The 487,587-nt window shown below is 40.3% G+C and overlaps 1 protein-coding gene across 4 annotated transcripts; it reads right to left on the bottom strand.

Annotated features, from left to right (window-relative positions):
* Nucleotides 1-6,149: 6,149 nt before the first annotated feature.
* LOC136863886 (uncharacterized) lies at nucleotides 6,150-387,234 on the bottom strand. Of its 4 annotated transcripts, none has more exons than XM_067140277.2 (4): nucleotides 387,133-387,234; nucleotides 128,858-130,311; nucleotides 105,968-106,214; nucleotides 6,150-9,047 (listed from the first exon to the last, which is right to left on the bottom strand). In XM_067140277.2, exons 1-4 carry the CDS (start codon nucleotides 387,155-387,157, stop codon nucleotides 8,887-8,889), a joined length of 1,887 nt encoding a protein of 628 aa, XP_066996378.2. In that variant the 5' UTR covers nucleotides 387,158-387,234; the 3' UTR covers nucleotides 6,150-8,886. The 4 variants fall into 4 exon arrangements, with proteins under 4 accessions (XP_066996378.2, XP_066996380.2, XP_066996382.2 ...); XM_067140279.2 differs by lacking the exon at nucleotides 387,133-387,234 and adding an exon at nucleotides 291,202-291,281; XM_067140281.2 differs by lacking the exon at nucleotides 387,133-387,234 and adding an exon at nucleotides 243,361-243,382.
* Between the last annotated feature and the right edge of the window lie 100,353 nt (nucleotides 387,235-487,587).

Genomic DNA, 487,587 nt, shown 5'->3' with positions numbered 1-487,587 from the left:
TGTGTGGAGGAAAGGGAACCAGGGTAGAGTGTTATCCAGGAATTAGGTTGAGGCAGATGTTGAGGAAAGTAGAAGAGAAGGAAGAGGGAAAGGAGAAGGTGGTAGTGTTTCACGATGGTACTAACAACGTAAGGCAAGCAGGTATAAGTACCAACATAGTTGGGGATGTGTGGGATCTGGTAAATGCAGCACGGGTGAAGTTTAAGGAAGCGGAGATTGTTATCAGTGAAATACTCTGTAGGAGGGATACTGACTGGAAGGTGATTGGGGATTTAAGTGAGACTATGGAGTTGGTATGTGGGAAACTGGGAGTGAGATTTCTAGATCCTAATGGGTGGGTAGGAGACAGGGATCTATGCCCAGATGGCCTTCACTTAAACTGCAGTGGTACATATAAGTTAGGAAACTTGTTTAGAAGGGTTATAGGCAGGTACATTCAGGGAAACGGGGTGGCCTAGGGAGCGATGATAAGGGAAGAGGGAACTGGAAATCAAGTAGGGATGACATAAAAAGGTTAGTGCTCAACTGTAGAAGCATTGTAAACAAAGGAATCGAATTAAGTAATTTAATAGATATATACTTACCAGATATTGTAATAGGAGCTGAATCATGGCTGAGAAATGATATAATGGATGCAGAGATATTCTCACAGAACTGTAGTGTGTATCATAGAGATAAGGTAGGAACGGTAGGAGGGGGAGTATTCATTCTGGGGAAAGAATAATTTGTAAGCTACGAAAAAGTTAAGGATGAAAAACATGAAATTCTGTGTTTAAGGCTCTTCTCTAAAGATAATAGGCAACTTGATGTCTTTGGAGTGTACAGACCGGGAAAGGGTAGCGCTGACGCTGATTCAGAATTATTTGATAAGATAATCAATCAATCTCAGGAAGAACTGTGTTACAATCGATCAATGAATGAATGAATGTATGAATGAATCAATCAATCACTCAATCAATCAATCAATCAATCAACCAACCAATCAATCAATCAATCAATCAATCAATCAATCAATCAATCAATCAATCAATCAATCAATCATAGGAAATTATAAAGTTTATAAAAAATTTTACAGTATAACATTCGGTGGGGAAAGGGTATAGGGTATAGTGCTCGGCGTCAATGTTTTTAACAAAAATTACTGCCAATGGTTGGTAACTATACAGTAAATTTACATTATCCAGTTGTACAGTTGAGTAAAACTATGAGTGCATCAATTATTCTTCAGAGGACCACTGCTGAACTTAATTTTCCCATTGTAATGTGTATTATCTTGTGCATGATAAATACTAATCAGGTACCTGATTTTTGCCTTGAGGAGGTAATTTGACTGATGATGCCCTCAATGAAGGGCGAAACATGTTTCAAGCGGAATTAATAATAAATTCCTAAATGTAAAATTTATGTGTATTGAATAGATGACAAAATAAACCATTTAGCATTATACATACCACTTAGTCGAGCAGCTCGTCTCCTTTCTACCAAGTCTTCCCAGCCCAAACTTTGCAACATTTTAGTAACGCTACTCTTTTGCCGGAAATGGCCCAGAACAAATCGAGCTGCTTTTCTTTGGATTTTTTCCAGTTCCTGAATCAAGTAATCCTGGTAAGGGTCCCATACACTGGAACCATACTCAAGTTGAGGTCTCACCAGAGACAAATATGCTCTCTCCTTTACATCCTTACTACAACCCCTAAATACTCTCATAACCATGTGCAGAGATCTGTACCCTTTATTTACAATCACATTTATGTGATTACCCCAATGAAGATCTTTCCTTATATTTATACCTAGGTATTTACAATGATCCTCAAAGGGAACTTTCACCCCATCAACGCAGTAATTAAAACTGAGGGGACTCTTCCTATTTGTGAAACTCACAACCTGACATTTATCCTTATTTATCATCATACCATTGCTGAGAAATAATATAATGGATGCAGAGATGTTCTCACTATGTTGGAAATGATATGGAAAGGAATGTGATAGTAGCAGGTGATCTCAATTTACCAAATGTCAATTGGGAAGGTAATGCGAATGACAGGAAGCACGACCAACAAATGGCAAATAAGTTAATATGGGAAGGGCACCTGATTCAGAAAGTGATGGAACCAACTAGAGGGAAGAATATTTTGGATGTGGTGCTGATAAAACCAGATGAACTCTTTAGAGAAACCGAAGTAATATATGGTATTAGTGATCACGAAGCTGTTTTTGTCGTAGTTACAAATAAATGTGAAAGAAAGGAAGGTATTAAAATTAGGACTATTAGGCAGTACCATATGGCTGATAAAACAGGCATGAGGCAGTTTTTAAAAAGTAACTATGATCGCTGGAAAATGGTAAATAAAAATGTAAACAGACTCTGAGATGGGTTTAAAGCAGTTGTTGAGGATTGTGAAAATAGGTTTGTACCTTTAAAGGTGGTAGGGAATGGTAAGGATCCACTATATTATAACAGAGAATTAAAGAGATTAAGAAGGAGGTGCAGACTGGAAAGAAATAGAGTTAGAAATGGTTATGGAAGTAAGGAAGAATCGAAGGAACTTACTAGGGTAGCCCCAAATATTCACTCAAATTAAGGATAGCAATGAATGATCGAATTTCATTCTTAGTCATGTTTTGATTTGCCCAGTTTATAAAAAGAGCATAACAGTTTAATTTAATGTTCCTCATCCATGAACATCTCAAACAATTCAACAGCATTGTTACCTTTGAATCTCGAAGAGTTTGGTTCTGGGAAAGTATTGAGTTTTTCAATCAAATCTCCTTTCTGCCATAAAACTTATCACCAGTAAGTTTTGGTTTCTTCGGCCTCTTTAGAGCAGGTCTACTCAAGAGTCGACACCAGGACCATCCTCGTTGTCCAAATCCAATGGGGTCACTGTTGCTACTCCCATCCCTCCTCATTTATTGACATTAGCGGTTCCTCCTCCAGAGGAGTTTGCGCTGGCCTCTTTCTTCTTTTTTATGGGATTCCTGATAATTTGTTTTCAACTAGAATGAAGTGGTAGCTCAGAAGGAATTGCTCTGACATCATTGTCATTATTAGATAGATTTATTGTGCCGGAAATAGTCTGATGATGTCTTCTGAAGCTGTTGTGGTGTAAACTTTGCAGCCAGCTTGCAGTTGGTGCCCTGTGAGGTTACCGGGACTTCACCCACCCAACCCCCCACTATCTTCCCCAAAATCCTCATTCGATTGAATAACCGATTCTGGAGGCTCAATGAAAATACTCCTGGCCTCAGCTGAGTTGTCTTCCTCCAGAATAGCTACTATTTCATGGAGATTTAGGCCATTGTAAGTAACAAAATGTAAAGAAATATTAGGCTACATCTCCTTCTCCATCATGGCCTTGGTTAGGTGGTGTAAATGTAACATTTACAGTAATGTACTTAAAACTGAGTAAAGTATTTATTTGTAAACTATATTAAAAACCCAAGCTCCATAGAATCTCAAAACAGCACACTCCAACCACAGACAAAAGTAGCCATGGTAAATGGCTAGCAATGCTGTATGGCTTGGGACATGTTTATCGTAAGATAAAACCAAACCCCAAACCCCATGGCACTACAGCCCTTGAAGGACCTTGACCTACCAAGCGACCGCTGCTCAGCCCAAAGGACTGCAGATTACAGGATGTCATGTGGTCAGCAAGACAAATCCTCTTTGCCATTATTCTTGGTTTTCTAGACCTTTCCGTAAGATATTCATGGCATAAATTTTAGTTTGAGCTTATCACTATCTATAGTTGAAACATGATTTGTTAGGAAGAGAAGGCACATGTGTCGGACCTTGTAACCTCAAACAACTTAAATAATGCGAGCATCCATAGTGCAGTTTCGTAAGAGTAAGGTTATAGAAGAGAATTCTCCTGCAAGAGCCAGATGTTATCGCTCTTTCAGGTTATTAGTGAGTGAGTCGCTACTCAATGTTGATGCTAAAGCTTTTGATGTAGTACCACATAATATTTTGATCCAAAAACTGGCAGAAATAAAGACTGATAAAAGTGGGGTTCTGTGGGTCCAGGAATATTTGACAGACTACATACAAAGATTAAAAGTGGGAAGTAAATACTCTAATGAAGTTGCCATAATGTCAAAAGTAGTACATGGTAGTGTAATTGGGCCACTTCTGTTTATGATATTTAACAACGATCTGCCAAACTAAAACTGCAGATGATTTGTGGATGATTGTATTGCACATACAATGATCCCAAACAAGGTTATTACAAGCCAATTTAATGAATGGGCACTTGATAACTGAATGAAAATAAATTCACAAAAGTTCAATCTCGTAAGAACAAAAAGAGACAAAGGAAGAGGGCTTTCAATACTGTCTTTGACCGTACACTCTTATGGGGGAGAGACTTGTGCAAATGCACATTAAAAAGGTCTGAAATGGGACACTCATACAGAAAGTACGAGGTTGCTATAATGCAGCAGTTCCCAGGCATTACCTGACGTTAAATTGAGCACCTCCGTTAGCCTGTGTTTACAGCAGATGCAGTGGCTTCTTTTATTTCTACATGTCTTACCTTAAAATAACTGTAAAGCAGTGACTTTGAGATCTTGTTCTGCTTCTCTTACCCTATATCACCAAGTCCATAATTCTCCTAGGTAACATTTACCTAACAGGACCCTACGTATGCACTGATTCATCCATCTTCTTGACTTTAAAGTCTTCAGTGGGAATGCACTCCCGTCATTGTTCCCACTTTTTTGTACTAGCCATCATTACAATTATTTAATGAGGATAATTCCTTGATCTACAATAGCTGCTTGAGAACGTAAGATAAAATAACATGTAGAAGTCATTGAACATCACTTGATCTAATTAAAAATCGTAGTAAACAACACTGATAAAATTTCATTGTCATGTCCATAGGTCCCGAATAAGGTTCGTTACACTTTTGTGTTGAGTTCTATATCTTCTTCATGATTAAACTGCGTACTTTAGTAATGGAACACCTCATATATTGTGTAATGCTTATGCCGGCGAAGTGCAAACTTGTCGAACATGAGGTACGTTACATGTAGTGCTAGCAGGGCTGTCCTGAGGCCGCTTATTATGCAGTTGAACTTGGTGGATCATCCTGTGGAATAATAGTATTTATTTTGAGCTCTTGGGTAGTTATAGAATCTAAATGGAAAAAGTTGCATTTCAGAGAACGTCTGTTGCGTGGGATATGAGATGGTAGGTGAGTGGTGTAAGTTGACTTACTCGGTTGATGAGGCCGGATGCTTGTTGTCTTGCTGGAGACTTGTGCAGTAATGTTGGTCTGAAAACTGAGTGATGTAGGTATTTGTTCGGCTTCATAGTCGTTTCTTTCGTATAAAATTCTGCTGATCACCACTGGGAACTTTCTACATCAGCTTCCCTACACTTTGATCTGATTTCACTCCTATACAACAATCCTAAGAGAAAACTTATCTTGAGTATGATCAATCTGTTCCAGTTTTATTTCCCTCCTGGAGTTAATTTCTTTTTATGTTTCTTCTGAATCAGCATCATTGTAGTGTAATTTTCATATCATACTCGTAGCATTTCCGTGCACGTTGTTAGATATTAGACTGTATGGTTTCAGCACAATCTGCCATTAAGACCAAGTCATCAGCATAAGCCAAATTAAATCCCTCCATGCCATGTTGTACCAATCAGTAAATAATCCAAGTAAACAACAAACAATGAATGTGAAATAGTATGGCCATGTGTAAGACCCTTAACAATTTGGAACAAAAGACATCTACAATCAATTCTTACTGCAGCAACATAAATGTCTTTGACTGCCTGTCATAGATAATAGATAAATAAATAAATAAATAAATAAATAAATAAATAAATAAATAAATAAATAAATAAATAAATAAATAATAAATAAATAAATAAATAATAAAATAAATAAATAAATAAATAAATAAATAAATAAATAAATAAATAAATAAATATTGAACTGTGATGACTGCTCATCAATAATTTCTGCACATATGTTGGTACTGACAATAAAAACAATTATAGCATCTGAATCAGCGAAACAGTAGCCCAACACATTAATTCAAACTTAAGCTTTTCAGCTACATTTCAGAAATGTTAATGGTTATTTGCCTTACCTCTGATGATGAAGGAGGGGGGCAGAAAAAACTGTGTATATCAAGAACGTTTTCTTTATTAAAGATGATGAAACCATTACATAAATAACTATGGTTCCAGGAAGTGAGACTATAGCTGTGATGTTGTACAAGGTGGAAGACTGCAGTGGCTTACTGTTAGAAATATCTTCTTACATATTTCAGATTAATTCCTGGAAAACTTGCATCTTCATAATACCATTCACTGCTATGCTGAATGGTGCATGTGTGATGCATACCTTCCTGTCATTGACCTTCAAATTTGGACTAGGCATTGATAGTGTGCTTTTGGAATGGGATGAAATGTCTTCAACAGTTTGTAAGGGAAAGAAACAGTAGCACTGATGGAAATGCACCAAACATATAGAGATATCAGTGTAGTTGCGTAACCGCTAAGGGAAAGAAGGGTATCGACACTAATTTTGAAACAATGTCCTTCGTCTGTGAGACTCTGACTTTTCTTGGTGCACATGCCACAGAACAATTAGTAAAAAAAAGCTGTGTCATGTCTGCCCTTCTGCAAAAAGAAAATTGATGTCGTCTTAGTATTTGTTTTGTGCATCACCAATCAATCTCGAATGCAGCGAGAAAATCTGTAAATACTGTGTTGCAATGTGAGGAAAGTTACTGTCAGCCTAAGTGATACAGAAGTATTGAAAAATTGGATTACAAAACACTTCTACTAAAGTGTACATATTCAAATATGTCAAGGAGGTTTGACCTCTGTTACTGAATTGTTCAGAATTATAAGAATAAATACTGTATCTGTATGGCTCTGTATAAGTAAACAGTTGCTGTTAATAATTTATGATTACGGAGTGTGTTGGCCATGTGGTTAGGGTCGTGTGGCTGTGACCTTGCATTCGGGAGATCGTGGGTTCAAATCCCACCTTTGGCGGCCCTGAAGATGGTTTTCCGTGTTTTCCCACTTTCCAACCAAGCAAATACTGGGGGTGTACCTTAATTAAGGCCATGGCCGCTACATTCCCAATCCCATTCTTCCATTGCCAAAAACCTTCGTGCAGCGTTAAACCACAGGTAAAAAAATATAAAAACAAATTTATGGCTGATATAATAATTGTTAAAAATATTTTAAGCCAACTATAAGTGAGTTCTACAACATATTTTTCTTCTTAATAAATGTAATTAAGCTATATGACGAAAAAATCAAACTCTGAAAGTGGAGTAGTCTCGGGGAGAAGTGATCAAGTTCATGCAGATGGGGTTGTACTTTTAGTTGGTCAAAGTAACAGGACAGGGAAAGGGAAAAGCAGTTCATGTCTTTGAATAGTGTGCATGGAGGAATGTTCTATAGTGAGGTTGCTAAGAGCAACTGTTCGTAGCTGATGGCAATCATCAAAGGTGAAAAAAGAAAATGACTATTTCTGAAGAGCAGGTTGAGTAAGTTATCCCTTCAAGACAATATACATTCGATAATTTTATTGTTTGAATCTTGTATCTTATGTACTTGGGCTCTCAGTGGACATGTTCTAGTTGTCACAATTCCTCATTTCCTTAATAATAAGGTAGAAAAAATGATGGTAATTTGCCTTCACCCCAGTGGAGTGTGGGTGGACCGATAAGCCAACAGATAAGTTTGTATATTACTAAGAGAATGGTGAAACGAAATAAGTAGGTTTTTAACATCTGACAACTTTCACACAAATTTCTATAGAAGGGTATCATATAATGATATGGAATTTTATATTTATATTTTTGCTGGTTGTTTAACGTCGCGTTATCACACTGAAGGTTTTTGACGACATAAGGGTGCGGAAGGGCTAGGATTTTGAAGGAAGTTGCTGTGTCCTTAAGTAAAATATAACCCCAGTAGTTGCCTGACGTGAAATAAGGGAAACCATGGAAAACCATCTTCAGGGCTGCCAACGATGGAATTCGAACCTACCATTTCCAAAGCTCACAGCCACGCCACCTCGCTCGATAATGTGACATTTTACTTCTGGTATGAGACAAACTTGTTAAAGTTAGCCACTGCAAGATTTCTTCTAGCTTGAAGAATATGTTATCCTCTCTCTATGTATTTGAAGCTAATATGAAATAATACTTCAAATACAACATTGCGGTGCCTATTTAATAAAGAGAGAGGAAACCTTCCAATGCTTTTTCTAATTGTTTTACTTGCCGTTGGCGAAGACTAGTAATACTGATAATACTCATTAACTGTCAATGAGTTTAAAAGTAATTTCCTTACTCTGTTAATATAATAGCAAAATAAACTCAAGGAAGTACGTTTCTTTTTCCTTCTTATCCCTTCTTTGTAACAAAAAGAAAGATTTAATGAGAGACTTTAGAATATTTTGTATCAGAGTCGTCTACAAGAACTTTCTAAATCAGCAATGTGTATCCTCATTTTGTGCGTTGGGTACAGTACTTATGATCATGAGAGAGTTCATGTTTTATATTCGATTTTCTTCCAACTCCTAACGTTGGAGGAATGTCCGATGAGATCCTGTTTTAGATTTCAGGAAAATGTTTTTTAAGAATTTGGTTTGAAAGACACATCATTAGTTCTCCCTGAAGACACACTGCTGGTTTTCTCACTGGACAAAATTTTGAACAATCCATTTAATAAAAAGTTTTGATATCTACCCAAAGAAGAACGCCATATGCAGTTCACACAGATGCATCCTCTTTCTCGTGCAAGCACTAGAGTCTGACCTAATGCTAATGACATAGATTTTAGATTCACTGTTAACTTTTTGGTGGGTGCTGAGATAACACAGTTGTGAGGTTCATTCACACCATTGGCCTAGGAAGAGACTCTCTTCGACGCTTCGGAATTCTTCGGCCGATGTGCAGTAATAGTTGACCTGTTTTAAATTCTTTGAATACATTGATGGCCTCCTGGTGGCTCAGGCCATGAAGAGCTTTCCCATTCACTGCCAAAATTTCATCACCTAAAAAGAAAAGAGATGTCTCTATTAACAAGTTAACAGGTGGCATTTCACATGAGCCAGAGGCTAAAATAAATAAACAATGCAAAAGTAACTTCCTGAAGTTAATAATAAGAACACACAGTGGATGGAATTTCACTTGGTCCATCTTTGTCATGGAAGGAGACAACATCTGAATAAGAAGGAGTGGTGATAGATAAAAGCCAAGTGGCAACGCAGACATCACAGTATATGCGCATAAAGTGACAGTTAAATTGTTAACTTTTGTCCTCACATTCTCTCATCTTCAGAGGCACTGTATTCCTGTGGTGTGGGCCAGATCAGGAATCAACCGTGCACTTTACTTCCTCTCTCCCTTCACAGACGTTGTTTAACTTCAAAGACCACTGCCACTGGCTCTGTTTCCTTGGCAGCAGCAGGAATACAGAGGGCAAAATATATGAAGTTTTAAGCTGATGTTTAAACTGAGCAACTAATCAGTGTCTCCGCTGAAGTAGATCTTATGCTTAGGAGAAAGTAACAGGCATATAGACTGTTAGCAAACTTAGGCAATATTTAAGACATCAGGTATAACAGATGGGAAACTGTTGCATTACTAGAGGAGCCACAGGATAGCTTGTTCTTGATGACTACATTAAATGATGAGAGGAAATCCTGTCTTTGGGAGTTTGTAATGGTTCTTTATTATTAAAACTGGAACTTATGCACCCGCCTACAGGTTATAACTGGAGTCAGAATTGGGATCAACTGTGATGATTGGGACATCACTGCATGTTTTTAATTATTGAACTATGAAATTAATTGATAAGATGTGTATATTTAATCACTGATAGGTCATGTTTAAATTAATATGTATATATATATATATGGTTTTTATCATCCATTTCAATCATCATTTCATTTCTTTGTATCGCGTCTATAACGTATTCTGAACGAACAAATTATTGGGTAAAATATTTCAACATCATGCATATTTATAACTTGCAGTAAATTTTCCAATAGCCGTTGTGAGGTGACCAGAGTCAGCAGGCTAATTTCAGCCCAATTCCAGGAAAAGTACGTCATCTAGGTTACGAGAGACCTTACCCTCTCTACCTCATGAAGAGACAGTTGATACATTATTAATACCCACTTTTCAAACTCCGCTTCGGGACGCTTTATTTCAGCGGGAAAGTTCAGCCTATGTGAATGAATGTAATGAAGCAACGTGATGGATTCACAGCTATACATCGGAGAAGGGATGGGACCTCGAATCTTACTGGACCATGTGATATGGCTTATGGAAGGAGACTTTTGAACCGATATATACCACCGACAAGGGCTGGAGAGGACATTCAGATTCTTATTAGCATTAGCAGTCGTTTTCACATTCATACTAGTATTCTTACTCGTGAGCAGATTTTCACTTGTATTCGGACATTCTGATTCTGATTCTCACGCTTGGAAGATACTCTTACTACGATTCTACGTCTACACATCGGAGAAGATTTTAACTTAGTTCACTTCGCATCTGAGTATATTTTACTCAAAAGTTACTCTCATTGGGACTTGTTATCTCAATGACGAGAGGTAGTCAACGGGAGACCGGCTTTGACTAGTATAGGGCAGGAGAGCTTTTATTATGAATTTAGCTACGCTACTGTTCCGTAATACGGAAGAATACGAATGTATTCTCTCCATGAACATAACCCATGGTGGTTTTGCACTTAAAATTAGGACTCATTACGACTTTATGTAAGGAGTACAGTAGGAAGTGTTAAGGACAGGAAATGTAGAAGTAGAACTGGAATCCAACAACAGAGAAGGCAGCCAGTACGAGATCCACACATCATCAGCTTCAAGACAACAGAGTCTACATATGGTGAGCTTATGGCATAAGTTACTGCAAGTCTTCGCGCATCAGTGCATTTTTAAAATTAATTTCATTCAATTTTTCTTTTGTTTCCGTAAGTTTCAGATTTCGTTAAAACGCCGTTACGTCACGTTTTTCATCTTAATAAATAGCTGTTTTAATTTGTATTTTATGAAATGATTATTAATGATCCTTTCCAAGTTAGTGTACTTAATGATTTGTGTTCCGTTCACCTCACCCCTGGGAGTTTTTTGAGTCTCATTACGTATTATTATTATTATTATTATTATTATTATTATTATTATTATTATTATTATTATTAATTATCTACTTTTGTTTTCAAGCCATAAGCTTGAAGACTGGCGCCCTTGGGATACTGTTTCTGGAGAAACAATGACATATCATTTATTTTAATATTAAAGTGACCCGCCACGTTATAAATTTGTCATACATCTGTGGGCCAAGTGGGCACGTCACACAACTGGTAACGTATTGCACACTATAAAGATCTTTCTAGTGAGTAAATACCAAACAGTTCCAGGTTCTTCCCAACAAGTTCAGTGAACTCAAATCATAATTAAGTGAACTAAAATTAAGTCAGAATGATATCCAGAGTACACTGAAGTCTGAACTACATGAACTTACGGGTGGACAATCTAAATTAGAACAGGAAGTGCACTCTCTCAAAACAATGTTATACAGGACTTCAACAAACTGGTCAAAAAGCAGTTTAATCCAATCAGTGCCAAACCTGTATATATTTGTTTCTGAACACCATGCCTTATCTGCCAAAGACGTGCATATATGTATTTGGACAGTGTCTATTTTGCCAAGCCCATACATGCATGGGATATAGTGTCATGCTTTGAATTTGCGCTGAAACGTTGAAAGAAGTTTTTCTTACTAGTGGCTTTACGTCCCAAGGACACAGATAGGTCTTATGGCAACGATGGGATAGGAAAGGCCTAGGAGTTGGAAGGAAGTGGCCGTGGCCTTATTTAAGGTACAGCCCCAGCATTTGCCTGGTGTGAAAATGGGAAACCACAGAAAACCATCTTTAGGTCTGCCGACAGTGTAATTCGAACCCACTATCTCCTGGATGAAAGCTCGTAGCTGCGCACCCCTAACCGCATGGCCAACTCACCCAGTCAAAGGAGTTTTATATGGCAGATATAGCACTCCATTTTGCATGTTTTGAAAGTGATCTGATGTTATTTTGTCTTCGTTGGAGTGTAATATCTTTTCCTCAATTGTGTAGCCATCATGGCGTCTCGAAGTGACGAAGGTATGGGATGTTCTCTGATAAACAGTGATTCCAAGTAGTGATGAATCAGATGAGGAATTGTCACCACCTCCTCAAACACGTTTTCTCCCAAATGTTCATTCATGCTTTTGGTGATACCATTCCTGGATTTGCCAGTTTTGCATTATATTTCAGTAATAATATCAGAGTGGCTGTGTGTGTTACCTGTGAACTCGTGTTGGCCGTCCTGTGAATTGTTATCTTTCACTTCCAGGCAAATTGCGAGACAGTTCCATTCATAGGCCATTCATTTCATGTTCATTATCTCCTCAACTGCGCTTGGTGTCAGGAAGAGTCTCCCCATTCCCAACATCGTATCGAGAACGGGGCTAAGGGATACAGTAAAGTGCTTCCTGGCCCAGAGGGCTCGTCTGGCCATGGCAATGCCATGAAGTGAGTGCACTAAACCCCTCAGCAGCAATGGTGACCCCGGACCCAGTTCAAGACGTCACCTGTTCATCGGTCTGCAGCCTCCAACCAGATGCCACCCACGAGGAGATTGTGGGAGCACTCGACGGGCGATACGATGACCACCAGCTGGCAACTGCCTACCAAGTCCAGCTAAGGAAGATGACAGCAGAGCGCCAACAAGATGCTACAGAGGTCAAACGGTTAGTTAACAAGGTTCCAGATAAGCTGCCTCACGATCATATCCAGCACAAGATAGACAGACTTCACTATAATACCAATATAGTTGTTCCATTATTGGACATTATACATTTTCCAGCTAACTCATGCCTGGTTGCCTGCGTTTTGCCCCAGTGTGCTAATTTGTGGTCATCAGTTAGTAAATAGCACACCTACCAAGGCACATGGCTAGTGCATACCGTGGAGGCTTTATTTCTTTCTTTTTTCTGTTTTCATTCCCTTCCCTGAAGGTTATGTCTTCACAATGGCCAGGAGTTTTGGCGGGTTGAGGAAGGAGCAATAGCGTTAGGAGGAGTATAAACTGAAGTGAGGAAGAGCGAGGCATGCAGATCATTACTTTGTTTAATATATATCTTATTTCATTTTTTCCTTTTCAACTATTTTATTTTACAAGTGTAGAATCGTAATAGTACGATATGGCAAAATAATAATATGATATACAATAAAGTGATGCTTATACACACAATATTTTTGGATTATATTATATTTAATTTTTCTACAATAATAGTATAATATAGCAAAATAATAGTGAAACAGAATATTAATATATTGGAATAATAGATCATTTAATAAGGATTACATATTTAGATATGATAATTATATGATGTATCCTGCAAAAAATAATAATGGAAAAGGCATAAATATTCAACGTACACATTTGGTGCAGTACTTACTATTAATTATCTGAATGGTTTATGTGCATGAAATGGGAGGTGAATGGCAAGGACGTCATCGTGGACCTCTAGTCTTGAAGAAACATACTGATAGGAACCAGAGTGTAGTGTTGTGTGTAGGTGCGAGCAGGAATCGGTTTTAGGGGTCTCATCACAGTCTCTGTGTAGTCACCACCCGAGGGCGGAGGGAGGGAACGAAATAAGTGATAGGGGTCTAGACGAAGTACAGGGTGGGAGGGGGTTCACTGTGGAGGAGGTGGTTCAAGAAGGGATGATCTCAGGAAAGGGTTCGTTGGATTACTCGTTGGAAATGGCTGTGGACATAGGTATCGAGTTTCAGGAAGGGGAAGATGTCGTAAAGATCAGAAGTGTGGTAGGTGAACGGAAGGTGGAGGGCATGGAGGACAGAATGATGTTCGACTGATAGGAGGGGGGTGGAAGAAGTGGGGTGGGAATGGGCCACGGCTGCCCAGGCGGTGGGGCCGTAGATGACAGGGAGTTGAACAAAGGTCTTGTAGGTGAGGATGAGGATGGAGGAATTCAGACCCTACTGGGTGCGAGCCAAGCGACGCAGCAAGCGAGGATGGGTGGCCATCTTCTTTTTGAGGTGAAGGAAGTGGCAGTGGAAGGTGGGGTATTGGTCGAAATGTATGCCAAGGTTTTTAAGGATGGGTGGGGTTCGGATAGGGGTGTTGCGAATGCAGAGTTGAAGTTGGTTGGGTTCATGGGTACTGCTGGACATGCCACGATGTTGACGGAAGAAAATGGCTTGGGTTTTGGATCCATCAATCACACCAGAATATGCAGGAATTTTGGTAGGGATGGACTTCATGTTTAAGTGACTGAACGGAATAGAGAGGAACAAGGATGGCAGTGTCATCGGCTAATTGGAACAGTTAAAGTGGTTGGACTGTTCGGGAATGTCGGCAACGAACAGTCTGAAGAGGATTGGGAGAGCAGAGAATCTTCGGGAACACCTAGGATGAGGGAAAACGATGAGGAGAGCTGCTGGTTGATGGAGATCTGGGTGGTTCGATTGGAGAGGTAGGATGAAATGAACTGGATATAGGACATTGGAATAGCAAAGAATTGAAGTTTGAACAGGAGTGCAGGGTGCCAGATGAAGTCAAAAGCAAGATGGAAGTCAAAAGTGATGAGGAGTGTAGGATGGGCACAATTGAAATAGTTAGAAGTGGTCTGGATGAGGCGTAAGAGTTGGTCGGTTGTGGATAGTCCAGGATGAAAAATGAACTGTGAGGGGGCGGGCGGGGGAGGAAGCAACTGGTTACTTTGGAGGTGTGAGTGGAGATGACAGACTAGGATTTTGTCTAGGATTTTAGCAAGAACATTTGTGAGGATGGTGGGGGTGATAGGAGTCAAGTGCAGAAAGTGGTTTGCCTGGTTTTGAAAAGAGGAGCATGGTGGTGATTTTCCACGAGGTGGGATAAAATTCGGTTCTGGGGATGAAGGTAATAAGGGTACCCAAGATGGTTAGAAAGGGTAATGGGGTTTGATACATGTGAAGGTAGTGGGTTTTGTCAGCTCCTGGGGTAGTGTTCCGGGATTTAGAGAGGACAGATTGAATTTCGGACAATGTGATGGGCGTGTCTAGGGGGTGATTGGAAATGGTATGGGAAGCAGAGTGACTGGTGGGGAGGATGGTAAGGTAAGGTAGAGTTATGAGCCGTTGTAGTTGAAATGGAAATTAGCATGAGTGTTCAAGAAGTTGTGGAAGTGTTCGGCAAGATCTCCAGGTTTTCTGTGGTGTTGGCTGGAACTGTGCCATGATTGAGAATCGGTTATCGTGGTTTGGACTTTGAGCCTAGGGGACTATTAAGTTTATACAGTATTTACAGGGATGGGTATGAAGGGAACTGAGGGTGGTGCAGGTTTGGGCGGCTAGGTAGCTGCAGATGATTCGGAGAGTTTGGCGGTGAAGGTGTGGGAAATTTGGGTCACGGGAGGATATGCATTCTTGGAGATAGGACTGGGAGAGCCTTCGTTTGGTGGACAAAGCGTGATGGGAGCCTGGGTTATGATGGGAATCTGAGTGTGTTCGGGATACTGGAATCAAAAGCAGAGGAAATAGTGGAAAAGATTAATGTGTTGAGGTGGTCGACAGATTGCTGATCAGAGAGGGGAAGATGAGACAGATATGTATGGTAGGAGGACCAATCTGCTTGGTGGAGCGAAATGGCAGGAATTGTTGGAAGGAATCTAGAGGAGGACAGAAAGATGATCGCTGCCGATGCTGGGTAGGAGTTGGACTTTGTGGAGATGAACGAGGGAGTTGTGGGCTATTATGGCATCCAGTATGGTGTTGGAGGCAGGGCGGGTGTGGCCGGGGATGGGGGTGAGGGAACAGTCTCTATCACTAAGAAGGGCTTTTAGGTCATTCAGTTCACGGCGGGATCGGTAGGTGAGGTTGAGGTGTGCAAGGAGCAGGAAGTAGGGAAAGGTGTCAGAGAGATAGGTGAGGTAGTCTAGAGGTAGGGGAATATGAGATCCATGCTATATGGTAGCAAGGTGAAGGATTTGGGATCAGAAGTAAACAGTTATAGCAATGGATTCAGGGAATGAAAGGGGGTGAGGAAGGGTGTAGTTGCGGATAGGAAGGGATGAGAGGGTGGCGATAGCCAAGCCCCCTTGGCCTACGTCATGGGAGTGGTCAGCACGGTGAAATGTAAAGCCAGGGAAGTGGGCAAACTGATGAGGATGCAGCATGGTTTCGTTGAGGTGGAGGACGTGTGAGGAGTACTGGGTGGTGACAGCTTGGAGATGTAGACGCTTGGAATGAAAGGATTGGATGTTGAGGAAGATGATGGAGATGGGTACCGTGGAAGCCACTGCATATGCTACTTTGAGCCACCGGCAGTGCCAATGCACTGTGAGAGACTTTGTCTCATTTTCAAAAACTCATTCCTGCCCTGCCATCAGATGCCATAGGGAACCTGAAACATTTGTCCCGAATGAGTAAATTCATAATAATACAAATATAGTTGGTCCGCTATAGGATGTCATGTTCAGCCAGATGTCCAGATACTTTTGATCACAATATTCTGTTTTACTATTATTCAGTCATTTTTGATGTCGGCAGCAACTTGCTTTGTTACTGGCTGTGAGTGATGCAATGCAACACTCCATGGTTATTATTTCTAGTTTTGGAGTGTTATTTACTTTTGTATTACTTATTATTGAGTTCCTATTCTCATAAGGCTTACACAAGATATTTCCCATTATTTGTTTATTTATTAGTTCGGAATTTGAAATTAGTCTTCTTGAGTATTATGTTTTTCTGTGTTATTCGCTGCACATCAGACTCAATATATGGACTGCGCCTGAGTTTTTGAGCAGGACAACTTGGGCTGATCGAGCCCTCACCGGAACTCTGCAGTTCGAGCTACTCAACCAACATCAACGCGGCTGACCAAGCCCATGTGAGGACTCTCAACCAAGGACAACCCGGGCTGACTTAGCCCACACTAACACGAGCAGTACCTCGCTGATAAATAGCGATGGCCAGACTTCGCTTGTTGTCTTAACCAGTTTCCCGCAGCTGTGCATGGACCTGTTTGCATAGCTCAGCCACGCGTCATGCAGCCGACTTCTAAGTCAACATGAACCTAGTTGCTAGACAGGCAACTCTTATCCTTTTTTAAATTTAAAGGCTAAAATGATTGTAAGCAGTCTTCCAGATTAAGCTCAAACTTTGGATACGATCAGTATTGTACTGGGAGGTAGGCCTACACCTCATCTCCGCGCATTCAAAAAGAGCGCCTTAACGAACTTTATCTATCCAATAAAACGTGAAACTGTTGCTGCAGGAAGTTGGGACAGTAATCAGAAGATGTCACTAATGAATAATTGAGAAGTTTGTCACTTCTAACTTTCCTAAACTGATTGGATTTATTTTGTTTGTTTTGGTGTACTTCAACAAGTTTAAACTTTCCTCCATAGATGTCATTACAAAAACTCTGGTCATGATCTCTGGTGCAAGGTGGAAGAACTCGTAATTTAAAGTTTTGTGTTTCTAGGTTTCCATAACTGTATCAACGTTCATTTATTTTTGGGTTAGCAACACTTCTTTTTCATTCCGCCAGTTTTGAATCTGGCCAATTAGAAATTTCTGTAATTATTTTTCAGCCTATCACAGGCTTTTTGTCACTTTTTGAATTGACCAATAAAAATGGAGTGGCTGTGTCCGGATTAGTCCAGAATCCTCTCGAACTTTCCCTTCGGGTATATACGCTGCGGCTTTTCTGGCTACCTTGTCATTTCATCGCCGAATTTCTAAGAGTGTGTGTTAAGACAGGAGGCAGGGCGCTTCATTCTTCGCCAGGCAGTTCATCAGCCCAGGTAATGGCCATCAGTTTTAACTCTCTGCCGACTTACACGAGGGGAAGGTTCAAATTTCTAACTATGTAACCACCTTCTTCTAAAATGTAAATTTTCTTCCAGCTAATGTAAAGTTTCATAAAGTCTTAAAACTGTAAATCGGGGATAGAGAGTGTGTTACCCTCTTGAGTTCCCCTTCAACTTGGTTCGAGGTGACTACGATTTTTGTAACTGTCTTTCTTTCTCGTAATGCATTAAATTAACCTTCTGTCGAGTCACTTCAGTAGCTTGGGATTAGCCTCTGTATAATCGGGTCGAGAGCCCAATTAAGATTTTATACTTCATTATCTAGGAGTGCAAGTGTACGCCTCCATTCATTTTGTATTCGGGCCAGTAATCTAACCTGTTCTTTTTCCATGAAGGCCCAGTAGTTTGGGTAACAGATACCCCTGTGTAAAAAGTAATTTCAACTGTAAATTGTGTCTAGAGATGCCGGAGAGGGTAAGATTTTTTATGTAATGTTGCCTTGAGTAGGCTGTAAGAAATTTGTTGATGTTGGAGAGCATGTAAGCTCCTTTCTAAGTTTTCTGTAATAGTGAGGGGTGCCTCTGGAAGGCTAGAGATTGTAACTTTTGGAGCGAAGTGATCTTGAATTGGGGGATTTCTGCCCTTGCCTAAATTTTACCTCATTTATGAAAGTGTAAATTTGCAAACTAGGGGCTTAAAGCCTAAATTTGTTTATGTCCTGAATCTTGGATTTTCCAATTCTTGAAATTGTCATTATACCAGTATCCTCATTATTTCACTGAGTGAAAAATTTGTTAAGTTTGTGATTTAAAGAGAAATATAGCCTTTGTTATGGTTTTAAATTAATTTTTGATATTGTAGTTAGACCCATTCTACCCAGCACCTTCTTTCACCTCTGCGATCCACCAAAACAAGGTAACAAATATAATGGTCACAAGTGGCTCCAACTTGCAGCTTTGCTGCCTTTTTGCTGAGTCTTAATTTGAGGCTGTGCCTCTAATTTGGAGACTTTAGTATTGGTACTTTCTTAGGGCAGTGCCCCATTTCATATTCTTAGTAACTCTTTTAAATATTATTATATTGGGGCGGGTAACTAATGATTTATACTTTAAGCCGCTTAAATGTTGGCGTCATGTAAAATTTACCTGCAGTTTAACTGCTTTTTTCATGTCAATTATTTATGATTATTTTTCAAGACCTTTATAAACTTAATACTGATACTCACTACTTATTTCTTTTTACAACTTTGAAATTCAGTAAAAGTACACTTTTGTAAATCTGTGGTTCCAACCCTCTATTTTCTTATTTCAGTGAACCTTCACTCTTTCCCCAATGGTAGGGATTTGGATCCTTATCCTGAATCATCCCTGTTTTACTATTACTATTATATTATTATTATACTATTATTGTAAAAAAATCATTAGAATAAAAAATATGTGTATAAGCATCATATATCATATTATTATTATTATTATTATTATTATTATACATTATCATACTATTCTGCACTTTTAAAACATAAAAAAGGAAAAAGAAAAAGTTATTTTAAAAAGAATGATCTGCACACCTCCCTCTTCCTCACTCCAATTTGCCCTCCTGCTAAAGCTATCACTCCTTCCCCAGCGCACCAGAGCGAAGCCATGCGACTTGGTACGTGTGCTATTTATCAACTGATGAGCCCAACTTAGCACACTGGGGCAAAACGCTAGCAACCAGGAATGAGTTAGCTGGAAAGTTTATAATATCCAATAACGGACCAACTGTATTTTTAATATAAGTTTACACATTCGGGACAAATATTTCAGGTTTCCTATGGGAATCAGCATCTATATCTAGCTCCGCTATGTCGAGTTCCATCAAAGGCTAATGCTTAGCGCCAAGCCTAACTTCATGGGTGCCCAGGTGATTGTCCTCAAGATGGGAACAGCGGCACCATCCCCGAGGATAACAGCCGTGAATAGCGACGATGCACCGGAGGGTCAGCCAGTAACTGGAGAGCGACACACATCACTGCTGAAATACTGAGGCCCCTATGAGTTCACCTGCTAGAAATGTGGCCAGCGCAGGCAACTGCAAATAAACTGCCATGTGAGGAGCGGCCCCTGATCAGGGAAGCAAGTTAAGGGTCGACAAGGAAAGGGGCTCATCAACACCATCACTAACATCCCCTTACTTCACATTAAACGTGGTGACCGAGCGGAGCGATGACAGCTTGATCGCCGATGGTTGGCTTGGGAACAGGCTGTGCCGGGTCACGATTGACACGGGGGCTGCACTATCACAAGACCCAGTTGGTATTGAAAACGTGGACTTCCCTCAATTTTGAATTATTTTAAGAGACCTGACATAGCTGAGGAACTGCCAGAGAGGGAGCCCAACCACCCCTACGTGCTGCGAACAGCTTCGGAAGACAGCATACCTGACAAGGAGGTCCTATTCGATCTGCCACTGGAATCACAATGCCTTTGAGTCTCAGTCCTCGTCATTGCCATCATGGACAAGGTCATCTTGGGAGTAGATGCACTACGGGCATACGAGGCGACTGTCGTCGTGGGAAGATGCATGCTATGGCTTGGTAGGCAAGAGATAATGCTCCAACCCTGAGATGCAAGATCAATGCTTCCCAGCGAAGAGGTGATACCCGCCAACCGTGGGGTGAAAGTGATGACATGACTGCAGAGACCCACACAAGGAGACATTGCGCTCAAAGAACTGGACCAACGACCAACAAACACGGACTTTACTTGGCCAGGATGCTCATCCTGGCATGAAGCTGAGTGCTGGTATGAATATCGAATTGAATGTCACGGAATTAGAGGATACCCAGCGGAATAGAGCTTGATGCGTGTGAGCAAGTCACGAGCGTCATGCCAGTGGAATATGAGGGCACATTGTTGCGGAAGTAGATGAAGGCTTGGACAAACTCCGGAAGAATATTTTCGATGCTCGGAAACACCAGGAGACAGGGAGGCTCAGGGAACTAATCCACGAGTTCCAGGACATATTCACCGCTACTGGAGGTGGCTGTGAAAGAACGTACGGGGTGTACCATTGCATCAACACCGCCGACGCCACCCTGTAGGGTACCCCTGATGAAGGATGACATGAAGCAGCATCGAATCATCAAGGATTACTTCATGTTAAATTCCATATTGATGTTGAGTATTCACTCAAGAAATGTATTAATACCACCTTTCAATACATATGATACATTGGATCACCAAATTGACAAGACATATTAAAAACTAGCTGATGTACCTGTGGTTCGCTACGGAATACTACATTTTATACATAATTCTAGGTTAGGTAGTGTATACATTGTGAGCAAGATTGTATTATATTGCGTAGCACTTAACGTTACCCTAGAAACGCAACGGGGAAGTCACCAAATGTCTTTTCTCATGTGAAGGCTGGGTTAGGTAATTTTCGTTGTAATCGTAGGCCCGCTTGCCTAATATCAGTCACAATCAGGTTGGGGAGTTTTTATTATAATGGCAGACACTCACTCTCCATCTGCTTTTTACATCCTCCAAAAGACTGTCTTAGTAGTTTTCCCAAGTGAAATGAACATAGGTCATTACAGTAACGTCAGTAGGAATGGCGCGATTAAAAGCAGTATGAAATACTCGATCAAATGAGAAACCATGCAATATCTCACTTTTAATGAACAGTACTACGCTGCTGAACTAACAGTCCAAAGTTCCAGAGCTGGAATGACCAAGTCGCAAAACACTCTTCGTCTTTTTCCGGGGTCGAATAGTGGAGAGTCCTAGGGCAAATCTATGACATTTTACTAATCTGTTTCCGAGGAGTACCCGATGAGTAGGAAAATCTCATTTCACTACACTGGCGGCGGAAAAGTCCATCTGACTTGGAGGCAAATTTTTCCTCCAAGCCAGAGGAGAAAACCCCCTTCGCTGCTAATTTGGAATAACATGAATGTAGAATTTAATAAAAGTGAAGCGGAAGACGCTTTTCTTAAGAAACCGCTCTTTTCAGGGTTGAATTTTGAGTTATTTAGTGAATTGTGGTGCTATAATTTGGAATAGGCCTAAATTGTAATTCTAGACCAGGTCATACTACTATTACTAAGTGAGGCTCTGTCAAATGTGCACACTGCTCATTCAAAACAGCGCATCAGCGTAGGGATCGATCAGCTGGAATACTATGATGAACCAGTGTGTTAGGCCAAATCAAGTACAGTAGAGACAATACTCGACACTTCCGGATTTAGCCTTGTTAAAATGGGAGACAAGTCGCAAGTGGCGCTCCTAGTGCCTTGATCTGAAAATTCGCGCTAAATTCAAATGTTTTTGTTTGAGTCATCTGTTCATAGACTGGTTTGATGCAGCGCTCCATGCCGCCCTATCCTGTGCTAACCTTTTCATTTCTACGTAACTATTGCATCCTACATCTGCTCTAATCTGCTTGTCATATTCATACCTTGTTGTACCCCTACCGTTCTTACCAACTACACTTCCTTCAAAAACCAACTGAACAAGTCCTGGGTGTCTTAAGATGTGTCCTATCATTCTATCTGTTCTTCTCGTCAAATTTACCCAAATCGATCTCCTCTCACCAATTCAATTCAGTATCTCTTCATTTGTGATTCGATCTATCCATCTCACCTTCAGCATTCTTCTGTAACACCACATTTCAAAAGATTCTATTCTCTTTCTTTCTGAGCTAGTTATCGTCCATGTTTCACTTCCATACAATGCCACGCTCCACACGAAAGTCTTCAAAAACATCTTTCTAATTCCGATATCAATGTTTGAAGTGAGCAAATGTCTTTTCTTAAGAAAGCTCTTCCTTGCTTGTGCTAGTCTGCATTTTATGTCCTCCTTACTTCTGCCATCGTCAGTTATTTTACCACCCAAGTAACAATATTCATCTACTGTACTTCCTTTTAAGACTTCATTTCCTAATCTAATATTGCCTACATCACCTGCCTTCGTTCAACTGCACTCCATTAGTTTTGTTTTGGACTTATTTATTTTCATCTTGTACTCCTTATCCAAGACTTCGTCCATACCATTCAGCAACTTCTTGAGATCTTCTGCAGTCTCAGATAAAATATCATCGACAAATCTCAAGGTTTTGATTTCCTCTCCTTGGACTGTGATTCCCTTTTCCAAATTTCTCTTTGATTTCCTTTACTGACTGTTCTATGTAAACATTGAAAAGGAGGCGGGGCAAAATGCAGCCTTGCCTCACTCCTTTCTGGATTGCTGCTTCTTTTTCAAAGCCCCATATTCTTATCACTGCAGACTGATTTTTATATAGATTATAGATAATTCTTCGTTCTAGGTATCTGATCCCTATCATCTTCAGAATCATAAATAGCTTGGTCCAATCAACATTATCGAATGCCTGTTCAAGATCTACGAATCCCATGTACGTGGGCTTGTCCTTCTTGATTCGATCCTCTAAGATCAGACGTAAAGTCAGGATTGCTTCACGTGTTCCTACATTTCTTCTGAACCCAAACTGATCTTCTCCCAACTCAGCTTCAACTTTTTTTCCATTCTTCTCTAAATAATACGTGTTAACATTTTGCAGGCACGAGATCGTACTAAACTAATGGTGCGGTAGTTTTCACACCTGTCAGCACCGGCTTTCTTGGGAATAGGTATAACAATATTCTGCCGAAAATCGGACGGGACTTCTCCTGTCTCATACATCTTACACACTAAATGGAATAACCTTGCCATGCTGGTTTCTCCTAAGGCAGTCAGTAATTCATAAGGAATGTCATCAATTCTAGGTGCCTTGTTCCTATTTAGGTCACTCACAGCTCTGTTAAACTCTGACCTCAAAATTGGGTCTCCCATTTCATCAGCATCAACAGCCTCTTCATGTTCCAGAACCAAATTATCTACATCTTTACCTTGATACAACTGTTGGATATGTTCCTGCCATCTTTCTGCTTTGCCTTCTTTCCCAAAAAGTGGCTTTCCATCTGAGCTCTTAATATTCATAGACCTAGATTTCCTTTCTCCAAAGGTTTCCTTGATTTTCCTGTATGCAGCATCTACCTTTCCCAGGACCGTACAACCTTCGACATCCTTGCACTTGTCCTTCAGCCATTATTCCTTAGCTACCTTGCACTTTCTATCCGCTTGATTCTTTAATCGCCTGTATTCTTTTCTTCCCTCTTCATTTCTAGCAATCTTGTATTTTCGTTGTTCATCAATCAGGTCTAGTATCTCCTGAGTTATCCACTGATTCTTAGTTGATCTTTTCTTCCGTCCTAACATTTCTTCAGTAGCCCTACTGACTTCATTTTTCACGACTACCGGTATACACTCTTCCTCTATAGTGTTTCCTTCAGCCTTTTCATTTAGCCCTTGTGCAACGTGTTCCTTGAAACAATCCCTCACACTCTTTTCTTTCAACTTGTCTAGATCCCATCTTTTTGCATTCTTTCCTTTCTTCAATTTCTTCAACTTCAGATGGCATTTCATGACCAAAAAGTTGTGGTCAGAGTCCACGTCTGCTCTTGGGAAAGTTTTGCAATCCAACACCTGGTTTCTGAATCTCTGCCTAATCATAATGAAGTCTATTTGATACCTTCCAGTGTCTCCAGGTCTCGTCCGCGTATATAGCCGTCGTTTGTGGTGTTTGAACCATGTATTGGCATGGACTAAATTATGATCAGTACAGAATTCAACCAGCCGACTTCGTCTTTCGTTCCTTTGTCCCAATCCAAATTCTCCTACTGTACTACCTTCTCTTCCTTGGCCTACCACTGCATTCCAGTCTCCCATCACAATTAGATTCTCGTCACCTTTTACATATTGTATTAAATCCTCTATCTCCTCATATATTCTTTCGATTTCCTCATCATTCGCTGAACTAGTAGGCATATAGACCTGCACTATTGTGGTGGGCATAGGTTTGGTGTCTATTTTGACGATAATAATTCTTTCACTATGCTGGTCGTAGTAGCTTACCCGCTGGCCTATTTTCTTATTCATTGTTGAACCAACTCCTGCATTTCCCCTGTTTGATTTTGTGTTGATAATTCGGTAGTCACCTGAACAAAAATCCTGTTCTTCCGGCCAACGTTCTTCACTTATACCAACTACATCTAACTTTAGCCTATCCATCTCCTTTTTCAGATTCTCTAACCTACCACAACGATTCAAACTTCTAACATTCCACGCTGTCAATGGAAATGTGTATACGGAAATGGATAAATAATTTACGTCTAGAAATAAAATGTTACTAAGATTTTAACTTCAAAGCAAAGCAAAAGCAATTCTGGATAAATGAATGAAGAATTATTTTACAGGTTATTATTTAAAGACTGAAATTAGACATATAATCAAGATGTGAAAGGGACTGCTGTGAGGGGCTTGATTTTTCATGTATGCAGTACCTTTTCAGATTTAGAATTCCTGCCTGAACATTCACGGATTGATTTTTTTCTTATTTCAAAGCATTGTGTCATCATATTAAAACACTTGTGAACCAAAATATCGGCACATTCGTTACACTCATGATTCAATGAATTTACATTTAAGAGCTGGACAATTTTCCTTTTAACTTGAAGCCTACTAACAGAAAGAAAGCATATAAATTTAGCCTCAAAACATTCAAACTTTCCCTATAAGCAATACTTGCCATAATGCCATTACATTAGGGTAAAGCAAATTTGCATCATCATATTGTTTCAACAAAATATGTACATTTCTTAAATCACCCATATTTTCTTCAGTGCTTGACAACGCATTACGGCATTCCAAATGGGGTAACTTGGAACACACCCAGCCACACTCATATGCTGAATTATATCAAACCCACAGATCATACCTACAACAACACATCGGTACTGGTATTGAAGTTAACTGCTGCAATATACAATAAAACATGCGTATTATATCTTAAGCCAGTTAAAATATGGGTCGAGCAGGTCAGAAGATTATGAAGTACTATAAAAATCTCTTTGTAACTGGAAGAATATATATACAAACACAATATTACCTACATTTTCTTGTCACCAGGGAAACGGAAGAAAGGCCGCGCATTCTTCTCTACTTCATAGGCACTGCAGCCGAACACAGCACATACCTTTCCCCTCATGTTGAGAGGAGATATCAATATTGCAATGGATTTTAAATAACTAGATGCGAGTCATGAAGTATCTTGCAGCTCAGTTTATGCCTTCATGTGTTTTGTGGCCTATTGAGTGGGCTGGACTGTCGTTATATGCATTTCCTTATTCTCTGCTCGCTAATTGTGCGCCTCATAGCGGCGTAGCATTGTACTAGCCATCCCGATCGCCTGTGCGTGCTGCCACCTGGGTACGTCAAGTCGGACTCGCTTTGCGATCGTCACATGTGTAAGCTCTACAATGAGTGAAATGCAGTTGTCTGGATTGTTTTGTTCAAGAAGGAAGCTTGCTGCTTAACGTTCTGGTTGAATTTTAAGTGGAACAACTAGTAATTGAGAGCTGTGAAGATGTTACCCGGATTAGATCCTGGGTAGAATGATCGCCATCCGGGCGATTAGCCCTAAAACGTTGGTTTTTTTAAATTTTGAAGTCTCCGACGCTGTGAGTGTGTTTTGAATCTTCTTGTCTACGGCACTGATCTCATCAATGAATCCTTCTAATGAATGATTTTGAGAAACAAATTGAAACTGTTTTGGCGTAATAACAGTGTGAGAAATTATTGATTCAAGTTTCGTATAATTCAGTATTGGTAAACCATTAGAAAACCAGGTCATAATCATGTCAATGTAATGTTTGGTTTGTAATTGGGGTTTCAGTGAAACTGTAAATATGTATTTCGGTTTGACTTTCATGGTGGGATAATTTAAATGGTTCATAATGTAAGGTTAAATGAATCTATGCTGTAGGAGCTCCTAACAAGAATTGCTTATGAGTATGTTAATGGTATAAATCTCTATTCGATGGTTTAAATTGATATTGTTTAACTTATTGCAATCATGGTTATTATCCTTTAGATTTCGCAACCACCATTTTGGGGATAAAGGCGATAAGGTGAAAACTTCTCTAAGAGAATATTCGGTTTGTTTGGGTAGCCATCTTGTTCTTATGTGGGTGTCACGTGAGCCGTTTCGATGTAACCGAGTGTAAACAGTTTGGGGGCGTGTGCTCTGTTGAGTCTGACATTTGAGTGTCATCTTATTATTATGACATTTGACATTCGCCGATTGAGATGAGAATTTTCCTTGTGTGGTTGGATTTTTCCTCCGCTCTTGTGATAATTAAGTCTGATTTACTGTGGCTCTTGTGGTAGCGATATTTAATTTATCTGACCCTGTATTATTTCTTCGTGGCCGTTAATTGTATTATAATTGATTTTCTTTTCCTGGATAATTTGGAGCTTGCATGCCGTTTGTGTTTCATTACCGATTTCATATCCTAAGTACAAAACAGAGTTAGTTCCGTAGAAATTGTTTTCTGTTTTCACATCCTAATTGAAGACTTCAAAAACTGTAAGTTTCGTATTAATGCATTTTCCCTTTTACTAATTTCTAATTAATTGTTGATATCTCAATTGGTTTAATTTGTAGTTTGTTAAACATGGTTGGTATTTTTAAATCAATTTAATTTAATTAAAGTTTATTTTCTCCATAATATTAGAGATTTTAATTATTTCAGCCAAGGATAAATTAAAATTAAGATTTAATCGTTCTGCTCGCCCTCGTGTGCCCATGCTTCTCACTCTGCGAAGACCTTTTCCTTGGGATCTCTTTGGTAAGTGTGTCTAATTTTTATTTGTTGTTCTACTGCTTGTTTTGATCCCTGATCGTGCGAAGCGCTCTCACTTCGCCTGATTTTTTGTGTCGTGAGAGTGTTTGGTATCAGAGCGTTGTTGCCTTAGCAACTGCGTTCTGTTATTTTCATTATTTGTGTTGGGCGCTATCGGTTTCTGATGTTTCTTGTTTCCCTATAGGCTATTTATGCCAGGTCATAGTTATCACATTGGCTGATATAATAAGAAGGATCTGTACTAGAAATGTAAAGCTGTGAAGAGAAAGGCAGGATTTGTATTGGGTCGTGACTTCTGTGTTTTCTGTTACATATTGATATGGGTGCCCGAGAATGTTGCGGAAGGGAGAGCTGCAGGGATCGAAGTCAACCGGCTCTATGGGTGGCGATCTTGCCTTACTGCTGGCTTCTCTCGATTGTCCGGTTAAACTAGGTGACATGGGTGTCGGATTGGGTGAGTCGGTGCAGTCCGTAAGTCTTTCCGTAAATGAATTGTCATCTCTTATTGAATCAGCTAAAAGAATTACAACCATCTGATTACCGAAAAAAATCGACTAAAATCTAAATCTAATCACATCAACAGAATTCAGGATTTGATATCTCTTGGTCCTAAAGTTGAATTAATGGCTCAGTGTACATCATTGTTGACATCAGTGATTAATATTTCCATTGAACTTGACAATATGATAAGTACGAAGCGGTCAATTGTCATTGAGTGATGAAACTAGTATTAATGAAAGTAATTGTCTAGGTGGAACTAATGACCCGATTACATTTCTAACTGCTTGTAACCCGTCATCTCATTGCTGCGGGCTCAGTCCTGTATTGGAAAGTTTATTAGTTAGGTCATGTTCGACTCTTAATTCGATTAAGGACCTTTTTAAAAATGTAAGAATTTTCTCTGTGGATTCAATTGATGAAACTATTAGGTTCATGCGCTTTCTGGTTGAGTTAACTGAGTCGGCCAGTATATATTCCATGGATGCACTTGGAATTTTTAGAGTGTTATTTCGAAAGTGTGAAGGGGTTCTAAAAAGGGAGATTTCAAAAGCAATTAATAATAATTTGAGTGTAACTGAATTTCATGAAGTGATTCTGGCAAAGTTTATCCCTTTGCTCGCATTGCAGAGTCTAGTGCCTAAACATTGCTTTAGGACTCAGTTCTTGTACGAAAGATTGTTGGCATATGTGTTGGATTTAAAATTTTACTGTGAGATATATAAGATTATGCTTCCTGAAGGAGAAATGGTAGCTCGTATTCTTAAAGGTATTACGCCTGAATATAGATCCTTTTTGTCATTAACTAAGTGTCCAAGTAATTTTGCTGAGCTGGAGGAAGCTTGCACCTTCACCGAGGATGTGAAACACGGCGATGAGTCACGACATGCTAGATATCCTCCTCCCTGTGTTTCCAGTAATCCTACTCATGTTTACACTCATCCTGTCACCCCTTCTCTATGTAAGAAATGCTATGCATGTGGATCTAGGGACCACCTAAGGAATAATTGCCCTTCTGAGAAACGTAGAAGTACATTGAGTCAAGGACAGAATAGTGGGTGCTATGTATGTGGTTCTAAGTTGCATGTGAAAGGACAGTGCCTTAAATTAGGCAATGGTAATTCTCGATGACTAATTGATGTACCCAGTGCAGTTAAAGAAAGCTTGTTTGTTAATGGTAATGTGAATTATAAGGGTTCTTTTCCTCAGATGCTAGGTATTTCTGGAAATATCATTCCGAAGGCTTCGACAATTTGTCTTGAGGTCAACAATGAGCCTGCATTGGGGTTGATCGATTCAGGTAGCTTTGTATCACTTATGAATGCAGATTGGTATTGGAAGATGAAAAGTTGTTGCAAATAACCCGAAATTATGATTTCCTATCTTAATTGTGTGACTGCTAATGGAAGTAAATTAGGAATTCTGGGTTCCCCATCAGTCAATGTCAGAATTGCAGAATTCACTTGGAAAATAGATTGTCTTGTGGCTTCTAATTTGTCATACCAGATGATTTTAGGTGCTGACTTTATGGTCAAGATTGGAATGGTTCTGAATTTGCAAGATAGAGAGTTTAGCTTCAAATTCTGTCCAGGTAGAGATTTTAATTTCAATGATGATGTAATGTTTCAAAAGTATCCCACTTGTGATTTAGATGACGATATTGAGGAGTGCGACAGTGGCAAGTTAGATCTTGATCACCTACCTGAGGACCAAGCTTCTAGAATTCGTGATCGTTGTGCTGTATATCCTGATGTCTTTACTGATAAGCTTGGATAGACTAATGTTCTCAAGTACCACATTGCTATAACAGATAAGATTCCAGTTAGATCCCCTCCTTATAGGTTGGCCCCACCTAAGATGGTCGAATTAGAGATCATTGATAAGATGCTCGAGGATGGTGTCATTAGACCTTCTATCTCCCCATACTCATCCCCGATGTTTTTGGTACCCAAGGCGTCTGGAGGTTACAGGCCAGTGATTTATTACAGGTAATTAAATCGTAAGGTCATCATGCAGTAAGTTCCTTTACTTGATTTGCACATTTGCTTCTCTTGGTTCCATGGTGCCAACTATTTTTTCGACCTTAGATTTGAATCAGGAATACAACCAAGTAGCTCTAGATGAGGAACCCATCCCTCTTACTGCATTTGCCACCGACTGGAACCTATATGAGTACACGAGAATCCCGTTTGTGCTATCGACGGGAGCGGCTGTGCTCACTCGATTGTTGGATTCTGTGTTTGGGGATGTGAAATTTAAATTTGTGATAAATTATCTTGATGACCTCGTCGTTTATTCATCAAATTTTGAAGATCATCTCAAGCATGTCAAGGAAGTGGTGGAAAGACTTAAAACAGGTTTAAACGTGAAGCTTTCCAAAGCCAACTTTGCCAAACCTCAGAGCTCTTTTCTGGGTCACATTGTATCCTCACAGGGTGTTTCCATGGATCATGCCCGTAATCAGGCTATTCATGATTTCAAACCTCCTAAAGATGTAAAAGGAACTGCTAGATTCATTGGCATGACCAATTTTTTCAGAACGTTTGTCCCTAATTATGCAGACATTGCTGCTCCATTGAATTCCCTACGTAGGAAATGTAGTATGTGGTGGGACGGAGAACTGCAATAGTGGAAATATAATTTTAAAATCTGTATTTAAAGTGTCTGAAAGATTTCATTTTTGGTTGGAACTCTGGACTCTACTGGAATTTATTTTATGTAACTGCAAGAAATATTAATTTGGATATGTGTGTAATAATTTGTCTTTTAGGCAATAGGCAAGATATATGGAACTGTAAATGAACATTGCAAGATGCAAGAAGTATTTTGATTCAAAAATTATGTAACTAGTAAAAATGTAATTTAAGAAAACCTCAAGATTGGATTGTTAACATTGCAAGTGTGATTAAGTGATCTGTATATCTTGATGTAATTTGGTAACATTTAATTCGAAACAGCCTGTACCGCACGTGCGGTTATGGGTAGTGAAATAGGTGTCGCAACAGGAAATCTCGAAATTGCTAACTATCTTAATATGACCTTATTTGGTCATGCAATTTCATTCGCTAGAACGAGATTTCCTATAGGCGAAAATATAGGGAATCTTGTGGAAATTGTTTCCCATTGGTCGGTTGTGATCAGGCCATTTCCGGACGTTCTGCCGGCTTCGGAATTTTCATGCATGTGCTCGGCGTCATTTACATCCGACCGCCCTAGCGAGCGCAAGCTCGAGGGTTTCCCTCGGGAACTCCTGCCTTTCCGCGGTGTTATTTCAACGTTAATTTCAATGTTTTCTGGTTTCGTTTAATGTAATTTATTACTTTGGTTTTTCAGTATTTCGTTGCTTAATGTCTTTTTGTTTTAAATTTAACGTGTCCGAATTCGCCCTCGATTCCCGCTGTTTATAATTTCAAGTCTTTCACCTTTTTTAAATTCAACAATCCATTTATTTGTGTTTTTGGATTCATCATTGTATCAGTTTGTCAAAGCGTTAAGTATCAGCTGCTTTGTGATTTAACCTTGTTTTGTAATTTTTCGTTTGTTATTTTTAATATAGTTTAGCTAGAGGGTGTTTCTTGTAAGTCTTTTCTCCCCCATAACGTTATACGTTCCCATAGACCTCATAGGGCCCTTGCACCTTCCACTCTCCTGTCTTAGTTGTCATTTTTAGGCCTGTAAGTGTTCCCTAGTATTTGATGTAAGTTTGCATATCGAAAAATACTCGTCATGTTTCCATGTTCTGATGTGAATACACCGCCACTGCGTTATTTACAACTATTCCTATATTCATATTTTATTATTACCTTATTATTATTTTTATTATCATATGTCTGCTATAATAATAATATTATTATTATTATTATTATTATACCGTGTAAGCGTAATTGTCCCGATTACGGTTACAGGAAGGATGTTAAATTTGTGTGGGAATGTCCTCAACAAAGAGCCTTTGAGGCCTTGAAAAACGCTCCTTGCAATACCAGATTTCAATAAGGAGTTCATCCAAACTGATGCCTCTGGGAAGGCTATTGCGGGAGTCCTATTGCAGGAGTCAGAAATGAGTAGAAGACCTATCGCCTATGCGTCTAGAACTCTTTCTCCTCTGGAAAGGAAGTATTCAAACTACGAACTGGAATTTTTAGCGGTACTATTCTCATTAGAAAAATTTCGCGTTTATGTAGAGCACGTAAACTTCGATTTAGAAACCGACAATGAGGCTTTTTCGTTGGTTCTTAAGAGACCCAAAAGAACTGGAAGATTGACGAGGTGGTCGCTGAGGACTTGTGCTTTCAGTTTTAATGTTCGGCACATTCGTGGAACGAAAAATGTAATCGCTGACGGGCTTAGTCGCATGTTTGATGGAGAGGAGTTTTGTGAAAATTCTGAAGGGAAGTGTATATCCCAAGTTGGTTTGGTACTGGTGAATCCTATTTTGACTAATCTTACCATGTTGTATCAGGATATTGGCCTGTATCAAAAATATGACCCCTAATTGAAGGGAATTTGGGAAAGAATTAATTCTGGTGAAATTATTAAACCCTATTCCTTGGTGAAGGGTGTGCTTTGTTGTCAATCCCGTCATGATAAAAAGATAAAGATTGTGGTACCGAAGATTTTGATTCCTGCCATCTTCCAATATTATCACGATAGTCCTCTAGGCGGACACTTGGGTAATTTCAAAACTAGGTTGAAAATTAGAGTGTTCTTTATTTGGAAAAACATGGATCGGGATATCAAGTCCATGGTTGAATCTTGCAAGACTTGCGCTATTAGTAAACCTAGCCTAAACAACCGTGTGGGGTTATTGTCATCGATTCAAGTTTCCAGGGCTATGGAGGGATTGTTTACAAATCATGTGGGACCCTTCCCACGTTCTGGTCGACGGAATACTCACGCATTGGTATGCATTGATGCATTCACCAGGTTTTGTTAGATCTTCCCAACCAGGTCGACCAATACGCAGTCTACGATCTCCTGTTTAAATTCTATCTTCGCCTCTTTTGGAACGCCTAAGTTTTTGGTCTCAGATAATGCTAATGGGTTTACTAGCCACTTGTTCCGGAAGTATTTGTTTGATTTGTGCATTTCGCATGTGATAACAACTCCCTATTATCTTAATCCGCCATATTCAGAGAGAATGAATAGGAATTTAAAATCTGCACTCATAGCCTACCACCACTCGAATCATTCCAAGTGGGATACATGTCTACATTGGTTATCCTATGCCTTTAATACTGCAACCCATGAGTCCCATGGTATGACCCCCATGGAATTGTTCAGTTTTGTTCCATTTTCTCCTCTATCAAACCTTCTTCGTATTGAGGAACTGTTACCTGAGGTGTCTACTCCTCGTGATGTGTGCAAGGTGTGGGACGAGGCCAAAGCAAAGTTAGCTGTGTCATATGATAAGATACGAAAAAGCTATGACAAGGGCCGAAAACCCACTAAGTTAAGTTTTGGAGATCAGGTCTTCGTAAAATGTTATCCTATCAGTAAGGCTATTAGAAAATTTTCTTCTAAATTAGCTCCCAGATTATAGGGACCTTGTACTATATTACAGGTTTTAAGCCCAGTATCTATGCTCGTAAGTGATCCTATTGCTAAAAGGATACGGAGAGTTCATTTGTCCCAATTGAAAGCGGCTTGATGTGTTGTGTATCATTGTGTTGGGTTGTGATTTGAAATTTTTAACGGGAAGTTTGGTGGTAATTAGCCTGTTAATAAGTTTGATTGAGCTTGGTGATGCAAGTATGGAACTTGTTCCGTAGGTATGAATATAGGAATCTGTGTATTGGAGTAACTATATTTTAAATGGTTCTTATTTTGGGTGACGCCCTTTGAGGTAGCGAAACATAAGGAAATCTGTGTTTGATGATCTCAAGTCAAAATGTTGTGCAGACATATTGTATATATGGTCATACGTTTGTGTATAGCCGTGGAATTAACATTTCAGTAAGTAAATTGTGGTTAAATTTATCTAAGTATTATAATTATTAATTCTCGATTGGTGTGAATTTATCTTGTGTGCTGTTATAGTAATGGATTTAATCTTGAGAACTGATGTAATTCTCGGTTTGGTAATGTGTCTGGAGCATAATGATTCAGCGGTGTGCATGATCGATGCCGCTATGAGAATTTTACGGTGATTAAAATTTTCTCTGTTCTGTTGATATTAACGTGGTAAGTGCCTAGTACTTTTTGATAAAAAACTTTAATGATATAACTCACCTATCTTGTGCCTGTTTGTTGTAGTGTAGTGATGTGGTGGTGGTATATGTATACGATACCTAATTTTCTGGCACTAGCTATGTTCAGAGACGTTCATACTTTTAATTAATGGAGGTATCCTGGAAAATATATGAATTCATCTTCTGGTTTAATGTGGGTTTGTTTATTTAGAGTGATGGTCTTATTGGCTAACTTGCATTATGTACTTGTCTCTAACTGTGCCCTTTGAATGGTAATTATCTGTGGGAGAATCTAGGTTGTAAATCTTGGGGTTTTGGGTATCTTCTGCATTAATCCGAGACTGGTTGATTTTTGTGGAAGACTGTCGGTTGTAACTAGAATAGAGGGCCTGTTTGCTATGTGCATGAACCTTGTGTTCTTACAGTGTCTTGATTTCTGGATTCCTGGGTGTTGGGCTTCTCAATTTAGATGATCTTGATGTCATTCCCTTAGGGGTCATTTTGATCTTGAGTTTTACATTTTATTCTCCTCATGAAACACCTGTGGTTTACCTCATTTCATGTTTGCTATGTTGCTTATATTGTTAGGCTTCCTGTTTAAACTTGGTAAATTATCTCTGTTCGCAATGCAAGTTAAGTCATGGTGTTGGCTTTGTGTCTTGAATGGATTCATAAGTATTCTGCCTTGTGCACCGCTGTTATCCTTATTCGCTGAAGTTTTAGTTCGAAATTAGCACCTATTTACCATTGTATTGTTCCATTTGGAGTTGTAGGTTCATGTAATGTACTAGGAGTTTTGCCTCCTCTGTCTGTTAATGTGTGGTTAAAGTTGAGATGATGAAAGGATTCATGACCTGAGGAGCGTACGTCCTTTTGACCATAATGGTATGGTTTCTGATCCTTGTTTATATGTGTGTTTCGGTATTGTGGGATTGATTTTTGGTATTATTTTGGGGTGGCATTATGGCTTCGTCATGAGGTGACTGGGTTCCTCTGGACCCATAATGGTGGTTATTGTGATGATTATATTGGGGTGGGCACACTGTGATTTGTTGAGATGTCGAGGATTATGTATGTCCTTTACCCTTCGAGGCTGACGCATCTGCACTGGTGGTCATTGGTGTGGTGTTGTATTGTTACTGGTGTAGTTTGGGTTTTGTTAGTGGTGTAATGTGGACACTAAAGGGAGGTTGTACATTGACTTTATATGTTTCCTTGGTGTCGTGGTGGATTTGGCGAATACTCATTTAAATGTGTCTGCAACTCTTTTGGGGGATAATCTGTAGTTTAATGTACTTACTCATTTCGTATGTGGTTTCGGGTCTACTCCTTATGTTCTCTGGCATAACCTGTTCTTTAGATGTCATCTTCGATTTAATTCCTGGTGCTGTGATGTTCATTTCGAATTAACCTACCTGTCTATGGTATTTTACAACGGGAGCTTGGAATTGATTAATATTGTTGTCATAACTTACCGTTCTGTGATGTGGCTGAATAAGTATGGGATTATTATGCTCTCCTCGATCGGTACTGAAGTCACTGATCCTCTGTTTGGTTATGGGGCCTTGTAGTGTTGTCCTACCTTTTTCATTGTGGCTTGGAACATTATCTATCGATCTAGCTCGTTTGCTACCATTTATTGTTTATCTACCCTGTTCTAGGTATTTGGAAGGGTACATGTTTGCTACGAAGCTACAGTGTGGGTCTGCGGACTTCACTTCTTATTGGACCGGGTTTTTGGGGCCGAGATCCTTTGGGATAATCGGTAGTGAGTCGTGCTCCTTATTTTTCCTGTTGGCCATTTAATTGAGGTGCATTTCTTTACCCTTCTTTTAATTGAGTGGTCTCTTATGGTTGAATTGGATGAATGATTCTGTGAATTTGGGGGAACTGTGTGATTTCAGATTTGTTTTGCCTCCTGTGTTTCTTCTTAACATTTTCTGTCCCGGTACTCCTATGGTGTTAGTGAGGGTATTGCTATGAATTGTTATCCTCCTGCCTGATTTTATCCTGGGGCCCATTGCATGCAAAAGTCTCCAACTGTAGCTGCCTATATTGCCTTGCCTTGAATATCGACACCTCTAACTCTAGCATATTGTCTTTTACTAAACCTAATTGAAGACTTCAAAAACTGTGAGATTGGTATTAATGCATTTTCCCTTTTACTAATTTCTAATTAATTGTTGATATCTCAATTGGTTTAATTTGTAGTTTGTTAAACATGGTTTGGTATTTTTAAATCAATTTAATTTAATTAAAGTTTCTTTTCTCCACAAATCTGAGAATTTTATTATTTCAGCCAAGGATAAATTAAAATTAAGTTTTAACCGTTCCACTCGGCCTTGTGTGGCCTTGCTTCTCGCTCCGCGAAGACCGTTTCCTTGGGATCTCTTTGGTAAGTGTGTCTAACTTTTATTTGTTCTACTGCTTGTTTTGATCCCCGGTCATGCAAAACGCTCTCACTTCGTCTGATATTTGTGTTGTGAGAATATGAGTAGAAGGATATGTGCTGTGTTTGGCTCCAATAACTATGAAGTGCAGAAGGATTCGCGTTCTTTCTTCCGTTTCCCTCGTGACAAGAAAATGTAAGTAATATTGTGTTTGCATATATATTCTTCCAGTTACAAAGAGATTTTTATAGTACTTCCTAAACTTCTGACCTGCACGACCCACATTTTAAGCGGCTTAAATATAATGAGCTTATTTTATTGTATCGTGCAACGTAACCTTCAATACCGATGTGTTTTAGGTGTGATCTGTGGGTTGATTTAATTCAGGAAAATACATATGCATATGATTGTGGCTGGTTGTGTTCCAAGTTACACCATTTGGAATTCCGTAATATGTTGTCAAGCACTGAAGAACATATGGGCGATTTAAGAAATGTACATATTTTGTTGAAACAATATGATGGTGCTAATTTCCTTTACCCTAATGTAATGGCATTATGGCAAGTATTGCTTATAGGGAAAGTTTGAATGTTTTTGAGGCTAAATTTGTAGATTTTCTTTCTGTTAGCAGGCTTCAAGTTAAAAGTAAAATTGTCCAGCTCTTAAATGTAAATTCATTGAATCATGTGTGTAAGGAATGTGCCGATATTTTTGTTGACAAGTGTTTTAATGTGATGATGCAATGCTTTTAAATCAGAAAAAGGGACAAATCTAGACTTGAACGTTCAGGCAGGAATGTTAAAAGATCAAGCTCTTTCACAGCAGTCCATTTCACATCCTGATTATATGTCTAATTTCAGTCTTTAAATAATAACCTCTTAAATAATTCTTCATTCATTTATCCAGAATTGCTTTAGCAACTCTGAAGTTAATAACTTAGTAACACTGTCTTTCTAGACGTATTGTAATTTATTTGTCCATTTCCGTACATAAATTTCCACTGTTATTTGAATTTGGCGAGAATTTTGAGGTCACGTCACTAGGAGCGCCACTTGCGATTTGTCTCCCATTTTAGCAAGGCTATATCCGGAAGTGTCGTGTATTGTCTCTACTGTATTTAGTTAGGTCTACGTACTAGCAGTATCAGACAATGTATGAACAAGAGGAATGGCATGCTAAAGAAAAACGTTTTCTAACTACCCAGCTATTTCCCGCCAATATTCAGTCAGGCTGTCATACTCCATACACAACAGTAATCCCATCTATGGGAATTGAGGGTACCATGAGAAGTAAGGAACAACACAACAGACAAAGGTCAATATAATATTATTTTTGAACAATGTTATGCGCATTTGATATTGTAGGCCTTCACATTTAGTTTTCTTCCTACTCTGAAGTACCACTCTTATCATAGTCGGTACGGTAAAACCGAATAAAACGTAAATGATCGGAAATGGTATTCTCTATAACTTTTGTTATATAGTACTTTTCTATAAGACCAATAACATAGATACTTAAAAATGAAATTTCAGGCGCCTATCCCTACACTACCATTTTATCCAGGGTCAGTAAAATTGTTTATAGCTTAGACTATAGTTTCTTCTTCCCTGACTCCATATCCCGATTTTCAATAAATTCTGTTCACCCCTTTTCTCGTGGCTCAGCGTTGATGTGGACTTGGCAAAAAAATCGAAATTCATGAATATCTGTGCTATCATAGCCGTTACGGTAACAATGTATAAGACATAAATGATCGGAAAATTAATTCTATGTAACTTTAGTTATGTAGCATTTACCGATAGGACCTCTAATAATATAAATATCTGAGAATTGATTTTTGGCCTTCCCCAAAACTACCATTTCCCCCAGCGTGAATAAAACTATTTATAGCGTGGATTGTAGTGACTCATCCCCCGACTTTACATACCGATTTTCATGAAATTCTCTTCATCCTCCGTTTTCTCGTGATGCGTGTACAATCAATCAATCAATCAATCAATCAATCAATCAATCAATCAATCAATCAATCAATCAATCAATCAATCAATCAATCAATCAATAAATCAATCAATCAATCAATCAATCAATCAATCAATCAATCAATCAATCAATCAATCAATCAATCAATCAATCAATCAATCAATCAATCAATCAATCAATCAATCAATCAATCAATCAATCAATCAATCAATCAATCAATCAATCAATCAATCAATCAATCAATCAATCAATCAATCAATCACTACTGATCTGCATTTAGGGCAGTTGCCCAGGCGGTAGATTCCCTATCTGTTCTTTTCCTAGCCTTTTCTTAAATGATCACAAAGAAATTGGAAAATGACTGAACATTTTCCCTTGGTAAGTTTTTCCAATCCCTAACTCTCCTTCCTATAAACGAATATTTGCCCCAATTTGTCCTCTTGAATTCCAACTTGATCTTCATATTGTGATCCTTCCTACTTTTAGAGACACTACCCAAACATATTCGTCTACTGATGTCCTCCCACGCCATCTCTCCACTGATAGCTCGGAACATACCACTTAATCGAGCAACTCATCCCCTTTCTCAAAAGTCTTCCCAGCCCAAACTTTGCAACATTTTTGTAACACTACCCTTTTGTCGGATATCACCCAAAACAAATCGAGCTACTTTTCTTTGGATTTTTTCCAGTTCTTGAATCAAGTAATCCTGGTGAGGCTCCCATACAATGGAACTATACTCTAGTTGGGGTCTTACCAGAGATTTATGCCCTCTCCTTTACATCCTTTCTACAACCCCTAGATACCCTCATAAACATGTGCAGAGATCTGTAAACTTTATTAACAATCATATTTATGTGTTTACCCCAATGATGGTCTTTTCTTATATTAACACCTAGGTACTTACAACGATCCCCAAAAGGAACTTTCAACCCATCAACACAGTAATTAAAACTGAGAGGACTTGTCCTATTTGTGAAACTCACAACCTGACCTTTAACCCCGTTTATCATCATACCATTGACAACCGTCCATCTCCCAACACTATCGAGGTCTCCCTGCAGCCGCTCACAACCTTGTAACTTATTTATTACTCTGTACAAACTAACATCACCTGCAAACAGCCTTATCTCTGATTACACTTCGTTACACATATCATTGATATATATAAGAAAACATAAAAGTCCAATAATAATGCTTTGTGGAATTCCCCTCTTAATTATTACAGGGTCAGATATAGCTTCGCCTACTCTAATTCTCTGAATTCTATTTTCTAGAAATATAGCCCACCCCCATTCAGTCACACTTTCTTCTAGCTCAATCGGACGCATTTTTGCCAGTAGTCTTCCACGATCAACCCTATCAAATGCCTTAGATAGGTCAATCGCAATACAGTCCATTTGGCCTCCTGAATCCAGGATATCTTGCTGAAATCCTACACGCTGAGCTTCAATGGAATAACCTTTCCTAAATCCAAACTGCCTTCTGTCAAACCAGGTATTAATTTCGCAAAAATGTCTAATATAATCAGAAAGAATGCTTTCCCAAAGCTTACATGCAATGCATGTCAAACTGATTGGCCTGAAATTTTCAGCTTTATGCAAAAAAAAAGATATACAAACTTTCCTTTATACACAGGGGCTACTAAAGCAACTCTCCATTAATTTTGTATAGCTCCTTCAACCAAACAATAATCACATAAGTATTTCGGATATGGTACAATATCCCAATCCATTGCTTTTAGTATATCACCAGAAATCTTATCAATTCCAGCTGCTTTTCTAGTTTTCAGCTTTTGTATCTTACTGTAAATGCCATTGTTATCATAGGTAAATTTTAGTACTTCTTTAGTTTTACTCACGTCCCCTATCTGGACATTATCCTAGTAACCAACAATCTTTACATTCTGCTCACTGAACATTTTTTTGCTACGGGCTTTACGTCGCACCGACACAGATAGGTCTTATGGCGACGATGGGATAGGAAAGGCCTAGGAGTTGGAAGGAAGCGGCCGTGGCCTTAATTAAGGTACAGCCCCAACATTTGCCTGCTCACTGAACACTTCTGCCATTTGAAGATCCTCGCATACACACTCCCCTTGTTCATTAATGATTCCTGGAATGTCGTTCTTTTAACCTGTTCCTGCCTTAAAGCACCTATACATACGCTTTCATTTTTCACTAAAATTTGTATGACCACCAATTATGCTTGCCATTACGTTATCCTTAGCTGACTTCTTTCCTAGTAAGTTCCTTCTCTCGTTACTTCCATTACCATTTCTAACTCTATTTCGTTCCAACCTGCACCTCCTTCTTAGTCTATTTTAATGTAGTGGATTTTTACCATTCCTTACCACCTTTAAAGGTACAAACCTATTTTCACACTCCTCATCAATTGCTTTAAACCCATCCCAGAGTCCGTTTACATTTTTATTTACCATTTTCCAGCGATCATATTTACTTTTTTTAAACTCCTTCATGCCTGTTTTATCAGCCATATCGTACTGCCTAATAGTCCTACTTTTGAAACCTTCCTTTCATTCACATTTATGTTTAACTATGACAAAAACAGCTTCGTAATCACTAATACCATCTATTACTTCGGTTTCTCTATAGAGCTCATCTGTTTTTATTAGCACCACATCCAAAATATTCTTCCCTTTAGTTGGTTTCATCACTTTCTGAATCAGGTGCCCTTCCCATATTAACTTATTTGCCATTCGTTGTTAATGATTCCTGTCGTTCGCATTACCATCCCAATTTACATTTCGTAAATTGAGATCACCCGCTACAATCACGTTCCTTTCCTTATCGTTTCCCAGATAGCTGATTATCTTATCAGATAATTCTGAATCAGCGTCAGCGCTACCCTTTCCCGGTCTGTACACTCCAAAGACATCAAGTTGCCTATTATCTTTAGAGATGAGCCTTACACCCAGAATTTCATGTTATTCATCCTTAACTTTTTCGTAGCTTTCAAATTCTCTTTTTACATGAATGAATGCTCCCCTTCCAACCATTCCTATCCTATCTCGACGATACACACTCCAGTTCCGAGAGAATATTTCTGCATCCATTGTATCATTTCTCAGCCATGATTCAACTCCTATTACAATATCTGGCAAGTATATATCTATTTAATTACTTAATTCGATTCCTTTGTTTACAATGCTTCTACAATTGAGCACTAACACTTTTATGTCATCCCTACTTGATTTACAGTTCCCTGTTCGCTTAACACCGCTCCCTAAACCACCCGGTTTCCCTGAATGTACCTGCCTATAAGCCTTCTAAACAAGTCTCCTAACTCATATATACCACTGCGGTTTAAGTGAATGCCATCTGAGCGCAGATCCCTATCTCCTACCCACCCATTAGGATCTAGAAATCTCACTCCCAGTTTCCCACATACCCACTCCATAGTCTCATTTAAATCCCCAATCACCTTCCAGTCAGTATCCCTCCTACACAGTATTCCACTGATAACAATATCCGCTTCCTTAAACACTCATCCGGCTGCCTTTACCAGATCCTACAAATCCCAACTATGTTTGTACTTATACCTGCTTGCCCGTTGTTAGTACCAACGTGAAACACTACCACCTTCTCCTTCCCCTCCTCCCTCTCTTTTACTTTCCTCAACATCTGCCTCAACCTAATTCCTGGATAACACTCTGCCAGGTTGCCTTTCCTCCACACACTTTCCCCACGTGTCTAACAATGGAATCCCCCATGACCAGAGCCTCAACCCTACCCACCTCATTTGATCCCCTCCCCTCCTGGTCAGCCCTATGTTTCCTGATAGATGCAGAAGCTACTTCCTCCTCCCTTTTCTCCTTCCCATGACCCTGTTCCACCTGTCTTTTCCTATCCTCTACTCTACATTTTCCTTTCCTATCTTTTCCCTTCCTCCTACTTCCACACATCTCACCAACAGTTCCCTGTCCCTCATCTTCCCTCTGTTGTTCTACCTGGAGTGACTCGTACCGATTTCGCACAGACACCTGTCCTGAATTCTGATCCTGAATAGAGCCCTTAGCCTGCAATCTCCTTCCCCTTAGAACATTAGACCACTTGTCTTCTACAACTCCTCCCTTTCCTTCCCCTCCCTCTTGTACACCTACTGTAACCTGTACATTGTTTGAGGGAGTCCTATCTTCCTTCCTGTCTTCTGTGAAAATCCTAATTATCTCCCTCAAATTTCCAACTCCTCCCTCATACCCCTCAATGCCTCGCCACACCCACAGTAAGTACACTCACGCTCCTTAGCCATTCTTTACGGGGGAAAAGGAAATTAATAATAAAATAACTTATTTGCAAAAAAATAAATGAACGGAGGGATATAGTGTCTGGAATAACACAGAACAATAATGTATTTAATATACGACGACACTACAATACTACTTAGTCGTGCTCTATTTTTTATCCTACAACCCCTGACAGGATAAAAACTGCTGTTAATTACTGAATATTGAAAGTAATAGCCTACACAAGAACTACACAATTCCAAACTGCAATTAAGCCTATCCTAATTACAACAACAGTATTTTAGTACGAGTTTCTACGGATACCTCTACTACACCAGTACTATACAAATATTTTACAATAATAAAATAATCACACTAAATTCTAATAGGATATTACTCGTATACTACTGTACAGTACACTACAGTAATTTTAAACTACTTTCAGACGTATCCTAATTACGATACCGGTACCGTACCGTATGTCACTGAACTAAGCACAACAGAAATGAAATTTGCAAGAACTACTGTACTCAAAGATTACCAACGAAGCTAAATGCTTAGACAAATTATTATTAGTATTACGTTCTAATAGATACACACGAAAAATAACACACGAATATAGCAGGCAAGATACGGCACTATCTAAATGTACTGTATCTACAATGTATCTACACTACACTACACTGCGTTTGGTTAAATGCTTAAGTATCGAAAGGATTGCCGTACACGAAGAAAAACACGAATATAACTGGCAATATATTATATTAATACATAATATATTATAATATATTATACCTTATCTTCACTAAAATTCTACTGAAATGTGGTTATGTGATCATTACAGCTGGTGGATTACTATTATTTTCCCTACTCTACGGGACGGAGAATAAAAGTGTCCTACTGAAAAATACGAGGTTGTCTACAATAATTTCTCAAATATTTCTATCAAAACTACTACTACTACTCCAAGGACTTGAACTGCAATTACTGTGATATATGCACTTTATTATTAGCTAACCGCTCATAAATACTGAAAGATCGAGGGAGCGAAATATAAATTACGGTTACTTTATCTACCTACTCAGAAGTACAAATGAATGGAATACAAGGTCAGCTGATTTTTTTAATATTTACTTGACTACACTACACCCTTTGTTCACGACTGTAGCTAACAATGCAATATTTGAATATGAGGAGCGACAATAATCAATAACAATACAAAGACTGTGAACTATTACCGTGTAATCTCTTTAACTTCCTTTTAAATGGAAGTTTACAGGCGTATCGTGTTTTTAATGTAGGAAATTATTACCTTCGCGATAGTTTGAACGGATATCTGTACGAAATACCGGAGAAGTTGCTGCAGAAGTTACGGTACTATTTCTTATGATAATCTGCCTTTGTAAGTATAACCAACGAACCTACAGATATTTACAAATATTTTAAAAGTTAATAATTACCTAAAATATTTCCTAAACCAAAATTCGAAACAAGGTACACCTAGCTAGCCTACTTAACCTAGAAAACGTAATTTACTGAAGACCAACAGAATTACTTGTTAAAAAATTTAAATAAATATCACTACTCCCAGTTTCTACCAACAAGCACTATACACCACTATATAAACAGCACTAGGCCTAAATGAATCAGATATACACAAAATTTAGCTAGTTCAATAGGTTTTCACTACTTTATCACTACAATAATGCAAGAGCTCTCTCAACAGCCAACCGTTCTCAAGCGCATCACAGCTGTAAAAAGCTCGTCATTCAACGAAAACATCAAAGAAGATGCGATATACATAAAACAATTTAGATTATGAGACTTAAAAGGAAACATTTAAAGATGAATTAAGTATATATTAATCAGTGATGTGATTGATTTTATTTCCTTTGAATTTGATTATTATTTAATTGATGTGAATGAATAACTTAATATTTTCGTATCAAATGAGAATGTGAAACGAGATGTTAGCTCATGTCAGGATTGAAATTCAACTTTACTAAGCCAGCGCTGACTTAAAATGAAACGAATACATAATGTTAATTTATTTTATGATTTATTTGGACAGATGTTGAAAATCTTACTTTCTCTTTTCTTCATAATTCAATTAATTTAATAAACTTCTTTTTATTGATTTTAAATATGTGGGTAATTTATCATGCGATTTATCATGATACTTGCGGTGATAGAATATGCGATAGGATGGAGACGTTCATCCGGAGATTTTCTCTTTGAATTCACGTAAAGCCGAGTTATTTCATGAATATTTACCCTGAGATGTTAACGAGCTACCGGAGTATTTGTTTGTGTGTCGTACCTGGACTCAGGATGGGCGCAGTTTGAATATTCGTGTCTTGCGTATATCTTCATTTTACTCCCGTGTCTGAGTTTTTATTAATAGTTGTGCATCAGTTGGTGCTTGTGATCGTAGGTAATGATGTGGGTCTCTTAAAATGTCCTATTATTTGCTAAAAGCTATCTTCATGTACATATAATAAAACACTTCCGTTGTTAACAAGATCCGGTTATGTGGATTAAAAAATAACTTTTTCCAAATGTTGCCTCATTCAATTATCTGAACTCTGCTGATTAAAATGGTGTATAATTTATTTTAATACGACACATGGGAGCAGTTTAAAGAAATATTTAAAAATCAATGCACAAGTGTCAAATTGGGTAACTTAGACATGTTTATTTTTGAAAATATAAATGTCTGGAACCCTATAATCTAGAAGGCTCTGGTTTTCACTATTCTATTTCTTAATGTTAAGCGCAGTGGTTCCCGACACTATCAAAACAAACATTTCAATAGTTTCGATTAAATAGAGGTGGATTTTGGGCACTGTTGTGGGTAAATTTGTGAGTGAACATTTTTTCACATGTTTGACCCATCTCAGAAACTGTACTGGATAGGCAGTTCATTGTTTGCAGAGAGTCACCTTGTGGCATGATACAGCTACTGAACCAGATAAATGCACTTCGCATATATAGTTTCTGATTTACATACATTCTTAATGACATTTTTGTTAAAAATTTGGAACTTATTAAATTAAACTAATTCATAACTTTACAATCGTTTGCTCCAACCATTCCATCCTGGTTCAGCACTTATAGAAAGCGTGTAAATACATGTAGTAAAACATCAAAGCTCTATACTTAATACTTCCTGAGATAACGGGAAATCTTTTCTGTCAAATTAACATTATGAAGATAGGGCTTTCCGACTCCCCTTAAGTTAAAAGCAGTTGATGTGGTGCTGGTCATTCAAGGTCAAGGTAAATAGTATGTAATCTTTCTTAGGTTTGTCTGTTTTTGTCAATTTGGTCTTGAGTTGAGATTTGATTTTGTGAATAATTTTATTGACCATTTCTTTCTTGTATCTATTGTTTTAGCTATGTTGTGTATTAGTTGTAATTCATTGTTTAAATCTTATTTTGATAACGGTATACTGAAGGCTCTATATATCATGCTGTAATAAGCTGCATTTTTATTAGTTTTGGGATGGATGGAATCTATTTTAATCGTGTTTGAAATGTGTGTGTTTTTATATATTTTGTAGTATAGGTGGTTTTCGTGTCTGGTTATTGTTATGTCTAAATCGTTCAGGGTACAGTTGCTTTCAGTTTATTTAGTGAATTTTATATAGGGGTCTATTGTATTAAGTTTGTCTAGTATGATGTTTTCGTCAGTGGATCTGTTGTCGATGATGACGAAGGTATCATCAACAAATCTGCACCAAAAGAATATGTTATCTATTTTGCTGATTGATGTGTATTCTAAATAGTCTATGTAAATTTTGGCCAGTATACCAGAAGCAGGCGATCCCATTGGTAGGCCCTGTTGTTGGTAGATAATATCATAGAATTTAAAATAGTTTTTTCTGATGGCAAATTCAAGTAATTTCATAAATTCTTCTATTTCTAAACTGCTCAAATTGCTATGGTTCCTTAGATGGGATTCGATCATTTCTATAGTTTTCTTGGTGGGAATGTTGAGATATATGTTTGTTATATCGAATGATGCAAGGATATGTTATTGCTCAATCTTTAGTTATTTGATTTTATTACGAAAATCTATTGAATTCCGTATAGTTTTGTTTGCTCTGTCAATACAGACATGGGAATCATTAATCAGGAAGAGTTAAATGTATTCGTGACTTCCCCAGGCAAAGAAATCTCCATGGAGTCCGTAGATTTCTCGGCATGATTGGATTTTACAGTAGATTCATGCCTAGCTGCTATGAAAATTAAGCCCCTTTAAATTCTCTAAACAGGAAAAATGTTCGATTCTTCTGGAGCGATGCGCAGGAACAAGCCTTTCGCCAACTTAAAGATGCCCTCTATCGAGCCCCCGTATTACACAGTCCCGACTTCAATGGTGAATTTGTCCTTCAGTGCGACGCTACTGACATAGCCGTCTCCGCTGTACTGAATCAAAAGCTTGAGGATGATAGCCTGGCTCCTATTGCCTACTTTAGCAAGAGATTACACGATTCTGAAACTAGGTATTCCACATATGAGAAGGAATGTTTAGCCGTAGTCTTTGGTGTCGAGAAATTCCATTCCTACTTTGAGCACAGGCATTTCTGGGTCCATACTGACAATCAGGCGTTGTCTTGAATGAGTGCAAACGTCAAAAAGTTAGGAAGAACGGCTCACTGGATTCTCAGATTGTCTTCATATAACTTTACTGTTGTACACGTCAGGGGAAGGGACAACATTGTTGCTGAATGGTTGTCGCGCATGTTTGATGGCATTGAAACAGCTGATATCGAGATTGGGTTCAGTCCTGATAATTATCTTACCGAGCTCGATAGCTGCAGTCGCTTAATTGCGGCCAGTATCCAGTATTCGGGAGATCGTGGGTTCGAACCCCACTGTCGGCAGTCCTGAAGATGGTTTTCCGTGGTTTTCCATTTTCACACCAGGCAAATGCTGGGGACATACCTTAATTAATCCACGGCCGCTTCCTTCCCACTCCTAGCCCTTCTCTGTCCCATGAATCTATCTGTGTCGGTGCGACGTAAAGCAAATAACAAAAAAATTATCTTCCTGTCTGTTTACTTCAGAATTACCCTTTTAGTTTCACTGATCTGTCCGAGTTTCAAAAGAAAGACGATGGATGCGTCCGTCTGATTGGCAAACTTTCTAGGAAGGAACCGGGTTGTGAGTCCTTTGAATTGAAACAGGGACTTTTGTAACATTGTAGTCCTCGGAGCCATTTCTGTAAAATTTCGTCCCTCTGAATTTAAGACCCATGATTTTAAATTATTACCACGATTCCTATTTAGTCGCTCATCTTGGCCAACTAAAGGCCTTTTACAAAATTGCCCGTATCTATTGCTGGCCAAACTTGAAATAAGATGTCTTCGAATACGTCAGATCATGTGACAACCGTCAAAAATGCAAACCCGCCCAGAATAGTCAGGTCAGCCTTCACTCTGCTGACGTTGCCAATTCTCCAGAAGAGAAATTATTCGTTGACTTCTTTGGACCCTTAACAAAATCTCGAAATGGCAACATTGGAATTCTGTCTGTTATTGATGGTTTCTCTAAATTCGTCTGGCTTTTCCCCGTTCGCAAGATCAATTCCAGCGTTACTGTAAACTTGCTGTCCAAACATATTTTCGACATCTTTGGGCCTCCTTGGGTACTGGTCTCTGATAACTCCTCTGTTTTCACCAGCGCGAATTTTCACAATCTTTGCTTTTCATGGGGGGTCCGTCGTGCTCGCCTCAGTCCCCATCACCCTCAGCCGAACCTTGTTGAGAGATTCCATCGTAAATTAAAAACATGCTTGTCTGGTTTTCACTATAACACACAATCCCTCTGGGATTGTTACCTTTCATTTTTCAGCCTGAGATTCAACACTGCAATTCACGAATCCAACCGGTTCACTCCTGCCGAACTATTCCCGGGCAGAGTCCTCAACGATCCCCCTCCTTGAGGTAGAATATCGGATATCTTTCAGAGCCCTCCCGTCACCTGCATGTACTCGAAAAGTGGAAGATAGCCTCCGAGCACCTTATCAAAGCCAGAGACAGGGTGACAAAGAGGTACAATAAGGGGAGGATACCTGTACCTTTCCATGTCGGAGACTTGGTGCTAGTAAAATGATTCCCCGTCAGCTCGGACGTGGATCACATTATTGGGAAACTGTGTCAGAAGTGGTCCGAACCCAGGAGGATCATCGAGTTTTTGGGACCTGTCACCGTCAAACTAGGGGATCTCTCCAGTCGTGTGCATTCCAAAGAACACGTCTCCATGCTGAAACGGTTTCACGCCAGGAATTTGTTATCCTTACTAGTTAATTTATTTGACAATTTCATGATACTTTGACATTGATTCGAGTAAAATACCTACCCGGTTTTGAAGGGCATGTACTTAAACTATTTTTTGGTCCAGGGAACAATGATCTGTTGTATGAATGTAAAGAACGACTGCCTTATCCAATTTCTTACGAGTCGGAATGGGAGCAACAGTTTCGTGTTTTACCACATAGCGCTGGAAGAAAATAATCGGAGCAGCAGTTCAAATATTCCATTGTTGGATGCGCTTGTGAACGGTTGGCTGTTGAGTGATCTCTTGCATTATTGTAGTGATAAAGTAGTTAAAACCTATTGAAATAGCTTAATTTTGTGTGTTTGTGATTCAGTTAGTGCTATTTATATAGTGGTATTTAGTGCTTGTTGGTAGAAATTGGTAGTGGTGATATTTATTTAAATTTTATAACAAGTAATTCAGTTGGTCTTCATTTAAATACGTTTCCTAGGTTAAGTAGGATAGCTAGGTGTAGCTTGTTTCGAATTTAGGTTTAGGAAATACGTTAGGTAAAAATATTAACTTTAAAAATATTTGTAAATATCTGTAGGTTCTTTGGTATAATACTTAAAAAGGCAGATTATCATAAGGAATAATACCGTAATTTTCGCCGCAACTTTTCCGGTATTTCGTATAGATATCCGTTCAAACTATCGCGAAGGTAATAATTTACTAAATTAAAAAACACGATACGCCTGTAAACTTCGATTTTAAAAGAAGTTAAAGAGATTACACGGTAATTTCACTGGATAATTACGGTACCTAACAGTTTTCGGATTGTTGGCGATTGTTGATACCGTACATTCCGAGGAGATCAAAGAGTACGGGCTACAGACACATGGTAGTTTTGTAAGCAAATACAAAATCAGTCGATTACTTTATTCCGATAATTTGTAGCCTAAGGTCCCGGCATACTTTGTACTGTACTTTGCACCTTCGTTCATACATCGATTAAAAGTTAATAATTAAATTCCTATAGGGCCTATCATAATAATATTGCAGTTAAAGCCCCCGGCGTAGTTTTGACATAAATTATTGTAGACAACCTCTTATTTTTCGGCATTTAAGGACACTTATATGCTCCGTCCCGCATAATAGGGAAAATAATACTAATCCATCAGCAGTAAAATTCATATAACCACATTTCAGTTAACCCTCTACTGCATATTGTTGCCATTAGGCAACAAATAACTTTTCACCTGTATACATGGATTAATATTATAGACAGGGGTAGTTTTACGGCACACCTTCACCTGTACAATCAATTAAACATATATCCCAGTGATGCCTTTTTTTACATAACATAATAGAAAACAGCCCTACAACCAAAGGTACTCCTTCCACCCCTTCAACATCCACGCGTACCAAGCACCGTTTATTTTACGCGGGCCCTTCCCATCATATTACCACAGGCTTCAGGAGTACCTCTGGCTTAACCTCAAAGACATTACCGACCTACGGTCGTGCAAGTTGTACCGCAGTACGTACCCATGGCCAGTAGGTAGTAATGTTCGGTCATTGAATGTTAAAAGCTTAGCCTAAAATCGTGAAAAATCGTATATATATTCCACTATGGCAATCCATATCACATACGAGTGTTAAGCTATTAGCCCCAGTTAAGAATTGCTGGTACATTTAAAACACTGGACGTATGTTGAACCAAACGAAAATGAAAAATAATTCAAGCAGTAGGAGGTTAAGAATTGTAGTGCAGATACGGTATATTTAGATAGTACGGTATCTTACCTCCTATATTCGTGTATATCTATTAGAGCATAGTACTAACAATAAACTGCCTAAGCATTTCGCTTTGTTGGTAATCTTTGAGTGTAGTAGTTCGTGCAAATTTCAAACTTGCAATTTCAATTTCTGTTTGTGCTTAATAGTGACATACGGTACCGGTATTGTAATTATGATATGTCTGAACGCAGTTTAACATTATTGTAGTGTACTGTACAGTAGTATACGTGTAATACCTTATTTTATTATTGTAAAATATTTGTGTACTATCGGTATAGTAGAGGTATTCCCTCTGAATTACTGACTGCCTTAGGAGAAACCAGCATGGCAAGGTTATTCCATTTAGTGTGTAAGATGTATGAAACAGGAGAAGTCCCATCCTATTTTCGGCAGAATGTTGTAATACTTATTCCCAAGAAAGCCCGTGTGAAAACCATCGCACCATTAGTTTAGTATCTCATGCCTGCAAAATTTTAACACGTATTATTTACAGAAGAATGGAAAAACTAGTTGAAGCTGAGTTGGGAGAAGACAAATTTGGCTTCAGAAGAAATGTAGGAATACGTGAAGCAATCCTGACTTTACGTCTGATCTTAGAGGATCGAGTCAAGAAGGATAAGCCCACGTACATTGCATTTGTAGATCTAGAAAAGGTATTAGATAATGTTGACTGGACCAAGCTATTTAAGATTCTGAAGGTGATTGGGATCCGATACCGAGAACGAAGAATAATCTACAATCTGTATAAAAATTAGTCTGCAGTGATAAGAATCGAGGGCTTTGAAAAAGAAGCAGCAATCCAGAGAGGAGTGAGGCAAGGCTGCAGTTTGCCCTCCTCCTTTTCAATGTTTATATAGAACAGACAGTAAAGGAAATCAAAGAAGAATTTGGAAAGGGAATCACAATCCAAGGAGAGGAAATAAAAACCTTGAGATTTGCCGATGATATTCTCATTTTATCTGCGACTGCAGAACATCTCGAGAAGCTGCTGAATGGTATGGACGAAGTCTTGGGTAAGGAGTACAAGATGAAAATAAATAAGCGCAAAACAAAAGTAATGGAGTGCAGTCGAGCGAAGACAGGTGATGCGGAAATGAAGTCTCAAAGGAAGTAGATGAATATTGTTACTTGGGTAGTAAAATAAGTAACGATGGCAGAAGTAAGGAGGACATAAAATGTAGATTAGCACAAGCAAGGAAGAGCTTTCTTAAGAAAAGAAATTTACTCACTTCAATCATTGATATAGGAATTAGAAAGATATTTTTGAAGACTTTCGTGTGGAGGGTGGCATTGTATGGAAGTGAAACATGGACGATAGCTAGCTCAGAAAGAAAAAGAATAGAAGCTTTTGAAATGTGGTGTTGCAGAATAATGCTGAAGGTGAGATGGATAGATCGAATCACAAATGAAGAGATACTGAATCGAATTGGCGAGAGGAGATCGATTTGGATAAATTTGACGAGAAGAAGAGATAGAATGATAGGCACATTTTAAGAGACCCAGGACTTGTTCAGTTGGTTTTTGAAGGAAGTGTAGGTGGTAAGAACGGTAGGGGTAGACCAAGGTATGAATATGACAAGCAGATTACAGCAGATGTAGGATGCATTAGTTACGTAGAAATGAAAAGGTTAGCACAGGATAGGGTGGCATGGAACCAGTCTCCAACAAGAACAACATCCGTAGAAACTCTCTTACTGAAATTCTGTTGTTGTAATTAAGATAGGCTTAATTGCAGTTTAGAATTGTGTAATTCTTGTGTATTCCTATCGGTATTCAATAATTAACAGCAGTTTTTATCCTGTTAGGGTGTTGTAGGATAAAAGTAGAGTTCGACTAAGTAGTATTGTAGTTTAGTCGTATATTAATTACCATATTGTCGTGTGATCATTGAGTACTATCCCAGACAATATATCCCTCCGTTCATTTTTTTGCATATAAGTCATTTTATTTTCCTTTCTTTTCATTTTTTCCTTAAAGAATGGCAAAGGAGTGCAAGTGTAGGAACTGTGGGTATGGCGAGCCATTGAGGGATATATGGGAGGAGTTGGAGAGTTTGAGGGAGATAATTAGGTTTCTCACATAAGACAGGAAGGAAGATAGGCCTCCCGTCAAACAATGTACAGGTTACAATAGCTGTACAAGAGGGAAAGGTAGGAAAGGGGAGAATTGTAGAAGACAGGTGGTCTAATGTTCTAAGGGGAAGGAGATTGCAGGTTAAGGGCTCTATTCAGGATCAGAATTCAGGAGAGGTACGAATCACTCCAGGTAGAACAACAGAGGGAAGATGAGGAACAGGGAACTGTTGCTGAGATGTGTGGAAGTAGGAGGAAGGGAAAAGGTAGGAAAGTGAAATGTAGAGTAGAGGATAGGAAAAGACAGGTGGAACAGGGTCATGGGAAGGAGAAAAGGGAGGAAGAAGTAGCTTCTGCAGCTATCAGGAAAGGTAGGGCTGACCAGGAGGGGAGGGGGATACCATCGTTAGACATGTGGGGAAAGTGTGTGGAGGAAATGGAACCAGGGTAGAGTGTTTTCCAGGAATTAGGTTGAGGCAGATGTTGAGGAAAGTAGAAGAGAGGGAAGAGGGAAAGGAGAAGGTGGTAGTGTTTTACGTTTGTACCAACAACGTAAGGCAAGCTGATATAAGTACCAACATAGTTGGAGATGTGTGGGATCTGGTAAATGCAGCACGGGTGAAGTTTAAGAAAGCGGAGATTGTTATCAGTGGAATACTGCGTAGGAGGGATAATGTCTGGAGGGTGTTTGGGTATTTAAATGAGACTGTGGAATGGGAATGTGCGAAACTGGGAGTGACATTTCTAGATCCTAATGGGTGGGTAGGAGATAGGGATCTGCGCTCACATGGCCTTCACTTAAACCGCTGTGGTACGTATAAGTTAGGAAATTTGTTTTGAAGTGTAATAGTGAGGTACATTCAAGGAAACGGGGTTGTCTATGGAGCAGTGATAAGGGTACAGAGATCTGGAGGTCAAGTAGGAATGACATAAAAAATTAGTGTTGAACTGTAGAAGTATTGTAAGGAAAGGAATAGAATTAAGTAATTTAATAGATATATATTTACCAGATATTGTAATAGGAGTTGAATCAGAGCTGAGAAATGATATAATGGATGTAGAAATTTTCTCACGGAACTGGAGGGTGTATTGTAGAGATAGGATAGGAATGGTGAGAATGGTGAGAAGGAGAGTATTCATTCTGGTGAACGAAGAATTTTTAAGCTACGAAAGAGTTAAAGATGAGACACATGAAATTCTCGGTGTAAGGCTCATTTCTAAAGATAATGGGCAATTTGATGCCTTTGGAGTGTACAGACCAGGAAAGGGTAGCGCAGACATGGATTCAGAATTATTTGATAAGATAATCAGCTATGTGGGAAATGACATGGAAAGAAATGTGATTGTAGTGGGAGATCTGAATTTACCAAATGTCAGTTGGGAAGGAAACGTGAACGATAGGAAGCATGACCAACAAAGGGCAAATAAGCTAATATGGGAAGGACAGCTGATTCAGAATGTGATGGAACCAACTAGAGAGAAAAATATTCTGGATGTGGTGCTGGTAAAACCAGATGAGCTCTATAGAGAAACCAAAGTAATAGATGACATTAGTGATCATGAAGCTGTTTTTGTGGTAGTTAAAAATAAATGTGATAGAAACGAAGGTCTTAAAATTACTAGTATTATGCAGTACCATATGGCTGATATCAGAAATAAATTGGGGCACAACTCTCAATAATTGATTACAAAGGTTTATTAAAACGTTTTGCCTCAACTCAACTCTACACTCAACAACACACTGCGCAATTATTCGGCACAAAAAACAAAAGAATCATAGTTTCAGTCATAGAGTAAATATAAATTTAGCGTGGTTCTAGTGCGAGAAGCTTAGCAACACAATCTCTGGACAAAACAATTGAATAATCAAAAATACTACCATAGATATGAAAAATATTACAGACACTACGAACTATTTTTCTCATCATGTCAAATTTTTGAAGACACTAAACACAGAAGAAAAATGACTAATTCCAATACATCCCCTTGTCATAAAAATTTGACCACAAACACAAATTAAAAAATAAGCAACATACGTAGATAAACATATGGACGCCAATCGACAAGTCCTAACAAGTTCCTAAATTTAGAAGTTCTCTCCCCTGACAATGCCTTTGTGAAAACGTCTGCCACATTTTCATCTGATATTACATACACAAACTTTACCAATCCCTTAGCCACAATGTCCTTTACGAACAAATAGCGAAAATCCATATGTTTAGTTTTGTCAAACACAACATGAGTCACCTTGATTATAACAAAATATTAGAATTGGCACTTTAACGTAATTACAATAACCAAATTCATTGAAAAATTACGCAACCACAACATTTCCTTTGTGCACACCGCCACTGATACAAACTCAGCCTCCACAGTTGAAGTAGCAACAATCTACTGTTTCTTGCTAGACTATATAACTGGACAACCAACAAATTTGCACACATAGGCCTACTCAGAAATAGATTTCCTGTCTTCAGAGTTAGCACAGTCAGCATCGCAATAAACACTCATTGAATCATTACTACCTTTGTAGCATAACTTCACACCTCTTGTGTTGTTCAGATATCTAAACACCTTCTTTATTCTTTTCCGATCTTTTACGCTAGGGTTTTTAGAATACTGCCTCAGCTTGCAGACCGCAAAGGATATGTCCGGCCTTGTAATGTTGGTTATATAAAGTAGATTGTCTACAGCGTTTTGTTACAAAGTCTTTGTGTACAGTCATAGACATCTTCCATTACTGTAGTGATAAAGTAGTTAAAACCTAGTGATATAGTTTAATTTTTGTATTTGTGATTCATTTAGTGCTATTTATATAGTGGTGTTTAGTGCTTGTTGGTAGAAATTCGGAGTAGTGATATTTATTTAAATTGTATAACAAATAATTCAGTTGGTCTTCAGTAAATTACGTTTTCTAGGTTAAGAAGCTAGCTAGGTGTACCTTGTTTCGAATTTATGTTTAGGAAATACATTAGGTAATAATATTAACTTTAAAACTATTTGTGAATATCTGTAGGTTCGTTGGTATAATACCTACAAAGGCAGATTATCGTAAGGAATAGTACCGTAATTTCCGCCGAAATTTCTCCGGTATTTCGTATAGATATCCGTCCAAACTATCGCGAAGGTAATAATTTACTACATTAAAAAATACGATCGGTCTGTAAACGTTCATTTAAAAAGTAGTTAAAGAGATTACACGGTAATAGTTAACAGTCGTTGTATTGTTATTGACTATTGTCGCTCCTCATATTCAAATATTGCATTGTTGGCTACAGTCGTGAACAAAGGGAGTAGTGTAGTGAAGTAAATATAAATAAAAATCAGCTGAACTTGTATTCCAATCATTTGTACTTCTGAGTAGGTAGCTAAAGCAACCCATTCTCTTTGAGTTAAAGTATCCGTAATTTATATTTCGCTCCCTCGATCGTTCAGTATTTATGAGCGGTTAGCTAATAATAATAAAGTTCATATATCCCAGTAATTGCAGTTCAAGTCCCTGAAGTAGTAGGAGTAGTTTTGATAGAAATATTCGAGAAATTATTGCAGACAACCTAGTATTTTTCAGTAGGCCTAATTAAGGACACTTTTATTCTCCGTCCCGTGGAGTAGGGAAAATAATAGTAATCCACCAGCTGTAATAATCACATAACCACATTTCAGTAGAATTGTGGTCAAGATAAGGTATAATATATTAGATAGTATCTAGCCGGTTATATTCGTGTTTTTCTTCGTGCACGGCAATCCTTTCGCTACTTAAGCATTTAAATAAACTCAGTGTAGTGTACCGGTAGTGTAGATACATTGTAGTATAGATACAGTATATTTAGATAGTGCCGTATCTTGCCTGATATATTCGTGTGTTATCTTTCGTGAGTATTAGACCGTAATACTAATAATAATTTGTCTAAGCATTTAGCGTCGTTGGTAACCTTTTAGTACAGTAGTTATTGCAAATTTCACTTCTGTTTGTGCTTAGTAGTGACATACGGTACCGGTATTGTAATTAGGATACGTCTGAAAGTAGTTTAAAAATTACTGTAGTGTACTGTACAGCAGTATACGAGTAATATCCTATTAGAATTTAGTGTGCTTATTTTATTATTGTAAACTATTTTTGTAGTACTGGTGTAGTAGAGGTATCCGTAGAAACTCGTACTATAATACTGTTGTTGTAATTAGTATAGGCTTAATTGCAGTTTGGAATTGTGTAGTTCTTGTGTATTACTTTCGATATTCAGTAATTAACAGCAGTTTTTATCCTGTTAGGGGTTGTAGGATAAAAAATAGAGCACGACTAAGTAGTATTGTAGTGTAGTCGTATATTAATTACTTTATTGTGCGATCTTTGAGTACTATCCCAGAAAATATATCCCTCCGTTCATTTATTTTTTGCAAATAAGTAATTTTATTTTTAATTTCATTTTTCCGTAAAGAATGGTTAAGGAGCGCGAGTGTACGAACTGTGGGTGTGGCGAGGCATTGAGGGGTATGAGGGAGGAGTTGGAAATTTGAGGGAGATAATTAGGACTTTCACAGAAGACAGGAAGGAAGATAGGACTCCCTCAAACAATGTACTTGTTACAGTAGGTGTACAAGAGGGAGGGGAAGGAAAGGGGGGAGTTGTAGAAGGCAGGTGGCCTAATGTTCTAAGGGGAAGGAGATTGCAGGCTAAGGGCTCTATTCAGGATCAGAATTTAGGACAGGTGTCTGTGAGAAATCGGTACGAGTCACTCAAGTTAGAACAACAGAGGGAAGATGAGGGACAGGGAACTGTTGGTGAGATGTGTGGAAGTAGGAGGAAGTAAAAAGGTAGGAAAGGTAAATGTAGAGTAGAGGATAGGAAAAGACAGGTGGAACAGGGTCATGTGAAGGAGAAAAGGGAGGAAGAAGTAGCTTCTGCAGCTATCAGGAAAGATAGGGCTGACCAGGAGGGGAGGGGATCAAATGAGGTGGGTAGGATTGAGGCTCTGGTCATGGAGGATTCCATCGTTAGACACGTGGGGAAAGTGAGTGGAGGAAAGGCAACCAGGGCAGAATGTTATCCAGGAATTAGGTTGAGACAGATGATGAGGAAAGTAGAAGAGAGGGCGGAGGGGAAGGAGAAGGTGGTAGTGTTTCACGTTGGTACCAACAACGTAAGGCAAGCTGATATAAGTACCAACATAGTTGGAGATGTGTGGGATCTGGTAAATGCAGCACGGGTGAAGTTTAAGAAATCGGAGATTGTTATTAGTGGAATACTGTGTAGGAGGGATACTGACTGGAGGATGATTGGGGATTTAAATGAGACTATGGAGTGGGTATGTGGGAAAGTGGGAGTGAAATTTGTAGATCCTAATGGGTGGTTAGGAGATAGGGATCTGTGCTTACATGGCCTTCACTTAAACCGCAGTGGTACGTCTAAGTTAGGAAATTTGTTTGGAAGGGTACTGGTAATAGGGAGGTACATCCAGGGAAACGGGGTGACCCAGGGAGCGGTGACAAGGGAACAGGGAACTGGAAATCAAGTAGGGATGACATAAACTTGTTAGTGTTGAACAGTAGAAGTATTGTAAAGAAAGGAATAGAATTAAGTAATTTAATAGATATATATATTTACCAGATATTGTAATAGGAGTTGAATCATGGCTGAGAAATGATATAATGGATGCAGAAATTTTCTCACGGCACTGGATTGTGTATCATAGAGATAGAATAGGAATGGTGGGTGGGGGAGTGTTCATTCTGGTGAAAGAAGAATTTGTAAGATACGAAAAAGTTAAAGATGAGACACATGAAATTCTAGGTGTAAGGCTCATTTCTAAAGAATAAGCAACTTGATATATTTGGAGTGTACAGATCGGGAAAGGGTAGCACTGACGCGGATTCGGAATTATTTGATAGGGTAGTCAACTATGTGGGAAACGACATGGAAAGAAATGTGATTGTAGCGGGAGATCTGAATTTGGCAGATGTCAATTGGGAAGGAAATGCGATCGACAGGAAGCATGACCAAGAAATGGCAAATAACTTAATATGGGATAGACAGCTGATTCAGAAAGTGATGGAACCAATCAGAGGGAAAAATATCCTGGATGTCGTGCTGATAAAACCAGATGAGCTCTATAGGGAAACTGAAGTAATAGATGGTGTTAGTGATCATGAAGCTGTTTTTGTGGTAGTTAAAAATAAATGCGGTAGAAAGGAAGGTTTTAAAGTAGGACTATTTGGCAGTACCATATGGCTGATAAAGCAGGCATGAGGCAGTTTCTAAAAAGTAACTATGATCGGTGGAAAACGGTAAATAAAAATGTAAACAGACTCTGGGATGGGTCTAAAGAAATTGTTGAGGAATGCAAAAGCAGGTTCGTACCGTTAAGGGTGGTAAGGAATGGTAAAGACCCACCTTATTATAATAGAGAAATAAAGAGACTAAGAAGGAGGTGCAGACTGGAAAGAAATAGTGTTAGAAATGGCTGTGGAAGTAAGGAGAAATTGAATGATCTTACTAGAAAATTGAATCTAGCAAAGAAGGCAGCCAAGGATAACATGATGACAAGCATAATTGGCAGTCATACAAATTTTAGTGAAAAGTGGAAGGTTATGTATCGGTATTTTAGGCTAGAAACATGTTCCAAGGAGGACATTCCAGGAATAATTAATGAACAAGGGGAGTGTGTATGTGAGGATCTTCAAAAGGCAATAGTATGCAGTCAGCAGTATGTAAAGATTGTTGGTTACAAGGATAATGTCGAGATAGAGGAGGAGACTAAGGCCAAAGAAGTAATAAAATTCACATATGATAACGATGACATTTACAGTAAGATACAAAAGTTGAAACTAGAAAAGCGGCTGTAATTGATCAATGACAGTTACAGTAAGATTCAAAAGTTGAAGACTAGAAAAGCGGCTGGAATTCGTCAGATTTCTGGGGACATACTAAAGACAATGGGTTGGGATATAGTACCATATCTGAAGTACTTATTTGATTATTCTTTGTTCGGAGGAGCTATACCAGATGAATGGAGAGTTGCTATTGTAGCCCCTGTGTATAAAGGAAGGGGTGATAGACATAAAGCCGAAAATTACAGGCCAGTAAGTTTGACATGCATTGTATGTAAGCTTTGGGAAGGCATTCTTTCTGATTATATTAGACATGTTTGTGAAATTAATAACTGGTTCGATAGAAGGCAGTTCGGTTTTAGGAATGGTTATTCCACTGAAGCTCAACTTGTAGGATTCCAGCAAGATATAGCAGATATCTTGGATTCTGGAGGTCAAATGGACTGTATCGCGATTGACCTGTCTAAAGCATTTGATAGGGTGGATCATGGGAGACTACTGGCAAAAATGAGTGCAATTGGACTAGGCAAAAGAGTGACCGAATGGGTTGCTATATTTCTAGAAAATAGGTCTCAGAGAATTAGAGTAGGTGAAGCTGTATCTGACCCTGTAATAATTAAGATTGGAATTCCTCAAGGCAGTATTATCGGATCTTTATGTTTTCTTATATATATAAATTATGTATGTAAAGGAGTGGAATCGGAGGTAAGGATTTTTGCGGATTATGTTATTATCTATAGAGTGATAAATAAGTTACAACATTGTGAGCAACTGCAACGTGACCTCGAAAATGTTGTGAGATGGACAGCAGGCAATGGTATGTTGATAAACGTGGTTAAAAGTCAGGTTGTGAGTTTCACAAATAGGAAAAGTCCTCTCAGTTTTAATTACTGCGTTGATGGGGTGAAAGTTCCTTTTGAGGGTCATTGTAGGTATCTGGGTGTTAATATACGGAAAGATCTTCATTGGGGTAATCACATAAATGGGATTGTAAATAAAGGGTACAGATCTGTGCACATGGTTATGAGGGTGTTTAGGGGTTGTAGTAAGGATGCAAAGGAGAGGGCATGTAAGTCCCTTCTAAGACCCCAACTAGAGTATGGTTCCAGTGTATGGGATCCTCACCTGGATTACCTGATTCAAGAACTGAAAATAAATCCGAAGAGAAGCAGCTCGATTTGTTCGGGGTGATTTCCGACAAAAGAGTAGCGTTACAAAAATGTTGCAATGTTTGGGTTGGGAAGAATTGAGAGAAAGAAGAAAAGCTGCTCTACTAAGTGGTATGTTCCGAGCTGTCAGCGGAGAGATGGCGTGGAATGACATTAGTAGACGTATTAGTTTGAGTGGCGTTGATATAATTAGGAAAGATCACAATATGAAGATAAAGTTGGAATTCAAGAGGACAAACTGGGGCAAATATTCATTTATAGGAAGGGGAGTTAGGGATTGGGATAACTTACCAAGGGAGACGTTCAATAAATTTCCAATTTCTTTGAAGTCATTTAGGAAGAGTCTAGGAAATCAACAGATAGGGAATGTGCCACCTGGGCGACTGCCCTAAATGCAGATCAGTATTCATTCATTCATTCATAAAAAACTCTTAATTTCCCCAACATCCTTGAAATCTAGATAGCGACACAACTTTGACTTAAAACACTCCAAAACCTTAACAATACTGATAGCTATCATATCATGAACATACACTCCAACTAGCATATTTTTACCGATGTACACACATGGCTCACTAACAGATCTTTTAAGACCGATTGATTTCAAGACATCATCAAAACAAATGTTCCAGTCCTTTGAACTTTGGTGTAAACCATACATGCGTTTTGACTTCTAGACACAGTTTTGTTTTCTTTCAAAACCAATTGGTTGCTCCACAAACATTTCCTCCTTAATGTTAATCTTTAGAAATGCTGCATCTACATGATAATGTTGAATATTCCAACCTTTGACAAACGCAAAAGGAATCAAGATTCTGACAGTCTGACGCCTCAAAACAGGGCTATAAATATCATTATAATCAACACCTTCTACCTGCTTATGACCTAAAGCTACAAGTCTAGCCCTCTAAATGTTCTCATTACAATCAAGTCCTTCTTTGATTCTGAACACCCATTTTGTCTCAATAATATTCTTTCTTTTTGGTCTCTCTACCAATTCCCAACACTCATTTTTCTCAAAATTACTTAGCTCCTTCTCCATTGCTGATTTCCATTTTTCACATCCAGGATAAGTCAAAGCTTCCTTGGCACTCTTAGGTAAACTGTCAGTTACAGCAGACACAAAATGCAAATTACATCCAGTGCAATCCACACACTCTCGTCTGTTTCTGATTCTCTGTGACCTACGTAGTTCAGGAAATATGGGTTCTTCCTGCACTTCAGCCAACGGCCGTAGCCGTGTTGAAACACAGGTTCCCGTGAGATCTCCGAAGTTAAGCAACATTGGGCGTGGTCAGGAGTTGGATGGGTTGCCATGCGCTGTTGGTGGGGTAAGGGAATGGAGGAGAGGAAAGGAACTGGCCACCCTACCGCACGTAAACTCCGGCTCAGGAACACCTCTGCGGAGGTTCGGACCTGCCTTCGGGCAGAATAACCCTTACCTTACCTGCACTTCAGCATTGATGTTATCCACACTGATTTCAGGACTTCTCTCTGGTTCATCTATTACTTGCTCGTCAGTTCTGCGCACCAAGTCAGATTCATTATCAGAGTCAAACAAACTTAAATCTACGACCAATGGTTTCTCACAAGACTTCACAGGCAACACAGTAGCAAGTCCTTCCTTAGTTTTCATGGGAAAAACTCTCTCCTCAGATACTACAGTTCTGGACAAAACAACACACTTGTTTTCCAAATCCCACAGCCTATAACCTCTTGTATTATCAGGATAGCCCAAAAAAGGCACACTCCTTTGCTCTAGACTCTAATTTCTCAGCTTTGTTATGTTCCTCATATGCCCAGGCACGACATCCAAATACTCTCATTCTAGAAATTTCCTCATCAGACAATTTTTTGTCAAACCACAACTCATAGGGTACATTGTTTTTGATAGCAGATGCTTTACACCTGTTCTTAATGTAAGGGGCAGTATAGATCGCCTCACCCCAACAATTCAATGGCATACCTGCATTTAATAACATGCACCGAACTAAAGTAAGAAGCTGTTGATTCAGCCTCTCTGCCACTCTCATTTGCTGGTGTTCCCCTGGTAAAGACAGCCTGTGAACAATACCATTGTCAACAAAGAACTGTTTCAAGTCAACATTACAATATTCTCAACCCCCATCCGTTTGAACACTTGTCAGTTTTTATCTTGAATATTCTGAGCCCTTTTCTTGAATGTAATTATTTTTTCACAAGCCTCATTTTTGGATTTAACACACTCACTTCACCGTATCTGGAATACTCATCTGTCAAGGTTAGGAAATATTTCCCCCTCCCAAGGTTTCTGGCTTTACATAACAAACATCAGAGTAAACGAGATCTAAGGGAGCTGGTGATTTCACTAGTCTATCTGGGAAAGGAGCCCTTTGAGCTTTGCCTTTCATGTACAATTCTCACTTCTCACTACCTTTTTGCTTGCCAATCAAATCACTGTCAGGCAAATTTTCAGCATGAACCAAAACGGTCATGCCATATTTCTCTTGTCACCATCTTGCAAGCAACTGCACACACAGATTCCTGTTCACCATCACTATCTTGACAGTCAGATTTCTCTAGTTCATACTAATCACATTTGATGATATACATGTCATCTTCTTCTCTTGCATAGGCACTGAACAATTCTTCATCTCCATTCCCTTTGTCATAAGCAGTCAGCTTTCCATTGTCTATCTCAAAACGCACATTAGTTTTCTCAAGTTGCCTCACTTACAAAATATTATCAGATGCATCTTGAACCCACAGCACTTTGGTTAGTTTCAAAGTCCATCCACCACACTGATCACTTATTTTCAGCACTGTTGACCCACTGCCTTTCACATCACATACGACACTTTTCTTTCCCACCTACACTGAACCTGACACATTGCTTGCAAAGTTGTTCAACAACTCACGGTGAGGTGTAATGTGGTGGTTACAACCATTGTCCACAATCCAAGTATTTGCATCACTTGACTTTTCGTCCTGTTTACATTCTTTGTCCTCAGGTCCTCTCATCAAATGCACAGCATATTTCACTTTCACAGTGCTATTTCGAATCTTCTTTTCTTCCGTCTCCAGTTCTTTCTTTTCTTCATAAGTGGCAACTTTATTCTTGAATTCTCCCTGTGGCTTCTTGTTGTCATGGGCATTCCCGTCTGAGCCCTTATTGTCACTTGTACTAGCCTCAGAGTTTCTACACTTAAATGAAGGATGTCCCTCCTTGCCACAAGTGTAACAAATCACATTTCCTCTTGACTTGGCTTCTCTTGTAAAATGCCGAAGTTGACCACAACAGTGACACGATCTATCAGAAGAGCTGAATTTTTCATCAGAAAAATTGTGTTAGGTCTCAAAACCATGGAATTTTCCTTTGTTCTTCATAACATAGCTTCTCAATTCTTGATTTTCTTCTCATGTTCATCCTTTCTTCTCTCTAGTCTATCTTCTTCAAGCAGCAATTTACTCTTCACATTTTCTGACGATAGTTTTTCTTCATTTAACTCCATCACATGGGCAATGTGTTTGTAATTTTCTTGCTTCAAACCTCTCACCACGTAGCCCCCAGGTCTTGATCATTGATGTTGAATCCTTGATTTAGCATTTTTTCCACTAATTGCTGAACCCAATTCAGATATTCCAAAACAGGTTCATCAAGTTTCTTGATGCAGCTTGCCAATTCGTCCATGGTACTCACAAATTGAAAAGGGGAGATCTTGAAATGGATTGTGTAACAGTCCTCTACCAACTCTGTCAAGTAACTTAGTGCAGTGGCGTTTAGGTCTTCTTTGTCTGTAGTTAAATCTTCATAATCATCGTAACCGGGATCGATGGCCTTCACTCGCTTGCACCACACCACATAGCTTTTCGGCCCAAGTCTCTCAATCTTCGGCATATCCACAACTGCTGCCATTTTTACTCACGACTTATTGGCGCACTGAGTCCATAACCTATAAAAATAAACTGAGGTACAACTCTCAATAATTGATTAGAATAGTTTATTAAAACTTTTTGTCTCAACTCAACTCTACACTCAACAACACACTCCGCGATTACTCACTCGACACAAAAACAAATGAATCATAGCTTCAGTCATAGAGTAAATATAAATTTAACACGGTTCCATTGCAAGAAGGTTGGTAACACGATCTCTGGATAAAACAATTGAATAATCAAAAAACACTACCATAGGTATGAAATTTATTACAGACCAGAGCAATTTACTGTAGTCGGCTATGTTACAGACACTACGAACTATTTTTCTCATCATGTCAAATTTTTAACGACACTAAATACAGAAGAAAAATGATTAATTCCAATAGCTGATAAAGCAGGCATGAGGCAGTTTCCAAAAAGTAACTATGATAGGTGGAAGACGGTAAACAAAAATGTAAACAGACTCTGGGATGGGTTTAAAGCCATGGTTGAGGAATGTGAAAACAGGTTTGTACCTTTAAAGGTGGTAAGGAATGGTAAAGACCCACCTTATTATAATAGAGAAATAAAAATACTAAGAAGGAGGTGCAAATTGGAAAGAATTAGAGTTAAAATGGTTGTGGAAGTAAGGAGCAATTGAAGGAACACAATAGGAAATTGAATCTAGCAAAGACGGCAGCTAAGGATAACTTGATGGCAAGCATAATTAGCAGTCATAAAAAAATTTGTGAAAAATGGAAGGGTATGTATAGGTATTTTAAGGCAGAAACGGGTTCCAAGAAGGGCATTCAAGGAATAATTAAGGAACAAGGGGAGTGTGTATGTGAGGATCTTCAAAAGGCAGAAGTATTCAGTCAGCAGTATGTAAAGATTGTTCGTTTCAAGGATTATGTCCAGATAGAGGAGGATACTAATGCTAAAAAGAAGTATTGAATTCACATATGATAACAATGACATTTACAATAAGATACTAAAGTTGAAAACTCGAAAAGCGACTGGAATTGAGAAGACTTCTGGGGGGGACACTAAAGAAAATGTGTTGGGATATTGTACCATACCTGAAGTACTTATTTGATTATTGTTTGGTTGAAGGAGCTATACCAAATGAATGGAGAGTTGCTATAGTAGCCCCTGTGTATAAAAGAAAGGGTGATAGACATAAAGCCGAAAATTACAGGCCAGTAAGTTTGACATGCGTTGCATGTAAGCTTTGGGAAGGCATTCTTTCTGATGTTATAAGACATGTGTGTGAAATTAACAACTGGTTCGAAAGAAGGCAGTTCGGTTTTAGGAAAGGTATTTCCACTGAAGCTCAGCTTGTAGGATTCCAGCAACGTATAGCAGTTATCTTGGATTCAGGAGGTCAAATGGACTGTATCGCGATTGACCTGTCTAAAGCATTTGATAGGGTGGATCATGGGAGACTAGTGGCAAAAATGAGTGTAGTTGGACTAGACAAAAGAGTGACCGAATAGGTTGCTATATTTCTAGAAAATAGATCTCAGAGAATTAGAGTAGGTGAAGCTTTATCTGACCCTGTAATAATTAAGAGGGGAATTCCTCAAGGCAGTATTATTGGACTTTTATGTTTTCTTATATATATAAATAATATGAGTAAACAAGTGAAATCAGAGGTAAAGCTTTTTGCGGATGATGTTATTCTGCATAGAGCAATAAAATAAGTTACCAGATTATGAACAACTGCAACGTGACCTCGATAATGTTGTGGAATGGACAGCAGGCAATGGTATGTTGATAAATGGGGTTAAAAGTCAGGCTGTGAGTTTCACAAATATGGAAAGTCCTCTCAGATTTAATTACTGCGTTGATGGGGTGAAAGTTTCTTTTGGGGCTCATTGTGAGTATCTAGGTGTTAATATAGGGAAAGATCTTCATTGGGGTAATCACATAAATGGGATTGTAAATAAAGGGTACAGATCTCTGCACATGGTTATGAGTGTGTTCAGGGGTTGTAGTAAGGATGTAAAGGAGAGGGCATATAAGTCTCTTGTAAGACCCCAACTAGAGTATGGTTCCAGTGTATGGGACCGTCATCAGGATTACCTGATTCAAGAACTGGAAAAATCCAAAGAAAATCAGCTCGATTTGTTTAGGGAATTTCCGACAAAAGAGTAGCGTTACAAAGAAAGTTGCAAAGTTTGGACTGGGAAGACTTGGGAGAAAGAAGACGAGCTGTTCGACTAAGTGCTATGTTTCAGCAAAAATAAAGGTGTTTTGTTTTAATCTACCTATTCAATACTTTTATTTTCACTTATAGTGGTTACATAAATAGACTCACAGTTAAATGGGACATGTTTCGCCCTCAATTAAGGGCATCTTCAGCCTAAGAACAATCATCAAGAGTACAACTCATATTAAAAGTGGAAGCTGAAAGTTTAGCCAATTATTAAAATTCGGGACAAAAAATGTGAAAAATGATACAATATATAAAGATGCTAATGGAAACACTGTCAATGATTAAACTATAACCTTTTCGGAGACTAAATCTTCTTCCGTTAAAATTCAAATTAAAACAATTCATTTAAAATGTTAGTGGAAAACCAAAGTGATAATAATATAAAGCCAACAACATGAGGGCGTGAACACAAGCATTAACATGATTGTCATAAATACAATATGTCCAAGGCCGCTGATAAAATTCGTCAGCATGAAGTGAGACAGAAGCATCAGTTGAAAAATTGTAAGTGGCCCTTAGCACCGGTAGGTAATACTATTGGCTGAAACCTTGCCAGGAAATGTCAGTTGATACTGAAATAATGTTTTCTGTAAGAGAAGGAAAAAATGAAATAAGACGTTGAACGTAAGGAGAGAATTCGGATTACATAAAATGAAACAGATGAGGACTTACATGTTAGTGGAAAGTTGTTGTTTGTTATCTACTGTTGTGTTGGTTGCTGCCCTTCTTTTGGCTCTGAATCTGGTGTTGTAACTGTGCTGCAGAGGCGGCAGTGAACTCGGTGGGTAGGGAATAGGGGAGTGTGGAAGGGAGGAGAGATTGGGTGGAGTCAATTGTGACGAGGCTGACAAAGGGGCGGAGTCAACCGTATTGCTGGAAGTAGGCCTAATATCTGTAGGTATGGGAGGAGTATTAGAGTATGAAGAATTAAATATATTAGGTATCCTAATTTTATTCGAACTAACTGACTTTAATAATTTCGGCATTAATTCATGTAACATACTTTTACTGTCCGTGGTTTCATTAAGATTCTGTTGCTTATTGTACGTCTGATCTAAATAGAAATATAAACTTTCTAATTCGTTCAACATTCTCCCTTTTTCTATGTTTCTAATTATCGCTAGGTCTTTCTCTGTGTATTCAAATCTGTGACCAGTCTCCCTCATACGCAAACTCATCGCTGAGTATTTCCTATCTTTTTCCGCATTAACACGTTCCATGTATCTTATCATAAAACTTCTCCCAGTCTGTCCAACATATGAAAAATTACACTGAGTACATTTGAGTCTGTATACTCCTGATCCCAAATAACGATTTTTATCATAATTAACTTTTTTATGATTAAAGAATATGGACTGGTTAGTACTAGTAGTTCTAAAAGCTATATTTAAATTATGTTTCTTGAATACGTTAGTAATCTGGTGCACAGCTGTATTATTAAAAGTAAATGTAGCATACTCAGTTTTTTGTTTTTTTTCTGGTATCAGATTTGTGGATAACTTGTTCTTAATTTTATTGATTAATTTGTTGATCATTTCTATTTTGAAACCATTTTGTTTAGCGAGGTACCTAATATAATTTAATTCTTTCTTCAAATTTTTGGGAGATAGAGGGATTGTAAGTGCTGTATAAATCAAACTGTGAAAAGATGCTTGTTTATGTGAATACGGGTGTAAAGAAAAATTGTTTATAGTTGTAGATGATTGTATCGGTTTTCTAAATACTTGGAAATCAAAAGTGTTAACCTTACGCGTAACTGTTACTTCTAGAAAATTCAATGAATTATCGACTTCGTCCTCTTTCGTGAATTTCAAATTAGGTTCGATTTCATTTAACTTATTTAAGATTTCTTAGTCCTCATGTGTTTCAATTTATGTACCGGTAATCCGAATTCTCTCCTTACGTTCAACGTCCTATTTCATCTTTTCCTTCTCTTACAGTAAACATTATTTCAGTATCTACTGACATTTCCTGGCAAGGTTTCAGCCAATAGTATTACCTACCGGTGCTAAGGGCCACTTACAATTTTTCAACTGATGCTTCTGTCTCACTTCATGCTGACGAATTTCATCAGCGGCCTTGGACATATTGTATTTATGACAATCATGTTTATGCTTGTGTTCATGCTCTCATGTCGTTGGCTTTATATTATTACCACTTTGGTATTCCACTAACATTTTAAAGGAACTGTTTTAATTTGAATTTTAATGGAAGAAGTTTTAGTCTCAGACAAGATTATTGTTTTATCACTGACAGTGTTTCCATTAGCATCTTCATATATTGTATCATTTTTCACATTTTTATGTCCCGAAACCTTTAGCTTCCACCTTTAATATTAGTTGTACTCTTGATGATTGTTCTTAGGCTGAAGATGCCCTTAATTGAGGGCGAAACATGTCCCATTTAACTGTGAGTCTATTTATGTAACCACTATAAGTGAAAATAAAAGCATTGAATAGGTGGATTAAAATAAAACACCTTTATTGTTGTTGAACTTTACATTTTCAATACGGACCAAAAATGAGATTTATAACATGTAATTAGTGGTATGTTACAAGTAACTATTCTCATTTTGGTTCCGTATTGAATTTGATGTACCGTATATCTCAAGTATTATAATAATATTTATAGGTCCACCTGTTCATTACAATACATTTTATAATGATTTCATAAAATATTATACTATAACGTCTAAAATAACGATATTGTACCAAAGTATGTTAAAGAAAACAAAACAGTGAATTAACAGTTTTTGAAGATTAAAACGTGGTTAATCATAAATATTTGAGAGTTTAAAACCAAAAATGGATCCTCTTCTTATATATCATTAAGACTGTGACGGCCTTGAGTGTAAGCACAATCATCAAAGGGGGATGTTTGTTCCATTCCCATAGCATGAGTCCAAGATAGCAAAATCACTGTCAGTTATGTATTGTATTGAACAGGTGGACCTATAAATATTATAATAATATTTGAGATATAAGTGGTATGTTCCGAGCTGTCAGCGGAGAGATGGCGTGAAATGACATTAGTAGACGAATAAATTTGGGTAGCGCCTTTAAAAGTAGGAATGATCACAATATGAAGATAATGTTGGAATTCAAGAGGACAAATTGGGGCAAATATTCATTTATAGGAAGGGGAGTTATGGATTGGAATAACTTACCAAGGGAGATGTTCAATAAATTTCCAATTTCTTTGAAATCTTTTAAGAAAAGGGTAGGAAAACAACAGATAGGGAATCTGCCACCTGGGCGACTGCCCTAAATGCAGATCAGTATTGATTGATTGATTGATTGATTGATTGATTGATTTGACGCTACGGGGTTTAATCCATGTTTGTCCACATTAAGCAGTTTGGATGTCCCGGATAGCGAGTTGACGAAAGTTATGACTGCTACGATTATATTTGGATCAGCCTTGCCTATTTTTGCAGCGGCTCAGCATTGTATCTATGGTGTTCGAACCAAGCTCGTGAGTCCATGATATATGTCGCATGCCTTGACACGCCGACCTACTCTGGGTTGATTTTTGTATTGGGTCTCTGTTCTTATCCATATGAACGTGTGCCTTAGTACTCTCCGTATCTCGTAATTTAAATTTTTCTTTCTTTTGCTGTTCTGTTTTCATTTTGGTTGCTTGGTTTGGGTCTGTGTGATGTGCTATTTTATATTTCATGGCCGTTATCTTCCCTATTGTTGGCGCTTGTGTTTTTTTTTGTAACTGTGGCGACATTTTCTTGGATATTGCTTCTGCTCGTCTGGGAGGCTTTGCTTTTGGCATTGTTGTTGTGACGCGCTTGCATCGATTTGACGTTCGTTTGGAGCACGGGAATACTCACTTTTGATATGTGCGCGGTCGTATTTATACAATTGTATTAACCCGTGGTGGTTACATTTTCTGGTTCCTTTGGTAATGTGTTCCACATCACATTTTCATGCATTTTCGGAGCACAAGTATGTATTCCTATGTGGTCGTACTGAATTGAGTTGGGTGACTGTGTGCACGCTCGACGAGAAATACAAATGTCTACTATGTTATTGAACAGGGTCCTACCCGATATGATTTTGCCTGCAGTTATGCAAGTAACTTTTCAAAGTAGCTTGCCATTTTCTTGTTTTCATTTTATTATTGTATGTTGATAATAAACCCTATTTTTTATCCATTCTTTTATTGATGGGGGTTATGGGTTTGTGCCTTTGTGTCCTTCTCTCCCCTCTTTGTCTACACACTTGTTCAGCTCCAAACTGTTTTAGTTCATTCCAGTCCATCCACGGCAATTTATGAAGAGAAGTAAGTGAGGTAGGTATTAGTGATTATGTAACGGGTGAGGACGTGTGACTAGAGATGAGACTTTTTCAAAATTTCCCACCACTTCAATTTTTAATACAGTGTTATAATTATGTGTAATATGTGTAGCTGAAAGTGTCCTATAGAGGGACAAAACATTTTAATAGAACTTACAATTTTAATATGTCTGTTAATTTGGTGATCCAATGTGTCACAGTTTGTATTGAACAATAGTTTTAATACATATCTTAAAACGTGAAGAGTCATCAAGCAGTCAAACAGCCTGTGCTCATCACCAGTGGGCCTGTTTCTGCATCAGTTACCACAAGCTCAACGACTTCATGAAGAAGAACTGCTTCCCATTATCCCAGATAGACGGCTCCCTGGACACGTTGTCTAGGGCCCAGAGGTTTCCTACCTTCGGCCTCAAGTCTGGGTTCTGGCAAGCAGCACTCCATCTAGAGGACAAGGAAAAGGCGATGTTCTCTACCAGCCAAGGGCTGTACCAATTCACTGTGATGCCTTTCAGACTCTGTAATGCACTAGCAACCATTCAGCGGCTGATGGAGTCTGTACTGAGAGGGCTAACGCATGATGCCTGCATTGTGCATCTGGACATCATCATCATCATAGTGGGGCATACATTCAGGGAACATATCAAAAATCTGCAGAGGGTCTTCCAGAGATTTTGAGGGGCTCATCTGAAGCTGAATCCTGAGAAGTGCCAGCAGTTCCAAAAGGGGATTCTCTACCTGGACCACATCATATCCTTGGAAGAAGTAGCCATGGATCCTGAGAAGTTACAAGCCATCAGGGACTGGCTGGTGTGAAAGGACAAGTGGGAACGCTACAGCGTCCTACTATCACAGCTATGCTGACTTACGTGGCTCACTAAGGAGAGAAGGCCATTCCAGTGGTCATCAGAGGTGTGCAAAAGCCCCAATGAATGTAAATGGATTGTCGAAACTAAGCAGCCCCCACCCGAATTTCATCTTCCGCAGGGTGTATATGTCCCACTAAACAAAGGGCACACTGGGCATGGGAGAAGTGGCTCTGCAATGGATTCTTGGGGCCTGTGACTGTGGGAAGAAAGCCTGACAATGCGACACATCACCTTCAGATGCCCAGATAGAGCCTTCCCCAGAACTATCGACAACCTTCAACAACTAGACATGCTGGTTTAGTTCACAGTTTTCATCAGTTAATTTATGTATATTGCTTCATTTCTGTTTGTTTCTTTGCGTTATTCTTTCCATTTTCTGTTTCCACATATCCATCTCCATTTCAGTATTGTGCTTTATCTTTCATTTTTTATGTTTATTTTGTTTTGTGTTCTCAACATGTTCTATCTTCCTCAATTTGTGCATTGCTTAGCTTGTAAAGGTTTTAAATTACTATGGAATGATTCTTCTTCTTTGAGAAATATAATTTAAAACAGACATAATAAAAACTCTAGTTGTTATCTTAGATGCAGCATATTGATTTCTGTAGGATTCATGTACACTGACTGACAGAGGAAATGCAACACCAAGAAGGAGTGGTCAGAACTTTATGCCAATTGCAGGGTAGACTGAAGTCACTGAGGTATGCTCATGATGTGAAATGCGCCGCTGTGCTGCGCACGTAGCGAACGATAAATGGGACACGGCGTTGGCGAATGGCCCACTTCGTACCGTGATTTCTCAGCCGACAGTCATTGTAGAACGTGTTGTCGTGTGCCACAGGACACGTGTATAGCTAAGAATGCCAGGCCGCCGTGAACGGAGGCATTTCCAGCAGACAGACGACTTTACGAGGGGTATGGTGATCGGGCTGAGGAGGGCAGGTTGGTCGCTTCGTCAAATCGCAGCCGATACCCATAGGGATGTGTCCACGGTGCAGCGCCTGTGGCGAAGATGGTTGGCGCAGGGACATGTGGCACGTGCGAGGGGTCCAGGCGCAGCCCGAGTGACGTCAGCACGCGAGGATCGGCGCATCCGCCGCCAAGCGGTGGCAGCCCCGCACGCCACGTCAACCGCCATTCTTCAGGATGTGCAATATCGACCAGAACAATTTCCCGTCGATTGGTTGAAGGAGGCCTGCAATCCCGGCGTCCTCTCAGAAGACTACCATTGACTCCACAGCATAGACGTGCACGCCTGGCATGGTGCCGGGCTAGAGCGACTTGGATGAGGGAATGGCGGAACGTCGTGTTCTCAGATGAGTCACGCTTCTGTTCAGTCAGTGATAGTCACCGCAGACGAGTGTGGCGTCGGCGTGGAGAAAGGTCAAATCCGGCAGTAACTGTGGAGCGCCCTACCGCTAGACAACGCGGCATCATGGTTTGGGGCGCTATTGCGTATGATTCCACGTCACCTCTAGTGCTTATTCAAGGCACGTTAAATGCCCACCGCTACGTGCAGCATGTGCTGCGGCCGGTGGCACTCCCGTACCTTCAGGGGCTGCCCAATGCTCTGTTTCAGCAGGATAATGCCCGCCCACACACTGCTCGCATCTCCCAACAGGCTCTACGAGGTGTACAGATGCTTCCGTGGCCAGCGTACTCTCCGGATCTCTCACCAATCGAACACGTGTGGGATCTCATTGGACGCCGTTTGCAAACTCTGCCCCAGCCTCGTACGGACGACCAACTGTGGTAAATGGTTGACAGAGAATGGAAAACCATCCTTCAGGACACCATCCGCACTCTTATTGACTCTGTACCTCGACGTGTTTCTGCGTGCATCGCCGCTCGCGGTGGTCCTACATCCTACTGAGTCGATGCCGTGCGCATTGTGTAACCTGCATATCGGTTTGAAATAAACATCAATTATTCGTCCGTGCCGTCTCTGTTTTTTCCCCAACTTTCATCCCTTTCGAACCACTCCTTCTTGGTGTTGCATTTGCTCTGTCGGTCAGTGTATTTTCTTTCTGGAAGCTTAAATAATTTTTTCTTACAGTGGATTAGAGGTAACACTGTTGAAATATCTTGTAGTGTGCATGATGCTGATATGAAGAATTGACAAAGTAACGTTACCATAATTAATATCACCACCTGGTCCCAGTTCTTGATGGATGGGTCAGGCCAGAGCGAAATGTAGTTTACACTGGCTGTCACTGTATGGAAGCTGCCGAGTGTTCCAAAATTGTACTGGCCTGGTGAGGAAAGCAATGGCGAACTACCTCACTCCTCAACTTGTACAGTATGCCTCACATTAGTAAGCATCCAACCAACCTCTGGGCTGATAAACTAATTTCAGTTTCCTTTTCCTAGAACACATTTTAACCATTACAATGAATGTAGATAATCCTTCTTGATGGTAATTGAGCTTGATCGCCTTCGGAATTTCAAATAGCTAAGTTATAAGTATACCATTAAATCGTCAGCTGCAATGTGTATCCGAGTAAACATATTCTTCAGCAGTATTCATTTTCACACTCACGAAGCTTTGTGAATATGTTTCATATGACTTAGTAGCCCAATCTTGGCATGAAACATATGTCCACACAGATCACATGAAATGAATGGGGGATGGCGGGACTGAGCTTGATGGAGCTTCCAGGCTTGCTGTTTTGCTCTTCATGTTGCCATCGTTCATTTTCAAACAATGAAACTGATGTAGAAACAGTGTGGCACCAAACTGTAAGATTCTCAGCAAATGTATACCAAGATTGTGTGTTAATTCCAGCTCTTTTCATAGCATGATTAAGCTAATCCTTGAAACGCCTCAAAGGGGCTCCATGAGGTTTTGTGCAGGAACAGAGTTCTCCATACAGATGTTCACGAGGAAGCCTGATTTCACTCAAGCGACAGATGTGCCCTATCCAACTGAGACCATGGCCAATGATGGTAGCCTCAATGCTTACAGCATGTGCTTTCTCAAGAACTGCAAGGTTGGTGACCCAGTTCAAGATGGATGTAAGGTTTTGCAGATGAAAGTGCTCTAGATTTTTAATATCCTGATGGTAGAAGGTCCACGTTTCACACTCGTAAAGCAGTGTTCATATGACCACAGCATGGTAAACCCTGATTTTGGTATGCATTGTAAGGTCCTTATTCATGAAGACACAACGGGATAAACATCCAAATGCTGCACAGGCAGCACCAATTCTCTTATCAACATCTTGTGAGCAGTTAGTATTTGTTGAGAGGATACTTCGTAGATATAAAAATTGGTCAACGTGCTCCAGTGGAGTATCTGCAATGGAGATATTGAAAGGTGGGATGTTCAATCCAGGTGCAGGAGGCTGTGAGAGCATTTTGGTTTTCTGAACATTAATGGACAGACCAAAACGATCGCAAGCACTCTTGAAACAACTGACTGACTGTTGCAGCTCCTCAGGTGCGAGAGCAGGTGCAGCAGTGTCATCTGTATAGCGCAATTCCATAATGGATGAAATCTTAGTAAGCTTTTGGGAGTGAAGTCTAGCCAGATTGAACAGTCCCCTATCGAAGCAATATTTGACCTTTTAAATAACTTGTTGAAAATTATTGTTTTTCAAACACTTACAAATTAGTCAGGAGATGCAGGAAATTTTAGATTAGCAAATTAAGTTTTAATGGAAGTAGATGAATATTGTTACTTGAGCAGCAGAATAACTAACAATGACAGAATTTTGATGGATATAGAAAGCAGACTGCCTTGAGTCAGAAAGGCCTTTCTAAAGATAAGAAATGTGCTCAAGTAAAATATAAATATGCATATTAAAAAGATTTTTGGGGACTATTGTGTGAAGCATGGCGTTGTATGCAAGTGAAATATCGATAAGAACTAGTGGAGAAGTTTTTGAAATGTGGAGTTACAGAAGAATGCTGAAGGTGAGATGGGTAGATTGGATCATGAATTTAAAAAATATTGAATCAAGTTTGTGTGAGTAGAATAATTTGGCAAAGGTATAGAACGATAGGACACATCTGAATATACCAATTACTTATTCAGGGAAGTGTAGGTGGTAAGAACAGTAGGAGTAGACCAAGACATGCAGATCGGAGTAGATGTAGGATGCAGTAGTCACATAGAAATGGAAAGGTTACCACAGTATAGGGTGGCATGGAAGGTTGAATCAAACTAGTGTATGGACTGATGACCTGGACAACAACATTTATGTATTGTAGCCTATACTCAAATGTAATCATTATAACCTTTTCATGAAACTGAGTAGAAGCCACTACTTAGATAAGCTGACCTATGCCCATTAAAGAAGTTTGTGTACTTATAACAGCAGGAGGAACTTTAGTTGTTTGATGCCCTATCTCTATAATTTCTATTGCCATGTAATGTTATATTCATTGTACCCATTGTGCCAAACTTCAATGCTCAATTTCATGAATGATGGAAGAGACAAAAACAAATGTTTGTGACACTGAAGGATGAGTGCAGGGAAGACAATCACAAATCGGATGGGGCCAGTAATAATTCTGGCGATTGTTGAGGCCTGCGATAAATAAGCTGAAAACTGATTGAGGATGGAATGATCTGGAAATAGGGACAGGCCTTCATAAAGAACACAAGTGGCACACATCAGTCAGTCTGGAGCGAGTGAGGCTTGCTAGCTGGGAGGAGACTTGCGTCAATGCGAGTGTAGTTACAGCAAAACATTAAGGACTCCAATAACCTGCCACAACCATAGGTTGAAAATTGACAATTTGAGATTCTTCTTGATGTAATTTAGAATGAAACAATTACATTTTGATTTAATTATAAATGGATAAAAATGATCATATGGAAATTTATAATGTCAGAGTTCTCCATGGAGTAGACATTGATTCAGATCATTACATATGCAAAATAAAAATCAAGTTGACACCAAAGAGAAAACACAAGCCTGCCCAATCCAATAGGAAGAGAAATTTTGACCCCACTTATTTAATGAATAATGAAGTATGCTTGGAGAGATATAAAATGCAACTGACAGACAAGTGATAACTTAGAGGTGATAGTAAATAAATTGAAATCAGTAGCTGAAGAATTTGCTCCCATTAGAAGTAGGAAGAAACATGTATGATGGAACAAGGAGTGCGATAAGGCAATTCAAACAAGGCACAAAGCATGGTTAATGATCAACAAAGAAAAACTGATGAATCCAGAACAGAACTAATTAATGCTAGAAGACAAGCATCTAAAGAAATTCGAATGAAAAGGAATCATCAGACTGAAATGCTCAGAACAATAGACGAATCATTCAGGCAACTTTAAACAAAGGATTATTGCAAGATGTTTAAACAGTATCTGTCTAAGTATACTCCACCAACACTTATGCTGAGAAATGAAAATGGCACATAACAACCAAGACAATGCAAATATCTTGGCAGTCTACTTCAAAAAATTACTCAACTGCGAAGACCCAAGAGAATATCTGGAGTTTGACCCTAAACCAGAAAATAACACACCACTAGAAAAGGTTATACCACCAACATATGAGGAAGTGCTCAAAGCCAATAACTTGCTCAAGAACTATAAAGCAGCAGGAGAAAATCAATTAGTTGCAGAATTATGGAAGAATGCCCATGATCAAACTCTCCGAAACTTGCATAAACGTATTATTGACATATGGAAATCCGATCTCCAAAAAAATGCCTGAGGAATGGAAATTAGCAATAATCCACCCCCTACACAAGAAAGGTGATAGGTCAGAGATCCCAATAATTATAGAGGGATTTCCCATGTTGATGTCACATATAAGATCTTTTCCAAAATTATTCACTTAAGAATACAGGAACAACTGGACCAAGAACTTGTAGAGTACCAAGGAGGATTTTGGCCAGGCAGAAGTTGTCCATATCAAATCATCAGTATTAAGTGGATTATGAAGCATCAAAGATCTCGAAGTAAGAACCTAGTTGTCACTTTTGTTGACTTCAAAAAAGCTTATGACAGTATTCATCGGGAGTCATTACTGAATACCCTTCAAGAATTTGGTGTTCACAGAAAACTGATCAACCTTATTGGAATCACTCTCAAGAATACTAAAGCAAAAGTTAAATTTAGAGGAGAATTGTCAGAGCAATTTACAATCAAAACTGGTCTTTGGCAGGGGGATGGTCTCTCATCTATTTTGTTTAATTGTGTACTGGAGATGGTCTTGTGAGAATGGAGAAAGAAATGCCAACTGAACATCAAGATTGGTAGAAATATAAAACTAAACTGCTTAGCATTTGCAGACGATCTTGCACTACTGGCAAATAATATGCAAGAGGCTAAAGTGCAAATTGAACAACTAGAAAACATTGCAGCAAAAGTGGGATTACAAATGTCATTTGAAAAGATAGAAGTTATGCCAAACTTTGAGGTTGAAACCCCTGTCAATCAACTAAAAATAACAAACAAATTAAGGTTGTAAAAAAGTTCAAGTATCTTGGGGAAATTATAACTTGGAACCTAAATGGAAGCCTCAATAGAATACAGAACAACAAAACTGAGACAAGCACAACGAGTCACATGGTCAACATATAAGAATAAATCTCTCGATCAATACCAAATTCAAACGTTACGGTTCAGTACTTAAACCTGAAGCAACTTATGCAAGTGAAACTCTTAAGTTGAATACCAAAGCTACAATGGATAAAATCCAAAAAATCGGCAGAAGGATCATCAGGACAATCATCAATAAAGAACATCAAGTAAATGGACAATGGAGACTGCTGCCTATCGGGAAAATGAATCAATTGTGGATACAATGCGAAAAAGGAGAATTGCCTTTCTCAGCCACATAGTAAGACTACCAGAGTCCAGACTACAGAAACAATTATTCAATTTCTTTTGGAAAAGTAAAACCAAGAACAACTGGTTCACTGAGATCCAGAATGATTTAGAAGAGCTGAATGTAACAATGAAACAAATTGCAGAGAGAAAAGAGAAGAGGATTCTGAGAAGTAGAGATACAAGACTAAAATTAAAAACAGTCAAATGAAAAAATCAGAAAAAATAAAGGAGTTCTGGGAAGAGAAGAGGAAGTGGAGAAAACATTACAACTAATATTGTGAAGACTGTTGTGTATATGGATTGATTTAAGTGTTCCAATGTGGGTGTAAACTATGTAAATAAATAAATAATCCTTTAATTAAAACAGTTCAAAAGTGTAGCCTCCTATTGCAAAGACTCCAGACATCTGTCATACACTGGGCTCTCCAGATGCCCTTACAGGAGCAACTCAAGTGGAGGGGGGTCAGGAGAACAAGGTTAGAGGATCAGAGTAAATTTCATTCTTAGTCACAACAAAAAGTACCTCAATTATCAATTTCAGTCATATTATTATTTAATGAAATACATTTATTTTGGTCTCTTTCCTGTGAGTATTGATTTTTGTTACATCCGGTAGGTATATTTGTCAGTCAAGACTACCGATACTCAAGTCAATTGGCCTTTCTCATTTAATCTTGTTGATTGACTGGACTGATAAAATTGGTTTCTAGAAGTTCAATCACCTAACAATTATTAATTTCTTATGAATTAAACTGCCTAAATTTAGTCATGGATGAACAGAAAGTGATTTAGCATGATCTTATTTCCAACTTCACACCGTTCATCAGGATTATACCATGTACAGGATTTTTTACATTGCTCTGACTGTCCGATACACGATTTTCCCACTTGCAGGAGAATGAAAAATGGTTTCAAGCAAAAGTTATTTTCATACAGAGGTACACTAAAAATGTCATTCTTTCTTTTTAAATCTTATATTACTTGTAAGCATATTGTAGTCTGTCTTTTGTAATTGGAGCTAAGGTCTTTAACAGGCAAAACAGACACAAATTAATACTGTAAGTTTATTATGGATTTAGTGCCATTCTCCTTCCATCCTTGCTAATTCCAAACTAACACAGAAGATCAATAAGTGTATTTGATTCCTGTTATCTTTGATATTTTGCCCACATTTACTTTCTTATACCCTTCAGTTCTATTTCTAATCCTGCTCTGAACTTGCCCATTATCACTGTTGATCCTGACAACAGCATCACCCAGTGCATCATACAGCTTGTATTCCTCATTCTCATCTGTTTCCTCACAAGGTAAATACCAGTACATGTTTTTAATCTCACTTCTGGTAGTGTTTTAATGTCGCACTAACAAGAATAGGTTCTCTGGCAATAATGGATAGGAAGGAGCTAGGACCTGGAGGGAAGCAACCATGGCTTTAATTACAGAACAGCCCAAGAATTTGCCTGGTGTGGGAATGGAAAACTGGCATCTTCAAAAACTGAAAAAGAAGTTTGTGGGGTGTAAAATAAATAACACCATAATTAAGATGGAAAAAATCTTCCAGACTGCCAGCTCCCAAATGCAGCCAGATCACATTAACATGTCTAACCAAAATTATTTTGTGTGTTGTGGTTTTCCTAATGAACAGTAATACTTCACTCTACCCTTTCTCATTATCTCCCCTTACCTGAATATCACAAACTTCTAGCATGTCCAACCCCAGCCTGTTCTGCTTCCTTTCTCCCAGGAACCCCTTTAACAGCATTTGATCAAATTCCATTTCATATTCTGAGTTTTCTCCAAAGGAACCCTGGCCTGTCAAATGGAAGCGAGAATCCATTGCGCCAACAAGTCAGAGGCACGCTCAGTCTTACTTCCGTATTAACCAATGATTTAGGGACCAATGGTGAATTGGGTAGTGTAACTGCTTGAGCACAAGAAGAGCCATAATAACTGACATTCCAAATTTCAGGCCCTCATGCTAGGCTACTCGGCCAGTGTCTTTGGTTCATGAACTAGGACTTAATTATAAGAACTTACAGTAGTAGTTAAAATAGTTAAAAATCTGCTTACCAAATAACCTGCAAAAATGAGCAGTGAAGGAAATGAAATAGTGCAAATGAACTTTGCTGCCTGTGACATTGAAAGAACACTTTCTTTGAACTGTTCATATTTTGATGACCTTTCTCATGTACAGCAACATGTTTGATGAGGCAAATAGCTTGTTAGATTTATATATATATGTTTGCTCTTGTATATTACAGCGAAAGAATATTTGCTAGTTGCTATAAATATAAATATTAATCACCTATATTCCTCCAACAACTCAAATACTTTCCATTATTGTTAATCCTAGTGTTAATTATTGTAGGACAATGTACAGCAAAGCCTTCAACACTAGATGTTTAATCTATGCTTCAGTGGTGCATGCAGTATGTCAGAGATTCTGGGAATAGAAATAGGAAACTATCTCACCATGTGTTCAGAGTATGGAAAACCACACCCAGGATGACTGCTGGCTTAATTGCTCTTGTATCAGTTAAATGTCTCCTGAACTTTATCTTCATTTAACTTCGCAGTACGGACTTCTGTCAGCTCCAAGAGTTTGTTCTGCTGCAGAAGGAATACAGGCTCAGTTGCTTGAAATCCTCTGTATTTGTTTGAACTCATCCTCCAATATATTTTCTAAATGAATATATTTTACCTAAATGACCATCTGAATTAAATATGTATTCTTCATCTCGGCTGGGTTATGAAGAGGCACCAATTGTACTGACTTTCAGCTGTACTGCAAAGGCTTACTGTGGTACCATGTGTACAGTAATATATGAGAGTTAAGATGTCTATTAAGAACTACTTTATGAAAGCTAAAAATGTTCTTTGAACAACAGTATGGAAATTAACAAGAGCTCTAAGAGCTATACTCTGATAGCTAAGAAGTATTCTATAAGCTACTGTCTGCAATGTAAGGAGTCTACAAAAACTACTTTATGAGAACTAAGAAGGCTACTAAGAACTACTTTATGAGAGTTAAGGAGTGTTTTTGGAACAACACGGTGGAATTTAAGAAGAGTTATAAGAGCTATACTGTGATAGCTGTGAAGTATTCTATAAACTACTCTGAGAGCTAAGAAGTGTTCTTTGAACAAAACTGTGGAAGTTAGGAGGAGTTCTAAGAGCTATACTCTGATAGATGTGAAGTATTCTATAAGCTACACTGAGGGCTAAGAAGTGTTCTTTGAACAAAACTGTGGAAGTTAGGAAGAATTCTAAGAGCTATATTCTGATAGCTGTGAAGTATTCTATAAGCTACACTCTGGGAGCTAAGAAGTGTTCTTTGAACAAAACTGTGGAAGTTAGCAAGAGTTCTAAGAGCTATACTCTGATAGCTATGAAGTATTCTATAAGCTACTCTGAGAGCTAAGAAGTGTTCTTGGAACATCATGGTGGAAGTTAAGAAGAGATCTAAGAGCTGTACTATGTATGTATAGGTATTTTAAGGCAGAAACGGTTCCAAGAAGGACATTCCAGGAATAATTAATGAACAAAGGGAGTGTGTATGTGAGGATCATAAAAAGGCAGAAGTATTCAGTCAGCAGTATGTAAAGATTGTTGGTTACAAGGAAAAAAATGTCGAGATAGGGGAGGTGAGTAATACTGAAGAAGTATTAAAATTTACATATGATAACAATGACATTTACAATAAGATACACAAGTTGAAAACTAGAAAAGCAGCTGGAATTGATAAGATTTCTGGGGATATACTAAAGACATTGGGTTGGGATATAGCACCATATCTGAAGTACTTATTTGATTATTGTTTGGTTGAAGGAGCTATACCGAATGAATGGCGAGTGGCTATAGTAGCCCCTGTGTATAAAGGTGTAACGGTTCAAATCCCGTTACAAGATGATATCTGTATTTTTATTATTGTATGATTTTATCTGTATTTTATTATTATTATTATTATTATTATTATTATTATTATTATTATTATTATTATTATTATTATTATGTCAGTATTATTATTATGTTATCTGTGATATTGTACTATTATTGTAATTATCCGTTTTATTCAATTTTGCAATTGCCTGTTGCTTGCAAGATTGCACTTAGATGTATACATATATACGTATGTGTAGTATAACACTCAATACCTGTACAGTGAGAATTGTTGTATACATCAGAGATTGGAAGTGACGTTGTTATATTGCGACACCACTGGCGATTCTGCCAAGTCATCGCCGCGCCTTGGCTACGGCATTGTATTTATTTAGATATGAGCGCACGGACTCGTCGCCGCGGGGCTATTTCACCACTGTGTGTAATATCTGTCGCGTAGGTGGGAGTATGTCATTGTTATTTCTGGAGATTACGTAGTTGTGTCAACCAAAGTCTATATAAGGTGGGTGCACATTGTAGCGTCAGTCATTACTTATACGGATGCAGTACAGTGAAGTAGTCTACTAGATCAAGAGGCCTTAGTTGGCCAGTGAACGAGAGATGGTGAAGACTCAGTGAGCCATTATTGGTCATTGAGAGAGTGAGACCAAATGGTTGGTCCGTCACTTAGTGGAAGACGCGGACGCAAGGCTTACCAAGGAGTCAGAGAGGGCAACCCTGGACTTACCAAGAGGTCATACCATATTGACTTACAAAGAAGTCAGATGATATGGAGAAGAAGCAATCTCAAGGATGTATCACCACGTTAGGCGTGACACATCTACAGTAAACACCAGAGCAATGGATTACGTCGTAATTACACTCAAAGTGTTAAAGGTACAGTCAAGTGAATCAGTGAGGGAAATATTTCGTATAAATTGTTAAATGTCCGGTCAAGTAGAATTCAAATTCATGCCTAGTTTCTTTCTGTTGCAATGTCATAATTTCATATTCTCATCTGTTTTATCGCAACAAGACTCACTATTTTTTGATATATTATTTAAAGAATATATATTGTTCTATCAAACGAATTCAGAGTTTCATTTCATTGACAGTAAAATATCTTAACCTCAAAATTAATGGGGAAACCGAACGCCAATCTCCTTTTCCCAGAACTTATATGGTATGTTGTCAAAAGTAAGCTTATTACTCCACACCTTAGAGATGGTCAAGAGTCTCATTCTATTATTGCTGTACTGAGTGACAGCTGGCGCCCATGTGTAAGTAAGCAGGTAACAAGTAAGTGTGAGTGCAGGGTTCGACGAGTGTGTAGTTTATTTAATGAATGTTAATTTTCAGATTTTCCATTATAAATGCAGATATTCAGATTTTTCAAGTTAAATTCAGATTTATATATGTTTGTAAATTGAGTCAGCGACTCAGGAACACGTTCTCATTGTGTCGACGCAACGTGGGACTCGAATAAATTCAGCATTTGTTCTGAATGACAGCATATCATAGGTTCATTTGGGAGGAGTATGCACAATTTAAGCCAACGGAATCATTACCGGTAAATGGTAAGAGTGTAATTTTGTGATATATATTTGTATTTTGGGGATATGTCAAGGGATTTGAAGAGGGAAATTAATTTGAGATCGCGTACTATCACTAGTGAACCAAAGATGGACAAGGAAGACAATAACAAGTCATGTGACGACGAGGTCATTGCTTCTGCGGACATCCAAGGTGAAATTCAGAGTAGGGAGCAGGTGAATATGATGGAAGATTCTGAGATAATTCAGGAAAGTGCAGAAATTGAGAAGCACACTGAAACTCAAAAGGAAGTCCCAGGGGGGATGAACCAAGATCAATTTTCCTTACTGATGGCCACTATAATTAGTAGTAACGAAAATAGTAAGAAAGAGATAAGTAAGAAAATGGAAGAAATGATTGATATTAGTAATGAAAATAATAAGAAACAAATGGAAGAATTAATTGGCAGTAATAAAGAAAATTTTAATGTGACCAATGAGAAAATAGATGCTCTAAGTGAATCACTAAATTATAAAATAGATACTAAGATAGTAGAGGTAACTAATCAAATATCTACGTTAGAAAATAAGTTAAATAAAGAGTGTGTTGACCTTAGAGAAGAAATGGAGTCGAGTCGGAGCGAGCTTCATACTCAAATCGAGCATGTCAAAGGAACATGTACAGAGAATATCTTAGAGTTAAGTAATAAGATTGCGAGTAATCGGGAAGAAATTCATGAGGTAGTCGAGAAAAGATTGGACAAAATTTACAATGCAGTTAGGGAAGATACGAGGGAACAGATGAGTAGAATTGAACAAATTGAAAGCAAACTTGTGGAGGTCACTGAACGAACAGGAAACGTTATCACAGCAGGTAAGAGAAAGAGAGGAAGAATTGAAGGAAGAAATGAGAATCGTGGAAGAGAATGCTGAGAGAGCAGCGGAAGAAGAAGAAGAAGTTGTGAACTGCCAGGGAGGGATACGGCAGAAAGGTAGAGGTAAGTCGGCGGGTGAGGTGATAGTAGTGAGTGGTTTGTTCAGTAGGGATCGTGATTTAACCAAGTTTTCTGGAAGACAGTTCAGTACTATAGAATTTGTAAAAGTAGTTGAGAAAACGTTTGCAAGTAAGTTGAGGAATAATGTTATTGAATGGGAATACGTGCTGAAAATCTTGTCGAATGTTTTTATCGGTGAAAGTAGAATATGGTTTCGAGTATACTGGAATAATATGTCTAATTTGGGAGAATTTAGAGAAAATTTCATTGACTGGCTTTGGAAGGAATGTGTGCAAGGGCGCGCGCGAGAGAGAGAGCGCATGATGTCTGGTAAAAGTTGTATAGTAGAGAGAGGGGAAAAAATGTTAGCCGTGTATCAGAGAAGAGGTAGTGATCATGATCCGCGGAGGATTAATAGTTGTGTTGATGGTGATAGTGGTCGGAAGAGTAATCAGAGAGAATTGGAAGATGGGAGGCGTATGTATTTGAGTTATGAGAGAGAAGGTCAGAAGAGTAATCTGAGAGAATCGGAAGATGGGAGGCGTATGTATTTGAGTTATGAGAGAGAAAGTCAGAAGAGTAATCAGAGAGAATCGGAAGATGGGAGGCGTATGTATTTGAGTTGTGAAAGAGAGGGTCAGAGGAGTAATCAGAGAGAATGGGAAGATGGGAGGCGTACGGTTTTGAGTTATCAGAGAGATTATGATAGTCTTAATATGAATGTTATCCAAGTTTCTTTATGGAGCCAGAGTATTTCAGATTCACAGGGAATCGGGTAAGTTAAGTAGACAGGCTGAAGGTAGTAGATGAACAGGTATGTAGTATAAGTAGTTATGTAGTGAAAGTAGATTTAAGAGTACAGCGTGATTGTGACCTAAGTAATGTTAAGTGAGATATTTAAGTAATGACGTAGTCGTAGATAATGAAGTAATTAATAGTAATAGTAAGGTAGACGTAAGAAGTGTTCTGTTAAGTGATGTAAATACTTGTAATGCCGAGAATGTGATGTAAGTAGTGAGGGAATAACTCCGATGATGGAAATTGTGATATGAAGAAGGTAAGTGAAGGTACTATCAGATCTTATAACAGCCGTTGGGTGAGTCAAAGTGAGTAAATAAAATGACAGCAGTACCGATCATAAGTAAAGATAATTGTAAGTTTCAGACATGCCTTGTTGTACCAGAACTTGTGTATTCAGTTGTTTTAGGAGCTGACTTGGTTGCAAATCATGGAAGTAGAGTAGACTTTGATTTAGGTAGTGTGTGTTTGTTCTATGAGGAAACTAGCAAAGAAGTACGTGTTAATTATGATGGTCTGAGGTAAGTGTGTTGGTGACGTGTGTTCTTTGAAATATATGAGAGGTAAGTGAAGTTGTTCCTAGTGAGAGGAAATGTGTTGTTGGGTGTGTTACGTGTCTATACGACCAGGATCTGAGGGATCGTCGGTATGAGGCAGTGACGTGAGGTAATTTGAGTGAATTACAGGAGGAGTAATTGTGGTCGATGTTAGGTAAGCATCGAGATGTATTTAGTGGTAAGTGAGGAAGAACACGTATATGAACATAAATTTGTAGTACATGACCATTCATCATTTGTGGGAGGTAAGTACCCCATTCAACTTAAAAATGCTAGTGAAGTCTAAGAACAAATAAACATTATGCTGGATTACGGAATAATTGAACCATCTTGTAGCCATAGTATTGATTCTTTAATTATTGTTGACAAGGAGGATGTGATTTATTTATATATGTAAGTCAATGAGGGCAAAATTGATTCAGTTTGAGTGACAGAGTGCTACTCAAGAGTTCCATTTTCATCATCTGCAGAGGCGGGAAATATGTTGAAGTTATATTTTTTTATCAGGGGTATTTCACTATTGTGAGCCGTATCGGGAAGTGTGCATATTCTTTAAAAGATCAGGAAGGGAAGATTGTTGGTACTTACAACATTAAGAGCTTAAAGAAGTATTTCACGTGAGATTTGTTGAAATAAGAGTAAGATGATTAAATTTTGTGAGAAACTGGCAAAATAAAACTAACATCTGCGATTGGCGTGTGAACCAAGTGTCGTATTGGTGCATTGGAAGAATAAGTGCTACATTGTCATGTACTGTGTGACAAATAAATGGAGAACAGGACATTGGACAGTTATCTGCGATAACAATATGCGAGAACAGTTCTCATATAAGTGATATTTCACAAAAAGTTTTGATATGTTAAAAAAAAGAAGAATGTAGTGTAATCATTTAAAATTATTTGTATGTGTTAAATTGAGTGCTGTACTCTTGTGATTTGTATGAGAGAAAAAGAGAATGGGACACTGAACAGTTGTCTACGATGGCAATGTGCGAGAAAAATTCTCATGTGTGATATTTTATAAAATGTATGGATGCTGAAAAAGAAAATTATTGTTGTATACTCATTTAAAGTGTTTATATGTGTCAGTGTTATATATATATATAATTTTGTTCATAAATCAATCGATTCTTTGTTCTTCGATTTATTTATGAGGGAGGCGAATTGTAACGGTTCAAATCCCGTTACAAGATGATATCTGTATTTTTATTATTGTATGATTTTATCTGTATTTTATTATTATTATTATTATTATTATTATTATTATTATTATTATTATTATTATTATTATTATTATTATTATTATGTCAGTATTATTATTATGTTATCTGTGATATTGTACTATTATTGTAATTATCCGTTTTATTCAATTTTGCAATTGCCTGTTGCTTGCAAGATTGCACTTAGATGTATACATATATACGTATGTGTAGTATAACACTCAATACCTGTACAGTGAGAATTGTTGTATACATCAGAGATTGGAAGTGACGTTGTTATATTGCGACACCACTGGCGATTCTGCCAAGTCATCGCCGCGCCTTGGCTACGGCATTGTATTTATTTAGATATGAGCGCACGGACTCGTCGCCGCGGGGCTATTTCACCACTGTGTGTAATATCTGTCGCGTAGGTGGGAGTATGTCATTGTTATTTCTGGAGATTACGTAGTTGTGTCAACCAAAGTCTATATAAGGTGGGTGCACATTGTAGCGTCAGTCATTACTTATACGGATGCAGTACAGTGAAGTAGTCTACTAGATCAAGAGGCCTTAGTTGGCCAGTGAACGAGAGATGGTGAAGACTCAGTGAGCCATTATTGGTCATTGAGAGAGTGAGACCAAATGGTTGGTCCGTCACTTAGTGGAAGACGCGGACGCAAGGCTTACCAAGGAGTCAGAGAGGGCAACCCTGGACCTACCAAGAGGTCATACCATATTGACTTACAAAGAAGTCAGATGATATGGAGAAGAAGCAATCTCAAGGATGTATCACCACGTTAGGCGTGACACACCTACAGTAAACACCAGAGCAATGGATTACGTCGTAATTACACTCAAAGTGTTAAAGGTACAGTCAAGTGAATCAGTGAGGGAAATATTTCGTATAAATTGTTAAATGTCCGGTCAAGTAGAATTCAAATTCATGCCTAGTTTCTTTCTGTTGCAATGTCATAATTTCATATTCTCATCTGTTTTATCGCAACAAGACTCACTATTTTTTGATATATTATTTAAAGAATATATATTGTTCTATCAAACGAATTCAGAGTTTCATTTCATTGACAGTAAAATATCTTAACCTCAAAATTAATGGGTAAACCGAACGCCAATCTCCTTTTCCCAGAACTTATATGGTATGTTGTCAAAAGTAAGCTTATTACCCCACACCTTAGAGATGGTCAAGAGTCTCATTCTATTATTGCTGTACTGAGTGACAGCTGGCGCCCTTCAAATAACGTATGTGTAAGTAAGCAGGTAACAAGTAAGTGTGAGTACAGGGTTCGACGAGTGTGTAGTTTATTTAATGAATGTTAATTTTCAGATTTTCCATTATAAATGCAGATATTCAGATTTTTCAAGTTAAATTCAGATTTATATATGTTTGTAAATTGAGTCAGCGACTCAGGAACACGTTCTCAAAGGAAAGGGTGATAGACATAAAGCTGAAAATTACAGGCCAGTAAGTTTGACATGCATTGTATGTAAGCTTTGGGAAGGCATTCTTTCTGATTATATTAGACATGTTTGTGAAATTAATAACTGGTTCAATAGAAGGCAGTTCGGTTTTAAGTAAGGTTATTCCACTGAAGCTCAACTTGTAGGATTCCAGCAAGATCGATCGACTGACCGACCAATCAATCAATCAATCAATCAATCAATCTTGATCTGCATTTAGGGCAGTCGCCCGGGTGGCAGATTCCCTATCTGTTGTTTTCCTAGCCTTTTCCTAAATGATTTCAAAGAAATTGGAAATCTATTGAACATCTCCCTTGGTAAGTTATTCCAATCCCTAACTCTCCTTCCTATAAATGAATATTTGCCCCAATTTGTCCTCTTGAATTCCAACTTGATCTTCATAAAAGCTTTATAAAAGCCACTCAGACTTATCTGTTTACTAATGTCATTCCACGCCATCTCTCCGCTGACAACACGGAACATACCACTTACAAGTAACTATTCTCATTTTGGTTCCGTATTGAAGTTGATATATACCTCAAATATTATTATAATGTTTATAGATCCACCTGCTCAATACAATACAATATAATCCACTATTTCATGTGGTTAAAATTTATACATAATACATAAAAGTCATAGGTACTGTCCCCTTCAAAAGTGGTAATAATTTATTAAAGGAGAATGATTTATTTCATCAGCGAGTTGTAACATTCTTTAATCGCCAGGAGGGTGATATTTTACACTCCCGTGCTAGTGCGAACCAGCCGCTTGCGAACCGGTTTTCCCGACCTACCAAGAGAACGAGGAAGCAGGGTGAAATTCCTGTTAGATGTCCTTCAACACATGTGTGTGTACCACGTGACCGGGCGAGCAGCGTGATTGCTATCGATCAATAAAATGCAAGGTCGAGTGACGTGAAACTAGAGCAGCCAATAAAAATGACAACCTTCACAGGAATGCAACAGATCCACCAATCGGATATAATTAAGAGGCACACCTACGTCTTAAGACAGTGAATTAATGGTAATTCCAAAGGAAATTTTATAGAGGGTTTTTACTTCTGAACACTTGATTTGAGCGGGACACTCTAAATGCAGCTACGGTCGAAACTAGACGTCGTTTGCTTCACTGGGAGACTTTGCATTAGAGAAGGCACTGAGGACTGAATAAACTGCAATTCAGACATTTGGAAAAATCTCTACGATTTATTTAGGATTGTCATAAGATAAGTGTCCATCTCCGAGTTATTAAACATCGCGTGTGTATCCTGGACTATTGCTAAGACTTTTGTTAGTTTCAGCTTTTCTACGAGAACTCTGAAGAAGGAAGGTCGTTGGTTCGAGCTCGTTTCAAGATGGCTATCCAGTTCCGAGATGAATACTACTGTTTCCTGTGCACCTTCAGCTCCTCCATGAGTCACTAATCATGTAAGGCGTCGGACATGGGCAAGACTTTGTTCGATGGAAGGTGATGTGACCACGTACTAGGTCATCAGCCAGAATCCAGTTAACACCAGCCACATGAGTATTCTTTAAGAAATTATCTTTCTATTTTTCTGTAAAATGGTTTTAAAACGTAGCCTTACCTTATTCATTTATATTTCTATTAGTTTAGCAGTAGTTTGACTTTTCATTCTTCTTTCTTCGGTGGGAGGTAGTTTGTGCTCTGGAATGAATGTGTATTTGGTTCTATTAGTTAGAGATGATAGTGAATGTCATCGAGAGAGACCTCAACTGTCCAAAAAATTTAGAAGGCAGGAGAAATAAAAGTAAATGAACCCCGCGTTAACCTTGAATGATTTTGAAATAATTGGAAAATTAATTGAGACAAATTAGGACAGTGTTCCAGTGTTTTTCTTAGTGTAAAATTTCATTCTACGATTATACGACATGTCTGTGAGCTTTAGTTCGTTTAGAGTCATCTGAATAATTTCGTATGACAGCTTTGCAAGTGAGATTAAGCACGGTCAATAATAATAATAATGAGTAAAAATAATTAAACCTAACTGCGGGCTAAAATTTGAGTAAGGTCATGGGTTTAATGTTGGTTTGTTCTTGGAAAGAATTATCGTGTGCTCACTTTATGTAAAGCAGGCCTGGAACATGGCAACCCTCGGGACGGAGTAATGATGTATTATATGTATATTTTACTACGCTATTAATTGAGTATGACTTGCAGATGGATATTATATTTTGTGTGATAATTTATGCATCCATTAGAGTCATTTTGGAAGGAATGTGTCTCTGGACATGATTTCTTCGAGCTTGAGTGCAGATTAATCAAGAGCCACGACATTATAGGTGAATAAAAATAAATGCCGCAACTCATGTACCGTAAGCGCGTATTCTAATATTTTGACCTGTGCTGTAGGTATTTTACTTGCTTATTTTGGATGATTTCTGTTTAAAATATTCCCTTGAACATCGTTGTATAATTAATTTCTGCATAAAAGTGATAACCTCAACTCTATCACACTCTAAATCGATACCTGGGATATACGTGATATTGTCATCTAGAGAATGATTTCCCTAATTTGGAATAAATCCAAAATTTAATAATAATGGGTTAGTGTTCGTGTAAATAATATTATAATATGGTCGTGTACCTAGGTGTGAATGTGTGTTGTGTGATTTGATTATATTCTGTGTTTGTGAATACTTCTTGAATGATTTTGTGATGATATTCTCCACTGTGTGCGTCAAATTTTGACCGATTTACATTATGTTTGCGTGTCCGTGATTTGAGGAATTATGAATCTTTAGAAGATTTTATTATAATTTAAGGTAGATTAGGGTCTAATTCACTAAATTAAAGTGAATAAGAGAAGGCAACGTCCGTGGATTGATGTCACGAGATTGAATTATTAGTTATTGTACAGTCACTTATTACATAAAAAACGAGTAAAGTTTAGGTTAATATGAGTTCAAATAGAAATTTATTATAAGAAGTTCAGTCACTTAATAATTATAAGAATGAATTAATTGATGAAGGGAAAGTCTAAGGAAGACTTATTAACCACAATTTCTTGAATTAAATAATTTTCAATAATTTTAATAAGGAAGAGAAAATGATCATGAGAAAATGAAAATGAGATCCGGATGGAATATTTTAATTTAAGCAATTTAATTATCATTATAGGAGAGAGTGATACCAGATATTATTTTGATTTTCAATCCATTTTACAGTAAATTAATGATCCCTATATTTATTATTACAGACAAGAACATTCCTTGAGCTTTAATTTGATCAAGATTCCTTATAGACGATAGCACGAGGAGAAGAAATTTCCAAGAATCAATCCCAGATTTTGTAAATTTAATTGTTTTATTGAAAGAGTGTTAGTTTTTAATAAATGTATAAACCTATTTTAGTTTCCTTTCATTTGTTGCTAGTCCTTCATCTATTCCTGCCTTTAAAATTTTCTGCACAGCCGATAGCGAACGGTCCACCTCTAAGACCCTCGCTCTCCGGCGAGCTGAGCCCGGCATGATGGGGGCAGTACATGTTTCACCCTTTCTTTACGGGCATCATCAGCCTAATCAATCTTAAAAACTAATGGACATGGAATCTTATAAACTATAGAGTAAAATGTTAGACAATTATTTCATAAAATATTATACTATAATATCTAAAATAACGATATTGCACAGAAGGTATGTTAAAAATACTGTGAATTAACAGTTTTTGAAGATTAAAACATGGTTAATCATGAATATTTGAATGTTTGAAACCAAAATGGATCCTCTTCTTATACATGATTAAGACTGTAAGTACAAGTGAAAGCTCAGTCAGCCTAGCGTTGCTGGAACAGCCGGACGTACGAGGAAAACACTCGATCATTTCTTCCAACAAATGTTCAACAGGGTTAATAAAACCCACTTGAGCATCTTTTGGATCCAATTGATTACCGCACTAACATAATTACTGACATCAGCAAGCTTTGACACAACATTTTATCATTAGCTACGTCTCCACAAGAAGTCCATTTTCTTTTCTATGACTTTCAGATAAATCAACCGTACATATTTTAACATATTTGATACGTTCACACTTCTGTTTTAAATAACTGACAGTTATTTTACTATCTTGAACTCATGCTATGGGAATGGAACAAACATCCCCTTGGGTGATTGTGCTTACACTCAAGGCCATCACAGTCTTAATGATGTATAAGAAGAGGATCCATTTTGGTTTTAAATGCTCAAATATTCATGATTAACAAAGTTTTAATCTTCAAAAACTGTTAATTCACAGTATTTTTAACATACTTTCTGTGCAATATCGTTATTTTAGATGTTATAATATAACATTTTATGAAATCATGCCCAACATTTTACTCTATAGTTAATAAGATTAGAAAGATTCCATATTCATTAATTTTTAAGATTGATATAGGATGATGATGCCCATAAAAAATGATGAAACATATACCTATGACTTCTATGTATTATGTACAAATTTTAACCACATGAAATAGTGGATTATATTGTATTGTATTGAACAGGTGGATCTACAAATATTATAATGATATTTGAGATATACATACCACTTAGTCGAGCAGCCCTCCTTCATTCTTCCAATTCTTCTCAGCCCAAACTTTGCAACATTTTTGTAATTTTTGTCAAAAATCACACAGAACAAATTGAGCTGCTATTCTTTGGATTTTTTCCAGTTCTTGAATCAGGTAATCCTGGTGAGGGTCACATACACTGGAACCATACTCTAGTTGGGGTCATACCAGAGACTTATATGCCCTCTCTTTTACATCCTTACTACAACCTCTAAACAGCCTCATAACCATGTGCAGAGATCTGTACCCTTTATTTAGAATCCCATTTATGTGATTACCCCAATGAAGATCATTCTTTTTATTAACAACTAGATACTTACAATGATCCCCAAAAGGAACATTCACCCCATCAATGCAGTAATAAAAACTGAGAGGACTTTTCCTATTTGTGAAACTCACAACCTGACTTTTAACCCCGTTTATCAACATACCATTGCCTGCTGTCCATCTCACAACATTATCGAGGTCACGTTGCAATTGCTCACCATCATGTAACTTATTAATTACTCTATAGAGAATAACATCATCCGCAAAAAGCCTTACCTCTGGATCCACTTCTTTACTGATATCATTTTTTTTTTTAATTCGTTAGGGCCATCTATGGACCACGGTGCTTGTGTTTTAGCTGTTTCTTGAAGTCATCGTCGTTGTTTGCCACAATTGGTGTTCTTAGCGGCTGGTTTGGCAGCTGTTTTCTTGTTGGTACCTCGAGCTTTCCTGATGGCCCAGTAGTCCTTCATTTTCCGGCTAAATTCAATCTTACGTTCCTCAGACCATTTCCTGGTCTCGTCTTTTGGTCTGTGGGTAACTTCTGTGAGGGATGTTACAAAGGATTTAGTTTTAAGAGTTGTATGATAGTTACTCCGATCAGCTATGTCGTTTTGATTTATGTGGAGTTCCGAAAGGTCCTTCTCCACTTGCTTCATCCACACGAACCCAGTAGCTTTGCCCTTGTTAGCAGCCTTGAAGATCCTATGAGATAATCTATTTGAGTCCATTCTGGATAGGTGTCCGTAAAAAGCCAGTCGCCTTCTTCTGATGGCATCTATGAGATTTTCTTGGTGTTTATATAGCTCACGATTTGGTTGATACCATCGGCTTCCATCTGGTAAAATTCTTGGTCCCACTATCCGTCTCAGGAACTTTCTTTCTTGTACCTCGAGGGCTCTTAGTGGGGTCTTCTTAGTTAAATATAGACACTCTGCTGCATAGAGGACTGACGGTCTGATTACTGCATTGTAGTGTCTTAGTTTGACATTCATCGACAGATTTTTTGAAGCATACAGCTTTCTACAGGCATGGTAAGCCTTATCTAGTTTGAGTCTCCTGTGTTCAAGAGCCATTGTTTCACTGAGGTCCTCTGAGAACCATTCCCCAAGGTACTTTACACTTTTGACTCTCTTGATGTAGATATTATCACTGACTCTCATCTTTCCAGGGGCATCTTTGATGTTAGTAACAAACTCGGTCTTTCCTATGTTGATCAAAAGACCCGTTTTAGCCGCTATTGAGTGCAGTGTTTGGAGCTGAGTAGTAGCCTCCTGTATGTCATTTGCCAATAAAGTCGGATCGTCTGCAAAGGCTAGGCATGGTATCCTCAGGTTGTCTGCTTTAATCCCCATCCGTAATCCAGTGTTCTCTGGAAGGAATCTCATCCACTCTCTAATTATCTTTTCCAGAACGCAGTTAAATAATATACATGAGATGCCATCTCCTTGTCTCACCCCTGTTTTAATGGCGAAACTCTCCGAGAGTTGTCCTCTAAACTTTACTCTGGCTGTGGTATTGTGCAAGGTTGCTTGCACCAGCCTGTTGATCTTGTCGTTAAGTCCTAGTTCTCTTAATGTATTGTAAAGAGTAATTCTATCTACTGAGTCGTATGCTTTCTGGAAGTCGACAAATATAGCTACCCATTGTCGAGCTCTTGATTTGCTGTATTGAAGGATGGTCTTCAGATTTTGTATCTGCTCGGTACAGGACCTCGATGCTCTGAACCCTGCTTGATATTCTCCTAACTCTTTATCCAACTGTCTTGTGACATGGCGTTCCAGAATCTTGGAAAATATCTTATAGGTAACAGCAAGGAGTGATATTCCTCTGTAGTTACTGGGATCTGTTTTGCTTCCCTTCTTGTGGATTGGATGGATAATGGCTGACGTCCAATCATCTGGGAGCCTCTCACTAGTCCATATGTCCAGAATTACTTTATGTATGCTCCTGAAGGTGTGTTCTCCGGCATGTTTTAGCATTTCTGCTACTATCCCGTCTTCTCCAGAAGCTTTATTGTTCTTGAGTAATTTAATTACATCTCTGACTTCTTCATACGTTGGAGGAGGGATAAACTCAGTATTGGGGTTAGTTGGTTCTGTAACTTGGAGACGTTCAATAGGTTCTTCTGCATTTAAGAGTCCTTTGAAGTAGTTAGCTAGGGTCTTGGTACAATCGCTGTCATTAAGACACAGCGATCCATCTGGTCTCTGGAGATGTAAAGCAGGGGAAACGAATTGGGTTGTTTGTTGCTTGAGGCCCTTGTATAGATCTCTAGAGTTGTTCCTTACAAAATCCTCCTCTGCTTGCTTAATCAGTTCCTGGTTGTGCTTCCTCTTGGCCCCTCTTATGATGCTCGACGTAGTTTTCCTCTGTGCAATGAAGGCTTGTAAATTAGCTTCGTTCTTATGTACATTCCATTTGATCCACGCTAGCCGCCTAGCTTCTATAGCTTTATCACATTCGCTGGACCACCACGGATGCTTGTTCCCTTTAGGTCTATTGGGGATTGTTTCCTGAGCCGCTACTGTTATGGCATCCCTAAGTTGATCCCATTTTGTAGATGTGTTAATCCTGTTGGTATTATGAATCAGCCTCTCTTGGTAACTAGTGCTGTCTTCTTTGAGTTTGGTGATATCAAACCTAGGGATCTTCGTGTTTTTTGCTAACATACCCGTGGTCTTTATTAGTGGTTTCAGGTTCGTTTTAACCAGAGACAGGTAGTGATCAGAGTCAATGTTGGCTCCTCGTATCACTTTGACATTCATAATATCCCTGTGGTGCAGCTTGTCTATTGCTACGTGGTCAATTTGGAATTCACCCATCATGCTATTTGGGCATCGCCATGTCATTGCCTTTCTGGGAAGGTGTTTGAAAGCTGTAGACATCAAAAGTAATCCATACTTGGTGCAGACACTGATTAAGCGTTCCCCATTTTTGTTGGTTCTCTTATGGGCAGGATACCTTCCGACAATCTTCCGGTATTTCTGTTCTCTACCGATCTGGGCATTGAAATCTCCTAACAATATAGTCGTATGATGATTTGGTACTTTATCAAGGGTTTCTTCAAGGGCATCCCAGTACGGTTTGTCATTTCTGGGTTTTTCCTGTTAGAGTCATTTATATATATAAGAAAATATAAAGGTCGGTTAATAATGCCTTGAGGAATTACGTTCTTATTTATTACAGGGTCAGATAAAGCTTCACCTACTCTAATTCTCTGAGACCTATTTTCTAGAAATATAGCAACCTATTCAGTCACTCTTTTGTCTAGTCTAATTGCACTCATTTTATCCAGTAGTCTTCCATGATCCACCCTATTAAATGATTTGGAAAGGTCAATTGTGATACAGCCCATTTGTCCTCCTGAATCCAAGATATCTGCTATATCTTGCTGGAATCCTACAAGTTGGGCTTCAGTGGAATAACCATTCCTAAAACCGAACTGCCTTCTATCGAATCAGTTATTAATTTCACAAACATGTCTAATATAATCAGAAAGAATGCCTTTCCAAAGCTTACATACAATGCATGTCAAACTTACTGGCCTGTAATTTTCAGCTTTATGCCTATCATCCTTTCCTTTATACACAGGAGCTACTATAGCAACTCTCCATTCATCTGGTATAGCTCCTCTGACCAAACAATAATCAAATAAGTATTTCAGATATGGTACTATATCCCATCCCATTGTCTTTAGTATACCCCCAGAAATATTATCAATTCCAGCCACTTGTCTTGTTTTCAACTTTTGTATTTTATTGTAAATGTCATTGTTATCATATGTGAATTTTAATACTTCTTTAGCATTAATCTCCTCCTCTATCTGGACATAATCCTTGTAACGAACAATCTTTACATACTGCTGACTGAATACTTCTGCCTTTTGAAGATCCTCACATACACACTCCCCTTGTTCATTAATTATTCCTGGAATGTCCTTCTTGGAATCTGTTTCTGCCTTTAAACACCTACACATACCCTTCCATTTTTCACTAAAATTTGTATGACTCCCAATTATGCTTGCCATAATGTTATCCTTAGCTGCCCTCTTTGCTCGATTCAATTTCTTTGGAAGTTCGTTCAATTTCTCCTTACTTCCACAGCCATTTCTAACTCTATTTCTTTCCAGTCTGCACCTCCTTCTTAGTCTCTTTATTTCTCTGTTATAATAAGGTGGGTCTTTACCATTCCTTACCACACTTAAAGGTACAAACCTGTTTTCGCATTCTTCAACAATTGCTTTAAACCCATCCCAGAGTCTGTTTACATTTTTATTTACCGTTTTCCACCGATTATAGTTACTTTTTAGAAACTGCCTCATGCCTGCTTTATCAGCCATATGGTACTGCCTAATAGTCCTACTTTTAAGACCTTCCTTTCCATCACATTCTTTTTTAACTATGACAAAAACAGCTTCATGATCACTAATACCATCTATTACTTCAGTCTCTCTATAGAACTCATCTGGTTTTACCAGCACCACATCCAGGATATTTTACCCTCTTGTTGGTTCGATCACTTACTGAATCAGCTATCCTTCCCATATTAACTTATTTGCCATTTGTTGGTCATGCTTCCTGTTGTTCGCATTTCCTTCCCAATTGACATCTGGTAAATTCAGATCTCCTGCTACAATCACATTTCTTTCCATGTCGTTTCCTTCATAGATGATTATCTTACCAAATAATTCTGAATCCGTGTCAGTGGTACCCTTTCCCGGTCTGTACACTCCAAATATATCAAGTTGCCTATTATCTTTAGAAATGAGCCTTAGACCTAGAATTTCATGTGTCTCATCTTTAACTTTTTCGTAGCTTACAAATTCTTTCCCCAGAATGAATCCTCCCCCTCCCACATTCCTCTCCTGTCTCTATGATACACACTTCAGTTCTGTGAGAAAATTTCTGCATCCATTATATCATTTCTCAGCCATGATTCAACTCCTATTACAATATCTGGTAAATATATATCTATTAAATTACTTAATTCTATTCCTTTCTTTACAATACTTCTACTGTTCAACACTAACAAGTTTATGTCATCCCTACTTGATTTCCAGTTCCCTGTTCCCTTGTCACCGCTCCCTGGGTCACCCCGTTTCCCTGAATGTACCTCCCTATTACCAGTACCCTTCCAAACATATTTCCTACTTTGACGTACCACTGCGGTTTTAGTAAAGGCCATGTAAGCACAGATCCCTATCTCCTAACCACCCATTAGGATCTAGAAATTTCACTCCCAGTTTCCCACATACCCACTCCATAGTCTCATTTAAATCCCCAATCACCCTCCAGTCAGTATCCCTCCTACACATTATTCCACAAATAAGAATCTCCGCTTTCTTAAACTTCACCCGTGCTGCATTTACCAGATCCCACACATCTCCAACTATGTTGGTACTTATACCTGCCTGACTTACTTTGTTGGTACCAACATGAAACACTACCACCTTCTCCTACCCCTCCTCCCTCTCTTCTCCTGTCCTCAACATCTGCCTCAACCTAATTCCTGGATAGCACTCTACCCTGGTTCCCTTTCCTCCGCACACTTTCCCCACGTGTCTAACTATGGAATCCCCCATGACCAGACCCCTGCTGCATTTACCAGATCCCACACATCTCCAACTATGTTGGTACTTATACCTGCCTGACTTACTTTGTTGGTACCAACATGAAACACTACCACCTTCTCCTACCCCTCCTCCCTCTCTTCTCCTGTCCTCAACATCTGCCTCAAACTAATTCCTGGATAGCACTCTACCCTGGTTCCCTTTCCTCCGCACACTTTCCCCACATGTCTAACAATGGAATCCCCCATGACCAGAGCCTCAACCCTACCCACCTCATTTGATCCCCTCTCTCCTGGTCAGCCCTATCTTTCCTGATAGCTGCAGAAGCTACTTCCTCCTCCCTTTTCTCCTTCCCATGACCCTGTTCCACCTGTCTTTTCCTATCCTCTACTCTACATTTTCCTTTCCTACCTTTTCCCTTCCTCCTACTTCCACACATCTCAGCAACAGTTCCCTGTCCCTCATCTTCCCTCTGTTGTTCTACCTGGAGTGACTCGTACCGATTTCGCACAGACACCTGATCCTGAATAGAGCCCCTAGCCTGCAATCTCCTTCCCCTTAGAACATTAGACCACCTGTCTTCTACAACCCCCCCCTTTCCTTCCTCTCATTCTTGTTCACCTACTGTAACCTGTACATTGTTTGAGGGAGTCCTATCGTACTTCCTGTCTTCTGTGAGAATCCTAATTATCTCCCTCAAACTCTCCAACTCCTCCCTCATACCCCTCAATGCCTCGCCACACCCACAGTTCATATACTCATGCTCCTTAGCCATTCTTTACGGGAAAAATGAAAGTAAAAATAAAATAACTTATTTGCAAAATGATATAGCAGATATCTTGGATTTAGGATGTCAAATGGACTGTATTATCGATTGACCTGTCTAAATCTTGTGATAGGGTAGATCATGGGAGACTACTAGCAAAAATGAGTGCAATTGGACTAGACAAAAGAGTGATGAGCGTGTTGTTTTAAGGGGCCTAACATTGAAGGTCATCGGGCCTGAGACAAAAGAGTGACTGAATGGGTTGCTATATTTCTAGAAAATAGATCTCAGAGAATTAGAGTAGGTGAAGCTTTATCTGATCCGGTAATAATTAAGAGGGGAATTCTTCATGGCAGTATTATTGGACCTTTATGTTTTATTATATATATAAATGATATGAGTAAAGAAGTGGGATCAGAAGTAGGCTTTTTGCAGAAGATTTTATTCTGTACAGAGTAATAAATAAGTTACAAGATTGTGAGCAAGTGCAACGTGACCTTGAAAATTTTGTGAGATGGACAGCAGGCAATGGTATGTTGATAAACGGGGTTAAAAGTCAGGTTGTGAGTTTCACAAATAGGAAAAGTCCTCTCAGTTTTAATTACTGCGTTGATGGGGTGAAAGTTCCTGTTGGGGATCATTGTAAGTATCTAGGTGTTAATATAAGGAAAGATCTTCATTGGGGTAATCACAGAAATGGGATTGTAAATAAAGGGTACAGATCTCTGCACATGGTTATGAGTGTGTTTAGAGGTTGTAGTAAGGATGTAAAGGAGAGGGCATATAAATCTCTGGTAAGACCCCATCTAGAGTATGGTTCCAGTGTATGGGTACTCACCAGGATTACCTGATTCAAGAACTGGAAAAAAAAAGCCAAAGAATAGCAGCTTGATTTATTCTGGGTGATTTCCGACAAAAGAGTAGCGTTACAAAAAATGTTGCAAATTTTGGGCTGGGAATAACTGGAAGAAAGAAGACGAGCTGTTCAACTAAGTGGTATGTTGCAGGTTATAAATTTCATTTTTTTGTCTGTATTGAAGATATACTTGTGATATGAATTCTTATAGTTTTGTTAAATACTGCCTATTCAATACAATAGAAATGTAATAAAAACTTACGTATTTATTAAGTTGTTGATATGGTACATGTTTTGCTCCATTTTCATGAGTATCATCAGCTAAATATCATTTACTTAAGGTTATATAAGATCATGAATCTATTCTATTGGATTAAATTATTAAATTAATCTATTGGATTAAATTACGTTATGAACAGGAAATTATCAACTATAGAAATTTGTTAATATAGTTAACAGAGTTTCAATGACAATCATACAAGTCAAGCAACATTGAATCAATACAATTAGCAAGATCTCAATGTTTAAAAAAAAAAATTTTAAATGTTGTTCACCATATGAGTTTCATCAATAAAATGTTAGACTTAGATAGATTTTATACAAATATGTTTTAACTTAGACATCATTTTATTGTTAACTTATATGACTTGTAAAATATTATAAGACTTGCCAATCAGGTTTACAAGCATAATTTAATCCAATAGAATAGATTCATGATCTTATATAACCTTAAGTAAATGATATTTAGCTGATGTTGCTCATAAAAAAGGAGCAAAACCTATAAATTTAATCCAATAGAATAGATTCATGATCTTATATAACCTTAAGTAAATGATATTTAGCTGATGTTGCTCACAAAAAAGGAGCAAAACCTATAAATTTAATCCAATAGAATTGATTCATGATCTTATATAACCTTAAGTAAATGATATTTAGCTGATGATGCTCACGAAAAAGGAGCGAAACATGTACCATATCAACAACTTAATAAATATGTAAGTTTTTATTACATTTTTATTGTATTGAATATGTGGTATTTAACAAAATTATAAGAATTTATATCATAAGTGGAATGTTCTGAGCTGTCAGCAGAGAGATGGCATGGAATGTAATTAGTAGACGAATAAGTTTGAGTGGCATCTTTAAAAGTAGGAAGGATCACAATATGAAGATAAAAATTTCAATTCAAGAGGACAAATTGGGGCAAATATTCATTTATAGGTAGGGGAGTTAAGGATTGGAATAACTTACCAAGGGAGATGTTCAATAAATTTCCAATCTCTTTGAACTCATTTAAGAAAAGGGTAGGAAGACAACAGATAGGGAATCTGCCACCTGGGCGACTGCCCTAAATGCAGACCAGTATTGATTGATTGATTGACTGATAGCTATGTAGTATTCAATAAGCTACCCTCTGGGAGCTAAGGAGTGTTCTTTGAACAACACTGTGGAAGTTAAGAAGAGTTCGAAGAGCTATACTCCGATAGCTACCTATGAAGTATTCTATAAGCTACTCTGAGGGCTAAGTAGTGTTCTTTGAACAACAATGCAGAAGCAATAAGTGATATACTGCAATAGATATGAAGTATATAAATTACTCTCTGGGAGCTAGGAAGTCTACTAAGAATTACATTATGAGAGATAAGAAGTGTATAGGTCAAATTCCCTCTAACATTTATTTTCTCTGTTGCTGTTTATATTTTTCTTGAATATTTGTACAGAATTAGGAAAGGGATCAAACACTTCCCCTGGTCAACGGTTCCTCTCCTTCATGCCCTTCCCAATGAATGAAACTTTACCCCAATTGCTTCAGCTAAAATCCCATCTAATTTTATTCACATAGTCAGCCCTGCTGGTGTAATTATTTTCCAACTGGAAGTCTGTCATGGATTTCCTCCTATGCTTCCTCTCCTGTATAGGCTCTAGATAATCCTATAAGGCCTATGTCTTCTGGTATGGGCTAGAATAAAATTGTTACTTTCATTGACCTGTCTCAGTCTTATACTTGGCTTTGACCATGTGGAAGTGGCTGAGGTATGAGTGACGCTAGTAATGCCATTCCTTATGCAGCCAGTCCCTGCTATGAATGGTGTGAAAATGTCACTCATAGGGTCGGTTGGTGCATGCATTTCAGTGGGCTTGGCAGACTGATGTGCAATAGCAACTTCTGGCTCGGTGAGGAAAGCAACGGGAAACTACCTCACTCCTCATTTCCCTAGTACGCCTCTTCAGTGACACCTAGGCCATCTATGACAGCTAATGGTGAACCTGTTGAGGATCCAACCAGCCTTCGGGCTGAATACCCAACATACATACACATAATCCTATAAGTCTAGTTTTCTCCCTTCTCTTACTTAAAGTTTCCCACCCAAGGTTCTCTAACATTTCTGATACACTACTTTTTCTCCTGAAATCCCCTGTTACAGATCTTATTTGAACATGTAGAGATGAACATTTTGATGGCAAGGATGGTAAGAACTTGATGTGATAATTATTACTCACTTAAAAAATAATTAATGTATCACATTTTAAGCTTTTGGTAATGTGTCTGTCATGTGCCTGAGCTGATGGACAAAATGTTGCCCATTGCAGCTGAAAATAAGAAAACTTGGTTGAGAATCTAGTTTCATAATGCTCACGGCAATGCTGTTATTTTGTGAAGTGGTGAGTTATTGTGGCTGGCAGTTCTCACATGTTTTTGCTTGCAGGACATTGAATTTCAGTACATACATAAATTATCATTATAGACTATTATGCCTTCCAGCATTCGGTCTGCAAGCCTCTGTGAATTTACTAAACGTCTTCACAACCCTCTATTTGCAACTAGTGATCTGGCCTCATTTAGTTCTACACCTCTTATCTTTAAATTGTTAGAAACTGAGTCTAACCATAGTCGTCTTGGTCTCCCTCTACTTCTCTTACTCTCCATAACAGGGTCCATTATTCTCCTAGGTAATCTATCCTCCTCCATTCGCCTCGCATGACCCCACCACCGAAGCCGGTTTATGCGTTCAGCTTCATCCACTGAATTCCTTCCTAACTTAGCCTTTATCTCCTCATTCCAAGTACCCTCCTGCCATTGTTGCCACTTGTTTGTACTAGCAATAATTCTTTCTACTTTCATGTCTGTTACATCTAACTTATGAATAAGATATCCTGAGTCCACCCAGCTTTCGCTCCCGTGAAGCAGAGTTGGTATGAAAACAGACCGTTGTAAAGATAGTTCCGTCATGGAGCTGACTTCCTTCTTATGGAATACTGATGATCGCAGCTGCGAGCTCACTGCATTAGCTTTACGACACCTTGATTCAATCTCACTTACTATATTACCATCCTGGGAGAACACACAACCTAAATACTTGAAATTATCGACCGGTTCTAGCTTTGTATCACTGATCTGACATTCAGTTTTGTTGAATTTTCTACCTACTGACATCATTTAGTCTTTGAAAGGCTAATTTTCATACCATACTCATTGCACCTATTTTCAAGTTCCAAGATATTAGACTGCAGGCTTTCAGCACAATCTGCCATTAAGACCAAGTTATCAGAATAGGCCAAACTGCTTACTACATTTCAAACTAACTCAATCCCTCCCCTGCCACTTTATACCTTTCAGCAGATGATCCATGTAAACTACGAACAGCAAAGGTGAAAGATTACAGCCTTGTCTAACTCCTGTAAGTACCCTGAACCAAGAACACATTTTAACATCAATTCTCACTGAAGCCCAACTGACAACATAAATGCCTTTGATTGATTTTAATAATCTACCTTTAATTCCATAGTCCCCCAGTATGGCGAACATCTTTTCCCTTGGTACCCTGTCATATGCTTTCTCTACATCTATGAAACATAAACACAGCTGAATTTCAATAACAAAATAAAATGCAAATTATCAGGCATGCTATTAACAACTTTGTAATATATACCATATATCTGCATGTGATCTAAGAAATTTGAAACTGGTATCTGTGAGCAGACGCTCGTCGCTCACATTCAAAGGAAATTCACCATATTTCAGGAAATGCTTCTGGACTTCCCTGTTTTATTACATTATTCAAGTCTAGAGCAACCTAACATAGTGTATAGTATAATAATTGTTGTATTCCATTAAAAGGTTTTACATTTTGGAATGGCAATTCCTAGCATTTTATAAGCACTGGTTGCATGTGACAAGGAAATGATTTTACAGAATTTGAAATAAATTATTTTCCCACATTTTTTTTTCTAGGAAGTGTCAAAAGTTGGCAGTTTTAATTGAGATAAGTGTAGAACATGAACTTATATTCTTGAAGTAAATAAGTTCTCACCAGCATTTGAGTAAAGGAAAATATGGAGCCACTCACCTTCCTTCAATCGCCCACTCTCTGCAGCCTGCCCATGGGGAAACACTGTTTTTACGTAAATGCCCATGTTCCCCTTGGGAGAATCTCGACCACCTACAATGCTGAAACCCAGTCCTTTGTGTCCAGATCCTTTGATAAATGCAACAGAGAGGATGGTGAAGGCAGCGTTCTTTCCACCGTGTCGTGGCAGCGTGCAGAATTTGCTCTCCTCATCATCATCTTCGTGGCTGTCGTTCTCCTTGGCATGCTGCTAACATCAGTACATCAAGTAAGAAAACAGAGCAAGCCTACAATCTAACATGTGGGTTCAAGGCTACCTTACAGCTGAATTGCATTTAAGACTGGTTAATTGCAAGATCACTTAACTGTGTGATTTTCAGAGATAATGGTAAGAACAAGAATCACTGTCACTACTGAGTGACACACTTCAGACTTGTTTACAAGTGGTCAATTTACCAAACATTCATTTTTTTTAATTTCAAATCTGGTGTTTTAAGTGTCTTCTATTCAGTCATTACATATTTTAATGTGTGTTCTATGTCTTGTGATAATGCATATGGTAAGGGATTTTGTATAAAATTATAAGGCTGAGGTTTTCAGAGATGCTGCGGTGCCAAAATTTAGTCCCATGGGAGTTCTTTTACGTGTCAGTAAATCTACCGACATGAGGCTGACGTATTTGAGCACCTTCAAATACCACCAGACTGAGCCAGGATCGAACCTACCAAGTTCGGGACAGAAGGCCAGCGCCTCAATCGTCTGAGCCACTCAGCCCAGCGAAAATGGGGTAGAAAAGAAGGTTATGAAAGTAGGGGACTATTATGCAATACCGTATTGTTGATAAGTGAGGCAGTGGAAAATGGTAAATGAACATGTGAACAGCCTATGGGATGGGTTAAAAGCAGTTGCTGAGGAGTGTGAAAGCAGATTTGTACATTTAAATGTGGTAAGGGATGGTAAAGACACACTATGTTATAATGAGACTAAGAAGGAGATGCAGGTTAGAGAGAAATAGAGTAAGGTAAACTTGTGAGAGATTGAAGAAACTTACTACGAAACTGAATTTAGCAAGGATGTCAGCTAAGGATAACATGATGACAAACATAATTGGCACCTATATGAGTTTTAGGAATAACTGGAAGTGCTATTTTTTTTGCTAGTTGCCTTACATTGCACTGACACAGAATAGGTCTTATGACGACGATGGGACAGGAAAGGCCTAGGAATGGGAAGGAAGTGGCCATTGCCTTAATTAATGGTGTGAAAATGGGAAACCACAGAAAACCATCTTCAGGGCTGCTGACAGTGGGGTTTGAACCCACTATAGTAGTATAATTGGACAGTTCTGCGGCACCTCCGCCGCCGCCCGCCTCCGCCCGCCTCCTCCTCCGCCGCCGCCTCCGCCGCCGCCTCCGCCGCCGCCTCCGCCGCCGCCGCCGCCGCCCGCGGGAAATTTGAATTTTGGCGGGAAATTTGAATTTTGGCGCGAGATTTGAATTTGTAAACAAAGCCACGTGCTTTTTGACAGCTGTCATCGACAACAACGCAACGCTAACCTCACTGCTGCCATCTTGACGGGCCTAAACCTCACTAGTGCCAACTTAACCTAACTAGCATGAGGTAAACAAAGCCACGTGTTTTTTGACAGCCACGTGCTTTTTGACAGACAATAACGCATCGCTAACCTCAGTACTGCCATCTTGACGGGCCTAAACCTCAGTAGTGCCAACTTAACCTCACTAGCGCGAGGTAAACAAAGCCACGTGCTTTTTGACAGCCACGTGCTTTTTGACAGATTTGTAAACAAAGCCACGTGCTTTTTGACAGCTGTCATCGACAACAACGCATCGCAAACCTCAGTACTACCATCTTGACAGGCCTAAACCTCAGTAGTGCCAACTTAACCTAACTAGCATGAGGTAAACAAAGCCACGTGTTTTTTGACAGCCACGTGCTTTTTGACAGATTTGTAAACAAAGCCACGTGCTTTTTGACAGACAACAACGCATCGCTAACCTCAGTACTGCCATCTTGACGGGCCTAAACCTCAGTAGTACCAACTTAACCTAACTAGCGCGAGATAAACAAAGCCACGTGCTTTTTGACAGCTACGTGCTTTTTTGACAGCTGTCATCCGCCATCTTTGAGCACCGTGCTGCCCTCTTTCGTCACCTGTCATCGGCAGTGCTGCCATCTTGACGGGCCTAAACCTTAGTGCTACCAACTTAACCTCACTAGCTCGAGATAAACAAATCCACGTGCTTTTTGACAGCCACGTGCTTTTTTGATAGCTGTCACCCGCCATCTTTGAGCACAGTGCTGCCCTCTTTAGCTACTTACCTTTGAAATGTGGTGGCGGATAATTTGAAAAATGCTTTTCGACAAGCAGCCATCTTCAATCCAGAGAGAACAGTGCTGCCCTCTATGTGGTGGCGGCAAATTGAAAAATTCCACGTGCTCTTGTTTGAAAACAAACTCACGTGCTTTTTTGACAGCTGTCATCTGCCATCTTTGAGCACAGTGCTGCCCTCTTTAGTTTGAAATGTGGTAGCGGTAAATTCCACGTGCTCTTGTTTGGAAACAAAGCCATGTGCTTTTTTGACAGCTGTCATCCGCCATCTTTAATCAACAGAGCACCGTGCTGCTATCATGCGGGCAATTTCATCACCTATCACCCGTCATCTTTAATCTACAGAACACCGTGCTGCCCTCTTTATGGCTACTACCTTAAGCATGTAGTAGCGGGCAATTTGAAAAGTTCTGTTAGCTATCATCCACCATCTTTAATCAAGAGAGCACCGTGCTGCCATCTTTAGTTGAAATGTGGTGGCGGCAAATTCCACGTGCTCTTGTTTGGAAACAAAGCCATGTGCTTTTTTGACAGCTGTCATCCGCCATCTTTAATCAACAGAGCACCGTGCTGCTATCATGCGGGCAATTTCATCACCTATCACCCGCCATCTTTAATCTACAGAACACCGTGCTGTCCTCTTTATGGCTACTACCTTAAGCATGTAGTAGCGGGCAATTTGAAAAGTTCTGTTAGCTATCATCCACCATCTTTAATCAAGAGAGAACCGTGCTGCCATCTTTAGCTAGATACCTTTGAAATGTGGAGGCGGCAAATTGAAAAATTCCACGTGCTCTAGTTTGGAAACAAACTCACGTGCTTTTTTGACAGCTACCATCCGCCATCTTTAATCAACAGAGCATAGTGCTGCCCTCTTTAGTTTGAAATGTGGTGGCGGCAAATTCCACATGCTCTTGTTTGGTAAACATAGCCACGTGCTTTTTTGACAGTTATCATCCGCCATCTTTAATCCAGAGAGCACCGTGCTGCCCTCTTTATCGCAGTAGATGTAAATTCGTCACCTGTCATACGCAGTGCTGCTATCTTTAGCTAGATACCTTTGAAATGTGGTGGTGGATAATTTAAAAAGAAAAATTCTACAGCAGTCCTCTCTCGACGCTAATTGCATAAGATGGCGGCTATACATGACTCCTTAAGGGTGCTTACGCAAGATGGCTGCTATACACAGGTTCTTATGAGACGCCCTTGGGATGCTTGCGCAAGATGGTGGTTATACAAGGCTCCTTATGAGACGCCCTAGTGATGCTTGCGCAAGATGGCGGTTGCTCTTATGAGACGGCTTAAGGGCCCTTGCACAAGATGACTAGAGACGCCCTAAGGATGCTTGCGCAAAATGGCGGACGCAAGATGGCGGCTATACACGACTCCTTATGAGACGCCTTAAGGGTGCTTGCGCAAGATGGCTGCGGCTCTTAGCTTAGAGGCTAACGTGTCATGCTAGTTCGATTCATTAAATTTGGGGCTTAAATGCAAAATGTTAAATATCTCGAAAACGGTGCATCGTAGAGCAAAACGGACAAAATTTTTCCGCCCAATACCTCGGTTCGCAGTACGAGGAACATGATAGCATAAGTCTAATGATGAGATCGACGGTTCGGTTCCTACTTAGGCCCTATGGCATTCACTCTGTTTTAGCTTGTATTGAAGCAAGTCTTCGTAACATGATCAGGTCTAGCTATGGTAGAGAGTATAACGTGCCGTGCAGGTTCGATTCATTAAATTTAGGGCTTAAATGCAAAATGTTAAATATCTCGAAAACGGATAAAATTTTTCTACCTGATACTTAGGTTTGCAGTATCAGGAGCATAAGAAAAACATAGTCTAATGATGAGATCGACGGTTCGATCCCTACTTAGGCCCTTTGGCATTGGCAGCTATCTAATTCTACAAGATGGCGGCTATACATAGCTTCTTATGAGACAGCTTAAGAGCGCTTGCACAAGATGGCTGCTGCTCTTATGAGACGCCCTAGGGGTGCTTGCGCAAGGTAGCAGTGACAAGACGGTGACTATACACAGCTGCTTATGATACGGCCTACAGGTGCTCACACAAGATGGTGGCTGCTCTGATGAAGAAAGTTAGCTTTGCATCGTGCAGGTATCTTTACAGAGCACTAAACCTCATACCTTTGAAATGTGGTAGCAGGTAATTTGAAAAATTCGACGTGCTTTTTCATAAGCTATTAAGGCCTCCTCTTATGTCAAGGCATAGCTCTATCGAACGAGTTTAAACCTGCATCGGGATAGCTAGAGTAAGCGCGTGCTGCAGTGATGACGTCATTATGCATGTTTAGACTTGCAAATCACAGAAGAAACGTAACAAGGCTGGAATCGAAAACTGCACTCTATGCTGTTAACTTTATCATGTGATCGAAACATTGATTGAAGTATTTAGAACACGCAATAAGTAGAACCAAACACTGTACTCGATACAACATGTGTTTAGAAAATGTCAGGGGATATCTTTGTTCTAAGAAGATTAGTTTCCGCACATTCCTTGGCTAAAGGGCTAATGGGCTAAAGGGCTAATGGGCTAAAGGGCTAATGGGCTAAAGGGCTAAAGGGCTAATGGGCTAAAGGGCTAAAGGGCTAAAGGTGCAACAACCTCATCGATCGCTATCAGCAAGAATGCTTGTACATTGTTAAGTGTAGAAAATTAATCTTTATTGGTAAATGGTTTTATGTTCTGAACAAGGAATGGAACCTAGGGGTTACGTCTTACCTAATAAAATCCCCGAGGTGCGATGAGTTACGTTTTTCGAACTAGTGTTTGGAACACTGAACTTTTCAAGATGGCAAGAGTGAGGTTAGCAATGTTCTGTTGTTGGATTTTAAATTCCGCGCTACAACATGCATAAGGTGGTAGCCCTTGAGGTTTACCGCCGTAAAGATGGCAAGAGTGAGGTTAGCAATGTTCCGTTGTTGGATTTTAAATTCCGTGCTATAACATGCATAAGGTGGCAGCCTTAAGGTTTACCGCCGTCAAGATGGCAGCAGTGAGGTTAGCGACGCTCTATTGTCCTTCAAAGTGAGGTTAGGGTTCGTCAAGAAGACAGCTGTCAAAACAGCACGTGGCTATGTTTACCAAACAAGAGCACGTGGCTGTGACGTCACGGTCACGTAATCAATCCTTAGCTCGACGTCGTTAAGAGCAGTATTAGGATTAGCTATTCTTAAAAGTCTTGGGAACAGAGCAGCAGTATGAATTGCCATGTTTCAAAGCGTGTACACATCACCTATCGATTTTACATGCATCGACCATCGTACTAAACTTCATCCGCTAGATCGTGCTGCTATCTTATTATAACCTATACCCATAAAATTAAAGTACAATGAATAGCCATGTTTCAAAGCGTGTACACATCACCTATCGAATTTGCATGCATCGACTCTCGTACTAAACTTCTTCCGCTAGATTGTGCTGCTATCTTAGCATAACCTATACGCGTGACCTTAAGGTACAAAGAATAGCCATGTTTCAAAGCGTGTACACATTACCTATCGACTTTGCATGCAACAAATATCGTACTAAACTTCTTCCACTAGGTTGTACTGCTATCTTAGCATAACTTATACACATGAACTTAAAGTACAAAGAATAGCCATGTTTCAAAGCGGGTACACATTACTTATTGATTTTGCATGCGTCAAATATCGTACTAAATTTCTTCCGCTAGATTGTGCTGCTATCTTAGCATAACCTATACCCATGAACTTAAAGTACAATGAATAGTCATGTTTCAAAGCGTGTACACATCAACTATCGAATTTGCATGTATCGACTCTCGTACTAAACTTCTGCAGGTAGATTGTGCTGCTATCTCAGCATAACTAAGACGCATGAACTTAAAGAACAAAGAATAGCTATGTCTCAAAACGTGCACACATTACCTATCGATTTTGCAAGCATCGACTCTCGTACTAAACTTCTTCCGCTAGATTGTGCTGCTATCTTAGCGTAACCTATACGCATGACCTTAAGGTACAAAGAATAGCCATGTTTCAAAGCGTGTACACATTACCTATCGACTTTGCATGCAACAAATATTGTACTGAACTTCTTCCGCTAGATTGTGCTGGTATCTTAGCATAACTTATGCACATGAACTTAAAGTACAAAGAATAGCCATGTTTCAAAGCGTGTACACATTACTTATTGATTTTACATTCATCGAATCTCATACTGAACTTCTTCCGCTAGATTGTGCTGGTATCTTAGCATAACCTATACGCATGACCTTAAGGTACAAAGAATAGCCATGTTTCAAAGCGTGTACACATTACCTATCGATTTTGCATGCATTGACTCTCGTACTAAACTCCTTCCGCTAGATCGTGCTGCTATCTTAGCATAACCAATACGCATGACCTTAAAGTACAAAGAATAGCCATTTTTCAAAGTGTGTACACATCACCTATCGATTTTGCATGCAACAAATATTGTACTAAACTTCTTCCGCTAGGTCGTGCTGCTATCTTAGCATAACTTATACACATGAACTTAAAGTACAAAGAATAGCCATGTTTCAAAGCGTGTACACATTACTTATTGATTTTGCATGCATCAAATCTCGTACTAAATTTATTCCGCTAGATTGTGCTGCTATCTTAGCATAACCTATACCAATGAACTTAAAGTACAATGATTAGTCATGTTTCAAAGCGTGTACACATCAACTATCGAATTTGCATGTATCGACTCTCGTACTAAACTTCTGCAGGTCGATTGTGCTGCTATCATAGCATAACTAAGACGCATGAACTTAAAGGACAAAGAATAGCTATGTCTCAAAGCATGTACACATCACCTATCGATTTTGCATGCAACAAATATTGTACTAAACTTCTTCCGCTAGGTCGTGCTGCTATCTTAGCATAACTTATACACATGAACTTAAAGTACAAAGAATAGCCATTTTTCAAAGCGTGTACACATTACTTATTGATTTTGCATGCATCAAATCTCGTACTAAATTTATTCCGCTAGATTGTGCTGCTATCTTAGCATAACCTATACCAATGAACTTAAAGTACAATGATTAGTCATGTTTCAAAGCGTGTACACATCAACTATCGAATTTGCATGTATCGACTCTCGTACTAAACTTCTGCAGGTAGATTGTGCTGCTATCTTAGCATAACTAAGACGCATGAACTTAAAGTACAAAGAATAGCTATGTCTCAAAGCATGTACACATTACCTATCGATTTTGCATGCAACAAATATTGTACTAAACTTCTTCCGCTAGATTGTGCTGGTATCTTAGCATAACCTATACGCATGGCCTTAAGGTACAAAGAATAGCCATGTTTCAAAGCGTGTACACATTACCTATCGATTTTGCATGCATTGACTCTCGTACTAAACTTCTTCCGCTAGATTGTGCAGGCATCTTAGCACAACTTATATACATGAACTTAAAAGTACAAAGAATAGCCATGTTTCAAAGCATGTACACATTACCTATGGATTTTGCATGCATTGACTCTCGTACTAATCTCCTCCCGCTAGATTGTGCTGCTATCCTAGCATAACCTATACGCATGACCTTAAAGTAAAAAGAATAGGCATGTTTCAAAGTGTGTACACATCACCTATCGATTTGCATGCAAGAAATATCGTACTAAACTTCTTCCGCTAGATTGTGCTGCTATCTTAGCATAACTAAGATGCATGAACTGAAAGTACAAAGAATAGCCATGTTTCAAAGTGTGTACACATCACCTATGGATTTTGCATGCATCGACTCTCGTACTAAACTTCTTACGCTAGACTGTGCTGCTATCTTAGCCTAACCTATACGCATGAACTTAAAGTACGAAGAATAACCATGTTTTAAAGCGTGTACACATCAACTATCGATTTTGCATGTCTCGTACTAAACTTCTTGCGCTAGATTGTGCTGCTATCTTAGCATAACCTGTACGCATGAACTTAAAGTACAAAGAATAGCCTTGTTTCAAAGCGTTTTCACATTACCTAATGATTTTGCACGAAACGACTATCATACTAAACTTTTCCTACTAGATTGTGCTAAAATCGTGTAAGTGCGCTGCTATCTTAGCATAAGCTATCGATTTTACATGCATCGACTATCGTACTAGACTTCTTCCGCTAGAGCATGTAGCAATCGCTTTTGTGTATCCCTAACCCATGTGCATGAACTTAAAGCATAAAGATGAGCTATGTTCTAAAGCGTGTACACATCACCTATCGATAATGTATGTATCGAATATCGTACTAAACTTCTCCTGCTAGAATGTACGAGTATCGCTTGTGCGTGCACGAACTTAAAGCATAAAGAATAGCAATGTAAAAAAATCTTGTAAACAAAGTAGCAGCATTACGTATAGTCAAGATTAAATGCGTGCACGCATCATGTATCCATGACGCACACAGTACTAAACTTATTCCATTAGAATGTACAAAGTTCGCATGTGTTTGTGCTGCTATCTTAGCATAGCCTATGTGAATGAACTTAAAGCATAAAGAATAGTGATGTATAAAAATCTTGTGAACATAGCAGAGTGTTAACTACGTAGGTGTAGACATTGAACTTTGCATGCTGAGGCAGCATACTACGTGACCGTGACGTCACAGCCACGTGCTCTTGTTTGGTAAACATAGCCACGTGCTTTTTTGACAGCTGTCTTCTTGACGAACCCTAACCTCACTTTGAAGGACAATAGAGCGTCGCTAACCTCACTGCTGCCATCTTGACGGCGGTAAACCTTAAGGCTGCCACCTTATGCATGTTATAGCATGGAATTTAAAATCCAACAACGGAACATTGCTAACCTCACTCTTGCCATCTTTACGGCGGTAAACCTCAAGGGCTACCACCTTATGCATGTTGTAGCGCGGAATTTAAAATCCAACAACAGAACATTGCTAACCTCACTCTTGCCATCTTGAAAAGTTCAGTGTTCCAAACACTAGTTCGAAAAACGTAACTCATCGCACCTCGGGGATTTTATTAGGTAAGACGTAACCCCTAGGTTCCATTCCTTGTTCAGAACATAAAACCATTTACCAATAAAGATTAATTTTCTACACTTAACAAAGTACAAGCGTTCTTGCTGATAGCGATCGATGAGGTTGTTGCACCTTTAGCCCTTTAGCCCTTTAGCCCATTAGCCCTTTAGCCCATTAGCCCTTTAGCCAAGGAATGTGCGGAAACTAATCTTCTTAGAACAAAGATATCCCCTGACATTTTCTAAACACATGTTGTATCGAGTACAGTGTTTGGTTCTACTTATTGCGTGTTCTAAATACTTCAATCAATGTTTCGATCACATGATAAAGTTAACAGCATAGAGTGCAGTTTTCGATTCCAGCCTTGTTACGTTTCTTCTGTGATTTGCAAGTCTAAACATGCATAATGACGTCATCACTGCAGCACGCGCTTACTCTAGCTATCCCGATGCAGGTTTAAACTCGTTCGATAGAGCTATGCCTTGACATAAGAGGAGGCCTTAATAGCTTATGAAAAAGCACGTCGAATTTTTCAAATTACCTGCCACCACATTTCAAAGGTATGAGGTTTAGTGCTCTGTAAAGATACCTGCACGATGCAAAGCTAACTTTCTTCATCAGAGCAGCCACCATCTTGTGTGAGCACCTGTAGGCCGTATCATAAGCAGCTGTGTATAGTCACCGTCTTGTCACTGCTACCTTGCGCAAGCACCCCTAGGGCGTCTCATAAGAGCAGCAGCCATCTTGTGCAAGCGCTCTTAAGCTGTCTCATAAGAAGCTATGTATAGCCGCCATCTTGTAGAATTAGATAGCTGCCAATGCCAAAGGGCCTAAGTAGGGATCGAACCGTCGATCTCATCATTAGACTATGTTTTTCTTATGCTCCTGATACTGCAAACCTAAGTATCAGGTAGAAAAATTTTATCCGTTTTCGAGATATTTAACATTTTGCATTTAAGCCCTAAATTTAATGAATCGAACCTGCACGGCACGTTATACTCTCTACCATAGCTAGACCTGATCATGTTACGAAGACTTGCTTCAATACAAGCTAAAACAGAGTGAATGCCATAGGGCCTAAGTAGGAACCGAACCGTCGATCTCATCATTAGACTTATGCTATCATGTTCCTCGTACTGCGAACCGAGGTATTGGGCGGAAAAATTTTGTCCGTTTTGCTCTACGATGCACCGTTTTCGAGATATTTAACATTTTGCATTTAAGCCCCAAATTTAATGAATCGAACTAGCATGACACGTTAGCCTCTAAGCTAAGAGCCGCAGCCATCTTGCGCAAGCACCCTTAAGGCGTCTCATAAGGAGTCGTGTATAGCCGCCATCTTGCGTCCGCCATTTTGCGCAAGCATCCTTAGGGCGTCTCTAGTCATCTTGTGCAAGGGCCCTTAAGCCGCCTCATAAGAGCAACCGCCATCTTGCGCAAGCATCACTAGGGCGTCTCATAAGGAGCCTTGTATAACCACCATCTTGCGCAAGCATCCCAAGGGCGTCTCATAAGAACCTGTGTATAGCAGCCATCTTGCGTAAGCACCCTTAAGGAGTCATGTATAGCCGCCATCTTATGCAATTAGCGTCGAGAGAGGACTGCTGTAGAATTTTTCTTTTTAAATTATCCACCACCACATTTCAAAGGTATCTAGCTAAAGATAGCAGCACTGCGTATGACAGGTGACGAATTTACATCTACTGCGATAAAGAGGGCAGCACGGTGCTCTCTGGATTAAAGATGGCGGATGATAACTGTCAAAAAAGCACGTGGCTATGTTTACCAAACAAGAGCATGTGGAATTTGCCGCCACCACATTTCAAACTAAAGAGGGCAGCACTATGCTCTGTTGATTAAAGATGGCGGATGGTAGCTGTCAAAAAAGCACGTGAGTTTGTTTCCAAACAAGAGCACGTGGAATTTTTCAATTTGCCGCCTCCACATTTCAAAGGTATCTAGCTAAAGATGGCAGCACGGTTCTCTCTTGATTAAAGATGGTGGATGATAGCTAACAGAACTTTTCAAATTGCCCGCTACTACATGCTTAAGGTAGTAGCCGTAAAGAGGACAGCACGGTGTTCTGTAGATTAAAGATGGCGGGTGATAGGTGATGAAATTGCCCGCATGATAGCAGCACGGTGCTCTGTTGATTAAAGATGGCGGATGACAGCTGTCAAAAAAGCACATGGCTTTGTTTCCAAACAAGAGCACGTGGAATTTGCCGCCACCATATTTCAACTAAAGATGGCAGCACGGTGCTCTCTTGATTAAAGATGGTGGATGATAGCTAACAGAACTTTTCAAATTGCCCGCTACTACATGCTTAAGGTAGTAGCCATAAAGAGGGCAGCACGGTGTTCTGTAGATTAAAGATGGCGGGTGATAGGTGATGAAATTGCCCGCATGATAGCAGCACGGTGCTCTGTTGATTAAAGATGGCGGATGACAGCTGTCAAAAAAGCACATGGCTTTGTTTCCAAACAAGAGCACGTGGAATTTACCGCTACCACATTTCAAACTAAAGAGGGCAGCACTGTGCTCAAAGATGGCAGATGACAGCTGTCAAAAAAGCACGTGAGTTTGTTTTCAAACAAGAGCACGTGGAATTTTTCAATTTGCCGCCACCACATAGAGGGTAGCACTGTTCTCTCTGGATTAAAGATGGCTGCTTGTCGAAAAGCATTTTTCAAATTATCCGCCACCACATTTCAAAGGTAAGTAGCTAAAGAGGGCAGCACTGTGCTCAATGATGGCGGATGACAGCTATCAAAAAAGCACGTGGCTGTAAAAAAGCACGTGGATTTGTTTATCTCGAGCTAGTGAGGTTAAGTTGGTAGCACTAAGGTTTAGGCCCGTCAAGATGGCAGCACTGCCGATGACAGGTGACGAAAGAGGGCAGCACGGTGCTCAAAGATGGCGGATGACAGCTGTCAAAAAAGCACGTAGCTGTCAAAAAGCACGTGGCTTTGTTTATCTCGCGCTAGTTAGGTTAAGTTGGTACTACTGAGGTTTAGGCCCGTCAAGATGGCAGTACTGAGGTTAGCGATGCGTTGTTGTCTGTCAAAAAGCACGTGGCTTTGTTTACAAACCTGTCAAAAAGCACGTGGCTGTCAAAAAACACGTGGCTCTGTTTACCTCATGCTAGTTAGGTTAAGTTGGCACTACTGAGGTTTAGGCCTGTCAAGATGGTAGTACTGAGGTTTGCGATGCGTTGTTGTCGATGACAGCTGTCAAAAAGCACGTGGCTTTGTTTACAAATCTGTCAAAAAGCACGTGGCTGTCAAAAAGCACGTGGCTTTGTTTACCTCGCGCTAGTGAGGTTAAGTTGGCACTACTGAGGTTTAGGCCCGTCAAGATGGCAGTACTGAGGTTAGCGATGCGTTATTGTCTGTCAAAAAGCACGTGGCTGTCAAAAAACACGTGGCTTTGTTTACCTCATGCTAGTTAGGTTAAGTTGGCACTAGTGAGGTTTAGGCCCGTCAAGATGGCAGCAGTGAGGTTAGCGTTGCGTTGTTGTCGATGACAGCTGTCAATTTGTTTACAAATTCAAATCTCGCGCCAAAATTCAAATTTCCCGCCAAAATTCAAATTTCCCGCGGGCGGCGGCGGCGGAGGCGGCGGCGGAGGAGGAGGCGGGCGGGGGCGTGCGGCGGCGGAGGTGCCGCAGAACTGTCCAATTATACTACTCACTATCTCCCGGATGTGAGCTCACAGCTGCGTGCTCCTAACCACACGGAAAACTCGCCCGGTGAATGGAAGTGTATGTATTGGTACTTTAAGGCAGAAACAGGTTACAGGAAGGATATTCCAGGAATCATTAATGAATAAGGAGAGCGTGTATGTGAGCCAGCAGTATATTAAGATTGTTTGCTACAGCTATAATGTCCAGGTAGAGGAGGTTACTAATACTAATGAAGTATTGAAATTACCTATAAAAACAATTAACAATAATATACAAAAGTTGGAAACTAGAAAAGCAACTGAAATTTATGGGGATATGCCCTACCACACACTAATTTGAATACACCTAATAATTTACATTAAATTCTCTCTAGATATGGTATAATACCATGCTTATGCCTGATTAAGCAAAGGAATAGTACAACATTTGTACGAAGGACATAATATTTTGTTTTATTCTTTATTTTTTCTACACAAATGAAGTACATTACAATTCAGTTGTTACGTCCACCTTGTCAACATAATCTCCTTGTAACTGTATGTACTTTTGCCATCGATGTGTCAGTCTCTCTTGCCCTTCCTGTAATTTTTTCGGAGTGCTGCTTACCCATGCCTTGACAGCTGTGTCCATTTCTGCAAAATCCATAAAACGGTGATCACGCAGAGATTTCTTCATATTCACGAACAGGTGATAATCATTTGGTGCCAAGTCAGGAGAGTATGGTGGGTGTGGCAGCACCATAAATCCCATTTGATCAATGGCAGTGGTGGTCTCTCAGCTAGTGTTGGGGCCAGGTATGGCCATGTTGCAGAAGCACACATTTAGCCCATTTTCCTGGCCGCTAAATTTGAATGGCATGACGTAAGCGCTTAAGGGTTGCGACATGTGCTGTACTGTTAATCGTGGCCCCAAATTCCAGCCAGTCAATGAGGATGATGCCCTTTGTGTCCCAGAACACTGTTGCCATTCGCTTATCAACTGATGGCACTGTTCAACATTTCTTCAGCGGTGGACTGCCCCTATGCTTCCATTGCATCGATTGTTGTTTTGCTTGTGACTCATGGTAATGGAGCATGTCTCATCACCAGTCACAAGCCTAGCCATAAAGTCGGCTGGATATTGGTCATACATACATACATACATACATACAATATCATTATTAAAGACTGTTATGACTTTCATCATTCAGTATGAAAACCACTGTGAATTTACTAAATGTCGCCACAATCCTCTATTTGCAACTAGTGCTGTGGCCTCATTTAGTTCTATACCTCTTGTCTTTAAACCATTAGAAACTGAGTCTAACCATCGTCGTCTTGGTCTCCCTCTACTTCTCTTACCCTCCATAACAGAGTCCATTATTCTCTAAGGTAACCTATCCCCTCCATTTGCCTCACATGACCCCACCACCGAAGCCGGTTTATGCGTACAGGTTCATCCATTGAATTCATTCCTAACTTAGCCTTTATCTCCTCATTCCGAGTATCCTCCTGCCATTGTTCCCACTTGTTTGTACCAGCAATAATTCTTGCTAATTTCATGTCTGTTACATCTAACTTATGAATAAGATATCCTGAGTCCACCCAACTTTCGCTCCCGTGAAGCAGAATTGGTATGAAAACAGACCGATGTAAAGATAGTTCCGTCATGGAGCTGACTTCCTTCTTTTGGAATACTGATGATCGCAACTGCGAGCTCACTGCATTAGCTTTACTACACCTTGATTCAATCTCACTTACTATATTACCATCCTGGGAGAACACACAACCTAAATACTTGAAATTATCGACCGGTTCTAGCTTTGTATCACCGATCTGACATTCAATTTTGTTGAATTTCTTTCCTACTGACGTCAATTAATCTTCGAGAGGCTAATTTTCATGCCATACTCATTGCACCTATTTTGATGTTCCACGATATTAGACTGCAGGCTTTCGGTACAATCTGCCACTAAGACCAAGTCGTCAGCATAGGCCAGACTGCTTACTACATTTTCACCTAACTGAATTCCTCCCTGCCATGATATACCTTTCAGCAGATGATCTATGTAAACTACGAACAGCAAAGGTGAAAGTACCATGAACCAAGAACTCCATTTTAACATCAACTCTCACTGAAGCCCAATTGTCAACATAAATGCCTTTGATTGATTTTAATAATCTACATTTAATTCCATAGTCCCCCAGTATGACGAACATCTTTTCCCTCGGTACCCTAGCATATGCTTTCTCTAGATCTACAAAACATAAACACAGCTGCCTATCAATCAATCACTACTGATCTGCATTTAGGGCAGTCGCCCAGGTGACAGATAACCCAATCTGTTGTTTTCCTAGCCTTCTCTTAACTGATTGCAAAGAAATTGGAAAATTACTGAACATTTTCCTTGGTAAGTTATTCTAGTCCCCAACTCCCCTTTCTATAAACGAATATTTGCCCCAATTTGTCTTCTTGAATTCCAACTTCATCTTCATATTGTGATCTTTCCTACTTTTAAAGACACCACTCAAACTTATTCGCCTCTCACACCATCTCTTCACTGACAGCTCGGAAGATACCACTTATTACATGTTATAAATGTCATTTTTGGTCCGTATTGAAAAGTTACAGTTCAACAACAATAAAGGTGTTTTAATTTAATCCACCTATTCAATAATTTTATTTCCACTTATAGTGGTTACATAAATAGACTCACAGTTAAATGGGACATATTTCGCCCTCAATTAAGGGCATCTTCAGCCTAAAAGCAATCATCATGAGTACAAGTAATATTAAAAGTGGAAGCTAAAAGTTTAGCCAGTTATTGAAAATCGGGACATAAAAATGGGAAAAATTATACAATATATAAAGATGCTAATGGAAACACTGTCAATGATAAAACTATAATCTTGTCGGAGATTAAAAGTTCTTCCGTTAAAATTCCAATTAAAACAGTTCATTTAAAATGTTAGTGGAAAACCAAAGTGGTAATAATACGAAGTACGTCCAGAAAGTAAGTTCCGTTTGGTAATAAAACTAAGTTGTGTACAGATACAGAGAAATTATTTATTGCATAAAATTCTACAACTCTTAAACTACTTTTCCACGTAACTGCCGAAATTTTGCATGCATTTGTCATAGCGGGGCACAAGTTTGCCGCCTGTGTCTTCAAGCAGTTGGGAACATTTTCTTTCAGCTCTTCGTCACTGTTGAAGTGTTGACCGCCAAGGAAAGACTTGAGATGTAAGAACAGATGAAAGTCGCTAGGAGCGAGGTCAGGGCTGTACGGAGGATGGTTTCTCGTCACATTTGCAGTGTGTGGTCGTGCGTTTACGTGAAGGCAAACAACACCTTTTGACAGCAATCCTCGGCGCTTATTCTGTATTGCGCGGCGCAATTTCCTAAGTGTCTCGCAATAAACATCTGCTTTCATTGTTTGACCACGCGGTAAGAAATCAATGAGTAAGATGCCTTTGCAGTCCCAGAACACTGCGCACATCATTTTTCGAGGTGTCAAGATTTGTTTCGGCTTAACCGTTGCTGGGGATGAAGTGTGCCTCCATTCCATTGATTGCCGCTTACTTTCAGGGGTGTCGTTGCAACATAAATAATAACCAACAAAATGGAATGGAATAAAATAAAGTATAATAAGAATTACCTGTTGTTGAATTCTTCATTCAGGGCCGACATACCCTCCTTTGTCTTTTAGTGGCATAATGCTGTATTCTGTATGTTGTATAAAAATAATTCACTTGGAATCTCTTCTCCTTCAATAGAAATCATCATGCAATGATCCAGTGAACTACTGTATCTTGAAGTCAGTTTCTTACTAGAGATGTCATTCTGTTCTTAGAACTAAAGGGCCTATCAATAGTGGCTGTTGGTATTGGTACAGTCAATATTTTTACACACGTATTTTTCAATTCCTCTTAACCAATAGAAGATTGAAGAACATATTTTAAAGGCGATACATTGTCATTCAGTTTTGAAGCCAAAAATGTAAACAGTTTTTTGATCTGCTTGCAAATGATCTCTATCTACACCATGTAAATACTAGGAGGGTGTGTTAACATCTGACACTGTTATGAGCTGAATTTGAGGAAATGATAAAAAAATCATCATGCTGAAATTTAATATACAGCTTGCCTACTAAACATTTTGTCCATTTTGGATATTACAGTATCCAACCAATGAAGCTAAATCTGCCCATCTTTATGCCAATGTTCACAATACATCATGAATGACCAATAACACTTCTTTATTTCATGAATTATGTTAAAATGACTGAGCCAGAGCACATCTGTTTCTACTGGAATTATTAATATCAGATCTTGTAACATTCTCGGCATGTCATGGAACGTTGTTTTTTGTTTTGGAGACTGGTGGAAGAGCTTATAAACAAAATTCACATGGGGAAACTGATTCCTTGTACTTGTCACTGCAAGTGACAATATATGAGCTCTATGATGTACGAGGGGATGTCTTATGAGACTGATGTGGTGATAGGAGTGGAATCATGGTTGAGAGAAGGGGTTGGTAATAGAGAAGTATTTCCAGAACGGTATACAGTCTATCGTAGAGACCGAGGAGATTAAATGGAGGGGGTTGTTTATTCTGGTGAATGAAACTTATTGTTCACATGAATGGTTTACCGATGAAAGGGATGAAATATTAGGGATAAAATTAGTTTGTGATAATATGAAGGAGGTAGGAATTATAGGAATATATAGGCCTGGAAGAGGGGGAAGAGACATGGAAATATTTGAGAAAATAATGGAATATAATCATAAAAACAATATTAATGATATGGTAATAATTGGGGGAGATCTAAACTTGCCTGAAGTTGAATGGAATGGAGCTGCAATTGAAGCCCATGAACAGAAACTGGCAAATAAGTTAATTCTGGAGGGAGGATTTACACAAGTAGTACAAGAACCAACTCGTCTCAATAACTTGCTAGATGTATTCTTGGTTAAACCATGGGAAATTGTTGATGAAACTGAGGTAATTGAAGGAATAGGTGACCATAAGGCTGTAATAATGGATGTAGGACTTGTACCAAAAATGCTTAATAAGAGGGTCACACAAGACAAGAAATTATACAGAAAAACTAAAGTTGATGAATTTGGGACTTACCCTAAATTACAATTCAGTTGTTGGATAAGTGAAAGGAGTAATGTGGATACACATTGGGCTAAATTTAAAGGAATCATTTGGGAAGGAGAGAAGAGATTTGTACCTGTAAAATGACCTTAGACCTTGTTTCTTATACAAGGGAAATAAGAAAATTAAAACGAAAATGTAGAATAGTAAACATGAAAATCACAGAGGGTAGGGAGAATAAAGAAATTAGACAACAGCTAATGAGAGAACTGAATAGACTGAAAAAGGAAGCAAAAGCGAATTATATGAATGGCATACTTCAAGAGGGTAATGACCACAAAGGGAAATGGAAAAAGCTGTATTCATATATCAGGACTCAAAAAGGAAAAGGAATCCAAATTCCTACAATGGTGGGAGAAGGGGGTGAACACTATTTAACAGATACTGGGAAAGCAAATCTATTTAGTAGGGAATTCAGAGATTCAGTAGAAGATTGTCAGGAGTTGGAAATCGTAACAGAAGATAGAGAGGGAGGGACACATAGGGAAACAAGAAGCTTCTCATTCACAAATGAAGATATTTTCAGAGAAATCCAACTGCTTCAGCAAGGAAAAGCAGGAGGAAGTGATCAAATGACTGGGGAGATATTAAAGACAATGGGGTGGTACATAGTGCCTTATTTAAAATTTCTCTTTGACTATGTCATAAATAATAGTGTAATACCAAAAAATGGAAGGAATCTATAATAATACCAATTTATAAAGGAAAGGGTGATAAAAGGAAACCAGAGAACTACAGACCAATCAGCCTGATCAGTATAGTTTTTAAAATACTGGAGAGTTTAATAGCAAAGTACATCAGAGGGATATGCAATGATAAAAATTGGTTCATGAGGAGCCAGTATGGATTTAGAAAGAAATTTTCTTGTGAGGCACAACTGGTGGGATTTCAGCAGGACATATCAGATCAGTTGGATTCAGGAGGCCAGTTAGATTGCATAGCCATAGATCTTTCCAAAGCCTTGGACAGAGTGGAAAATGGAATATTATTAAAGTAATTGGAGGGAATAGGATTGGACGTACGGGTTATACGTTGGATAAGAACATTTTAAATTCAAGGGTTCAGAAAGTCAAAGTAGGAAATAATATTTCACAGGAAGAGAAAGTTTGGAAGGGAATTGCACAGGGTAGTATAATCGGTCTGTTACTTTTCTTAATATACACAAATGATTTATGGAACAATATAACATCAAAAATAAGATTGTATGCAGAACATAATTGTTTATAGGGAAATAAATAACATTGAGGATTGTTCAGAATTACAAAGGGACCGTGAGAGTATCCAACAATGGGTTGAAGAAAATAATATGAAGGTTAATGGAGGCAAATCAACTGTTACAACATTTACAAACAGGAGCTTTAAAACTGAATTTGAATATCCTTTGGATGAGCTAGTTACCTCGAAAGATGACAAGTGCAAATACTTAGGTGTGAGATTTGAAAGTAATTTGCACTGGAAGGGTCAAGTTGATGACATTGTTGGGAAAGCATACAGATCGTTACATGTCATAATGAGGCTACTCAACCCGCGGGTGGTCGCTAGCCGAAATGTAACGTGAGTGGTCGCGCGTGAGACTTTCTCTCACATTCAAATAAATATGACATTTTTCACAGTTCTGTGGGGCCGTAAGGCTGAAATTTACTACTGAAATGAAACGCAAGTTCTACCTTATAAATCTTAGATAAAAATGAAATAAAAATGAAATGGCGTATGGATTTTAGTGCCGGGAGTGTCCGAGGACAAGTTCGGCTCGCCAGGTGCAGGTCTTTTGATTTAACTCCCGTAGGCGACCTGCGCATCGTGATGAGGATGAAATGATGATGAACACGACTATACACCCAGCTGCCGTGCCAGTGAAATTAACCAATTATTGTTAAAATTCCCGACTCTGCCAGGAATCGAACCCGGGAACCCTGTGACCAAAGGCCTGCATGCTGACCATTTAGCGATGGAGCCGGACATAAAATGAAATGATTAGCTGTTTGTTAAAGACACAAATTACTAGTTAAAATAACATATGCAATGCACATAAAAATAACTTCCGTCCTGAAATTGTAAAAAGTAAAATCTCACACATGCATTGTATCTAGTAATATTTAGGTAAAAAGCAAGTTTTCTGAACACAATAACATTTTCAAAAACAAGAAGTGCTCATAATACAAATACTAACGCGAACAACAGGAGTAAGTTTCCCGCTCCACTTCAACATAACCCCTACGCCACTGGTCGCGCGATGAGAGAAACTCTCACGCAGCGCGCACGGGCACATAGGAAGGGGAGGGGGTGCTTACCCTTCAAATGAGAATCACTCTACTCACGACAGTTATAAACTCAGCTAGAAGAGGGAACAGTCACTTCCCTTTCATCACTGTGAAGTAATATGCCAATAAAAAATAATGTGAGAGAAAATCTCATATAGCGACCACTCGCTGGTTAAAGGATGTAACAAAGAATTAAGAGAGAAACGTTACTTAAGTATGGTTCGTTCATTATTGGAATATGCAAACAGTGTTTGGGATCCTCACCAAGAATACCTAATAAAAGAAATAGATAGTGTGCAGAGGAAAGCAGCAAGATTTGTAACAGGGGATTTCAGGAGAAGGAGTAGTGCATCAGAAATGTTAAAGAACTTGGGTGGGAAACTTTAAATAAGAGAAGGGAGAAAACTAGACTTGTAGGATTATATAGGGCCTATACAGTAGAAGAAGCATGGGGAGATATCCGTGAGAGACTTCAGTTGGAAAATAATTATATCGGCAGGACTGACCACAATTATAAAATTACAAGGAATTTTAGCAGAAGCGATTGGGGCAAATTTTTATTCATTTCGAAGGGTGTGAAGGAGTGGAACCGTTTACCAGGGATACTGTTTGATCCTTTTCCAAAATCTGTACAGATATTCAAGAAGAGAATAAACAGCAACAGAGAAAATAAATTAAATGTTAGAGGGCATTCGAGCAGTGCAGGTTAATGTAAATAAAATATATATGTGAATAAATGAATTCCATCTCCTGGTCTAAGGAGTTGGACAGCCAAAGTAGGGGACTGCCTGTAGGGGTGAAGTACAGTGGGGACTTCGAGGGCCCTGGGACCGCTACGGTAGCTGTGAAGGCCCTTCAGGAACTCTGAAAAGTGGTGGCAAAAGGGGCTCTGGTTAAGACGCAGCAGGTCGTTATGCTACTTAGATTCCAGAATGCGTAAAAAAAAAAAAAAAAAAAAAAACCAAAAAAGTAAATTAATGCAATGTAAATTTTAATATTATACCAGTTGTATAGTATCATTTGAAGTAATTCCACATACTGTATATGAGTTGACTATGTTTGTAAGTATGGAAGATATTATAAGTAGAATTTTATAAACAATATAAATTTATTATGCCTTTGCTGGCGGGACCTAGTGTTTACAGTGCACTATGACTTCTGGTATGGGCTAGAGCAATCTTGTTACTTTCATTGATATGTCTCAGCTTTATCCTTGGCTTTGACAAAATGAAAGTGACTGAGGTATGAGTGATGCTAGTAATGCCATTCCTTCTGCAGCCAGTCCCTGCTATGAATGGTGTGAAAATATTGCTCATAGGGTTGGTTGTTGCATGCATTTCAGTGGGCTTGGCAGACTGATATGTAATAGCAACTTTTGGCTCGGTGAGGAAAGCAACGGGAAACTACCTCACTCCTCATTTCCCTAGTACGCCTCTTCAGTAATGCCTAGGCCATCTATGACAGCTGATGGCGGAGCTGTTGAGGATCAAACCAGCCTTCGGGCTGAGGACTAAACATACATACATAAATTTATTAAGGATGAGCTGAGAAAAAATTGTTAGCGTAAATTGTATATTATTGTATTCTAGAAAAATGTTCTTCTCTTGTTAATTTAAAATTTAGTGCTTGACAATAACGCATTTTAGCGTACCATTTGCCACCGAGGTAGACACCTCATTTGCAAATAAAGAGATTTTGATTTGATTTGATTTGATTTGAAAATGAAACTTTAACAACACTTTGATTATTATTATTATTATTATTATTATTATTATTATTATTATTATTATTATTTTTATGTGAACAAATACCCTTTACCGAGGTCGATAGCTACAGTCGCTTAAGTGCGGCCAGTATCCAGTATTCGGGAGATAGTAGGTTCGAACCCCACTGTCGGCAACCCTGAAAATAGTTTTCCGTGGTTTCCCATTTTCACACCAGGCAAATGCTGGGGCTGTACCTTAATTAAGGCCATGGCCACTTCCTTCCCTTTCCTAGCCCTTTCCCGTCCCATCGTCGCTATAAGACCTATCTCTGTCGGTGCGACGTAAAGCAACTAGCAAAGAAAAAGAAAATAAAGAAATACTCTTTACGATGTGTTTCGATTCAGGACAAGGTAGACAGACATCTAAAAACAAGACATTATGCGGGAAATTCACCATTCACTTTTAATTCCGTACCGGTAACTATTCCGTTTCATACGTCTCAAGAATTACGAAGTATTCATGACGTACTTTAAAGTTTAGCCTTGGAGGTCATGCAATGGAAAGAACTTTCTGATCACAAGAAGAGTCTGATATTTTCATCTTTATTCTTCTAGTGAATAATAATATATTCGAATTGCCAGGCTCTAACAGGCTGTCTCCTAGTGAGTCAAGACTCGTAATAGTCACTGTATTCGTAAGTAGCAAGATAAAAACACTGCGTGCTAAGACAAATGATGTCATCAAACATACCTTGTCGGTGTCCGTCTGCCGCGTCACTACTTCCTGCCTTTGTGTCAGGTTGTTGCTACTCCGGTGGGTGTTAGGAAGGTCTGCTCTATTGAGCACATTGGGCCTGCCACTACGCAAACTTTGCTGGAGCTGTTCAATCAGCTGACGCTTCTTCTCCTGGAAATCTTCGTCTAGCTGGTCTTTCACGAGGCTTCCGGAAGACTTTTGGAACCGAGACTTATCACTATTCAAATTTACCTTTCGAGGAGTTTCTTCTGCCACCTCTAACTGTTCTGACACTCCGGAATAGGGTAAAGATTTCGGTCCTGAATCAGAATGTTCGCAAATATGACCATTGATTCTTCCCCCTGGTCCGGAAACACTACCACCGATCATGAAAAAGTTTCGTAATTTGTTTGACGGCTGGTGAGAATTTGTCTCGTCCTGCCCATAAGTATCAGCAATTGACCATCGCCTACTCGAACGACTTACACACTGGGTCTTCCCGGAAGTATTTTTGGCGTACACACCTCCTGTGCTGCTTTTAGTGGTTGGGGCACTGTCATCACGACAATCTGAGCGAAGATCTTGGCGTTTTTTGAGATGACTGCTATTTAAAGAGTCTTTGCGTGATACTCTTCCACATGTCCTTCCACTTTCGGATTCAGCAAACTCATGGCTTTGCTCAATACTGTGGTAACCATGATCCCATTGGCTGCCAGAGATCAACCGAACATCAGTCGAACCACTTCTTGAAGGAGAACAGTTATCCCTGTGATAGATATGATGCGTGGATGATGACGATGAAGTTGACCTATTACTATCTGTACTTCGTCTATCCATGTCCTCTGTTGGTGTCGATGTACCGCGACCGGATGAACACGTACTGGAGAGTTTCCTATGTCGAATATCCGAAGGAAAAATTGGTGGCCTCCTTCCCTCAATAACATCCCTAAAGGCAAAAGGTGGTAACGACACAGGTCCACTACTGATTGTATCATCTTCGTAGTCTTCCTCCTCGACATCTTGATCTTCATCCTGGGAGTATTGACTGGTAGACTTAGAAAGAGGGGAAGGAACGTAGAAGGTTGGCTGGTGCCTTCCAGAGGAGGACACTTCGTGAACAGACAATGCTCTCCTCTTACGGAGACCAGCATGGATACGATTCAACTTGCTACGTAGAATCTGCTGCATTTCAGGGAAGATTTGGGAACTATTTGATCGGAGAGGAGTCTGCTGCACCTCATCGGTCAAGTCTGAGGTCTTTGGACGCTCGAGACGTTCAGCTGAGTGCGGCGCAGGAGACATATCCTTGTGTGAAGAAGATGCCACGACCTGAGCACTCTCACCGTTGTCGTTAATCAGCAAGTGCTCGCACTGTTGAGATGAGTTGCTGGACGGAGTGGTGAACGATGAACAACGGCGCCGCAAACGGCGCCAGCGTTGAGTTATGCTCTTGTTCCAAACAGCAAGATCTGCACAGAAAAAAATACAGTTCATTAGAAAAGTGTCAGGTACCAGTAATATAATTCATAACGAATTTCAAATCGAAGAAATAAGTTCTCAGAATATAATTTCCTAAACGGTAATGGAATCGGTTTCAATGTTAGTGTAATAAACATGAAACCAATGTCCGGAGTAGATACGGTGCTTCAGCCGTAAAGAGATGATGAGTCTGAAACAGAGTTATTTTTGATAGCTTCCCAAGAATTGGAATTAACGTGCTATGTTCAATTCTGAAAGGTAAGTTGAAAAATAATGTTTTAGTTCTCAATCTTTGACCTCTCATCAGTTCCGAGAGTGAGGAATGGTAATTCCGTACGTAGCTTGTGTCATTGTTCCTGTATAGATTAGTCTGATCAAGCAATTTGACAATGCTTTCTGACTTATCAGTCTCCCCGTTTATCCTGTGTGTCTGATACGTTTCATAATCCTGAAACTGATTAGACTTAACTGGCATTCACATTTTCAAGAACGTCGATTTAAATCGTCCAACTACTCTATATCTTAAGGACTTACGTTGACACTTTTGAGGTGGTGTACCAGGCATATTTCAAAAGTGTATTCTCGCTATTTCTTGGGGAGTAGGGATAATAAGACAGAGCTGGCGCAGGGGCTAATGCACAAGATGGCGGCTATACATGGGCTCTTATGGGACTAACTCCCGGGAGCTCGCGCAGCGGCTAATGCGCAAATGGCCGCCACGCGCAACCCACTTCTAGCCACGCGCTACGACCTCTGACGCCTTCAGATAATAGGATGGAATACTGTCGAAAGAGGCTACTAAAAGGGGCGCCTGACTTGAGAGAGCATGGGTTAGCAAACTACGGGTCTTTAGCTGAGTCTAAGCATGATGTATTCTAAGCTGTGGTCTATTTAACCTGCTTGGCTAACTCTTGTAGGACACTTCATTCTGATGCGGTGGGGTTATAGCAGAGTAAAGCTTCTCCAGGGGGGCACCCTTGCCTTACGTACGAACCGAGCAACCTGTGCTGTTGTTGTGTCTGCATTGGCGAACTCAGACATGTTGTGCGCTAAGCTGTCGTCTATCTAACCCCCTCGACCAACTCTTGTAGGACACTTTATTCCGAGGTGTGGTTGACCAGAGTAAATGCCACTTCCAAGGATTCGAACGTGGGGTTGACATAAACTCAAAGCTGAAGAGCTTATGTGCAATTCAAATATCCTCACCCTGGTTGAAATATGTGTACGATGAAGGTGTACTGGCTACAGAAAATGTGGAGACATGCTCATCTCAGCAGAAAGAAAATATGACTGGGAGCTAAGCTGTGATTTCCGATCTGGTGTTGTAAAGGAATACGACAGTGTGTTATGACGCAAGACACCTGACTTGAGAGAACACAGTTCAAAGCTTGTTTCTACAACTCTTGCTACTATGATGACGTCACTCCGCTCAGATCCTCGTTTTATGAGGTGGGGTGGACGGGTAGAATTGCATCAATGGTATATTGCGTAAGGGTGACTAAAAAGGGAGGGCTAACTCAGAGGAGAGCTGTGCTAGGACACAGGGGTAAATAGATATACACAGACACTTATAGAGGCATTCCCTAATTTCTTCTTCTTCTTTATCTCTTTACCCTCCAGGGTCGGTTTTTCCCATCGGACTCAGCGAGGGATCCCACCTCTACCGCCGTAAGGGCAGTGTCCTTAGAGCTACAGACTCTGGGTCGGGGGATACAACTGAGAGGATGACCAGTACCTCGCCCCCGCCTGGCCCACGCGTTAACCTCTTAAGACCTAACTGCCGACGTGATTAAGTGTGCTAGGTTACCCATGCATATGACGCTAGGCTTAACTTTACAAGGGTGTTACAGTCTCAAGTTTGAGATTCGATCCTACGCTCAACCAAAACTAGACAAGATGAGACATGATCCAGGGACTTTGATGCTGAGATAGGTGGAAGCTTACGGCTACACATAGGACTAGGGATATTGTGTAAGGTGTAATACAAAAGGGGGCGTAATATTGGGAAGCATCTTTGAAGTTCTAAAAACGGAGAGCCTAGAAAGCACATATCACGTGCAAGCTGACAAAGTTCATTTTTCTACAAGTTCGCAACTTAGGTATAATTACGCAGGAAGACCCAACCTCTCTTCATACTTAATACTAATATAATACGTAAAAAATAATTTGGTGCCGGAATTTAGCTCTGCAGGATTTCGGGTATTATCAGAATTCCTGAATACAGAATAAAATCCATACGTACACTTCATGTTCGATGCCCCTGCAGGCCTAACGTTGAGCTGACCACTCGTTAACCTCCCAGGACTTGACATGGTTCTAGGGAGATGGTGTAAGACTTGATGTATATGCTTTATTCATTGAGGCGTAAAGCTGAAAAGCAACCATAGGTCTCGGGGAGTTGAGCGACCGCGCAAGGTATCAGCCAAAGAAAGACAAGGGCTACGAAAGGTGTGAAAAATAAAGACTCCTTAGCCCTCGCAAACCTACTAGTGTTGGGTCGGAAAAGAACAAGTGTTAACCGACGAAGGTCGGATGGGATAGATAAAAGTGAGTGGCCTAACACAAGTAAGTAGAAGCATGCGTATACATGGGCCCTTATGGCACTAAACCGGCGGAGGCTGTGGTAGGAATTTTTTACGTATTACCCTAATTCGAGGTTCTATCCTCCTAACCGGATGCCCTTCCTAACTTGTGACTCTCGGTAGAGTGATGTAACATAGGTAGGAGGGTGATGGAATACTGCTGTCAGAAACGACTAAAAAGGGGTGCTAGGGGCTCTTAACTTTCGAGCGTGGTATTGGCGGCTAGAGGACCTCAAGCTGAGTCTGGCATTAATTATAGTTTTTAACTTTCTTTAATTAGGGATTCGAGTGTTTAACTGGGTTTTTACTCTTCTGACTTCTGACTTGAGAACAATCTTCTACTCATAGCCACGAGGTTTTAGGAATCTGCTGACGGTGTATCTAGTTACGCTATGTAAGCAACACAGCTGCTATAGAGATGCATGCCGTTACAATTGACGTGAATGAAATATCTGGCCCGATCAGACTTCGACTTTGAATACACCTTCGCATCTGTTGGCACAAAGGGTCTATAGCTGAGTCTGGCATAAGCCTAACTCTGCAGAGCTACTACAGGGGTTTACAACTTGTAACTTATATCCTATTAGTTTTATCAGCATAACATTCGAAACAAGGGTTAATATGCAAGAAAGCTGTTACACTTTATTCGTTTTAACTTAACTAGAAGGCTGCCTCAGGGGCTCACAACTTGTAATTTATGACCTAAGATATTGCAAAAACCGAGCTCGATAGCTGCAGTCGCTTAATTGCGGCCAATATCCAGTATTCGGGAGATCGTGGGTTCGAACCCCACTGTCGGCAGCCCTGAAGATGGTTTTCCGTAGTTTCCCATTTTCACACCAGGCAAATGCTGGGGCTGTATCTTAATTAAGGCCACGGCCGCTTCCTTCCAACTCCTAGCCCTTCCCTGTCCCATCGTCGCCATAAGACCTATCTGTGTCGGTGCGACGTAAAGCAACTAACAAAAAAAAAAAAGTTATTACAATGGTTTCAAGCACGAAATGTAGAATACAGGAAATGTTATTTCTTTTTCTCCTTCTCCTTCTTCTCCTCCTCCTTCTTGACCTTTATATTTGGATCAACACGAAGAAAACACTTAGCCTCCAAGCCAAAACGTAATCATGCGCAGTTAAATTCATGACGTAGACAAAAATTGAACCCAAGCCCTTGTTTATGTAGATGGAGAGAAGTTTATTACGACGAAAACACTTAGTTCTCAAGCCAGAAAACTTAATCATTCGCAGTTAAAATCACGATCCGCTGGGGATAGAACCTAAGACTTTGTAAACCTAAGGTCAGTATGCTAATCATGCAGCCAAGGAGCCTTGTATCTAATAAAATCCATGACCCAGCCCGGAATTACATCAGCCCGACAATTCAACTATTAAGTGTACTTCCGAGGGGGGTTATCAACAGCCTGTCTGTTATTAATCTCAGGAAATTTCTACTTAATCTCCACCGATAAAATGTTAGTCTCTTCTATCTTTAAAGTCGCGACGATGTGTAACCTCTATCGGTTAACACTTGGCTTCTTCCGAGCTTTGCAACTATATGTAACCCTTTACTCTTTCGTCTAATCTCTATTGATTAATTGTCGTTCTCTTCTAACTTCTAACTGGTTACCTATCTAACCTTTATTAATCGAATTTTCCTTTCTTCTAGGTTTTAACCTTGCGACTCGACAGGATATTTAACTGAAGAGTGTGAATTAACGTGTTAGCTGAAGTTGTTACATTTTTGACAGCGGCAACACCCTCATTGATAGATAGATAGATAGATAGATAGATAGATAGATAGATAGATAGATAGATATTTATTGAACATAACAGGCGAATTTGCCCCAATACATGTTCACATGGACAACTCACATAATAATAATAATAATAATAATAATAATAATAATAATAATAATAATAATAATACAAATTATTATAATTATATTATATATTATAATAAATTATTATAATAAATTATTATGATTATTATTATGATTATTATTATTATTTATTCTTCTTCTTCTTCTTCTTCTTATTATTATTATTATTATTATTATAAACAAAAATCTAATGAACATGATCATAATGTTACTATATTAATAATAATAATAATGATAATGATCATAATAATAATAATCTTCAACAAGTATATAAAGTACTAATCTATCCCCGTCTGACCTTGTACACAACAGATTATACTGCAAGAACCGCTGACTGCACTTTACAACAGTTTCGGCACACGCCCTTGTAATCACTACTACTTACTTCGCATTCTTTATTCCGTGACCTAATTCCTTTGGATTCAAGTAAACCAAATGACAACAATTGCATACAATCCTCAATATCGCAGTCGGTAAGGCATCTACCTTTCCAAGTTACCATAACATTTACTCAATCAACTACCTCGCCACCCCAACGGCCTTTGTTATCACTTGGTCTTACTTAGCCTCCAGGCACGAATTCAAACTACTTCACTATATCCATATCACCCACACTTCACTAGCTTCTAAATTTTCCAACAAACTCCATCGACTAAATATCCTGATACCCTTAACCACCTCTCCCGTACATCCTGACTTATCGTCCTATGGCCCTTCCTCCTCCATTTTTCTCACACAAGAATTTTTTACCGCACATAAATACCTATTCAGTTCTCCTCCGTTTTCCCATTCCTTAACAATCCACCTTATGATACCCCGCTCATCCCCTTTACCTAAAATTTTCCGATGTTTGGCACTCAGTAAACTGTTTCTAATCTTACTTGTTTCTTCACACTTACCTAATAAGTGAAAATCATCGTTCTCCGCCCCACAAAGTATACACACTGCCTTATCTCTGTCTTTCAGCCACCCCCTATTTTTATGTATCCCCAACAACCACCATACCAACCCTCTCCTTCTCAACCTATAAACATATCTAATATTTATCCCCGTTACTTCCTCAACTTTATTAAAAACACTAAGGGAACTTCTTAATCTACTTTCGGCCAACAATTTCTGCCTACCCAAATCTCTAATCCTCCTTACCAGTACCTTCATCCCTCTAGCTTCTGTCTTCGTCCACACCTCTTCCCACATGTACCCCAGGCCTTTCATCTCCAAGTATCCCTTAATTTTATATAGCCAGCATCCCTTATACATACTCTTCCGTAGTTGTTCGTACGCGGCCTGTAATACCATCCCTTCTTCCTGTCTTTTCAAATTCATCCAATATCTAACTATTCTTTTCACACACTCAGATTCCAAATCCTCCCCACACATTAATTCCACCCCTGCATTGGCTGTGCACATCGGGAGCCCATCACCATCTTACCGAAATTACTAGTAATTAGTCTTAATTCAACTTTTTTGCCATCCAACCCCCATATTTCCGCGCCATACAATACCGTACCGAAAATCACCGATCTTAGAACTAACCTCAGGGTTTTATAATTGATACCCGGATATTTCGCTAGTAAGTTTTTGACTGAGGCTAGGGCGGCCCACCCTCTGCTCCTCGCCATCCTAATATGATAATTTCAGGTGCCTTTACTATTAATAATGACTCCTAGATATTCTAACTTGCTTACCAGTTCCAACCTTTCTCCCTGCACAACCCATTTCCCTTCATCCCTTCTTCCTTTGTGTGCCTGGGCTACTAGCATTTTAGATTTATTCCATTAATTTTAAGGTCCATTTCTTCGCAAAGTCCGACACTGCATTTAAAGCATTCTGCATCCCTCCTGGGGTTAAAGTAATTAAAATCACATCATCAGCAAAAATCAATCCTGGGACCTCCACCCCATTAATTACCGGCACTGCCCAATTGCTTGCCCCATGTCCCTCCAAAATATCGTTATGTACCCGATGCATTTACTGGACGTATTCAAAATGGCGCCTACGGAAGGTAGAGGCCAGCCAAGGCAAAGAAATGTATAACAAGATATCGATATTGATGTATGCTAGGAGGCCTTGACTAACTTAAACCTACCACTATGAAGGCGGTGTACAATGGTGCAGAATCGATAGAATTGTTTTTTAAAAAAATAAGAAGGATAAAACAGATTATTACAAAAAACTGACTTGAAAAATTGACGCGGTGAGAACAAGACGTATCGAACTTCGCACTCTAAAATAAGCAATATTGGCAACATTTAGCGAGAAGTATTACGCTGAGAACAAGGAAGTATTGAGCGAATTGAATAAATAAGCGTTAAAATACTGGAAGGAGCAAGTAAAATCCTGAAGCTTAGAATAATACGTCCAGATACTCAGACGCAAAGCCGTTTGAAAATAGGAACTTGATTGAGACGAGAGAGCTCGAGATTAAGCCACGCTGAGTGAAAATAATCACTAGGAAAACCAAATAAGGAAGCAATCACCATAAAATATATATTCTACGCAGAACTATGATGAGCTTATATTTTTCAGAATCATCGCATTTTGTCTACTGTCTTGCTGAGCAGATGATGGCTTGCTAAATCGGCATAGACCAACCTGGAGGGAGATGTCGTCCTGGCCGTTAAAACCACCCGACCCGTGCGGAGGAGATCATTCTACCTGACATCCCACTGGTGGAATTTCTACCTAGTTCCTGAACCAAGGACTACGACCGCACCGAGAAGCAACTAAGGCCCGAGATATTGAATGGCGAGCTAAGTAATAGTATTAAGTAATATAATTTCTTATGTGGAGTATTACCAGTATATACAGTAGATCTGAATAGCCTAAGCATGAGATAATTAAGTGTGTTTATGAATATAAGAAAGTGCAATGTGAAATATTTAAGTTGACATCTCGTTATGAGGTGATAGCGTGTTACTACATTACTTTATCCAAGGATGAAGGAATACCATTTAAAAATACGACATAGTGCAATAGCTATTTTCAAGGAATCCCGGTTAGTTAGGAAGGTTCATGCGTGATGTAGTAATAGTCAAACCCGGTTACGTCACAGAGGGACGCACGTTGAATTGGTTAAGACTAGTTACCATACTCTTTGCTGTATGATTTTATTGAAAGGAAAGATACTGAATTTGGGGTTATATACGGAATTGCAAGATTAAAAATGCGTTCTGAGGAACGAATTCTGCGCTATTGATGGGATACATATCGTTGTATAATTAAGTATTGGAGGTTAAACGCGCTAGTTGTGAATGCTAGATGAGTTAAATATGAATTGAATTGGAGGTTAATGGTGAGATTTTGGAAGTGTGTATAATATTTGAAATGAAATATTGCGCAGAGTAATAGGAAGTAAAGCGTATTAGATAAGTTTAATATGTGATATTGGAGCACATGCAGTGCCATTACAGAATATAAGTATGACCCAGCGAGGAACTACAGCAAGGTACGAACAATAATATTTCGTATATTTTAATGATGTGTGAAAGTGGTTTGACAGGAATAACAACCGGTGATGAATAAATGAATACATGATTATGTCATATACTGAATGAATGGATATTGCATGGAAGAATAAGCGTGTATGCAAGTAGTAACGTAATGTAGTATTGAAATATCTTTGTGTTGGCATTAGCACACATATATATGATAAATGCTTACTGGCTGTATGTATATCGAGCTGGTATACGATACATAAGAAATTATTTAGCTAGAATAGGGAATTTATTTGACATTTACGTAGGATATCATCGATGTTTTGTTTATATGGAATATTATTAGAGTGAATACTTAGTTAGGAGCCATAATTTATGTGGCAATAGGACCGAGGAACTTAGTGCGTCATTCAGTATTTCATTTTCTTCACGCTAACCAGCACCAACGAACTCAGATACTTCTCAACATAACATAGGTCACTGATATTTGTATTCAGGACATATTATTCAAATTCAATTCATTTTCGTAGAGACTTGAACAACGTGATGGTTGTATTTCAATGAGGTATATAATTATACCGTGACTGATGGAATAATTTATTGAAATAACGAATTTCGACCGTGGCCAAAAGACTGTGAAGTAATATATTCTTGTGACCAAATGTATTTTTTTAAATGGAAGATAATTCATTTCAGGAATACGTTACTCAATGTATTAAGATGAAAGCTTAGTTTAGGAAATAGGCAGCGCTGACCTAAGATATTTGACTCATTGATTAAAATATTTATTTATTAAGTTGATAATCGAAGCTAATGAGACATACCTGATATTAACCATTTCTTTTGCGAAACTTGACAATATAATAAATGTGTTTCTTGATTAGTTTCTTATATAATGAAGTGAGTTTTCATTTATATTGGTAGTTAATAGTTTTATTTAGTATGTAAGGTTCTCGTTGTGCGAATATATATATATATATATATATATATATATATATATATATTTTATTTATTTCTAAAAGGATGACTGAAGTTTGCGTTCTCGAAACAATTACTGAGCGTATGGTATCGTTACTGTCTCTGCACCGCGCATGGCATCGTTACTTTCTTTGAACTGCCTATGGTACCGGTATTTCTCCTCGGACACACGTAAAACCAAACATAGAAAAATCAACCATTTTTCTGGAGGCAAGGATACCCTGAGATGTGTTTAACTGACTAGTTGGGAATTACTGTAGTTACCCTGACCCGTAGGGTGCAGTTAATAAATAAAATAAACAAAATTGGCGATAATTTGCACCCGTGATTTAAACCCACCTTGCATTCTAATGGTCTGCTCAACCTATCGTCTCCCAATTTTACACAACCTCTACTGCCCTCATCATCTTTCCCGTAACCCCAACCTTCCCAGTTTCTCTAATAGAGCTTTTCTATCCACCTTATCGAACGCCTTTTCAAAATCGATTTCCGCCACATACAGCTTCCTTCTTGACAGGCTCCTATACTTTCCAGAACTGTCATCATTATTATTATATTATCCACTGCTCTTTTCTTTCTTCTAAATCCTCCTTGGAAATCTGAGGTGGGTAGGGTTGAGGCTCTGGTCATGGGGGATTCCATCGTTAGACACGTGGGGAAACTGTGTGGAGGAAAGGGAACCAGGGTAGAATGTTATCCAGGAATTAGGTTGAGGCAGATGTTGAGGAAAGTAGAAGAGAGGGAGGAGGGGAAGGAGAAGGTGGTAGTGTTTCACGTTGGTACCAACAACGTAAGGCAAGCTGATATAAGTACCAACATAGTTGGAGATGTGTGGGATCTGGTAAATGCAGCACGGGTGAAGTTTAAGAAAGCGGAGATTGTTATTAGTGGAATACTGTGTAGGAGGGATACTGACTGGAGGGTGATTGGGGATTTAAATGAGACTATGGAGTGGGTATGTGGGAAACTGGGAGTGAAATTTCTAGATCCTAATGGGTGGGTAGGAGATAGGGATATGCGCTCGGATGGCCTTCATTTAAACCGCAGTGGTACGTATAAGTTAGGAAATTTGTTTGGAAGGGTAATAGGGAGGTACATTCAGGGAAACGGGATGGCCTAGGGAGCGGTGATAAGGGAACAGGGAACTGGAAATCAAGTAGGGATGACATAAAATTGTTAGTGTTGAACTGTAGAAGTATTGTAAAGAAAGGAATAGAATTAAGTAATTTAATAGATATATATTTACCAGATATTGTAATAGGAGTTGAATCATGGCTGAGAAATGATATAATGGATGCAGAAATTTTCTCACGGCACTGGAGTGTGTATCGTAGAGATAGGATAGGAAAGGTGGGAGGGGGAGTTTTCATTCTTGTGAAAGAAGAATTTGTAAGCTACGAAAAAGTTAAAGATGAGACACATGAAATTCTAGGTGTAAGGTTCATTTCTAAAGATAATAGGCAACTTGATATATTTGGAGTGTACAGATCGGGAAAGGGTAGCACTGATGCGGATTCGGAATTATTTGATAGGATAGTCAGCTATGTGGGAAACGACATGGAAAGAAATGTGATTGTAGCAGGAGATCTGAATTTGCCAGATGTCAATTGGGAAGGAAATGCGAACGACAGGAAGCATGACCAACAAATGGCAAATAAGTTAATATGGGTAGGACAGCTGATTCAGAAAGTGATGGAACCAACCAGAGGGAAAAATATTTTGGATGTGGTGCTGATAAAACCAGATGAGCTCTATAGGGAAACTGAAGTAATAGATGGTATTAGTGATCATGAAGCTGTTTTTGTGGTAGTTAAAAATAAATGTGATAGAAAGGAAGGTCTTAAAAGTAGGACTGTTAGGCAGTACCATATGGCTGATAAAGCAGGTATGAGGCAGTTTCTAAAAAGTAACTATGATCGGTGGAAAACGGTAAATAAAAATGTAAACAGACTCTGGGATGGGTTTAAAGAAATTGCTGAGGAATGCGAAAACAGGTTTGTACCTTTAAGGGTGGTAAGGAATGGTAAAGACCCACCTTATTATAATAGAGAAATAAAGAGACTAAGAAGGAGGTGCAGACTGGAAAGAAATAGAGTTAGAAATGGCTGTGGAAGTAAGGAGAAATTGAAGGAACTTACTAGAAAATTGAATCTAGCAAAGAAGGCAGCTAAGGGTAACATGATGGCAAGCATAATTGGCAGTCATACAAATTTTAGTGAAAAATGGAAGGGTATGTATAGGTATTTTAAGGCAGAAACAGGTTCCAAGAAGGACATTCCAGGAATAATTAATGAACAAGGGGAGTGTGTATGTCAGGATCTTCAAAAGGCAGAAGTATTCAGTCAGCAGTATGTAAAGATTGTTGGTTACAAGGATAATGTTGAGATAGAGGAAGAGACTAAGGCCAAAGAAGTAATAAAATTTACATATGATAACAATGACATTTACAATAAGATACAAAAGTTGAAAACTACAAAAGCGGCTGGAATTGATCAGATTTCTGGGGATATACTAAAGACAATGGGTTGGGATATAGTACCATATCTGAAGTACTTATTTGATTATTGTTTGGCCGAAGGAACTCTACCAGATGAATGGAGAGTTGCTATAGTAGCCCCTGTGTATAAAGGAAAGGGTGATAGACATAAAGCTGAAAATTACAGGCCAGTAAGTTTGACATGCATTGTATGTAAGCTTTGGGAAGGCATTCTTTCTGATTATATTAGACATGTTTGTGAAATTAATAACTGGTTCGATAGAAGGCAATTCGGTTTTAGGAAAGGTTATTCCACTGAAGCTCAACTTGTAGGATTCCAGCAAGATATAGCAGATATCTTGGATTCTGGAGGTCAAATGGACTGTATCGCGATTGACATGTCTAAAGCATTTGATAGGGTGGATCATGGGAGACTACAGGCAAAAATGAGTGCAATTGGACTATACAAAAGAGTGACTGAATGGGTTGCTATATTTCTAGAAAATAGATCTCAGAGAGTTAGAGTAGGTGAAGCTTTGTCTGACCCTGTAATAGTTGAGAGGGGAGTTCCTCAGGGCAGTGTTATCGGACCTTTATGTTTTCTTATATATATAAATGATATAAGTAAAGGAGTGGAATCGGATGTAAGGCATTTTGCGGATGATGTTATTCTCTATAGAGTGATAAATAAGTTACAAGATTGTGAGCAACTGCAACGTGACCTCGAAAATATTGTGAGATGGACAGCAGACAATGGTATGTTGATAAACGGGGCTAAAAGTCAGGTTGTGAGTTTCACAAATAGGAAAAGTCCTCTCAGTTTTAATTACTGCGTTGATGGGGTGAAAGTTCCTTTCGGGGATCATTGTAAGTATCTAGGTGTTAATATAAGGAAAGATCTTCACTGGGGTAATCACATAAATGGGATTGTAAATAAAGGGTACCGATCTCTGCACATGGTTATGAGGGTGTTTAGGGGTTGTAGTAAGGATGTAAAGGAGAATGCATATAAGTCTCTGGTAAGACCCCAACTAGAGTATGGTTCCAGTGTATGGGACCCTCACCAGGATTACCTGATTCAAGAACTGGAAAAAATCCAAAGAAAAGCAGCTCGATTTGTTCTGGGTGATTTCCGACAAAAGAGTAGCGTTACAAAAATGTTGCAATGTTTGGGTTGGGAAGAATTGAGAGAAAGAAGACGAGCTGCTCGACTAAGTGGTATGTTCCGAGCTGTCAGCGGAGAGATGGCGTGGAATGACATTAGTAGACGAATAGGTTTGAATGGCGTCTATAAAAGTAGGAAAGATCACAATATGAAGATAAAGTTGGAATTCAAGAGGACAAACTGGGGCAAATATTCATTTATAGGAAGGGGAGTTAGGGATTGGAATAACTTACCAAGGGAGATGTTCAATAAATTTCCAATTTCTTTGAATTTATTTCGGAAAAGGCTAGGAAAGCAACAGATAGGGAATCTGCCACCTGGGCGACTGCCCTAAATGCAGATCAGTATTGATTGTATTGATTGTATTTGTATTGAATACTTCATTTTCTCTGCCCATTCACTCAACATGTTCGCCAACACCCCTGTGTGAATTTTACTTAAGGAATCTAACAGAGATATTCCTCTATAATTATTCAAACTGTTTTTACCACCCTTTCCCTTGTATATTGGACATACAATTCCTGTTTCCCATTCCTTCGTGTACTTCCCCTGATCAAAGATCTTATTAAATAGTTTCACTATGCCCTCATTGTCTCATTTTTGCTAATTTCCTTCCAAAACTTATTATTGATCCCATTACAACCCCCCCCCCCCCGCCGACCTGCCCCTGATTCTTCTTATCATTTTCAAGGTTTCCTCCCTCGTAATTTCCTTGTCCAGTTCGTAATTTGCCACTCTTCTATTCCTCCAAATTACTTCTTCCCCCGTCTTCTTCCAGCATTCTTCCTCCTTACCCCCGAGTAATTCACCAAAGTAGCTCACCCACTGTACATCTTCAATGCTCTTTACCTCTAGACTCCTTCCAAACTTTATTATTCTGTTAATCCTTTCCCACACTTTTTCAATGTTTTTAGTCTTACATTCTTTATTTATGGCTTCAGTTTGTTCCTCTAACCACTTCTTCTTTACCTCACAAATTTTCTTTTTATACTCTTTCCTCAACTTGCAGAAGACCTCCCTTTCTACACTCCCTCCTATTTTTCTATACTCTCCTAACGCCCCCAGCACCCTCTTCCGCATACCTTCACACTCCCAATTCAACCATTCTTCACCCTCTTTCTTTTTCCTTCTTCTACCTTTTACCTTCTGTGCTATCATCTTTATTGGATGTCGCAGTAATTCCAAGGCTTTATCAATATTATTCTCTTCTAACGCTCCTTCCCATCCATATTTCAGAATTTGTAATTCCTCTTTTGCTACCCTATCCCAGTCCCTTTCCACTTTCTCCGACCATTTGTACCTCTTATATCCACTCCCTAGTTCATCCTTCATCTTAATATCCTTCCTTATATGCTTCTCCTCCCCTCTTTTTAACATAACCCATACTGGAAAATGGTGAGATTCAATCCACTCTCCTATTTCCATCCTTGCAATATCCTCCAACACTCCCTCCGAGCCCAAAACCATATCTATCACACTACCTCCCTTATCTGTAACAGAGGTCAATTTCCCCGTACTCTCACCTTCTTTCCATCCATTCAGAATATACAAATTTCCCGCCGCGTACATCTCTAGGAGCTTCTCTCCATAGTTGTTTACAATTGTATCCTCACTTCTTCTACTTTTCAACAAATACTTCCCTTCTTCCCTACTATATACTGGGCTCTGTTCCCCTATTCTCGCGTTCCAATCTCCTAATAGCAACATATCCTCTTCCTCTGCAAACCTCTCTCTTATCATACTAATATCCATCAATAGCTCTTCAAAAAGATGCTTATTAGCATATGCTGAACTACTAGGGTGACAACAGATGAACGCTATATTTATTTTCTTCATCCTTCCCTCTACCCATCCCACATTAAATCTCACCCATATGGCGTCTTCCATATCTGTCATGATGTCCTCCACTAGTTCACTAATTTCTTCCCTAATTAATACTGCGATCCCTCCTGGGGCTCGTCCCTTAGTCCTCTCCTTCCTTCTATATTTATATTTAATCACAAACCCCTTCCATCTAATCCCTTTCCCTGTGTCCGGCCACGTCTCCAAGAGTGCCACAACGTCAAAACTTTCTCCTCTCCTCCCTCCGCTACACTCCTCATTGTTCCTTCTTCCTTCCTTTTATCTTGTACTGCCATCTCCCCCCCCTCGGCACTCACGCTTTCGTCCATCTCTTTCAGCTTCGCCACTGAGTACTCTCTTGCCCATCTTCCATTCGTCTCAACTAGCCTCTGACCTCTTATTCTGGCCTTATGACCCTGTTTCCTCGCTCTCCTAAGGCGTCTGTTCAATATCTTCATAATTTCACTGACTTCTCTTCTCAAGTCTCTTTTCATCCCTACTTTCTGGGCTTGAAAATTGTTCCCGTTTCTTATCACAATTTCTGCCATATAGGGTAGAGAAACTTTTTACCCTAATAGGCCTCCGTCCTTTAGTTTTTCCCACTCTCTCTACATCGTCTATGTCCACTTCACTGAAGTTTATCTTCATCCTATCTCGTATGACCTCTACCACCTTGTGAATTAGTTCAATCTTGCCTTCCCTCTCGCCTTCTTCCACACCATATATAAATATGGCTTTCTTTAATCTCTCCTGCCTATACCCCTCTGCTTCTCTCTTCAGCATCATCACCTCCACTTCTAGATGTATCACTTTCCCTCTTAATAACTCTATTTCCTTCTCATTGTCGTCCACTCTCCTGTTCGATTCTTAAGTCTTCGTTTCTAACCATTTCTTCATGTTCCCTATCTCCTTTCTCTGCTCTTCCATCATGTCCTTTATTTATTGTACTTTATCCCATTGACAATTTTCTGGTAATTTAGTTTTTCCCACTCTCTCTACATCGTCTATGTCCACTTCACTGAAGTTTATCTTCATCCTATCTCGTATGACCTCTACCACCTTGTGAATTAGTTCAATCTTGCCTTCCCTCTCGCCTTCTTCCACACTACCACCTTAAGTGCTGCCAAGTCATCCATGCTGAATTTTCCGCTGGCATTTGGGCCTGGGTATAATTCCACCCCCCCCCCCAATCACCAGCAACACAGCTATCACTGCCGCTACCAGCAACGCTTCACCCATTTTAACTTCTTCTTTTCTTCTCACCAGCCCATTCTTGGCCTCTTTCCTCTGCTTCACCTGCCATTTCCCAATCGCGGCCCGGTACTCCTCAATACCGACCATGCTGACGGCACGCACTGCACCACTCGACCCTTCACTCCTCGGTTGCTCAAGGCAGACTCAACACCCTCATTGATTATCAGCAAGAACGCTTGTACTTTGTTAGCTATCTAGTTTTACACGTCCTGATAGCTAATACAGAGACTGTTAAAATAAATACAACAGTTCTATGCGATGTTAGATGTATCTACGTTAGATTCAATTCTCGAACAAAGTTCGCGAATTGCAGTATGTCTCCATCCGACGTACCGTTGTACTTCCCCTTAATCACTACCACTGTGCAGATAAAATGATTTTATACTACTTAGCAGGGGATACCATGAAAAATCATTTTCCCAAGGAGATGGATTTTGTGGGATTCGAACACATGCAGCAGAGAAAAAATCTGTATAGATTTCGATCACTGTTTTAGTTACGGTACCGTAAAGAATGAAAAATAATAATACCATTCTGCAGATAAAATTATTTTACTACTTAGCAGGGGGATACGTTAAAAATCTTTGTCCTAAGGAGATGGATTTTGCTGGAGGATTCGAAACACATGCAACAGAGAAAAAAAATCTGTGCAGATTTTGATCTCTGATTTAGTTGCCGTAACAGAATAAAAAATCATACCACTGTGCAGAAAAAATGATTTTACTACTTAGCATGGGATACCACGAAAAATATTTGCCCTTTGTGTTACGGAGATGGATTTTTGTGGGATTCGAACACATGCAACGGAAAAGAACTGTATAGATTTCGAACTCTGATTTAGTTACCGTCATCATAGGTTATAAATTTCTGGTTCTGATCCGTACTGAATTGTAAGTACAATATAATTATTTAATTAATGTAGTAATGGTCCACATTTCAATACTATAATATGTAATGTTCTAAATTACAGTAATTAATTAGGGACTAGTTTCGGCCGGGGCTGGCCATCTTCAGCCTTAATGTAAAACATCTAATAACTAAACAAATGTACGTGCAAACAATTGACATAAAACAAATGAAAGAGATATATACAAATTGACATTAAAAATTGGGATGAAATTATAATTAAATTTGAAAATAAACTAGGTTCTAACTTCTTGAGTATGCTCATCGTTGAGAATATTTCAATATTAATTTATATACACAGAACATTTAATCATTAATAATTCAAAAGTAAATGGGAACTGGTAAAAGTTGATCACCAAATCTATTTGAGTGGTGTTAGTCATATGCAAGCCACTGGAGACCGCTGTAAATAACCATTAGCTGACGGAGAACTGTTAGATGTTGTTTCATCATCAATTAAGATAATAAAATGTGATGCTCTCGTGGTGCTTGTTAAATCATGCTGAAATATTGTTGGACATTGTCAGGACCGCACATGAAAATGCGGTTAACACAGATACATTGTATCTGGTATAAAATTTGCAATTCATTGCGGTGCCCATGAAGTTAACATGAATAAATTAGATAAAATTAAATTAATGAATTGAATGAGAGAATGTGTTAGTTAGATGGCATAGGTTATATGAGACTTACCTCTCAATACAGCATGAGGTGTGTGGCCTATTTTTGTGTGTGCTTCAGACTAACTGTTGTGAGATTCAAATGAGAAGGAAGGAGAGGGGAGGGGGAAGGTCTTGAAGGAGAGGGGGAGGAGAAGGGTGGGGTGGGGGAAAGGGGAATTAAGGCGGGGCTGAAAGATGTGGGGAAAAAGGATGGCTGTTGAGGAAAGGGGCTGTGAATATTATGAAAAACTGAATTATGACTTGTTGGTTTGACGTTACTGAAAATGGGAATTAGAAGGTCAAAAAAGATATTTGACTTTTCTGAAATTTCAATGAGATTATGATTTGGGTTGAAATATTGATCTAAATGTATGAAGCAGCTTTCGGTAATGATGACTTTGAGAATTTCCATATCTTGTTTTATGTCTATGAATTTGTGATTATAGTCATGCATATGCTGTCCTACAGCTGAAAATGTATTGTATTTTATGGCATTGACGTGTTCCGAGTACCTTATATTAATTACACAAAATACACAAAACCGGCTTCCCCATTCGCCCGAACATTAACTAGAGACAGAGTCCCTTATACAAAGCATCGCAATTCATTCAAAGATTTTTAAGAAGAAACTATCATTTCTTGTCGAACAAATCCGTCAAAAACACTAAAGAACTGATCGATAAATTTAAAAAATTAGCATTCAATCCAATCATTCTCTCCACTCGTTCGATATTGTAATACCCCATCATTCAAAACAATTTAAGCAAATACAGTGGCTTAAGTGTACTAGAAATACAGGATTTCATGTCTATACTTAAGTTAGTTAAAAGCAACAACTATTTAACTTTCGATAATGAGGGACTGGCTATGGGATCACCGGCCTCGGGTATCTTAGCTGAGATTAACTTGGATGTTTTGGAACACACCAAAATTGATAATAATAATAACTTTAACAACATCCTTTTCTGGGCAAGATTTGTAGATAACACCATAGTAATCACGGATGAGATCATTACAAATGCAGCTACCACTCTCATTAATGTAAATAACATTGACCCACATATAAAATTCACACTTGAACCCGAAACTGAACAGAAAATAAATTTTTTAGACCTAACTATTGTCAGACACCCAAGCTACTTAAGATATAAGATTTTCAGAAAACCCACCCAAACAGTCACCATAATCCGTCAAGATTTTTCACACCACCAAATTCACAAACGAGCAGCATACAACAGCAAGGTATACTGATCCTTCAGTGTTACAATGTCTAAAAGAGACCTGAAAAATGAGTTGAACACTATTCGTAATATAGCTAAATCCAATGAATACAACATTTTCTTTATAGAAAAAAATAATCAATAAATATAAATACCGCCCTTCTACCACCTTGAAAAAAGATAAGGAAAACAACTCCTCTCTTTCTATCTTTACCTTCAACGAACAAATCTACCAAGTCACCTAAATTTTTAAAATGCTCGAAGTAAAACTAGCTCTCAAAACAAAAAATAGAAACGCACAAGTCTTACATAATGCCACATACATAAACAAGTTCAATACTTATTCAAAATCCGGAGTATACGGGACCATTTGCAACAGTTGTAATTCTTCTTACGTCGGACAGACCGGGAGAACTTTTAATACAAGGTGCTCGGAATACGTCAATGCCGTAAAATACAATAAATTTTCAGCTGTAGGACAGCATATGCATGACTATAATCACAAATTCACAGGCATAAAACAAGATATGGAAAATTTCAAAATTATCAACAAAGAACCCCTCCACAACATTACCGAAAGCTGCTTCGTACATTTAGATCAATATTTCAACCCAAATCATAATTTTAATGACATTTCAGAAAAGTCAAATATCCTTTTTGACCTTCTAATTCCCATTTTCAGTAACGTCAAACCAACAAGTCATAATTCAGTTTTTCATAATATTCACAGCCCCTTTCTTCAACAGCCATCCTTTTTCCCCACATCTTTCAGCCCCGCCTGAATTCCCCCTTCCCCACCCTTCTCTTCCCCCCTCTCCTTCAAGACCTTCCCCCGCCCCTCTCCTTCCTTCTCATTTGAATCTCACAACAGTTAGTCTGAAGCACACACAACAATAGGCCACACACCTCATGCTGTATTGAGAGGTAAGTCTCATATAACCTATGCCATCTAACTAACACATTCTCTCATTCAATTCATTAATTTAATTTTATCTAATTTATTCATGTTAACTTCATGGGCACCGCAATGAATTGCAAATTTTATACCAGACACAATGTATCTGTGTTAACCACATCTTAATGTGCCATCCTGACAATGTCCAACAACATTTCAGCGTTTTATTCATTTTATTATCTTGATTGATGATGAAACAACATCTAACAGTTCTCCGTCAGCTAATGGTTATTTACAGCGGTGTCCAATGGCTTGCATATGACTAACACCACTCAAATAGATTTGGTGATCAACTTTTACCAGTTCCCATTTACTTTTGAATTATTAATGATTAGATGTTCTGTGTATATAAATTAATACTTGAAATATTCTCAATGATGAGCATACCCAAGAAGTTAGAACCTAGTTTGTTTTCAGATTTAATTATAATTTCATCCCAATTTTTAATGTCAATTTGTATATATTTGTTAAATTTGTTTTATGTCAATTGCGTGCATGTACATTTGTTTAGTTATTAGATGTTTTACATTAAGGCTGAAGATGGCCAGCACCGGCCGAAACTAGTCCCTAATTAATTACTGTAATTTAGAATATTACATATTATAGTATTGAAATGTGGACCATTACTACATTAATTTAATAATTATATTGTTAGTTACCGTCAGTTCAAAAGACCTGCACCCGGCAAGTCGAAATTCTCCTCGGACACTCCCGACACTAAAAGCCTTACCCAATTTCATCCTGTCACAATGTTAAGCACAGCAAAGTGTGACAATAGAAGTAATATTATTGTATATGTTTACTGTTGAAGCTGAGTTGGGAGAAGATCAATGTGGCTTCAGAAGAAATGTAGGAACACGTGAAGCAATCCTGACTTTATGTCTGATCTTAGAGGATCGAATCAAGAAGGACAAGCCCACATACATGGCATTCGTAGATCTAGAAAAGGCATTCGATAATGTTGATTGGACCAAGCTATTTATGATTCTGAAGATGATAGGGATCAGATACCGAGAACGAAGAATTATCTACAATCTGTATAAAAATCAGTCTCCAGTGATAAGAATCGAGGGCTTTGAAAAAGAAGCAGCAATCCAGAAAGGAGTGAGGCAAGGCTGCAGTTTGTCCCCTCTCCTTTTCAATGTTTACATAGAACAGGCAGTAAAGGAAATCAAAGAGAAATTTGGAAAGGGAATCACAGTCCAAGGAGAGGAAATCAAAACCTTGAGATTTGCCGATGATATTGTTATTTTATCTGAGACTGCAGAAAATCTCGAGAAGTTGCTAAATGGTATGGATGAAGTCTTGGGTAAGGAGTATAAGATGAAAATAAATAAGTCCAAAACAAAAGTAATGGAGTGCAGTCGAACGAAGGCAGGTGATGCAGGAAATATTAAATTAGGAAATGAAGTCTTAAAGGAGGTAGATGAATATTGTTACTTGGGTAGTAAAATAACTAACGATGGCAGAAGTAAGGAGGACATAAAATGCAGACTAGCACAAGCAAGGAAGAGTTTTCTTAAGAAAGGAAATTTGCTCACTTCAAACATTGATATAGGAATTAGAAAGATGTTTTTGAAGATTTTCGTGTGGAGCGTGCCATTGTATGGAAGTGAAACATGGACGATAACTAGCTCAGAAAGAAAGAGAATAGAAGCTTTTGAAATGTGGTGTTACAGAAGAATGCTGAAGGTGAGATGGATAGATCGAATCACGAATGAAGAGATACTGAATCGAATTGGTGAGAGGATATCGATTTGGCTAAATTTGACGAGAAGAAGAGATAGAATGATAGGACACATCTTAAGACACCCAGGACTTGTTCAGTTGGTTTTTGAAGGAAGTGTAGGTGGTAAGAACGGTAGGGATAGACCAAGGTATGAATATGACAAGCAGATTAGAGCAGATGTAGGATGCAATAGTTACATAGAAATGAAAAGGTTAGCACAGGATAGGGTGGCATGGAGAGCTGCATCAAGCTAGTCTATGGACTGATGACTCAAACAACAACATGCTTACTGTAGGGATGCGGTAAAACTGTTGTAGATTCTTCAGTCCATTTATTTTGCAAAACAGTTATTTTTTTATCGTTTTTGTGACTTAGGTTCCATATTTATTCTCTTCGAAACACTGCATGAATAATTTCCTCTTCCATAGCTTCAGAAACAGCTAATTACGCTAAGCAATTAACCTCTTCATGCACGAATTATTTTAAAGTATCATAAACAATATTTTTCAGTTTTTTGGTTACGTTTGGCCTTTTGGAACACAAAAATATTAATTTTGAATTTTCCAATGCCTAACTTCTGTAAATACAGATGTGGCGTCATATGACACCTCCATGCAGTAAGGGGTTATGTATAAAAGAAGACTCTTACGTAGGAAACATGTATTTTATTCCAAATAAAACAGTTAAACAATCATGATAATATTTACCTATAGTAAGTAATAAAGACAAATTAAATTGTTTTAATTTCATTTCATTTCATTTCAATTCTTCCTCTTCTTCTTCTACATCTGCTGCTGAGAATCCTTCTTTTCGTTTTCCAAAATATTGTTCTTCAGATGCTCCTAATTTCAATAATACCAGGCGAATTGGCCATTCGGTTAGGGACGCACAGCTGTGAGTTTGCATCCGGGAGATAGTAGGTTCGAACCCCACTGTCGGCTGTCCTCAAGACGGTTTTCTGTGGTTTCCCATTTTCACACCACTTCGCGCAATATGTGATTCATTCATGCGACATCACATGTCCATCATCCGTTTTATTTGTGTCTATGCTGGTAGCTTCAAACCTTTCACTATTGTTACACTGTAATGAGGTCCAACTCATCAATAGAAATAAGTTCATCACATTCATCAGCTTCATATTCTAAGGGGATGTCATCTTCGCTCCTCAATTGACGTAAATATGTCTCAATTTCCTCCGGAGACGACATTTTAAAGTTAAAGCCACCTAAAATAAACAAGTAAAATGTGTTTAGTCATACAAACTTATAATTAGGTAGGAACTTCTGTTTACCATAATTGCATGAAGGTGTCAAATGCCACTACGTACATTTATAGACATACCCTTCTTTTAGTATGACATAAATCACTATTATTATATCGGTTGTCTTTAATACTCTGTATAGATGAGCAAAATCTTTTTTTTTTTTTAATACAAAAATACGAATTGTTTGTGTTGCGAAGCAGCTGCAAAATACCTTGACAACAGTTACCATCAAGGAACATATCTCAGTTGGTAAAAATGGAGGGAATCCATGACTGATTCAAGTTATCGTCGTTAAACTACAAAATAATGCGCTATAAACTTCAAGTAACGGAACTCGAATGTTGAGACAATGACTTGCTTAACTGAACTGATCTAAGAGCTTACAAAACAAGGTGGTGTCATTTGACACTACCACGCAGGAAGAGGTTAACCAACACTGGTCGTTATCTAGCGCTTCGCTTAGATTTAAGGTAGGGGTAGTGCGAAGCAGAGTGCGGATGGTGTGGACACCTGGCTTCGGAACAAAGCACAAGTTATGCTTAGCGTTGAGCAACACGCGACACGCTATGCGAAGCGCGCTTGGTGTGCACGCAGCCTAAGAGTGTGATGGCGTAGCGCCCATAGTTAATTAAGCGAGCATCGCAATTAGTTTCTATTACGAGTGCGCCGTGGGGTAGGAGTGCAGCCCACTCAATGCTCACAGCAGTGCGGGCAGACTTGTTGCCACGACAACGCGCCGGACTGCCTTCGGTACGTATGCGGCGGTATTTTGCTTGACGCAGCCTGACACGAGCCCCTACAGCATTACTGCCCATCTCCCGCTAAAACACAATAAAGAAGGCAAATTTACTACTTGTGGCTACTGTTCCAACAAGAAGCTCGTTATAAATTTGAACGTGTGGTGTACGGAATATTCTTTTATACCGAAAATATATGTCCGTTGTTACAATGTAAATCGTGACTGTGTGGCGGACTAATTGTGAGTGAACCGTAAATAAAATTAGCGCTTTTGAGGAGCATACAGTAGCACAGCTAAAGCAATGAACTCTTGGCGTTTTTATAGTTACTGTTATTGGCGTATGTTTGGAAAGGAAGTGCGTTTGAAATTCATTAGGGTTGTCAATGTGTACAGTAGAGTGCGAGGTCGTACTTATATATATTATTTAAATATTTTCTTATGGTGTGGAAGAACAGTGTTCCTTCCAAGGCGTGTTTTAACATGGAATCCTCCGTGCACTTAGTTTGTATTTTAAGAGGAACTTCGTTTTCCAAATAGAAGGAGAAGGATGAAAAAGTAATTTTAGCCTATCAAGCGATCATCCCCAACAAATTTTGACTTATCAGAATGATGCCCAACGGAATGATGTACACGCGAAATTTCCAGATATCTTAGTACACAAGGTAGTTAGAGTAAGAGGTAGGGGTCACGCGCAGGTCTCCCCACCACGCCTGTCCGTGGGTAACGTCATCGAGAACCCACATCGCCTTGTTTTCTGGATGAGGTAATACACAGCTGTGAGCTATTCTATTTTAGCCACACGTTAGAGATAAGAGAACTTCACTGATAATTTAACATCACCTCAGAAAAGGCATTCCACTTCACTATTACATTAGAGCAGTAATAGGAGATAAAATACAGCGTGAATCAACCAGCGTTTCTGAAGTATTTCGATCAGTTTTTGTGGTTGTAAAAATAAATGTGAAAGAAAGGAAGATATTAAAATTAGGACTATTAGGCAGTACCATATGGCTGATAAAACAGGCATGAGGGAGTTTTTAATAACTACGATCGGAGGAAAAAATGTAAAAAGACTCTGGGATGAGTTTAAAGCCATTCTTGAGGAATGTGATAGTAGGTTTGTACCTTTATAGGTGGTAAGGAATGGTAAAGATCCACTATATTACAACAGAGAAGTAAAGAGACAAAGAAGACGGTGCAGGTTGGAAAAATATAGATTTAGAAATGGCAGTGGAAGGAAGGAGAAATTGAAAGAACTTACTAGGAAATTGAATCTAGCAAAGAAGTCAGCTAAGGATAACATGAGGGCAAGCATAATTGGTGGCCATACGCATTTTAGTGGAGAATGGAGGGTATGTATAGGTACTTTAAGGCAGAAACAAGTTCCAAGAAGGACATTCCAGGAATCATTAATGAACAAAGGTAGTGTGTATGCGAGGATTTTCGAAAGACAGAAGTGTTCAGTCAGCAGTAGGTAAAGATTGTTGGTTACAAGGATAATGTCCAGATAGAGGAGCTGACTAATACTAAAGAAGTATTAAAATTTACCTCTGTCAACAATGACATTTACAGTAAGATACAAAAGTTGAAAACTAGAAAAGCAGCTGGAATTGATAAGGTTTCGGGGGATATACTAAAGACAATGGGTTGGGATATATTATCATATCTGAAGTACTTGTTTGATTATTGTTTGCATAAAGTAACTATACCAAATGAATGGAGAGTTGCTATAGTAGCCCCTGTATATAAAGGAAAGGGTGATAGACATAAAGCTGAAAATTACAGGCCAGTCAGCTTGGCATGCATGCAAGCTTTGGAAAAACATTCTTTCTGATTATTTAAGACATGTTTGCGAAATTAATAACTGGTTTGATAGAAGGCAGTTGGGTTTAGGAAATGTTATTCCACTGAAGCCCAACTTGTAGGATTCCAGCAAGATATAGCAGATATCCTTGATTCAGGAGGTCAATTGGACTGTATCGTGATTGACCTGTCTAAGGCATTTGATAGGGTAGATCATGGGAGACTACTAGCAAAAATGAGTGCGACTGGACTTGACAAAAGAGTGACTGAATGGGTGGCTCTGTTTGTAGAAAATAGAACTCAGAGAATTAGAGTAATAATAATAAATAGAGTAATAATAATTAAGAGGGGAATTCCTCAAGGCAGTATTATTGGACCTTTATGTTTTCACATATATATCAATGATATGTGTAAAGAAGTGGAATCAGAGATAAGGCTTTTTGCAGATGATGTTATTCTGTATAGAGTAAAAAATAAGTTACAAGATAGTGAGCAACTGCAAAATGACCTCGATAATGTGAGATGGACAGTAGGCAATGGTATGATGATAAACGGGGTTAAAAGTCAGGTTGTGAGTTCCACAAATAGGAAAAGTCCTCTCAGTTTTAATTACGGCGTTGATGGGGTGAAAGTTCCCTTTGGGGATCATTGTAAATACCTATGTATTAATATAATGAAAGATCTTCATTATCGTTATCACATAAATATGATTGTAAATAAAGGGTACACATCTCTGCCCATGGTTATGAGTGTGTTTAGGGGTTGTAGTAAGGATTTAAAGGAGAGAGCATATAAGTCTCTGGTAAGACCCCAACTAGATTATGGCTCCAGTGTATGGACCCTCACCAAGATTACTTGGTTCAGGAACTGGGAAAAATCCAAAGAAGAGCAGCTCGATTTGTTCTGGGTGATTTCCGACAAAAGAGTAGCGTTAAAAATGTTGCAAAGTTTGGACTGGGAAGACTTTGGAGAAAGGAGACGAGCTGCTCGACTAAGTGTGTGTTCCGAGCTGTCAGTGGAGAGATGTCGTGGGAGAACATCAGTAGACAAATAAGTTTGAGTGGTGTCTTTAAATGAAGATAAAATTGGAGTTCAAGAGGACAAATTGGGGCAAATATTCGTTTATAGGAAGGGGAGTTAGTGGTTGGAATAACTTACCAAGGGAGATGTTCAATAAATTTCCAATTTCTTTGCAATCATTTAAGAAAAGCTAGGAAAACAACAGATAGGGAATTTGCCACCTGGGGACTGCCTAAATGCAGATCAGTAGTGATTGATTGATCTCTATAAAAAGTTGTAACAATGCTAGGACTGTGCTCGCAGTGGAATGGGCATTGTATATGTTCAAATTCTCAACACCAATGATAACAAAGTGCTCTAATTGTTACAGATTCGAACATTAAAGCTTGATGACTGCAAGAAGTATGTCCGTTGTACAAACAATATTAGGAAACTACATAGGCCTACACTGTCAACAAGAAAAACAACAAATATTAGGAAACTGGAACTGTCCACAACACAAACAGTAAATGTTTTCGTCCAAGTGCCTCGAACTGACAAATTCCACGTTAACATTAGATAGGCAATATACTCGAGCTGTTCAGATGGAAAAGGTGGTGTTGGATTTATACTGACAAAGCAGTTAGGACAGCGAGTGTCAGGTATTTGGGCATATAATGAAAGAATACTGCTCATAAAATTAAAGACAGAAGCTAGAGATACAGCTCTAATCCAGGTGTACATGCTCACCTCTACTTATACAGATGACGAAGTGGAGGAAGTGTTACTAAAGGTCCAGGATGAAGACAATCTTATCATCATTGGAGATATGAACGCAGTTGTTGGAGAGGGCAGAGAAGATAATACGGTGGGAGATTATGGTCTTGGTTCCAGAAACAAAAGGAGAGAAAAGCTCATAGAATTTTGTCGAAGTCACTCCCTTGTAATTAAAAGTACTCTCTTCGAACAGCCAAAGAGGAGAAGATATACATGGACAAAGCCTGGAAATGGTAGTAGATGACAGGCCAACTGAAACTTAAGAAAAGAAGAATAGAAAGACGCCCCCCAAAATGGAATTTGAGTAAGTTAAAGAAAGACAGCGAGGCTATCAAAATGTTTAAAGAAGAAACTAATAACAAAATGAATACTGAAGTACTGGCTGGAAGTACTGCTCAAGAAAAATGGGAAGAAATCAAGAAACAAATAATTGATGCAGCACAAGATAGTTTTGGAAAAGAAGAGAGGAAAATCTATAAGCCATGGGTTACACCCTACATTTTGGAACTAATGAACACGCGCCAGATGGCCAAAAGGAAAGGAAATCATGAAGAATACAAAAAAATAAGAAATAAAATCCATAGGGAAACTAAAAAAGCAAAGGAAGAATGGATCGAAGCACAATGTGAACAGATAGATGAAAATATAACCAAAGGTAACACCGAAAAAGCTTTTACAGAAGTCCGGAGACAGTTCCAAAGAAATATAAAGCCCTTGAGTACTATAAAAGGAAGCAATGGAGATGTGATAATAGAACAGGATAAGGTAGCTATAATTTGGAAAGGATATGTAGAAGGCCTGTATGAAGGACAAATAGATGACGATGTAATAGAAAATGAAAGTGTGATAGAACAAGATGATTTGGGACCATGTACAGTATACTTAGAGAGGAATTTGATAAAGCTCTGAATGAGCTAAAACAAAGGAAAGCTCCTGGAGTAGACTCTATTCCAGGTGAAATACTACAAACTCTAGGGCATAAGGCAAAATATTCCTTATATCAACTAGTAAATGATATTTATACTAGCGGAGAAATACCGGAAGATTTTGAGAAAACTATATTGACACCTATCCCAAAAAGTAATCATGCAAAGCGATGTCAAGATTATAGATCGTTAAACCTGGTAACACATGCCTCCAAAATTATTACAAGAATTGTCTACCATCGCATGGAGAAAATAATACAAGAAAATCTCTCAGAAGATCAGTTCGGGTTTAAAAGAAACAGAGCAACAAGAGAAGCAATCTGAGCCTTAGAACAATTATTGAACAAACCCTAAGAATCAATAAGAACATCCTAATTGCTTTCATTGATATAGAGAAAGCGTTTGATAATGTTAGCTGGAATATTATGTTTAAAGCCGTTAGAAGTCTGAAAGTGGACTACAGAGATAGGAAAATCATCTATGAGCTGTACAAGAACCAGATAGAGCTTATAGGAAAGGAGCCAATCAACGCGAAAGTAAGAAAAGGAGTAAGGCAAGGGTGTGGTCTGTCGCCTCTATTTTTCAATGCGTATTTAGAAGAAGCATTGAAAGAGTTTTCAGCCACCTTCACCCAAGGAATAAAAATAAATGGTCAACTATACCAAACAATACGTTTCGCGGATGATATTGCCCTCATAGCTGAAACTGAGAAAGGGATAGAGACCTCACTAAAGAAACTGAATGATCTACTAAAACTAAAATGTAATATGAAGGTTAACAAAACAAAAACCAAGATAATGAAATGTACTCCGGATGGTAAACAGGTTGTTAATGTTTGGTTGGAAGGAGAAAAATTGACTCAAGTAAATCAATTCAGTTATTTGGGAAGCATCATTACATCTGATGGGAGGTGTGAAAAGGACGTCCGTTCTCGAATAGCCCAGGCTAGAGAAGCTTTCAATAAAAAAAGAAGCCTGTTTACCTCCAAGGCAATATCACTACCAGAAAGAAAGCATTTCATTAAGAGCTTCATTTGGAGTTTTGCGACCTATGGCTCTGAAACCTGGACTCTATTAAAAGCTGATAAGAAAAGAATAAATGCATTTGAAATGTGGTGCTGGCGTCGAATGTTACGAATTCTCTGGTCTCACAGGCTAACAAATGAAGAAGTTCTCAAGAGAGTTCTCAGTCTAGAGAAAATGATCGCGAAAGAAGATGTAGTTGCATCGGTCATTTACTCCGGCATTCATCATGGTGCACCACACTGCTTGAAGGAAAACTGGAAGAGGACCAACAAGAGCAGGGTTCCTCGATGGCATTAAAGGGCGGCGTCCATATCAACTAATCAAGCAGCTGGCTCGGGATAGAAGGTCGTTGGACGAGGACAGTCATGCTATCCACCAACCAACAGGTTGAGGAGAATGACAGAGAGAGAGGCTATATAAAGTAATGAGCCTGTATATTAACATTCTTAGCACTGGTTTCATATACAACATAATAAACTGCCTTTCATAAAAACATTAACAGGTGTGTTATTCACTAAGAATAATGCTGATAAGTATTATCAAACACACTTTTCTATAACATCAGTGGAATTTCTTTGCTTTTCTTCTTTCTTTATCGGCACTGTATTAACTAAAACCCGGTCTCCTGAATGTCTTTCTTTCGTTTAAAGCGTTCATTCGAATAAAAGAACGGCTTCTCACGAAGCAACTTGCTAACTCATAAATTTCGGGGAATTTCTCCTTCAGGATATCCGTAAGGTTTGTGATGATGTTAGAACCCTCTTTCAGTTCTTTCCCGTGGTAAAATTTGAACTCTTTTTCCATCTGCACTACCGTGGTGTACCGTCTCTCCGTAGGCTGCATCGAACTGTCCCTAGACGTCTTTGAAATCTAATTTCCACCCCTTGTAGGCTGACCTGTTTTCTCTCCATAATCGCTTTCTATTTCGAGGTTTTCTTTCTTTACCCTAAAAGGTATATAGACAGTGAAGTCTTCAAGCAGCTCATCACGATCCCTGATTACTTCTTACTGCCATAATTTATTTAGGTCAGTGGCTTTAGGGAATACATGAAAGTGTGTTTCGTTCTTTCGCGTGCCTGGTATGATTTGTGCAGTCTACAATGACACAACAAATCATACTAAAACCTGCATGCTATTACTGCTTTTTTACGTTTTACCACATAAAATAAACACACACGGTTACTATCGTGCACTATTGGCACCTAGCTTCTGCGTGCACAGCGATTCTTATTCAAACTACCTGTAGCTCGTTCAGGGCAGCTGCGTGAAGTCACAGATCTGCTTTGCTACTGCGCATCTCTCTCGTGATCCCTACCTTGATGGTACAGTAGTTATCCGTGGCTATGTGGTAGTCACTATTTGCAGAAACTGTTTTGTTGGCCTTGTCTTATTGTTGGAGTGAAACACGGAGTCTGGAATCACACAGAATTTCCAAATATGTCCTGTGCTAGTAGGTCTTTCCAAAAGCAGGAAGGTACCTCGGAGAATATAAAAATGCTGTGGGATTTAAGAACTTCAAAAGAATCAGAACCAAAATCCTGATTCTTTAAGAAAAAAGTGCTTTTCTTTAAATCACAAAATTCAATGAGAATGTGAGGCTTACAGACTTTTCATGCGATTAACAATCGATGCAGTTTTATTTCTTTCTAAACAGGAAGTGATATTTAGACGTCATGATGAGAGCGACTCCTTCTTAAGCAATGGAATTTCAAAGAACTGTTGAAACTTATACTTTCCAGCTCCTCATTAGAAATGCAACAGCATTGTGCTTCGACGAAGAAAGTTTTTAGCGTAGAATCGAAAACTATACAACATATACTGCATCTATATCTTCATTAGGGAGGCTGTGAAAGGAGAAATTTTAGAAACCTCTTTCTTTTCAGGTTACATCGACGATACAACTGATATCACAAAGAAATCGCAGTGTTCGGTGATACTTCGGGATATTAACGACAAAGGCGCGCTAGTTGGGACCACACGGCGATTACTGCTGCCGACTGGTTTGAGTGAATTTCTTACAAAACTAAATTGATTGCCCAGTGTCACGGCAGGTCTTCAAACTAAGGTAAACGAAAATGCCCTTGTTTGGCACACTGATTAAATCTAGGGGTAAAGCAAAGTATCAGAGTGCCGTATTCTTTTGCGAGTCCTTCATTTTTTTCACTCATCAGCAAAAATAACTTTCGTCGTTGATTCCGTAATTGCGAAGCGAATACCATCTGGTGTGGATAAACGTTGGCGTCTCATGGGACACTTTTGAACGTGGTTGTCGAGGAGTGGGAGGAAGACTTATGTACGATCTTCAGTCACTCGAAAAAATCGTCAGTGAGAGGAGTTGTTTAATAACTTCCAATGCACATGTTTATATATTTTTGAGCTTGCTAATATATTATTTTACGTGCTCTAAAAGAAGTCTCTGGACGTTTACTTCTGCCTCTCAAAAATAAGCACCACGCGACAATTGATAGTAGGTAAAAGGAATGAAGAAACATTTGAAACCTATGTTCATACAGCTGAGAAGAAAACCAAAATTCAACCAAAAAGAAATTCTGGTTTAAAAACAGAAAATGAAATTTTTCTTAAGTAACGAGTGCTTTATTTTCAGATATTGAATTTGTCCGTAGAAAGTGATACACGATTTCAAGATATACACCAGCTCCAATTTTAACTCTAAGTTCGAAGAATTTTTTATTATCCTCCTTCTTGGTGGTCTAGAGAACTTAAAAATCCAATCCCACAATATTTGACAAACACAGGTTAAGAAAGGAACTTCTGCGTATCTATTCTGATTCTAGCAAAACACATCAGTTTGGCTACATCCCCAATTGGATTAGATAGAGCTGTTAATAAACCCGCATTATAATATTTAACATTCTGATAATAAATAACTAAACAGTAAGAAACAAGACCTAACCCATGTAATCGAACTGTGTTCTTTCCTATAAATATGGTAAGTTCATTAGAATGATATTAATCCTATCCTCCTGCTGAACATTCATATTCTGAGAAAATAATTCTGTCGCTCAAAAATAATGAACTGAAGGACGTGTTCAAAGAAGCGTATACATTATTTTATTTAATACCATCTACCAGATAGCCAGTAGAAAGAAGTTTTTCATGCCTTAAGCTGATAAAACATACTGTAAAGTTTTGGCTGGGTAAATAAATAAATTAATGAGTACAGAACCTGGTAGCGTCCTATTTCTATGATTTATTAACTAAGCATTACAATTACAGATTTACACACACATAAGATAGCCGAGCTTACAACTTACACAAGTACACGGTTACACACTTGCACGTTTCGCGCTCTCTCTTTCTCTTAGTTTCTCATGTTCTCACGCTACACGTTCTCTCCTTCGCCGTCAGTCCGCAGTATCAGTATCCGCTGCACTCAGTCCGTCCAACTCCGTTCGCAATCTCCACACGTCGTCACCCAGCGCTCCCTTCGCGCTGCTCCAGAACACCCAAGGTTCTTCTGCAGCAGCTGGCCCCAAGGGACTCACACACACGCCGTCTGGGAAACAGGAACGAGTCCTCGGCTCGAACAGGCAGATACTTCATCAGGCTGACATCCCCAGCCCAGGCTACCAGCGAACTCAATCTGGCTCTCACTCACTAACTCACTAACCCAGTCTAACTCTCACTGGCTGCAGGCAGGTCGTTCCTCTCTTATATACCTGCGCTGACCCTTCTAGAATGAATCCAGGAACCTCGCGAAATGGAAGGCTGCAGATTAATTTCCATACTCCTCTGCTACGGGACCGCGGGCGGAAGCGAGTGGGGCTGGCCTAGCACTTAAGTGCTGCTCGTGATTGGCGCGGTTGAAGTAACGGGGTGGGCCGAATACGGTGACGAGCCGGCCCCATAGCAAGTTGGCATGGCGGACGCTATAACCATTACAATACTTAAGGAGTTCAACATCCCAGGAGAAGTCACTGCTCAACTTGATGGATACAATGCTCTTTAACAAGTTCGCTGCTTCAAAGGACCGAAGAATGGATTAACATACAAAGAATAGACGTTACCGAATGTGAGTAAAATTTGCTTTTTAGTTAATTTTATAGTAGTGCATGAAAATAATACAGCGGGTGATTTGTAGGCCATTATCTTCTCAAAGCATCACCCCTAAACCAGATTTCCTCCTAGCTAGATTACCAAACTCACCCCACAAGCCACCACTGTGCTTCCAGTTTAACGAACAAGAACCTGAAGAAAATTTGCATACACTTGCTGGAATTTTGATCTGGATGTACAAATTGTGCTGTTCGAAAAACTCAGGTGTTCCAGGTGAACTGAAATCAATATATTTACCAGCTACTCTTATAAGGCAGACCCTCCGATGAGGGTGGGCGGTTTTTTGTGGAGTATGCTGTACGATTTCCAGGGCCCAGTCCCGAGAAAGGCGAATCAAGATCCCTCGACCTGGCCGGGAATCGAACTTGACAATAATAATAAAAATGGAAATAAGAAGAATTTGTTGTGTCTTCAGTTGGTACAGATGTTATCGGAAGACGGTGTAACGGTTCAAATCCCGTTACAAGATTATATCTGTATTATTATTATTATTATTATTATTATTATTATTATTATTATTACTGCATCTGTATTGTTCTTCTTCTTATTGTAACTACTATTATTGTTTAATTCAATTCTGTAATCTGATTTCGCTATGTAGTACTTGTTTATCGCTTGCTTGATTATAGTTAATTTGTTATGTATATATATGGGTATGTGTGTGTGTGTAGATTAGCATTAAAACACGTAAAGTAAGAGTTGCTGCATAATATCAGATATGGATCTATTGTGTGAAATAATTTTTGACATTGCAACACATGTTGCAATACTGCTAGCGTAACTGTCGAGTCATCGCTCTGTCATTGTATACATTTAGGTATGATATCATTTTTAGAAAACACCTAGTGTGCCCCAGGCAATTTCACCATAGCATGTACCATTTGTAGCCGGGTGGGAGTGACATCATTGTTATTTCTGGAGATTACGTAGGTGTGACAGCTATTGGCTATATAAGCTGTTCGTATCTTATAGAGTCAGTCATTTGGAGAGTGAGGCCACAGATGATCAGTGAAGTCTATGGATAGTCGTATGGAGAGTAACGCCTCAGTAGGTCAGTCAGTCATTTGGAGAGTGAGGCCACAGATGATCAGTGAAGTAAGATGGATGGAGCCTTGGTCTATGGATAGTCTATGGAGAGTAAGGCCTCAGTAGGTCAGTCAGTTGGAGAGTTCAGTTAGTTGGAAGCAGTTGAGTGGAAGGAGATGAAGTCAGTTGGATACCGAACCTTGCCACGCGGCGTACTACTGAGATGGTAATAGTCAATCCGTAAGATGGAGAAGCAGCATTCGTCAGTCACCATAGGGATTAAATGTTCGGAGTGTGTTTCGTATATCTGTTCGGTCGAGTTTTTGTGTCAGTGCGGTGACAGCCGAATATTGAATCGTCGTAATGCAGACTAACCGTTATCAGTGAATTACTTGTAAATATAATTTCAAGCCACGATATATCTCGTCTGTAAAAACTGAAAGGATACATCACCAAATTAGGCTTGATATACCTATAGCTGACACCAACTCAAAGGAATACGTCGTAATAACACTCAAAGTGTTCGGGGTATTGTAAAGTGAACCAGTGAGGGATAAATTTCTTGTACAACTTTTAAATGTCCGGTCAAGAGGAATTCAAATTTAATGGCTAGTTTCTTCCAGTTGTAATGTCATAATTTTGTATTCTCATCTGTTTTATCGCAGCATTTTTAGACAGAATTTAAAGAATATATTTTGTACAATATCAAATTCATTTGTTTTTATTTCAATGATAGAATTAGATAACCTCAAATTTAATGGGGAAACAAAAAGACGATCTCCTTTTCCTGGATAGAGATATTCAAGACTCTCATTCTATTATTGCTGCATTGAGCTGTAGCTGGCGCCCATCAAATACTGTATGTGTAAGTAATCGGGTAAGAACTAAGTGTGAGTACATAATCCGACGAATGAGTATTTCATTAATATTTCAATGTTGTTTCATTTTAATTCAATTTTCATATTTTAAATCAGTGAGTGACAGTCGCAACGGGGTGTCATCATTTTATCGCACAGGATCTGATAACTCGCCGAAAGTCAACGACACAATCAATCAATCAATCAATCAATCAATCAATCAATCAATCAATCAATCAATCAATCAATCAATCAATCAATCAATCAATCAATCAATCAATCAATCAATCAATCAATCAATCAATCAATCAATCAATCAATCAATCACCACTGATCAGCATTTAATGCAGTCGCCCAGGTGGCAGATTCCTATCTGTTATTACCTAATCTTTTCTTAAATAGGTATTTGCAAAGAATTTGCAAATTTGTTGAACATTCCAATCCCTTACTCCTTGTCGTATAAACGAATATTTGCCACAATTTTTCCTCTTGATTTCCAACTTTATCTTCAAATTATGATGTTTCCTACTTGTAAGAACATCACTCAAACTTACTCATCCACTAAAGTCATTGCATGCCATCTCTCCACTTACAGCACGGAACATACCACTTAGTCGAGCAGCTCGTCTCCATTCTCCCAAGTCATCCAAGCCCAAACTTTGAAACATTTTTCTAACGCTACTCTTTTGTCGTAAATCTCCCAGAACAAATCGAGCTGCTTTCCTTTGGATTTTTCCAGTTCTTGAATCAAGTAATCCTGGTGAGGGTCCCATACACTGGAACCATACTCTAGTTGGGGTTTTACCAGAGACTTATATGCCCTCTCCTTTACATCCTTACTACAACCGCTAAACACCCTCATAACCATGTGCAGAGATCTGTATCCTTTACTTACTGTCCCAATTATGGTGATACCCCAATGAGGATCTTTCCTTATATTAACACTTAGACAGGCTACCTACGGTGATCCCCATAAGAAATTTTCACCCATCAACGCAGTAATTCAAACTGAGACAACTTTTCCTATTAGTGAATCTCATAAGCTGACTTTGAACCCAACTCTATACTGTATAACATCATCTGCAAATAGCCTTGTCTTTGATTCCGGTTCTTCATTCATTTCATTTGTATAGGCCTATATAAGAAAACATAAAGGTACAATAATGCTGCCTTGAGGAATTCCCCTCTTAATGATTCACATTCTCTAATTTTCTTAGTTCTATTTTCTAGACGTATAGCCACACATTCAATCTAGTCCAATTGCACTCATTTTTGCCAGTAGTCTTTCATGATCCACCCTATCAAATTAGGCAGGTCAATCGCGATCAGTCCATTTGACCCCCCCGAATCCAACACATCTGCTATATCTTGCAGGAATCTTACAAGTTGAGCTTCGGTGGAATAACCTTTCCTAAACCCGAACTGCCTTCTATCGAAACAGTTATTAATTTCGTAAACATGTCTAATATAATCAGAAAAAATGCTTTCCCAAAGCTTACATGCAACACATGTCAAACTGACTGGCCTGTATATTTCAACTGTATGTCTATCACCGTTTCCTTTATACACAGGGGCTAGTACATCAACTCTCCATTCATTTGGTATAGTTCCTTCATGCAAACAATAATCAAACAAGTACTTCAGATATGATACTATATCCCAACCCATTGTCTTTAGTATATCCCCCGAAACCTTATCAATTCCAGCTGCTTTTCTAGCTTTCAACGTTTGAATCTTATTGTAAATGTCATTGTTGTCATGGGTAAATTTTAATACTTCTTTAGTATTAGTCACCTCCTATGTCTGGACATTATACTTGTAACCAACAATCTTTACATACAGCTGACTGATTACTTCTGCCTTCTGTTGATCCTCACATACACACTCCCCTTGTTCATTAATCATTCCCTGAATCTCCTTCTAGGAACGTATTTCTGTCTTAAAGTACCTAAAAATACCCTTCCATTTTTTCATCAAAATATGTATGACTGCAAATTATGCTTGCCATCATGTTATCCTTAGCTGCCTTCTTCTTCGTCGATTTTCTAGTTAGTTTTTTTTCAATTTCTCCTTACTGCACAACCATTTCCAACTCTATTTCTTTCCAACCTGCACCTCCTTCTTAGTCACTTTACTTTTGTGTTATAATATAGCCGGTATTTACCATTGCTTACCACCCTTAATGGAACATACCTGTTTTCGCATTCCTCAACTATTGCTTTAAACCCATTCAACAGTTTGTTTACTTTTTTATTTACTGCTTTCTGCAGATCACAATTACTTTTTTAAACTCCCTCATGCCTGTTTTATGAGCCGTATGGTACTGCGTAATAGTTCCCTTCTATCACAAGTTCGTGATCACTAATACAACGCCTGGAAGGGATATCTGATGAGGCGCTCCGGTAAATCCTGAGTAACATATACTGTATCTCCAGGTCCAGACGAACACATTTCCATTGATGTTAGCTGCCATGTCATTGCTCATTACATTTAGACGATGTTGCTATTATCAAACATCTACACAAGTTCAATAATGCTGTCTCTTTCTATTAAAATTAAATACATTTAAAAGACGATAAAGCAAAGTGATCTCAGTAGAGTGTGGGCCAAGTGTTCAAGAGTATTATTAACTGGACTAGGCATTGTTTAAAATGTGATAGTAGTTGTCTGTAGCTCTGAGTATTGTTGTTCGCAACGATGAGAAACAACTGTAACAAATTAACTCACGTTTAAACGAGGTCAGTAGATATTTCTACCTCTTCTAATCTTTTTGATCAAGAATACATAAATCTTATAACCCGCAGATGATAGTAACAATGTTAAAGTAACTTTGTTCTATATCCACTTCCATTTACATATTTACATCAAGGAACAAGAGAAGCAATTCTGAGACTTAGAACAATTATTGAACAAACCCTAAGAATCAATAAGAACATCCTAATTGCTTTCATTGATATAGAGAAAGCGTTTGATAATGTTAACTGGAATATTATGTTTAAAGCCCTTAGAAGTCTGAAAGTGGACTACAGAGATCGGAAAATCATATATCAGCTGTACAAGAACCAGATAGAGCTTATAGGAAAGGTGCAAACCAACGCGAAAATAAGAAAAGGAGTAAGGCAAGGGTGTGGTCTGTCGCCTCTATTATTCAATGCGTATTTAGAAGAAGCATTGAAAGAGTTTTCAGCCACCTTCACCCAAGGAATAAAAATAAATGGTCAACTATACCAAACAATACGTTTCGCGGATGATATTGCCCTCATAGCTGAAACTGAGAAAGGGATAGAGACCTCACTAAAGAAACTGAATGATCTACTAAAACTAAAATGTAATATGAAGGTTAACAAAACAAAAACCAAGATAATGAAATGTACTCCGGATGGTAAACAGGTTGTTAATGTTTGGTTGGAAGGAGAAAAATTGACTCAAGTAAATCAATTCAGTTATTTGGGAAGCATCATTACATCTGATGGGAGGTGTGAAAAGGACGTCCGTTCTCGAATAGCCCAGGCTAGAGAAGCTTTCAATAAAAAAAGAAGCCTGTTTACCTCCAAGGCAATATCACTACCAGAAAGAAAGCATTTCATTAAGAGCTTCATTTGGAGTTTTGCGACCTATGGCTCTGAAACCTGGACTCTATTAAAAGCTGATAAGAAAAGAATAAATGCATTTGAAATGTGGTGCTGGCGTCGAATGTTACGAATTCTCTGGTCTCACAGGCTAACAAATGAAGAAGTTCTCAAGAGAGTTCTCAGTCTAGAGAAAATGATCGCGAAAGAAGATGTAGTTGGATCGGTCATTTACTCCGGCATTCATCATTGTGCACCACACTGCTTGAAGGAAAACTGGAAGAGGACCAACAAGAGCAGGGTTCCTCGATGGCATTAAAGGGCGGCGTCCATATCAACTAATCAAGCAGCTGGCTCGGGATAGAAGGTCGTTGGACGAGGACAGTCATGCTATCCACGAGAATGACAGAGATATCGTCAGCAAGTTGCCCCTGCGGTTAGGGCCGCGCAGCTATGGGGGTGTGGGTTCGAACCCCATTGTTGGCAGCCCTGAAGACGGTTTTCCGTGGTTTCCCATATTCACACCCGGCAAATGTTGGGGCTGTACCTTCATCAAAGCCACGACCCCTTTCTTTCCACTCCTAGCCTTTTCCAATCCCATCGTCGCCATAAGACTTGTCCGTCCGACGTAAAGCAACAAGCAATTCGTAAACATATATGTATCTTCACTTAGGAAACTGCCTATCTCGGGAAGTTTCCTCGCGCGCACTATGTACAGACAAGAGTATACTGTACTTTTAATAGCATTTTCAATTATTTCACTAATATCTGGATTTATTTCAGGTAAAGTTATTTCCGGCTGCGCCAACTGCTATTCGTCAGTTAAACGGGACCTGCATTTTGACTAGGCATAGTTCTTTGTGCAAAAAAGTGAACGGCAGATAGCCAAATGAAATGAAATGAAATGGCGTATGGCTTTTAGTGCCGGGAGTGTCCGAGGACAAGTTCGGCTCGCCAAATTGCATGTCTTTCGATTTGACTCCCGTAGGTGACCTGCGCGTCGTGATGAGCACCCGTGCCAGCGAAATTAACCAATGATGGTAATATAATAATTTCGTGTGGCTATTTCTAGCGGAGTGCAGCCCTTGTAAGACAGACCCTCCGATGAGGGTGGGCGGCATCTGCCATGTGTAGGTAACTGCGTGTTATTGTGGTGGAGGATAGTGTTATGTGTGGTGTGTGAGTTGCAGGGATGTTGGGGACAGCACAAACACCCAGCGCCCGGGCCACTGGAATTAACCAATGATGGTTAAAGCTCCCGACCCTGCCGGTAATCGAACCCGGAACCCCTGTGACCAAAGGCCAGCACGTTAACCATTTAGCCGTGGAGCCGGACAGATAGCCAAATTTTTAGCTGCAAATGATCTTAATTTCATGATCGGTGTTGTATTGTGGTGTAGGCCTACTGTACGAGCGTCGAACGGCTTTCTAGAGGGAGGTTTGTTGGTTCACCCATCGCTACTGTGTGACCTTGGTTTCCTGCTAATAATAACAGCTTCATCGTAAATTAACTTACTGAAGTATTAGAACAAATGTTGATCAGGAGTATCGTGCTAGTCATTGACTCACATATCTCTCCAAGCATGGGAAACGATTACAATGTTAATGAAACATGAAAAGTCACTCATGTATTTCAGGAAAGATGACAGCCACGGGACATGCAGTCTTACGCGAAGTCCGAACCATGACCACCTTGCACTCTCGGCCTTACCGTTGCTTTTTCGAATCTTTAGAAGCTCCTGACGTTGTTCGAGATGTTCTTAAATTTTCAGTCTCAGTATGTTAAAAAATATTGAAATAATTTTGTCGTAAGTTGTATGTTTTGTACAGTATTGTCTGTTGCTGCCAACAGTTCTTACCACAAATATAATTTTCAGCAATTCTGAAGATGAAAAATTAATTTCAAACAAATAATTATTACGTTTCCCGGAAGTTACATCAGGTTTTACTTCTTTAAACGTGCAAATGCCTTCATCGCAAATAATATTTCATACGGCAATAATAACAGGTGGTAAAAGGAATGCGACAGGTTTCGGCAGCCGGCACAATTCCTATCCTCGCCGCTAGATGGTGGCTTCATTCATTCCATTCCTGACCCTTTTGAATGACTGGAAACAGGCTGTAGATTTTCATTTTTCATTTTTCATTTCAACAGGTGGTAACTAAAACGTGACAATTGTGTCCTTCAGTTTCCTGAAGAGACTATTGTTATCTAGAGCCGCAGGAGTTCTTTAACGTGTCAGGCTGACGAATCTGCCAACACTCAGCCCGACATACAAATACGGTGGTAAAGGACCCGAAAAATGCCGTCCACGGTCTACAGCGAACATGCTATTAAAAAATTTAAAATATAAAATGAACGTGTGGCAGGCGTACCCTCGGGAAAGTACTGACATGACCGGCCTCATTAGCTCCTCGGCCATCTAATTCACCACCCCGCATCAGGGGCGGATTGGGTTTCCTCACACCCAGCTCTTGTGTGTAAATACCCAGTCCCCGAGCCATAGCAGTGAGGCCACGACCAACCTCCTTCAGGTATCTAGGCAGACATTCTCAACAAACGGGAGGGAAAATAAAGTCCTCTCAGGAATACCATACGATATATACAAGATTAAAGTACAGCCCAAGCATTTGCCTGGTGTGAAAATGAGAAACCACGGAAAACCATCTTCACGGCTGCCGACAGTTCGAACCCACTATACTATCTCCCGAATGCAAGCTGCGCGGCCGCTCGCTCGGGAAGAACATTACGCCAATACCCCGCAGTCTGCACTTTGTACAGGGATGGCATTGGGTCCATTGGGGGATAATTCCCAGATCAGAAGGCACAACAATCAAACGAGGTCACAGTTATCCTTGATTTTAGTGAGGAGAGAAATCAGGAATCATGAAAAAAAAAAAGACAAAAAAAGAAGAATTCTCCTGCCACTGCTAGATCTAACCAAAATCACATTCGTTCACTGAAATTCTTAATTGGAATGTCGCGGCAGTCATTAAAAACATATCTCCAATTAGGAGACTCCCACTTACCTCAGTTATGCTGCAGTCACAAACCGTCACCACAAGCGATGGTGAAAACAATCACTAAAAAGTTGACGAATGATTAGCGATGGTACAAACCGTTACCGCACTTTGACGAACGTCATCACGTTCGCTGCTGTCACACGAATTTACGCGTACACGATCCCTGCTGTGTCACTCACTGAGGCCTCACGGCCTTCACTTCACCTTACACAATAGCCCCTCCGCCTTCCCACTCCCCTCTTGATGATTCCAACAGGTAATAGCGTACTGAACCGTTTCCGTCAGCTGGTGTTGCTGATAATGGTGTAGCGGAAGTACACTTCGTCCAAAAAGTACAGTACCTCGATGTTATTTGTACGGAACATCAAGTGCCAGGAAGGGGCCCCGATTTTAATTCTTGTGCGTGCATTTTTTTAAACTACCGGTAGATTTTGAGCACAATTCCGTGATTCAAATTTATTTTTCCGTTCTTTAGATATGTTCTCGATTGAGGCTATATTAAAAGTAGAGTAGCACTCACCAGCATTATTATTATTATTATTATTATTATTATTATTATTATTATTATTATTATTATTATTACGCTTGTCCCGCGGTCTACGGGTAGCGTATCTATCTCTTACCCAAACGCTCCGGGTTCGATTTCCAGCCAGTTCAGGGATTTTACCTGGTCCTGAGGGTTGGATCGAGGTCCTTTCAGCTATCTGACGGTGAGATAGCGACCCCGGTGTAGAAAACCAAGAATAACGGCCGAGAGGATTCGTCGTTCGTGTTGGGCAGCGGTCACTTCGTAGGCCAAGACTCCTCGGGGCTGTACCGCCATGGGGGTTTATTATTATACGGCTCCTTTGCTTAATGATGAGCGTCGCACCTTTGGTTCAGAAGCCCCGGGGATCAATTCCTGTCTGGGTTTGCGAGTTTAGCCTCTAGTTCTGGCCCGGGACTGTGTGCTTGTGTTTCCCTCCAACACGTGTGTGACGAAACATCATCATCATCATCATCATCATCATCATCATCATCATCATCATCATTACTGTATTCTCTCTCTCTCTCTCTCTCTCTCTCTCTCTCTCTCTCTCTCTACCGTTTTTCCCACACATGTGGGTCGCGGTTGCGAACTGTGTCGCTCATATGGATTCGGCCCTGTTTTACGGCTAGATGCCCTTCCTGACACCAAGCCTATATGGAGGGATGTTTCTGTGGTGGTTGGTAGTGTAGTGTGTTGTCTGAATATGGAAAGGAAAGTGTTGGGACAAACACAAACACCCAGTCCCCGGGCCAAAAGAATCAATCAGAGGCGATTAAAATCCCCGACCCGGCCGGGAATGGAACTCGGGACCCTCTGAATCGAAGGCCTCAACGCTGACCATTCAGCCAACGAGTCGGATTCTTCTTCTTCTTATTCTTCTTAATATTATTAGTTCATTTGTAGCTTGGAATAATCTTGGCGATCTATTTTTAATTTCAAGGCTGATGTCTGAGGACGATACAAGAGTTATAAGTATCATAAAAGGGGTGTTAAATGTAGCTTCCCGCTAGGTTGACCCAGGTCCGAACACCAGACAAGCAGGGAACAATATCTCTGAAAGTCTACTCTCGGCCCTCCTTAAAATTGCTTTTCGTGGTTTCTTCCCACTTCCACTTTCTTCCTGTTCATTACAGCCACAGATCACTACATTCATTAAGAACCACCAGCACCAAGGGAAACATACAGCCTCCTGCAAGTACAATGATTACACAAGAGAAGATTGAGGCACATCTTGGCTGGAGAACCTGAGACTACACGGCCCCACAAGAAGAATCACTACAGGCCATACGACCTCAAGTATCGATCACTGCTTTACGCGACTGTCGATATCGTCATCATAGTCACTCGACCTCCAGTATTACGTGACTGTTGTTATCGTGACCATATCCACACGACCTCCAGTATTACGTGACTGTTGATATCGTCACCATAGTCACACGACCTCCAGTATTATGTGACTGTTGTTTACGTGACCATAGTCACACGACCTCCAGTATTACGTGACTGTTGTTATCGTGATCATAGTCACTCGACCTCCAGTATTACGTGATTGTCGATATCGTGATCATAGTCACACGGCCCCCAGTATTACGTGACTGTTGTTTACATGACCATAGTCACACGACCTCCAGTATTACGTGACTGTTGATATCGTGACCATAGTCACACGACCTCCAGTATTACGTGACTGTTGATTTCGTGACCATAGTCACACGACCTCCAGTATTACGTGACTATTGATATCGTGACCATAGTCACACGACCTCCAGTATTACGTGGCTGTTGATTTCGTGACCATAGTCACACGACCTCCAGTATTACGTCACCGTTGATATCGTGACCATAGTCACACGACCTCCAGTATTACGTGACTGTTGTTTACGTGACCATAGTCACACGACCTCCAGTATTACGTGACTATTGATATCGTGATCATAGTCACACGGCCCCCAGTATTACGTGGCTGTTGATTTCGTGACCATAGTCACACGACCTCCAGTATTACGTGACTATTGATATCGTGACCATAGTCACACGACCTCCAGTATTACGTCACCGTTGATATCGTGACCATAGTCACACGACCTCCAGTATTACGCGACTGTTGATATCGTGACCATAGTCACACGGCCCCCAGTATTACGTGGCTGTTGATTTCGTGACCATAGTCACACGGCCCCCAGTATTACGTGGCTGTTGATTTCGTGACCATAGTCACACGACCTCCAGTATTACGCGACTGTTGATATCGTGACCATAGTCACACGACCTCCAGTATTACGTGACTATTGATATCGTGATCATAGTCACACGACCTCCAGTATTACGTCACCGTTGATATCGTGACCATAGTCACACGACCTCCAGTATTACGTGACTGTTGATATCGTGACCATAGTCACTCGACCTCCAGTATTACGTGACTGTTAATATCGTGATCATAGTCACACGGCCCCCAGTATTACGTGACTGTTAATATCGTGACCATAGTCACACGACCTCCAGTATTACGTGACTATTGATATCGTGATCATAGTCACACGACCTCCAGTATTACGTCACCGTTGATATCGTGACCATAGTCACACGACCTCCAGTATTACGTGACTGTTGATATCGTGACCATAGTCACTCGACCTCCAGTATTACGTGACTGTTAATATCGTGATCATAGTCACACGACCTCCAGTATTACGTGACTGTTGATATCGTGACCATAGTCACACGACCTCCAGTATTACGTGACTGTTGATATCGTGACCATAGTCACACGACCTCCAGTATTACGTGCGGTTGATATCGTGACCATAGTCACACGACCTCCAGTATTACGTGACTGTTGATACCGTGATCCTTATCGGATTACAAGAGTACTCTATCACACCGAGTTATGTGTCAGCCCTGTGGTAGCCCCCTTCTAAACTTTCTGGAAGACGACCGGGGATTTCTGGCCGGCCTGGAGAGCGCAGCAGGCCTTTCCGTGTATTGTTCTCGTCCGCTGCCTTTCCTGTGAGTTTCTGGGAGATGCGACAAGAATATTCTGTCTCTGGCCACATCCCGAATATTCTGGTTCACATCACCCGAGCTATAAAATGGAGGCTAGCAGCGGACAGTCTGTCAGTTTAGGACTTGGGGTCATTTGTAGAATCCGTGGTGGGGTCAGTGTTGGAGTTAGTGAGACACTCAGCCTGTTGGGTTCTGTGGCTGGGCTGAAGGTCGGGGGAGCGCACTCAGCCGTGCGCTGAAGGTGTTGCATTTTCCTCGCTTAGCGCATGACGTCACGGTGGAACAGCTAGCTACGCGGGACTAGGGTAGATCGCGGCAGATCCTTCAGTTATCACATGCATCGGATGTATTTGTTTACGGTTGCTCTGCGTAAGTGTTTAAAAGTGTCAGAGGACCTGGTTTCGTTTTCCGTTTGTGCTGTTTGACTGTGACTTACTCGGTACAAGGTATGAAATAACTGTGAAATGAAGCCGTAAAGCTTATTCACAGAGACATCGCTTAACAGACGACGGTTCTATTCTTCACAGCGCTCCAGAATTATGACAAACATGCCGGGCTGCGGCACAACCGAAACACGCTTTTCCGCGTGATATTAAACTACAAAAGGTTTGGGTATCGAAGTGCTGCAGAAAATACTCAGTAAATATTAAAAATGCTCGAATATGCTTTCTTCGTTTTCAGCAGTCAGACTACACAGGAGATTTGAGGTCTGAATTGTTGATTTTACCTCAGAAGTAAGTGCTGTTCCCTCACTTATGTTGCCTTGCACTAGCACGAATGATCCTTTAGTGAATAGGAATGATAACATGCCTGTAGTTAGTGCACGCCTACTACAGAAGAAAAGAGGGAGCGGTACGAAAAAAGACTAGTGCAGAAACGAGCTCTTGAGACGTTAAGAGAACAGCTGACACACAAGATAATCCTACTGCCACTTCAGAAAAGGAAATCTTATTAAAAACTATTGCAGCTCTTGAAGCAAGAAACGCTCGGTTGTCTGATGTGAATATGAAATCGAAATTACGAAACGAAGGACTTGCGAATACGCTGTCACTTTCACAAAGAAATTCATAAACTAATGAAGAACATGAGTGTTTTAGTGTCTTACGAAGTCAAACGAATAATGAGGAAAATGTTTTCACCCAGCGAAATAAGGAGTACATTTGTAAAGCGATTACTCTACGTGCTGTTTCGCAGAAATGCTACATTTACTTGGGATACCCACTGCTTGCAGTTTCAACGCTAAGAGCATGGATAAACCGCTCCTTTCGCTGTCGGCCAGGCGTATTGCAGGACGTTCTACTTCTGATGAAAATGCAAGCTGATAGACTGAGTGACAAAGAACGAATCTGCGTTGTATCATTCGACGAAATGAACATCGATAGCATAATTTGTTGTGACCAAGAAGAAGGCAGAATAGTAAGCCCAAATAGCAATGTTCTTGTTGTTAGGGTACGAGGGTTGTTTGCATCTTAGAAACAACCTGTCTACTTTGATTTTGACGTACAAATGACAGCTCCACTTCTGAAAGGAATAATATTGTCCTTGGAGTGCGTCTCGTACAAAGTTGTAGCTACTGGTGGCAGACATGGGAGCCAAGCATGCATCTGTGTGGAAAGAAGTTGAGGTAACATACGTAAACACTCATTTTCCTATTCCTCACAACGCGAACAGAAATGTGTGGGTGTTTGCCTATGTTCCTCTCAAATCACTTCTTGGACAAAGGTATTGTACTACCTTGCAAAAATCCAGCAACGAAGAATGTGATTGAAAAATTATTGGTTCTGGATAGTGGTGAATTTAAAATGTGTCCTAAGCTTTCTCATCAACATATTAATGTGATAGGCAGAGAGCGACAACATGTACGATTAGCAGCTGAGTTGTTTTCTAACACAAAAGCACAGGCTATCCGGTACTTGATGCCAGATCAAGAACATGTTTGTGCATTCATAAGCTTTCCGATGAGACACTAGACATGTTTAATTCTAGAATACCTGAGAGTGACAAGCCACTTGCATATGGATTTGGCATTCATCGCGATAAACAGGAGAAATGCCTCACAGAATTTTATGAGTGTTGTGAGACCATGCGTGATGACTCTGCGAAAATATGCTTCCCTTTCAGAAAGGATTTTTGAAAATATCCGTTCCGTGCTTGGCCTTTTCAAAGACATGGGATCTTTCAGTGTTAAATGCATTCTCACAGCACATTTGAATCAAGATTGCCTGGAAAATTTATTTTTGCGCCCAAGGGGTCTTGGACATTTTTACGATCATCCTTATCTACCTGATGTCAAAAATAGGATCAGATTGTTGTCATTAGGAGCCAATTCCTGCGATATTCCTCTCTCCAATGTGTCACCTGTAGCTCCTGCCGAAGGGGGAGAATTTCGTCGGCTATGTTTGGCAGCATCCTCCCGGACGTGACTGAAGCACTGGCAATGACCGCCAGCTGTTGATAGTGATGATATACCGACTGTAGTGTGGAGGGATTCAAATACGTTGCGGGGTTCATAGCATATCGCTGCCGAAAATTTGACAAATCCATGGACTCTCCCACAGGAGAGTTGTCGATACCACCTGATGACCCAAGTCTGGGATGGGTACACATGCTGTCTCGTGATGGTTTGCTCGTCCCTTCCGATGATTTCATGGAATTGATCACTAAATTTGAACTGATATTTGCTGAAATTCACGGACAAACAGATTTGAACAGGGAATCAGAAGTTGTGGACAATATGTTTGTGAAGCTGAAAATCCGTTTTCCTGATGTTCATCCCGAAGTCTTGAAAACATATGCTAAGATCCGAACCATACTCCGTTTGCGTTGGTTGCCTAAAAAAAATTGAGGCTACCCATTAGCGAAAAGCGAAAGTATGGCATTTATCAACAAAGTAAGTGTTTTCAAGATCAAGAAATGTTCGTGACCGTTGTATTTGTTGTTTCAAACTTCGTGTGCAAAGCCACGGGACCTTTGCTTTTTACGCAGAACTCGGAAAAGAACTTATTTCATACCCTGTCTCGCTTTCATCGACTACGATTCGACGGCAAGCATAATTGGCAGTCATACAAATTTTAGTGAAAAATGGAAGGATATGTATAGGTATTTTAAGGCAGAAACAGGTTCCAAGAAGGACATTCCAGGAATAATTAATGAACAAGGGGAGTGTGTATGTGAGGATCTTCAAAAGGCAGAAGTATTTAGTCAGCAGTATGTAAAGATTGTTGGTTACAAGGATAATGTCGAGATAGATGAGGAGACTAAGGCCAAAGAAGTAATAAAATTTACATATGATAACAATGGCATTTACTCACTTTCGAGGAAGCAGGACAGTTTATTGATGGTCGTGACTCACTTTAGAGGAAGCAGGACAGTTTATTGATGGTCGTGACTCACTTTAGAGGAAGCGGGACAGTTTATTGATGGTCGTGACTCACTTTAGAGGAAGGGGGAGAGTTTATTGATGGTCGTGACTCACTTTAGAGGAAGCGGGACAGTTTATTGATGGTCGTGACTCACTTTAGAGGAAGCGGGACAGTTTATTGATGGTCTTGACTCATTCTAGAGGAAGCGGGACAGTTTATTGATGGTCGTGACTCAATTTAGAGGAAGCAGGACAGTTTATTGATGGTCGTGACTCATTCTAGAGGAAGCGGGACAGTTTATTGATGGTCGTGACTCACTTTAGAGGAAGCCGGACAGTTTATTGATGGGCGTGACTCAATTTAGAGGAAGCAGGACAGTTTATTGATGGTCGTGACACACATTATAGGAAGGGGGACAATTTATTGATAGTCGTGACACACTTTAGAGGAAGCCGGACAGTTTATTGATGGTCTTGACTCATTCTAGAGGAAGCGGGACAGTTTATTGATGGTCGTGACTCACTTTAGAGGAAGCAGGACAGTTTATTGATGGTCGTGACACACTTTAGAGGAAGCAGGACAGTTTATTGATGGTCGTGACTCAATTTAGAGGAAGCAGGACAGTTTATTGATGGTCGTGACACACATTATAGGAAGGGGGACAATTTATTGATAGTCGTGACACACTTTAGAGGAAGCCGGACAGTTTATTGATGATCGTGACTCAATTTAGAGGAAGCCGGACAATTTATTGATGGTCGTGACTCACTTTAGAGGAAGCAGGACAGTTTATTGATGGTCGTGACACACTTTAGAGGAAGCAGGACAGTTTATTGATGGTCGTGACTCATTTTAGAGGAAGGGGGACAGTTTATTGACGGTCGTGACTCACTTTAGAGGAAGCAGGACAGTTTATTGATGGTCGTGACTCAATTTAGAGGAAGCAGGACAGTTTATTGATGGTCGTGACTCACTTTAGAGGAAGCAGGACAGTTTATTGATGGTCGTGACTCTCTTTAGAGGAGGGGGACAGTTTATTGATGGTCGTGACTCACTTTAGAGGAAGCCGGACAGTTTATTGATGGTCGTGACTCAATTTAGAGGAAGCCGGACAGTTTATTGATGATTGTTGGGAATGCACTTCGAATGCCAACCAAAACAATTTCTCCCAGTTTGAGATCATGTGGCTTATCCTTGCTGGCGAATAACTTCAACTGACCTAAATACTCAGTACGAAATCTTTCTCTAAGATTCTTTTTCAACTGAAGGTGATACTGCAGTCTTTTCCGAAGATCAGTTGCTTCGAACAGGTCATACTCAGGTACTCCTACTTCTTCTATGTCGTGTAGAAACATGTTTGGAGTTAGAGCAGCCAGATCTGATAGGTTGTCAGACAAATAGGTTAATGGCCGAGAATTTATGACGGTTTCGCAGTCACAGAGGATTGTCTGCATCTCTTCATAGTTGACAGATGATCGACCAAGCACTCGACGGAGAAGAGTTTTGAGCATTCCTACTAGTCGTTCCCACCAACCTCCCCACCATGGCGAAGCTGGAGGATTAAAACGCCAATCTATCTTCCGCGCTGAACTGTATTGTGAGATTGCATTCCAGTCTAGTTTGTGACAGGAGTTCTTAAACCCAACAAAATTTGTTCCCTGGTCACTGTAGACAATGACAGGTCTTCCTTGTTTGTTGCAGAAACGTCTGAAAGCTTGTAGAAAGCTATCTGTTTCCTTGTTTGTTGCAGAAACGTCTGAAAGCTTGTAGAAAGCTATCTGTTGATAACGAAGATACCAGTTCCAATCGAACTGCACGGTAAACTCCACAAGTGAATAAGCAAACCCATGCCTTCTTCGAGGTTCCATCATCGGCTTTGATGTAGAGAGGACCAGCAAAATCAACTCCATTAACTTCAAAAATTCTTGCGTCACGCACTCTACTCTCAGGTAAAGGTGAAGGATGAGCTGCCAACTTCTTTGAACTATGACGTTTACAAATCATGCAGGAGTTAATAACAGCTCTAATTGTTTGTCTACCTCCTAGAATCCAATACTGTTGCCTCAGAATTGACAAAAGCATCTGCGTACCAGCATGACAGTTGCTAAGATGGGCGTCCATAATCAGTCGCTGAACGACTGGGTGATCAGCCTTTGGGAGCACAATGGGATGACAAAAGTCCCTGACATCATCCCGGTTTGATATCTTGGTCATCAAACGAATCAATCCCTGTTCGTCAACAAACGGAAGTAAGCTCTTTAGTTTGGAATTGAAAACATCTATGAACACTTCCTCCTGCACCCACCGTAAAATCTTCCTTTCTGCCGTGACAAATTCCTCACTTGTCAGGTCACAATATATGCATTGAGCTTTGCTGATGCGACAGTTGGTCAGAAAGCGGAACATCCAGCCTACCATCCTTACAATTTTCTTGTACTGAGAAAAGTGTTGGTAATACCAATCTTTACCGATGTCTTCTGAATTACTTGATATCAATGAAACGACATTCTTCCTTCTCTCCGAATTTATCTCTTCCTCATTATAAGAAAAGTCAGTTTGTGGCCAGCAGTCTGGATTTTCTCTCAACCAACCACGGCCTTCCCACCAACGGCATTGTATCAACTTCTTCACAGAACATCCGCGTGATGGAAGATCTGATGGGTTTTCTTTTCCAGGAACATGTCGCCATTCGCAACCAACTGACAGTTCTCGTATCTCTTTAATCCGGTTCATGACAAAAGCATCCCATGCTTCACTTCGCTGAATCCAAGCGAGAACAGTTGAAACATCTGTCCAAAAAATTGCCTTAATATCGGGAATACAATAATCCTTTACAATCGATGCATATAATCTCGTTGCTATTGAAGCTGCTAAAAGTTCTAACCTGGGAATGGTCAATCCCTTGCCTGATTTTCCAGTTGGTGCAACTCTTGACTTGGCACCCACCAAGTGAACACTCACTTCACCCCTTGCTCAACACGCAGGAATACAGCTGCTGCATATGATGTCTGACAGGCATCTGAAAAAATGAGAAATGTCCAGGAGTCGTCTGGGCTGTTGCAGTTAGACAACCAACGAGGAATCTTGACTTGAGCTAAAAGAGGAACTTCTTCAAGCCAACTCAAGAATTTCATTTTGATCTCTTCATTGACTTCTTCATCCCATGTCAAACCTTCTCTCCAAGTCTGTTGAAGCAACAATTTTGGTATTAATGCTACACTACATGTGACACCCACCGGATCAAAAATTCTATGGGCAGCACTCAAAATAACTTTCTTTGTTATTTTCTCGAAGCTAATCGAAAGAAGGTTATCTATGTTGATTGCTAGGGAATCGTCGGACTTGTTCCATAGGAGTCCTAACACATTGGTAGGTCCGGAAACATCATTACTTCCGGTCAACTCCCACCCTCGAAGACAAAATTGCCGTTCCCTCATGACACCTGAAGCTACATCAATAAACTGTTTAGCTTGTTCTTCATCGTCCAAACTGGCAAGGCAATTATCAACATAGAAGCTATGGGTAAGAAGTTCCACAAATGACTTGGGCCATGGTGACTTCCCTTCCTCACACAGTACTAATGTATTTTCAAGGTGAAGTTTGATGCATGATTCTAATAGAAAAGGACTTGGAGAGACTCCAAATACAACACGACAATGTCTGTATGTCTTGAGACTTCCATTTCTGTCTAACCACAAGAATCTCTAAAATTTCTGTCTCTCTCACGAATGCTGATCTGGAGAAAAGCTCTTCTTATGTCTCCAACAACTCCCACCTTCTTCAGTCGGAAACGAGCCAACACGGAAGGTACTTTCTCAATTAAATTAGGGCCTTTCTCAAGACATTGATTGAGGCTGGGCTGTTTATCTTCTTTAGACGAGGCATCGAACACGGGGCGCACTGGTGTTGTTGATCCAGGTTTCACAACGTGACGATGAGGCAAATAGTGGCAATGAACATCCATTTCCTGAGGAGGCACTTCTTCTATCACCCCTTCCCTCAGCCAATCATCTAGTACTTCCTGATAAGCATCATAGTAACCTTCAGTCTTCAATCTCTTAACAGTAGACATCAGTCTCTTCAGTGATAATTGGTAATTATCAGGCAGTGGAGGATGGTTCTCAACCCATGGGAGGTGAACTTCAAACCGCTCTTCTTCATTGACTGATACTGTATCAAGGAAATGTTGCTGTGTAGTAGACTCAATCTCAGATCTGCTGCGTTTCTCAGATGGATCGCTAATCCCTAAAGTATCTAGAGTCCACAAATCTGTGATGGTGGCTTCTCCTGTTAGCATAGCAGTCACCACCATAGCCATACTTTCCTCATTCCTATGTTCTGAAGGTACTTTGCCCATTAAAATCCATCCCAAACGAGTTTCCATGGCCACTAGTCCAGTACTTAGTATCTTGTGGCCTCCTGTAAACAATTTGCCTGCAACATCAGCTCCAATTAATATTTCTATTGGTCCATAAGATTCGATGTCACTCAAAACAATGTTCTGACTACTTAGTTCTTCAATCCAAGGACCTTGCTGTACTGAAGGTATGGCACCACAAATACTTGTTTGGTCTAATGCTTCAAAGTGAGAGTTGTAGCTACCATCCAGACTAGAGAGATAAATAGTGTACACACAATGATGGTATACTCCAGTGGTTGTACCTCCAAATAGCGAGTGTTGGATATTTTCCTGTCTGCCAGTTTGATATCCTATTTCCGTGGCTGTACTCTTCAAAATGTAGGAACGTTGTGATGCTGAATCAATTAATGCTCTTACAGTCCGCTCAACTCCTTGGCCCCGAACCTTGACAACTAGTGTTTGCATCAGCACCTCACAATGGTTCGACAAACTAGCTAAAGCTTCATCTTTCTGGACTTGCGCACTAGAAGCCATCTTGTCTCCTGTTGAGTTCAGTCTCTCTACGGCTGAGTCTACCTGGGTTTGTGGCAACTTATCACACATAAGCACAAAGTGTCCTCGACTACAAATGATGCACCTAGGCCTATTTCTACATTTCTTCGCTGGATGTCCGACCTTGAGACAAGAAAAACAGCATCTTTTAGTCTCAAGTGCAAGACGACGTTCTTGCAAAGTCATCTTCTGGGCCTTAATACAGTCTTGAGACTTGTGATTAGACGAACAAAAGACACACCCTGCTGTTTCTCTACCAGATGCAGTAAGGAGACCTGCTGCTGTGGGAATGTTCTCATTCGGATTAGTGGTGTAATTCAAGCTCTTTTCCTTCTTCTTTGGACCTCCCTTGACAGCTACCGAAGACAAAACACCAAACCCTGACATAGCCAAAGTAATCTTCTGTTCCTGTTCTACTTCACATCTAAGAAATTGCATCAAACTGTCTAAACGATTCTTGGAATTCACACTCTGGTCACCGACACTAGCGCCCCCTGGTTCAACAGCTGAATTTGAAGAAGACTGGCCAATGAGCGCGATTGAAGAAGTTCTCTCCCAAGTTCTTAGAATGTCCTCAGGCAAACATGACTCTACTAGTGGTAAAAGCATGGAATTACACTTGTCTGTTGTGACACCTAAGGTTCCTAGGGCTCCTATATGGCTCTGAAGCTTATCATAGAGGGATGATAAACACACCTTATTAGGAATCACAGCATTCTGTAAGATTAAACTTAACAACTCCCTAATGTACACTTCTACCAGCAAATCATCCTTTCCATAGCGTGCTTTGAGACTTGATATTGCTTTACAGTAATTTTCTCCGGTAGCAGGAAAGCTCTCAACTAAATCTCTTGCTCTGGATCCACAAGTGGTGGCCTGTATGAGGTATTGGAATTAATCACTAGGGTCTAAAAGAGGGTCCTCATCAATTTTCTTAAATTGTGACCAGAAAGGAAGCCAGTCTTTTAGTTCACCTCCGAACTTTTTCAATTCCAACAAAGGCAGTTTGTATGAACGCTTAACTTGGAGTGACGAGTTAGAATTAACTGATACTGCAGTAGCTTCTGAGTTCCGGTCTTCATTTAATAATTTCGTAACAGCAGTCTTAACCTTATAAAATCTGAACTTATACTCGTCAGCCATACTGATTTCTTTGTCTAACTCGTCATCCCTAACCTCCACGTTCTCAATCATATTAGTGAAGATAAGAGTATCCATACCTGTTAATTCATGAAATTTTGTTTCTAATAGATCCATATGTGCACTAATACTTTCCGTATCTTTCTCCGGCATCTGTAGTAACGCGTCGAGCTCATTGTAGATCTTGGTTATTGATCGCCGTAATACCGCTCCTGATTTCTTTGTCACAGCTATATTCACTTCCATGCTTGAAATACTACGTATGAAACTGTTTATATGATTATATAACTGTCTAATATCCTGTCACGGTCGCCAAATGTTGGGAATGCACTTCGAAAACCATAAAACACGGGTACAATTCCACAATAATCGAACACATTTATTTTAATACACATATATACATGGAAGCCATCTTGCGAACTACAAAAATGATACCAAACTAAAACTTGAAGTGTGTTTCTTTGCTTATTTCAAAGCTCTCGTAAACAAATCTCAGGAGTAACAAGAATCAAAGAGGTCACACTAACTGATCTCACACAACAATGATCGTGACTCAATTTAGAGGAAGCAGGACAGTTTATTGATGGTCGTGACACACATTAGAGGAAGGGGGACAATTTATTGATAGTCGTGACACACTTTAGAGGAAGCCGGACAGTTTATTGATGATCGTGACTCAATTTAGAGGAAGCCCGACAATTTATTGATGGTCGTGACTCACTTTAGAGGAAGCAGGACAGTTTATTGATGGTCGTGACACACTTTAGAGGAAGGGGGACAATTTATTGATGGTCGTGACACACTTTAGAGGAAGCAGGACAGTTTATTGATGGTCGTGACACACTTTAGAGGAAGCAGGACAGTTTATTGATGGTCGTGACTCACTTTAGAGGAAGGGGGACAGTTTATTGATGGTCGTGACTCACTTTAGAGGAAGCAGGACAGTTTATTGATGGTCGTGACTCACTTTAGAGGAAGCAGGACAGTTTATTGATGGTCGTGACTCACTTTAGAGGAAGCAGGACAGTTTATTGATGGTCGTGACACACTTTAGAGGAAGGGGGCAGTTTATTGATGGTCGTGACTCAATTTAGATGAAGCAGGACAGTTCATTGATGGTCGTGACACACATTAGAGGAAGGGGGACAATTAATTGATAGTCGTGACACACTTTAGAGGAAGCCGGACAGTTTATTGATGATCGTGACTCAATTTAGAGGAAGGTGGACAATTTATTGATGGTCGTGACTCACTTTAGAGGAAGCAGGACAGTTTATTGATGGTCGTGACACACTTTAGAGGAAGCAGGACAGTTTATTGATGGTCGTGACTCACTTTAGAGGAAGCAGGACAGTTTATTGATGGTCGTGACTCACTTTAGAGGAAGCAGGACAGTTTATTGATGGTCGTGACTCACTTTAGAGGAAGCAGGACAGTTTATTGATGGTCGTGACACACTTTAGAGGAAGCGGGACAGTTTATTGATGGTCGTGACTCACTTTAGAGGAAGGGGACAGTTTATTGATAGTCGGGACACACTTTAGAGGAAGCCGGACAGTTTATTGATGGTCGTGACTCATTTTAGAGGAAGCGGGACAGTTTACTGATGGTCGTGACTCAATTTAGCGGAAGCCGGACAGTTTATTGATGGTTGTGTGTCAATTAAGATCAAGCGGGACAGTATATTGATGGTCTTGACTCATTCTAGAGGAAGGGGGCAGTTTATTGATGGTCGTGACTCACTTTAGAGGAAGCAGGACAGTTTATTGATGGTCGTGACTCACTTTAGAGGAAGCAGGACAGTTTATTGATGGTCGTGACTCACTTTAGAGGAAGGGGGACAGTTTATTGATGGTCGTGACTCACTTTAGAGGAAGCAGGACTGTCCCCCTTTCTCTAAAGTGAGTCACGACCATCAATAAACTGCCCCCTTCCTCTAGAATGAGTCAAGACCATCAATAAACTGTCCCGCTTGATCTTAATTGACACACAACCATCAATAAACTGTCCGGCTTCCTCTAAATTGAGTCACGACCATCAGTAAACTGTCCCGCTTCCTCTAAAATGAGTCACGACCATCAATAAACTGTCCGGCTGTAGAAGTATTGTAAAGAAAGGAATAGAATTAAGTAATTTAATAGATATATATTTACCAGATATTGTAATAGGAGTTGAATCATGGCTGAGAAATGATATAATGGATGCAGAAATTTTCTCACGGCACTGGAGTGGGTATCGTAGAGATAGGATGGGAAAGGTGGGAGGGGGAGTTTTCATTCTGGTGAAAGAAGAATTTGTAAGCTACGAAAAAGTTAAAGATGAGACACATGAAATTCTAGGTCTAAGGCTCATTTCTAAAGATAATAGGCAACTTGATATATTTGGAGTGTACAGATCGGGAAAGGGTAGCACTGATGCGGATTCGGAATTATTTGATAGGATAGTCAGCTATGTGGGAAACGACATGGAAAGAAATCTGATTGTAGCGGGAGATCTGAATTTACCAGATGTCAATTGGGAAGGAAATGCGAACGACAGGAAACATGACCAACAAATGGCAAATAAGTTAATATGGGAAGGACAGCTGATTCAGAAAGTGATGGAACCAACCAGAGGGAAAAATATCCTGGATGTGGTGCTGATAAAACCAGATGAGCTCTATAGGGAAACTGAAGTAATAGATGGTATTAGTGATCATGAAGCTGTTTTTGTGGTAGTTAAAAATAAATGCGATAGAAAGGAAGGTCTTAAAAGTAGGACTGTTTGGCAGTACCATATGGCTGATAAAGCAGGTATGAGGCAGTTTCTAAAAAGTAACTATGATCTGTGGAAAACGGTAAATAAAAATGTAAACAGACTCTGGGATGGGTTTAAAGAAATTGTTGAGGAATGCAAAAACAGGTTTGTACCTTTAAGGGTGGTAAGGAATGGTAAAGACCCACCTTATTATAATAGAGAAATAAAGAGACTAAGAAGGAGGTGCAGACTGGAAAGAAATAGAGTTAGAAATGGCTGTGGAAGTAAGGAGAAATTGAAGGAACTTACTAGAAAATTGAATCTAGCAAAGAAGGCAGCTAAGGATAACATGATGGCAAGCATAATTGGCAGTCATACAAATTTTAGTGAAAAATGGAAGGGTATGTATAGGTATTTTAAGGCAGAAACAGGTTCCAAGAAGGACATTCCAGGAATAATTAATGAACAAGGGGAGTGTAAATGTCAGGATCTTCAAAAGGCAGAAGTATTCAGTCAGCAGTATGTAAAGATTGTTGGTTACAAGGATAATGTCGAGATAGAGGAAGAGACTAAGGCCAAAGAAGTAATAAAATTTACATATGATAACAATGACATTTACAATAAGATATAAAAGTTGAAAACTAGAAAAGCGGCTGGAATTGATCAGATTTCTGGGGATATACTAAAGACAATGGGTTGGAATGTAGTACCATATCTGAAGTACTTATTTGATTATTGTTTGGTCAAAGGAGCTATACGAGATGAATGGAGAGTTGCTATAGTAGCCCCTGTGTATAAAGGAAAGGGTGATAGACATAAAGCTGAAAATTACAGGCCAGTAAGTTTGACATGCATTGTATGTAAGCTTTGGGAAGGCATTCATTCTGATTATATTAGACATGTTTGTGAAATTAATAACTGGTTCGATAGGAGGCAATTCGGTTTTAGGAAAGGTTATTCCACTGAAGCTCAACTTGTAGGATTCCAGCAAGGTATAGCAGATATCTTGGATTCTGGAGGTCAAATGGACTGTATCGCGATTGACATGTCTAAAGCATTTGATAGGGTGGATCATGGGAGACTACTGGCAAAAATGAGTGTAATTGGACTAGACAAAAGAGTGACTGAATGGGTTGCTATATTTCTAGAAAATAGATCTCAGAGAGTTAGAGTAGGTGAAGCTTTGTCTGACCCTGTAATAGTTGAGAGGGGAGTTCCTCAGGGCAGTGTTATCGGACCTTTATGTTTTCTTATATATATAAATGATATGAGTAAAGGAGTGGAATCGGAGGTAAGGCTTTTTGCGGATGATGTTATTCTCTATAGAGTGATAAATAAGTTACAAGATTGTGAGCAACTGCAACGTGACCTCGAAAATGTTGTGAGATGGACAGCAGGCAATGGTATGTTGATAAACGGGGTTAAAAGTCAGGTTGTGAGTTTCACAAATAGGAAAAGTCCTCTCAGTTTTAATTACTGCGTTGATGGGGTGAAAGTTCCTTTTGGGGATCATTGTAAGTATCTAGGTGTTAATATAAGGAAAGATCTTCACTGGGGTAATCACATAAATGGGATTGTAAATAAAGGGTACCGATCTCTACACATGGTTATGAGGGTGTTTAGGGGTTGTAGTAAGGATGTAAAGGAGAGTGCATATAAGTCTCTGGTAAGACCCCAACTAGAGTATGGTTCCAGTGTATGGGACCCTCACCAGGATTACCTGATTCAAGAACTGGAAAAAATCCAAAGAAAAGCAGCTCGATTTGTTCTGGGTGATTTCCGACAAAAGTGTAGTGTTACAAAAATGTTGCAATGTTTGGGTTGGGAAGAATTGAGAGAAAGAAGAAGAGCTGCTCGACTAAGTGGTATGTTCCGAGCTGTCAGCGGAGAGATGGCGTGGAATGACATTAGTAGACGAATAGGTTTGAAAGGCGTTTATAAAAGTAGGAAAGATCACGATATGAAGATAAAGTTGGAATTCAAGAGGACAAACTGGGGCAAATATTCATTTATAGGAAGGGGAGTTAGGGATTGGAATAACTTACCAAGGGAGATGTTCAATAAATTTCCAATTTCTTTGAAATCATTTCGGAAAAGGGTAGGAAAGCGACATATAGGGAATCTGCCACCTGGGCGACTGCCCTAAATGCAGATCAGTATTGATTGATTCAGTCGGGACACACTTTAGAGGAAGCCGGACAGTTTATTGATGGTCGTGACTCACTTTAGAGGAAGCCAGACAGTTTATTGATGGTCGTGTCTCAATTTAGAGGAAGCCAGACAGTTTATTGATGGTCGTGACTCATTTTAGAGGAAGCCAGACAGTTTATTGGTGGTCGTGTCTCAATTTAGAGGAAGGGGGAAAGTTTATTGATGGTCGTGACTCACTTTAGAGGAAGCCGGACAGTTTATTGATGGTTGTGTGTCAATTAAGATCAAGCGGGACAGTTTATTGATGGTCGTGACACACTTTAGAGGAAGGGGGCAGTTTATTGATGGTCGTGACTCACTTTAGAGGAAGGGGGCAGTTTATTGATGGTCGTGACTCATTTTAGAGGAAGCCGAACAGTTTATTGATGGTCGTGACTCATTTTAGAGGAAGCCAGACAGTTTATTGGTGGTCGTGTCTCAATTTAGAGGTAGGGGGAAAGTTTATTGATGGTCGTGACTCACTTTAGAGGAAGCCGGACAGTTTATTGATGGTTGTGTGTCAATTAAGATCAAGCGGGACAGTTTATTGATGGTCGTGACACACTTTAGAGGAAGGGGGCAGTTTATTGATGGTCGTGACTCACTTTAGAGGAAGGGGGCAGTTTATTGATGGTCGTGACTCATTTTAGAGGAAGCCGAACAGTTTATTGATGGTCGTGACTCATTTTAGAGGAAGCCAGACAGTTTATTGGTGGTCCTGTCTCAATTTAGAGGAAGGGGGAAAGTTTATTGATGGTCGTGACTCACTTTAGAGGAAGCCGGACAGTTTATTGATGGTTGTGTGTCAATTAAGATCAAGCGGGACAGTTTATTGATGGTCATGTCACACTTTAGAGGAAGCCGGACAGTTTATTGATGGTTGTGTGTCAATTAAGATCAAGCGGGACAGTTTATTGATGGTCATGTCACACTTTAGAGGAAGCCGGACAGTTTATTGATGGTTGTGTGTCAATTAAGATCAAGCGGGACAGTTTATTGATGGTCATGTCACACTTTAGAGGAAGCCAGACAGTTTATTGGTGGTCGTGTCTCAATTTAGAGGAAGGGGGAAAGTTTATTGATGGACGTGACACACTTTAGAGGAAGGGGGACTGTTTATTGATGGTCTAGTGTCAATTTAGACGAAGGGGACAGTTTATTGATGGTCGTGACTCCCTTTAGAGGAAGGTGGACAGTTTATTGATGGTCGAGACTCACTTTAGAGGAAGGTGGACAGTTTATTGATGGTCGTGACACACTTTAGAGGAAGGTGGACTGTTTATTGATAGTCGTGACACACTTTAGAGGAAGGTGGACAGTTTATTGATGGTAGTGTCTCACTTTAGAGGAAGGGGACAGTGTATTGAGGGTTGTGTCACAATTTAGAGGAAGCCGGACAGTTTCCCTCTTTGACGTGACAAGAAATACCAGGTCCAAATAATGTGTATTCGTAAGAAAAAAACATTAAAACGAAAATGTGAGCGTCACCAGTTTGTAACAGTTCATGTGATGAGCGCGATTTTTGGCGATTATTTGGAACAATTCTTCCGTGTGTAAAAATCAGAAAGAGCTTGACTGTAGTTGAAGTTGGGTGTTGGTTTGGAGCTACTTTTACAGGACTCCGGTATCTGTTTCCTACTTGAAGATACGTATGTCACGAGGTAGGATTAGAGCCATTCTTCCTTCGAACTGACTGGTTCAACAAATGGTGCGTGTCAACCGTTTTGTCACAGGTTAGTAAAATAATCTGTTTTAGAAAATGTTACTTTCACATTTGATTGTACGTCCGACTCGTTGACTGAATGGTCAGCGTACTGGCCTTCTGTTCAGAGGGTTCAGGGTTCGATTCCCGGCCGTGTCGGGGAATTTAATCTTCATTGGTTAATTCCAACGGCCCGGGGCTGGATGTTTGTGCTTTCCCAAACATCCCTGCAACTCACACACCACACATAACACTACCCTCCACCACAACAACACGCAGTTACCTACACATGGCAGATGCCGCCCACCCCCATCGGAGGGTCTGCATTACAAGGGCTGCACTCGGCTAGAAATAGCCACACGAAATTTAAAAAGATAGATTGTACGGCCGTATTCTGACCAACATAGGGAAAATTTCTGCTTCTTGGCGTCTCTAAAGTCGTGGAACGTTGATCATTAATAGTTAACAATTCTCTAATAATAATAATAATAATAATAATAATAATAATAATAATAATAATAATAATAATAATAAGAAGAAGAAGAAGAAGAAGAAGAAGAATTCGCGACCTGTCCTAACTTTTCTCAGCGCGGCGTGTGGTGACTACCGTCACCTTTCTGCATGCAAGAAACAAAAATGTCTGCGCGAGGGACTGTGGAGAACATTCACACTCTCCCGATTGTAACTCCTAAGAAATTCATATGAAAGTCCCGAGGTGCCACAATAGCTGATGGTGAACAGTTCTGTTTCTGTGTTCGGTGCGGTGAGTTACATACGAGTGTAACACTATGATGAAATAACAGTAACTGCTATTTGCTTTTCAAGCCTCCATAACTGGTTCAGTTCAAGTAAAGATCTTTACAGTAAGTACCTTTAAAAGAGGGTTCATCTTGCTTTCTCTTCAAATACATAGCAGCAGTGAAACGTGTGGATAAGCCAACCATTATCACTGTCAGCATCCTCAAACTGTACTAAGAATTCCTTCAGTAGTGAATACAGGCTACAAGGCTATATCTTTATTGTATAGAAACGGGCGCCGACACTTGACAAAATGTAGCAACACAGTCGTATCCTCTGTCCCGCTCCATGGCGTGCTGGCCTGGAGTTCGATTCTCGGCCGGATTGGTTAATTGCGATGGCGTCTTCACTGATGCGCAGGTCGCACCTAGCATCTATGTGGAAACATGCAGGATGGTGTAATGTGGGCCCACTGACTGGCTCATCATTCTTAACACACCAAAGACTCACGCTCGCTACAGCTATATTAGACTGAAGAATTGCTCTCCCAAGTAGACACGCTACTCGCTGTCCCTGCATGCCTCTCCCACTCCAACTGAAAGGTTATTTATAAGATGGAACTTATCTACAACACAACCTCCACTCGAGTCTGCCAAGGTGTGAGGTCAAGACACTAGATACACGAGTGGCCTGTGACAGAACGTTTTAGCTGCTCTTAGGAACTTGAAATTTGACATTTACTTTCCATTGTTACTCGTGACAAATGAAGTCCATAGGTTTACTCACAAGTTACACTTCTGTTTCTGTCGAACACTTAACATTACCTCAAGGTGAACATACATCTGCTATTTTCATGGGAGAACGGGCACTGAATCAGCCACCAGGACAGTGTACTGTACATTCTCTTCTCGTAGCCTGGCTTATCGTCCTTAAGCTACAATTAAGTGGTAATTTCAGATCTGAAAGACGTGTGACAGCACCTCCTCCTGGCACGGTCTAATTGCCAGCCTCTTCGGTCAGCACTTGTAAAATTCTAACTTCCCGTGAAAGTATATTAGTTTTGATTAAGTGGCTGAGGATGGCAGTAATGACATGAACTACCAGTCTTACTCACTGGCTGAGGATGGCAGTAATGACATGAACTACCAGTCTTACTCACTGGCTGAGGATGGCAGTAATGCCATGAACTACCAGTCTTACTCACTGGCTGAGGATGGCAGTAATGACATGAACTACCAGTCTTACTCACTGGCTGAGGATGGCAGTAATGACATGAACTACCAGTCTTACTCACTGAGGATGGCAGTAATGACATGAACTACCAGTCTTACTCACTGGCTGAGGATGGCAGTAATGACATGAACTACCAGTCTTACTCACTGGCTGAGGATGGCAGTAATGACATGAACTACCAGTCTTACTGGCTGAGGATGGCAGTAATGACATGAACTACCAGTCTTACTCACTGGCTGAGGATGGCAGTAATGACATGAACTACCAGTCTTACTCACTGGCTGAGGATGGCAGTAATGACATGAACTACCAGTCTTACTCACTGGCTGAGGATGGCAGTAATGACATGAACTACCAGTCTTACTCACTGGCTGAGGATGGCAGTAATGACATGAACTACCAGTCTTACTCACTGGCTGAGGATGGCAGTAATGACATGAACTACCAGTCTTACTCACTGGCTGAGGATGGCAGTAATGACATGAACTACCAGTCTTACTCACTGGCTGAGGATGGCAGTAATGACATGAACTACCAGTCTTACTCACTGGCTGAGGATGGCAGTAATGACATGAACTACCAGTCTTACTCACTGGCTGAGGATGGCAGTAATGACATGAACTACCAGTCTTACTGGCTGAGGATGGCAGTAATGACATGAACTACCAGTCTTACTCACTGGCTGAGGATGGCAGTAATGACATGAACTACCAGTCTTACTCACTGGCTGAGGATGGCAGTAATGACATGAACTACCAGTCTTACTCACTGGCTGAGGATGGCAGTAATGACATGAACTACCAGTCTTACTGGCTGAGGATGGCAGTAATGACATGAACTACCAGTCTTACTGGCTGAGGATGGCAGTAATGACATGAACTACCAGTCTTACTCACTGGCTGAGGATGGCAGTAATGACATGAACTACCAGTCTTACTCACTGGCTGAGGATGGCAGTAATGACATGAACTACCAGTCTTACTCACTGGCTGAGGATGGCAGTAATGACATGAACTACCAGTCTTACTCACTGGCTGAGGATGGCAGTAATGACATGAACTACCATCTTACTCACTGGCTGAGGATGGCAGCAATGACATGAACTACCAGTCTTACTCACTGGCTGAGGATGGCAGTAATGACATGAACTACCAGTCTTACTCACTGGCTGAGGATGGCAGTAATGACATGAACTACCAGTCTTACTCACTGGCTGAGGATGGCAGTAATGACATGAACTACCAGTCTTACTCACTGGCTGAGGATGGCAGTAATGACATGAACTACCAGTCTTACTCACTGGCTGAGGATGGCAGTAATGACATGAACTACCAGTCTTACTCACTGGCTGAGGATGGCAGTAATGACATGAACTACCAGTCTTACTGGCTGAGGATGGCAGTAATGACATGAACTACCAGTCTTACTGGCTGAGGATGGCAGTAATGACATGAACTACCAGTCTTACTGGCTGAGGATGGCAGTAATGACATGAACTACCAGTCTTACTGGCTGAGGATGGCAGTAATGACATGAACTACCAGTCTTACTGGCTGAGGATGGCAGTAATGACATGAACTACCAGTCTTACTTACTGGCTGAGGATGGCAGCAATGACATGAACTACCAGTCTTACTGGCTGAGGATGGCAGTAATGACATGAACTACCAGTCTTACTGGCTGAGGATGGCAGTAATGACATGAACTACCAGTCTTACTCACTGGCTGAGGATGGCAGTAATGACATGAACTACCAGTCTTACTCACTGGCTGAGGATGGCAGTAATGACATGAACTACCAGTCTTACTCACTGGCTGAGGATGGCAGTAATGACATGAACTACCACTCACTGGCTGAGGATGGCAGTAATGACATGAACTACCAGTCTTACTCACTGTGCGGTCCACTGGCTCCTTCACATAAAGCGACAAGGCCTTCGAAACCTTGACAGTCCTTTTGGAAGTTCAGACCATCTTCTGAACAAATGAAAATCCACAGCCTGTTTCCAGTCATTCAATCGGGTCAGGGATGGAATGAATGAAGTCCCATCTAGCAGCGAGGAGAGGGATCGTGCCGGCTGCCGAAGCCTGGCGCACTCCTCTGGGGCAATGATTAATGACTGACAGATGAAATGAAATGATATTGGAGAGTGTCGCTGGAATGAAAGATGACAGGGAAAACCGGAGTACCCGGAGAAAAACCTGTCTCACCTCCGCTTTGTCCAGCACTAATCTCACATGGAGTGACCGGGATTTGAACTACGGAACCCAGCGATGAGAGGCCGGCGCGCTGCCGCCTGCGCCACGGAGGCTCCCCATTTTCTGAACAAACAATGCAGATTTGGTACTCATGACGACGAAGTTGAATAATAATAATAATAATAATAATAATAATAATAATAATAATAATAATAATAATAATAATAATAATAATAATAATAATAATAATAATAATAATAAAGAGGAATCGCATGCCACTAAAACCCTTATTGGTCTTGGCCTACCTAGAGACCGCTGCTCAGCCCAAAGGCCTGATATTACTGGATGACGCTGAGTGGATCTCGAACCAGTTTTCAGATGCAAGTAACTTGACCGGGAATCGAACACTACCTCTAGACTTCTGGGCCAGGAATAATAATAATAATAATAATAATAATAATAATAATAATAATAATAATAATAATAATAATAATAATAATAATAATAATAATAATAATAATATTCTCATTTAAAGGTAATAACTAGTTACTCTGAAAGACAAGAAGGGCGAGCAAGCTGCATGTTTGCCTACCCGCAGTGGGTAACACTTAAAGTGCGGGAATAGTTGGTGACCAAATATTCCCATGGGAACAACCCCGTCAAACAAAATAATGCAGTAAGGGGGGGGGGGGAGGGGTGAAATTACCGAAAGAGTCCTTTACATGGTCGTAAAGCGTTCAGTATCTACCTGGGTAATGGAGGGTTCCAAAAAGTGAAAAAACAATTCCCAACGTGTAGAAGCAGGCAGCGCGTAGCCTAGTAATCCGAAATCCAAAAAAGCAAACCAAACCCCATGGCACTACAGCTCTTGAAGGGCCTTGGCCTTCCAAGCGACCGCTGCTCAGCTCGAAGGCCTGCAAATTGCGAGGGGCGTGTGGTCAGCACGACGAATCCTCTCGGCCGTTATTCTTGGCTTTCTAGACCGTCAGATAGCTCCTCAATTCTAATTACGTAGGCTGAGTGGACCTCGAACCAGCCTCAGGTCCAGGTAAAAATCCCTGACCTGGCCGGCAATCGAACCCGTGGCCTCCGGGTAAGAGGCAGGCACACTACCCCTACACCACGGGAATCCTAAATCCACAAGGGGATAAAAAAAGTTTTCCAAAAATATCTGAAAACACGGTTGCTTAGCATTGAGATCTCGTTTTGTGTTATCACACACGGATCAGTGGCGTATTCCCTATCAGTTGTTTACCTAGCCCACGGGGTTGAAGCTATTTTCTAACGAAACCTCGAAAGTTTGTGAAGATAACATACATCGTTCTTGTTCTGTATTTTAATGTGATATTTTGTAGTGGATCTCAACATAATTCACTTGCATCAGTGTCCTTGCATGCACAAGCACCTTCATCAACAATCCCCGACAATTCCCTTAATAAATTATTCCAATCCCTAACTCCTCATCCTGTAAATGAATATTTACCCAATTTGTCCTCTTGATTTCCAACTTTTTCTTCACATTGAAAGCTCCGCTCTAGCTTATTCGTCTGCTAATGTCATTCCACACAGTCTCTCCACTGACATCTCGGAACATACCGTTTGGTCTAGCATCTCGTCTCCTTATTCCCAAGTCTTCTCATCAACAAGTTTCCAACATTTTCCTTTGTCGGAAATTACCCGAAACAAATCGTGCTGCTTTCCTTTGAATCTCTTCCAATTCTCGTATCAGGTAGTCCACAATGGAGCCATACTCTAACTGTGGTATTACCAGAGACTTAAACGCCCTCTCTTTTACATGCTTACTACAACCCCTAAATGTTCGCATACACATGTAAAGAGGTCTGTAACCTTTCTTTACAACTTGGTTAATGTGATTAACCCATCAACGCAGTAATTAAAACTGAGAAGACTCTTCCTCTTTGTGAAACTCATAACCTGAATTTTCACCCCGCGGGTTGCCGCCGCTGTAACTGTCAGCCGAGGATTACTGACTAGACGTTTAGAGCATAAATACGGATTACTGTATTAGTAGACAGTCAATAAATCTTAATCAGCCGCGTATTTATTTATCTACTACCCCGCAATCACGTTACCGTATCTCGGAAATGTTCGGTTTTCCGACGTACGTTTATTTGGAGTTTCTACCTCTTTTCAGCGCCCCAACCAAGCTCTGAAGTTTGTACGTACAGTTTTCGAACAAGTATACAAAAAGTATAAAGGTCCAATAATAATTGCCTTGAAGATTTCCCCTCTTAATGATTGCAAGATCAAATTTTTCCTCTATTCATTTTTTTTTTTGCTATTTGCTTTACGTCGCGCCGACACAGGTATATCTTATGGCGACGATTTCGCCTACTCTAATTTTCTGAGTTCTATATCCTAGAAATTTACCCAGCCATTCTCTAGTTCAACTGCAGACATTTTCTAGAAACTTAGCCACCCATTCAGTCACTCTTTTGTCTAGTCCAATTGCACTCATTTTTGCCAGTAGTCTCCCATGATCCACCCTATCAAATGTTTTAGACAGGTCAATCGCGATAAAGTCCATTTGACCTCCTGAATCCAATGTATCTGCTATATCTTGCTGGAATCCTACAAGTTGAGCTTCAGTGGAATAACCTTTCCTAAACGCGAACTGCCTTCTATCAAACCAGTTATTAATATCGCAAAGACGTCTAATATAATCAGAAAGAATGCTTTCCCAAAGTTTACATGCAATGCATGTCATATTTACTGGCCAGTAATTTTCAGCTTTATGTCTGTCACCCTTACCTTTATACACAGGAGCTACTATAGCAACTCTCCATTCATTTGGTATAGCTCCTTGATGCAAACAATAATCAAATAAGTATTCCAGATATGGTACTATATCCCAACCCACTGTCTTTAGTATATCCCCAGAAATCTTATCAATTCCAGCCGCTTTTGTAGTTTTCAGATTTTCCTAGAATCTACGTGTTCCTTCCGGGCCTCTCTTATTCCCTTGATTGATTGGCGCATGAGCATTAACAATTGTGTAAACTTTGTTTGCGCTCCGGAAGGAGAGTGTTGAAATTCCGCTAATTGGTGAAGTTAGTGATTGAATCCAGAATCTTCCTACCGACTATGAAACTGTGCCAAGGTAAGGAACCGTTTTTAGAACACGTTTACCAGCTTTTTCTTTAAAGATTCTGTAACCCTCTCCCTCAAAGACATATTCATAAGTGAATCTTGTTGCTTGAATCGCTGCAATCAATATTTGATGATGGTATAAAGTATCAGTTTGTTGTTTTAATTTGCCATTCCTTGGAAGGGAATTCGTGTTAACTCGTCAAACCCCAAACACAGTGCAGGAAATAAATCTATGTATTTCATTTCAGATTATGTTAGCTACACTACAAATAAAAAACAAAAAAACAAAAAAAAACACACAATACTAAAAATCTACACGAAACATGGTCCACAAAGAAAATATAGGGGTGTCACCTGTAGGTGACATTGGGCTTTGACGGGTTTACGGTAGCAAAGAAATCCCGGCGTTTGTGTTGGATTGTTCCTGGAGTCTCCGATACGTCCAGCATGTCGGTGCATGCTCCCCAGAGTCCGAAGGATTGCATGCTTTGCTCAAGGTGAAGGTGGATTGGTTACCAGCTGTGGTAGTAGCTTTTGGTGAACTTCCCTCCATGCCATGGACAGTTGAAAAACTGTAGACTACCGGGAGAGTTGTCCGTGTGATTTGGGGATCCGGGAGATAATGGGTTCGAATCCCACTGTCGGCAGCCCTGAAGATGGTTATCCGTGCTTTCCCATTTTCACACCAGGCAAAATCTGGGGTTGTACCTTAATTAAGGCCACAGCCGCTTCCTACCCACTCCTAGGCCTTTCCTATCACATCGTCGCCAAAAGACGTATCTGTGTCGGTGAGACGTAAAGCGAGTACTAAGGAGAAGAAAACTGTAGACTGGGGTCAGTGATATTTCGCACTGACCAAAATAGTACGAAGGTTGTGAGCCTTGGAGGGCCCCACTGGGTGACGGGGTCGCCCTTTGCTGGGAGCCACAGCAACCCAACTCCTCGAGGTAGAATACGTATCACAGCTATTGAGCTCATACGCACGGAACGAACACCGTTATTGGCCAGCCGATCCACGAAGACGAACGCAGTGATTGGACAAATAAAACTACAGTAACGAGACCATCAAAGGCGCGCTCGACGATGAACCAACACTAAGCCACATCTTACGACCTCTCAATGACCTGTTTGAATCACCGGAAAAATTAACTTGGGCCACTGAATCTCAAATGTGGAATTACTTAACGTCTACTTCTGAATTAGGAAGTATTTGCAATTCGAGGAGTGAACCGGAAGCTGGAACAAATGCATATATGTTCTCTAACAGGATAAAGTATTGCGTGCTGGGCAGTAGCACTCCCTGGTCTGGCGAAGAAAGCTTCGGCAGGACCATTGGTTTTCGCGGTATTCGGTAATGTCACCTGATGATCCAACCTACCTCCATATTGATAAATCATGGATAGTTTTAAGGATGTCTCCGGTCGAAACGAGAACAGCGTGGCAAATTAATGACACACACTATTTCAAAATTCATCTTCTCAATTCGCGATAATTCGGACAATTTTGATCTCGCAGTAAAACACTGCATTACTGTACCGGGCTTCGTGTTCCCACTAAGGCGGAAGGAGAAAGGTCAGTAAACGTAATGGAATGAAGTTTGTCAATTTGGACACTCATTCCTTTGACCAAAGTTGCAGCAAGAAGTGGTAAAACAACTCACAGCGCCATTCAGTGATGATACCTAGCTGCACATGGCGGGGGAACGATGGGAAGGTAGCGGCCGTGGCCAGTCTCAACATTTGCCTGATATAAAATGGGAAACCACGGAAAACCACTTTCAGAGCTACCGACGGTGGGATTCGAACCCACTATCTCCCGAATGCTGGGCGGCCAACTCGCTCGGTGTGATACATCAGACAACGTTCCTCTAATTCTGTGACCAACAAAACAACCAATTCACAGTTGGCTTATAAATATCGGAACACAGCATGTTTCCAGTCATTCGACCGGGTCAGGAATGAAATGAAAGAAGACCCCATCCAGCGGTGAGGATAGGAATTGTGCCGGCTGCCGAAGCCTGATGCACTCCTCTGGGGCAATGATTTAACGACTGACAGATGAAAGGAAATGATTTTGGAACGTGTTACTGGAATGAAAGATGACAATGAAAACCGGAGAAAAACCTGTCCCGCCTCCACTTTGTCCAGCAAAAGTCTCACATTATTATTATTATTATTATTATTATTATTATTATTATTATTATTATTATTATTATTATTATTTACCGAAAGAAATTCATGATGTGCAAGTTCGAAGAGATGCTAATATTAATTCTGACCAGTTTTTAGTGCGTATCGAAGTGAAATTTACCCCGAAAAGAATCCACAACAATAAATCTCATCTTCAGAAGTTCGACACGAAAAAGGTAAAGGAAACTAACATAAAAGAAGAATGGGAAAAGGAAAAGCCGGACACCTGGCAACAGTTTCTTGACAAGATCACTACAAGTGCTAAAGAGACATTCCATTGAAGAAGAATACGAAACACCCTTGGTGGGACTCTGCATGTGAAGAAGCAATGGAAAAGCGGAAGAGAGCCTTTCAGAAATATAACTGTAAGAAGTCACTCGAAGCTCAACAACACTATCTTCAGACAAGGAAGGAAGCGTCAAAAGTAATCAGGCAAACGAAGAGGAGTAATATGAAGGAGCAATTGGAATCTATTGAAAAGCAATTTGAGATCACACTATGAAGGACTTCTATAGGACTTTCCTAGGAAGAATCCGAGGATACACCCCACAGAAGGTATGCTTCCGGAAACAAGACGGAAATCTCGGGCTGTCTAACCAGGATAACTGTAAGGAGTTGGCTCGATATTTCTCTGAATTACTCAATTAATAGGAGCCAACATTACAATGGTCCAAAGAAACTCTTGTACACGTAAACCCTGAATCTCCACCACCTACCAAAGCAGAAATCCAGAGACACATCTTCAGACTCAGAAATAACAGGGCATCTGGAGAAGATAGCATAGTTGCAGAACTCTTAAATAACACAGGCACAAACAGTTGAGGACCTCACATTAATAATCATGGACATCTGGAAAAATTAAAAGTTACCTGAAGAATGGAAATGTGCACTTATCCATCCGTTACACAGGAAAGGTGACAGAACGAATGTAAGTAACTACAGAGGGATTTCTCTCGTTCAAGTCACCTAAAAGATTCTCTCCGCGTGTCTTCTTCAAAGAGTACAAGAACAGCTTGAACACAAAATGGAATAATATCAAGCCGGTTCCCAACCTGGGCGTTCCTGTGTTGAACAAACTCTTAATATGAAGACGATATTGAAATACAGAGACACCCGAAGCTCTCCGATTATTTGTAGTTTCGTCGACTTCAAGGAAGCGTACGATTCGGTCCATCGACAGTCTCTCTTTAACACCTTAGAAGAAACAGGTCGGCGTCTTACCAGAGACTTACATACCCTCTCGTTTACATCTTTACTACAACCCCTAAACACCAACATAACGATGTGCAGAGAAATGTACCCTTTATTTACCATCCCATTTATGTGATTACCCCAATGAAGACCTTTCCTTATATTAACGCCTAGGTACTTACAGTGATCCCCACAAGGAACCTTAACCCCATCAACGCAGTAATTAAAACTGAGAGGACTTTTACTATTTGCGATATTCACAACCTTACTTTTAACCCCGTTTATCATAACATTGTCTGCTGTCCATCTCACAAAATTATCGAGGTCATTTTGCAGTTGCTCACAATCTTGTTCCTTCTTTATTACTCTATACAGAATAACATCATCCGCAAAAAGTCTTATCTCTGATTCCACTTCTTTACTCATATCATCTATATATATAAGAGAACATAAAGGTCCAATAATACTGCCTTGAGGAATTCCCCTCTTAATTATTACAGGGTCAGATAAAGCCTCGTCTACTCTAATTCTCTGAGAATTATTTTCTAGAAATATATCAACCTAATCAGTCACTCTTTTGTCTAGTCCAATTGCAATCATTTTGCCAGTAGTATCCCACGATCCAGCCTATCAAATGCTTTAGACAGGCCAATCGCGATACAGTCCATTTGACCTCCAGAATCCAAGATATCTGCTGTACCTTGCTGAAATCCTACAAGTTGAGCTTCAGTGGAATATCCTTTCCTAAACACGAACTGCCTTCTGTCGAACCAGTTATTAATTTCGCAAACACGTCTAATATAATCAGAAAGAATGTCTTCCCAAACCTTACATGTAACGCATGTCAAAATTTACTGGCTTGTAATTTTCAGCTTTATGTCTATCACCCTTTCCTTTGTACACAGGGGCTACTATAGCAATTCTCCATTCATTTGGTATAGCTCCTTCAACCAAACAATAATCAAATAAGTACTCAGATATGGTACTATATCCCAACCCATTGTTTTTTGGTATATCCCCAGAAATCTTATCAATTCCAGCCGCTTTTCTAGTTGTCAAATTTTGTATCTTATTGTAAATGTCGTTGTTATCATAAGTAAATTTTAATATTTCTATACCATTAGTCACATCCTCTATCTCGACATTATCCTTGTAACCAACAATCTTTACATACTGCTGACTGAATACTTCTGCATTTTTAAGATCTTCACATACACACTCCCCTTGTTCATTAATTATTCCTGGAATGCCCTTCTTGGAACCTGCTTCTGCCTTGAAGTACTTATACATACCCTCTTTTTTCACTAAAATTTGTATGACTGCCAATTATACTTGCCAAAATGTTATCCTTAGCTGACTTCTTTGTTAGATTCAGTTTTCTAGTACTTTCCTTCAATTTCTCTTTACTTCCACAGCCATTTCTAACTCTATTTCTTTCCAACCTGCACCTCCTACTTAGTCTCTTTAATTCTCTATTATAATAAGGTGGGCCTTTACCATTCCCTACCTCCCTTAAAGGTACAAACCTGTTTTCGCATTCCTCAACAATTCCTTTAAACCCATCCCAGAGTCTGTTTACATTTTTATTTACCCTTTTCCATCTCGGTGAGATCCTAGAACCAAGAGGGTTGGAAAAGGAAGCACAGAAAGTCCGATTACAAAATCTCAAGAGCATACTGGAGGATCCGTAACATCTACAACGAGAAATGTCCATCCATCCATCCATCCATCCATCGCGCAGATCCTCCGGAAAGAAAACCTATTCTATGTTCAAAATTTCCGTCCAGTTCTATTTCTGGAGAAGAAAGTTTGAAGCAAGGTACATTTTACTGTCTTCATTTTACAAGCTTTTCCTATTCTTCAATTGTTTGAAATTGTAAATGTATCTGTAATAGGAAATTGATCATTTCATGAGACGACAGTATACGTTTTTCGATATAGTGTGCAATTATTCATATAAATGTCAAATCCCGGATCCTCACCAGCGGTAAGAGGAACAGACCGGTTTTTACTTGCTTAACAAGTCAACAGTTTTCTGAAAATGTTGTTCGAAACTGCAGGAATCTATCAAGAGCAAAGGAATTTTATTGCTGAACGAAGAATGTTAGTCCTTTCTTGCCGTAATAAGATCGTGAGAGATGCCAGTTACGTGCGTGTGACAATCATCTGCTGTATCTGTCGGGAGCTCGTTGCGACAACCAGGTATATCTTAAGACGAAACCATTTTCTTATTCCACTAATGTCTAGTGGTGCTCAGATGTTATCTGACCCCTTCACTTCGGGAGAGAATTGGGCATTCTCTAGGAAGCTTAAGGATATTGCGCTTTGTAATCGAAGATGAAATATATCAGACTGTGGATTTCATGTTTAACTTTGGCTCCCAATGAGAAGTGTAAGTGCGATATTCTGTACGTTTTTCTACGTTTAGGATAGTTTCTCCGAGATTGTCGTGAAAAGTTCGATAGAAGCTGTATAGCATGGTTCCTCTGCAGTTATATAACAAGGAATGTGTAGTAAACAGTTCCTGTACAGGCTTATACCAAGGAATGGGTACGAGGCGATTCGAGTTGTTCACTACTACACAGAGTAGCACGACATTACAATCAAGACTGACACAGAAGTGTGGTTGACTTCTCATGCATGTCGAGCTGTTCGGTATCCTCGGTTGGTTTTGATGGCTTGAGTCATCAACTGCATTGTGTTGTGACTTTCCAGGCACTGCCGAGTATTGTTCACCTGTGGGACGCCAGAGCGAGTCTAGAAGGACATTAGGTTGAAATTTCACATCATTGAGTGTCTGTAGTAACCGACGCTACAATGAGAGCAACAAAAAAAAGTTAATATCTTTCCAAAGAGGGTGGGATATCTTCGTTCGTACATCCATCATTCATCCACAACACTCCTGTCAGAATGTCTTGGCGTAGGTGATGATAATAATAATAATAATAATAATAATAATAATAATAATAATAATAATGATGATAATTGTACCAGGGGTACATCTTCACCGACTATTTAAACTGCGCGCGTACTATTGAAATTGAGTAATTTTGTGTGAATTGTGATTCATATATTGATGTTTAGTGCTTGTTGGTAGAAATTGGGGGTAATGATATTTATTTGAATTCTTCAGTAGATTACGTTTTCTAGGTTAAGTAGGAGAGCTAGGTATTCCTTGTTTCCAATTTAGGTTTAGGAAATACTTTAGGTAATAATATTAACTTCTAAAACAATATTTTTAAACATCTGTATGTTCCTACTTACAATGGCAGATTATCATAAGGAGTTGTAACTCATCGTAATTTCCGCCGCTACTTTTCCAATATTTCGTACAGATATCCGTTCAAACTATCACGAAGGTAATAATTTACTACATTAAATAACACGATAAGCCTGTAAACACCGATATAAAGATAAGTTAAAGAGAATTCACGGTAATTTCACTGGATAATTACGGTACTTAACCGTTTTTTGGTTTGTTGACGATTGTTGCTACATGCACATGATAGTTGTGTAAACAAGTACAAAATCAGCTGATTACTTTATTCCGATAATTTGTAGTCAAGTTCCCTGCATACTTTGTACTTTACACCTTCGTTTATGCATCGAGTAAAATTAATAATCAAATAATTAAATTACTATATCCCAATAATATTGCAGTTCAAGCCCCCGGCGTAGTTTTGACAGAAATTACTGTAGACAACCTCTTATTTTTCAGCATTTAAGGACACCTTTATTCTCCGTCCCGCATAGTAGGGAAAATAATACTAATCCACCAGCGGTATAAATTCATATAACCACATTTCAGCTGAGAATTGTAGTGTAGATACGGTATATTTTGATAGTACCATCTTGCCTGCTATATTCGTGTGTATCTCTCGTGCGTATCTATTAGAGGTGGGCCTCTCAGGGTGCATGCGCCGTGCAGTGCACGGGCGGATGGTGGAGGAGACAACTTCACTAGGTTGACCAGAGTGTAAACCCCCACTCCACTTCCCCTACACCTCTCTCACCCGTTCGCCTATTCCACCTTCCCCGCTGATCCTCCCCTCACTGCGAAATGTATATGTACGGTGAGCGGTGACACTGTTGTATGGGGCACACTTCTTTCAATTTGGTTTGAGCAGACAATTTATCTTCTCTAGCTCTTCTTTTCCTTTATCTTTGCAATGATACCAGTTATGCCTGCAACAAGGGACCGGATGACAGCAATTTGAGAGCCTCCTTTGAATTACAATCAGAAATAGGCCTGCTCGCACGCAATTTCGTTTTCGTACAAGTCAAAGCAGGAAGAAATACCTTTCACATGTGCATGTGGAACCAAATATAGAAATAATCTCTGCTGCTTCTCGATGCAGCTTAGGAAAATCTTCCTTCGAAACATTCTCGTAGAATTTGAGCAAAGCCTTTGTATTGGAAAATAGACCTCTTTGATTAACTTATCGCATCATTATTGGCTTCATCGTTACTACTGACGAAGAAATACGAAAGTTCCCAGTTCGATTGAAATGGACTTTCGGAAGTCTTTACTTTCTTTGAAACAGGTTGCTCCATTATTATGTTGTTGTCTTGCGCTTATCTATTTCACTGATAAACAATCCGTCTACCACCGAACGCTTCGTCGCTCTCGGCGCACTACACCATCCGAATCAAGCCGAGTTGAGTCGAGTCGGAACGATGCACAGTGCGCGGAGTCTCTGCGCCTCGATATGCACGCGTGAGATTTTGAGCGTTTGAGAGGCCCTGTATTAGAGGTACTAATTATAATCTGTCTAAGCATTTAGCTTTTTTGGTAATCGTTGAGTACAGTAGTTCTTGCAAATTTCAAACTTGCAATTTTCATTTCTGTCCGTGCAAAGTTAGTGACATACGGTACCGGTATTGTAATTAGGATACGTCTGAACGTAGTTTAAAATTATTGTAGTGTACTGCACATTAGTATACAAGTAATATCTTATTAGAATTTAGCGTGCTTATTTTATTATTGTAAAATATTTGTGTACTACCGGTATAGTGGAGGTATCCGTAGAAACTCTCTTACTACAATTCTATTGTTGTAATTAGGGTAGGCTTAATTGGCATTTAGAATGGTGTAATTCTTGTGTATTCCTTTCGGTATTCAGTAATTCAGTATAAACAGCAGTTTTTATCCTGATAGGGTGTTGTGGGATAAAAATACAGTACGACTAAGTAGTATTGTAGTATAGTCGTATGTTAGTTACCTTATTGTCGTGTGATCCTTGAGTACTATCCCAGACAATATATCCCTCCCTTCATTTTTTTGCACACAACTTATTTTATTTTTCCTTTTTTCAGTTTTCCGTACAGAAGGTCTAAGGGGTGCAAGTGTAGGAACTGTGGGAGTGGCCAGGTATTGAGGGGTATGAGGGAGGAGTTGGAAAGTTTGAGGGAGATAATTAGAATTCTCACAGAAGACAGGAAGGAAGATAGGCCTCCATCAGACAATGTACAGGTTACAGTAGGTGTAAAAGAGGGAGGAGAATGAAAGGGGGAATTGTAGAAGACAGGTGGTCTAATGCTCTAAGGGGAAGGAGACTGCAGGCTAAGGTCTCTATTCAGGATCAAAATTCAGGACAGGTGTCTGTGAGAAATCGGTACGAGTCACTACAGGTAGAACAACAGAGGGAAGATGAGGTACAGGGAACTGTTGATGAGAAGTGTGGAAGTAGGAGGAAGCGAAAAGTTAGGCAAGGAAAATGTAGAGTAGAGGATAGGAAAAGACAGGTGGAACAGGGTCGTGGGAGGGAGAAAAGGGAGGAGGAAGCAGCTTCTGCAGCTATCAGGAAAGATAGGGCCGACCAGGAGGGGAGGAGATCAAATGCGTTGGGTTGGGTTGAGGCTCTGGTCATGGGGGATTACATCGTGAGACATGTGGGGAAAGTGTGTGGAGGAAAGGGAACCAGGGTAGAGTGTTATCCAGGGATTAGGTTGAGGCAGATATTGAGGAAAGTAGAAGAGAAGGAGGAATGGAAGGAGAAAGTGGTAGTGTTTCACGCTGGTAGCAACAACGTAAGGCAAGCTGGCATAAGTACCAACATAGTTGGGGATGTGTGGGATATGGTAAATGCAGCACGGGAGAAGGTTAAGGAAGCGCAGATTGTTATCAGTGGAATACTGTATAGGAGGGATGCTGACTGGAGGGTGACTGGGGATTTAAATGAGACTATGGAGTGGGTATGTGCGAAACTGGGAATGAAATTTCTAGATCCTAATCGGTGGGTAGGAGATAGGGATCTGCGCTCAGATAGCCTTCACTTAAACCGCAGTGGTACGTATAAGTTAGGAAATTTGTTTGGAAGCGTAATGGGGAGGTACATTCAGGGAAACGGGGTGGCCTAGGGAGCGGTGATAAGGGAAGAGGGAACTGGAAATCAAGTAGGGATGACACAAAAATATTAGTGCCCAAATGTAGAAGTATTGTAAAGAAAGGAATAGAATTAAGTAATTTAATAGATATATATTTACCAGATATTGTAATATGAGTTGAATCATGACTGAGAAATGATATATTGGATGCAGAAATTTTCTCACGGAACTGAAGTGTATCGTAGAGACGGGATACGAATGGTAGGAGGGGGAGTATTAATTCTGGTGAAAGAAGGCTTTGTAAGCTACGAAAAAGTTAAAGATTAGAAACATGAAATTTTAGGTATAAGGCTCATTTCTAAAGATAATAGGCAACTTGATGTCTTTAGAGTGTACAGACCTGGAAAGGGTAGCGCTGACACGGATTCAGAATTATTTAATAAGATAATCAGCTATGTGGGAAACGACATGAAAGGAATGTGATTGTAAGGAAGATCTGAATTTACCAGACGTCAATTGAGAAGAAAATACGAACGAGCAGGAAGCATGACCAACAAATGGCAAATAAATTCTGAATGTAGTGCTGGTAAAACCAGATGAGCTCTATAGAGAAACCGATGTAATAGATGGTATTAGTGATCATGAAGCTGTTTTGTCGTAGTTAAAAATAAATGTGGTATAAAGAAAAGTCTTAAAAGTAGAACTATTAGGCAGCGCGATATGGCTGATAAATCAGGTATGAGTCAGTTTAAAAAATTTAACTATGATAGGTGGAAAACGGTAAATAAAAATGTAAATAGACTCTGCGATGTGTTTAAAGCAATTGTAGAGGAAAGTGAAAATAGGTGGTAAGGGTGGTAAGGAATGGTAAAGACCCACTTGATTATAATAGAGAAATAAAGAGACTAAGAAGGTAGTGCAGATTGGAAAGAAATAGAGTTAGAAATGGCTGTGGAAGTAAGGAGAAATTGAAGGAACTTTCTAGGAAACTGAATCTAGAAAAGAAGTCAGCTAAGGATAACTTTATGGCAAGCATAATTGGCAGTCATACCAATTTTTAGTGAAAAATGGAAGGGCATGTATAGGTATTTTAAGGCAGAAACAGGTTCCAAGGACAACATTCCAGGAATAATCAATGAGCATGGGGAATGTGTATGTGAGGATCTTCAAAAGGCAGAAGTATTCAGTCAGCAGTATGTAAAGATTGTTGGTTACAAGGATAATGTCTAGATAGAAGAGGAGACTAATGCTAAAGAAGTATTAGAATTTACATATAACAATGACATTTACAATAAAATACAAAGGTTGAAAATTAGAAACGCGGCTGGAATTGATAAGATTTCTGGGGATATACTAAAGACAATGGGTTGGGATATAGTACCATATCTCAAGTACTGTTTTGATTATTGTTTGCGTGAAGGAACTATACCAAATGAATGGGGAGTTGCTATAGTAATGAAATGGCGTATGGCTTTTACTGCCGGGAGTGTCCGAGGACAATTTCGGCTCGCCAGATGCAGGTCTTTCGATATGACGCCCGGAGGAAACCTGCGCGTCGTTATGAGGATGAAATGATGATGAAGACGACATATACACCCAGCCCCATTGACAGCAAAATTAACCAATTAGGGTTAAAATTCCCGACCCTGCCGGGAATCGAACCCGGGATCCCAGTGACCAAAGGCAAGCACGGGTCCATTTAGCCATGGACCCGGACGTTGCTATAGTAGCCCCTGGTTATAAAGGAAAGCGTTATAGACATAAAACTGAAAATTGCAGGCCAGTAAGTTTGGGAATGCATTCTTTCTGATTATATTAGACATGTTTGTGAAATTAATAACTGGTTCGATAGAAGGCAGTTCGGTTTTAGGAAAGGTTATTCCTCTGAAGCTCAACGTGTAGGATTCCAGCACGATGTAGCAGATATCTTGGATTCAGGAGGTCAAATGGTCTGTGTGGCGATTGACCTATCTAAAGCGTTTGATAAGGTGGATCATGCGAGATTACTAGCAAAAATGCGTGCAACTGGACTAGACAAAAGAGTGACTGAATGGGTTGCTTTATTTCTAGAAAATAGATCTTAGAGAATTGGAGTAGGCGAAGCGATATCTGACCATGTAATCAATCAATCAATCAATCAATCAATAAATAAATCAATCAATCAATCAATCAATCAATCAATCAATCAATCAATCAATCAATCAATCAATCAATCAATCAATCAATCAATCAATCAATCAATCAATCAATCAATCAATCAATCAATCAATCAATCAATCAATCAATCAATCAATCAATCAATCAATCAATCAATCAATCAATCAATCAATCAATTAATCAATCAATCAATCAATCAATCAATCAATCAATCAATCAATCAATCAATCAATCAATCAATAAATCAATCAATCAATCAATCAATCAATCAATACTGATCTGCATTTAGGGCAGTCGCCCAGGTGGCAGATTCCCTATCTGTTTTTTTCCTAGCCTTTTCTTAAATGATCGCAAAAAAATTGGAAAATTATTGAAAATCTCCCTTGGTAAGTAATTCCAATCCCTAACTCCCCTTCCTATAAACGAATATTTGACCCAATTTGTCCTCTTGAATTCCAACTTTATCTTAATTAATTAATTAATTAATAATGAAGAGGGGAATTCCTCAAGGCAATACTTTTGGAACTTTATGTTTTCTTACATATATAAATGATATGAGTAAAGGAGTGGAATCGGAGGTAAGGCTTTTTTTCGGACGATGTCATTCTCTATAGCGTGATAAATAAGTTACAAAATTATGAGCAACTGCAACGTGACCTCGAAAATGTGAGATGGACAGCAGGCAATGGTATGTTGATAAACGGGGTTAAAAGTCAGGTTGTGAGTTTCACAAATAGGAAAAGTCCTCTCAGTATTAATTACTGCGTTGATGGGGTAAAAGTTCCTTTTGGGGATCATTGCAAGTATCTAGATATTAGTATAAGGAAAGATCTTCATTAAAGTAATCACATAATAAATGGGATTGTAAATAAAGGGTACAGATCTCTCCACATGGTTATGAGGGTGTTCAGGGTTTGTAGTAATGATGTAAAGGAGAGGACACATAAGTCTCTGGTAAGACCCCATTTAGAGTATGGTTCCATTGTATGGGACCCTCACCAGGATTAGCTGATTCAAGAACTGGAAAAAACCCAATGAAATGTAACTCGATTTTACCTACAAAAGAGTAGCTTTACAAAAATGTTGCAAGATTTTGCTGGAAAGAAATGGGAAAAAGAAGACGAGCATCTCAACTAAGTGGTATGTTCCGAGCTGTCAGCGGAGATATGGCGTGGAATGACATTAGTAGACGAATAAATTGAGTGGCGTCTTTAAAGGTACGAAAGATCATAATATGAAGATAAACTTGGAATTCAAGAGGAAAAATTAGGGCAAATATTCATTTATAGGAAGGGGAGTTAGGGATTGGTATAACTTACCAGGGGAGGTGTTCAATAAATTTCCAATCTCATTCAAATCATATGAGAAAAGGCTAGGAAAGCAACAGATAGGGAATCTGCCACGTTGGTGACTGCCCTAAATTATTGACTGATTGATTTGATTGATCAGTGATCAGAACGGGCTCAGGAGGCCTGTCCGTGCTGACGTTAGATTTGAATAGTGTTCTAGGGTACAGCTATGCCCCAGCGACGAGTACGTGGTCGCATTGTGGGCGTGAGGGAAAATGGATGGACGTATCGATGGATTGCTGTACATGTTGGACACAATGTATTGGTGGTGTGTCAGTACTTTCAGCAGTGGTCTGTGGCACATTCCCACACCCGTAAACCGGGCTCCGAACGTCCGTGTAGTATAGACGCACATCAGGATCTATGTATTGTGCGAGCAGCGGTGGCCGACCGAACAATCCGGTGACATGTTGCACCTGCTCTCACCAAAGTCCATTAGGAGCCGCCTGCTTGCAGCAAGATTACGAACACGTGTGCCTCTGGCCAGGCTACCACAGACACCACGACACCCACACGTGTACGGCGTAGACCTGGTGAGCAGCATATTCCAGAGTGCATTCGCCCATCCCAGTCTTCATGGTGTAGGGGGGCCAACTCGCGGTCACAGTTGGTGTAACCAGTGCCCGCTACATTGCACAATTTGTTGTCCCCGTGCAACTGCCATTTCTACACCAGGAAGGTGATCTGCTTTTTCAGCAGGACATACAGCTTTTGCAATACAATGTGCCTTAGCCAACAAGAACAGTTGATCTCTCGTCAATTGAACACCTACCGGTCTGGGACGCGTTCTCCATAGCTTGCATCAAAAGGTGCACGATGCCTGGGACAATCTAACGCAGGATGCCATTTTGCACCTTTGCGATCATTTGCATGCGCGAATACACGCGTGTATTGCCACCAGGGGGGGGGGGGGGAGTTACTCTGTATTGATGCGAATCTTCGGGCACCCTTTACTGCGACATATATGTTTCATTTGTTCTCAATTTGTTATCATATATTCCTGCAAAGATGGAATACCTATCACATCGCTTGTGAATAAAATGAGCTTGTCCTTGAGGATCTTGCGTGTATTTTCCCGACAGCGTACATACATACATATTCTTTATACACTGATATAAATTATCCCTTTCAGAGTTCAGTCTGCAAGCCTCTGTGAGTTTACTAATCTCTATTTGTAACTAGCTCTGTGGTCTCATATAATTCCATTCCTCTTATCTTCAAACCATTAGAAACTGAGTCTAACCACTATCGTCTTGGTTTACCTGTACTTCTCTTACCCTCAATGAACGAGTCGATTATTTTCCTAGGAAAGTCGCCTCCCATGACCCCACCACCAAAGCCGATTTAGGAGTACCACTTAATCTATGCAGTTCATTTCTAACTTAGACATTATCTCCTCATTCTGATTATCTTCCCGCCATTGTTCTCACCTGTTTGTACCAGCGATCGTTCTCGCTATATTCATCTGTTACTTCGAGCTAACGAATAAGATATCCTGAATCCAACCATCTTTCACTCCCCTACACAATAGTTCGTCACTAGAGATGCTGTGTGCGTCCGACTCCAGGAAATGAGACAGCACTTTTCTGCTGCGTCAGCACCCGAAGTCACTGACCCCGGCCAAGGGCATTGACCCCGTGACGTCATGACCACGTGACCGTGGCGTCATCACCACGTGCACTTGTTTGTAAACAACGCCACGTAGTCTTGTATGTAAACAAAGCCACGTACTATTTTGACAGCCACGTGCTTTTGACAGCTGTCATCCCCCATCTTGCATCGCTAACCTCAGTGCTGCCCTCTTAACGGCACTAAACCTCATGGATATGTGGTAGCGGGCATTTGAAAAATTCCACGTGTTCTTTTTTGTAAACAATGCCGCGTGTTTTTGACAGCTGTCAGCAGCCATCTTTAAACAACAGAGCACCGTGCTCCCATCTTTACGGTACTAAACCTCATCCTTAGGCATTTAGATAGCTGTCATCTGCCATCTTTAATCAACAGAACATCATGCTGCCATCTTTACGGCACTAAACCTTACGGTTACTACCTTAGGCACGTGGTGGCGGGCAATGTGAAATTCCACGTGCTTTTGTTCGTAAACAAAGCCACATGCTTTTTGACAGCTGACAAGCTGCCATTTTTAATCAGCAGAGCACCGTGCTGCTATCTTTAAGGCACTAAACCCTCATTCTTAGGCATGTGGTGGCGGGCAATTTGAAATTCCACGTGCTTATTTGACAAATGTCATCCGCCATCTTTAAACCAAGGCACGTACTCTTGTTTGTAAACAAAGCCACGTGTTTTTTTTGACGGCTGTCAAGCAGCCATCTTACATCGCTAAGTTCAGTGCTGCCAACTTGACGGCACTAAACCTCCTAGTTGCCACCATAGGCATGTAGTAGGGGGGAATTTGAAATTCCATGTGCTTTTTTGACAGCTGTCAAGCTGCCATTTTGCATCGCTATGTTCAGTGCTAACATCTTTACGGCACTAAACTTCATAGGTACCACCATAGGCATGTAGTAGCGGGCAATCTGAAATTCCACGTGCTTTTTGACAGCTGTCGTCGCAATTTTGCATCGCTAACTTCAGTGCTGCCATCTTAATGGTACTAAACCTCACTGTTCCTAGCTAATGAAAAAATCAGAATCCATGGAAACGCATTGTGCACATACCACGTAGCTAACTCGCTCGGTAAACGATAATATGAATATAGCAAACATACATCTTCAATGATTTGGCTAATGAAAAATCGGAATCTACGGAATTTGTCTTGTGTGAAGATCAAAAAAGTACAGCAAAATCATACTGCGTAGCCAACTCGCTCGGTAAACGATAAAATGAATACAACAAAAGTACAACTTCAATGATTTGCCTAGTGCAATTTCTTCTAGCATTTGTCTTGTGCGAAAATCAAAAAGTACAGAAAAACCATACTGCGTAGCCAACACGCTCGGTAAATGATAAACATATAGTGCACAGCTAACACGATCAGTAAGTGAAAATACATCACAACACGGGTTATCGAACAGAACACTGATATACGCATACACATCACTCCTTTTTTCGAAACACAAACACGCACAAGAACGTAGTGAGATAGCACTTACACACATGCATATATATATGAATTACGTATAATACTTACATGTAGAAAAAGGGGGTAGAGGAATATGAAATCATAATTTTTTAAATGTAGTCTGCTCGAAGTTATAAAGGCAAATAGTACAGTACTGCTACTGCTTGTGCGGAAGTGACATGTAATTTCAGCAAAAATGCACAGTAAGCGGAAGTGACTCAGCAAAAATATACATTACCTTCGTCGCCTACACACGATGGATACTGCAATTCTAAATCCCGGTAACTTATCGTCCTGTTCCTTGTTAGACCTTTGACTTCAGGACGGGCATCCGGCCGTAAAACAGATTCTTGCGTTGTCGTCAACAAAGCTATCTTTGATTCTTGCTAAAAGCTCAACCACACATAATGGATACTGCGATTCAAAATCGCGGCGACTTAACGTCCTGTTACTTGTCAGACCTTAGGCGTCAGGAAGGGCATCCGGCCATAAAACAGATTCTTGCGTTATCGTTTAACAAAGCTATCTTTGATTCTTGCTAAAAGCTCAACACGACATGCACATGGCCTACTGCTATCTTGGTACGGAATTTAACGGGACAAGCAAGTCCGCCTCTGTAGTTAGTGTAATTAGCAGCTACCCGGAGGCGCGGGATTGATTCCCGGCTCTGCTACGTAATTCAAAAAGTAGTACGAGGACTGGAACGGGGTCCACTCAGCCTCGGGAGGTCAAATGAGAAGAGGTGGGTTCGATCAGCTATCCTGGAAGTGGTTTTCCGTAGTTTCACTGGCAAATGCCGGGATGGTACCTAACTTAAGGCAACGGCCGCTTCCTTCCCATCCTCCTAGAAGGCCCCTGTTCAGCATAGCAGGTGAGGTCACATGGGCGATGTACTGGTCATTCTCCCCAGTTGTATCCCTCGACCCAATGTCTTACGCTCTAGGACACTGCCTTTGAGGCGGTAGAGGTGGGAACCCTCGCTAAGTCCAAGGGAAGAGCTAACCCTAGAGGGTAAGCAGATTAAGAAAGAAAGAAATAGTAGGAGGCTATACTAAGCGAATTGGCTACGCAGCGTAGCTGTAGTGTAATTCTAATCGCTAATGATTCTGGCTTAGGAATATCGAGAGTAAATATTATCACGGGTTCTGCGGCCTCCGACTACGCAGGCTCCCAGGGGCCCGCTCCTCCGCCGCCACCAGAGGGGCCTTCCCAGGGGCTCGCTCCTCCTCCCGCGGGAAATTTGAATTTGTAAACAAAGCCACGTGCTTTTTGACAGTTGTCATCGACAACAACGCATCGCTAACCTCACTGCTGCCATCTTGACGGTCCTAAACCTCAGTGCTGCCAACTAAACCTTACTAGCGCGAGATTTGAATGGGTAAACAAAGCCACGTGCTTTTTTGACAGCCATGTGCTTTTTGACAGCTGTCATCGATAACAACGCATCGCTAAACTCAGTGCCACCATCTTGACGGGCCTAAACATTAGTGGTGCCAACTTAACCTCACTAGCGCGAGATTTGAATCAGTAAACAAAGCCACGTGCTTTTTTGACAGCTGTCATCCGCCATGTTTAATCAAGAGAGCACCGTGCTGCACTCTTTACGGCAATGCTGGTATTCTGAAAAAAATCAACAGCGGTCATCTACCATCTTGCATCGCAAACCTCAGTGCTGCACTTTTTAGCTACTTACCTTTGAAGTGTGGTGGAGGGCAATTTGAAAAAAAATCTATTTAACAGCAGCTATCTTTAATCAACAGAGCACCGTGCTGCCCTCTTTAGCTACATACCTTTGAAATGTGGTGGTGGGTAAATTAAATTCCATATGCTTTTTTGACAGATGCCATCCGCCATCTAGCATTGCAAACCTTAGTGCTGCACTATTTACGACACTGCTGGTAATTTCAGCCGTCATCCACCATCTTGTATCGCAAAACTCAGTGCTGCACTCTTTAGCTACTTACCTTTGAAAAGTGGTGGCGATAATATCAACGTGCTTTTTTTGACAGCAGCCATCTTTAATCAAGAGAGCATTGTGATGCCCTCTTTACCTGCTTACCGTTGAGGCGGCAATTTAAAAAAATATATATTTGACAAGCTGCCATCTTTAATCAACAGAGCACCGTGCTGCTATCTTTATCGTAGTAGTGGGCAGTTTCTACGTAACAGCTGTCATCCGCCATCTTGCATCGCTAACCTTAGTGCTGCCCTCTTTAGCTACTTACCTTTGAGGCGGACAATTTGAAACATTCTATTTGACAGCAGCCATCTTTAATCAAGAGAGCATCGTGCTGCCCTCTTTAGCTACATACCTTCGAAATGTGGTGGCGGACAATTTGAAAAATTCTATTTGACAAGCTGCCATCTTTAATCAACAAAGCATCGTGCTGCACTCTTTAGGTACATACATTTAACAAGTGGTGGCGGACAATTTGAAAATTTCCGTCAGCTGTTATTCGCCATCTTGCATCGCTTACCTCAGTGCTGCTATCTTTACGGTACTAAACCTTATCGTTGTGGTGGTAGAAAATTTAACATCCACATGCTTTTTTGTCAGCTGTCATCCACCATATTTAATCATGAGAGCACCGCGCTGCAATCTTGTGGGTAAATCCGTCCGCCGTCATCCGCCATCTTTAATCAACAAAGCACCGTGCTGCTATCTTTAGCTACATTGTGGTGGCAGCAATTTGAAATTCTATCCAGATGCCATCTTTAATCTACTGAGCACCGTGCTGCTATCTTTAGCTACATACATTTAACATGTGGTGGCGGATAATTTGAAAAAAAATCCGTTAGCTATCATCATTAAACATTAGTGCATTCGTGAACCTAACCTCTGATCTACTATCTTGAAGGAGACTATACGACACCTCCTCTACCTCCTCCTCTTCCTCATCCTCCCCCTACCTCCACCGCCTCCTCCTCCTCTGTCAAGGCATAGCTTTAACGAACACGTATCGCGTTGGCAAGAGTGTGCAGCGATAACATTATTGTGCATGTTTAGACTTGCGGATTACAAAAGAAACATAACAAGACTAAAATCGATGTTGTTATTTTCAACATGTGATTAGAACATTGATTGATGTGTTCAGATCACTAAACAAGTGATCAAGACTAGAACCGAACACTGTACAGCATGTGTTTAGAACATGCCAGGCGATATCTTTTTCTAAGAAGATCAGATTGAAACAAAACAAGACTAGAATCGATGCTGTTAAATTTAATATGTGATCAGAACATTGATTGATGTGTTCAGATCACTAAATAAGTGATCAAGACTAGATTCGAACACTGTATGACATGTGTTTAGAACTTGTTATGGGAAATCTTTGTTCTAAGAAAATCAGATTAAAACATAAGAAGACTAGAATCGATGTCGTTAACTTCAACATGTGATTAGAACATTGATTGATGTATGAAGAATAGAATCGATGTTGTTAACTTCATCATGTGATTAGAACATTAAATCAGATTGAAACATAACAAGACTAGAATCGAACACTGCACTCGATGTTGATAACCTCAACATGTGATCAGAACATTAATTGATGTGTTCAAAACACTAAATAAGTGATCAAGACTAGAATCGAACACTGTACTCGATACAACATGTGTTTAGAACATGTCAGGGGTATACCTTTGTTCTAAGAGAAAAAATAATAAGACAGGTGTTTTGAACAGCTTGCGTAAGATAGCGATTGTTATAACCTCCTTTTCCTCTTCCTGCTCTGTCATGGCATAGCTTTATCGAAAATACAACGCGATCTTATGCATATCGCGTAGCTAACTCGCTCAGTAAACGATATAGCAATACTTCAAAATGATTTGCCTAGTGCGAAAATAAAGAAAAACGTACTGTGTAGCTAACTCGCTCAGTAAACGATATAGCAACACTTCAAATGATTTGCCTAGTGCGAAAATCAAAAACACACTATGCACATACTATGTAGCTAACTCGCTCAGTAAACGATATACCAACACTTCAATGATTTGCCTAGTACGAGAATATAAAAACCATAGTGTGTGGCTAACTCCTCAGTAAACGATATAGCAACACTTCAAAATGATTTACCTAGTGCGAAAATCAAAAACCATACTGTGTAGCTAACTCGCTCAGTAAACAATATAGCAACACTTCAATGATTTACCTAGTACGAAAATCAAAAACTATACTGCGTAGCTAACTCGCTCACCATACTGCTAAAACGCTCAGTAATTGCAAATACACTGATATATGTCATGCGAAAATGAAGAAAGCACACTGCGTAGTACGAAAATAAAAAATACTGTACACATACTGCGTAGCTACCTCGTTCAGTAAACGATATAGCAACACTTCAATAATTTGCCTAGTACGAAAATAAAAAACCATACTGCGTAGCTAACTCGCTCAGTAAACGATATAACTTCAATGATTTGCCTAGTGCGAAAATCAAAAAACTATACTGCGTAGCCAACTCGCTCACCTTACTGCTAAGACGCTCAGTAATTGCAAATACACTGATATATGTCATGCGAAAATCAAGAAAGCACACTGCGTAGCCAACTCGCTCGGTCACACTGCAAATACATCACAGCACGACTAGAACGCTGATATACGTTTCTCTTTTTTCGAAACACACACACACTGATAAGAATGTTGCGAGATACTACATACATACATGTATAAAAAAATAGGGGGGTGAAAAATCATAAATTATTCGTACGCATGTTATCTCCTCCAAGTTGTAAGACGAAATGGACGCAGTACCGTGAGTTTCCGCTATGGCTGGCGAACGGAAGTAGGATGTTATATCAGCAAAAAATACGCATGACATACACGCAAGTCAGACACAATGATGGATACTGCGATTCGAATCCTAGCAACTTATGCCGTCAGGAAGGGCGTCCGGCCAGATCCTAACGCACGTTGTCAGGAAGACTGACGATCGCACAGGAAAGGGCTAGCTACCCCAGCCTAGCATTTGCTACCTTCAGAGGTACCGACAGTAGGGGTTCGAACCCGCTATCTCCCGAAGTAGCGAGAATGATTGCGGGTACAAGATGTTGATGGTGATTCATCTGTCGGATGGAGGCGATAAGCCTTGTGCAGGCTCTTTCGACAGGAGTAGTCTATGTGCCAGCACCGGGTTTTACCCTCTCCCTACTGTCATATATTACATCTTCGGGTAGATGGTAATATATAATTTCGAATAACAAGAGAGTGTGCAAAAAGCCAGCATTAAATTCTATAAGAGTAAGGGCATATAACGCTGTTGATGGTGATTCAGCTGTCGTATAGGGGCGTTAAACCTTGTGCAGACTCCTTCGACAGTGTATTCATCATGTGAGGATGCAGATGAGGATGAAGTTGACAAGTTTTATGAAGCATTGAGTGACATCGTGGTCAGGGTCAATAGCAAGGATAGAATAGTTCTAATGGGCGATTTCAATGCGAAAGTTGGAAATAGAACTGAAGGATACGAAAGGGTGATTTGTAAATATGGGGAAGACATGGAAGCTTATAGGAATGGGAAGCATTTGCTGGGTTTCTGTGCTAGTATGGGTTTAGTAGTTACGAATACATTCTTCAAGCATAAGGCTAATCACCGCTACACAAGGGAGGCTAGGGTTACCAGATCCATAATAGACTATATCTTAACAGACTTTGAATTCAGGAAATCTGTTAGCAATGTACGAGTTTTTCGCGGAGTTTTCGATGATACAGACCACTATCTGATCTGTAGTGAACTAAATATCTCTAGGCCTGGGGTACAGAAAGTGAAATCTGTCTACAAACGAATAAGGGTAGAAAATCTCCAGGACGGGGAATTTAGACGGAACTACATGGATATGATTAGTGAGAAGTTTTGAACAGTCGATTATAAGCAAGTTTAGTATATAGGAAGAGAATGGGTGGCATACAGGGATGCTGTAGTAGAAACAGCAAGGGAATGCCTAGGAAGAACTGTGTGTAAAGATGGGAAAGGACGAACATCTTGGTGGAATGATGAAGTGAGAGCAGCTTGTATACGTAAAAAGAAGGCTTATCAGAAATTTCTCCAAACAAGGGCCAAGGCAGACAGGGATTTGTACGTAGGTGAAAGAAACAGAACGAAACACATAGTTGTTGAATCCAAAAAGAAGTCGTGGGAGGATTTTGGTAATGACCTGGAAAGGCTAGGTCAAGCAGCAGGGAAAACTTTCTGGACAGTAATAAAGAATCTTAGGAAGGGAGGAAAGAAGGAAATGAACAGTGTTTTGGGTAATTCAAGTGAACTCATAATAGATCCCAGGGAATCACTGGACAGGTGGAGGGAATATTTTGAACATCCTCTCAACGTAAAACGAAAACTTCCTGGCGGTGTTGCGAACAGTCAAGCTCATGGGGAAGGAAAATGACGTTGGTGAAATTACACTTGAGGAAGTGGAAAGGATGGTAAATAAACTCCATTGTCATAAAGCAGCAGGAATAGATGAAATTAGAAATGGTGAAGTAGAGTGGAAACGCAAGGATGAAATGGCTTCATAGAGTAGTAAGATTAGCATGGAGTGTTGGTAAGGTACCTTCGGATTGGACAACACAGTAATTGCACCTATCTATAAGCAAGGGAATAGGAAGGATTGCAACAACTATCGAGGTATCTCACTGGTTAGTATACCAGGCAATGTATTCACTGGTAACATGGAAGGGAGGGTGCGGTCAATCCTTGAGAGGAAGTTGGATGAAAACCAGCGTGGTTTCAGACTACAGAGAGGCTGTTAGGATCAGATTTTCAGTATGCGCCAGGTAATTGAAAAATTCTGCGGGAGAATAGACAGTTGTGTTTATGTTTCGTAGATCTAGAGAAAGCATATGACAGAGTACCAAGGTAAAAGTTGTTCACTATACTGGGGGACTATGGAATTAATGGTAGATTATTAAAATCAATCAAAGGAATTTATGTTGACAGTTGGGCTTCAGTGAGAAATGACGGTAGAATGAGTTTTTGGTTCAGAGAACTTACAGGGGTTAGACAAGGTTGTAATCTTTCACCTTTGCTGTTTGTAGTTTACATGGATCATCTGCTGAAAGGTATACAATGGCAGGGAGGGATTCAGTTAGGTGGAAATGTAGTAAGCAGTCTGGCCAATGCTGACGACTTGGTCTTAATGGCAGATTGTGCCGAAAGCCTGCAGTCTAATATCGTGGAACATCAAAATAGGTGCAATGAGTATGGTATGAAAATTAGCCTCTCGAAGACTAATTGATGTCAGTAGGAAAGAAATTCAATAGAACTGAATGTATGATTGGTGATGCAAATCTAGAACGGGTTGATAATTTCAAGTATTTAGGTTGTGTGTTCTCCCAGGATGGTAATATAAGTAAGTGAGATTGAATCAATGTATAGTAAAGCTAATGCAGTCAGCTCGCAGTAACGATCAACAGTATTCTGTAAGAAGGAAATCAGTCAATCAATCAATCAATCAATCAATCAATCAATCAATCAATCAATCAATGCTGATCTGCATTTAGGGCAGTCGCCCAGGTGGCAGATTCCCTATCTGCTGTTTTCCTAGAATTTTCTTAAATGATTGCAAAGTAATTGGAAATTTATTGAACATCTCCCTTGGTAAGTTATTCCAATCCCTAACTCCCCTTCCTATAAACGAATATTTACCCCAATTTTTCCTCTTGAATTCCAACTTTATTTCATACTGTGATCTTTCCTACTTTTAAAGACACCATCCAAACTTATTCGTCTAATGATGTCCTCCCACGCCATCTATCCACTGACAGCTCGGAACATACCACTTAGTCGAGCGGCTCGTCTCCTTTCTCCCAAGTCTTCCCAGCATAAACTTTGCAACATTTTTGTAACGCTACTCTTTTGTCGGATATCTCCCAGAAAAAATCGAGCTGCTTTTCTGTGGATTTTTTCCAGTTCCTGAAGCAAGTAATCCTGGTAAGGGTCCCACACACTGGAACCATACTCTAGTCGGGGTCTTACCAGAGACAAATATGCCCTCTCCTTTACATCCTTACTACAACCTGTAAATACTCTCATAACCATGTGCAGAGATCTGTACCCTTTATTTACAATCATATTTATGTGATTACCCCAATGAAGATCTTTCCTTATATTAATACCTAGGTATTTACAATGATCCCTAATGGGAAGTTTCACCTCATCAACAAGGTAATTAAAACTGAGAGGACTTTTCCTATTTGTGAAACTCACAACCTGACTTTTATCCCAGTTTATCATCATACCATTGCTTACCGTCCATCTCACAACATTATCGAGGACATTTTGCCGTTGCTCACAATCTTGCAACTGATTTATTACTCTGACAGAATAACATCATCCGTGAAAAGCCTTACCTCTGATTCCACTTCTTTACACATATCATATATATATATATATAAGAAAACACAAACGTCCAATAATACTGCCTTGAGGAATTCCCCTTTTAATTTTTACAGCGACAGTTAAAGCTTCACGTACTCTAATAATCTGAGTTCTATTTTCTAGAAACAGAGCCACCCATTCTGACACTCTTATGTCAAGTCCAATTGCACTCATTTTTGCCAGTAGTCTCCCATGATCCACCCTATCAAATGCCTTAGAGAGGTCAATCGCGATACAGTCCAATTGACCTCCTGAATCCAGGATATCTGCTATAGCTTGCTGGAACCCTACAAGTTGGGCTTCAGTGGAATAACCTTTCCTAAACCCAAACAGCCTTCTATCAAACCAGTTATTAATTATGCAAACATGTCTTATATAATCAGCAAGAATGCTTTCCCAAAGCTTTCATACAATGCATGCCAAACTGTTGGCCTGTAATTTTTAGCTTTATGTCTATCACCCTTTCCTTTATATACAGGGGCTACTTTAGCAACTCTCCATTCATTTGGTAAAAATCCTTCATGCAAACAATAATCAAAAATGTACTTCGGATATGGTACTATAACCCAACCCATTGTCTTTAGTATATCCGCAGAAATCTTATCAATTCCAGCTGCTTTTCTAGTTTTCAACTTTTGTATCTTACTGTAAATGTCATTGCTGTTCTATGTAAATTTTAATACTTCTTTAGTATTAGTCACTTCCTCTATCTGGACATTATCCTTGTAACCAACAATCTTCACATACTGCTGACTGAATACTTCTGCCTTTTGAAGATCTTTCGCATACACATTTCCCTTATTCATTAATGATTCCTGGAATGTCCTTCTTGGAACCTGTTTCTGCCTTAAAGTACCTATACTTACTCTTCCATTTTTCACTAAAATGAGTGTGGCCGTCAATTATGCTTGCCATCATGTTATCCTTGGCTGACTTATTTGCTAGATTCAATTTCCTCGTAAGTTCCTTCAACTTCTCCTTACTTCCACAGCCATTTCTAAATCTATTTCTTTCCTACCTGCACCTCCTTCTTAGGCTCTTTACTTCTCTGTTATAATATAGTGGATTTTTAGCATTCCTTACCACCTTTAAAGGGATAAACCTATTTTCACATTCCTCAACAATTGCTTTAAACCCATCCCAGAGTCTGCTTACATTTTTATTTACCGTTTTTCCACCGATCATATTTACTTATTAAAAACTCCTTCATGCTTGTTTTATCGGCCATATGGTACTGCCTAACAGTCCTAATTTTAATCTCTTCCTTTCTTTCACATTTATTTTTAATTACCGCAAAAACAGCTTCGTGATCACTAATACCATCTAATACTTCGGTTTCTCTATAGAGCTCATCTGGTTTTACCAGCACCGCATCCAGAATATTCTTCCCTCTAGTTGGTTCCATCACTTTCTGAATCAGGTGCCCTTCCCATATTAACTTATTTGCTATTTGTTGGTCATGCTTCCTGTCATTTTCATTACCTTCCAATTGACATTTGGTAAATTGGTAAATTGAGATCACCCGCTACGATCACGTTCCTTTCCTTATCGTTTCCCACATAGCTGATTATCTTATCAAATAATTCTGAATCAGCAACTGCGCTACCCTTTCCTGGACTGTACACTCCAAAGACATCAAGGTGCCTATTATCTTTAGAAATGAGACTTACCCCTAGAATTTCGTGCTTGTCATCTTTAACTTTTTCGTAGCTTACAAATTCTTCTTTCACGAGAATGAATACCCCCTCCTACCATTCCATTCCTATCCCTACGATACACCCTCCAGTTCCGTGAGAAAATTTCTGCATCCATTATATCATTTCTCAGCCATGATTCAACTCCTATTACAATATCTGGTAATTATATATCTATTAAATTACTTAATTTTATTCCTTTCTTTACAATACTTCTACGGTTGAGCACTAACAGTTTTATGTCATCCCTACTTGATTTCCAGTTCCCTGTTCACTTAACACCGCTTCCTAGGCCACCCTGTTTCCCTGAATGTACCACCCTATAACCCTTCTAAACAAATTTCCTATCTTATTTGTACCACTGCTTTTTAAGTGAAGGCCATCTGAGCGCAGATCCCTATCTCCTACCCACCCATTAGGATCTAGAAATTTCACTTCCAGTTTCCCACATACCCACTCTAAAGTCTCATTTAAATCCCCAATCACCTTCCAGTCATTATCCCTCCCACACAGTATTCCACTGATAACAATCTCCGCTTCCTTAAACTTCACCCGTGTTTCATTTACCAGGTCCCACACATCCCCAACTATAGTGGTACTTATACCTGCTTGTCTTACGTTGTTAGTACCAACGTGAAACACTACCACCTTCTCCTTACCCTCCTCCTTCTCTTCTACTTTCCTCAACATCTGCCTTAACCTAATTCCTGGTTAACACTCTACTCTGGTACCCTTTCCTCCACACACATTCCCGACTTGTCTAACGATAGAATCCCCCATGACCAGAGCCTCAACCCTAACCACCTCATTTGATCCCCTCCCCTCCTGGTCAGTCCTATCTTTCCTGACAGCTGCAGAAGCTACTTCCTCCTCCTTTTTCTCCATCCGAGGACCCTGTTCCACCTGTCTTTTCCTATCCACTACTCCATATTTCCCTTTCCTACCTCTTCCCTTTCTCCTCCTTCCAATCTTCTCGGCAACAATTCCCAGTTCTTCATCTTCCCTCGGTTGTTCTACCTGCAGTGACTCGTTCCGATTTCTCGCCGACACCTGTCCTGAATTTTGATCTTGAATGGAGCCCTTAGCCTGCAATCTCTTTCGCCTTAAAACATTAGACCACCTGTCTTCCACAATTCTCTCCTTTACTTCCAGTCCCTCTATTACACCTACTGTATCCTGTACATTGTTTGGAGGCCTACTTTCCTTTCTGTCCTCTGAGAGAATCCTAATTTTCTCCAACTCCTCCCTCCTACTCCTTAATGCCTGGCCACACCCACAGTTCGTACACTCGCACTCCTTAGCCATTTTTTACTAAATAATGAAAAGGAAAGGAAAAATAAGGTAACTTATTCTGTGCAAAATAAAAAATGAAATGGAAGAAATATTGTCTAGGTTAGTTCACAGAGATCACACGACAGTAAGTTATTTCATGTAGGCTACTACTGCACTACAATACTACTTAATTGTACTATTTTTTCCTACAACACGCTAACAGGATGAAAATTGCTGTTAATTACTGGAAACAGAGAATAATACACAAGAAGTACACAATTATTAACTGCAGTTAAGTCTACCCTAAATACACAAGAGAATTTTTAGTAAGAGAGTTGCTACAGATAGCACAGAAACGGTACCATACTATTCAAATATTTCACAGTAATAGAATAAACACACTACTTTCTAATATACTACAATACACTACAATAATTTTAAACTACGTTCAGACGTATTCTAATTACAACAGGTTATTACCAAACAAAAACAGAAAAGAAAATTATCATTTAAGTTCGAAATTCGCACAACTACTCAAAACTACTCTAATTTCTAATAAGTTACTATACTACAATAAGGTTAAAACTACGTTCAGATGTATCCTAGCTTCTTACTAAGCCCAAATAGAAATGAAAATTCCAATTAGGCCTAAATTTAGATATTCGCAAGAACTACCGGTAGGCACTCAAAAATTACCAACAAAGTTAAACACGTATACAGATTAATATTAGTACTACTTCGTCCTACTGTGCTGTAATAGAAATGAAACCTGCCATTTGCACAAAAATACACACGAATATAACAGGCAAGATACTATCTAATATACTGTATCTACACTACAATTCTCAACTGAAATGCGGTTATGTGATCTTTACAGATGGTGGATTACTATTATTTTCCCTACTCCGCGGGACGGAGAATAAAAGTGTCCTTAAATGCTGAATAATATGAGATTGTTTACAATAATTTCTCAAGAGTATGTCTGTCTAAACTACGCCAGGGACTTGAATTGCAATTATTGGAATGTAGGAACTTGATTATTAGCTAACCGCTCATAAATACTGAAATGTCGAGGGTGTGAAATATAAATTACGGATACTTTAACTGCCTACTCAGAACTACAAATGATCAGAATACAAGAATCAGCTGATTTTTATTTATATTGTCTTGATACAATACACGCTTTGTTCACAAATGTAGCCAACAATGCCAATATTTGAATAAGAAGAGCGAGAATAATCAATAACAATTACGACTGTTAACTATTTCGCCAGTGAAATACTGTCTATTCTGTTGAAATCCTTTCTTTAAACAAAGTTTACAACAGCATCGCGTTATTAAAAGAAGTCATAACCTTCGTGATAGGTGGGACCGTTGAACTGCTATTTGAAATACCCTGTCAAATGCCTGCACTAATAGATATAACCACTGCCGAAGTTACGACTCTTTTTAATATTCCGTCTTTGTAAGTATTTTATGAACAAACCTATTGATATTTTAATAATACTATTAAAAAGAAAGATATGTTTCTTCTTTCACGCAGACCTAAATTACCGGTTGTCATCTAGCGAACGCCTACGGAACTACTCAGTGTGAAAACTGTAAATAAATGTCACTAATCGCAGATTACTACAAACAAAGACTAAACACAAACACATAAGATTTGGTAAATTTCCCCAATTATTAACTCCCATAGCTCCCATACTAAACTATCTTTATATCGGTCTGTTTTCAGACCAACATTGCTTTACGGGAGGGAAAGCTGAGTGGACTCAGGATATCTTATTCATATGTTAGAAGTAACAGACATGAATGTAGCGAGAATTATTGCTGATACAAACAGGTGCGAACAACGGCAGGAAGGTACTCGGAATGAGGAGATAAAGGCTCATTTACGAATGAACTCGATGGATGAAGGTGTACGCATAAACTGGCTTCGGTGGTGGGGTCATGTGAGGCGAATGGTGGAGGATAGGTTACCTAGGAGAATAATGGGCTGTTATGGAGGTTAAGAGAAGTAGAGGTAGAACAAGACGACGATGGTTAGACTTAGTTTCTAATAATTTAATGATAAGAGGTATAGAACTCAATGAGGCCACAGCACTAGTTGCAAATAGAGGATTGTGGCGACGTTTAGTAAATTCACAGAGGCTTGCAGAGTGAACCTTGAAAGGCATAAAAGTGGTGCAAGAAATCCGTGGTTACCCATTTTCAAACTGTCGTGTTGAGCAATGTAGATCGGTGAATATCTGTCACGAAGGGACTGCTATTTCAATGTCCGTTTAAATTGTGTCTGACTGACAATAAAGAATAGTACAGTTTTCAGTCATTTTAGTTAAGTCCAGTACAGAAATACGAGGTCACGTCATGCAAACTTGTTTCATTATTAGAGTATTGTGTGTGGTTATGCGTTGTGGATTCTAAGGATTATTATTCCATTCTTTTTGTCATTGAGATCTGTCGTGTTTGAGGCAAGAGGTTTAAGTCTTGTTAAGATGTGAGTTGAGGTAGGAGTTTTGTGAATCAGGTGACTCGAAGCCTGTAAATATGCCGGGAGATTCTGCGTGAACCCGAGGAAGTTATTTGTGACGTGTATAATTTTGAATGACATCTGTTTGGGCCAGGAATGTTTTATTCGAAATTTTATCAGCGAGATCGGATATTTCATTCTTTTGAGACCAGTTAAACGGGGCTTACAACAGGTGTTTTCAGTCAAAGCTATGACAGCGGAGGGGAGAATTCCGCCAGACAGCCGTTGGGGAGAGATAACGGTAATTTTTGTGGTCTGTCAACATATTAGGAAATCAGACCGTGTTCTTTAGAGTGGAGTTCGTAATTTTGCAAGAACTAATTGAAATTTTCTTCCATGTGTAACGTGTATGTTATTAGGTAGCATTCTATAATATCAACTTATTTAACTGACATCTGAACGTATATTGAAACCACGGAAGTTAGACTATAATGAGCGAAGTTTACAATTTTCAGGGTGTCCAAATTAGAGTGTTGGTGGTAGTTATTGATTTATTTTTGAGGGGTGCACAATACCTTACAAATGTCAGGATGGGATGTGATATAGTATTTGGCTTACATTTTACGTCGAGTTACTTATGCAGATATTGAGTATTAAATAATTAGGGTTATCCAAGTGTTAATAATTGCTAGTGTTAGATTAAACTTATGGTGTGATGTCATGAAATAAGATATAATACTGGAAATAAATGATATATTATTTTTTCAGCTGCACGATATCAAGCGACGATAAATATTATAAAATAAAACGTAAATAAATTTGAGTGTGCACTTGTTAAAGAAACCATTCGCCCGCGGATGTAGAATTTGTTGTTAATTAGGATTTGTAAATCATTTCAATTTATTAAATTATTAAACTCAGTGGAAACCGTATTTGTGAAATAACGTGAGCCAAGTGAATAACTTGAAGATGTATTCTAGAAAACTTTGTTTATTTTGCTGGTAAAGTTCAATTATTAACGTAACGCTTAAGGGGACCTGCCCGAATGTAATGGATTTTACTGCCGCAAAGTATTGTGAGCATTGTTGTTGTTGTATTATTTGACTTTGATTGATTGAACATTAAATGTGCTGGGATTAGTAAAGTGGAAAACATGGTCATCAACCGATGTATCTTAATTATGCTTAGCCTTCAGCGTAGAAAATTGGATGGCCATGGAGTCATCAACCTCAGTGACTTAGATTACGGCCATATGCCATTAGAGCACCATTTTCCTTGCGGCCATCATCCACAATGACTTTAAAGTAAATTAGAAGGTTAGATGTCGGTCCATGACATAGTCGCAATTAAGTGTCCATGCCGCACAACCTCTGTGTGGCACACACCGATCGGACTGCCTTAATTATACGAGGGATGGACCATCAGGAATCATTTTGATGGTACATGTAGTCTCACATGGGAGCCGAATTTAAGGAGTTCCGGACTTTATTTTCTTCACTCTTAATTCGTGACAATGGTATCTAGTAATGATGCCCATCAGGCAGTTACGTCAAACCTTCTCAAACCAGTATACCTCTCCTCTGCTTTGTAAATAGTTTTGCGTTGACTGTACAAGATTAGTTCTAATTTCAATGCTGATTTCTGAATTTTTCTCATTAAAATATTTTTAAATAAACCACAAAATTTTCTAGGTCGATCTTTCATTTAAGTAGATAGATTAAAACACTGAAACCCACCTTTTACCTCAGCAAGTGACGAAGAACGACCCAAGAGACAGATCTCAAGCTAATTGATCATAGGTAAGGAAGGTAGGTACCCTTCATGGACCTCCCAAGGGTTCAATACAAATTTTAGTGAATGATGGAATGGTATATATAGGTATATTAAGGCAGGAACAGGTTCCAAGAAGGACATTCCAGAAATAATTAATGAACGAGGGGAGTGTGTATGTGACGATCTTCACAAGGCAGAAGTATTTAGTCGGCAGTACATAAAGTTTGTTGGTTACAAGGATAATGTCCAGATAGAGGAGGAGACTAAGGCCAAGGAAGTATTAAAATTGACATATAATAACAATGACATTTACAATAAGATACAAAATTTGAAAACTAGAAAAGCGGCTGGCATTGATAAGATTCAGGGGATATACTAAAAACATTGGGTTGTGATATAGTACCACATCTGAAGTACTTATTTGATTATTGTTTGGTTGAAGGAGCTATTCAAAATGAATGGAGAGTTGCTATAGTAGCCCCTGTGTATAAAGGAAAGGGGATAGACATTAAGCTGAAAATTCCGGCCAGGAAGATTGGCATGCGTTGCATGTAAGCTTTGGGAAGGCATTCTTTCTGATTATATCAGACATGTTTGCGAAATTAATAACTGGTTCGATAGCAGGCAGTTCGGTTTTAGGAAACGTTATTCCACTGAAGCCCAACTTGTAGGATTCCAGCAAGACATAGCAGATATCTTGGATTCAGGAGGTCAAAAATACTGTGTGGCGATTGACCTGTCTAAAGCATTTGATAGGGTGGATCATGGGAGACTACTTGCAAAATTGAGTGTAATTGGACTAGACAAAAGAGTGATTGAATGAGGTGCTATATTAAAATAGATCCCAGAGAATTCGAGTAGGCGAAGCTTTATCTGACTCTGTAATAATTAAGAGGGGAATTCCTCAAGGCAGTATTATTGGACCTTTATGTTTTCTTATATATATAAATGATATGAGTAAAGGAGTAGATTCAGAGGTAAGGCTTTTTGCGGATGATGTTATTCTCTATAGGGTAATAAATAACTTGCAAGATTGTGAGCAACTGTAAAATGACCTCGATAATATTGTGAGATGGACAGCAGGCAATGGTATGTTGATAAACGGGGTTAAAAGTCAGGTTGTGAGTTTCACAAATAGCAAAAGTCCTCTCAGTTTTAATTACTGCGTTGATGGGGTGAAAGTTCCTCTTGGGGATCATTGAGTATTTCGGTGTTAATATAAGGACAGAACATCATTGGAGTAATCAAATTAAAGGGATTGTAAATAAAGGGTACCGATCTCTGCACATGGTTATGAGGGTGTTTAGGGGTTGTAGTAAGGATGTAAAGGAGAGGGCATATAAGTCTCTGGTAAGACCCCAACTAGAGTATGGTTCCAGTGTATGGGACCCTCACCAGGATTACCTGATTCAAGAACTGGAAAAAATGCAAAGAAAAGCAGCTCGATTTGTTCTGGGTGATTGCTGACTTCCCCGAAACACGACGTTATTCAGAATAATTGTTGTTCTAACTACGTTAGAAAGATTATGGCAATGTTCGAAGCAAGATCGGTAGACGATGAAATGCAAGAATACGCGAAGCAATATTGTACTGATCATACAGGATCGCGCCAAGCCCACGTATGTGGTATTCGATGATGATGATTGAGCCAAGCTCTTTTAAATCCTGAAGGTCATCGAGCATGAATACCGAGAAAGAATGATTATTTTCAATCCATACAAAAATCAGTCTTCAGTGATAACAGTTAAGGACAATGAAAAAATGAGCCAGGCAGGGCTGCAGTATGACGTCTCTTTTCAAGTTTATGTAGATTAGACAGTACAGGTTTTACGGCCCACCAACTACTTTTTTGACGGTTTTAGGAGACGACGAGTTGCCGGAATTTCGACGCGCAGAAGTTCTTTTACGTGCTACTAAGACTACCGACACGAGCCTGATGTATTTGAGCACCATCAAATATCACCGAACTGAGCCAGGATCGAATCTGCCGGGTTGAGGTCAGTAACTCAGCGCCTCATCCCGGCAGGCAGTAATGGAAATCAAAACGGAATTTGCAAAACTAATCACAATTGAAGGAGGGGAACACAAAGCTGAGAAGATGAGGAGGAATTTTTGAAAGGCAAGGGTACTACAGTATGAACCTAATCAGTGTTAACCTCAGCCTATAGTATTGTAAGCCGTAGTGTTAAGCACTGGAAATACTTAAGTTGTGCGTGATGATGCTGGATATTAGTAGTGTTTCTTGTAATATTTTGTTTCTTCTTGTTGTTGGGTAATTATGTTTAAACTTTACTTTAAGTAACCATTGCCACCGGGATATTTCCCACGTGAGAGGTATTTGTTAATAATAATAATAATAATAATAATAATAATAATAATAATAAATCTAAAATAAAGTAATGCAATAGGGTCAGGTGAAGCAGGAAATATTACATTAGGAAATTAACTGTTAAAGGAACAGGTGAATCTGTTTGAGTAGCGTCGCTGATCTTGCATTCCGCATGTAGTGGGTTTGAACCCTCCTGTCGGCAGCCGCGAAGATGTTTTGCCGTGTTTTCCCATTTTCACACCAGGCAAAGTTGTTCTTAATTAAGTTCAGTTTCAATTTCTTTCCACTCTTATTCCTGTCGTATTCCACCGTCACCATAAGACCTCTCTGTGACGATGTGACGGAAACAAATAGATAATTCCTAACAAATACAGAAAAAGAGTGTACAGGCCTATTGTTACTTGGGTATTAGAGCACTTATTAAGTTGCTCACATGAAACATAGATGTCCATGTTAGATATTTTCAATTTTCTGTACGTCGCACCGACAGAGGTAGGTCTTGTGGCGACGGTGGGATAGGGAGGGCTATGGGCGGGAAGGAAGTGACCGTGTTCTTAATTAAGGCACAGCCCCAGCATTTGATTGGTGTGCACAAAATATTAAGGTTTCGAGGGGACTGGAGTGCACCCTGCCTAATTTAGATAAGGACCTTTCAGTTGATGAAGTAAAATAATTATTAGAGAAAGGGTCGAAGGGGTAATCAGGAGCAATTTTGGAGGGAAGTAGGCAAGAATAACTTTATCCTAGCAAGGATAGTCAAAATATTTAACAAGATGTTTGATGGGCTGAGATTCCCAAAGTCATACGGAGCGTGATGAAGTGAGTACAGTAGAGGGATGGGGTGCTCGATCCTATCGAGACTCCAATCGGGGCTCTGAAAGGGAATAAGGATAGGTGATAATATAATGGTACTAAAAACGATAATGGATAAATACATCAAGAACAAAAGAGACAAGATATTTATTGCAGCAGTCTATTTGGAGAAAGCTTTTGATTCGATGAGTAGACGGGCTGTCGTCTACAAGTTGGGGCAATGATAAGAGCAACTGGTGTAGAAGTGAGGGAGATTTCTTAAACGGGGGTGTAAACTGTCATCTATATTACTTTTATATCTTCGAATCGAATGGCTTTGAGAAAGGAACTTCTCATTATCTCGAGAATCAATACATCCTTCTACTCACATGAACACCTGTCGAGATGCAAAATAGTATTAATGACTGTAAAGGGTGGAATCTAAAGGCTTCTCCACATGTTTTTTAAATGCGGTGACAAGCTTTCAAGGATGGGTGAAATAAAGCTAGAAGTTGTTAAAACTGAATTCTTAGGGATGAATATAAGCACGAGTGGTAGATGGTCAGAACAGATAAAAAGAACAAAAATGGACAGAGTCGTGCCTTAGATAGTATAAATATACTGGATAAAATATCCCTAGCATCGAGTATAAAGTGCAGAGAAACGTATTCAATTCAGTAGTTAAAGCAAAGGTATTGCATGGAGTTGAAATTTGTGGAGTAGATCGTGGAATTGTAACTTTAGATATAGTCGTTAGCAAATTTTCCAAGATAATTATGGGATTGCCATGCTGTATTGCAAATAGTGGAGTAATAATGAAGTGCGAAGGGATGAATATACGAGCAGATATTCTAAAACGAATAGTCAAGTATTGGTTGAAATTTAAAACGTGGGTAAGGGGTGAAATTCTAGACTTAGCATGTCAGCACCAAATTGGGGCTACTGGGTGGATGGGGTCAAGAAGGAATGGGGTGCTAATGGGAAGGAATTTTATCGAAGTATTACAGGAGACTGTGCAAGAAGGTTGTCCAAAGCGTGAAAGTCATAGAAAGACAGAATGTAACAGCAAGAGAACACTAATAAAAGTTTGCAAAATAAATGAAAATATGGCATAAGGACGCAGTCCGAATTCTTAGCTGAATGGTCAGCGTTGAGGCCTTCGGTTCAGAGGGTCCCGGGTTCGTTTCGCGGCTCCATCGGGGCTTTAATCGAGTGTGATTTATTTCTCTGGCTAGGGGATTGGGTGTGGGCGTTTGTTCCAACACTCTCCTCTTCATATTCAGACAGTAATATAAGTGGGGCTTCGGCCGCCTCCACCTCCACCGGCCCTCCGCAGAGGCCTCCTCCACCTCCACCTCCACCTCCACATGCCCCTCCGCAGAGGCCTCCTCCACCTCCACCTCCACATGCCCCTCCGCAGAGGCCTCCTCCACCTCCACCTCCACCTCCACATGCCCCTCCGCAGAGGCCTCCTCCGCCTCCACCTCCACAGGACCCTCCGCAGAGGCCTCCGCCGCAAACCACGTGCTCTTGTTTGTAAACAAAGCCACGTGCTTTTTGACAGCTGTCATACACCATCTTGCCTCGCTAACCTCAGTGCCGCTATCCTGACGGGGCTAAAGCTCATAGTTGCCAACTTAGCCACGTGGTAGAGGGCAATTTGAAACATTCTACATGCACTTGTTTGTAAACAAAGCCACGTGCTTTATGACAGCTGTCATCCGCCATCTTGCATCGCTAAACACAATGCTGCCCACTTTATGGTACTAAACTTTATCGTGGTGGTGGATAATTTAAAATCCACGTGCTTTTTGACAGCTGTCATCCGCCATCTTGCATCGCTTACCTCAGTGCTGCCCCCTTTACGGCACTAACTTTGAAGTGTGGTGGCGGCAATTCCCACGTGCTTTTTTGACAAGCTGCCATCTTTAATCAACAGAGTATCGTGCTGCCATCTCTACGGCACTAAACTTTATCCTTATGCATGCGGTGGAGGGAAATTCGAAATTCCACGTGCTTTTTAAATCCACGTGCTTTTTGACAGCTGTCATCTTTAAACAACAAAGCATCGTGCTGCCATCTTTAGCTACTACGTTTGAAATGTGGTGCCGGTAATTTATACGTGCTTTTTTGGACAGCTGCTATCTTTATTCAACAAAGCATCGTGCTGCCATCTTTTGCTACTACCTTTGAAATGTGGCGGCGGCAATTTGAAATTCTATGTACTTTTTTAACAGTTGCCATCTTTAATTAACAGAGCACCGTGCTGCTATCTTTGCGGCTACTACCGTAAGTACGTAGTAGCGGGCAATTAGAAAAATTCCGCGTGCCTTTTTGACGGCTGTCATCCGTCATCTTTAATTAACAGAGCAAACAAAGCTGATCACAAATCTGAAGCGATAAGTACATTTCCAAATTTTTAAGCCTGAAAGTTGTAACACCCCTTAACTGTAAATAGAAAATTTTATGCATGTAAATAAATTGTAGTATAGGTAACTGTCTCAAGCTGTTTCAAAGGGATTGGAGTTGTCTTAGTTTTATTATGATTTTAAGCGAATTTTTCTTCTATGGTTGGGTAACCATTGACTTTATTTTGAGCCGGGAATGTTAATGCATGACGTAGTTATAAGATCCTAGAATTGATTAAGTGTGAAGTATCGTAATGAAAAGGGGTTAGTGTTCATTAGATTGTTTCCAGCTATCATCAATTTACATATTGTTATGAGTCGTCAGAAGGTTCTTTAGTTATTTCTTTTATACTTCACGGTAATGTAGGAGATTCCTCCAATCAGTAGTTTTAAGACTGCTGATCAAGATGATGGAGACACGACAGCGGGGTGCGAACCATGAGTGATTTAGAAAGGGAAAGTAACAGTTAATTTAAATTCCCGAAGAATAGAATCTTCTATATAAATACGCAGGTGCTTGAGATATCGGGATGAGAGCGGGAACCTATCTTGCAGGTCAATGTCTGGTAGGCTGAATCGTAGATATAAATGTGAGTCTCCCAAATGATTATATGTTAAGTACGAAGGGATAATGGCAATGAGGCTGAATGAATGCCAGATTATGATATTGAGGCTGATAGAATCCGGATGATTAAAGAAGAGAGATATTCTTCTGCGTGAATAATGATAATAATACTAATACTAATACTAATACTAATACTAATAATAATAATAATAATAATAATAATAATAATAATAATAATAATAATAATAATAATAATAATAATAATAAAATAATAGAATGGAAACTGCCACGTAGTGTCCGGGATATAAGTGAAAGTGGCTCCTTGTCTGAAAGAAGGGATCACTGGGGGAAGTCTTGCCTTGCTGTTGCTTGGGACAATGCGAGCTGTTCATTCTGCCTTGCCACGATGTTACATTCACATGTAAAATCATAGATTACCACCGTCATTGTAGAATCAATATTTCACGAGATGAATGAATTCTTCCGAAGCTCTTTCTTTCTTTCTTTACGTAAATCGATATAGGGAATTTCAGGAAATGCACTCCGGATGTCTGAGGAGCGTGGGTTCAGTCCCATGCGGCAGTGAGGACCATACCTTCCATACGCCTTCATATGTATAAAATGTGGTATACCTATGTGTTTCTTTTTCAGATAACTGTTACTGTTCATGTTGTATATTGTGTTCTGGTATTGCTTGTAGAATTTATTGTCCTACAGGGAACAACGTTGTTTGGAATCTGTCTTGTCACATAGTGTTTATTAATATCCCGGTGAAACAAGCGTTGGGCGACAATTTAATAATTCATAAATATAATCAGATAGGATTTAATAGGCTAATGTTGTGATACGACATTCACGTGTATCGGAAGTGTGCTTGTTATAGCTCTATTAAACGCCTCAATCACAATGATATCATGACATCATGAACTATAAACCTGTAAAATTTGACACCATGATACAGGAATAATGAATAGTTGCGAGATGTGCCTTTATTATATGTATCTGTTTAATTAATCAGTGTGTAATTGTATAATGAGTGTTAACCAGTGTTAATTAATTAGAAGAGGGATGCCTCTTCGATATCGTAAGGTAATGAAGTTCAAAGATGCAAATCAGATAGAGACTGAAAGACATTTAAGTCACCAATCATAAATCAAATATATATATCCTGTATATAAATTTGGTGGCATACCTTCTCATATAGAATTTAATATGTGTTTTTCTCAGTACATTAAAGTTTGTGTTTTAAAGTATGGAAAACCATTTATCTCATTTAGTAGGGAAGTCGTATTCCTCTCAAATTTAGATTTCCCTACTTTATAGACATTTAATTTAACGCCCATTTTATGCGAACAGACCATCGACCCGTTTGCTCTCGAGCTTAGTCGTGTATACTACGAAGTAGGGGTCATGGGATTTCGATTCTGGGTTATTTTTCGAAGGCCTCATATAAGATAGTCCATTCAGCCATCGTATTTGTGACCTAAAGTAATTAATTATGTACTGGAACCCTGGACAGGTGCAATACCTTTCAGCAGATGATCCACGTAAACTACGTACATCAAAGTTGAAAGATTACAGCCTTGTGTAACCCCTGTAGTACCCTGACCCAGGAACTCATTCTACCATCAAATCTCACTGAAGCCCAATTGTCAACATAAATGCCTCTGAATGATTTTAATAATCTACCTTTAATTCCATAGTCCACAGAATGGCGAACATCTTTTAGCTCTCTACCCTGTCAATGCTTTTTCTAGGTCTACGAAGCATAAGCACAGCTGTCTATTCATCTCGTAGCATTTTTCAGTTACCTGGCTCATACTGTAAATCTGATCCTGACAGCCCCTCTGTGGTCTGAAACCACACTGATTTTCATCCAACTTCCTCTCAACCACTGATCGTACCCACCCTTCCAAGATGCCAGTGAATACTTTGCCCGGTATACTAATCAATGGGATACCTCGACAGTTGTTGTAATCCTTCCTGTTCCCTTGCTTATAGATAGGTGCAATTACTGCTTTTGTCCAGTCTGAAGGTACCTTACCAACACTCCATGCTGATCTTACTACTCTATGAAGCCATTTCATCCCTACGTTCCCAATATACTTCACCATTTCAGGTCTAATTTCACCTATGCCTGTTCATTTGTTAAGAATGAAGCCGTGTTTTCCAGTGTTGACTTAGTTAAATGTAACAAAGGCTTTTCAGTCTGTCAAACACACAGCAAATACAATGTAAATTATAACACTATAAACATTCCTGTAAAATACACACTAACATACAAGGAATGACATATTTCGTTCTAAAAGAACATCCTAAGATTCTATCAATTACGTTTTATGGAAAACGTAATATCCATACAAGATACAAAGAACACAAAAACACGATCAGATATAATCGGCATTCAGTCTTCGGGGAGCACATATACGACTGTTCACACCATTTCACAGACATCAACATTGATCTAAAAATTTTACACTTCGAAAATAAAAGTAAATCTTTGAATATAAAAAAAGCGATAGAAATTTACGTCGCAAGAAATGCCAATGCAAATAACCTGAATGAGCATACACATTTAAATAATTCCCCCCTATTCGCTCTATTCACATTATATCTGACAACACCTACTCATTAAATTGCTTTTATAATAATAATAATAATAATAATAATAATAATAATAATAATAATAATAATAATAATAATAATAATAATAATAATACCGTTCCTTACTTTATTCACCTAAATTATTAATTTGCATTCATCCATATTACATAAAAGTACATTTAACATGAAGTAGGTCAATAACCTCTCTCCCCTCTCCAATGTTGATGGAAGGTTCCACAGCGCTCCAGCCGCTTCGCCCTACTTCTCCCTCCCCTCTCCACTGTACAGTATACTCGATTTAATCATCCAATAGGAGAGATCCACATCGCTCTACAAGGTCCCTCCCTCTCTTGCTCTCCACGCGCAGCGTGCCCCACCAAAAACTTTCCACGATCACAGTCCTGAGATAGTATTTGGTGACTGGACGTAGTGCGCTGCGCAGAGTCCAAGAACAAACAAAGAAGAAGAAGAAGTATTTGGTGACAACGGACTTAACATCGGCAGTCTAGATAAGTACGTAAGTTTTCATTATATTAATACTTGTATATATTTTTATTTTGCCTTTACTGTTTCATGTTATCACTAAACTCTCTATCATTGACAAGTTTACGCTACGCAAACAATACTGTACATACATAAGCTTGTTTTTAAGTGATTTGATAGAATCTGAGGATGTTCTTGTAGAACGAAACATGTCATTCTTTGTATGTTAGTGTGTATTTTACAGGTATGTTTATAGTGTTATAATTTACATTGTATTTGCTGTGTGTTTGACTGACTGAAAAGCCTTTGTTACATGTTCCTTTATGACAATGGAGGTTATTTACCATCCTTTCCACTTCCTCAAGCGTAAATTCACCAACATCATTTTCCTCCTCCCCATGAGTTTGGTTGTTCGCAACACAACCAGAAAGATTTCCTTTTACGTTGAGAAGATGTTCAAGGAATTCCCTCCACCTCCGCAGTGATTTCCTGGGATCTATTATCAGTTCACCTAAATTACCCAGAACACTGTTCATTTCCTTTTTCCCTCCCTTCCTAAGATTCCTTATTACTGTCCAGAAGGTTTTCCCTGCTGCTTGTCTTAGCCTTTCCAGGTTATTACCAAAATCTTCCCACGACTTCTTTTTGGATTCAACAACTATTTGTTTCGCTCTGTTTCTTTCATCTACGTACAATTCCCTGTCTGCATCGGCCCTTGTTTGGAGCAATTTCTGAGAAGCCTTCTTTTTACGTTTACAATCTGCTCTCACTTCATCATTCCACCAAGATGTTCGCTTTTTCCCATCTTTACAGACAGTTCTTCCTAGGCATTCCCTTGCTGTTCCTACTACGGCATCCCTGTATGCCACCCATTCCCCTTTTTTTTTTTCCTGAACCTGCTTATAGTCTACTGTTCGGAACTTCTCGCTAATCATATCCATGTACTTCTGTCTAATTTCCTCGCCCTGGAGATTTTCTAACTTTATTCGTTTGCAGACATATTTCACTTTCTCTACCCTAGGCTTAGAGATACTTAGTTCACTGCAGAACAGATGATGGCTTGTATTATCAAAAAATCCCCGAAAAACTGGTACATTCCTAACAGATTTCCTGAATTCAAAGTCTGTTAAGATATAGTCTATTATGGATCTGGTACCCCTAGCCTCCCATGTGTAGCGGTGAATAGCCTTATGCTTGAAGAATGTATTCGTAACTGTTAAACCCATACTAGCACAGAAGTCCAGCAAACGCTTCCCTTTCCAAATTGCTTACATACCTTCCCCACATTTATCAATCAACCTTTCGTATCCTTCAGTTCTACTTCCAACTCTCGCATTGAAATCGCCCATTAGAACTATTCTATCCTTGCTGTTGACCCTGACCACGATGTCACTCAATGCTTCATAAAACTTGTCAACTTCATCCTCATCTGCACCCTCACATGGTGAATACACGGACACAATTCTTGTCCTAATTCCTCCAACTGTCAAATCTACCCACATCATTCGCTCATTTACGTGCCTAACAGAAACTAAGTTGCGTGCAATGGTATTCCTGATAAACAGCCCTACCCCAGACTCTGCCCTTCCCTTTCTAACACCCGTCAAGTACACTTTATAGTCTCCTATCGCTTCCTCGTTATCTCCCATACACTGGAACAATAATCTAACTGGGGTCTTTTTTGCTATTTGTTTTACGTCGCAACGATACAGCTAGGTTTTATGGCGACGATGGGATAGGAAAGGCCTAGGAATAGGAATGAATTGGCCGTGGCCTTATTTAATGTACAACCTCAGCATTTGCCTGGTGTGTAAATGGGAAACCACGGAAAATCGTCTTCAGGGCTGCCGGCAGTGGGGTTCGAACCCACTATCTCCCGAATGCAAACTCATAGCTGCGCGTTCCTAACCGCACGGCCAACTTGCCTGATAACTGGGGTCTTAACAGAGGCTTAAGCGCCCTCTCCTTTAAACGGGCAGGATTTCTCTTCTTGGTGAAACATACGACCTGCTGTCCATCTCACAACATTGTAGCGCTCACAATCCTGTTAGTCTAGAAGTACATCATCATCTGTGATTACTTTTCTTTACTCATATCATTGATATAGTATATAATAAGAAAACATAACGGTCCAATAACCCCCCCCCCCACCTCTTAAAATGTCTCACCTACTCCAATTCTCTGAGTTCTATTTTCTAGACATTTATCCACCAACTGAAACACTCTTTTCTATAGTCTCATTTCCGTCAGTAATCTTCCATGATCTACCCTATCAGAAGCCCATCTGACCTCCTGAATCTAAAATACCTGCTATATCTTGTCGGAATCCTACACCCGAACTGCCTTCTGTCAAATAGTAGAAATTTCTTGTTTATTTAATTGTCCCAGTCACGTTTGCATGCTGAGCTTGTAGATCAACATTATTAGATATCGATGTTTAGTTTGAACATGTTAACTTTCTTTCTTATCTTCTAGAACTGGAGCGTGAAAAGTTTGTTTGTAATGTAAACTAAGAGTGACAGATACAGCACACTGCAGCCCAGGATCAGTAGGATCTTGACCGGGTTCACTAGCTATCATATCACACAACTCCTCATTTCAACTGACGGCAGAGTGAGCCCCATTCCCGGCCTCAGTCTACAATTCAAATTGAACTGGTCGGGAATCGAGCAGATGGCCTGGACTCTGATCATTCGGCCGAGGAAGACGAGCGAGCTGGCTGGGCGTTCGAACTCCACGGTCGGCAGTCATGACGTGTTTTACACCCGTCTGTGTCAAACAAGCTTTATTTTACATCAGACCGGCCGCCACTTATAGCAGAGCCATGATCCCTGGCCTTTTCAGAGCGAGATGGCCGCGTAGCTGGAATGTGGTGAGGTCTAACCCCACTATCTGCAGTGCTTTCCGTAGTTTCACGTTTTCACACAAGGAAACTGTCATGGCCACTTCCTTCTTTTTTCTGTCCCATCCCTGCCGAAAATCTGTCTGAAGACGATTAAGTGCTCTTTCCTCGGAGGCAGGAGCTTCAGAAGAAGTAAAACACAAAGAGAAAGCATGAAATAACTTCAGAGATGCTGGGCCCGAAAGACTTCACACTGTTGCGTTTTACAACCGGCTGCCATAGAATTATAGTCCTTAGGGCCGATTTCTAACCGTCCGCGCAACTTTAGAAAACAGAAGGTGGAAGATTTCTTGTGCTGTTTACTTAGAATAATCCACAGTGACACCTGTGTGCGGTATGACGAAAAGCGCTCACTCATATCAGTTCTCATGAAGCAATTTAATTGTGCCCTTTGTTCTTTTCTTGTTTCTCTCACTAAGTAATACCTATAGAGGGAAGATTGATGAGGAAAGGAAGTCGTTTTCAACAACCACTTGGCATACATAAACAAGCCGAGATGTCGTTTGCTATGCAGACCATGAAGTCAGCAGTCACTTTTAGAGAGAAACTCTATTCTCATCGCAGTCGCGGGTGGTTCCGTTTCGAACAATGGGGTTTTGGAAACGAAAAGAAGACTCCCTGTGGTTCACATTCCACGTCAAACTGGAGATCTCTTGGCTCTGAAAGTAAGACCGAATGCCCTATCTCGCCAATGTTCATTTTGTATACTTCATGTTCTTTATTTTCAGAAACTGCTAAAGATAAATGCATGGAATTTTTGCGGTATATTCCTCAACTCTTACTGTGCTGGGATCTACAATTGGAACTGTGGTTCAATAAATGTGGGAGTAATGATGAACATGAACAATGAAACATAACTCACAAGGTATTAGTCGCAATGACCTGATGGTAGATCCCCAGCTGTATTGTATATCTACATATTATGTACCTGTCAAAATTTCATGGTTATACATTGTATAGTTTTGAAGAAAAAGGAACATTTATTGAGATTTTTAAGTTTCAAGGAAATCAACTCCAAAATTGAAGAGTGAAAAAAGTATCTGAAACTTACCCTATACGTTTTCCTAGACCAATTAGAAGCATCCAGCACCATAATATGACTCCTTACTGGCTAATCTGCTCGTTTCTTCTTCTTTCTTGCTTCTTCTGTTGCCAAATTTGCCGCAAATTCTGCTTTTTGCACCCTTAACCTGTCAAGCTCTTTCAATCCAGATGCCGTATGCTTTACTATTTCTACTCCCAGTTCTTCAAGAACCTTAAGTCTGCCTGAATTCCCATGATTGAAGGTTAATACAGCATCTGAGACCCCTAACTTTAATGTATTATATCCCACAAACACATTTTGAAAGAAATGTGAAACCACAACAAGGATTCAATATGCATATACCTTTATCGCCAATTATTTGGTTGTAAACAGCAATAGGCAGACATCTTAGAGCGCAACAGTATAGCCAACTTCCGGAACTTTAAAATGAGCCAAACCTCAGCCTTCTACGTCAAGAAATTCCTGATATATCAATGACTATACCAATCGGTGCAACATGAAACGAAAATCCATGCAGTGTAGATGTAAATTTAAAAAATAATTGAAAATACTTCTAGGACGAATTTCTATATAAATGATACACCAAAATGTTCGCTAAAGTTCAAGTCGTAACATAAGTCAATAAACGAAAAACGTCATATTTTTAGATTTTGGCGTTCAGTCTTACCAGAACACAACACCGTCACTTAGAACGTGAGATATCGTGGCTCTGAACACAACACAGTCACTTAGAACGTGAGATATTGTGGCTCTGAACACAACACAGTCACTTAGTACTGGAGATCTCGTGGCTCTGAACACATCACAGTCACTTAGAACGTGAGATATCGTGGCTCTGCACACAACACAGTCACTTAGAACGTGAGATCTTGTGGCTCTGAACACAACACAGTCACTTAGAACTGGATATCTCATGGCTCTGAACACAACACAGTCACTTAGAACGTGAGATCTCGTGGCTCTGAACACAACACAGTCACTTAGAACGTGAGATCTTGTGGCTCTGAACACAACACAGTCACTTAGAACTGGATATCTCATGGCTCTGAACACAACACAGTCACTTAGAACGTGAGATCTCGTGGCTCTAAACACATCACAGTCACTTAGTACTGGAGATCTCGTGGCTCTGAACACCACAAAGTCACTTAGTACTGGAGATCTCGTGGCTCTGAACTCAACAAAATCACTTAGTACTGGAGATCTCGTGGCTCTGAACACAACACAGTCACTTAGAACGTGAGATCTCGTGGCTCTGAACACAAGACAGTCACTTAGAACTGGATATCTCATGGCTCTGAACACAACACAGTCACTTAGAACGTGAGATCTCGTGGCTCTAAACACATCACAGTCACTTAGTACTGGAGATCTCGTGGCTCTGAACACCACAAAGTCACTTAGTACTGGAGATCTCGTGGCTCTGAACTCAACAAAATCACCTAGTACTGGAGATCTCCTGGCTCTGAACTCAACAGTCACTTAGTACTGGAGATCTCGTGGCTCTGAACTCAACAAAATCACTTAGTACTGGAGATCTCGTGGCTCTGAACTCAACAAAGTCACTTAGTACTGGAGATCTCGTGACTCTGAACACAACACAGTCACTTAGTACTGGAGATCTCGTGGCTCTGAACACAACACAGTCACTTAGTACTGGAGATCTCGTGGCTCTGAACACATCACAGTCACTTAGTACGTGAGATCTTGTGGCTGTGAACACATTACAGTCACTTAGTACTGGAGATCTCGTGGCTCTGAACACAACACAGTCACTTAGAACTGGAGATCTCGTGGCTCTGAACACCACAAAGTCACTTAGTACTGGAGATCTCGTGGCTCTGAACACAACAGTCACTTAGAACTGGAGATCTTGTGGCTGTGAACACAACACAGTCACTTAGAACTGGAGATCTCGTGGCTCTGAACACAACAGTCACTTAGAACTGGAGATCTTGTGGCTGTGAATACAACACAGTCACTTAGAACTGGAGATCTCGTGACTCTGAACACAACACAGTCACTTAGTACTAGAGATCTTGTGGCTGTGAACACAACACAGTCACTTAGAACTGGATATCTCATGGCTCTGAACTCAACAGTCACTTAGTACTGGAGATCTCGTGGCTCTGAACTCAACAAAATCACTTAGTACTGGAGATCTCGTGGCTCTGAACACAACACAGTCACTTAGTACTGGAGATCTCGTGGCTCTGAACACAACACAGTCACTTAGTACTGGAGATCTCGTGGCTCTGAACACATCACAGTCACTTAGTATTGGAGATCTTGTGGCTGCGAACACATTACAGTCACTTAGTACTGGAGATCTGGTGGCTCTGAACACAACACAGTCACTTAGTACTGGAGATCTTGTGGCTCTGAACACCACAAAGTCACTTAGTACTGGAGATCTCGTGGCTCTGAACACAACACAGTCACTTAGAACTGGAGATCTCGTGGCTCTGAACACCACAAAGTCACTTAGTACTGGAGATCTCGTGGCTCTGAACACAACAAAATCACTTAGTACTGGAGATCTCGTGGCTCTGAACTCAACAAAGTCACTTAGTACTGGAGATCTCGTGACTCTGAACACAACACAGTCACTTAGTACTGGAGATCTCGTGGCTCTGAACACAACACAGTCACTTAGTACTGGAGATCTCGTGGCTCTGAACACATCACAGTCACTTAGTACTGGAGATCTTGTGGCTCTGAACACAACACAGTCACTTAGTACTGGAGATCTCGTGGCTCAGAACACAACACAGTCACTTAGTACTGGAGATCTCGTGGCTCTGAACACATCACAGTCACTTAGTACTGGAGATCTTGTGGCTGTGAACACAACACAGTCACTTAGTACTGGAGATCTCGTGGCTCTGAACACATCACAGTCACTTAGTACTGGAGATCTTGTGGCTGTGAACACAACAGTCACTTAGTACTGGAGATCTCGTGGCTCTGAACACATCACAGTCACTTAGTACTGGAGATCTCGTGGCTCTGAACACAACAGTCACTTAGAACGTGAGATCTCGTGACTCTGAACACAACAGTCACTTAGAACTGGAGATCTCGTGGCTCTGAACACAACAGTCACTTAGAACTGGAGATCTTGTGGCTGTGAACACAACACAGTCACTTAGAACTGGAGGTCTCGTGACTCTGAACACAACACAGTCACTTAGAACCGGAGATCTCGTGGCTCTAAACACAACAAAGTCACTTAGAACTGGAGATCTCGTGACTCTAAACACAACAAAGTCACTTAGAACTGGAGATCTCGTGACTCTAAACACAACAAAGTCACTTAGAACTGGAGATCTCGTGGCTCTAAACACAACAAAGTCACTTAGAACGTGAGATCTCGTGACTCTGAACACATCACAGTCACTTAGTACTGGAGATCTTGTGGCTGTGAACACAACGCAGTCACTTAGAACTGGAGATCTCGTGGCTCTAAACACATCGCAGTCACGGAAAATAGCAAATTCGTTCACTTATTCTTGGTATTGAGCTTCTTTAATACTGCAGAGCATTTCAAATTAGTAAAAATTAAATGCAAAGTGGTGATAAATAAGGTTATTGGTTTTTCATCCCACTAACTACTTTTATGGTTTTCGTAAACGCCGAGATGCCTGATTTTTGTCCCGCAGGAGTTATTTTAAGTGGCGGTAAATCTAGGTAACCCTTTGCTAGCCCCACAGTGCCTGTTACATGCAGGACCTGGCTTGGATTCACAGTCGCTGCAATGGAGTTCATTCTATCTCATAATAATAATAATAATAATAATATAATAATAATAATAATAATAATAATAATAATAATAATAATAATAATAATAATAATAATAATAATAATAATAATAATAATAATAATTTTGTGTGGGTGTTTCTAGCCGGGTGCAGCCCTTGTAAGGCAGGCCCTCCGATGAGGGTGGGCGGCATCTGCCATGTGTAGGCAACTGCCTGTTATTGTGGTGGAGGATAGTGTTACGTGTGGTGTGTGAGTTGCAGGGATATTGGAGATAGCACAAACACCCAGCCACCGAACCATTCGAATTAACCAATGAAGGTTAAAATCCCCGACCCGGCCGGGAATCGAACCCGGGACCCTCTGAACCGAAGGCCAGGACGCTGACCACTGAGCCAACGAGTCGGATTCTGTCTCATGAGAGCGACTAAGTGACTGCCTGATATGTGAGGTAGTGGATCGGGTCACGCCATGTGGATCATCAGCCATGGCGCTGGACACGAGGTTCATAACTCCGTCAGTTCACCAAGAGCTACAAATTACATTAAAATATTCTAATTTCTGACACAATTTTGATTACAATGTTCACTTTGTGAGTGAAATGGACTCTCAAACATGTCGAAGTTGTGACTTTTTTTATTACAGGAACAGTTGTTAACTCTCATCAAGGAACTGAGAAAGTAAGAGATGAAATCATTGTGGCATTTTACGTCGAGTCCTCGAGCCAGAAAATTTAACAAGTCCCGGATCTAGCCGGGAATCGAACCCGGAGCCTCTTTCCCTCCGAACCAAAGGTCACTACGCCAAGGAAATTCTCCTTTTCCCATTTCCCCGATTATGCAAGATTGTGGCAATAATATTATCAGCTTTATACATACTAATTTCCAAAGCTTCCTGCAGAATCATGCAATACAATAAATAATGTTTGCAGCAGATAACCGTGCATGCTGGTCCGTGTTGTACGGGACCGTGAAGCAAACAGTCTTCATAACCAACATTTTTGTTTTATTTTCTAGCTTCTTGAAACTGAGAATAAAGCTTTCGATACATTGTTTCCTTCCAGTTCGAACGTCTGTCAATGACAGCTTTTTCGTGCAGGACTTGCTGATAGTGAGCCCTTTATGTTTAGGAATGCAGCTGGAACTCGACGGCTTGTTCTCTCATTCGATTCGGGAAATTCTTGTTCGAGTCTCGAACTCCGTTCTTCATCATCGAGTGTGAACGGGGAACGAGTTTCGTGATCAAAATCTCTGCACCTGTCAGCATATTCCTATAGATTTCTCCATATAACGATGAACGTCTGTTTGATTAAAGTCAATTAAATCATTTACAAACTGGCCCATTTCTTCTTTCGCACTTATTTCACACGTAGAAGAAAACCCTTTCCGCGGAAATAACTCGGTGCGACTGTTCTCAGTACAAAGACCTCTCACATTTCGAACATCACTTCCGGCCTAAAATCGCTTGCTTCTTTGCTCGTTTTCTTTTTTATTCAAATCCTAGCCAAATCTCTCTGTAATGTGTTCCTTGGTTCAATACCCTCAAGCGTTTTTTATTTTTGTCCACACCGAATGTAGTTATAAGGGCTGAAGTGAAACTCTACATTGACTCACATTAGCGCTCGTAGTGGAGCTTAAGTGAAACTCTACATTGACTCACATTAGCGCTCGTAGTGCAGCTTAAGTGAAACTCTACATTGACTCACATTAGCGCTCGTAGTGCAGCTTAAGTGAAACTCTACATTGACTCACATTAGCGCTCGTAGTGGTGCTTAAGTGAAACTCTACATTGACTCACATTAGCGCTCGTAGTGCAGCTTAAGTGAAACTCTACATTGACTCACATTAGCGCTCGTAGTGGTGCTTAAGTGAAACTCTACATTGACTCACATCAGCGCTCGTAGTGGTGCTTAAGTGAAACTCTGCATTGACTCACATTAGCGCTCGTAGTGCAGCTTAAGTGAAACTCTACATTGACTCACATTAGCGCTCGTAGTGCAGCTTAAGTGAAACTCTACATTGACTCACATTAGCGCTCGTAGTGCAGCTTAAGTGAAACTCTACATTGACTCACATTAGCGCTCGTAGTGGTGCTTAAGTGAAACTCTGCATTGACTCACATTAGCGCTCGTAGTGGAGCTTAAGTGAAACTCTACATTGACTCACATTAGCGCTCGTAGTGCAGCTTAAGTGAAACTCTGCATTGACTCACATTAGCGCTCGTAGTGGTGCTTAAGTGAAACTCTGCATTGACTCACATTAGCGCTCGTAGTGGTGCTTAAGTGAAACTCTGCATTGACTCACGTTAGCGCTGGTAGTGGTACTTAAGTGAAACTCTGCATTGACTCACGTTAGCGCTGGTAGTGGTGCTTAAGTGAAACGCTGCATTGTCTCACGTTAGCGCTGGTAGTGGTACTTAAGTGAAACTCTGCATTGACTCACATTAGCGCTGGTAGTGGTGCTTAAGTGAAACTCTGCATTGACTCACATTAGCGCTGGTAGTGATAGAAAATGCGAACCGCTAATCTAATCGACCGGATGACGATGGTTAAGAAAAGGATTGTAATTTTTACGAATAAATAAATTAATTATTCTCATATTTTATTATATTTTATTTACCTAAAATTCGTAGCTCACATCCCTGGGATGTTTTCATCATTGAAGGGCTAGAACTATGGATTACAGAATATTATTTAACAAAAAATATTTTTAAAATGTGTATTGTTATAAAACAACAAAACTTTAAACACTTCGTGGTGAAATCTTTCATGATATGTACAGTGCTCAGTTCAGACGTAAACTGCCGATGCATTAGGAGTATTCGGGAGTGGGAACTGTCCGGGTATAAACCCTAATATCGTGCTGGCTGTTTTCAAAAATGTATCTTCGATTTGTTGACGAAGAATTGCAGTGTGTTAACAGTTAGGTTCCACCGAAATCTTTTACAAACGGAGAGTTCTCAGAAGATGAGCTACTAACATACAAATTGCAATGCCGGACCAGATGTCTATTGTAATGTACGTCATACAGTACTTTCTCTGTAGAGTCTTTAACATCAAGTTTTTATTTCTTATAGTTGACTCTATCTTTTGGAATCAATTTAAGAAAGCTTCATAGTTATTTTCAGTTAAGACTATATAAAATTCTATTTTCTTCCACTCTCGCGGGGACACTTAAAATCGTCCGGCCCATACGCCGATACCTACTCTGCGTATTTGACGATACATAAGTAGATAATGCCTACATTCCTAATTGGTAATCCAGTACGGAGTATTCGTGGATAGTGGCTGTGTGAGGATTATTATTACTTATCTCTTCACCCAACGAAAAAAAAACTAATTCCCTAAAGAAGCGACATACTGAGCACCACGCAAACTGATGTGCTGGAACGACTAATTCAGAGTTAGGATACAATAGTACGTACATCAGGACTATGATCCCTCAAGACAGAAGATTATCATGTTTATAGATCAAGAAAAAACGCTCCGTTAATTAGATATGCTGGAGACTGCCCTCATGTGCTGAGGTATGAAAATAATTACTCGTTCAGTTAAGTCCCCAAGCTTACTGCTAAGAATAAAACAGTCAATTTTACTGATGATTTTAAATTCAGGATGACGCAATTAGTACACACACAATTTTGTCCGGACTGCACTAATGGCCGTTAAGTTACGAGCTCTGTCCTCTTTACAGCAGGTAGTCCGGCTAGTTGGTGTTACCTGATTGATAGCTCACTCAGCAGCTGCATGCAGACAGAGTCGAACGCATGACTCTTCCTTGGCTAAGCAGCACAACTACTCACACCAGCTGCCCACTGACACAGTCCAGCTCCAACTACTCACTGACTGTTCGTGGCTAGCCTCCTTTAACATGGCGATGGAGTAATGGGATCTTCGGGGCTCGGTCGGAATGGGAACATCCTCGTTTCGTGTTCCGGAAGGTGCCCGGGGAAGCCAAACGAAGAGAACAATAGAGAGGAAAGGTTATCTAGGAAATGCGGAAGGGGCGTACGACAGGGCTGGCATGCAACATTATATTAGTCTTATCGGCAGTAAAATGGTCTCTAACGAACAGCAAGTAAAATGGCTCGTTTGAACTCAAAAGAAGTAAAGATGTTCTCGAGCCTCCCAGGCAGTTGCTTAGGAAGGGAGAGATCCTGGCTCTAAATACCGATTTGCGAGATAAACACTTCCCGCGACGCGAGGGAGGGCTTCAGCCGCGAAATATGCCACGCGGAAAGTCATCCTCAGGGTTGCCGACGGAAGATTTCCGGCCCACCATCTCTGAAATGCGTACTGCATAGCCTATTGACCCGCTATGAATTGTTTCCGACCAATGGGATCTTTTCACATTGCCACTCTTAGCTCTAAGATAGTAAACTGTGAGGCTTCATAGACCGAGCTTGATAGCGCACTGTCGACGGCCCTCAACATGATTTTCTGTACCTTAATTAAAGCCACGGCCGATTCCTTCCCACTCTTAACCCTTTCTGCCTCATCGTCACCATAAGACCTATCTGTATCGGTATGACGAAAGGCCTATGGCTGTTCTGCCTCGTACGTAACGCCATCTCCTGGATACCGCGGCTGTAAAATACCGCCCATTCAGTGTAATGAAGGCAACTGAGGAGTTCTTGGATTGAAACAGCCGTCAGTTTGCAACACGAACACGTTATTTAAGATGTCGGCGACCCACGTTCACAGTGATAGACGTCCTAGACCAAGTGAGTACTGATGAGTATCTCAGTCAGGAGGAAGCATTTGGAAGAGACGTCCTTTTAGAGAAACTGGAGCGAAGTCAAATAGGAAGATGTGAGAAGTTCTGTTGTGCGCTAGGCCTACTTGATCTGGGAAGTCTCGCTGTGTTTGCTCATGAAAATGAGGACAATGAGGCCTTCAAACTTAATCAGACATAATAATAATAATATATCCACGTCAAATTTTAAGATGTATACAATTCACATATTCTATTATTATTTGCCGCTCCATAGTAAATAGTTAAAGAAAAATATAAAACTAGTGATATTTTAATTTAGTAGTGACCTAATTAATGCATCACTGCACGTTGCGGTCTGGTTCACCTGTACTACAGCCACCACCACCATTTTGTTTACCACCCCAGGGAAGTGGTAGTGGCTGCAAATTGTTTATTGTACCAGGAATGCCTAAGAGATTATTTCTTTTTGCTGGAATATAGTTCAATATGTCGCCAAGTATTTGCAACAGAACGGTATGGAACTGCTGATTACAGCGTGTGAGCTAACGAGACGGCGTGGAAGCTCAGAGCGAGTGAGAGGTACATCATCGGCTGCGACGGAATCGCGGCGTGTAGCTGACTCGCAATCGCATGGCACATTCCGTTGAGATATAAAAAATGAAGCATATCACCGCAAAGCCCAATACATGGATGTCACCGTGTTAAAAGTTTAAGCTAATAGACCCACAGGTTACGCAGATATTCCAGTGGAAAGAAAACACATTTTTCTGTGAGCGAACAGCAGTGACTTCGACTGCGCTATAAAAGAGAGCGTTCAGGGAGGTAGAATCAGTTATGCATCATAACTCAACCGCGACGGTGTGTCGTGCTGACACTGTGCGGGGCGCGAACCTGGAACTTTGTCGTTCGTAATGTTGTACTATTCGCCGGACTTATAGAAATATTCAACAGTGCGTCGATACTTTCAAAATATCCAGCGTGTGTCGAGATTAACGTATCTCCGAGATTAACTTGGAACTTACAAAATTTTCAGCCTGCATTAATGTGAACTTTAACATTCAAGAGTGATAATTTGGGACTTATAAAATTTACTGCATGTGGTAATGTGACTTTAACATTCGGCCAGTGCTATTCGAGACTTATAAAATTCGTATCAATGATACTCAGGACTTAGAACAATTCTTGAAATTAACATTTTCAGTGATGAAATTTATCGGATGGTGTCTTATTTGTGAATAGTAATACAAAACGATACACTTATCTATGTAATAATGGGTTATTTTACCATAAATTAAGGAAATATCAACTCAGTTGAAGGAAATTAACAGATATTATTTGCTTAATATTGGTGTAGTGAACAACTAGGAACATTCAAACATATGTTCGTGTGTGGTTACAGAACGGAACTTTCACTTCAATCTTTAAAATCATGTTCAGTCCAATACCGTGAACCCAGAGAGACTGTGGCATTGTTTTTCGTGTAAATAGAATGAGTTGTACTGTGAACTGTGTAAATAGAGTCAACTATGCTTTGAATGTGTTATAAAGACAGAATTTCGAATCGTGGACTGTACTTCGAAACTTCGAACTGTGCTTTCATTTCAAAGTGAATTCTTTGCTAGTCAAGTATCTTTACTTAGAACTATACTTCTAATTTCAACTTAAAATGATAGACTGTGACTTGAACTGTAATACTTAGTGCTGTTTTACTGACTTCCAAATAAGTAGCATCGTGTTAATTCAACACTCATATAAGTTAATGTGTCAATTAAACTTTCTAGTGTCAATACAATTTAACACATGACACAGAAATCTTGACCGAGTGTTGTCTTTATCATATCAACCTGAACGAGATACGACGTGGTACGACGTGGGAGATGGTGCAGGGTACGACGTGGGAGATCGTACGTGGTACAACGAGGGACTGAATGTGGTACTTCGTGGGAGAAGGTACATCATGACATCAACGGAGCTCATCAATGCTGTTTGCTGTACTACATTTCACCAGTTCCTGCTTAAATAATAATTCAGGTGATATGAGTGCCTTTAATTTCAAAACTTCTTAAACTGCAGAGACAGTGATAAAATTTTGAAATCATTTCAAAGTGATAAATAATACAGTTCAGTCACTAATTCTTAATAGACTTCATGAACTAATAACTTTACTTTTATTCAAGTGTTAATTCAAAGAACTCAGAAAAATCAAAGTATTCTAGAAATTATCAGTGATATTTAATTCAAGAGATAATAATCTTAGAAAGACTGTAGGCATTTTCTTAGAAAGACTGTAGCCATTTTTCTTAAAAAGACTTTAGGTCTTTTTCTTAAAAAGGCTCTAGGTTTCAAGTGTTGTAACACTTCCTTCAACAGCTCCTCGTTGAGTGACATTTATGTGACTGTGCATATAGCATATAATAAAGAAAATAAATAAGAAGCATCGTGTTAATTCAACACTCATATAAGTTAATGTGTCAATTAAACTTTCTAGTGTCAATACAATTTAACACATGACACAGAAATGGCCCGCGAATTGCCACAATATAGAAATCTTAATTACCACTCTATTTTGGTTTCTCACTTCTCTATGTACTAATTGGGCGCCATCTTTACAGTTTAAAAGGAACTGTAATGCAACATTTATTTTTAATAACATAGACACTCAGATTGAAAATCACAGGGGTGGGATATGAAATATTAACCATATCGCTACAAGAAAGGAAATTAATTAAATCTCAACTTTAACTGAATTTTTTAAAACAAAAGAAATGATATTAATTGGAAAAGTTCCTTTTCAGCATGAAAAAAATTAATTTGAAGTTAATGGAATTTATCGTCGCCTGCATTATCTAACGTCGGCTCACCAATTTGCTTCAGATGATGTCCTCTAGTTTCTATGGTTACTCGTTCCCATTTTCGCCAAGGTAGTTCTGCTCCATGGACATCCTTTCTTCCTTCAGGTAATCCATTTAGGTCTATTTGGTCCAACACTCCCTATTTACCTTGTCTTTAACCTAGACATCGGCCCTACTTCTATGAAATACGATCACAAATGATCTCGGTTGGAGAAAATGCAACATCATGAATAATTTCCTTCTTAATTTGAATATCCACACCAACTAAACTTTTTCGCTGTAAGAATACAAAGTCGATACTGCGTATAGTAGACTCGAGCTAAACAAAGTTCTATGTCCACACAGTCGTAGAATATATCACGAATCGTGAATAATGTAGTATGACCGTGTTTCGGCAGTATCACAGTATCGCTGTACTGTGTACCGCTATAAACATTGAAGTTCCGAGAAATACTGCCGATACATACTGAAATACATAAATCAGTTCCACAATGATAATAAGTTCCGTTTCGACAACATAATAACTCCGTTTTTGTTTTACATTTGTTCTGGTTTTTGTTCCTCGATGATAGCTGCATCCGATATTTTATAGGCTCATTCCCCTTCCTCCGGGTCTCTGCTTCCTATCCAATCTCCTTTCTTCGCTGCTTCCGAGCCAATCTCTTTTTTCCATCCTTTCTATTCATCAGTGCGGTAGGCGTGTCCACAAGGTGTACATCTCCACGTCACTAGCTCGCGGTAAACTCACTGACTTATACCAATATCTCAGGCTTCCAAGAATAACACTTCCTTATACAAAGTATGGGGTGAAAGGACACAATTATAGGTTTCTAGTATAGACCAAAATACAGAACATATAGAAAACTTCTTCAACAATATATATAATAAAATATGATGCAATAATATAAATAATAAGTGATTTGAATATTATATAGATTTACAATCGCTTGTAACAAAATTCACAGATGTCAATTAAAAATTCCCGATGACAGATCTTTTGATATCGTATGATATCAGGTAATTTGGGCTATATAAATTATTTATATATGGGTGAACAAAACCTGGAAGGTTACAGTGTTAACTTCTTGAAGAAAAACTTTAATTTTTATATGATATTGAATTTTTCAAAGACTCTCTTGAAGCAACATTCATCTCATGCCGAGTGATTCTTTTTGACTTTCGTTTGCTACGAACATTTATTGAGAATTTTCTACAGTGCAATAATAATTATTACAGAAAGGGAAGAACAATTAATTTGGTTTAAACATGCGAAATAATAAGGTTTTCTACGCATCATATCACGTGAATAAAGCTAGCCTTAAAACAGTACATATATTATTTCGCACTGCGAGTACCTTTGTCTGTACCGGCACTTAAGAACCGAACACCACCTAGGACCTATCTTATGCTCCTTTTCAAGCAACCTTTTCTGGTACAGTATGGAATAGGTCATAGAGGAATTTAAATAGGAAACTATTCAGAGAATTATCATGCGTATTTAGAAACTCCAAATGGACGATTCACAGACATTTTAAAGCCTAACATTTTTTGATAAACGAGTCTGAGCTCAGACATACAATACATTTGGGAGGTTACGATGCGGCTAGGAATGGCAGGGAAGTGGCCATTGCTATATTTGAGGTACGTCCCCAGGATTTGCTTAGTGTGAAAGTGTGAAACCACAGAAAACAAATTCCAACTACCATGTCCCGAATATAAGCTCACAAGTACGCGAGTGGGGTCGCGTAGCAAACTCGCTCCTCTTGTGAGGGAAACACATTTTATTTCCTGGATATCAATGTAATATGGATATTAAAACTTTTTTCGATGTGTTGTCTTTCTGATCTCACAGACCATCAAGTTATGTGAGCTCTTGGGCGTACTCTGACTGGACTGGTGCATATCTTGAGCATGAAGAACGGAGCTACTTGCAGGGCCTAGCACGTTAACGAACTGACAGTTATCTTCAACAGCTAATTTATGCAGATCACACCGGAATTAAATTGTATTTTCGTATGCGTTTTGAAATAATTATGTTACTCATTTATCCTCATATCAATCACTACTGATCTGCATTTAGGGCAATCGCCCAGGTGGCAGATTCCCTATCTGTTGTTTTCCTAGCCTTTTCCTAAATGATTGCAAAGAAATTGGAAATTTATTGAACATCTCCCTTGGTAAGTTATTCCAATCCATAACTCTCCTTCCTATAAACGAATATTTGCCCCAATTCGTCCACTTGAATTCCAACTTGATCTTCATATTGTGATCCTTCCTACTTTTAAAGACACCACTTAAACTTATTCGTCTACGGACGCCCTCCCACGCCATATCTCCACTAACAGCTAGGAACATACCACTTAGTCGAGCAGCTCGTCTCCTTTCTCCCAAGTCTTCCCTGCACAAACTTCTTAACATTTTTGTAACGCTACTCTTTTTCGGAAATCACCCACAACAAATCAAGCTGTTTTCTTTGGATTTTTTCCGTTCCTCAATCAAGTAATCCTGGTGAGGGTCCCATACACTGGAACCATCCTCTAGTTTGGGTCTCACCAGAGACAAATGTGCTCTCTCCTTTACATCCTTACTACAATCCTTAAATACCCTCATAACAATGTGCAGAGATCTGTACCCTTTATTTACAATCATATTTATATGATTACCACAATGAAGATCTTTACTTATATTAACACATAGGTATTTACAATAATCCCAAAAGGAACATTCACCCTATCAACGCAGTAATTAAAACTGAGAGGACTTTTCCTATTTGTGAAACTCACAACCTGACTTTTATCCCCGTTTATCATCACACCAGTGCCTACTGTCCATCTCACAACATTATCGAGGTCATATTGCAGTTGCTCACAATCTTGTAACTTATTCATTACTCTGTACAGAATAACATAATCTGCAAAAAGCCTTATCTCTTATTCCACTTCTTTACACATATCACTGATATATATAAGAAAACATAAAGGTCCAATAATACTGCCTTGAGGAATTCCCTTTGTAATTTTTACAGATAAAGTTCACCTACTCTAATTCTCTGAGTTCTATTTTCTAGAAATAGAGCCACAAAGTTCAGTCACTCTTTTGTCAAGTCCAATGCACTCATTTTTGCCAGTAGTCTCCCTTGATCTACCCTATCAAATGCCTTAGACAGGTCAATCGCGATACAGTCTAATTGACCTCCTGAATCCAGGACATCTGCTATACCTTGCTGGAATCCTACAAGTTCGGCTTCAGTGGAATAACCGTTCCTAAAACCGAACTGCCTTCTATCAAACCAGTTATTAATTATGCAAACATGTCTTATATATACGTCATCAGAAAGAATGCTTTCCCAAAGCTTACATGCAATGCATGTCAAACTGACTGGCCTGTAATTTCAGCTTTATGTCTATCACCCTTTCCTTTATATACAGGGGCTTCTATAGCAACTCTCCATTCATTTGGTAAAGTTCGTTCATGCAAACAATAATCAAACAAGTACAGTACTTCAGATATGGTACTATATCCCAACCCACTGTCTTTAGTATATCCCCCGAAAACTTATCAATTCCAGCTGCTTTTCTAGTTTTCAAATTTGGCATCTTACTATAAATGTCATTGCTGTCATAGGTAAATTTTAATACTTCTTTAGTATTAGTCACCTAATCTATCTGGATATTATCCTTATAACCAAAAATCTTTAACTACTGCTGACTGAATACTTCTACCTTTTGAAGATCCTCGCATACACACTCCCCTTGTTCATTAATGATTCCTGGAATGTCCTTCTTGGAACCTGTTTATGCCTTAAAGTACCTATAAATACTCTTCCATTTTCACTAAAATTTGTATAGCCACCAATTATGCTTGCCATCCTGTTATCCTTAGTTGACTTCTTTTCTAGATTCAATTTTCTAGTAAGTTCCTTCAATTTCTCCTTACTTCCACAGCCATTTCTAACTCTATTTCTTTCCAACCTGCACCTCCTTCTTAGTCTCTTTACTTCTCTGTTATAATATAGTGTATCTTTACCATTCCTTACCACCTTTAAAGGTACAAACCTATTTTCACATTCCTCAACAATTGCTTTATACCCATCCCAGAGTCTGTTTACATTTTTATTTACCGTTTTCCACCGATCATAGTTACGTCTTAAAAACTCCCTCATGCCTGTTTTATTAGCCATTTGGTACTGCCTAATAGTCCTAATTTTAATATCTTTCTTTCTTTCAAATTTATTTTTAATTACCACAAAGACAGCTTCGTGATCACTAATACCATCTAATACTTCGGTTTCTCTATAGAGCTTATCTGGTTTTACCAGCACCACATCCAGAGTATTCTTCCCTCTAGTTGGTTCCATCGCTTTCTGAATCAGGTGCCCTTCCCATATTAACTTATTTGCCATTTGTTGTTCATGTTTACTGTCATTCGCATTACCTTCCCAATTGACATTTGGTAAATTGAGATCAATCGCTACAATCACGTTCCTTTCCGTATCGTTTCCCACATAGCTCATTATCTTATCAAATAATTCTGAATCAGCATCTGCGCTACCCTTCCCTGGTCTGTACATTCCAAAGATATCAAGTTGCCTATTATCTTTAGAGATGAACCTTACCAATAGAATTTTGTATTTGTCATCTTTAACTTTTTTGTAGCTTAAAAATTCTTCTTTCACCAGAATGAATACTCCCCCTCCTACAATTCCCATCCTATCTCTCCGATACACCCTCCAGTTCCGTGAGAAAATTTCTGCATCCATTATATCATTTCTCAGCCATGATCCAACTCCTATTACAATATCTGGTAATTATATATATATATATATATATATATATAATTAATTCGATTCCTTTCTTTACAATACTTCTATAGTTGAGCACTAAAATTTTTGTCATCCCTACTTGATTTCCAGTTCCCTGTTCCCTTAACACCGCTTCCTAGGCCACCCTGTTTCCCTGAATGTCCCCCCCTATAACCCTTCTAAACAAATTTCCTAACTTATATGTAGCACTGCGGTTTAAGTGAAGCCCATCTGAGCGCAGATCCCTATCTCCTACTCACCCATTAGGATCTAGAAATCTCACTCCCAGTTTTCCACATACCCACTCCATTGTCTCATTTTAATCCTCAATCACTTTCCAGTCAGCATCCCTCCTGCTTCCTTAAAATTCACCCCTGCTGCATTAACCAGGTCCCACACATCCCCAACTATATTGATACTTATACCTGCTTGTCTTACGTTGTTAGTACCAACGTGAAACACTACCACCTTCTCCTTTCCCTCCTCCTTCTCTTGTACTTTCCTCAACATCTGCCTTAACCTAATTCCTGGATAACTCTCTACCCTGGTACCCTTTACTCCACACACTTTTCCGACATGTCTAACGATGGAATCCCCCATAACCAGAACCTCAAACCTACCCACCTCATTTGATCCTCTCCCCTCCTGGTCAGTCCTATCTATCCTGACAGCTGCAGAAGCTACTTCCTCCTCCTTTTTTTCTCCATCCCATGACCCTGTTTTACCTGTCGTTTCCTATCCACTACTCCACATTCCCCTTTCCCTCCTCTTCCCTATCTCCTACTTCCACACTTCTCGGCAACAGTTCCCTGTTCTTCATCTTCCCTCGGTTGTTCTACCTGCAGTGGCTCGTACCGATATCTGGATTTCTCACCGACACCTGTCCTGAATTCTGATATAAATGAATCCCTTAGCCTGCAATCTCCTTCCCCTTAAAACATTAGGCCACCTGTCTTCTACAATTCACCCCTTTCCTTCCCGTTCCTCTATTACACCTACTGTATCCTGTATATTGTTTGGAGGCCTACTTTCCTTCCTGTCCTCTGAGAGATTCCTAATTATGTCCCTCAAGCTCTCCAACCCCTCCCGAATAGTCCTTAATGCCTGGCCACACCCACAGTTCCTACACTCTCACTCCTTAGCCATTCTTTACTTAATAATGAAAAGAAAAGGAAAATAAGATAACTTTTTCTGTGCAAAATAAAAATTAAAGGAAAGAAATATTGTCTAGGTTAGTTCACAAAGATCACACGACAAAAAGTTAATTAATATAGGCTGCTACTACTACAACACTACAATACTACTTGATTGTACGATTTTTCATTCCTACAACACGCTAACAGGATGAAAATTGCTGTTAATTACTGGAAACAGAGATTAATGCACAAGAATTACACAATTTTTAACTGCAGTTAAGTCTCCCCTAATTACAACAACAGAGTTCTAGTAAGGGAGTTACTACAGATACCGCAGAATAGGTACTATACTACACACATATTTGACAATAATAAAAAAACACACTATTTTTGATAAGATACTGTAATAAACTACAATAATGTTAAACTACGTTCAGACATATTATAATTACAACTGGTTATTACCAAGCACAAACAGAAAGGAAAATTCCAATTAGGCCTAAATTAGATATTCGCAAGAACTACCGGTAGGTACTCAAAGACTACCAACTATGCACGTAGACAGATTAATATTAGTACTACTTTATACCGCTATCCTGAAATAGAAATGAAACCTGCTGTTTGCACAAAAATACACACGAATATAACAGGCAAGATACTATCTTATATACCGTATCTACACTACAATTCTTAACTGAAATGTGGTTATGTGATTATTACAGATGGTGGATTACTATTATTTTCCCTATTTTCCCTACGTAGAATGAAAGTGTCCTTAAATGCTGAATAATATGAGATTGTTTACAATAATTTCTCAAGAGTATGTCTGTCTAAACTACGCCAGGGACTTGAATTGCAATTATTGGAATGTAGGAACTTGATTATTAGCTAACCGCTCATAAATGCTGAAATGTCGAGGGTGTGAAATATAAATTACGGATACTTTAACTGCCTACTCAGAACTACAAATGATCAGAATACAAGAATCAGCTGATTTTTATTTATATTGTCTTGATACAATACACGCTTTGTTCACAACTGTAGCCAACAATGCCAATATTTGAATAAGAAGAGCGACAATAATCAATAACAATTACGACTGTTAACTATTTCGCCAGTGAAATACTGTCTATTCTGTTGAAATCCTTTCTTTAAACAAAGTTTACAACAGCATCGCGTTATTAAAAGAAGTCATAACCTTCGTGATAGGTGGGACCGTTGAACTGCTATTTGAAATACCCTGTCAAATGCCTGCACTAATAGATATAACCACTGCCGAAGTTACGACTCTTTTTAATATTCCGTCTTTGTAAGTATTTTATGAACAAACCTATTGATATTTTAATAATACTATTAAAAAGAAAGATATATTTCTTCTTTCACGCAGACCTAAATTACCAGTTGTCATCTAGCGAACGCCTACGGAACTACTCAGTGTGAAATCTGCAAATAAATAGGACTAATCGCAGATTACTACAAACAAACACTAAACACAATTATTTGTGGGGCTAAATGTATCACGCACACACAAAATTTGGTAAATTTCTACAATTATTAACTACTTTATCACTGAGATATCACAAAGTCTTGGAACAGCCAACCATTCGCTAGCGCATCCAACAACGGACGTCGGCATTTGGTCCGAAAATTGTAGGCACTCAGCTAATGAACAATTTGTAATTACGACTTTTGCTTGTAGGGATGGTCCTAATAGAAGACAGTGATTCCATTTCATTTGTAAATAAGAGTGGGTCCTTGATCAGAAGAAGAAATACGTGGTTATTTCCTAAAACCATATTTATTTATTTATTTATTTATATTTATTTATATTTATTTATTTATTTATTTATTTATTTATTTATTTATTTATTTATTTATTTATTTATTTATTTATTTATTTATTTATTTATTTATTTATTTAGTCACTTATTTGGGAAACTAAAACAAGGAGATGCAGTAGCAGAATGTAAACGTGAGAGAGCAACGAAGAATGATCATCTATAGACAAAAGTAGCGGAAGAAGACAACGTTAGGTAAACAAGAATTAACAATAAAACATTAAGGAAAACGAAAACAACGAAGAAAATTAAACATTGAAAGTAAAACGAAGAGAAGCTAGCTTGTTGCTTTACCGACACAGGTAGGTCTTATGGCGACGATGGGATAGGAGAGGGCTAGGAGTGGGAAGGAAGCGGCCGTGGCCTTAATTAAGGTACAGACCCAGCATTTGCCTGGTGTGAAAATGGGAAACCACGGAAAACCATCTTCAAGGCTACCGACATTGGAGTTCGAACCCACTATGTCCCGAATACTGGATACTGGCCGCACTTAAGCGACTGCAGCTATCGAGCTCCGTAAAACGAAGAGAACGTATAGCTAGGCACAGATGTGACACATAAGTAGCGGTATAGTACAGTAAAAATAAATATTACATTATGTACATTAGAAGGGACAAAAATGAGAACAGAAGAAAAAGGAATATGAAGGAAATGAGCTAGGAAGGAGGCGTACGAAGAAAAACGTCCAAGTTAAGGAGGGTTGGAAGGCGGATAAGTGAACTTCCTTGAACAAGAGAGAGGCGGGAATATGAAGGGGTGGAATAATCCTGGTTTTGCGAGTTAGAACATGTAGGGCAAGGAAGGATGCATGTTCACGAGAACGAAATAATCCGTTAACAGCGTTATATAGGAATCTAAGGTCGGCTACTTTCCTGCGACTAGATAACGGGCGAAGGTTTAACTTATCCAGGATCTGATTGCAGCTCAAGTTTCGACAATCAGATACTCTGGCTCTAACAATGGCACAGAAGAATGACTGCACGGTAGGATGCAAGACCATTCAGGCTCTGAGGGCGTGGATATCGGCGATGTCAGAAAATCTATGCAACAAACCCAGAAGTGACATTGTATATAGGGGACTGTCAAAAGACACTCCTAATTAGTTTTCTGTTAGAGTTAGGAACGGGTTGACGACGAGGGAGTATTTTTACTAGCAATATGGAATTTATGAAGCGTGATCGAGATAGAGGAATACTTGGCGGGATTAGGCTTAAGACACGATTCAGAAAAACGTTCTCAGAGTTTATAGGAAAGAAGTGCGTGGTCTACGGTATCAAAAGCCTTTGCAATATCAATGTAGCACACGTCGAGCTGAGAACCGGCGTTAAGAGCAGAGGTTGCACGATGGAGGTCAGCCAGGAGCTACCAGGAAGAAAACCATGTTGCTGGCATGATATAGAGAAGACGCTGGTGGATAATCTCTTCACACATGAGTGACAGGGTGGCGATGGTTTCTAACACCAGAGCTCTATTACTAATGGCATTACGTCGCACCGACACAGATAGGTCTTATGGCGACGATGGGATAGGAAAGGCCTAGGAGTTGGAGGGAAGTGGCCGTGGCCTTAATTAAGGTATAGCCCCAGCATTTTCCCGGTGTGAAAATGGGAAACCACGGAAAACCATCTTCAGGGCTGCCGACACTGAATGGAACCCACTATCTCCCGGATGCAAGCTCACAGAAGCGCGCTCCTAACCATACGGCCAACTCTCCCGGTCTTTCCACCTTTAAAAACCGGAGTGATGTTAGCGATTTTCCTGAATCAATACTCGGAAAGTCTGGAAACTGAACAGGTGAAACAAAACTCGACGGAAAGTAATCGTTGAATATTACCGATCTGTTACTAGCACTGGCTAAATTATCACCCCAAGTCACTGTGTCTGGCACACGCTTTCTATTGTTCCTGTTTGTCAGAAACCAGAATCTCTTCTAGGCAGGCAGAGTTTATGTAGTCCTGGTAATGCCGTTTTAGAAGCTTTTTATGGGGTTTCGCCCAGGCTGAATCGATAGCATTAGTGCATATCAAGAGTCTGGTTAATACCAATAGTAGTTGTTAAATGCAGATTATTATTATTATTATTATTATTCTTTCTTCGTTATGCCGTTGGAACTTGTTTTCCTTTCTTCTTCTCCTCCCCAAATCTCTTCATGAACTCGCTATGCTGTTTCTTGCGTTCTTCCGTCCATTGTTTCCCTGTGATTCTTTTAGCCTTTTCCGTGAACGTGTGCTTTGCAACCAGATTCCCAAAAGCCTTGCGATCCCTGATGACATCTTCTGTGATGTTCATTTCTTTTAAGTCCTGCTTTATTTCCTCAAACCAGCTTATTTTGACCTTCTTTGAATTATTATTATTATTATTATTAGGCAAAACCAATACATGAGGCATATAGGCCAGATGCACGGGTGTCACGTGATCGTCACTTGGTTTCAGTAACGGGGTCCACTGCCTCTCGTATCAATAGCTTCTCAGTAATTCTCACGAGGCTGAGTTGATCCCATTCACACAATTATAATCCTTGGATTGGCCGGCGACTGAACTGTGTAAGAGGAGGGCTCACAATCCCTACACTGGCTATTAGTACTTTATTGGTCGGAAATTAGAAACTCTACGAAGTTAGAACAATCAATCAATCAATCAATCTGCATTTAGGGCTGTCTTCTCCCAGATGGCGGAGTCCCTAGCCTTTTTTTGGAAATGTTTTTAAAGATGTCAACACATTTAAAAGATCTCTTCGTTGCAAAACTCCTGCACTTTGGCGTCTGTAAATATCTATTGAAATCAAGGGACTTGAGCATTGTTATCAGTTTCTCCGTGATACGAGAGATAATTCTGTTTACATAAATTTGTGTACGTAAAGCGTGTGCTCCATGCAAGAAGAGTTAAACTCATTCTCTAATTAGCACGTGTCAATTAGGAGTTGGAGCATCAACTAGGTGTGCAGTCGGAGCTGGAACAAGGACTTGAGATCCTGAGACAGTACCAGCTGCCCGCATGATGTGCACACAACATTTCCAAGGCTAATTCCAGATGCGGGAATAAAGAACAGAGTTGTAAGTGGGTTCCACATACGCTTGTGTTATATACCGATAACATTCTAATCTTACTGAACATAAAAATGACTAAAAGAGACTTAAAGACCTAAACATTTCTAAAACGGTCCGTACAGTAACCGTTAAGTAAATCTCTTTTTATTCCCTAATCCATATGGAGCTACCAGATATTTCAATGTACATGTTACATGAAAACTGTAGAAACGTCGAGAACCTTCCTGGAGTCTGCTGAGAGAATACAAGGAAATAGAATGCCAGGCCTCTACCAACAAGAAATTGAAAAGTGAATTTCATTCTCACCGCCGTTCTATCACTACTGAGAGTACACTCAAATTAATTCAGTTCAATTTTTTCAGACAATTCGTTTGGAGTTCTTAGCAACACATTCGACATGTCTTCAAAACCGAGTCTCTTGTGGCAGTCGACTGGGGAAGACGCTAATTTCACTACTCATGGTAAGCCTGTCAAAATGAAGTACGGAAATCTTAATAACTACGTTGAAGTTCTGCCCTGGCAGCGAACGTCAGCAGCGTGATGTACCTATACATAATGTCGAGATTCTCTTGTCTCAGATGGAAATTTGTCAACATTTCTTGATCAGACTAAAAGCATATCTGAAAAGATAAAAATCTCGGCGCTATTTTAAGTATCAAAACAATAATACGTCCGCAATCACTAGTTAAATAAATAAATAAATAAATAAATAAATAAATAAATAAATAAATAAATAAATAAATAAATAAATAAATAAATAAATAAATAAATAAATAAGGGTAACAATGATAATAACAATGAGTGCTCCTACAACTACAAATAAAGGCGCAAAAGGGAACAAATACCTCCACTGAGAGTTGCATCGGGAAGGGCATCCGGCCGTAAAAATAGACCAAATCCACATAAGAAGCTGACCTCAGGAAAATAATGCTATGTGTTCGGTGCCGAACGAGTTGCCCCACCTAATGCAGTAGAGACCTCTGCCTTCCTTCTTCTTAGAGGTATGATTCTGGCAACTGAGACCTGTCAAAGCTAAATGCGACGAGCTACAGCAAACTGTTTAAAATGCATACTGTCTATACCTCCATAATGCTGTACACAAAATAAGGAGGAATTTGCAACAACCTGCCTTTTCTTGTTGAATTTACAGCAGTAGTTCGTACAGATAGGATATTACTCATTATTACAGAAACCAAACCAAACCCTGACGGTTGTTGATCTACAAGCTATAGCCCGAGATAACTAAATGCGTTACTGTGTGAGGAAGACTGTGGCACCACAACCCTGATAGTTCTTGATCTACAAGCTATAGCCCGAGATAACTAAATGCGTTACTGTGTGAGGAAGACTGTGGCACCACAACCCTGATGGTTCTTGATCTACAAGCTATAGCCCGAGATAACTAAATGCGTTACTGTGTGAGGAAGACTGTGGCACCACAACCCTGATAGTTCTTGATCTACAAACTATAGCCCGAGATAACTAAATGTGTTGCTGGGCGAGGAAGACTGCGGCACCACAACCCTGATAGTTCTTGATCTACAAGCTATAGCCCGAGATAACTAAATGTGTTGCTGGGAAGACTGTGGCACCACAACCCTGATAGTTCTTGATCTACAAGCTATAGCCCGAGATAACTAAATGCGTTACTGTGTGAGGAAGACTGTGGCACCACAACCCTGATAGTTCTTGATCTACAAACTATAGCCCGAGATAACTAAATGCGTTACTGTGTGAGGAAGACTGTGGCTCCACAACCCTGATAGTTCTTGATCTACAAGCTATAGCCCGAGGTAACTAAATGCGTTACTGTGTGAGGAAGACTGTGGCACCACAACCCTGATAGTTCTTGATCTACAAACTATAGCCCGAGATAACTAAATGCGTTACTGTGTGAGGAAGACTGTGGCACCACAACCCTGATGGTTCTTGATCTACAAGCTATAGCCCGAGATAACTAAATGCGTTACTGTGTGAGGAAGACTGTGGCACCACAACCCTGATAGTTCTTGATCTACAAGCTATAGCCCGAGATACCTAAATGTGTTGCTGGGCGAGGAAGACTGCGGCACCACAACCCTGATAGTTCTTGATCTACAAGCTATAGCCCGAGATAACTAAATGTGTTGCTGGGAAGACTGTGGCACCACAACCCTGATAGTTCTTGATCTACAAGCTATAGCCCGAGATAACTAAATGCGTTACTGTGTGAGGAAGACTGTGGCACCACAACCCTGATAGTTCTTGATCTACAAACTATAGCCCGAGCTAACTAAATGCGTTACTGTGTGAGGAAGACTGTGGCTCCACAACCCTGATAGTTCTTAATCTACAAGCTATAGCCCGAGATAACTAAATGCGTTACTGTGTGAGGAAGACTGTGGCACCACAACCCTGATAGTTCTTGATCTACAAGCTATAGCCCGAGATAACTAAATGCGTTACTGTGTGAGGAAGACTGTGGCACCACAACCCTGATGGTTCTTGATCTACAAGCTATAGCCCGAGATAACTAAATGCGTTACTTTGTGAGGAAGACTGTGGCACCACAACCCTGATAGTTCTTGATCTACAAGCTATAGCCCGAGATAACTAAATGTGTTGCTGGGAAGACTGTGGCACCACAACCCTGATAGTTCTTGATCTACAAGCTAGAGCCCGAGATAACTAAATGTGTTGCTGGGAATACTGTGGCACCACAACCCTGATAGTTCTTGATCTACAAGCTATAGCCCGAGATAACTAAATGCGTTACTGTGTGAGTAAGACTGTGGCACCACAACCCTGATAGTTCTTGATCTACAAGCTATAGCCCGAGATAACTAAATGCGTTACTGTGTGACGAAGACTGTGGCACCACAACCCTGATAGTTCTTGATCTACAAGCTATAGCCCGAGATAACTAAATGCGTTACTGTGTGAGGAAAACTGTGGCACCACAACCCTGATAGTTCTTGATCTACAAACTATAGCCCGAGATAAATAAATGCGTTACTGTGTGAGGAGACTGTGGCACCACAACCCTGATGGTTCTTGATCTACAAGCTATAGCCCGAGATAACTAAATGCGTTACTGTGTGAGGAAGACTGTGGCACCACAACCCTGATAGTTCTTGATCTACAAGCTATAGCCCGAGATAACTAAATGCGTTACTGTGTGAGGAAGATTGTGGCACCACAACCCTGATGGTTCTTGATCTACAAGCTATAGCCCGAGATAACTAAATGCGTTACTGTGTGAGGAAGACTGTGGCACCACAACCCTGATAGTTCTTGATCTACAAGCTATAGCCCGAGATAACTAAATGCGTTACTGTGTGAGGAAGACTGTGGCACCACAACCCTGATAGTTCTTGATCTACAAGCTATAGCCCGAGATAACTAAATGCGTTACTGTGTGAGGAAGACTGTGGCACCACAACCCTGATGGTTCTTGATCTACAAGCTATAGCCCGAGATAACTAAATGCGTTACTGTGTGAGGAAGACTGCGGCACCACAACCCTGATAGTTCTTGATCTACAAGCTATAGCCCGAGATAACTAAATGTGTTACTGTGTGAGGAAGACAGTGGCACCATAACCCTGATAGTTCTTGATCTACAAACTATAGCCCGAGATAACTAAATGCGTTACTGTGTGAGGAAGACTGTGGCACCACAACCCTGATAGTTCTTGATCTACAAACTATAGCCCGAGATAACTAAATGCGTTACTGTGTGAGGAAGACTGTGGCACCACAACCCTGATGGTTCTTGATCTACAAGCTATAGCCCGAGATAACTAAATGCGTTACTGTGTGAGGAAGACTGTGGCACCACAACCCTGATGGTTCTTGATCTACAAGCTATAGCCCGAGATAACTAAATGCGTTACTGTGTGAGGAAGACTGTGTCACCACAACCCTGATAGTTCTTGATCTACAAGCTATAGCCCGAGATAACTAAATGCGTTACTGTGTGAGGAAGATTGTGGCACCGCAACAATGATGGTTCTTGATCTACAAGCTATAGCCCGAGATAACTAAATGCGTTACTGTGTGAGGAAGACTGTAGCACCACAACCCTGATAGTTCTTGATCTACAAGCTATAGCCCGAGATAACTAAATGCGTTACTGTGTGAGGAAGACTGTGGCACCACAACCCTGATGGTTCTTGATCTACAAGCTATAGCCCGAGATAACTAAATGCGTTACTGTGTGAGGAAGACTGTGGCACCACAACCCTGATAGTTCTTGATCTACAAGCTATAGCCCGAGATAACTAAATGTGTTGCTGGGCGAGGAAGACTGCGGCACCATAACCCTGATAGTTCTTCATCTACAAGCTATAGCCCGAGATAACTAAATGTGTTGCTGGGAAGACTGTGGCACCACAACCCTGATAGTTCTTGATCTACAAGCTATAGCCCGAGATAACTAAATGCGTTACTGTGTGAGGAAGACTGTGGCACCACAACCCTGATAGTTCTTGATCTACAAACTATAGCCCGAGATAACTAAATGCGTTACTGTGTGAGGAAGACTGTGGCTCCACAACCCTGATAGTTCTTGATCTGCAAGCTATAGCCCGAGTTAACTAAATGCGTTACTGTGTGAGGAAGACTGTGGCACCACAACCCTGATAGTTCTTGATCTACAAACTATAGCCCGAGATAACTAAATGCGTTACTGTGTGAGGAAGACTGTGGCACCACAACCCTGATGGTTCTTGATCTACAAGCTATAGCCCGAGATAACTAAATGCGTTACTGTGTGACGAAGACTGTGGCACCACAACCCTGATAGTTCTTGATCTACAAGCTATAGCCCGAGATAACTAAATGTGTTGCTGGGAAGACTGTGGCTCCACAACCCTGATAGTTCTCGATCTACAAGCTAGAGCCCGAGATAACTAAATGCGTTACTGTGTGAGGAAGACTGTGGCACCACAACCCTGATAGTTCTTGATCTACAAGCTATAGCCCGAGATAACTAAATGCGTTACTGTGTGAGGAAGACTGTGGCACCACAACCCTGATAGTTCTTGATCTACAAGCTATAGCCCGAGATAACTAAATGCGTTACTGTGTGAGGAAGACTGTGGCACCACAACCCTGATAGTTCTTGATCTACAAACTATAGCCCGAGATAACCCAATATGTTACTGTGTGAGGAAGACTGTGGCACCACAACCCTGATAGTTCTTGCTCTACAAGCTATAGCCCGAGATAACCCAATATGTTACTGTGTGAGGAAGACAGTGGCACCACAACCCTGATAGTTCTTGATCTACAAACTATAGCCCGAGATAACTAAATGCGTTACTGTGTGAGGAAGACTGTGGCACCACAACCCTGATAGTTCTTGATCTACAAGCTATAGCCCGAGATAACTAAATGCGTTACTGTGTGAGGAAGATTGTGGCACCACAACCCTGATGGTTCTTGATCTACAAGCTATAGCCCGAGATAACTAAATGCGTTACTGTGTGAGGAAGAATGTGGCACCACAACCCTGATAGTTCTTGATCTACAAGCTATAGCCCGAGATAACTAAATGCGTTACTGTGTGAGGAAGACTGTGGCACCACAACCCTGATGGTTCTTGATCTACAAGCTATAGCCCGAGATAACTAAATGCGTTACTGTGTGAGGAAGACTGTGGCACCACAACCCTGATAGTTCTTGATCTACAAGCTATAGCCCGAGATAACTAAATGCGTTACTGTGTGAGGAAGACTGTGGCACCACAACCCTGATAATTCTTGATCTACAAGCTATAGAACGAGATAACTAAATGCGTTACTGTGTGAGGAAGACTGTGGCACCACAACCCTGATAGTTCTTGATCTACAAACTATAGCCCGAGATAAATAAATGCGTTACTGTGTGAGGAAGACTGTGGCACCACAACCCTGATAGTTCTTGATCTACAAACTATAGCCCGAGATAACTAAATGCGTTACTGTGTGAGGAAGACTGTGGCACCACAACCCTGATAGTTCTTGATCTACAAACTATAGCCCGAGATAACCCAATATGTTACTGTGTGAGGAAGACTGTGGCACCACAACCCTGATAGTTCTTGATCTACAAGCTATAGCCCGATATAACCCAATATGTTACTGTGTGAGGAAGACTGTGGCACCACAACCCTGATGGTTCATGATCTACAACCTACTGTATAGCTCCAGATAACTAAATGTGTTGCAGGGTGAGGAAGACTGTGGCACCAAAACCCTGAAGGTTCTTGATCTACAAGCTGGAGCCCGAGATAACTAAATGTGTTTGCAGGGCGAGGAAGACTGTGGCTCCACAACCCTGATGGTTCTTGAACTACAAGCTATAGCTCGAGATACATAAGTGTGTTACTATTTGAGGGAGACTGTGGCACCACAACCCTGATGATTCTTGATCTACAAGCTATGGTTCATGATCTACAACTATAGCCCGATATAACTAAATGTGGTGCTGGGTGAGGAAGACTGTGGCACCACAATGCTGGTGGTTTTTTAGCTACAAGCTATAGCCCGAGATAACTAAATGTGCCACTGTGTGAGGAAGACTGTGTCACCACAACCCTTATAGTTCTTGATCTACAAGCTACAGCCCGAAATAAGTAATTGTGTTGCTGGCACCTCAACCCTGATGGTTCATGATGTACAGGCGATAGCCCGAGATAACTAAATGTGTTGCTGGCACCACAACTTTGATGCTTCTTGATCTACAAGCGATAGCCCGAGAAAACTAAATGCGTTGATGGCACCACAATCCTGATGGTTCTTCATCTACAAGCGACAGCCCGAGATGACTAAATGTGTTGCTGGGAAGACTGTGGCTCCACAACGCTGATGGTTCTTGAACTACATGCTATGGCCCGAGATAACTAAATGTGTTGCTGGGAAGACTGTGGCACCACAACCCTGATGGTTCTTGAACTACAAGGTATAGCCCGAGATAACTAAATGTGTTTGCAGGGTGAGGAAGACTGTGGCACCACAACCCTGATGGATCTTGATCTATAAGCTATAGCCCGAGAAAACTAAATGTATTTGCAGGGTGAGGAGGACTGTGGCACCACAACCCTGGTGGTCCTTGATCTACAAGCGATAGCCCGAGATAACTAAATGTGTTGCTGGGAAGACTGTGGCACCACAACCCTTATAGTTCTTGATCTACAAGTGATAGCCCGAGATAACGAAATGTGTTGCTGGGCGAGGAAGACAGTGGCAACTCAATCCTGATGATTCTTGACCTACATGCTATAGCCCGAGAAAACTAAATGTGTTAGCAGTTTGAGGAAGATTGTGGCACCACAACGCTGATGGTTCTTGACCTACAAGCGATAGCCCGAGAAAACTAAATGCGTTGCTGGCACCACAATCCTGATGGTTCTTCATCTACAAGCGATAGCCCGAGATAACTAAATGTGTTGCTGGGAAGACTGCGGCTCCACAATCCTGATGGTTCTTCATCTACAAGCGATAGCCCGAGATAACTAAATGTGTTGCTGGGAAGACTGTGGCACCACAACCCTTATAGTTCTTGATCTACAAGTGATAGCCCGAGATAACTAAATGTGTTGCTGGGTGAGGAGGACAGTGGCACCACAATCCTGGTGGTTCTTCTACTACAAGCTATAGCCCGAGATAAGTAAATGTGTTGCTGGATGAGGAAGACTGTGGCACCACAACCCTGGTGGTCATTGATCTACAAGCGATAGCCCGAGATAACTAAATGTGTTGCTGGGAAGACTGTGGCTCCAAAATCCTGATGGTTCTTCATCTACAAGCGATAGCCCGAGGTGACTAAATGTGTTGCTGGTTGAGGAAGACAGTGGCACCAAAAACCTGATGGTTCTTCATCTACAAGTGATAGCCCGAGATAGCTAAACGTGTTGCTGGGAAGACTGTGGCACCACAACCCTTATAGTTCTTGATCTACAAGTGATAGCCCGAGATAACTAAATGTGTTGCTGGGCGAGGAAAACAGTGGCAACTCAATCCTGATGATTCTTGACCTACATGCTATAGCCCGAGGAAACTAAATGTGTTAGCAGTTTGAGGAAGATTGTGGCACCACAACGCTGATGGTTCTTGGCCTACAAGCGATAGCCCGAGAAAACTAAATGCGTTGCTGGCACCACAATCCTGATGGTTCTTCATCTACAAGCGATAGCCCGAGATGACTAAATGTGTTGCTGGGAAGACTGTGGCTCCACAACGCTGATGGTTCTTGAACTACATGCTATAGCCCGAGATAACTAAATGTGTTGCTGGGAAGACTGTGGCTCCACAACCCTGATTGTTCTTGAACTAGAAGCTATAGCCCGAGATAACTAAATGTGTTGCTGGGTGAGGAGGACTGTGGCACCACAACCCTGGTGGTTCTTGATCTACAAGTGATAGCCCGAGATAAGTAAATGTGTTGCTGGGTGAGGAAGACAGTGGCACCACAATCCTGGTGGTTCTTGGACTACAAGCTATAGCCCGAGATAAGTAACTGTGTTGCTGGATGAGGAAGACTGTGGCACCACAACCCTGGTGGTCCTTGATCTACAAGCGATAGCCCGAGATAACTAAATGTGTTGCTGGGAAGACTGTGGCTCCAAAATCCTGATGGTTCTTCATCTACAAACGATAGCCCGAGATAACTAAATGTGTTGCTGGGAAGACTGTGGCACCACAACCCTTATAGTTCTTGATCTACAAGTGATAGCCCGAGATAACTAAATGTGTTGCTGGGCGAGGAAGACAGTGGCACCTCAATCCTGGTAATTCTTGACCTACAAGCTATAGCCCGAGATAACTATATGTTTAGCTGGGCGAGGAAGACTGTGGCACCACAACCCTGATGGTTCTTGATCCACAAGCTATAGCCCGAGATAACTAAATGTGTTGCTGGGAAGACTGTGGCACCACAACCCTGATGGTTCTTGATCTACAAGCTATAGCCCGAGATAACTAAATGTGTTGCTGGGAAGACTGTGGGACCACAACCCTTATAGTTCTTGATCTACAAGTGATAACCCGAGATAACTAAATGTGTTGCTGGTCGAGGAAGACAGTGGCACCACAAACCTGATGGTTCTTCATCTACAAGCGATAGCCCGAGATAACTAAATGTGTTGCTGGGAAGACTGTGGCACCACAACCCTTATAGTTCTTGATCTACAAGTGATAGCCCGAGATAACTAAATGTGTTGCTGTGCGAGGAAGACAGTGGCACCTCAATCCTGGTGATTCTTGACCTACAAGCTATAGCCCGAGATAACTAAATGTGTTGCTGGGCGCGGAAGACAGTGGCACCACAATCCTGGTGGGTCTTGGACTACAAGCTATAGCCCGAGATAACTAAATGTGTTGCTGGGCGAGGAAGACAGAGTCACCACAATCCTGGTGGTTCTTGATCTGCAAGCTATAGCCCGAGATAACTAAATGTGTTGCTGGGTGAGGAAGACTGTTCACCACAACTCTGATGGTTCTTGATCTACAAGCTATAGCCCGAGATAACTAAATGTGTTGTTGGGTGAGGAAGACTGCGGCACCACAACCCTGATGGTTCTTGATCTACAAGCTATAGCCCGAGATTACTAAATGTGTTGCTGGGCGAGGAAGACTGCGGCACCACAATCCTGGTTGTTCTTGATCTACAAGCTAGAGCCCGAGATAACTAAATGTGTTGCTGGGCGAAGAAGACTGTGGCACAACAACCCTAATAGTTCTTGATCTACAAGCTATAGCCCGAGATAACTAAATGTGTTGCTGGGTGAGGAAGACTGCGCCACCACAATCCTGGTTGTTCTTGATCTACAAGCTAGAGCCCGAGATAACTAATTGTGTTGTAGGCACCTCAATCCTGATGGTTCTTGATCTACAAGCGATAGCCCGACAAAACTAAATTTGTTGCTGGCACCACAACATTGATGGTTCTTCATCTACAAGCGATAGCCCGAGAAAACTAAATGTGTTGCTGGGTGAGGAAGAGTGTGGAACCGCAACGCTGATGGTTCCTGATATACGTGCGTTAGCCCGAGATAACTAAATGTGTTGCTGCCATCTCATTTCAAATGGTTCTTGATCTACCAATTCCCAAGTGACTACTCCGATTGATTTGAGAGGAGAGATCACATGATTGTTGCTTGCTTACACAGTTCATCCCTGATAATGAGAAATTGTGCACCTGCTCTCTCAAAACAATGTGAGTGGAATCATATTAATAAAAACGATATTGATCAGCCAGGTTGTCTGTTGATATTGTCACCGTATCTGCCCTCCCAGGAGCAAGTAGGTGCTGGAATACCGCCTCAGTGCTAGCTGAGTACGGCATATATCCAGATCATGGATTGGACATGCAAATATCAGTTACATTTCTGTGCATTTGTCTGTTGCTAATGATCTAAAAACGGCGAACATACTCTTATGAAACTCAATTGGAGGAAGGCGGGCTCGTAGATTAGGTTCTAAACAATCCCTCTGTCGGCAGGCCTAAAGGTCGTTATCCGTGGTTTCCCCTTTCCGCACCAGGTAAATTTTGGGTCTGAGCATTAAATAAGGTCTTCCCCTTCCCCGCGTCGCCGGAAACCTTCGATGTGTTAACGCGAAGTTGTAAATTATTTGCTAAGTGCACATGCGTGGCAAATCCACATTAATATCAGTACCCAATAAAAGTACTAGAAAGTGTCATTTAAAATCTTGTACTATTGTTCATACGTGGGTATATTCACGATATTAGATCTGTATGACCGGGCGAATTGGCCGTGCGGTTAGGTGCGAGCGGCTGTGAGCTTGCATCCGGGAGATGTTGGGTTCGAATCCCACTGTCGGCAGCCCTGAAGATGGTTTTCCGTGGTTTCCCATTTCTACACCAGGCAAATGCTGTGGCTGTACCTTAATTAAGGCTACGGCCTCTTCCTTCCAAATCCTAGGCCTTTCCTCTCCCATCGTCACCATAAGACTTGTGTGTTTCGGTGCGACGTAAATTCAATGGTAGATTTGTATGTGCATTTTTCCATGAGGAATTCTTATATGATATCTGGAATAAATGTATTTCAATATGTTATAAGCATTTATCAAAATAATATGAAGACCAGACTGACGGAGAGAACCCCCTGCAATCGATTCAGTATTTTATAGTTCTATGGCTGATCGGACTACATTCAGCTTTAAATGAAAGAAGAATTATTTAACAGGTTATTATTTAAAGACTGAAATTAGACATGTAATCAAGATGTGAAATCCACTGCTGAGTAGCGCTGACCATCTTACTAAGGAACTGTTTTTTCTGCCAGTCTTCCACTTTTCACTCACCAGCACCACGTTCTTTTTGCTGGAATATAATAATAATAATAATAATAATAATAATAATAATAATAATAATAATAATAATAATAATAATAATAATAATAATAGTAATAATAATAATAATAATAATGAGAAGAAGAAGAATAATGAGAAGAAGAAGAATCCGATGACATTGATTGAAAAGAAATCTGTGTTCGAGACAGAATGATCACTCAGAAAAAATCAAATAATATCGCGAATATCTCAGATGTATCTCCCTGATGGTGGCCTTGATTATAGTTCAAACTGTCCACAGAACTTAACAACGGAGCTCAGCTTACTTCGAAAGTTGTTCGTTTGGCTGGTTAGTTCTATTCTGTGTGCACTGTCTAATTGGGATCTACCAAGCATAGCAAATTTACTACCGGTGTTTATGTGTTTGTTGCACATTTCATGCGTTCACCTTTTCAACAATGTGCTCTATGTCCACGTCAAACAAGAGTAACAAAAGAACGTCTGCGTGCTTATAACGTGACGGATTGAATTTCCTAGTTTATGCATTTTCGCTCTTACACAGCTATTTAAATCAGAATGGTACCGTGATTGTTGAATACTTGCACTACAATGGCTACTACCGCACTGATCTCTCGTCTTGCTCTTATCTCAAAGCATGAAGACGTATTTCACAATTTGTGGTGCCGTCACCTGATGTTTATTTTAGCTTCTTCCTAAAACTGAATTCTTTCAGTAGTCAGTATGATGGGATTGTTTTGTAAAATGTTTTGGAATTAATGTCTGAGAACAGTTAATGGCGGCCGGTCAATACGTGGTACCGGGCTTGGAATTATCCTGGTGCCTTTTCTTTGTTTTGAGTACGAATTTGTGTTTTGTGAAAATCAGGACGAGTTCTGTCGAACACCTAGCTCTGTTCTCACGGGGAACTTAGCTCGTGCTCGTCTCTCTGATTAGTGTTACATAGAGGATGGTTGCCCAGATGTACTTAATCTTAAAACAATAATCACCACCACTCTGGCCTGTAGCCTGAATGAAGCAATACGCAGGCGCAGCCATGCTTGCAATACACCCCATAGACCATCAGCCGGGATCAACTTTCACTGATCCCGCAAGGGTGTAGAACTGCTACCCTGAAGGTAAGCGATTCTGCCACTAGAGAGTAGCACCGTCTGGGCTCGAAAGCAAGGTCAGTATAGGAAGGTCTGGTCACGCTACCACAATCCTTTGCAGCGACGGCCATATTGGGTCTTAAGCATCGTTATGATGCGGGCGGGCCCGATGTGATAATATGAAATATATATGCATTTTTAAAGGACATGGGATACTGCGCTACACCAAATTGTCAGAATTAATGAACTGGCGGGATTATAGTGTTTCGCTTTCCAGTGATAAGCAGTGGTGAACTCAGTGGATACGGTAAACAGTTACAGGCGTGATAAATGGCAACCAGTTATAATTCCGTCTTGTTCGAGGTTAGTAAGTTATTACAATGGAATTATTCCTGAAGAATAACATGTTTATATGAACAATTTTTGTATTTGTAGGTTCCGTTATGTATTTTCCTCTGATATCATTTTGATGAATCGCAATTTGAACAGAAGAGTGTAGATGGACGGTTACACTCAAATGGAATTCGATCCTAAAAATGTTTCTAACCCACCCAAGTCTTTAAAATGTTATAGGAAAGTTTCCAAACACATATGTTTCTTTAAAAGAACGAGCAAATGTAATAGGAACTGTATAATAATATTATTCGTATTTTCCTTTTTTTCGAATTAACTACACAAGGGAGGTAGTTTAGGAAAAATGAAGTATGGAGCCTGGCACAACTAAGTTAGATGTCAGAAAAGAAGCCAGGACTCAGTTACGGGCCCCATAGTCGCCAATCCGGGCTTCCAAGTTAAGAGACCCTGGGGCCTCTTTTAGTCACCTCTTACGACAGGCAAGGAGATAGCGTGGGTGTTATTGTACCACCCCCACCCACGGGTGGCGGGTAGAGATTATGAAAGCCTATAGAAACAGGTTCGCAGTGATACAAGTGTAGCCCAATATTCACACAATGCCTACGTATTCTTCTTATTCTTTTTATTACAATATGGTTGACGTCGCACCGACACAGACTGGTCTTATGGTGACGATGGGATAGGAGAGGGTTAGGACTGGGAAGGAAGCGACCGTGGCCTCGTAATTAAGGAACAGCCCCAGCATTTGCCTGGTGTGAACAATGAGGAAACTACGGAAAACCATCTTTAGGGTTGCTACTCAAGGCGCATTCAGACTTTGTCAACATGCTGAAATAACCTTTTAGAAACGCAGTACCCGTTACTACTTTCTTAATAAAGGAAATGATCAAGGACATTTACTACAACTGTCTTTAAATACTTTGAATTTCAATAGTTCAAGTATTCATGATATAATAGAGGTACTGTACAGATTTCTGTGTTTCTGTCAGAGATTACGTATTTCTTTTGCTAGTGGCTTTACGTCGCACCGACACAGATTGGTCTTATGGCGACGATGGGATAGGAAAGGGCTACGAGTGAGAAGGAAGCGACCATGGCCTTAATTAAGGTACAGCCCCAGCATTTGCCTGGTGTGAAAATGGGAAACGACGGAAAACCATCTTAAGAGCTGCCGACAGCGGGGTTCGAACCCACTATCTGCAAGCTCAGAGCTGTGCGACCTTATCCGCACGGCCAGCTCGCCCGGTATTTCGTATTTTGACAGACGATGTTGATTAGAAACACGGTAAGATCAAGTAATATAGAAGTGAAAGAGTAGGCCTATACATGCGCACTACTCCTGATTCTTGTTTCTAAAAAAAAAAAAAAAAATTAGGTTCTATTAATTATCTTCCTATTCAAATAGCTGTGAATGCATTCATGTCATTTAATATTTGTACAGTTATATATACATGAACAATAGATGCCCAGTTAAATTGTGCATGAAAAACAGTTGTTTGTTTTTTGTTCACTATTTGGTGCCTAAATCCTCTAAATTCGAATACACTTTCCTTTGGTTACGTTCACTTACCATGACCCAATATGGCGGCTTCATAAGTAGCATTCGTGGCTTGCCCTCCCTAGACAGAACTTGCTCGAAAGTAAAGCGGAAGTGGAGACAGGCTATCGCAAACATAATGTTGTTACTAAGGTAACCAAACAATGCTTATTAAAATATCCATCTTCCTTTTGTGTCAAAAATAAACAATTCGTAGGTGAGTCAAAGAATCTTTGACTGGCCCTAGATGTTATCCCGCATTACAATGTAATAAGGGAGGTCTCAATGATTCAGTCGGCAGCGCTTTCAGTTGCTTTGTGCGGTTTATGATCTCACGGTTATATTGCTGGTGCGTGTTTTGTGTTAGTGCTTAAGCTCATACGGAGAATTATCAAAGTATTTATCCACTGCAGTGCATATAAAGTGAAATTTAATTAGTGTTCTTAGTGAGGATATATATTGTCCGACTCGTTGGCTAAATGGTCAGCCTACTGGCCTTCGGTTCAGAGGGTCCCGGGTTCGATTCCCGGCCAGGTCGTGGATTTTAATCGCTTCTGATTAATTCTTCTGGCTCGGGGACTGGATGTTTGTTCACAAAACACACCACACTACCAACCACCACAGAAACACGCAATAGTGATCACATCCCTCCATATAGGGAGGAAGGGCATCCGGCCGTAAAACAGGGCCAAATCCACATGTGCGCAGAAGTTCGCACCCGCGACCCCACATGTGTGGGAAAAGCGGTGGGAAAAGAAGAAGAGTGAGGATCTATATTTCCACCATTCTATTTGCACTGATGTAAGTTGGGAAGTGAGTATACAGCATGAATTGATGAAAGAATCATTTTCTAGGATAGCATTAGAAGAAAATGTTAACATAAAAATTATGTATCGTCCCATTCCAGTCTGAAATTTAACTCAGAAGGCTTCGGGAGGGAAAAATTCCAGTTATGTCAGGCATTTCAATTGTAAAGTTACGACGATAACCGTTGGATATGTGGTTGTGATGGAATAAATTCTTTGTTTTGTTTTCTTTGCGTCTTATTTGTACAATAATGATGGAGTACGAAAGGCGTGAAGGATCTGAAAATCCAGGAGTGTTCTTGGGATTAGTTGATTTCATGAGCAGTTTATACAGTGCCATTAAGGAACACATGGAATCCAATAAGGTATTTAAGGGCACATCAAAAACCATCCAGAATGAATTGCTAGATTCTATGCTCGAAGTCTGCGTGAAAAGGTACTGGAGGTAGTACATAACACTAAATACACTGACTGCTATCATGTCGGATGAGCTACAGTTGGCAATTGCGTTCAGATACGTATTAAATGGCCAACTACTTGAATGATTTTGGGAATTTTTAAATCCAGACGGACAAACCGCAGATGTAATATCTGAGTGCATACTGCAGTAGGTCAATCATATTTTTCGGGTTAATCCAGAGAAAATTATCGCCCAAACTTACGATGGAGCTCCCCTGTGGGCGGGGGCGGTAGAATAACACCCACGGTATCCCCTGCCTGTGGTAAGAGGCGACTTAAAGGGGCCTCAGGGGCTCTGAACTTTGGAACTGGGTTGGCGACCGGGGGGCCCTCAGCTGAGTCCTGGCATTGCTTCCACTTACTTGTGCCAGGCTCCTCACTTTCATCGATCCTATCCGACCTGCCTTGGTCAACTCTTGTTCTTTTCCGACCCAGACGGTATTACATATGGAGGCCTAGGGAGTCTTCCTTTGGCCGATACCTTCATTTTTCGAAGTGTCGGACCCCTTCCATTTGTTCTCTCTGATTAGTGTTATATAGAGAATGGTTGCCTAGTTGTACTTCCTCTTAAAACAATAATCACCCCCACAATCACCACCATTACGAGGGAGCATCTGTGATGAGTGGTGAAAAAGGTGGAGTTCAAAGGAAAAATCAAAGCTAGCCAGTTACATTCACTGCTACGCCCACCAGCTCAACCTCTTACTTGAAGACGCGGCCTCTCAAAATCAAGCTGCGCGCGTATTTTTCTGCAGCCTATCTGCATTCTTTTCCAGATCTCCTCAACGTCTGGCAGCTTCGGAAAAAGTGGTAGTACAACGAATTTCAGGATGTTCATCAACAACATGGAACTTGAAGTCTAGGTCGTGTATGAAAACAATGATGCTTTGTTGCAACCTGGAAAAGTCGAAATCTGTAAGGACAGTTCAAGAAGCACGTGGACTCAGACTCAATTTGGAAGATGAAGAGTTTTTATTTTGCCTGTCCTTCTTTCACAGACTAATGCCTCATGTGGATATTTTGTACTCCCAGCTACAAGCAAACTCGACAGATGCAAGTAAAATAGGAAATGCTGTTGGCATTTTTACGAAGGCTGTTGCTTCAGTCAGGGATTCTGTCGATAAAATAGCAAATTAAGTTTCTTCAGAAATGCCACAAAGCAAAAGACGCATTACGGCTGATGTTTGTTTTCGAATTGAGCCTGTTTCTTATTTAGAGGTTGCAAATGTATTCGATTCGATTAATTTTAGCCAATATTCAAAACAGTTCCCTGTAAAAGAAGTTAACGCCGTGTGACAGACTCCCAGACAAGAATGAGCTTAGCGTTCTGTATGAAAGAACTGATTTCAGAGAAAATGACGGTGCACTTCCCTTGCTTCAACTGATCCTGCAAGATACCTTCGCCCAAATAACAGAATTTATCAGTATTTTGATTACTATTCCAATGGTTGCTTCAGAACCGGAAAGATGCTTTTCGAGTCTTAAGAGGATTAAAACGTTCCTTCGCCAGTAATGTGTGTCAGCTTATCTCGGAAATAATGAACTTCAACCAAAAGGAGATCGACTAGTTTCGCAGAAAGAAAAAAAAAAGATCGCCGTATGGACTTCGTATTGCGCCATTAGGTGAGTAAAAATATTTCTCGAATGAACAAAATATCTCGTAGATAATTGTCGAAGTCTTCATCTGCTTCCAAATTAATGTTGTTTGTTCTGAGTTAAAAATTGTGAGAAAAGCTTGATTATTATTATTATTATTATTATTATTAACAAGTTCGAAGTATGAGTTGTTCATCATGGCAATATGCAGATTTAAAACAGCGTATTTAGCGTTTTTTTTGTAGCACGTAGGACGATTTTTTCACGATCCGCCACTGGGCTGTAGTAGGTACGACTCCACCGCATAGCCTACTCCCTGCCGCACCCCGCACTGAGGATCATGCTTGTTGCCATATCTTTGAAAATACAGAAGCGAAATGTTTACAGCGAAAAAAAAAAAAAAAAAAAAAACAGTAACATTGTATACCCGAATAGCACACCAATATAAGTCCGACTTCGCTACATTTCTCCATCTCTTTATGTAATCAGTTACAGACTGAAATTATGCTGAGTGATGCGACGGCGCTCAGAAGCCCTTCGTTCATTATTATTATTATTATTATTATTATTATTATTATTATTATTATTATTCAAGAAAGTCCTGTTTTACCTAAAGGTATGTTAGGACTATACTTTATAAGAATACAATATTAAATGTTATTAATGCATTACCTGCTAGAACGAAATACTGAGTTAAGAAACAGAAAAAAGCTGAAGTACTGTATATGAGAAACTGGCGGGGTGATGTAACACCTGATAGCATTTGTTTTTTGCTACCGGTATTTGCTTTACGTCGCACCGACACAGACACGTCTTTCGGTGACGATGGGATAGGAAAGGCCTAGGAATGGGACGGAAGCGGCCGTGGCCTTAATTAAGGTACAGCCCCAGCATTTGCATGTTGTGAAAATGGGAAACCACGGAAAACCATGTTGAGGACTGTTCGAACCCCGCACTCGGCGTGATCGTATTTTAAACCGATGAAAATAGCATCTAAATGTCCAGTAATAAAGTGTGTATGTATGAAAGTGAAGTTAAACGTTGATGTGGTATTTGTCCATACAGAGTTTCACGGGGAAAGCTGACATGTACGCGTCTCCTATGACGATGATGGAAGATTGAGAATCATTTTACTGCCTCTTCTATAGCAAAGAGTTAGGCTTCAATGATGGTGGTAGAAGCGCTAAACTGTATCCCTTGTTCAAAAATTCTGAATGATTACTATACACAACCAATAAGCATTCTACATACAGTAGACCGTTTTGAGTTCTGAGGAAGTTATCCGAGACCCGTCAGTGTTTATGAAGCAGTGATGTATAGTGTTGTTTTGGATTACCTTCAAGACAGGATGGACTCACCAAAAAGTGTGACTTCCTTTCATCATGATAGTGAGGCGTTTGAAGAGAACCGTTGTAACCTCTCTTTAAATTAATTACTTTTGCCTTAAACATAGTTGTTGAGATACTGTGCTTCAATTCCAGCGATTATCAGCACTGGAGACAACGACGAATATGATACTGAATCTGGCATAGTTTTACTTGGGCGCACTGTTTGTGAAGCATATCTTGAAAAACTGTCGCGCAGTATGTTCAACAGCACCCTGATATCTTGTTTTCAATACAGAAGTACAGTATTTTGATATAGTCATATACTGTAAGGCTTTCGGAGTGTGAAGTTGTTCTTGTGCTGTCATTTTCAGCCCGAAGTGTGTTCTGCCAGTACGTGACATCCGCTCATTTTACTGCCACATCGTCGCACCCACACAGACAAAGAAGTGGTGTGGCCCCAGCATTTGCATAGTGTGAAAACGGTAAACCACGTTCAAGGCTGCCGACAGTGGGATTCGAACCTATCTCACAGCTGCGCGCCCCTAACCTCGCCCGGTGTGATAATAGGCACGAGGTCTCTGAACAACAGAAACACAAGTTTTCATTTTCATGAAATGGTCGGAATTCGAACCGCGGCCAATACTGCTTTCATTAGTGGTAGATCATGGGTTCGTCATGTCTGTGTTCAAAACTCAGTATTCTGGTCAGATACAAAAACAAGAAAGTGAGGCTGAAGAGCAGGCTGCCAAATTAGATAACAAATGAATTAAACAAGCAGCTCAGCTATTTGAATAACTTTCGAGGAAATTATAACGGACGTGATAAGCGAAGTGAACGGGTCATAGGCACCGTTCGTATGACGTCATTGAATAGCAGGACAGCGATAAGGCTCAGACTGGTACCTCTGCTTCCTGTGGCGCGGCACTTGGTGTCTCCCAATCCCGAGAAAGTGGTAGTTTCCGCGCTCTTAGGGTCGTGCACCTGTCAGCTTGAATTCGGGAGATGGTGGGTTCAAATCCCAGGGTGGTTTCTCATTTCCACATCTGTTTCTTAATAAAGCCCATGGTCGCTACCTTCCCCTTTCCTATCATCCCGTAGCCGCTGGGTTAGTGTCAGGTCACGTTACCATGGAACATTCTACTGTGGAGTGGGAGCGGGCGTTGGATTCCTAGACGTTCGTAGGTTTGCAGCAAAGATCCGGGCCGAGGTTGTTATTATTATTATTATTATTATTATTATTATTATTATTATTATTATTATTATTATAAAAGGAAATCATCCTGATAGTGTTGCGAACAGCCAAGCTCATGGGGAGGAGGAAAATGATGTTGGTAAAATTAAGCTTGAGGAAGTGGAAAGGGTGGTAAATAAACTCAATTGTCATAAGGCAGCAGGAATAGATGAAATTAGACCTGAAATGGTGAAGTATAGTGGGAAGGCAGGGAAGAAATGGCTTCATAGAGTAAAATTAGCATGGAGTGTTGGTAAGGTACCTTCAGATTGGACAAAAGCAATAACTGCACCTATCTATAAGCAAGGGAACAGGAAGGATTACAACAACTATCGAGGTATCTCATTGATTAGTATACCAGGCAAAGTATTCACTGGCATCTTGGAAGGGAGGGTGCGATCAGTCGTTGAGAGGAAGTTGGATGAAACCCAGTGTTGTTTCAGACCACAGAGAGGCTGTTAGGATCAGATTTTCAGTATGCGCCAGGTAATTGAAAAATGCTACGAGAGGAATAGGCAGTTGTGTTTATGTTTCGTAGATCTAGAGAAAGCATATGACAGGGTACCGAGAGAAAAGATGTTCGCCATACTGGGGGACTATGGAATTAAACGTAGATTATTAAAATCAATCAAAGGAATTTATGTTGACAATAGGGCTTCAGTGAGAATTGGTGGTAGAATGAGTTCTTGGTTCAGGGTACTTACAGGGGTTAGACAAGGCTGTAATCTTTCACCTTTGCTGTTCGTTGTTTACATGGATCATCTGCTGAAAGGTATAAAATGGCAGGGAGGGATTCACTTAGGTGGAAATGTAGTAAGCAGTCTGGCCAATGCTGACGACTTGGTCTTAATGGCAGATTGTGCCGAAAGCCTGCAGTCTAATGTCTTGGAACTAAAAAAATAGGTGCATTGAGTATGGTATAAAAATTAGCCTCTCGAAGACTAAATTGATGTCAGTAGGTAAGAAATTCAAAAGAATTGAATGTCAGATTGGTGATACAAAGTTAGAACAGGTCGATAATTTCAAGTATTTACGTTGTGTGTTGTCCCAGGATAGTAATATAGTAAGTGAGATTGAATCAAGGTGTCGTAAAGCTAATGCAGTGAGCTCGCAGTTGCGATCAACAGTATTCTGTAAGAAGGAAGTCAGCTTTCAGACGAAACTATCTTTACATCGGTCTGTTTTCAGACCAACTTTACTTTACGGGAGCGAAAGCTGGGTGGACTCAGGATATCTTATTCATAAGTTAGAAGTAACAGACATGAAAGTAGCAAGAATGATTGCTGGTACAAACAGTTGGGAACAATGGCAGGAGGGTACTCGGAATGAGGATATAAAGGCTAATTTAGGAATGAACTCGATGGATGAAGCTGTACGCATAAACCGGCTTCGGTGGTGGGGTCACGTGAGGCGAATGGAGGAGGATAGGTTACCTAGGAGAATAATGGACTCTGCTATGGAGGGTAAGAGAAGTAAAGGTAGACCAAGACGACGATGGTTAGACTCGGTTTCTAACGATTTAAAGGTAAGAGGTATAGAACTAAATGAGGCCACAACACTAGTTGCAAATCGAGGATTGTGGCGACGTTTACTAAATTCACAGAGGCTTGCAGAGTATTATTAATACAAAAGTCCAACATCTCAAGGCTGTCATGTACAGTAAATTCTATTAATTTATGAATTTAATTTATCTGTTTACGTGGCCAACACCAACACAAATCACGATGACGCTGCTGGATAGGACTGAGATCAAATCTAATCGCTATGCGGGATTTGCTTCATTGCTTGACCCTAAACTTATTTCATGAAACTGCTAAAATAGTATTTAATTCCAAACCGATCGGGCGAGTGAGCCGTGCGGTTAGGGGCGCGCAGCTCTGAGCTTACATCCGGCAGATAGTGGGTTCGAATCCCACTGTCGGCAGCCGTGAAGATGGTTTTCCGTGGTATGCCATTCTCACACCAGGTAAATGCTGGGGCTGTACCTTAAGGCCACGGCCGCCTCCTTCCAACTCCTAGCCATTTCCTATCCCATCGCCGCCATAAGACCTATCTGCGTCAGTGCGACGTAAAGCTACTAGCAAAAAATTCCAAACCGAGTGACAGTTCCGCCAATCCAAGGGTCAAATTACATAAAAGCAGTTCGACTCATGGTATCAGACAGCTCCTAAACGGTGGTTGATTTCCGCAGACTACGACAAGCACAACTACGCTTTTACATTGTGGAAAACTCTGGTACTCTCTTTCGTTTCGCGCGTAAAAATCTAAGAAAAACGACACGGTCGGTCTTGTACCTTAATGACATAATGCTGACGTGTTTCGATCAACTCGTACCCTTTACACCTTGTATTATGATCATCCTTCATCGCTGCTCTGTGTGTCCGCACAACCTTCCTTCGTCACTTCATACTGGCTCCTGCATTGGATTAGTGTGTGGTGTTACAGCAAGTAAGAAGGTGTCCACTACATTCTGACTGACATTTTAATAGTGAGTTGCTACTGGCAGTAAGAAGGTGTCCACTACGTCCTGACTGACATATTAATAGTGAGTTGCTACTGGCAGTAAGAAGGTGTCCACTACGTCCTGACTGACATATTAATAGTGAGTTGCTACTGGCAGTAAGAAGGTGTCCACTACGTCCTGACTGACATATTAATAGTGAGTTGCTGCTGGCAGTAAGAAGGTGATTACTACGTCCTGACTGACATATTAATAGTGAGTTGCTACTGGCAGTAAGAAGGTGTCCACTACGTCCTGACTGACATATTAATAGTGAGTTGCTACTGGCAGTAAGAAGGTGTCCACTACGTCCTGACTGACATATTAATAGTGAGTTGCTACTGGCAGTAAGAAGGTGATTACTACATTCTGACTGACATATTAATAGTGAGTTGCTACTGGCAGTAAGAAGGTGTCCACTACGTCCTGACTGATATATTAATAGTGAGTTGCTACTGGCAGTAAGACGGTGATTACTACATTCTGACTGACATATTAACAGTGCGTTGCTATTTGCGGTAAGAATGTGATCACTAAGTCCTGTTATAACTAAGCAAATAGCTGCGCGGTTTGGGTCATATAGGTATCAGCTTACATTCTGCAGATGGTGGGTTCGAACCACACTTTCGGCAGGTCTGAAGATGGTTTTCCATGGTTTCCCATTTTCACACTAGGCAAATGCTGGGACGGCACTTTATAAGACCACGGTGGCTTCCTTTCCACTCGCAGTCCTTTCCTATTTGCCTCTCCATAAAGGGAAATATCCTCTCTAAATTGTTCGACTTCCTGACAGGGAATCAACCCACGCCCTTCCAGATGAACCGATCACGCGTTTACCTATTTTGCTAGGCGGCCCATGTAGCATAAGTTGATGATAATCTATAGACCTTACTCTACTTAGTTTTGTACGTATGTATTGTTACGTGCCAACCCTGTTGTAAACTCTAGGTATTTTCTGGAAGGAATGAGTGAGTCGGTGAGGCCAGAGACATATGGCGGTCTTCTCTTGTATTGAGTCTCCCTGGATTTTCTGGAAGGCGAAACTAGAACTTTCCTATTCCGGACGCTCCCCAAAGGGACCAGAACTTCATCACCAGTGATATAAAAGCACACTGTGCGTTCGTGTGGTAGTGTCGTTGTTAGAGGGTGATACTGAATTGTGCTGTGTTGAGAAGTTCACTGTGTGGAGCAGTCACGTAAGTAATCGGTCTTGTCTGGAGTCGAGCCAAGTCATAGTCAAAAGACTTGTGTTCCAACCTTGAGTGAGTGTACCTGCTATGTAAAGTGTCGGTGCTGCGTACTAAGTGAAAGGTAGGAGTTGTCAATCAAGATTACGAAATGGTCGCCCGTTCCAGTTGGAGACCTGCTGTGAGGACTACGCGCTTTTTAAATAGCCACTAACGAGTGTGTGTGTGTGTGCACTGATTGGGTCACCCTAAATTAAATTAGTCCAATAAAAGATACAGTGTTTTTGAGCCTTCAGCCCGAAGGCTGGCTTGATCATCTACTGGGTATCACTGAAGGGGTATACTAGTGAGACGAGGAGTGAGGCAGTTTCCCACCTATATGTCTATCAAGCTGATCGTACAAGCCAGGGACTGGCTGTTCCTAGCACAACTCATACCTCTTCAGACTAATGGTCGTGCAGCTGTGAGTTGCATCCGTACATCCGTGGTTTCCCATTTTCACACCAGGCAAATGCTGGGGCTGCACCTTAATCAAGACCACGGCCTCTTCCCTCCCACTCCTAGGCCTTTCCTATCACATCGTCGCCGAAAGACCTATTTGTGTCGGTGCGACGTAAAGCAAATTGGAAACAAATCAGACTGAGGCAGGTCATAAGGCATCTGATTCGAAAATATCCTTCACTACTACTGCTTATCTAACCTCGGGAATATTATTTGTTTAAAATTCTCCCATTATAACTTAGTTACGAGAGACGATAATGACAAACAAGGCTACTGTATTTCGAAGGTAAAATAGAATGCATGTACTAACCTGCGAGTGGCAGGTAGAAAACATTCTGCCATTCTTTCGTTAATTAGCTTCGTTCAGTTCATTGTGACAGATGAGCAGCTGTTGATGACAAGCGGACAATATATATTTTTTGCTAGTTGCTTTACGTCGCACCGACACAGATACATCTTACGGCGACGATGAGACAGGAAAGAGCTAGGGGTGGGAAGGAAACGGCCGTGGCCCTAATGAAGGTACAGAACCAGAATTTGCCTGGTGTAAAAATGGGAAAAAACGGAAAACCATCTTCAGGGCTGCGGACAGTGGAGTTCGAACCCACTGTCTCCCGAGTGCAAGCTCATAGCTGCACGACCCAAACCATACGGCCAACTCACTCGGCATGTGGTGAAAAACTCACCAAGGAATTGCAATGACAGCTGGCAACAACTTGATCGGGAAGTTGAGGGTTCGAATAGCATTTTACACTACCTTGTGCATCAATCCGCAACTAGCTACAAACGTGAGACCAATGTCGGTCAGATCTCTGTAACCCGGCAGAGGGATATTAAATACATATAATAATAATAATAATAATAATAATAATAATAATAATAATAATAATAATAATAATAATATAAATGCTAAGTGTAGCCCGCTATGTATTTCTTCAAGGAGCCAGACATTATTGAAAAAAAGTAAACCTACAACCTGTTTTCCAGTCATTGAGCGGGTCAAGGATGTGATGAATGAAGCATATATAGGCTGTTAGTACGATGGGGTAGCCAATCGCGAAGTGATTTATTAATGGCTGAGTGATGCTATGAAATGAGAATGGAGAGTGTTGCTGGAATGAAGATGACAGGGAAAACACGGAGTACCCGGAGAAAAACCTGTCTCGCCTACGCTTTGTCCAGCACAAATCTCACATGGAGTGACCGGGATTTGAACCACGATATCCAGCGGTGAGAGGCCGACGCGTTGCCGCCAGACATTATTTTTAAAGTAATTTAAGAACTTCAATGATGTTTTTAACATTTGCAATAGATGAAATTAAATTGTGGCTTCCTACTTGAAACTTAATTTTTGATAGTGTTATTATTATTATTATTATTATTATTATTATTATTATTATTATTATGATTATTATTATTATTATTATTTATAGCGTGCCATAAACAATTCATGTAACATATTGCTGTGAATTGGGAAAGCTGAGAGTGTGAAATTTCAGCCAATGAACACAAATAGGCCTATCAGAAAAATAGGAGCTGAGATGAAAACGTTAATGACACACAGAGTTACACTTGCCGACACAAAAAGCACGACGGGAAGCAAGGAGCATTTTATCACCGAAATTGTTTTCACGTTCCACTAACTACTTTTACATTTTTCACTGATGCCGAGGTGCCGGAATTTCATCCCGTATAATGTCAACAAACTCGTACTAATAATAATGTCCCAATAGCTATTTATTCGGTTTTCGGAGACGCCGAGGTGCCGGAATTTAGTCCCGCTGGAGTGGAGCTGTAATAATAAGTTAACACTTACAGTTGAGTAGTGTCATGATGTCCAACTCGTCACACACATCCTTCCCAGCGGCGCGCCACGAGACGACTGGGCGACACGCGCTCTCAAGTAAACAAAGCGAGGTCTCAACGCTGACTGAGAAATGCGCGGACACTGCGGAGACCAAGGGACATGAAGTAGTTTTAAAAATACGTGGCACGTACAGCCCTTTAAAAGGCACTTGAACGAGAAGAGTTATCTTCACCTCTTCACTTCTTTGAAAGGAACATGGTATGACCGGGCTAGTCAGCCATACGGTTAGGGGCGCGCAGCTATATGCTTGCATCCGGGAGATAGAGGGTTCGAACCCCACTGTTGGCAGCCGTGAAGATGAACTTTCGTGGTTTCCCATTTTCACAACAGGCAATTTTTTGCTATTTGCTTTACGTCGCATCGACACAGACAGGTCTTATGGCGACAATGGGACAGAAAAGGCCTAAGGAATGGGAAGGAAGCGGCCGTTGACTTAATCTAGCCACAGCCCCAGAATTTACCTGGTGTGAAAATGGGAAACCACGGAAAACCATCTTCAGGGCTTCCGACAGTGGGAATCGAACCCACTATCTCCCGGATACGAGCTCACAGCTGCGCGCCCCTAACCGCACGGCCAACTCGCCCGGTATACCACCAGGCAAATTCTGAGGTTGTACCTTAGTAAAGGCCACGGCTGCTTCCTTCCCACTCCTAGCCCTTTCCTATCCCATGATCGCCATAAGACCTACCTCTGTCAGTGAGACTTAAAGCAAATTCAAATAAAGCCTCCGTGGCTCAGGTGGTAGCGCGCCGGCCTCTCACTGCTGGGTTCCATGGTTGAAATCCCGGTCACTCCATGTGAGATTTGTGCTGGACAAAGCGGAGGCGGGACATAGTTTTCTCCGTGTACTCCGGTTTTCCCTGTCATATTTCATTCCAACAACACTCTCCAATGCCATTTCATTTCACCTTTCATTCATTAATCATTGCCCCACAGGAGCCGGCACGATTCCTATCCTCGCCACTAGACGGGGGCTTCATTCATTCCATCCCTGACCCGGTCGATTGACTGCAAACAGACTGTGGATTTTCATTTTTCATATACATATATATGTATAATATGTGTGTTTTCCATAAGTCTGGCCCTTCGGTTGAGAGTGTCCCCCATTCAATTACCGGCTGGGCTGGGGATTTTAAACTACGCCTGGTAACTTCCTCCAGCACGGGGAACTGGGGATATACGTTTGTCTACGTTTCCACTATCAGCCCCCAAATAAATACCGTACTACCTTTCAGAGAGGAAGGGCATCCAGCCGTAAAAGTATGCTTAATCCTAATTTTGACCCCTAGATAGTGGGGAAAAACTCATAATGGAATATTGTAAGTAATATTTTGTAAATCATGAGTGTAGTTTTGAGTTTCTACGTAGTAATTGTATCGCTCTACACGTAAGGAAGTACGTTGAGTGTATTTCTGAGTCTCCGCGTAGTAACTGTACCACTCTACATATAAGGAAGTATTTTTAGTGTAATTCTGAGTCTTTTCGTAGTAATTGTATCACAGTACATGCACTGAAGTATGTTGAGTGCATTTCTGAGTCTCTGCGTGGTAACTGTACCACCCTACAGTAAAGGAGGTATTCTGAGTATATTTCTGAGTCTCTGCGTAGTAACTGTACTACCCTAAATACAAGGAAGTATTATTAGTGTATTTCTGAGTCTCTTCGTAGTAATTGTATCACTCTACATTTACGGAATTATGTTGAATGTATTCTGAGTCTCTGCGTAGTAACTGTACCACCCTGCATATAAGGACATATTTTTGAGTGTATTTCTGAGTCTCTTCGTAGTAATTGTATCGCACTACACGTACGGAAGTATTTTGAGTGTATTTTTGAGTCTCTGCGTAGTAACTGTACCACCCTATATATAAGGAAGTATTTTGAGTGTATTTCTGAGTCTCTTCGTAGTAACTGTTCGTTCGTTCGTTATCTGTTTACCCTCCAGGGTCGGTTTTCCCTCGGACTCGGCAAGGGGAGGAGCAGACTGGAAAGAACCAGAGTTAGAAATGGCAGTGGAAGTAAGGAGAAATTGAAGGAACTTACTAGAAAATTGAATCTAGCAAAGAAGGCAGCTAAGGATAACATGATGGCAAGCATAATTGGCAGTCATACAAATTTTAGTGAAAAATGGAAGGGTATGTATAGGTATTTTAAGGCAGAAACAGGTTCCAAGAAGGACATTCCAGGAATAATTAATGAACAAGGGGAGTGTGTATGTGAGGATCTTCAAAAGGCAGAAGTATTCAGTCACAGTATGTAAGGATTGTTGGTTACAAGGATAATATCGAGATAGAGGAGGAGACTAAGGCCAAAGAAGTAATAAAATTTACATATGATAACAATGACATTTACAATAAGATACATAAATTGAAAACTAGAAAAGCGGCTGGAATTGATCAGATTTCTGGTGATATACTAAAGACAATGGGTTGGGATATAGTACCATATCTGAAGTACTTATTTGATTATTGTTTGGTCGGAGGAGCTATACCAGGTGAATGGAGAGTTGCTATACTAGCCCCTGTGTACTAGGGATGAGCGCGACTGAAGCCTGGAATCGAGAGCGTCGACTCCATCGACTCCGAACACCGGTCTCGGTTCGCATGAAGCCTCTCGACTCCAAGTTACCCTGATGCGCATTGCGGGGCCGCGCGGTCGCTTCGCATGAAGCCTCACGACTCCAAGCGAACTTGACTCTCACTCCGGGGCCGCTTGCGTGTCGAGGCGCGGAAAATAACGTGAAAAATCATAGATGTTGCTGCTCATTTGGCCATTAGGTTTTTTGAAGAGTACTGTAGAGTGAAGTACGATATTGTTAACGAAGACGACGAGCATAATGGTGTAGTTGACACGTGTCAAGTCAGAAAGTATCGGCATAGCAGACCACGGACATTTAATTTCACGTCTTCATTTGTCGTGATCAGGAAATTGATAAATAGATATCGATGGTAAATCATTATGAATTGCACATAAACGATGAAAACAAATCTAATATGGTTAAATTTGAACATAGATTAAGCCATTAACAGGCTTTGTGGCTCAGGCGGCAGCGCGTTAGCATCGCACCGCTGGATTCCGTGGTTCAAATCCCGGTCACTCCGCGTGAGACTTTTTTTTCTCCAGGTACTCCGGTTTTCCCTGTTATCTTTGATTCTAGCAACACTCTCCAACATCATTTAATTTCATCTGTCAGTCATTCATCAATTCCCCAGAGGAGTGCGACAGGCCTCGGCAGCCGGTACAATTCCTATCCTCGCCGCAGGATGGGGACGTCATTCACTGACTGGAAAACAGGTTGTCGGTTTTCATTATAATTCAAGGACCACGTTAGGTCTTGGTGCATTATTATTATTATTATTATTATTATTATAAGCATTAACTGATAAGAAATTGTTACGTTCGCCGGTGTTTTGTTATTATGTAATTGAATTTCATATTGGGGATTACTTAAGATTCTATCATAATACATTATTAACATTATAAAAAAAATTGTTGAAACATGTGTTGTAATGTTCCATTAGTACATGAAATTTGTTTGTATTATGTATAAGTTCACGTTGGCGATTATTGAAGATTATTCTGTCAGAATATATTATTATTAGTAGTAGTAGTATACACAAAAGGCCCTTTTCGCGACAGCCCTGGCAGGCCTTGGCCTACCAAGTGACCTCTGCCCAGCTCAAAGGCCAGTAGATTACGAGGTGACGTGTGTTCAGCACGACGAATCCTCTCGACCGTTATTCTTGGCTTTCTAGACCCGGTCCCTATCTCACCCTTATCACGAAACCTGAGATAGAGGTAAAAATCCCTGACCTGGCCGGAATCGATCACGGGGCCTCCCTAGACTGCGGAGGCGGCTATCATGACGCACAATGAATGGTAAAATATTTGTTGTAAAATCATACTGTAAGTACTCGCTTCTTTTTTTCTGTTTTATGCCCTAGGCCAGGGGTATTAATAATTTACAATTAAAAATTTAACCCGGCCGAGAATCGAACCCGGGACTGCTGCGTGACAGGCGGACGCGTTGACCCCTACACCGTGGAGCTGAACTCATTTAACCCATATATGCCCACCGCCCCATTTTTGGGGCAGCTGGAATTTTATTTTTATATTCAAGGAATTTCTTCCTGAGGTAAGTTTGATGTTATATTTCAAGAGGGTTGCCATTGGTAGATAAGACCTGGGTCCCTGCCAACACACAGCTGCTTCAACAGAACAGTTATTCGTTGTTGACTACAGCTCATTGTAAACATGCAACATGACCTCTCAGAACAACTAAGTATTTTAATAATTTTTGATAATTATTAATATGTTTGTGTGATTCCTTATGGTATATAACTTGCATAATGTTGCTGTAATATAATATAGCTGGTTATTTGTAATTTGAGTACTGTTTCCAGGCATTTCTTTCAATGCCCCAAAAATGGGGCAATGGGCATGGGCGGGTACACCATATTTTATGATACAGTCTTTACGGCAGCATATGTTCTACTGACTAAAATACTTTGTGGTATGATATGTAGATATATATGAGTTACAGATATCCTATCCTACGCCGTCATTGGTTAGAATCCAGCAAGAATGTTGTAAAAATAATGGAACGTATGAGTGTAGGCTAACATCTGCATTATATCAGTATTGTTACCTACTGTAGATATATCGTTAAAATATTTTCACGTGTTTCTTATAATATTCTAGGTCGACCATCGATGAAATCTTGGCGATTCTTGAGAGCGACGACCAACAATTTGCAAGTGCTACAATATACACTTGTCCCCCGCAAAATCATCTTCATAGTGATGAAGAAAGTAGTGACGAAGATGGAAACATCAATCATCTATCTGGGAACCAACTTCGGGCTGAGGGAGAGCTGCGGGCTACTGTCGTTATTGAAAATCGATTTGAAGAAGTGGTATGGGGAGTACCTGATGTTCGGGATGATACAACTAGCCGTGCTGACCAAATAGCATCATCAATGAACAGACTGCATCTTGAGCTATTTCTAGCGATAACTACATGTTATCACCTCCCCGAAAAAAGAAAACATTGCCACCAACACGTAAGTGGGAACATGTTGATATACCCACTAAACCTGAACGTGAATGGACAAGACCAGAACTTTTAAACACAAACAAATCCACTGTAGAACTTTTCGAATTATTTTGGGATGACCAAATGATAAATGCCATTGTTAATTAGTGAAAACGATATGCCATGTTCAAAGGTAACCATAAATTTGATTTTGAAGTTAATGACATCAGGTTACTTATTGCCATATTACTTTTGAGTGGATATTGTACTGTTGCTAGGCATCGTCTCTACTGGGATTCAGGTGCTAATAATTACCATCCCGGATTCGCAGGTGCTATTTCAAGGAATAGATTTGAAGAATTACTTCGCTACATACACATTGTTGATAATAACACTCTAAATCCCAATGATAAATTCGCAAAAGTACATCCACTTTGGAATCATGTAAATGAAAAATGGTTAAAATTCTTTCCTAAAGATGCGCACTTGAGCATTGATGAATCCATGGTCCCATACTTTGGAAGACATGGAACCAAACAGCACACCCAAAACTGGATTCAAAGTGTGGTCTATGTGTTCGCGATTAGGGTATCCTGTTCAAGCTGAGCCTTATCAAGGTGCCTCTATAGGTAACACAAACCCTAACCTGGGTGTAGGAGGATCAGTAGTTGTAGACATGGTGAATAAACTGACTCAAGGTGCGGCATATAGTATATTTACTGATAACTACTTTACATCCCTGCCTCTCTTATCAAAACTAGGAAGAAATTGTCATGACTGCACTGCCACGATTCGTAACAATCGTATAGAAAAGGCCCCTCTCCAGGAGCCTGCTGTAATGAAAAAGCTTCCAAGAGGTAGTTATGACCAAGTCACAGATGTAAACTCAGGAATAACTCTCGTAAGGTTCAACGACAATAATATTGTAACGCTGGCATTTAACATAACAGGTGTTTTGCCGATGGGTATGTGGAGTTGTTGGAGTTCCAAGGAAAGAAAGAGGATATCCCTACGACAGGTAGCGCTTGCTGCTCAGTATAATCTATCTATATATGGGAGGAGTGGACCAGCTGGACCAAAATGTGTCAGCTTATCGGCCTGGCATAAGGATGAAAAATACTGTTCCCATTGAGCTGCAGTATCAATAATAAATATTACCTGTATAGGATGACTCCTGCAGGAATGAATAAATGCGCTTGTGATTTTTGGGCTTCATACGTTATATTGTCCAATGTTACCTAGGAAAATACACCAATCATCGTCCTGCAATTGGTAGACCTCTGAAACCTTCGAAACGGCGCGTGCAGGATGAAGTGCGGTTGGATGGTGTTGGGCATATAATAATATCAAACCCAACCCATATTCGATGTGCAGAATGCCATAAGAACACTACCAAGAAATGTAGAAAATGTGATGTGGGCTGCCATGCTAATTGCTTTGATAAGTTCCATTGTTAAGTGACATAAAGCAAGTGATATCTAACAAGCGTTCTTATGTGTTTACGTGTATAATGGTGACGAATGGAAATAACTTAACAATCTCTCTAACTTGGAACACTATTCTTTGTTTATTTGAAGAGTTTTATATTTTGTATTTTTATTTCTTGTGATATAATTGAATGTGTGAACGTAGTAAACTTCTAGTCGAAAGGGAAAGTAATTTGCTTTACATGTACCCTCCCATGCCCACCGCCCCATTTATGGGGCGGCACTTTTCTCACGACTGGAATAGGAAACAATTTATTTTTCATTTTCTACAACATCAGCGCATCCATTTGACCATTTTATGTGAAGATGGAAGATATTTGAAACGAAAAAAAAAGTTGGGCATATATGGGTTAAGGCAACATTGGCGATTATGTAAAAGTATACTGTCAGATTATAATTACCACTACTAGTATCGTCATCATTATCATCGTCGCCAAAATAGACCTACAACATTAACACTAACAATGATAAAATCCCGAAACAATATTTCACGTTTGCTGGCTAATAATCATCTTGTATTCATCGTATCACAAGTTACCAAGGGAGGAACACGGAACTATAATTCCAAGCAGTTCCGACAATAGTTGTTAGATGGCGTTAGTGCATTAGTGGAGTCGACACTGGAGTCGAGAGTGTCGGTTCCAGTGGTAGCAGTCTCGACTCTTCGCGACTCCGTTCGCAACCCATCCCTACTGTGTACAAAGGAAAGGGTGATAGACATAAAGCTGAAAATTACAGGCCAGTAAGTTTGACATGCATTGTATGTAAGCTTTGGGAAGGCATTCTTTCTTATATTAGACATGTTTGTGAAATTAATAACTGGTTCGATAGAAGGCAATTCGGTTTTAGGAAAGGTTATTCCACTGAAGCTCAACTTGTAGGATTCCAGCAAGATATAGCAGATATCTTGGATTCAGGAGGTCAAATGGACTGTATCGCGATTGACCTGTCTAAAGCATTTGATAGGGTGGATCATGGGAGACTACTGGCAAAAATGAGTGCAGTTGGACTAGACAAAAGAGTGACTGAATGGGTTGCTATATTTCTAGAAAATAGATCTCAGAGAATTAGAGTAGGCGAAGCTTTATCTGACCCTGTAATAATTAAGAGGGGAATTCCTCAAGGCACTATTATCGGACCTTTATGTTTTCTTATATATATAAATGATATGAGTAAAGGAGTGGAATCGGAGGTAAGGCTTTTCGCGGATGATGTTATTCTCTATAGAGTGATAAATAAGTTACAAGATTGTGAGCAACTGCAACGTGACCTCGAAAATGTTGTGAGATGGACAGCAGGCAATGGTATGTTGATAAACGGGGTTAAAAGTCAGGTTGTGAGTTTCACAAATAGGAAAAGTCCTCTCAGTTTTAATTACTGCGTTGATGGGGTGAAAGTTCCTTTTGGGGATCATTGTAAGTATCTAGGTGTGAATATAAGGAAAGATCTCCATTGGGGTAATCACATAAATATGATTGTAAATAAAGGGTACAGATCTGTGCACATGGTTATGAGGGTGTTTAGGGGTTGTAGTAAGGATGTAAAGGAGAGGGCATATAAGTCTCTGGTAAGACCCCAACTAGAGTATGGTTCCTGTGTATGGGACCCTCATCAGGATTACCTGATTCAAGAACTGGAAAAAATCCAAAGGAGAGCAGCTCGATTTTTTTCCGGGTGATTTCCGAAAGAGAGTAGCGTTACAAAAATGTTGCAAAATTTGGGCAGGGAAGACTTGGGAGAAAGGAGACGAGCTGCTCGACTAAGTGGTATGTTCCGAGCTGTTAGTGGAGAGATGGCGTGGGAGGGCGTCCGTAGACGAATATGTTTGAGTGGTGTCTTTAAAAGTAGGAAAGATCACAATATGAAGATAAATTTGGAATTCAAGAGGACGAATTGGGGCAAATATTCGTTTATAGGAAGGGGAATTAGGGATTGGAATAACTTACCAAGGGAGTCGTTCAATAAATTTCCAATTTCTTTGAAATCATTTAGGAAAAGGCTAGGAAAGCAACAGATAGGGAATCTGCCACCTGGGCGACTGCCCTAAATGCAGATCAGTATTGATTGATTGATTGATTGATTGATTGATTGATTGAAGGGATCCCACCTCTACCGCCTCAAGGGCAGTGTCCTGGAGATTCAGACTTTGGGTCAGGGATACATCTGGGGAGAATGACCAGTACCTCGCCCATGGCGGCCTCGCCTGCTATGCAGAACAGAGGTTTTGTGGAGGGATGGGGAGGATGAATGGGACAGGCAAGGAAGAGGGAAGGAAGCGGCCGTGGCCTTAAGTTACTCGGGAAACCACGGAATACCACTTCCAGGATGGCTGAGGTGGGAATCGAACCTCTACTCAGTTGACCTCCCGAGGCTGAGTGGACCCCGTTCCAGCCCTCGTACCACTTTTCAAATTTCGTGGCAGAGCCGGGAATCGAACCCGGACCTCTTGGGGTGGCAGCTAATCACGCTAACCACTACACTACAGAGGCGGACATGTAGTAACTGTACCATCCTAAATATAAGGAAGTATTTTGAGTGTATTTCTGAGTCTCTGCGTAGTAACTGTACCACCCTACATATAAGGAAGTATTTTCATCGAATTTCTGAGTCTCTTCATTGTAATTGTACCACACTACATGTACGGAAGTATGTTGAATGTATTTCTGAGTCTCTGCGTAGTAACTGTACCACCCTGCATATAAGGAAATATTTTTGAGTGCATTTCTGAGTCTCTTCGTAGTAATTGTAACACTATACTCGTAAGGAAGTATTTTGAATGTATTTCTGAGTCTCTGCTTAGCAGTTGTATCACTCTACACGTAAGGCAGTATTCTGAGTGTATTTCTGAGTCTCCGCGTAGTAATTGTACCACCCTACATATAAGGAAGTATTTTCGTTGAATTTCTGAGTCTCTTCATTGTAATTGTACCAAACTACATGTACGGAAGTATTTTGAGTGTATTTCTTGGGTCTCTTCGTAGTAATTGCACCACACTACAAGTACGGAAGTATGTTGTGTGTGTTTCTGAGTCTCCGCGTAGTAATTGTACCACCCTACATATAAGGAAGTATTTTGTGTGTATTTCTGAGTCTCTGCGTAGTAATTGTACCACCCTACATATAATGAAGTACTCTGAGTGTATTTTTGTCCATGTTTTTCATAGCGTAAAGGGAGATAAGTTCGTGACAAGTCTTTGAATAAGTATTATGTATCCGCTAGAGCACGATGAAGACCAAGGGAAGTAGCTGGAGACATCCGTTGTTGTTGTTGTTGCAATTTGCTTTACGTCGCACCGATACGGATAGGTCTTATGACGACGATGAGACAGGAAAGAGCTAGGAGTGGGAAGGAAATGGCCGTGGCCTTAATTAAGGTACAGCCCCAGAATTTGCCTGGTGTGAAAATGGGAAACAACGGACCATCTTCAAGGCTGCCGACAGTGGGGTTGGAATCCCCTATCTCCCGGATGCAAGCTCACAGCTGCGCACCCCTAACCGCACGGCCAACTCGCCCGGTCAGGGAACTAGTAGTAACGTTGAAAATGCTTAGTCTACAATAGAGAAGTTCATGGTACTTATTTAAAAACATATCACGAACTTACATGTATCACGAATATGTCTCCCTTTAAATGATTACGTTACACTACAGGTACTAGTACCACGTATCCGAGAACGCTACCGTTGACTCAACTAGGCTGAATGAACGCCAAGGAGTCATTCACTTTGTCAGAACCAACCTCAACAGCAAACTCCCAGATTACATCCTCGATCGAACATTCAGATACGGTTAAACTGCCGCATCATACCCGACCGTACGCATGCCCAACGTTCAAAATGCATTCATTGTTTATCAATCAAGTGCAGCGGAACCATCCGTAAACTTATATTACACGTCATTGCAATTCTTTACCGTACAATTATTCGATGACGGACACACACATACACAACACAACATTGTACAGTGGCGGATCATGTCTGAGAAGTTAGGTGAAGAGTTAGTACACACGCTTATTTTAATAATTGAACGTTGCTTATATTGCTAAAAAGCATGGCCATAAAAACAATTCAAAACTTAAATCAATCAATCAATCAATCAATCAATCAATCAATCAATCAATCAATCAATCAATCAATCAATCAATCAATCAATCAATCAATCAATCAATCAATCAATCAATCAATCAATCAATCAATCAATCAATCAATCAATCAATCAATCAATCAATCAGATTGTACAGAATTAAAGTAGGGAGAGGAGTAAACTCAGTGAAATATGGTGCTCATGGTGAAATGAAATAATGGTTGGAGGAAATTTCGAGAAATTTGTCTGCTTTCGGACATTTCCACTTCAAGTATTTTTGTGAGGTAATCTTCGCTTCATGGCATACGAACCATACCCAAGGTGTCTGCAAGATTTATTGTGGGAGGCCCAAAATTGAGAAAGTTATCTTTCAAGAGTGCCCACAGTTACATTAAAATTGCACACTACTCAAGCAACAGGGCATTCATAGTATTGTACTATAAGAAAAATCGTTCCTGCTAACCATTCCTTAACACTGCCTTCAGTTAGTCAGTGTACAAAAGCTGCAGCTTCCCTTTTCGTGGGCTGAACTCAAGGATCACCACATTGTCCAGAAATTCTTCCCCACCCTTCACTACGGTTTTTGTGAATACTTAACAGAGAAAATCTATTAAAACGATTTTCAGAAATGATGTCACGGTCTCTGCACCTGTTGTAGTGCTACTGGACAGGAAATTAGAGCTCAGAAGATGTCACGGTCTGCGCACCTGTTGTAGTGCTACTGGACAGGAAATTAGAGCTGAGAAGATGTCACGGTCTGTGCATCTGTTGTAGTGCTACTGGACAGGAAATTAGAGCTGAGAAGATGTCACGGTCTGTGCATCTGTTGTAGTGCTACTGGACAGGAAATTAGAGCTCAGAAGATGTCAAGGTCTGCGCACCTGTTGTAGTGCTACTGGACAGGAAATTAGAGCTCAGAAGATGTCAAGGTCTGCGCACCTGTTGTAGTGCTACTGGACAGGAAATTAGAGCTCAGAAGATGTCAAGGTCTGGTGATGTCTGTAGTGTTAATTGACAGGTAATTAGATCTCAGAAAATGTGAAGTTTGAGTGATGTTTGTAGTACTGGAATGAAAGTGTCAGCAGAAACTGGAGATTAAGCAGAAAATGTAAGGTCTTCGCATTATCCATAAATTTAAGTGGAAGTTGGTAGGTTTTGAGCCCATGATATAGGGTGAAGCCTTGCGCGTCGCCGTCTGAGTCAAAGAAATACAACAGTGCCATTCGTAAAGTCAGCGGCCGGCTGTGGGAACTGCTAGAGGAAAACAGAATTTGGAAGTAGACTGTGTTCTTTAGTTGCATGTGAATAGTGCGAGAACAGAGGGGTCTTTCTCCCAGCGAGATGCGACAAGCTGATGACGGAGCATAAGCGTTTCCTGTTGAAATTCTTCGACAAGACCCCTCTAGTTCCAAGAGGTTGTACATCTATCCTTCAGTACTGGGTCTAGACCACAAATAAAGGCAGTGCATTTTCAGTCGCATTATTGATAACAGATCATCGCAAACTGATGATGTTGATACTCTCATACTGTGTACTTGCAGTTGCATTCCTACTGATTACTTAATCTCCCTTCCTCCCAAGTAATGTGTGACCTTTAGACTCTGCAGCTCACTTTGGGAAGAATTCCGTTCCTTTAAGGAGCACGCCTCCTATACTTTAAGAGTGTGGGTTTGAATACCGGCGCAGTCGTTTGCTATTTAAGTATACTTACATATAAGAATGAGTATGGCATGAAAATTAGCCCCTGGAAGACTAAATTGATGTCAGTAGGTAAGAAATTCAACAGAATTGAATGTCTGGTGATACAAAGCTGGAACAGGTCGATAATTTCAAGTATAAGGTTGTGTGTTCTCCCAGGATGGTAATATTGTAACTGAGATTGAATGAAGGTGTAGTAAAGCTAATGTACTGTAGTGAGCTCGCAGTTGCGATCAACAGTATTCTGTAGGAAGGAAGTCAGCTCCCAGACGAAACTATCTTTACATCGGTCTGTTTTCAGACTAATTTTGCTTTACGGGAGCGAAAGCTGGGTTGACTCAGTATATATTCTTCATAAGTTATAAGTAACAGACATGAAAGTGGCGAGAATGATTTCTGGTACAAACAGGTGGGAATAATGACAGGAGGGTACTCGGAATGAGGAGGTAAAGGCTAAGTTAGGAATGAACTCGATGGATGAAGCTGAACGCATAAACCGGCTTCAGTGGTGGGGTCATGTGTGACGAATGGAGGAGGATAGGTTACCTAGGAGAATAATGGACTCTGCTATGGAGGGTGAGAGGAGTAGAGAGACCAAGACGACGGTGGTTAGACTCAGTTTCTAACGATTCAAAGATAAGAGGTATAGAATTAATGAGGCCACAGCACTAGTTGCAAATAGAGGCTTGTGGCGACGTTTATAAAATACACAGAGGCTTGCAGACCGAGCGCTGAAAGGCATAACGCTCTACAACGATAATATATTGCACCTGTCCAGGGCTCCAGTGCATAATGAATTATACTAGTTCACGAATGCGATGGCTGAACGGACTATCTTAGATGAGATCTGCAGAAAACAACCCGGCATCGAAGCCCCATCAGCCCTACTTCGCAGTTTCCACGACTAAGCTCGAGAGCAAACGGGTCGACGGTCTGTTCGCACAAAAATGGGCACTAAATTAAATGCCTCTAAAGTAGGGGAATCTAAATATAAGAGGAATAAGACTTCACTACTAAATGAGAAGAATGGTGTTCCATACTTTTAAACACAATGGCTAATGAAATGAGGAAAACACATAATAAATTCTGTACGAGAAGATATGCCTTAAAAATTGATATAGAGGAAAATATATATTAGATTTACCCTATGCTTGGTGACTTATATCTCTTTCACATTCTGTCTGAGTAGCACTTTGCACTTCATAACCTTACGATATCGAAGAGGCGTTCCTCTTCTGATTAATTAACACTCGCTAACAGTCGTTATGTAATTACACACTGATTAATGAACAAGTACACGTAGTAAAAAGGCACATCTCGCAACTATTGATTATTCCTGAATCATGGTTTCGTATTTCACAAATTTATAGTTTATGATGTCATGATATCATTGTGATTGAGGCGTTAAATAAAGCTACAGTTAGCACACTTCCGAGACACGTGAAAGTCATATCACAACATTAGTCTAACAAATCCTATCTGATTATATTTATGAATTATTAAACTGTCGCATAACGTTGTTTCAGCAGGATATTAATAAACACTATTTGATAAGACAAATTTCAAACAACGTTGTTCCCTGTGGGACAACACATTCGACAAACAATGCCAAAAATCAATATACAACATGAACAATAACAATTGTCTGGAAAAAAGACACAAGAAATACTACATTTTATATATTTGAAGGCGAATGGAAGGAATGATCCGTCCATGTTCACTGACAGTGACCATAGTCATCACTGCTACATGGGAACGAACTCAATCTCCTCAGACTTCCGGGGTACATTTCCTGAAATTCCCTATATCGATTTAATTAAATAAAGAAAACGTTGGGAGGAATTCTTTCAACTCCTGAAATATTGATTCTCTACGACGGTGGCAATCTATGATTTTGCATGTGAATGTTACATCGTGGCGAGGCAAGAAAGAACAGCTCGCCTAATGTCCCAAGCAGTGGAAAGGCCAGACATCCACAGTCGTCCCTTCGTTCAGACAAGGGGCCATAAATCTCTCTTAGCGCTCTCGGCTGGTGGCCACTTTCATTATCATTCCCCGAACACAACGCGTCGGTCTCCATTATTATTATTCTCACAGAAGAATATCTATCTTCTTTAATCATCCAGCTTCTGTCGGCTTCAATATCACAATCTGGCTTTTATTCAGCCTCAGTAACATTATCCCCGGTGAGGTATAATTCTTCGCACTTAACACATAATCATTTGGGAGACTCAAATTTCTATTCACAATTTAGCCTTCCGGACAATGACCTGCGAGTTGGCTTCCGCTCTCATCCCGATATCTCAAACACATGCATATTTATACAGATGACTCTATTCTTCGGGAATTGAAATTAACTCTGGCACTCTCGTTCTAGATCATTCATGGTTCGCACACGCTATCAGGTCTCCACCACCTTGTTCAGCAGTCTTAAAACTATAGATTGAAGGGATTTCCTACATTACGTGTGAAGTATAAAAGGAATAATTTAAGAACCTTCTGACGACTCATATTCATTCATAAATTGATGGTAGCTGGAAACAATCTAATGAACACTAACCCATTTTCATTACGATACTTAACACATATCAGTTCTGGGATCTTATAACTACATCATGCATTAATTATCCCCGGGTCAAAATAAAATGACTGGTTACCCAACCACAGAAGAAAAATTCCCTATAAAATAATAAGCTAAGAAACTACATTCCGTTTGAAACAGCTTGAGACAGTTAGCTATACTATCATTTATTTACATGCATAAAATTACTTATTTACAGTTAAAGAGTGATATAACTTTCAGGCCAATAATTGGAAATGTACTTATCGCTTCAGCATTGTGATCAGTTGTCTTCAGGCATGTGCAACCATAGTAACTTTAGCTGCCATCACGATGCCTTTAGTAAAGTGGAATCCTGGGTTCGTCTGCTCCTGGGTCACATTCATGCTGTCTGGGTCTTCACCTGGCGCCGGATGGCCTAGAAGTTCTCTGATGCGCTGGGATGGGAAGCAGGCGAACAGCTTGTAGATTCCTCCTGGATCTGACGATCTCGCGCGTTCATATATGCAAATGGGGAAATTATTCTGTTACAGCTATGTTAACTTTATGCCACACACTATAACTCGTTGTGACTCGTATCACTCATGGACTCGAGTGTACTAGCCCAGTAACGACATTGTCCTGTAGCTCGTTACCTACTTCCTCTCATTTGCATATCACAATATTATTACAGTCAGCTAGGTACTGAAACACCACATGTTCACCTGGACACTGTCTCTGGATACACAAAGTTTCTACTTAATTTAACACTGTGCGTGTTAATGAAATTATATTCGCCTAATTCACGGCACTTACTACACGTAGGACATGTTACTCACTGTGTTCTTATGGTGCTCAGCAGACGCTGCCCGTTCTATAATATCTCACATAAGCCGCTATTCCTTCTCACCAAGTTTACTTGCCAAATCGGCTATCGTGAGGTTACAAGTATTTCTATGTCTAACCCAAACATCGGCGACTGCCACCACGGTTCAACGTAGGTGAATAGCACTCATTTCACTGGGTCTATATGGTTTCACACATGACATTTAAATCTCACAATGAGTGAATAATTCATAGCTCCGTAAACACTCGAATAATTAACTTACACAGGGCGATAATTAACACCGTGCCTATATATCACTGGCTACAAAGTATCTGCACACCGCACAATATGATGAATACACTGAATAAAGGCTGCACTGAGAATAAGGCTGAATAAAAACTGCGTATCCGACTGAGTAAAGACCGAATAAAGACTAAATAAATTACTCCAAAACCTCCTTTCTTTTACACAGGGACTAGCTTGGCGCTTGTAGAAGGGGCAAAACACGCTTACTTCCCAAAAATCGGTCCGCTAATGCTTGCCTTTCAACGTCGGTTGAGGTATCAAGTGAAAGCTCAAATATTCTTCTTTCCACTGATCAAATTTCATTCTGATCGCATCGTAGGTTTAATCACATCTCTAAAACATCATCAGAAAAATTTCTGTTAGGGACGCCATGCCATGGGGAATCCTGGATTTCTGTCTCACGGTCAGACCCCAGGCATCTGTTTGCAATTTGCTGCACCCTTATATCACGCGTAATTAGTGATCTATTAATTATGTAAGACACATCTTGATATCATAAATCGGTATAAATTTCCCTAATTCACATGAGTCCTTATCCATAAATATCCGTCACGTATTTCAGAATTTCTATGATTATTATTAATAACAAATGAAGGCTGTAGGTTGGTATCAGTGGATTTGCAGGGATAATCATAGAGGGTTACTGTTTCATGTGTTGACAGGATGTGATATGCACCTCCCATTGACGTGCAGCGTGCGTTCTGTCTTCTCTCTCCGTCAGAAAGAGAGCGTTTTTCAAGTACTTGCTGGCTGAAGTTCTCTTTTCTCTATGTGTGCCCTAGTCCTGCCAGCCAGCAGAGAGCCACTGGTGCCCTGTACTAGGCAAGAAATGCTGGTTGTGACACTATTTATCATAGAATGGTGCAGAAAACGGCATGTTATATTCACATGATATTAAGACATGCTCCTGACGATGTCGTGAACGGTTTCAGTATGTATGTTACGTATGCGAGACCAGTTAAACGTAACGTTAGACTATCTCCTTTTTTGAGCATAATTCTGGCCCGCAGGCATCTCTTTTAACTCTCATTATTTTATCATCACTATTTTGCTCTCATTCAACGCCGTAGGAACACGGGCAGGTTAGGAGAAGGCTACGATTGGGGAAGACGGGAGGTGTGGACTTAATTACGGTGCAATTCGGGGTTCGCCCGGTGTGAAAATGGGAAACACACCATCCTCGAAAAGATAGTTGCAATGTAGGCCTAGCCTGTCGGTAATGTTATTAGTTGTACGTGTACCAACTACCGTAGAGTACAGACACCGTAAGACTTCTTTCACGTGCCGATCTCATTCTTATTAAATAACGCACATAACGCTAAGAGCATTAATGGCGTATGGCTAGTGCGTGACTGTGAAGATGGGGCTCTTCCTATGACGATTTCTAATTATGAATACGGCACAAACACACCCGGCCCCGAGTTATCGGAATTATCCAATGAGGGTTAAAATCCACGAACCGGTCGGGAATCGAACCCGGGAAATTCTGGACCAATGGCCAGCATGCTAATTGTTTAGCCATGGAGCCGGACATAGATTAGAGTAATAAGATTGGTATGGAAAGTTGGTAAGGTACCTTGTGATTAAATGAAAGCTGTAATTACACCTGTCTGTAAGCAAGGGAACAGGAGCATTGCAGCAACTATCGAGGTAAGGTACCTTCTGATTAAATGAAAGCTGTAATTACACCTGTCTGTAAGCAAGGGAACAGGAGCATTGCAGCAACTATCGAGGTATCTCACTCATCAGTATACCACACAAGGTATTCACTGGGATTTTGGAAGGGAGGGTACGGTTAGTTGTCGAGAGGAAGTTACTGTAGATGAATCAATGTTCTTAACAGCAGCTTCGTAAGTATGTCAACAAAGTCTTAGAGTGTTGAAAACAGCATCTTGGTTTTTTAAAAACCAAGTTCTCTGTGATAATAGTATGTTGAAAAGGACAGCTTGGTAAGTATGTTGAGAAGGCCATCTTGCTATAAGATAGTCATAAGTAACAGCTTGCTTGCTTGTCCGTTAAATTCCGCGCTATAAGATTTACTTCCGTTAAGATAGCAGTAGGCCATGTACACGTGGTTAAAGATAGCGGCTGACAGATGTCAAACAAGAACATGTATGCGCATAAGGTAGCAACAGTCAGGTTTAGTGTCGTAAAGATAGCAACACGATGCTGTCTTGTTTAAAGATGGCCGCTGTCAGCTGTCAAAAAGCACGTGGCTTTGAAGAGCACGTAGGCATGATATGCCGTTTCATTGATAGGAGCTATGTCTAAATATGTATTAATTAGTCAGATGTGGAGTAGCCAAGAATGCAACAGCTGAGCGAGTAATGTGTACGGATATTTGTTTACATCTGGGGGGAGGTGAATTGCAGACGCGCCCTGCCTTATTGTGAGAAGCTCCGTAATGAATGTGCCCGACTTACAGCCGACAGCTGGATTCCCCTCTTGTGGTGAAGAAAGTGAAAGGATGATCCCGTTATGTTTCCCAGACTAAGATCTCTCTTGCCTGCCGAAATATTTGTTTGCTTCTATTACAGCTGATCGACTGAAGACACGGAAATGTGTGAGACCATTTGTGTCTCCTTGCAGACGCATACCAATGTAGCCTGCCGACATCGGATTCGATCCCCGATATCTCTGTTATATTTGTGTGTAGTGTATACGTATGTTTATCCCACAGGTAATCTTGTTGTGATTGTTTCCTTGTGATGTTATGTCCTGTATTGTTTAACTTGGTTTTATCAGCTCGTTACCTGAATTTTATTGATAACCAGTTCTGCCTCGTATATGTTTTTATGAGCACGGGCTCATAGTACATTCAGTGTTAGTGTTAAGATGTATTAGGGAACCTCCTTGTGCCAAAGTGTATTAATTTATTTGTATCAGCATTAGCTGGAAAGTAATTATAGTGTCATAGTTATTGTACCAATGTATTCGTACTCCCGGTTCATAATACAAACTATTCTCACGTCGATGCTCACGGGGATAAATAGATTATAGTACTTATCTGGCGCAATAAATAGTAATACTTAACGAATCAACGTTTCCCATGTAAATAGACGATGTCATTTGAATTGATTTGCCGGGTCGTTGCCCGCATTTGTTTAGTTTGTTATTATTCAGTGTCTAGTATTCAGTTAAGCTTATATCGCAATTTTACGACTATTTGAAGTCGATTATTTTAATTTTATTCACGATATCTCAATTTAGCATGGACCAATTTTTATGTTTTTGGATAAATAAATCCATTCTACCCCCTTAATTTATGCTCTCATTTCAAGATATATCTCCATTTATCCTGTCAATATACTCTTTTGTAGAAGTTTAGCTACAATTTTTTATCACCCATTTTTCGAACATTTACTGCGCACTTTACCTCCCTGAGTTAGTCGGAGCGAAAGACAGGAAATGGTGCAATATAATGAACCGCCGCAGTATATGTCCATATTTAATAATACCAGTGTACAGTGATATAATGCGTAGTGTGACAAGTGTTTATTTAATAAATAAAAAATCAGAGAGGATACGCCTTCTCGAGATTTAAAGGGTTATCGAGTGTAAATGCGATTGAAGAATAGACTCATATACATTTAAGCACTCGAGATGAATTTGGATATATTCTTTGTGTTGTGATTTATAGTGAATGGGATATCCGTGCATATATATGTGTGTTTCCTTAGTTTTTTAAACTTGTGTTCACAAAATAGAATCATTCTTCTCATTTATTAGAGTAGACGTATTCTTCTCACAATTAAGGTTCCCCTACTATGTAGATAATTAATATTTGCCCAGCGAATGCACCATTGACCCGAAATGCTTACCGACTCAGCTAGGATACTACTCAAGTAGGGGAGATGGAACTTCGACACCGAGCTGAGTTCAAAGCTCTCATCAGAGGTGCTCCATTCTGGTATCATATTCATGTGCCACGACAATTTACTTATGTACTGAAGCCTTGGACGGGTACAATATATATGTACATACATTAATCATGCGAAAAATAAATAAATAAATCTTATCCAACGATTCTGAATCAGCGACAGAGCTACACCCTCTACACTGTATACACTGGTCTGTAAACTCCAAAGATATCAGGTTGCCTATTATCTTTAGAGGTGAGCCTTACACTTAGAATTTCATGTTTGTCATCTTTAACTTTATCGTAGCTTACAAATTCTTCTTTCCCCCGAATGAATACTCCCCTCCTACCATTACTATCCTCTCTCTACTATATACATTCCACTTTCGTGAGAACATTTCTCCGCCGAACTGTAGGGAGTAAAAGAGTATGCCACAGCACGTTAGAAACTTTATCAGCCCTCCGAAGTTTCAAGCTTGCAATCCAATATCATCAAGCTGGTAGATAGATGTAATGAGTATGATATGATAATTAGCATCTCCAGACTAAAATGCTGTTAGCAGGGAAATATTGTAATGATTCAGAGGGGTGTCCCACAAGGCATTTCTGCGAGCATTCCTTGGAGCACAAAAGCGTCTTCTCTTTCCTCTCCAGCCGCTGTCCTACATTTGCTCACTGATCCTCATTTCCGGTTAAATATGTCCTCCTGATTTAGTCCCACGTTCTTTAGGTCCCAACTTCAAAAATGTGTACGATACGTTAGGTCTGTTGCCCAATACATTAAAAATCTGATTCATTAGTCAGGTTGCATCCACCTGGAACTTCGGTTGCCATTTCCTTACTGAGTCCATTAGCCGTTCATTATCCCTCTATAGATCTTCCCTACGCCAGAGTCCATACTGCCCATTATTATTAGTTTATTTATTTGTACTTCCTACAAGATAGGCTGCCTAAATATGGAAAAGTATATAATAACACTTAAATATTGAATGCATTTTTAACCATGACAAGTTTTCTAGGGTTACTCATCCTTGTACGCAGTACAATAAAGGTGATTTTTAACAAACTGGGCGGAACAACAGGCTTGTACATAGCCACATGTTGTGTGCTCAACAGACACGTACATAGCCACATGTTGTGTGCTCAACAGGTACGTACATAGCCACATGTTGTGTGCTCAACAGACACGTACATAGCCAATGTTGTGTGCTCAACAGGTACGTACATAACCACATGTTGTGTGCTCAACAGGTACGTACATAGCCACATGTTGTGTGCTCAACAGACATGTACATAGCCACATGTTGTGTGCTCAACAGACACGTACATAGCCACATGTTGTGTGCTCAACAGACACGTACATAGCCACATGTTGTGTGCTAAACAGGTAAGTACATAGCCACATGTTGTGTGCTCAACAGACACGTACATAGCCAGATGTTGTGTGCTCAGCAGACATGTACATAGCCACATGTTGTGTGCTCAACAGACACGTACATAGCCACATGTTGTGTGCTCAACAGACACGTACATTGCCACATGTTGCGTGCTCAACAGGTACGTACATAGCCACATGTTGTGTGCTCACAGACACGTACATAGCCACATGTTGTGTGATCAACAGACACGTACATAGCCACATGTTGTGTGCTCAACAGAAACGTACATAGCCACATGTTGTGTGCTCAACAGACATGTACATAGCCACATGTTGTGTGCTCAACACACACGTACATAGCCACATGTTGTGTGCTCAACAGACACGTACATAGCCACATGTTGTGTGCTCAACAGACATGTACATAGCCACATGTTGTGTGCTCAACAGACATGTACATAGCCACATGTTGTGTGCTCAACAGACACGTACATAGCCACATGTTGTGTGCTCAACAGACATGTACATAGCCACATGTTGTGTGCTCAACAGACACGTACATAGCCACATGTTATGTGCTCAACAGGTACGTACATAGCCACATGTTGTGTGCTCAATAGACACGTACATAGCCACATGTTGTGTGATCAACAGACATGTACATAGCCACATGTTGTGCGCTCAACAGACATGTACATAGCCACATGTTGTGCGCTCAACAGACACGTACTTAGCCACATGTTGTGCGCTCAACAGACACGTACTTAGCCACATGTTGTGCGCTCAACAGGCATGTACATAGCCACATGTTGTGTGCTCAACAGACACGTACATAGCAACATGTTGTGTGCTCAACAGACACGTACATAGCCACATGTTGTGTGATCAACAGACACGTACATAGCCACATGTTGTGTGCTCAACAGGTACGTACATAGCCACATGTTGTGTGCTCAACAGACACGTACTTAGCCACATGTTGTGTGCTCAATAGACACGTACATAGCCACATGTTGTATGCTCAACAGACATGTACATAGCCACATGTTGTGCGCTCAACAGACACGTACTTAGCCACATGTTGTGCGCTCAACAGACACGTACATAGCCACATGTTGTGTGCTCAATAGACACGTACATAGCCACATGTTGTGTGCTCAACGGACACGTACATAGCCACATGTTGTGTGCTCAACAGACACGTACTTAGCCACATGTTGTGTGCTCAATAGACACGTACATAGCCACATGTTGTATGCTCAACAGACATGTACATAGCCACATGTTGTGCGCTCAACAGACACGTACTTAGCCACATGTTGTGCGCTCAACAGACACGTACATAGCCACATGTTGTGTGCTCAATAGACACGTACATAGCCACATGTTGTGTGCTCAACAGACACGTACATAGCCACATGTTGTGTGCTCAATAGACACGTACATAGCCACATGTTGTGTGCTCAACGGACACGTACATAGCCACATGTTGTGTGCTCAATAGACACGTACATAGCCACATGTTGTGTGCTCAATAGACACGTACATAGCCACATGTTGTGTGCTCAATAGACACGTACATAGCCACATGTTGTGTGCTCAACAGACATGTACATAGCCACATGTTGTGTGCTCAACAGACACGTACATAGCCACATGTTGTGTGCTCAACAGGCATGTACATAGCCACATGTTGTGTGCTCAACAGACACGTACATAGCAACATGTTGTGTGCTCAACAGACACGTACATAGCCACATGTTGTGTGCTCAACAGACACGCACATAGCCACATGTTATGTGCTCAACAGGTACGTACATAGCCACATGTTGTGTGCTCAACAGGTACGTACATAGCCACATGTTGTGCGCTCAACAGACACGTACATAGCCACATGTTGTGTGCTCAACAGGTACGTACATAGCCACATGTTGTGCGCTCAACAGACACGTACATAGCCACATGTTGTGTGCTCAACAGGTACGTACATAGCCACATGTTGTGTGCTCAACAGACATGTACATAGCCACATGTCGTGTGCTCAACAGACACGTACATAGCCACATGTTGTGTGCTCAACAGGTACGTACATAGCCACATGTTGTGTGCTCAACAGACACGTACATAGCCACATGTTGTGTGCTCAACATACACGTACATAGCCACATGTTGTGTGCTCAACAGACACGTACATAGCCACATGTTGTGTGCTCAACAGACACGTACATAGCCACATGTTGTGTGCTAAACAGACACGTACATAGCCACATGTTGTGTGCTCAACAGGTACGTACATAGCCACATGTTGTGTGCTCAACAGACACGTACATAGCCACATGTTGTGTGCTCAACAGACACGTACATAGCCACATGTTGTGTGCTCAACAGACACGTACATAGCCACATGTTGTGTGCTCAACAGACACGTACATAGCCACATGTTGTGTGCTCAACAGACACGTACATAGCCACATGTTGTGTGCTCAACAGACACGTACATAGCCACATGTTGTGTGCTCAACAGGTACGTACATAGCCACATGTTGTGTGCTCAACATACACGTACATAGCCACATGTTGTGTGCTCAACAGACACGTACATAGCCACATGTTGTGTGCTCAACAGACACGTACATAGCCACATGTTGTGTGCTCAACAGACACGTACATAGCCACATGTTGTGTGCTCAACAGACATGTACATAGCCACATGTTGTGTGTTCAACAGACACGTACATAGCCACATGTTGTGTGATCAACAGACACGTACATAGCCACATGTTGTGTGCTCAACAGACACGTACATAGCCACATGTTGTGTGATCAACAGACACGTACATAGCCACATGTTGTGTGCTCAACAGACATGTACATAGCCACATGTTGGGTGCTCAACAGACACGTACATAGCCACATGTTGTGTGCTCAACAGACACGTACATAGCCACATGTTGTGTGCTCAACAGACACGTACATAGCAACATGTTGTGTGCTCAACGGACACGTACATAGCCACATGTTGTGTGCTCAACAGACACGTACATAGCAACATGTTGTGTGCTCAACAGGTACGTACATAGCCACATGTTGTGTGCTCAACAGACACGTACATAGCCACATGTTGTGTGCTCAACAGACACGTACATAGCCACATGTGGGCTCAACAGTTACGTACATAGCCACATGTTGTGTGCTCAACAGGTACGTACATAGCCACATGTTGTGTGCTCAACTGACACGTACATAGCCACATGTTGTGTGCTCAACAGACACGTACATAGCCACATGTCGTGTGCTCAACCGACACGTACATAGCCACATGTTGTGTGCTCAACTGACACGTACATAGCCACATGTCGTGTGCTCAACAGACACGTACATAGCCACATGTCGTGTGCTCAACCGACACGTACATAGCCACATGTTGTGTGCTCAACAGACACGTACATAGCAACATGTTGTGTGCTCAACAGGTACGTACATAGCCACATGTTGTGTTTCTCAACAGACACGTACATAGCCACATGTTGTGTGCCCAACAGACACGTACATAGCCTCATGTTGTGTTTCTCAACAGACACGTACATAGCCACATGTTGTGTGCTCAACAGACACGTACATAGCCACATGTTGTGTGCTCAACAGACACGTACATAGCCACATGTTGTGTGCTCAACGGACACGTACATAGCCACATGTTGTGTGCTCAACAGGCACGTACATAGCCACATGTTGTGTGCTCAACTGACACGTACATAGCCACATGTTGTGTGCTCAACAGACACGTACATAGCCACATGTTGTGTGCTCAACAGACACGTACATAGCCACATGTTGTGTGATCAACAGACATGTACATAGGCACATGTTGTGTGCTCAACAGACACGTACATAGCCACATGTTGTGTGCTCAACAGACATGTACATAGCCACATGTTGTGTGCTCAACAAGTAAGTACATAGCCACATGTTGTGTGCTCAACAGACACGTACATAGCCACATGTTGTGTGCTCAACAGACACGTACATAGCCACATGTTGTGTGCTCAACAGACACGTACATAGCCACATGTTGTGTGCTCAACGGACACGTACATAGCCACATGTTGTGTGCTCAACAGACACGTACATAGCCACATGTTGTGTGCTCAACAGACACGTACATAGCCACATGTTGTGTGCTCTACAGGTACGTACATAGCCACATGTTGTGTGCTCAACAGACATGTACATAGCCACATGTTGTGTGCTCAACAGACACGTACATAGCCACATGTTGTGTGCTCAACAGACACGTACATAGCCACATGTTGTGTGCTCTACAGGTACGTACATAGCCACATGTTGTGTGCTCAACAGACATGTACATAGCCACATGTTGTGTGCTCAACAGACATGTACATAGCCACATGTTGTGTGCTCAACAGACATGTACATAGCCACATGTGGGCTCAACAGGTACGTACATAGCCACATGTTGTGTGCTCAACAGGTACGTACATAGCCACATGTTGTGTGCTCTACAGGTACGTACATAGCCACATGTTGTGTGCTCAACAGACATGTACATAGCCACATGTTGTGTGCTCAACAGACACGTACATAGCCACATGTTGTGTGCTCTACAGGTACGTACATAGCCACATGTTGTGTGCTCAACAGACATGTACATAGCCACATGTTGTGTGCTCAACAGACATGTACATAGCCACATGTTGTGTGCTCAACAGACACGTACATAGCCACATGTTGTGTGCTCAACAGACACGTACATAGCCACATGTTGTGTGCTCAACAGACACGTACATAGCCACATGTTGTGTGCTCAACAGACATGTGCATAGCCACATGTTGTGTGATCAACAGACACGTACATAGCCACATGTTGTGTGCTCTACAGGTACGTACATAGCCACATGTTGTGTGCTCAACAGACACGTACATAGCCACATGTTGTGTGCTCAACAGGTACGTTCATAGCCACATGTTGTGTGCTCAACAGACACGTACATAGCCACATGTTGTGTCCTCAACAGACACGTACATAGCCACATGTTGTGTGCTCAACAGACATGTACATAGCCACATGTTGTGTGCTCAACAGACACGTACATAGCCACATGTTGTGTGCTCTACAGGTACGTACATAGCCACATGTTGTGTGCTCAACAGACACGTACATAGCCACATGTTGTGTGCTCAACAGGTATGTACATAGCCACATGTTGTGTGCTCAACAGACACGTACATAGCCACATGTTGTGTCCTCAACAGACACGTACATAGCCACATGTTGTGTGCTCAACAGACATGTACATAGCCACATGTTGTGTGCTCAACAGACACGTACATAGCCACATGTTGTGTGATCAACAGACATGTACATAGCCACATGTTGTGTGCTCAACAGACACGTACATAGCCACATGTTGTGTGCTCAACAGACATGTACATAGCCACATGTTGTGTGCTCAACAAGTAAGTACATAGCCACATGTTGTGTGCTCAACAGACACGTACATAGCCACATGTTGTGTGCTCAACAGACACGTACATAGCCACATGTTGTGTGCTCAACAGACACGTACATAGCCACATGTTGTGTGCTCAACGGACACGTACATAGCCACATGTTGTGTGCTCAACAGGCACGTACATAGCCACATGTTGTGTGCTCAACTGACACGTACATAGCCACATGTTGTGTGCTCAACGGACACGTACATAGCCACATGTTGTGTGCTCAACAGGCACGTACATAGCCACATGTTGTGTGCTCAACAGACACGTACATAGCCACATGTTGTGTGCTCAACGGACACGTACATAGCCACATGTTGTGTGCTCAACAGACACGTACATAGCCACATGTTGTGTGCTCAACAGACACGTACATAGCCACATGTTGTGTGCTCAACAGACACGTACATAGCCACATGTTGTGTGCTCAACAGACATGTACATAGCCACATGTTGTGTGCTCAACAGACACGTACATAGCCACATGTTGTGTGCTCAACAGACACGTACATAGCCAAATGTTGTGTGCTCAACAGACACGTACATAGCCACATGTTGTGTGCTCTACAGGTACGTACATAGCCACATGTTGTGTGCTCAACAGACATGTACATAGCCACATGTTGTGTGCTCATCAGACACGTACATAGCCACATGTTGTGTGCTCTACAGGTACGTACATAGCCACATGTTGTGTGCTCAACAGACATGTACATAGCCACATGTTGTGTGCTCAACAGACATGTACATAGCCACATGTTGTGTGCTCAACAGACACGTACATAGCCACATGTTGTGTGCTCAACAGACACGTACATAGCCACATGTTGTGTGCTCAACAGGTACGTACATAGCCACATGTTGTGTGCTCAACAGACACGTACATAGCCACATGTTGTGTGCTCAACAGGTACGTACATAGCCACATGTTGTGTGCTCAACAGACATGTACATAGCCACATGTTGTGTGCTCAACAGACACGTACATAGCCACATGTTGTGTGCTCAACAGACACGTACATAGCCACATGTTGTGTGCTCAACAGACATGTACATAGCCACATGTTGGGTGCTCAACCGGGACGTACCTAGCCACATGTTGTGTGTTCAGCATTTACGTACTGTACCCGGATGAGAGGGGCCCTAGTTTTCATGATTTGATTTTTATAAGTTAAATGCAGATATATGGCAATATTAAATTATGTACTGTGTCAGTTTGGTGTGGAAAGAAGAATTTCGACATAGCCAGACGTGGTCACGACAATCCGTCGCCACAGTTAAGCCTGTCATTATGGGGAGAATATTTCTTGGTCAGAAAAGTAAGAGGATAAAATCTAGAGCTCACAACAACAGAAGTAATGACTATAAGGAAGTGAAAGAGCATTTATTTCTGAACAACGGCGAGGCCAGGTGAATCACCGATAAGGAGAAAATGACTAACTATATATCTGTTAAATTACTTAATTTTATTCCGTTCTTTACAATACTTCTACAGTTGAGCACTAACAGTTTTATGTCATCCATACCCTGTACCCTTTTCACCCCTCCCATTTCCCTGAATGTAACTCCTTATAACCTTTCTAAATAAGTTTCCTCGCCATGTGTGTCGCCGCGGCACAACGTACTGAGCGTAAAGCTATACAGACTTAGGTTATTGCCACAATCACCCACATCAAAACTAACCACTACACCACAGTGGCGGGTAGTCTTCTTCTTCTTCTTATTCTTCTTCGTCTTCTTATGTATTGTTTTTGTAAATAGGCCTGCATTTTGCACCCATATCCCGAATTAATGTATAAATACAAAATCATTTTTTCCAGCATTTGGTAGATAAGACAGCTAGTACCGCAGAGGTTTCAATCAGGCGGCATGTGAGGTCCAATATAATTTTAGGGACCGAAAATTGAGCTCCAACATGAGTCTTAACGCACGTTCTGGGACACAGCAAAGTAATTGAACTTGCTAACAGCCCTCTAATAAACTGAGGACACCGACGACTGCATACTTCTGTTGTCACTTTCTCACGGGAACCAGAAAGTCCGTGGTCATAAAACCGCACCCTCGAACTGACAAAGGAGTCGGGGATGGAGACAGACAAAGCAGAGTGAGGAACAAGGATATAACGTTACCAAACACCCCTTGACAACTGGTGGTTGAGTCCATCCAGAAGTACGTCACATACCCTCAGGAAATATTCGGCCAATGGGAACGCTTAAAAATACACATTTTGAACCAACACCTCAAATAATTTAGTCAATCTTGGATATCCGGAAAATGTAAAAGCAGAAGCAGGGTGATCCCGACAGCAGGAGGAAATAGCGGATTTTACATGATATTTTTGTAATTAATTAGTTGTATAATATGTTTAATTGAGAAAGTGCGTTGGTGAAAATCAGATCCCGCTCCCTGAATCACGTGTTGTCAGTTTACGCTCAACTACAGTGCATCGTCAAGAGAAAATAGTGCCACGGACGCTTACAAGTCAATTAAAAACTCTACGATCGTTGGTTAATGTAATGTCCGTCAGAGTGTTTTCAGTAATATTGTGTCTTCAGAAATACTTGTAAAAATAGGTGTACGACATGTATGAGAAATATTATTCCTGCTGATGAAAGCCACGCGAAAATGCGGACGGATACAAGTACGTATAACACCTGAGGGCAGGAAGCGGAGCCCCGTGGTGGCCCAGAACAAATAAAATAGACCCGCCTACCACATTCTCTCTCAGAACCTCAGTATCCTTCAAGACTCTCAGTGGTACTTCTCTGCGCAGAGTGTGTTGTATCAATGTATTGTAATTCGCCAACTCAAAATCTTTTCAACTGTTGAGTAAATTACTTATAAACATTAAATATGGCTGTGCTATAACATAAACTGTGATGGGAGCATTAATTTCTAATTTGCTGTGATAACACCTAGACAATGATGGAAGCATTAACTTTATTCACAAATGCGACAGCACTTCATGTAGCCAGTACTCCTGTAGAAATAGAAACATATCCAATACTAGGACGGTGGACGAGCAACAAAATACGGAAGGAGAGACTTGCTAACTATTATTGTCTCTTCAAGTCAGGTAGCTGCCAGGAAAGGAATGTGTAATTTTCAGACAGTTCGTTCAGGCTAGCAGAATTCCGGGAATTGTAAGGTGGTCGACCTCAAGATATAAACAAACAAGCAGGAACCCCGTGAAGGGTTAGGTAAGCCGAGATACCGTTACTTCAGGGGATAGCTCTTGCCCAGTTGTGCAGAACGGCGACGGAATATTTTTGTACTGTCTTCATGGTCAGTGTGTTAGGGAAATTGTATGCGAAGCCCAATAATGCCAATTATAGTGTTAATCAAAAATTTGTAATTACTGTATAAGCACAAGATCCAGTGCCGTGTGTGTGAAAAATAAGTGTGTATTTCAATTAAGTCTGGATACAGCAAGATTATAAGGGCATCCTACTTCTCTTCAGCCATAGCTTAAGCTGGAATAGCCACTGGGACGATGGGAGAAACGACCGGCATATCTACACTCAGTAAGTGAAAATACCAATCTAAGATGTTGTTTATTTTAATCATGTAAGTACAATTAGTTTAGGACGCGAGTTGTCTAAAGATTTTAGATCTGTAATTTAATGGTCACTTAAGGTTAGTCATGTAGCAGTCGTCACCTTGTAGATAGCTTTGTTTACCGTTCACGCACAAGTGTAATCATGGTTATATTTTACTGGATATATATTTCTACATCAGCATTTAAGTCTGATTTTGTACTATGAGTAACGTATATTTCATTATGGTGATCTTTTCATTGGATGGCACATTCAAATATGGTAAGTTCTAGCAATTTTTATTATCGTGGTGTAATAAGATTTTCATTCCGTGGTGTAATGTGGTAATTGATGGTGATGATACAAATTAATTTTCGCGCAGGGAGATGTTCTTTTTTGGTTGTTGTGATTTTGAATTTTTTTTGTGGTAGGCAATCCCGCTACTTGCGATTCTGATAGTCATGCTAGCAATATTTACGCGATTTCCAATGATCAGGGTAGGCGTGGAAACCAATTGAGATTGTTTGTTGTCCTTTTAATAAGAATTAAGGTAAAGAAGCTATTGCTCCTACATCAAAGTTGATGAATTGGTTGTGGAATGTTGAACGTTAATTTTGCCCGTTATGAGGAAGAGTTATGAGCATTCGTCGCGACTTTATTATCCTGAGAGAAATAAAAGATGTTTCTAGGTCAGCGGTGTAGCTGAGAAATACGTGATATAAAATGAGAGTAAAGAAGGAAACTATGTGTACACCAGCGGTCAACCTGTGAGATACGCGATAATACGAATGAAGGTATAAGAAATGCGCGGAACTCTGAATATGTTGAAGTAGCGCTGTTGTCTATGTTCTCGAGGTAATGAGTGTAATTTGATGTCTTTGACGATATGATTGAGGATAAATAAGAATGAGCGGAGAATTAGGAAGTTAAGAGAATGCTCAATACTATGATGCAAGGCCAGCACAACTAATTGTCGAACACAAACACGTGCAGCGTAGATAATATGATGTTTTATAATATCAAATGGTTTCCAATTTTTTTTTAATTTTTGAAATTTTAGGTAGATTTGGGTGTGCCCGAGATCCACTATAATTGAGGCTGTGTTAACGTCATTCGAGTGATTTCTATTGCGCCATGTTTGATTTTGCATATTACCCTTCATTTTGCCATGAGATGATATTTGAGTTTCATAGAGCAGCCGACAGCCATGAATAACATAAATCTGGGTCATGGTCGCCGCAGATTTCAATGAAAGTATCATTGGACGTTGAAAACAACACGCGGTGTAGAATTATGTAAATTACTGTCTACTTAAATCTTGTCTTGGTTTCGACTATGTGCGTGAATGGGTGTGTATACAAATCAGTGTAGAATATTTGCATGTTCTTGTCCTTTACATCAGATGTATTTTTATTTAGCATAGGTGGTGACTGACTGTGATTTGAGTTGTAGATAGCATTTCTGTGATTAAGACGGAATAATTGTCTCAGTGTTTAATTTAAGGTTAGGATAATGAGTGCTCGCGTCCACATAACTAAACAACATCTCATAATTACTTTTTGATTAGATACATGTAATGGCACACATAATAAGTGTGACATCACTGAACAGGGCACCGTATGGTAATTCTTTTTTTAAATTATGTGTTGAGTAAATAGAGTTTATCCAGAAATAGTGAATATGTGAAGGATATTTTATAATATCTAGATACGCTAAATTTTGATCCATGCTCGGCACTTGTCAGGTAGAAATGTTTTAAATGCAATAGCTGTTCAATTGATTAGATACTTAAATTTAACTTGAGGTAATTGACCTCCCATCTCGTGATTTTACACAGTGATGTCAACATTAAATTTGTAAACTTAACATAGCCATTTATTGACCATTTTGTTCTGATTAATTTGAAATGTCAGATGGAGACATTCAGCCATCAGAGATCGGTAAATAAATGTAAAGATTAATCTAATTTTCTTTTAGATGAGGTGGGTAAAGCGGATTATTTAATCCCAGGAATTATTGAATGTTCTGAACTATAGAATATGTGTAACCCTATCAGTACTTAGTAAAATGGTAAAGAATAATGTTGTTTTTAAGCGTACAATCTCATTAGGAGTTCAGGCAAGATTCAAATGAACGAGTACCCATTGAGTTAAAGTTACCGTACAAGGACAACTGGTGCGCGTCATTCATTTGTAAATGACGTGATTACATTGAGAATATTTCTATTTGACTAATTACTTTTGAGTGTATTAAACTAATGAGACAAGTCATTTTAGCTATCGTTATCCCACTTTGAATTCATCTGGTATGGAATCACTCGTCTTTGTTTATGTTTGTGGTTGGTTTCTCTGTCACTTACACGGGTCACATCACACACACTTGCCTTAATTAATACTTTTTGTATTTATGTCATTAAAATGTCAATCATTTTTCTCTTTTATATTAAATTACAGTATGTATATATAGCCTCAGTCAGTTTAGTTATTTCAGTAATATAGTTTAGCCTAGTAACCTTATATCCCTATCGTGAGAGCACCCCGACAGTCTAGTGAACGTCACCACCCCTGAGGAAGACGATCATCAACGGAGAGTATTTTTATTTCAGTGCAGCCGAGGCAGAACCCAGGATGAAGAAATCATCGACCAGGTCATCATGAAAAGGGTGCAATATGAAAAGTGCCAAGAATAATTTCAGTTTGTAAACCTACCTTTGTAATCCTATCATTGTTCTATGTAACAAGATTATAAATGCAGTTGTAGGGGGTTAGCTGTCCGTAAGAATGAACAGGAAATGTTTATCAAACTGAGCACTTCTAGTTTCTGCACGTCAGGCTCGACATATAACGCATGCACGTCTTGAATGAGCAGCTCACCTATCATTAATGAGGAGTTGAAATATAGGAGCACAAGGACTGAGCCACAGCAAAGAATGTGTTGTTGAGAGCTACTCTTCGTATGCCACTGGCCTCCTCATCTCAATCCTGGCTCAGTCCTGTGCTCGTGTCGGTATATTTACTAGAAGGTAAAGGAACTCCTGCGGGACAGCGTTCTGGCACCTCGGCGTCTCCGAAAACTATCAAAATTAGTTAGTGGGACGTAAAGACAATAACACTATTATTATTACTTCACGAAACGTATCAAAGCTGAATACTTATTTATTATTATTATTATTATTATTATTATTATTATTATTATTATTATTATTATTATTGTACTAAACACCTGGTTTTCTGCAAACCACAATTAATTTTATATAATGTACTGCATATACTTCTAAACACTTTATTGTTTTTTAACTTACCGTTGACGCAGGTTCTTGTCATGGATTAAGTATCTCAGCCCGTCTGTAAGAGAGAATATGACGGGAAAAGTGCTCAAGAGAACTCAGTGTCCCTGTTGTAAGTACAATTTACGATCCCCCACGTTTCATCATTTTATTGTGCGAGCAATAATAGCGGAGATTTCGCATTTTTCACAAACTTTCAAATATCTCAATAATATCCACGTAACATGACATGATGCCGAGCAGTGCTACATCGTATATGTCAGGTTATGGATAAAGAAAAGCAGAATTTTGACACACGATAAAGATATTACTGTTCTATCCCGTCCCCGTTTGAAATAAAACTAAAGTCAGCCAAATCGTGAGCTTTCCCATTGTCGACTGGCAACGAGTAGTTCACGTCCAGTGTCGTATCATTTGATATACGTTGTGGCCATAAATGTGATTGCGTACCTTTGTGATATCCGGACGAGGCACCATTTAAGTAACAGTGCTGACAAATTCATTGCTGAACGTAGAGCGGCATTTCCGTTCATTGTATGTGTGTGAGTCTTCGGCGCGTGCAAGTAAAACAATAACAGGACTTTTGACGAGACATCAAGTGGTCGCTGTACATTACTTTGGCTTGGAACACAATGAACATTTCCTAAATTTAATGGCACTAATAATTTTCCCCTACAATTAACGCTACTGTTTTAATTAATACAGGCCTCCCGAAATATCTGCATCGTTTATAAAATGTTTAAATTAATATTATTGGTTTTACGTCCCACTGACTACTTTGTACGGTTTCCGGAGACACCGAGGTGCCGGAATTTTGTCTCGCACGAGTTATTTTACGTGCCAGTAAATCTACAGATACGATACTTATTTGAAGACTTTCAAATACCACTGGACTGAGTTAGGATCGAACCTGCCAAGCTGCGGTAAAATGTTCTCTAGTGTGAAATCTTCGCCATCGAAATACAAACGAATTGGCAGAAATCTGAGCACTACAGTAAACATGATTAGGTTTTTTGCCATTATCACGGAAATGGATATTTATTACATGATACTCCTCTTCGGTGATGCCTAGGCCATGTATGACAGCTGATGGCAGAGCTGTTGAGGATCCCACCAGCCTTAGCGCTGAAGACTAAACAACACATATGTCACAAAGTTCTATAAGACATCTGAAAATCGAGATTTTTCATTCAGTACACACGCAACCTGGAGTAAGAGCAACAAAATATCCCTTCGACATTATGTTTATTTGTCCATTATCACATTCGGTTGATGGTTGGATTGGGAATCAAAATCAAATTGAATAATTTCAGTTCTATTTACAAATGTAATGCTAAGGGTATTGCAGAGTATGTGATCGTGCCGAGCCGAGCTTGGGGACAGGTCTTAAAGGTTATCCAGTATCTGTTACTCGGTCACGCAAGCCAAGTGCGCCACCATGTTCCGAATGCACAACCACTCACATTCGTAACCAGTTGAGAGTTTCTCCAGTTCAAGTCGCTACTGCGTGTAGGAAGAACGTTTCGCTCAGCGTGCACTCGTATAGCGGACGATGTACTGTAAACTCAAGTAGTATCAACTCGTACCTGATTGAAAGTTGACAGTACACAAGTACGTCACTTCCGTGAAGCCCAGGAGTTTTCTAACGTGACTCGATTCTGCGAGTCTTCTGTCTGTGGAAAGCCTCTATCGTACTGAGTGGCAGGATAAAACTATTTACAAGTTGCTTTATGTCGCACCGACACAAACAGTACCCTAAGTAAGGTACAGCCCCAATATTTGCCTGATGTGAAAATGGGAAACCACGGAAAAACCATCTTCAGGGCTGTCGGCAGTGGAGTAGATAAAAGTTTCTCCTTGTTTATACTTATTTTTTTCTCTGTAATTTTGGTCTGCAAATAAATATACTTTATAATTTGACTGAGAATAGGCTGTAATTGGTCTTACATTAATTACTTAAGTGATATTCCAAGATATGACTTCCTACTGTCACCACATGACGAGTACTTATTGCATTGAGTGGAATTACGTCCAGACAACGGTAACTGTGTAACGTTTGTACTTTTCCGCTTCATAGTTTTGCAGTCTGGCTTCAAGGACTGGAGAGATGAACCATTTATTTCCCACAGCTAGCGACCCTTTAACCGCGTAAGGTGCTACGAATGTTAGACTGCCAGAATTTTGCCCTGAAATTGCCCGTTATATGTTTCTGTCGTATTTGAATTCTCTTAAATGCCGAGCGATTGCCGGTTGTCTCATGGCTAAATCAACAAACTGGAGAGATATGAAAGCCAAGTGCCGCAGCTAGGAACACCTTTCATGCAGCAGCGATAGGATAGGGCAGGTACAGTCCCAGCATTTGCCTTGTATGAAAATGGGGAAAATACAGGGCTGCCGACAGTGGAACTCAAACCCACTATCAACCGAATGCAAGCTCTTAAAGCTATTCAGAAGAATGTGCTGGAAAGTTTACCTACATTGAGATTAATTACTCTAAGAAGCGCCCTCAAATGTTAGATTATTAAGTTAAATAAATAAAATGTAAATATAAGATTAGTAACATTATAGATAAAATTTTTCGAGATTTATTTTAATAATAGTAAATACTGTACATTCATTTCATTATTTCAAAAATATTTTATGATACTTTAAACTTCAGTTAAATTGGAATTTTATGTTTACGTTAAATTATATTAAATTTACTTTTAATTTTAAGTAGTTATAATGTTCGCTATATTATGTTTATTATATGGTTTGGCATAACAGCAGGCCCCGCTTTGTACAGAAAGTCATTAATAAATAAAATAAACGCGACCTAAACCACGTACGTTCGGAAAGCCATTCTGAAGGATTTTGTTGGAGGCTTATTAACGTTGAACGGTTTGGTAACTATGGACCCCACTTCATCTCAGACTTCTTGGCGTGTGAAGAATCGATGCTCGAAGAGAATGAATCCGATAAGAGTAAAATTAGTCTACTGTTAGGATACGGATAAAAGTATCAGATAAGGGCTGTCGCTAAGTTGGTTATTATTGCGTGAAAGTGGCTGAACAAGTTTAAATAAGGATGGGAAGAACAAAGCAAAATTTAATAATAATCTGAAAAATGCAATGAAAAAGCTACAACATTAACAATAATCGACTGAAAATAGGGAATTAAATTATTTAAGTTATGGCATGAGAAAATATTAACTCGAATTAAATTAACAGAAAAAGGGCCTTTCAAAAAGGCAAAAGGTTATATAAGGATCAGAGATGTGTTCTAAAATGACAATGTTCGTCTGTAAAATAACATAAGGTTCAGTCCAACGTTGATTGTAGGATTCCATGAAAGTAAAAATTTATTCCAGCTGCTGAAAATACGAGGGCTGATCAACAAAGATTGAGATTGATTTTTCACATGTTTATTAATCCATTTCAATGTGTACATGGTCTTTTCCAAAGTAGTCCCCTCCTACTTCAATGAACTTTTTATAGCGTCGCTGCCAGTCCTTGAACACATGCTGCATACCATAGTTTGTCAGGTCCTTGAGAATCGCCTCACTTTCATTGAGCACTGCTTCAGAGTTCTCAAATCGAATGCCCCTAAGCTTTGCCTTTAGTGCTGGAAACAACAAGAATCACAGGGTGCAAGATCAGGGCTATAAGATGGATGCGGTACACAGGTAATGTTGAATCGAGCCCGTGCATTGTCATTATGAAGTCGCCACAGAGTCCGAGAAAGCTCCGGTCCTTTCTTTGAAATGTGCTTCCTCAGTGTAGCCAATATTGATGTGTAGTACAGTTTAATAGCGCTGTACCGCTTCTCCATTGTCTGGCATTACTACCATTACTTTGCCACAATAAAGTCACTTTACTAATAATAATAATACCAATCTACCGATACGAGAGTGCTGCCGCCTACGGACAATATACATAAAACCCGCTCTTTTCAAATATTTGTGTTATAGAAAGGAAACAATCACAGAAGCTACAGTCTCAGTCTTCGTTGATCAGCCCTCGTATAACGCTAAATTTGCATTTAACGCTGTCTTCTTGCAATGTCTCCCCCCATAGAGTGCCGTGGGCTGAGTTTGGTGAGCCTGTCCAGCCAGCGCGTTTGAGGTCTTCCTCGAGGCCGGCGACCTTCCACGTTCAGATGCAGGGCAGTCTTTGCATGCCCATACCATCGCAGACGTGTTTCACGCACTTTCTCTGCGACTGGGGCGACCTTGAATTTCTTACGCACAGCATCGTTGCTCCACAACACCATCTTCTTTTTGTAACGGTTCAAATCTCGTTACAAGGTGATACCTGTATTATTATTATTATTATTATTATTATTATTATTATTATTATTATTATTATTATTATTATGTCAGTATTATTATTATTATTTTATCTGTGAGATTACTATTATTGTATTATTGTTATTATTGTTCAATTCAATTCTGCAATGCTTGTCGCTTGCGTGATTGTAGTCAAATTGTTACGTATATATATGTGTGTGTAGATTAACACTAAAAAACATGTACAGTAAGAGTTGCTGTATATCAGATGTGGATGTAGTGTGTGCAATAACTTCTGACACTGTAATATTGCGAAATACTGCTGGAGTATCTGCCGAGTCATTGCTACGTCATCGTGAGCAATTAGCGGTGAGCTCACTTTCTTGAAGATACCCAGGATGCCGCCGGCGGTTTCACCATAGGGTGTAACATTTGTAGCGAGGTGCGAGTAGATCATAGTTATTCCTGGAGATTGCGTAGGTGTGTCAACCAATGTCTATATAAGGTGGCAGTATATTGTAGCGTTAGTCATTAGTTAAACGGAAGGTGAACAGTGAAGAAGTCAAATGGATAAGTGAACAGTCATTAAGTGAATGAGATGGAAAGGCCTCAGTCAGTCATTGAGCCAACAGGAAGGAGAGGCCTCAGTCGGTCATTGGTTATTAGTCAAGTGGATGGTGAACAGTGATGGAGTCAATTGGAAGGTGAGGCCACATGTGGTCAGTCAGTGCAGTTGGAAGGATAAACTGGCTATGAAGTCGTATAGGACAGACTTACCAAGAAGTCATCTGGAAGGAAAAGAAGTAGTCACATGGATACTTAGTCGTCAGTGAAACAAAAAGGATACATCACCAAATTAGGCTTGAAACACCCACAGCATAACACCAACTCAAAGGAATACGTCGTAATTACACTCAAGGTGTTGAAGGTACAGTCTAGTGAACCAGTGAGGGATGAATTTCATGTATAATTGTTAAATGTCGGGTCCAGAAGAATTAAAATTCATGCCTAGTTTCTTTCAGTTGCAATGTCATAATTTCATATTCTCATCTGTTTTATTGCAACAGTTCTTACTATTTTTGTTTCAAGAATATATTTTGTTCTATCGTTTCATTTCTAGAGTTGCATTACTTAACCTCAAATTTAATGGGGAAACCGAACGCCAGAACTTATATGGTATGTTGTCAAAAGTAAGCTTATTACCCCACACAATTTTTGTATTAAATATTCTCAATTGTGCCTGTTCATGCTTCTATGTTGTAGGTCAGCATTCATCTCCACAAAGGGACACCGGTCTGATCACTGTGCGGTAGACTTTAGGTTTTAGATGACCGGGCGAGTTGGCCGTGCGGTTAAGGGCGCGCAGCTGTGAGCTCACATCCGGGAGATAGTGGGTTCGAACCCCACTGTCGGCAACCCAGAATATGGTTTTCCGTGGTTTCCAATTTGCACACCAGGCAAATGCAGGTGCTGTACTTTAATTAACGCCACGGCCGCTTCCTTCCCATTCCTACGCCTTTCCTGTCCTCTCGTCGCCATAAGACCTATCTGTGTCGGTGCGACGTAAACAACTTGAAAAAACAAAAAAATTAGATGCGATGGAATTTTCTTATCCCATAAGACTGCAGTAACTTGGCTCTGACTCTTGTCTCGTACTGCAGCCCGAGGTGATGCATGGCACTAGGTATATGAATTGAGTACCTTCATATAAGTTGAACCCCACACTTCCCCTCTTGTACTTGCTGTTCGAGGCCCTCACTTGTCATTTGTGATGGCGTTTATGCAGCGTATGAAGGGCAATGGAAGGTACCGGGCATAGGCTTGAGATCTTTGCCAGCCGAATGTGTCGAACGCGATTTGTCCTACTTCAAATGTTTGTCTCATACTTTTTTTATCTCGAAAATAGGAAAAAAGTCAAATAATGGGTTCAGTTCGATTTTTGTCAATCTGTCTGGATGTTTGTTTAAATATCATGGGAAAACAGCTTTCCAGAATTGTTTAAAACTCTGCATTTACACTCAGCGATATCCGGAGTGTGCTGTAGGATTTGATTATTACACAGTGGTTCACGTTCACAGCTCGATTTGTTCTTGGTGATTTCCGACAAAAGAGTAGCGTTACTTGCAAAGCTTGGGCTGGGAAGACTTGCTTTTCTTTGGATTTTTTCCTGTGAACGTGTCTAACACAGGGTCGATGACTTAGATGTTAGGGTCCTTTAAACAACAAGCAAGCTTCGCTCCGGCTACTTCAGCACTTACGAACTCTCTGATGGACTTCATCAAACAGAGGTCACTACCAGTGGTTCACTAGCGAAGCCTAGTGTTCATGAACTTTAATAACATGAAGAAATTGGGTGCATTAATATCTGGTGTGTATTTTCCACCCCTACTATTAAAGTGTCATCTAATCACGTTGCCTCCCTCTTGGAATGTTCTCCGCGATTGCTATTTAACGGGAAAAGTTGCTACGGACAGGATAGGATTTTAGAATACGAATTTCTGTTTTCGTTCAACTTTAACTTCTATGTAAGCTCCCATTCTCTCCCTTTGGACTTCGAATGGATCTTTGTGAAATATAACCAAGCAATCCTCATTAAACTTAAAATTTGGTGACTGTGATTCTTCTTCTAACCGTTAAATATTCTATTTCTTCTTTTCGGCGTTAACTTTTCCATAATTTAGTCACCTGGTATTGTGGAGTAGACCGGCCGAGTTGGCCGTGTGGTTAGGAGCGCGCGGCTGTGCGCTTACATCCGGGAGATAGTGTGTTCGAATCCCAATGTCGGCAGCCCTGAAGAAGGTTTTCCGTGGTTTCCCATTTTTACACCAGGCAAAGGCTGGGGCTGCACCTCAATTAAGGCCACGGCCGCTTCCTCCCAACTCCTAGGCCTTTCGTATTCCATCGTCGCCATAAGACCTATCTGTGTCGGTGCGACGTAAAGCCACTACCAAAAATAGGTATGCAGTAGCCACCGCTAACGCCCAGTTAGGTATTGCTTAACGTTTAGCTCCATTTAATTAGTTATCTTAATCTGTCAGTGTACTCCAACTGATTGTTGCTTTCTAATTTCTGGCCCATTTGTGGGTATGTTTTAGGAGGTTTCTTGTTCTGAGTTTCTCCTGTCTGAACTATTGCCTAATTCATTAGGTAGAAATGATTCTGTAGATGAGGCGTGAGCTCTAATGGTAGAGCGCTGACGAGCTCTCTTTTGGATTTACGAATTCAATCTTTTAAATATTTGTGAACCTAGAGCACGTTTTGTTGTCCTTCCTATTAGTTACATTACAGAGAAAATTAAAATATTCCCAAATTTGATACTTTGCCTTTATCCTTATATTTTGGTTTGTCCACCATCGCGCTTCTTCACGCAAAGCGCGTAAAACAAACATTCAAATGCAAATCCTTGCACCATTGCGAATCTAATCTCAGGTAATCTGGGTCCATATGAAACATAAACAACGTGTACTGAATATGTACATGAGCAAATTAATCGTATATACACTGACTTAGCAAATGTCATGGGATAGTCACCTAATAGCGTGTGGGGCCTCTGGCCCTGCGAACTGCAGTGAGTCGACAAGTCCCTGGTAGTCCTCTGGACGGAGCTGACACCAAATCGTTTGCAGATCGGCCGACAATGCTGCTCTGTTCGTGGGTGCAGAATCCATAGCACGGAGCCTGGGTTCCAGGACATCCCAGATGTGCCCGATAGGGTTCATATCGGGGCTCATGGGTTGCCATGGCAGTCGTTGGAACCATTCTCGGGCGACGCGGGAGCGATGAGGCTGCGCATTATCACCTTGAAACACCGCAGAGAACCGTCTGGGCGCTGGAAGGCCAAAAATGGGTGGAGATGGTCTCCGAGCAGCTCAACATACCTTGTACCATTCAAAGTCTCTTCCAGAACAACTAGGGGCCCATTCCATTTCAGGAAAATGCACGCCAGACCACAACAGAGACACCAGCGCCCTGGACCACACCTTCGAGGCAGGCGGGATCCATCGCTTCATGTGGTCTGCGCATAACACGGTGCCTCCCATCGGCATGGTGCAGTTGAAATCGTGATTCGTCAGACCATATCACGTTACGCCATTGTTCCAGTGTCCATCCCTAGCGACTGGCGACAAATGCGCATCGTTGTGCCCGATGACGTTGGGTTAACACAGGCACCCGTGTGCGGCGCTGGCTCCCATACCCCATAGAACCCACGTTCCTACGGATTGTCCAATGGGAGACGTGTCTAGCACGGCCTGTGTTGAATTGAGCCGTGATTCGTTCCACGGTTGCCCTTCTGTCACTATTAACCATCCGTCTCAGATTTCGCCAGTCACGGTCATCGAAGGTGGCTGGACGGCCGGTCGTTCATCTGTTGTGGACGGTGACACCTGAATTCAGCCATTCATGATACACCCTGGACACAGTTGATCGTGTGAAGCCGAATTCCCGCACCACTTCCGAAATCGCACTTCCCATGCGTCGGGCACCGACCACCATACCCCGTTCGAACGGTGTCAGTTCACGACGACGTTCCATGTTACACCTGTCATATGAACAGCCACTGCTCACAAGGTCTCCTATACAACTGCCGCTGCACAGGTGGCGTGTGGTACGCAGACAACACACCTGCGCATCAGTGCTCCGCTATCCCGTGACATTTGCTCAGTCAGTGTAGTTATGAATGAAGCACTTGAAAAAGTATAACAAGTGGAAGAACATATATAAAAATCAAAAAGGAGAGAGCAAGTATTACATGAAAATATCTACACTATATATAGGCCTACATTATGTGCACAAGTTGTGCCCTCCATTTGGCTACATTGATGGCATTGTTTCCAGGCAGTGCCAATACCAACCCTGAACATGAATCTGGGCATAGACGACAGTGCAAGAGGTTTGTAGAAGTCTGCTCCTCTCCACATCCGCACAATGAGTCCCCACCATGCACGATGCCCCATTACATAAAATTGTCCTTAGATCTTGCAACGCCGGTCCGCAGTCTGTTTAACGATTTCCAAATACACCATCTCTCTTCGTGACCAGGTGGCAACTTTTCTTCAATTTCAACACGTTCCGGATTATCTGGGTACCTTTGTTTCCATAGCTTAACCCTGGCCTTTTTTGGTTCAGAATCAAGTGGAGCAGAAGACTGTAGAAAACTTTTCCTGGACATCAGTCGAGCTGGTGGTGGCTGATGTTCATGAAGGGGATGGGCTGCGATGCTGCAAACCTTTTGTCTTTCGATATTATCGACCACCTCACATCTAATACCAGGCGGGGCTATACCTGCAAGTGAATACAACTTCTGTGCGGGTGTTGGTTTTAAACAGCCTATGATTAGCCTGCAGGTTTCATTCAAGGCAATGTCGACTTTCTTGGCGTGAGCCGATTTGTACCACACGTAACTAGCATATTCAGCAACACAGTAGCAGATTGCTTGGGTAGTTGTCCTTACTGTCTGGGGATGGGCAGCCCATCCAGAACCAATTCCCTTACGCAATAGGCAGTTTCATGATGAGACTTTTGCCTTGAGTTTGATGCAGTGTGTGGTGAAGGTCAGCGAACGATCCATCCCTAACCACGTGGGCGCGAATTTTAAACAGCAGAACATCGCAAACTTCTTTGCTGGCATCTTAACGGGCTAATCCTCACTGTTGCTACCTTAGGCTCGTCCACGTAATAGTGTTCCTCTGTGAGCCACGGCACACTGCTGTGTCGCGAGTCAGCCAGCTCGCCGCATGCAAATATTTACTTTGAATGTTCTGTGTGTGCGTGAAATGCAGATCTGTTCTTTTCCGTTTTCAGGTAAGTGTTTGCGCTTCTACTGTGCAGTGCTAATAATTTACACGCCAACGCCTTCGAAAACTGGATGCATCTTGTTTAGTTTTACGATGCAGAGGAATAGTAAGCAGTGATTAATGTGTTACCGTTTATTCACATGCTACTGCATGTAGCTATCGTCTTGGAGCGGGCAGATTCGAACCGCACCAGGCAAATAATAGAAGATGTATCTTAGCTGTAATCAACTTTAAACTGTAGGGTTGGCGGCGTGATAGCCTCCGGATCGTAAGATAGTCGGTTCAAACTGTAATGTTAATCGTGGTAGTAGTGATTATAGTTTTACGAGAAAGGTGACCTTTAATTCTATATTTCGTAGATCGATTTTAAACGTAGTGTGTTCTAAACATCTGATGTAAGTGTCGATACCGTCCTACTATATAGCTGTGGGTTCGATTCGTAGTATCATATAGCTGGTGCACGCTAATTACATCAATAGTAGTGATTGTTGTTTTGTAAGGAAGTGAATCTATCCTCTATATCTATCGTTCCGCTGACATGGAGTTGCCCTTATGTCAATGATTACAGCGATACTGTTACACAATTAAGTAATCACGTGTTCGACTCCCGGAATTAAAAGGAGATAGGCTGTTGTGATAATTTTAAATTCAAATATAAATAATGATACAAGATCTAGTTGCAGAAAATCGTACTGTCTTGTGTTATTTTACCTGTATAGTAGTGATTATTGATTTAAAAGGAAGTACATCAATTTGTCTCCCGCTAGGATCTAAGTTCAATCCTATAAAAACATTTCTTTCTCTATGGTGTTTGCGATAAGAGAACAGGTATTGAATCTGTTATAACTAAACCAGAGTTCAAAATCTATACAGATTTTTTCTGTTGCATGAGTTCGAATCCCGCAAAATCCATCTCCTTACGACAAAAGTATCCTCTGCTATGTAGTAATCATTTTATCTGCAGTGATTAAGAAGTATGTCGGATGGAGATATACAAAACTTGGAATTCTATGTGTGCGCGCTGATTGCACAGAAGTGCGTTTGTATCAACCGAGAGATTAATATCATAATGTTTTAACACTAATTGTTAACATGTTTCGTCTTTCTCTACAATCAATTTTAGTGTGTTCTAATTGTAAGTTGTCTTGACGAACATATAAAGTTTTCTGTTTAATAGTCAACATTTTTTGTCATACATACAGCATGTCATTTCTATATTTTTACAATTGCATTCTGTAAGTAGACCGAACGAACAAAGATATCCCCTGCCAACCAATTAACATGTTCTCAACACATGTTGTAGTTAACGACATCGAGTACAGTGTTCGATGCTAGTCTAGTTTTGTTTCAATCAATTATTTAGTGATCTGAACACTCAATACATATAAGGAGGAGCCCTTTTTAGGAAGAGGAGCCTTTTTGCTAGGAAGAGGTGTCTTTTGACAGGAGGAGGAGGAGAAAGAGGAGGCTATAACAGCCTATGTATAGCCAAGAGGAGGAGCCCTTCTGCCCTTTTGCTATGCGAATGAGGAGGAGAAAGGCAGCAGTGCCCCATGCGATTTTGCTATACGGATGAGCAGGACGGGGAAGACGAGGAGGCCCTAACAGCCTATGTATATAAAACTAGGTGTTCCGGGGCTATGAACACGATACCAACAGTCACATAAAACTCAAGGTACTGTGACTATGTTCACGACACCAAAAGTCACATAACACTCAGGGTACAGTGACGAAGTTCACGAGAGCAACAGTCACATAACACTCAGGGTACTGTGACGACGTTCACGAGAGCAACAGTCACATAAATCTGGAGGTACTGTGAGTATGGTCAAAATACCAACAGTCACATAAAACTGGAGGTACTACGGCTATGTTCACGATATCAACAGTCGCATAAAACTGGAGGTACTGTGGCTATGCTCACGATATCAACATTCACATACAACTGGATCAACTGTGACTATGTTCACGATACCAACAGTCACATTAAAGGAGGTGTTCCGGGGCTATGACCACGACACCAACAGTCACATTCAACTGGAGATACTGTGACTATGTTCACGATACCAATAATCACATAAAACTGGAGGTACTGTGACTATGTTCACGATACTAACAGTCACATGAAACTATAGATACTGAGACTATGATCACGATACCAACAGTCACATAAAATTAGGTGTTCCGGGCAATGATCGCGATACCAACAGTCACATAAAACTCATGGTACTATGACTATGTTCACGATACCAACAGTCACATTAATCTGTAGATACCGTGACTATGATCACGATACCAACAGTCACGTAAGATTAGGTGTTCCTGGCAAGGATCGCGCTACCAACAGTCACATAAAGCTCATGGTACTGTGACTATGTTCACGATACCAACAGTCACAAGACACTCGGTTTACTGTGACTATGTTTACGATACCAACAGTCACATCGCTCTCAAGGTACTGTGACTATCTTCACGAAACCAACAGTCTCATCAAACTGGTGTAACTGTGACAATGATCACGATACAATAGTCGCATAAAACTGGAGGTGTTGTAACTATGATCACGATAACAACAGTCACATAAAAGTGTACCTACGGTGACTATGATCACGATACCAACAGTCACAAAAAACTCTAGATACTGTGACTATGATCGCGATCCCAACAGTCATATAAAACTCTAGATACTGTGACTATGATCGCGAACCCAACAGTCATATAAAACTCTAGATACTGTGACTATGATCGCGATCCCAACAGTCATATAAAACTCTAGATACTGTGACTATGATCGCGATACCAACAGTCACAAGACACTCGGTTTACTGTGACTATGTTTACGATACCAACAGTCACATCGCTCTCAAGGTACTGTGACTATCTTCACGAAACCAACAGTCTCATCAAACTGGTGTAACTGTGACAATGATCACGATACAATAGTCGCATAAAACTGGAGGTGTTGTAACTATGATCACGATAACAACAGTCACATAAAAGTGTACCTACGGTGACTATGATCACGATACCAACAGTCACAAAAAACTCTAGATACTGTGACTATGATCGCGATCCCAACAGTCATATAAAACTCTAGATACTGTGACTATGATCGCGAACCCAACAGTCATATAAAACTCTAGATACTGTGACTATGATCGCGATCCCAACAGTCATATAAAACTCTAGATACTGTGACTATGATCGCGATCCCAACAGTCATATAAAACTGCAGGTAGTGTGGCTATGATCACTATAGCAACAGTCACATAAAACTGTAGATACTGTGACTATGATCAAGATACCAACAGTCACATAAAACTGTAGATACTGTGACTATGATCACGATACCAACAGTCACATAAAAAGGAGGTACTGTGGCTATGTTCACGATACCAACAGTCACATAAAACTGTAGATACTGTGACTATGATTACGATACCAACAGTCACATAAAAAGGAGGTACTGTGGCTATGTTCACGATACCAACAGTCACATAAAACTGGAGGTCCTGTGACTATGATCACGATACCAACAGTCACAGGAAACTGGAGGTACTGTGACTATGATCACGATACCAACAGTCACATGAAACTGGAGCTACTGTGACTATGTTCACGATACCAACAGTCAAATAAAGCTTGAGTTACTGTGACTACGTTCACGATAGAACCGGTCACATAAATCTGGAGTTACTGTGAGTATGATCACGACAGAGCCGGTCACATAAAACTGTAGGTACTGTGACTATGTTCACGATAGCAACAATCACTTAAAACAGAAGGAACTGTGGCTGTGTTCACGATACCAACAGTCACATAAAAAGGAGGTACTGTGACTATGTTCACGATAGAACCGGTCACTTAAAACTGGAATTACTGTGAATATGTTCACGACACCAACAGTCCATAAAAAGGAGGTACTGTGGCTATGGTCACGATACCAGTAGTTATATAAAACTAGGTTTCCGGGGCTATGCTCACGATACCAATAGTTACATAAAACTGCAGGTACTGTGGCTATGTTCACGATACAATAGTTACATGAAACTAGGTGTTCCAGGACTATGTTCACGATACCAATAGTTACATGAAACTAGGAGTTCCGGGGCTATGCTCACGATACCAATAGTTACATTAAACTGCAGGTACTGTGGCTATGTTCACGATACCAATAGTTACATGAAACTGCAGGTACTGTGGCTATGTTCACGATACCAATAGTTACATGAAACTGCAGGTACTGTGGCTATGTTCACGATACCAATAGTTATATGAAACTGCAGGTACTGTGGCTATGTTCACGATACCAATAGTTATATGAAACTGCAGGTACTGTGGCTATGTTCACGATACCAATAGTTACATGAAACTAGGAGTTCCGGGGCTATGTTCACGATACCAATAGTTACATGAAACTGCAGGTACTGTGGCTATGTTCACGATACCAATAGTTACATGAAACTGCAGGTACTGTGGCTATGTTCACGATACCAATAGTTACATGAAACTGCAGGTACTGTGGCTATGTTCACGATACAATAGTTACATGAAACTAGGAGTTCCGGGGCTATGTTCACGATACCAATAGTTACATGAAACTGCAGGTACTGTGGCTATGTTCACGATACCAATAGTTACATGAAACTAGGAGTTCCGGGGCTATGTTCACGATACCAGTAGTTACATGAAACTGCAGGTACTGTGGCTATGTTCACGATACAATAGTTACATGAAACTAGGAGTTCCGGGGCTATGTTCACGATACCAATAGTTACATGAAACTGCAGGTACTGTGGCTATGTTCACGATACCAATAGTTACATGAAACTGCAGGTACTGTGGCTATGTTCACGATACAATAGTTACATGAAACTAGGAGTTCCGGGGCTATGTTCACGATACCAGTAGTTACATGAAACTAGGTGTTCCGGGGCTATGTTCACGATACCAATAATTACGTGAAACTAGAAGTTCCGGGGCTATGTTCACGATACCAATAGTTACATGAAACTGCAGGTACTGTGGCTATGTTCACGATACAATAGTTACATGAAACTAGGAGTTCCGGGACTATGTTCACGATACCAATAGTTACATGAAACTGCAGGTACTGTGGCTATGTTCACGATACCAATAGTTACATGAAACTAGGAGTTCCGGGGCTATGTTCACGATACCAAGAGTTACATCAAACTAGGTGTTCCGGGGCTATGTTCGCGATACTAATAGTTTCATGAAACTAGGAGTTCCGGGGCTATGTTCACGATACCAATAGTTACATGAAACTGCAGGTACTGTGGCTATGTTCACGATACCAATAATTACATGAAACTGCAGGTACTGTGGCTATGTTCACGATACCAATAGTTACATGAAACTGCAGGTACTGTGGCTATGTTCACGATACCAATAATTACATGAAACTGCAGGTACTGTGGCTATGTTCACGATACCAATAGTTACATGAAACTGCAGGTACTGTGGCTATGTTCACGATACCAATAGTTACATGAAACTGCAGGTACTGTGGCTATGTTCACGATACCAATAGTTACATGAAACTGCAGGTACTGTGGCTATGTTCACGATACAATAGTTACATGAAACTAGGAGTTCCGGGGCTATGTTCACGATACCAATAGTTACATGAAACTGCAGGTACTGTGGCTATGTTCACGATACCAATAGTTACATGAAACTAGGAGTTCCGGGGCTATGTTCACGATACCAGTAGTTACATGAAACTGCAGGTACTGTGGCTATGTTCACGATACAATAGTTACATGAAACTAGGAGTTCCGGGGCTATGTTCACGATACCAATAGTTACATGAAACTGCAGGTACTGTGGCTATGTTCACGATACCAATAGTTACATGAAACTGCAGGTACTGTGGCTATGTTCACGATACAATAGTTACATGAAACTAGGAGTTCCGGGGCTATGTTCACGATACCAGTAGTTACATGAAACTAGGTGTTCCGGGGCTATGTTCACGATACCAATAATTACGTGAAACTAGAAGTTCCGGGGCTATGTTCACGATACCAATAGTTACATGAAACTGCAGGTACTGTGGCTATGTTCACGATACAATAGTTACATGAAACTAGGAGTTCCGGGACTATGTTCACGATACCAATAGTTACATGAAACTGCAGGTACTGTGGCTATGTTCACGATACCAATAGTTACATGAAACTAGGAGTTCCGGGGCTATGTTCACGATACCAAGAGTTACATCAAACTAGGTGTTCCGGGGCTATGTTCGCGATACTAATAGTTTCATGAAACTAGGAGTTCCGGGGCTATGTTCACGATACCAATAGTTACATGAAACTGCAGGTACTGTGGCTATGTTCACGATACCAATAATTACATGAAACTGCAGGTACTGTGGCTATGTTCACGATACCAATAGTTACATTAAACTGCAGGTACTGTGGCTATGTTCACGATACCAATAATTACATGAAACTGCAGGTACTGTGGCTATGTTCACGATACCAATAGTTACATGAAACTGCAGGTACTGTGGCTATGTTCACGATACCAATAGTTACATGAAACTAGGAGTTCCGGGGCTATGTTCACGATACCAAGAGTTACATCAAACTAGGTGTTCCGGGGCTATGTTCGCGATACTAATAGTTTCATGAAACTAGGAGTTCCGGGGCTATGTTCACGATACCAATAGTTACATGAAACTGCAGGTACTGTGGCTATGTTCGCGATACTAATAGTTTCATGAAACTAGGAGTTCCGGGGCTATGTTCACGATACCAATAGTTACATGAAACTGCAGGTACTGTGGCTATGTTCACGATACCAATAATTACGTGAAACTGCAGGTACTGTGGCTATGTTCACGATACCAATAGTTACATGAAACTAGGAGTTCCGGGGCTATGTTCACGAAACCAATAGTTACAATAAACTAGGTGTTCCGGGGCTATGTTCACGATACCAATAGTTACAATAAACTAGGTGTTCCGGGGCTATGTTCACGATACCAACAGTCAAGTGAAACTAGAGCTCGTGTGGCTATGACCTCGATAACAGCAGTTCAGTCGGGTTGATTCGTGAAGCACGGGCGTAGGGTGACAACATTACAAGAAGCACTCGATAGTAAATTTATTCACCCGACCTAAGGCTGGCATCTGAAGGCACATTTGTGTGAGAAGACCAAGAACCGCAATGAAACAGAAGAACTGTTAAATTCTGAGCTAGGTCGAGTTTTATCGCCAGGCTGCAGTTCCTGGTGAGGGATGGCAGGTGACAACAACAGGAAACACGACCAAGTTGCATGTCTTGTCCATTACGAGCGGACGCGGATGGGAAGAGCTCAGAGTAACCAACTCATTGACCTGCATTAGGGTGGTAGTCTTATCTAAAATGATTTCAACAGCGGTGTGCGGTGAACTCATTCCTTACCCCAGCAGCAAAAATAAAAATAAAATGAAACCTCACTCGATAGCTAAGGGGAAATATAACAAACAAGCAGATCAGAAAATGAATACGACAATTTATCCATTGAAGAACTTATGATACTTATAATTCACGTCAATACTCGCACATATTCATGGCAGTGAAGACAGCATCATAACTTAAGCCACAGTTGCTTACATTTTCACTGGCTGTCGCTTCGTAGTAGTACAGTTATGGTTTTCACATAAATACTGTATATTGGGACTAACTTTCCCCAACTTAAACTGAATGAGCAAAACTTAGCAGATATTTTATCGTCGCCGGAGTTTTACAGTGAGTGTAGGTACAGCAGCGACGAACGACGTATACCAGAGAACTCGCCAAAACTTATCTTACAGTCCATTTTTTTTGCTAGGGGTTTACGTCGCACCGACACAGATAGGTCTTATGGCGACGATGGGATAGGAAAGGCCTAGGAGTTGGAAGGAAGCGGCCGTGGCCTTAATTAAGGTACAGCCCCAGCATTTGCCTGGTGTGAAAATGGGAAACCACGGAAAACCATCTTCAGGGCTGCCGATAGTGCGATTCGAACCTACTATCTCCCGGATGGAAGCTCACAGCCGCGCGCCTCTACGCGCACGGCCAACTCGCCCGGTATCTTACAGTCCAAGAGGAACGCTAAAATTATTCACAATATACGAGGACAAATCCTTGCGTCCGGCTCTGCATTCATGCTTGGCCATCAATAAATCGCTCACAGAAACTTCATACATGCTGAAATCCAAAAATAAAATAAATACTTTTATTAGAATTGATTTCATAATATAGTTATTTTTATTAGCAAGACTATGTGTAAGCGGCTATACTATTTTTTCTTGTAGCCTCTAGTGTGTGGCGCTGAACACTTTACGTGCGAGAAAATCCCTGTTGTGAGAAGATTTGAGGAGTTCTTTGCAGTTTATGACAGGCAAGAATATGATGCGATCAGTTGATGAAAATAGGTATGTTTCACACTACGAGGATAACAGTGACGTGTTCTGGGAAGGAAATGATTTGTTTTCAGGAGGGTGTTATGGAGTGGGAATACTTGTTAAATCCATAAGAAATTTCGTATTTAGTATTGCTTTCCCCACAGACCAGAAACTTGGTTGAATGATCAATTAAAATATTCTAAACTTAATCGTGATGAACGTCTTCCAGTACAATCAAAGGTAGTTTAATAAATAGTCGCTGAATAATATCTGGGCCTCTCGGAACAGTTAACTACTAATTGCGTATGCAATGTAGAAATATACCCATCGTTCTATTTCGAAGTTATATAAAATAATTCATACCGAAAAGGAGATTTTAACAACAGGAGCAGAATTTTACGCTCTTTAACTCTAATTTATTACCACATATCAACGTTTATCGTCAATAGGTCCCCATTTGTTACTCTCACTTGTCTCTTAAACCACAATCTCTTGTTGAACCCTTTCTAAATATTGAGTGCTCAAAAAGCAGTTTTGCGTATTACGATTTGTGACGGTACCTCAAATATGTTCACAGTATACACTAAGGCAATGTCTGAGGCATTATCGTGACGGCCACTTGCAAGGTCTGAGGCAAACATGGCCGGAGTACCCATTTACGCTGCTGAATTGTGAGTGCCGCAACTCGTGTTGGAGAGAGTCGATTAATCCTCGCAGAGTTTGAAAAACGTTCTGGGAGACACAAACGTATGCTGATCGATAGCGGCTGGGAAGTCCACGCAAAAACATCGGAAGGAGGACCGGTATTTCTTACCGTCAGCACATCGTAGGCCCACTGCTACTGCCGGGATCTGCTGCAGTTCGTGTGAGGTGGGCTACATCTCACAGACCATGGTTCTGTAATCCCTGCTTTACAGAGACAGCATGTAGTTACAGCAGGGCAGATCTTCACAGAGTGGTCAGTCAGTTTCTTAAGTCGCATTGCATACAACGTGACTTGAACAGAGCAATTATCCTCCTCCTGACATTCAGCAACAATCAGCCTCAAAACAAGTTGAATTCGTTGGTGCTGAGTATGCCTTGTCGAGTTCAAGGAAGCTTCAGAGCACGAGGTTGCTATACACGATACTGATATGCCTCACAGTGCAAGATATTTTGTGTTCAAAATCCCCCATTTTGTTGACTAGTTTACTTTTCAAATACCCTTCGTAATATACTGTATAATGTACGTACCTAAAAGTGGAGGTGGTTAAGTGTTGTTGGAGTGCTGTTTGCTTCGAGAGGTATAATCAGACTGTTTGTGAATGTGATTTGAGACTGGAAAGACTTTCTACATTTCTTGTAGCTCAAAATCATTAATACTTCAGTAATTTGCATGGGTACAAATGCCCGCATTCTTGGGACAATTTTTCTATACCTATTTTCATTTAAAATGAGAGATCGGTTGTCAACTAATGCAAATGGTTCCATCAGAATTTCAGCAGATGGCAGGCGTAGTTCGGGCCAATGTGAAAGGTGTCTTTTGTAGGTTCGAGTTAGACCTCGGGCTTGAATTTAATTATTATAAGTGAGTGTTATGATATATCCTTTAATTAGTATTTCTAATCACGTTACATAATTAAAATTAAGTTGCAACATGATTCACAGTATAGCCTACATGCACACCGAAGCTGATTGTGGAGCCAACTGACCGCAATTTCGTGTAAACTACAACAGAGCAGAGGTGGACAGCGGCGGGTCTTCACGGAACTCAAGCGCCTAAATAGTAAGAACAGATTTAGTTCGATTTAATATCATTGCACAGATGTACTTAAACATTTTTCAGTCGCTAAGCAGATGAAATTAACATTATCTGCAGCTGAGAGTTTGGCAATGTTTGCTCCTACTTATTTGTGTGAGCAACTGTTTTTACAAATGAAGTATGTCAAGCCTGTTTGACTGACCGTCACCTGAAAATAGCTTTAACTGAAATAAAGCAAACTTTAGTGAACTAATGATTAATGTAAAGAGTAAAATCTTTTCATTTATTGTTTACTGTATGTAGTAGGAGATTGTATGTTCTAAAACAATGGGTGCTGCGTCAGCATTTTCCCACGAGGTCATTGACCTCCAGTATAGAAATAGGGCGATGCCGATTCGCGGATTTTACATAAGAGAGCAAGCCTAACCTCATAGACGCCATCTTGGAGTGGCCTAACATCACTTTTACAGCTAGATGCCCTTCCCGACGCCATCTTGAGTAGTAGGGCAATGGGGATTCACGCAACGCCATCTTAAGTAGTTGGTCAATGTTGATTCGTGTAGGAGAGCAAGCCTAACCTGACGGAGGGACCTAACCTCACTTTTACGGCCAGACGCCCTTGCCGACGCTATCATGAGTAGTAGGGCAATAGAGATTTTCGCGACGCCATCTTAAGTAGTTGGGCAATGTAGATTCGCGTAAGAGAGTAAGCCTAACCTCATAGACGCCCTCTTGGAGGGGCCTAACCACACTTTTAAGGCTAGATGCCCTTTCCGACGCCATCTTGAGTAGTAAGGCAATGGGGATTCACGTAGCAGAGCAAGCCTAACCTGACGGAGGGGCCTAACCTCACTTTCACGGTCAGATGCCCGTATCGACGCCATCTTCAGTAGTAGGGAAATGGGGATTCTAGGAACTTGCTGACGCCATCTTGAGTAGTAGGGCAATGGGGGATTCGCATAAGAGAGCTTGCCTAACCACATGGATGGGGCCTAACTACACAGGGCCTCGTTTTACGGTCAGATCCCCTTCCCGACGTTATTTTGGAGGGGCCTAACTACACATGGCTCAGTTTTACGGTCAGATGACCTTCCCGTCACCATTTTGATTCTCCCACCAGAGAGGGCACATACGGCCTAACCTAGATTCCCGGCCAGATGCCCTTCCCGACGTCACCTTGGAGGGCCTAACTACACAGTCGCTATCTAGGGCCCAGTTTATGGACAGATGCCCCTCCCGTCGCCATCTTGGAGGGGCCTAACAACACAGGGCTTAGAGGCCCAGTTTTACGGTCAGATGTCCTTCCCGCCCCCATTTCGGAGGGGCCTAACTACAGAGTCGCAATCAAGGGCCCGGTCTTACGATCAGATGCGCCTCCCGTTGCCATTTGTCTACATCCGACGGACAAATAACGTGACGTTTCAGCGTGAGTGATTTTAAAAGGGGTCAGCTCATGGCTTTACATCTCCATTCGACAGTAACGAACAAGTCTTAAACATGCATAACCATGGCGACGTGATCTTATGGTCAAGGCTTTACATCCCCATCCGACAGACTGTCTCCGACGGGACTGAGCACGTGCCATACTAAGATCATTTTGTTTCAACCTGCAGCGATGACGTTGACATGGTTATGCATGTTTAGACTTTTTCGTTATCAAGGTCACTCTCTAGTAAACTCAAGGCTTTAGAATTTAACTTTTGAGTCAAAAGGCTTAAATGAATATGAAAGACGAGAAGACCCTATAGATCTTTATATGGAATTGTACATATTTTGTTTAGTGGTATTATTAATATGTATTTTACCGTGTGAATACATTCGATAGGTGTTAAGAGGCAAAGAGAATGTAATATGTATAACCTCTTTAATTTAATGAAATATTTATTGTGTAATTATTTACAAAATTAAACAGACCACTACTGGTTATACAACAGTCTTGGTTATGCTGCGACAAGGCTTCTGTACGCCTTAACAGCTTACTGCAAAGAGGTAGCATGCTTCCAAAATTGTTATGCCCCCTGTAACATTTAAATTAAACGAACACATTTATTGTTATTTAATTATTTTTTAAATATATTATACTATGTATGTTATGCTTTACGAAAGAAGTTAATGCAGTTCTTACCTTGTTGTTTTTCATGTGTTTTGTACCTTTCTGAATTATTATCAGGTACTGTAATGAAGGGAAAACGTTCATCCATATACTGCGTACAGTTTACAATCTTCGGATTAGGTCCATCCCAATCATCCGTAATATTTTTTCCTCGATGCTTGCAATGACGTCGACAGGGTCTGCATAAAGCTGCATCGATTGACATCTTACTGTGGGGAGAAAGGATGTCCCAAAATGCATCTACGATAGGAGCAGCGTACATGGATAAAAATCCTGGTGGTAAACAGTGAATGAGTTGTTTAGGCATCTGATATAAGGTTCTATGTTTATAATAACCCCACTTACTTGTGTGAGATAAATAAGATGTTGCGTATTAGTTACACCAGTAGGCGAACGGCATGCACATTCACAGTTTTGTTTGTTATTAAGACGATTGTCTTTTACCGTGTAGACTTTATCTTCTTCTGTTCCATAGTGTACGATGTAGAAGTAGACACTAATGTTCATGATATTTGGCTATTCCCATTTATAGCCTTGTAACAATATTCGTTAGCGGATGGTAAGTAACATCAGTCATATGAATAATAAGACAAAAGGCTGTTGTGTTAGCAAGAATATTTTCAGATCTTTCAAATTCTAAACGAATGTCGACAGGAGATTATTTTATAGATTCTTCATGACAAGAGCAGTCTATATATAATCGGTGCTTTACTTTAAATTCTTCAGGCGAAAATAGCGGACGATCTTCTTTCTGACAACACGATGATTGGAATTTACAAAGCATGTCATAGAGCAACCCAAATTAATTTTTTTCAAAATGAATGTCCATGTTTTCATATGGATACGTAATTCCATTGAGATGTAGTCTAATATTTTTAAATTTACAGTGATCAAACCTTGAGCTATCTTTTTCATGGTTGAATTTACGATGAGTTTAAAATCCAAAAATAATATACAAAGGCTTTTCAGTAAAACGTGACGTTTTAACAGCCCAGGCATGCTTGCTTTTAGGTGGTAACACAGGATATTCATGGAGCTCCCAACTTCGAAAACGAATACATAATGGTGTATAATTTTCTACTATCTTGAGCAATCGAAGTTTTTCTCGAGCAGATAATGTTACATGTGGAATCCTCCACTGTATACGATGAAGTGTAATTTTAGAGACTACTGGTGCTTCTGCTGCTTTAAGAGAATTGTAATCACTTCGATCATCGATAAGAATTAGCTCTTGTTTTGCGTTGGTTATAATACGTGTAAAGTCTTCTGCGAAGCCAAGAATATGTTTCAAAGATAACATACCTGTGAAAGTTCCGTCCTCAATAATCATCCTACCGAGCTCGATAGCTGCAGCCGCTTAAGTGCGGCCAGTATCCAGTATTCGGGAGATAGTGGGTTCGAACCCCACTGTCGGCAGCTCTGAAGATGGTTTTTCGTGGTTTCCCATTTTCACACCAGGAGCTGTACCTTAATTAAGGCCACGGACGCTTCCTTTCCGCTCCTAGCCCTTTCCTGTCCATCGTCGCCGTAAGACCTATCTATGTCGGTGCGACGTAAAACAACTTGTAAAAAAATAATCATTCAGTTGTTAGTAGCTTTTGGACACCATCCTGCCATCCGTAGAAGATTACTTTCTTCATCACAAAAAGAAGGGTAAAGTTTCATTGCACTTGTAATTCCATCATTCTTCGATCTATCTATTTCGACATTATTTACTTCATATCGCGCTTCAGAAAAGAAAAAAGCTACACCATGGTTGTTTAGTTGTGATGTGCGTGGTCCACTTCCATCTGACTTATTTAGTCGTCCTTCAATATAGAGGTAGCATTCGTGTGGTACGGGGTATACATCTTGCTGATTAATGATAAAGCTCATTTCATCATTGTTATTTAATCCAAACGTAAACGGTTGATGAGAATGAAGCTCGCTTCGTACTACACCTTCACGAGTTTATACTGTGTTCATAATGTCTAGCATTTCTTCCATTTTGTTGTAGTAGCGGATAACCTATATCTTGGAGTATCGTCGAGTCTTCGCAAACATGTAGTATGTCTTCGGAATGTACACCGTGTTTTATAGATTTTGTTTCATATTGGTTTATGATGAAGTTTGTAAGCAACGTACGTGTGCCGAACTAAATTAATAAGCTAATTATATTTATTCACAAGTCTAAGAGTGGTGTTACTAATGTGTTTTACATACACGGGATGAGAAAGAACTACCGACGGTTTCTCACGTATAGTATAACCACTTTCCTCTGTAATAATAAAGTCGTGCAGGACATGTGAAAGTTGTTGATTACTGTATAAGTCTGTAATAATATTACAGGTAATGTTTACATGATGATCACCGAAGAGAGTTATAGGTTGATCAGACTCGTTATGTACGTTCGGTATGAGCTCTCTTGGTGGAAATCCAAGCAATGGTCCAATCGAATCGGGTTGTGATTTGAAGTCAATCTTAAATAATAACTCAATAGCACATGTATGTGTCATGTTGCTTACAGTAATTGAGAACTTGTAATTATGATTACTAACCTCTATTCTCTAAACTGTTAAATTAACGTACATTCAATGTAGTCATGAATATCGTGTACTGAATAACTGTCTGATGGTACCGTTAGCACATACTCATCGTAATAGAACTAGTTTACGCCATCACGCACATTATAGATTTTATTGCAGCTTTCAAACGACACAAGTCAAAGACTATGCGGCTGATAACCGAGTTCGATCGGTGGATTAAAGTAGACAGTAGTTTTAGGTCCTTCTCCACGTACAGCAAACGTTATTTCACCATTAGTCATCACGTGCACACTGTTGATCTTTGTCTACTATCTGGGTTTGATATGAGAACATAAGACATAATTGCCCGCATGTGCGTGTATTGAATTTTTGCACACGGTTTTTATTGTAATCAATGTCTGAACTGCCTCCGAAATAACGTATGAGCTCGAATAGAGGAGGTAAGTCTCCATAGCTATCGAAATATCATACTATATATTTACGTTTTACGTAGGCAACGTAATGAGTTCCAGGTCCGCGACTGTTGTTTATAGCACTCTCACGTTCACGTGGGCATGCTGGTAGTTGATTGCGCGTATACACACCTCGAAAATATTGAATTCCTGGTTGTTTAGCAAACGCAAATCTTCTTCGTGGGTTAGAGCTCGATATGGCAGTGCTTTCAGTAGACCTTTTTTGGAGATATGTAGCTCCCGAGCCCTTGTTTCGTATGGCACTAACTTCATGTGTACGCCTTTGCCTCGTAATGCAGTTGCCTCCATTGTCTTGTTATGACGTTCACTCTCTTTCAACTATTGCTTCGCTTCTTCTACAGCCTTAACAGTTCCTGCTACAGCACTAAGACCACCCAGCAAAAACCCTAAAGCTGCTAATCCAGCAAGCAGCGCAGGAAGAAATCCTCCTCGTCTTGGTACAGGAATAATTCGTGCACGTTTACCAAACATTGCTCTGCACTTTGGAGAAATTCTCGTTCCTGCTGCGCGTAGTGCCTTAGTAATAGCTACACGCGGATTGTATTCCCCTCGAATAGCTTTTGGTGCAGATTTTACATTACCTTTCCATCCTGCAGTTTTAGGTTTCTTCTTCATTTCGTTTGGATATCGTTGTTTCACCATTCTGTACACGACTTTACTCGTGAAGAGCGAATTATGAACTGACAGTTACCTGTTGTTTCATTTGATATATATATTACTATTGGTTACTTTAATATTCAGTTACCATGAAGAATATAAAGCAGCAAAGCACACTACGTGTTAGTGACATTGTGCCACATTTCTTACCTAGTTCTAGTACAACTACAAAAGGACGTCATGGAACGTTGTTTCCTTTCACTATTCGATGTATTGTATCTGGCCCATCGGTATGTGGAAAGACACATCTTTTACTTACATTCATTACCTCTTTAAATGGCATACGCTCCGAGAATATTTATGTTTTCGCCAAGTCACTCTATCAAACGCTATATACTATTCTACAAATTGTAATGTACGATCTGGTTAAAGTTGGATTTAAATATTTTCAATTTAATTCACATGAGCAAATACCATCAAAGTGTGATGTGCTTCCCAATTCTCTTGTGATCTTTGACGATGTCGCAACAGAATAGCAAAACGTTATTCGTGAAAACTTTAGTATGTGGCGACATAAATATGTAGATTGCATCTATTTATATCAAACCTATTATCGTGCGTCTAAGCAGTTGATACGCTACAACGCAAATATTATATTATTGTTCTTTTCCTGCCAGATGAGCGCAACATGCGGCATGTGTATGACGATCATGTTAACACTGATATGACATTCAATGACTTTAAACGTATTGTACCAGGAAAGCCTAGGTCCTGGTCCATAGTTATCAAAAGAAATGTTGTTCCAGCACATAAGATCCGTCCGACGTATGAACATCTAAGTAAAAGAATGTTCCAGTATGTACCAGACTCCACGAGTGCGCTAGGCGGAGTCAAGTGACGTCACCTATCGTTCAAAGCTCACCTCCCCTAGAGATATTTCTCGAAAATATCTTTCTTTTCGCAAATTTTCAACGCCTGTACCAATTTTAATGGAACAAACGCTAAATTGTAGCGGACGTCATAAAAATTAATCCCTGTGAATTTCAAATTAATCCATCCCATGGTTGATGAGTTATAATGATTTAAAATCTAACAGAAATTACGCACTCACGGTCACATGGCCGAGAGAAACTACCCCTCCCAGCGCCAGCTATATATGCCACTGGGTCAAGGTTAACAGGTGGTGGTGTTGAGTTAAGTTCAGTTCATTGCAAGCAGTCCAGTCTAGCAGTGTAGTATGTGTATGAGTAAGGGAGAGGGGAGACTGGCCCTCGCATAGTATGTTCATGCAGTCTCGAAGACAGTACTTTCCGTCGTGTTTCACGGAGACGAAATTACGAGATAGTAAATCGTCATCGTATTTGAAAAAGGACGTCGCACCGTAAGTAGTCTATTGTGCCGCGACTACGATATAATTTACAGACATTTCGAAGTATAACACGTACGAAATCAGTGAAGTTCGAAGTTATATATTGGACATTCACAAACTAGAACATGACGTGTGGACTTAATTAATTTCACACAATATTAAATTACCAACAGAAACTGTCGTGTACAGTAACTCTAACTACTCTAGAACTTATTTTCTAACATAGCACATCCTTGGACTGTGTCTCTTTATTTACGTGCCATATTAGGACATGGCGTGTTACAGTGATAAACTTAGTGAAAGTTAAGAACCTTTTCTAAAATAATATAGTTCTATCAACATTAGAGAATCAGTGTTATCTGTCAGGATAACGATTCAAAGACTGTGGTCAGAGACGGTAATGAGAAATATTACGTATTTGCACTGTGTTGGACGTTCTCAGTGACGATTTAAAATAGTGTTTTTTTGCAACAAGGACTGTGATCATTCAATTGACGTCCTGGAATTAACATACAAATTGGACTGTGTTTAACAGTGAACGATAGCATCTGTCAATACTACTTGCATGTTCCGTGTGTTAAAATCATGTCCACGAGCAGCAGAAATCTTGAGAAAATTCTACAAGATCCAGCTACCTTCAACATCATTTCATCTATGACGTCAACGTGGTTTCTTCGTAAAACTTCAAGTTCGAGTCATCATCCGCACCCGCGGAATGTTCCAGATTCTCATCAGTATTTGTAAGCCAAATTTTCTTTAAAAAGTGAGTAGTCACAAACTGACTGACCTTTTTTTTTTCCTTTACCAATCTTTAACAGTGGTTTACCCAGTGCTGCGTGTGACGATACTTTGTAGTTCTCCATCATAACTCAAAAATCATCTTTTAATGATAAATCTATTTTCAAAATCTATTTCACAGAAGAAAGACTTTAGGAGTTTCAAGTGTTCTAAGTTTCAAGGCTAACAAACTGAGAAACTCTCAACAGAAGTTCAAATTCTTATTTTCAATTATAAATGTGTTCATGTCATGTCATAATATTTAGAAAGACTTTAGGTGAAAAACTGACACTTTGTGTTTTCGCAAAAGACTATAGGATCTGTGAGATTTATTTATTTACACAAATTGCGCTCAAGAAGATTTACATTAACCCTTTTGATTTCGACATATTATTTGAATCCTATATCAACATTGCAGGGTGGTGAATTAATTAACATTATTAATAAATTGTTTGAAAAAGGAATAACCATCTATTATTCGCCCTGCGAGTCTATCCTGCTCTGTACCGGCTCCAAACCATCTTCCACTACCTGAGATCCTTCTCATGCCTTACGCCCCAAACTTTTCCTGGTACAGTATGTGCACTACATGTTGGTCATCACATAGTTACGGCTTTTCAGTCATCATTTTATATGCATTAACACAGAGTTACAGTCACCACTTGATCAAAAACCACCATCAAATGATATGAGTAAAGGAGTGGAATCGGAGGTAAGGCTTTTTGCGGATGATGTTATTCTCTGTAGAGTGATAAATAAGTTACAAGATTGTGAGCAACTGCAACGTGACCTCGAAAATGTTGTGAGATGGACAGCAGGCAATGGTATGTTGATAAACGGGGTTAAAAGTCAGGTTGTGAGTTTTACAAGTAGGAAAAGTCCTCTCAGTTTTAATTACTGCGTTGATGGGGTGAAAGTTCCTTTTGGGGATCATTGTAAGTATCTAGGTGTTAACATAAGGAAAGATCTTCATTGAGGTAATCACATAAATGGGATTGTAAATAAAGGGTACAGATCTCTGCACATGGTTATGAGGGTGTTTAGGGGTTGTAGTAAGGATGTAAAGGAGAGGGCATATAAGTCTCTGGTAAGACCCCAACTAGAGTATGGTTCCAGTGTATGGGACCCTCACCAGAATTACCTGATTCAAGAACTGGAAAAAATCCAAAGAAAAGCAGCTCGATTTGTTCTGGGCGATTTCCGACAAAAGAGTAGCGTTACAAAAATGTTGCAGTGTTTGGGTTGGGAAGAATTGAGAGAAAGAAGAAGAGCTGCTCGACTAAGTGGTATGTTCCGGGCTGTCAGCGGAGAGATGGCGTGGAATGACATTAGTAGACGAATAAGTTTGATTGGCGTTTATAAAAGTAGGAAAGATCACAATATGAAGATAAAGTTGGAATTCAAGAGGACAAACTGGGGCAAATATTCATTTATAGGAAGGGGAGTTAGGGATTGGAATAACTTACCAAGAGAGATGTTCAATAAATTTCCAATTTCTTTGAAATCATTTAGGAAAAGGCTAGGAAAACAACAAATAGGGAATCTGCCACCTGGGCGACTGCCCTAAATGCAGATCAGTATTGATTGATGATTGATTGATTGATTGATTGATTGATTGATTGATTGATTGATTGATTGATTGATTGATTGATTGATTGATTGATTGATTGATTGATTGATTGATTGATTGAACATACAGCAAAGAGGTTACGAAACATGTAATCCGTCCTCGAAACTGTATTCGACGGAAATTTAAAGAACTTAAACGTATTCATGCAGACACGGATTTATTTTTTGAAAACGCAACTATGTACACTACTAGTTTTGTTTCTATGCAAACGGCCTATGATGAAGAGAAGCATGAACAAGGAAAGAATAAAGAAGTAGAGAAGCATAAATAAGAAAAGCATGAAGAAGAGAAGCAGGATGAGGAAGGGGAGGAACAGAATAGGGATGAAGAAAAGAATGAAGAAGAAGAGAATGAGAAGAAAATCTTAACGATACTTCACCATCTAAGCGTGTTAAGTTTTTAACTACAAATGTTATTGCTGAAAAACCTACCACATCAACACAAGATCTATCTCCTTTGTCTGAGGTTATGATCACGCTAGAGTGTGGTAAACCGTTTAAGACTTTTATTCGAAATATCTATGGATCTCTCTTTGCTCCTTATATAGAAAAACTTTTTGCAGGACAAACTCACACAACCTACGGTATTTGCTATGAAGACGACTGTTTCTGGATAGGTAATACAAATGTTATGAATAATAGCAACAGGCTCATCGTAAAAGGTGGTACCTGTAAACCTGCTGAAAGTCTCTTAAAAATTTCTTTTCTCACGAATACCTGACAAGAACATAATTTTACAAGATGATCTTAAAAAATATAAAGCAGTAATTTTTGTTACTGACGCAACACGACGTAGTTACAGGAGGACAGAAGCTGTAAATGCAAATAAGGGTCACAAGTGTCGAGAGTTTATTTCTGAGCGGTTTCCGTCACATCAACAAACTGCACGTGGTCGTAATGTTATCTACAAGCCTTTGTTTCCGTATGTAGACGTAAGATATTGGAATGACCCTAACTTACTCGTTGAACGATTACAGCTTCTAAGAGCATCGCAGGATGATGGTCACACAGGTCACTAATTAGAAATTCTAGAAATAGAGAGAGAATTACGACATGCGGGTATTATTCATTAATGGCTCGTCAAGATAAGTCCTCGCCTGTAAAGATAAGCATCGCACACGAGTTACATAAACCAGCACGTCGTACCTACTGTCGCAGACGCGTTATTACACGCAGAAAAGATGATCTCTGGCAAGCAGACTTAGTAGAAATGATTCCATATGCCTCTAGAAATAAGGGTATAAGTATCTACTTACTGTCATCGATGTGTACTCTAAGTTTGCTTTTGCACAATCTGTGCGTGGGTCTGGCCCAGTTTTACTATACTTAAGGCTTTATGTCTCCATCCGACGGACAAATAATAATAATAATAATAATAATAATAATAATAATAGTAATAATAATAATAATAATAATAACCGTTTATGAACCGCTCACGTAGAAGTGTTGCAACTTCTGACAGCCAATAAAGTGACTGGTACTTAAAAGCTCCTGCCCCTGGCATCAATCCCGCACTAAAGATGAACTGTCAAGGTTCAAATCCCGTTACAAACATTCATCTGTATTATTATTTTATTTACATTACTATTATCGTTATATTTATTATTATTATTATTATTAATAATATTATTATAACTATTATTATTGTTTGATTCAATTCTATAGTCTGATTTCGCTATGTATTAATTAATTATCGCTTGCTTCATTGTAGTTGTGTGTGTGCGTGTATATTAGCATCAAACATATGTAGAGTGAGAGTTGCTGCCTAATATCAGCTATGGATATATTATTTGTGATACTACCTTTTAAAACATTGCAACACATGGTGCAATACGGTTACAGTAACTGTCAAGTCATCGCTCGGCCATTGTATGCTTTTAGCGATGAGCTCATATTTAGGGGACTCCTAGTTTGCCTGAGGCTATTTCATCACAGTCTGTAACATTTATAGCTGGATTACGTAGTGTGACAACTTGAGTCTATATAAAGGGCTGTATCCTACAGCGGTAGTTCAGTTGGAGGAGTCAGTGGGATAGTTCACTTGGTTGAAAGCTGTTGGTAGGAAGGAGTTGAAGGGGGAGACTTGCTATGAAGTCAACTGGAGTCAATTGGAAGGAGACGGTTGGCGAACAGAGATACGGATACGTAATCGTCAGTGACCAAATGGATTATTATATGTTCGGAGTGTGTTTCGTGTACCTGTTCGGTCGAGTTCTTGTGTCAGTTCGGTGACAGCCGAATATTGGGCGGTCGTAATGCAGACTACCAGTTATCAGTGAATTACTTGTAAAGTTGATTGTGAAGTGTAAATATAATTTCAAGCCATGCTATATCTCGTTTGTGAAACTGAAAGGATACATCACCGAATTAGGTTTGAGATACCTAAAGCTGATACCAACTGAAAGGAATACGTCGTATTAACACTCAAAGTGTTGAAGGTACCGTTACGTGAACCAGTGAGGGAAAAATTTCTTTGTACAACTCTTATATATCCGGTCAAGAGGATTTCAAATGTAATGCCTAGAGTTTCTTTCTGTTGTTAGTTCAGAGTTTTATACTATCATTGATAATATTGCAGCAGGTCTCACTCGTTAAAGTCATTTTTTAAGGAATATATTTTGTTGATTACCAAATATGATTGATTGTTTCATTTCTATAGTAGATCAGATAACCTCACATTTAAATGGGGAAACAGAACGCCAATCTTTTTTCTTGCTATTTGTTTTACGTCGCACCGACACAGATAGGTTGTAAAGGTTCAAATCGCGTTACAAGATGATATCTGTATTATTATTATTATTATTATAATTTTATTATTATTATTATGTCCGTACTATTATTATTTTATTTGTGAGATTACTATTATTGTATTATAATTATTATTCAATTCTGCTATGCTTGTCGCTTGCGTGATTGTAGTTAAATGTATGCATATATATGTGTGTAGATTAAGACTAAAAACATGTACAGTAGGAGTTGCTATATATCAGATGTGGATATGACATTGTTACATTGTGCAATACTGCTGGCGTTACTGCCAAGTCATTGCTACGTCATCGCTACGTCATCGTGCTTGTTTAGCGATGAGTTCACGGTCTGGGAGTTACCTACTGGGTGCCGCGGGGGATTTCGCCATAGGTTGTAATACTTATAGCGAGGTGGGAGTAGATCATAGTTATTTCTGGAGATTACGTAGGTGTGTCAACTAATGTCTATAAAAGGTGGCTGTAAATTGTAGCGTCGGTCATTATTCAATTGGAAGCTGAGACGACAGTTGGTCAGAGTGTGAACGAGATGGAGAGGCCTCAGTCAGTCATTAGTTAAACGGAAGCTGAAGAGTGAAGAAGTTAGGAATGCAGAGGCCTCAGTCGGTCAGTCAACGAGAGTCAACGAGGGTAAACGAGATATAGAAGACTCAGTGAGCCATTAGTCATTGGTCATTGAGAGAGTGAGGCCACGGTTGGTCAGTCACTTAGTTGAAGATACGGACGGTAAGGCTTACTATGGAGTCATAGAAGGATACACTTGCAATGAAGTCCTACAATACAGACTTACCAAGAAGTCATATGATACGGAGGAGAAGCAGTCACATGGATACATCACCAACTTAGGCGTGACACATCTACAGTAAACACCAAATAAAAGGAATACGTCGTAATTACACTCAAAGTGTTGAAGGTACAGTCAAGTGAACAAGTGAGGGATATATTTCGTGTATAATTGTTAAATGTCCGGTCAAGAAGAATTCAAATTCATGCCCAGTTTCTTTCAACTGCAATGTCATAATTTCATATTCTCATCTACCTTATCGCAGCAAGACTTACTATTTTTCCTGTACTATTTAAAGAATACATTCTGTTCTATCAAATTAATTTAGCGTTTCATTTCCAGTGTAGAATAACATGACCTCAAATTTAATGGGGAACTCGAACGCCAACCTCCTTTTCCCAGAACTTATATGGTATGTTGTCAAAAGTAAGCTTATTACCCCACACCCTAGAGATAGTCAAGATTCTCATTCTATTATTGCTGCACTGAGTGGTAGCTGGCGCCCTTCAAATAACGTATGTGTAAGTAAGCAGGTAAGAACCAAGTGTGAGTACGAGGTCCAACGATTGTGTATTTTATTTAATGAATATTAATTTTTATAGTTTTCAATTTAAATTCAGATTAGTATGTTTTCAAGTAAGTAAACGAGTTAGGAACCTCTCAAGGTCTTATGGCGGCGATGGGATAGGAAAGGCTTAGGAGTTGGATGGAAGCGGCCGTTGCCTTAATTAAGGTACAGCCCCAGCATTTGCCTGGTGTGAAAATGGGAAACCACGGAAAACCATCTTCAGGGCTGCCGACAGTGGGGTTCGAACCCTCTATCTCCCGGATGCAAGCTCACGGCTGAGCGCCCCTAAACGCACGGCTAACTCGCCCGGTGAACGCCAATCTCCTTTTCCAAGAACCTATATGTTATGCTGTCAAAGTAAGCTTTTTACCTCACACCATAGAGATATTCAAGACTCTCATTCTATTATGGTTACATTGATTTGTAGCTGGCGCCCATCAACAATTGTATGTGTAAGTGTAAGTGTAAGTGTGAGTACATAGTACATAGTACATAGTACGATTGAGTATTTTATTTCATGAATATGTTAATATTGTAAAATTTAGTTTAATTTTGTAAACATATGTAAGTAATTACTGAACGCAGGACATCGCTCTGTGTGCTGGACCATTGGACAAGCCTATGTTAGATAACAAGAAGGTGCAGTATCAGCGCTCAGTTCACTTACCAGTCCTTTATCTGCAGAAACTCAGTCGGGTTGTGTTCCGTTCCTCCACGGGCTGTCCGCTACCTCACCCCCACGGTTTGCTTTTACATTACGTCACATGACGGCGCAGGGGTAGGGAGTGGGAAGGAAGTGGCCGTGGCCTAAATTAAGGTTCAGCCCCAGCATTAGCCTGGTGTGAAAATGGGAAAACCACGGCGGCCGATAGTGGGGTTGGAACTCACTACCGCCGAATGCAAGCTCACAGATGCACGGTCTACTAATATTTTATTTCTTACAGTTATGTTACGCTTCGTGTTTCCACACATTGGAACAACTTCATATAGTATTATTCTTTTTCTTTGTTTCTTCTTTCTTAATATGTTTACCCTCCAGAGTTGGCTTTTCCCTCAGGCTTGTGAGGGATTCTACCTCCACCGCCTCAAGGGCAGTGTCCTGGAGCGTGAGACATTCGGTCAGGGGATACAATTTGAAGGATGACAAGTACCTCGCCCAGGTGGCCTCAGCTGCTATGCTGAACGGAGACCTTGTGGGGGGTTGAGAAGGTTGGAAAGATAGAAAAGGAGGAGGGAAGGAAGCTTTCGCGGCCTTAAGTTAGGTACCATCCCGGCATTTGCCTGGAGCAGAATTGGGAAACCACGGAAAACCACTTCGAGGATGGCTGAGGAGGGAATGGAACTCTCCTCTACTCCCGAGGCGTTCCAGTCCTCGTGCCACTTTTCAAATTTCTTGGGGGGTGGGGGGTTGCAGCTAACAACACTAACTACGGCGGACGTTACTACCAGCAGTAGCTCGTTTCCTTTCGCAGTAATCAAAGAATTATGAGCTAGCTGGTACACTGCATTGTTGCTTTACATCGAAAAGTGCGAAGTTTTACCCTAGAAGAGGAGGGGAAGCCAGAAAACATGAGTTCAAGTAATGTAGATGATGTGCAGGACCAATGAGTGAAGGCGGTCGAGTGGTTAGCTGGGTTTAAACCCCACTAGAATTGTTTGCCTCATCATGCACACATTATGAAACGGTGAGCATCTATTGCAACGAGTGATACGCACTGTTGTGGATGAACGGTTATTTCTACATGAGATAGTTGAGAATAGTAAAATCCATCCAGTTTAATGTTATTGTTTTTTACGACCCTCTTCGGTTTTGGGAGACGCCGAGGTGCCGGAATGTTGTCCCGCAGGAGTCCTTTACGAGCCAGTAAATCTACCGACACTGGGCTGACACCACCGGACTGAGCCAGTATCGAGCTCGCTCCAAGACTGTCGCCCAGGTGTCACATCATCCAGAAGTTGTAGCCGAGATCAGTGATCGTAATAGAAACAATTACACATTAAGTGCTTTTGTTGGTGTTGGGAGGTTACTTTGTTTCGGTTTCGTATTTCGGAATAAAGGTAATAATATTCTTTCTGTGTTGTTTAACAACTTGTTGTTAGGTAAGTACAGTAAAATACTTACATGGACAGTTTGATTACAGAGTTGTACATTACGCATTCTTTACATCCTTTCAGGCCTAGGACAAGAGAGAGAGAGATAAAGGGAAGGAATATTGTTTGCTAAAACTCTGAAAACTACTTACAAAGGTTCAGACATGTTTTCTGCTATTAATGACTTTTTAATTGAAAGTGATTGGTCTTGGGCAAAGTTGTGCTAACGTGTGCGTTCCCGGTCTGAATCTCAAGGCACTGCATTATCTACAGACAAGCCCTAATCGTGTATTGAGTGTGGCTCTCAACGCCTGTGTGCGCAACACCAAGTTCCATCGTGTATTGAGTGTGGCTCTCAACACCTGTGTGCGCAACACCAAGTTCGATCGTGTATTGAGTGTGGCTCTCAACACCTGTGTGCGCAACACCAAGTTCCATCGTGTATTGAGTGTGGCTCTCAACACCTGTGTGCGCAACACCAAGTTCCATCGTGTATTGAGTGTGGCTCTCAACACCTGTGTGCGCAACATGAAGTTCGATCGTGTATTGAGTGTGGCTCTCAACACCTGTGTGCGCAACACCAAGTTCCATCGTGTATTGAGTGTGGCTCTCAACACCTGTGTGCGCAACACCAAGTTCCATCGTGTATTGAGTGTGGCTCTCAACAAATGTGTGCGCAACACCAAGTTCCATCGTGTATTGAGTGTGGCTCTCAACACCTGTGTGCGCAACACCAAGTTCCATCGTGTATTGAGTGTGGCTCTCAACACCTGTGTGCGCAACACCAAGTTCCATCGTGTATTGAGTGTGGCTCTCAACACCTGTGTGCGCAACACCAAGTTCCATCGTGTATTGAGTGTGGCTCTCAACAAATGTGTGCGCAACACCAAGTTCCATCGTGTATTGAGTGTGGCTCTCAACACCTGTGTGCGGAACACCAAGTTCGATCGCCACAGTTGGCCGCTGTTAGCGGTGAGGGAAGGTTGTCTGCTCTGCATTCTCCTGCTAGGGAGGAGGGAGGAGTTGGAAAGTTTGAGGGAGATAATTAGGATTCTCACAGAAGACAGGAAGGAAGATAGGACTCCCTCAAACAATGTACAGGTTACAGTTGGTGTACAAGAGGGAGGGGAAGGAAAGGATGGAGTTGTAGAAGACAGGTGGTCTAATGTTCTAAGGGGAAGGAGATTGCAGGCCAAGGGCTCTATTCAGGATCAGAATTCAGGACAGGTGTCTGTGCGAAATCGGTACGAGTCACTCCAGGTAGAACAACAGAGGGAAGATGAGGGACAGGGAACTGTTGCTGAGATGCATGGAAGTAGGAGGAAGGGAAAAGGTAGGAAAGGGAAATGTAGAGTAGAGGATAGGAAAAGACAGGTGGAACAGGATCATGGGAAGGAGAAAAGGGAGGAGGAAGTAGCTTCTGCAGCTATCAGGAAAGATAGGGCTGACCAGGAGGGGAGGGGATCAAATGAGGTGGGTAGGGTTGAGGCTCTGGTCATGGGGGATTCCATCGTTAGACACGTGGGGAAAGTGTGTGGAGGAAAGGGAACCAGGGTAGAATGTTATCCAGGAATTAGGTTGAGGCAGATGTTGAGGAAAGTAGAAGAGAGGGAGGAGGGGAAGGAGAAGGTGGTAGTGTTTCACGTTGGTACCAACAACGTAAGGCAAACTGATATCAGTACCAACATAGTTGGAGATGTGTGGGATCTGGTAAATGCAGCACGGGTGAAGTTTAAGAAAGCGGACATTGTTATTAGTGGAATACTGTGTAGGAGGGATACTGACTGGAGGGTGATTGGGGATTTAAATGAGACTATGGAGTGGGTATGTGGGAAACTGGGAGTGAAATTTCTAGATCCTAATGGGTGGGTAGGAGATAGGGATCTGCGCTCGGATGGCGTTCATTTAAACCGCAGTGGTACGTATAAGTTAGGAAATTTGTTTGGAAGGGTAATAGGGAGGTACATTCAGGGAAACGGGATGGCCTAGGGAGCGGTGATAAGGGAACAGGGAACTGGAAATCGAGTAGGGATGACATAAAATTGTTAGTGCTGAACTGTAGAAGTATTGTAAAGAAAGGAATAGAATTAAGTAATTTAATACATATATATTTACCAGATATTGTAATAGGAGTTGAATCATGGCTGAGAAATGATATGATGGACGCAGAAATTTTCTCACGACACTGGAGTGTGTATCGTAGAGATAGGATAGGAAAGGTGGGAGGGGGAGTTTTCATTCTGGTGAAAGAAGAATTTGTAAGCTACGAAAAAGTTAAAGATGAGACACATGAAATTCTAGGTGTAAGGCTCATTTCTAAAAATAATAGGCAACTTGATATATTTGGAGTGTACAGATCGGGAAAAGGTAGCACTGATGCGGATTCGGAATTATTTGATAGGATAGTCAGCTATGTGGGAAACGACATGGAAAGAAATGTGATTGTAGCGGGAGATCTGAATTTGCCAGATGTCAATTGGGAAGGAAATGCGAACGACAGGAAGCATGACCAACAAATGGCAAATAAGTTAATATGGGAAGGACAGCTGATTCAGAAAGTGATGGAACCAACCAGAGGGAAAAATATCCTGGATGTGGTGCTGATAAAACCAGATGAGCTCTATAGGGAAACTGAAGTAATAGATGGTATTAGTGATCATGAAGCTGTTTTTGTGGTAGTTAAAAATAAATGCGATAGAAAGGAAGGTCTTAAAAGTAGGACTGTTAGGCAGTACCATATGGCTGATAAAGCAGGTATGAGGCAGTTTCTAAAAAGTAACTATGATCGGTGGAAAACGGTAAATAAAAATGTAAACAGACTCTGGGATGGGTTTAAAGAAATTGTTGAGGAATGCGAAAACAGGTTTGTACCTTTAAGGGTGGTAAGGAATGGTAAAGACCCACCTTATTATAATAGAGAAATAAAGAGACTAAGAAGGAGGTGCAGACTGGAAAGAAATAGAGTTAGAAATGGCTGTGGAAGTAAGGAGAAATTGAAGGAACTTACTAGAAAATTGAATCTAGCAAAGAAGGCAGCTAAGGATAAGATGATGGCAAGCATAATTGGCAGTCATACAAATGTTAGTGAAAAATTGAGGGGTATGTATAGGTATTTTAAGGCAGAAACAGGTTCCGAGAAGGACATTCCAGGAATAATTAATGAACAAGGGGAGTGTGTATGCGAGGATCTTCAAAAGGCAGAAGTGTTCAGTCAGCAGTATGTTAAGATTGTTGGTTACAAGGATAATGTCGAGATAGAGAAAGAGACTAAGGCCAAAGAAGTAATAAAATTTACATATGATAGCAATGACATTTACAAAAAGATACAAAAGTTGAAAACTAGAAAAGCGGCTGGAGTTGATCAGATTTCTGGTGATATACTAAAGACAATGGGTTGGAATGTAGTACCATATCTGAAGTACTTATTTGATTATTGTTTGGTCGAAGGAGCTATACCAGATGAATGGAGAGTTGCTATAGTAGCCCCTGTGTATAAAGGAAAGGGTGATAGACATAAAGCTGAAAATTACAGGCCAGTAAGTTTGACATGCATTGTATGTAAGCTTTGGGAAGGCATTCTTTCTGATTATATTAGACATGTTTGTGAAATGAATAACTGGTTCGATAGAAGGCAATTCGGTTTTAGGAAAGGTTATTCCACTGAAGCTCAACTTGTAGGATTCCAGCAAGATATAGCAGATATCTTGGATTCTGGAGGTCAAATGGACTGTATCGCGATTGACATGTCTAAAGCATTTGATAGGGTGGATCATGGGAGACTACTGGCAAAAATGAGTGCAATTGGACTAGACAAAAGAGTGACTGAATGGGTTGCTATATTTCTAGAAAATAGATCTCAGAGAGTTAGAGTAGGTGAAGCTTTGTCTGACCCTGTAATAGTTAAGAGGGGAGTTCCTCAGGGCAGTGTTATCGGACCTTTATGTTTTCTTATATATATAAATGATATGAGTAAAGGAGTGGAATCGGAGGTAAGGCTTTTTGCGGATGATGTTATTCTCTATAGAGTGATAAATAAGTTACAAGATTGTGAGCAACTGCAACGTGACCTCGAAAATGTTGTGAGATGGACAGCAGGCAATGGTATGTTGATAAACGGGGTTAAAAGTCAGGTTGTGAGTTACACAAATAGGAAAAGTCCTCTCAGTTTTAATTACTGCGTTGATGGGGTGAAAGTTCCTTTTGGGGATCATTGTAAGTATCTAGGTGTTAATATAAGGAAAGATCTTCACTGGGGTAATCACATAAATGGGATTGTAAATAAAGGGTACCGATCTCTACACATGGTTATGAGGGTGTTTAGGGGTTGTAGTAAGGATGTAAAGGAGAGTGCATATAAGTCTCTGGTAAGACCCCAACTAGAGTATGGTTCCAGTGTATGGGACCCTCACCAGGATTACCTGATTCAAGAACTGGAAAAAATCCAAAGAAAAGCAGCTCGATTTGTTCTGGGTGATTTCCGACAAAAGTGTAGCGTTACAAAATTGTTGCAATGTTTGGGTAGGGAAGAATTGAGAGGAGGAAGAAGAGCTGCTCGACTAAGTGGTATGTTCCGAGCTGTCAGCGGAGAGATGGCGTGGAATGACATTAGTAGACGAATAGGTTTGAATGGCGTTTATAAAAGTAGGAAAGATCACGATATGAAGATAAAGTTGGAATTCAAGAGGACAAACTGGGGCAAATATTCATTTATAGGAAGGGGAGTTAGGGATTGGAATAACTTACCAAGGGAGATGTTCAATAAATTTCCAATTTCTTTGAAATCATTTCGGAAAAGGCTAGGAAAGCAACAGATAGGGAATCTGCCACCTGGGCGACTGCCCTAAATGCAGATCAGTATTGATTGATTGATTTTGATTAGTCGCTCGTGTCACAACAGTGTACTTGTTAAGAAAACTACGAGTTTGTTTCGAGTTCTACTTGTGTGAATTCGTTTTGTGTTTTCAGTGAAACAGTGAAAAGATAAGTAATATCATGGCAACACAATTTGTAAGGAGGAATACTCTGAAATGCATATTTGAACGTGAGAATAAGCCTTCGGCGTGGGACGTACATAATTGAATCCAGTCACTGCTGAAACTCTCATCAGATCAAATCGACATGATCCAGCTGGACAATCTGGAAACCGCAGCATATATTAAGGTAATTTCAACAGTGATTTACGAACGTTTGATATGTCACTATTCAAGGATTCAGAAAATAATGTTAAGTGATGGTCGAATAGGAAAAGTTACTGTGATGCCAGCTGACAGGGTACAAAAGAATGTTCGAATACTTAATGTTCCTCCGGAAGTGCCTATAGAGTCCATTTCATTAGCGTTAAGTAAATACGGGGAAGTGGTAGAACACAGGGAAGAGGAGTGGTCACAGCAATACCCCTTCCTAGTACGCAACGGTATACGTGCTATTAGAATGGAGTTAATGACCCAATACCTTCCTTCTTATATATTGAATGCTTTCATGCACAGGTTATTTATGACGGCCAAACTAGAACATGCCTTGCTTGTAATTCTTCCAGTCACTTGAAACCAGACAGTCCGCTTCACCAGAATCGCTTGGCAGAGAGAAGAAATGTAAACAATGCCACACTCACACCTGTTAACTCCTCCGTCAGTGAACTAGACCCCACTATACCAGTTTCACCCTCGCTAAGCGAGCCACATAACAACGCCTGTAAACAAGCCCCGTGGGCAGATATACACAGTGAGGAAAACACAGCACACAACCCGGCTATTGATAGGAATGAATTTCCTTCGGGCACGGAGTCAGAATAAACGTATGAAGACTGAGCTGGAACATAGCATTTCCAAATTCCTAACTCCTGAAATCCATGAACAAATTAATGCAACTAAAGACGTGCCTTCCATATCCTTGGCCACAGGTAACTCCACGCCTGCCCAGGAGTCCGTGATTACCTGATAGTTACTCCAAGCACCCCTTTAATCCTGGATCTTAGCCAGACCCCGACAACGCATCTCTCCCCTCTGGGATGGAAACCGAAATTATGGGCAGTGCAGATACGCCCGATCGGGACTTAATAGATACAGAAATGGCAGAGGAAGGTGTGGAAACTGAAGAGTGTATTGGCGAAGAGAAACAAAGTAAGATGTCTTCACCTCGAATGAGAAACATAAATAAAACACACAGTACGTCATCCACGGCGGACAAAAGCTTTAAGGACAGTCAACCATCACATACTTTCTTAAGCTATAGGGAACCACGTCTACATACAAGAAAGAAGAGTGCCGAGCGGAAAGGGTCTACTTCTAAATCGTCCGTACCTAACTGACTCTGCACCAAATACTACCTGTCGTATCTATAAATAACCGTCTACGCCAACATGAATACAGCTTCTTGGCATTTTGCTTTCCCTCTCTTACTTGTTATGGTGAATCTTCTTACAACTTACGCCACCCTTAATATTAATGGAGCAAGGAGTGTTACAACTCAAGCGCTGCTTAGTCGATTCGTGAAGGAATATGATATTGATATCTTATTCCTCCAGGAAGTTAACGAGACAAACTTCCATTTCTTATATAACTATGACTATATAACGAACGTAGGTGATAACTTCCGAGGAACTGCAATAGTATACAAGAAAGGAATTCAGCTCACTGATGTCATCATGGACTCTACGGGAAGGTTTCTCTCTACCACCTATAATAACACAAGATTGATAAACGTATATAGCCCATCAGGGTCACAGTACAAACAGGACCGTAACCTATTATTTACCAATAATAGTTGGAATTCAAGAGGACAAATTGGAGCAAATATTCGTTTATAGGAAGGGGAGTTAGGGATTGGAATAACTAACGAAGGGAGATGTTCAATAAATTTCCAATTTCTTTGCAATCATTTAAGAAAAGGCTAGGAAAACAACAGTAGGGAATCTGCCACCTGGGCGACTGCCCTAAATGCAGATCAGTAGTGATTGAAATTGAAATGAAATAGTACCCCATATAGTGACACCTGGTCCAATAATTCTAGTAGGTGATTTCCACTGCGCTCTTCACCCACGAGACCAAACAGGTCCTTTTAACTTTTGTCAAGGCCTTCAGACACTATTACAGTCTATGCAGCTCAAGGATGTGTGGCAGCAGCTACACGGCTCACATGTCGAATTTACATTTTGCCGTGGGGAATCGAAATCCAGGATAGATAGGATGTACGTATCTACGGCGCAAGTACAGCTCCTCGATGGCTGTAAGGTGATTCCCGTCGCCTTTAGCGATCACCATAGCGTTCTAGTTATGATGAAGACAACAAGGAGTGACAGATGCATCGTGGGGAAAGGAATATGGAAGATGAATTGGTCTGTTTTCAATAATATTGAGGATGTCCAACGTTTCACGGAGTGTTATCACCAATGCAAATTAGCGCAAAATCGCTATAGTAGCGTGATGGACTGGTGGACATATAAACTTAAACCTGCATTAGAGCTCTCTGACGGACAATAGCGTATGAGCACAACCAGGATACAAGTAGGAAAATTGAATTCTATGACAGAGTTATGTTTGATCTGCATCACAAGGAACAGCAAGGCCAAAATGTCTCTTCTGCATTAAATTCTATTAAGAGAATCATTTTAGGTATTGAGGAAAGCAGCCTAGAACAACTGCATCAGCTTGTAAAAGGCACTTCCCTCACCGAAAGGGAGAAAATCTCTCTCTACCACATTGCCAATAAGCAATTTATTAATCGATGGGATAATGGTAAAGGGACAATGTTCACTACAAAAGGAACAGCTCCTTGTAGAAAGTGAGAGATATTTCCGTGAAATGTTTGCAGAAGACAGCATCTCAGAGTTTGATATTGACAGATATCTGCATCATCTCCAGAGTCATCTAGAAGGAGATGATATCACACATCTTACTAATAATATTTCCGAAGAAGAAGTGAAGCGCGCGTTAGACCATACTGCATCAAATAAGACGCCCGGTTATGATGGGATCCCGTATGAATGGTATAAGAAATTTTAGAACATTATCGGTAAAGTCCTGACACAAGTTATTAATTATGCCTTCAGTCACAACATAAGTGATACATTTGCAGAGGGAATTGCCATCCTAATTCCCAAACTCTCCAGTTGCACGTACATCAGTGACTATAGACCTATTACAATATTAAACACCGACTATAAACTACTGGCCAAGATTTTAGCGAACAGAATCAGAACTATCCTCACTTCACTAATAGGGAACATGCATGACCCGGGGTTTTAATTAAAAATATGCTAATCTGATTCAAAATTGCATGCAGAATTCAAAAATGTCATCAGAATGTACAAATAATAACTCCAAACATGATAAAAATCTACGAAAATGTCACGTCACGCAAGTACGCGATCTCATTGGCCTGACGTCATCGTACAGGTTAACTGAATTAGCAGACGAAATAACACGTAGTGTGCTGTGAGAAGCAGGATACACTTCGCGTATTTCTACTTTACGTTAGTGTCTAGTATGGTTAAATTCGAGGTCTATACATTGGATAATAATCAGAGTGGTATATTTTAGACTTAAAATGAATCCTGCGCAGACAGTGAGGCAGAAAACTTATAAATGGTGTAGAGTTCCGATGTGCAATAGCACATCGCATACCATCCCAAACAAATTGTTTATAAACGTTCCAAAGACGCTAAAACTAGGGAGAAATGGATTTTGGCGAGCTGGAGAAATGCTGGTGATATATCGGAAGAGTCTACAGTTTATTTTTTCGAAGATTTTAACGTAAGATGAATTTGTTTGAATTTTCAAATCACTTTTCCATGTCAGCTGTTCTAGTGGTAAAACTTTAAATTTTAATGTATGATGCTTTATTTAAATGCTTCAATTACATCTTGGAATATGAAAGTAATAAACAGTGCATTAAATAATGCTGATTATTAAAGTATTCTCCAAACCTAACTTATGTTTTGGGTGATCCATGTCAAGATAATAAATCAAAGGGGTTATGAACCATTTTGACAGCTCTAATTCTACCAATATATCTTGGCATGGGACAGGTATGTATGTCTTTATTGAAGAGCTTAATTGGTAAAGAAATTTAGGCTATATCTAAATACCCTATAATGTAACAAAGAATAGGCGTGTACATCATGAAAGGAAACGACGTGAATTTAACAAATGTATAACTCTACACAAAACCAATGCTTGTCTGTTGGAGTCTTATAAGTTAAGAATGCTCAATTATAATAATTATCATAATATTAATGAAATAAATAACATAACTGCACACAGGTGAAAATAGTGATGTAGGTGTTTAAAATATAATCCAACTTAGCCTAAGTTTTAGGTTATACAAGCCAAGTCAATGAACCTAAGGGTAAAAATACCGCGCGAGTTGGCCGTGCGGTTAGGAGCGCGCAGCTGTGAGCTCGCATCCGGGAGATAGTGGGTTTTGAACCCCACTGCCGGCAGCCCTGAAGATGGTTTTCCGTGGTTTCCCATTTTCACACCAGGCAAATGCTGAGGCTGTACCTAAGGCCACGGCCGCTTTGTTCCCATTCCTAGGCCTTTCCTGTCCCATCGTCGCCATAAGACCTATATGTGACGGTGTGACGTAAAGCAAACAGCAAAAAAAAAAAAAATATTAAAGTCACAGCACCCAAAGACATTCCTGTATTGAGCGACTAAAATGTCACCAGGACACTTTTCTTTCCTGATATGCTCAGCTTGTTAAAAAATAAATGTAATTAATGTTACTGGCTTCACGCCCCGCTAACTACTTCTACGATTTTCGGAGACGCCGATGTGCAGGAATTTAGTCCTGCAGGAGTTATTTTACGTGCCAGTAAATCTACCGACACGAGGCTGACGTATTTGAGCACCTTCAACTACCACCGGACTGAACCAGGATCGAACCTGACAAGTTGGGGTCAGAAGGCCAGCACCTCAACAGTCTGAACCACTCAGCCCGACTTGTGAAAACTAGATGAAGTCATATTTACCTTTATCATGTTTAACTTTTTCCCTCCACAAAGATATTTAATTCTCTTTCATGGGCCCCGGAAGTGGGTAGGCCAGTTGTCCCAACCATAAATATATATTTTTTTGGGAATGATAGATTATAGCCCTATAGTACTATGATCTTTCTTTCTTTCCTTCTTTCTTTCTTTCTTAATCAGTTTATCCTTCAGGGTTGGTTTTCTCTCGGACTCAGCGAGGGATTTCACCTCTACCACTTCAAGGGCAGTGTTCTGGAACGTGAGACTTTGAGTATGGTGATGAAACTGGTGAGGAGGGCCATTACCTCGCCCAGGCGGCCTCACCTGTTATGCTCAACAGGGGCCTTGTTGGAGGATGGGAGGATCGGAAGGGATAGACAAGGAAGAGGGAAGGAAACGGCCGTGGCCTTAGGTGCCTGGAGGAGAAGTAGGAAAATACGAAAGACCACTTCGAGGATGGCTGAGGTGGGATTTGAAACCCTTCTACTCAGTTGACCTCCCGAGGCTGAGTAGACCCCGTTCCAGCCCTCGTACTATTTGTTTTCAACTTTCATGGCAGAGCCGGGAATCGAAACCGGGCCTCCGGGAGTGGCACACATTAACCACTACACCACAGAAGCGGACTAGTACTATAATGCTACCTATATGTTTATGTTAGTGCTGAAATCCGATTTCTTAGATTTACTAATGCTGAAAGCCCGAAAATGTAATGTTATTCTTTAACAGGGGAATCAGTCTAGAAGGAAATGTTGAAAGTGATGTGATATCTATCCAGGTTCGTTGTTATCCTAATACTATGGGTTACAGTACATTGCACGTATATAAAAGACGCCACTTACAAACTTGCTTGTTATCCGCGAATTTCTGCGGCCACAAAAGTCACTATTTTTCAAGAATGATAACATTTACAAATGATAGATTGTCTGATTGTGCTGTTTTGAACCTTTCTTCTGTCATTCTGAAGTTATTCGCGATCATGAATAATAAACAATCGGCTTTTAGCAACGGCTGATGCACAACGGCTGGTAGAGCTCGATGCGGTAGTGGATCGTGACGTCACAGCGCGCCGCTTACGTCAGAGGCCGTTTCACTCGCCTTGCGGAAAGGCACTATTAAATATTTTTTAATGGTAGAAAACAAGGCAACATACCACAATGTAATACGTTTACGTACTATTTCATTGGTGTACTTTTCAAAAAAAATATTTTTGAAAATGATGCACGTTCCCAATTACTAATGGACAGGTTTGCCCTATACCTGAAAAAAAAAAAAAATCTTCCAAAATCTACTGGCAATACGTGATGTCATCATTTATCATTCAGTGTGTGACAATGCTTCAGGAGCTCTGGCTAGCATTGACCTCAGCTAAGCCTTCGATAGGATAGCACATTCTTATCTTTGGAAAATTTTACAAAAGTTTCGATTTCCAAACAGTATCATAGAAACAATACAGCGCATATACCACAAGGCTTCCTCACGAGTTATGATAAATGGATTTCTCTCAGCAAAATTTTCGATAAACAAATCAATTAGACAAGGATGCCCATTATCAATGGCACTTTTTTGTTTTAGCAATAGAACCCCTGATTCAAAGTTTGAAAAATCCTTTAACCGGACTAACTATTAACAACGAATGCTTCACAGTACGCGCATACGCACTCTAAATGTATTCCACTAGTACAACAGAAATACCCACATCGTGACTGGAAGCAGATCTGGAAAAATATTTGGAACAAATGGATCCCGATTGAATGGAGGGTATGGCTCTATATATATACACAAATGAAATCATCCCGACGGGTGAGAAATTGAAACGGCATGGACAAGTATCTGATGACAAATGCCTGGTATGTCATCAAACGGACAGTCTCGTGCATCGAGTTACCACATGCGGCGATGCGGCACTAGTTTGGAGATGGACACTAAACGCTATTTACAGGATATCAGGGACAACAACAACCAGTGACAGAGTGAGAGAGATGCTGAATCTGGAACTAAATCACGCACAGGGCGAGAGTAGAAACGCTTGCATATGGATAACAGCCGGAGCCTTTCACTACAATATCAAGGCGTACGCTCAGCATACATGAGTGACCTTACCTGGATTTCTGGATCATCTCAGGAAAGAACGATGGAAGATGAGCAGACAGGAGTTTCTTCAAGAAGCTTTCGGAACACATCTTTTTAAATTCTGAGTGCCTTCCTCTTATGTCCCTTGTGTAATATCTGCCAATTTTATGTTAACTGCATATTGTTTCGTGGTGGTATAACTGTGTACTGTTCAAGGATTTGGATAATGAATGGCAGGAATAATTAAGTTTGCTCCTAGTGTGCAAAAGGGAAAAAGTTGCGTTTTTTTCAATTTTTCTGCTGTGAACGACTTGATGTTCCCCTGTCTTAAATGTTAATTTGTTTAGATGCAACTTATCAACGTTCTGTTTGCGGAATTATCCTAAATTTGTTCTAATATTTTTGTTAAAAAAAATAAGAAGTTTGTGTATCTCGTTTAGTATGTAAGTAGAGTTTGACATTGTCAATAAAAAAAACTGTGAAAAAATCGTGTATTGAGTGTGGCTCTCAACACCGTGTGCGATCGCTCTCCTAGTGACTCAGTCAAAGGCGGGGATACTTGTACGACTGAAGAGAAAGATCAGTGTTGCAATTTGTTTATTGAAGATATTTTTGTATTGCGCCTAGAATACCCTTGAATAACCTCAGTTTCAAACTTCAACGTAAAAATTCTAACATAATGCAAAATACACAAAAGGAGATTGTCCGTACTCATCTGGAGTTCAAGCGCTTTCCTGACTTGGCTGCAAATTAGCAAGATGGTCCTTCACCACTGATGTCGAAGTACTTCCAGATGAGGTGCAAGGGGATGCCATTGAATTAAAGTGTGACTCAAGTGCCAAATAATGTTTAGTAATTTTTGTTTCTGTATACCCAAGAGCAGCCAAGAAATCCTGAACATTTCTTGTTATCCATTTACCCGGTGAAACAAGGTTTTCAACTCTTCAGTCGTTTGGACGTGAGAAGTGACCTAAGCTGTCCCTTAACGAACTTAATGTCCAACATAAGGAGCTGCTTAAAGATAAGCAATATCACTCATCTCATTGATGTCCCTTGTTCTTGTGAGATTCACCATATTATTACAAACAAAACGAATAGCTTAACATTTTCAGGTGAAATGCACATTAATGCGAGTGATTCTCTTCATTTCACTTTACATTCTTGCTTATAGTTACGTATTAACTGGTCAGATCGGTACCTTCATCATAATTCTCAACTGTTTTCTCTCAGTTTCTTTTCGTGAAAATTGCTAATGCAGTGTTTATACTTTTGAAACTCTCTACAAATATAAGTGTTTACAAGTGTGATGGGAGTAGTTAGTGTTCAACCGTAAGGAAAGGAGGAGAATTAAGCCATATTTACCAGGTATTGTAGTGGGTGTTGAATCATACTGAGAAGCGATATTATCGACGCGGAAATGTATTAGCGGAACGGAATTGTTTATCGATAGGGTGGGGAGTAATCATAGTGGTGAAAGAATAATGTAAGCTATGAAACTTTGTGGGTGAAAACGTGAAATTTTAATTTTAAGGCTCATCTCTAAAGATAATAGTTTAGTTACCTTGATGTTTTTCGGGTTTTACAGACCTGTAAGGGATAGCGGAAAACGACGCAGAAAGGAATGTGATTGTAGCGGGTAAACTGTATATGCCAAATTTTAAGTGGGATGGGGATGAAAATAACAGAAGCCTTGACCAACAAATACATAAGGTAATGTGGGAGGAACAGCTTAATCAGAAAGTGATAGAACGAACTAGGGGAAACATTCTAGGCGTGGTGCTGATAAAACCAGAGACACTGAAGTGATTGGTTATCTCCAGGCTGTTTTTGTTGTAGTTAAAACTGAATGCGGTAGAAAGGAAGGTATGAGCGAGGTTACAAATAGTAATTATGGTTGTTGGAAAAAGGTAAATAAAAATGTAAACAGCCAATGGGATGGGGTTACAGGAATTGTTGAGAAGTGTGAAAACAGGTATGTACTTTTGAAGATAATGAGGGGTTACGTATAGTAGTACTGCATAAAGAATATCGTATAAGGCAAAATGTAGTCGGTTATATTATCACATAGCATACACAGTCTGAGAAGAAGGTGCAGTTTGGAAAGAAACAGAATTAGTAACAGTTGTGGGAGTAAGGAGAAGGCACTTAGTAGGAAGATGAGTTTAGTGAAGAAGTCAGGTAAGGAAGGATAACACGATGGAGAGCAAAATTAGCAGTAAAACGGATTTTAGCGGAAAATGGAAAGGTATATGCAAGAAATGTAAGGTAGGAACAGATTCCAGGAAGGACACTGAGAGAATGGTAAGTAGACATGGGGGTGTATATGAGGGGATTTACAAATGGCGGAAGTAGTTAGTCAGCAGTATTTAAGAATTCTTGGTTACAGGAATGATATCAATCAATCAATCAATCAATCAATCAATCAATCAATCAATCAATCAATCAATCAATCAATCAATCAATCAATCAATCAATCAATCAATCAATCAATCAATCAATCAATCAATCAATCAATCAATCAATCAATCAATCAATCAATCAATCAATCAATCAATCAATCAATCAATCAATCAATCAATCAATCAATCAATCAATCAATCACTACTGATCTGAATTTAGGACAGTCGCCCAGGTGGTAGGTTCCCTATCTATTGTTTTCCTAGCCTTTTCTTAAACGAATGCAAAGAAATTGGAAATTTATTGAACATCTCCCTTGTCCAGACCGAAACAAGCCAAGTGTTGATAACAAAGATACAAAACTTTACGGCCAGAAATGCAGTTTGGGAAAGCTGTAGCAAATAAATGGAGAGGTTGCAAATAAAGCATTATGAGGGTGTTTAGGGGTTGTAGTAATGATGTAAAGGAGAGGGCGTATAAGTCTCTGGTAAGACGCCAAGTAGAGTATGGTTCCAGTGTATGGACCCTCACCAGGATTATTTGATACGAGAAATGGGAAGCAGCACAATTTGTTCTGGGTGATTTCCGAAGACTGGCGAGTAATGAGACGAGCTGTTCGACTAAGTGGTAGGTTGCAAAATGACATGGAATAAAATTAGTGCTCGAATAAGTTTGAATAGAGCTTTTAAAACTAGGAAATATTATAATAAGAAGATAAAACCGGAATTCAACAGGACAAAGTGGGACAAATATTCATACATATGACGAGGGGTTAGAGTATGGAATTATTTACTAAGGAAGATTTTTGATAAATTTTCAACGTCTTTGAAATATTTGAGAAGATGGGCAACAATTTGCAGGTCGGTGTGACAAGAAGACGAGAAGAGCGAACATGTTTTCTCAAAGGAAATTACACCTTTTATGCAACATCCGCTCGTTGGTAACTGTGAGTCGGCCTTGCACGCACTTGGGCCTTTGTCCCTTGCACGGATCTTGTTACACCCCTTGCTCTGTAGCGTGTCGCAAGGGACATTTTAAGCTTGTCCACGAGACCTTCCTCAAGACATCGTCACTTACACTTCACGAGAATGCGGCATTTTATTATGACAGTTGTCCATTTACGTAAAGTACAGTGCTTTGATAATAAAGTGTTAACATGATACGCCATGAGCTCAGTTGAACACTTCATCACAAGTAAATTCTCTGAGAAATATGTAATGAGGCAATAATTGCGACCTGACGGTACAGTTGACGTAAATTATTACACTTATTGATTAACATATTTTCACAGTCTTTCCTCCATAACTCACTCAAAATACAAGACAGAGCATTTATGTAGAACTGAAACTTGTGATAGTATCATCTTACCTATACTACACTTTACATAAATGAACAAAGGCAGTGTATAACTTATGTTAGGACAGAAGTATTTAGTGAGCGGTAGAGGAGGTGACTAATACTCGACATATTCCTATGATACATCAGCAATGAGATGAAAACTTTGAAAGCTAGACAAACAACTGAGATTATGTTGAGAGTTGCTCTAGCACCTCAGGGTTATGCGGACGGTCAACATAACAAGCTGTGGGAAAGCCGTTTCTTTTGATTGTATTTCGAAAAATCAGTAATTGGCTTCATAGAAGAGAGTTCGGGTTTCGGAATGGTTATTGGCTCAGCTTGATACAACAGGAGATCAAATGGACTGCATCACGATGGACGTATCAAAGGGTAGATCTTGCTCACAAAAATGAGAGCTATTGGGCTAGACAAAAGAGTGGTTGAATGGGTGGCTACATTTCTAGAAAATAGAACGGCCGTAGCCGTGTTGAAACACCGGATCCCGTGAGATTTCCGAAGTTAAGCAACATTGGGCGTGATCAAGATTTAGATAGGTTGCCACGCGCTGTTGGTGGGTGGGTAAGGGAATGGAGGAGCGGAAAGGAACTGGCTACCCTACCGTACGTAAACTCCGGCTCAGGCACACCTCTGAGGAGGTTCGGACCTGCCTTCGGGCAGAATACACCCCTTAGAACTCTGAGGATTGGAGTAGGTAAAGCAACAGGGGGTGGAGTGGGGGAGGACGTAAGGCAGTATTACTGGAATTTCACGTTCTCTCATTGATATATAAAAAGAGCTTTAATCACACGGAAGGCTTTACAGTGTATAGTAAGAGCAGGGAGGCCACCAAGAGGAACAGTCCTCTTAGGTTCAATTACTGTGTTGTACATCAAGAGGATCAGTGGAAATACAATCCTCATTGATGTAATCAATTAACGAGGTTGTAAAGAAATGTTTTACCGGGCGAGTTGGCCGTGCGGTTAGGGGCGCTTGCATCCGGAAGATAGTGGGCTCGAATTACACTGTCAGCAACCCTGAAGATGGTTTTCCGTGGTTTCCCATTTTCGCACCAGGCAAATCCTGGGGCTGTACCTTAATTAAGGCTACAGCCGCTTCCTTTCCACTCCTAGGCTTTTCCTATCCTATCCTTGCCATAGGACCTATCTGTGTCGGTGCGACGTGGAGCAAATAATAATAAAAAGAAAGGTTATAGATCTCTTCACATGAGGGTATTCAGGGGTTATAATGATAATGTTAACGAGAGGGCATATAAGTCCGCGAGGCGCTACCCGGGGCCCATTCAGCCAAGCAGCCAGACGACATCTGAGTGATGATAACCTATTGTTTTGAGCTCCTTTGGTCGCCAACTAAAGAGTCCACCAACTCCCGAATGTAGTCTGACAGGTACGTGACCCGTACCGCGCAGCTACCTTTCGGCTCAGTTGTTTACCCGGTCGTGGAGTCTGATGATATCTTTCCCATGAATTGAACATTTTTTCTCAAGACCTTGTTTCTGAATGGCCTTTGTCCTTCAAGTGTTATGCCTGCGATTGTGAAAGATTCCCGTTGGGTCGCATGCCAATAATTACTTGGTTATAACTGTAAGTGAAACATCCGTGAGGGCTATGGCACTATGAACTTGGAACTCAACCCTGTTGTTAATAAAGTGTTTCTCATCTTTATCTTTGATTAATAACTTGGACTTACATGTAGCTTAACATAAATACAACGCAGTCACTCAAAACTTACAAAATGTGAAATATTTCCTTGTGAAATGTGTAGCATAATAATTACAAGGCAATTTCGCAGATAAGTTTAATATTTCCATGAAGCAGAAGAAATGAATGCCAAAAAGAGTTAGGGCAAAGAAGGCTCAACGGACCTCGAACCAGCCGTCAGATGTACAGTGCTGCCAATAGAAGCAAATGGACGTCGGGAGAGGTCAACACACTACCAGTATTCGGGCTCATACAGTTGGTAAAGCCAAGAGCAAGAAGAAGAATCATCAAATCTGGCTACGTGAGGGGATTAGGAGCATCCTAGAGGGGTCATGGGTTCAGTGTCAGAATCATGCAAAGGTTTGAAAAGTGCATGCAGCAGCAGTTCGCCCAAAAGACTAGCTGTGGTGTGTAATAAAGAAGAGTGTTTCGGATAAGGGCCTAAGAAAATGCTGTATCATATATAAAAATTCAGTTCGATTTCATAAGTGAGTGTGGAGAGTCGAATTGTTAATGAAGTTGAAGCAAATCGCAGAATGTGAGAGAACAATTCGTTCTGATTACACAGAAATGCGTAACGATAGCGTAAAAGGTAATAATAATAATAATAATAATAATAATAATAATAATAATAATAATAATAATAATAATAATAATAATAATAATAATAATAAATGGCGTATGGCCTCCGGAAAGGCCTGGTGCAGGTCTTTTTTATAGTAGACGGCCTATAAGGCTACCTTCATGTCTGTGAAGATGAGGGCCATACCTAGGATGATTTCTAATGCTGAATACGCCACACACACCCAGTCCCCGAGCCATTGGAATGAACCAATTAAGGTTAAAATCCCCGTCCCGGCCGGGAATCGAATCCGGGGACCTCAGAACCGAAGGCCAGTACAATGACTGTTCAGCCAACGAGTCGGACAATAATAATAATAATAATAATAATAATAATAATAATAATAATAATAATAGTAATAATAATAATAATAATAACCACGAACATCAAACCCCGTTGAACAATGTTTCTAGGTACTTTATAGTGTTGTATGTGTTGTACTTGTTAGCTAATAAGTTATATTAACTTAATCAGAATGACAAATGTTCAAGTCCTTGACGCCTAAATTTTTATTCTTTCCATCTAGAGTACCTCAGGCAGTCAGTTATTGCTATGATGAGATAATGTGCTATACGCCACCACATTTAGGCAGGGCGATATTCGAGGCCTAGTACACTGTAGCCCATGACATTTAGAATAGGCAACACTCGAGGCCAAGTACACTGTAGTCCATCACATGCAGAATAGGCGATATTCGAGACCTACGAGACTGTAGCCCATCACATTTACAGTAGGCGATATTCGAGGCCTACGAGACTGTAGCCCATCACATTTAGAGTAGGCGATATTCGAGACCTACGAGACTGTAGCCCATCACATTTACAGTAGGCGATATTCGAGGCCTACGAGACTGTAGCCCATCACATTTAGAGTAGGCGATATTCGAGACCTACGAGACTGTAGCCCATCACATTTAGAGTAGGCGATATTCGAGACCTACGAGACTGTAGCCCATCACATTTAGAGTAGGCGATATTCGAGACCTACGAGACTGTAGCCCATCACATTTAGAATAGGCGATATTCGAGGCCTACGAGACTGTAGCCCATCACATTTAGAGTAGGCGATATTCGAGGCCTACGAGACTGTAGCCCATCACATTTACAGTAGGCGATATTCGAGACCTACGAGACTGTAGCCCATCACATTTACAGTAGGCGATATTCGAGACCTACGAGACTGTAGCCCATCACATTTAGAGTAGGCGATATTCGAGACCTACGAGACTGTAGCCCATCACATTTAGAGTAGGCGATATTCGAGACCTACGAGACTGTAGCCCATCACATTTAGAATAGGCGATATTCGAGACCTACGAGACTGTAGCCCATCACATTTAGAGTAGGCGATATTCGAGACCAACGAGACTGTAGCCCATCACATTTAGAGTAGGCGATATTCGAGACCTACGAGACTGTAGCCCATCACATTTAGAGGAGGCGATATTCGAGACCTACGAGACTGTAGCCCATCACATTTAGAGTAGGCGATATTCGAGACCTACGAGACTGTAGCTTATCACATTTACAATAGGCGATATTTCAGGCCTAGTATACTGTAGTCCATCACATGTAGAATAGGCGACGTTCGAGGCCTAGTATACTGTAGTCCATCACATTTAGAATAGGCGATATTCCAGGCCTAGTACACTGTAGCCCATCACATTTAGAATAGGCGATATTCCAGGCCTAGTATACTGTAGTCCATCACATTTAGAATAGGCGATATTCCAGGCCTAGTACACTGCAGCCCACCACATTTAGAACAGGCGATATTCCAGGCCTAGTATACTGTAGTCCATCACATGTAGAATAGACGACATTCGAGGCCTAGTATACTGTAGTCCATCACATTTAGAATAGGCGATATTCCAGGCCTAGTACACTGTAGCCCATCACATTTAGAATAGGCGATATTCCAGGCCTAGTACACTGTAGTCCATCACATGTAGAATAGGCGATATTCGAGGCCTAGTATACTGTAGTCTATGACATTTAGGATATGCGATATTCGGGGCCTAGGCCTTCAGCCCCGTCCCCTTTTATGACTTTCGATACCACGTAGTATTTCAGCTTTTAGAAACAATGAGAACGACCACCATGCAGAGATGCTCATCGTTCATGAACTTATCAATCAAAATATGAATTCTCGAATATCTCCGTCATTATAGCTCATATGGTAAAAAGTATCACACAGTAACTTAACAAGGTTCGACATAATGTTCCATTCTTATTGTTGTGCACAATTTTAAATAGAACTCATATATCCGGAGTATTATTTTGGATTTTTTTTTGAAAATGTAATTCATGAATAGGCTATATCTGCTATCCTTGCTCGAACGGTAAATATCCATCAAGCATAGGACATTTTCTAAACTTGCGTTTATCGAAATAGGCCCGATGACCTAGGTGTCCGGCCCCGTTAAATAGCAATCATCGTCATCATCATCACTTTTTGAAACAGCTAAACTTAAATGAGAAATTTGACATTTCCCGTCTTAGTCCACGTAATTCTGTTACGCCGCATCTATACAGAGTTTCGAGATATTTTACTCAGCCATTTTCCCGTGATGTCGTAACAAAAACACGCAGACTATGGGAGAGGACTGGGAAGGGTACACATTTTGAAGTGCAGCCGGAGCAGATTCTCTGCACAATGTCGTATCTGCTTGACTAGTGTTTTCGTGTCAGGTATCTGGGGTTCGAGGCTCTTTAGTGTTAACTTTCACTCCTTCTTTTTTCCCCTTTTTCCTTCTTACTTATCTCATGTCTGTTTTCTTCTCTTTGATCATGCGGACGTATTGTTTGGAAAAACGCAAATTGAATATTAACAGTATCATAATGTACACGTCTACTGGTCAGGTTTTGTAGTAAAACCTTTCACTTTTAGCATAACTGCAGTAGTCGTTATGAAATTAACAGGAAAAGCTAAGATTTGTGAAGCTGTCAGTGACAAACACAGCTTGCACAATTCCTTAACCGCATGAACAGAGAGAAAACAGGAGAAATGTGAAAGGAAAAAGAAAAAGTGGCCATAAAACCAGTACCCAAATGGGTAAGTTTAAAGAACAATTTTCTCGTTGAATAAGGGCTTCTATGATGACGACCAACCTGCCAAAGTTTGAACGAAGTCCATGATCCTGGGCATCGTAATCCTTTTTGAGAGCGTCGTCGCGGTTTCTGTTAAAACCACACCGATGATCCTTGATGTACCAAGCAGCGCTGACCGTCAGATATCTCGTCAATTGCTCCTACATACGAAAAGCGGACCTCGAACCCGCCCTCAGATCCAGGTAAACATTCCTGACCTAGTAGGTTCAAACCCAGGGCCTGCTCCCTGGGACCAGCACAAGCAAATTTTATTATTATAATCCATAACATACTCTTCTGCAGAATTAGATCTCTCGGATTTAAGCACACACGAATCAACTGCGGTGGAATTGATACTTGCAACCTTTTCCATTGGAGGCGAGAGCCTGAGCAAAGGCACGACTAGATGGGGAGACTACTTAGCTCGTTCTCAGAAGACGCCAATGTATCTCGTTCAAAAACAGTTTCCTTCTATCTCCTTGACATACGCTGGTCTCACGAGCCAGTCTCTTATTGGTCTGAGTTTAATGACCGCACGCAAAAATTAGCCTATGAACAAAGGAGAGAAATGAAGTGGGAGGAATAAAGAAACATTAACTTGATTGGTTGAAACACACAGTGTTTCTACACCAGCAGTGATCTGAAGGCAGTGGAGGGATGTAATCACTACTGCGTGTAGATGAACTATACGGGGAATTAAACCCTCTAAACTGTAACAGCCCTCAAACTAGACAATATAACTACAGTTATTCATTAGTTACTCCGTTTCTCCCCCAGACTCAGCGATGGATCCCACGTCTACCACCTCAAGGGCAGTGTCCTGAAGCGTGAGATATTTGGTCGGGATACAGCTGGAGAGAATGATCAGTACCTCGCCCAGGCGGGTTCACCTGCTATACTGAAGAGAGGCCTTGTATGGAAGAGGAAGATCGGAAGGGATAGGCAAAGAAAAGGGAAGGAAGCTTTTTTTTTTGCTAGTTGCTTTACTTCGCACCAACACAGTTAGGTTTTATGGCAACGATGGTACAGGAAAGTGCTAGGAGTTGGAAGGAAGCGGCCGTGGCCTTAATTAAGGTACAGCCCCAGCATTTGCCTGGTGTGAAAATTGGGAACCACGGAAAATCATTTTCACGGCTGCCGACAGTGGGATTCGAAACCACTTTCTCCCGAATACTGGATACTGGCCGCACTTAAGCGACTGCAGCTATCGAGCTCTTCGGTATTGGGGGGGGGGGGTGGCAAGCAAGGGGTCGTGGCCTTAAGTTAGGTACCGCCCCAGCATTTGCCTGGAGAAGAAGTGGGAAACCACGGAAAACCACTCCCAAGATGGCTGAGGTAGGAATTGAAACCCCTCTACTCAGTTGACCTCCCGGAGGTGAGTGTACCCCGTTAAAGTCCTCGTAGCTCCTTTCAAATTTCGTGGCAGAGCCGGTAACCTAATCCGGGCCTCCGGAGGTTGGAGCTTAACACACAAACCACTACACCACAGACGCTGACATAACTACATTTAAATAAAATATATTCTCTTGTTTTTGCAGGTATTTAAGGGAATAAAACTGTTCCGAGTAATAACGTTTGATTATAGTCTAATATTTAAGCGTTTTCACCGCAAAAATAAGCACTTTGTACTTCGTGGAAGTATTGCAGTATTTATTTCCTGTTCATTTGCTAGCCATATACTGGGCAAAATCGTCGCCATGACACCCATCTGTGTCGGTGCGACTCAAATGACATAGGCCTATTGTTGTGTGACAACACACACGAGTTGTTAGGAGATATCTGAGACAAGACGTGGAGAGCTCAGACACCGAGGTCCATAATGTCATGTGACAACACACACGAGTTGTTAGGAGATATCTGAGACAAAACGTGGCGAGCTCAGACACCGAGGTCCATAATGTCATGTGACAACACACAGGAGTTGTTAGGAGATATCTGAGACAAGACGTGGAGAGCTCAGACACCGAGGTCCATAATGTCATGTGACAACACACACGAGTTGTTAGGAGATATCTGAGACAAGACGTGGAGAGCTCAGACACCGAGGTCCATAATGTCATGTGACAACACACACGAGTTGTTAGGAGATATCTGAGACAAGACGTGGAGAGCTCAGACACCGAGGTCCATAATGTCATGTGACAACACACACGAGTTGTTAGGAGATATCTGAGACAAGACGTGGAGAGCTCAGACACCGAGGTCCATAATGTCATGTGACAACACACACGAGTTGTTAGGAGATATCTGAGACAAAACGTGGCGAGCTCAGACACCGAGGTCCATAATGTCATGTGACAACACACATGTGTACTTGTCAATCAATCAATCAATCAATCAATCAATCAATCAATCAATCAATCAATCAATCAATCAATCAATCAATCAATCAATCAATCAATCAATCAATCAATCAATCAATCAATCAATACTGACCTGCATTTAGGGCAGTCGCCCAGATGACAGATTGCCTATCAGTTGTTTTCCTAGTCTTTTCTTAAATGATGGCAAAAAAATTTGAAAATTATTGAACATTTCCGTTGGTAAGTTATTCCAATCCCTAACTCCCCTTCCCATAAAAAAAAAATTGCCCCAATTTGTCCTCTTGAATTCCAACTTTATCTTCATATTGTGATCTTTCCTACTTTTGAAGACACCACTCAAAATTATTCGTCTACTGATATCCTCCCACGCCATCTCTCCACTGACAACTCGGAATATACCACTTAGTCGAGCAGCTCGTCTCCTTTGTCTCGTGTCTTTTGTCGGAAATCACCCAGAACAAATCGAGCTGCTCTTCTTTGCATTTTTTCCACTTCTTGAATCAAGTAATCCTGGTGAGGGTCTCATACACTGGAACCATACTCTAGTTGAAGTCTTTCCAGAGACTTATAAACCCTTTCCTTTACATCCTTACTACAACCCCTAAATACCCTCAAAACCATGTGCAGAGATCTGTGCCCTTTATTAACAATCATATTTATGTGATTACCCCAATGAAGGTATTTCCTTATATTAACACCTAGATACTTACAATGATCCCCAAAAGGAACTTTCACCCCATCAACGAAGTAATTAAAACTGAGAGGACTTTTCCTATTTGTGAAACTCACAAGCTGACTTTTAACCCCGTTTATCATCATACCATTCCCCACCGACCATCTCACAACATTATCGAGGTCACCCTGCAGCCGCTCGCAATCTTGTAACTCATTTATTACTCTGTACAGAATAACATCATCTGTGAAAAGCCTTATCTCTGATTTCACTTCTTTACACATATCATTGATATATATAAGAAAGCATAAAGGTCCCATAATACTGCCTTGAGGAACGCCCCTTTTAATTATTGCAGGGTCAGATAAAGCTTCGCCTACTCTAATTCTCTGCGTTCTATTTTCTAGAAATATAGCTACCCATTCAGTCACTATTCTTTCTAGCCCAATAGCACTCATTTTTGCCAGTAGTCTTCCATGATATACCCTATCAAATGACTTAGATAAGTCAATCGCGATACAGTCCATTTTACCTCCTGAATCCAAGATATCTGCAATAGACCCTATCTTGCTGAAATTCTACAAGTTGAGCTCCTGTGGAATAATCTTTCCTAAACCCGAACTGCCTTCTATCGAACCAGTTATTAATTTCACAAACATGCTTTCCCAAAGCTTACATGCAATGCATGTCAAACTTACTGTCCTGTAATTTTCAGCTTCATGTCTATCACCGTTTCCTTTATACCCAGGGGTAACGTAGCAACTCTGCATTCATTTGGTATAGCTCCTTCAACCAAACAATAATCAAATAAGTACTTCAGATATAGTACTATATCCCATCCCATTGTCTTTAGTATATCACCCGAAACCTTATCATTTCCAGCTGCTTTTCTAGTTTTCAACTTTTTTTAAAGCTTATTGTAAATGTCATTGCAATCATACGAAAATTTTAATACTTCATTAGCATTAGGCACCACCTATATCTGGACATTAATCTTGTAACCAACATACTGCTGATTGAATTCCTCGACATAAGTTTGGCGTGAAGAAGTACATCCGGCCGTAAAACAGGGTGAAATTCAGATTGCTACACATTTCGCACCAACAAACCCACAGGTATGCGCGAATTTCACTGGCTTAGTTATTTGACCCTCATTTTGTGTATGTCGTGATACATGTGTTGTACAAGTATGTGTCAGAGGTTCTATTTTACTTACTGAAGCGCCCTCGTATTTTATTGCAGTGAATCTTGTAATAAAACTATTTCAACTTGAAAGTATTACGGAAGAGGGAATCACTCCTTTCGTGTATTCCGTGTTCATTTGTTCTCCGTAAGAAATACAATGAACAATATTTTAACAATACAGTTGGTCCGTTGAAAATCAAAACCTACGACCTGTTTTTCAGTCATTGACCGGGTCAGGGATGTAATGAATGAAGCAGATATAGGCTGTTAGTACGATGGGGTCGCCAGTCCCAAAGTGATTTATTAATGAATGACTGATGCTATGAAATGAGAATGGAGAGTGTTGCTGGAATGAAAGATGACAGGGAAAACCGGAGTACCCGGAGAAAAACCTGTCCCGCCTCCGCTATGTCCAGCACAAACCTCACATAGAGTGACCGGGATTTGAACCACGGTATCCTGCGGTGAGAGCCACGGAGGCTCAGTTGGTCCGTTATTGAACATTATTTTAAGGGGAAATGCTCATCATATCTAATAACCAATAAATATAAATATGCCTATTAATGCTGGAAGTGCTCGTTTAATTTTTCTGCAAGCGGCATATTTTTGAGCGTAGATTAATGTTAATCTTGAAAAATGTGCGCGTCTTTGTGTCCCTATTATTGAGATCATACGTGAGACATTTCCAGAACGATAAAATTTTGAATTATTACAAGAAGGAGGCGTGCGAGTTTGTATGGGCGTGACAGCTGGTAGCTTCTGACGAATTTTGAATCATCGTCAAGAGAGGCGAAATTTGGGAGAAAAGTCACGAGATATGTTTCGGATTGCACGTAAATCTGTTGGTCGAATGGTTTAAACGATGGAATGAAACTCTCAGCTTGTGTTGTTTGCTGTCACGTGCGAGTAAAGGTAGTAGGTTCGAGCCCGGTGGCTTTCTCCTGGTTTGGCGTACCGCTATATGGTTTGTAGCTGTACGCCGCGAACTTGGCAGGCAAAGGCTGATGATCACAACAACAATTATCTGAGGGCAAAGCTTTTCGCACTCACCAATTTCACAGAACTCGCAAAACATGATGTCTTCTGCACTTGAAATATACCATCACTTTCTTGTCCAGACCTCTCGCAGACTGAGGAACACATGGCATAGCCTCCCCCCACTCGAGAGCATCAGCGCATGACGGAGGACTGGAGAGGGGGCCACACAGGGGGATGTGCTCGCTCACTGCACACACTGTCATTCCCGTACGGAACGTGGAGAATGGCGTGTCGATATAATAATAATAATAATAATAATAATAATAATAATAATAATAATAATAATAATAATACCTGGGCTAGCATCACCTCAAAAACAGGAAATATAGAACTTGGTTATAAACGATACCTGACGAACGGTGCAGTTATGTACGAGATTTATGCTCACAGTCAAGTGAGGTTGAAAGTGATACAGAAGAAAACTTAATTTACTTTTATGTCGGACATTAAAGTGCAAACTTGAAGCTCGTGCCCGTGTGCACAACTCAAAGGCACTCTCAGTATACCAGGCCATCGTGTGCATTTCATAGTCACGTCAACGTGGACGGTATCTTCAGCTTCAGAATGTTCTGTACGAGGAGCAAAGACTGCAGCGCTGGAAACTTCTATTCTACGGGAGGTAAATCTAAATACAAGTTAATGCTAATGGTGTACCTAGGCCGATTCCAACTCCGCGGTCACTGATCCCTAGTATACTAGTAAAGCAAAACGATTTGCATAAGAGAGGTACCCTAACCCCACAGTCGTCATCTTGAGGGGCGTACCCTCACTTTAACGGCTAGTTGCACTTCCTGACGCATAAGAGAGCGAGCCTAACCCCACAGTCGTCATCTCGAGGGGCGTACCCTCACTTTAACGGCTAGTTGCACTTCCCGACGCATAAGAGAGCTAGCCTAACCCCACAGTCGTCATCTTGAGGGGCGTACCCTCACTTTAACGGCTAGTTGCACTTCCTGACGCATAAGAGAGCTAGCCTAACCCCACAGTCGTCATCTTGAGGGGCGTACCCTCACTTTAACGGCTAGTTGCACTTCCCGACGCATAAGAGAGCTAGCCTAACCCCACAGTCGTCATCTTGAGGGGCGTACCCTCACTTTAACGGCTAGTTGCACTTCCTGACGCATAAGAGAGCTAGCCTAACCCCACAGTCGTCATCTTGAGGGGCGTACCCTCACTTTAACGGCTAGTTGCACTTCCTGACGCATAAGAGAGCGAGCCTAACCCCACAGTCGTCATCTCGAGGGGCGTACCCTCACTTTAACGGCTAGTTGCACTTCCCGACGCATAAGAGAGCTAGCCTAACCCCACAGTCGTCATCTTGAGGGGCGTACCCTCACTTTAACGGCTAGTTGCACTTCCTGACGCATAAGAGAGCTAGCCTAACCCCACAGTCGTCATCTTGAGGGGCGTACCCTCACTTTAACGGCTAGTTGCACTTCCCGACGCATAAGAGAGCTAGCCTAACCCCACAGTCGTCATCTTGAGGGGCGTACCCTCACTTTAACGGCTAGTTGCACTTCCTGACGCATAAGAGAGCTAGCCTAACCCCACAGTCGTCATCTTGAGGGGCGTACCCTCACTTTAACGGCTAGTTGCACTTCCCGACGCATAAGAGAGCTAGCCTAACCCCACAGTCGTCATCTTGAGGGGCGTACCCTCACTTTAACGGCTAGTTGCACTTCCTGACGCATAAGAGAGCTAGCCTAACCCCACAGTCGTCATCTTGAGGGGCGTACCCTCACTTTAACGGCTAGTTGCACTTCCTGACGCATAAGAGAGCGAGCCTAACCCCACAGTCGTCATCTTGAGGGGCGTACCCTCACTTTAACGGCTAGTTGCACTTCCCGACGCATAAGAGAGTGAGCCTAACCTCTCATCCGCCATCCTGAAGGGATTATCCTTAGTTTTACGGCAAGATGCCCTTCCCGACGCCAATTGCACAATATGGCGGCTATACACAGCTGTTTAAGAGAAGGCTTAGGGGCGCTTGCGCAATATGGTGGCTATACATAGGCTCTTATGGGATGGCCTAGGGGCGCTTTGGCAAGATAGCGGCTATACATGGGCTCTTATGGAGAAAGATAGCTTAGAGGCTACGGCGCAAGATGGGGCTATACGTAGGCTTTTATGAGACGGCCTAAGGGCGCTTGCGCAAGATGGCGGCTATATAAAGGCTCTTAGGAGACGGGCTAGATGCGCTTGAACAAGATATCGGCTATACATAGCCTCTTATGAAACGGCCTAGAGGCACTTCCGCAATATGGTGGGTGCTCTTATGAGACGGCTTCAGGACCACTTGCGCAGGATGGCGGCCTCTAGAAGTCGAACAACTTATCGGATAAACGTGTAACATGAAATTTCGGTTCGGAAATATGCTATTTGAATCGGTTGGCATGGGTTATAAGCATGCAGCTCATGCGGAATGTGAAATTCAACAGAACGCCCAGTGCTATAAGATATGCATTGCTTACATTTAAGCCCCTAGCAGTAGAACAAATTATCGGATAAACATGTAACATGAAATATTGGTTAGGGAACATATTATTTCAATCGGCTGGTATAGGTTACAAGCTTGTAGCTTATGCAGGAGAGAAATTTTAAACAGAACGACTAGTGCCATAAAAATACTTTGGCTACATTTAAGCCCCTAGCAGTAGAACAAATTATCGGATAAACATGTAACATGAAATATCGGTTAGGGAACATATTATTTCAATCTGCTGGTATAGGTTACAAGCTTGTAGCTTATGCAGGAGCGAAATTAACAGAACGCCTAGTGCCATAAAATACATTGGTTACATTTAAGCCCCTAGCAGTTGAACAAATTATCGGATAAACATATGCAATAAGTACAACATTTTGAATTCAAATTTTATGATTTACAAAATTAAAACAATCTACTACAACAGTCTTGGTTTTGCTGCCGACAAGGTTGCTGTGCCCCTTAACAGCTTTCTGCGAAGAGGAAGCATGCTTCTGAAATCGTAATGCCTCCTGCAACATTCAAATTAAACAAAATATTTCGTGTTTATGAAATATATTATACTACGTATGTTATGCTTTACAAAGAAGATAATGCAGATCTTATCTTGTTGTTATTCATGTGGTTTTTCCCTTTTCTGAATTATCTTGATCATGTACTGAAATGAATGGGAAAAGGTCATCCATACACTGTGTACAGTGTTCAGTCCTCGGATTTAGTCCATCCCAATCATCATCACCATTCTTTCCTCGATGCTTGTAATGACGTTGATTAGTTTTGCATAAAGCTACATCGATCGACATCTTACTGTGGGGAGGACGGATGTTCCGAAACGTATTTACGAAAGGAGCAGCGTACGTAGATAAAATCTTCGTGGTAAATATTGAATCAGATGTTTCGACATCTGAGATAAGGTTCCATGTTTATAAAATATCTTAGGATCTTTGCTTACTTGTATGATATAAATAAAATGTTGCGTATTAGCCTGCGAACAGCATGAACATAGACAGTTTTGTTTGTTATTACGACGAGTGTCTGTAACCTTGTAGACCTTTTCTTATTTCAGTTCCATAGCGTACGATGTCGAAGCACACACTAATGTTGATGGTAAAGGACTATTCCGTAGGAGGAGGGATTGAGCTAACCTCAGCAAGTGTGAGGAGGAGGAGGAGAGGGAGGAGGAGGAGTAGGAGGAGTAGGAGGAAGAACGTAGCTGACCTGTGACTCGGAGGAGAAGGAACACAGGAGAAGGAAGTTGATATGTTAACAGCTGTTAATAGTGTTGTTAAGGGAACATGTCTAGAAGTGCCGCTGGCTTAATCCTCTCTCCAAAATGATGTCGGGAAAGAACTGTGACGATGACATTTCTGTATCTAACAGCGTGACGATACGGAGGACAGCACAATCCCTTCTCCTCTTCTTCCTTGTCTTTTTAACACGTGTATAGGTGAGCTTAATCCCCTCCTCCTCCTCCTCCTCCTACAGTTCTGTATACGACGGAGTAACATGATAGAGAACAGCACAATTCCTTCTCCGCAGCGATGACATCAACATAGTTATGCTTGTTTAGTAATGTTCGTTAAAAAGGTTACTCTCTAGTAATCTTAAGCCTTTACGATAGGTGTAAAGACAATGCAATAAGTAGAACATCTATTTGCTCACCGGGCGAGTTGGCCGTGCGCGTAGAGGCGCGCGGCTGAGAGCTTGCATCCGGGAGATAGTAGGTTCGAATCCCACTATCGGCAGCCCTGAAGATGGTTTTCCGTGGTTTCCCATTTTCACGCCAGGCAAATGCTGGGGCTGTACCTTAATTAAGGCCACGGCCGCTTCCTTCCAACTCCTAGGCCTTTCCTATCCCATCGTCGCCATAAGACCTATCTGTGTCGGTGCGACGTAAAGCCCCTGGCAAAAAAATAATCTATTTGCTCGTTTTCATCCTATTTCTACATGTGATGTCAAAATAATATTGTTGTTGTAACTTATGTGCGTCTTCACACAATAATACGCCTACGACGTAATTCGTCTTCTATTTCTTGAATCTCTCGTACATACACTCTGTATCCAGCATCTTGATAAGCTCTTAGGAGTTGTAATCGTTCAACGAGTAAGTTAACGTCCTTACAGTATCTTACATCTGTATAGGGTAAGAGAGTTTTGCTAATACGTGTAGGTAGTTGATGTGTAGAAAACGGAAGAACTTGTTATGATGCGGTATGTGCTTCTGAAATGTTATCAGCAGATAAAAACCTAACACGGTTTGATTGAAAAGCAGCGGTTAAATCTTCTCATTTTCTTCTACTGCTGCATCTTGCTTCTTTTGTTGAGATGTTTGCACAGCTACAGAAAATGTTGTTGGCTTAGAAAATTAAGTGGAATGAAAAAGCTCTGATGGAAAAGAAACGTTGTGTTCTTCTTCCTTATTCATCTCCTCTTTATCTGGTGGTGTGAGGTTAGTAACAGAACTTGTAGCAAGCAGAGACGAGGTCATATCGTTTCGATCACGCTTCTTTATATCGCGCTTTCCACAGTTAGTCAATGATTCTATGCGTTCTACTGGTATATTACTTAAACAAATGTGTTTAGAATTTACTTGTCGTGTGAGATTATCACGTCTGTTGAATATAGCAGTACATTGTTTGCGTGCATATATTTCGAAGTTACGGTTTACAGCTTTATGTCGTTGAAGATTGTCAAGTCTTGAGAAACTCACACTACTAAGATCAAACAAAAACATTAATAGATGTTTTACAGGTAGATATGATGTGTAGTTTTAAACTGCAACTGGAAAATAAAACACCGGCAAATAACAACTGCCTGTCTATGTGTAAACCTGCATCTAATATGGAGGAGGATTAGGAGGAGGAGGAATTATGCCCTGTAGGGGGAGGAGATGAAGCTGCTAGCTTTACAGCTGTTTAAAGTACACCCTCCTACACTCGGTTTTCCAAGGAAACGCTGGGATGTACCTTAACTATTGCTACGACCCTACTACCTTCATACTAGCGGAATTTTGTTAAAAGCACGTGGATTTTAAATTTCCCGCCACCACATGCATAAGGTGGCAAGAGTGAGGTTTAGCCATGTCAAGATGGTAGCAGTGAGGTAAGCGATGTTCTGTTCTTTAAAATTTCGCGCATACGTGGTTTGAGATAGCAGCTCTTATCTATACTGCTGTCAAAAAGCACCTGGATTTTAAATTAAGAGCCACTACGTGCATAAGGTGGCAGCAATGAGGCTTAGCGCCATTGAGATGGCAACTGTGAGGTTAGCGATGCTCTTTTGTCCTTAAAATTGAGGTTAGTTACCGTCAAGATGACAGCTGTCACTTTGACAGGTGTCAAAAGGCACATGGCCATGCACGTGGCTTTGTTTAAAAGCAAGAGCACGAGGTCATGGCGTCACGGTCACGTAGTCATAACGTTATAGGTTTATATCACCTAGGATGAGGTTAAAAGTTCTGCCGCTAACACAGAATACTACGTGACAATGCAGTGACGTCACGACCACGTGCTTTTGTTTGTAAACAAAGCCACGTGCTTGGCCACGTGCTATTTCCACCTGTCAACGTGACAGCTGTCATCTTAACGGTGACTAACCTCACTTTTAAGGAGAGAGGAACATCGCTAACATCATTGCTTCCACTTTATGCACGTAGTGGAGCGGAATTAAAATTCTATGTGCTTTTTAAACACCTGTCAAGATAACAGCTGCTATCAGTAGTAGGGCTAGGTGCGTCCCACACCAGAAAATGATGTCATCAAGGTCATCCAAGTTCATTGATCCCAAGGTCATTGAGCCCGGTCACGTGACTGTGATGTCATCTGCTGACGTCAACAAGGTCATTGACCCGTACACGTCATCACCTCGTGCTCTTGTTTGTAAACAAAGCAACGTGCTCTTGTTTGTAAACAATGCCACGTCCATTTTGAAAGCTGTCATCCGCCATCCTTAAACAACAACGCATCGCGAACCTCAGTGCTGCCATCTTGACGGGGCTAACCCTCACTGTTGCTACCTTATGCACGTGGTGGCGGGCAATTTCTTAAATTCCACGTGCTTTTTGACAGAGGCCATCTTGCATCGCTAATTTCCGTGCTGTCATCTTAAAAACACTAAACTTTACTGTTGACACCTCAGGCATGTGGTGGGGGTCAACTTAAAAAATTCCACGTGCTCTTGTCAGCTGTTAACGGCCAACTTTAAACAAGCCACGTGCTTTTTTAACAGTGGACATCTTGCATCGCTAACATCAGTGCTCCCATCTTTACGGCACTAATCCTCATCCTTGTGCATGTGGTTGCAGGGAATTTGAAGAATTCCACTGCTCTTGTTTGTAAACAAGTCCACGTGCTTTTGACAGCTGTCATTCGCCATCTTACATCGCTAACCTAAATGCTGCCATCTTGACGGCACTAAACCTTATATTTGCCACCTTAGGCACGTGGTGGCGGGCAATTTAAAAAATTCCATGTGATCTTATCTTAGGCTAACCTAAGTAAATGGTTATGCTTTATTGACTTCCTGGGAGTACTGTCTCCCTAGAGGTCTACCGCTGTAGCGATGTCTCCTCTACAAAAAGATTGCCCTGGGGGCCCAGAGCACGGCTGCCTCTTACGAGACAACAAGGATGCATTGTCTTAACTCGTATTTATACCTAGAGAATGCTTAGATCATCATGTGCGTGCGCACCTTCTGCTATCTACTGAGTCGAGCAGTGGAGTTTTCCAGTCCTGGAAATAAGTGAACACTTTTTCTGCAGAGTCAGCACCCGAGGTCTAGTAGTGTAGCAATGCAGGTTCCAATGCAAGATAACTGAACCATAGTATAGGAGGTGAGCAATGTTGATTTGTGGATTTTGAATAAGAGTGCGAGCCTAACCTTACAGTCACCATCTTGAGGGACGTAACTACACTTTAACGGCTAGTTACACTTCCTGACGCCTAAGAGAGCTATTCATACGCACATCCGCTATATTGAAGGGAAATATCCTTAGCTTAACGGCAAGATGACCTTACCGACGCCAATTGTAACAGACGGTGGCTATACACAGCTTCTTATGAGACGGCCTAGGGGGCGCTTGCGCAAGATGGCTGCTGCTCTTATGAGACTCCCTAGGGTCGCTTGCGTAAGATGGCGGCTATCTACAGTTCCGTATGTGACGGCCTAGGCGCCCTTGCGCAAAGTGGCCGCCAGCCGAAGTCATTGACTACGTAACGTCATCACCACGTGCTCATCTTTGTAAACATTGCCACGTGCTTTTTGACAGCCACGTGCTTCCAGCTAAGGTCATTGACCCCGTAACGTAACTTCCACGTGCACTTGTTTATAAACAAAACCACGTGCTCTTGTTTGAAAACAAAGCCATGGGATTTTTGACAGCTGTCAGCGGCCATCTTTAATCAACAGAGCATCATGCTGCCATCTTTAGCTACTACCTTAAGTACGTGGTGGCGGGCAATTTGAAAAATTCCATGTGCTTTGTTTGTCCGGGGCCATCTTTAATCGACAGAGGATTGTGCTGCCATGTTTAGCTACTATCTTTCAAATTTGGTGGCGGGTAATTTGATTCTACGTGCTTTCGTCAACTGCCAACTTTATTCATCAGAGCACCGTGCTGACATCTTTATGGCACTAAACCTTATATCTACTTAGTAGCGGGCAATTTGGAATTTCACATGCTCTTGTTTGTAAACAAAGCCGCATGCTTTTTGTCATCTGAGAGCAGCCATCTTTTATCAACAGAGCACCGTACTGCCATCTTTAGCTACAACCTTTGAAATGTGGTGGCGGCAATTTGAAAAATTCCACCAGCTTTTTGAGACTTGCCAGCGACCATCCTTAAACAACAAATCTTCAGTGTTGGCAGGGGCTAAATACACATGCCTGCAACCTTATGCTATGTAGTCGTGGGCAATTTGAAAAATGTCCACCTTTTTGACAGCTGTCAGCCTCAATTTTTAACTCCATGCACATGGCTTACGGCTATCTTGACGCTATAAAGTTTACTTCCGTCAAGTTAGCAGTAAGCTATGCGCGTGTAGTTAAAGATAGCGGCTGACAGTTGTCAAAAAGCACGTGGAATTTTTCAAATTGCCCGCTACCACACTTCAAAGGTAGTAGCTAAAGATGGCAGCACGGTTCTCTGTTGATTAAAGATGGCTGCTGTCAGATGACAAAAAGCACGTGGCATTGATTACAAACAACAGCACGTGGAATTTCAAATTGCCCGCTGCTAAGTAGATATAAGGTTTAGTGCAACAAAGGTGGCAGAACGGAGCTCTGTTGATTAAAGAAGGCAGCTGTCAACAGCGTGTAGAATTTTTCAAATTGCCCGGTACCACATTTCAAAGGTAGTAGCTAAAGAAGGCAACACAATGCTCTGTTGATTTAAGACGGCCGCTGTCAAAAAGGCACGTGGAATTTTTCAAATTGCCCGCCACCATGTACCTAAGGTAGTAGCTAAAGATGGCAGCATGATGCTCTCTTGATTAAAGATGGCCACTGACAGCTGTCAAAAAGCCCATGGCTTTGTTTTCAAACAAGAGCTCGTAGCTTTGTATATAAACAAGAGCACGTGGTGATGACGTTACGTAGTCAATGACGTTGGCTGACAGACACTTTGCGCAAGCGCGTCTAGACCGTCGCAAGAAACTGTAGATAGCCGCCATCTTGCGCAAGCGACCCTAGGGAGTCTCATAAGAACAGCAGCCATCTTGCGTAAGCGCTCCCTAGGCCGTCTCATAAAGAGCTGTGTATAGCCGCCATCTAGTACAATTGGCGTCGGTAAGGTCATCTTGCCGTTAAGCTAAGGATATTTCCCTTCAAGATGGCTGATGTGAGGTTAGGCTTGCTCTCTTAGGCGTCGGGAAGGGCAACTAGCCGTTAAAGTGAGGTTATGCCCCTCAAGATGGTGGCTGTAAGGTTAGGCTCGCACTCTTACGCTAAATCCACAAATCGACATTGCTCACCTCCTATACTATGGTTCAGTGATCTTGCATTGGAACCTGCATTGCTACACTAGACCTCGGGTGCTGACTCTGCAGAAAAAGTGTTCACTTATTTCCAGGACTGGAAAACTCCACTGCTCGCCTCAGTACATAGCAGAAGGTTCGCACGCACATGATCTAAGCATTCTCTAGGTATGAATACGAGTCTAAGACAATACATCCTTGCCTGTCTCGTAAGAGGCAGCCGTGTTCTGGCCCCCCAGGGCAATCTTTTTGTAGAGGAGACATCACTACGGCAGCAGACCTCTAGGGAGACAGTAAGCCCCGAAGTAAATAAAGCATAACCATTTACTTAGGTTAGCCTAAGATAAGAGCACGTTGAAGTTTTAGAATGGTCCGAAACCACGTGCCTAAAGTGGCAACTATGAGGTTTAGTGTCGTCAAGATGGCAGCACTGAGGTTAGCGATGTAAGATGGCGGATGACAGATGTCAAAGTCATGTGGACATTTTTAAAACAAGAGCACGTGGAATTTTTCAAATTGGCCGCCACCACATGCACAAGGATGACGTTTAGTGCCTTAAAGATTGCAGCCCTGATGTTAGCGATGCAAGATCGCCGCTGTCAAAAAAGCACGTGGCTTTCAAGAGCTCGTGGCTTGGTTTAAAAATGGCCGTTAGCAGATGAGAAGAGCACGTGGAATTTTTCAAATTGACCCCCACCACGTGCCTAAGGTAGCTATAGTAAGGTTTAGTGTTGTTAAGACGACAGCACTGAGGTTAGCGATGCAAGATCGCCGCTGTCAAAAAGCACGTGGAATTTTTGAAATTGCCTGCCACCATGTGCATGAGGTAGCAACAGTGAGGTTTAGCCCCTTCAGGATGGCAGCACTGAGGTTCGCGATGCGTTGTTGTTTAAGGATGGCGGATGACAGCTGTCAAAGTACACGAGGCATTTTTTTACGAACAAGGGCACGTCGCTTTGTTTACAAACAAGAGCACGTCGAGATGACTTCAAAGGGTCCATGACCTTGCTGACGTCAACAAAATACGACGCGGTCACGTTACCGAGCTCAATGAGCTTGGATGATTATGACGACGTCATTTCTTGGTGCTACCTTTAACCACGTGGGCGCGGAATTTTAAACAACAGAACATCGCTATCCTGACTGCTGCCATCTTGACGGGGCTAAACCTCACTGTTGCCACATTATGCATGTGATGGCGGGAAATTTAAAATCCACGTGATTTTTAACAAAATTCCGTTACTATCCGTTTCTATGAAGGTAGTAGGGTCGTAGCATTAGTTAAGGTACATCCCAGCGTTTGCTTGGAAAATCGAGTGTAGTAGGGTGTACCTTAAACAACTGTAAAGATAGCAGCTTCCTCCTCCTCCTCGTCCTCCACCTCCTCCTCCGCCATATTAGACGCAATTTTACACAGAGATAGGCTGTTGTTATTTTCCGATTGCAGTGAGTAGAGTAGCATTGGGTCTCCCACAGCCCGGCAATCAGAGGTTGCTGAGCGGGTCACGTGACTGGTAACGTCAGCAGCGCGGGAAATTTGAATTCGGCGCGCGAAATTTGAATTGCACGTGCTTTTGTTTGTAATCAAAGCCACGTGTTCTTATATGTAAACAAAGCCACGTGCTTTTTGACAACTGTCAAGCTGACAGCTGCCATCTTTATTCAACAGACGATCGCTAACTTCAGTGCTGCCATTTTACGGCACTAAACCTCATAGATTAGCCACGTGCTCTTGTTTGTAAACAAAGGCAGTTGTTTTTATTAACAACTGCCAATCTGACAGCTGCTATCATTAAACAACACACGATCGCAAACCTCAGTGCTGCTATCTCTACGGCACTAAACCTCATAGCTACCAACTTAGGCATGTAGTGGCGGTCAATTTGAAATTACACGTGCTTTTTGGACAGGTGTCAGCGGCCATCTTTAAACAAGAGAGCATGTTGACGTGGCTACCTTAGGCACGTGGGTGCGCGAAATTTGAAGAGTTCCACGTGCTCTTGTTTGTAAACAAAGCAACGTGCTTTTTGACAGCTGTCAGCGGCTATCTTTAAACAACATACTATCGCAAACTACAGTGGTGGCATCTTGACGGGGCTAAGAGAATCAAGCGTGCAACCTTAGGTACGTAGTAGTGGGCAATTTAAAAAATTCCACATGCTTTTTTGACATCTGACATCGGATATCATTAAACAAGAGAGCATCTTGACGTGGCTACCTTAGGCATGTGCTGACGGGCTAAAAAATTATGCCTGCAACCGTTAGCGGGCAATTTGAAATTCTGCTCTTAGGTTGAGGAGAAAAAGTCACTGACCTGCCCAGGAATCGAACTCGGAGTCTCCGGGCGAAAAGCACGCACGCTACACGACGGGGGAGGCAAGCAGAAATAGTAAAGCTTTAGAGCCTTGGTCTGCGAAGCGGCTGCTTCTCAGTACGACTGTTATTCTAGGCTAGGTCTATCCTCAACCTAACCAGGAATCGAACTCGTGGTGTCTGGGCAAGAAGCAAACAACAAGTAGACATGCTTCAACTTGAAATATTCCTTGCTTCTTTAGCGGCTAAAACATTCGCAGTTACATTTGAGCCCACTACACTCATCAACTCAGGAAGACGTTGTTTTTAAGGTTGAGGCTTCGATTTATCTCCAAGATGAAATTACTACAGCATATTCTGGTAGTATTGACCCTGTTGGGAATTGAACCCGGGGACTTCTAGCAGACACGCTGGGGCTAGCAGAAGGATCTCTAACTTCGCTGGGAAATTGAACTTGGAGTAAGAAACACAGTATCTGTTACTAAGTAAGTCGCGAATAGTAGCTGTTGCTTGGATTCGATTTCTAAGTCGATATCGAACTAGCCTTACCCCCTATGATGTAATGCTAAGAATCAAACCCGCGACCTCCGGCTGAAGGTCAGATAAGTTAGATGGAAGTAAGGAGCAACGCCAGGATCCAGCTCAGGGCCGTAGGGTCGCCTCTTAGAAGTTACGAGCCCCTAGGGGCTACCCTCTTACAGCAGGCAGGGGATACTGTGGGTGTTATTCTACCGCCCTTGCCTACAGGGAATGTGTTAGTGATCTCTTACCTAGTTCAAGTACAAATACAAAAAATAACGTCACAGAATGTTGTTTTATTTTACTGTTTGATGTCTTATATCAGGCCTATTCGCTAGGAGACGTACTTAAAGTAAGAAGCTACTATAAAACAGAATATTTTTTTTAGAGTGAGCCTCCAAGACAGGCTGCTCGACTTGTGAGCCCTGGCGAGAGCACATCCGCTTATCTCCGGTATGTGACACTCAGCACCTTTCGTCCGGTAGTGAACAAACTGTACCATAATACATGTTGTATTCTGACAGTAGCTCAATCAGTTGTGACAAGGTCAGTCTAGTCGAACACAAACATCGTTGCCAACTCACGCTTTCGAGTTCAGAGCCCGCAGGGCTGCCGACAGTGGGGCTCGAACCCACTATCTCCCGATTACTGGATACTGGCCGCACTTAAGCGACTGAAGCTATCGAGCTCGGTAGGTGTTATTCTATCGACAACACGTTTGTTTCCACACATTTTTAAAGTGAGGACACCTGCTATTGATTATTGCTTTATCTGTAGTCGCTAAGTCACACTCTCGAGTTCAGAGCCCTAGAGAATCCTACTAAACGCCTAGCTCAGGGCCCGAGGGTCGCTAATTCACGCTCCCAAATTAACAGGCAGGGGAAACCGTAGGTGTTGTTAAGAGCCCCAGGATCCTCTCATAGACGCCTCTTATAGCAATCAGGGGATATCGTAGGTGTTATTCTACCGACAAAACGTTTATCTCGACACATTTTAATATAAGGAAACCTGCTATTGATTATTGTTTTAACCGCAGTCACCAACTCACACTCTCAAGTTCAGAAGTGCCTTAGGGGACGGGTCCTAGGGGAAGGACCTTGGCTTACTAAGTAACTACTCCCCAGTTCAGAAGAGCCCTGGAGCCTCCTCTTACGTTAGGCAGGGCACACTGTCAGCCGCCTCTAAGAGCTCCGTGGTTGCTAACTCACACTCCCCAGTTCAGAAGAGCCCTGGAGCCTCCTCTTACGTTAGGCAGCGGACACTGTCAGCCGCGTCTAAGAGCCCCGTGGTCGCTAACTCACACTCTCTAGTTCAACAGCTACCCTAGGCATCACTAAAGAGGCGTAGTAGCCTTCTTCACCGAGCTAAAATGCTTGCAACCCTACAAGCATTAGTTTAGCTGGAAGGTTAGTCGGGTCCTCAACAGCTAGCCTCGACATCACTAAAGGAGCGTACAGAGCTAAAAGTTAGCATTACACTCAGCTCGAAAGTTAGTCAGATCCTCAACAGCTAGCGAAGGCATTACTGAAGTAACGTTGCTTTCCTAACCGAGCGTATAAGCAACAGTTTTACATTAAACACTAGCTCGAAGGCAAGTTAAATCCTAGGCATCACTAACGAGGCGTATTAAATTTACTTTCTTCTTTAGCAGATCTCATTGGAGTAATGTAGACAGCAGACGATGTTTTTCTAAAAAAAACAAAGAAAAAGAAATCGTAAATATACAACAAATTGAAAATAATAATAATAATAATAATAATAATAATAATAATAATAATACTCGAAGAATTAAACTTACTTTTTTAGCGGATAGTACTAGACTGCAGATATCGTTCACGATGGTGAGCTTCGATCAAAGTGAGAGAATTCAGTAAATTGGTTATTAGTCACTTCTTTGCTGTCTATGCATACGGCGCTTAGCCTTGTTTGTTCCTTCATTTTTTCAAAGATAATCAGGAAATTCATGAAACATTTTACATTTCTTCTAAAATGACGAACTCTTATGTTCAGACGAAATTTCGGTATGGTTTCGCAAACACACTGTCGACACATTGCTGGCTAAATTTCAAAAGTTTGAAGAAGGAGCAAGTTATAAGGCACTTGAAAATATTTTACATCTTCAAATTAATGTAAGCAAATTCGACCCCTTCAGTTCAGGTAGGCGATACATTCAACTTCCTCCAGCGATTGTAAGTAAGAGATCAGTAATCAATATTAAGAATAACGATGACTATTGCTTTCTATGGTCCATCGCGATGGCGTTGAAACCAGCAACATGTTATCATTCAAAAACTTTTCAGTATAAGGATATGTTTATTCAGTTGCAACAGTCATTAAATTTTGAAGGTGTTTCTTTTCCTATGGATTTAACAAACATTTCTACGTTTGGAACAAACTCTAATTTTTCCTTTTCTGTATACGGTGCCGACGGAGACAGTACTAAAGGACAACTTTACACCGCTTCTTCTCCGAAACAACATCATCTGCATCTTTTATATGTTTACAATGAAAACACAAGCCACTACTGCCTTATAACTAGCCTTTTACGTGTGTTAAACTCCCAAGTTTCATTACACAAACAAAATAAGTTTTTATGTAACCGACATTTGCAGTATTTGTTTACAGAAAGCTTGTTAGCTACACGCTTAGTTGATTGTGCAACACATCCTGCCGTAAAACTTGTTCTGCCAACAACGGAAAATGCAGAAATGAAGTTTGAGAATTATTATCGACAGGAACCTGTTCCCTTCACAGTTTATGCAGATTTTGAATGTTTCACTGTAACTTTTGATCGTTGCCAACCCGACTTGATCGAACCCTAAGCACATTCCGTTTGCAGTAGCTTACAAAGCTGTTTGTTCCTACGATGCATCTCTATTCTTTTAGGATGTATCGCGGAGAAAACTGTACAGTATGGGTGTTAAAAGAATTACAAGAGTTAGCACAACGCGTTCATACCCCTATTTCGTAACCAGTGCCTATTCAGATGACACTGGATGAGATGAAACATACATCTGTAAACAGCCGATTATTTTCCCCCAGATTAAGGTTAGAGATCAGTGTCACTTTACTGGGAAATATCGCGGACCTGCACATGATTCGTGCAACCCTTTATGTCGTGTACCAAAATTTATTCCATGCTTTTTCAATAACTTCTCAGGCTACGACAGCCACTTCATCTTTAATGAATTTGCACAATTAAACTGTACAAAGTTCACTGTGATTGCGCAATATCACGAACGCTTTATTTCATTGTTATCATGTATGCGATATTAGCATTCGCTTTCTGGATTCGTATCAATTTATGAACTTCTCACTCGATTCACTTGTAAATGGGCTTTCCAGCGACGACTTGAAATACATTCGAGAGTATTTTTCAGATCCTGAACGATTTAAACTTCGTACAAGGAAAGATGTTCTGCCCTATGACTATATTCAGAACTTTCAAACATTAGGAGAAACAAAATTACCTCCTCAGTCTGCATTTACAAGAGTGTTAAGTGAATGTAGCACGCCATCACTCAGCTCATCGTCATACGATAAGCATACGGTGTTCATTTCTGATGAAGACTATTTACATGGCTGCCAGGTGTGGTCAACGTTTCATCTACAGACCTTAGGTGAATACGCAGACTTGTATTTGAAGGTAGATAGACTTTTACTCTGTGATGTGTTTGAAAAGTCTTAGAGTGTTGAAAACAGAAGCTTAGTTTTAATAATACGTTCTCTCAGATAATAGAATATTGTTAAGGGCAGTTCAGTAAGTATGCTGAGAAGGGCACCATGCTATATGATGGTGGTATGTCGACAAGTAGCAGCATGCTTGCTTCCTTGTGCCGTTAAATTCCGCGCTATAAAGTTTACTTCTATCAAGATAGCAGCACTCAAGTGAGCTATGTTCATGTAGTTAAAGAGAGCAACTGTTACCTTGAATGATGACAGCTCTTACCTTTCACATCAAAGAAAAGTACAATAAGTTCCACCTTTTCAATACATTATATTATGTGACAGTTTTACGTTACAGTTAAACCTTCACATTTTTATACACTCGGGACCGGTTTCGACAGTGTACCTGTCATCATCAGCCAAGAACAATTAATCGAGGACAATAAACCTTATAATACTTCAGGTATGATATAACAGTGAATATAAAATTATACATTATCTATCTACAAAAAGGTGTGAACATGTCCAGGTAAAAAATCACGATTTAAGAAAAATCATAGTCCTGTAGGGTGTACACTTATAAAATTTCTAATTAAAATAACGTGTTAAAAACCTGCTGTTATATTATAGCTATAGCAGAGATGTTTATAGGTGTAAATCTATGGAGTTTTGGCACTCAAGACATATAGCTATGTTTGACAAGTTAAAGTGTTCAAACATTTAGTTAAATGGTGTTCCACTTAGAATATGTGATACAGTTCAGCTGAGGTTATAGTAATATGTTTGTAGGCGTAGTTTTGGTATTTTTAACACTCGGGACATATAGCCATGTGTGACAAGTTAAAAGTTGATAAAACATTTAGTTAATGGTGTTCCACTTAAAATATATGGTAAAGTTCAGCTGAAGTTACAACTTGGACTTGAGGAGCAGATAATTATGTAAAATATCAATATAAGTAGAAATGAACAATTTGAATGGGTCACTGCTTGTTGATATAGATGATCAGCGAGTCCTATTAAACAATTATACATGTCGACCTGTGGTTGTATATCATCTTGCTGAGAAGTAACAAAGGTCCTGGCTAAAATGGTGCTTGTAGATCTTATGTTGTAGGTTGTGATTACATAAATTGACTAGAAGGGATCCTGATCCAAGTCGGAACCTATAAAAACTTGGATCAGGATCCCTTCTAGTCAATTTATGTAATCACAACCTACAACATAAGATCTACAAGCACCATTTTAGCCAGGACCTTTGTTACTTCTCAGCAAGATGATATACAACCACAGGTCGACATGTATAATTGTTTAATAGGACTCGCTGATCATCTATATCAACAAGCAGTGACCCATTCAAATTGTTCATTTCTACTTATATTGATATTTTACATAATTATCTGCTCCTCAAGTCCAAGTTGTAACTTCAGCTGAACTTTACCATATATTTTAAGTGGAACACCATTAACTAAATGTTTTATCAACTTTTAACTTGTCACACATGGCTATATGTCCCGAGTGTTAAAAATACCAAAACTACGCCTACAAACATATTACTATAACCTCAGCTGAACTGTATCACATATTCTAAGTGGAACACCATTTAACTAAATGTTTGAACACTTTAACTTGTCAAACATAGCTATATGTCTTGAGTGCCAAAACTCCATAGATTTACACCTATAAACATCTCTGCTATAGCTATAATATAACAGCAGGTTTTTAACACGTTATTTTAATTAGAAATTTTATAAGTGTACACCCTACAGGACTATGATTTTTCTTAAATCGTGATTTTTTACCTGGACATGTTCACACCTTTTTGTAGATAGATAATGTATAATTTTATATTCACTGTTATATCATACCTGAAGTATTATAAGGTTTATTGTCCTCGATTAATTGTTCTTGGCTGATGATGACAGGTACACTGTCGAAACCGGTCCCGAGTGTATAAAAATGTGAAGGTTTAACTGTAACGTAAAACTGTCACATAATATAATGTATTGAAAAGGTGGAACTTATTGTACTTTTCTTTGATGTGAATTCTGCTTCAATACGGAACCTAAATATGAAGTTTTTAACTTTAAATAGCTCTTACCTTGACAGATGTAAAAAAAAAAGGACGTGGAATTTTTCAAATTGCCCGCTACGACGTGCCTAAGGTTGCAGGCATGAAGTTTTAGCCCTGTCAAGATGCCAGCACTGTAGTTTGCGATCGTCTCTTGTTTAAAGATGGCCGCTGACAGCTGTCAGAAAAGCACGTAGTTTAGTTTGCAAACAAGAGCACGTGGAATTTTTCAACTTTCGCGCACCCACGTGAATAACGTAGCACCCATGAGGATTTATCCCCGTCAAGATGCTCTCTAGTTTGGCCGCTGACAGCTGTCAAAAAGCACGTCGAATTTCAAATTGCCCGCCACTACATGCCTAAGGTGGTAACTATGAGCTTTAGTGCCGCAAAGATAGCAGGACTGACGTTAGCGTTAGCCTGTTGTTTAAAGATGGCAGCTGTCAGCTTGACAGCTGTCAAAAAGCACGTGGCCTTGTTCACAAACATGAGCTCGTGGCTTTGTTTACAAGCAAAAGCACCTGGAATTCGCGCACTGATTTCAAATTTATCCCGCTGCTGACGTCAACAGTCACGTGACCCGCTCTGCGGGCTCTGATTGGCAGACTGAGGGAGCCCCACTGCTCCTCTACTGCAGTGTAAAACTATACATCATATCTACCAGTAAAACATCTATTATAGTTACGTGTGATCTTTGTAGTGTGAGTTTTTCAAGACTTGACATTCTTCAATGACATAAAGCTGTAAACCGTAACTTCGAAATATATGCACGCAAACAATGTACTGCTATATTCAACAGACGTGATAATCTCACACGACAAGTAAATTCTAAAGACATTTGTTTAAGTAATATACCAGTAGAACGCATAGAATCATTGACTAACTGTGGAAAGCGCGATATAAAGAAGCGTGATCGAAACGATATGACCTCGTCTCTGCTTGCTACAAGTTCTGTTACTAACCTCACACCACCAAATAAAGAGGAGATGAATAAGGAAGAAGAACACAACGTTTCTTTTCCCTCAGAGCTTTTTCATTCCACTTAATTTTCTAAGCCAACAACATTTTCTGTAGCTGTGCAAACATCTCAACAAAAGAAGCAAGATGCAGCAGTAGAAGAAAATTAGAAGATTTAACCGCTGCTTTTCAATCAAACCGTGTTAGGTTTTTATCTGCTGATAACATTTCAGAAGCACATACCGCATCATAACAAGTTCTTCCGTTTTCTACACATCAACTACCTACACGTATTAGCAAAACTCTCTTACCCTATACAGATGTAAGATACTGTAAGGACGTTAACTTACTCGTTGAACGATTACAACTCCTAAGAGCTTATCAAGATGCTGGATACAGAGTGTATGTACGAGAGATTCAAGAAATAGAAGACGAATTACGTCGTAGGCTTATTATTGTGTAAAGACGCACATAAGTTACAACAACAATATTATTTTGACATCACATGTAGAAATAGGATGAAAACGAGTAAATAGAGGTTCTACTTATTGCATTGTCTTTACACCTATCGTAAAGGCTTAAGATTACTAGAGAGTAACCTTGATAACGAACATAACTAAACAAGCATAACTATGTTGACGTCATCGCTGCGGAGAAGGAATTGTGCTGTTCTCTATCATGTTACGCCGTCCGATACAGAACTGTAGGAGGAGGAGGGGATTAAGCTCACCTCTATACGTGTTAAAAAGACAAGGAAGAAGAGGAGAAGGGATTGTGCTGCCCTCCGTATCGTCATGCTGTTAGATACAGAAATGTCATCGTCATAGTTCTTTCCCGACATAATTTTGGAGAGAGGATTAAGCAAGCGGCATTTCTCGACATGATACCTTCCCGACACTATTTTTTAAAAATGTAACAGCTGTTAACATAACAACTTCCTCCTCCTCCTCCTCCTCCTCCTCCTCCTCCTCCGAACAGACATAGCCGTGTTCCTTCTCCTCCGCCTCACAGGTCAGATACGTTCCTCCCCCTCCTCCTCCTCCTCACTGTTACTGAGATTATCTCAATACTTCCTTCTACGGAATAGTCCTTCATCATCAACAATAGTGTGTGCTTCGACATCGTACGCTATGGAACTGAAATAAGAAAAAGTCTACAAGGTTACAGACAATCGTCGTAATAACAAACAAAACTGTCTATGTTCATGCTGTTCGCAGGCTAATACGCAACATTTTATTTATATCATACAAGTAAGCAAAGATCCTAAGATATTTTATAAACATGGAACCTTATCTCAGATGTCGAAACATCTGATTCAATATTTACCACGAAGATTTTATCTACGTACGCTGCTCCTTTCGTAAATAGTTTTCGGAACATCCGTCCTCTCCACAGTAAGATGTCAATCGATGTATCTTTATGCAAAACCTGTCAACATCATTACAAGCATCGAGGTAAGAATGGTGATGATGATTGGGATGGACTAAATCCGAGGACTGAACACTGTACACAGTGTATGGATGAACTTTTTCCATTCATTTCAGTTCATGATCAAGACAATTCAGGAAAGGAACAAACCACATGAATAACAATAAGGTAAGATCTGCATTATCTTCTTTGTAAAGCATAACATACATAGTATAATATATTTCATAAACACTAAGTATTTTGTTTAATTTGAATGTTGCAGTAGGCATTACACTTTCAGAGGCATGCTACCTCTTCGCACAGAGCTGCTAAAGAGCATAGCAACCTTGTCGGCAGCAAAACCAAGACTGTTGTAGTAGATTGTTTTAATTTTGTAAATCATAATTCAATACATATTTCATTGAATTGAAAATATTGTACTTATTGCTTATGTTTATCCGATAATTTTTTCGACTGCAAGTGGCTTAAATGTAACCAATGTATTTCTTATAGCACTAGGCATTGTGTTTAATTTCACTTTCCGCATGAGCTACATGCTTATAATCCATGCCAACGGATTCAAATAGTATATTTCCGAACCGAAGTTTTATGTTACATGTTTATCCGATAATTTGTTCGACTTCTAATGGCCGCCATCTTGCGCATGCGGCCCTTACGCCGTTTCATAACAGCACCCTCCATCTTGCGCAAGCGCCCTTAGACCGTCTCATAAAAGCCTGTGTACAGCCGCCATCTTACGCAGTAGCCTCTAAGTTAGCTTTCTCCCTACAAGCCTGTGTAAGGCCGGCATCATGCGCAAGCCCGCCCCCCCTAGGCTATCTCATAAGTGCCTATGTATAGCCGTCATCTTGCGCAAGCGTCGTTAGGCCGTCTTTGTATAGCCACCGTTGTGCGCAAGTGGCTCTTAAGCCGTCTCATAAGAGCCTGTGTATAGCCGCCATCTTGCGCAAGCGCCCCTAAGCCGTCTCATAAACAGCTGCGTACAGCCGCCATATTGTGCAATTGCGTCGGGAAGTGCATCTTGCCGTAAAGCTCAGGATAATCCCTGCAACACCGGGTGAGTTGGCCGTGCGGTTAGAGGGGCGTGGCTGTAAGCTCGCATCCGGGAGATAGTGGGTTCGAATCCCACTGTCGGCAGTCCTGAAGATGGTTTTCCGTGGTATCCCATTTTCACACCAGGCAAATGCTGAGGCTGTACCTTAATTAAGGCCACAGTCGCTTTCTTCCACTTCCTAGGCCTTTCCTGTCCCGTCGTCGCCATAAGACCTATTTGTGTCGGTGTGACATTGAGCCACTAGCGAAGAAAGTCCCTCCAAAATGGCGGATGTGAGGTTAGGCTCTATCTCTTAGGCGTAGGGAAGGGCAACTAGCCGTTAAAGTGAGGTTACGCCCCTCAAGATGGCAACTGTGAGGTTAGGCTCGCTGTCTTATGCAAAATCTGCAAATCGTCATTGCTCTACTGCTATACGAGGGATCAATGACCTCGGGTTAATGACCGCTTAATTGGAATCCTCCTAGCTACACTATTAGCTTTATTTTTATTGAGATTAACCTCCTTTAGAATTCAAATTTTCCGCTTCTGATTGGCTCGGGGTTTGAACTCTCTTTGCTCCTCTACTTGGACGTATTGAGCAAGGCAAAATAGCAAAGTTCTAATGCTGTTGCACAAGCAAGACGCGAGCGAGTTATTATAACGCAGAAACTGATTTATGGAGCTAAATACAAAATTACGGGCAGTGGTTCTCGAGAAAAGTATGTCTCCATATCGAACAGGCACTGTTACTCCTCGTTTGTTTGTAAATAAGGGTGGACCATAAATATAACCCCACTCCATACTACTCGTCGTGTATCGCTACCTTCGATGAGTAGTATTTGTACGTTAATTCCAATCCTTGAACAGGAAGGAGACAGTAGCCCCCAATTCGTTAGGGCCAAGCGTTCTTAGACTGGAATTGTAACACTGGTCCTCAGCTACCCGCTCATTGCGCGAATGAAGCCTTGTTCTCCAGGGAGGGGGAAATATAATTCCACCCCTCCACACACGAAGCCCGCATCACATCGCATCGCCGTGGTTCACTGAACCAAACGTTGGAGAGTCATTCGGACACGAAGCACGCTCCCTCCACTTCCTATATCGTAGTTCATTACAATACAGAACACACACCTGGCATGGCAAGGCGATGAGTCAGTTCTTAACTCTCTGATTTCAAACTTTCACACTGATATCAGATTGTCTTTCAGTGCAGTTGCGAGAAACTCATTCAGATATAAACAAATAAATACCTACATTTTAATTTTCGACTATGCCTTTCGGCGTTCAGTCTGCAATCTTCAGTGAATTTACTAATCACCGCCACAATCCTATATTGGTAACGTCGTACTGTAGTACCGTGACCTCATTTAGTTCTGTGCTTGTTATCTTCAAATCATCAGAAACTGAGTCTAAGCATCGTCATTTTAGACTCTGAACTTCTCTTACCCACCATAATGCAGGCCATTATTCTCCTCCAGTCCGCTCACATGACCCCACCACCGAGGGTGCGTTATGCATACAACTTCATCCATAGATTTCTTGCCTATTTATATCAATTTAATCTTAGAAAGGCTAATTTTCATACCATACTCATAGCACCCAGTTTCTGGTTGCAAGATATTAGACTGCAGGCATTCGGCGTTCAGCAAAATCTGCCATTAAGACCAAGTCGTCAGCATAGGCCAGACTGCTTACTACATTTTCCTCCCTGCCACTTAATACTTTTCAGCAGATGATCCATGTAAACTACGAACAACAAGGGTGAAAGATTTCAGCCTGTAGGTACATTGCACCCAGAAACAAGAACTCATTCCATCATGAATTCTCACCGATTCTCACTGCAGCCCAATTGTCAAAATGTATATATGTCATGGCTTGTAATAATCTACCCTTAATCCCACAGTCCCCCAGTACGGCGAACATATTTTCCCTCGGCACTCTAGATCTACGAAACATAGCATTTTCAATTACCTGGCGCATACTAAAAATTCTGATCCTGACAGGCCCTGTGTTGTCTGAAACCACACTGGTTTTCATCCAACTTCCTCTCAACCACTGATCGCACCCGCCCTTCCAAAATACTCTCCCGGTACTCTAAAACAAGAAACAAAACTTAACAACAAAGACAATAATGCGAACTTTGCGGAAATTGATTTAAAATACTCATAATTACTACTCAGTCACTCTGAATTCCATGAAGCACAATAATTACAATCCTAGATCAAAATTAGGTGAAATACTTCAAACATTTTATTGCAATAGCTTCCTTTATTAACAGGCTGCCTGATCTCAGACTTTAACTAAACGATATCCAAAAATAGAACATCCATAAAAAGTAATGTCTTATAATTGCTACATACTAGTAAAAATATTTCAGTTAATAATAATAATAATAATAATAATAATAATAATAATAATAATAATAATAATAATAATAGTAATACTAATAGTAATAGTAATAGTAATAGTAATAGTAATAGTAATAATAATAGTAATAGTATTAATAATAATAATAACAATAATAATGATTGTTACGGGGGTACCCGTGGAACAGCAGAGGTGAAAGAAGGTGCGGACTTGAATGGGTCTAACTACAAAGCTGAGATATTGATTAAAATTGAATTAAAGTTTATATTTTCAAAATTAGAAAAACTTAATTTTTTATAGAATTAGAACATTCAACAAATAACAAGTTAACAAATCAGGTACAAGACCAGGAAAGCCAAGATATAGAGATACTTTAACGATCTGGGCTTCAAGCCCCACTTTTTACAAGTCCTGAGCTCTCAGCTCACAACCACATATTACCAAAGGGCAGAAATTCCCTTATTGCAGGAGCACTTGCTCCCACCTGGCAATATCAAGCCTCCTAGAGGCACATATCCAAATACAAGAAAGAGCTGACCCGCTCTCAATCTTTCAATCCTATCAAAGGCCACAACGGACTTTACTATTAACTGCCCTTAAGGCGCTCTTACAATGAAACAGGGGTATCTTGTACCCAACCTAATGGGCCTTAGTAGAATAGTAGAAAAAAATAATAGGTTAAGTTAATGGCCCGCAAAACCAAGTAGAATGGAGGCGTGAACTTGCATGAAATCTTTTAAAACCTAAGAGGCACTAGGCCGATGAAGCAGGGGCTATTCCCAAACTATGGAGGTGACTAGTATACAGTATAAATTTAACACATTAAGGGAGATTAGAAGAACGGTTACGAAAACGTAGTCACCTCAAGTTCAAAATGTAGTGGAGCTCGAGAGGGTAAAGCACTCTCTATCCCCGATTTACAGTTAAACTTATGTGAACTTTTACACAATTTTACATGTTTAAGAGATAGGTTACATAATAAAGGTTTCGGACCCCTCCCCGTGGGTTAAACTGTTAAACTGCTGAGCTAGCAAGAAATAAAGATGGTTAAGTGGCCATTACCTTGTTGAAGAGCTACTGCCGGATGAAAGAGGCGCTAAACGCCCATACACTAGGCTAGATGTTGTTCGAGAGGCCGAGTGTCAAGAAAATCAGCAGTTTTTATACTCTCGGGGAAGATTTGAGACCTGTCATGAATAAAACAGCCACACCCACAGGCTTTTATTGGCTATCTAAAAGTTGCACATCAAAATTGAAGAAGAAAGGCACGATTTAAAAAAAAAAAATTACAGAAAAATTTGATTGGCTAACTTCAAAACCAGCGGAAAGAAAATCTTAATATTGCCAACCCACAAATGAAAGAACGATATTTAGTTATAGGAAAACTTGTGAGTACAAAATATCTTCAAGAAAAGTTCCTTCACTTCGCACCAGGGTGCATGATCATTGTTTTTAGTAGAGACATCTATAAGAGAATGTCCACACTTCTTGATGAATGGGAAACAAAACAAGTAGAAATCCACACAGTATTGACAACTTCGTAATAACGAAATTTATGGTAGTGACATATTCTGAGAAAACTTATAAGTTGATACAGTTGTTAAAGTTCAGAGTTTCTCCTGTAGAGGAGTACCTAAAGGCGGAAGATTTAAATGTGCGGTGTAGAGGTGTACCAGGCGGTACAGACCTCCCCCCCCCCCAAATGCCCTTCCCTGGGGTGACACAGAAGAAGATTTTTAACAAATGTTATTTTCAAAAAAAAAAGTTCCATGTTTTGCGGTTGGTAATTTGAAATTAGTTGAATTCCAGCTTCCTTGCAAATAGAATTTTGGAAGAATATGGATGAAACATTAATAATTCCAAAGTTTTTAGACGAATTTTGAAAAACATTAAAGCATCAAAAAAATTTAAGTCTCCTTTGTTTTGAAGTAGATAGTTAGGAGTTAGTTGAACTCTGGCTTGAGAGTGTCTTTGTTGCCGCAGAAAGCCAACCACACGATGAAAATTTGGACGGCAAGACCAGCCGCCGCTGCCGATGTCCAGTCGAGGTCCTCCGGCCCCCTCAAGTACCCTGAGATACCTCTCTCCGCACTATGAGAGGGGTAGTCGTGGTGAAGGACGCCGCAGATGCGAAGTTTGTTTACAGTCCCCAGATAAGCTTGCGGTAGGTGCGCCGCACTTCAGCCTGTGCCGGGAGATCATCACTAGAGTGGAGTGGGCCCTTACCCCACCACGGTGGCGGTAAGGCGACGAACGGCTGAGGGGTACTGGAACAGTAAGATCTTGGCAGCAGAATTGTTGTTGACATCTGATTTAAGGGTACGATCTTTGCTGGAGAGGCAGAGGGGCCAGCGTCGAGGAAAATTTTTATTTTTGCCACTGATATGGTTTTAGCAGGAGACGGGAGCTTGGTAATGGCCGCGAGGAATGGGCAGCAGAATAACTAGAGGGGAAGAATAAATTTGTTGCCATTTCCCTTTGATTGGGGGAAGGGTCCTACGTAGTCGATATAGAGGCGTTCCATGGGGCGCGACGCTTGATGAGTAGACAATAGACCTAGCTTAGTGGACAGGGTAGGTTTACTAAGCAAACAAGATTTACAAGCCTTTACCAATTCACGAATTTCCGTGTCCATACCTTTCCAAATAAACATTTCTCGGATATTTTTCGAGTTTTGAAGATGAATAAATATCCCCCTAACGGGGTCTCATGGTAGTACTTGAAGATCATGGGTACAAGAACAGCTGGGACCACCACTTTCATTTTCTGATCATGCCTCGACGGGCAACATAAAAACACCATTCCTCAGCACATAAGGGACGATATGTTCAGCCAGAAGAAAGGGTTTCCATTATCGGGGCCAGCGTCGGATCTTCACGTTGATATTTATCGATATCCCTAAACAACATAGGAGCATCCGTTAGAATGGCATTTAAGCCAGGAGGTATGGACTCGGGAAGTGAAGAACTATCTTCCTGTTCGGAGGTCTCTACATCATTAGAAAACATACGGCTTAGTCCGTCCACCACAACATTTTCAGACCCTCTTATCAGCCTAACATCAAACTGGAAGGCAGAAATCCTGATGGCCCAGCGGGCTATACGACCAGTACGACGCGGCTTAGCTAAGACCCAACTTAAGGCTTGGTTATCTGTCTCCAAGTCGAACTTGACATGTTCCATATAGAGGCGGAACTTTTCTAGCGCAAATAAGACTGCCAAACCTTCAAGTTCATAAATGGAATACTTGGCTTCTTGAGCCGATAGTGTCCTAGGTGCATAGGCGATGGGTCGCCTTCCGAGTTCAGTCTCCTGAAGAAGGACTGCAGCCACCGCCGACGACGACGCGTCAGTTTGGATGATGAATTTCTTCGAGAAATCAGGCATAGCAAGGACAGTGGCGTTACAAAGCGCTAATTTGAGGTCTTCGAAAGAGGCTTGTTGAGAAGGTCCCCACTCAAATTTGACGCCTTTCCTACGGAGTAAGTTCAAGGGCACCGCTCTATTAGCAAAGTTAGGAATAAATTTCCTGAAGAAATTCACCATGCCAATGAATCTGGCAATTCCTTTGATGTCCTTGGGAGGTTTGAAATCACGGATGGCCTGTGTTCTAGAATGATCTACTGCGACACCATCGGGCGACACAATATGCCCTGGAAATGACATGGAAGGCTTAGCGAAAGCAACCTTGTACAACTTCACAGTTAACCCTGCCTTACGAAGGCGATTAAGGACCTCTTTTAGATGATCAAGATGTTCTTCAAAGGTCTCAGAAAATACGACGACATCATCAAAATGGTAGAAGTACTCGAATTTAATGTCAGAGAAGACCCTGTCTAGCAGTCTCGTAAGCACAGCTGCTCCCGTGGGGAGCACCAAAGGCACGCGGTTGTACTCATACAAGTTCCAATCCGTGACAAAAGCTGTCAGATGTTTAGATTCTTCAGCTAAAGGGATCTGATTATACGCCTGATTGAGGTCTAAGATGGTGATGAACTTAGCTTTTCGAAACCATGAAAAACAAGAGTGAAGGTCGGGAAGGGGCACAGATTGTAACACCACCTTCCGATTTAAAGTCCTACAGTCAATCACAGGCCTGAAGCCACCCTGGGGTTTCGGGACTAAGAAAATAGGCGATGAGTATGCTGATTTAGAGGACCGAATTATACCGTCCTTCAGTATTTGATCTATGATCTCCTTCAGAGCCTTCATTTTAGGTGGAGATAACCTATAAGGTGGAAATCGGACTGGAATCGAATCCGTAACCTCGATCTTGTATTCGATAAGGTCAGTAACACCAAGAGTTTCAGAGAAAACATCTGGAAACGACTGACACAGCTTACGAATGCTCTCAGCCTGCTCCTCAGGTAGATGTCTAAGCTCTAACAACATCTCATCCTGGGTAGGCGAAATAGATGAACATGACACAGAATTACATTTTAACAAAGGAATTTTACAATTACCAGCAAATTTGAAAGTGCACGACTTGCTCAGAATGTCGAGCACAAGGCCGGTGTGAGACATGAAATCAGCTCCCAATATAATAGGGCAAGACAAATGCTTAGCCACAAACAGTTTCACTTTCCAAGTGAACTTCGAAATGCGAATTTTGGCATGTAGGAACCTAAAATTTCGAATGGAGAGGAGTTTGCCGAAACGCATTGAACCGAAGACGAACAATAATCAGGAAATTTACAGGCAGACTTTAATTTAGAGTACCATTCAGCCGAAATAATAGAACGAACACTGCCTGAGTCTAATAGAGCGGTGACGGGTTCATTATTTAATTCAATTTTGAGAAATGGTACAAGTGAGGGGGAATCCGCCGCAATCCTAAGACATTTTTTTGGGCATTCACATGTGGGGTTGGAAGACTTCCTACCATGTTACGAGCCTGAGATTTCGGCTGGTTTACTTGGGGCTGAGCCTTGGAAGGATTAGTTAGCCGACTCAGCCGAAGCCACTAGTCACTTTTGATTATTGGTGGAAGTTGCACCAGAAGTTGAGCAGTAGGGGGTGCTATTCGTATTAGGGGAATTCTTGCCAATATGGGAAAAAGCACCGCATTTAAAACAGCCTCGAGATGACCCTGCTCCATTCTTTGCCCCGTTGGATTTGATCAAAGGGCACTTGTTCCGGAGATGATCTGCAGACCCACAAGCATAACATTTGCGGGTTGCGATGGTTCGGCGAGGTGGATTGCGAAGATTACTTGAAGGAGGAGGGGGCTCCCTCGCGACTCGTCGTGTGTCCGCATACCTAACTCCCTCGGCTGAGACAGCCATAGCCTCTAACTCAGCAAAATTTTGCGGACGCGCCGCGAAACACAAGTATGACCTGTAGGATGGTGAAATTCCTTCCACAATGGCCTGTACAATTTGATCTTCAGGGAAATGTAGAGCAAATACCCTGGTATAGAACTTAATGTCTTGGATGAAGTCGGCAAGATTTTCATCCAGACGCTGTACTCGATAATAGTACTTCTGTATTAGAGAGGACCTTGCCCTACCCGGAATGAAGTTTGCCAGAAAGTGTGCATGAAAATCTTCAATAGTTGATTGTTCAGCAATTGCTCTTACTATTTTGTCTGAGATGACGCCAATGGCATAAGGGTAAATAATCTGAAGGATTTGACACGGGGAAAGCGAAAACACAAGAGCGTGATCCTGAAACTCGACCAAAAATCTTAGAAATGATATTACATCACTAGCAGAATTAACTGAAAACTTAGAAATTCCTCTAAGCAACATAGCCAAAGGGTGAGGTAAGCTACTGAAAACCCGGTGACATCGTCGGTAAAGGCCTACGGACGGAGAAGCTGTTTCAGAGAGTGCATTATTCAACACAAATGGAGGAATGGATGTACGACGACTGGACTCAGTTTCTAATGGGGCAGATGTTTGTTGGACTCCTACGGATTTTCCACTTTCTTCCCCCTTGGAAGAATCCTCCTCATTAGCAATGTTTGCAACCGTGGCTTGATCGGTCTTGGGAGGAACTGTCCTAGTTAACAACTGACTAACTTTATTGGACATTTTAGAAAGGTGTTCTACAAGATTACTAGCCTACCTACCCTGAATTTCATTTAACTTTAGAGACAATAGATCGCTCACCCTATTATAAAAATGGTACAGTCTAGCCTGTACTCTCTTAAGTTGATTTGGGGATGGATCCCCTACTTCAAAAAAACTAACTACGGATGCTAGCTCAGTAGTATTGTCAGTGATCGTGGAGAGAGCGTCGTCAATATCTTTCTCTCCCAAGGTTGGAATACTAATCGGCAAATCAAGGGAATCTTTAAGCTTGTTGGTGTCTAGCGCAAACGTGCCTCCAGATGGAACATTTTTAATTGTTAATTCGTACACCAATTCCTCCTTGCGCAAATAGCCGGGATGGAGGACTTCGCGAGGGCCAGACATGATGACAAAATCTTGACAAATTTAGACAAGATAGAAAGGAAAATTCCAGCAACTGAGAAAATTGTTCGAGTTCATATCAAAGACAGTGTTTAGCCGACAAAAGGCGCTTAATTCAGACCCATTCAACCACGCTCTGCTACCACTTGTTACGGGTGTACCCCTGGAACAGCAGAGGTGAAAGAAGGTGCGGACTGGAATGGGTCTAACTACAAAGCTGAGATATTGATTAAAATTGAATTAAAGGTTATATTTTCAAAATTAGCAAAACTTAATTTTTTATAGAATTAGAACATTCAACAAATAACAAGTTAACAAATCAGGTACAAGACCAGGAAAGCCAAGATATAGAGATACTTTAACGATCTGGGCTTCAAGCCCCACTTTTTACAAGTCCTGAGCTCTCAGCTCACAACCACATATTACCGAAGGGCAGAAATTCCCTTATTGCAGGAGCACTTGCTCCCACCTGGCAATATCAAGCCTCCTAGAGGCACATATCCAAATACAAGAAAGAGCTGACCCGCTCTCAATCTTTCAATCCTATCAAAGGCCACAACGGACTTTAGTATTAACTGCCCTTAAAGCGCTCTTACAATGAATCAGGGGTATCTTGTACCCAACCTAATGGGCCTTAGTAGAAAAAAATAATAGGTTAAGTTAATGGCCCTCAAAACCAAGTAGAATGGAGGCGTGAACTTGCATGAAATCTTTTAAAACCTAAGAGGCACTAGGCCGATGAAGCAGGGGCTATTCCCAAACTATGGAGGTGACTAGTATACAGTATAAATTTAACACATTAAGGGAGATTAGAAGAACGGTTACGAAAACGTAGTCACCTCAAGTTCAAAATGTAGTGGAGCTCGAGAGGGTAAAGCACTCTCTATCCCCGATTTACAGTTAAACTTATGTGAACTTTTACACAATTTTACATGTTTAAGAGATAGGTTACATAATAAAGGTTTCGGACCTTCCCCGTGGGTTAAACTGCTGAGCTAGCAAAAAATAAAGATGGTTAAGTGGCCATTACCTTGTTGAAGAGCTACTGCCGGATGAAAGAGGCGCTACACGCCCATACACTAGGCTAGATGTTGTTCGAGAGGCCGAGAGACAAGAAAATCAGCAGTTTTTATACTCTCGGGGAAGATTCGAGACCTTTCATGAATAAAACAGCCACACCCACAGGCTTTTATTGGCTATCTAAAAGTTACACATAAAAATTGAAGAAGAAAGACACGATTGGTCAAAAATTAATTACAGAAAAATTTGATTGGCTAACTTCAAAACTGGCGGAAAGAAAATCTTAATATTGCCAACCCACAAATGAAAGAACGATATTTAGTTATAGGAAAACTTATGAGTACAACATATCGTCAAGAAAAGTTCCTTCACTTCGCACCAGGGTGCATGATCATAGTTTTTTAGTAGAGAAATCTATAAGATAATATCCACACTTCTTGATCAATGGAAAACAAAACAAGTAGAAATCCACAAGTATTGACAACTTCGTAATCACAAAATTTATGGTAGTGACATCTTCTGAGAAAACTTATAAGTTGATACAGTTATTCAAGTTCAGAGTTTCTCCTGTAGAGGAGTATTTAAAGGCGGAAGATTTAAATGTGCGGCGTAGAGGTGTACCAGCCGGTACAATAATAATAATAATAATAATAATAATAATAATAATAATAATAATAATAATAATAATAATAATAATAATAATAATAATAATAATAATAATAATAATAATAATAATAATAATAATTTTAGACGACCGGGCGGGTTGACCGTGCGCGTAGAGGCGCGCGGCTGTGTGCTTTGCATCTGGGAGATAGTAGGTTCGAATCCCACTGTCGGCAGCCCTGAAGATGGTTTTCCGTGGTTTCCCATTTTCACACCAGGCAAATGCTGAGGCTGTACCTTAATTAAGGCCACGGCCGATTCCTTCCAACTCCTAGGCCATTCCTATCCCATCGTCGCCATAAGACCTATCTGTGTCGGTGCGACGTAAAACCCCTAGAAAAAAAATAATTTGCAGACGATTTTGCCTTACTTTCACAAATCCTGAAAATCGCAACAATACAAGTCAGTCGGTTGGAAGAAATAACGAGCAGAACGGGTTTAAGCATTTCTGTAAAAATACGCAAATTTATGACAAATACAACACTAGAACAGAGTAGTCAAACAGGAGTGAATGTCTAGTTCTGAATACATGAGAAGCACTGGAATGAAAAATTATACGGAAAATACTCGCTCCTCTAAGAACTGGAAATCAAGAAGTAATGATGAAATATACCGGAACATAACAGATACAATGCGGAAGAGGCGATTGATATATTTTGGACATTTACACAGAATGGCTGACAACAGGTTAACCAAACAGATCTTCAAATATCTGTGGAACAAGAAGTCAACAACAACCTGGATTCATGAAGTCAAGAAAGCTTTCGACAGAAACTACATGAGAGAAGAAGCAGCAACAGAGAGAGAGATAGAGAGGGGAAATAAAGTGTTAAAAATAGAATGTCGGGAGGGAAAGAAAACAGGCATAAAGTAGTCCGAGGAGAGGAAAACGAGAGATGAAGGATGAAGCATTGAAGTTTCTTGGAAACACATTAAAAACTATGCAAATTGCTATAATCAGCATTTATTTATTTAAATATTTATATATTTATTTATTTATTTATGTGTGTGAAGCGTTTTAGTTTATTGGAGTGTGAAAATGAACTGATGTAAACTGATTTTATGCAGCAACATGTAAGTAGACGTAAACTTAATGAATACGTAAATTCGCTGCCTAATAATTGTGTACACCATTGGTTAAATATTTTTACCAGCACAACGTCCAGAATAGTTGGTTGCTTCCATCACTTTCTGAAGGGAATCTCATTCAGAAAGTGATGGAATTAACTAGAGTGAAGAATACTCTTGATGTGGTGCTGGTAAAACAAGATGAGCTCTATAGATAAACCGAAGTACAATATGGTGTTAGAGATCACGAAGCTGTTTTTGTGGTAGTTAAAAATAAATGTGAAAGAAAGGAAGAGATTAAAATTAGGACTATTAGGCAGTACCATATGGCTGATAAAACAGGCATGAGGGAGTTTTCAAAAAGTAACTATGATCGCTGGAAAATGGTAAATAAAAATGTAAACTGACTCTGGGATGGGTTTAAAGCAATTGTTGAGGAATGTGAAAATAGGTTTGTTCCTACAAAGGTAGTAAGGAAATGTGAATATCCACTATACTACAAGGGGGAAGTAAAGAGACTAAGAAAGAGGTGCAGGCTGGAAATAAATAGAGTTAGAAATGGCTGTCTAAGTAAGGAGAAATTGAAGGAACTTACTAGAAAATTGAATCTAGCAAACAAGTCAGCTAAGGATAACATGATGGCAAGCACAATTGGTGGCTATACAAATTTTAGTGAAAAATGGAAGAGTATGTGTAGGTACTTTAAGGCAGAAACAGGTTCCAAGAAGGACATTCCAGGAATAATTAATGAACAAGGGGAGTGTGTATGCGAGGATCTTTAAAAGGCAGAAATATTCAGTCAGCAGTATGTAAAGACTGTTGTTTACAAGGATAATGTCCAGATAGAGGACGTGACTAATACTAAAGAAGTATTCAAATTCACCTATGACAACAATGACATTACAGTGAGAAACAAAAGATGAAAACTAGAAAAGCGGCTGGAATTGATAAGATTTCTGGGGATATACTAAAGACAATGGGTTGGGATATAATACCATATCTGAAGTACTCGTTTGATTATTGTTTGCATGAAGGAACTATACCAAATGAATGGAGAGTTGCTATAGTAGCCCCTGTGTATAAAGGGAAGGGTGATAGATATAAAGCTGAAAATTGCAGGCCAGTCAGTTTGACATGCATTGCATGTAAGCTTTGGGAGAGCATTCTTTTTGATTGTATAAGATATGTTTGCAAAATTAATAACTGGTTTGACAGAAGGCAGTTTGGGTTTTAGGAAAGGTTATTCCACTGAAGCTCAACTTGTAGGATTCCAGCAAATTATAGCAGATATCCTGACTCAGGAGGTCAATTGGACTGTATCGTGACTGACCTGAGGCATTCTATAGGGTAGATTAGGGCTTCTCAAACGTCCAAAATCTCACGCGTACAAACTGGGGCGCAGAGTTCCTGTGCACAGTGAATCGGTCCCACTCGGCTCGGTTTAGACCAACGCTTCGTCTCTGGGCTACTCGGCTAAGCTCGGCTCATCTCGGCTAGGATGTGGAGCGCTACGGAGCAAGTGAGGAAGAGGGATACAGGCGGAGCGAGCGAGACAGGCGTGGGGAAAGAGAGAGACAGCGCTATTTTTCCAAATCGAGGAGTGGGGGTCTGCTCTCTGGTCAACCAAGCGAAGACGCCTTTTGCACCGTGCACATTGCATGCACCTGGTGCATGCATTTTGAGAGGCCCTGGGGTAGTTCATGGGAGACTACTGGCAAAAATGAGTGCAATTGGACTAGACAATAGAGTGACTGAATGGGTTACTGCATTTCTAGTATGTAGATCTCAGAGAATTACAGTAGGCGTAGCCTTGTCTGTCCCTGTAATAATTAAGTGGGGAATTCCTCACGGCATTATTGGACCATCATGTTTTCTTATATGTATAAACTAGCAATTACCCGCGGCTTAGCTCGCATGGATTTCGTAATTTGATCAAAGTAATCGTTCCTTGGCATTGTATTGAGACATTATCTGAAAATTCCTAAAGTATAAAAACTCACCTAAAAGTTGAGCTTCATTTACCCCTGGAATTCTTTGTAAACCATGTTTGTGGTATTATCTTTTGGGGCTAAGACGACCATGCGACGTAGAACTGTACATGTGGGAAACAGTCTTCTCTCATGTCGAAAAATAAATACATGTTTCTTTATTTTTAAAGGAAATTCCAAATACATATTCCTACATCTGTAACATCTTCAGTTTTTGAGATATACATATCCCCACAAAAATAATTCAACCCCTCGATCAGTCCTTCCCGTACCCTCACCCGATCTAAGTGCATTTTCCGAAAACAAAAATACATGTCTTTTATTTTTAAAGGAGATCCCAAATACCAATTTCAAAGTCTTCAACATCTTCAGTCTAAGATATAAGTATCCTCATACAAACAATTCAACTAGTTTTCACTTCTATTCACCCCTGTTAAGTGCCTCCTCCGAAAACAAAGAGGTACAGGTTCCTGTAATTTTAAAGGACTTTCCTAAAGTCAAGTTTCTTTTCTCTAACCTGTTAAGTTTTTGGCATATAATGTAGATGTACCAGTACTCATTTTAAAAATTCACCCGCTTTTCCAATTCGTTTCAGCCCCTTAACTGGATTTTATGAAAACAAAAAATACGTGTTTCATTATTTTTAAAGGAGATTCCAAATACAAGTTTTAATGCCTGTACGTCTGTAACAACTTCTCTTTTTGAGATAAATATACTCATAAGAATAATTCAAATTCTTATTCTTATTCTTCACTTCATGCCACCCTTCTCCCGCCTTAAGTGGACTGGGAGTGAAATTTCTAGATCCTAATGGGTGGGTAGGGGATGGGGATCTGCGCTCGGATGGCCTTCATTTAAACCGCAGTGGTACGTATAAGTTAGGAAATTTGTTTGGAAGGGTAATAGGGAGGTACATTCAGGGAAACGCCATGGCCTAGGGAGCGGTGATAAGGGAACAGGGAACTGGAAATCAAGTAGGGATGACATAAAATTGTTAGTGTTGAACTGTAGAAGTATTGTAAAGAAAGGAATAGAATTAGGTAATTTAATAGATATATATTTACCAGATATTGTAATTGGAGTTGAATCATGGCTGAGAAATGATATAATGGATGCAGAAATTTTCTCACGGCACTGGAGTGTGTATCGTAGAGATAGGATAGGAATGGTGGGAGGCGGAGTGTTCATTCTGGTGAAAGAAGAATTTGTAAGCTACGAAAAAGTTAAATATGAGACACATGAAATTCTAGGTGTAAGGCTCATTTCTAAAGATAACAGACAACTTGATATATTTGGAGTGTTCAGATCGAGAAAGGGTAGCACTGACGCGGATTCGGAATTATTTGACAGGGTAGTCGCCTATGTGGGAAACGACGTGGAAAGAAATGTGATTGTAGCGGGAGATCTGAATTTGCCAGATGTCAACTGGGAAGGAAATGCGAACGACATGAAACATAACCAACAAATGGCCAATAAGTTAATATGGGAAGGACAGCTGATTCAGAAAGTGATGGAACCAAACAGAGGGAAAAATATCCTGGATGTGGTGCTGATAAAACCAGATGAGCTCTATAGGGAAACTGAAGTAATACATGGTATTATTGATCATGAAGCTATTTTTGTGGTAGTTAAAAATAAATGTGATAGAAAGGAAGGTCTTTAAAGTAGGACTGTTAGGCAGTACCATATGGCTGATAAAGCAGGCATGAGGCAGTTTCTAAAAAGTAACTATGATCGGTGGAAAACGGTAAATAAAAATGTAAACAGACTCTGGGTTGGGTTTAAAGAAATTGTTGAGAAATGCGAAAACAGGTTTATACCTTTAAGTGTGGTAAGGAATGGTAAAGACCCACCTTATTATAATAGAGAAATAAAGAGACTAAGAAGGAGGTGCAGACTGGAAAGAAATAGAGTTAGAAATGTCTGTGGAAGTAAGGAGAAATTGAAGGAACTTACTAGAAAATTGAATCTAGCAAAGAAGGCAGCTAAGGATAACATGATAGCAAGCATAATTGGCAGTCATACAAATTTTAGTGAAAAATGGAAGGGTATGTATAGGTATTTTAAGACAGGAACAGGTTCCAAGAAGGACATTCCAGGAAAAATTAATGAACAAAGGGAGTGTGTATGTGAGGATCTTCAAAAGGCAGTCAGCAGTATATAAAGATTGTTGGTTATAAGGAAAATGTCGAGATAGAGGAGGAGACTAAGGCCAAAGAAGTAATAAAATGTACATATGATAACAATGACATTTACAATAAGTTACAAAGGTTGAAAACTAGAAAAGCGGCTGGAATTGATAAGATTTCTGGGGATATAATAAAGACAATGGGTTGGGATATAATACCATTTCTGAAGTACTTATTTGATTATTGTTTGGTCGGAGGGGCTATACCAGATGAATGGAGAGTTGCTATAGTAGCCCATGTGTATCAAGGAAAGGGTGATAGACATAAAGCTGAAAATTACAGGCCAGTAAGTTTGACATGCATTGTATGTAAGCTTTGGGGAGGCATTCTTTCTGATTATATTAAACATGTTTTTGAAATTAATAACTGGTTCGGTAGAAGGCAATTCGGTTTTAGGAAGGGTTATTCCACTGAAGCTCAACTTGTAGGATTCCAGCAAGATATAGCAGATATCTTGGATTCTTGAGGCCAAGTGGACTGTATCGCGATTGACCTGTCTAAAGCATTTGATAGGGTGGATCATGGGAGACTACTGGCAAAAATGAGTGCAATTGGACTAGACAAAAGAGTGACTGAATGGGTTATTATAGTTCTAGAAATCGATCTCAGAGAATTAGAGTAGGTGAAGCTTTATCTGGCCCTGTAATAATTAAGAGGGGAATTCCTCAAGGCAGTATTATCGGACCTTTATGTTTTCTTATATATATAAATGATATGAGTAAAGGAGTGGAATCGGAGGTAAGGCTTTTTGCGGATGATGTTATTCTCTATAGAGTGATAAATAAGTTACAAGATTGTGAGCAACTGCAACGTGACCTCGAAAATGTTGTGAGATGGACAGTAGGCAATGGTATGTTGATAAACGGGGTTAAAAGTCAGGTTGTGAGTTTCACAAATAGGAAAAGTCCTCTCAGTTTTAATTACTGCGTTGATGGGGGTGAAAGTTCCTTTTGGGGATCATTGTAAGCATCTAGGTGTTAATATAAGGAAAGATCTTCATTGGGGTAATCACATAATTATGATTGTAAATAAAGGGTACATATCTGTGCACATGGTTATGAGGGTGTTTAGGGGTTGTAGTAAGGATGTAAAGGAGAGGGCATATAATTCTCTGGTAAGAATCCAACTAGATTATGGTTCCAGTGTATGGGACCCTCACCAGGATTACCTGATTCAAGAACTGGAAAAAATCCAAAGAAAAGCAGCTCGATTTGTTCTGGGTGATTTCCGACAAAAGAGTAGCGTTACAAAAATGTTGCAATGTTTGGGTTGGGAAGAATAGAGAGAAAGAAGAAGAGCTGCTCGACTAAGTGGTATGTTCGGAGCTGTCAGCGGAGAGATGGCATGGAACGACATTAGTAGACGAATAAGTTTGATTGGCGTTTATAAAAGTAGGAAATATTACAATATGAAGGTAAAGTTGGAATACAAGGGGACAAACTGGTGCAAATATTCATTTATGGGAAGGGGAGTTAGGGATTGGAATAACTTACCAAGGGAGACGTTCAATAAATTTCCAATTTCTTTGAAATCATTTAGGAAAAGGCTAGGAAAGCAACTGATAGGGAATCTGCTACCTGGGCGGCTGCCCTAAATGCAGATCAGTATTGATTGATTGATTGAACCCTGTCGATCAGTGATTTACACAAATACTTAAAGCGTACAGCCGATTTTTCTGGACAATTCTTCTTTGTAGGTTTTTACATTTGCTGAGAAAGCTCTCAGACTCTGAGAAATACAGTTCTTTTTCAGTCCCCCTATTCTCAAACTAATATTTTTAATACTTTTCGTGCTGTCTATGTTTTTCTGTACGCGAATGATCGGTCCTACTTTAGTTACTGTTCTACTCTCTCCTTTCCTTCTAGCCTCAGGCCAATCAATCAATCAATCAATCAATCAATCAATCAATCAATCAATCAATCAATCAATCAATCAATCAATCAATCAATCAATCAATCAATGTGCACTTAGGACAGTCGCCCAGGTGATAGATTCCCTATCTGTGTGCAGGTCTTGTCCAGATCCTATCCTAACGTCCTCTTGTGCTTTTATTGTGCTGGGGTTGGTAACGTGTTATGATGAACATTATGGACGGGAACGAGGTCACGTGCCAATTTTCATTGGCCAATAGGAATGCAAGTAGCTACTTCAGAAATGAAAATGGCGTGTAATATTCTTCATTAGGCTATAAAAGTAAATGTACTACTTGGGACAAGAAGGTGAGTTCCTGGACATCGCAATGAACACTCCAAGTAAGATTTCATTAATTTCCACGTACTTATAACATTAGAAATACGTTGTCGACCGGGCTGGACTTATACCAAACACATAACAAGACCCATAAATATAAAACATCGTTCATATAACCATATTATTCTTAAGGAATAATACGAATGTATAACTTCATTAACCTGGCACAAGACGGAATTATCTGTAGGTTGCCATTTGTCACGCCTACCCCTTGTTATCTGTCGAAACACTCTCATTCCGTCAGTCGGGCACTTCCACATAACAACGATATTATTATTATTATTATTATTATTATTATTATTATTATTATTATTATTATTATTATTATTATTATTATTATTATTATTATTATTATTATTATTATTATTATATGCCTTACTGGCGGGACCTAGTGTTTACAGTGCACTAAGTCTTCTGGTATGGGCTAGAGCAATTTTGTTGCTTTCATTGATCTGTCTCTGTCTTATCCTTGCCTTTGACAAAATGAGAGTGACTGAGGTACGAGCGATGCTAGTTATGCCATTCCTTACGCAGCCAGTCACTGCTATGAATGGTGTGAAATTATTGATCATAGGGTCGGTTGGTGCATGCATTTCAGTGGGCTTGGCAGACTGATATGTAATAGCAAGTTCTGGCTCGGTGAGGAAAGCAACGGGAAACTACCTCACTCCTCATTTCCCTAGTACGCCTCTTCAGTGATGCCCAGGCCATCTATGACTGCTCATGGCGGAACTGTTGAGGATCCAACCAGCCTTCTGGCTGATGACTAAACATATATTATTATTATTATTAGTAGTAGTAGTAGTAGTAGTAGTAGTCACGGTCAGTCTAGGAAGGTCTGGTCACGCTACCACGATCCTTTGCGATGGCGGCCGTAAGTATCGTTATTATTATTATTATTATTATTATTATTATTATTATTATTATTATTATTATTATTATTATTATTATTATTATTATTATTATTATTATTATTATTATTATTATTATTATTTTAAAAGATAGTGGACTCGAACCCCACTGTCGGCAGCTCTGAAGGTGGTTTTCCGTGGTTTCCAATGTTCACATCAGGGCTGTACCTTAATTAAGGCCACAGACGCTTCCTTACCACTCTAACCAACTGTCGCTTAAGACCTGTCTGTGTCGGTGCGACGTAAAGTGGATTGTAAACAAATAATAACAATAAAAAAATTAATGATGGTGCAAATTACACTGATTCGAGGAGACCGGCCTCTTAACAATGCACACCTCGTCATCATTGTTACATATGTTTCAGGACGTCATTCAATGGATTTCTCAAAGGAATCACGTTATAACTAGAGACAATACAAGATGAACCCCGGACACCAGGGTGGCTAGTTGCTCGCAGTTGTGATGCCAGAGAACGAACTGGAGCCACGCCAACGAACCGATAATATTTTTTGGTAAAAAGAGCACGTTTGGATGAGGTATCGTGGGAGAGCGATCAGCAGGTTGGACACGCGCGCGAGCACATTGGCAAAGACCGTACTGCCAGACTCAAGATCAGACCGGCCCCGGTTGTCTTGTAGTGTTGTGGAGGATTAACGATGCCTTTATTTTCTCTCTGTATGAATTCTTTTGTATCTTCTTTGACCTCATTATGTTTTCTCCTTGTACGAGAGAAGTGTAATAAAGAAAACTTTTCTTTACATATACGACATAAATTGGTGCCGAAACCCGGGAAGTTTAGGGAAATACGGAAAGAAATACGAAGATACACCAACACGAGACGACAAGTTTGAAAACTTCCACTAGCTGACTTAAGAATTGGTGAAGAAATTGAACGAAACTGTGAGCATTTGTTTTAAACGAGCTTCACATCACGATCACACGAGACATCAAGAACGCTGATTACTTTGAGATATTCATTAAGGGTTGGTTTGAGGTTGTATAGCTAAATGCTAGATTCCTTTATTTGCGAGAGAGTGGCCTGTAATATTAAATTAAGGCCAAAGAAGTAATAAAATTTACATATGATAACAATGACATTTACAATAAGATACAAAAGTTGAAAACTAGAAAAGCGGCTGGAATTGATCAGATTTCTGGGGATGTACTAAAGACAATGGGTTGGGATATAGTACCATATCTGAAGTACTTATTTGATTATTGTTTGGTCGGAGGAGCTATACCAGATAAATGGAGAGTTGCTATAGTAGCCCCTGTGTATAAAGGAAAGGGTGATAGACATAAAGCTGAAAATTACAGGCCAGCAAGTTTGACATGGATTGTACGTAAGCTTTGGGAAGGCATTCTTTCTGATTATATTAGACATGTTTGTGAAATTAATAACTGGTTCGATAGAAGGCAATTCGGTTTTAGGAAAGGTTATTCCACTGAAGCTCAACTTGTAGGATTCCAGCAAGATATAGCAGATATCTTGGATTCAGGAGGTCAAATGGACTGTATCGCGATTGACCTGTCTAAAGCATTTGATAGGGTGGATCATGGGAGACTACTGGCAAAATGAGTGCAATTGGACTAGACAAAAGAGTGACTGAATGGGTTGCTATATTTCTAGAAAATAGATCTCAGAGAGTTAGAGTAAGTGAAGCTTTGTCTAACCCTGTAATAATTAAGAGGGGAATTCCTCAAGGCAGTATTATCGGACCTTTATGTTTTCTTATATATATAAATGATATGAGTAAAGGAGTGGAATCGGAGGTAAGGCATTTTGCGGATGATGTTATTCTCTATAGAGTGATAAATAAGTTACAAGATTGTGAGCAACTGCAACGTGACCTCGAAAATGTTGTGAGATGGACAGCAGGCAATGGTATGTTGATAAACGGGGTTAAAAGTCAGATTGTGGGTTTTATAAGTAGGAAAAGTCCTCTCAGTTTTAATTACTGCGTTGATGGGGCGAAAGTTCCTTTTGGGGATCATTGTAAGTATCTAGGTGTTAATATAAGGAAAGATCTTCATTGGGGTAATCACATAAAAGGGATTGTAAATAAAGGGTACAGATCTCTGCACATGGTTATTACGGTGTTTAGGGGTTGTAGTAAGGATGTAAAGGAGAGGGCATATAAGTCTCTGGTAAGACCCCAACTAGAGTATGGATCCAGTGTATGGGACCCTCACCAGGATTACCTGATTCAAGAACTGGAAAAAATCCAAAGAAAAGCAGCTCGATTTGTTCTGGGCGATTTCCGACAAAAGAGTAGCGTTACAAAAATATTGCAATGTTTGGGTTGGGAAGAATTGAGAGAAAGAATTAGAGCTGCTCGACTAAGTGGTATGTTCCGGGCTGTCAGCGGAGAGATGGCGTGGAATGACATTAGTAGACGAATAAGTTTGAATGGCGTTTATAAAAGTAGGAAAGATCACAATATGAAGATAAATTTGGAATTCAAGAGGACAAACTGGTGCAAATATTCATTTATGGGAAGGGGAGTTAGGGATTGGAATAACTTACCAAGAGAGATGTTCAATAAATTTCCAATTTCTTTGAAATCATTTAGGAAAAGGCTAGGAAAACAACAAATAGGGAATCTGCCACCTGGGCGACTGCCCTAAATGCAGATCAGTATTGATTGATTGATTGATTGATTGGAAGGAGTGCTGCTATCTATCGCATAATCATAGCAACATAACCGACAAGAACTCCCTTGCAGTCTGTTTAAAGTAATATTTCACGAGTATGGCAGACGAGAACGGAGACAAGGCGTTAATGCTGATGAAGAGGAAACGAAAGATAGTGCGAGCAAACATACCCAAATTCAGTAATGACATTACAAAGGCAGCGTCAGATGCAGAAATAAATCACGAATGCAACCGGACGAGTTTGCAAGAGACCTTAGATCAACTCATTTCCCTCGATAATGGCTCGAACTTCTATCGGACGCCGAGTATGACGCAGACGTCATGGAGTGTGAGAAATATATCGAGGTCGCGAAGCGCGCGATATTTAATTCCACTCGCGTCATTCGTGGCAAATTATCTGAATCGTTCGGAAACATGAATCTTGACCCTTCCAGACCTTCATCCGCAGTACTACAGCCATCACACTTATCCATCACGCAATCCGTACAATTACCCACTATCAAACTAGAAACCATTCGCAGGAGATATAGTAAATTGATCTCGGTTTCGGGAGGAATTCCAGTTAGCGTTAGACAACAACCCTACCATCAACACTATCGAAAACTCGTCTTCCTTCGTGGATACGTGGAGGGAGAACCTAAGGAGCTAATCGATGGCATAGCTGTGACTGCAGACGCATACGAGGAAATCAAGAGGATTCTTATTTTACAGTATGGCGATAGGAACCGCATCATCCAGGCGCATCTGCATTACCTGGAGACGATGAGACCAGTTCGCAATGCTATTCCCGGCGCCCTCAATTGTACATATATAGAATGTAATACACGTATTCAGGCTTTAAGGGCATTAGGGGAAACGTCGACCACTACGGGAGAATGCTAGCCCCCAAACTGTTACGTCCATTTCCGGATGATATCTGTAGAAGGTAGATCATCTACGCGAAGAGAGAGAAGATTTCCGAATCACACATAACAAGGCTTATGGTATTACTCAATGAAGAAGTGGAAGGCGCAGAAAATCAAAGGAGACAACGAAATCTCAAACAAATATTACCCAACTGCTGCTCCCTTGCAAGTCACTACTAGGACGGCCAAGAAGACGAAAACGTCACCTTTTTGCGTTTTTTGCAAAGGGAACCACCATTGGGCTCAAAATTGCACCAAGATGACAGATGTCACACAACGCATAGACAAGCTGAAGTCTACTCAACGATGATTTTTGTGCCTAAACAGAAGTCACCTTGATAAATTGCAGCAAGAAGAGCAAATTATCCTGCACTAAAAGTAATGGACCACATCACATCTCCATCCGTGAAGGAGAAGTGGGAGTAACTGAAGGGAAAATCGATGTTAGCATGCCGAACTTGACATACCTCCAAACAGCTCGAATTTGGGTCATCGGACCAACTGGTTTTTGAAAAATAACACCTTGAATTATGGACGCCGGAAGTCAGTCAAGCTTCATCAGCTCGGAACTGGTAGATGAACTGAAGCTGAAAGTCATTGTCCGGAGAGATCTGTCAGTCACAGCATATGAAGCACCATTAAGTACATCAATGACTCGCAGATTGGCCAACTTCAGCATAATTAGAATGTGGACTAACGATTCCGTGCGATTCTGAGCATTCGAGAGCAGGAATACGTACTCACCACACCCAACCGTCCCACGTGACATCCAGAGTCTATCACGCCTTCATAAATTGCAACTAGCAGATCCTCAAGATGATACAGACTATCTGATAATTGAGGTCCTGATAGGAAGAGACCAGTACTGGCAGGTGATGAAGGATGAACAGCCAGTACGCATCTCGAGTTCCATGGTACTTCTTCCCTCTAGGCTTGGTTTGATTCTTAGTGGGAACAAGTCTGGTACTACCGTGAATCACGTGTCTGTAATCCACGTCAGTATCAATGCAGAATTACTATATTCCGAGGACAATCTACGCAAGTTTCGGGATCTAGGGACACCAGGGATAAAGGAAGATCAGCAAAGAGCACTCACTGCGAGAGAATCTGCAATCTTGGAAGGCTTTCATGAGTCATTGAAAATGGAAGATGGAAGGAGGGTTGTCTCCCTACCAAGGAAGCAAGGAAGGATGGAGTAATACTGCACTCGAATCGTAAGAACAACGCTGAGAGACGTTTCGACTCCCTGAGTAACACACAGTTCCGAGAGGTATACCACATTCTAATGACTGATTACTTTGCGAAGGGATATGTAGAGATGGCCCCCGAGGCTGAATCGGTTACCGACATTTTCTATTTGCCTCACCATGCTATAAAGAAGCAAAGAGACGGCACGAAGAAGTGGAGAATAGTTTTTAGTGCTTCATCTCATGAAAGGGGTTCCCTATCACTCAAGGATGCTTTGGATGCAGGGCCTAATCTCCTACCAGAAATTCTGGCAACACTATTCCGCTTCCGACTCTACCGACTAGCTTTAATTGGGGACGGAACCCAAGCTTTCTGCAGTTGTGTCTGGATGAAAATGACAGAGATTTAACAAGATTTCTATGGTTTGGAATGGAGAGAGGGGAAAACGGAGATTGGAAGACAACTGACAACACTGCAGTGTACAGATAATATATCGCTTGCCGTTTGGACTTACATGAAGCCCATTCCTTTTATCAGCTGCATTACGTAAATTGGCTTCCAGATTTTGTGACAAGTATCCCTCGGCTACAAAACTGCTACATCAAGGGACCTCAATGGATGATTTCACAGCCAGTATAGAAGACGATAATGAAATAATTGCTGTGTACTATGAGATAACAGGGTTTCTCCGAAAGATACAAATGCCAATATCAAACTGGGAGACCATTTCAGCAGTGTTAAAGGATATATGGAGAGCCGAAGGGCGCAAGAAGAAGACAGAGACACGAGCTTTGTGCGTTAACCGGAACACGCACACGGACTGTCTTCTTTTCGACCCTAAAGAGATCATCGGAACGCTACCAGAAGAGCCGACAACGAAGTGACAGGTACTACAAGCTACAGCAAGATTTTACGATCCGCTTGGTTTCCTGTCACCAATATCGATTACAGGAAAAATTCTGTTCCAGGATCCTTGGTGTAGAGGGATAGCATGGGACGATCTCCTACCCATAGACCCAGCGAGAAGGTGGCAAATCTGGACTTCCAGCCTCATTCACTTGTCGGCCATTCTAATGCCTCGATGGATAGGATCTTCTTCTACGACGCCAGAGAACTATCAAGTCCATGTATTCTGTGACGCTTTGGAGAGGGCTTCTGGTGCCGTACTTTATCTCAGAGTGGTGGAAAGCAATACAGTCTCGCTACACTTGTTTGGCAGCAAGAACAGACAGTCACCTATCAAGCTAGTGATACTCCCAAGACTTGAACTCGTTTCAGCTCTAGTTGGTATAAGATTTCTAAAGTTTTTCCGTCAGTCTACAGGATATGATGTCACGAGGGCAACAGTATGGTGTGATTCTACGCTGACACTAGGCTGGATTCAAAACAATCCAAATAGATGGAAACTTTCGTCTCCAATCGTGCCACGGAAATCCAGCAGAGCTCCAATCCTGCATAATGGCGACATTGTCCAGGTGAAGGCAATCCAGCAGATATACTATCACGGGGGATGTTAGCGAAAAAGTTGCAGAGCTCACGATGGTGGCACGCATCACGATGGCTTGCCAACGCTCCCAACTCCTGGCCTCAAAACTCGGTGTCTAACACAATCCCACTCCCAGAGGCACGAAATAATGGCCAAGTATTAACAGTTAGCACATGGGAAAGTCCCATAGACGCCAGTCGATTCAGCTCGTATTGGAAGATGATTCGTTTCATGGGTTGGATTCTACGGTTCCTGAAGAATGTTCGAAGCACGGGGAAACACGACGGTGAATTAACTGCCACGGAGCTGGAGACTGCGACACTGCGTTGGATCTATATTGTACAACTGGGAAGCTTTACTGCAGAACACGCATGTCTACGATAGAAAAAGAGTCTCCCATCTAAGTCCAAAATTGCACGCTACCATCCCTTCCTGGAGGGAGATCTCATCAGACTGGAGTACACCTGGATCATGCAGACCTGACATTTCAATGGAAGCATCCACTCCTCGATGGATCCCATAAATTTACAAAACTGTCAATCAAGCAGACGCACGTCCGTCTACAGCATCTGGGAGTAAGAAGTGTGCAGTGCGAACTACGCTCGCAGTACTGGATCTTAAAGGCACGCCAGTCCATTAAGAAAGTTATTCACCCTTGCCTCCCTTGCAAAATCGCTAAGAACCACCGAGGAGACGAAATAGAAGCGCCCCTACCTGTGGTTCGCATATAATCCACTAAACCATTCACGGTCACGGGAGTGGACTTGAGTACTGTACCAGTAACTCTGGTCCGAGCTAAAGTCCTCGCAATTCTAACTTGAATTCCGCGCTGCGCGCCGGCTCAACAGCGACGTGGAGCGAGTGACGTCAGCTACCCTTCCTTGTGGCTGAGAAGTTGCATCAGCCAGAAAACATTCAAAATGTTCTACGCCTAATAACTTTTTTCGGAAGAATAATTTGATTATGGGAATAATATCATCGTGTTGTCCGATTTTTTAATCTCCAATACTACTAAGTTCGATGTGAATCGATCGTAAAGCAAGGGAGATATTCAATGTAATGCAATTGATATTCTCTTCAAGATTTGAGTATAAAAGGAGGACCATTTCTCAAGGCAGAACACAGCGTCTTCTGTACCACGGTCGAACCCCGTCGGTCGGCTCGTGGAGATCGCGATGTTACGCTAAGTGATAGTTTTATTTCGTCGAGTTCCGGACTTTAACTCCGTAGTGTCGAGTGCGGACTTATAATATTTCCTTCAAATTATGAATGATAGAAATCTGCTCCAACTAAGAGGGATATAAACTGTGCTTCGTCAGACTCTAATATTTTCAAGTAATTGTTTATTCTGCATGAATGTCCAAGACTTGAGATTATTTTTCCAAGTGTTCATAATTCATAGTTAACGTTGTGAATAGCGATAGGATTTTGAACAGTGTTTGCTCCTTACCGAGTGATCGAAATATTTCGAGAATTCTCATTCACGTAACTGTGCTTTAACATAGAATTTCTCGAGTGGCAAACATGAACTAGTGGTTGAGTACAGAATTAAACTAAACTTAGTGACAACGTCACCTGACTTACAATTTCCATGTGTAGATGATTCTCGAAAATTGTGTAAATATTCTTGTAGATGATAGATTGTAGACTGTGTATTAGAAATCTGCATTTTCAATTCTGAGAACTAAGGACTGTTGATAAATTGTCAATTTCATTTTATTTTTCATTAACATGCGTGAACAAGATTGATTTTACGAGTGAAAGATTCTTATTTCATTTTAATCCAAGTGATTACATTTAAACTGTGTTAAGACTTCAAAAGATGTAGTGTGGAATAACTTTAGATTATGCCAAGTGTCACAAACTTTAAGTGGCTGTTTATTAGGTCGACTTTATTGACATTCGACGACACAAGTCTCAAGTGGCTATTCATTAACATTCAACTCAGCTTGTTTAATTTCCAAGTGTTAAAACTTATGTGCGTGTTCGATTTTATTGACATTCGCCCGTATATAATTCATTTCAAGTGAATAATTATAAAACACGGGATAGATTTCTGTGACATTCGACCGTGTGATAATTCTTCAATTTTATTATAGAGTTATTATGTGTTATAAACCTTGTTAAAACCATCACTATATCTTTTTCTCGTCTGTGCAGAAGCCGCTTTCCGCATTAACACGTTAAAGGCTTAACTGTGTGCTTTCATGTTTATCATTTACGTGACCTGTTTCGACACCCTTACTTCTACACCGCATAGATCTTCCAGACATCGTATGGATCTTCTAGAAATTCTAGGTCTTCAAGAACTTCCATCGAGGGAGGAATCGTGGTTCCATGGTGCAGAGCGGAGGTGAGTGCCGGAGTTCAAGGACATCACTAACCCTAGGACTTCTCGGCATTTCTTCTGTAGAGAGGTGACATGAAATTTGAACATTTGTTAATAAATCCAGTCTTTTCGAATCGAACCTTATTTCGGAAAAAACCTCTCCCTCTGGAAGCACTCCAGTTCAGTACCGTACACGCCCTGCATTGAACCTTATGCTCTGCTAACCCAAGTACGGGATTTACTGTTACAGTACTGAAAAATTCATCATGTCGTTCAGATGCTTCTCCAGCAGACAAGGATTACCTCACACCATCTGCTCGGACAATGCGAAGACATTTCAAGCTTCGAGCAGAGAACTGGTGGAACTTCCTCGGATCTTCACGGATCCACGTAAGTACCAGCATTTCGCCCACAAAGGTGGATCCTGGAAGTTTATTGTTCCACGGGCGGCTTGGTGGGGAGACTGGTGGGGACGAATTGTGGGCACAACAAAGCAATGATTGAGAAAAGTGTTGGACACGTCTCAAGTGGACGAGGAAACTCTGAGGACAATACTGGCAGAAATAGAAGCCGCCATTAACAGCAGACCAATTACACAAGGTGGTCTCAACGTAGTGACACCAAACCATTTCATAATCGGGGTACTATTAACAATATTACCTAACGGTCCAGACCCTATCTTCTGTAGAAATCTGAGAAAAGAAGCAAGACTAAGGGCAAACATGCAAAACGACTTCTAGAAGAGGTGGAAGAAGGAATACCTTCTTGTCCTAAGAAGTTTTCACGAGGTGCGGCAACCAGACGGAAGATCGACGAAGTGCCGGAAGGGGGATGTCGTCCTGCTTCAAGACGATCTGCGTCCACGTCACATATGGCAACGAGCTCGCATCACTGGAGTGAGACCTCGCCGTGACGGGAAGGCGAGGTCTCTCGTCCTCCGACTCAGCGATGGAACGGTGATGACCCGACCGGTACAGCTGGTGGGGAGGATGTGGAGGATTAACGATGCTTTTATTTTCTCTCTGTAAAAATTCTTTTGTGTCTTCTTTGATTTCTTTGTACGAGGGAAGTGTAATAAAGACAACTTGTGTTTACATAAAATATACGATAAGTGTTCAGTGAACGGCTGTATAATCCCCTACTGGTTAGTTCAAGGGCACTTGTCATGAATTCTCTATGCTTGAGATTCACAACTGTTCTGAGACTACCAAAATACATCAACCCTCTGTCATCCTTAGCTGATCAATAGGCATGCAAGGAGCAAAATTTTAAAATACAATATTTTGCCACAAATTTTGGAAACATTTTCATGGAAGTCAATGCTTCATGAGTCGTTGTTCTTATTGTCCAAATTAGAAACACTGGTACCTAGAACTTATTTCACTTACGAGTGTATCCTAGAAGTATTTCGTCTTTTTAATTGGGTTCTCAAAAAGAGAACATTCTCCCATCAAATCTTTCGAGGTGGGCAGTGCCACATTGCTTATATTTTAGGAAAAAATGTGCTCGTTGCAAGTTTCCCTTAGTTTTCAGCCAATCAGATGAGTGTTTACGGAGCTTTTATGACTCCGGAGCTAATAGCGCCTAAAGATTTAGAAAAGTCACTTTCAGTACGCAATGTTAGCAAACAGCCGCCACCTTTCGTTAACAATTCGAAACACTCTTATGTTACAGAAACATGCATATACCGCTTTCAGGAACTACTGAAAATAGTGCAAAACTGAAATGTGAACATATTGTATGACTTTTCACGTCAGCCTGCCCACAGACCACTTCGTAGCTTCACGGCTATCGCCTCCCAAGTCCATTTCGTAGATTCATGGCTACCGCCTCTCAAGAACATATTGTGCCGTATGTTTTAGGCAATTCCCCCCCGCCCCGCCTCCTTTGGGTTTTGTTGGCTGCCCGATTGCACCGTTAAGCTTGACCTTTGTTTTTTCAATTTACTATTATTCTTTCTATGTTCGGCCTTTTATGGCTTATTATTTATGTGTCTCTAATGAGAACCTTCTTTGGACATATTTCTAAAGGTTGATATTCTCCCATCCTCTTTCCGCCGCGCTATTGCAACGTGCCCTCCCCGCCTTTCCAGGTAATTGGGCTGGCCTTTCTCCCCTCCCTCTCGCCTGTCGAGGACTGGACTGCGCTTGTTGCCAGTGGCCAGAGATATCTCGGTGCCTTGAGTGACAGCGCCTTCCTTGTCCACGGTGTGGAGGTAAGCTCTAACTAACTGCGCGGGGTAGAACGAAGGGAATCGTATACCTGCAGGCACTTTGGAAGTTAGCTGCCACCTCCATCGTCATTGGTTTAGGATGATGAATTGAAGCTAGTTTTTCTCTGGTATTATATGCACTGGGTGCTTTTATATGGAGGGCAGCTTTGGAATGTCCTGGTTGAGGTGTTATATTAAACCTTTGGGACTCAATGTCCAGTATTTATATACTTCCTTCACAGCCTGAGGCTGTCTTGAGATTTAAGCTATGTTGTTCTATATTAATTGTGCCTGTTAACAAACTAAGGGAAAACCCACTAAGGGGATTTGCCTTTATAATAAATAGGGCTCGGATGTTTAGGAAAAGTCATATTTTTTCCTTTGCCTCTATTTTCTTGTCTGATTGCATTTCGGTGCAAATCTGGTGATTATCGTCACAATTAAGTGATTTTCATTTGTCATATACATGCATATTTTGGCTATTTTTTGCCATAAGGTCATATTTTGAGCTATTTTAGTAGAAACGTCATATTTCGGTCATATTTCGGTGGTTTGGCGACAGCTGTAGGTGTGCGAAATCATCTTCAACTTACCGAATGCAAACTAGTGTTTACAAAACTGCTTCTCGGTATCACGCTGTTGATACAAGTCGAATAGTCGAATAACCAACCCGCTGTACTCGGCCAAATACAGTAGAGATAATACGCGACACTGAGAGAGATATCGAGGGACAGCTATTGGAGCTCACTCTAGCGGATAGACCTTAACAGTACTGATTCTCTCATAAGAGCACGTGCATTTTTGTGTAAAGTTTTTGGTGTTATTTATGCGTTTTCAGTGAGTTGACATAAATAAATAGTAGTGTGTGTCATTCCTTGATATCTCTTCTCAACATGAGGGGAAAGGTATGTGCTGTGTTTGGCTGCACTAATTACGAAGTAGAGAGAAATGCGCGGTCGTTCTTCTGGTTCCCTCGTGACAAGAACATGTAAGTAATATTGTGTTTGCATCTATATTTTTCCAGTGACAGAGATTTTTATAGTACTTCATAATCTTCTAACCTGCTCGACCCATATTTTAACTGGCTTAAGATATAATACGCATATTTTATTGTACAGTGCAGCAGTTAACCTTCAATACCGATGTGTTGTTGCAGGTGTGATCTGTGGGTTTTGAAATGTCACGGAAGTGATTTGGATAAGGTGTACAAGAAAGAAGGGGCGTTACGCTTATATAAGAATTATAAGATTTGTTCAGATCATTTCCAGGCCAGCGACTTTAAAAATCCTCGACTATACAGCCAAGGGTATGTTACATTTTTACTCTAATTGTACGTACAAATATTCGTCAAAGCATCACTATCGACAACATTTTCATACTTCTCTTCCTTTATCCCTCTTCTCAGATTAAAGCTGGGATTTTATAGATTATCTTTCTGTTAGTAGGCTTCATGTTAAGAGGAAAATTGTCCAGCTATTAAATGTTAATTCGCCGGGCTGAGTGGCTCAGACGGTTAAGGCGCCGACCTTCTGACCCCAACTTGGCAGGTTCGATCGTGGCTGTCCGGTGGTATTTGAAGGTGCTCAAATACGTCAGCCTCGTGTCGGTAGATTTATTGGCACGTAAAAGAATTCCTGCGGAACTCAATTCCGGCACCTCGGCGTCTCCGAAAACCGTAAAAGAGTAGTTAGTGGGACGTAAAACTAATAACATTATCATTATTAAATGTTAATTCATTGCATCATATGTGGAAGGAATATTTTTCTGTTAGTAGGCTTCATGTTAAGAGGAAAATTGTCCAGCTATTAAATGTTAATTCATTGCATCATATGTGTAAGGAATGTGCCGATATTTATATTGACAAGTGTCTTAATGTGATGATACAACGTTTTTAAATGAGAAAAGAGACAAATCCAACCGTAAGAGTTCAGGCGGGAATGCTAAAGCTAAAAAAGTAATGCATAAATGGTAGATAAAGCCATTTCACAGCAGTCCATTTCACTTCTTGTTTATATGTCTAATTTCAGTCTTTGAATAATAACCTTTTAAATAATTATTCATTCATTTATCCAGAATTGCTTTAGCAACTTCGAAGTTAATATCTCAATAACACTTTCTTTCTAGGCGTAATTTATTTATCAATTTCCGTATATACATTTCCATTGATATTTGAATTTTGCGCGATTTGTTCAGGCCAAGTCACTAGGAGCGCCACCGTCGAATTGTCTCCCATTTTAGCAAGGCGAAATCCGTAAGTGGCGTGTATTATCTCTACTGTATTTGACTCGGCAACCCGGTCTCCCAGGTGGAGACAGAAACAATCCATCCCAGCAGTGAGCTGAGTACTTCTGGTGATCGCTCACCTCCTTTCACTTACACAAGCGTTAAGGCCTTGGCACACAGAATGCGGGCTGCGACCACGTTCTGCGAAGTCTGGACGCCAAACAGAGTTTCGTAATATTGTATCATCTCTGTCACACACACTCCGGTCTGCGACAACGATCTCATCCAGGACGTAACGGGCTGCGATCAGTTGTGTTTCGAGTCTGTTGCCCGCATAGTGTATTGCGTTCTTTCTTGAAATGGACACTGAAGGACTTATCGAAGAGGTGAAAAAATACCCATTTTTATATGAGCGAGGACATGTTGAGTGCAAAAACGCCGACAAGAAGACAGAAAAGTGGAGGGAGATGGGACGTGCATTGAACTCGGACGGTAAGTGCAATGAAAAATGTATTATATTTTCAACTTTAAATTTTCACAACAACTTGTTTAATTATAATTGTATGTAAATTGTTCTACCAAATAATTACTAATAATGTAATTTTAACTATAAGTACATCTTAATTTAGACTGAATAGATGTGCAATGTTTTCTCAGGTTATCTAAAAGCGAACCCTTGGGTAAAATCATTAAAAAAATATTGTTCCTTTCATTATTGCTTAGAATAGTTCAAGTGTCTTTCAATTATTGATGAAATAGTTCACAAAGTGTTGGCGAACTTCCAGGGCAGCGTTGTTTGCTATACGGTTACTTGGTGTTAGAGGAAGTAAATCATGTGGTTGTCCGTTTTCCTCTTGATTTTCAACTTCAGCGGTTACGCCCCAAGTCTTATTTATAATAATGTAATTATGTAGACAACAACAGGCTTGGACAATGAGCACCGCTGTGTCGAGGTCTGTGAAAGATACGCCATTTTTGAACTAATATACCAAAACCGTTTTCCACAACTCGTCGAGCCCTAGAGAGTCGACGGTTGAATTGTATTTTATGTGGGTCGTTGTGAGCAGCAGTCTTGGGAAAGGGGTGCATTAAGAATGTGTGTAATGCAAACCATTCATCTCCAACTAACACATGAGGGACTGGTAAGTTCATCCCTGGTAGAGGCTTTGCATGCCGAATTGTTTTTCCAACAAGAAAATCACGGTAAAAGGACGAGTTTCAAAAATACCATGGTCACTCAGCCTCCCGTAGCTGCCAATATCCACTACTAGGAATTTGTATAAGGGGTCAACTACAGCCAGAAGAACTACGGAAAAATATTATTTATCGCAGAAGTAATTTGAACCGCTGTTGGGTGCACATTTTATTTTTACATGCTTCCCGTCGATGCTCCCTACACAATTGGGGACGTTCCACATTTCTCCAAATCCGGAGCTCGTTTCCACGTTTCGGCGGTTTGCGTAGGTAGGTACAAGGGCTGCAGTACATTCCAAATTTCTTTGCAGACTTCCTTTATAATTGTTGAGACAATTGAACGCCCAACTCGAAAGGAAAACGCAACAGTTTGGTAGGAATCGCCGGTTGCCAAACACCTGAAACAAAAAAGTCTGTATCACGAGTGGAAAAATATTCGTTTATTTGACATTATATAAAATTATATTATATAAAATTATAAAATTATATAAAATAAAAGATGAATCGTCAGGAAACGACGGAAGTCAATCAATGGCTAAATAGTAAATATTTTAAGTAGGGTCTAGTCTGCTCTCCACCAAATTAAATGAAAACATAACATGCAATAAATTTATAAAACAAAAACCCAAGAACTTCAATGCGGGTTTGAGCGTCCCCAAACTTGCGACTGAGGTAATTTTTTTATTTTGGAAATACAACTTTACAAATGTGAAAAAATGATTTAGCCTATTGCAATTTTATCCACTTTTCCATTGTTTCAGGAGATTCCGTGAAAAACAAGTGGAGAAATCTGAGAGACTGCTACATCAAATATAAAAGGCTGGATAAAGGAAGTACGGCTTCTGTTGCATATACTAAATATAAGAAATGGCCATGGAGCAGCCACCTGCAGTTCCTGGATGATTCATTAGTAAGGCCTTTAATAACATCAAATGTTCCATCCCAAAACCCAACATCAGAAATCGAGGCTATGGAAGTTTCCCAAACGAATATTGCAGCCCCTTCTGGGAGTAATATTACTGTGACTGAAGAACATCAATCGCACTCCATACAAACGCCGCAACCCCCAAACAGGAAGAAAAATTCTAAAGAGCAGAGTGAAGACGTCAAACAACTAATAAATTATTTTGATACGAAAAACGCCTCAAAACGTCAACCTGACAAAATAGATAACCTTTTCATGAGCTACGTTGCAACATTTAAACGTTTTTGGCCTAGGAGACAGGTCAAACTGAAAATACAGTTAGCTGAGCTATTTGGTAAGACTGAACTGGAAGAAATCGACGAACATTATTCATATCCTTCAAGTACTTCCTGTTGGAGTTCACTGGACTCAGATGAAAGATTCTATCGTGATTACAGCAGCAGCAGAGATACCAGTTCAACGATTGGTAGGTTCTCCAATGGTCAGAGCACTTCTGAGGCTACAGAACAACCTGTTTTTACGGAACAATTTCAAGCGCAGGAAGCTGATCCTCTACATCAGTAATGATCGGAAATCTAAACACAAGAGACATATACGAAGGTGGAGCTAAATTTTTTTGCTCAGCAATAAAGTGCAAACCCTCTTATTTCACGTCAGCTTTGTTAGTTTGTCAATCTAAACATTCCATTTTGTGACATGAGACAAGATATTTGTACTTTTTATCATTAACAATTCATAATAAATTTTGTTCATAAGGTATATTCTAATTATTTTAAATAACTTACCTTAAACAAATTGCCAGCCTTTCTCTTGCAGGAATAGGCCTCCTTCAGTTTGTCGCGAATTTCTTTATAGTCTGTTCCAGTAGATTATATAACATTTCAAAACACTCACGAGACATTCGAAAATAAGTAAAAAAAATCTATCTTCAAAACTCTCTAATTTTCGACATAATCTGTGATATTCGCCTCATTGTTCTCGTTGCAAATTTATTTCGTGAATCCATTTCCGCTTCTTATTCTTTCTCATAAGGACAAATAATGCTAATATTTCCTCTTCATCAGAAGTACACCACATATTTGAATATGTTTCTCTTCTGCTGACAAAACATAAGTGTCCGCACGCTCTAGCATGCCGCAATGTGCGGATCGCAGCCCGCATTCTGTGTGCCAAAGCCTTTAGTTTACTGTAAATCGTATCCCAGCACATATTCCAGTATGCCTAAGGAAAAGTCTTCTACCAGTGTTAAGTTACGAATCTTTGTTAAGTAATTTGGAGAAGAATATTTCTGTAGAGACGGTTTAGTTCTATTTTTCAAGTTGTGTGAAGTGAAATTCGTGGCTGAAAAACGTTTTAATGTGCAACAACATTGTAACAAGGCGAAACACAGCAACAACATGTCGATAAGAAGAGGCAGCAATTGATATTTGATAAGGCTGTTACACCTTCAGCAATGGACAGATGTTCGGCTTTTTCAAAAGAACTTTGTGAGATGATGGTGTCTGCAAACATTCCTCTAAACAAGGTGAACAATACCCATTTCAAGAATGTCTGGAGAAACACACTAAAAAAACTGTTCCTACAGAATCAACACTGCGAATTTTTTTTATCGCGTTGCTATGAAGATACTCTAAATCGAACACGACACAGTGCAGCAGGCAATAAGATTTGGAAATCTACTGATGAGACGAAGGACGCTGCAGGCAGATGTATAGGGAATGTAATTGTTGGAACACTCCGTGCTGATCGCCCTGGGGATATTTTTCTACTAACCTCAGAAGTTTTAGAGAGAGCAAATCATTCAACGATTGCAATACTTTTTGATAATGCACTAAAAATTTTGTGGAAGGATGAAATTAACGTTCTTCTCTTTGTTACCGATGCTACTCCGTACATGGTGAAAGCTGCTGAAGGCCTCAAGTTATTTTATCCAAGAATTATTCACGTTACTTGCCTTGCGCATGCTCTGCATAGGGTGGCAGGAAGAAATTCGTGGACATTTTCCTGAAGTCGATAAATTAGTATCTGACGTCAAATTTTTTTGAAAGTCTCACTGCGGGTTGCGACTTTTAAGGAGGAGTTAGCTTCTTCGACACCACTCCCTCCACAGCCAGTTCTTACTAGCTGGGGGGGGCGTGGCTCGATGCTGCCGCGTGTTATTGCGTAATCTACTCCACTATAAAAACATTGTTAACGACTTCAACAAAGATGATGCCTCTTCTATCAAGATTGCCCAGGAATTGTTTTCCAACAGTTTGACAGATAGTCTGGCATATATTAAGTCGAACTTTGGAATTATATCGAGTGCAATTACTCGCTTAGAATCTGGTGGCTTAGAAATTCATGCAAGTATTGACATTGTGAGAAGTGTTGAACTTTCAGTACAACAATCACATGGAATAGTTGGTGACAGTGTAAAACGGAAACTTCAAAATGTGCTTAATCGAAATGATGGTTTTCACTGTTTGTGCAAGATAAATGATGTTCTTAGAGGAGAAGGTACCAGTACACTTCAAGATGAGTGCATACTCGACAGCAGTGATTTAACATTATTTAAATACGCACCAATAACGTCTTGTGATGTAGAAAGGAGCTTCTCGTCTTACAATAATGTGTTAAGTGATAATCGGAGGACTTTCGCGCCTGATGCTTTGAAGATGAATCTTGTCATACACTTCAATTCCACCCGCGGATAAGAATGAAAAATGTATGTGATTTGCACTATAGGCTCTGACGCCCTACCATAATGTACTGAAAGACATCTATTTAATTCGTTTCTTGGTGCTCAGCTTAAACTTTAACGCATTTGAATAATATTAATGAAATCTGGGCTTAAACGTTCCAAAATATATTTTTAAATAGATTGATTTCTAGTTTTCTCCTATTTCAAACCACCAATGCAGGGTGCAAACATGGACTTTTCCAATGTTGTGTGATCTGATAATCTTAGCGAACTTGGTTCACAAAAGTTTGATAAGTGAATCAAGGGTAATAGACTGTGAATAATTGCTGCACATGTATAATCAGAAAACTAACATTAAAGTGAGAATAAAGTAGTTAACAAATATGTATCAGAGGAATTACCTTTCCGATTTAAAATTTATTTTAAAATGCCCATATTTTGATTATCATTTTCGGGTCATATTTTGTCACTTTTACGTCATATTTCGTCACTTATGAGGTCATATTTCCCCATTTTTGAGGTCATATTTGCTTGCTTATTTGGGCTATGTTTAGGTCTTAAACATCCGAGCCCTAATTTAATAAATGTGGTTATTCTCTGGAAGCAATGTTATCTTGAAACAGGCCCGGGGTCGTACGCTTTTCCTTCTTTCCTTATTCTGTGGAAATGTTTGTAAACCTACGCAGGGTAACACATATCAGTCCACTTCGTAGTATCATGGCTATCGCCTCTCAAGTCCATATCAGTCCACTTCGTAGTATCATGGCTATCGCCTCTCAAGTCCACTTCGTAGTATCATGGCTATCGCCTCTCAAGTCCACTTCGTAGTATCATGGCTATCGCCTCTCAAGTCCATATCAGTCCACTTCGTAGTATCATGGCTATCGCCTCTCAAGTCCATATCAGTGCAACTCGTAGCTTCATTTCTATCAACTCACAAGTCCACTACGTAGCTTCATGGCTATGGAAATGGAATCTGACAGCAAAATACCATTTTTGGATGTTCTCGTCACCAAGAAAGAGGATGGATCTTTAGGACACAGCGTGTATCGTAAGTCTACACACACCCATAGATATCTCCACGCAGATTCTCACCATCACCCTGCCCAGAAACATGGTATACTTACAACTCTGACTACCAGGGCGTGGAGGATTTGTGAAGTGTCAGTTTTACAAGAGGAAATTAACACCTTGAGAACCACCTTTGAGAGCAACGGTTACAGCAGAGCTTTGATCTCAAGGGGTCTGAAATTGACACATAATAGGACGTCTATTAAGGAAAAAGATGTAGAAGGAACTGTTTACCTACCTTACATACATAACACGAAAGATCGCATTGCTAAAATCTTACGTAGGCACCATGTACGAACTGTTTTTGGAACATCAATTAAGATTAGGCAACTGCTGCGACCAACTAAGGATAGTTTGCCTAAATTACAACAACCTGGTATCTACAGAGTTCCCTGTACTTGTGGCAAGGTTTATATCAGACAGACTTAGAGAACGATGTGTACTCGCATCAAAGAACATACCAGATATATCAGACTCAACCAACCTGATAAATCAGCTGTTGCTGATCATGCCTTAACACTTGGTCATGATGTCCTGTTCCAAGAACTGGATGTTCTTGCCCATATAAAGCAATATCGCCCAAGAATGATCACGGAGGCGATTGAAATACGTAAACACCCAGATAATTTCAACGCGATACAGGTTACAACCTCAGAGAATCATGGCTACCTATTATCAGAACCATTGGAGAGTAATGCTTTGCTGTTCAATTCTTTGTCTCTAGCATGGGGCTAAAATGGCGTCCCCTTTACACCTTAGGGCACCATTTCAAGTTCCTTGTTACTTTCTTATAGCAACCTTTAATACGTCGTTTCCTTTCTCTGTTGTCTCCTGATGAAGGTTCCTTTCGAAACTCGTAGAGTATGTTTACAATTTATTATTTATTTAGCGTATGGCTTATACACACATAATCAGTAATATATATAGACATATTTACAGCTGAGAAACAAAGTAATTTGTGCTTCACTATTGAATATCAATTTTGTCAATCCAACGTACATCATCTGGAGATACCAGCAGGAAGTCATCTTCATCACCGTGATAGGCAAGAATCTTACATTCCCTAACGATATGATGAATAGTCTGGTGTGAAGCTCCGCAGTCACAGTCTGGATTGGATAGCTTTTTCCACTTATGGAGAGCGGCTCTGCACCGGCCATGTCCTGTTCTGATTATATTCAGGGCAGTCCAGGTCTTGCGTGGTAGGTGGGATGCACTTGGAAGTCTGGAACCTGAGAAGAAGGTATGAAAGTAGTATAAGTGGAGAGTTCGGCCGCCACCTTCGCTTCTGGCCCTCCGCAGAGGCCTCCTACACCACCTCCTCCACACGCTCTCGGGAGAGGCCTCCTCCTCACGCAGGCTAAGAGTGCGACCCCAAACTCACATCCGCCATCTTGGAGGGGCTTAACCTAAATTTTTATACGTAAGAGAGCTAGCCTAACCTCATGGAAGGGCCTAACCTCAGTTTTACAGCCGGATGCCCTTCCTGACGCCTAAGAGAGTGAGCTTAACCTTACATCTGCTATCTTGGAGGGGCTTAACCTAACTTTTGACGCACAAGACAGCAAGCCTATCCTCATGGAAGGGCCTAACCTCAGTTTTACGGCTGGATGCCCTTCCCGATGCCAATTTCACAAGATGGTGGCTACACATGGCTCCTTATGAGACACCGCCTAACCGCACATCCGCTATCTTAGAGGGGCTTAACCAAACTTTTATCGCACAAGACAGCAAGCCTAACCTTGTAGAAGGGCCTAACCTCACTTTTACGGCCAGATGCCCTTCCCGACGTCAATTGCACAAGATGGCGGCTACACATGACTCCTTATAGGACGCCTTAAGGGTGCTTGTGCAAGAAATTTTGACACGCAAGACAGGAAGCCTAACCTTATAGAAGGACCTAACCTCAGTTTTACGACCGGATGCCCTTCTCGACGCCAATTGCACAAGATGGCGGCGATACATGACTCCTTATGAGACGCCTTAAGGGTGGTTACGCAAGATGGTGGCTGCAATATGGCTCCTGCTCTTATGAGACGCCCTTGTGATGTTTGCGCAAGATGGCGGCTATACATGGCTCCTTATGAGACGCCTTAAGGGTGTTTGCGCAAGATGGAGGCTGCTCTTATGAGACGACTTAAGGGTGCTTGCACAAGATGGCTTGAGACGCCCTAAGAATGCTTGCGCAAGATAGCTGACACAAGATGGCGGCTATACGGCTCCTTATGAGGCACATTAAGGTTGCTTGCGCAAGATGGCTGCTGCTCTTATCAAGAAAGCTAGCTTAGAGGCAAACGTGCCGTGCTGGTTCGATTCATTAAATTTCGGGCTTAAATGAAAAATGTTAAATATCTCGAAAACGGTGAGTCGTAGAGCAAAACGGACAAAATTTTTCTGCCAAATACCTAGGTTCGCAGTATCAGGAACATGATAGCATAAGAAAAAGTAGTCTAATGATGAGATCAACGGTTCGGTTCCTACTTAGGCCTTTGGCATTGACAGCTATCTAATTCTACAGGATAGCGGCTGCTCCTATGAGACTGCTTAAGGGTGCTTGCACAAGATGACTGCTATACATAGGCTCTTATGAGACACCCTAGGGATGCTTGCGCAAGATGGCAGCGACAAGATGGTGGCTATACACAGCTCCTTATGAGACGGCCTAGGGGTACTCGAACAAGATGGCGGTTATACACATGCTCTTATGAAGAAAGCTAGCTTACAGGCTACTGCGCAAAATGGTGGCTGCTCTTATGCATGCGGTAGAGGGCAATTTGAAATTCCACGTGCTCTTCAAAGCTACGTTCTTTTTGACAGCGGCCATCTTTAATCAACAGAGCACCGTGCTGACATCTTTAGCTACTACCTTTGAAATGTGGTGGTGCAATGTCCACGTGACAGCTGTCATCCGCCATCTTTAATCAACAGAGCACCGTGCTGCCATCTTTAGCTACTACCTTTGAAATGTGGTAGCGGCAATTTGAAAACATTCTACGTGGTTTTGACAGCTGTCTACCACCATCTTTAAACAACAACGCATCGTGCTGCTATATTTACGACACTAAACCTCATCCTTATACATGTGGTGGTGGGTAATTAAAATTCAACGAGCTTTTTTGACAGCTCCCATCTTTAATCAACAGAGCATAGTGCTGCTATCTTTACAGCACTAAACCTCATACCTATGAAATATGGTGGCGGGTAATTTAAAAAATTCTACGTGCTTTTTTGACAGCTGTCAACTTTAAACAATAGCGGCTATGCATCGGCTGTTAAGGCCTCATCCTTCTCCTCCTCCTCCTCCACCTCCTCCTCCTCCTCCGTCTCCTATGTCAAGGCATAGCTTTATATCTCTATCGAACAAGTTTAAATCTGCATCGCGAAGGCAAGAGTGTGCAGCGATATCATTGTGCACACTCATTGTCAGATCACAAAAGAAACATAACAAGACTAGAATTAAACAGTGTACTCGATGTCGTTAACTTCAACATGCGATCAGAACATGGTTTGATGTGTTCAGATTGTAACGGATCAAACACCCAATATAGATAATTAACAACAATTGCACGCTGGACGCCAGGCTTCGAAATTAAATCTAATTTGAAACCGAATTTAGATCTAAAAAGTACTAAACTTAATTTAATGAGACTATCCCAGTCGTGAGGTAGAAGGATACTGACCATTAAATACCATGTGGAAAACATAGGGAACCTACTAAAAAGTCAATTATTTAACGATGTAAAAAGAAAAAGTTTTATTCCAAAAAAGATGAAATTACGTAAAAACGAGTTTTTACCAAAATTACAATTTACTGACTGAGATTACAATTCAATACTACACGCGCGGACTTATACCTACGTTAACAGGGCTAACTCATGCTCACCGGAGGTTGATCTTTTCGTCGTCTGCTTCCGTAGTTGATCGTTGTCGTCCCTCTTCCAACAGCATCATCCTTGGCATCTGCTTCATCGAATGGATTCCACCCTGAATCTATCACTCCCTATTGTGCTAAGTACCAAAAACATAGTACCAGCTTTACAATGTGAAATTCCACATCGGAATTAATTGAATAGAGAGAACGGAAACATCCAGTCCTTCTATATTATATGAACTTGTCTTTCTAAATAATCTGATTAAGTCTCACAGAGCCGATAAGAAATGTTGAGTATAAACACATCGTAAGCGATGCACTCAGATAGCAGAGTGACTCTCTAAAAGCCCGTGGACTACCTGAGAATGGAGACTCAAGAAAGCTGGATGCAGAATGCAGAAGCAGAATCGGAATCAGAATCTGAATGTAGAATGATCTTCACCACGCCGTGTAGATCTATATAAATCCTCTTCATGTTCCCACTTTCTCCCTTGATGTCACATGACATCTCGTTCCAATGAGAGCCGATATACGTCACCCCCTGTCGATATATAGATGAAGTGTCTGTCCTTGACAGAAAAAGCCCTCCTGATAGGAGCACGTGATATGGTTTAATTTAGCGTCCCAACAACGAAATTATGTATTTTCCTCTTGCTGTTGCGTACGTTTCCAAGAACCATCCAAAATTAACCTTTATGGACTATTGCGAGACACCAAGTAGCCTGTTAGCGCAAGACCTGTCTTGACATTGCCACGGAATAGTCTAATATATTAAATTAAAAATTATATCTCGTTCATACTTACAATTACATAAATTATGATGATGGACGGTAATAATGGATAAAATTACATATGATATATGGTACATATATATAATTAATTCGGGTGGGCAATCAAATTATGTAAATGTCGTGGCGACCATGATTATTACAAGATCACTGCATAAGTGAACAAGACTAGAATCGAACACTGTACTCGATACATTATGTGTTCAGAACATGTCAGGGGATACCTTTGTTTTAAGAAGATCAGATCACAAAAGAAGTGATTAAGACTAGAATCGAACATTGTACTCGATGCCGTTTACTTCAACATGTGATTAGAACATTCATTGATGTGTTCAGAACACTAAATTTCGAACTTCACATGCTGACGCAGCATACCACGTGACCGTAACGTCACGACCACGTGCACTTGTTGGTAAACAAAGCCACGTGCTTTTTTGACAGCTGTCATCTTGACGAACCCTAACCTCACTTTTAAGGACAATAGAGCATCGCTAACCTCACTGCTGCCATCTTTACGGTGCTAAACCTTAAGGTTGCCACCTTATGCATGTTGTTGCGCGGAATTTAAAATCCAACAACAGAACATCGCTAACCTCACTGCTGCCATCTTCAAAAGTTCAGTGTTCCAAACACTTAAAACAATCAAGCAGATACTGATTTCTGTTAGGAAAATTCAACTCATCGCACCACTTATAGGTCGGCGATTTTATTCTTTGTTAGATAATTCTGATAAGACATGACCCTTATGTTCCATTCCCTGTTATGTGTGGTATGAATGTCTTCGGTTCTGAACACAAAACCATTTACCAACAGAGATTAATTTGCTACACTTAACAAAATAGAAGCGTTCTTGCTGATAACAATCGATGAAGATGTTGCTGCTGTTAAAAATGTACCAACTTCAGCTAACTCCTTCCGAGAGGAGGAGGGCGTTGTGAGGTGGTGGAGGAGCCCTTTAGACCTTTAGCCCTTAAGCCCATTAGCCCATTATACCATTAGCCTTTAGTCCATTAGCCCTACGAGGAGGAGGACGCAGTCAGGAGGAGGAGGTGGAGGAAGAGTCATTTTATCCTTTTGCCCTTATGATAAGACGTAACCCCTCGGTTCAGCATTTTGCAATCATCTTGCATAGTAGTCCTCTCCTGCACGAACTACATGCTTGTAACCCATGCCAACAGATTGAAACAATAAGCTTCCGAACCGATATTTCATGTTACATGTTTATGTGATAACTTGTTCAACAGCTAGGGACTTAAATGTAAGCAGATTATTTCTTATAGCACTAGCGTTCTGTTTAATTTTAATTTCCGCATGAGCTACATGCTTGTAACCCATGCCAACAGATTGACTGATATTTCATGTTACATGTTTATGCGATAACTTATTCGACTGCTAGGGGCTTAAGTGTAACCAATGTATATCTTATAGCACCAATCGTTCTGTTTAATTTCACTTTCCGTGTTTGCGATAATAGAACAGGGTTTGAATCTATGTTTCCTCTATTGTAACTAAGTCAGATTATCGTTTACCCAGCGAGTTGGCTACGCAGTATAGTTTTTTCTGTAGTTTTTGATTTTCGCACAAGACAAATGATAGAAGTAAATCATTTGAAGTTGTACTTTTGTTGTATTCATATTATCGCAGTATGTGCACTGCCTTATGCATAAGATCGCGTTGTATGTTCGATAAAGCTATGCCTTAACCGAGCGGGAAGAGGAGGAGGAAGTTATAACAGCCGCTATCCTGCATAAGCTGTATAGAATCCTTATTATTTTTTTCTCTGTTCGAATGCATCTTCTTAGAACAAAGGTATTCCCTGACATGTTATGAACACATGTTGTATCGAGTACAGTGCTCAGTTCTAGTCTTGATCACTTATTTAGTGTTCTGAACTCATGAATCAATGTTCTGATCACATGTTGAAGTTAACGACATCGAGTACAGTATTCGATTCTAGTCTTAATCACTTATTTTGTGATTTGATCTTCTTAGAACAAAGGTGTCCCCTGACATGTTATGAACACATATTGTACCTAGTACAGTGTTCGATTCTAGTCTTGATCTCTTATGTAGTGATCTGAACACATCTTGTGCAATTGGCGTTGAGAATGGCATCCGGTCGTAAAACTGAGGTCCTTCCTTCTATAAGGCTTGCTGTCTTGTGCGTCAAAGGTTAGGTTAAGCCCCTCTAAGATAGCAGATGTAAGGTTAAGCACACTCTCTTAGGCGTCAGGAAGGGCATCCGACTGTAAAACTGAGGTTAGGCCTTCCATGAGGTTAGGCTAGTTCTCTTACGCATAGAAAGTAAGGTTAAGCCCTCCAAGATGGCGGACGTGAGGTTAGGGTCGCTCTCTTAGCCAGCGTGAGGAGGAGGCCTCTCCCGATAGCATGTGGAGGAGGTGGTGGAGGAGGGCTCTCCCGATGGCATGTTGAGGAGGTGGTGGAGGAGGGCTCTCCCGAGAGCGTGTGGAGGAGGTGGTGGAGGAGGCCGCTGTGGAGGACCGGAGGCGGAGGTGGCGGCCGAACTCTCCACGTATACTACTTATGAAGGCGCACATCCGTTGCTGCTTCCCATCTACTTTTCCCCTCATCAAGAGATTTAAAATCCTTAGCATCCATATTAGCAGCATCGCCCAGAGTTGGATGGCGTGATTTTAGTCTATTAAGATTCAGAAGTGGCAGGTCACTATTCACGGGTAGACTAGGATTTCTTGAGATCTTGTGGAATTCCTTAATAAGGGCATTAGATCGGCGTAGATCAGATGGCATTATTCCAGTTAGCAGTGGATGGCAATGAACTGGAGTAGATGTGATTAATACAGATATGATGCGCATTGTGGTATTAAGCTGGGTGTCAACAAGCCTTGTATGATGACTGTTCATCCAAACAGGTGCACAATACTCAGCACTTGAATACACCAAACCCAGGGATGAAGATCGCAAAGTGGTTGCTGAAGATGCCCAGGTAGTTCCACACAGTTTATGAAGGATGTTATTTCGAGACTTCAACTTTTGTGCTAAGTTCAGGATGTGTTGTTTGAAGGATAGTGTACGGTCCAAGATGACACCAAGGAATTTTGGGTTCCAGTTATGACGAAGAATTCTCCCTCTGAAACTAACATTCAGTTTCACGTTCGCCAAACGATTATTTAAATGAAAGCAAGACACTTCTGTTTTACTCGCACTGGGTTGAAGTCTCCAGATTTTGAAGTAATTTTCCAGTAAAGACAGGTCTTTGGTCAGAATCTCTTCAGTCGTCTCTGTTACCTGATCTTGTACAGCTAGAGCCCAAAATATACCTCATGAATAGTTACACGGGCCGTGAATGTCTAAATGATAATCATTTAATTATTGTTGCCAAGAAGGATGGATTTATTGAGATATGTAAGTTGATAAGGGCAAAATTCGATTCAGTTTGGGTGACGGAGTACTACTCAGAGTTCCATTCCCATCATCTGCAGAGGCGGAAAATATGTCTAAATTATTTCTTTTGCATCAGGGGTATTTCTCAATTGTGAGCCGTATCGGGGAGTGTGCAAATTCTCTAAAAGATAAGGAAGAGAAAATTGTCGATACTTACAACATTAAAAATTTAAAGAAGTACTTCACGTGAGATTTGTTGTGATAATAGTAAGATGATTGTTTTTGTAACAAACTGGCAAAATAAATCTAACATCTGTGAATTTGCGTGTGAACCAAGTTTCATATTGGTGCATTGAACTTCAGTACATGGAAAAATATGTGCTATATTATCATGTATTGTATCACAAGGAGAGAACGGGACATTGAACAGTTATCTATGATGACAATGTGCAAGAATAGTTCTCATATCTGTGATATTTTATGAAATGTATTGATATGTAATAAATATTATTGTTGTATGATAATTTAAAGTGTTTATATGTGTCAAGGGTCAAAGTATTATATATATTATGTTGTTCATAAATCAATCGATTATTAGTTCTTCGATTTATTTATGAAGAAGGCGAATTGTAACTCTTCAAATCACGTTAAAAGATGATATCTGTATTTTTATTATTATTATTATTATTGTTATTATTATTAATAATATTTTATCTGTGTTATTATTATTATTGTCTGTATTATTATTATTATTATTATTACTATTATTGTAACTATTATTGTTGTTCAATTCAATTCTGTAATGATTATCGCTTGTTTGATTGTAGTTAAATCGTTACGTATGTATGTGTGTGTAGATTAACACTCAAGATGTGTACAGTGAGAGTGGCTATACGATATCAGATGTGGATGTATTATGTGCAATAACTTGTGACATTACAACATTGTGCAATACTGCTAGCGTAACTTCCGAGTCATCGCTCTGTCATTGAGTGCATTTAGCTATGAGCTGATTTTTTGGAGATACCTAGAGTCGCCCCAGGCAATTTCACCATTGTGTGTAACATTTGTCGCCAGGTGGGAGTAATATTATAGTTATTTCTGAAGATTGCGTAGGTGTGTCAGCTAAGGCTATAAATACTAAGACCAGCGTCTTATAGAGTGAGTCAAATGGATGGTGAACAGTGAGAAGTCAATTGGAAGGTGAGACCTCAGTCGGTCAGTTCAGTTGGAGGGAGAGGCTTACCATGAAGTCATATAGAACGAGAGACTTGCCAAGGAGTGTTGTACTGAGATGATGGTCGTCAGTCATCAGGATGGAGAAGCAGCAGTCACATGGATAGTCGCCAGTCACCATATGGATTAAATGTTCGGAGTGTGAATCTAATTTCAAGCCATGCTATATCTCGTCAGTGAAACAGAAAGGATACATCACCAAATTAGGCTTGAGACTCGTACAGCAGACACCAACTAATAGGAATACGTCGTAATTACACTCAAACAGTTGAAGGTACAGTCAAGTGAGCCAGTGAGGGATAAATATCTTGTATACTTTTTAAAGGTCCAGTCAAGAAAAATTCAAATTAATGCCTAGTTTCTTTCAGTTGTTGTGTCGTACTTTTATATTTTCATCTGTTTTATCGCAGCCAGTCTTACTATTTTATTTAAGTAATTTAAAGAATATGTTGTTGTTTGAGTCATCAGTCCATAGACTGGTTTGATGCAGATCTCCATGCCACTCTATCCTGTGCTAACCTTTTCATTTCCACGTAACTATTGCATCCTACATCTGCTCTAATCTGCTTGTCATATTCATATCTTGGTCTACCCCTACCGTTCTTACCCCCTACACTTCCTTCAAAAACCAACTGAACAAGTCCTGGGTGTCTTAAGATGTGTCCTATCATTCTATCTCTTCTTCTCGTCAAATTTAACCAAATCGATCTCCTCTCACCAATTCGATTCAGTATCTCTTCATTCGTGATTCGATCTATCCATCTCACCTTCAGCATTCTTCTGTAACACCACATTTCAAAAGCTTCTATTCTCTTTCTTTCTGAGCCAGTTATCGTCCATGTTTCACTTCCATACAATGCCACGCTCCACACGAAAGTCTTCAAAAACATCTTTCTAATTCCGATATCAATGTTTGAAGTGAGCAAATTTCTTTTCTTAAGAAAGCTCTTCCTTGCTTGTGCTAGTCTGCATTTTATGTCCTCCTTACTTCTGCCATCGTTAGTTATTTTACTACCCAAGTAACAATATTCATCTACTTCCTTTAAGACTTCATTTCCTAATTTAATATTTCCTGCATCACCTGCCTTCGTTCGACTGCACTCCATTACTTTTGTTTTGGACTTATTTATTTTCATCTTGTACTCCTTACCCAAGACTTCATCCATACAATTCAGCAACTTCTCGAGATCTTCTGCAGTCTCAGATAAAATAACAATATCATCGGCAAATCTCAAGGTTTTGATTTCCTCTCCTTGGACTGTGATTCCCTTTCCAAAATTCTCTTTGATTTCCTTTACTGCCTGTTCTATGTAAACATTGGAAAGGAGAGGGGACAAACTGCAGCCTTGCCTCACTCCTTTCTGGATTGCTGCTTCTTTTTCAAAGCCCTCGATTCATATCACTGCAGACTGATTTTTATACAGATTGTAGATAATTCTTCCTTCTCGGTATCTGATCCCTATCATCTTCAGAATCATAAATAGCTTGGTCCAATCAACATTATCGAATGCCTTTTCTAGATCTACGAATGCCATGTACGTGGGCTTGTCCTTCTTGATTTGATCCTCTAAGATCAGACGTAAAGTCAGGATAGCTTCACGTGTTCCTACATGTCTTCTGAAGCCAAATTGATCTTCTCCCAACTCAGCTTCAACTTGTTTTTCCATTCCTCTGTAAATAATACGTGTTGTTCTATCAAATTAATTTATCGTTTTATTTCAATGGTAGAATTAGATAACCAGAAATTTAATGGTGAAACAAAATGACAATCTCCTTTTCCTAGAACCAATATAGTATGTTGTCAAAAGTAAGCTTATTACCCTACACCCTAGAGATATTCAAGACTCTCATTCTATTATTGCTGCACTGAGTTGTAGCTGGCGCCCATTAAATATTGTATGTGTAAGTAATCAGGTAAGAACTAAGTGTGAGTACAAGGTCCAAAGATTATGTATTTTATTTAATGAATAATATTTTCATATTTTCCATATTAATTCAGATTTGGTATTATATTAAGTTAGTGAGAATAGTCAAAATGCCTCAAAGTGTCGCCACAACGTGAGACTCGAATAATTCAGAACTTGTTTAGAATGACAGCATATCATAGGTTCGTTTTGGGAAGACTGTGCACATATAAGACAACGAAATTCTAACTGGTAAATGCCAGGAGTGTAATTTTGTGATATATATTTGTATTTTGGTGGCATGTCAAGGGATTTTAAGAGGGAAATTAATTTGAGATCACGGTCCGACGATTGATTATTTATTTAATGAACATTAATTTTTATATTTTTCATTTTAATTCAATTTCATATTTTCAAGGTAAGTGAGTGTAGTCGAAATATTACACTTCAAATCATGAAGAATCGCTTGAATTTAGATTCAGTGATTGGGTGCACTTTGTAACTGGTGGTAAGGCAATATTTGAATAAAAGAACCTCAAAACAATCGTAGCATTTTATTTGAACAGACCACATAGATCTACTGCGATACAGCCTGAAGAGTCATTCGAACGTGTATATTTCCAGCTTCCCAGATCTTATGGAAACAAATACTCATATTTTCAATTCCCACGTTTAAAAGAGATTTATTTTGACACTTACAGGGCGATAATGGTGCGTGGAGGGACTCTCTTCTTCGTGTTTCTTGATATAAACGCTTCACCATATTTTGTTTTGTTTAGTGTACAAGAACATGCACGCAATCTGAATGATAGAGGTCCACACTGAACACGGGCCAACTAGTGCATAAACTGGAAGCCTGATGGCACAAGGGAGGGAGGTGGAAGAGTGGGAGTCCTCAGAATATTCTTGTTTTTTCATACATGGCGCATGTGGCCACCACGAACAAAGGAGGAAGGACGAACCAGAAGTAGAACGGAGCGAATTTGAGGTACACAAACTTCTCCTGAAGGTGAATGCCTTACAGCTCTTGAATATCCACGGTTTGTTTTCCGCGTTCTCGTCGCTCCCCTCTGTTCTAATGGAAATGATGGATAAGAGAAATGCGTAACAGGACAAATAAGGTTCCTACGTGCTTTCTACACCTGCCTAGTCAACATTAATGTAATTTAAAAATCCATTTTCTAGGTTTTTGCTTCCTCCTCCAAGCTCCTGAAGTGTAAATCAAGTGATCAAAGGAAGGAACTAGAGGCACTTAATATAGAGCCAGTGTGATGATCCCACACCACTTCATGATCATCAACCTTCCAGTTCCGTCCCGACACAGTGTTATTCACTCGCACGTCAAGAAACGCCTGGGGAGCAAAATTCTGGTACCTTGGCATCTCCGAAAGCCATAAAGTAGGCCTATTTAATGGGTAGAAAACTAATGGCAGTCTTGCACTATATAAATATAATTATATCTGTGCACTTTTGATTGCTGGACGTTTCGTTTTTAATTTTGGGGATAAAAGTCGAGAATAGGTACAATTAAGTTATCGCCTGTTTGTTTGTTTGTTTGTTTGTTTGTTTGTTTGTTTGTTTGTTTGTTTGTTTGTTTGTTTGTTTGTTTGTTTGTTTGCACTACGCTTACAATGGTGTATCTATAATACGAGCCAGTCCAGTGGTCTCCCTAATCCATGCAAGCCTGGACTAAGTCATGGACTTTTACCTCCATCTGAGGGACATATAAGTCTCTGGTAAGACCCCAACTAGAGTGTGGTTCCAGTGTATGGGACCCTCACCAGAACTGGAAACAATCCAAAGGAAAGCAACTCGATTTGTTTTGGGTGATTTCCGACAAAGGAGCAGCGTTACGAAAATTTTGCAAAATTTGGGCTGGGAAGACTTGGGAGAAAAGAGACGAGCTGCTCGACTTAGCGGTATGTTCCGCACCGTCAGTGGACAGAGCGTGTGGAATGACATTAGTTAACGAATAAGTTTGAATAGTAGGGAAGATCACAATATGAAGATAAAGTTGGAATTCAAGAGGACAAATTGGGGCAAATATTCGTTTATAGGAAGGGAAGTTAGGGATTGGAATAACTTTCCAAAGGAGATGTTCAATAAATTTCCAATTTCTTTGAAATCGTTTAAGAAAAGGCCAGGGAAACAAGAGATAGGGAATCTGCCACCTGGGCGACTGCCCTAAATGCAGATCAGTAGTGATTGATTGATTGATTGATTGATTTATTGATTGATTGATTGATTGATTGATTGATCGATTGAAAGTGCAGCCATATTGTCTTAAAGTCGCACTATCACTGCCAGATCGTTTGGTGACGATGGGGATGTAGTACAGCTCGGTGTGAATGGGATACTTACCGTCTCCCAAATGCGACTTCACATCTACATGATACGAACCGCGTAGCCAACTCACTCGTTGATCAGGAAGGTGACCATCGAAACGAGAAGGGACAACAACTCGATGATGATGATGATGATAATCCACGAACCTACTACGCTGTCATGGAGGGGGGAACGGTGATAATCGCACGTGGCGGATAGGGTGTCCTGACCGGCTTGCCGGAGGACTTGAGCTCTTGCGGACCAAACACATATTAGAGGCGGCTGACAAGCAGAAGCCATAGAACAGACAGAACCCATCTTGAGACAACCTCTAAGGATCATTACCTTAGTTGTAACATCGAGATCGACAATTGGCCGTCTCCTCATTACCTTCAACCTTTTAGCGTGATGGAAATGTCAGATGACATAGAAACTACCGCAGGCTCCAGTGAGTGAACTAGGTTTTCTCGGTCATCGGATTCTGGGGGACCGAGAACATCATGCCGGAATGTATCGGAGCTTCCAAAATCTCTTCGTCCCGAACGCAAGCATTTTCTTACAACCTTCAACGTCAATACAATTCCTAAAACTGGCAAAATTAAGCAATTCACGGACATGTTGGACAGGCTCTTCATGAAACCAGATATGCGGATGAAAATCACTTCGAGTCAGGCAACTACAGAATATACAAAGGTAAACCAGCAATTGCAGTCCTTTACACACCACTGCAATTTGCACCGGGTTTGCAGTAACAAAGAATATCCTAAATTCAGTTATGAATTTCATATCTCCCTCTGAAAAAAATTCAGTGCTGGCAATCAAATCACGAAGCAAAGACTATTCACTAATGAATGTTCATGCATCAACAAATAATTACAATCAAAAAGACCCACAAAAGGTGGAAGTATTCTGGGAACTTCTAGAAGAAATAGTAGCCCAAATTCCTAAACATGTTGTGAAATTTTGATGGGAGATTTCAATACACAAATAGACTAAGAAAAGAAATACAAGGCCACCGTAGGACTCTACCCTGCCCATGAAAGGATCAATAAAAACGGAGAAAGATTAATCAACTTCCGTGAGACCTTTGATCTGAAACTAATGTCAACTCATTTTTAAGCACGCCAGTAGAAGAAAACAACCTGGAGGTCTCCGAACATTCATGTTGGAGAATTTCAGATGGACAATGTGGCTATTACAAAGAGAAACCAAAATGAGATCTTAAATGTATAAGTCAAGAAGGGTATCACCGACTCTGATCACCACCTATCTCTAATCAAAGTGGAGTTTCAACCTAACAGATCCAAATGTAGATCACGACGAAACCCACGAATCGACCCAGAGATTCTGAAGCAAAACTCAGGTTTTTTTCCTGGCCATTCTGAGCAAAATGCTACTAATTGGTCAGAACTTAAAGACGAACTAGTAAAAGCAGTTAATTGTACTAACATGCCACCGAGGAAACGTAAACATGAGTGGTGGAACGATACTTGTTATAAGGCGTTATAACTCCGCATGAAAGCATGGCAAGACTGGAATTCGCAGATAACCACAGAGAAGTGGCATGCCTTTATTAAAATCCAGAAGGAGACTTCAAAGATTTTCAGATTCCAAAAACATCACCATGGTCAGATCAGACTGGTAGAAATCGAGCAAGAGTTCATGAAAAACAATACGAGGAACTTTTACAGAACCTTTAAAGTAGAAGGGCAGCCACTCTCTGTTTTAAACAACCGCATGGGACTTTAGAAACAAATAATGAAGAAATCTGTAAACTTTTGGCAGATCATTTCAAAGACCTTCTAAATTGCGAACCTCCTAGTGACCAACTCACTTTTGAAACATCAGAACTAAATCCAGATTCAGAGCGTCCAACAAAAAAAAGTTGTACAGATAATGCTCGAGTTAAAAAACAACAAAGCTCCAGGGGAAGGTGGTATAATTGCCGAAATGTTGAAACTGAGTGGCAGAAAATCAATAAAATTCTTACAGATATCTGGACTGGAGTGTGCAATAATTCACCCATTACATAAGAACGGGGATAATTTCTCTACTAGCAGTCACCTACAAAATTCTTTCAATTCTCCTTCTCAAGAGACTCGAAATGCAAACAGATCATTTGATTGGGGAATATCAGGCAGGGTTCAGGAAAGGCAGGTCGTGCGCAGAACAGATTCTTAACCCCAGTACCATCGTACAAATTCGTAAAAGCAGGCAGACGATGATTACTTTTGTGGACTTCAAAAAGGCATATGACTCTATAGACAAACTGACACTTTTCCGTGTACTGGATGAATTCAAAGTGGATAGGCGAACAAGAGAATTAATCATGCAAACCCTGTCCGACTCGTTGGCTGAATGGTCAGGGTACTGGCCTTCGGTTCAGAGGGTCCCGGGTTCGATTCCCGCCCAGGTCGGTGATTTTAACCTTAATTGGTTAATTCCAATGGCCCGGGGGCTGGGCTGTCCCCAACATCCCTGCAACTCACACATCACACATAACACTATCCCCACCACAATTACACGCAGTTACCTACATATGGCAGATGCCGCCCAACCTCGTCGGAGGGTCTGCCTTACAAGGGCTGCACTCGGCTAGAAATAGCCACACGAAATTATTATGCAAACTCTAACAGGCACCACTTCTTAGGGGACTGTCTGAACCATTTGATGTTAAAACAGGAGTCCGACAATGAGATGAGATGTTCCATTTATTGTTTAATCTTGTTTTGGAAAAAGTGATTAGGACTTGGGAAAAACAAGTTAAAAAATAACCCTTGGCAGAATATATGAAAACAAAATTAATTTACAATGTTTGGCTTTCGCTGATGACTTAGCGGTGTTGTCCAATAACAGACAGGAAGCGATTGCATCCAATGAAAAAGTCCAAGAATTTGCATCCAGAACAGGACTCCAGATCTCATACCAGAAAACTCACTACAAGCAAATATATCTTCGGTACCTAGATGGACAATCAATGATAACCCAATATGGCAAAATATCCCAAATGTCTGGGAAAATGCATCCAACTTCGGAACTGAATCGTGAAGCAAACGAAGAAAAGGTCTCCAAACTACAAAAAACATACAGACTCATTTGGAGCAGATATAATCAAAATATTCATCCAGAAATGCAAAATTAAGCCATTATAACACTGTAATCAAGCCTGAAGCCTGGATGAAAAGGAAATCTCATGAACTGTGCCAACACTCAGAGAAAATCTCAGACACATTTCGGAACGACGTTTGAATTGTATGGACATATTCTCAGAATGAGAAATACGAGATTGACCAAAAGAATTCTGAACCTAGCCCTATCGATGAAAGTAAAAAACAACTGGTTGCTCGAAGCTGGAAAAGAACTTCAGGAAATAGGCATCACAGAAAAAATTGTGTTAGGCAGATCAAAGTTCAGAAAATTAGTCAACAATCATCGCTTTAAACATCATCAAAACTTGGACAGAAGATCGCAAATAAGTTCAATCGTGCTCCATAGTTGGGCATAACGAATAATAATAATAATAATAATAATAATAATAATAATAATAATAATAATAATAATAATAATTCTATGGGCATTTAGAAAGAATGGATGAGAAACAGCTAACTAAGAAAATATTCAAGTACATCACTGGACTAAAAGTTTTGACGAAGTGGGTGGAAGAGGTAAAAAGAGATGCAATAGAAAGTGAACTTACAGTGGATATGGTTCACAACAGAAAAGAATTTAGCAGTGGACAGCATCAAAACATTCCAGGAGAAACCACCAAAATGTAGACCCAAACTGCCATATCTGAGAAAGAAAGGAAGATCAGAAGTGAAAGAATGAAGAGGTTCTGGGAGGAGAAGAAGAAGAAGAAGAAGAAGAAGAAGATAGAGACTTAAGTTCAATGCGGTCCATAGGCGGCCAAATTCGGAAACAATAATAATAATAATAATAATAATAATAATAATAATAATAATAATAATAATAATAATTAACTGCGGCCAATATCCAGTATTCGGGAGATAGTAGGTTCGAACCCCACTGTCAGCAGCCCTGAAGATGGTTTTCCGTGGTTTTCCATTTTCACACCAGGCAAATGCTGGGGCTGTACCTTAATTAAGGCCACGGCCGCTTCCCTCCCACTCCTAGCCTTCCCTGTCCCATCGTCGCGATAAGTCCTATCTGTGTCGGTGCGACGTAAAGTATCTAGCGTAATAATAATAATAATAATAATAATAATAATAATAATAATAATAATAATAATAATAATAATAATAATAATAATAATAATAATTGTTACGGGGATACCCGTGGAGCAGAAAGAGGTTAAAGAAGATGCTGGGGTGAATGAGTCTATCTACAATATCAAAATTAATTTAAAACTGGAGCTGAAGGTTACATTTTTACAGAAAACAGTTACTTAACAATTTTCACTTGGTGAACATAAAAAACATATCAGGCACAAGAGCAATCTTGAGACAAGACTAGGAAAATTCAAGATTAGTGAACTTTACAAATTATGGGCTTCAAGCCCGTAGTTTTACAATTCCAGAGATACCGGATCCAGTTTATACTATTTAAAATTAGGAACCATTAAGTCAGGGGCAGAAATCAAGAGCACTTGCTCCCTAAATACAATATCTGGCCTTCCAGAGGCACTCTTTGCAATAATCAAAACTTGCAAAAAGAGCTAACAGGCTCTCCAACATTCATCCAATTTTAACCGCCCGCTTAAGACAACATTACACACAATTCTAACACATTCTGACCTTCCATGGTACAACTTACAAACTGAAACAGGGGTATCTCGTACCCATCCTAAGGGACCTTTGCGAAAAAGAACAGGTTAAGTAAACGGCCCGAAACACGAACTGCCGACTGCACTCCCAGATAATGAAAATTAAAACCTACAGGGCTCTCGGCCGATGAAACAGGGGCTAATTCCAAGCTCCTTGAGGTGGCGCGCATGGAAATCACTTTAACACATTACAGGAAGAAAACCGTTACAAAACGAAGTCACCTCAAACCAAGATGAAGGGGAGTTCGAGAGGGTACTTCACTCTCTATCTCCGGTTTACAGTTAAAGATTTTATGAACTTTTTAATTAGCCGGAAGAAAGTTACATTTTAGAAAAGTAGGTTACATAACTAAAGATTCGGACCATTCCCCTCGGGCTAAGCTGCGGAGGACGCTACGAAAAGTAAGAAGTAATTTATGTGGTCATTACCTTATAGATGTTCTGCTGCCGACGAAAGAGGCTGCCCGCCTCCTGCTTAAGCACACGCACTCAGATAGACGACGATCAATTGGCCAAGAAACGTGTAAAGCCGCAGTTTATAAACACGCAGGGAAGGTTCGAGATTATTCAAGACTAACTCAGCCACACCCTCTCAATTTAATTGGTTAATCTCAAAGTTATACCCAGAATCGAACCAGAAGCCTGTGATTGCTTGAAAATTAATTACAGAGATTAGTGATTGGCTAGATTCAAAACTGGCGTAAATAAAAAGGAGATATTGCCAACCCAAAAATACATGAACATTATTCAGTTACAAAACCCTAGAAATACAAAACTTCTTTAAATTATAAGTTCTTTCACTTTGCACCAGAGGGCATGATCATACATTTTTAGTGGTGTCATCTGTAGAAAAATGTCCAAACTTCTTGATGAATGGCAAACAAAAAGAAAAAAAAGGAGAAAATTCACTCAGGTTAGTAAACTGAACAATAACAAAATTACATCAAGGTCTGTCTAGGTAGGTCAAGTCACGAATGCTTCTTACGGAGCCGCCATATTGGGTCTTTACGCGAGCGTAACCAAAGGCAAGTGTATTCGAATTTAGAGGCTTTCGGTACCGTACATCAAAATACCAACTATTTTTCATAAAGAATTTAATTGGGCATCTACTGGTCATGTATACATAACTGTGTAACACTTAAATGGTATGAATACATTCACAGCTATTTCAATACGAAGATTATTAACAGAGCCTGATATATTTTTCTTTTTGAGAAACAAAAACCAACCGAAAAGCTCGTGTTCTTCTCTTATTGACAGAAACATAGAAATCTCTACAGTACCTGTGTCATATTATGATTACCAGTACATGATATACTGAACTTGAAGTACTGTATTTAAAGTACTAAAAGACAGTTTAATAAATTACCTTCAGCGTCTTCTTTGTTAAGAAAGTAATTACCGATACTGCGTTTCTAAAAGTTTACCCCAGTTTGTTGACAAACGCTGTTTACCTCTTGAGTTGAGTGCATTAAATTATGTACTGTAACTGTTGTTATCCATTCATGTGGTGTTTCTTTGGGTTCTAAAGCAAAAATATTCTGCAGATATGCAACAAGAGTGATGTTCTTAGCTACTCTGAACTAGTTTATTGATAACCCATGCAGCTATATAGTACAAAGTGGTGGTGGCGATTATTGTTTTAAGAGGAAGTACAACTGGACAACCATCCTCTATAAACACTAATCAGAAGGAAACAAATGGAAGGGGGCCAACACTTCGAAAAAGGAAGGTATGGGCAAAAGAAAGATGAAGGCCACAAAGTGCGTGGAAATGAAAAACTTCCTAGACCTCGAATGCGCTAATGCCGTCGCTGTCGGAAAAGAACAAGTCGCATGGGCTAGAATAGTGAAAGTGATGTCAGGACTCAGCTAAGGACATCGTAGTCACAACCCAAAATAGATTTCCCCCTGTGGGTGGGGACAATAGAACAACACCCACGGTATCCCCTGCCTGTCATAAGAGGCGACTGAAAGGGGCGCCAGGAGCTCCTAAGTAGGGAGCGTTCGTTGGCGACCACGGGGCTCGTAACTGAGTCCTAATATTCATGCGTATAATAATAATAATAATAATAATAATAATAATAATAATAATAATAATAATAATGGTTAAGAAAATTAAAGCCATTGGTAGACACGATTCCATAAGAAATAGAAATTCAGTCACTATTAAGTTGAGTTAACCTAGGTTAGGCTATTTCAGGGATTACATTAATGGTAGGCTACGGTACGTTAAATTACAGTAGTTGGTTAGTGCGAGTGTTGTGATCTTTAAGTATTAGTCCAGCCATATAATCTACGCTATAGAGCATTTAAGGTGAATGAAATTTAGCAGTAAATAATACCTCCACTACAGTATAAGACTGGTATTATCAATCAAATTGTTGTAATGAAGTCAAGCTGGACATAAATTGTTGGTTTGAAGTGATAGGCCTATTGTTTGTTCTGATTGTAATTGGTAAGAAAATTAAAGGCATTGGTAGACACGCTTCCATAAGAAATAGAAATTCAGTCACTATTAAGTTGAGTTAATCTAGGTTAACTCTTGAACTGTTCCAGCTTTAGGAGTTAAAGTTGACGCCACTCCAGGTCGATTAAATCAAACAACCATTTCAGATATCTGTGAAACATTTCTACGTTGCATGTAGGGTTGGAAAAATACTGTCTGTAGTTAGCATGAAGAGGAATGGAATGAAATGGCGTATGCCTTTTAGTGCCGGTAGCGTCTGAGGACAAGTTCGGCTCGCCAGGAGCAGGTCTTTTGATTTGACACCCGTAGGCGACCTGCGCATCGTGATGAGGATGAAATGATGATGAAGACGACACATACACCCAGCCCCCGTGCCAGCGAAATTGACCAATTATGGTTAAAATTCCTTAACCTGCCGGGAATCGAACCCGGGACCCCTGTGACCAAAGGCCAGCACGCTAACCATTAGCCATGGAGTCGGACACATTAACAGAAAATTTTCAAAAACATCAGTACTACTATTACACACTTCCTGTTACTTGTCTTGCTTGTTTTGAAAGACAATTCTCTTTCTTTGGGAGGTTTCCTATTATATGTCAAAGACTTGGGTGGATTAGGGACGTTGAAAATTGTTGGGATGGAATTCCACTTGAGTAGTTTCCGTCCATCTGCCCTTAACATCGTTCATATAAACATCCTATTATTTAGGAATGCCGGCCCCGTGGAGTAGGGGTAGCGTGCCTGCCTCTTACCCGGAGGCCCCGGGTTCGATTCGCGGCCAGGTCAGGGATTTTTACCTGGACCTGAGGGCTGGTTTGAGGTTCACTCAGCCTACGTGATTAGAATTGAGGAGCTATCTGACGGTGAGATAGCGGCCCCGGTCTAGAAAGCCAAGAATAACGGCCGAGAGGATTCGTCGTGCCGACCACACGACACCTCGTAATCTACAGGTCTTCGGGCTGAGCAGCGATAGGCCAAGGCCCTTCAAGGGCTGTAGTGCCATAGGGTTTGGTTTGGTTTGATTATTCAGGAATAATACGAATGTACAACTTCACTAACCTCGCACAAGACGGAATTATCTTTAGGTTGCCATTTGTCACGCCTACAGTTTTGTACCCACTGAGCTCTCCTTTGCTTATCTCTCGGGAAGCAAAACACTCTAATTCCGTCAGCTGTGTTATTTTGGCAATTTGGTGCGGCGCAGTATCCCATTTTCCTTTAAAATACAAGTAATAACTTATATCATTACATCGGGCAAGCCCATATAACAACGATATTTGAGACCCAATATGGCCGCCACCGCAAAGGATTGTGGTAGCGTGACCAGACCTCCCTAGACAGACCTTGAATTACATAATATTTCGGTGGTGACATCTTCTGATTAAAGATCTAAGTTCCTGTTTTAGTTGTTACCACTTTTGTTCGATAGAGGAGTTCATTAAGGCGCTTATTTTGAATGCGCGGCGTTGAGGTGTACCTTCCGGTACACAATAATAATAATAATAATAATAATAATAATAATAATAATAATAATAATAATAATAATAATAATAATAATAATAATAATAATAATAATAATAATTATTATTATTATTATTATTATTATTATTATTATATGGCCTCAGCTATTTGAATGCGACGGCATTTTGGCTGCCTGCGATCCGTTTTGCTCCAACAGATGACAGAGTAAATCAGACGATCTATGACTGAGTTATCAAGTAAACACGAAATGTGTCAGCGGAGACATCGTGTAGCTACCAGTGCCCAACATGACCAATAAGAGAAAAGGGAGTAGATAAAATCAATCAATCAATCAATCAATCAATCAATCAATCAATCAATCAATCAATCAATCAATCAATCAATCAATCAATCAATCAATCAATCAATCAATCAATCAATCAATCAGACTGCAGATGGCAGATTTATCAATTCTTTACCTAGCACTTTTTCCAAACTGTTTTACGTCGCTTAAGTGCGGCCAGTATCCAGTATTCGGGAGATAGTAGGTTCGAACCCCACTGTCGGCAGTCCTGAAAATGGTTTTCCGTGGTTTCCCATTTTCACACCAGGCAAATGCTGGGGCTGTACCTTAATAAAGACCACGGACACTTCCTTTCCACTCCTAGCCCTTCCCTGTCCCATCGTCGCCATAAGACCTATCTGTGTCGGTGCGACGTAAAGCAAAAAAAAAAAATTACGTCGCACAGGCACAGATTGGTCCTTTGGCGACGATGGGATAGGAAAGGGCTCGGAGTAGGAAGGAAGCGGCCGTGGCTTTAATTAAGGAACAGCCTGGTGTGAAAATGAGAAACCACGGAAAACCATCTTCAGTGCTGCCGAGAGAGGGGTTCGAACCCACTATCTCCCGAATGGAAGCTCACAGGTGCTATTTTCTTAAATAATTACGAAGAACTTCGAAATTGATCGAACGTCCCCCTGGGTACGTTATACCAATCCGTTACTCCTTGTTCCTTAAAGGAATATTTGCCCAAATTTGTCCAACTTTATCTTCATAGACGTGGGTGCGATTCCCCGTCAGGAAGTCGTAAAATGTATGAAACGAGATTTCCACTTCCGGAGGTGCACATGGCCCTGAGGTTCACTCAGCCTACAACAAACATGAGTACAATGTTAATTCCTGAGGGCAAAGGCGGCCGGGCATAGTGGAAGTCCTCCTCATGGCCTGTACGGCCTACTCCTATCACCCAGAACAGTGGGGTCGCACGAGCACAATTGACTGTCAGTTATCTTCACTAGATGGCATTACTGCATCTCTACTGCTGTCGTAGTTACGGCATTACACCGCCAGGAGCGCTCGTATCGAAGTCTACAGCACTGGACACTAGCAGTAGTTACTACATTATACCGACAGGAGAGCTAGTTGTAACCTACAGTACAGTGCATTAGCGTCCGCATCGTCACAGATCCATACTTTAATCACCCAGTCGTTTCCATGGTAATCTGAATACGATCTAAATCGAACTGTAAGCGGTAAATGCGGGGGAAGCGCTCGAGGTGATTAACGACTTCCAGCTCATTTGCAAAGGACCTCTTTTGTAATAGAAGGTTATTTAGCCGATGGGGCAATGAGAAATACGGCTACACATTTCTAAACAAGCAGGAAGTTACAAGTGAAACACACCAAGCAGAGTGGCTATGGCTCACCAACTTTGCATTCGGAAGGTGGTGGGTTGAAGGCCCTGCCGTCGGCTGTCCTGAGAGTGGTTTTCTGTGGTTTCCGCAGTTTCACTTCCAGGCAAATTCCGAGGTACTTTCCGATCCCTTCTCCTTCGCCCTTCAAGGCCCCTCAAATCACCACACATCTCCTGGCATTGCCCTCAAATAGGTCGACCCTCTCTGGACATCATTTGTGTATTCCCGTTTACTGTCAGTATGACTGTCCTCCGTAATTATACACAACATTCCAGTGATGTGGTGTCACCAATAGGGGTTACTTAACTGCGAGTTATCACTTTTCATTTACAAAAATAAATTTAAGGAACTATTGTAACTTATGTAGCAGCCTCCGTGGCTCAGACCGCAGCGAGCCGGCCCTTCACCGCTGGGTTCCATGGTTCAAATCCCAGTCACGCCATGTGAGATTTGTGCTGGATAAACGGAGGCGGGACAGGTTTTCCCTGTCGCAACACTCTCCAATATAATTTCATTTAATCTGTCATTCATAATCAATGCCTCAGGCAGCAGCGTACCAAAGGTGGGGGGGGGGGGCGCCAAATACAAAATCGGAAAACATATTTTGTTAGTTTAAGAAAAAATACCTTTTTCAGGAAAAATACACTGTTTTATTGGTCAAATCTTTTTATTAGTTTGTTAAATACTGCAGTAGGTAATATTATTTTAAAATGAAGTAAACGTTTGGTGGGCGCCGAGCGAACAACACACTTGAAGTGTATTCCTTAATTTACTTTATTCATTTGAGTTGCGTTCATTTCGCAGCCGTTTACTTGAAGATTACGAGTAATTCCTGTTCATGCACAGGTACGTACAATTCTCTAAAACAACGTAAAACTGAAAAAAATTACAGTGTTTCCTTTGTATTTCGTTTGCTATTGGCTGAAGCAATTTTAACCTAGAATTATTATTGATAATAGTAAAAATAACTTGTTTCATTGTATTTCAGTTTCTATTATGAAGGCAAGTGAAGACAAGTGAAACGGCACTTGAGAGTTCGAAATCCTTTATGACACGATCACTGAACTCTGAAAACAATGAAACTCAGAAATAATGCGAATTTGACAGTATCAACACCAACTTAAGCCTTGCGATTAATGAATCAAATTCTACAGTAGTTAATAAATTGCCTAAACACGATGATCATGATGGTAACTGTCTTAAAGCAGACAATTCAAATCTCTCAGTCCAACTCTTGGAATCAAGTGCAATTGGCGGAGGACCTTCATCGAATTCAAATAAGGAAAATGAGCCAAAGGGAACTCTGATTGAACATGACAATGTGACACTGGCTCTTATCAGGTACAAAATAAACATTCTACTTTTCCTGCGTTCTCTGCATAAAAACTTTAAAGATCGGTGGAAACGTTAACAGATCATGGATGTGTTTTTCTCCGTCCAAAAATGCTGTGTTCTGTTTATGTCGTGTGTTATTTCCTCAAAGAAACATAAAATCTAGCTTTAACAATGAGTCAGGGATATGCAGTGTGGAGAAAATTAAATCCGCGCATTCAAGATCATGAAAACAGCTCTGCCCACAGGATTGCCTTTATGGAGTGGAAAAGCTTAGAACGACGGTTAGAACGAAGGTTAAAACAAGGCTCAGCAACAAATATTAGAACAAAGCAGAATTTGGAGAGAAGTCCTGGAACGCATAATTGCTACCGTACAGACGTTAGGTCAACAGAGGCCACAGGGAATCAGTTTTAGAAGAAACTACATGCAGTTCAGGGAATTTTCTTGCTCAGTTGCAATATTTGGCTAAACTGGATCCTGTTATAAGGGCCCATTTTCAATCAGTGACCAATAACCCTCACCTAGAATAGAGAATGAAATTATAAACCATTTAGAGGACCACGTTCTGATAGCATTCCTGAGACGTCACATGACGAACAATAAGATTTGTGGAAGTAAAGCAAAGTTCAATGTTTTATAGATTTTATTTCAGTCAAAGACAAAACTGCCAATGGAATTGCTGAGGTAATAAAAAAGAAACTGGAGGAAGATGGCTTGAACTTTGCAGACTGTAGAGGTCAGTCCTACAACAACGTTTGAAGGAAGTGAACCATCAAGCCGTGACAAACCACTCACTCAGTTTCTTTGGCGTTCAACGTTTGTGCAATGATGATTTTTGGAACAGTTCAACAACTTTTCTCTAGTTCGACTCACTGGTGGAGCTTATTGTTCAAGGGCCACTCAGATACAAGATGGAGGTGTATAGCCTTATCATCCCAGTTAGATGCAGTGCTTCATGCTATAGAAAAATTGAGAGACACTGCAATTGAAACTGTCGATACCAGACAGAGTGCAGCGCTGTTAATTAATGCAATAGAAAGACTTGACTTTGTAACTCTGCTATTTTTCTGGGCTGAGGTACTTCCAGAAATTGACCGAATGCAGGAAACTTATCAAATCAAAGGCATTTCGTTCACTTATGCAATGACTTGTCTACACGCTCTTCAAGATCAGCTTAATGTGTGGAGAGAAACCCTTCCAGTTGATGTTATATCAAAAGCTACTAAGAAAAGTGAGGAATGGGGAGAACCCACGGAACGAAGACAAAGAGTGAAGCGGAAAATGATGTTGGACATTCCTGGAAAGATGAAGTAAAGCGGAGCACAATAGAGAAACTTATTCGTGAGTTAAGTGAACGGTTCGCCAATATCAAGGCTTCCTCTGTAATTTTGATGAATACATTCATAACGAAACCGCAAACGAAAACGTTTTGAACACTTCAAAGGAAAAATGTTTCGAATTTGCAGAGAAGGACCCTGAAGATTTGAACTCTTTGGAGATATTAAGGTTTATTAAGTTTTAGTACGAAGATCAAAGAAAAATAATGAAAAAATCGACCTGAAGAGGCATACAGTAACTTGATCATCGCTTTCAGTGTCTGTGGCATCTTGTGAACGATCTTTTAGTAAAATGAAGCTTATTAGAATTGTTTAAGATCCACAATGACGCAAGGAATTCTAAGTAATTTAGCAATTTTATAAACTGAACGTGATGTGGCTGCTTCAACTCTATTATACATCCATCAAGGTTACAAAGGCACATTTTTAAATTTTTGTTATGACTCTGAAACTTCTTTTCTCCTTATTTTTTTAAAATTATTTTTCAAACAAACCAACCTCTTAATACTTACAGTTTTATTTTATTCATTTTTATCCTTATAATATGTTAAAGCGGCATACTACTTAATAAAAATAAATATTTATGAACATTAAACTGTGTTTAAATTTACAGTAACTCATGGATCCTTGAACCTTTTAGTGTTAGGGGGTGACTACCATCTAGTTAGCCCCGGGCGCCAAGTAGCCTTACAGTGCGACAGGCCCAATTCCTATCCTCGCCGCTAGATGGGGCTTCATTCATTCCATTCCTGACCCTGGAAACAGGCTGTGGATTTTCATTTTCATTGTAACTCATGTACTGGATAAAGCTCTTACGATATCTCGACGATAAACATACATGTGCGTTTACGTCAACAGAATAGTAAGTAGAATAGTAAGTAGTAGTGACTCACCAGCGGGCAGTGATCTAAGTATCCAACACAAGCGCCAACTTCATCATCATCATCATCATCATCATCATCATCATCATCATCATCATCATCATCATCATTGTTAAATATAAAGTTGTGACTTTCACAAATACGGAAAGTCCTCTCTGTTTTAATTACTGCGTTGACCGGGTGAAAGTTCCTTTTGGGGATCATTGTAAGTATCTGGGTGTTAGTATAAGGAAAGACCTTCATTAGGGTAATCACATGTATATGATTGTAAATAAAGGGTACAGATCTCTGCGCATGGTTATGCGGGTATTTAGGGGTTGTATCAAGGATGTAGAGGAGAGGTCATGTAAGTCTCTGGTAAGACCCCAACTAGAGTATGGTTCCAGTGTATGGGACCCTCCCAGGATTACTTGATTCAAGAAATGGAAAAAAATCCAAAGAAAAGCAGCTCGATTTGTTCTGGGTGATTTCCGACAAAAGAGTAGCGTTACAAAAATGTTGCAAAGTTTGGTCTGGGAAGACTTGGGAGAAAGGAGACGAGCTGCTCGACTGAGCAGTATGTGGAGAGGTGGCGTGGAACGACATTAGTAGACGAATAAGTTTGAGTGGCGTCTTTGAAAGTAGGAAAGATCACAAGATGAAGATAAATTTGGAATTCAAGAAGCAAATTGAGGCAAATATTCATTTATAGAAAGGGGAGTTAGGGATTGGAATAACTTACCAAGGGAGACGTTCAATAAATTTCCAGTGTCATTGAAATGATTTAAGAAAAGGCTAGGAAAACAACAGATAGGGAATCAGCCACCTGGGCGACTGCTCAAAATGCAGATCAGTGGTGATTGATCATTATTCAAATTCCGCAATGTATTGTACGGGCGGCTGAGGGCCGTGTTCAACATCCCTCAGTGAGGTCTGTAAATGAAAAGTTTGGACACGTTCTCCTTGATGTGAGCACAATTACCGAGTGGTTAGGTTCGCGTACCTGTGAGCTGGCATTCTGGACATTCAATAAAGGACGGTACATCCTTCCTGTTAGTGCGTGAACTGGCAGGCACAGAAATGGAGCGAGGGAGTACTACTACTAAAGTGTTTTTATTCCTCCCCTGAAGGAGGAGGCGGGCCTCTCTCAGGGCGGGTGAAGGAGATTGGCGGCCGTGACCCATACTAGGAACTGTCACCTGCCGTTCTTGATTTACGAATGATATTTAAAAGCACAGCACCGAGGAGAATGTAAGTGTGCTTTCCAGTCAGTGAGTTTATATTCTCGTCGCCATAAGACCTATCTGTGTCGGTCCGACATAAAGCCACTCTTTCGTCCGGTAAGTCATAGGGACTACCTACATTCTTCTCACTTCCGGACCTCACATGGAAATGAACCAAGTAATAGGGGAAATTATCACGAGTCCTTCGTCATTTTATAGGTGACTACATAGGGAAACCCAGAGTGTGTCGTCCTCACTCACTCCTCAATCATCGTGGTGTCATTCGAATCATGAGTATATAGCACATTCATTCATGAGCAGTGAAGTTCTCGTGTCCGAATGCTAAATATTCGCACTTGTGAAATTGTATGCCTAATGAGGACAAGATAATGAAAGATTTTTAGTTTCAGGTCTACTGGAGAGATCGCAGAAGAGGAATAACAACATCGTTCCGGACTCAATGAGTGGTTCACAATGTTGAGTTAAATGGGACCATTGCTTCGATCTCAAGATGTCACCGATCAACAAATACAGACGTGTTAGTGATGTGGTCTAGTTTTTATCTAAATAAACAAACTTCAACACAAATACTGGACTAAATGTGAGTATTACGACTCAGTGTAAACTTCGAGGACTGGATTCGACATAATTTTATTTACTTAGAGTGAATTTTATTATTTTCTGTTCTACGTGTAGAAAACCGTTAGGACATTAATAACCACCAGTTGATCATCGTAATTCAGGGAGGCATCAAAGAAATAGCTTCTTACCAAGGAAATCAGTCCGTACATAACCTTACCGACAGTTCTACCGATAATGTACCTAAACAGCCTCAGGTAAGTTATTGATGCTCACGACGGAATCCCAATAAGAGACTACGTCCTTGCTGTATGAAAAATAAGAGATCCAGAAAACATACGTTATATACATCTCTTATTTCAAACTCAAGAACACGCATATTCTTATCGAACAGAAAAATTGTTCAGGAACTGTCACCCAATCACCCTGTAATCTCACTCTCAGACCGCTAATTGTCGCAAACAAGTGAGTGATATTATCCAATGTATGTCCTATTTTACCCAACACAGTCACTGAAGAACACTTACAATATCCCGGGATTCACACACATTCTTAGCTTTCGCCGACAATAAACTACCAAATGCACTGCAAATATGTTTTGAAGGAACCAATTATTGGATCTACACTTCCTCAGACGTTCCCACCTGTTTTATTGGCAAAGAAGAAGGCCACCTGGCCCGAGTATGTCCCTTACTACCTGAGACACCTCATTTGCAAATAAATAGATTTTGTTTTGATTTGATTTGATTTGACTCTAGAAGAAAAGAACCAGCCACCTGATCAACATTCAATTTCCTCCAAGGACGACACCTCCAACACAGCAAACGCAACTATGAATCCTCAGCCAACTACTGACGCTCAGCAAATTATTGAACATTCTAATGACACAACGTCTTTCTCTAGGAACCCTCCTCAATAGGACGTCTCCTTGAACTTGAACACTTCAGTCCCTATATATGATGCAAATAAAGAATCACTCATAACTAAATCTCAAGGAATAAAACGACCTTCAAGGGACTCTTCAAATAACACTTCCAACGCTGATAATAATTCCTTCTTAGAAAATTCCGCTATCAATCAATCAATCAATCAATCAATCAATCAATCAATCAATCAATCAATCAATCAATCAATCAATCAATCAATCAATCAATCAATCAATCAATCAATCAATCAATCAATCAATCAATCAATCAATCAATCAATCAATCAATCAATCAATCAATCAATCAATCAATCAATCCTGATCTGCATTTAGGGCATGTGGCATATTCCCTATCTTTTGTTTTCCCAGGATTTTCCTAAATGATTTCAAAGGAATTGGACATTTATTGAACATCTCCCTTGGTAAGTTATTCCATTCCCTAACTCCCCTTCCTATAAATGAAAACTTGCCCCAGTTTGTCCTCTTGAATTCCAACTTTATCTTCATATTGTGATCTTTCCTACTTTTATAAACGCAACTCAAACTTATTCGTCTACTAATGTCATTCCACGCCATCTCTCCGCTGACAGCTCGGAACATACCACTTAGTCGAGCAGCACGCCTCCTTTCTCTCAATTCTTCCCAGCCCAAACTTTGCAACATTTTTGTAACGCTACTCTTTTGTCGGAAATCACCCAGAACAAATAGAGCTGCTCTTCTTTGGATTTTTTCCAGTTCTTGGATCAGGTAATCCTGGTGAGGGTCCCACACACTGGAACCATACTCTAGTTGAGGTCTTACCAGAGACTTATAAGCCCTCTCCTTTACATTCTTACTACAACCCCTAAACACCCTCATAACTATGTAAATAAAGGGTACAGATCTCTGCACATGGTTGAGGGTGTTTATTGGTTGTAGTAAGGATGTAAAGGAGAGGGCATATAAGTCTCAGGTTACACCCCAACTAGAGTATGGTTCCAGTGTATGGGACCCTCACCAGGATTACCTGATACAAGAATTGAAAGTAATACAAAGTAAAGCAGCTCGATTTGTTCTGGGTGATTTCTGACAAAAGAGTAGCGTTACAAAAATGTTGCAAAGTTTGGGCTGGGAAGAACTGAGAGAAAGAAGAAGAGCTGCTCGACTAAGTGGTATGTTCCGAACTGTCAGCGGAGAGATGGCGTGGAATGACATAGTAGACGAATAATTTTGAGTGGCATTATAAATGTAGGAAAGATCACAATATGAAGGTAAAGTTGGAAATCAAGACGACACGCTGGGCCAAATATTCATTTATAAGAAGGGGAGTTAGGGACTGGAATAACTTTCTAAGGGAGATGTTAATAAATTTCCAATTTCTTTGAAATCATTTAGGAAAAGGCTAGGAAAACAACAGATAGGGAATCTGCCACCTGGGTGACTGCCCTAAATGCAGATCATTATTGATTGATTGATTGATTGATTGATTGATTGATTGATTGATTGATTGATTGATTGATTGATTGATTGATTGATTGATTGATTGATTGATTGATATGACTTCACAGGTTTACAATGAATGTCTAATGAGTTAACAGTCTGCAGTCAATGTATACTGTATAATGATCCCAGGCCTATTACAAGTAAAGGGAATCCTACACGTGCATACAGCCCACGGATAAGTGAAGAGATTATTGCGGAATTTGACATTTGAAATATTCAATATCCAAGATATGCGCGCGAGGTGTGGATACGGATATACTTCTGTGCTAGAATCCAGGGTCCAGCTCTCACATCCATATGGGGAATATGTAGCAGCTGATCAGCGGATTCGTAACTGCAGAATAAGTTCTGACCTTACAATGAATTGTTTCCTGGCCTGCTCAATTATAGATTTTACTTCTGGTCTGGAATCACAACGGTCGTTCAGCATGGTGGACACTTGCTCTACTACATAAAACACCATAATTTTTTATCAAAAATAAGGTTCCTAGAAGGAAACCATAATTTGATTTCATCGATTGTAAATGTTAGAAAGATTTGAGATCCTCAGGCTTTTTTAATCGTGAAATTACCAGCGGTTCACGCCAGTAGCATGCTGTCCATCTCACAACATTACGGAGGTCACGTTGCAGTTGCTCACAATCTTGTAACTTATTTATTACTCTATACAGAATAACATCATCTGCAAAAAGCCTTACCTCTGATTCCACTCCTTTACTCATATCATTTATATATATATATAAGAAAACAGAAAGGTCCAATAATACTGCCTTGAGGAATTCCCCTCTTAATTATTACAGGATCAGATAAAGCTTCGCCTACTCTAATTCTCTGAGATCTATTTTCTAGAAATATAGCAACCCATTCAGACACTCTTTTGTCTAGTCCAATTGCACTCATTTTTGCTAGTAGTCTCCCATGATCCGCCCTATCAAATGCTTTAGACAGGCCACTTGACCTCCTGAATCCAAGATATCTGCCATACCTTGCTGAAATCTTACAAGTTGAGCTTCAGTGGAATAACCTTTCCTAAAACCGAACTGCCTTGTATTGAAGCAGTTATTAATTTCACAAACATGTCTATTGTGTTGTACTTTTCTCAACATCTGCCTCAACCTAATTCCTGGATAACACACTACCTGGTTCCCTTTCCTCCACACACTTTCACCACAGGTCTAACGATGGAATCCCCCATGACCAGAGCCTCAACACTACCCACCTCATTTGAACCCCTCCCCTCCAGGTCAGCTTCAGAAGATACTTCATCTCCCCTCTTCTCCCTACCATGACCCTGTTCCACCTGTCTTTTCCTATCCTCTATCTCGGAAAATGATCAAATGGATGATAAATTTCCTGTTCTAGCATCACATAAAACCCAAGACATTAAACAGCCTCAGTCTCGAGGAACAACTTCTTCCTGTTAAGGAAGTAATAGAAGCTAATCCCTCAAATTTTATTCTTAATTTCATACAACTCGAAAGTTTATTTGAAAATACTAAAGGGACATCAGCAACAAATATCTTACCTATTGCATCATCTTATACTTCCCATGTTGAAGATCTCATTAAGACCCTGCATAAACGATACCCTTACTATCAAGAAAACACAATTAAAAACCAGAGTACCAGACTTGTAAAGAAACTACTCACTGCCATAAAAGGAGAAAGCAATAGATCTGCCCCAGGTTAGACAATACCAATAACTGATAAAGATCAAATCTAGTAAATACATCTCTTAAAAGCCATCATGAATTAGTGGATATTGCAGTGGAATATTAACGGATATTACACTCAGTACGAATATCTACAACAACTAATGAATGAACACCAATCGAGTTAACTACGTAGCTAATATGATACATTTCATAGCATATCACAAAACCGCAACAATCCCATTCATGCAAGTGGAGGGGTTGCTACTTACATACGTGACAATGTTCCTCAAATAGAAATACCACTGAAAACCAATTTGGAAGCAGTAGCAGTTACAGTTTTCCTAACATTTTCCCCCTGTGCGTGTAATGTTTATTTGCCCAGCAGCCAGAACATGGATTTAAATGAATCAGTAGATCTGATAAATCAACTTCCTGAACCATTCCTCCTCTTAGGAGATTTTAACTTCCAAAACAAAATTTGAAACTGTCTTAATGTTAAAACACAACAGGAAGAATAATTGAATCGTTGCTAGATTCTGAAAACTTGATCCAAATAGACTCGAATGGTCCTACTCACTACGATAGCCAGCATGGAAGTTTTAATACTATGGATCTGTGTCTGAGCACTCCAGATGCAACAACGATATATACATCACCAGCTAGCAAAACCTTTTCCGAAGTGATCATTTTCCTATTATAATAAATGGAAACAACAAGCCCAACCCAAATGTTCGCCCAAATAAATTGAATTCTAAACATGCCAATTGGCAAGAAGACAAAGAAGATATTAAGGCAGAGTTATACAGGTTACCACCACCTACCCATTTCATAAATTACAACACTGACTTTCACGATTGACCTATCTAAGGCATTTGATAGGGTGGATCATGGGAGACTACTGGCAAAATTGAGTGCAATTGGACTAGACAAAAGAGTGACTGAATGGGTGGCTATATTTCTAGAAAATAGAACTCAGAGAATTATATTAGGCGAAGCTTTATCTGACCCTGCAATAAATAAGAGGGGAATTCCTCAAGGCAGTATGTTTGGACCTTTATGTTTTCTTATATATATCAATGATATGTGTAAAGAAGTGGAATCAGAGATAAGGCTTTTTGCAGATGATGTTATTCTGTACAGAGTAATAAATAAGTTACAAGATTGTGAGCAACTGCAACGTGACCTTGATAATGTTGTGAGATGGACAGCAGGCAACGGTATGATGATAAACGGGGTTAAAAGTCAGGTTGTGAGTTTCACAAATAGGAAAAAGTCCCCTCAGTTTTAATTACTGCGTTGATGGGGTGAAAGTTGCCTTTGGGGATCATTGTAAGTACCTAGGTCTTAATATAAGGAAAGAACTTCATTGGAGTAATCACAAAAATATGATTGTAAATAAAGGGGACAGATCTCTGCACATGGTTATGAGGGTATTTAGGGGTTGTAGTAAGGATGCAAAGGAGAGGGCACACAAGTCTGTGGTAAGAACCCAACTAGAGTATGGTTCCAGTGTATGGGACCCTCACCACGATTACTTGATTCAAGAACTGGAAAAAAATCCAAAGAAAAGCAGCTCGATTTGTTCTGGGTGATTTCCGACAAAAGAGGAGGGTTACAAAAATGTTGTAAAGTTTGGGCTGGGAAGACTTGGGATAAAGGAGACGAGCTGCTCGACTAAGTGGTATGTTCCGAGCTGTCATTGGAGAGATGGCGTGGAATGACATCAGTAGACGAATAAGTTTGATTGGTGTCTTTAAAAGTACGAAAACCGGGCGAGTTTGCCGTGCGGTTAGGAGCACGCAGCTGTGAGCTCGCATCCGTGAGATAGTGGGTTCGAACCCCACTGTCAGCAGCCCTGAAGATGGTTTTCCGTGGTTTCCCCATTTTCACCCCAGGCAAATGCTGGGACAGTACCTTAATTAAGGCCACGGCCGCTTCCTTCCCATTCCTAGACCTCCCCTCTCCTATCGTCGCCATAAGACATATCTGTGTCGGTGAGACGTAAAGCAACTAGGAAAAAAGTAGGAAAGATCACAATGTGAAGATAAGGTTGGAATTCAAGGGGACAAATTGGGGAAAATAATCTTTTATAGGAAGTGGAGTTAGGGATTGGAATAACTTACCGAGGGAGATGTTCAATAACTTTCCAATTTCTTTGCAATCATTTAAGGAAAGGCAAGGAAAACAACAGATAGGGAATCCGCCACCTGGGAGACTGCCCTAAGTGCAGATCAGTAGTGATTGATTTTGATTGATTGTGTAGTGATTGATTGACTATATCGTAAGAGAATTCACCAGTATCATGCTTATAGCCGCAGAAAAATCTGTTCCAAGGACCAACAATACACCTTATATAAAAACAGTCCCTTGGTGGAATGATGTCTGTAAAGATGCAATTAAAGAGTAAAACCAAGCATTCTACAAGTATAAACGCTATCCCACCCTACAAAATAAATTACTGCTCCAACAAACTCTAGCTACAGCCCGAAAAGCCATAAAGGAGAGTAAACGAGCATCTTGGCTGACGTACGTGTCATCTCTTTCTCATCAGACCCCAAAAAACGCAATTTGGGAACACCTACGAAAAATAAGAGGGCTTAAAAACCCTCACGTATCATAGCCCTCAATAAAATGGCTGTATCAGTTACAACACATCAAGATATAGCAAATACATTAGCAGAAATCTTTGCAAACATTTCAAGTGATTCCAACTATGAACAAGAATTTTTATCCTCTCGTGAAGATTGTTCTGATTTACAGTCACACATACATCTGAGTGCTGACCAATGCTACAACGATAATATCAGTATTACTGAAGTACTACTTGAACCCAGTAGCTGTCGAAGTACAAGCCCAGGTCCTGCTGATATTATATATAGCTTCTTGAAAGAACTTCCTCGAGAAGGCCTAGCATTCCTCACTGAAATATTTAATTTCATTTGGTCACAGAAAGTCTTTCCAGTCGCTTGGAGAAAAGCTATAGTAATTCCAATACCTAAGCCTGGCTGCGACCACATGTTACCAATAGCTCTAACCGGCACTATGTGCAAACTAATGGAAAAACTAATAAATAAAAGACTAAAATGGATTCTAGAACAACACTGCAGAATAGTGTGGCTTCCGCCAGTTTCACTCAACAGCTGACAACTTTGTAGTATTAGAGTCAGAAATCCTCGATGCCTTTCATTGCGGACATCTCCTTGCAGTCTGCCTAGATATTCATAAAGCGAATGATATGGAGTGGAAAACTCACGTTATTAAAATTTCACTGCAACATAATATTAAGGGAAATATCAGTTTTACCTATAACTTCCTTCAAGACCGACGTATTCAAGTTCGAGCTAATGGTGTCCTATCCCAAGAAGTCAGTTTAGAAAATTGTGTCCCACAAGGCTCAGTTCTGAGTGTAACACTATTCATAGTAGCTATAAATGGCATCATGCCATGCATTAACCCTCCAGGAATGACCTGCATCTTTGACTATTTTTTGCAGAGGTCGCAAACTGTCCATCACCCAAAAATTATACAAAATACTCTTGATGATATTGCCAAAATAATGGGGAAAACACACAGGTTTTACCTTTTCTTCAACCAAAACAGAAAAAAGTGATAGTAACTGCCCAGAACTGTATCTCAAGGGAAATAAAATTGAGATAGTAAATGGAATAAAAGTACTAGGAATGACCTTTGACAGAAAATTAACATGAAATTCTCATCTAAAAACTGTAAGAAAAGATTGCCATGTATTAATGTGCACTTACAAACCCAAAATTCACACCAAACTATCAAATATAGTTCAGCTACAGCATCCTCACTGAAAATGCTTGACCCGTTTCAAAACACATCTCTCAGGATTGCCTTCGGAGCATAAAAATCTATCCCGATCTCAAGTTTATCAATGGAAGGTGATGAACCCGCGCTTCGGACTCGAAGAGAAAAGTGACTATTTGTGTAACTTAAACCAGAATAATAGTGCATGTGACATCTTGAACAAAAATACTCAGTGTAAAAACATCAGTAAGTTCTTTAGACAAACAGATCTATTCAATGACATGTAATCACTATCAGATCAATATGTACTATTGTTATTGCTATTGTAATTATTATTGTGAATGTCGCGATATGACTTTCTAAGTTAACGACAATAAATAAACTTTGAAGAAAAGATGTCACCGACACCACCTTGGTATCACAGTACCATGAGTACAAGTTCGTCATATTTCTTTAAAATTGTTCCAAGTAATGCATTTTCCACCTTGTTAAATATTGGGTCGTTTCTTTTAGTTGTGGTATTGGTAGTAGTGCTTTCCGGTGGGTTTTCTATGTCTTACTTGTGGTATTCACGTTGTTGCTTTATTCGCGTGTGGAATGGATTAGATCTGTCAACTGTATTCATTCTCTAGGTGGGGTCGTTATAACTTCAGCGACTTTATGATGTTATTTTATTGGTGTGGTTCTTCATGTGTGTTAAGCTCATATTGTTCTACGTCACGTTTGAGAATTTTACGCTGTTGGAAAATACAATCAGTTCGACTATATTATTGAGACTGAGCACAGATGTACGGTGAATTTGTATTCGACAATTCTGAGTTATCGAGTATTTTGTAGACGATCGAATTTGAAATGCACTCGATTGATGCCAGTTCGTAGTAACGGGGAATCAGCGCATGTTACCGCTTAGATTCTGATTTCCACATGACTTCGTCACGCTGTGGGATTGTTTCAGTAATGAATATCAGGACCACATGTCGTATGTAGACAAGTGGCCTTAATAACACAGTCAAAGCCCAATTAAGCCTACACGATAGTGACCAACACTCGGAATGATTGGGTTTTACAGCATCTTCCACATTGTTCCACGACGATTGTAACGTTTTTGTTCACTTAGGATAATAATAATAATAATAATAATAATAATAATAATAATAATAATAATAATAATAATAATAATAATAATAATAATAATCGTCATAATAGACTACAATATTTGACTTATTAAGTAACGCCTTGTCCGCTGGGTGTGTATTTTGCCATATTAGCATGTATTGATTGTAAGCCAAGTACATTTTATATTTCGATAGGTGCATCATGTAATATTTATGCTGTTTCTGTAATTACATTAACTGTGATTTTTGAGTCATTTTTTGCAATGACAATATTGTAATTTATTTTGTTGAGATATTTCGTCGTTGTTCGATGTTTGTTTCGTCGTTACACATATTTTCCACAAGATTGGAGAGAGTTTATTATTATTATTATTATTATTATTATTATTATTATTATTATTATTATTATTATTATTATTATTATTATTATTATTATTATTATTATTATTATTTTAAACTTGTTTTAGATATTTAAATAATTGACTTACTGTTAATATATTTCAATTATTGACATTTAAGTTATATTAACGTAAGGTTTTCTTTTCTTTTGAATGTTGATATTCAAAACTTGTGGAGGTTACGACACTCGATGTTGTAATGTGAATATAGCCTAATTTGTTAAGAAGGAAGCTATCCGGCTCTGTGTTGTAGGTGTTAATGAGATTAGCTGCCACCCCTGGAGGCCAGGGTTCGATTCCCGGCTCTGCCACGAAATTTGAAAATGTGGTACGAGGGCTGGAAATGGGTCCACTCAGCCTCGGGAGGTCAACTGAGTAAACGTGGGTTCGATTCCCACCTCAGCCATCCTGGAAGTGGTTTTCCGTGGTTTCCCCACTTCTCCTCCAGGCAAATGCCGGGATGGTACCTAACTTAAGGCCACGGCCGATTCCTTCCCTCTTCTTTGTCTATACCTTCCAATCTTCCCATCCCCCGGCAAGGCCCCCGTTCAGCATAGCAGGTGAGGCCGCCTGGGCGAGGTACTAGTCATCCTCCCCAGCTGTATCCCCCTACCCAGAGTCTCAAGTTGCAGGACAATGTCCTTGAGGCGATAGAGGTGGGATCCTACGCTGAGTCCCAGGGAAAAATCGACCCTGGAGGTTAAACAGATAAAGGAGAAGAAGAAAAAGAAGAAGGAGAAGAAGAAGGAGGAATGTGGATATAGTTCATAACTCGTAAGTTTTCAATCTGTCAAAACACCAAGTAATATAGACTACCTGGAAAAATGACAATTTTATCATTTTGAGACAGACAGACAAACAGACAGACATATTGATAGATAGATAAGAATTTATTTATCCTGGCGAAGTTAGGGCAGCTTTTCTTGTCTTACACAGGTTATATATAATGTACTAAGTGTCACATTTAGTGTTTAGAAGTTATTGTACGAATATGAGTAACTTGTTAGTATAGAGTCAGAATTTGAAACTCTATTAGGTTGGTGAAAATCGCTGTAAATCTTTACTTTTTTTTACAATTGTGATTTGATCTAGGGATAAAGTTGTACAATTTTGAATTCATTACGAATCTTATACAAGTTTTAATTTTCAATTAACTTTTACTATCCTATTTTCACTATTCGTGCCTTAAGGAAGCAAAGAGCAATAAAACCTTGACTCACAGATAGCAGCAGCACCAGCACCCACCTGGAACAGAGAGAGTGACTTCAATAACTGGCGGAGAACAGAGCAGTGACAGGAACATCGTCCATGGTAGCCATTCACGATCCCAGCATGTTCATGGGTGGAAGGAAGTCACGGCTGTGATTATACACTATTGTTATGTTCTGTCATTACAGAAATAATGTCACGTACGATAAACAGAGCTTTGTGTTGTTCTTGTGGACTGATAATCACCAACTCGAGGATAAATGACGATACTAGTGATACTACAGCGTGTTCAATAATGAAATGAAATTTGCCGACTCCTTGAATATTAAAGACTATAATATAAAGTAATCTTCGTATATCACGTTAAACGCACAAAGAGCACGGTCCCTCTCTGATATTCAGCGCACACACAGCTATTCTTCCCAGTTATTTTCTATAAAATGAATTAATGTTATTGGATTTACGTCCGATCTACACATCTATCGTTTTCGGAGAAGTTATTTTCCAGTGCGTGAATGTGCGTAAGGTATGGCCTGTATGCAACGTAAATCGATAAGTTCGGAAATAAAGTTAACGGCGTTTAGAAAAAAATCAGTTGAATTTTCGCAGCGCTTAGAAGTCCTGAGATAAACAAAAAAGGTTATCAATAGTGAGAGAGAGACAAAGCGCGAAAATTATCGATTTATTTCCAAAATATACGAGTACAGCGATACATTGTTTGAGTGCTATTCATTACATCTCTATAACATACAGTAACTACACGTCTGTTTTGTAGATCTGCTTGGGCCCGATGTGTAAGATAATAAAGGAAGCTTATACACAGAAGGGTTTCCCCAGTCGTATAATCCATAGCTAGCAAGGCTGAATGACCTCATGATGGAGACCCACATCAATCACCCACGCCTTTTAAACGCCCGTATTCGAGACTTGTAGACACACAACTCCACGCTCCGCCCACAATTGTGCTGTAAGGTAGGTCCATGACACGCTCAGAGAGCTCCGTCAGTGTCGAACACGTAGAGTGCTTTAGTAATTACATTCCGCATCGTCTAGCCTCATTAACACTGTCCTTCGCTTTTAGTCTTGATTTGTTCTTGAGAAAAGTGCTGTAAAGTGTGGGGGCTGAATACGACGAGAAACATTTCGTGACGAGTCCCTCCTATGTCATGCCTCATTTTGGACTTTTAATCATCAATCCAATCAATGAATACTGATCTGCATTAAGGGCACTCGTCCAGGTGGCAGATTCCCTATCTGTTGCTTTCCTAGCCTTTTGCGAAATGATTTCAAAGAAATTGGAAATTTATTGAACGTCTCCCTTGGTAAGTTATTCCAATCCCTAACTCCCCTTCCTATAAATGAATATTTGCCCCAGTTTGTCCTCTTTAATTCCAACTTTATCTTCATATTGTGATCTTTCCTACTTTTATAAACGCCATTCAAACCTATTCGTCTACTAATGTCATTCCACGCCATCTCTCCGCTGACAGCTCGGAACATACCA

This window comes from Anabrus simplex, chromosome 2, assembly GCF_040414725.1.
Source record: "Anabrus simplex isolate iqAnaSimp1 chromosome 2, ASM4041472v1, whole genome shotgun sequence".
NCBI lineage: Eukaryota > Metazoa > Arthropoda > Insecta > Orthoptera > Tettigoniidae > Anabrus > Anabrus simplex.
Note: the sequence above shows the minus strand (reverse complement) of the source record. Positions and strands in the feature narration are given on the sequence as shown.

Coding starts and splice junctions, on each gene's coding strand:
- LOC136863886 (XM_067140277.2), bottom strand. CDS start 387,157: ATGTTTTGCGAGTTCTGTGAAATTG. Junction 130,312..387,132: donor TTGCGAGTTCTGTGAAATTG/GTGAGTGCGAAA, acceptor TTTTCTGTGCAG/ATCTTGCTGTTTGGAACAAG. Junction 106,215..128,857: donor GGCAGACGGACACCGACAAG/GTATGTTTGATG, acceptor TGATGTTAGCAG/CATGCCAAGGAGAACGACAG.